At 38.5% G+C, this 576,716-nt stretch overlaps 10 protein-coding genes and 2 long non-coding RNA genes across 26 annotated transcripts in view; 9 read left to right on the forward strand and 3 right to left on the reverse strand.

Annotated features, from left to right (window-relative positions):
- The window catches only part of ATRIP (ATR interacting protein), a 25,225-nt gene extending 1,606 nt beyond the window's left edge, over positions 1-23,619 (reverse strand). Inside the window, exons 1-15 of one of the 2 annotated variants that reach the window (XM_081935287.1) lie at positions 23,077-23,619; positions 22,064-22,196; positions 21,353-21,758; positions 20,358-20,446; positions 18,542-18,712; positions 15,477-15,589; positions 14,933-15,090; positions 13,069-13,140; positions 11,622-11,751; positions 10,077-10,784; positions 9,395-9,543; positions 8,283-8,374; positions 7,210-7,293; positions 4,370-4,622; positions 1-354 (exon numbers count right to left, since the gene is read on the reverse strand). The exon at positions 1-354 is cut by the window's left edge and continues 1,606 nt beyond it. In XM_081935287.1, coding sequence (XP_081791413.1) covers positions 287-354; positions 4,370-4,622; positions 7,210-7,293; positions 8,283-8,374; positions 9,395-9,543; positions 10,077-10,784; positions 11,622-11,751; positions 13,069-13,140; positions 14,933-15,090; positions 15,477-15,589; positions 18,542-18,712; positions 20,358-20,446; positions 21,353-21,755 — 2,490 coding nt within the window. In that variant the 5' untranslated portion in view covers positions 21,756-21,758; positions 22,064-22,196; positions 23,077-23,619 and the 3' untranslated portion in view covers positions 1-286. Of the gene's footprint in view, positions 355-4,369; positions 4,623-7,209; positions 7,294-8,282; positions 8,375-9,394; positions 9,544-10,076; positions 10,785-11,621; positions 11,752-13,068; positions 13,141-14,932; positions 15,091-15,476; positions 15,590-18,541; positions 18,713-20,357; positions 20,447-21,352; positions 21,759-22,063; positions 22,197-23,072 lie in introns of both variants that reach the window. The other variant, XM_081935286.1, reaches the window with a different exon arrangement.
- Positions 23,620-28,428: 4,809 nt separating this feature from the next.
- Positions 28,429-29,982, forward strand: LOC309386148 (protein BTG1-like). Its single transcript, XM_081941214.1, has 2 exons — positions 28,429-28,781; positions 29,331-29,982. Exons 1-2 carry the CDS (start codon positions 28,664-28,666, stop codon positions 29,681-29,683), a joined length of 471 nt encoding a protein of 156 aa, XP_081797340.1. The 5' UTR covers positions 28,429-28,663; the 3' UTR covers positions 29,684-29,982.
- Positions 29,983-40,474: 10,492 nt separating this feature from the next.
- Positions 40,475-57,662, reverse strand: LOC309382940. Its single transcript, XR_014173731.1, has 3 exons — positions 57,402-57,662; positions 42,650-42,780; positions 40,475-40,715 (listed from the first exon to the last, which is right to left on the reverse strand). It is a non-coding gene; the product is annotated as an uncharacterized lncRNA (long non-coding RNA).
- Positions 57,663-57,721: 59 nt separating this feature from the next.
- On the forward strand, positions 57,722-96,493 carry IPPK (inositol-pentakisphosphate 2-kinase). 2 transcript variants are annotated; one of them, XR_014173729.1, is made up of 15 exons: positions 57,722-58,167; positions 61,314-61,361; positions 69,234-69,329; positions 71,950-72,016; positions 81,721-81,833; positions 82,488-82,577; positions 82,940-82,998; positions 83,632-83,704; positions 88,370-88,649; positions 89,085-89,235; positions 91,028-91,130; positions 91,496-91,575; positions 94,306-94,533; positions 94,629-94,759; positions 96,407-96,493. XR_014173729.1 is itself a non-coding variant. In XM_081934906.1 (14 exons), the coding sequence occupies exons 1-14, from the start codon at positions 58,087-58,089 to the stop codon at positions 94,693-94,695; spliced, it is 1,536 nt and encodes a 511-aa protein (XP_081791032.1). In that variant the 5' UTR covers positions 57,723-58,086; the 3' UTR covers positions 94,696-95,811. The 2 variants fall into 2 exon arrangements, 1 of the variants encoding a protein (XP_081791032.1); XM_081934906.1 differs by lacking the exon at positions 96,407-96,493 and having other exon boundaries at positions 57,723-58,167; positions 94,629-95,811.
- Positions 95,951-263,562, reverse strand: CENPP (centromere protein P). Of its 3 annotated transcripts, none has more exons than XM_081934919.1 (9): positions 263,441-263,562; positions 261,844-261,995; positions 260,482-260,636; positions 259,172-259,263; positions 256,592-256,680; positions 248,370-248,466; positions 101,005-101,084; positions 98,867-98,955; positions 95,951-97,963 (listed from the first exon to the last, which is right to left on the reverse strand). In XM_081934919.1, exons 2-9 carry the CDS (start codon positions 261,978-261,980, stop codon positions 97,845-97,847), a joined length of 858 nt encoding a protein of 285 aa, XP_081791045.1. In that variant the 5' UTR covers positions 261,981-261,995; positions 263,441-263,562; the 3' UTR covers positions 95,951-97,844. The 3 variants fall into 3 exon arrangements, with proteins under 3 accessions (XP_081791045.1, XP_081791044.1, XP_081791043.1); XM_081934918.1 differs by lacking the exon at positions 263,441-263,562 and adding an exon at positions 262,899-263,236; XM_081934917.1 differs by lacking the exon at positions 263,441-263,562 and adding an exon at positions 262,895-263,234.
- On the forward strand, positions 129,550-158,079 carry ECM2 (extracellular matrix protein 2). Of its 3 annotated transcripts, none has more exons than XM_081934901.1 (11): positions 129,550-129,705; positions 131,019-131,141; positions 133,600-133,908; positions 136,467-136,655; positions 142,218-142,835; positions 143,426-143,541; positions 148,270-148,405; positions 151,475-151,632; positions 151,986-152,125; positions 155,809-156,135; positions 157,473-158,079. In XM_081934901.1, the coding sequence occupies exons 3-11, from the start codon at positions 133,614-133,616 to the stop codon at positions 157,681-157,683; spliced, it is 2,190 nt and encodes a 729-aa protein (XP_081791027.1). In that variant the 5' UTR covers positions 129,550-129,705; positions 131,019-131,141; positions 133,600-133,613; the 3' UTR covers positions 157,684-158,079. The 3 variants fall into 3 exon arrangements, with proteins under 3 accessions (XP_081791027.1, XP_081791029.1, XP_081791028.1); XM_081934903.1 differs by having other exon boundaries at positions 131,019-131,137; XM_081934902.1 differs by lacking the exon at positions 129,550-129,705 and adding an exon at positions 130,448-130,530.
- Positions 163,389-183,466, forward strand: ASPN (asporin). The gene is made up of 8 exons (XM_081934913.1): positions 163,389-163,572; positions 166,865-167,151; positions 172,421-172,533; positions 173,040-173,253; positions 176,102-176,212; positions 179,338-179,431; positions 181,205-181,343; positions 181,920-183,466. The coding sequence occupies exons 2-8, from the start codon at positions 166,884-166,886 to the stop codon at positions 182,115-182,117; spliced, it is 1,137 nt and encodes a 378-aa protein (XP_081791039.1). The 5' UTR covers positions 163,389-163,572; positions 166,865-166,883; the 3' UTR covers positions 182,118-183,466.
- Positions 200,024-224,341, forward strand: OMD (osteomodulin). Of its 3 annotated transcripts, none has more exons than XM_081934911.1 (3): positions 200,024-200,087; positions 213,508-214,469; positions 221,342-224,341. In XM_081934911.1, the coding sequence occupies exons 2-3, from the start codon at positions 213,515-213,517 to the stop codon at positions 221,665-221,667; spliced, it is 1,281 nt and encodes a 426-aa protein (XP_081791037.1). In that variant the 5' UTR covers positions 200,024-200,087; positions 213,508-213,514; the 3' UTR covers positions 221,668-224,341. The 3 variants fall into 3 exon arrangements, with proteins under 3 accessions (XP_081791037.1, XP_081791036.1, XP_081791038.1); XM_081934910.1 differs by lacking the exon at positions 200,024-200,087 and adding an exon at positions 207,750-207,872; XM_081934912.1 differs by lacking the exon at positions 200,024-200,087 and adding an exon at positions 208,268-208,334.
- On the forward strand, positions 230,925-245,738 carry OGN (osteoglycin). 3 transcript variants are annotated; one of them, XM_081934915.1, is made up of 8 exons: positions 230,925-231,080; positions 231,433-231,579; positions 232,126-232,355; positions 238,898-238,988; positions 240,157-240,315; positions 242,256-242,458; positions 243,969-244,064; positions 244,602-245,738. In XM_081934915.1, exons 3-8 carry the CDS (start codon positions 232,182-232,184, stop codon positions 244,773-244,775), a joined length of 897 nt encoding a protein of 298 aa, XP_081791041.1. In that variant the 5' UTR covers positions 230,925-231,080; positions 231,433-231,579; positions 232,126-232,181; the 3' UTR covers positions 244,776-245,738. The 3 variants fall into 3 exon arrangements, with proteins under 3 accessions (XP_081791041.1, XP_081791040.1, XP_081791042.1); XM_081934914.1 differs by lacking the exon at positions 230,925-231,080 and having other exon boundaries at positions 231,266-231,579; XM_081934916.1 differs by lacking the exon at positions 230,925-231,080 and having other exon boundaries at positions 231,266-231,579; positions 232,157-232,355.
- A 78-nt stretch (positions 263,563-263,640) lies between the features above and the next one.
- Positions 263,641-281,547, forward strand: NOL8 (nucleolar protein 8). 4 transcript variants are annotated; one of them, XM_081934897.1, is made up of 17 exons: positions 263,641-263,735; positions 265,437-265,627; positions 265,857-265,919; positions 266,793-266,871; positions 267,932-268,079; positions 268,326-268,394; positions 269,326-271,032; positions 271,995-272,102; positions 272,772-272,894; positions 273,683-273,767; positions 275,341-275,485; positions 276,125-276,208; positions 276,745-277,019; positions 278,572-278,695; positions 279,316-279,383; positions 280,206-280,288; positions 280,662-281,547. In XM_081934897.1, exons 2-17 carry the CDS (start codon positions 265,489-265,491, stop codon positions 280,713-280,715), a joined length of 3,354 nt encoding a protein of 1,117 aa, XP_081791023.1. In that variant the 5' UTR covers positions 263,641-263,735; positions 265,437-265,488; the 3' UTR covers positions 280,716-281,547. The 4 variants fall into 4 exon arrangements, with proteins under 4 accessions (XP_081791023.1, XP_081791022.1, XP_081791025.1 ...); XM_081934896.1 differs by having other exon boundaries at positions 263,658-263,807; XM_081934899.1 differs by having other exon boundaries at positions 263,659-263,807; positions 276,748-277,019.
- A 28,205-nt stretch (positions 281,548-309,752) lies between these two features.
- Positions 309,753-311,984, forward strand: LOC309384719. Its single transcript, XR_014174108.1, has 3 exons — positions 309,753-309,874; positions 310,850-310,983; positions 311,884-311,984. It is a non-coding gene; the product is annotated as an uncharacterized lncRNA (long non-coding RNA).
- A 40,477-nt stretch (positions 311,985-352,461) lies between these two features.
- Positions 352,462-439,828, forward strand: IARS1 (isoleucyl-tRNA synthetase 1). Of its 2 annotated transcripts, none has more exons than XM_081934888.1 (34): positions 352,462-352,620; positions 354,234-354,359; positions 354,597-354,753; positions 357,980-358,099; positions 358,714-358,796; positions 362,637-362,754; positions 366,884-367,031; positions 369,638-369,725; positions 371,123-371,183; positions 371,390-371,485; positions 373,574-373,696; positions 374,554-374,645; positions 379,229-379,327; positions 389,662-389,788; positions 390,356-390,429; positions 391,453-391,647; positions 395,098-395,184; positions 396,119-396,202; positions 397,463-397,610; positions 398,807-398,927; positions 401,325-401,416; positions 401,640-401,717; positions 403,059-403,180; positions 405,283-405,385; positions 405,518-405,601; positions 411,039-411,213; positions 413,662-413,774; positions 417,725-417,820; positions 419,998-420,174; positions 423,806-423,917; positions 428,059-428,184; positions 432,354-432,494; positions 433,228-433,380; positions 439,326-439,828. In XM_081934888.1, exons 2-34 carry the CDS (start codon positions 354,241-354,243, stop codon positions 439,406-439,408), a joined length of 3,795 nt encoding a protein of 1,264 aa, XP_081791014.1. In that variant the 5' UTR covers positions 352,462-352,620; positions 354,234-354,240; the 3' UTR covers positions 439,409-439,828. The 2 variants fall into 2 exon arrangements, with proteins under 2 accessions (XP_081791014.1, XP_081791015.1); XM_081934889.1 differs by lacking the exon at positions 352,462-352,620 and adding an exon at positions 352,628-352,755.
- The last annotated feature ends 136,888 nt before the right edge of the window (positions 439,829-576,716 follow it).

Here is a 576,716-nt window from a genome sequence, read left to right on the forward strand (position 1 = left end):
AAAGCATTATCAACTTCTAAGGAAATGAGATTCATCAAGTTCTACTTGGCGATTTAATGAGAATAATATTATAGATGTCATTTTTAATATATTCTTTGGGAATGTATGTTTCATTATGGGAATTTATTCAATACAAAAGTAATATATTGCTTGGAATGTGATGGTTTCTGATAATTAATATTTGAAATGTTTTATGCATTACACTGTAAATTTTAAAAAGCACATTGAATCAAATTTCAATAGTAACCTTTTCTGGAAAATAAACAAATACATTATTGAAAGACGATTATCTACAATCCATTTCCTGGTCACTGACTTCGGGCTCCAAAGGATACAGTTCATCCAGTGCAAGTTCTGAAAGAGCGAACATAGAACGTATAAGATTTTTTTTTTAAAAAAACATATTTCTTCAACACTGCTATTATCTACCGTATTTTTTGGAGTATAAAACACGCCTTTCCCCCCCAAAAAAAGAGGGTGAAAATTTGGGTGCGCCTTATACACCGAATGGAGCCCCACCCACCCCCACCAGAGGCTAAAACCGTGAGGTATGGAGCAGCAAGTCTGTGGCAATCCCTGCAGCCTGGAACAGCTGATTGGGTGTATCCCGGCAGTCCGATCAGCCCGCCAATCAGCTGTGCTGAATCAGGCTGCAATAAGTGCTGAAGCTGACCTGGCTGGTCAGTTTGCAGCAGCAATCACATTCAGAAAGCGGAGTAACTGATTCAGCAGAATTCAAAATAATAATAATATACAATGCAATAACAAAAGTAGGTTTCAAGGTAGCAATAAATACAAGCAAAACACAAGCAGTTTCACTTTCAGTTCTCATCTAAGCCAGGCTCCTTCCTGTCTCCTTGTTGCTCATACAGCAAATTTCAGAGTCCAAATAGCCCTCATTGGCTGACTTAGTTGCTATGCCTATTCATTGGCTAACCTTGTTACCATGTGTCAGCTGAATACTATGGATGCTGGTAGGCAGAGGCAGATTTTTCTTTCTTATTTTCCTCCTCAAAAACTAAGGTGCGTCTTATACTCCGAAAAATACGGTAAATTTAGCAGTATTTTAATACAGTCAAATTCCTGTCCATCATGCAGAGTAATAACTGAAAGATTAGTAAAGCTGAGGTAGGCAACTTGGTGACCTCAAGAAACTGGAGTTGCTACCCTCTCCATTCTTTTCAATTGGAATGCAGGCTAGCTTGATGGGGGGGAGGGATGGGACAGCCATTCCAGATACCACAGCCAACTTGCTGTGGCCAACTCACTATGGCCAACTTGCCATGGACAAATTGCTGCAGCCAACTCACTACTGTCAACTCACCATTGGATAAGTCGCCACAGCCAACTTGCCATGGGATAACTCGCTGCAGGTCATTTTACAATTATATTTAATTATTTAAAATAAATAAAAAATATTTTAATTTTTGCCATTCACATTTCATTCGTTTTAAATCCTTTAATAATTTTATTCTACCCTTTCTTTGATATTAGCGTAACAACTGTCCCATAGCAAGATGTCCTGTGGTGAGATGGCTGTGGCAAGTTGGCCATGGCAAGTTAGCTTTGATGAGTTGGCTGTTGCGAATTGTCATGGACCTCTTGATGGGAACTGAATAGGTTGCATGCTCCCTCCTGATTATATATATTTGTGAAAACTAATGAACCCAAAAATGTGCATCTTTGCATACTGAAAATACTAGCGTACCGAAAACACCTTTTAACATTTGTACGTTTAAGGGACAATTCTGTATTCAATCTGTGACACTTTTATTTACAAAGTGAAGGTATGAGAATCATCTCCAAAACCTTCCTAGTTGGCTTAGCCATTATTCAAATGATAGGAAAATGCATAGCTTAGCAGAAGAGCATATTGCTTATCAAAAGTGGGGTCCAAGTTCAGTCCATAGCAATCTAAAACCCCCAAGAGACATGCGGTCAGCCTCAAGACAACACTAATTTAGATCAAAAGTGGGCAACATATGATGAATCAGGGATTGCATTCCACACTTTTGAGGACAGAGGTTTGTAGTGTATGTCAGGAGGATGCATAATGGGTGGATCCAGGAGTTTCCACTCTGGAAATTAATGAATCTGATATATGTAAATAATGGAACGGGATTTAAAGGTTACATCTATGAAATACACTTTTGTCACTGAGTAGGTACAAAAAGGATTTAAAAGTGTAAGTTTCTTCTCCAAGAATGAACAGCTGAGTTTTCTCTCTAAAGTCAACAAAAGTAGCTTTCCTAAGACAGAAAAAAATGAGTTACTCCCCTAAATTATAAAATAGCTGGTGTAATCTTGGAAAGGAAGATTAGTGGGACACACAGTCTAATTCAAAAACAAGAGTACATTTTACAACAATAATACTGCAGAGACCTGGGGATGAAACTATTCCATTAAAAAGCATTCTAATTCATGAGGATAACTAAAAAAGACCTAGTAATCTTGTTTCCTTTTTTGGAAAGACTGAAGTTATTAATATCATCTTATTGTCTGGATCTCTACGATGTTTCATAAAATCTGCTTGTTTTAGAAACCCTTATAGGATTCTGATTAATATGCTCACATCTACTTCCTTTGCTACCAATGAAAGTAAGGATTTATTCTGCAAGAGAAGTTCCATGGAGCCGAGGTGGGCCTCAGCAGTGACGGTTATCAGTTAAGAACACTAGTGAGGGAAGAGTTTGATTCAAAAGATTTTTAAAAATTCTGAACCCTAGACTGAACAGGAAGTTTGGGAAATTTGCTTTTTAATTATAGATTTGGGCTACTTTTTCATTTCTCACTTCAAAATGGGAAGAAACAATGTCACCAATTTTCAGCAAGTTAAGGTAGAGAAAAGAGTTTGAGAGCGCCATTCCTGAGCTGAATAATTCAATCATCTTATTTGGAAGAATGCAAACTTCGTGTCTACAAACAAGGAATGCATACACCTCAACAATACTTTATAATGTACTGTATCTTTACGATTTATATTTATATTGATTGTTTTCTGATTGCTTATTTGTACCCTATGACTATCATTAAGTGTTGTACCTTATGATTCTTGACGAATGTATCTTGTCTTTTATGTACACTGAGAGCATATGCACCAAAGACAAATTCCTTGTGAGTCCAATCACTCTCGGCCAATGAAGAATTCTATTTTATAAGGGGGGGGGACTTTTATCAGCCACATATTAAAGGGTATTTCCTTCCAAAGAGATTCAACTGTACTGAATTAAAAAAATCAGTATTAACAAGTTTGACCCAAATAACTTTAGGATAATCTCTAAACTACTCCCATTGCTTTGGAGCCAGTGCACACTTCTGAAATTATAACAGTATGTGGGAATGACCCTGACGAACGAGGAGAAGACATCCTTCCAAGGAAACGATCAGACAAGAGGCGGGTTGAAGCCCCCAGTGGCTTCACGGTCAAGGAAGGAAACTTAGGAAGGTCCCGTCCTAATGGATCAGGAAGTGAAAAGAGTCGGTGGGAGATCTATACTTTCAAACTCTGTTTAGGTAGTTATACAATAAAGCAGAATTTCTCCATCTGGTCGCGTTTCCTGTCTGGTTTAATATAGCTTTACAATAAAGTAGAATTAGCTCATCTGGTTGTGTTTCCTGTCTGTTTTACCTGGGAGGATTGCAGGAATTTAGAGAGGATGTCGTGGGTGCCAAAATGGCTGCGAGGGCACAAAGGACCATGAGGCCAAAAGCAAAATGCTCCTAACAAAGAAAGCAGCTTGAAAATGAAGATGGTGTCAAACTTCCCATCCATATTTTAAAAATTCAAAAGGGGCAGAGTGCCAAGTGAGTGCTAAACAATAAGATCATCTAATGGCTCAATTACAGTGGTGCCAGAACCTTTTTGAAAAGCCACAAGCATACTAGTAGGAAACAAAATGTGTTCCGCAGGAATGTAGGAAAAGTAAACGTTCAATGAAACAGATCCTTTATCATTCTTGGTCCTCACGCTGCTTCATAATATTCCATTCCATTCCATGTATTTGAAGTACTAGTCCTGGGAAAGAATATGGCCTTGAAAAGGGTTTCTGATAATGTGATGCCTGTCACTATTGACAGGAGCTGATTAGTTTAAAAAAACAGCTCTTATACAAATCTTATGACTCAATGAAAATGAGTATCACGTATGCCCATGACACGGCAAACCATGCAGTTACATACTGTAGAAGCAGCAAATGACAATGGACCCAAATAGCACAGGTTTTGTTAACGTAGTTCTGCATCAGTTGCCCTTCTATGCTATATTATGGCAAGAGAAAATGAGTGAATGTTAGAATGCATTTGCATGCACTTGCAGGTGGAAGATCACTGTTCACCTTAGTAATCCCGTGTTTAATGCAAGGAGTCTCACCTTCACAAGCTTTTAAATGCTGCCCTTTTCTCAGGACTGCTGTAACCCCAGACAAGACACCCTCATATTGGTGGAGCACTTCTAGGCAATGTTCGTGGAAAAATTTGTCTTTCTGGGAGAGACCGTGCAGAAGCAAAACAGCGTCCCGCAAAAACTGTACAATTTGCTTTTCATATCCATTCAACACGATTCCTTCCATTTTTCTGATCAAAAGCCATTGCCTATGTAACATTACTATCAGGGCTTTCACTGCCTGCAAGAAAACAGAGTACAGTTCTCATAGAGATTGGGGTGTGTACTGTTACATTTATAATTGCTCTCTTTTTGGAATAGTACCATTGTAATACAGACATATGAGATTCTTATTATAAGAGGACCAACGTTTGGAGATTACAAAGTATACTTAAGCAATATACCCTGACTGTAAGACTGAAGGGATAACACCGGAGTCATGTTGTTTTTTTCAGGTGAAAAAAAAGCATATACCGTATTTTTGGAGTATAAGACGCACCTTTTTCCTCAAAAAAGAGGCTGAAAATCTGGGTGCGTCTTATACATCGAATACAGCATTTTTTGCTTCCCGAAACTCTGCCCCTTCACAAAAATGGCTGTGCATACCCTTATGGAGGCTTTCAGAGAGCTCCTGGGGGCTGGGGAGGGCAGAAATAAGCAAAATCGGGCTGTTCCCCCCCCCCAGCCCCCAGCAGCACTCTATAAGCCTCCATAAGGCTATGTGTGCATTTTTTTTTGACAAAAAACAGGCCATTTTTTGCTCGATTCCCCCCCACCCCACCCCAGGATCACTCTGCAAGCCCCCTCAAGGCTATTCAGGTCTTTGATTTGAAAAAAAAACGGGCCGTTTTCACGAAAAACGGGCCGTTTTGGGGAGGTTTGCATAGTGCAAAAACATTTCTTTTTCTTTTGGAAAGCTCTTTAACTGATTGATGAGAATTACATTGATCAAGTGCTGTGCTAGCAGGAACAAAGTTAGGTGCTGCAGATTGTCAGCAATTTCCTCCTCCAGCAAATGGATAAATACATCTGGAAACATCTACCTACCTACTTACTCTCTCTCTCTCCCTACCTACCTATTGTATTTCTCCCTCTCTCTCTTCCTTTATCTACCTACCTACTGTGTTTCCCCCAAAATAAGACAGGGTCTTATTTTCTTTTTACACACAAAATATGGCTTGGGCCTTATTATGAGGGGGAGGATTTATTATTTTGGGTTTGCCGGGCGGCTGCTCTTTCGCGAGAGGGCTCCCAAAGAGCTGGGCACAGCCTCATGGACAAATGGCTGTGTTGCGCTGTCGCAGCAATGCAACACAGCAGTCATGGAGCGACCACACTCATGAACAGCCACCCAATAAACCCCCTTTCCAGCCGGGGACAGCGCCATTCACTGACCTAGGGGTATCACCAAGCAGCGTGAGCACCCGTTCGCTGCTGCCTGGTTCCGCGGCATGGCGCTTTCAAAATGGCAGTGAATGGTGCTCTGCATGGCTGGTGAGGGAGTTGTGCAAGCAGCTGTTCCGCTCTCGCTCTCACACACGCGCCTCCCAGCCTCATGATGCCCAGCCCATCTCTCCCCGCAGAGCCAGGGGACCTCCGCTGCCACTAATGCCGCATGGCTTTTTCTGCGACTTCCAAACCGAGTCTTCTGGCAGTGGCCGCTCTGGGTGTACGCTCTATGGTTGCGGGTCAGCTGCCAGCAGAGCGTACAACCATAGAGCGTACACCCAGAGCGGCCACTGCCAGAAGACTCGGTTTGGAAGCCGCAGAAGAAGCCATGCAGTGGCAGCAGCAGCAGAGTTGCCCTGGCTCTGCGGAGAGAACTGGGCCAAGGCATCATGAGGCTGGGAGGCACGCGAGCGAGAGCGGAACAGCCGCTCACATAACCCCCCTTCTCCAGCCATGCAGAGCGCCATTCACTGCCATTTCGAAGGTGCCAAGCCGCGGCAGCCAGGCAGCAGCAAATAGGCGCTCATGCGACTTGGCGATATCCCTAGGTCAATGAATGGTGCTGTGCCCGGTTGGAAAGGGGGTTTGCGGGGTGGCTGCTCATGAGCATGGTCACTTCATGGCTGCTGTGTTGCGCTGCTGCAACAGCGCAACACAGCCATTCGTCCATGAGACTGTGCCCGGCTCTCTGGGAGCCCGCTCGCAAGAAAGCAGCCACCCGGCAACCCCCCTCTTCAGCTGGGCACAGAGCCGCTCACCAACTTAGCAGTATCCCGAAGGCGCTAAGCAACGTGATCACCTTTGCCCCCTCCGGTTCCTGTGTATTGGCACCTTCGGGATACCGCTAGGTTGGTGAGTGGCGCTCTGCCTGGCCGGAGGTGGGTGGTTGCCCAGATGGCTTATTTGCGGGGGAGGACTTATATTTTTGCCCACCAGAAAAATGTGGCAAGGCCTTATTATCAGGACATGTCGTAATTTCAGGGAAACATGGTACCTACTCTCTCTCTCTCTCTCTCCCTACCTATCTACTGTATTTCTCTCTCTCTCTCTCTCTCTATTTCTCTCTCTCTCTCCCTACCTACCTACCTACCCTCTCTCTCCCTACCTACCTACTGTATTTCTCTATCTCTATTTCTCTCTCTCTCTTTCTATCCCTTTATCTACCTACCTACCTACCTACCTACTCTCTCTCTCTCCCTCCCTCCCTACTGTATTTCTCTCTCTTTCTCTCCTTCTATATCCCTCTATCTACCTACCTACTTTTTTTTTACATTTGCCTCTTCAAAACCTTGGTGCGTCTTATACTCCGGCGGGTCTTATACTCCGAAAAATATGGTAGTATTAAACTATGACCATAAATGGAATTTTCAGTGGCTTACCTCAGAAGTGCACTGGCAATCTATTCCCACAAGTAAAACAGAAGATCTACAACACTGCGTACACTTGGTCAGAAAACGGACCGTCTAAGACAAATGAACATAAAATACTTTTTAAAATTTTATTTTAAAAGATAAAACATGTAGTATCAAAATAAAGGAAAACTCTGCATCTCTCTGGTCCCAAGCCTACTAAACAAATGTGCTTGAAATAACAGGGGAAAAGGAGGGAGAGAAGACTTTCAAGTAACTGTCCTGAACATCAGGTTTTTAAGTTCAGTTTAATCCCTCATCCTAGCATAACTAATGTATTTTGATTACATTTCCCTATTACAGAGATGGCGAACCTTTTTTGGCTCGCGTGCCATAAGTGGGGGGAGAGCAGGGGGGTCATGTGCGGGCGTGCCACACCCATAATGCAATGTGCGACCCCGAGTGCGCCTGCGCGCACTACAGGGGCTCCCCCCCTTTTTTCACCCTCCCCAGGCTCTAGGAGCCTGGGGAGGGCGAAAACAGCCTCCTGGCCCCCCTGGACGCCCTCCGGAGGCGTCAGGGAAGCCTCCGGACGGTCCCTGAAGCCTTCAGAGCACTCAAAACGACCCTCCGAGCAAACCGTAAGTCCCTCCGGAAGCGTCAGGGAAGCTCATGAAGCCTCCGGAGGGCCTCCGGGTGGGGGCGAAGCTCTTTTCTCCTTCCCCAGGCACCTATAAAGCCTCTGGAGCCTGGGGAGGGCAAAAAATGGCAGCGCCTCACATGCCCTGACAAATGGCTATGCGTGTCACCTGTGGCACGCGTGCCATAGGTTCGCCATCACTGCCCTATTACGTAAACTTGGTTCCAGCCATACTCAGAAAAAAAGTTAATTCCATCCCACCCCCAAAAGTTGAACCATAGCTCAGATATCTTTGGAGGCTTACAAACTGATACAAATATATGGTTTTCAGTTGGAACACAAGATAAAGATAAACTTGTATTTTTATAATACGATTATATCAAAAGCTTAAATCCTGCATTTAATCTCTCCTGTTCAAAGAACTGTCTTTTTATTAATCTTTAAATATGCAATATACTTTTACCTCTTGTTCCAACTGCAGCCAAAGCTCTTCAGATGCTAATTTATCAGGGCGTGATGTGATGTACATGTATAATGCCAAAAGTAGGCAAGTTTCTGTGAAAAGAATGAGGTATAACCTGTCAACATTATCATTTATGTGACTGCAATGTTTTAAAAACTACCATGCTCTTTTGAATACAGTGTGCTCTTCATTTTCTATATGACAAAAAATTAAACACTATGGTTTGAATTCATTTCAAAATGGACGCCAGGTGTTTCCCTCAGAAGGGGGAAACATTATTACCTTCAAAGGGGTGCCCTCCTAGTGTTGGAAACAAGTCCCTTAATCCTTACCACTGGCTGAGGGTTAGGTTGCTTACTCCTAATATAGAGCACTTTTGAAATAAGCATTTCAGCCATAATTTCCCTAACTTCATCTATCTGACTGTATCTGTCTCCTCTTTTTCCTCACTCCACTTGAATGTGTCAGTTGTTCAAAAATATTATGGGCAAAGGAGCTGGGTTGCACCAGTGGTCCTGCACCACAGTAAACCATCTGGGCAGAAATTATAACTCTCTATCTTGGCTGTCCTGTGATAAGTACATGACCACTTCAGTACTTTTAGATTTTACATACTGTTTTTCTCCCAGGTGGACTGAAAGCAAGATAATTTGCTTGGACGCCTAAATGTCCAAGAATATAGTAAAATATTTAAAACATAAATCCTGGTGACAAAATATATATTCTCTTCTTGCAAACTGATTTTAGCCATTTACTTACAGGGTTGGAAGGTGAAAAGTAATTCCAATCAAGCTGATATGTTTCTAGAACCATCTCTAAAGCTACTTTATTTCACAGAATGATACATGCCACCAGTCACAGAGACCCAAAATTTTGATAAGTATCAAAAGATTTTAAAATAAACAGGGAAATAGAGAAATCCTCAAGCAAACAACACCCAAACTTTGGAACCATGTTTTAAAATGCTCGTTTGCCTTATGAAGTTAGCTGATGTCTATGTCGACTGTCAGTCATCCAGGTCATGGTTGTTCCAAAGGTGTTTTATCAATATGCAACTGGACTGTCAGTGTTTTATTAATGCAGTAGGATGGCTAAGATGTTCTCTTCCTTACCTGAACGTGAACAGAACCGAGCAGCCAGCTCCTGATGCTCAGCAAGCAAACTTAACATCCTAACAGTAAGAAGGACAGCAAACAAGGGAGTTTCTGAAGATATGCAGCGAAGCAGGATCTGTGACTGGCTATTGAACAAGCACTGAAAACTTTATAGAAAAACAGAAGAAAATGCCATTCAGTGTCTGATTTTTCCAGCAGTTGATTCATATTGAGCAATCAAAATTAACCATGAAGAGAACAGAACAGACCTGAAGCACTTCAGATCCAAAGATGCTTCATAAGGACATGTAGGTCACACACCATACCTGTTGGCCCTGCTTTAAATCAGCTTCCCCCCCCTGGGCTCACACAAGGTGCTTCAGCCTGGATGTGCTGTCAGCATAACTTTGCTCCAAATATTTCACAATAATGCTTAGAAGATACAGAACAGCCTGAGTGCCCTCCAGATGTGATGACATTGATTCCCCAAGTTCTCAGCAATGGATAGCACTGGCTGCCAATTTGTAGAGCTGACGCCACACATCTGGAGGACGCCCAGATTGGGAGAGGCTGTTTTAGAACCCAGAACAAAACAATCAACCTGCATATTTTTAATCAAATGAGTGATGTCATGTGAGAATGCCATGAAACAAAATTATTTACAAATAAAAGTGGGATTAAATTCCAGCTATGCTTTTACCTTATTAATAAGTCAACTGTTGACTTTTCAGCTAATTTCACCAAAACCTTTAGGCACTGATTTGCGATATGGCACCTCTGGCATCCTGCTGATGTTACACACAAGGTTAAGAGTTGTAGTAGCTTCTTAAACAAAGGATGCTGAGATTTGTCCAAACTGGCAACCTCTAATTCTGGGATGGTTTCCTGAAGATTAGCTGTATCCTGTTTACTGCAAGCCACACTCTCATTCTTCTCAGAAATGTCTATAGCTCCTGGATTACAATCTGCTTTTGTATCACGGCACAGAAGTGTACTAATAACTTCCCAGCTATAAAACACCAAATAGTAAAGAATGCCCAGTGACACGAGTGCATACTCTTCAAGAGTGGATAAAGCTTCCTCTACGCTTGAAGCTGCACCTGAAGATGTCCTAGATGAACAAGCAGACTGATTTCCAGAAGAAATGCTCCCAATCTTCGTCATTGACAAGAGGACTTGGATATAGGTACCAATGTGAAGTTCCAGGAGGGGGAGAAGATGCACTGCTCCAGGAATTTTAAAGCACTTAAGATGGGGCACATCTCTTCTGTTTTGTTGTCCTTCCAGAGAGCTTCCATCTGCAGCAATCAAATTCAATCCAGTTAAGGCAAGTTTTTGAGTAGTTCTCAATGAAGTCTCACCTTCCTGAGGGCTTGAAATCTTGTTACTAAATGTTGGTGTAGGTCCTCTAAGAAAACAAGAGGGGAAAAAATAAGTACCATTTGTGATGTTCTGTGCATCTTCTGAAACTAGAACACATATCATGCTCCAGGCAAATGGGCTCAAGGACATTAATGCCACTTTTTGGAAAGGAAATTAAGAATATACTGTAAGGAGAGTTTGTCTTAATTTAATATTCTTTCTCCTACAGAAAGTGCTGTAAATTAGTCTCCACATAAGCATTATGGTTGTCACTGCTTGTGAGGAGGGGATCGCCAACATGATTGCCAATGTCCGGTGACGGATATGGCAGGAGGAGGAGGTGGTGGTAGAGAGAAAGAGAATGTGTGTCTTTAATTTGTAAGATACATTAAGGATACAAATTATATCTTCTATTAGAATTAACTAGGAAGGATTAGGATTTCTTACAATTCATCTGGACCAGCAGGTCTGGTAAATATGCTATGGTTAGCATCAATAGGGAAAGATATAAAATATATAAAATGTTATGCCACTAGAGGCACACTTTAATCAGCAGAGAGGTCAAAAAATGAATGGATATTTGTCAAAAAAAAAAAAAAAAAACCAAACCTCTCCGACTTACTTTGAGTAATTAAATCCCTCAAGTTCTGTTGCTGTCTACTATGATGGAATAAAATTCCACCAAAGAGAAAAAAAAGTTTAACATTCTCAGCAGAGCAAGATCAGGCTTACTTCCTAGATTCACCCAATCAAGTTATCTAAAAACAATGACAAAAGGTAAAGCCGCCTCCATCTGATAAAATGCTGTCCCAAAATATCCACCCATCTGTTTCGGCAATCTGATTTCTTCCTGCTTCAGAAAAGATGAACATGGCAAACCTACACACTGAAAGAAGCAGACTGCATAGCAGATCCAGACCAAGCTTCAATGTTGCTGCTAAGAAGGTTGCAGATTCCTAACGATGATCCTGGAACAAGGGGCTGCTTCATTAGTGCATTTAGTAAAAGGGAACCTACAATAGATAAATCCAAGGCTGAAGACACACACTGAAGCAAGATACAGAGGGTGTTTAACAATAATATACTTTGCTTAATTTTAGCTCGGTGCATTGTTACTTTGCATTATGTGAGAAACATTGCCGCTACGTCTTATGCAAGAAATCCTGATTAAAATCCTGGCTTGGGGAAGTAAAAAAGATAATCATTATATATTTAATAGCTTTATATAAATTCTTATAGCAAAACATTGTCTTCCTCCCCACCGTATGCCCAAGTTAATGTATTTTCTTCTTTTGCATTTACCTATTTGGTACATTTTATAGTGATGCTCACTATCCCCGAGTAAAGAAATACCATATGATTTAAAGTTGTGGCATTTGGTTTGGTGTGTGAGAATAAATAGATTTAGCTTGCATTCAGAAGAGGGCACAGTGCTTATGAAAAGAAGCAGGTTCAGACACCATCCACACCTGTTTCCTGGATGTTAGATGAAACATTTACAAGGTGCCAAGTGAAAAATCCTGAGCTGGACTTAGCATTACCTCACATAATATAAGCAAGACTTCTATTATATAAGAGAAAAGCAATTAGTTAATTTTAATAACCATTTTTGGAAAAATGCTAAAGTTATAGCAGCAATACTACTCTAACTCATGAATGTAATTAGGGTGATTTAGCTCTAACTGAAAATTCAAATTTATTAAAAAAAATACTCTTTTTTTCCAATTTCTGGTTTCATCCTTTAGAAAGCTGATTAGGGATTAGTCAAGCAGATATTTATTAACCAACACTAATGGATGATTATGCCAAGGTCTCCTAAAACCTACATATATGGTAACTAGGAAAACCTTAAACAACTTAGTTCAAAATGTGTATCAATAGAAATATGTTAATATAGTCAGAACAGCTGGTGCTAATATTAAGCTAAGCCTGTTAACATTTAAAGTTAAAGTAACTTGCTTTTCCTTATTTATATATACTTTAATTTATAACTCAAGGTGCTAAGCAGAAAACCTTCTTGGAAAGAGTGTATTCAGAATCTAGAATATGAAAGTAAAGGATTTTTAAAGTCTCCACTTCACTATTGATTTTGGAAAAAATTCATTTCCACTGCAGAACAAAAATACAATAGTACATTTATTAATAAATTAAAGAGTGATTTGCAGATCCACCACATTTTTTTTTACTTTATTTGCCCAAACCATGTCGTCCATCTCCCCCCATATAGTATAGTTGAAATTAATATTAAAATAGACTATGCTTTTAATTCATACAGGTTTCTAATTGTAGTAAGTAAATAAATAGTCACAAGATCTCTTAGTTGAATTTACCTGGTCTCTGAGGACAGCTGAAACTTTTTTCTTGCTTCACTGGCTCAGTTACAAGGACATTTGTTTTGCTGTCTAGATAGAAAAATCCAATAAATCAAACAGTATTTGTTTTAGCCTATTCTATGTTGCCCTTCTAGCACAATGCAATCTGTTTTTGGGATTGACTTAACTCATACAGGTTTGAAATGCATTTTCAACTTCAGAATATAAACAGGGCAAAACACTCCAACTACCCTGTTTCCCTGAAAATAAGACCCAGACAGAAAATAAGCGCTAGCATGATTTTTAGGATGCTCATAATGTAAGACCTACCCCTAAAATAAGCCCGTTAAGATTGTTAGCCAGACAGGCACATTTAGTGCCACAATTCCTTGAAAATAAGACCTAACTGGAAAATAAGCCCTAATCCGTCTTTTGGAGCAAAAATTAATATAAAAACCAGTCTTATTTTTGGGGAAACATGGAACTGCATTTCAGAACCGTATAATGGTCGCAATTAGGAGAATCCAGTTGCATATTCATGTCAGGCATGGAATCCCAGAAGCTATCATCAGAAATCTTTTTAGAAAAAGACCAGTAACTGCTTCACAACTTTCCTTAATGTCTATGCAGGCTAAGCTTGACCCTATTCACTGAAGTCCAGCAAAATTACTATTTTCCTAAATGAGGCACAGTTATATACAGAAAAGTACTAATTTAATGGACCAACTAGGGAAAGAATGTCTGCTATTCCTAACTACTCATTAAATCAGAGGGTACATCCATTTTGCCAAGATCCAGCAGTGGGCAGGTATTAAGACAATTGATTCTTTGAGGAACCAGAGACAATAAATACACCAGTAAGGAGATTTCAAGCTTTATTCTTTAACTGTAGCAAGCAATTTAAGCAGAAAGAAATCTACCAAACAAAACAATCTCCCTTCAACTGCCCATGTCAAGCAACGGAGATATCCCAAGACTCTGGGTGCCCATGCTGAGCACTCAAACCTGTGCAGAGGCTCAGAGTTTTAATCGATTTTTAAAATTAAAATCTAGCTCCAGGGCTTTGTGGCCCTGCTTCCATGGTCACGAGACAGCAAGACCTAATTTTGACTCAGTATCTGTGGGTGGGTGGGTGCATAACTCAAGGATGGGAATGAATGCATGATGAACTTTCCAGATAAGGAAAGCTTTGCAGCTGTGTGAAAATTTCCCCCTCCCCTTTTCCTTTATTCAGCAAGCAAGAGTGAAGAATAAGCAGGTTTGCTCAGAATGAGCTCTAAACTTCTAGAATGTTCTTAATCTGCAGGAGAAATCAAAATACGGCACTAAGCTCTTTAAAATACAATGGCCTTCCGCATTGCTACAATATCATCCCCAATGCTGTTGTTACACAAATTATATCAATTGTATAATGACACCATTATACAAATACCATAAAATGATGTGAATACCACAGGAATTTTGTTCCCTGCATTAGAGCTACCAAGCTCCACACAGCTGGGGAAGAACAAAGGAGCAGGAACTATATAGATTTCAGTGAGATATTGCTAATGGTAGTCTTGGGTATAGAATCCTGGAATTTCCCTATACATATGAGGAATTTCCCAAATGCATCAGTTAATTATGATGAATTCTCTTTTAATGATTTGAAACATTTATACTTTGATTTCTTTCTCCGGCTAAATTGTTATTTATGAGATAAATTACTAATTTGCTCATTTTCTCTTGGTGGTTCCTGTGCTCTTTTCCGGTCTCTCTCTCTCTCCTCCCTCCAATTTCTTTTTCAAACTTCTTACAATCACCCACAAAGATATGCTAAATTAAGATTTACTGTTCCACCCTCACCACCATCAAATAAAAAGTTCACCAAAAATCTACCTACCACTATTTTGCTGAGGAGTTTGGACATGGGATTGATTCCTGGAGCAAGATGGTATTGGTAATATCTGAGATCCAAAAGACTCTTCTGTGGGGTAACTTTTTTTTTCAATATGAGTACATTTTTCGATTTTCATACGGTTAGAGGGGCTTTTCTTAGGACTAAAAAGGAAAAAGTCTGAATTAACTGCATAGAGGCATTTCATTTTGAAACTTTAAAGGTTTCTCCCCCCCCCCCAAAAAATATAATTAAACATTTATAATTAATTATATTTCCCAATGAAAGAATCTGAATAATAAATTTAGGCATTCGTAAATAAAAGGCAATCTCTTCATAATGGCATATCCTCCAAGCATAAGAGCAGCAACCTGTGCATTAAAACTCTGAAAATAAATTCTGAGTTTTATTCTATGTGTTCAATTATAGTGTCTGTTCTATAGCTTGTAAAAGAACTGTTCTGCAATTCATTATTTTCAGCTGTAAATGGGAGGTAAAGAAATTCTTCAGTAACCAAACTCCCTGAAACAAACTCCATCTTATTTTGTACCTGGTATATGAAACAGGGGTCACAGGTTTAATCTTTTCACAATTCAAAATCTTTGTTCTCAGCTCATTCATTTCAGCATCTCTGAACTGTAGTTCAGATTGCAGTGACTGTAACTAAAAGAGCAAAGAATTAGACATTTCAAATTCCACTGAGCACAAAAAACAATATACAACTATGAAACAAGCCTGCAAATCGTTCCTCGCTTTCACTTATACTTTTGCTCCAACCAGTTACCCCAAAATCAATGCTAATGGCTTTTTCATCAAAACAGTGAAAAGATTACCGTATTTTCGGAATATAAGATGCACCTTTTCCCCCTAAGAGGGTGAAAATTTGGGTGCGTCTTATACACTGAATGTAGCCCCACCCACCCACCGTTCCCCACCCTTTGGCCTCTGCCTCCCAGCAATTTACCTGTTTGCAGCAAACGGGGGCTTGGGCGGCTTCAATAAGCTATAGCAGTGATGGCGAACCTTTTTTGGCTCGCGTGCCATAAGTGGAGGGAGCGCAGGGGGGTCATGTGTGGGCGTGCCGCACCCATAATGCAATGTGCGACCCCCAGTGCACATGCGCGCACTACAGGTGCTCCCCCCCACTTTTACATGCTTTTTTTTACCTTCCCCAGGCTCCAGAGGCTTTATAGGAGCCTGGGGAGGGCGAAAAGAGCCTCCCCCGCCCCCCCCGGACACCCTCCGGAGGCGTCCGGGAAGCCTCCGGACGGTCCCTGAAGCCTTTGGAGCACTCAAAACGATCCTCCGAGCAAACCAGAAGTGACTTCCGGTTTGCTCGGAGGGTCGTTTTAAGCATTCCGAAGGCTTAAGCATTCCGAAGGCTTCAGGGACCGTCCGGAGGCTTCCCTGACGAATTCGGAGCGCTCAAAACGACCCTCCGAGCAAGCCAGAAGTCACTTCCGGTTTGCTCGGAGGGTCGTTTTAAGCGTTCCGAAGGCTTCAGGGACCGTCCGGAGATTTCCCTGACGCCTTCGGAGCGCTCAAAACGACCCTCTGAGCAAACCGGAAGTGACTTCCGGTTTGCTCGGAGGGTCATTTTAAGCGCTCCGAAGGCTTCAGGGACTGTCTGGAGGCTTCCCTGACGCCTCCGGAGGGCGTCCGGGGGGGCGGGGGAGACTCTTTTCGCCCTCCCCAGGCTCCTATAAAGCCTCTGGAGCCTGGGGAGGGCGAAAAATGGCTTTAAAAAAGGGTGCTCAGCTGGCCAGCGCGTGCATGCGCGCTGGCCAGCTAACAAGGCAGCGCCTCGCGTGCCCTGACAAATGGCTCTGCGTGCCACCTGTGGCACACGTGCCATAGGTTCGCCATCACTGAGCTATAGCAAACCCTGCAGCCTCTAACAGCTGATGATTGAGAGAAATTGAAAGTGAAACTTGCTATTTACTCCACTTGGCAAATTGCTGGGAGACAGATTTTTTTCCTTGTGCTAATCAGGCTGTTTGCTGCAAGGAGGTATGTCAATGACTATAAATGCTTTTTAAAATAAATATTTGATCTGGAGAGGCCCAGTGCTATTGTTTTAAAAAGTTCTATTCTTTTAAACAGCAGAGAATAACTATACTTCCAGAAAGCACATCAATTTTAACAGCATCTGTATAAGTATAGTATGAAATATAACACTACAAACAGTGTATATTGTCTGTACTGTTTGTTGCAAGGAGGCAAATTGCTGAGAGGCAGAGGCAGATATTTTTCCCTTTGTTTCCTCCCCAAAATCTAGGTCTGTCTTATACTTCGGAGCGTCTTATACTCCGAAAAATATGGTATGCTCTGCCATTCTGAGAAAGTGCTAGTATTCCCAGGCCAACGCAACGCAGTATTTACAAACATAATAAAAAGTTTGTCTCTTAAAAGCATAAATATTTTGCTCTTTCCGCACACATGCACAAAAAAGAGACAGCAGAAGCAATTATTATAGCAATTTAGCTAAAAATATTGTGGAAATTATTCATTTTCAGTGTAATAGTACAGAGTGCTTGTACAATCATCTTGTTTTAAACTCCAAGAGGAACAAGGATGCTTGAGATAAGATGTACCAAAAGCTTAATGAGTATAGTAAGACATTTGGCTTATATTTTACATTTCCATATGTAGAAGGTTTTTTTAAAATATTTCCTTACTATTAGAATTCCATACAGGGCAATTAACTTTATATATATATAAAAGAAGGTTGCGTGAATATATTACTTAGCTATGAAAAACAACAACCAAACACACATAATCAGCCTGCATTCCTCTGACTGCTGGAAGTCTCTCAGAGCACTGTTGGCTTTATGACATTTCCCTCTAGGGGGTCTGAAACTGAACAGCAGCACTGACATCAGAGAAGCAAATCTGACTTTTGAAATCCCCCTTGCAGAGCTTTGGAATAACATTAACGTCAGCAAAACCAAAAGGAGCTAGTCTGGAATGGACGAGAGGCATTCCAGCAAGGGACATGGATCCAAATTCCTTCTAGACATGCGATAAGGCTTCCACTTTGGCTGGTGCTCAATGCCAGGCCCTAGTCCTTCAGCAGAATAATCCCACCCCCGTCGGTTTCAACTGAAGGGCTGCTTTCAATAAATAAATGGAAAAATAAGATCAGCCAGAGTGGAAACAGAACATCAAACAGGTCGCCACACATTTTTTCCCCAATGTGCCCTTGAGTTACTCTTGACTCTTGGAAACTGCCTGTAGAAGTCCCTGCAGTTTTCTTGGCAAGATTTTAAAAATGGTTTACCCTTGCCTTCTTCCTAGGGATGAGAGAGGGTGACTGGCTCAAGGCCACCATTCAGGATCACAACAATTCTGACCTAATGTTTTTTATCCTCTACACTGGTTTTCATTTGTCCTTTTACAACATTGGAAAAAAACAGTTTGCATGCCATTGCTCATCAGCAAAAGGGCCAGTGAGTTTATTTTGGCTGGTTATTTTCAACAATAAAATTTCTATGATTAAAAAAGCATCTATGATTAAAAGTCATTCCAAAAAGGAAAAAAAGAAGTTTCAACAAAGGACTTCTTACATCTCAGAAGTTTTAACGCAGTTTATATTGGTCATTTGTTAAATGGTACCTTTCTGGAGAATTCCTTTTCTTTTTCATTTAAATACTGAGCCTTTTCTCTTTCCAGTAATATGTATGATTTCCGCTGATCCTCCACAGTAGATTCCATCTGCTGCATCGAATCCCGCAAAATTTTTATTTCTCCATTTTTAATAAGGATTTCATCCTGCATTTCCTTCAACTGCAAATTCACAAGAATTTAAAAATTAATGTAATTAAACTATTTGCGGATGAAATGTTTTTTTTTTCAAAATCCTAATAGAAAAATAACAATTGTAAATTGAATTGTTTTTCATGCAATGAAAATGATTAGACATTAGCTCCGATTAATGTATTATTATACAATAATACATTCTGACAAAGATATCATACAGATAGCTTCAAGATTTTGTATCAATTCAGATGGATTTGGGTATTTGCAAATAATTTTAAAAGGTTGAGATCAATTCAAGAAATGCAATTATGACTACTTTAGCCATAAGATTAAAATAGAAAAACAATAGTTTTAATTATCAATGTTTAGTCAAATAATAGCATTAAAATTATTCTTTCTAAAACTACTCTTTTTTTCAAACATATTGATGTTATGCTACTTTATTTCACAGATGGCAACCAGCTTTTTTCATTTATAAAACTGCAACTCTAGACAATAGCCCTGAAACTCCTTGGAGTTCTGCTATCCAAATATTTAACCAGGCCCAATCATGGTTAGCTTTCAAGCCCAGAAAGTTGGCAAATGTTGGCAACTGTTGAGGCATAAATCTGGTCTTCCTTATATTAACAATATTTGTCCTAATAAATTTACTTCCTTTTGAATAATTATTATTTTGGACAAAACAAACCAATAAGGATTTTAAAAATCCATATTGCATCACAGATATATACTGTATTTTTTGCTCTATAAGATGCTCTGGACCATAAGACGCACCTAGCTTTTGGGGCGGAAAACAAGAAAACAAAAAATCTGCCTCTGCCTTCCAGCCCTAGCACATGGTTCGTCCGAGTTGCGCTCCACTGAACCCACCACCGGTCAGCTTAGCAACAATTGGATCCCTGCCAATCAGGCTTGCTGACCAGAAATGGCGCTATTGCTTCTCTGTCTCCTGCCTCCGCTAGGGAATGCTGGACCTTCACCAGCATTCCCTGATTATCACTGCTCACTGATCGGCAGTTGGATCGGCCTCCTAGAATCCCCAGATCAGTTGTTCCAGGTGGCGGGGATTGCCGCTTCCTGTCACTGCCATTCATTGCAATCAGCGGTATTCCAGGATGCCGATCCAGCTGCCAATATGCGGCTGTTTGCCGCTGCTGCCTGTCATCACTGCTGCACCAACCGGCTGCAATTACAGCCCTGCCTGTGACGCAATATTCATTCCATAAGACACAGACATTTCCACTCAGTTTTTTGGTGTCTTATAGTGCAAAAAATATGGTAATACAGTTGTGCATACAAATCAAAATTATTTGCACTTTGTATGAGTACATGGCCTCTCTGCTGTTCATTAAATCAACACATTTTCAATCACTCATAATTTACATATATGTTTGAATATTTGTAAACACACACATATGCATAATTTTCTTATCAAATTGTCCCTTTTTAACTATGCAACCGTTTTAAAACTATACATGCTTCAGTTTCTTTTATGTCTAGCTTACAATTCTATATACAATTAGCTCAAGTGCCACTGAACGCTATGAAGCTTTCTCCTGAATAGCATGTACATTACATGGTCAAGAACACAGAGAAGCTGCATCAAAAACTTTCAGGACTAGAATTTAATTCCTGGTTACATTACAAAAAGCATGAATGAGTTGCATCTCACCTTTGTCATGGCCTCCTTGTATTGTGCTTGGAGTGTTTCAAGTTTAAATATTTCTTTAAATTTCATTTCTTCTACCGGTATGCTATTTTCTGTAGATAGAAAATAATCTAGTAATGTGATTTTAGTAAAGGGCTAGATAAATTTTTAGTCCATTTTTTTTTTACTTTTGTTTCTTAAGGGTGGGAAAAGAAATGGAAAACATACAAACTACTTGAAATTGAATCTTTAAAAAATTTCTCCCAAATCCCCAAAGTGCTATTTTAGGCTCAATTTCAGATGTTTTTTTCAGGAGAGTTAAAATCAGGGACCTGGAAATATTTTGTTTCTCAATAACTTCCTACTCCCATCCCATTCTTATAACCCCTATAAACTCTGCAGCTGGACCGAGAAAAGGTCATTCTGATCTGATTTGGAATGGGAATCAGAGCAGTTAAATGTTTCCACTATGATCTCAAGTTTGAATTAAAAAATCAGTGCCAAATTCTGGTTATTTTACTATCACAATTCAGTAATATGGTCTCGGAGTGATTATAGGCAGTTACATCTGGCTAACAGAGCCTTATAACTATGCCTTCTTTATAAATATTAAGAACTTTAATTTTAAACCAAAGACAAATAGGCAAAAGCAGATAATCTTAGGTTTTACTATGGTTATATCTTCTTGCTAGGAAAATGGAAGATAATTTTAATAGCAAGCAATTCCATCCTATCGAGTTATACAGACAAGGTTTTTTTTAACTGTGTTTACTAAGAGGATTGATAAGTGACAAGCCAATCCTCTGTTTTTTATGCAGTAAAATAAAAACACTGCTCTTTCACATAGATTTATTTTTTATTATATTACCCAACAAGGATATGTAGGGGAGAAAGAAAAAAGAATGAACTAAATTAAATTTCCAGAAGATAAAAGTGAATTTGTTGCAATTTCTTTCCATATATTTGATTCATATCAATTCACTGCCTCTTACTGATTTCTGTATTTATTGTGTACATACCAAATGGTTTTGTTTCAGTTGTTAGAGTAATATTCCATTGATCAGGTGTTTTGAATTGATTGATGCTATTCGGAAAAACAGACAACTGAGCATTTTGCTCCGTTTTCAACAAATTTGTTTCTGAAGAAACATCTAGTGTCAATGCCTGGGAAGAAATAATGTCTATCTCCTTCAAGTCATCTACTGTAAAATCATCATTATCCCCAAATGGATCTTCTGTTTCTTTACATTTGGATGAAACAATACTTTTGTAACGCTTGTTTGGTGGGAAGCCTTCACCATGATTTCCAATATTATTATGGCTTATAGATCTCTGGAGAGGTGAAGTAATTTTTGTCTGGTCAACATCATATAATATGGAGCTGTTTCTCTTCTTATTTCCAAAGAAGTTATTCACTGACATTTTCTATTAACATAGGCCTGGCAAATAGAAAAATAAGTAAAGAGTTCAACCAAATGTTAATAATGAAGAAACATAAGAGATCAGTAGAGCAACACAAACAAATTATATTAGGGTCTCATTCACCTATTTCCTAGGATCTGATTATTTGAAAACCAAATGCACGCATCTTTATCACGTGCATCAAAGAAAAACTTCAGGAAGTTTACTGGAAGGCCCAATGATTTGTCCAACCCATAAAAACAATGGAAGAAAAAAAATCAAGAATTTAAACATAATTATATCCAGACAACAATCCTATACATGTTTACCTGGGAATAAATCCAACTGAATTCAGAAGAGCTTATTTTGGAATAGATATCCACAGGATTGCACTTTAAGCCATTTGTAGTCCAGAGAAAAGCTGTAAAATTTGATTACATAAACTTCTTAGAGCAGCGGTTCCTAAAATAAAGAATTTGGATTTAATAATACATATTACAACAGCCTTAGTGTACCTTTTCTCAACTGAGGGTTTTGTGAAACCCTAGGATTTCATGGGAAGTCTCTAGATCAGTGTTGGCAAACCTTTTTGGAACAGGAGCGCGCGCAGACACATGGGGGAGCACCAAAAAACGGAAGAGCAGCTCCCCAGTGTGCATGCACGGGAGCACCAGAAACCGGAAGATCAGTTCCCCGGGGTGCATGAGCACACCGGAAAGCTGATCTTCTGGTTTCCGGCATGTGCATGTGCGCCAGGGAGCTGATCTTCCGATTTCTGGCGCTCCCCCGTGCGTGAAAACCAACTGGCCAGCATGCATGTGAGTGATGGAACCCGGAAGAGCAACAGGCAACGGCTGGCGTGCCCAGAGAGATGGCTGGGCATGCTATTTCGGGCACGCATGCCAAAGGTTCACCATCGCGGCTCTAGATATTCCATGAGCAATCATGATTTTTTAAAAAATAGTTTTGAATTCTGGGCATTGTAAGTATAACGTTTATGCACTTGGGGGGTGGGGGTTCCCCGAGATTTAAATATTATTCAGAATGAAAAGGTTGAGAAAGGCTGGTTTGGTAAATAGGCAAGATCCAAAAAGATGCTTAAGCACTTCATAACTCAATCCTACCCATTTTTATTGAGAAATAATCCCACCAAGCTCAATAGTATTCATTGTAAAGTAACTAAGAATGCTTTTAAAAGATGAGCTATAGGAGAATTATTTTCACATGTAACACATTACTTAACCAGATGCCAATCCTAGACTTTCTGTTGCTCAAATTATATGTTGCATTTAACTTTCCAGTTATCAAAATTTAACAATCTTACATTTATGCTAAAACTCACCTTGTCATATTTCGTCTTCTTAGGTTTACATCAATAGTTCTTCGGATCCTTGAAGGTTTTATCTATGTAAAAGCCACCCTAAGCTACAACAAAATTTGCCTGAAAAATATATTTACAAATAACTGATCGCTAACTTAAGCCCGACTTATCACCGCGTTTTTCAGGCTCTTATGCCAGACTGAATCATAAAAGACCCACAGCGGCGCGAATCGCACACCCACCAATAGTTTATTGCTGCGTTTATCAACACAGACATCTACCATTTTTTCACTTCATAATTTCGGGTATCTAAAGTGCACATTCGGTTTTTCTTATCGCAGAGAAACGGGAAGCGGCTTGGGGAGAAAAGAGGAGTTACCTCCTCCACTGTCTAAAAGCATTAAAAGCAGGGAGCAAGCAGGAATTCTCCGGGGTGCCTCTGAGAAAGCGCACCGAGCGCCACGCTTCCGGCCCCAGCGCGGAAACGGCTTCCTGTTCTCCTACAATGCCGCATCCTCACCCTCAGGGTTTGTCCTTCCGTCTCGTCTCGTCTCCTCCTCAGTAGTTCCGCAATTTGGTCATAAGAAAAACCGGCAGCCAAACTCCGTGGAAGAGCACTGCGAGAAAAGGGGTGGGGGGTTGGGGGGTTGGGGTGAGGAATAGACTTTCCGAGCGTCCCCCGAACACGGCGGGCAATATATCGGCCACGCCCCCAAGTCCCCGCCGACCAATCGCTAGCTGACTTTCCACCAATGACAGTCCCGGCACCCTTAAGATCTGATCGGCTTTTCGGAAAAGTAAAGCGCCACGCTACAGAAACGCGGCAGCGTCAAAATACGAAACACCGAAGAAGGGGAGCAAGGAGCAAGGGAGTTGGGCCAGGATTTATTTGTGTGGGGGCGGGGGGGATTATTTCCGAACAGGCTGTCTTATTATTATTCATGATTTACTTCATCACTTTCTGGCTAGCGCGGTAAAAATGACAAATGCTCCTAAGAGTGGATGTCGAAATCCAGGACTTTTAGGTTTCAGCCAATACATTTCCGCCTCCCACAATCAAGTGAAAAGGAGCAGCCCTCACAGTCAATGGTTCTCCGATCTGAAAAGGGCATTAAAGTGAAAATACAGTTTGATTGCTATGTATCTTCTGTGTTTACATAGCAGCTTCCGATGTAAACTAATGCTGCAATAAAATGATATCACAGCACCGCAAAAGATGTTCAATTAATGAAGAAAATAAATGATAAACTACCAGCCACGGTCAGAAATTCCCATGGTTTTTTTTTTTTTTTTACTATCCATTAAAAAGGCCACCATATATTCTTTAAATTGCTTTGGCCCTCACTCAATAGGATTGTAAATAATTAATGGTCAATTTAAAAAATAAATAAATAATTTTTAAAAATTTGAAACAACATACCACACTCGGAGCATGCCTTCAACAACATACAACCATAAACAACAAGATTTATCCAATAGCCTAACTCAAATGCTCAGGCAAGAACAAAGTCCTCAATGTCTTGTGAAAAGTCAGCACGGTGAGATCTAGGACAGGCCTGGTGACAGAAAAGAAGATGTTTAACAGAGAGAACCTGGAGCCCATTCTATCAGATCTTGTAGGATGAACAGAAATGGTTGCAGACAGGCATTCTTAGATAACCTCTATGCCACAAAGAGTTTTTAGATGACAATTAGCACCTTGAATAGCACTTAAAAGACCACTGGGAGCTCAAATAAAATGAATATACCAATACACCTCCATAACTACTCACATCATTGCAACTTCCAACTTGTCTTCAAGGTCAGCCTATATAAAGCGCACTGCAATTTGGATGGGAGTGACCAAAGCAAGAGTGACAATAAGTAGAGCCTACTGATATAGGAATTGGCATGTAAGATAAGGCCTCCTGTTCATAGATACTCCTCAAGCAATAACTGAAAGTCTAGGAGGATCACCAATTTGGGTACCACCTTTCTCTGTGCTATCCCACCGAGAAACAGATATTAAATCCTCAGATTTATCAGGATCCATGAGAACATCTGTATGCTCTCTTTATTTGCATAAAACAAACAGGTATGGTGAAATTATGTTCATATAATACACCTGTCCATAGTTAACTGAATCTTGTTTTATTTAACCGATTTTTCTGGATGCACCCAACACTTGGAACCATAATCTAACTGCAAAATGAGATATTGTACAACATATTCAAAATGATTGGATAGACTGTGATTGAGTATATTATGCAAATATAGTTCGTCCAAAACCTGTAGTGTAATCATTTTCCAATCTATCCTCCATCTTAGGTATATAAGGTTTATTACTGGACAGCCATCATACTATGGATTATGTCACTTTCAGATTATCTGAAATTAGAGAAGAAAGTTATTTAAGGATAGCTCTCTTTTCTATTCTCTTGCTACTCTAAATGGCAGTTTTTCATAAAATATTGTGGTCTATGCAAGGTAAATAACATGATATCTCTGATACTAATGAGCCCATAGTGGCCACTAAGCTTGGTATACCTCAACAAAAAAAATATTTAAAAAGATGAACAATGGAGAAATAGCGTACTATACACAAAGAATAAATCTCTAGGTAAAGTTAAAGTCTTTCTTGTTAAGCTCTACTGTGACTTCATGCATTCATACATTCTTATAATTTTCTTGGCAACAATACAGGATATTTGGCTCTTTCCATTTTTAAAAATTTCCTCACATATATACTTGCATGTCCAGTCCCCTATTTAAATATTAAGTAGCATGGCTAAAAATCTACTTAATTTTTTGAGATCAAGTGAAGTTGTCTAGATTGTATCACCTACCTGACCATCAATCTTGTTTATTTTCAATAATATGTCTAAGCCACCACATAGATCTAAAAAAAAAATTCTAAAAAAGAAAAAAATGGGAAATAAGATGTGGAGGTGGTGAGTATTGTTATAACTTTGTTTTCTAGTAAACTGATGTTTTATAATTAGCCATCACCACCATGGCAGTCATTCTGTAAAAAAAACTGTGGCTTTCTATGGTAATCATTTTGCAAGTAGGTTCATGTTTTAAATTTTCCAAATATAGCCACTGTTCTAAAGATTGCTTTCCCAGACATGACCAAAAATATTTATTTGGAAAACTTGCCTAATATTGACAAAATATAGTCCTTGAATATATTCCTCAAATGCATTAACAAAAATCCACTTAATTCCTTGTAGTTAAATGCCTAAAAAAGAATTACTGAACTCTCTCTGTAGCTCTATATATTAATTGAGGACAACAGATACCGGCAGTAACTGTATAGATTTGGTGCTGATGTGGAGGAAGAAACGAAGATATCATATGATTAACTCTCTAGCAGCAATGATAGGAAATACTCATATTTCTTAGGCCATGAATGTACTGCTATGCTGCTATTCAAACATCTAAACAAAATGTGGAAAAGCTTGTGCTCAACCAAGCAATAAATCAAATACCACAAAAGAGAGGAGTCCACAACCTTCTAGACCCGTGATGGCGAACCTATGGCACGCGTGCCAGGGGTTGCACGCAGAGCCCTCTCTGTGGGCTGCTCTCTTCCAGGTTCTGTTGCACACCTGCACACCGGCCAGCTTCTCTCTTTTGGGTTCTGTCGTGCACATGCGTGCCAGCACGCACGCGCCGGGACCCAGAAGAGCAGCTGGCCTCCACGCATGCTCCAATTTTGGCACTTTGTGCCGAAAAGGTTAATTATACCTCAAAACTGGCACTGACCAAAAGTGAGGGATGAGGAGAGCTATAATATCAGTAATATCAGGATTGTCACAATTAGCCACTGTTGAAGAGGAGATGCTTTGTTTAGAGAAAGGATGCTTAAAGCTCCTAGACAACTTCAGATCTTTTCCAATATTACATCTTTCTGAAAGAATAGTTTTCATTCAAGGCACTTCTTATATTCGCAGATATTAGAAAAGGATTTTATTAAACAGATGAAATAATGATAGTTTGCTAAAAGCTTTTTGAGAATTTACTAAAATCTGTGATCTCTTATTTCATTCCAATCTCAGCTCTGCACAACATATAGGACCATACAGAAGTGAAGTTTCCTTGACATATTTCTTTCCTTTTTCAGTCCCTTAATATTTTATCATTAATTTACATGTGTTGAAAGCTTTGTTCTTTGAAATGCCAGACTTGCATAAAATTGTGCAAAGTTCTCAAGCAACATCAGAATTAGCACCCCAAAGAAGTGCTAGACTACTGATAACTTAATGCAAGGCATATTTTTGAATTGCAGCTCCTTTGATCCCCCTTGGAAGAAGAGAAGGTGTTAAACAGTCCAAATAAAGTTGTTTTCCTGATACAAAGCATGTGTACATCTGGCTTCCTTATACCACTTGATATTAGAAACCAAGGACTGCAAAATAATGTTACTCCAAAAATACTCAGTATATTTCCTGAGTGGTCAATGTGTCAACAAAGTTTGGAAACATTATGGATCTTTTATTTTTATGGCAAGATACTGAGGTTAGGATTGCCTTGCTGAACACCTCTGAGTTTTTATTCAAGATTATATGAGCAATAATCTTTTGCTACGGCTTCCTTGGATTTTCAAGATTTACTATGGACTGATAGCCTGCCTTGTGTACAGGAACTGCGAAGAATATGGAATGCTCCTATTTTCCCCACACACAACCCCGGAAGATATGAGTTCAGACTGCCTAGTCCAAAATCACCCAGGGAGCTCCCACGGCTGAAGGTGAACTAAAAGCTAGGTCTCCTTACTTCTAGATCAATAACTTAATCCCTGTACCGCACTCGGATTAGATTTTTACTCCGCCTTTCCCTGTTAGATGTCCCAGGAAGGCTTATCTGGCGTAGTGGTTTTATGACAAATCCAGCTCTCGCCGCATATTTCAACTATATTTACATCACCCGATTGCACCACCTAGCAATCTAGGAGAGCAAATTCCTACCCCACTTCCTTAGTGCTTTTGCGAAAACATATCTCGCGCATTTGCAACGACCTCCGGGCTGCTTGGCGGGGGAGAAGACGCAATGCTTCCCCGCCCTCCCACCCCCGCTCAGCGGACTGTAAACATTTCCTTCTCCGAACGCTCCCACTTTCCTCGCGCACCCCCTTCCTCCCTTCCTCCCTCCCGCGCTGACGCAGAGAACAAACAATCAGCGGGGACCTCGAGCCCCGCCCCTCTCTAACTTTCTGCGCGGGGAGAATTGGAGATAGCGGCTTCCTTTTGCAATGCCCGGCCAATCACGAGGCGGCGTGTCATTTCTCGCCCAATCGGGAGAGGTGCTTTGGCGTCCGCCAGACGGAACCCCAGTTTCTTGTGATGTAGCCGCTTGCCTTCGCCTTCATTGGTTGATGCTGGTCACGCCCTCCCGCCGTGTGTGGAGGCGGAGGGGACGGCCGCTCATCGTCTGTGTCTCCCGATCTGTTTACTCCTCGCGCTCGGCTCCCCAGCGGCGGCTGAGTGGGTGGCGGCGGCGGCGGCTGCAGCAGCTGAGCCGGCGGCGCCGATCGGCAGCTGGGTCACCCCTCCCTTCCCCCCGCAACATCTGCCGCCTTCGCCCTTCCGACGCAGAGAAAGCGAGCGAGAGTTGCCCGGGGAGAACCATGAAGACGGAGATTTCCACGGCCGCGGGCTTCATCACCCGCCTCCTCAGGACCCCCAGCGGCATCGGCGACGAGGAGCTGCGTTGCTTCAGCGAGTCCCTCCAGGAGGCACTCCGAGGTGAGGCGGCGGCGAGTGGTGCCCGTCCTACCTCCCCCTCCCCTTTTCGTCTCTTGCCTCAGTGCCGCCGTCGGGACGAGCGAGACGGAGCCCCTCAGCCGCTGGCACCGCTGTGCTAAGCCCCAAAAGGACGTCCGTCCCGTCCGCGGTACGACAACAACCTTCCGAAGCGCCTCTACCGGGGACCCAATTCCCCGAATCCCGCCACCTCCTGTTCCCCTTCGCGGCCCTCGGGTCTCTTTCGCCCTTTCACGGTCGGCGCCCCTGCAGCTGCTTCGGTTCCTCTCCGCGCTCGATCCTCCCTCCCACAAGTCCTCCTGTCGTTGGCGGGACCCTCCTGGGCGTCGGACTTAATCCAACGGCTTTTTCTGATCGACCGGATCGGTTCTTGCGACCCTCCGTCCCATGATCCCTGTTTGCGGTCCCCTGCGGGGTGGGTGGTGCGGGTGATCTGCTTGGGCTGATTCCGAAGTGCCCCAGGGCCGGCTATGCAAATCTGTAACTCTTCTCCCGTGTACCACCCCCCCCCCCCTTTGTTCCTCTTTGCAGATCATTATAAGCACCACTGGTTCCCCTTGATGCCCTCCAAAGGCTCTGGGTACCGCTGCATTAGGATCAATCACAAGATGGACCCCTTGATAGGCAAGGCAGCAGTCATGATTGGACTAAGCCACGAGAGACTCTTCCAGCTCCTGCCCAGCGAACTAACTCTCTGGGTAGACCCGTTTGAAGTGTCCTATCGTATAGGAGAAGATGGGTCTATCTGCGTCCTCTACGAAGGCCCTAAACCAGCCATGAAGAATGCCAAAGCTCTGGAGAGCAGAAGCAGCTGTAAAGAGGAGTGGAGAATTGGCAGAGCCAGCCCTTCCAAGAACTACAACATGATGACAGTTTCCAGTTAAAAAAAAAAAAACATTCCTGTACAATGATGTATGTATGTATCCCACTTTGATAATGATGTTAGATGATGTAATTGATATGTTGATTTTCACCCCATAGTCATTAAAGTTGTAGTACTACTGCCAAACTCTTTGTTTTGTGGCCAAGGGCTAATGTATAAAAAAAAAACAGTTCTTTTACATGTTTTCTGGATTGTATACTGTAAATGAAATTGTACAGTCAATGCAATTGTTTTACAGATTTATATTTTGGAAAAAAAATCCTTGGCTATTTGTAATAAAAATGAAATTAATTTCATTTATTTTTTATTTTTATAATGCCTTTTACTTTACAATAGCATTCCTACATCATCATTGCACTTTTTGAGCAATAACATAGGGATGGACATAAGGAAGAAAAGAGAGAGGGGGATGTAGTTGAGCATTATACACTTTAATAAGAGGGATTTTTAAAACTTAACCAATAATTTGGCTGCACAAACTATTGTATTTGGAGATGTAAATATTGCTGTGCAAAACAAGTATACTATGAATAAATATCCAGAATACTTTTTTAAAGTTCCTCCAAAGTTATCAAGCATGAAATTTGAATATTATAGAAATTTGCTGAATGGTTTATTCTTGCCACTTTGGTCAAAAATCTATTAAACGTTTTAATGCTTTCATATATCCAACATATATTAAATTTAACAATTATTCAAGCCTTCAAAATATAATTGTGAATGCTTTCTTGGGATTAAATTGTCTAAGTTTGTTCCTTTCCAAACCTAATGACACTCAGCAGCTTACATGAATGGAATTTCATGTCAATTAAAACTTTTAGAATCCCAAAAGCTATAAAAAAACATCTCCTAAGGCCTTTGTCATACCAAGTAGAGTTTGGTTTTGTATGTAATGAATACAAGCATTGTACGTTGTTAAAACTTTAAGCTATCTTAATATGTCACATTACCAAGGCAAAAGGTGCAGTTAAGGAACAAGTCTGGACAGATTCAAAGTGACACGTAGAATGAATTGAAAGTGGAATCTCAATTGTTTTATAATTCAGTAAATACCAACTCTGCTTAAAATGGAGATCTCTGATAAAACCAGTTTAATAAACTGCATAACATTTTAAAATATATCATGAATATCTTAAAATCATTTTAACTTAAAGATATATTGAGATTTTTTTTTCTCCAATTGTGACCAGTTCTCAGAGACTGCCTGGACAAGTCTACGCAGTTTGCTTGGTGATTTGTTTTCAGAAGTGGTGTGCCATTTTCACCTTCCTGGAGCTGAGAGAAAGCCCAAGGTCACCCAGTTGGCTTTGTTTGGAGCCAATTGTCTTACAATCATCACACCAAACTGGTTCTCACTGAGGTTATTGTCTGCCTTTGAAAGCAGCTGTTTAATTTACAGGGAATGAGTTTGTTTCTTTTTCTTTTTTGTTAGTGCAAGTCAATAGTGCTGTATTTTGTATTCCAAATCCTGTTAAGTCCATAAAACTTAAGAAAGTTAAGTTTTTGAATGCCACTGAATCCACGTCAGTGTTACCACAGAGATCCCCTCTAGAATCATCTCACCCTTCATGTCCTCCAAAAGGACACCCATGATTGCTATAATTGAATCTATCAACCTACATATACATCCTACATTATACATATACATCAAGCATAAATCATATTTTCATAACTGAAAATATATTCTCCCAAATTCTCTGGTAGAAACCCAGAACAACATAAAGTCCCAGAATTAAAACTTCAGAGAAAGGGTTATATATATTGCTTTTCTGTAATGTAAACCAGGTGGGTGGAGATCAATTGTCAGCATTATATACAGTATTTGTGCTTAGAAGAAGACTGCTTTTTTTCTTTCCTCTTTCTTCCTTCACTCCCACCCTGCAATTACTGTATATTGTTCCAAAACTGAAAGTTTATAGAACATTTATTAGCTACTACAATCATTTAAATTATTCACAAATATTTTTGGAAGATAAAAAAATTATTATATCAAGAACATTTGTTTGGATGTATTGCTGTTTCTTCATAGTATGCCAGTAACATACATGCGGAAGTGTTCTAAATAAACCACTGAACTACTTCTGAAAACTAGCCTGCCAAGGGACTGGCAGTATTATTGTGCTTGCCATGGAGAAAAATAATCCCTATTTTCTTATGTCAAAATGGAAAATTCAGGCTAGCAATTTCTTAGCAGTCTACTTGGAGGGGGAAATGGCTTTTTGCAGCTCCATTTATTTCTCTCTTGCCAGTCAGCTTAGCTTTCCTCCTAGCAATGGAGGACACTTGGAACAGTTCATAGAGTGGAATGCAGTCCTACTCACCCATAGGCTACCAGATGTGATGTTTAATATAAGTGTATAGATATTTTATACTTTATGTATATAAAGTATACATACATACTAGGGATTTTTAGTCTTGATTATTATTATTTTTGCTAACAAGTCAAACATTATTTTTACTTGGTTTCTAACATGTAATTTCTGAGCCACAGTATATTATTATTTATACTAATGCATAATTCTTCATATTGCAAACACTATTTGATCCCTTAGATATGTAATACAGGACTGGAACTTACCTATCCCGTGGCTTGCTTACTGATCTACCTCTCAGTAGCCCCTCTTGACCCATGACAACTATTTCTGAACAAACTTGGCTGTAGAAATGCCTGTTACCAATTTCATGGTGCAAAAATTATTCTGCCACTATAATTTCACATGTAACTGCACTAAAATACTTTCAATTGTTTGGAAACATCGATTTAAATAATGCATTATTACCAAAATGTAATTTTAAAAGGGTATTCAATGAGAAACACATCACATTAAGTCTACTCACAATCAGGCTTACTGTATACTTGATGCATGTAGAATGATGAACGTTGTGTGAAAAAGGAAATGCTACTGTACATTGGAGGCCAAGTTGTTCTAAATATGTTGCTTCCCTCTTTTGTCTGTCTTGCTCTACTGGCCCCGGATGTCAGAGTAAGCAAGAAACATAAAAGGCTGTTTTCTGTACTGCAAAATATACATTTAAAATAGGAGATTATTTTCACTTTAACAGGCTTTTTTAAAGTATGAGAAAAAGAAAAAACCTCCACACATAATAGGCAGTGAGCCAGTGATGCACTGTTAAGTCCAAAGGAGAAAAAAGATATACTTGGAAGCAAAATGTTTTCATTAAAAAAAACAAAAAACCATACTTGATTATTTTGTATCCTTCCACATCAGGTATACACAGGTGTACTTTAATGATAACAAATTAACAATAACAATATAAACATTATTTATATCAAAGCTATAATTAAAAATGCAGTACACAAACAGTAAAATTAGTCATTTAGCAAATTTAACAAAAATCACCATATAATATTAAAAAGGTCTGGAAGAATACAAGTTTTTGTATTGGTGGTACAAAAACAGCATGCTTCACAGTGGCAGGGGGAGGGCAGGATTGACATGGCAAGAGCTGTATGTGAGGGTGTGAATGACCCTTCCTCGACAAGGAGGTAGCTATAGCAGGGCCCCCAAGATCGATCTTTTTCAACCCTGACAAGTTTAGGTTGTGTCAACTTCAAATCCCAGAATTTGCCAGCTGGAATCCATCTGTAAGATGGGACCCAAAGATGAGCTTTTGGGAGAAAGCCTGAGACAGCAGCAGACACAAGAGGAACTTCAGGCAAAGGAAGTGCCATGGGAAGATTAGAAAATAGCTGAAAATCCCACCAGTGGCTGGACTAAATGAGAGTGTTGAGGTACTGGTCATATTAGCAGGAGAACAGACACTAAGCACTGTAACACCATAGAAGAAGGGGGTCTACTACACTGGATAGGAACTGAGGTAGACTATGCAGAGAGGCCTCAGAGCAGAGGTGGTATTCAGCAAGTTCTGACCAGTTCTGGAGAACATTAGTGGAAATTTTGAATAGTTCAGAGAACCAGTAAATATCACTTCCGACTGGCCCTGCCCCCATCTATTCTCGTCCTCCTAAGTCCCAACTAATTGGGAGAAAATGGGGATTTTGCAATATCCTTCCCCTGGAGTGTGGTGGGAATGGAGATTTTTACAGTATCCTTCCCCTGCCACGCCCACCAAGCCATGCCATGCCCAAGGCACAACCATAGAACCGCTAGTAAAAAAATTTGAATCCCACCACTGCCTCAAAGGAGTCCAACACATAATGGAATGGTGTAAAATGCAGTCCGGAACAGCATATCCTGAATAGTACCAAGTATATCCTGGCATTGTGTATAGAAAGACAGTGTATGGGCTAGACCCTGTTAAGTCCATATGGGAGATACCACAGAAAGTTATAAAGAATAACTTTCTTGCTAAGATCTTGTGAGACTTTCTTGCTAAGATCTTGTGAGACTTTCTTGCTAAGATCATGTGGGACTTCCAAACAGGCAAGCAGATACTGGCCAATGAACCAGACATCACAATAGTAGAAAAAGGACCAGAAGACAGCAGTGATGATAGCTACAACAGTGCCAAGTGACAGCAACGTCAGGAAGGACTATGAAAAATTGAAGAATACTGAAGGAGGAACCACCACGTGGTGTATTCAGAATTGGGCTGCATGACTGGCTGGCTGGAGCATACGTGTGCATGCGCACAACACAACTTCAATGAGTGGTGGACCAGGTCGGGCACTTGTGTATGCTGACCCGTGCTTGCATGGCCCAGTTCCCCCCTGCCCATCGGCTGAGCCACCCAGTTGCAAAGGTTGGGGACCTCTGAACTAAGACATCGCACAGAACGCTCCAGCTCCCAGGACTGGAAATTGAGGAAGACACACACACATGTATGTCTCTCTGTGTGTGTGCGCGCGCGCATGCACACACACACACACATCACACACACACATACACACTGTATATGTATATGTGTGTGTGTGTGTGTGTGTGTGTGTGTTTATGTCTGCATTGTTCTTCCTGTGAAAATTAATGATTGACAAATGTTCCTCTTTCCCATATTGTTGTTCTACGAAATAATAGTAGAAAATAACCTGAGACCTCTACCTCCATTCATTCCCAGTTTGAACAGTAATCTGTGATACCTCATTACTGATGGGTTTGTTTTTTTCGGGAGTATGAAGGAAATCTTATATTTCTGTGCCATCTTTAGACTCCATGGTCCACTACAGTTGGAGGTTTAATTGTTTGGAATATAGATCAGAACTTTTCTGTGATGCAGTGGTGGGATTCAAACATTTTTACTACCGGTTCTGTGGGCGTAGCTTGGTGAGCATGGTGTGGCTTGGTGTATGTGGCTTGGTGTGTGTGGCTTGGTGGGCGTGGCAGGGGAAGAATACTGTAAAATCTGTATTCCCTCCCCACTCCAGGGGAAGGATACTGCAAAATCCCCATTCCCTCCCAATCATCTGGGACTCGGGAGGCAGAGAATAGATGGGGGCAGGGCTAGTCAGAGGTGGTATTTACCGGTTCTCCGAATTACTCAAAAGTTTCCACTATCAGTTCTACAGAACTGGTCAGAACCTTCTGAATACCACCTCTGCTGTGATGGTATCAGGAGGCAGCCCAATTGAATTCATATTAATAATAAAATATTAAGAACTGTTACTTCCATTATATCTTTAGTTTCCCCTCCATTGCAGTTTCATCTATGAGGAAGAGGGGTGATTTAAAAATGCGATAAATAAAGAAATAAATTATAATTGCCTACCATATAAAGTTTGTCTCTACAGTGTTCTATTTAATATTATGTTGTCACTGAGGACAGGTTCTGTGGTTGGCCTGAAAAAGAACTTAAATGTGCATTCAATAAATATCCAGCCAATGTTTTAATCAGCCTTACCCAATTTGGCATTCCCCAGATGTCTTAGGATTGCATAAATAGGAATTCTGGGAAATGCCATATCAAAACAAGTGCAGCGTTTCATCTATAGAAAGGGTAGTTAAAAGGATCCTTAAGTACAAGTCCACTACATGTTTATTGGACCCGTGCCCCTCCTGGCTGGTACTGGCATCCTGGGAAGTGACACGAGGCTGGCTCCTGGGCCTAGTGAACGCCTCATTGGGTGAGGGGGTCCCTACCGGCCGCCTTGAAAGAGGCGGTGGTGAGGCCCTTACTCAAGAGGCCTTCCCTGGACCCGACGGAACTAGCTAATTATCGTCCTGTCTCCAACCTTCCCTTTCTAGCGAAGGTTGTAGAGAATGTGGTGGCACAGCAGTTTCCGCAACACCTGGAAGAAACCGATTATCTAGACTCGCGCCAGTCCGGTTTCCGACCCGGTCACAGCACAGAGACGGCCTTGGTCGCGTTGGTCGATGATCTCTGGAGGGCCAGGGATAAGGGTTGTTCCTCTATCCTGGTCCTATTAGATCTATCAGCGGCTTTTGATACCATTGACCATGGTATCCTATTGCGCCAGCTGGAGGGGATGGGAGTCGGGGGCACCGTTTTGCGGTGGTTCGGCTCCTGCCTCTCCGACCGGACGCAATGTGTGTTGGCAGGGGGGCAGAGGTCGACCCTGAGGTCACTCACTTGTGGGGTGCCGCAGGGGTCGGTCCTCTCGCCCCTTCTGTTCAACGCATATGTGAAGCCGCTGGGTGAGATCATCCATGGTTTTGGGGTTGGATACCATCTGTACGCTGATGATACTCAGCTGTACATTTCCACCCCAAACCACCCCAACGAGGCTGTCGAAATGATGTCCCGGTGTCTGGAAGCCATCCGGGTCTGGATGGGGGACAACAGACTCAAGCTTAACCCCTCCAAGACTGAGTGGCTGTGGTTACTGGCACCTCGGTTCAACCAGTTGATTCCATTACTGGCCATAGGGGGCGAACAACTGCCCCCTGTGGAACGGGCGCACAATTTGGGCGTCCTCCTAGATGCCCGGCTGTCAATGGATGACCATGTGGCAGCCGTGGCAAGGGGGGCGTTCCACCAGGTTCGCCTGGTGCGCCCATTGCGCCCCCTATTGGACCGGGATGCCTTACACACAGTCACTCATGCGCTGGTGACGTCTCGTCTGGACTACTGCAATGCTCTCTACATGGGGCTCCCCGTGAGATGTACCCGAAGACTACAGCTAGTTCAGAATGCGGCTGCGCGGGCTATCATGGGGAGTACTAGGTACTCCCACATAACACCTTTCCTGCGCGAGCTGCACTGGCTGCCTGTGGTTTTTCGGGTGCGTTTCAAGGTGTTGATTACCATCTTCAAAGCGCTCCATGGCATAGGGCCTAGTTACCTGCGGGATCGCATTCTACCACATACATCCCTGCGTCCAATTCGCTCACACAGAGAGGGACTCCTCCGGGTGCCGTCCACCAAGCAATGCCAACGGGCGGCGCCTAGGAGTAGAGCCTTCTCTGTGATGGGCCCAACCCTCTGGAATGACCTCCCCCCCCGATATTAGAACTACTACCGACTTCCGCTCCTTCCGACAAAAACATAAGACTCACCTGTTCCGATTAGCCGGCCTGGCCCACTTATAGTTCTACTCTTACCTCCTGGCGGATATTTTATTTGGGATAGCTTTTAAGGTTAATGTTTTAACTTTCTTAATTTTTTAAAAAAATTTTTTAATCTAACTTAACTAAATTGTACAGGGAACTTCTACTACCTCCTCCAGTCCTATGTTTAATTTATTTATTGTATACTTATAACATGTATATTTACTGTTTAACTATTTTAATATGACTGTACACCGCCCCGAGTCTCTTTTGAGAGAGGGGCGGTCTAGAAATCCAATAAAGTTAAAGTTACAAGAACTGATACATTTTTTTAGCAAAAGGCGTTTTGAGGCAATTCTTCAAATGTATGTAAAGATAAAAACTTAAGGGTCTTGCTGGATCTGATTTGAATAGCATTTCAAATAAATGATTGCAAAACTTGGTAAAGCTAGGATGATCTGACCTAAATTGCAAAAAGTTAATCGATCACTGAAAAGCACACATTATATATTTCTGTGTCTCCTTTTTTGCCATCTAGTGTTCAGCCATTGTTTTGTATTTGTATTCATTATAATTCATATATTTTTAAATTTATATCATTTATATAATTTATGTTGTCACTTTACATTGCATCAGAAAGTTTGTAGATATATAAGCATGTTAATGGAAAGCCAATTCTACGGTATATTGCCGGGGGTGGGAATAAAATTAAATATCGTTTTGAGTACTAAGTGAAAAAAATATCTTAACCACTTAAAAGTGTCTTTTTTTGAAGGGCCAGTACTGGTCTTTCAAAAAATAAGGCTTTGTAAATGTTTACATCTGACTCATTTAAAGGAAGCGTGTAAGTGGTACTGTACTGCTGTCTCAGTGTGTAGAAATTTCCTTATATGAAGCTTCCTCTGAGGTTATCTTGCAACTTGTTGCCATCAGTGAAAAGAACATTTAGAATAGATTTTTGTTATCGGTCTTTTTGTCTACTCCCTCTTTTTCCATCACATTCTATTCCTTGGATATTTTCCTGATGTTAAGCTTACTACAAAGGAGAATTTTGAGTCTGCAGTGCTGATTTGGACAGGAGGGCTCAATTTTTGTCTAACATCCATTTACAATTGAGTTATGTAGAGCAGTGGCTCCCAACCTTTTGGGCACCAGTGACGAGTTCCATGGAGAGAGCTTTTCCATGGACCAGAGGGGGCATGGTTTCATGTGCTGCCTGCATCCTGCAGATGGGGCTTCACTTGTTTGCGCGAACCATTTGCTGGCATGCCACAGATCAGTGCCAGTCCATGGATCGGGACTTGGGGACCCTTGATGTAGAGGCTGAAATTAAGAAAGAATGTCTCTCTTAACTAAGAAACTTCTTCACGCATCTCCCCTAGTTTCTTTGTTGGTTTGTGGCATATACTTTAATTAATCATGTACATCCATAATTGTGAGGAGTGTTACCAGTCATTTTCCAATATCTCTAGAAAATAGAAGGTATGGGGAGTCTGTGTTAATGAGAAAAGTGACATTGGCTTCAGTCATTTCTCATTGAGAGCAACTTTGTATTTACTGAATCAAAAGCAGAGTCATATAGTGAATCACATTTTGTGTGTTCCTTTTTTTTTAATCGAAAGTAAACAAAAAATCTGGAAGCAAGAAGGGAAAAAAAATGTTTCTGGCATATGCCCCATCTGCAGTGAACAAGTGCGGTATTAAGATTCAGGAACTTTTGGCAAAATAAATACTTAGTTTATGCCAAGTGCATAAGAACTCATTTGCACTGGGTGGTGGTGGGAGCATTTGCCAGTGCTTGCTTCGTTTAACATATCTGGGGAACATACCTGGGGAAAAACACTGAAAAGTTAAAAAGTTAGTTTTATGAGTTTCAGGTTACTTCTAAGCTACTTTAATTCTTAGCAGATCAAAATAACTTTTCATAATTAATCCTTCTGTTAAAGGAATGGCTGGAATTTCCTTCCTTCCTTCTGCATAAACCACATAATCTTCCCTGAAATTTTAAAAAAATATTCTGGATCACATCCTTAAAACAGCACATCTATAGTGACATTATGGTCGCAGTTCTAATGCAGCTGTAAGAATAGTCCATCTATCTTGCAAGCCTGAAGTGAAGTACTAAACTAAAGATTTAAACTAAATAATTAAATATTCTTTATTCGACTCTCACAATACAACTCTACTAAAACAGATTTCTTTTGGGAGAAAGAAAATGGGCCCAACAGAAAGAAAGAAATTGATTTAAGAGTTTCTTAAATTTTAATTATTTATGTATATTTGCATTTTGCTTCATCTGTATCACAAATTACAGTATGTTTCTATTTACTCTGTTAAGTTTTGTCCTCTGTTTTTGGACTTTCTAGAACATTTTAGGGGGCCATTTGGAGATGTACTTCTATTGATAAATATTTCGTAATAATAAATAATTTTTGTTTTTAAATTAATGTGTTATACTTGATTTAAAAATAACAAAACCAACAAAGATATGAATTGAAATTATTGGGACTAAGTGATTAAATTTGATATGCAAATTAACATGCAAAAAATTCTTTGGGGATGTTAAGATCTGGTAGTCCTCATTGCTTTATGTTCAATGCTTCTACCACTATTTTTCCACAAATTGGTGAAATGTGAGGACAGAGGGAAAAGAAATAGTATAAAAAGAGAGGGGGGAGGGGAAGATGGCTAGAGAATCTCAATATAAATGCTTTGGACAACTGCAGTAGTTCCTGGTGAATTTTCTCTCTCTTGTGTTTGATTTTATGACAATTTTTCCCTCCTGTGCAACTGAATGGTTGAAAATCACCCAGAAGCCTCCATTTTTAGTTTTGGGGCCTAAACAAACATTAATAAAATAATCTGAGGCTGCTTCCAAAGAGATTGATGTGGAAACTCCCATTTGGTATCTCTATAACATATATTAAAAAAATGAAAGAGCAAGATAAAGTTACATCTAACCTAAAAATTTAAATATAACCAGAGAATAAACTGAGTAATTATTGTTTAGAAAGGCAGAACCTAATTTTGGAAAACATATAAGTGCAACAAAATTATTGTGACTAAATAAGGTTGGCAGAATTTTCTGCATTACTTGCGAATTTCAGCAACATTAATGTTGTTCAAAGCCTCTTGAGATTTGCATCTTTCTGGTTTTTTTCCCTGTGTTCGTTTTTAATTCAGTGCATCTCTTCACGGACTGATGAAATATACTGAAAACAGCATGGAGCCCACTTACGTTCCACAGCTGTTGTGTTGAACGATTGTTCTGTTGAATAGGACTCCTCCCACGTTATGCTTTGCTAGACTACATATATTTGAAGAACTTTATCTACACATCAGTAGCCCAGTGATCTTAATAAAAGTGCTTATATAAGTGACACCTTTATTTCATTTGATTTATTTCTATTTTAGGGTTACAGTAGTTGATAAATGGTGATATTCATCTTTATGTCAACAAATTTCCATCACAACAGAACTTTGTGGACCATCTTTGCAAACTCCTGCAGTCTCAAATCTGGTCTGAAGTGTTCTCCAACACTTAAATATTATCTTATCTTCTTATCTTCTCAGAAGAATGAAACAGAAGATTTCCCTTTCTTTAGTTTCCTGAGCAAGAAACAATCTTGAAAGGTTTAGGTTATATTGCATCTTAGATGGAATTACTATTTTTATTTATTTAGCTTAAGTTTGATATTGAGAATGAGGAATGGGAAGAGGTTAATATCACTCTTAACATCAGAGCTGTATGTTTTCAGTTTTTAGTCATATCTGTGTAATTATGAGACTTATACACTGAATAACACTGCTCTCACGCCAGAACTCAATACCATAGGAGTTTAGAACAAAAATGGATTTTGCAAAAGGAAACTGAGTATTTGATTTTTATCTTTTTTTATTCCCTGGGGCTTATGTGTCACACTGTTCTAAAAGACTCTGAGCACATACAGAATTTCTCACAGTAAGAAGCCTAGAAACAAAGTAGCATGATGCAATTAAATTACAAATTCAGTCATTCTAACACTCAAGGAACACTCAAAATTATAAACAGAAAAGAAACCCCATGCTAAAGGAGTCCACTTCTCAAAACTATTTCAAGGGCCTCTAGAAAAGTCATCTTTTAAAGACTTTCCTAAACCAGAAAGAGCAGGGAACAGTCTAATTTCAGAGGTCTGCTGTCCCCCCCCCCCCCAAAAAAAAGGCTGTCAACGAGAAAGCTTATCTACATTTCACTGGACAGTAGTGCTTGTTGATTCTATTTTCTTCCACAGGAATTTTATATAGTAACATGATATGGTGCAGTATGTCCTAAACTGTATTGCCAAGTATAAAAATATCATCACATGCAAACATTTACAAGCCTGAAAAATATTGTTGCAAATAGCCCCAAAGGTGTGTCTGTATTTTGATTAGGAAAATACCCAAATAAAGAAACTTATCCATAAACAGAAATTAACTCTAATTAAAGAAAATATTGGTAAAATGAACAGTAATATTAAGGTAATGAGAAGTATTTCACAGCAAGAAGTGCAGACATTTAAACTTATTGGTCTTTTTTGCAACATTTTTGATTGCCAATTCAATGGATTTTTTTTTTTGTTTATAGCATTTTGAAACACAATGGTAAATCAAAAAGCAAGTAAATTTTCAAGCCAATGAGAGAGAATATTTGTAGCTCAGAGTTTCCAAGATTCATGTTGGTTGGGAGAACTACTTTTGCCACCTTTATATAATGAATTGAAGGGAGTGAATGAGTACTAACGTCTTCAAAACTGTCAATAATTAATATTTAAATTGTTCTTAATAAAGAGCATTTTTCTGGTTTATTTGTGATCTGTTCTTGATATAAAATAAAATAGTTCATTTTACTGCTATAACTTTTATTGTTTTGAAGATGTTATTGTTTTGAAGGTATTTTGTCCAGTGATATTCTTTGCTTTTCGTGTTAAATTTATCTGCATAAAAAAAAATCAGCAACTGTATAATGGTGAGTTTCCCATAAATTTATTTGTATTTGTTTTGTAGAGCTTTCTTTTTCTTTGAAGGATGCTTGCACATAGCATTCAATCTTTTTAAGATCGGATGCTTATTATTTGTTTACTTAATTTATGATATTAGCCACCCAATTTCAGTGGCTTCTAACGTGTGTTGCGGTGGAGTAGGGAAGAGAGGATGGTAATAATCAAAATATTGTTTAGAACATCTCAAGATTCACTACAAATAATATTTGTACTTTTGCATTGTGTGTTTGCCTTCAAATATGATGTTTTCATATAACATATAGAATTTTCCAAATAATAGCCCCAGAGAAATAGTTATAGTAACATGTTGGAACAAAAACAAACTGTGTGGCCTCTTGAAGAACATTATATTTATTATGGCATAGGCTTCAGTTCATCATAATATAAAATATTAAATTAGATGGATACAGTACATTAAATTAGATGGATGCAGTACATGGGCAGATAGATGATTTGTGGGCAGGATGAAAGCAGTAATGATAGTGGGAACTAAAAATAAAAAATACAGAGGATGACACTTACATATATGTAAAATCATGATGTCATAAGAAATGGCAGTTGTTAAGCAACCTTAGTTAATCCTCCACAGTTGAATCAGATCTAAGTAGCATTTGGAAGGGTGACCACCAGGATATTGCAGAGCTTTGTCTAGTCTGAAAAAAATCCCCAAAGAGTTGTAAAAATATGGTATACTTTTCATTAATAAATATTCAGAAATGTATCCATATACTTTCCAGGAACTACATTCTTGTAAATCATTACAATTGGAGGTTACAAAAGAAATATTGGAGATAGCACATATATTCTGATACTGAAAAGCAAATTCATACACGTAACATGATTAAAAAGAAATCCTATCGTTGGAGAATTCTGAGACCAAACAGAAAGAAAATAAAGAGCATTTTCTCACACTCTGCCTCAATTATACATAAACTATATTAGGTTTCTTTCCTACAAGATACATTTATCTTTTTACAAGTAAATTTGAGTTCTATTGCTACTTACTCCTGCGTAAATTCAGCAATAGCAATAGTCTTATATACCACTCCAGGGGTGTCAAAGTCTATTTCATTGAGGGCCGCATCAGGGTTGTATTTGACCTCAGGAGGGTAGGGGGGGCATGGCCAGCTCAACGTCACTCATGTTGGGGGGCCCTGTGGTGGTCCAAGCACTCTGCCAGCAAAAATAGGCTCCTGGGCTCTGTTTTCAGCTGCAATGGCCTCCTGCAATCCTCTGCCAGCGAAAATGGAGCTCCCATGGGCCCTCCTGAGCTCTATTTTCACTGATAGAGGTATTACGGACTGGTCCTTTGCTGTTTCCAGGGTGGCCCTGTGGGCCAGATCTAAGAATCCGGCCCCCAGGCCTTGCGTTTGACACTCCTGTACCACTCCATAGTGCTTTACAGCACTCTCTGAGCAGTTTACAATGTCAGCATATTGCCCCCAAGAATTTGAGTCCTCATTTTATCAACCTTGGAACGATGGAAGAATGAGTCAATCTTGAACATGTCAGGATCAAACTCCCGATTGTGGGCAGAATTAGCCTGCAATACTGCATTCTAACAATGTGCCACCAAGGCTCCTAACTAAAACCTGGACCACCGAGCAACAGGACTTTGCACCTTCAAGAGGCTTCCCTGAAGCCTTCGGAGCCCTTCGGCAAATTCAACTTCTGTTGATAAATTTATGTTGTTTTCTTGACAAGCAAGAACACAAGACATAGTTTGCTATTGTTCTTTTCTTGTAAACATTAAGACCTCTTGCATGTAGATAGAAGGGAGAAATAATTACATAGCTTTTAGAGAGAAGATAGCTTTGTATTACAAATGAACACTCTAACTACTCCTCTACACTAATGCAGCAATAATAATAGACATAGCACTATTGTGCATGCTTGAAACATTTGAAATTGCTCTTGTGGATTCTACTTGTGAAATATGTGGCACTATCCAAGGGCCAGGTCTTTATACTGTACATTTTAAAAATTGCATGCTCCCTTCAGAATTCATAGTTCTTTAATTTAATGCATATTAATCAATCATTATACCGGTATTATATATATATATAGTAATATGTATAATTTATGTATGTATACAGAGAGAGAGAGAGAGACAGACAGACAGACAGTCTATATATTTTTAAACTTTCATACATAGTAAAAACCCCAAACTATTATACTCATCTTAATGCTTGGGCCCCTTTTGCAGCAATTACTGCTTCAATGCGGCGTGGCATGGAAGCTATTAGCCTGTGGCACTGCTGAGGTGTTATGGAAGACCAGGATGCTTCAATAGCGGCTTTCAGCTCTTCTACATTGTTCGGTCTCATGTCTCTCATCTTTCTCTTGGCAATGCCCCATAGATTCTCTATGGCAGTGATGGCGAACCTATGGCAGGCGTGCAACAGGTGGCATGCGGAGCCATTTTTCAGGGCACGCGAGGCGCTGACTTCACCTTTTTAAAGCCATTTTGCGCACTCCCCAGGCTCCAGAGGCTTTATAGGAGCCTGTGGAGGGCGAAAACAGCCTCCCTCGCCCTCCCCCGGAGGCCCTCCGGAGGCTTCATGAGCTTCCCTGAAGCCTCTGGAGCGCAAAAAACCAGCCCTATGAGCAAACTGGAAGTTCGGGAACAGACTTCCTGTTTACTTGGAGGGTCGTTTTGACTGCTCCGGAGGCTTCAGGGAAGCCTCTTGAAGGTCCCTGAAGCCTTCGGAGCGCTTAAAACGACCCTCCAAGCAAACCGGAAGTGACTTCCGGTTTGCTCGGAGGGTCGTTTTGAGCACTCCAAAGACTTCAGGGAAGCCTCTTGAAGGTCCCTGAAGCCTTCGGAGTGCTTAAAACGACCGTCCGAGCAAACCGGAAGTGACTGGAGGGTCGTTTTGAGGGCTCCGAAGGCTTCAGGGAAGCCTCTTGAAGGTGCAAAGTCCTGTTGCTCGGTGGTCCAAAGTCCTCTTTTCTGATGAGAGCAATTTTTATCAATGTTAGGAAGGATTGCCACAATAAAAATGAATATCCTACTAAAACTGTTTTTCCTGTTCCAAATAGTACCTATAAAAATTGAAAAGTCCCGAGTCCCTTTTTGGGAGAGGGGGCGGTTTAGAAATCCAAGAAATAAAATAAATAAATAAATAAATAAAAAGAAATTATTTGATGATTTGAACAAATTACCAAGCACGTTTGATAACATGATTAAATGAGTGGATAACCCTCAGGCACAAGAGACTGTTATTCTTAGAAGGACATGATTTACAACTAGGATGCCACATCTTCCTATGGTATGAGAAGAATAAAATCCATAGATACTTTAAATATCACTATATAAGAAATTCACTAATATCTGTATGATAAAAAATAAAACCTAAAATTTATTTGAAAATCCCAGAATGGCTCTCAGCGATGGAAGCCTTCACATACCCAAATCTGGTAAAGTTTGAAAAAATTGTGACATATAAAGACATTTTGGACACTGAAGGGAAATTAAAATCGAAGCAAGAGCTTGAAGACCAGGATGGTGACCTCTAAATACAATCTAGATATGATATAGATATGAAAAACGATGGCTTTTATAAAGGACAATCACTTTTTGCTAAGACACTGGAACTCTGATGAAAATAATTAAGAAGGTATATCACTTTTTGCTAAATTTAACAATGGAGGATGAACAAATAAAAGACACAATTGTACAATGGGAAAAAAACTGGCTATATTGTGGTGAGATGGGGATCTCTCCCATTCCCTTTTATGATTGAAAGAAAAACAAAAGGACTGTCAGCTTCCTAGAAAAAAACTTTCAACTTGCCCCTGGGAAGCGCGGCTGGAGGGAGGGGGATTTCCCCCCCGCCTTGGACAAGCGGCTTTAAACTGTTTTGCTCTCTGCCCCCAGAGAAGGAGGAGGGGGGGGAGCCTTGGAATGAAGTCACGCTCATAACAAACAGCAGATTTATTTTACTGCAATCGTGGAAATGAGGTGATGATCTGTTTCTTTCTGAAAACTTTGAAAACTTTTGGCTTGTTGTCTTCTGATCCCGGAGCTGGCAGGGCAAGATGGCACACTTCCGTTGTCTTTATGTACTTTGAAATTTGACTCCACCCACAGAAACTGCTGGCATCTTGTCTTTGTCTCTGTGACACTCAGAGATATCTCTTGTTACACTCTACCCTGGACTTGGAACAAAGGATTTTATTGTTTTATTGCCTGGAACTAAAAGGTCCTCATTTGTCTGGACTCCCTGCCTCACAATCTCTCTTGGCTATCCACCTTTCCAATTGTTTTCTCTCTGCATTGATACAGTTATCTCTGAGCTTTGCTCATTACAATGCCACCTAAAAGACCACCACCGGGGAAACCGGGTTTTGCTGGATCCGCCACAGCATCATCAACGTCCAGCCCCAGCGGACAACAGACGCTAACAGCTTTGTTCCAGCCTAAGCCCCCTGAGGTGGACTTTCAACAGATGTTTCAACAACTCTTAAAGGGGCAGGAGGATTTAAAAAATCAACTGAAGGAAATGAACGAGCAGCTCAGAGAGAATCAAGATAGAACGAATCAAAATTCACAGAGACTGGAACTTTTGGAGGAGGTGAAGGGGGGAGGTGAAGGGGGTCCAGAGAGGAAACCAAGAACTTGAGAACCAGCAGATAAAAATGGAATTTGAAAGAATGTCTTTTTTTCTTAGATTTCAAAATGTAATTGAGGCTGATGATGAAGACCTGAGGGATATTATGACAAATTTATTGGCTGAATATATTAAAAAAGACAGACAATAGATGGGGTGGGACATGGACCTGGTCTATAGAGTAAACTCAGCATACGCCAGAACACACAATGTTCCAAGGGAGGTTCATATTAAATTTCTTAGAAAGACTACAAGAGATGAGATTCTGAGTGCACAAAGGGGGCAAGCACTAAAATACAGGGATAGAGAAATAGCCATCCTGAAACAAATCCCTAAGAAAGTTAGAGATAAAAGAAAAAAATATTCGCTTCTAGCGAAGAAATTATACCAGAAAGGGGTGTGGCTCAGATGGCTCATGCCAGAAGGTATGCTAATTTTCTGGGAGGACACGAGAGTTAGAATTAATACAACTATGGAGGCTGAGGCCTTCATGGAAAAAAACAAAATCCTCCTAGATAAACCTGATGACATTACACTGGATATACAGGACACGGGAGGTGCCGGAGCTCTGCTGGAGGGGGGAGAAGAGGCAACATCGAGAAAACTCAGATCACAAAAATGAACTAGAAAATCTGTTGGATATAAAATCATTGAAATTGTTTGAAGATAAAAGTTTATATGCTGACAAAATATCACTAAGTAGTAACAATTTAATGTATTAATAAATGAAAGTTATGAGAATGGGGGGGAGGGCCATTTCCTACATAATGTAACTGTCAAAATTTGTAACCTCACCCACTATCCCTTTCCCTGATTATTTTCTTTAAAAAACCAATAAAATTCTGTTTTAGAATGTGAAAAAAAAAGATTTATGATTGTAAGCTGCCCCGAGTTATCTTGATGGTAGGATGGACAGCCACACAAACATATAGTATATAGATTCGAACTGCAATTTAGCAGTTTGAATCTCACCAGGCTCAAGGTTGAGACACTCTCTTTGCCTCCCTGTCTTTCTCTCTCTCTCTCTCTCTCTCTCTCTCACACACACACACACACCTACCTGACATTCTAACAATAAGTTATTAGAATAGGTAGGAATAGGTGCAGTTAATACTAGGGAACTACTGACCTTTTATACTGTTTGTAAAGTTTCTATGACTCTGGGACTGGGAGGGGGCTCTTTTAGAAATAATTCCACAGTATCAAGACTCATAACAACAATGCTCTAGTTTCCTTTCCAGTTGTAACCTGGAACAAACAGAGTATTATTAATGATCAACACTGATTTTGAAGGCACATTTGGCATGCCAATTATATTTCCTTTCAAAATGTTGAGGCTTGGGTCAATGGAAGTTCCTGTCCTATTCAGCAAAGTTCTCAGATAGAGTTCATACTGAGGGAGCAATGGATTAAAACAGTGCCACCAAATTAAACCCTCCATTTGATAAAGTATCAATAGCTTCATTCCCATGGACCGATACCATGGCTAAGAAGAAACCAAAACCTAATGCCATAACAATTTGTTGCATCTTTAGGGTGCCCCCAAAATTATTAAATTACTATATCTGGTAACTTTTAACAGGTAAAATGCATGAAATACATGCTATAATGGAAACCTACTATTCTTTTAGCCACTAGATGGTGCTTTCTTAAAAAAAACAGCATACATACAATCAATGGCAGAGAAAGGTGTTGAAAATATTTTTCCTTAAGGAAAATGTCCTTGTGGTTTATAGTTTTAATCACTGGTTTTTAACCAGTAATCTAAGTAGGAGATGAGATGTTTTACTGAAAGTTAATTCTTTCAAAATTGTCATAAATGATTAAAAATAATAGCAGAATGTCTATAAAATATATGTGTTGTTCTTGGGACAAAATAAATTGTATGATTCTTTCATTCATTTACTTGCAGGAATAACTGTAGAGTTGAATAGCCTATAAAACTAATAGGTGCAAGAATTTTGAAACATTTGTATATTGTTGTATTAGTGTAGTTTTTTATAGTGTAGTTGGTTTTTACGAAGGTATTACCTAGCTACAAATAGTTGGAATTCCCTGTCCCTTCCCTAAGACCAATACAGTTATAGTTGCTTTTTTAGACAACATATAGAATGATACTTTATCCATATATGTTGCACAATTCTCAATTTAAAATGATGTAAATAGTTATGAACAGGCTATAGGACCGGTGATAGGACAGGTAAATATCTATTTATACCAACCCATGTCAATGTAATTATATAGTGGAAAGAGAGGAGAATGTAGCTTCCAAGATTAAAACATTCAAACAATGGATCAGAAAGACAATTCCCAACCTGTAAAGGGAAGGAGGCTAATTTTAATTGTAGGCCTACCTTAGAGCTATCTAAAATGAAACTGTAGTATGACAATGAGATCTATTTCACAGAAGACATGCAGAATTGTTGGATGCTATAACCTTTCAATCTTGTAGCTGTACTACAATTATTCTTCTGAAATGAGCCTAGAAGAAAAGTCCCAGAGAAGTGGGGGAGAAGAACTAGAGAAGGAAAAAGATTACTGTCAGGGGCAGCATTGAACTCCACTGTTCATAAACAATCTCATACAATGAAATCCCCCTGGACAAATTACACATCAATAATGTGAGCAGAAAGCTGGCTCAAGCCCGACACCATACAAAGCTAAGCAGGGTATTTTGAATGCATATATTTTTATGGGGATTTGTTTGGATTCAAAATGAGGGAACTGCAAGTGTAGCAGGTATAGAAATTTGTAGTCAAATACTGCAGTCTACAGTCAATACACTGTAATATCTCCTTTGGCAAAAACATAGCAACTGCCAAACATTTTCTTTCATTAATTAAGAGCTTTTACCTTTATTTCATGCAAGTATTTCATGCTGAATGTGTTTCAAATGAGCTTTCTCCCATCACAGGCAGTTTAGGAGAAGTGATAGAGTTATTTAGCAAAGCAGACAATGGAGTTGGAGGAAAATCACAAGGGTCATGGTAACACATTGTCTTCAGTGAGTACTCAATGCGTATACACTATGCTAAAACACAATTCACTGTTCAATATTGATTTGTCTTGCTTATTTATAAGGCATATTTAATAAGTCAAATATGTAATCAAGTAAGAAGCAAATATGGTAAAGTAATATATCACTCTTGGTAAGCATTGTAAATACAAGGACAAGGACATTCTGGTTATTACCGGTACTTTTACTATGGAAATCCATAATAGTGTTCTTCTTGGAAACAAATAATGCATTTGTAGACTTAAGATTTGTGATGTTTCTATGCAACTTAATTCTCCAGGGGTTTATTGCTATATTATGAAATTCTTACAGATAGGCAACTGCAGACTTACTAATATATTGTTCTCAGTTGCTGATTAGCTAAAGTGAAGATGTAAGCTTATCAAAGTGAGCTCTTTAATTGCCTTAAGGTTTAATGGTCATAGTACAAAAGAGACACAAAGACCTTCTGTGGGATTATTTATCCGAGAATAGTTCTTAACATTTCTGTTTAGTCTCCATTGTAAAGAAACATTGTGGTATGACTATTCTATAAAATTATATAAATAAATAGATTTAAAACAAATATCTAACTTATAGACAAGGATGCACAAAATGTTTTGTGCTGCTAAAAACATGAAGAAAATTCCTCTAGTGCATGTAGTCGCTAATTGCATACTAATACACCCCCTAAAGTTTTTGTATCTTACTAGATCACAAAAATGCAATATCCTTAGTTCCATTTCCCCCCTATATTGCCCACAATACTCTGTGCAATCATTTCACATGATACTGAAGTTAAACTATACAAAATCAGGTAAATTTAATTAACATAAAAAGAACTCTGCTGGAGATCTTAGACCTGACATTTTGTTTTTTCTACAAGACAATGCCTGTAGAAAGTAGCTAGATGTGGGTGCCTGTTTTCCAGCAACTGGTAGTAAAAGGTTAGAATATAATGAAAGAAACACCCAGTTAATTTGTCTTGTAGCCACTGATAATTGTATATTCTAAATATTTATTAACCACCAACCTTCCTTTTAAAACTATTCAAATTTATGCCAATCTTTACATTTTCCAGTAGGGAATGCCTACGTTTAGCAATTCATTATTTGAAAAAATACTTCATTTTGAACATTCTTTCCCATTCAGCTCAATCAGGTGACCTGGGTTTAGTATTTTAGAGAGAGAAATGTCTATCTAGTGTCTTTATGTCAGACCCAAACATAAAATGTGAGTAAAATGTCATCTCTTTTACTAGCCTTTCAAACACTGCAAATTTTCCTCACACGAATTGTTTTCAATTTCTCAACCATTTCAATGACCATCTTCAACATTTTTTCCCTAAATTATCTTTTCTGGAATGCACTAACTTGAATTGTATACACTTTTTCCACTATAGTTGTACCACATACTTTTGGGGAATCATTGGACATTTTTTCATAGATTTATTTTTTAATTCTTTCCATCTAAGAATCCCTCCTTTTTAAGAAAAGCTAAATCGTGAGTAATTTCAAATACAATGTGTGTGATTTCTTGGAGTCCAATCTTGAATAAGTACATCTAAGAAATCTTAAAATAAAAGCAGTACTAAACACTTGCAAGAGTTTTGGTAACAAACAGGTCAAACTCCTGCGTGCCCTAACTGTTATACAAAACCATTAGAGATCCATGAATGGTTTAGCAATAATTCCTCTATTGTATCAGATTTCTTTCCTTTGTCCTTCCTCCTTCCTGGTCAATTGTTTGGAGTTGCAATTTTTGCTTAAAATTCTGATTTATTACTGACAATCATAATATAAGGTATCTAAATGCGATTGAATGAACTTCCTTTTTGTCTGCTGAGACTTGAACCTTTGGACTGCTGTGTGGCACTCTATATACCATGTTATCTAACCTCAGAAGTGACATTTAAAGTACTGGACTGCCATGACTGCACCACAGATCATAAAACTGAGCAGTCTTATAGAACTAATACAACTTTTCAGTGGGATGACCCCACCATTAACTTTTTAATTGTGGCATTTTCTAAGCCAATATTGATGGTTTGCTTCTAATTCAGTGAGTATATTTTTGATAGAAATGTGCATATTGAAGTAAATTTTAAAGAAATTTACGTAGTATAATCCAAAGACTCTGTAGAAACAATAAATATGATTTTGGAAGTTTGGTGTGTTTCTAGGCATAAGTAAAAGTCCAAATCCACCAAAACCAAAGATAGTTTCTTTTAATTTGAATTAAAACTCTAATTTGTTTTATTACCCAGTTACATGAAATTTAAACTCTTAATATGAACTTGAGAAATGTAGTGAGGTTTGACTATTCCCTTTTTTTCACAAATAACAGTAAGGAGCAAAGACCCAAAAAATTCCTATAGCTTATTCATAAAGATTTTTAATAATGGCAACAAATGCTGGAAAGCAGAATTTTGCTCAGAGAAGCATTACAGAAAAGGAGTCTTTCACCTTTTCTTGTTAAGTTTCAAAACTACAAATAAAAAGATCTAACAACCTACAAGGAGCAAACTACTTATATTCTCCATGCAACGAATCTAATGTTGCTGATGTATTCAATTAATATGAAATGATATTCCATTTTGATGCAGTCTTTTGTTTTCCAATTTTTAATATTTTATTTGAATGTACAATATGCATAATGAGAATGTTTAGTAAAACCTAAGGAATCTGACATTCTGATTTAAATATTGATGGAATATGTGGCAATCCTGGGAGAAAGGTTAAATTCTTTAAAAAGTACTTGGGATCAAATTGGCTGAGATTGCAAGATCAAACCTGTTCATGGGGTGCTAAGTTGAAATGATTTTGGACTGTAAGGCAATCATCCATTTCTAAGCAGTAAAGATACATACAAAATGGGACTAATGCCAGTTAGGGCTTTGCTTATCTGCACAAAAAAAGCTACTAGAATTTTATATATCTGGTCCAATTTAGAATTAGTACTGACTGCCAAGATATTTCAGTCATTCCTACTTTTCCTACTAATATAAAACAAAGATTCTAGTAGAGCAACCTAGCTGCATCCCCTGTCTTTATTTTTGCATGGAACTATTTCTATGAAATTGCTTTGGTTGTTTTGTTGCTCAAGGCGGGATGAAGTAGCAGAGAAAATTTCTGGAATCTGATTGATTAACAACAACAAAGCTGAAAGCATGGAAAATATTTAGGATTTCTTCAACTCTAAAACATAATTAATGTAGTTATATATTTCAAATACACTCCCACAGATGACTTTAGATTCAAGATCTATCCTTAATTCCTATTTATTTACTTCCTCACATATTCAAGATATCTCACTGCACTCCTTTTCAACGTATCATGTAAACTGAATTTTGTCATTTCCTAGAGCTGTTCTTTTTAGGGGTAGATTGCCAAGTAGCACTTTACATTGGCTACAGGTTTTATTAAACACTTTCAATTATAATAGCAAGGTCCAGCATGCTTTGGAAATAACCTCAGTTAGTAATGGAAAAATATAATGAGTGCATTGATAAAATACCACACATATCCAAACTCAATTTGTAAGAAATTTACAGCATTAAATTCTGATCCTTCGATTGAAAATAAAGAAAAAAACCCCCAAATGGTTCTTTTAATGAGCCCAATTAAATTTATGCACTTTTGTGGCTTGCATTTCCCTTTCAAAAAGAAAATATAAAATCTTGTTACTTTTGATATTTAAATTCAGGGTTCAAGCCATTTCCTGGAGTTGCCTTATGATATGTTTTGGAAGCCAACTGATTCACATTCAAAGACTATGTAGAGCTGCCTATCTATAATGCATCAAGCAGTGCTGGACTTTTCATATCAATCTGATGGATGATCACGGGAATCAGCAGAATTCCTGTGGTCATCCACCAGATTCCTATGTGGCTAACGTATATGTCTAGAGCATACATTTTCATTGATACAATAATCACACATTTGTTATCAACATAATATTATCACTGTAAAGTAACCATTTATAAATCCGTCCAATCCATTAAGTGGTAGAAGACACTAGAATGCTGATGAAAGACTAATTCAGGTGCAGTCAAGTAGATTTTGCCCAGAATTCAATTAAATTGAGATACCTAAAAAAAAAAAAGCCTGTCATATGAATTTGGAATAATCCAACATCCCTATTTAGTTTTACTTGTATTATTTAAAGAAAGCAGTTTAAATGTGGATATATTAGGATTTATACTTTCTAACATAGATGGTCTTTGATTAAGGACCACTTGTTCAGCAACTATTCAAATGTACAACAATGCTGAATGAATGAAACTTAGGACTGGTCCTTGAAGTGCAATTGCAGCATCCCAATGGTTACACCCAGATTTCCAATTGTTGCAGAATCCTGTGCTCATGATTTGCCAACTTCCCTCCAGCTTCCCAGTTAGTGGGGAAGCTGGCAAGAAGTCAAAAGTTGCTGTCATGTAGGGCCCTTACTTAACAACCTCAAGTGATTTGCTTAACAATGGTAACAGGAGACTGCTGAAACTGCCATTGTTAAGTGGTATAGTCATGTAATGTTGCACTTTATGACTGTGTTGTTTAGTGGCAAAAATTCCACTTCCAATTACTGTTATTAAACAAAGTCCACCTGCATAATAAAGCTCATTTAGTGGACCCTGATTTAGCAAATTTTGGCAACTAACAAACTGCTATAGACATCATTTCAAACAATAAATTACATTGTAACGGAAGTAGACTGGATGATTCACATAAATTAAAATGATTTAAATAATGATATGTTTATGCAACTGGGACAATTCACATAATTTGCTTGTTTTACATCAAAGTGTAATTATTTGAAGTAGCACAAATTGATGCAAATTATGTCACTTGCATAATTACATAAATGACCTAAAGTGTCTGAAATAATGTACACTCGGATTTACAGAGGAATTTAACATGTTAAATATGATGGAAGCTCTCCTTCTGAAATGAACTATTAATACTGCATTTTTACTGCATACAAATAATTTATTAAACAATGCCAAAACCAGTTTATTTTAGCAATATGTCATATCTAAGATGTTCTGAGCGGTTTAATTTTTTTTTAAATTTTCCATTCCAGGAAGTGAGTCACAGTAAGGATAGATGTATAAGCAAAGGGCAATGGTTGGGAAATATTTAACTTAAAATAAATAAAGCACTTGGAATTCTAGCAAACTGCTGCATTTTGGCCCAAGATCAATTTCTGAACAGGTTTAACTGTGCAGTTGCTCAGGAAAAAAATTAAATGCGCTGCTGAAAAATGTGGAACAAAATTTACAACCAGCTGTCTTCTCTCTAATTATGGCAATAATTGAGTAAAGCCCCTAGCTGTTCCCTTTTGGCTCCTCTTGACGATAACAGTAGTGCAACAAATCAAGCGCTAAAGACACATATTTGCTTATAATTCTGATTATAAGATGCTAAGAATCATTCTTTCAACAGAAAGTTAAATGAACCCTACGTGTTCCCTGATATGTTTACGTCACATTGACAAATCAGGTAGAATAATGGGGCAGAACACAGTAGCCTGTTTATGTAGAATAATCTGAATTATGAAAAACATTAACATGTCTTGTAACTTAAGCCCTTTTGAACAACCATATCCAAAGCCCAATTATTTTTATTATGAGATCAAAGGATATGAATTAAATCAATCTATAGCAGGACATAGTTCTTTCATATAGAATTGTACATTGTTTCCACAAACTAGAAGTTGTTTTTCCCAAATAATTGCAAGTAGTTATTAGCACAATATTTTGTAATATCTATATCTTCAACAGCCAAATATGCCATTTATCGACAAATTACCTGTATTTTTTTGGAGTATAAGACAAATATAAGAGACAAATTTAAAAAAAAGTTTTTGCACTCTGCAGACCGCCCCAAAAACGATGTTTTTCATGAAAATGGGCCCTTTTTTCCCAAAAAGAGGGCATGCATAGCCTTTAGGAGGCTTATAGAGTGCTCCTGGGGACTGGGAGCAATGTTGAGGAAAAAATTGGTCCTTTTTCGCTCATTTCAGCCCTCCCCAGCCCCTAGGAGCACGCTGAAAGCCTCTTAAAGGCTATGCACGACCATTTTGGTGAAGGGGGCGAGGTTTCGGGAGGCAAAAAATACTGTATTTAACATATAAGATGCACCCAGATTTTCAGCCTCTTTTTGGAGGGAAAAAGGTGCATCTTATACTCTGGAAAATATGGTACTTCATATATTCATATATTCTAGTTGTGAAATATAATATATAATTACTCAAAAATATTTGAGTAATCTGTTATCTATAATGCTGAGCATATTCATAACATTTTGGTTTTTTATGATTAAATTGGCTCCCTCATGTTTAAAACCACAAGACAGTATCAAACGGAATTAGTTTTTCCACAGCTAAAAATTGTTTTAAAATAATATGCCACCAAAATTTTGAAATAATTACTATCTAGGCACAACTATTTAGATTTTGCCATTTATACTTTAGATTGCTATAATAGATTGCTCTATTATCGCTCTGAAAACCATTTCCTTTAAGTTGCATTGTTATTCTAATGCAGAGTTTAAACCTCAGGACAAACAAGGTTTACTATTTTACTGTTCTGTAAGCTGCTCTGGGAGCTTTTTTGGTTGAGAAGTGAATGATTTTTTAAAATAATAACAATAACAGTTTGGGTAGTCCATTATTGTGCTTTTTATCCTGGCATCACTGAAGCTATGAGGTTTTGGTTTGTTTGTCCTTGGATGCCCTTCTGCTATTATATTATTATTGTTTTGTTATTATTTATTCTAGTTCTCTTGGTTTTTGATCCTGCATTCATTGCCCAGAATTGCAATTATGAGATGAGCTACATAAATCACCTGACGGACTGCAACCCCTGTGGTGCATCTTGTCCAACAATCTGTTTTCACAGCAACCTATCAACTTCACAAGGATGTCCATTAGTCTTCCAGCAGATAGCCTTCAAAGGCAGTAACACTGCGATCAAAGCTAACAGTCATCATCCCATAACTTCCATGAATTTGTGCAGCTCCTTTTTGAGGCCAGCCCACTTGGTAGCCAGCACTATGCATCTTTATTTGCATCAAAGGGAAAAGGTTCAGGATAAGTATTTTATCCAGCTCTTAACTAGATTAAGAAGGAATTATAGCTTGAGGCTTCTGGCATGAATGCCAGATGTTCTAATGTTGTCATGTTTTTCCTAAATAGATCGAACCAGTGCCTCACATATGCACATATGTGAATGCCTCACATATGAATGCCCATCTATGTAAAAACCAAGTTTTTCTGAAAAAACAACAGTACACTGAAATTTTATACTGAAACGCTGTTCTTTTATTTTGCAGCAAGCAAGGACACTGTCTATTTCTCTCTTTCAAAATTTGATTTCATGTTAAGTGTATGCATCATATTCACTAGAAGGAAACAACTTTCTGGTAAAGTTGTCCAGAACTGCTATCAAACAGATCGTGTGTGCCTTGATGGACAAAATGCAAGACTCCATGTAAGACACCTTCACATAGTTGCCACAACTTAAAGTCTTGTATATCAAGTGGGTCCTTAAGGGCTTGGGGTTATTGATGCAGCTTAGATGCTTTTTAAAATTTATTGTTACATTCTCTAAAACTCTTAGAAAGGGACAAGTTTACACGAATAGCATCATGTAGCAATTTATACTTACCGATTCAGATATACATTCCACTGAGCTTTATCTGCGTTAAATTCTGTGCCATGTCCATGTTCACTGCTGGTTTAGTTTAGGTTGACTGCATTATCCTATGACTTAAGAATAAAAATATGAACATAGGCAGTTAATGAAGAAAAACAAACCATTACACTTTCAGAGATCATCTCACCGTTTAAAAGTAATCCAATTACTGCCTATATTCATCCAATATTTTATGCGCATGCTCAGTAAAGCTAACGAAGCCGCCTTATTCCCAAACCAGAGGATCGATTACATTTTTTTTCATCAGGCCATATCCTTGCGACCACGGCGGCGGAAGCTTCTGCCCACATTAAAGATGGCTAGGCAAGGAAGTCCCACCCCCTTATTCCTTGCACTATTATCGTGGGTTGGTGACTTCCACTTGCCCGATGGCGGAAGGTGGAACTTCCTGTTCTGACCCGGGCGCCAGCTTAGTCTGTGTCGAAAACTACGGAGTGGTTGACTGGTGAATGACGACCGGAGTATCGGAAAAGGTGCTCTCATTGCTATTTGGGTTTGTGGGCGGGCATAGAGGAAGGCGATAAAAGCCGCGCTTGTAGCCGAGGTGAAGAGGAAGAAGGAGGAGGAGGAGAAGAAAGAAGAACGAGCCGGAGGAAACCCGCCCGGAAACCGTAAGGAAGGTGCCATTGGCCGGAGGATGGAAGCGGAGAAGATGGATGAGAATGAATGGCGATATCACGGGGAGGGCAACAAGAGCCTCGTCGTCTCCCACAGACAGGTAACGGCGCCGGGGGGGGGGAGACCCCGCGCGCTGCCCGCCGTTCGCTTCGCGCTTGTCTCGAGGCGGCGGCCAACGGCTCTGGTTTCGGGTAGCGCTCCGCCCCTCCTCCCTGCCCCCCCTCCCCGTGGCTCCGTCTCTGCTCCGGCCGGTGGTCCCACAGTCACGCTAATGGGGCCAGGAGGAGGAAGTCCTGTCAGTCCCGGCCGATCCCGGTTCTTCCTGGGGTATCTCCGCCCCCGCCTCTCCTCCCGGCCCACTAGCGTGACTGTGGGACCATGCTAGAGAAAGCTTCCCTCCTGCACCCCTCAAGAGTGGCCGAGCGCAGTTTCCGCTGCCCCCCCCCCCAAATTTGGTTTGATGGGAAGTCGCCGGAGAAACTCTGGCCGCCCGGCTCTCGCATGCTTCAAACGGATTTTCTGCCTCTTTCCGCGCTCTTGCAAAATGCAATTTGAGGGAGGGTTTTTTTTTTTTTTTGAAATAATTCGGTTCTACTTTCCCTAAAAGAAATGCAGAATTGAAGCAAGATTTGAAAACGGTCAGCCGGGACGCAAACTGTCATCGGTTTTGGGAAAGCATGCCTTGGGTCTCCATACCCAGAGGAACCGCAATAGAGTAGAATAGAATGGAATAACAGAGTTGGAAGGGACCTTGTAGGTCATCTAATCCAACACCACCCCGCCCACCCAAGTAGGAGACCCTACACCATTTCTGACAGATGGCAGTCCAGTCTCTTCTTGAAAGCTTCCAGTGATGAAGCTCCCACAACTCCTGGAGGCAAGCAATACTCCTGATCTAGATTAAAACATTTCACCTTCGCCCAGTGTCTGGAAAGGGAAGTTATAGTCCATCATAAGTCCAGAGTCTTCAATAATTATTACCGGAATTCTTCTTGGAAAAACTCCTAAAGTTGTTGTAGAAATACTAAGCTGAAAACAAGTCCTTCAAAGTGCCTGAGTCATACTTTTAAAGCAACTGCATTTGACATCACAAGCTAAATATGTAGCGAAGCAAGCTGCTATGATGTCTTAAGGAGAGGCATGACACTATTCAAATGATCTCTTATGTTTGGATCAAAGTTTCTCTATCCAAAAATATGAAGAAAAATACTTTTTATTGAAAAGTCAAAATAATGCATAGGCCCCTGTTGGAACCTTCTGAGACCTGCCATATCAGGATTTCATTCTTTGGCACCTTCTCCTTTTTTCTTTTAAGAAGTAATGTACTGTAGAGATTAATGTCTTGGGCTTAAACAGGCATTTTGCATTTTGTCAAAGTACAAAGAATGCTGCATGACTTTTGACACACGATTACATCTCAGCTTAAGAGGTAAACTATTTCTTAAATGAGGGGTTAGCCAATAAATAATACTCATTAAAGGATTCCTGGCATTCTTATAATTGTGTCTTTTTTCAAAGACCTTCTTGAAACAAATGTGGGACAAACATGTACAATGTGGCTTTTGGAATTCTTTCCAGTCCTGTTATCGGCAATCATCTATAGTTCTTCTCGGTTACAATGTCTCTCTATGCTCCCCTCATGTTGTATCTGTGTAAGATGTGTGCATTGGGAAACATGGGCAGGCTGCCTATGATCTGCCCATGTGTCTGGGAAGAAGGAGGGAAGGGCTTAGAATAACAGTCACCTATTTTTGGAGCCATTGCCCAATGGCCTCTCCCTGAAGCTTGCACTGAGGGAACTATCTGATTTTTTTTTTCTCTGTGGGAAAGATTGGCCCAATTTTTGAACCTGATCTTTGAGTTCTATTCTATTTAGTTTTGGGAGGTTATTGTGTGGATGTACTGATAGAAGGTTTTCCATATAATAAATTTTCTTTCAAATACTCTTTTTGGTTATAAAGAAGAAACATGTGCTATTTTACGAAAACTAACTCCTTTCTTACCGTACTGAAAATCACATTACAATGCTATCATTTCTTTGCCAAGTTTTTGGGAGGGACAAGATAAGCATACTTGGTAGAGCTCAACATTGCATCCAGTTGTGATTTGTACAGCCATAGTTTATTTTATTCTATGAACAAAAGGATGACAAGCCATCAGTTGTGAAATTGTTGTGATTAAAACATAGTTTGGGTAATTTGGCTTGCTTTTGTTTGAAAGCATCCCATGATTTGTGAAGCTGCATCCCCAGAAGTGGCTATTTGTAATAGTTCCTTGAAACTCTTTACATGGTTTGCGAAGGAAATGATATAAACAGTGGTTTACCTACTCTATACATTATGAAGATGCATCACAATAATTAAGATTAATGTTAATGATCAACTAATATCCAGCATTTAATTTTGGTTACTTTTCTAGTCACAATATAATTTGTTTATACATTAATGGGCTTCTGTAGAGTAATGGAAAATAATTATACCTAGAGACATGTATTTAACAAAGTAATTTGTATTCATTGACATTGGTCCCAATAGCAAAAAAATAGAATAAAAAAAAAACCCAAGGGTGTATAGGGTTTGCATTTTATGCTCTAAATGCCTTAAGCTGATTCTGTTCTTTTCTTCATAATAGAGGTTAAACATGCATATTGAGGAGTTCAGAGCAGGTTCTGCTGCTTTTTTCTCCACATGTATTAACCAAGAAAGTGCCATTTCTTACCAAGTGTATATTTAATTAGAGTAGACCTGTTGGATCATCATTTCAGAGATATTCCATTTCTCAGACAGAGAAACTGAATCACCACAGATGGACAAAAAAGCAATGGGAGAAGGAATGACTTCCAACTTTCTGCAGGTTTCTCCATTGATTTTCCTTCTGGGAACCTGACAGGGAGTGTGGGAAATGACAATCACACAACTGTAGCTGACTGTAACATTGCTGAAATGGTCACAATTTTGCCAGGTTTCAATCCTAGGAGGTAATGGGATTAATTAACTGACTTGAAGTCCAGAATAAGGATTGTCGCTAAGCACAGCTTACTTATTTTGAACTCTGATTTAATCACTTGCTGACTGGAAGTCATGTTCTGACGAGATTCTGCCTCATATCATCTGAGAGCTGCATGCTGAATAAAATTTATTTGCCTATATTCAATCTAAAAGAAAAGGGATTTATTTTAATCACTTTTATTTTAACTGATAGCAAATTACTAAATCATATTAATTTTGCACTTTTTTTACGTTCTAGCACTGCATAGTACTACGCTTCTTGAAATTTCCTCCAAATCGAAATAAGGTGAGTGAGTTCAATGTTATTTCTTATTGTTTTGCTAAAGAGAAATGCTATGTATTTCACATTGTATACCAAAATAGGAAAGGTGTGCAACTGCATTGTATATTAGCATTTGTTTTCAGACTTTCTAGATAAAAACATCATAAAATCTTAAACTTGATTAAAATGTAAGCTGAAATCTAAGGATATGAACATTAGCTTCATCTTTTTAACCAATTAATAAATTATATTATTCAGTTAGTAAATTAATATATACAGAATTAAATATTGTTAAAGGTATCTTTTGATAATCCTTAACAAAAACACACGAACACATGAAATATAGCTTCCATGTTTCTAGAAATATTATTTCACATTAATTGGTTCAAATGGTTTCACCAAAAGAACCATTTATAAAACATTGATATATAGCTTAAGTTATTTGGAAAAGCCATTCTGTATAATCTATAAAAACAATCCATTGTTGTTTCAAAGTCTTATATATCTTTACTTCTAGTGAACCAACAAACATTTATAATTTGTAGATAAGCCCAATTCTGCTTTATCAATGTATCTGATCTTAGTGTGAATCATAATAATAATAATACTTAGAAAATCTTTGCATTGACAAAATTTCCAAAGGCCATTCTGCTTCAATCTGCCCCTATACTAGGCCAGTGGTCGGCAAGCCGCGGCTCGCGAGCCACATGCGGCTCTTTACACCCTTTAATGCGGCTCTTCTGTGTGCCGGGCACCCGCTCCCCTCCCTCCTCTCGGGCTTCGGAGGGAAGCTTCTGCAAAAGCCCGGCGAGTGACAACAAGTTCCCGCCGTTACGAAGTCTCCGAGGCTGTAATTTTCTGAGCTGTGCGCGCGCGCCTGTTTTCCACGGCGTGGAGCAGCGGCAGGGTCCCCCCTCGCATTCCCCATCTTCCCGGATGGCCCCCGGAATCATCGCTCGCTGCACAGAATCTTGCCACTATACTACGCCGTGGAAAACAGGCGCGCGCCACAGCTCAGAAAATTACAGCCTCGGAGACTTCGTAACGGCGGGAACTTGTCACTCGCCCAGGCTTTTGCAGAAGCTTCCCTCCGAAGCGTTCCGAGGGAGGAAGGGCCAGTTGGGAAAGGGGCTTTGCTCCTGCTCCGGGCTGTAAGCTTCCCTCCGAAGTCTTGGGATGTTCTGAGGAGCCCCCCCAAGGCAAAACGCCGCTGCCAGGTAGTTTAAAAGTACCTCTCTGATTCTGTCAGACTCTGTCAGTCTCTCTCTGATTCCCTCTCTCACTCCCTCTCTCTGTTCCTCTCTCTGTCTGTCTGTCTGTCTCACTCACACACACACACACACTGTGGTCACCTTGTTGAGTGTTCCAATCACATTTGAAACACTCAACAACTGGCCTGCATTTATGGTATTTTGCAGCATTCTGCAGTCATAGGATTATTATGATGCAGCAGATTCTTGATATTTGATGCATATGAAAGCCAACACCAGCTAAAGAACCGGCAGCTATGCTTTCACATTTTGTGTATATAATAAAGAGTAGTGATATAATAATAATAATGACAAGATGATTTTTAAAAACTAAGAGAAGGAAGACTAACTTGACTATAGTTTGGATTATTACAAGAAGACATTCAACTCCCTGCCACATGACTGGATAATTGAGTATCTCAAAATAACAGGAATCAGTAGAAACATCAGAAACTTTGTGCAAAGATCAGTGGAAAATGGAAGACACATTTACTAGTCAGTGGTGATAGCCCAGGACATCTTCAAGGCTCAAGCACACTGAAATCAAGAAGATTAGTACTGAATACACCAGAAGAGTAAAGAAGATTTTAGAATTCAAACTCATTTGTGGAAATACCACCAAGGCGCTTAGCACCTGGACAATTCCAGTCATTAGATATCCAGTTGGAATGATGCATTAAACTCAAACTGAAATAGAAGCTCTGGATAGGAAGATCAGAAAAATAATGACAATGAATAATGTCCTTCATCCATGAAAAGATGTTGACAGATTCTATTTACTATGGAGCATAAGTGGGAGTGGAATGTTGCAAGTACACAAGACAGTTAAAGAAGGAAAAAGGACATTGGAAGGACAATGAACAAGACGCATTGAACATATTATAGCATGAAGGCTTACTGAGTACCAAAGAGACTAAATTAGCATATAAGAAAGATCAAATGAAGAAGAGGAAAAAAAGCTATGACAAGGCGAAGTATCACATGGCAGTGCGTTAAATAACTAGTACGCAAAGATAATAATAATAATAATAATAATAATAATAATAATAATAATAATAATAATAATAATAATAATAATAATAATAATAATAATAATAATAATAATAATAATAAATAGTTGCAGCCTAGGGTCAGATAATAACAAGATCTGGCAATGGCTAAGAGCAGGAAAGTTGAAGAAAGAGACAGGGGCTAATTCTCAATGCAGAAGATCAAACATTAAAAACAAATGCATATAAAGCCAGAACTGGAAAGATGGCAACAGAGAGCAAATGTTGCCTCTGTAAAGCTGAAGAAGCAGCAGACAACCTAGTTAGCTGCTGCAAAAAGATTGCATAGATTGATTACAAACAATGGCATTCTCTATTGATGAATTGGTAGAAATATTTCTGATTCAACTGAAATTGGAGATTCTGCCTGTAATTGCAATTCAAGCTTTGCATCCGTTGATTTTTTGGCTATGGCTATTATTTGCTGCTTTATTATTTCCAGTGCTTTTTTGATCTTGTCTCTAATCAGGCCCAGAGAAAATGCAGATCTACCTTGCAGCATTGGCATCAACATTGGAGGGCAGGGTTGTCAACAGCATTGGGGACAGGATGGCATCAATGGAGGGAGTGGGCAGTGATGCAGCATTGGTGGGAAGGCAGCAGGGCATCATTGTCCCTCCACAACAGTTCCGGTTTCTCATGTGGCTCCTTGGGAAAATTAATTCTGCTCTAGGTCATATTTCTTGATTAGGTATCGGTCTTGTTCTTCAGTTTTTTTTCTTCCATCTGTTTTAACTTGCTTGCACCTGATCTTATCTCATTTTGATTTTATTTTCCAACCCAACCTTCCATTTTGCTGATGCACCATTTGATTTATTTCTTGTTGATTGATTTTGCATCCAAGATCTTCAGTTATAATTGCAGCTATGTTGTGTATCAGTTGTTTTGTTTCTTGAAATGAGTTGGTGCTTAACTTTGATATTACAATATTGGCATAATTTATACTTGTGCAGGGAGAGTCACTTTGGTGTAATCATTAAGAGATCAGGATAGGAACTAGAAGGCTCTTGAGTTCTAGTCTCATTTTAGGCATAAAGCCAGATGGGTGACCTTGGGCCAGTCACTTTCTCTCAGGAAGGAGGAAAAACCTTGCCAAGCAAACTGCAAGGACTTGTTCTCTGAGAATCAGACATGCTTGAATTGAAGGGGGGGAAACCCTTTGGTTAGTTATTGTTTGTAACAAGCTTCAAACAATTACTTATTTTCAGTCTTTGTATATTTGCAACTTTTATTCCAATAGTCCTGCAGCTGCTGACCTTGGTTGTTCAGCTCCCAGTTCTGAGTCCTGCAACCCACTTATCATCAGATGTGCAGGAACTCCAACACTTAGTGCTGGCCTTGTTGATCCGGGCAATGACTAGTACGGTTGACAAAATCACCATCAGTCTATTGCAAAGGCAGCTTTCCTTGGAACAGCTTATATCTTATGACAATGCTTATAATATTATTAATCAGCAAAGTCTTCCCAACCCAGTTCCTTGGAAGGACTGGATAGATAGACAAAATGTCACATTCACCATAAATATCTGGCTTTGTGACCAACCATAATGATAAAATGTATATGCTTCCAGATTCCCAGAGACTCTGGGTGGTTTATTAATTGTTTAAAAACCTATTAAATCAAGAAAACAACACAAACAAAAAAGATGGCAGAAACAACAAACCCAGATGGGAACAAAGAAAAAGAAGATAAGATGGTTTCAGTGACCCTAAGCAAGGTTTTGGGCAAAGAACAAGGTCAGACTCTTGATTAAACATTATCAAATAGACTAGGATTAAAAAAATATTGAATCTAAAAATGAAAATGTTCAAGTTCAGGTATATTTCCATTACATTTTTGCATATAATGGCATAGTCAAGATATTAGTTTTTCTCTCTTACAGATTATGCCCAATATATACAGATTTATAAATCTTACTAGAGCAGTATAAATAATAATTGCTTCTTGAACATATAAAAAGCCCCCACAATCTCCTTTGAATTCTTAGCTATATATTAAATATATTGCAATTGTAGTTATTAATGTTGTAAGAAAAAATGTCTAATATATGCAGGTAAACACATAATAATCCTAAAATTTAGGAAGATTGCTAAACACTTAGATTTTTAACATGAGAACAGTGCAACAAATAGAAACTATAGAAAGAAGAAGAAAGGAAAAAAATAATCCATTTTTAATAATCCATTGAGGTTGGATTTTGCCCTCTATAAAGGGACTCATAGGCAAGGAAGAAATGAGATAACTACAGTTTACCAATCTAGAATTCTGTTTAATTGCTCTGTTTCAAAGTTCACTTTTTCATATATTTGGTTCTTCATGCATGTTCCATTTATAAAACCAATAATAAAGTTCAAAAGGGAGCTTTAAAATTCATCATTTTATGTTAAGGTTCTAAAATAAAATAAAGTTAGCGTTTGTTCAGGCCAGTGTTGAAAAAAGAAACTGCCTTGAGGACAGTGCAAAAAGAAAAAAAAAGAAGGTTGCTAGGTCATGTCTGTACAGTCCTGGGTTAAGTGTAAGTGGGGAAATGCTCTTAGTTTTCCTATCCAGATATCCATGGCAGTGACATCTTAAGAAACCAAGGTATTTAGATTTTGCTCCTGTACTAGTTTCTCTTTCGGGTTTCCTTCATGCTAATTTAAATTTTTAATAAATTCAAAGACTCAAAAATAATTGGCAGTGTTATTTTGTAGGTAAAGGACTTAATTTGACTTTAATTTCTGAAAACCATATGGAAGGCCATATTTCAAAATTGTGCTTATTTTGCTATTTTTTTGATAGGACAAATCTTCTGTGGCCTGAAGCGCTACAGGTACTAGATTTATCTAAGCACGCAGTAGCCTTGGACAAACTGTAACTTTCCAGAAGAGGTGGATTGACAGTGTTTTCAGTGAAACGCTGAGTACTGATGAATGTACTATTTGTCTTGGTGGATGCTATTGTCTCTGTAAGCATGGATCGGTACAAATATGAGGCTGACTTTCCTCTTACAATCATTTCAGAAAAGAACGGCCTCTCTGTTTCTAATGTTAATTACTGCTGCCTTTACTGTGCTAATTGCAAGTGTTTTGTTAAAGGGTATCGTACCAGACTCTCTAAATATAGTTTGGAACGGAGATATTTGTAAATCTGATTTAAGCTGATAGAAGCGGTATAAAGCTCCCCATGTTGAAACATCTTTAAGAAGCGCAGAACAGATATTCTTTTTGGAGTACTCACAATATTGAGTAATAAAAATTACTATATTTTTATTTTTTGTTCAGTTTATTTGTCAGTTCAGCATAATGATGATGATCCTTTTGATTAAGATTTAGTGGATTTTGAGTTCTTGCTGAATTCTTAGTCTAACCTCTTAAGTAAAATGAAGCAATTATTTTTATTTATTGACATTTAACCTAGACATACAAAAGCCTGCTAGTATGACATTGACTTTTGTCCATAAAACCAAAACATATATTTATATTTTGAAGGTTTACAAAATATGAAGCTTTTTTATAAATCCTGCATAAAATCATGTTTTAATTATTGATTATGTAACATAGTTTACATTCATTTAATTAATCCTTTCAGTAAAGTTGCCTAAGATAGATTCTATAAGTATTGTTCTACTTAAGTAAAATCTCTTTTGGGTTGATTTTCTTGTGATTTCATGGACATATCCATGCTGCTTTTTTAGAAGCAGCATGAAAGTGTTTGGCATTTCCTCCTATTGTGAAAAATTTCCACAATGTCTTCAACCTGGTTTTCCCCTTGAGATCTTCCCTTGAAATACTATAGTAATTAGGGTCAGTCACAGTTTGTTTCTGAGTCCAGGCAAGTCTACTGAGGTGTTGCATCTTCTGAGACATTATTTCATGTACTGCTTTCTTAATTAGCCAATTAAACATGTTCTCTGTCAAGTAAATATAACATTTTCACTGTGAAGATTACCCTTTCACAGGAACTACTTTATTTCTGTTTCTTCCTATATTATCCTCTTGCTATACCTACCATTCTACTCTTATACTAGAGACAGATTTTTTTCACCTTGACTCTTACGTCTTGATCTATTTCAGAATGTCTGAGTTTGCATAATTTTCCAGAAGTAAGGCCTTTTAGTTATCCAGATTGAAAAGTTTATCTTTATTTTGCTAAATAATAAAGTAGATAAAAACTTTTTTATAGGAAAGGATTTCTGGAGCCAGAAACTAGTCTCTAACTCTTATATCGATATATCTGACAAATGGCTGAATTCAATTTTAAGCAGAAATAGACATTTAATGTAGTTATATTCAGAATTATTTAAAATGTTCCATGCAAGGATTGAGCCATGCACAGAACAGGCAGTTCTGAGCAATCAAAGTCTAGGAAGAAACTTGTGTTTCATATGGACATGGTCATAGAACATATGTGTTCCGACACAGGTATTCTGAAATAAGAACAATGAGAAAAATAGATATTAGAGTTTATATTCAGTATGCAATAACTTGGTGGAGAAAATAAATAGAGGGAAGGGTGAATGAGTGAGTGGGATGGGCATATGCAGCAGTAGTGGGTGTGTCAACAGTGTTTAAATAAGGGGAGGCAAAAGAAAGGAAGATGTGGAAATACCTGGTATGAAGTGGACAGCCGGATGGCTATGGTGTATTTGATTCCAAGTACATCAGTGGCCACAGTGGTGTACAGAAAGAGAAAGGAGGGAGTAGAAAATTTGAGTGAGGGGCAGTTACATGGGGCCTACCTTGCAGAGGAAGTGATGAAAGAAGGGTGAGATGCAGGAGCCTTTCCTTCTCTCCTGGTAATTGTCTTCTGGATTTGCTTTGGCCAACAGTGCAAATGTTCCAGGTTCCACTTCAACTGGAGAGTCACCGCACTTGGAATGGTTCTGCTGGACCACCTAGCCATAGTGTCCCATGCATGGAACAAAACATATTCTTCGTTTAATATATCTAATTTAAAGCTGATATTACTGAGATATTAAAGATATCTTCAGGAATTAATTTAAAAGGATTTAAAGAGTGCTCATTAAATTGTAATGCTGAGCTAAGAATACATATTGTTAGCTTTTTAAAAATGCATGAGAGAAGCTGCAGATTTAGTTTGTGTTTTCAATAAAACTTAACTAATATTTTTACATCTTAGTTTTTCCCATTTCTTAGTCATTTCTTCTTCTATGAATCAGTGATACATTTGTTTCCTTTGATTGTCAAATTACTACACATATACATTTTTTTTAGGATTTATAAATTGTATATCCAGTTTATCAGAAAATGGTCTCTCTTGCAGTGAATTCTTTGATAGGCAAATAGTAATTGCAGCGTGTTGATTATGTGCATCTAAAATATGTATGTTATAGAGAATTACAGTTTGAAAGAAAACTAGTCCTAAGTGGTGATGTTAGCTAAAGGTGTGAATGATATTAAAAGTAAATATTTTCTCGTTTGCTAATAAAGAGAGGCAGTGTGATATAAATTTGTATTTGGTTTGGCAATTAATACAAGGAGTTGTGTTCTCTGCATATTTGAAATTGACAATTATTTGATCCAGAGTAGTTAGAATTTCTACCTATTACTAATGTATATTTTGTTTCACTAATTATTTATGCTTGCTTTTTTAGACACCAGAAGAAATCTCTCATCATCTTCAGAACATAGTGTATTTTGGCAAACACATCATGAAGCACTTTTTTGGGGAAAAATATGTTCATCATGGGGTAATTATTACTTTATCATTCTTTTTAAATAAGCAGAATTTTTTTCTTGCAATGTTTTATAGCCTCAGGTGGTTGATTTCGACACAAAGAAAAAGTATGTAGTTTATCTTGTATTTAGATCACATATATGGAGCTTAGGTAAAGGTAAATGTTTCCTTCCCACATATGTGCTAGTTGTTCCCGACTCTAGGGGGCGGTGTTTTAAAGCCGAAGAGCCAATGCTGTCTGAAGATGTCTCTGTGGTCATGTGGCCAGCATGACTAAACACTAAACACTGAAAGCGCAGAGAACGCTGTTACCTTCCCACCAAAGGTGGTTCCTATTTTTCTACTAGCATTTTTACATGCTTTTGAACTGCTAGGTTGATAGAAGCTGAGTAACAGAAGTAACAGAAGCTCGCTACATTATGCAGCGCTAGGGATTCGAACCACCAAACTGCCAACCTTTCTGATTGACAAGCTGAGTGCCTTAGCCACTGAGCCTCCATGTTCCTATAGAAGATAGAGCAGTGGCCCAAACTTTTGTTGTATACATTCAGAATAGTTGTCCTAAGTTTCATACAGTAGCAAGAAGAAGAGCGCTTGAATGTGGCTTTTCATGATTCTGCCATTGATCAGTTACAGTTACCCCTTTTTAAAGCAATGGGGTAGAAATTGTACATGATACACTTTTTAAAAATATTGAGATTGTGAGTCATTAAATGATTAGGTGAAAACATTTGTGAATAAAAATATTACCTATATCCTACTTCCACATGAAAAGGTGTAAGATGTAAATTGAGTATTAATTAAATATAAATAAAAAAACTCTCAGCCATGTAATTGCTAAGAACAGAATTCAAAGGACAATAATGCAGGCTTATCTTATATATTTCCCTCATTATCTTAATATTTATTTATATTGTACTTTCTACCAAGACATGCATTTAATGCTACTAACACAATAGAGGTAAAATAAAAAATCTATAGAATTAAAGCAAATGTTTTTAGAACATTAAAATGTAGGACAGGTGTTCCTTGGCTTATGTCCATTCATTCAGTGACTGTTCAAAGTTACAGTGATGCTAAAAAAAGTGCATATACGACTGGTCGTATTGCAGCACTCCTATGACAATGTAATTGCAATCTGGATGTTTATGTGCCTGGCTCACCATACATACATACATACATACATACATACATACATACATACATACATACATACATACATGCAGCCTGCACCATCCTCCCATGATTTAAGCACTGCCTGTTCCAGTCCTCTTAGGCCCTCCCTTAGCTGTTTTGCGGTATCCCCATGTTATTTTACCCAGGATTCCGGACACTTTCTGTTTAATGACCTGCACCTTTTGGGATTACAAGGCAACTAGGACTGCTCTAGATTGTCATCACTAATCGCTGCAGTCACATAATGTCACTTTGCTTAGTTAACCTCCCACATTTCCTTATCTGTCTTTGACATAGAGCATGTTTTTCTTTTCACCAGGCTAACCTTCATTTTATTTTTCTAATTCATTATTGACATCAGATTACAAATCAACTCTATCCAACATATAAACATATTCTTGAAAGTATTGTAAAGTTAATTCCAATACTTCTTCAAAAAAGGCTGTTTATTAAATATTATTAAAAAGGAAACAAATAGAGAAAACGTATTTAAAGTTCACATTTGCTTAAAAAGGCACCTTGCTGTGCCACTGCCAGGAAAGGGAGTGGAATTGGGGGACACCTTCTCAAGTCTTGTCCTTTAATTGGAAAATTGAATTCGGATGATTCATGCATTTAGTGGCTGCTTGCTCTAACCTTGAGCTAATATTTTTCAAATTTTGATTGGTTTTGAAATTGTGACCACATAAATATTTAGTAATGAGAGATGGGAAACAGATACAATAATGTTTAGTTTACAAGAAGCATTGGAATCGGATTATTCCCAAAGTTAGTAGATATTACTAAGAATATTATGTAATTGAAGAAGTTTTTATATTTTCTAGGGAGAGTTTGGCAAAATTATTATTCAAAGCTGACTATTGAACTGAACTCTGAACTTTAAGGCAGTATTCTCCCTCTCTCACCTTTTCACCCAATGTTCCTCAAGGCATGTTTACTGAGCAATGATCTTTATTTGAAAATCTTGTCGCCTTGCTTTGCATATATATATAGCACAATTTTTCCTGTAAATGTATTTTATTCTATAGATTTGCTAATTGTTTTACAGGGCGGCTCCAATTATTACTGACTGATATAAAGAATAAGTTGAATCTTAAGTAATCAAAATGATTACTTAGTGACACAGTCACTAAGTAAACCACATGACACAGAGAGAGGGGTGGAGAGAGAAGATTGTTGGTTGCTGCTGCCTCATTTAAAGTTATGTCATGCAGCTGTGCTAGTGTTACTCTCACTGTTTACTATCAGGGGCAAAAATGTGGGCATAAGTGCACATATTGGTTGGAAAGTGATTTTTATACTACTGTTTACTGCATGTTATTACCATTGTATTTGTGAACAATCATTATCCAAGTCAGTTGCTAAATGGGGACTACCTGTAGTATTCAGCTTACATATAGCAATAGGAATTACCATCAGTATAATAAAAATATTGAAACATCTTTTAAATCTTTTAGGAAGTTGTCCAGCTGTCTTTAGACTTTGTGAAACAACTTTGCTTAAAGATCCAGGCAGAGAGGCCAGGTAAGAAATTAAAATAATGGCACAGCTATTTGAATATAAAGTTGAAACAGAATTTTCTGAAACTTGGTTATCTCAACTCATCTGCAAGTTGATTCAGTTTTCTTTTTAAAAGTACAGAAATGTGGTTTGTCCTTGTCTTCTAGGCCCAATTTCCCAATCTCGTTTATTGCCCTGTTATTCCCTTGAAATCTTCCATACAAGGATTATTACTACCGCCGAATAAGAATAAGAAAATTAGATTTATGTAGATTATAACCACATGATTCTTGTCTTGTGTTTAACCCCAACATTTTAATGGTGTAATTACATCATGGGACAAACAGATCTTGCTTATGGAATTAATTGTTCAGTTATTAGAATAAACATTGATGTTGCCTTCAGTACTGGTTGTCCTCCACTAATAACCATTCTTTTAGCAAATTTTCAAAATTACAATGGCACTGAAAGAAGTGATTTACAACCAGTCCTTGCAGTTAATGGAGTTTGCCCATATAATGCCTCTTAGCTGCCAAGTATGTTCCTGAAAACGATCATTGGTACTTACCTGAACGTCGATTCTAATGATGAAAGAGGGAGGTGCTACCAGTGGGTGATCATCAATCCTAATTGGTCCATAGACTGAGAGAAATTTGTTGCAGCCACACCTCTACTCCTTCTGCCCAGTTTCCTCGAGGTCGTAGGGAGTAAACCTGTGAATCAAATGTCACAACAAGGAAAGAAACAAACTCCTCCCCCCAAGCCACTACCCTACTTAGGGTGGGAAGGTAGCACCTCCCTCTCTCATCATTAGAATCGACGTTCAAGTAAGTACCAATGATCATTCTCAATGATGAGCAGAGGGAGGTGCTACCAGTGGGACGTACCCAAGCTAGCATCCATAGGGGGGGGGGAAGAATTATAAATCGGTAGCGGCTAATGGAGCCACTACTTGCTGCAACACTCTGTGGCCGAATGATGCTTCAGCCAACGCATAAGCGTCCAATATGTAGTGTCGAATAAATGAAGTAGGAGTTGCCCAAGAAGCTGCCCCACAGATATCTTCAAGTGGCGCTCTAGTTGCCGTGGTGGCCGCACTGTGAGTAGAATGCGCAGTAATTCCCTGAGGAGGACTTTTGCCCTTAGCTACATAGGCCAAGGAAATTGCTTTCCTTCACCACCTACCTATCATGTTAGATGTCACCCGTGCACCTTGCGTGGATGGTTGGAAGGACATCAGAAGAGCTTCTGATTTACGGAATGAGACTGTTCAATGGAGATAAATTCTCAATGCCCTGCAGACACCAAGCCTGTCCCAGAGTCGCTCCCTAGGATGAGATGGAGCAGGACAAAAGTTGGGCAACATTATCTCTTGTGCCCTATGAAATGGGGTATTAAGTTTGGGTAGAAAAGCCGGATCTAACTGTAATGTCACCCTATCCTGGTGGAAAATGCATAGATCGTTACGCGAGGACAGAGCCCCAATCTCTGAGATGCGTCTAGCTGATGTTACAGCAATTTAAAAAGGCTCTTTAAGAGTTAGGAATTGAAGGGATACCGAGCGAATCAGTTCAAAAGGTGTTTCAGTCATAGCCTGTAGAACCAAAAGTAAGTCCCATGTGGGGAATCTGTGTACCACCAGAGGGGCAATGTTGGCAGCCCCTTTCAAGAGCCTCCTAACTAAAGGAAGATGAGATAGGGGAACCTTGTAGAATGGTGGAAAGTGCCGCCGTTTAGCGACGTAAGGTATTGTACGCCAACCCCTTGTCTAACCCAACTTGCAAGAAGTCTAAAACTTGCGGCACAGATGCGTCCTCTGCCCTAATGGACGTCGCCTCACACCACTGTACAAACGTCGACCACGTAGCGTTATATATTCTAGTGGTCAAAGGTCGCCTGGCTGCTTCTAAGGTGGAAATAACCTTAGCAGACACCTGGGCCCTACTCAAAATGTCCCTTTCAAGTGCCAGGCGGTTAGTTTTAGCCATTGAGGCTCTGGATGAATCAACACCCACTGGCACAAGCAAATCTCCTCTCTGGGAATTCTCCAAGGTTGAGACTCTGACAGTTGGACCAAGTCTCCATACCATGGCCTCCTGGGCCAGTCCGGTGCTAATAGAATTATCTCCGCCCCCTCTGACACTATCTTCCTGATGGTCCCTGGAAGAAGGGGACGGGGAGGGAAAGCATATAGAAGCCTAATGGCCATCGGCATCTCAGCACATCCATGTCCTCGGCTCCTTGAGTCCAATATCTGGTCACAAATCTCGGCAGTTGAGAGTTCACCGGAGTTGCAAACAGATCAATCATTGGAGTCCTGAATCTGTGGCAAATATGCTGAAATATGTCCGGGTGAAGCTGCCACTCCCCGTGGTCTACTGTGGCTCGGCTGAGCCAGTCCGCCTGGTGATTGGCAGTCCTGGAAATGTGATCCGCGACTATCGATATCACATGAGTCTCCGCCCACGAGATCAGTCTGTGTGCCTCTGTCCACAGTACCCTGGAATGAGTCCCACCTTGCCTGTTCACATGTGCCTTCGTGGCGATGTTGTCGGTGAGAAGTAACGCGTGTTTGTGATGCAAGTCATGCTGGAAATGACGGAGAGACGTGCCGCCTTGAACTCTAGATAGTTGATGTTGTGACGCAAATCTGTCTTTGTTCAATGGCCTTGTGTCATCTTTGAGCACATCAATGCTCTCCAACCAAAGAAACTTGCATCCGTAGTTACTCTCTGTGGCTCTCTGAACTGCAACCCCCGGTTGAGTGCCGCTGACAGCCACCACCGGAGCAACAGGCGGACCTGCGGAGACACTGGAATGGCCAAAGGTGAGTTGCTCATCATTTCTCTCTGATATGGGATCAAGGCCCACTGTAAAGTCCTGGCGTGAAAACGCACGCAGGGAACTATCCCTATGCAAGAGATCATTGTCCCCAAAAGACGTGAGAGATCCACTATTGGGACCACCCTCCTGACCCGAGTTTCCCGAACTAATTGTTGCAATTTGCATCTATGTTCTTGGAACAGGAAGACCACCCCTTCCTTGGAGTCAATTACAGCCCCCAGGTGCAGCAACCTCATAGTGGGAGTTAGAGAACTTTTATCAAAATTAACTGAGAATCCGACCCGTTGGAGGGTCTTGATGGTGAATTGGACGTCTCGCATGGTCTGCTCAAAAGTATGAGCCTGAACCAAGACATCATCAAGGTAAAGTTGTAATCGCACAGGAATAGACGTAAGAAAGGCTGAGACAGCTGCCATAACTTTGGCGAAGGTCCTCGGAGCTGAGGCCAGACCAAAGGGTAACGCCTTATACTGATAATGAACCCCTTCTTTAGCAAACCTAAGATATTTGCGTTGGGAAGGTAAGATAGGGATATGTCAGTGTGCTTCGGTGAGATCTATGGAGGCCATAAAGTCACCTTTTCTAACACCCTGTAATATGGAGGGTGTAATATGTTCTATTGAAAAAGGAAGCATCGGCTGCTGCCTTAATGGCCCAAGTTGAAGCTTGAAAACCCTTTCTAAGGATAAGTTCTGCTTTCTTATCCTCAGGCTTCAACTTGTCTGCCACATCTCCCGCAACTACGTCTGCTGAAGAAGACAGAGCGGCAACAGGGGTGTCAACTGTAGGCACCTGGAGGGCCTGGGAGAATGTTTGCTCCATATTGTAAAGCTTCCTGTCATTTACCCCAGGGTTAGGGAAAGTACTAGGTTGGCCCCACTGACTCTTGACCACCTCTAGAAATAGAGATGGAGCTGGCACCTCTTCCTTATCTAGAGCTGTCTTGGCAAACATAGTTGTGTTAGGTTCTTGCCTGGAGCGGCGGCAGCAGTGCTGGCACCCAACTTAGTTGTAGATTTCGCCTTGGTTAGCAACTGTTTGAATGGAGAAGGCTGGAAAAGTCCAGCAAAGGAAGGAGTGTCCTGCTTTGCTGAGTCCTCATCATCAGACATTACCAGCCCGTGCACAGGCTCCTCCCCAGTAACTGACCCCCTCACTGGCTAAAGAGGGCGAACCTGGAGCCTCGTCCTCCTTGGCAACATGGACCGCTTCAGAACCCTTGTCCACAATAACTGGTCAGGTCTTAACTGGTTTTTTTGAACCTGTGAACTCTTTAGCTTGTGATTTCATGCCAGAGGAAATCCCATGGTCAATTAATGAAACAATCTTTGGATGTTAGGGGGTAAATTCTGCAATTCCTCATAATCATCCTCCATCTCCTCAATGTCAGGAAGCTCCGCCTGGGGAGCTAGCAAGGGATGAGGAATGAGGAAATCTCTAGAAGGGCCTTCCAGAGGATCTCCCATCACACCCCTGATGGCCCTAGGGGAGACAGAGGAGGAAGGGGAGACATCCATTCAAGCACATCTACCTTCTAGTGGGAGATGGGGCTAAGGATGAAGCAGGTCTAGAAACTCTGGAGGGAGACCTGCTCGCCTGGCTCTGTTGATCCAGCAAACGCTCTGCCCGGGCCACACATTTCTCCAGGGCCCCCTGCCTTTGTTGTTCATCGCTCAAAGTGGCCCTGGACGGTCATTGTGCCGCTGGTGTTTTTGCGGCTGAAGACCTAGGTCTCGCCCCAGTCACTGTCACCTCAGAACCCTGAGTCCCAGCTGTGCCCTCTTGTCTGGAAGACATGCGTGCACTAATCTTAACTTGCTCCACTGGCAACCCTGTGGAAAATCCACTCAATGGGTCCTCCTTCCCTTAATTGCCTTGCGGCTCCAACAAGTAACGACCTTTACAGTCCTTTCCAACTCTCTATACTGAAGGCTGCAGCCTCGTGGCACCTAAAATGGCCACGGCTAGTCTTTTTTTAAAAAAATCAAAATGGCCACCACTTATTCTTTGCAACTCAAAATGGCCACCGCCTTCAATTAACGGCTGCCCACTTTGGTAGAAATGGCGGGCGGCTCAGGAAACACTGGATTACACAGCGATAACAAATACCACGCTTAGACAGCTTGCAAGGAGCCCCCGCCAGCGTGACTGCCAACTCCTGAAAAGCGCTTCCTTTGTTGGCTGCTGGCTTGCTGCAAAGGAAAAAGAAGGGCTGTCAGAAAAAACTTTTTAAAATGGAGCCGCGGCTTTTCCCGTCGGCCCGGGCCACAGCGACGCGAGCCAGCTATAATTTTACTTTCAAGCCACCTCTTACCTCGTCTGCCGTGGAGCTGTAACTTTAAACGCTGCGATATCCAGCAAAATGTGATCCGGCGCCGCGCAAGGAGGCGATGAGCCCGACGCCTCCCCCACTCACTGAATCACGATCTCCGAAGTTTGAAGGAATTTAGATAAGGAATAGACCGAAGTAGCCAAATTCTCCTCAAATAATGTAAATCTCCAGAAAAAACAGTAAACCCACAGAAAATAGCAAGAGCTATGAAGAAACCCAGTCTAATTGGACCATAGACTGAGAGGAAACTGGGCAGAAGGAGTAGAGGCGTGGCTGCAACAAATTTCTTTCAGTCTATGGACCAATCAGGATTGATGATAGCCCATTGGTAGCACCTCCCTCTGCTCATCATTGATCTATGAGTGTGTACACACACACACACACTTCATGTTTGAATTGGATTTTCCAGTGTTATTGAGTATTGAACGTATAATTAACTTGGACACAAATACTTCATTATGGTTGTAATTGTGAATATATACTTACAGATCCCTCAGAGATAAAAGCCTCTATTCTTTTAGAGTTTTCAGGTGGTATCTGGAAAGTTATTCAGAGCAATAAAAGCTGATTAGGCCATCAAATACATAAATAGTACGTTTCCTCTCTCAGAATAACTTAAAAGAGAAAAATGTAGCAGTATAATAGTATACTATTTGATGCTAAAGCTGGTTCAACTTGTACTTTGTTGCAAAATAATAATAACAAATCCCACATAGGCTTTGCTGCAACAGGAAGCACATCTCTTAAACATTTTCCCCAAAGTTGAGTCAGCATTTCTTTAGTTAATGGGTTATAATTTATTTGTACCCATTATATTTCTTGGATGAATAATTAACATTTCTTACATTTAATGCATTGCATATTTAACACTGTGTGGCATAGATTATTTCTCTTTTTACATTAAGTAGACACCTTTCTCCAGCATAGTATAAACCAAAGACTTTCCTGACTTGAGTTTGATTGCTTGTGATTAAATAAACATGTCCATATTGGTTGTTTAGTATCACTATGAAAGTGACCCATCACTGCCTTCTTTCTGATTTCTCCTCCCCCAACTTGCCTATAAATGTAGGATTTCCTGGTCTTCCATCCCAGACTTAATTAGGGCTGAGTTGATAAATCATTTAAATTTTTACAAATCTTAATTTGTAAAGATTAATTAGAAGATACTTATTTACTTTTGAAACAGGTTGATAATTCAAACCTTCTTGACATGTAAGCTTATTTAAGGTGCAGCCAAGATTCATATCATGATTCCAAATCCAAAGTAAATTTTAAGTTCTTGTATTTTTCAAATAATTACTTCAGAGAATTTTTCAGCACAATTGCTACAAAGATGCTGCAACACTTGTATAATTGAACAAAACCATATCTGATTACTTTTCCCCAAGAGTACTTACAATTTTTATTGAACATTTTTACATGAATAAAAGACAAATTTGAAAACATGAATAAAAAATAAACTGGAAAAGATAGCAATACAAATAAAGAAGAAAAAGGTAATTAAAGAAGTGACTTCCGATCTTCATTGCAACATACTATCCCTCCTCCCTTCCTAAGATTACATTGCAAAGATCCCTTGTATCCCATTTTCAGCTCCAAAATCCAAAAATTATTCACTTTTTTCATTTTCAACAAAAAGTCCATAAAGAGGTTATAGTTTTTTATAAAAGTATTTAAATTTATCTCAATCAAACAAATCGATTGTATCGTCTTCACAGTCCATTCTTCCATTGCTTTTAGGAAACATTTCAGACATGCATTTTAAAATGTAATAACATGTTTTGGGTAAAATGTAAATAGCAATCAACTTAGACATTCATTTGATTGAAATTTGTTTTGGCACTTTGGGGAAGGTAATAACAAAGTTATTAGTCTCCTGTACTGAATAGCATGGAAAGTTGATGTGTGTTAAACACAATAGTAGGTTCTGTGTTTGTATTCCACCCTTCCTTCCTTGAAAGAGTTCAAAGCATAAGTTATATACTCTCAACTATTTCTATGAGTCTGTGCTTATTTGGTAATTTGTAAAGATTTTATTATGGATTTCCCATATTGAAAGCCAGTAATAACACTATTAACTAAAGAAAGTTTTTTTCTCAAACAAACAAAAATTGAAATGCCAATGGCTTATTGCTTTTTAGTTATTTTAAAACTATCAAGAGAAGAATGACATTTGCCATATTTTCTAAAAATCTTTTTCAGTTAATACACTTTTATTTGGTATTGACGTATAGTATCATGATGTCTGTATGTCCATAGTTTGAGCATGATTCCTTGTAGGGATTGGACTGATCATAGAAAATGATATTAAAGAAGAGGAGATGACTTCCGGTTCCTGCTGGCGATGGACGTGTTGTCCGCCGCTTGTCTCCCCGGTTGGCTCCGTAAGGAGCACAGGGGGCCCTGGGAGGGGTCCCTTGCCGAAGGGCGGCTTGCTGAAGCCCCCTGGAATCGTCGGCAGTCGGCGGGGGTGCTTTTCAGCTTTGTCTAGGAGCCGGGGAGCAGAGGGGGGGCGAGGGACAGCGTTGAGCTGTTCGCCCTTTTGCCGAATGGCTCCGGAGGAAAGAGCGTACCTGGAGAAGCGCGGCTGGATCCTGGTGGTGGGGGATTCATCCTGAACTCTTCAATCGTTTAAAAGAAAAGCAGCAGACCTCTGTAAACTTTGTGTTCAACCTATTTGAATGGAGATTAGAGGGGGGTGTTTTTTCCTTCTACCCCCCCCCCCCGGATTAAGCGGCATTTGAACTATCTTTCTTGAAGAGAGAGAACAAAGGCTGACTCCTCACTTGAACTAATTAACTGAGAAAGATCGTTATCACAATTGCTAGAAACGACTGCTGAGCCGTTTTCCTTTAAAAGCTTCATAGAGATCTCCGTTTTTTCTCCCTGTGAAAAGAGGAGCTAAGATGGCGCCCGCCCTTCTTTGTTTGTGTACTTATAAATGAAGTCTGCCTTTTGAAACTACCTTTAAAAAAAACCCCTTTTGGAGCTGCCTTATTACTCTCTCTGAGGGAAACCGGGACCCCTCCCTGCTACATGGCCTTTCTGAACTTTGGAACTGTGAAGGAGAGTTAGCACCTCACTTTCGGACTTGTTTGCCTTTTGGGATCAGCACAGCTGCCCAAACACCATCTTCTTGGGAAAAGATCTACATTTCTGAATTTTAAACAAATGGGGCCTAAGAAACCACCAATGGGCAAGTCATTTTCAGCTCCCTCATCTGCCGTCTCCAGTCCGAATATGCAACAAACGAAAATTACCTCATTGTTACAGCAAGAGGGGACTGGAGAGGGATCAAAAGAACTATCTGTCTCCCAAATGTTTCAAGAACTTATGAGGGGTCAAAATGAATTGAAAAAAGAAATGACAGAGCTTAAAGAGGAACTCAGAGATGTTAAACATCATATTGCAGAAAATAAACAGAGAATTGTGGTGTTGGAGGAGGGGGCGGCTGGGCTGGGGGAAGAGATTAAAGCAATCCTGAAGGGAAATGTAGACTTGGAAAACTTTTTGGCAAAAATAGAATTTGAAAGAATGTCCTTTTTTCTTAGATTCCAGAACCTACCAGAGACAGAAAATGAAGACCTTAAGGATATTATGAGTACAATCTTAGCAGATTATATTAAGAGAGATAAAAAACAGCTGTGGTGGGATATGGATCTAGTCTATAGGATAAATTCAGCATATGCTAGAAGTCATAATGTTCCAAGGGAGGTGCATGTTAAATTCCTCAGGAGGACCACAAGGGATGAGGTGCTTGGGACCCAAAGGGAGAGACCATTGAAATATAAAGGTGAAGAAATTACCATCCTTAAGCAGATTCCAAAAAAGATAAGAGAGAGAAGAAGGAAGTATTCCTCCTTATCAAAGAAATTATACAATAAAGGAATTTGGTTTAGATGGTTATTGCCAGAGGGAATGTTGATCTTCTGGGAGGGAAACAGGATTAGAATTAATACAGTGCAGGAGGTGGAAGCCTTCATCAAAAAGCATCTCTCCCTCCTAGAGGACAAACACAGCGAAGGTAGTGGAAAAGACAGCAAGGTGCAAGATAAGAGGGAGGGAGGGGCTGAGGCTCCCTCTGGGGACAGGGAGGAAGGAGCAATATCGAAAAGGCTCAGGTCACAAAAATAAAAGTATTTGAAATAACAGTAATTGGTGATATTCTAGAAAGTGACAAAGGAAAATGAATGAACACATGGTTGACAATATAGAATAAGACTTTGTTTTCTGCTTATCTTTTATATTTTGTTTTTAAGATTGTAAAAATTGTGAGTTTTGGATGGATTTCTATCACTAGTGTGGAAGCTGCCAAAATTTTTTGTATATCCCCTTACCTTTCCCCATAAATGTATAAAAACCAATACGATTTTTAGAAAAAAAGAAAAGAAAATGATATTAAAGAAGAATTCTGTTAGTATAAATGGAAGACCTGAGAACCATTCAGATTAACTACATAAGGGAGTAATTGATGGCTGTATGTTTATTTGTGGTGCTCAAAAAGTTGGAGTATTAAACATGGGTGTAAGCAGTTCTCCTTTTTCTTTAGAATCACGCTGTGATAAAGAGATGGATGCTCTTAGTGGTTATGCTTTGTGCCTTCCTAATCTCACCAGGATGCATTTTGTTGAACATCGCCCTAAAATTTGTATAGAAATTAAGGTAAGTACATAAAGAATTCAGTACAATCAATACTTTGTGTTTACATGGTTGCTTTTATACTGCTGAATGAATGAAATGTTAAACAATATACAAACATAATTTCAAGGTTTTGTTTCCATTAGAAGAATAACTATAAAAGATGAAATGGCATTTTGCAACTCATTTAAAGTAATAGAAAGTTTGAAGCCCATTTTAATCAGGCTTAATTATTTAAAATAGAACTATAATATAGGTCACTTTGTATACCCATCTTGATGGCTACTTCTCACAAAAGAGGTAGAATGAAACAGTATTGTAGAGTGGTTTTGTTCCTTAATCAAATACATTGACATTCTTCTTTTTGGATGGCACTTATGCAGATTTAAATGTTTGAAAATTTGAATAGTTAAAACTGTTACAGCCATTTAGATTTATGCCAAATAAGTAATACTTTTGGGAATGTATCAATCATTTTTTGGCAAAAGTAAAATAAATATTTCTGCTCTTTGTGTATATTAGGATTAGAAAATGTGTGTACTGCTTTTTATAAGAGTTTACTGAAAGGCTGAAAGATCTTAAAGACCTTACATTATTGGAAGTGCGTAGGGTGGTTGGTATTATTTTTAAATACAAAGCAAAGATGCCCTAAATTTTAAACTGCATTTTTTCTTGCAGCCAAAATGTGGATTTCTCCCCTTTTCCAGTCATGTTTCACAAGATATAAAATATAAAGTTTGTCGTTACTGCATGCACCAGCATCTAAAGGTAGTGTACAACTTAAGTGAATTGTAAGCTTTTGATAGCAGAATGGAATTAATACTCCATTTGAATATGGTATACCTAATTATGTACAAGTCAAAACTCATTCCTTTTTCATTTGTGAAGTCCATTTTATTTACATTAATATACACTGTCATGTAAATGGAAGGAAAAGCTTTTGTTGAGAAAAGTGTGAAGAAGCAGAATGTTAGAGATTGTAACTTTCTTAAACTGGTAGGACAGGAAAACAAAACGCATGTGTGGAGATGTTGATGAACTCCCAGCTTGAACAGTTCTGGAAATTAACTGGAAATTTGAGAATTAAATTAATGCATATTTAGGAAGTCATATGTTCTGTTTGTCAACAGGTAGCAAAAGGAAAATGGAAACATCTAAGTAAATATTGTCCGCTAGACCTATTCTCAGGGTAAGAAAATATATATCTTATATTTATGTATATTTCCTTCATTGAACTAGTTGTTGTTATTCTTCCTACTTGTTTTGAAGAGTTATGCTGCTATATGAAATTTTTAACAACTGTACTCATAACATGGAAAGTTTCAGTCTTAATCAATACAGAGCTGCATGATATATAATATAGGTTATGGAAAGAAGTTAATAATGTTCTAGTTGGAAAAATAATTGGAACAATTTTCAGGGAAAAAATGTTGAAAATATGGATCTTACAACTGAGGAGAAATTTCCTGACAGTTAGAACAATTAATCAGTGGAACAGCTTGCCTCCAGAAGTTGTGAATGCCCCAACACTGGAAGTCTTTAAGAAGATGTTGGATAGCCATTTGTCTGAAATGGTATAGAGTTTCCTTCCAACTCCGCTATTGTATTGTATTAAATATCTTCTAAGTAGAACTGTCTTAAGTATTAGAGTGGAGAATAGTTCCAGTCGTAAGGTCATAGAGTTAGAAATAAAAGATGTGTTTGAATAAAATAAAATATGTGTTTGAAAGTAGATCAGATAAATCAGAGTGAACAAGTTTATTTTAGTTATGGATTGTTTACACTTCATTTTAAATATTCAGGGTTTTTTTCTATATTTTAGAAATAAACAGCGAATGCACTTCGCCTTGAGAAACCTATTATATGAAGCACAGAATAATTTAAAAATATTTAAGGTAAGGTGCTCTGGATTTTTCAAGGAAACTTTTGTTCTTCATCCAGCCTATTTCACTTTATTATTTTTGTTCTAGTATGCTTAATTAGGAAGCAGCTTTTGAAGGTCCAAGCTCCCATCTCCATGATTTAAATAAAACCGCAATCAACACTTTGCTTACTGGGCAAATTACTTACACTGATGTTGTTTGGAATAATCCTTTTCCCTTTTTTATTTTCTGAAAATAATTCAGAAATATGCTTAATGAACATGATTTGGAAGTTTAAAGTAAAGTAGAGAAATGTTATAGAAGAGGAAGATTGAATTGAGTCTGTGTCAGCGTTCCAAATATCATCCAGAATTAAATCAGAGTTCAAGACATAACTTTCATCAAAGTTCCAATTTAATAAAACAGACATATTGGTACATCTGTGGAAACCCGAATCTGAAAGCTTCCTGGGTTCCCACCCAGTTGAAAGTTCATAATCCTGTCCCCACATCCACAAGTCCATCACATGGTCCAATCTTCCTCTGCCACATGGCATTTCCATCCATCTAGTTCCGGTCAGGTGCAGAGGTGCGGAGACAATGAATGACCTTGGGCTTCTAGAAAGGACTGTTTTATTTTAACAACAACACATTCTACTCCTTACTATCCCCCCTCCCAATTCCCCACTAATGAAACAGCATAGTAAAGAAAGAGAGAGAGAGAGAGAGTGTGGCAGGCTAAAGATCCTAAAAGGAATATGGCGTCTGCAAATTTGGACAGAAGTATAAACAATGATAGACTTGTCTGGTTGAGAATTATGAAGCTCATTTGAGAAGCAAACACTAGTTAGAAGCTGTAATTAACATACATTTTTTGGAAGTCTGTACGCCTCTTTGTGACAGTCTTGGATTAATTTTGGGCCGGATCTAGCTGCCATTATCTTCTGCTGTGGAAGGCTGGGGTCTCCAAAGTATCACTGTGCTTCTTTAATGGAGTAATTCCCTCCTGTCATTTTTTTCAAGGTTTGGTGGGTCCTGCTTCATTCTCCTTTCACTTTCCTTTCGTCCTCCAGATTAGTTTCAGTCCCTCGGCTTCTGTGCTGTTCTTCAACCAGCTATGTTAGTAGCAATAGCAATAGTATTTAGACTGCCCCATAGTGCCCCATAGATTGCCATATACTGTCCCATAGTGCATTACAGCACTCTCTGGGCGGTTTACAGTATTTGCATATTGTCCCCAATAGTCTGGCTCCTCATTTTACCAAACCTGATGGGTCAACTTTGTGCCCTGTCAGGATCAAACTCCAGGCTGTGGGCAGAGTTTGCCTCCTCCATAAGATGGATGAAATCAGTGTAACAATCTCTAGCATTTGCAAAGCCAACATTCATATTCAGAAGGATTTTTTCATTCCCGTATTGGTTGATTTCAGTCTACAGCTCTTAATTATTTTTTCTCTTTTGTAAATTACATCTTAATTTTTATATCTAGTATTGGAACAAGAAATATATGGAGCTGGTTTTTTTGCTGTGATTAGGGAAGAAAGCACATGAGAAAAGCAGTAAATTCGGCAGGGTTTTATAACTTCCTCTCTACTTACTGCTTTCATTTTCTAAATCATGTATTTCTCCTGCTTTATGTAAAAGCTTGGTGAAGTAGTTTCCAGCTAAGAATTACTTACTCTCAGTTCTTCAGTTGCAAGATACATTATCACACACTAATTTTAATTCAGATTGTCCTAACACATGTATATATCTTTCACATATAGTCTGTATTTTTCAGACTATAAGATGCTCCAGACTATAAGACGCACCTAGATTTTGGGGAGGAAAGCAAGAAAAAACAATCTGCCTCTGTCTCCCAGCAGTTTGCCTCCTTGCAGCAAATAGCAAATAGCCTAGTCAACTTCAGCCTGATTTAGCACGAGTAGCTGATAAGTGGTTAGATCTCCCTCCTGGAATACAGCCTATCAGCTGTTCCAGGCTGCAGGGATTACCACTGTCCATTGCTGCCCATTGCTGTTGCCGCCTATCACGCTTTCACTCATCCCATTTTCGGCCTCCGCGTGTCCCGTTTTCGGCTGTTCCAAGTGATGCCGATAGGCGGCGGAGGTAGCAATAGGCAGCAGCAGTGATGGACGGCAGCAATGGTTGGAAGTGATCCCTGCAGCCTGGAACAGCTGATAGGCTGTATTCCAGGAGGCAGATCTAACCACCCATCAGCTGCTCGTGCTAAATCAGGCTGTGCTGAAGCTGACCAGGCTGTTTGCTGCAAGGAGGCAAACTGCTGAGAGACAGAGGCTGAATGGTGGGGGCCCGCGGGTGGCTAGGGCTTTGGCAACATTTGTTGTATAGGATGCACAGACATTTCTACCCACTATAAATAAGTGTGTATTATACACCGAAAAATACAGTAATCTTTTTTAGAATAGCAACATTATCAAAGAAGGCAAGAAGCAGTAAATGAAGGAAGGCAGGAAAGAGGAAAGAGACTAATTAAATCTAGTTTACACCAGCACCAGTCATTTTATCTGTTTATTCCTTTCTATCGTTGGAATCCATTCTTACTTCTACCAAGTCCAAATATTATCATATTGACTTTTGTTCTTAAAATTTCTCATTTGTCTTTGAGGATCTTATCAACTTTATTCACCCAGGAATTTTTTCATTTTTCTCCATCTTTCAAACATTTTCTTCACTTCTTTCATATATTTATTTATTTTATTTATTAAATTTCTAAGCTGTACATCTCTCCTACAAGGTGACTTACAAATTAATATACCTTTTGAGATTAGATCCTCATTCATTCTCTTTCAGAGTACTTTAATACTGGTTACCCACTTTTATGTTCAGTTCACATACATTTATAATTCATTATTGACTTTATCTCTCACTGTTTAAGTACACAAAATGTCATGTCTAATATATTTAACTTAGTGTTAAAGTTTTTTTTTAATACATGCAACTCTCATTTCCATAGATACTCTTAAGTTCACTAAACATTACAGGCTGCTTCCTTTGCACCAGCAATTATGTGTCTTGCAGTTTGCACCAGCCATTTTCCTATACAAATTCATCTTGCTTGGATCACCATTTATATAACTTCCAGTCATTTACTGTGTATTCTTTGGTCTTTTATATGTCAATTTTCAGCTCCATACATCTTGAAGCACTATTTAACATTCTCTACCGTCAGTAATAATTCTTAGTCGAGTCTGTTATTAATTTTTTATCCTTCTTTCCAGATTTGCAGATGTACATTTACTGCTCTTCTATGGAATTTTTCTTTTAACTTCTACATCAATTTTGTTAACCACATTTCTGAATGAACTTCACTCTTCATTTTCACTGACTTTTAGATTTTGATTGTTTGCATTGTTCATTGCTTTCCTAGATATTCCTGTGCATATCCATTATATACAGTAATACTTTTCATCATTCCACCAAGCATTCCTTTTCATAGTTTCTGCTAATATCAGTGCACATACTTCTATAGCACTCTGTGACATAATTATTTTCACTCTCTTCCAAACATGCTCTTACATTTAGTTACCATTCATTCTGTTGGGATTGTAATTTGTCTCGTAATACTGAAGTTATGCTCCCCACCCCCTTTTGCCAAGCTATTTTCCCCCAAGTTCAATTCTTTTCCCAAAAACTGATGCCACCATTTACTGGAATATAACTATGACTCATTTATGTTTTTTTAAAAAATATATACAGTGCTGTAATTCAGTTATTAGATGGCCTAGACCAGGGGTCTCAAACTGGTGGCCCGCAGGCAGGATGCATCACCTGCGGGCCATACCCACCCCAGCTCCACAAAGGGGAAAGACATCGTGAAACAACACATGATGGCACTGTGATGCCACAAGTTTGACACCTGTGGTCTAGACATTGGCATTTAAACACAAATCTTTTAAATGTTCATATTTTATTGTGTTGTACTAATCTAGGTGAAATGTTAATATATATTGCTAGTCCATGTATGATATGCCATATCTAAATAAATAATGAATTTACAACTTCATATACACTCAGAACAATCTTGATGACAGAAATTCACACTTTGAAATACATTTTAGCCTTTTCATTCATAATTAAACCTATACTTTCACTTCAGTGCATGTTATTCATCAATCCTTTACCCTAAGTTTAGACTTTTATTTAAATCTCTTTTGCTCCTTTCTTATAGTTTCATGAACACACAATATTTCTTTTTCCCCCCTTCATTAATTTATGTACTTCGTATTTATTCTTCTTGTATTTTGAGTTGCAAAAAATACACAGTGCGGTACTAGGTCATCACCTATAGATATCAAGCTCCAGTGCTTATCATGGCTTTGTTCCATCAAGGCTTTGAGATAGGGAACGGGTAGACTAAATTACCCACCATAGGTGCCATCTGCAGCATACTCTGATAATGGTAAGATCAAGACCAGTTAAGTTTTTCTTTTGGCTAATATGACATACATTTTTTTAAAAAAATCTAGTTTTACCCCCAAATAAACTCATGCTATTTTATGCAAGCTAGGATATTAATTTAGATACTATCTTGCAAGCTAAGTTACTGTTCTTTGCATCCTACCTATGAAGTACAGAGGGTATAACTGGAAAGTATAGTTGGGGATACCCCTTTTGCAACAGTTGGAATATTTTTGGTACTATTTTAAAGTATTAATTAACTTCTTTTCTGTTACAGAATGGTGAATTAATTTATGGTTGCAAAGATAATGAGGATTCGCTATCAGATTTGAATGAACTTGCTTGTCATCTGAAACCTTTCTTCTTTCCTTCAAATGGCCTGGTCAGTGGGCCTCATTGTACAAGGACAATTCTGAAAGAGTTGATCCATGTAATAACAACAATTCTACTGAGTAATACAGATACCTGTAAAGCAGGTGATTTGAAGACAGTTCCCAGCTCACAAGGAAGGAGCTATTGTGAAGCCAGTGCTTTCAGTAAAGAGCTAGTGCGGAATGGTAAGAAATTTTGTGCCTTTTGCTGCAAGATATCTATGTCATTCTGGCCTCTTCACATCCCAAAATATACGATTTAAATTTGCTTTGTTTTTAGTTTTCATACAGAATTTACTTTGCATGCATTGGTTTAGAACACAAAAACTGTTTGTTTGTTTTTAAAAAAAGGATCAACTAGTCACGCTAAGGATGGCTGGGCTACCTTCCGGAGGGAAGGAATTAAGCAGAAAGTTACTACTAACTTTGTTATCTCTGATTAAACTGAACTACTGATAAATACATATTACATAGTGGGAATAAGCCCCATTTTTGAAATCTGTGTTTGCGTTTTAGAAGGATCACATCTAGATTCTCTTCTGCGTTTATGCCCCTTGCTGTTTTTGGTCAGAGAGATTGATATATCCATTGTAAAAACTGTTTGAAACTTATTCTTTTTAGCTAAAAACAAAATAGAGACCACTGGCTTGCCAAAGGGATGCCTCCTTTACAAAACACTTCAGGCTCAAATGCTGGATACACTGGATATAGAAGGGGTTTATCCGTTATACAACAGAGTTGAACAATACTTGGAAGAGTTTCCCAAAGAGAGGTAAGTGATACTGGGTTTCAGACCTGCAAATTAGTATGATCAGAGGAGACCTAAGTATGCAGCACCTTTAAGAACAATGGCATCTTAACCCCTCTCAGTCTTAGAGTATGACTTTATACTTAAAAGAGTTAATATGACCCTGTCACCTGACCTTAAACTGTACTATCCAACTATGTCTACAAATATACAATATCCAACTATAGTGTATCTGCTAAGCCTAAAATTTGTACCCTAAAATTGGGAAATTATTCAAGTAGTTTGTCATAATAATGAGGGATTTGATTTCACTATTAGCAAAGCTTTAAATGGAAATTGGAGTTTCTATCCCAAAATAACTCCTCCCCCCAAAACATACCTGAATCAATTGTTTAGATATAAAGTCCGGGGGGGGGGGGGAACTAGGAAAATTAACTTTGGGGGGGGGAGGTGTCTTCTTCTTTCAGTTTTATTTAACAACTGTCAGAGAAACACTGCAAAGTATTTATTATTCCAATTGATTTTAAGAATGAAGGTTTCTGCATTTTCCAAAGAAAGTATGGCTGCTTGGTTTCCTTTAGATGCAGTTTGTCGAGAATGAAAACTATTCTTCCTATTTATAAAGATTTTATTTTTCAAATGTTCAAATCATATAGGCAATATGCCTAAACTTTAAAGACAATGACAATGACAATGACAACAGATCTGGTGTAGGAAGAATATTTGTTTCCAATCATTGGTGACTTATCAAACCATATTGAGCAATGTCGCATTATAAAATCTTTCTACTTTTTCAAAAATTGTATTTTTGTCTTTCTTGTTTATATGCTTTATTTACTTTGTTCCAATTTTGTATTATAAATAATTTTGTGCAGATTCATTTATTTAAAGTAAGGCCATCCCATTCCCTGACACTGGTGGCATACAAATTAAAAATGAAATAGCCTAAGTATACTTTTTAAGAATGTAGAACTTCTTGGAGTAGAACTGTGGTACAGTACAGTGTATATAGAAAGTCTGCATACCCATTAAAATGCCAGGTTTTTGAGATGTAAAATAATCAGACCAAGATAAATCACTTCAATTCCCCCCCCCCCCTTTCATATAACTTATAAGCTGTATAATTCAATTGAAAAACAAACTGAAATCTTTTAGGGGGAAAATAATATTAAGATCTATCTTGGTCTGATTTTTTTGAATCTAAAAACTTGGCATTTTGTAGACTTTCTACATACACTGTACATATTTTGAGTATAGTATTAATATCTGTTGTACACTTTTGGGAAACCCAAAATAATTCATAAACCTGGGGGAGGCATTGGTTAAGTAAGCTATAAGATGGAGAAGAAACATTAAGAAAATCTAATAGAAGGTTCTTCTTCCTTAAATGGCTCAGTGAGATCTGAGGGTATTCAATGAACATAGAATGTTAGCTTATAATTAAATGTGGGAAGTGGGCTGGTAAGAACCTTCAACCTTGAAAATAGCATGACAGGAATCTTTATTGCAGTCATTCGACAAAACAATAACCTTTTGCAGTTGTCGTTTCACTGCAAAACCAAAGGCAAAATATTTATTTTGGAGAGTTCTTAGTTTGCAGTGTTCCTTTCTTCACTGTCTCATGTAATTTTAGGTAGCAGTCACTAGAGGGGACAGTAGCCTCAATTGTCACACACTTGAACTGTGGGAGCTGTGTTAAAGAAATAGCAACTGAAATAAATTTCTTGCTGTTGTTTCATGGTACAGAAATCTGGTTTACTTTCCGTTCTGGGACTCTGCATTTTACTTTATTTTCTGAATGTATATTTTTTTTTAGGAACGTACTACAGATTGATGGGCCATATAATGAATCATTCTATGAGAAATTATTAGATCGCTCAAGTGAAGATGATGAAACACTAGCATATGCATTGAAAAAGGTACCTTATTTTGACAAGACAGCCTCAGTTCTTTTAATCAAATTCTTTAAATCAATCATATATGCAGATTTTGCATATTTACAATGTCATATGCAGAAACATTAAACTTTTCCTAAAGACACAGGAAGATTAAAATGTAGCATGATGGAATTACTAAAGTTAGTAGCATACTGTATATTGTCCTTTGGAAAATAGAAAACAACACAGCATGCCTTGTTGAGCTATTGCTGTCTACTAATGCAAACACCAGTTACCCTCTTCAACAAAATAATGTGAGATAAGGAGGAAGAAATTAAAAGGCCATCTAGGCATGTATTCTTGATTTTGTAGATGGTAGATGACTATAGACTTGATTTTTGTTACAGGTTCAGCAATATAGAGTTGCAATGACAGCAAAGGACTGTTCCATAATGATTGTGCTTTCACCTTGTCAACAAGATGAATGGTAATGTCTAAGATAAATATTTTATTTAAAAAAAATCCGATAGTTATCTATATACAAGTATCAATTCAAAAAGTGCTGAATTAGCTTACTGCCTATATTGATAGTAACCCTCCACACAGGAAAAAGGTAGAAAGTAAGTAAGGTAAGTGAGGATTACTGCTCATGTCCTTTCCTTCCTGCAATGTAGCAGTATCCCTGCCCACATTCTGGGACTGAGCTGGCATTAGAGTCCCCCAGGCTTATGGTTCTAGGACCATGATGGCATGCAGAGCCCTCTCTATGGGCACAGCAACCGTCACCCCAGCCCAGCTCTACCGCACATGCACATGCGTCTACCAGATCTCTGCTGTGCATGCGCGGGCCAGGGTGCATGCAAGGGATGCACACGCATGTGCGCTGGGGCACATGGGGCACCGTGCAAGGGCCCCTCGCGCCCCGTTTTGGGCCTAGAAAACTGTCTCCACCAACCTGGAGACCAAAAATGGGTGGGGTGAGGGCAGGGTGCATGCAGGGGATGATCATGCGCATGCACGGGGCACTTGCATTGCATTTTGGGAGCTCACGTGGCACCCCCTGCCCCGTTTTGGTTTCCAGGTTGGAGCAGGAGGCCTTCCAGGCCCCCTGGCACCCCATTTTGGACCTAGAAACCTTCCTGAACCAACCTGGAAGTCAAAAATGGGCAGGGCAGGGGTGCATATGCGGGGGAGGGGCGTAAAGCACGGAGGGGTCACGTGCTCATGTGCAGGGGGGAACACGTGCTTGGGCACACACGGGGGGGTGTAATGCACACATTGCATTATGGGTGTGGGAATGAGCACGGGCATGCTTTCAGCACATAACAACAAAAAGGTTAGCCATCACTGCTCTAAGGTATTTCAGTCTGCCATTTCTGATCCCAGGGTTACAGGTAGTATAGCAGATCACAGCCTCCATGGCAGTCATTAACTTGGACCAACTAATTCATGGTTCTACTCACATGGGCTCACACAGGGATGTTGGAATTTTGTGAGATTTATCAATCTTTAGAATGATGGCCATGAAAAACTGCATTAATTTTAGCCCTTCCTAATGGAACCCTGGTTCTTGATAGCTGCCATGTCAGCTGACATCTTAAGAGTTGCATAGGGAAAACATGAACTCTCCTGAAAAACTTTTTGTCTGATATCTGGATAAAAGGTAGTGATTCTGCTCTGCAGCTTTTCAAGATGAAATATATAATTTTTGTATACAATGTACAGTTTCACTTAAAGTCAGATGTTTCATTATTCAAATTGGGTAATGTCAACAGTGCTAGTAATGATGTTACCTAGTTGGGTTTAATATAACATCTTCAAGAAAACATCCAAGCTCAGAGAGCACCAAGGGCCCCTCATTTCAATCCTGAGCTATAAATATTCTCATTTATTGGTTTTATTTATAGTCCATTGTATACATAGATGTAAGTTTTTATCTCTGTGTGTGTAATAATCTGAAGGAAATGGAAGAAATATAAAACTAGAAAAGTTTATCTGCATGTTCACCTTTGATTTAACACAATGACATTGAAAATTAAGATTATATTTATTTCTAAAGGTTTATATACTTCATTTGAAGAGGTTCTAAGTGATGTACTAAAAGAGCTTATATCATAAGCATATATCATAAATATCAACAGCATTCATAAGAATTGAGCCATTTGTCTGTCAGAGCCAATAAAAGCAAAACCAATCAGCCTCTAAAAGCCTTCTGAAACAAGCAAGCTTTACCAGCTTTCTGAAGGCCATGAGAGTGGGGCTCACCCTTTTCTTAGGAGAGAATAAGACCCCACAATGACTATTGAGCTTCATGGTAAGTAGGAACCTCATTTGGATCGAGTGGACCAAATCTGTCTGTAAAAGATAAGAGTCCTGTTTTGAGCCATTTACAGTTTTATACATGGAACACACCAGCAGCCAATGTAGCTCTCACAGCAGTGGTGTTATGTTGCAGACATGAGAAGTGCTTGGTTTTTCAATCTAGTTTGTATTATTGCTGCCCACTCTAAACTTTGAAGTCCAGACATTCAAAACACAGGAAGTACCTCTGGAATTGGTGTTAGCAGCCAAGTTGCTTTCTGGGGGTATAATTATTTATTGTATGTTTTCAAATTGCTAATTTTTAGAAGCACATGAATAGGAGAATTGGCATATTTCCTCTCCTGTAAAAAAGTAGCAGAAATAGTATCTTTTCTTTCCAAAAAAACTTGAGAAACAGTCAATTCCAACAACATGAGCAATTCCAAGATATAATTTCAAGAACAGATGTAAAGCTGGGTGTTACTATGTTCACGATTGTCTAGATCTTTATTCAGGTTTAGAGTATAGATTCATTTATTAGAGAATCAGAATAGCTTCCTTTATTCCGAGGTTGTCAGTGACAAAATAAGCTATGTGAAAATTGCTACTTTAACATAAGCTTATGGTTAACCTCTCAGTGTAATTTATTCACAAAGCACTACTTATTTAGGAAGTATAATTATTTAGGAAAGTTTGAAATAAAATGGTAGGAAAAGTTTCAAACACATTTTTGCACCACATTTCCTACGGGAAAAACTATATTTTACTTAAAACCACAAGTACTTTCAAAATGCAACATCAGCTATAGCTTGTCACCATTAGGATATAGGTAGAATTTTCATATAAGGATGACCAGAGAAAGTCAGATAATTTCCCTCTCTGGAATACCAAATTGTAATTATTGTTCTTATTTAAGTTTCAGCTCTGAGCAGAGGCCAGTGGTTCTAACATCAAAATCAAGATTCACCTTTTCAGTTTCTGTCCTGGATTTAGACCTGAAGCCATATGAAAGCATTCGTCATCAACATAAGCTTGATGGGAAGATAGTGAATTATTATCTGAAGAGGACACAAGCCAAAGACGACTCAGTAATGTCAAATCTTTTAAAAGAAAATGAAGACTGCACACTAGTTCTCCATAAAATGTAACTGGTTCAATATTTATCACAGAGGAAAATTAAGTTATGGTTTGTTTGTTTTTATTATTTTCAGTTGTGCTTTCAATTTATCTACCTTTCAGAAACACAAAAAACCCCCGAGATTGCCTTGAAGAATGCATTTATTGTAAGAGAGACATGTACTATTAGTTTGAATGAAATGACTATTCTATGACTGTAGAAGAGAATTGGATTGTTCAAATGCCGAAAACCAGTATCCTTATTAAAATTCTAAATGCAGCTATAACTATATATGAATTGCTAAGTATCACTTGTTTAAAATGAGGTGGTCTGATCAAATTCTAAAATTCTTGATTAGAAATAATTCTAGATTCGTAATGCTCCTTAGACTGTTCTATGACTGTAGAAGAGAATTGGATTGTTCAAATGCCGAAAACCAGTATCCTTATTAAAATTCTAAATGCAGCTATAACTATATATGAATTGCTAAGTATCACTTGTTTAAAATGAGGTGGTCTGATCAAATTCTAAAATTCTTGATTAGAAATAATTCTAGATTCGTAATGCTCCTTAGACTGCTGCTTGCATATGTATTGTCTCTTATGTGATCTTATGTAGTTGTTCTCCAAATTGTTCAAAACTTATTAAAAAGATTTAATGTATAAAGAACCCCCCCTTTCTTGAATAATGATAAAAACAATAAAAGCAAATTAGTTCCCTTATTAAACAGGTTTTAGAAATTATGTAATGTAAACAGTTACTATTACAATTAGCCATTTTCAGCAATTCTTTGCTGCATATGCCTCATTAATATCTTTCAGTTGCCTAAGCCACCCTGAGGCTTCAATGGGTAACAATTGAGAAGTTCAAAATATTGCCATGAATTTTCTCTGGATAATAGTTTTTCTTTTTCTGTCTGCATTTTTGCTTGGTTTCTCTTTAGACCTTCAACAGCAGCCATTTGTTTTGCTAAGGCATACAAGTTCAGTAGCAATTGGATTTTTTATCCTGAGCTCAACATTATTGAGATATTAAATGTTCTCAGCAAAGGGAGATCTTTCTCTCTCCCTCTCTCTCTGCAAGAGTAGTTAGGTTTTTTTTTAAAACCACCTCTTGCACACAAAAATAGAAAATAGTGAAATATGCCTTCGATTTTGCAGTGGAAGGCCTAGTCTTTCCCTGCTGTGCTGCACAGTGGCAATAAGGGTGATTTGAAGAGGCAATGACATGTCATGTCTAATGCAGACTGTGTAATTGGACTTCTGAATTCAGAATTTTGGATTCTAGGTAACTACTTACAGGTTATTTTGAAACAGGAAGAGAAATTCTAGCTTGTCTAATGGTAAAAGTTAAATGTTAAAGTAGGTAGACAAAGGATTTTTACATGCTGTGAAAAACTTGAAACCAAAGCTGATTCAGCTATTGAAAAATTGCTGGATTGGAGCCAAAGGTGACTTGCACCAGAGAAAGCTGTACATCACAGGCTCTCTGAATTATGTTAGTGATGCAAATTCCTGTAGGTGTGATTTCGGTGGGCTTGACCCTGGGCAAAAAGAATTAAGAAGTGGGAAAGAAGAGTCTTCTCCCACCCTGCCCTCCTTTCTGTAAGAACAAGTTCTGCAATTGCTTCTTTGATGCCTACCACTTTTTACAGCCTGGACTTTAGTGGCACAATCTTATCTTTTGACTGTCATGTATCATCACTAAAATATTTATCTGTCGGAAAGTATCCCTAAAAATCTATGATATTTTGTGTGATTTCCAATTTGCTATTATGATATTAAGTTTAATGTTAATATTTATGAGTCTCTCTCATGAGTTTTACTCCTAGATCTATTAATTAAAAAAAACCCTGTATTTTGTGATATTTATTCACCTTAATTCTAAATCTTGTCCTGAGCTTGCGGGCTGCAAGTCAGTGGATGTCAGGTAAGGGCATAGTTCTGGAATTTGAATTAAAAAAAATAGAATGCACAATTAAATGAACACAACTTTTAAACTTATTGGAAACTGTGAATGTTGCTAAATTTGTTCAAAAATATTTTATTGAAATACATTATAATACAAAGCATTTTCCAGAAAGGCTACCATTCTTAAAGCAAATTAGTAGTAACTAGAGATATGCGAAGCATTTCAAAATTGTTGAAATATTAACAACAAATGACACAAACAGCTGTGCAGCAATGGGCATTTGATTTGGATAGTTATCACCTGCAATATGCAATCAGCAATCGATCAAATTCTGCATCTAGAAAATGCATTTAGGGCAAGATAAGCTAAACATCTTGCATATAATGCTGTTTTGCTCACTGTTCTATGCAAGTCTTTGTGGCATTCCATGTGTGAATTCAAAACTTACCTCCAGAAAACAAAATTTGTAAGCTTGAGTAGAAATTCTACTTTTGGCAACCTTAAGATAGAACCATTTTGGGTTGGACTGACATGGTAAGCTGCTAAGTTTAATTACAGCTGCAATGACAGGTATAAAATGAGTGCTCATTAACCAAGCTTTTTAACTTAGATTGTTATATCTTACTATCTATAACTAGGAAGGCATGGGATGCAAATATTGATTAAAATGCTCAATTTGAGGCTTTGTATTTGAAAACTGATATAAACTTCGCTTTTTCTAAAACAAACTATTACAGCACTTTAAAAGAACAGTGAAAACTTTACATAGCTACTTATTTATTTGGGTCGCATTTAAAACAATTGATTCTAGGAAATCTAAATATGGAAAAATAATACTGGAATATTTAGGCAAGTTATATGCAGATCAGTGCCATCATTTTTGCTCTTTTCTGTACTCATTCTTCATGGAGCATGTGGTTAATAAATTTCAGTTTATGCTTTGTAAATTAAAATGTCTCATTTCTATTTTACTAGTATGATAAACCTGATTTGCCTTCAATCACTGTTCATGGAAGAAGTAGTAGGTGTGCTACTGTATGATGCTCCTGTAGCTTATTTTTAATTACTATCAAACTGTTCTGTATTCTAGAATCACTGTTACATATATATACATACAGCTGTGAATTGAAACTGCCACTTTTTTTAGACTTGAATTTATCAGGCTGATCTGAGAAGGTTTTAGGAACTGATGTAGAAGGGGAAAAACCACTTTGATTCAGAAAGTTAATTTTTTAATGAAATGCATTCTACTTGTATCTGATTTGACGTTTTGTATTTAAAAAGCTGTATTTATTTGTCATGACAATTTATATATATGTGCCATAATTGTACAGATAGCATGTTTTATGGGTATGGTTTCTAAATGGAAAATAACTTAATGTTTATATTCAATAAAATGATAGATGCGTAACTGGTTTTCCTGGCACTCATTTGCCTTCAGAAATTGAATTGATCACAGTTTCAATGGATGTCTGTATCCCAACCATATGCAAGAGACTTCTGAAACCTTGCGGAGCGTCTGATGCAAATTTGTCAGCTAGAGTGCCTATAAGAAGAGATGAAATAGAGAGTTAAAACTTATTTCAAGTACATTCCAAGGCTAACCTTGGAATTTTAAACCACTGCTTTCTTCCTTGTCAGCAATTGGTGTCAGAAATTGTATTGAAAAAAGCCTAACTGTTGCCCAGATCTTAATGGATGCCAAGCTATATCTCTATGGAGATTCTCATCCAGATCAGAGTTGTCCTAAAGGTGCTTTTTCAAAAGGCAATTTATTTATTTATTTTTTCCTTGAAGATTTTTCACTTCTCATCTAAGAAAGATAAAGGTTCCTCTTTTGAATATAGCAAAGTCCACATACTGGACAGAGACAATCACTGGTTTGAAAGAGGAGTCAAAGAGGCTATCCGTGTCAAAATTGAACCGCCCTCACTCAACAGCAGTCAGGGGATATGGCACCACCTATGTCCTGTTTACAACACAGTTCTTTCAAAAGCTCCAAGAAGATTCCACAACCATTTGCACTCTGATTCAGTTGACCCTGAAGGAACAGATAAACCAAGTGGCCTCGACTCTTGGAGCGCTAATGACTGCAAGGAATATAAAACTTTCCACCCCTCCCCTCCCCTTCAGTTAGAATTGAAGAAGCTTTGTGGATAAGAAGTGAAACATCCTCAAGAAGAAAACAAAGTCCAGTTGCCTTTTGAAAAAGCATTTTTGGGGACATGCAGAGCTATACTCTTTAATTGAGATGTCTCATGAAAATTGCTGCCTCTAGCCTGACAAGAATGAAAATGTTCAACCCACTGGGACTATGTTATATCTTTTTGTATCTTTGGAGTTTCACCAAAAGGAGAGACTGTTGAGTGGCAGTCGACAAAGTAAACATAGTAAGAAGATTGTCAAAATAAAAACAAAACTCAAGAAGATGGTTGTGACAAAAATTTACCTTGTGGTATTTTGTTCAAAAGATCCAAAACCGGTATAATATTTCCGTTTGAATCTACCTGTATCTTCCAAACAATCATTAATTCAAATCTATAAAAGTCAGAAAACATAATTAAAATGAGTGCATACAGATAGAGAGGGACATACTCTCACAGACAAAGTAGAGAAAATTAGCTGCATAAAAGACTTTATTTTAAATACTCCCATCTCATGCAAAGGTAATTTGGAACTAGGTAATACAAAATATAGTGGTTTGAATTCTTGGGCTTGGTACAGTTTTCTGATGGATGAAAACCCATAAATCGTTGAAAACGCACAGTTCCTCAATTAAATTTGGTGCAGGCATATTGGCCTTTTCTAATTTCCTTTATTTTTCCCCCCCTAACAAAGTTGTACCAAAAAGATAACTAGAAAGAAGTTGTGTGAAGGAGATTGGAATCTGTATCTGTCAGTACAAAAACTCTGGATACTCAACAGAATTGGATCAAATTTGAGGATGGGGTGAGGCCAGGGGCCCTGGAGAAAAATTATTTTCTCCCTATGAGAGGCAGTTGGGCAGGGGTTCAGAATGTTGCCCTCCTCTTGTCATATAACCAGAGTAGCAGGAAAGCGACTGTATCTTATCCTAAACTTCCTAATGCTCACATAGATACAACATAGGCCCCTCAAGGAAAGGAAAGAATCCAGAAACTATGCTGTAGATCCTTTCCCTACCTTACTTTCTTATTTGGATTGTGTCATTTTGCTTTAGTGTCATCATTTTTTAGAACTCTCATCTATCTTGAGCTCCTTTTCCCATTCGCTTTTCCTGCCATGGAATTATTTCTTTCAATTTATTAAAATAAACTGCAGTTTGTATTTATTTTTTTCTGAATGTTTTTACTGTGTTAATGTTTTTAATTTCTTTGTAATTTTAGTATAAGCAAGCTCCCCAGAGTCACTTGTTTGAGTCAGGTGGCTATAGAAATTGAATAAATATAGATAAAGAATATATTTTTTTAAAAAAATTCAAGCTATAATGTTTCCTATTGAATGATACCAAATGAAGGATAACTGCTACTCTTATTGCATTCTTTCATGCTTTATAAGAGAAATCAGGAATTTCTGGAAGGGCTTGGAAAATTACATAGATGCTGTAATAAAGCCCATCATCATTACTATTTCAGACCTTTACAAAAGGATCTGTAAGTTGTATTTAGAGAGCAGCTTCTACATGTCCTAGATTGGGTGACACCAAATGATCTCTATGGTAGTCTCAAGCTGTATTAAAGGCAAGACAAGAAAAAATGGATGGAAACTAACCAAGGAGAGAAGCAACCTAGAACTAAGGAGAAATTTCCTAATGGTGAGACCAATTAAGCAATGGAATCACCTGCTTTCAGAAGTTGCATGTGCTCTATCTGAAGGCTTTCAAAAAGAGACTGGACAACAAATTGTCTGAAATGATATAGGGCCAGGATGGCGAACCTGTGGCATGCAGAGCCCTCTCTGTGGGCACGTGAACTGTCGCCCCAGCTCAGCTCCACCACACATGGGGTGGTGGTGCACGTGCATGCGCGGGGTGCAAACACCTGTGCAGGGGTCATGCATACATGTGGGGGAGCGGGGGGGAGTGCAGGGGGTTGCACGTGCATATGCAGGGGATGGGGCGCATGCAGGGGGTTGTGCGTGCATGCGTGGAGGGGGCGGAGGGCAAGTGCATTGTATTACAGGTGTGCTTTTGGCACACGACAAAAAGGTTAGCCATCGCTGAAATAGGGTCTTCTGCTTGATCAGGGGGTTGGACTAGAACATCTCTGGGGTCCTTTCCAACTCTTTTATTCTATGTTCTAAATTTATGGTTTTGCATGTTTTAAACAGTATAGAGATTTTTGCATACAGAGTGAATATTTTCAATATTTTAAGCTATACTGCAGGTGATAAATAGGAGATCTGAAATGTGCTTCTTTATGGCTTGTGAAAGACCCTGGTTCTTAGCAAGGTTCACAGTTGTTCTCGCTTTCCCTTAAGTACATTGCTTTAATATCCTTGGGGGTCTTTGAATGAGAAAAATATGGCTACTGCTATTATGCCACTGCACCACAGCTTCTATACATATCTGCCCCCACAGATCAATATGAATCAATTAAGTTGCCTTACTCGGGAAGTTGAGTGCTCCTTAAGAGCATGTAATCTCCATGTAATCCTTCAGGAAGTGCTACAACATCTGGATACTTATTCTATAAAAAATAAAAGATAAATGGTATATTCTATACAGTGGTCAAATATAAATGAGATACTACAAAAAGTGCAACTTTTATAACACATGCAGCTAATTAGTTTATGTACAATAGAGTTGATGAAATGTAACCTCTTAAGTAACAACATTTATTGCATTGACATCCCGATCATGAATATGTCAAAGGATGTATTAAGATGTTTGCTTTATTTTTATTAGCAATATTGGAAGAATAATTCATCTCAGGATAACTGAAACAGGCTGATAACTTTGTCACTTGACTTCTGCGTATACTGGCTAGGAGAGCTGGTTGTAGAGATATAGATTTTATTGGTGCTTCAAAATGGATAATCTACCTGTACTTATAACCATTCACTTTCCAGTTGACTACTTATGTGCTTTCAAGTAATTGAATCTTGATGACCACATAGATAAATCTCCCTGACATCTAGTTAAAATTCTAATAAAATTAATAGGACATGAGTGATAGATAGCCAACTATAATGACTTAGTCTGTTGTTTTAGATGTATGAACGTTTTGCTTCTTTCAAGAAAAAAATGAAATAAATGCGAGATTTGAATACAAAAAAAAATCTAATGAATGTTGTATTTTATAACAGAAGTACAGGAAGAAAGGGGTATGGTGGCTCAGTGGTTAAAGATGAAGGCTGACAGCCTAGCTTCAAGACCCAAGCACTGTACAACAGGCTGAACTCCCATTCCTGCCCTAGTTGCTGCCTACCTAGCAGTTCAAAAGCATGCAAATGCAAGTAGATAAATAGGTACCATTTTGGTGGGAAGGTAACAACAGCATTCTGTGTGCCTTTGGTGCATAGTCTTGCTGGCCATGGAAAATGTCTTCAGACAGTGCTGGCTTCCTCAGCCAAGAAATGGAAATGAGCACCATGCCCAAGATTCGGACACAACTGGACATGGAAAGTTTTATCTTTTACCGGAAGAAAGCTTGGGGGCTGCTCCGAGAACTGAAATAGGGTAACTCAAACAGGCATACTAGTGAAAATAAAGAGGTTCCTATTGGGTATCCCAAAAGCTGAAATTAGGTTTTGATCATTAGATCATAATTCTTATAATCTTGCTATGAATAGACAAGATAGCCATACATCAATATGAAAGAATATATGAGGTAGTGGTGTACAAGACAATCCAACAGCTATTTACTATTCAAAACCTTCAATCAACAAGCCAACACAATCTTAAGCAGTTAATATGAAAAGACTAGACAATAAAGAAATGGCCAGTGAGCACATCTTAACAAGCTTGGTACCTCCAGGGTCAGAATCAACCCAACACATTAGACACTGTAAGAACGGGGTCTTTTGATCTCTTCTAGGAAGTGAGGGGAATGAAGTTAGAAGGCACTGCTTTTCAGTCAATGCTTGGTTTCAATGGACTGATACATTCATTCGTTTCATTGTCTCTTTCTTATGCTGGGGTATTATGATGTACTGATTTTAAGATTACACCACAGATATTAGAATTTTTAATTATCCGGTATATGCTATAGATTGCCAAGAATCATGGGCTTACAACAAAATACAAGTTTAAGGAATGGATGGATGGATAATAACACAAAGGAATGGCATATAGCATGATGTATTAAAATAAGTGCAAGAAGCAAAAGACAACCAGATGGGAACATCAGAGAAAGGAAGCTGGCAAAGGAACTGATAGGTTTTTAAGTTTAATGGAACATAGACAGAATTCCCCTTAAAAAGACAGCAGTAAAATAAATAAATAAATAAAATTACATTCACTGCAATGCCTCTGATCAAGGCAAGAGCCTTTAAGAAGAATAAAAACTACGAGGCTTCCAGACACACGTAGAAGACTGGAGGTTTAAAATACATACTCCTATGTAAACATGACCACAGATGCATGACATATGTGGGCATGTCTAGCAACAAGAACAGCTTCACTTGGAAAAGAGAAGAAAATGAAAGGTGAGGGTCTGGGAAGAACAAGGAGTACATTTTGGGATAAAGGAGGAAAGGAAGACAGGAAGAACAACAATTTGTTCTGGCAGTTCCAGTCTGCCCTCCTGGCATAAAATGCTACCCAAGCAGGAAAGAGAATCTCAAGCAAAACAAGAAAGCCAAATACAGAAGCAAATCCCCTTTTCTCTCTCTCCTTTTTATAGGGGAGAGAGGCAAAGGATTGTTAGGATATCCATCCCATGTGTCTGATTTGGCTCAAATCTTTTTCCACTTTGTTTCCGCTGAGGAAACAAAAGTCTTTAATTTTTATAGGATTTTCCAGGCTCCATCTTTTGTTTACCAAAGGGTTTCCAAGAAGGCCAGTAGATCATGGCAAGCCAGCTGTCAGATCTCTCATGGTTTTACAAAATTCCCGTGATGATCAACAATTTGAATGAGAAGACATTGAAGGGATATTTGCATAACATTTGGGTAGTCAAAGTATCTTGCATGGAAAACTCAATGTTGGATCAGTTTAATGTTTGACTCCCCAACTCCTGCAGGAATTTGGGTGCACACAAGAGGGTTACCAGGCACCCGCTTTTCTGCCGGACTAAGATCCTTTTTATGAACCACACTAACTTGATGAATAAAAGTGCTATTTTATATATATGAGTAGGTCCTTAGTATAAAGACCATTTCCCCTTATTTCTTGATCAGATCACTGAAGCTGCATAAGCACTGTCAATTATTAGGGCTTAGTTAAGACAAAGTGAAACCGTATTGCAGAAGACAGTAAGAGATGAATAGTGATTATATCCAAAGGATGTAAATGATTCATTTACAGCAGGGGTGTCAAACTGGTGGCCAGATGCGTCACATGCAGGCCACACCCACCCCAGCTCTACAAAGGCAAAAAATGTTGTGATATGTCATGTGACGCGATTGAGTTTGACACCGGTGATTTACAGTGTGTATAATACAAATTTAACTATCGCTGTATGATTGTGTAATCTGATGGATTCTGTTCATCTTTTTCATTACGGCTCAGTTGTTACAGATGGTAAGTTCTGGCTCTGCTGATTTGAATTACTAGGATTACTTACCGCTATGATACTCCTTTAAAGGATACTGTTTTCATACAGTAAACACCAGCAGAATAGGCAGAACGGAAGAGATGAACAAGAAATCTATCAGAATGTTAATTCCTGACTAAATTATTGTGTGCGGCAAGGAGTACAGGCCTCTGACATAGAATCATCTTGTATTATATGAATAATGCCATTTATAATTACAGTGGATTGGATGAATATATTCATTTAATTTAGAGTCAGGTTAAATGGAAGAGTATTTTGAGCTCAATTTTAAAAGAAAAACCATGAACACTCCAATAGACCTTAAAATATGTTGCCTAACTTGAGTATCAAAGTATTTAAAAAGTCAACATTTTTTTTCTAAAGTAAGGAAATTCAATCAGCTTGTGTGATTGCAACGAAGTAGCAATTAAAGGGAAAGCAACAGATTCTTCGGCTCTTAAGTTGGGTTAAAAAATAGCATGTTACAGACACCATATTTATTCTTGGTGTAGTTGAGGAAATGGAAAGTATGTTTAACCAAGCCAACATGTTATATCATTTGAAAATTCATTATTTTTCCAGAACCTGTAGAAAGCTAAGAGTTTAAATAGATGTTCCTCAGATTTTAGAAACATTGCCATGTCTGGAATTGGCTTTTGCCAACCCACGATACATGCCAAAACTAGGTTGCTGGGAGTAAATATACATCCATTTTGGTTTCTTCTTGTCATCCCAAACATTTTTTCTTGCTTACGTCTTTTTTTCTTCATACAGTTTATATAATGTAAATTATATTTTGGAACATAGCTAATGAACTAATGGAACAGTAGTTGCATAGCCCAGAGCTTTAAACATTTTCTTTAATTTCCAGATGCATGATATGTTTGCAACTTGTAGACTACAAAATGCAAACAGTTCAGAATAAACCAGTGCAACAAAGATTAATATCATAATAGTCAGTGCCAAAGATAAGCAAGATAATTCACAAGAGCGGTGATATTGGATTTGCAACCTTATTAATCTCATACAGGTCAAAGAAGAACATTGAAAACTATATGGTTGCAGCTACTAATCTTCTAACCATATTCAACTTATATTCAATTTTATAAGGAGTGAAACTGCTTATAGATCGGTGGTGGGTTGCAGGCGGTACATCTCGGTATAGGCGTACCGGAGCCTGCCCGGAGCACCGGGTACTGTTCCGATTAGGTGCTCTGGAGGGCCTACCCGCCTGCCCGAGCTCCTTACCTGTCCTTTAAGCCTCTGGTGCTTCTGCGCATGCTCATGGCGCGTATGGCGCCTGCACGACGCTCTGCCAAGCAGCTGGAGCGTTGCGGAGACTTGCGGAAGCATCGCAGGCAAGTACAACACATTTGCGCACAGCGTGCGTCCATGTGGGTGACGCCGGGCCCGTTCCAACCGTACTTGTTGGAACGGGATCTGGAATCCACCACTGTCATAGACTCACTGCTATGAGTCAAGATAACTGGTGTGGGTAATAAATCTGAGCCCCTAAGTTCTGTTTGTCTCTTCACAATTGAACATAGGCTAAGATCCATTTTGTCCCATTATTCCCAGTAGGCTTACTTTCCTCAAATTCCCAGTTCTGTACTGTGTCCAGTAGCAAGTTTGCTTGGTTCATGTATTTCTCAAGCATAGAAAAATAACTCTCTCTAAGTGGGGATAACTGATGAATGCCTACAATGACCACTCTAAAAAGGTGAGAAGACTAATGGACACCTCAAGTAATGACTACTTACTGCAACTATTGAGGTTGCTATGTATTATTTGTGGTGCAAATACTACTACCCTCATAATTAGAAACACATTTCTTAACCTGCTGGACTTGAATCCTCATGTCGTAGGAATTATGAGTCTTGACGTTTAATCCATCTGGAAGCCACGGTTTTGAGCCCCTGCATTCCAGATTAGAAGCAAAGCAATGATGTTTGATATTTGACTACATGAACTCTATACCACAATTTTCTGTTTCACATGTCCCAACAAATGGAGCTACTGAATCAGCAACAGAAAGGAGGAAAGAAACAGCAGAACTGCAATGTCTGTGTGTTTTGTTGCTGGAAAAAGTAATGGGCTAAGTTTTAAACCTCAAAGGTTTTTAAATGAAAGTCAGCTGAACAAATAATATAAATTAAAAAATACAGATGTCGTAGCGGACATGCAATTAGCATAGTCAGCAATTTCACATAAAATAGACCCAGATATTATTTACTATACAGCATATGGAAAATATTAATGCAGAATCTCCACCACAACCTTCAATGCTGTTACAGGCTAGAAAAAGAAATAGATTGAGCCTCTTTAGTGGCTATGAAGAGAAGGTCTTCTGGAACACGGTGTGTTGAGTGCTTTTTCTTTGGCTTTGAAACTCAGTGTTAGTCATAGGTTAGCTTAACAGTCCTGTGATGTCTACAGGAAGGGTCAGAAAAGCCAAAATGGCATCTATCTCCAAAGCCCTGTCTTGTAATATGCATCGTACACTATGTCACACATAAAAATGGGTAAGGCTTCAGCTATGCAGTTACCACTGTCAACTTGGCTTTTGTTGTCTCTCCGTAGGCAGATGCCCCTGCCTCATAGAGAGAGAAAGATGTCTCTAGCCTGGAAACTAAAATCAGGCAGGACCTTTCCAATAACTATCTGTAATAGAAAAGATGTGAGCCTTATTGAAAGATCTGTAAGTAGTCTTTGACTTACGACTTTAACTGAGCTGGAATTGCGATTGTAAGACATATCAGTTTTTATGCAGGTGACTTATTGATATGACTGATTCAATTTTAGGACATTTTGGGGGGGCAGTCATTGAGAGAATTACCATGGTCATTAAATGAATCCACATCGTTAAGCAAAAATTGCAGTTAAGAATTCTGAACTCAGAATTCATAAGTAAATGGAGATTTCCAACTAAAAATGTCATAAATCATGGTCATGTGACTGCAGGATGCAACAAATAGCTGTTAGTACAGGCCAGGTGCCAAACACTCAAAATGCAACCATATGACTACAGGGAGGATGTGATGTGGGGTGGCAGCCATTGGAACTTTCTGAATCCAGATTAAGTACCTTTTCTGGGTCTAAGATAATGTTGAGTGGTCACTATGTCATTGGCTATCAGTCAAGGTCTATCTGTTCTGTCCCCCAAGCCTCCAAATTATACTGATGCCGCTTGGCCATCTGCCACGACTAATGAAGTAGATAAGCCACCCCTTGGCTACGAGCCCAGAAACTTATTTCTATGAAAAACCAGACTCACGGAATTCACTGACTTCTTCAAACTTAAACTGATGTTTCCTGCAAAATTCCCCTCCCATCGCTCCACCTATAAGCTCTCTGGGAGGGGCCAATCAATAACCACCTGTGTCCTATTTCCTTCTGCGAGCCTGTTTCCACAGCTGCTGCCTTCTCCTATCAGCCTTCCGCATCCGTATGTCAGGGACAAGCTCCCCCTGTTCTTCCTCACTGCTCCCTGGCTCAGATGCCACCTGGTGGCCAACAGGCCTCTCCAGTCCCTGCTCTGACCGAACACCTCCCAGAGTCTTCCTCAGCTTCCATAGTTCAATACTGATTCAGTACATAATTGGTGGCTGCTAATTACTCAGAATATAGGATATAAAACATTCATACATGTACTTTCAGACGCTTGTATTTTGAGCATAATCTGACTTATAAATTATAAAGTTTATAATTATAAATTGTTATAAATTATAAAATAATTTTGCCAGAAAGAAGAGAAATATGCCTTGGAGAACCTTTACAGTGCGGGTAGAATTTTTCTTATTATTAAAGAAATGGTGGATTCCAAGGCACTCTTTGGTTTAAATTTGTTTGAAGTATCTAACTGTACATGGACGTCACTGCACTTTTGAATATCACATGTAAGCAAATACAATCACATCATCTTTAAAATGTTTCAGCAAAGTAATTATTTCAGAACCTCGCTTTTTTTGTTAGAAACTGCCTTCATGTAAACAGATACCTTTTGAAAAGCCAAACTAACACTAAAGGTGTTGTAAGAAAACAATATGAGACTTAGAACCGAGCCAGTTCTCAGGAATGCAATCCACTTCCTTTTTCTTCCAAAGATGACTCTGATAAGATTGTTTCCTTACTGCTATTTTATAAGCCTATATAAATCACTTCCAACTCCTCCTACCCCCATTTAAAATATCTAGGTTTCAGACCAAGAGAAATAAGATAGAGATGCAAACAAGTAGGCTTCATTCATTTTGAAAGCACTTAGGCAAGGAGGAAACAACCTGTTTTGACATCAAAAGTGTTGACCTTCTCCGTACATCTGAATCATCTGCATCCAGACAGAAAATTGCACAGTTCAGTTTCTTTTCAGGGGTACATCAATCCATATGTATTCTGTTTATTTCACATGAACAAAGGAACACTGTTTGCAAGCTTAAACTAGTGCCTGTAAAATTACAGTCCACCTGTCCTGCCTAAATTAGTAAGAATTAAAGACTGTCTTGTTCATTGATGAAATACAATCAAGACATGATTCATAACAAGCTGAAATACATATTACCCTTTCCAGCATAAACAGATGCCTTGCTATTTCAGAAACGTACTAATTTTGAAATGTAAAATATATTATTTTCATAGCATTGTTTAAACCTATGGACACAATGCTATAATATAATTCTTGAAGGTCAAACAGCATAGGATTATATACCACAGAGAAGCATATTCTTTCAATTGTTTTCTCAAACTATATTAGATATTGAAGTACAGTACTAGGGAGTAAAACCTAAAGGTGAATTAAAAGCAATGCTAACACTATGCTGCTAAAAATACATTACAAGACAATAAACCCAAGGATTATGCTAGATTTGTCTTCCATTCTGTAGAGAAATAAGAGCAATGCAATGATGCTTGGATCTACAGCCATGGGCCATTTTATCAAATTAGCTTAGAGAAACCAGCACAAGAATGTGGGGCTAATGCAAAAACAGTTTATATCAGTCAGAAATTTGTGATATCTTGCAAAGATGATCGTCATAAGTCTGATCAAGACAAGAAATTACTAGTTTTTACTAGGAGGTCAGCAATTTTACTTTTGAGTTAAAACTATATGGGAGGGTGCCACAGGAATTCTGTTTTATTCTGCTGCAGTCTTTCAAAATGTCCTAAAATGTATTTTGTCTCTATCTTTATTTGTTTCCATTGTTGCGATTCCTTCCATAACTATATGTTCCATATCTTCCGTTTTAAAGGCAGATGCAAATAATTCATAACTTCTTCAATGTTCCTTTTCATTATTTTGTCTTCTAAATGCCCACTTTCTGGCCTTTCAAATATATTTAAATGACATCTTATTGTACCTTTTTGTATTATTTTGTCATACATTTCTTAACAATGGTCACCAGTTAGGATTATGTGTAAATTGGCAAGTCTCTAGTGTTTGCAAGAGTAGCTATTGTAAGGCACATTCATTTAGGATGTTTATCTGTTTTTCTCCATGACTTAAATGAATCTTAGATTCTTTCATTAAAATTAATGCTAATTTGGCTGTTATTTATGTTAAATAATGGAAAGGCAGAGTCCAGGTTTTTTGGGGGGTGGGGATGAGTAATTGAGCAATGAGACTCCTGGAAATTTGTTGGTGAAGATAGATAATTTTTCTCCCTGACTTAAATGAATCTGAGATTCTTTCACTAAAATTAATGTTGCTTATTCTGTTGCTATTACCATTAAGCAAGGAATGGGCAGAGTCCATTTAGGGTGCAGAATGAGTAACTGAGAAATAAGGTTCCAGGAAATTAGTTGGCGAACATAGAGAAAAATTGGCACAAACAGACGTGGTTTTGCAGAAGAAAAAAAATCAATGGTGATATCTACACAAAATACTACATATTTATTAAATTACCCATTTAAGAATAGACGAGTAGGCAGCATTGTTAAGCAAGAAAAAAAATGTTTTGGTCAAATAAAATCAGGATCAGCAAAGAAAATGTTAAAAGAAGACAGCAAAAAAAAAAAGTTACAAATGTAAACAAAACTAAAAAGTATAATTTCCCAATTTAAATTCAGAACAATGTGTGATTTGTGGGCTCTCTGGCTCTCTCTGAGTTTGGTTACTTTCTTGCAGACATTTATTTATCCAACTAGGTAACATCATCAGTTTTAGAAGGGAGTGTGAAAGAAACCTCTGCAAGAAAACAAGCTCAGAGAGCACCAAGAAATCCACAGTTCGACCCTGAGCTACAAATATTCTTTTCTAACATATGATTTCTATATGTTAGTAGATGCAAGTAAAATATGGCAATACAGCCTGTTTCCTTAATCGGTTTTTTCCCATCCAATCAGCTTCAGAATACCATAAAATCCATACAGAATCCCTAGTGAGGAGATTTATATGAGTGCATAATGGACATTCATATGTGAAGTAGTGACATTTTAATTCACTAACATATCTTGTCTTATCTACAACATGAACAGCTTCTACAAAAATATCTAAGAATCTTTTGTATATGTGGGGGCTTTCTGTTATCTTCAGGAGTATTTGTATTTGGGTACTACTGAATAGAATAGAATAGAGCAGAACAGAATAGAATAGAATAGAATAATTAATCTTCGAGAAGAAATTTGGGAGGACAGAAAAAAAGACCTGATATCAAATGTATATTTCCATTAATGGAAACTGTTTCCATTGAAAAAGTCTTCTTCTTTCCTCATCCCAAAATATCTTCAAGATAGTTAATACCACTTTATAATGCCTTGGTGAGGCCACACTTGGAATACTGCATTCAGTTTTGGTCGCCATGATGTAAAAAAGATGTGGAGACTCTAGAAAGAGTGCAGAGAAGAGCAACAAAGATGATTAGGGGACTGGAGACTAAAACATATGAAGAACGGTTGCAGGAACTAGGTATGTCTAGCTTAAGAGAAAGAAGGACCAGGGGAGACATGATAGCAGTGTTCCAATATCTCAGGGGTTGCCACAAAGAAGAGGGAGTCAAGCTATTCTCCAAGGCACCTGAGGACAGAACAAGAAGCAATGGGTGGAAACTAATCAAGGAGAGAAGCAACTTAGAACTGAGGAGAAACTTCCTGACAGTTAGAACAATTAATCAGTGGAACAGCTTGCCTCCAGAAGTTGTGAATGCCCCAACACTGGAAGTCTTTAAGAAGATGTTGGATAGCTATTTGTCTGAAACGGTATAGGGTTTCCTGCCTAGGCAGGGGGTTGGACTAGAAGACTTCCAAGGTCCCTTCCAACTCTACTATTGTATTGTATTGTAGTCCAATACTCTTGTGCAAATTGAAGTGTACAAACAAAATTGCAAGTGTAGTGTGATCTCAGAATCTCTCATAAGAGTTATAAGATTTTCTAAATTAATAAATGCAGAAAACACAGCAATGCCTGAAAATGATTCGCGAGGAAACTGTACAAAGTTCATAAAATAATATTTTAAGCATAAGCAGACCTTATGGTATGCCAGCAACAGACAGAATACTTTACCACAATTGGAAACCCAGGAACAATAAGAACAGTTCAATTATGTGGCTTAAGGGTAAATATATGTATAAGAAGAATAGAAATTATAAGAGAGGGAACAGACTAATTTTCATTGTAATTAAACTGGTTCCAGATTTCTTCAACCTTGCCCACATTTTGTGGAAGAAAGACTTCTACAATAATCACACACACATATAAACAGATTCAATCCCACATGTTCTTCTTTCAGTTGTATCATTTCACCACATTGGATTTGAGATAAAATTATAGCTGGCTCCAGATAATTTGTTAGTTTTAGGAAAAGCAAATCATTTCTATCATCCTTCCAAATAAATGTATAATGGGTGGAACAGCATCTATTGTGAAGATATAAGGAACACTTGGATCAATTTATATATATGTATATATTTATATATGAAATTTAGCAACCACCCATCTCACCAAGCAACATAAAATAACCCACCCACAGTGTGTTACGTAGAGGATATTTTTTATTACACATCAACACTGACAATTCATGCAGATTTCTAAGGCTCATTGGCCATTTAGCTCTTGGTAAAGTGGGCCTTTGAGCTATGGTGCTGGAGAAGACTCCTGCGAATCCCTTGGACTGCAAGGTGATCAAACCAGTCAGTCCTAGAGAAGATCAACCCTGAGTGCTCTTTAGAAGGCCAGATCCTAAAGGTGAAACTCAAATACTTTGGCCACCTAATGAGAAGGAAGGACTCACTGGAGAAGAGCCTAATGCTGGGAAAGACTGAGGGCAAAAGAAGAAGGGGACGACAGAGAATGAGGTGGCTGGATAGAGTCCCTAACGCAGTCAGCATGAGCTTAAATTGACTCCAGAGAATGGTAGAATACAGGAAGGCCTGGAGGAATGTTGTCCATGGGGTCGCGTTGAGTTGAACATGACTTTGCAACTAACAATAACAACCACAACAAAAGGGGGTCCATGACTCTGCTACAATAAAAAGGACTTTGAATTATTTAAAATATAGTTAAAAGCCAAATACAGGGTGTGGAGCATAAAATACACAGAACTAGACTGTATAAAACTTGCATTAGATGCCTAGGTGACAACGATTCATGCTTCAGATTACAAGAGAGGTAGGTTCCCCTTTTGGGGGGTAAAAACAAACAAACAGAAAATACAGTCTTGCTGACCCAACCCAAGAATCAATGTTACATATGGCAAAATAGTATCCCTTTTTAATGTGTCCTTGGGTCTTTAAGCAGGGTTTGTATTTGATTAGAATTTGGAAGGGAGACCACTAGGAAATCCCAAAATGGGTGTGTTTAAAAATTTTTTTTTAAAGAAAAAGAGCTATAACATGAAAATTGGATTTGTATCTCTGTCTTTGTCCACAGAAACATATCCTAGCTCTGAATTTTATTGAATTCAAGGAGGAAGAAAAAAATAACTGATTTTATTATACACCACATTCCCTTTAATAATAGCTCACAAGAGGCTTTGAAAAGCAACAACTGCCACTTATTTTCTGACATCAAAATTATTGGTATTTTAAAACTAACATATTGCATTTTCATTAACGGATGTTTAAGTAAAATAATGTAATGAACAATGCAAGTAGATATATGTATGTATAAAACTACAACAGAAATTCAAATTGCTGTTGCTGTAATATTTGCTAATGCTAAAATATACATTTAAAAAATAATAGTGTTAATAATGGCGTTAAACTTAGAATAAAGATGGGCCATGTACAGTGTTTCTTGACTCAGAAGATGCTTTCCAACTATGATTATCTTAGACTACAACTTGGTTATCATGGTCACTGGCTCTGCCAATGTAATCCAGTTTATATTTTGACAAATCTGGAAAGCAACGTATTGGAGAAGATTGCCTGTTAATTTCTGAAAACAGTTTTTTCAACCAGACCTTTTATGATATGCTTTCCTTGATCTATTTATTCAATATATTACAGAGAGAATATATACCGTATTTTTCAGAGTATAAGATGCACCTTTTTCCTCAAAAAAGAGGCTCAAAATCTGGGTGCGTCTTATACATCGAATACAGCATTTTTTTTGCCTCTCGAAGCCCCACCCCTTCACAAAAATGACCATGCATACCCTTATGAAGGCTTTCAGAGAGCTCCTGGGGGCTGGGGAGGGCAGAAATGAGCAAAAGACGGGCCTTTTTTGCCCCCCCAACCCCCAGCAGCACTCTATAAGCCTCCATAAGGCTATGCGCGCAATTTTTTTTTGACAAAAAAGGGTTCGTTTTCATGAAAAATGGGCTGTTTTTTGCTTGTTTTTGTCCCCCCTAAGGCTATTCATGCCTTTTTTTAAAAAAAAAACACCCAGCCCGTTTTTGCGAAAAACAACCCGTTTTGGGTAAGTTTTCAGAATGCAAAAACTTTTTTTCCCCCTTTCAGTAAGCTCTTTATTTAGAGTGATTGATGAGAATTAGATTGATCAAGTGCTGTGCCAGCAGAAACAAGTCTTAGGTGCTGCAGATTGTCAGCAATTTCCTTCTCCAGCACATGGGTAAATACACCTGGAAACATCTACCTACCTACCTATTCTCTCCCTCTCCCTCCCTCCCTCTTGTAGTTCTTTCTCTCTCTCTCTGTATCCCTCTGCCTACCTACTTACCTACCTACTCTCACTCTCTCTCCCAACCTATCTACTGTATTTCTCTCTCTGTATCCCTCTCCCTACCTACCTACCTACCTACCTACTCTCTCCCTCTCTCCCTACCTACCTACTGTATTTCTCTCTCTCTCTATCTCTTTCTATTTCTCTATCCCTCTACCTATCTACCTACACCCCCCTCTCTCCCTACCTACCTACTGTATTTCTCTATTTCTTTCTCTCCCTCTCCCTCTATCTACCTACCTACTTTTTTTTAAATTTACCTTTTCAAAACCTTGGTGCGTCTTATACTCCAAAATATGGTATATAGTTATTCTACAGAGTATTTGTGAATCATTGAGAGGTATTGTTAGAATTTATCTCTTTTTCCTGATGTGATTTTACCAGTAGTGCTTGGCTTACAACATTTCATTTAGTGACCAAAGTTACAACAGTACTTAAAAAAGTGACTTATGACCATTTTTCACACTTATGACCATTGCAGCATTCCTGTGATTAAAATTCAGATACTTGACAATTGACTCATATTTATGATGGTTACAGTGTCCCAGGGTCATGTGATCACCTTTTGCAACCTTTTGACAAGCAAAGTCCATGGGAAATCCAGATTCACTTAACAACTATGTTACTAACTTAACAACTGTAGGGATTCACTTAACAACTGTGGTAAGAAAGGTTGTCAAATGGGGCAAAATTCACTAAACAAATGTCTCGCTTAGCAAAAAAATTTTTTTTGCCTCAATTGTGATTGTAAGTCAAGGACTACCTGTATTTATCATAAATTGTATTTACGATATTGTGCATCATAAATGTCTATGTAAACAGTTTCAGGCAATTTTACTTGGGAGAAAACAGTGCTTAAAGTTTGATGAAAATCGTTTCTGAGTTCTGAGCTTTATATTTAAGAATGCTATAAATGTTCTCCTTCGAATAGTATATTACATACCGTGTTTCCCTGAAAATAAGACAGGGTCTTATTTTGTTTTGACCCACGAAATAACCGCTTGGCCTTATTTTTTGGGAGGTCTTATTATTTTTGAGGTGCGGGAGGCAGCGAGCGTGGTCACCACATGGCTGTTGCTGTGTTGCAATACTTTTGGGGTGGGCTTATTTTGGGGGGCACATGCGCTCAAAAGCCCAATTGGGCTTATTATCCAGGAAGAACTTATTTTCGGGGAAACAGGGTAGTATTGAAATTACTGGAACAGTTAAGAATATTTTGTAGTGAATATTTTGGTCTGGTGCATTAACTTCCTTTCATTCCCAAAGAACTGATCCACAGCAGTTTTTAAAAACCATCTGGAATTTTACTTTTATCCATAAAAATAGTTTCCAACTTAAAGTACAACAACTGTGATCATATGTTGCCTGGTGATACTGTATAAGATAACATGTTTTCTTTCCTTAAAAAAATAATACCAAACCTTGATTTTACTTAAAATAATGAAGTAAGTATGTCACTTATCTTTGGGTCTTACATAGAAACCAAAGACTTACTCAAACAGGAGAAAAGTGATTTAACGTTAACTAATTTCAATTAGAAAGTGGGTTTCAATATCTCAATGAAGAACTATCACTACTAGTTGAATCTCTCCACTGTTATCTAATGATATTGTTCCTTTATCAAATTTGTTTCCACATTTGGGCAGGCAACTTTCTGTCTCATTTCTAATGTGGTTGTCAGGTTTTCAGTTAAGGAAAATAAACGAATTCTAGTTGTTCATTATATTGAGATTATATCATTGAATAGCAATTCTGAATGTTTTGGATATGACTTGAACACCAATTAATGGAACACATCTGGATCAATTTTTGAGATATTTAATTTTTCTAATTTTTAATTGCTTTTAGTACTTTTTAACTTTTTATTGCCTTGTAAGCCACCTACAGTCACTGTTGCAGTGATATGAGTGGCATAGAAATGAAATTATATAAATAAATATATTGCTAGTCCATGCACAATATGTCATATGCTAAATAAACAAATAAACAAAAAATATTGGAAGTAAAATATTGTTCAATTCAAGATAGAGGAAAATTACTGGCTTCCTTTAAAATACAGATGGGAGAAAAAAGACCAGCCGCAAAGCTTTGAATGCAAACTTTTCTTCTGCAGTTAATATTGAATTTTCAATCCAAATCAATTTTTTCTAAGATAAACAACTACTCATGTGAGTCCATACATGAATCATATTAAATCCCCATCAACATCATTGGCTCACACAGAGAGGGACTCCTCCGGGTGCCGTCCACTAGGCTGTGCCAGCGGGCGGCGCCTAGGGGAAGGGCCTTCTCTGTGATGGGCCCGACCCTCTGGAATGACCTTCCCCCCGACATTAGAATGACTACGGATCTCTGCTCCTTCCATCAGAAACTTAAAAACCCACCTATTCCAGCTAGCCGGCTTGGCCTAATTCCATCTTCCCACCTCAGTTTTATTTCTAAATTTTTTAGGGTCTGTTTTTAATGTTTATAATTCGTACAGGGGTTGTTTAATATGATTTTTAATTATGTATATGATTGTTTGTATGTTTTTAAATTTATTCCTGTACACCGCCCCGAGTCCCCCCGGGGAGAGGGGGCGGTCTAGAAATTTAATAAATTATTATTATTATTATTATTATTATTAAGAGTGAAAGTTAGGATGATAATTCAGGGACCTATACTGTATGAAAGAATTACTATCTGGCAAAAACATAAAAATATGTCTAGAATTAATTTGATACCAATGATACAGAAAATAGATACATTTGCATGCGACACAGCATATGTGTTAGGGGTGATGCAAGTTATAACCAACATTTGTAACTTGCCACAGGCAACTTCCTGCAGCCACCTCGCTATGGCCAACTGCTGCGGGACAATTTAACAGTTCAATTAAATTATTTATAAATAAATTAAAAAATATTTTAATTTTTATCATTCACATTTCATTTTGTCCTTCCTTTTGCATCTGTTCTTTAATTATGCTATTCTACCATTACTTTGTTAGTATAACTCTTAGTCGGCAGTGAGTTGTCCTGCGGCAAGTTGGCCATGGCGAGTGGTCATAGACCACACTTTTGGTGAGTGTGGCTAGGAAACGCTTATATATGTTTAGGGTGGGAAACACACCTGATCTGAAGAACAGATCTGTTTTTAATTTTCATTATTATTGTGCAGACTCTATATTTAATTCGTTTTTAAGGGGTATCTAATATATTTTTTATTGTGTATATGGTTTTTTAGCTCTGTCTGTACACCGCCCCGAGTCCCTTCGGGGAGAGGGGGCGGTCTATAAGTTCAATAAATAAATAAACGTGTGGATGGAATATCGGAAAGCTCACTGGTGCCAAAAGCTTGTTCAGTTATGAGTGTTTATAAAAGATTTTGCACAAATTGGACTCTTTAAGATTTCTTTTTATTTGAAGAACTTTACACTGCATAAAAAGTTTACTGTGAAAGGAATATGTTAAGAGTTGTTGAATCGTTCGAACTGTTCTCACGTTGATGAGAAACAGTTTTCAAACTCTACACCATAATCTTTTGATCTCATACTTGATATATGTGCATCAAGTAGCAAGTTTACTTAGCCACAGTAGAAAAATGTGTCACAATTGGAATGTAAACTTAATCCCCTCTTTTTAAATAAGAGATTTCATTTTGATATTATCTTCAGTTTTTAAAAGTCATTCCAGCTGAAGATGGTGCCAAGAATAACTGGATATACTACAGAAACAATGAAAAACTGAACAAAAATTCTCTTGATTCAGTTAAATTACTGTACATGTAAACTGAGTAACAGCAAAACTAGTCAGGCTGACATATTCATCCACAAAGAGGTTATATGTTAACTGTGTATTTCTTTTTTGAGAAACTCCCCTCCCACAAACTTTTGATCAAGATGTTTTTTTTTTAGTTCATGAATCATTATTTTACGTTTTGATCCTATGACATATTAAGCAATACAGATTACAAGGTTCAGAAATCTCACACAACTGTTACCGTTTTTGATGCCCAAAATAAGCGCTTGGCCTTATTTTCGGGGAGGTCATCATTATTTTTGAGGTACAGGAGATGGCGAGCGTGCTCATCTCATGGCGGCTGCTGTGTTGCAATAATTTTGGGGGAGGCTTATTTTAGCGCATGCACTCAAAAGCCCGAGTGAGCTAGTTCAGGATAAGAAAAAAATTCATAGGTGGCTAACTATAAACTCTAACTCTGTGTGTGTGTGTGTGTGTGTGTGTGTGTGTGTGTGTGTGTGTGTCTGCCTATGGGTAGTGTTTTGCTATTGCATTTTTGTTGGGTGCACTGGCTCTTCTTTAATAACCTCTATGTTTAGCACTATAGTACTCACCCAACACATCCACACACATAATTTCTGATTGGGTAGTCACTACCACCAAGTACCATATATCCACACAAAGGTGTGCTAGTAAAGAACTGTGGAATGAAGGAATGATAGCATAGGATATCATTATTGGAGTTATGCTCTTGTTCTGTCTCTTCCACTGCTTACAGAGGGAACAGGAATACATTCATCCAAGCTTGCTAGTGAAATGTTTCCATGATACAGGTAGTCCTCAAGATATAACATTAATTGAGCTTGCCCATTAGGATCATAAGTCAAAACTATGCTCATTAGGCAAATCAACTGGATTAGGGGTTAAAGGAATGAAGATCAGACTTGCCATTTGCTTCCATTGATTAAATGATTTCCACCATCATTAAATAAACCAAAAGGCTGGAAAATTTGCAGGGCTCCTCAGATGGCGCCTTTGTGAAAAACAAGCCGTTTTTTGCTCATTTGGGGGGGGGACACCCCCCCCCCAGGAGCACTCTATAAGCCTCCTAAAGGCTATTCATGCCCTTTTTTGGAGAAAAAAAGGGCCCGTTTTCACAAAAAACGAGCCGTTTTTGGGAGGTCTGCAGAGTGCAAAAACTTTTTTTTTTTTAAATTGCCTCTTCAAAATCTTGGTGCGTCTTATACTCCGAAAAATACGGTACTTACAATCGCAGTACTATAATGAAAATGTTTTTAAAAAATGAATTACTTACAAAGACAACTGCTGCAATACTCTAGTCCTTAACGCAAAGGGGGGGGGGGGGAAGGCAAGTCTAGCTACAAAGTCCTTGGATCTTCATTGGTCATATGCATCAGGGGGAAAATGTACCAACCTCAGAAGTTGCAGGTGACAAAGGGCAGTCAGATGACTAAAAATGGCCACTGCTTCAGGAGTGACTGAATCCAGGTCACATGAGTGCAGAGGCCTCTCATTGGTTGCAATTTCAAACCCTTCTTGTAAGTACACTTTGGGATGTATTTGTAACTTTGAACAATCATTCAACGTTGATTTGTACCTTGATGATTGAGAGGTTTCTTTCTAGGCTTCCTATTGACTTTTCCAGATATTCATTCTTTAGAATAGAAGTTCTGAACTCATAAAAAGTCATCAAAGATCTAAAGCTGGTACAAATTTATGTGATTTTACTATTTAATTTTTCTTCCCAGAATGAACGATTATATCATCTTGTGATCTCCCAGATTTAAAGGAATCCCATCTGTCACGGTAGCCACAGGTTCCGAACTGCTGGAGTTTTGTTAATGTAGTGTCCCTCAGCAGCTTAAACTTATTTTATTATTTTATATTTTACTTGTTCCATTTATAAAAGATGGGAAGCATTGATTAATTCCCAGAACAGCCTTTCTCAACAGGAGTTCTGTAAGAGGTTGCCAGGGGTTCAGTGAAAAATCATGAGTGAAAAATAAAACAGACATATTTTTTTCTACTTTATTGCACAATGCTAGAGCTTGCAATAGTGAAGATTTTTATGTACCCTAACTCAGCTGCTGACTGCCTCTGTGCTTATGTTGTAAACACAACATGGTTAGAAGTGAATTGTACTATGAAGTTTCCATATTTTTTGCTATTTACGTAGGCGTTCCCTGAGACCTGAAAATTATTTCAGGGGTTTCTCTAGGGTAAAAAGATTGGGAAAGGCTATCCTATAGTAGTGTTTAGATTAGGAGAGAAAAACATTTTTCCTTCCTACCACTAAGTACACAATTTCACTCCCATAGGATACTGGATTGATTTTGTTTCTATCCCTATCCAGCCTCAATAGCAAGATTTTCCAAGCAAAATAAAGGCTGTTTGTCCAAGGAATAAAAACAGTAGTTCAGAAACTTCTATAGTTAATCTAGGTTAAAATATGCCTATTCAATTAGCTCAGACATTTGCATAATAGTTTACTTTATATTGCCCACTTTAATACTTTTATAAACAGCTTCTTCTAAATTAGAGATGTACAGCTTTCATTGGCTAGAAAGTCATATTATTATTGTTGTTGTTGTTATCATTATCATCATCTACATACTACTAACATTCTTGGTCTGTTTGATTGTTTGTAGCCTTCAATTGGGTGAAAAGATGCATCATAGGACAACAATTTTTGAATCAATGTACCTTAAATGAGCTAACTTACAAAATGTATCCAAAAACTGGGACTCATGACTCCTACAGGATTGAAATTTGGCAATGGTGTGGCTGCTTGATTGTTTGTTTATTGGATTTATATGCCGCCCTTCTCCCAAAGGACTCAGGGCAGCCGTGCAGTTACAGTCATATGATTGTCATTTCCAATGCTCCCTGCTAGCTTCCTATAAGAAAAGCAATGGGGAAGCTAACGTTGCTCCCAGTGCCACTCCTTTTTTGCCCTTGGTAATTCTGTTTCTCTGGTTAGGTGAGGACCTTTGAAACAATGATCCAATGGGCTGTCCAATTATTATTATTAATTATTATTAATTATTAATTATTATTATTATTATTATTATTATTATTATTATTATTATTATTATTATTATTATTATTATTCAATTGTATCACAGCGGCCAGTTGCTTCGCCGGATTTGGCATTGATTACTAGTTGGGCCCCACCCAGGGGCCTAGGACGTTGTAACGTATTTTCATAATATACGTGCAGATCCAAGCAGTGCAGCTTTTTGCATTTGATTGATGGTGATTTTGTCAAGTTTTAACTGTTTTAAATGTAATTCCAGTGCTTTTGGAATAGCACCCAGTGTGCCGACTACCACTGGAATTACATTATTATTATTATTATTATTATTATTATTATTATTATTATTATTATTATTATTATTATATTACTATACTTTATTCATTAAACATGAAACTCAGTCAACTGAACATTCATAAATGCATCACAAATATCATTGACTGGTGCTAATGGTTGATACGGGTTGCTGCCAGTGTCCTAGTTATCAACCAAGTACCTTCTTAAAATATATGATGTTCCTAGTAGTGCAGTTTTTTGCAGTTCTGCTGGTATTATTGCAGGAAGCTACAATTTGCTGATGTATCTTATAAAATTCTTAGACATGGTAGCAAGTTCCCCAATGACAATGGGTATCACTGTTACATGTTTAATCCATAATCGGGTAGTTTCAATGGCTAGGTTGCGGTATTTCGTGATTTTTTCCAGTTCTTTTTCTTTGATTCTGGCATCTCCTGGTACCGCAATGTCAATAAATTGTATGTTTTGGCCCTCTACAACTGTGATATCTGGTGTGTTGTGTTCCAAACGACGATCCATCTGTATTCTATCATTATTATTATTATTATTATTATTATTATTATTATTATTATTACTACTACTACTACTACTACTACTACTACTACTACTACTACTACTACTACTACTATTATTATTATGTGGTTAATCTTTGGTAAGATTCACAACCTTTGGGGCTGGTTGGTAGCTCAACAGCTTGAGTCCTAACCAAGGACCTAGGAACTGTTAAGGTAACGTCGGAGGATATAAGTTGTTCCAGTTAGGTTGGTTTTTCAGGTAAATTTAGAATTTTCAAATAGCGAGGTAGCCCTGTAGGTATTGCTCCAAGGGCTCCAATTGCAATTGGGACAACACATGATTTCTTTATCCACAATCGTTCAACCTCAATTTGAAAGTCCTGGTATTTTGTCATTTTTTCTTGCTGTTTATCTTCAATTCGTGCATCACCAGGTATTGCAATGTCAATGAACCATACTTTTTTCTTTTCAATTATTATGTCAGGTGTGTTGTAGGCCAAGTGTCTGTCAGTCTGGATTCTGAAGTCCCACAAGATCTTGCCTTTCTCAGTCTCTAAAACCTTCTCAACCTGATGGTCCCAGTGGTTTTTGCTGTACTCAAATCCAAACTTTCGAGTGAATAATCTTAGCAACGTGGTCATGGCGTTGTAGGTAGTCAGTTTGTGAAATTTTGCTGCACCTGCTGATCAAGTGGTCGACTGTCTCATCTTTCTCATTACAGAGGCGATATTTGCTATTGGTGGTAACATGTTGAATTTTTGCCTTCATGCAGTTTGTGGCTAAGGCTTGTTCTTGAGCTGCCAAAATAAAGCCTTCTGTTTCTTTTTTTCAGTACTCCTGATCTTAACCAGTTCCAAGTTAGTTTTTGGTCAGCTTTGCCTTCAATTCTTTTCAAGTATTGGCCATGCATAGCTTTGCTTTTCCAATTTTCAGCTCGCTCTCAATTACTTCTTTCTTATATTCAGCTTCAAAAGGCCTCCTTTATTTACTCCCTTAATCATTGGTTCTTCACTTTTCTGGATGTAATCATTCAAGCTGTGTCTTTCTTCTTCCACAGTCTGCTTTACTTGTAGGAGTCCACGATCACCCTCTGCTCTTGGTAGATACAATCGTTCAACATCACTTTTAAGATGCAAAGCATGATTGTCATAAGCTTCCTTGTTTTTCTGTCCAAATTGTCCAACTCCATCTGGGTCCAGTCAATTATTCCTGCAGAGTATCAAATTACAGGTATAGCCCAGGTATTTATGGCTTTTATGATGTTTCCTCCACTCAGTTTGGACTTTAATATCTTGCGAATTCGTCGAATGTACTTGGCTGAGGTTAATTCCTTGACTTTATTATGCATTAAGTCAGAGGCCTCTAAAATCCCCAAGTACTTGTAGCCTTCTTCTGGTTTTACTGACTTTATCATTTCTTCATTCTCAAATTGTATTCCATCATTTTCTAGGACCTTGCCTGCCTTGGTTGCTATTGTTGCACATTTGTCAATTCCAAACTGGATACCAATGTCTTGGCTAAATTCTTTTGTATTTTCAATTAATAAATTCAGTTCAGCTTTTGTTTTACCAAACAGCTTTAAATCATCCATGTACACCAAGTGTGAAATTTTCAGTTCTTTCTTTGCAAGTTCGTATCCACAGTTTACCTTCTTCAAAATGGTTGTCAGTGGTAGCATTGAGAGTATAAAAAGTAGGGGTGAAAGGGAATCGTTCTGGAAAATGCCTCGTTTAATTTCAACTTCACCCAGTTCTTCTCCATTAGCCATAAGCTTCGTTTTCCAGAGGTTCATTGAAGTTTCCATGAATTTTTGTATGTTGCTGCTAATGCCAAAGATTTTCAGGCATTTCTTGATCCAGCTGTGGGGAACTGAATCAAACGCTTTCTTATAGTCTATCCAAGCCATGAACAGCTTGGTTCGTCTTTTCTTTGAATTCTTTAGGATTAGCTTGTCAATCAGCAGTTGGTCCTTTGTTCCTCTTGAATTTTTGTAGCATCCTTTCTGTTCTACAGGAAGCAAGTCATTTCTTTCCAAGTATCTGTAAATTTGGTTTGCAATGATACCAGTAGAGCTTGTATGTTGTTGGCAAACAGGTGATTGGCCTATAGTTTCCAGGGTCCTTTCCTTTTTTTTATCTTTTTGGAACAAAAATGTCCTTCCATTCATCATTGTCAGGTGTTTTTAAGATCTGGTTCATTTGGGCTGCCAATCTTTCGTGCATACTTGTAAGTGCCTTTTGCCAGAAACCATGCAGCTCGTCTGGTCCAGGTGCACTCCAATTCTTCACTTTTCTTGACTGCCTTTGCACCATTTCTTTTGTTATTTTCACATCTTCAATTTTATGCACTTTAATAGAATCCTCAACCTGCTTGATCCATGTTGCATTTCTGTTGTGCTTCTTGTTTTCCCACTAATTCTTCTAGAATTTCAGAGCTTTCTCTTTATCAGGCTTTTCATTTGTTGTTACTCCATCTCCACTTTCTAAGCTCTTATAAAACTGGTGCTGATTTGCTCTGAACTATGAGTTTTCCTTCAACTGAGTTACTCGATTTTCATACCGTTTAATCTTTTCAGCAATGGCAACAACCCTCTGCTTCAGCTCTTCAATTACTACCACAATCTCCTTATTCTCCAAATCGTATCTTGCTTCCAGGCTGCTTTTGACCTGCTTGTTCTTTAGCTGACCTTGCCTTAAGTTCTTCAAGTTGCTCTAGTCTCCACGAAATTTTTTGATCATCAATTCCAACCGAATTTTCCACTTAGGCTTCCCCTTGCCTCTTTGGTTCCTTTGTATTTTCAAACCCAATTCTTTGGTGGTTGTGAAGGCTGCTGCATACATCAGCTGGTTTGTTTCAGCTAATGTAGTGGTTTGAATGGTTTGCACAGCCTCATTGACCTTTTTTAGTATATTTCTCAATTCTTTCCGATTCACTTGGTTCAGCTTTGGCAAATGTGTTCTTTCAGCATCTTCCATTTAATGTTTTATTTTCTCAGCTAATTGAGCACTATCTGTTGTGCTTGCTCTTCGGTGCTTCCTTGTTCTTTATCTTCATCCATTTCAACAGCCTCTTCCTCCCTTTCTTCCTCAGTTGTTTTTGAGTCTGCAAATCATTCTTGATGTTACTCTCCTTTGTTGGTATACTCAGACCATTAGTTGCTTTCTCTTCGATTCCTGTTAATTCTACTGTCATGAAAAATTATGATGATGATGATGATGATGATGATGATGTTAATCTTTGGTGAGATTCACAGCCTTTGGGGTTGGTTGGTAACTCAACAGCTCGAGTCCTAACCAAGGACTTATCATCATCATCATCATCATCATCATCACCATCATCATCATCATCATCCAGATTTATGGGCAGCCAGCCATAGACTTTGGGCAGCTTACAACATATCAAATAATATATACAATTGAAACAATTTAAAATGTTACAAAATTAATTGTCTAAACAAGAAAAGTTATAACAATTATAACAATAACAATAAGCCAGGGCTTAAGGGCTTTCTGGAACCCCAGCATAGAAGGAGGGGGGCTGTTATTCCAATTAGCAGGGGCTGAAGGGAAACTTCCTTGACCTCACAGCATGACAAAGTTTAATTGAGAGGACCTGGAACCTTCTCACTCTACTTGAGCAGAAATAACTGGAGATAGGTGGAGATCTTGTGGAGTCTCATTACTAACTGGCTAGGGCCATATGCATTCTATGAGCTGCGGGTTGGACATTCATTGGACACTACAGAACTGAACTCAGTCCAGCTAATCTCACAAGACTGGGCAACTCACTTGGATGTGGTCAGAGTCAAACTTTAAGCAAATCCTAACACCAATATCCAAAAGAAGGATATGCAGGAGATGGTTTAAGAAACAAAATGGAAACTTTAGGAATCAGCAAGTGTAACATACAAACACACACACACACACATACACACACACACAAAGTCCATTAAATCATCTGTTTTTAATAGAAAGCTTTTCAATGTTTTTTCACAGAATCTATATTGTTGGTTATAAAGATATTAGAGACCATTCATTAAAAAAAGAATGCAACTATAGGGTTCATATTTGTAGTTTACTGTGCCAAGCCATTTCTTATTGGAGCAAGTTGCTGACTCTTTTAAAAAGAATTCACTTTGGTTTGTGCTCCCCATAGAGACTGCAATATCTTCTCTCAATCCCTCTTTGAGAGAGGAATGGGAGGTTCAAAAATGTGAAAAATAAATAAAATAAAATCTTTTTTTTTAAAAAAAGGAAAGTATTGCTTTTCTTCTACATTAGAAGAGTATTTTTTTTAATAATTCGCAATTATCCCATGTTGATTGGAATGTGATTGCAAGTATGTGATCTAATTTTTAACATTAATATTAAAGTTTTTGCATTGCAATAATTTGGCAAAAAGATCTATAGCAGGATAATATCAATAGTGGAAGATATCAAAATACATGTCTTTCCGCCACTTAAATATCAGTCTGTTTGGCTTCATAACATTATGATTGGATACTTGTCAAGTTTAGTAAATAGTGCAGTTTTACAGACAGCTGCCTGTGCCTGACTAGCTTTGAGCAAGGAATCATATTCTATACTAGTTTATGTGTTTATATTTCGAAGAAGAACAAATATTGAGCTAACTGTTAAGCCTGTGTATTATTCACTGGCTTCTGATTCTTCATTATCTGTTGACCTCAGTGCTAGGTCCGTCTGTCAATAACTTCTCTGAGATTTTGGAAGGTCATTGCTGGTCATTAATGATAGTATTGTTTCTTCTCTCTGCCTTTTCTTCTTTCCCTTCAGTTTTTCCAGACATCAAGGTCTTCAGTGACTCTGCATCCACATTATTAGGATTGTCTGCTAATGTAATATTAGGATTTTTTTAATGTGGAGCAACAAACAACTTTTGCATTCTCTTCTTTCATCTTCAGCTTAAAATCTTTCTTGCCTCCAGTGGTTAAAATTAACATATTTGAAATAGCTAATGTTTGTTCTGGCAATTCTAATTCTAGTTCTTAATTCTAGACATTCCAGCATTTCTCATACTACAATTTGCATATAAATTAGATAAACAAGATGACAGTACACAACCTTGGCAAATTCCTTCCCCAATTTTGAACCATTTAGAGTTGTATATTCTGTTCTAACTATTATCTCTGATCAACATACACATTCTTCAAGAAGCAAGTAAGCTGGCCCAATACAGCCCTGTTTTGTTACCAATTTGTGATGGTATAGTCATATGTCTGTTTTGGAACTGCCTTGTCTTTTCCATTATCCATCAGAGGTTCATCAGAGGTGATTTTGACAGCCTCTGCCTCTTTTGAATCCAGAGATTCAAGATTCCACTTTGGGCAGTACATTTATTTAATTTATGTTGAAGTATGGATTGAAAATTTTTGAACACTAATATACAGATTTGGTATTTTGAGCATTCTTTGGGATTGTTCCTTAAAACACCACCCTCTATTTTCAAGAGGCAAATGCAATAGTGTAAAAACATCATAAAGCCTTAATCACTATAATCACAATTTATCAGGATAACAAGGATGAGGAAGATGACAATTATGACATAAGGATACCAAATATAGATTACGTGGAAGATGCTTTCTGAATGACCTCTCTGAGTGTATTTTATTGCTGTATGATTATTTAGATGTTTATCTCCTGCCTCTCTTCCATCCTGACCAGTTAGCTCTGAATTACCATTTGGTTTTAATATTTCTTTGGACAAGGCAGCTTGAGAGAAATTGTTGAACTGCCAGGAGCAAAGGCTGTTGTAATTTATGTACCTCTACCGCTACTGAGCATTCCTTTACCAATTAAATTGATGGGCACTTCCCTTACAGATAATAGATGAAAACTAATTATGAGTCACCATCCTGCTCGTACACACACTTAGTAGTAAATAATCAGACTGGGGAAACTGTTCTCTAACCTGGCCTACTTTAATATACTGATAGATAACATAACTACTTGGGTAATTTAGGAAAAATGTGTTTCCATTAAATAACTAAGAAGATGGGTTTTAAAAGAGGTTTGATTCTCAACCCTGTAATTATTAGCTCAAGCTGGCCTCAAATCATTCCTAACCCTGATTCTCTGACAGAAAATAATCTCAGTCTTAGACTTCATGCTAATCTCAGATGTATTCTTCCCATAGATCCATGATGGTGAATTTATGGCACACATGCCACAGTGGGACGTAAGCCGTCGCCCCAGCTTAGCTCCACTGCACATGCACGCACACCTCCTGCCGGTGATCCAATTTTCAGGTCTCTGCCACACATGTGGTAGACACACGCTCATGTGTGGGGGTGGGGAGGTGCGGGAGGCACATATGCATGCATGAGGGGAGCACAGGGGGGTGCAACACATCCCTGCGCCCATTTTTGGTCCTAGGAGGCTTCAGTGAGGCCTGCTAGGCCCAAAACAGCACGGGACGGGGGAGCGAGGGGGTTTGCATGCACAGGGGGCTGGGACACATGGGGTGGTGTCGGTGCACACATTGCATTATGGGTCTGGGCACATGCGCGCTCTCGCGGACATACTTTTTGCAACCGAGGACAAAAATGTTAGCCATCACTGCCCTAGTTCTTCCAGATCTCTCTCCAGATCTTCCTGCTGCCATATAACTGGGAGGACATATAGTACTCATTGTTTCTTTGAAGGTCATATTCATGGATCAATGACCAAATTGATCAAATTTGGCCAAATATCTTCCATAAAATTGTCACAACTAATTTGGCACAACTAATTCACCTAAGGTTCATTTTGATTCCTTGTGATCCTTGAATTCAGTTTTTAATGTTTCTCTAATGCTACTTTCCAGACTATATTTGGTACATGCAATTTTGTTTAACACTTGAATGTTAAGTCTTCTCAGGATTCTTAATCAAACATGCATATCAAACATCTACTGAACAAATAAAGCATAGTCTAACTTGCATAAGATTTGGGGTAATAACAGTACACCGAAGATGTCATTGCTTTTCAAGTTTTATACAATTCTTAAAATTCATTTAATGATGTGGCTTCAAACAAACTGTTTTCAGTTTTAGGATGGATGGACGGACAGATGATAGATTGATAGCACCCTCCCTCCTTTAGAAGACTAGTAGATATAAAGAAGGAAGCACAAGCCAAAGAATGAAGGAATAAAACCCCTGAGACAAAAAGAAAATGAGTAGTAATTCACATTTTCCTTTTGGCTACCAAACCATGGCCCCATCCTCAAAACTATCTGAGTACAGTATATCATTTCAGTACTCAGTTATAATTGAATGCGTAAATAACCAAATAAAAACGAATCAGCCATTTTCTTTTCTTTCATAATTTCTTTTTTTGAAATCAGCCCAAAAGTCTGTTAGCTACTGAAAGCGTCAGGCAGAAGGGGTGAGGAGGTAGAAAGCTCTTATTGGAAGAATTGCTATTAAATTCTCTTGAAGAAAAATGTGGCTTTTGAAAGTTTTCTTTCAAACATAAAGAAGCATACAATTTCTAACACACAATAAACTTACACTGACTAAATCTGTGGAAAATGAACAGAACAAATGAAACTCTCTTGCAAATGCCTGTAGTTGTTTTTACTTTTTTTTTAAAAAAGTAATCCTGGTTATGAAAGTATCTTGAGTAAAAAGAGCTCCCATTTGTGCCTTGTCAGCCTAAGGACCAAAAGTATTGTGCTGCTTTTCATTTTCTTGAAGGGAAGATTTTATAGCTGAAGTAGCTGAATTTCTGCACACACCAGGGCAGAGCAGTGCCTTCTCTTCAAGGAAAGGAATTATTTAAGGAGGCATCTAATGTGTGTCCTTCTTTAACTGCCTCTTTTCTCTGAAATAGAGCAGCACACATTCTTCTGTTTTTTTTCCCTGCAGTTGGAGTTTAAATGGCAAACAGAACCTACTATTAGATTAGATTACCAGGTAATGTATTGCATCTACATATTAAATTACTATTTAAAATATGGGAGATTGATTATCAGTGTGTGTGTGTGCGCATTAGGGAACGAATGTAAAATGTATTTGCAGAAAGTATATTGCATTTAATTTCATTAAGCTTAAATGATATGACTAAAACCAATTCTTTTTACATTGGCATAAGTTTAATATGCACATTTGTAATATATACAAATGTAATAAAAAGCATTGTTCACGAAGTTTTATGAAAAATGCGAACGTCTTAGCAATTCCTTAACAATACTTTTTAAAGCTATGTTCATAGCTATGAATTTCAATGGCATGGGATAATCAATAAAAATAACATTGTGTTAAAAATCAACTTCTTTTTCCCAAATGCATTTGGAAAAATTTTCTTTTTACTGTTTGGAGAGTAGTCCATTACAATCTGGGTTTAAAAGAGTAATTTGAGATGAAAGGGTATCTGGATAAATTGATAATTTCCCCTGCCCTTTTCTCATAGAACAAACCGTCAACATAAGGCAATTACCTGGGAAAATAGACTATTCCTCTCTCATATCACCTTTAGTGTGTGGCATATGCAATATGCAGAATATACTCATGTTATTTCCTTAATGCAGTCCAAGAGGAAGCAGCCTCTTGTTCAGTGTATATCCACCCTTTATTGGCCCCCATCCCTCTTTCCTGAACATAAAGACTGATTCAGTAGATCCAGATGATGCTTTTCATGATCCAGAAATAGTAACTGCTACTGCCATGCTCATAGCTTTCATCGGGAGCATATGATGTGCAGTATTTGTGTGGAACCTGTTCTCATACCTTATACAGAAGGTAAGCCTTAGACTAAACACCATAAAAGGCACCCACCCTATTTTTTTTGGCTTTTAAATCCAGTAAGGGAACAACAAACATAATTTTATGTGAAATCATAAACCAAGGCAAAGTATATACAGCATGGCTTTTTGACTTCTTTCTACCTTCTTTACTAGCAAGGGACGTGGGCTGTGTCTGTGCTCTTCTGTGTAATGAAATATGTTGCAAATCTCCTTGTTTATATGTATATGCACTATTTCTCCCAAGGACTAATCAGAGTGGGTATATATGTGTAGCATCTATGTATGCATATTTCACTCTCCTCTCTTATTGTGCATGTATGAGTACATAGGAAGCCGTGGGAAGGGCTCCATATGAGCTTGTCTGGGTCATATGACTAAGGGGGAAGGGTGGAATAAGCAACATACCATCTGATTGCCTAATTTCCTTTCCCATAGGGAAACATTAGAGCAAATTGTCTGAATTTATTTTCTCTACTCCCACAGCCTGATCCAGCTCGCTGATTTTGCTCTGTTCTGAATTTGGAGAATTATCCTGCCGATTGACAGACAGAGAGACAGAATCCCAAGTTCTTTTACATAATTACTTTTCAACTTTTCCTTGGGTTGGTAAGAATAAAAACTACCAACTTTTGCCCTGAAGAAAACTTTTGCTAGCCATTTTTAATATATAGCATAATTATAACTGCTGTAATGTTACACAGCTTTACTTTAAAGTAATAAACAGGATATTAACAGCCTTATGTCATTTATAATTCGCAACATGTAGTCTAAACTAAGAGCCTTCTTCACAAACAAAATCCAATTGTTTATAAAAGGAAGCCAAAGAACTTGTCTTTGTAGATGACAATGTGACATTCACATAGAATAAACTTGCAACAATATTTCATTTATTAATCTCTTTAGATTAAATTCAGAGAAATCATCTATCTATATCATTTAAGTATTAGTTTTAGTAATTAATTTCCAGTCTTTCTGATTATTCATTAATCCAGAGTAAGAGGATTATACTTCTCTCTTAAAGCAGGGGTCCCCAAACTGTGGGCTGCGGCCCACTAGTGGGCCGTGAGTTGTTTACAATCGGGTCGCGGAAACGGCAGGCGAGTGCACACAAGGCCCTTAACCACTGTCTTCACTGACAGGCTTAATAAAACAAAATGTTTAAGGGAAATTGGAAATCATACCTTTAACTATAATCAGATTAATATGTCATTCCATATCTTCACAGGATATGCTTTACATGTTTACAATAAATGTTTGTTGAGATTAATCATTGAACTAACATTTCTAATTATCGTAATTCAGATCTGGAACTATGCTAAACCAATTTCCTTTTTCATTAATCAACCTCACCTTGGCGAGATGGGCAGTGTACAAATTTGATAAATAAACAAACAAAATAATAAACATGGTTCAAACAGCTGGCTCACATCTAGGTCAAACTTCAGTTTGAAACTGGAGTCTTGTCTTTCCATAGTTCAGCAGTGCAAAAATGAGATTCATCCCGGTCCAAATATAACAGTACAACAGAATAACAGAGTTGGAAGGAAACTTGGGGATCTTCTAGTCCAACCCCCTGCTCAAGCAGGAAACCCTATACCATTTCAGACAAATGGTTGTCCCGCTGGGCGAGATCATCCGTGGTTTTGGGGTACGGTATCATCAATATGCTGATGATACCCAACTTTTCATCTCTACCCCAAACCACCCAAACAATGCCCTCGACGTGATGTCTTGATGCCTGGAGGCTGTGCGGATCTGGATGGGGAGGAACAGGCTCAAGCTCAATCCCTCCAAGACTGAGTGGCTGTGGTTTCCGTTATCCCGATTTGTACATCTTGTCCCATCTTTGACGATAGGGGGAGAAATTTTAGCCCCCTCAGAGAAGGCTCGCAATCTGGGAGTCCTCCTGGATTAGTTTAGTTTAGTTTAGAAGAACACCTGACGGCCGTGACCAGGGGGGCCTTTTACCAGGTTCGCCTGGTACGTCAGTTGCGCCCCTTCCTGGATCGGGATGCTCTGTGCACAGTCACTCATGCCCTCGTCCTTTCTCGCCTGGACTACTGCAATGCTCTCTACATGGGGCTGCCCTTGAAGAGCACCTGGAGGCTTCAGCTGGTCCAGAATGCAGCCACGCGGGTTGTCATGGAGGTACCTAGGTGCTCCCATGTTACACCCCTTTTAGGCGGCCTGCACTGGTTGCTGGTTGTTTTCCGGGTGCGATTAATTATGACCTTTAAAGCGCTCCATGGCTTAGGCCCAGGGTACCTGCGAGACCACCTACTGCCACCAGTAGCCTCCCACCGTCCAGTACGATCCCACAGAGGTGGCCTCCTCAGGGTGCCGTCGGCCAGACAGTGTCGGCTGGTGACCCCCAGGAGTAGAGCCTTCTCTGTGGGAGTGCCTTCCCTCTGGAATGAGCTGCCCCCGGAGCTTCGCATAATCCCTGACCTCCGGTCCTTCCGACGCACCCTAAAAAGTTGGCTTTTCCAGCAAGCTGGCCTGGCCTGTTAATTTTAACTTATTTTAAATGTATTGTCTTTTAAATTCGGTTTGTTTTTTGGATATGTATTTAATTTTTTTTAACTTTTGGGATGTGTTTTTTTTAAATGTTGTATGCCGCCCTGAGTCCTTTTGGAGAAGGGCGGCATATAAATAAATAAAAAATCTCTTCTTAAAACTCTTCAGTGTTGGAGCATCCACGTCTGGAAACAAGTCGTTCCATTAATTAATTGTTCTAATGCCCCTTAGTTCTAGGCTGCTTCTCTCCTGGATTTGTTTCCATCTATTGATTCTTGTTCTGCCTTCTGGAAAATAGGTTAGCCTCCTCTTCTTTGTGGCAACCTCTTAGACATTGGAACACTGCTATCATGTATTTGCTTCCAAAGAACATTGCTTTATCTAGTTTATGTACAGAAGATTCTCACTCTTATTTAATTTGTAAATAAAAATAGTCACTGACCTTGTCTTATACTCTCTACTTAATAAGGACCTTAATAATGCACTTTTCATTTTTAATTCTAATCTCTTTAATCTTCAAATGACAGTTTCCTTCTTTTTTATGCAGCACTCCAGGGGACAATGCAAAAACCAGTCCTAGTCTACTGTCTTCTGCTTGTTTATTTATTCGTTGCTCTTGTCCAGAATAAATCCAATGAAATGCCCGGAAGAGCAAGGCGAAGAATAATCTATAGAAGACTACGAAAGATCCCCTTAAGGAATCACAGTTTAAATATGCAGTCACAAATTAGACCTCCAATCTCTAGAACTCCATTAATGAGTATCCCACTTACTAATATTGATGGAGATATCACTGGAGTATTTAACTCTCTTACCCAATTGGATGGCAAAGAATCCAATTATAATATTTTGCCAGGTAAGCAGGAAAAAGTTATTTTTTATAACATCAATGTAAAAAAGGAAAACTATTCCAAATAGATGAATTCTTCTCGTTTAATCTTGGGTATCATGTATGATTTTCATTCCCTGTAGAGAAATACCAAAAATCTAATAGTGGATTGGGTGCTCTTCACCTAATGCGTAGAAATAGATTTTATTATTTATTTTATGACCTCCCAACTCATACTGCGTTGATTCACAATATGAGATCTCAATAATCTAAACATTTAAACATAAACAAGTATGATATTTTTTTTGCACTCATGTCAGAAACACCAAGGTGCTTCTGGGTTGAAAGGACTAGCTGGTGACATCGTCATTGCCCTGGGAACGTCCGTTGGGGGCTCCTTTCATGCCCCTGGCAGGAACCGGAGTGAAGACTGATAGCTCAACCTCCATGGCAGCTCTTGGGTCTCAAACGCAGGTTTGCTAACCTCCTGTCCAGCATTCCAGCCACTTGAGCCACCATGCTCCACAAGTGTGATTAAATTAAAAATACTAACATGCTAATGTGGAAGCCAAGTGATTTTCTACTACCAGGTCATATAACTGACATTTGCACTCTCAATGGATGTGCAAACTGATTTCGTGAATGTTTCAAAGCTAATTCATAATTTTAATGCTCTGAAACAACCATCCTGTCAACTATGTTGATCCACTTGCAACAAAAGCAGAATAATATGGAAAACATATTATTTCTATCAATTTCAGTTGATCTGGGTCAAGACATTAGAAACAGTCTGTTGTAAAAAATCACAACTGAGTATTCAGAATGAGAGCTTCAAATATTTCTATTAATGGTGTTTTCAGTTGAAAAGGCTTTATATAAATCAGAACATAAACAGTGCCAATGCAGCTTCCTATGATGAAATACTTTAATCCGCAATGTTAAGTCTCTCTATGCTAATATGATGCATTTCAAAGCTAAACCCAATATTATAGTAGTAGATATCTCAATTGAAGCCCTTAAAATGCAGATTTTATCAGTACAGCCCATTATACCTTACAAAACTTTTCTAGAAAGTTCCATAGCCCTCTGAAACACATTTGGGTGGTACTGGCGCATGGGGAGACAAAAATACACTTGATATTCCAATACTATCCATTCTATCACTAAAGATATACAATTATATAAAACTCTATTATCTATTTCTCCAAGATACTCAAAACTAAAATGTATGTGGTAGTAAAAATTTGACTTAGCCATGTACACTAAAAACATGGTACAAAACTTTTGGAATAAATAAGTATAGTTTCATTAATATATGAACTTAACTAAAGATGAAATCATGGCTTTTACTGTAATATGCAGCAGCAATCTTCTAAATATGCTACCATTTAACATCTAATTCCAAACATTTATATACCAACTTTTATAATATGATTGTATTAAATTGACAAGTATTTACTAGTAGACAATGTCTGTGATTTTTTGTTTTGTTTTGATAAGTCTAGAAATTATACAGTATCATAGTTAGTTGGTTGAGAAACATTTTCATAGCAGATACCTAGTTATTTTAGAAAACATCAGAAACTAATCTATAAACCACACACACACATATATATTCTAAATCAATGATTCCTGTTCAAAGTGCACACACTAAATTAAATAAATGATCTCAAAGTGGAATTACATAGAAAAGGTAGGTATATAAAGCAGTTTTTTAAAATAAAAGGGCAATTAGAACACAAAAAGTATTATTGCAGTTCATTTTTAATAGTCTCTCTAAAGCTGTTCATTTGGGAGAATTTATTTTTATATTGAAGGAAATATGCTGGCATACCTACCATACCTTCTATATGAAGTACTTTAGATCCCCCTCAGGAATCATCTGAAGTAATATGTAGTTTCCTCATTTTCCCCTTGATTGTTTCTTTTTATCTGGAATTTTACCCAAAGGTGGAACTAAAACCACTAAACTCAAATAAGTTGGAGCTCAGTACTGAAACTACATCATATTTCTGAAGCTGAAAGCATTGAGGTATCTGCCAAGGATTTCATCCATAAGGTATTTTTAGTCTAGTATTTAGAGTGATTGCAAGTGAAAATCACATTGGAAAAGACCCTACCTATCTCTAGATTTACAATCAACCATCAAATGTTCAATTACATTTTATTAGATATGGACATATATTTTAGAAAATGTTAAATACCTTTAACAAGATTTTTACATCTTCCATTCCTAACTTATTAGATTCCAGGTATGGTACAATAAATATTTACATTTGTAATGAGTATACCACAAGTAAGTCATCAATCAATGGATGACGTAAAGGTATTAAGTTGTATTATCTTCTTTTATAAATTTGTTATGAAAATTCTTTGAAATGAGTTTGAATCTAGGTCTAATTGTTACATTATCAACTTCTCATGTGGGATAATATTCTGTTGCATCACCACTGTCTGTCAGTCTGACAATAATAGATTGCCACGTACATCAAAATTTAGATAAAGCTAGGAGTGAAAATCAGAACCCTTTATAATTATTTTATATATTTGTATAATAAAACCTGCTTTTGGCTTCCATTTCTTAGGAAAAGAAGGACGATGCTTTGCTAATGGAATGATTATGTTTGATAAAGCTGTGTGGTCTCCTAAACAATGCGTTACATGCCTCTGTTCAAAAGGAAAGGTATTCTGTGACGAAACCTCATGCAATCCTCTGACATGTCCCAAATCTACAAAACCTGAAGGAGAATGTTGCCCTGTGTGTCTGGAGAGTGGTACAGTATACTAACTTCTTATATACATTAAGTCAGGGTGGGCTTCAAAATTCTTAGCAAGCAATTCTCTGCCTGGTTGCTGGGTGGGCGTGGCAGGCATGGCCAAGTCGGCCTCCTGCACCATGGTGGGGGGCATTCTTGCCTTCCCTGGGCTTCCGGAAGGCTGAAAACGCCCCCCCCCCCCAAGCTCCGGAGTCCCTCTGGAGGCCTTCCAGTAGGCCCGTTTTTTGCCCTCCCCGAGCCTTTGCACACATCCTGCATCCAAAACGGACTGCATGTGGACTCCTGGGAGGGACTGGGCCAGCCAGAAGTGGGATTTTGGGATTCTCCGAACTGCACAGAATCTTAGCTAGAGGTTCTCCTGCACCCCTGCAAACCCCCAGCAGCCCACCCCTGCATTAAGTGTTATATGCCTATGACTCACAGGAAGTCCTTGACTAAAACATTCATTTAGTGACTGTTTGAAGTTAGGATGATAGCAAAAAAAAAAAAAAAAAAAAGTCTAGTCTCTGCACTTACAACCAGTCCTTGAATTTACAATCATTACAGCATTCCTATGATCGCCTGATCAAAATTTTGGCAGTTGGAAACTGGCATATATTAACAATGGTTGCAGCACTTCCAGGTCAGATGATAAACATTTGCGATCTTCCTCCCCGGTTTCTGACAAAGTTAATGAGGAAAACCAAATTTGCTTAATGACTGTGATTCACTTAACTCAGGGGTGTCCAAACTTGGGAACTTTAAGACTTGTGGACTTCAACTCCCAGAATTTCCCAGCCAGCATGGCTGGCTGGGGAATTCTGGGAATTGAAGTCCACAAGTCTTAAAGTTCCCAAGTTTGGACACCTCTGACTTAACTGCTGTGGTCATTAACTTAACAGCTTAACAACAAAAAAAGATTGTAAAATTGGCCACTGCCCTGCCCAATTGGGCAGGGAATGGACATTCTAGTTCCAATTATGATTGTATGTTAAAGGGTACCTGCACATTTCAGGATATATTAATTTCTTAGATATAATTTGAACATAATATGCACACAAGCATATTTCACATATGTCTTCAATTATAGTCAAAAGCTACAAGGGAATGAAAAGGAAAATAATTCAGTGACCCTTGAACGCAACTAAAACATTAGTTTAGAAATTGGGATTTGTGAAAATACTATTTAATCATACCAATAATATTTTAAAAAATCATTCAGAATAACATATCCTCAATGGAATATAATCGCTTTAGGGCTCTCATATATACACATACATACATACATACATACATACATACATACATACAATCCAATCCCAAAATATCAACATACAGTACACATGTGTAGTGTTCATAGTATAAAGTAGAAGAATGTGGGTTGGACAGCATCACCACCAGATGGATTCTAACTGGCTGACCAACCGCACTCAACGTGTAGTCCTCAATGGAACTGCATCTACATGGAGAGAAGTATGCAGTGGAGTATGCCAAGGCTCTGTTTTAGGCCCAGTACTCTTCAACATCTTCATCAATGATTTGGATGAGGGAATAAATGGGGAACTCATCAAATTTGCAGATGACACCAAGCTGGCAGGAATAGCCAACACTCCAGAAGATAGGCTAAAGATACAGAAGGATCTTGACAAACTTGAACATTGGGCACTATCTAACAAAATGAAATTCAATGGTGAAAAGAGTAAGGTTCTACATTTAGGCAACAAAAACGAAATTCACAGGTACAGTATAGGTGGTACCTTGCTCAACAGTAGTAATTTTGAGAGGGATCTTGGAGTCCTAGTGGACAACCATTTAAATATGAGCCAGCAGTGTGCAGCAGCTGCCAAAAAAGCCAACACAGTTCTAGGCTACATAAACAGAGGGATAGAATCAAGATCACATGAAGTGTTAATACCACTTTATAATGCTTTGGTAAGGCCACACTTGGAATACTGCATTCAGTTTTGGTCGCCACGATATAGAAAAGATGTGGAGACTCTAGAAAGAGTGCAGAGAAGAGCAACAAAGATGATTAGGGGACTGGAGACTAAAATATATGAAGAACGGTTGCAGGAACTGGATATGTCTAGTTTAATGAAAAGAAGGACTAGGGGAGACATGATAGCAGTGTTCCAATATCTCAGAGGTTGGCACAAAGAAGAGGGAGTCAAACTATTCTCCAAGGCACCTGTGGGTAGGACAAGAAGCAATGGGTGGAAACTAATCAAGGAGAGAAGCAACTTAGAACTGATGAGAAATTTCCTGACAGTTAGAACAATTAATCAGTGGAACAGCTTGCCTCCAGAAGTTGTGAATGCCCCAACACTGGAAGTCTTTAAGAAGATGTTGGATAGCCATTTGTCTGGAATGGTATAGGGTTTCCTGCCTAGGCAGGGGGTTGGATTAGAAGACCTCCAAAGTCCCTTCCAACTCTGCTATTGTATTGTATTGCATTGTATACTAATAGTTCATAGTATACTATCGCTTTAGATATTGATCAGCCTCAAAGTCCGCATTTAAGAACAGTTTAGTGGCATTTGCTGCACAGTGGTAATGATAGCATCCTTATTCTTCTGTCCCAAATCACTTTTTAAGTTTATATCTGGTAGCCATTAAATAAAAGCCACAAAGATGAACATACGTTTTCATAATTATATTGGAAAACTGTAGGACTTAATATCTTACAATTCTGGGACAATAAGACATCCAATATGGAATTGCTAGAACTACCCACAAAAAGGACAATTAATGGCAATTGTGATATCTCTTGCTCTTAGAGCAGTGATGGCGAACCTATGGCATGTGTGCCACAAGTGGCACGCGGAGCCATTTGTCAGGGCACGCGAGGCGCTGCCTTGTCAGCTGGCCAGCGCGCATGCGCGCGTTGGCCAGCTGAGTTCACCTTTTTAAAAGCTATTTTTCGCCCTCCCCAGGCTCCAGAGGCTTTATAAGAGCCTGGAGAGGGTGAAAAGAGCCCCCCCTCGCCCCTCCGGAGGCTTCAGGGACCGTCCGGAGGCTTCCCTGAAGCCTTCGGAACGCTTAAAACGACCCTCCGAGCAAACCGGAAGTGACTTCCGGGTTGCTCGGAGGGTCATTTTAAGCGTTCCGAAGGCTTCAGGGACCGTCCGGAGGGTTCCTGAAGCCTCCAGAGGGCCTCCGGGGAGGGGGAGGAGGAGGCTCTTTTCGCCCTCCCCAGGCTCCTATAAAGCCTCTGGAGCCTGGGGAGGGCGAAAAAAGCATGTAAAACTGGGGGGGTTGCGCGTTGTGCGCGCATGCACACTGGGGGGTCGAGCGTTGCATTATGGGTGCGGCACGCCCGCACACGACCCCCCTGCACTCCCCCCACTTGTGGCACGCGAGCCAAAAAAGGTTCGCCATCGCTGTCTTAGAGTATTACATTACCCAGAGTATAACTGGAAAGGCATGTTTCGGTATCACCTAAACCAGGTGTGTCCAACCTGCAGCGTCTGGACCGTTTGTGGACTGCTTACTTATAGCTAGTAATGTGGCCCCAAAGGTTTGTAAACTTTTAACATTATGATGTAATTTATATATGTATATTAACAATATTATATATGGTTCAAGACAATTCCTCTTCACTTAATGCAGCCCAGGCAAGCCAAAAAGTTGGACTACCATGATCTAAACTTTCAGCAAATATTATTTCTTCGCTTTCTATCTACTATTATTATAATAGTGGAATGCATATTTTATATTGAGATCAGAATCGAACAGATTGACTCAAAAAAGTCTATTGGAAGATTGCAAGTTGGTTTAATTGCAAATTTTAAAAGAAAGCTATTTCTGCTACAGGAAACAATGGAGAGTTGTGACAAACTCTAAACTCCCTTGCTTTTTACCAGGACACACAGATATGTGGAATTGCTGTCCAATGTAATAGCTACTCAGAGGCATGGTGTGCGTCTGTGTGTAGAGAATAAGGAAGATGATATTGACAGAAATATGCAAAAACCATTACCTGGATAAAAAGACTAAAACATCTTTTAAAGCCTGAGAAATGAGATAACATGTTGAGTGGTACAGACAGATCCCTGCTTGATTAACTGTAATATGATATGAGTACAGCTCAGTCAAACTGGCATCATTCTATTATCGTAGCCCATCTTAATAAGGATAGTTTAGCTTTCTTGCAGAATTGATTTCCTGGCCTGGTCAACTTTGTGGAGTGACTGGGGAGGAAACAGAGGGGAGGTGGGGCTTTGATCCCAGTTATGCTTCCTATCTTAATATTTTAACTTCACCTGTCGATGTCTCTTCAATTATTTTTGCAACATTAGGAATAATTTTATGGCACATCAATATACCAAATCACACGTGACAGGCAAAAGTTTTGAAAAGCTCACATGGCAAAGCAAGCAACCACACACCCTTGGATCTCAGCCAATAAAACTTCAGCACTGGACAAGAGAAAAGAAAGTAGAGCTGATTTACTGCAATCCCAAAGCAAATATTTCATCTTGGAATTTTGGAAACTTTACAACAGCGCACAAAACTGTACACATTTTCAGTCTAATACAAAACTTAATTAAGGCTGACATCAACACAGAGCCTTGGGGTTTTAAATGTAGCTTGAAACTCAAAATTAAGAGTTCAGCAAACTAATCTTAACAACATTGTACTAGTATCTTTGTATTTACAAAGACATGGTAACAATTTTGGTAAATTATGAAAGACAATAATGCACATGTTTATTTTGCTCAATGTACATGCAGGGTATTTTCTCACATTAACTCTGACATCCAATTACTAGCTGTGCAGCTACTGTGAGTAGCCTTCTTGTTCAGCCAGGTGCTCTTACAGCTGCTTTCCTCTGAATATTTATTACCCAATTAGCCCATCCATCAAATCAACAGCAGCAGGGATCTAACCAATTGTGTTTTTTTTAAAAAAGGAACCTAATGACAAAGCACTCGGAATAGTCAGAACATTTGAAACAACACAGTTTGAAAGTTTTATTGAATGTCTTGTTTCAATTTTTAAACAGAACTAATAAAATATACATGTTTTAGAGTAATCTTATTAGTGGCTTTTGAGTCAGAACACTTTAAAATCATTATGTTTTGCACCTCTTGATTGTATCTTAACACATTACACCTGTTCAGAAAAATAAAAAAACTTATGAACATGGAATTTTTATGAGAATGTATACCAGTATCCAATCTATACATTTTCTTTGCATGAAATATTTATGAACAAGATAAATAATTAGAGCAACTAATGCTAATAAGAATAAAAATTTAGGACTTTAATATTTAACTAAATATCTCGTTCACATTTTCCCTCTACTTGCTCTCTCAATAGAAGTATAGACAGATATAAGTACATCCAATAAAATAAGTTTATTGGATACCCATAAAACCATAGAAAATAACAAATTAGTCCAATTAATATTTCTGATCTTGTATATAATATAGTTTGCATGCAATATTGATTTTGTATGTACTTTCAGGCACATTAACTATAGGTATAGCTGCAGGTACATCTGTGTTGACACTTATTATAAAATGACAATCCTGTGTTAAATTAGCATTAACTCTTTCTTTTTTGGCTTATATTCAGTATTACCGGTAAGTAAAATTTCTCAAGGAGACACAGCTGAAGTTTCTGGCGATTCTCCTGTGCCAACTAATCCGAGTGAACCAGTCTTGCATGATATGCAGACACAAGATCCAATGCAAAAGAAGGAAGGAACACATGAAAAGAATATTCGTATAAACAATAAAGGAAAGATGAAAAAGAAGAGAATAAAAAGCCACAAACCAAGAAGAAAACATGAACATATCAATGACCAAAGGGAAGAAGAGGTTGAAACCAGATCAGAGGAAGAAAAAAGAAGAGTTTATGAAGAAGAGGAACTAAGAATTGAGAAAGAAATTAAAAAACAAGAGCAAGAACAAGTAGAGGAGGAAGAGCAAAAACAAGAAAAGGAGGAAGAGCAAGAGCACGAGCAAGAAGAAACTGAGCAAGAGAAGGAAGGAAGTGAAGAGGAGGAAGACATATTGCGTGGAGATGTGTTCAGAATGCCCCCACACTTCCCGATTCCTGAGCCTTCTACTGAAATTCCTCCTTTGCCAACTGGATGCTCTGTCTTAGAAAATACAGTAAGCTGCATTAACGCCAAACTCACACATATACCCATCATCAGAGATGAAGAGCTTACAACCATAGAGCTTGACGGTGAGGATTTAAAAAAAAAATACATTGAAAGTATTTTAAAAGTGTTCTTCATCCAAATAAAACCCAGAACTCTGTTCAAAGACATTGTTATAATTATGACAAAATAAACACAGTAAGTTGCTTCTCATTTATTCTGTTCCTGGTGTGCTCATTTACTTTTACTTCACTCACTGCAGAGGCGTAATTATTATTTTAAAATAGGCTACCCTCTGTAGAGAGTTGAAAAGACCTCTTTGTACTGTAGGTAGCAGGTTACTGCAAAGGCAGGCACTGGGGAAGATCTTGAGAAATTAATCTCCTATTATTCATTCCTTTTGTTTTCCAATGTTGCATTTGATTAAACAGTCATGATTTCTGTAGCTGCAATTTCCTATTATGAAAATTGGGAAAGGAAGGAGGATAGATCATTTTTATTTCCTGTTTGCTGTTTAATGAAGAGACCATATAAATCCTTATTTTAAAAAATCCCAGCATAAAAATTATTACTGTCTTCCCCTGCGTTTGGCTACTTATACTGTAAATTTAAAAAGAAAGAAAGAAATGATCAACAAATAGATAACATTCTTAACTTTTTTCTTTCTTTTCCCTAGGGAATGACATCACTGAAATTCCAGATGGAGCTTTCAATGGGATACCTAATTTAGAGAGAATTGATCTTCGTAAAAATAAAATCACATCATTTGGCATTGGCCCACAGGCATTTAAAGTAAGAAGAATCTATACCATCACTGACAAGCACTCACATACACAAAGGTTATATTCAATTTTGAATGAAAAGTTAAATAATTTTATTTCTTGCAACACTGGCATCATTTTACTTTCCTCTTTTTATTTTCAATATTTTAAGTGTTCTAAATAATGGCATGTTTACAATATGATTCATATTATATAAGCATTACTGCATTGAAATAATATAATGGATCGGAATTTGCAACATTTCTTTTTGGTGCCCTCAAGTCAGCCTTATCTCTTGGTGACTGCATGCATAGGTCCCTGCAGTTTTCTTGGCAAGATTTAGAAGTGGTTTGTCATTGTCCCCTTCCAGAACTAAGACAGAGAGTGACTGGCCCAAAGTCCCTCCACTGGCTTTAAGGCCTAAAGTAGAACTAAGACTTCCGGTTTCTAGCCTGATGTCTTAACAACTGCAGTGAAATGTCTCCAATTTAGAACATTACAATTTTTAAAAAGTAAGAATATAAAAATGTCCTTGTGCTTTAAATAGTGCAGTACTATGTTTTTGCTTGTTATGGATTGCACAGTCTTTCATCTATGCCTTTTTTCTTTAAAAGTTTCAGTCATAAAATTCTATATAATTTTCCTGAAGACTATTGCAATCCTTAAGGTATACATCAGATTACATGTTCTTTGTTTTCTTGGCTATCATGAATTCCAAGAGGATTACATCAACAGAAAAAATGTCCTAGTTCTTTATTCCACTTTCTGACATAGGAATATGATCAAGCTCAATATAATGATTGCTTCCCTTTTAACAGTTGCTCCAACTGATATCAGAATAGTATTATTCTGTGCATTGGGTGCATCACTCCTACCCTGTGATCATGCAAAGTGCAAAATAGAAGAGAGATCACCTGGTGTACTATTTTCTATCTCTATTATGCTATTGTTATGTACATAAAAGTATTAAAGCTGGAATCACCAAAAGCCACTCTCTTTGGAATTTTACATGCTAATTACCCACAATATAAGTATTATTTCTTATATTATTTCTTTCCTATAGTTATATGGAGAGAGAAAACTTCTGCCTGTTGTTCATGTTTCTCTTTGCTTTTGCTTGCCTTTTGTCAATTAACTTGATGTTTGCTGGTAGTTCTCTCTCTCTACATAAATGGCTGGTGTGTGTGTGTGTGTGTGTGTGTGTGTGTGTGTGTTTGTGTTCTAGCATAACTCTGGAACGCCTCAAGCAATTTCAACCAAACTTGGTACACAGATGACTTACTCTCTGGAAGAAAATATTGTGGAAGTAAGACACCCATAACACTCCTCGGGGTGTGTGTTCCATTAAGATACAGCCGTAAAATGGCTTTCTACTGTACAGTGCAGTGGAGTTGCCATGGTAACAGCTTCACAGTACTCCACAAGGGGGCTCCCTCTGGTATGGGGGAAAATCCAACATTAGAAATTATGTTTGGTCCAGACATTTCCCCCCTATAAATAAATACTCGGGCAACGCTGATAACCCGGGTTATCAGCTAGTAATAAATAAACTTCAAGCAATATTTTTGCTACCTGTATTAAGTGACATGTGGGCTTGCTCTAATCTTGCTCTAATCTTGCTACAAGAAATGGCTGGGAGTGTGCTGAGTATAAACTGTATAATTTCCAGTGATTTTCCAAAAAGTAGTGTGGGTACAGCAGGGACTTATAGCTAAATCCTAGCACTGGTGGCATCCTAGTTACCAAACATCCTAATTTAATTCCAAGTGCGTAGTCAAGCTGAATCAGCGCTCAGATGCTAGTATTTATTAGGACTTAAAACATCCTACTAGAAGAGTGTTTTTTTTCATTCCTTCAATGCTATCATAAAGTTTTTGGAAATGGCAGTGACATCAAAATCAGATCGTCTCATGCTTGAAGATGAGAAAAAAATACACTGCTGGAGCATGAAGATGGAAACATTATTTGAAAAGCTGACCTCTTTGGAGATATCATGTCCAGAAGCCCAAGCCAGAAGAACAGATGGATACTTAAGTTTGAAATCAAACTGAGATGGAATGTGATGATCTGTAAATTGATTCAAAATTGTGCTTCACAAAGGGAGAATTGTGACAAACATATAGATACTCAGGAATGAACAATAATGCTTGTTCAAGAAATACACAAAATATATGTACCTAGATGACACACTGTTTAATGGAAGATGTTTGAATTAAATTAAATTAAAATAATATATATATTAAAAAAAGAAAAAGAAAAACACAAATCTGAAATTATCAGGACATGAAAGTTGAATGGAACATGCTGGAATATGTCTCTGTTCAGAAGAGACTAAAACAGACTAATGTGAATCTTTCTGATGTTTTAATAAATTACTAAAAAACAATATAGTATTGTTAATCAAACTTCATGATAAATTTACCCATGTGAACCTTGGAGGTCTTATAGTCCAATCCCTTGCTCAGACAGGAAACCCTATACCATTTCAGACAAATGGTTGTCCAATCTCTTCTTAAAAACTTCCAGTGTTGGAGCATTCACAACTTCTGGAGGCAAATTGTTCCACAGATTAATTCTTTTAACTATCAGGAAATTTCTCCTCAGTTCTAGGTTGCTGAATGAAGCAGAAAGGAATTCTTTGAACAAGATAAAAGGGAGAAATGTAGTCTGTCATTACTATAACAGAAGGGGACATATTCAAAGACAATGCGGATTTCCCAGAGCTAAGACCCAGGCAGTAGAAAGATAATGAAATCGAACATCTTAAATGAAAAATCAAGCCTCAGCAGAAACTATAAAACAACAAAGAAAGAATATTTATGTTAGCAAATAAATGCTTTCTGTAAAGTATTTCATGAGGATAGGATTCTGAATTTAAAAAGAAAATCTGTTTGGCTGGAGAATGCTAGATCAAGTCAATATACAGTATTTGCAACAATTATTTGTTGAACTTGAATATTTTGAATAATCTAAAAGGAAATAATAATAATCTAAAAGGAAATAATAATTTAGTAAATGGATGTATGTAGAAAAACAATCTTAAAATGAAATCCCTAATAAATTATAATGAAAGCAGTGATAATTTAATCTACCAATACAAAAAAATGATGTTAATGTTTCTAGGTGTCAGTTAAACAAAAGTCAAGGACATCAATGGAAGTTGGATACCTGGATAAAACAGAAAACCAGAACAAGCTGGCAAGTAAGAAGCAGACAGGACCCCTTGGGAAAACATATGTCGCATCTGTGAATAAATCTATCATAGACAACGAAATTGCATTGCTATGTACAAAGATCAGTAAGAAAACATAGGCGGACTAGACATCAGTAGAAAGATATGGGAGATACTTAAAAGGAACAATGGACTTTAAATCTGTGAGTTGGGAAATAACTTTGACTGGAAATCAACTACAGGATACGGTTTTTTTAATGGAGTGTATTAAGAAGTTGGATTAATGGAGTGTATCAAGAAATAAAGGATAGCAGCCCTAACATCTGCAGAAGCTGAATATTGTGCTGTGAAAAAAAAAGCATGCAGGGAATACACGTGGCCATACAAACTATTGCTAGACTTCAAAACAAAAAAAATGAATAAATCCCAACCATGTTATTTGAGGACAACATGTGATGTATAAGAATTGCAGACACAAAGCACTCCAAACCGAAAAAGAAATACATAGATATTGAACTGTGAAGGACAAACAAGAAAAGGGGTAGGTACAACTGAAGTATCGCCCAACCGATGCAATGATGGCAGCTGTGCTTACCAATCAACTCCTCAGAGCCTACTTCCTCAGGTTAGGAGAAGCCCTGGGAGTCAGTACATGAAACCAGGACAACCCACTACAGTACAGAATGCCATTGCCAGAACTGATGCAAAGGGAAAAGTTTGATACATCATACTTCTGTGCCAGATGGTTAGTTTCATGTGAAGAAGAGAGGGCAGATCACTCGGGGTCCTACTTTCTATCACTAGTCTGTCTCTATTATATTCATAAAAGTTCAAAGCTGGAATAAACCAAAGCCGTTTGGATCTGTTCATAGTAATTACACCAATATATCAGGCTATGGCTTTTGGTAGCTGTACTGAGTACTGAGTGTACTTGCTTTGGTTTGGATATAGGATTGATTGGGAATGTCCTAGGTCCAAACTAAACTGGAAATTACTCACAATAATTTTCCAATGGCAGCCAGTTTGAAGCAGTGGTTAAGGCAGCTGGCTAGAAACCAGAGATCAGTGTGTTCTACGCTTGCCTTGGGCCTAAAGTCAGCTGGGTGACTTTGGCCTATTTATTTTCAGCCCTAGGCAGAAGGAAAAGGCACTTAACTTCCACAAATGTGGTAGCGACTCAAGTGCACACATACTTCCCTAATTGTTGAGTTTATTCATTTCAAAACATATGAGAATGTACTTACCACCTAATATTTGAATTTCCTCCCAAATTCCCCAAATTTGTTTTGTTGTGATAATTTTCCATGTTAATGTTGCATGATACCAATGTCCTACTGTTATTTTTTATTTTATTTCATTTTTAAGTCACTATCTTCCATACATTGTTTAATTTAAATGTAAATCATTTAAAATTATTATGTGGCTGTGTTTTATTTTAGCATGTGTTAGCAAAGGTTCTTTGGCCTTTGAATTTATTGTCTCCAAAAAGCTGTATCAGCACCATGCACCGCACATGTTCTTCGGACCATTAATTGAACTAGTATGGATGAATAAGGTTTACAAAATGAGTCTTTTCTTTTAATGCAGAACTTGAAGAATCTGCAGCGTTTATATATGGATGGAAATACACTAGTTAGTATTCCACATGGTTTGCCACCATCTTTGGAAGAACTTAAAATAAATGAAAATGAAATCCATGTAATTAATGAAGACAGCTTTCAAGGTATTTAAAAATGTTACCTGACATCATTATCATCATGAGAGTTTTTACCTTCATGCAAACAAAACCGAGATCTTTGATTTTCTGGGGAACAGCTTACTTTTCCCTCACTTAGATTCCAACAGTGAGAATTACTTCTTTCATTGCTATAACACAGATGTGTTGCGCTCATCAAAAATTATAAGAGTGATGCAAATTGAGAATCGTAAGATGAATCAGACCTTCTACATCATGATAGACATCATGAAAGTCATTGTTATGAGGCATTTTTTCTATCCATGAATTCCTAAAAACAGCAGGGAGCATTGTCAGATATGGGAATTGCACCTAGGTTTTACAGCATGGTGCTATATACTTGGGCTCAAAGTGGGATTCCCCAAAGTAGCTAGCTTTAGCAACTACATACTTAAAGGAGTTCTTGGTGCTCTTTGAGCTTGGTTTTTTGCTTGCAGACATTTTATTATCCAACTAGATAATATATCAGTACTAACAACATGTGGTTTGTTCCCAGTTTCTATAGCAAAGCTTGCCTTGCAATGTTGGTGGACATGTTGATTTTTCCTGATCAGAGTATTTTCTGTTTGACAGTTTATCTGGAATTTTTGCTTTATTCTTAGCTTTTTACATTCTCTCTTGAATGGTATGTGGATGTGGTTTATCTCTATGTGTGTACCAGATAAACATCAGGAGGCATTAACCTTAGATCAGTGGTAGTCAACCTGGTCCCTACCGCCTACTAGTGGACGTTCCAGCTTTTATGGTGGGCGGTAGGGGTTTGCCGTAACTCTGCTTTATAAATTTTATAAAGTAAAGTTACTTCCCTACTTTATAAATCACCATTACTGTGGAACCGGTGGGCGGTTAGAAAATGTTACTACTAACAGAGATACAAAAGTGGGCAGTAGGTATAAAAAGGTTGACTACCCCTGCCTTAGACAAATAATTAAACAGAAAGTTAATCAGGGAACTACCAGGGAGAAAGCTACATCTCCTTCAACCACCTGGACAAGCTATATGAAAAGGAAACAAACCCCACATTCACTCTCACTGATAATGTTACTTACTTGGGTAATTAAGCCTCTGCAAACAAACAGCCAAGCTCAGAGAACATCATGGACTCTACAGTTCAATGATGAGCTGCTTATATTCTCTTCTATCGGATACAGCCAGCTATCTATTTATCTATTGATATTTATTATTATCCCCCAGCTATCACTGATTGAGGCCTAATTCAGTCATTTACTGGATGACTTATATATGTGCTCCTCCTCCTATATTTTCGGTGTTCTAATAATTCTAGTGATTGCTTCTGATGTTTATTGCCATGTTTTATTAATAGCTACTGTATGTGGTGATCGTAATGGAATGTGTGGATGATCTTGGGGAATTAGGGCAGACATGCTGCCTAGGAAACAATCAGACAAGAAAGACAGGATCCCCCAGAAGAAACTTAATGGTTCAAAGTTTGTAGGAAGAAGGTGTTGAAACTTAGTAAATAGTAAACAATAAAATCTAGAACCAACTTCAGTCCTACAGTGGGTGTTAATAATATGATGCTCGTAACTGCTGATATTTGCAGCTCTGACCCAACTTTCAAAGTATTTATAAAACAGAATTACTGAGAGATGTTTCATGAAGAAAATGTATCTATCTATTTGTCTGTTTAGCTATCTAGCTGTACCTGGAGGGGTTGGGGGTGAGGGGCACCGTTCTGCGGTGGTTCTCCTCCTACCTCTCTGGTCGAACGCAATGTGTGTTGACAGGGGGGCAGAGGTCGAGCCTGAGGCCGCTCACTTGTGGGGTGCCGCAGGGGTCAGTCCTCTCGCCTCTCCTGTTCAACACATACATGAAGCCGCTGGGCAAGATCATTCGTGGGTTCGGGGTAGATTACCATCTGTACGCTGATGACACGCAGCTGTACATATCTACCCCAGACCACCCCAACGATGCCGTCGAAGTGATGTCCCGATGTCTGGAAGCCGTACGGATCTGGATGGGAAGTTACAGACTCAAGCTCAACCTGTCCAAGACAGAGTGGCTGTGTTTACCGCCCCCCCGGTTCAACCAGTTGCATCCATCACTGGCCATTGGGGGCGAACAGTTGGCCCCCGTGGATCGGGCACACAATTTGGGCATCCTCCTGGATGCCCGGCTGTCAATGGATGACCATGTGACAGCCGTGGCAAGGGGGGCGTTTCACCAGGTTCGCCTGGTGCGCCAATTGCGTCCCCTATTGGACCGGAATGCCCTCTGCACAGTCACTCATGCGCTTGTGACGTCTCGACTGGACTACTGTAATGCTCTCTACATGGGGCTACCCTTGAGATGCACCCGAAGGCTGCAGCTGGTTCAGAATGCGGCAGCGCGGACAATTGTGGAGTCACCAGATACTCCCACGTAACACCTCTGCTGCGCGGGCTGCACTGGCTACCTGTGGCCTTCCGGGTGCGTTTCAAGGTGTTGGTTATCATCTTTAAAGCGTTCCATGGCACAGGACCTAGTTATTTGCGGGATCGTATCCTGCCCCATACATCCCTTCGACCGATTCGCTCTCACAGAGAGGGACGCCTCCGGGTGCCGTCCACTAGGCAATGCCAGCGGGCGACGCCCAGGAGTAGGGCCTTCTCTGTGATGGGCCCGACCCTCTGGAATGACCTCCCCCCGGATATCAGAACTACCACCGACCTCCGCTCCTTCCGTAAGAAGCTTAAAACCCACCTGTTCAATTTAGCCGGCCTGACCTAGTCCCAATTTTAGTCCCTCAGGTCTGCATTTTTAAATTTTTAGGGGTACGTTTTTTAGTGGGTTTTAACTTTTATTACTCTGTACAGCAGTGTTTAGGTTTAATTCGCTTTTAAGGGTATAGGGTATTTATCTTTTGTATTTGTTTTTAATGAGACGCCTGTACACCGCCCCGAGTCCCTTCGGGGAGAGGGGGCGGTCTATAAATCTTGTAAATAAATAAATAAATAAAACCTACCTACCCACCTACCTACCATCAAATAGACAGATGGGAATGTATATTTAGATCCAAAATAAGTCTTCTTTTTATTTCTTTTTTTATTTCTAAAGGTTTAAAAAAGTTGTTAATACTGGAATTAGAGAGCAACAAACTTAGTGAATCAAATGTCAGCCCTTTAGCTTTTCAGCCTTTGAAGAGCTTGTCATATTTGCGGCTTGGACGAAATCAGTTTAGGACTATTCCACAAGGTCTGCCCGATTCTATTGAGGTAAAATAATTTTTAAAATTGTTAATGTACTTTATTTTGTAAAATTTAAATATTTGTTCAGGAGATAGTTATACATTAGTAATAATCAATTTAAGTTCTTAGACCACTTGGCACTTTAAGTGTAGAACACATTCTACTCTTCATAATATCTGAAGGAAATACAGTTACTGTGTTGCTTATTCTTTCAGTTACAACTTACATTCTCTTACCCAACTTTACATAAAAATAGCATAGCAGCTCTATGAAATCAATTTCAAATCATAAATAATAGATTTCAAAGAGCTATTTTAAATTTTAATATACCAAACCATATGATTTCACTTGTTTCTTTTTTCTACCATTTGTTTAAGTAGGAACTATACCTTGATAATAACCAGATAGAAGAAATTTCAGAACTATGCTTTAATCATACCAAAAGCCTAAACATCATTGTTCTAAGACACAATAAATTAGAAGAAAGCAGAATAGCCCCATTGGCATGGATCAATCATGAGTAAGTACAAATTACCAGCAATATTTTTCTAATGTAAAAATAAAATAAGTTAAAATGTGTAGAAGGCAAGTTTTCTACAATTGTATTGGAGTTCATAATTATTTGTAAGCTATTTGTTTTCCTCCTGTGGTACAGTATGAGAAGAGACAATAAGGCTTTCTCAGTTTGAAATAAGATTTGGAAGAGACAAATAGAAAAAGATGCATTTGTGTCTGTTTCTTGCCCGGTCTCAGTCTAGAATGAAAATCATCTTCAGTCCTGCTCAGATATAAATTGATATATACCATCAGTAGTAGAAGAAGGTCCAGACTATTTTTCACTGAGTTTTAAAATATAAATGTCAGCAGCAAATTCTCTCATTCTTTCCCCTTTGTCATGAACTAACAAGATATGAGAGGTGAATGGTCTTGATCAGACATTTTCAAATGATGCTGTAAAAGAACTCTCCCCGCCCCTGAGAAAAGAAAAGAAAAGAATGCCTCTACGTATAACAGAACTTTAAGGAAGGGCCTGATTTTTGTTTCATGCTGTAGTAAGTTTTAGAGAAGGGTGAAACTGACCATTACATGAATGAAACATTCTGGAGAACTCTGAAATGATGTTTCATTCCTTCTCTAGAAAATACCTGGTAGCCATCTAGCAATTTCCTAGAAGTTAGAACATACAGATAGTCCTCAATTTATAACCACTTGTTTAATGACAGTTTGAAGTTACGCTGGCCTTGGAAAAAGTGACTTGAAGTTACGACCACTGTAGTGCTCCTGTGGTCATGGGATTGTAATTTGGGCATTTGGAAACTGGCTGGTATTTGCAAAAGTTGTAGCATCTTACAGTCACATGTCCACAACTTGCTTTACAACCACATCAAATTATGGAAATTGGATAGAAATTCCTGACCCAATTGTGATCACAAGTTGAAGAACATCATGAACTATTTCTAATTTACAGGATTAGCTTTCAGAAAATTATCAAACGGCTACTGGGATGATCAGATCAGTGTGATGCAGTGGAACTTTCATAGGACTTATAAAATATTGCCTGAAAAAATAGATTTTGCACTTCCCTACTAAATTTTCTGAAAGTTTCTGTAATAGCCCTTGATCATCTGTAGAGCTCAGAATATTTATCTCTTCTTTGCTCTAGAATTAGCAAAAACAGTTGGATCAGAAACAGTTTCCAGGAAGAACACACAGAAACACCATGAGAAGGGAAAAAAGTTTAAAGGACATTATGCATGAAATGGACTTATTGATAAGCTGAAAAACAAGCTGAGAATTGTATAAAAATTGAAGTAGAGGCTAATGACCAAGAAAGAGTAGAAATTGGAAGTTTTAATTAGTGGGGATGGTGTCAGAAAAGCTAATGAGACTAGTGGGAAATGCAAAATGTAAGAAAAATTAAGGCTTGAACTCTGTCCATTGTAAAAGAAAAGAATTTAGTTTATTGCACAAGGTACCTAAAAATCTGTTACTGCAAGAGGACAGACTTATTCTCCACTGTTACTGAGGACAGGAAAGAAAGAAGATTCTTGTTTCATATTATGAGGACTTTCCTAATAGCAAGAACTGTTAATCACTAGAATAGTGTACCTAGAATAGTGATGAATTCTTCTTATTGAAGTTCTTCAAATGCTCTTGCCAGAGATGGTTTGATGCAGGTTTGAGAAGAACCATTGCATTGGATTGAAACACTGAATGAAAACTCATAGGGTCCCTCACAACTCACACATTCTACATATCTGTGAAGTAACAGGCAGTCAACACAGGATCTTGGCAGAATAAAGTGTGTATCTATTATCAAAAAACATAATATTTGAAAAAAGAACTAAAACTTTATTCAATCCTTATCATTGTTGAACTTTGTTAAACTAAACTTAATTAATTAAAACAAAAGTATTTGAAGCACCTTCCTCCTAAATGTCAAAAAAGGGAAAAAACCCTCTCACCATTATCCTCTAGTGTAAAAACGGAATCAACATAGTCAAGTTACATTATATTACTTTAGCAGAGTTTTCATGAAATAACTGGAGGAGAAAAATTAAGAAGGCAACTGAACCTATAAATACTTCCATGGTTATCCCCCCCACCTCCCCCCCATGTAGCTTCAAATTTGCCAGACCCCAGATACTGGAAATTGTTATGAATAATTCGAGAACTGTGATGAGAAAAGTGTAGGTGGTACAAAAAAAATCTCTTTAGGGAGTTGAGATGTTTATTAAAAACAAATGACTAGCAATAAAAAGGATAGCTGGCATTTCTTTTTGCAGTCCTACCTCCATATTAAGTAGTGCAGAACTGCAAACTTCCAGATTTTTGAGGCATGAAATAATTACCCTAGCTAGTACCACCTTGATCCTGACAGTTTCATCAATGTAAGTAGTTGTTCTAAGTTAAAAAGCTGCATGCTGATTTTCTTTCTGGAAGGTGAAAAGTGCAACAAAATGCAAATAACTCTTAAGACTTCATTTTTGACAATATGTCGTGAGGAATTTCTAGAACTAAGCTCTCCTAAATGTGCTACCAATTTATATCCTAAGGAAACACTTTGGATCACTAGACTGTTTGTGAAGAGTATATATATAGGCTTTTCATTAGGGCACCAACAATTTTTTGCCTGATAATCAGCTATTATCCGTTCCTTGGATAAGCTAAAAGGCAGGGGAAGGTTCAAACATACTTTCTACATAAATCTTAATCTGAAAGTTCATTGGTCATTATCCAGGGCCTACTGCCTCGATGGCTATAGCTGTCCTAAAGTTCTAACTGACTTCTTTTTTCCATATTACTTCATTCGTAACTGTTTAATAGCTTTCAACAAGGCTGGGTGGAAGAGTGGTACACAAACATCTGCTGTAAGCATCTGCAGTATCCATCAGTGTCAATCAAAGAACACTAAAAACATTATTGAGGCCACATATTTTACAAATTTGTTTAACAAAACAAACGAATCAATCAACCCTGGTTCTTGAATGACAACACAAGAACATACATTTTGCTCTTTTTTTGGGATTAATAAAATTGAAAGCTCCCATTTGGTTTACCATCATGTACGACTTAGGCCACAATGACTTGTGCAACAAAACACGGAAATTTATATTTGCTATTATACATTAACCGTACCTTAATCCTGCAGAATAATTATAGCTTGTTTGATTTTTTTTAAACTATTCTTTTCTTAAATTTTTGTGAAGTTATTAGAGACATGGATAAAAACAAAACAGAAATAACAGGAAAATCAGACTGCATCTCCTCATTCAGATAACATACTAAGCTACAGTTGCAGTCAATAAATCAGAAAAACCTATCTGCCAATCATATGATGACAAATAAAACAGCAACCAAATTATACCCTAGAGCGGTAGTTCTCAACCTGTGGGTCGGGACCCCTTTGGGGGTCGAACGGCGCTTTCACAAGGGTTGCCTAAGACCATTGAAAAACACATATTTTTGAAAAAATATGAAAAACATAAAATAATCTTATGGTTGGGGGTCACCACAACACGAGGAACTATATTAAAGGGGTCGCTGCATTAGGAAGGTTGAGACCCACTGCCCGAGAGCAACATGAACTTAGCCACACAGTTGGAATAGATGAGATTGAGTGCTTCAATATCCCTATCTTTTGCTTTAGAATGTCTGTTATCTTACTCTTTTTAACTTTTGTGTATTTTTGTCTTTATGCAGGAACTTGGAATCTATTGATCTTTCTTACAATAAGTTGTATCAGGTTCCCTCCTATTTGCCAAAGTCATTAGTACATCTTGTACTTATAGGGAACCAAATTGACAGAATTCCAGGATTTGTATTTGGACATATGAAACCAGGGCTGGAATATCTCTATCTGTCATTTAACAAACTTGATGATAATGGAATAGATGTTGTGTCATTCTATGGAGCATATCACTCTCTCAGAGAAATGTTTTTAGATCATAACCAGTTGAAATCTGTACCACTTGGAATTGCAGAACTGAAAACATTACATTTTCTAAGACTCAACAACAACAAAATCAGGTAATCTGGTGGTGTGTGGGAGATGGAGAGAAGGGTTGCTGTATAGCAGCGGTCCTGAACTTTTCCGCTTTGGAAGGGAGAGGGGATGGTTCCGTACAAGCAGCGCACGCAGCTCTACTTGTACAAGCGGTGCAAGCATGTACTTCCACAAGTAGAGCTGCGTAGGCACACTCACCCACCGCTTGCACAGCCCAGTTCCAAAAAAGACTGTGGTCTGGTAGTGGCCCCAAGCTGAAAGATAACTATACAGTAGGCACTCAAGTAAGTTTTTTTTAATAGGACAAAAGTTGAGTGGCCAGTTAGAAAGTATTGGTAATTTTAGTGGGAAAATATTGTTACCAAAATAACCAGAAGAGAATGACAGATTTGTTTAAAAGTGATTTATCTTCTTCCAGGAAACAAAATTGCTGGCAATCAAATCCCTGGGATGGAATTTGATTGCCAGCAAAGACAGATTAATCATTTGAACATGTTAAAAAAAATTAAAATGTCCAAATACATTGAAAATACCTCAAAACTACTTTTGAAGAAAGGAGTTAGAAGGTCAAACATACTGAAGTCTGAATAAACATTGCAGGACACAATCTAGATGATCCTTTGTCGCAATTAGGAATCAAGTTCAAATCAAAGTAGTTTTTAGCTTTTTACGCAGAAGATTGTGTCCTGCAATGTTTATTTAGATTTCAGTATGTTTGGCCTTCTAACTCCTCTCTTTAAGTAAACATTAAAAGCAAGAACTGAGCATGCTTTGAGGAGTATTTTCCTGCTAAATCTCGACCCAATAAAGAGGTAGCAGCCATCAATTTATTTCACTACAGCTGATGAGCAACATAACAATAGCAAAAATATATAATAAGTTCCCAAATATACTGTATTTTGGAATCTTCCAAACATATTTCTTAACTAGATGGGTATTGTTTTAGCCTGGCTAGAAAGATTCACCTTTGCATTTCATTATGAACAACACATTTATATATCAGATTTTTCAATCTAATTTTTCCTTAACTATCTAAACCTTAACGAACATTTAATTATTTATACATTTAATCAATAAGGATGTAGGGCTATGAGATTAAGCACTTTTGCAATCAGGATTAGGGAGCTACCTGATATGATGAGGGCTTCTTTGCTGACCAGGTATAAGACTAAATGGCTGATTTGTCATTTTTGGACTGCTGTGTAATGTACATGTCAATTAGCCAGAGTAAGGCACACTTTCCAAATAGCTTCAAGTTTCACGTTTCTAGCTTGAAAATTATCTGGAAGATAATTGATGAGATTTATTAACAAAATATAACAATTATCCTTGTTTCACTAATCCTGGTATGGTTTTACAGAACTGTCCCTTCAGAGCGAATTTGTAGATCCAGATTAAATTATGAGGAGGAAAATGATGACAGTGAAGAGGAAGAAGACTACGAAGATTCGCAGTTAGAACATCTTCACCTTGAACACAATTTTATTAATACCAGGAACCTTTCACCATATGCTTTTTCATGTGTACGATCATATTCCAGTGTGATTCTGAAACCTCAGAATATTAAGTAAAATATTTTGTAATACAAAACTATTTTTATATGAAAATAATACAGTTATGCTATTTGTTCTTCACCTGCAATTAATATGTCATAAAAGCATCTGAATATTACTGTTGCTTAATAATAGTAATATTAATGGCAATGAAGTATGGAGTATGAGTATGAAGTATGGAAGTATGTAGTATGAATGTCTCCAAGAAAGTGGTAACATGCTACAGATAAAATGCTATATTCTAATATATGTATATAATATAAATGTTTTAAGGGAGAACAATAAAGCTGGGATTTATTGAATTTCCAATTAATTTTAGAGTTGGTTTAATCAAGACAGTTTTCAATACAATGAATTATAATATTTCACATCTTTTGAAATATACAATTACATCATTAAAATATCCAAAAATGAAGATGTCATGGTAGTAAAAAAATAAAAGTTCTGTAATATGAAGACTGTTCATCAGAACTACATTTTAAAAAATACTGGCTTACTTCTTTACCATTGCAAAGTGCATTCATCCTAACTATGCAACATCCTAGAGATCATCCAAGAATTCTTAGGGTGGGGGTGGGGGGGATTGTATTTCAGATCTTGCAATATGCTCTGATACTTGAGAAAACTATTAAGTACCTTTGGATTCCTAAAGCCACATACATCCTCAACTTGCAATATGTTTAGGTGGATGTACCAAAGGCTGCTTTCTCTCGTGATTCTACATTTAACTGAACTTGCAAATACCTTTTGTGGGCAGAGTAAAGTGATGTGAGGCTTACTTAGATAACATCAATATGGTATTTATAGGCAAACCTGGGAAGAATAGCTAAAGCATTAGGGAAAAATTACAAGTCTCCTGAAGCAATAAATTCAACAAAGCAGACTATGAAGAAATCATATATTTAGATTTTCTGATTTCTGAAAGATATGAAATTAGATAAAGAGAGAACATTCGTTCTGAAAGAAGTCAAGGCTCCAAAAATAATGAACGAAGTTAATTTTCTCCTTGGACTAGCACAGTATTATAACTGGTTTGTTTCCCATTTTGTCATCCCTGCTTGAGCTTTGACAATTCGCATTGAGACAATAAAACAATATTGATTATCAGTTATACTATGTTATATTACATATATTATATTACATATTGCATTTATTTTTATCTATCTTACTGTAAGCTGCCCAGAATCACATATGTGAAATGGGTGGCTATATAAATCATATAAATAATTAGTGAAATTGACATCAGAATGTCATTAAGCCTTCAAGACTTGACAGAAGCTTAGTGTCAAGGGCTCATCCTAAGAGGGCCAGAATATGAAATGGCTTCCATCAATAAATTATGCTTGTGACATAGAACTCTGTATAGATTCATGGGTATGGAGATAATGCAGTGGTATATTTAGCCAAGAAACTATTCTTAGAAGATAACTACAGCACCATTGAAAAGATGGCCTTCAAGTGGGCCATAAATAAGTATAATTATGAGACTGAGAGTTTATACTCATAATGGAGGACCAACCCATTGCCTAGATGCAGTGGATAAAAAAATCCTTCAATGACAATTATATGTCTTTACAAACCTACATATTCACCGTACAACAGAGAGCAGAGATATAAATCATTCTTTCAGATTTGTTTATCTTGTCACGGATAAGATATAGAAATGTATAGTGAACTGGTCTAACAGGAATTTAAAGAAAGGCTCTCATCTCTTAAAAGCAGGGAAGGATGTGGAACTTCCCAGATTGAGCAGGCATTTCTCCTTCCCTGCTGGAATCCAGAGCTTCAGTGCTGCCAGAAAGGGAGAGGGGGATAAAAGAGCCCCACCTACTCCCTAATTAGAGAGAAGGCCTCTTAAATGGACCAGAAACCCAGCATATGTGTGGGTACAGCAGAGGGGGAGTTGAACCAGGAAGACTACAGAGAGGCAGGGAAAAGTTTTCAGTTCAAAGGCAAGTAACTCAGCAGCAGTCCAGAATGATAAAAGCCCTGGCGCTGGAAAACCCACTGAGAGACAAAGCCAAAGATTCAGGGGAAAGAGCCCAACTAGCGTCTGCAAAGAAGTGACCAAAGCAAAACCATTCTGTGCAGCAGTCCAAGCTTTACAAACCAGCTCCAGGGGGAGAAGATTGTGAATGCTGGAGGAGAGAGAAAAGCCCCATATGCAAATCAACAGCGAAAGCATGAAAGGGATTTTCAAGTGTAAATGGTTAGAGTTTGGCTGCAAGAGATGAAGACTGCCTACTCACAAGAATTAGGAAATACTTTTTATAGAAAAATGTAGAGCAAAAGGACATAGAGATTATAACGCAGACAGGGAGTATTTGGAATAAGTTTATAGTACTGGGAAGGTGCTATATTGAGATAGGTTGTAAGAAATTAAGTAGGAAGTAGGTGTAAACATAGAACTTCTCTGAGAGAGTGTGCAAGAGATTCTCATGTACTAAATAATGAATAACAATGTTGGACGACCTTCCCTAAGAGTATGGGAAAGTGGCAATAGAGGAAATGTTTTCTCATTAGGAAGCCATGAAACTTGGTTATTTTCCTTTCCTTATTTACAAGAATGACATAGTTTTTTTTCAACAGTTAAAAGAATCTTTATATTCTAAAACAGCTGGTAACAATGTTAATGTTTTTCCAGAAACCACACTAACAACTATTTATTAAAGCGGAATACCATAATAAGATTTTATAAGGGTCAAACTATTCCATCTGAAATTACATAATTTTTTCCTACACTTGTTAAAAAACTAAAAATTATACTTCAGAGAAGTGATGGGGCATATCCCCAAGGATAAATTTATCTGCAAAATATAGTCAGTATATTCATAGAACTGTAGTACACTTATGCAAGCAATGTGGGCTATATAGTTTTCCTTACTGTACAAATCCAGTTGAAATTTGATGGCTTTTTAGAAGTATTAAACATTGTGGGCTTCTTGAAAGCAACTGACTTGTTGTTGCCAGAAATTAGATAGTGAATTAGATGGATATTTGATATGTTTTTAAAAATATTTAATCCACAGAAAGTTCTTTAAATCGCACAACTAATGCTTTGTATTAAGAGGCAGTATATCTATCAAAGACTACTGTGCGATCCTGATCTACAGTTTTATTACCCACGGTATTTTGTATCTGTTATTAGCATACATAGATCAGATCTTGTTATTCATGGAAAAGGATTCTGTGTATCCTCAGTTCATTTTTGTGTGTGTGGTTTCATTCGCAGATTTTTGGAGTATTCTGCATTTTACACGTGCACAAAATGAGACATAGTTTTTTGCACATGTATAAAAAACATTAGTTTGAGCTCTCATTATTTGCAAACATGTTATTTGCAGTTGTTAGCCTGGAACTAAACCCTTGTGAACAACAAGAGCTACCTGTATATTTACAAAAAGCATTACAAATAGTGAAAGGTTAAAACTTACAACAACAAAGAACTGAAATTATTACTCCATAACCATCCAACATACCAATGTCCTATTGAATGAAAGAAACTAGGCTGAACCAAAGCCAAAGTAAATTGCTAAAAGATTATGTCATGTATTAAAGCATTTGGCCTCTTTCTATTGGCTTTCAAATTATAATACATTTACAACAATTGAAAAAATGTTTTGTAGAGTGTTTACACAGAAGCGTGCCTTAATAGATGGAATGCTAATATAATTTGAGCTTTTAAAGAAAAGGAATAAAAGAATACCAAAGAGTCTCTTGACTCTGAATACAAAATCTATTGGTATTGTTGTACAAAGACAAGTTGGCGTAGTGCTATTGATGAAGGCAGGACTGAGCACTGGATCTTCAGGTTCTCTCTTGAACGCCAGCTTTGACATATAGATTGTTTACATTAGAGAGTCCTCAAAAAGCAGTTTTCTTCTTTAAAAAATCAGTTTGATAAATCAAGACACATGTATTTAGTAGATCTTCCCAAATTTTCTAAATTAAATATTTTAAAGTGGTGTTGTTCTGACATTAGAAAAAATACATTTATCTTAAATTGCATATCTTTAGAATCAACATTCTTGTGGCTGGCCCAAAGATAAGCTAGTTGATACTTACAAAGGAGATAAACCAGAAATAACAGAGTACAATTTAGATTAAGAAGTTGAAATGGCATCTTAAAAGAGGATAATGGCAATTTATTTCCATATTCTTGCAAGAAATATCAAGAGTACCTAGAGAATTATCAGGAGGTAAATATGACTTAAGAGAGACTTACTCTTTCTCTAACTTATTCTAACTTATTCTTATAGAAGCAAACTTGGATTTTACTGTGGTGTTCTTTCTTCATAAGTCTCTTGTACCCTGCTTCATCTGTGAAATTTAATATCTGCATTAAAGTTATTTAAAAATACATTTTAGATATTTCTTCTCAATTTACTTATTTAATGAATAATTTCCTAAGTACCAAATTTTAATCTATTCTAAGATACATATTTTAATTTACCGGTACCTTTTTAAATCTTAGCAGTGCATTACAAAATCTGGAATAAAAGGGTGACGGATAACTATCTTATGATCTGCTGTTACTCCAAAAATCATATTGTATTATGCAGACAGATCAACATTCTTGAACATCCCTACCTGAAATAAAATGTTTCAACATATCTTCAGCGCATGAACATCTACAACATAGACTAGAGCTAACCACTGCTCTTCTTTGCCTCTCTCTGCATTTCCTTTCATTCTCGGTCTTAATGCACCGGGAAGGCCAAAGCATGTCCATATTTTTTAAAATAATAGTAATGGAGGTTAAGTCACAAACTTTTTTTTTTGCCATAATAAGATAAGGCTTTATGGCTCTGAAAAAATTACCTCAATACATTAACTGATTACATCATGAGATCTAAGCCTATATGTTTTTAATTAAATGGATGGCATAGCTAAAATAATCAGGACAAAGGAATGACATATGCCTTTTCATATAAAACATTAATGTGGCTATCCAAAATTCTGTTGTATTGTAAAAATAATATAAGGTGAAGTTCTTACCATTCATGTATAAGGGATCGAACTTAGTTGTACTGCATTTTTGGAAAGGTATTTCTGAAAAATTATTTCCCTATTTGATAATCACAGTCTCCTTACCAGCGACTTTAAAATGAATGTTTATTTTTTTCTGTTACTAAACAATTTTTTAATCCTGTTTTTTCTACTCCATATGAATCATCTATAATTCATTCATTTAAACATTTCTAGGCACCTTTCTTAAATAAAAATAGAAAAAATCTTCAAGTAGTTTTCTGGCAGCAGCATGGAAACAATTTCTAACTGCCTTCTTGGATTGTTTCTCAGCTTCTACAGCCTTGGATTAGCTGGTGGTTGCCCTCCAAGTACTAACTACATCTGATCCTGCTTAGCTTTAGGGATCAGCCAAGGTCAACTAGGAATTGCCACTAACTAGTCACTTAAGCAGTATCACTGTTAGGATTAAGCTGTTAGATTGCTTTGGATAGACAGCACATTTCAAAATGCCGTACAAGAAAATGCTATATTTTGTTTCATAAGGTGTGTACTTGTACAACAGACTTCAATGGACCATCCAGGGTTTGCACTGGCTTTGTGCCATCCATTATTCAGGTTCAAATTTAACCACATCTTGTGCTGAGACGTCTAGAATTAGCTAGAAGTTTTGGCTCAGATACAGGCAGTGATGAAAAACACATGACCAATAACAAGTTTTCTTAGTGTTATTCTTCAGTGCTCAGATAGACTAATCCACAGAAGGAGTTTATTCAAGTATTACCCAGGGTGCCAGGAAGAAAAAGACCTTTGGAGGGATTTTTAATCCCTTTAAAATATTTACTGTTAATTTTATAAACTCAATGTTTTTATAAATTATCAAGGTGGAAATAATTTTCATAGCTGCAGCATTTTTAAGGGACTTGACAAATTTGCAAGGTAGGTCTTTTAAAAAAACTTTTTATTAATGCATCAGTGTTCTAATGAAGCAATGTTCTTTTGTCAATATTAATAATGTATTTAAATACTGTTTGATGTTTTACAGCATGTATTAGCAAACAGTACTATGAACAGAAAAAGATATCATTTATTTGTGTGTTTATTCAGAATTAAGTTCTACTGAATTAAAGAGAACTTTCTGTCAAGCAAGTAAATTGCAGACTCAGTATTTGTATTTAGCCATATTTTCAGCAATTCATAATCTCCCCATCCTTTAGTTTCCTAAGAGATGAAAAAGAATGGAGGTCTGTATAGAATGCCTCTCCTATACTGTCAGCTGAGCCCTCTACTATATATAAAACAGAAAAATAGAAGTGGAATGAACTTCCTATAATTAGCATTTAGAAAATAGCCATTAGGTGAAGAAATAATATGCATTAGAAATCATTGTGTGAATTCATTATTCTATTTGGACTATTTGATTGGATCAAACAGAATAGTTGTGCATCTGATGAAAAGCATTTAGGCTCTAATTCTACCAGGGTAACACTTACCTAGGAGTGCCATTGGACTCAAATGGGCTTATTTCTAAATAAACTAATGCTAGCAGAAATTCCTCATATTTCATGTATATTCAATGAAATTTGATTTTATAAAATTCTATGTTCAGATTAATCAGCACATATAAATATGTGGCCTCACAAATATTCATGTTTTTAAAGTAAGGGTATATGAGTACTGGCAAAACTAGGCAGGAAAGCTTTCTGCTCCATGCAGATGAAGTCTTTAGCATTTCAAACTAAGCAGTCCAACTTTCTGATTGAACGTAATTAATAAAGTTAAGTAACATTATTTCTGGCCATATTGGCAGCCTGAATCAAAGCATTTTCTATTGACTTGCTCTGCAAAAACAAACTATTCAGAAATTCCAGACAGCATCTTAATTTAAATGGAATACCTTACTTATTATTGAGATTATTATTTATTATTATATATTATTTAAATAAGAAATTATAACCAGGGCTTAGATTCATATTATTCAAAATCACCAATGCTTTCTTCAAGACAGGATTTTATTTCTTATAATCTTGGCAGCCACTAATATTCAAATGATCTGTTGGATATAAAGGATTACCATACAAGGCACAAGGTAGAACACACATATTTTATAATATTGAATGTGCATTTTCAGACAATTTGATAATAATCCTTTTTTTTAAGTTAAGCATCCTGCTGCCTTATAGTTATCTGGAAGTAGAATGGCCATGGTCAAGCACAAACCCTTAGACTAATTTACTCACGAGGAACCCCTATACTCCTGCTAAACATGCAGTCATTGATAAACCTGAGAGGGTATTAAAGTTAAACATTAAACGGATCTAATACAAATAAAATATGTTAATATAGCAGTGATTTGGAAGAGAAAGGATGGAAATGTCACTATGGTCAGAGACGGTGCCAAGATTACAGAAACTGCCATAACAGTTTGTGCTGTGGTTCAAAGTGAACTTGGGTCAGGCAACATATACTGCAGCAGATGTGTCAGCCTTAAAACTGCCATAACAGTTTGTGCTGTGGTTATGACAATGATATGACAGTCATCTCCCTTAACCAGTTAATTCTAAATAATGCAATGTAGCGATGTTAGACTGCATCCTTAGGGGATGCAGGGCAAAGACAGTTCATGAAAAAGTACTGGGAGTTTTAGTAGCTAGAATTCTTTCCCTCTTTGCTTTCATTTTTACTGGCTCAGAAAAATCCAGGGCTTCATTAGATAATTTAATATTTCTGAACAAGATGTCAGGAGACAAGATGCAGTATCCTGTAAAGGCATAAAAGAAATGCCTAGATCCAGCCATTAAGCTGCTCTTTTAAAACTGTTTTAAAATGCTATCAATATGTTAAGTTATGTACAGTTAGAACACTTGAAAGTTTTTGAGAATTGTAGACACATTAGGCATCTAGAGTCTCACAAAATGTAATTTTCTTCTAAGAACTCATATGTGCACACTCATGCCTGCTTTAATTAAGTGGCCAAGCCAAATTATAGAGAACACAGAATTACATTGTTTATCAAGTTATAGAAAAAATAATCTAATTAATTTTGGTTCCAAAACTCAAACCACTATTCTACTATTATGAAATTTAAACAATTATATCTTAATTATTTCTCACCTTAATTTAAAGCTCATATTCATATTACTGAGAAATCATATATACTGGACCATTATTCATTTATTTTATCATCATCCCTTATAACTTGGATGAAGAATTTTCTGTACTCTGTGACTTTATTTAACTGTAAAACGGAAACTCTAGTTTTTTTTCACAAAATATCCAGATTACACGAATCTTAGATTCCTGAAGGAACTAGCTGATAGTCTAAGTAGAACTTTAATCTATTAGCTTTTGATAAACTCTGGCGAATGGCAAAATGCCAGAATTCCAAAATATTCCTGTTTTGGAAAAGTGGGGGTGGGAGTTAGAAAAACCACAAATCAATCTAATACTGATACTTGGAAAAATTCTATACTCTCTTTATGAAGAGCATGGATTGAAAAATAAAACATGGAGATACATGGCTTTCTAACAGTTCATTTCTGGATTCTTAACTAAATATGGGAATGTTGCAGAAGCCCTTTCTTTTCTTTGCAAACTCTGTCAGAAACGAGAAAGGAAACTATAGCACTTTCCCCCACAGATTCCCCCACTCCTTTCAATTAAGCTACAGTACAATGATATGACAAATAAATAACTAATAGCATAGAACTATATTCTGCCATTGGTACCATGTACATTAAACTATGTAAGTAGATGGTGTTCTGGGAGAATTGCTAGGGGGAATGATTATAGTTTACAACTGGGACCCCATTCAATTATCTTTCAACTATGTGCTTCTTTATACACAGAACAGACTGGACTCTGAGTGGGATAGGAACTTTTCCAGCTTAGTAGCCTTATTTCCCTTCCAAGCTTCTACAATATTTCATTTCTAAAGGCTAAACTGATCATTCTGGCAATACAGACTGAATACTGTACTCTGCAACAATCAAATTCTTTATTTCAAAAGTTAAATTTCTAAGAGAATTGTAAGGTTTCCATATATATATATATAATATAATTCCATACAAGTAAAACATTTTAGCCACCTTAGTTCTCAGGTGAAATCTCAACAGATGAATTAACATTTATATTCTATATATTTATATGTGGCACTTCTTTTTAATATTTCTGAAATTACAAGATCAATAATGGCATTTTTCTGTTTGGCACTCACTATGTTTTGTTTTAGGGATGTGTATTCTACAAATATGAGGGAATATCTACTCCTGCTCCTTGTGGCCTTAGGTTCTGCTAAGCCTTTCCAAAAGCCTTCATACTTCACCTTTAAGAATGTAATGCTCATGGATATGGAAGATCTGGATGATGATGACGACGACAATGATGATGTTGATGATGATGATAAAGATGACAATTCTCTTTTCCCTACCAGAGCACCCTTGATACCAGTTGACATATTTCCAGTATGTCCCTTTGGATGTCAATGCTATTTAAGAGTTGTCCACTGTTCTGATTTAGGTAAGGATAATTATCATTGAAGCTACATCTTTGCAGTACATTGGTGATGTAGACATTAGTGAGTTTTCCTCAGCTTCCTGAGAAGAAACTCCAGAGATGCACTAATACTATCTCAATACCCACCTTCAGTTTTAAGGATTTCCCCATCAATTCGTCATGATTATGAGCAATAATTGGCCTATTGCCTTTAGGTGACCAAAATGAGCAACTTCCCCTTTTGCTACAGTACAATCTGGAGTTCACAAAAATATAAATTGTGTAACACTCTAGAAAGCTAGTTTGGATGATTTGACTGACTAGCTTCTTTGCTTCTGATGGAGTGCATTATGTGTGGGATAGCATATTGCTGATTTATAGTTGTTAGTTCAAGATATGGATTGGAATGAAAAAGAAACCTGACTGTCAAGTTTAAATGGGGCAAATTCATCAGGGAACTTTAGTAACTTTACTGTATTAATTAAAGTCTGCTTGGGTATTGACAGGAGATTATGGCAGAGAGTGAATAGGGAAAAAGGCCCCATGTAGTTGGGCAAAATTAAGAAAGCAAGAATTACACAGAATTCAGTTAGGTATTTTTAATGTTTAAATACAGACTGTGGGAAAATATGAGAGAAATTTTTCACTCATTGACAGTGCGTTAAGAAAGGTGAGATCTCTTTGAATTACTCTTCCCAGGATTCTTCTCCTCTGGCTTAAGTTGCCATTTATAAGATAAATTGATGTTTGTCTTAATTTCTATCTCTTATGTCTGGTCTTCCATTCCTTTTTCAGCCTGGCCAAAAATTTTCATAGCACCAACATCCTAAGGTCTATGTTTATAATATGGGAAATCTTTGCATGGAAGTTCTCCTTTTCTGATGAAGCATCAGTTAATTGTGATAGTTGGGAATGTGTTATAAGTGTTAATTGTGATAGTTGGGAATGTGTTATAAGCAGAAGATCCAAATATTAATGTGAAATTATTCAATCCCAACCTTTGAGACTTCAGAGGCTAGAACACTCAGGCCATAAGACAAGCACACTTTATATTTTAGTTACTTCTGTTACTCTACAAATCCAGATCGAGTCTGAATACCGCTTGCAAGTCTTAATCACTTCTGGTCATACAAGGAATTTTATGTAACTATCCACTACATACGAATATAATGCTGCATATCAATAAGGTCACTTATTCTACAACTCCTCTACAAAGCTGAAACTATTTACGACCAGCATTTACACATAGGGCCAATCAAACAGTGCTATGACTCATATGAAACCACGAGGAATCTCTGAAACTTAACCTATTGTGTTATCCTGTTGTGTTTCCCAAGAAATTAGGGTTGGGCAGATTGCAAGCTCATAAACCACATATTCACTGAAACTGAGGAACCATAACAACTGATTCTCTATCATGAAAATTTCATAATGTATAATGCTACCAGTCTCTTGCTCTCACCATAAAGAACAGCAAGAACTCTTCCTGCATTGCTTGCCAAATATGCTGACTCTATTGATGTTGTTTAGGTAATGGAAGCACAGACTCTCTCCCACACCTCAATTATGTGATTACACTATGAATTTCCATAACACATCACTACCCCATAATCCTGCTGCTAAAGATAGTTGCTTGATGGGTATTTCCAGAAAGACTTTACCTGCTTTCTTCCTCATCAGTGCTCCTCTATTTGAAATACTGAAATACTCATCAGTGCTCCTCTATTTGTTAAGGAAAGCCAGTGCTCCATGTTTACTGGCTCCTAAATTCTGTAGTGTATTAGGGATTGCCAACTCTTCCCCTAATTTCTGATGATTTAGAGCATTTGCAGAAGCTTGCATTGTTACTAAGTTAAACATCAAGTGCAATCTGACCAGATCAGCATATTATAGAGGGGAACAGTAATTTTGCATAAAGTTTACATTATACTGACCTGTATTAATCTAGTCCAAGATTACATTAGCTCTTTTGCACCTTTGCTTCTAGCCATACTGAAAACATAGTTGTTTTAAGTTCAAAAGTGCTATAAAAAATTGGATGCAATGGTGTTAAAGACTTAAAGTAATTCTATTTAAAGGAAAGTTGATGGTGCGAAATACCCAGTCAGCAGGGTATTTCAAGTAGGCAATTAGCCTTGAATCACTGAGCGGCCGCAAGAGCTCCAAAACTAACACTCCTTCCCACCTCAGGCTCCATGGAATCTTATCTGTCTATTCCCACGTTAAGCAGTCTGGGTAGATTCATGTACTATAAGTAGAAGTACAATAAGCAAGTCAACTTGAACTCTTCATGTGTTGATCTATTGCGTGGGCTTGACAGTTATTTAAATGGTTAGGATGAATCAACTTTGCATCATCCTAAAAAAAATGGATTATCTTGATCTTTTTCAGTCTTCAGTCCAATCAGGGTTTAGGCCTGGTTTTGGCGCATAGGTACTATTGGTCAATCTTCTAGATTACCTGTGTTGTGACTTGGATTGGGGAGGTATGCCCATTCTGGTCTTATTAGATCTCAACAGTTTTTGATACCATCAACCATGGTTCACTTTTGGCTTGTTTTAACCATGATTCTACTCCTTCCTTAGTTGGTGGGAGAAGAGAGAACGGCCCAGTGGCCCCTGATTTATGGAACACCACAGGGTTTCTCTTGTATCCATTGCTTTTTAACTTCTATATGAAGTTATTAGCGAAGTTGTGTAACGTGAAAAAAAAGACATTATTCAACAGTTTATGGATGGGTATCTTCAATATCCTGATGATATTGAATTGTATTTTGCCATCTGACTTGTGGGAGAGTTATTATTAACCTTAACTCAGTGATTCCCAAAGTGTGCGCCGCGGCTCCCTGGGGAGCCGCGCTATCGTCATAAGGGCGCCGCGAAATATTCAATTAATACCTGCGCCCGCTGGGTCTAACGCTGACGTCCCTCTCGGGCTTTGGAGGGAAGCTTCTGCAAAAGCCCGGGCATGACAAGTCTCCCAGGCTGAAATTTGCCGAGCTGTACGCGCGCGCCTGTTTTCCACGGCGTGGAGCAGCGGCGAGATTCTGGGCGGCGAGCGATGATTCCGGGGGGCATCAGTGGGGGGGGCAGGGTCCCCCTCGCGTTCCTCATCTTCCCGGATGGCCCCTGGAATCATCGCTCGCCGCGCAGAATCTCGCCGCTGCTCCACGTCGTGGAAAACAGGCGCGTGCGCACAGCTCGGCAAATTAAAGCCTGGGAGACTTGTTGCCACTCGCCTTTGCAGAAGCTTCCCTCCGAAGCGTTCCGAGGGAGGGCTGTAAACTTCCCTCCGAAGTCTTGTGAAGTTCTGAGGAGCCCCCCAAGGCAAAACGCCGCTGCCAGGTAGCTAAAAGTACGTCTCTGATTCGTCTCTGTCAGTCTCTCTCTGATTCCCTCTCTCACTCCCTCTCTCTGTTCCTCTCTCTGTCTGTCTGTCTCACTCACACACACACACACTGTGGTCACCACAGTGTGTGTGTGTGTGAGTGAGACAGACAGACAGAGAGAGGAACAGAGAGAGGGAGGGAATCAGAGAGAGACTGACAGACAGACAGACAGACACACACACACAGAGGGGGAGGGAGGGAGAGAAAGATAGACAGAGAGAGACACACACACAGAGTGAGTGATTAAGTGAACGAGTGAGAGACAGACACACCCACATACACAGAGTGACAGAGAGAGAGGGAGGGGAGAGAGACAGAGGGAGAGACAGAGACACACACACACACACACAGAGTGAGTGAGTGAGAGACAGACAGACAGACAGACACACACACACAGAGTGACAGAGATGTGGGAAGGAGGAGAGAGAGACAGAGATACAGAGAGAGAGAGAGAGAGATAGACACCCAGAGAAAATGACAGAGGGAGACAGAGAGGGAGGGAGAGACAAAGAGCCAGAGAGAGAGAGAGAAAGAAAAAGAAAAAAAGAAAGAAAGTGGGAGAGAGAGATGAAAGAAAGAAAGAAAAACAACATATGACCACAATTGAGCCCAAAATTTTGGTTGCTAAGCAAGAGCGGCTCTCCAAATAAATTTCAATCGTGGTTTTGGCGAGATTTGGCTCAGTTGAAAAAAAAGGTTGCCCACCACTGGGCTAGTGTGGTGGTTAAGTTACTTTTCAAAAGCTATTTTTCTGATCTAAGATTTGAGAAGTTGTGCAGCGAACAACAAGCCCATCCATCCCATTAATAATTTTAAATCATTAAACGATGTTCAATAAATTGTGAATTTAAAGCTCGTGTTTAATTTATTTTTCAATTAACCTAACCTTAACGAACTAAAAAGTAGATTTCCAAATCCTTAAAAAGTCAAAAATAAAAAAAAATCGGATGTACCTATTAAGGGAGCTGCGGAAAAAATCCGAAGTGTTATGGGAGCCGCAAACCGAAAAAGATTGGGAACCTCTGCCTTAACTGATATCTAGAGGCTGTCAAGTTCTGGATGAGAAAGAACAAATTAAAATTGAACCCTATCAATTTAGAGTTATGGTTGATCCATCAACGCCCTTTTGTCACAAGCACTACCTACCAGGAAGTAGGTTCACAATTTGGGGCTGCTTCTGAACTCCAGAGTGGTTTATGCCCAGCTTCAGCAGGCATGCCAGTGGTGAAGCAGGAATAGGAGGACCAACTACTGTAACTAATGCTTGTATCACCACATAGTTAGACAACTTTAATGTACTCTGCTTGGGACTGCATTTGAAGAGTATTCAGAAATTACAATTAGTCCAAAATGAAGCAGCTGCCTCCTTTTGCAATTCTAGGACTGGGAGCATAATGTGGCACTTTTGGGATCCTGCATTGTTTGCCATTTGGGTCCTATTTAAGGTGCTGGAGTTGACTCATAAAGCCCTCTACAGCTTAGTCTCTAAGTACTTTCCAGACTGTCTACTCCTGTCAGTATCACTCCGACCAATTGGAGCTACTAGAAAAAAAACAAATGCAAATTGTACACTTTCAAGAGGCTTGGGTAGTGCTGCTTCTTTGTAGAGAGCCAACACAGTGGAACAGCCTGACCATGGCGAAAATAATGGTTCTCTTCTTGTTAGTCTTTTGGAAGCTGTTAAAGATCAAATTGTTTCCGACAACTTTCCCCTGATGTGAATGTTGCCATCTTCATTTCATTTTCTTTTTTCTTTTCTTTTTAATAGGATTTTTAAAAAAAATGTTTTATGGCTACTATTTTAATCTGTATACATTCTATACAAGGCACCAAGAGTCTCCTTTGATTGCAATGCACAGAAATATGTTTAATAAATAAATATTCATATTTTTTTCTTATAAATAGGCTTGACTTCTGTACCAAGGAATATTCCATTAGATACTCGTTTGATAGATCTTCAAAACAACAAAATAAAAGAGATCAAGGAAAATGATTTAAAAGGACTTTCATCACTATATGTAAGCTTATTTTCTGAACTTCTTCTCAGGACACTATCATATTTCATTTCACCTACCACCTACACACACACACAGAGACACAGACACACACACACACACACACTGAGTAACAGCATAAGAGTAATGTAAATTGATGTTCAAAGAGATAAATAAAGATAATTGTTTGGAAAATCAGTAATTTGATCTATACTAACCATATTTTCAAAACTGATCAATGTGTGATCATTTTATTAATCTATAGTAAAAGCAAAAGATAAAAACCTATGTGTAATATTAGAATTAAATCTAATTTTCCTTTGGCAGTCTTTAGTGATTCCATTTCCATGTTACTTGTGCTTTATTGAAATCATACACAAACAATTTCATGTTGGAGTTTTATGGCTTACAAAAGTTTGAGTACTTTAAAAAAACCAATATATTTCCATTTAAAGAATATCATACTGTCTTTTTAAGTGAGAACTTTAAAATAAAATCAATGCCTAACGTTAAGCTCATATTTTGATTAGGCCCTTGCCGTGAACAACAACAAAATAACAAAGATCCATCCTAAAGCGTTTCAGTCAACAAAGAAGCTGCGGCGCCTCTACTTGTCCCATAATCATTTAACTCAGATCCCAGAAAATCTGCCAAGAAGTTTAGCTGAGTTAAGAATTCATGACAACAAAGTTAAAAAGATTCATAAAGACATATTTAAGGGAATGAAATCTTTACATGTTTTAGGTAAGTGTATTATTTTTATAAATCTGCTGCACAATAGCGGGGGGTGGGGAAGGTTACTCTGTAATCCCCCAGAATCACAGAGATGAGCAGTGAACAAATTTAATAAATAAGCCATTAGTTGAGAAACTTAGATTGAACAAACTAAAATGGAAAAAGGATAAGAGAAGTAATGCTTCTTAGTAGATAGCAAGAGAACCTATCTGCATTCAATATATAAATATCTGATGAAGGATTGACAAGTTATTTATATCATTCAGACCATCAACATAATAAAAACCATTGGCTTCATTATAATTTTCTCAGTTACACACTAAAAGCTTGTTTGTGTGTCTGTGTATATGTATGTGCATTCTTGTATATATGTATGTGTGTGTATGTATGTGTGTGTATGTATGTGTATATACACACACACATCTATACATACACATACATAGACATACACATACATATGTATATGTTGCATTTTTGCTGATAAATAAATGAAGGGAGACTAGAAGGTATATTTTTGGAAATTTATTCTTGTACATATTGTCAACATATTCCCAGGTTCAAATTACCATGCAAAGGTTTGCTTGCAATCTTCATGACATTTTCTGTAGAAAGCCAAAATGTCTTTACCAGGAGAGAAAAGTTATGGAATTCTTATACATGAGTTGTGTAAAATAATCACTCAAAGCTAAGGTAGACTAATCATATAGCATAAATGTGGACACAAACCAAAAGTTATGTAACATTACAATGGCAAATCTTGCCTCCTTATTTCAAAATTCCTATAAACCTATTTTTGAAATAATGTTTTATTTTGTAAGGATTGTATAGATTTAATAATTTTATGGAAGTTGAGGTTTGTAATTTTTATTTAAAGATGCATAGGAGTATTGAGCTTCTTTTATCATCAAAACAATGTGACCTTGGGACAAAAGAAGCCAAACAAATTAATCTGCTTCAAACATAATATAAAGCTATACTTCAAGGTTTGGAGGCTTAATGTGATATATGTAATTTATAGTCTGCTTGCCGTATTTTCTATTTTTTGAGATCACATTAAGCCCCAAACAAACAAAACACTCATATAAAAAAAACTCTCCTTTAAAATAATTAATGCTATCTTCTTGTTCAAACTTCACAGATAGAACACAGATTCCTATTTCTTTGTGCTGCATGGTTTAAACAAAAATAGCTGCCTTCTGGAATTGAAAGAAAGCAGATAATCATTTGTTTACTGAAAATGAATATGTGGATAGCTCTTGTTTGGTAACCGGCTTGATAGTCCAATTCATTGTGTGGCTCTGTCTGTAGCAAATGTTTATTTTTGAAAGGATGAAGTGCACCAACATTTCACTCTTTTTAGAAGTTTTGGTATATATGGTTTTAATTTATCATGTGTAAAGGTAAAGGTCCCCCTCGCACATACCGCATTTTTCGGAGTATAAGATGCACCAAGGTTTTGAAGAGGCAATTTTTTTCTAAACGTAGATAGGTAGATAGAGGGATATAGAGGGAAAGAAAGAGAGAGAAATACAGTAGGTAGGTTTGGAGAGAGAGAGAGTAGTTAGGTAGGTAGGTAGATAAAGGGATATAGAGAGAGAAATAGAGAGAGATAGAGTGTCGATAGGTAGGTAGGTAGAGGGATAGAGAGAGAGAAATAGAAAGAGAGAGAGAAATACAGTAGAGAGGGACAGAGAGAGTAAATAGGTTAGTAGGTAGATGGATAGAGAGAGAAATAGAGAGAGAGAGAAATACAGTAGATAGGGAGAGAGAGTAGTTAGGTAGGTAGAGGGATAGAGAGAGAGAAATAGAGAGAGAGAGAAATAGAGTAGATAGGTATGTGTTTCTGCTAGCACAGCACTTGATCTACGTATTTCTCATCAATCAGTTAAAGAGCTTTCCAAAAGTTTTTGCACTCTGTAACCCTCCCCCAAAAAGCCGTTTTTTTAAAAAAAAAAGGGGGGGGGCAAAACAAGCAAAAAACGGCCCATTTTTCACAAAAACGGGCCTGTTTTTCGTAAAAAAAAAATTGCATGCATAGCCTTATGGAGGCTTATAGAGTGCTGCTGGGGGTTGGGGGAGCAAAAAACAGCCCATTTTTTGCTCGTTTCTGCCCTCCCCAGCCCCAGAAGCTCTCTGAAAGCCTGCTACAAGCTATGCACGACCATTTTGGTGAAGGGGGCGGGGTTTCGGGAGGCAAAAAATGCTGTATTCGGTGTATAAGATGGACCCAGATTTTCAGCCCCTTTTTTGAGGAAAAAAGGTTTGTCTTATACTCCAAAAAATACGGTATGTGCTAGTTGTTCCCGACTCTAGGGGAGGTGCTCATCTCCATTTCAAAACCGAAGAGCTAGCACTGCCCGAAGACGCCTCCGTGATCATGTGGCCAGCATGACTAAACACCGAAGGCGCATGGAGCGCTGTTACCTTCTCACCAAAGTGGTCCCTATTTTTCTACTTGCATTTTTACATGCTTTCGAACTACTACATTGGCAGAAGCTGGGACAAGTAACAGGAGCTCACTCTGTTATGCAGCACTAGGGATTCGAACCGTCAAACTGCTGACCTTTCTGATCGACAAGCTAAGCATCTTAGCCACTGAGCCAATGTGTCATGTGTATATTCCTCCAAAAATGAATCTGTTCATGAATTTATGCCATATTTTATAAATTAGAGGTGTTAGGAAGTTTCCTACACCTTTGTACAGAGCCACTTCCTTTATTCATATACAAATTAACAGATTATAAAGAATAAATCACTGTACTCTTTCACTGGAACTATAAAAAACCAGATTGGGGTGGCGGGGGAATTTGAAAATCTCCTGTACTTCCAACTAACAGAATGTGCTCTCTTTTGACAGAAATGAGTGCAAATCCTCTTGACAACGATGGGATAGAACCTGGGGCTTTTGAAGGTTTGACAGTCTATCATATAAGGATAGCAGAAGCAAAATTAACATCTGTACCAAACGGTATGATGTATTTGGTTTTTTAAAATAAATATACTTATTTATTAAATAAGTGTAAGTTAAATATACTTAACTTCTTTTATAAACTATATTTCAAATTTGATATTAATATGTTATTTCAGTTAAAATAATTATAACTGACTTATGTAATGACATATTATAAGAATTCAATGATTTCTGAAAATAGGATCCAGAAGCTTGGGAGCACATCACTGCCATTCTTGGAAAGAAAAAAAAATATGTATACAACTAAGCAAACAGTAAAAAGAACAAACTACCCAATCCAGATTGAAAGATTCTATGTTACAGAGAATCATTGTCCGATGGTTGAGGATATAATTATGCAATAGTTGCATTCAAGGCAAATAAACAAGCTGTACAATTTATTTGTCTGATAGACATCAAAGCAAGCATATTGTTTTATGCTAGAATCCAATCCAGAAATCATGCTTATTAGAGCTGGAGGTAAATTTTAGGCTAAGCAGTTGGTCAAATAACAAGTTATTTATTAAATGGACCATCTTAAACTTGCAGAGTATTGATATGTGCCACAAGGAGAAACATAGTCTCTCTTTGGAATTTATCATTCCTATTCAAGAAGTAGCACTCTCCTTTTGAGATGTACACCAATAAAATACACTTGATAGAAAAGCCAGAGCATCAACATCTATGATGGTCAAGAAAAAGATTTCATAGGAGAAGCAATTAAATGAAGTATGGTTTCCAATCAACATAACCATTAAGCTGGCAAATACTCTAACTATTTTTCGATCATCAAAGACTGAAACATGTGGCCTTCTGTCAAATGGTTAAAAAAATAATTTAAAAAGTTCCAAGAGTTCAGGAAAACCTATTTCCCATTTCAGCAAATATTTTTGTTCTTAATTAAATAATCAATTGTAAAAGCATGCCATGTTTTTATAACAACTCAAGAAAAGAAAAACGCTAGTTGATGAACTGTAATATCTTTGCATCCAATCCTGGGATGATCTTAAATGCTAAAATATAAGCATATAATGTACATATTTATTCAAATGTAAATTTTCACCATATAGTGTGACTGTGCTATGAAATGCCATATTTTTTGGAGTATAAGACGCAGAGGGTGAAAATCTGGGTGCGTCTTATACACTGAATACAGCATTTTCGGGCTTCTGAAACCCCACGCCCTTTGCAAAAATGGATGTGCTGAGGGTTTGGGAGGCCTGCAAAGTGCTCTTGGAGGTTGGGGAGGGCAAAAGCAAGCGGAAAATGGGCTGTTTTTTGCTCCCCACAACCCCCAGGAGCATTTTGCAGGCCTCTCAAACTCTCTGCATGCCCTGCTTTCACAAAAAACGAGGCACGCAGTGGGTTTGGGAGGCCTGCAGAGTGCAAAACCCTTTTTTTTAAAATTTACCTCTTCAAAATCTTGGTGCATCTTATACACCGGTGCGTCTTATAGTCCGAAAAATACAGTACTCAAAATTTCTGCTACCGGTTCTCCAGAACCTGTCAGAACTGGCTGAATACCACCTCTGGGCATAATACCGGAAAAATATGATAAAGGTATGTTGAGAATTGCAGGGAAAGATATTGGAATAACATTTGACATTACCTAAGCTTTTAATTTCAAGATGAGCTGAACATTCTGGAAGTTGAAGTTTATGTATCTGCAAGTTCTCAAGGACAAGAAATTGGCATATTCAAAGTTATTTTTCAGCCATAGATGCACAAGTCTGTTCAAGAATCATTTGCAAATGAATCTCAAAGGCCAACATGTATGAATATTAGTGACTAGTTTATGAATCCAATAAACAGAAATGTACATTCATACATAAATTAGAAAAACAAAGGTAGAATTGGAAACCAACAAGAAGAAACTGTTTTTTTGGCATTTCATAATAATGCTGCCAAAATGAAATCATTGGAGAGCTAATATTTTCCTAGACCATAATGGAAACCAAAGGCATGCTTTAGATCATAGTGTAACAACATAGAAAACAGATACATGAATATAACAAGCAGTATCATTTTAAAATTTTGCTTAATGCCTCCATCTCTTTAATTTTATGTGGTGGGGCATTTGTTAGTGTTAAGATGCCACAAAATTTTGTTGTGCATATTGGCTAACAGTTCTAAAATAACAAACGTGCCTTATATTTAATTTGAAAACTATTTTTCAGATCAACATGAGGCTAGCACAAGAATGCTGTTACACTTACCATTTTCCATATGCTATGCAGCTTTGGGTCTGTTTTGCACGACCTACGCATTTTAGCACTCATAAAAATTGTTATTACAATTTTCATTGAAATAGTCATAATAAATGGCAATACTTTTCTCAAATTTAAATAGGGAAGAAAAGGAGATATTGCCACCAACTACTGAACATTGCAATTTACAGATCTATTTCCCAGATTTTAGGAAGTACTAATTGAAACCTGAACATGCAAGCTTTATCATGAAAATAAAGTAGTAGTCTTTCTGTGAGTTCAATACAATAATAGACTGTTAACAGAGGGCTTTGAAGTTTAATTCTGCTGTTGGTGTTATCTGTTAACTATGCTCTTTTCTATGTAGTACATAGAATACATGTACGTAGGTAAACAGTGTTGTAGAAATTTATAAAGTGTGTGCCTACTTTGCAAAGGGAGTGAGCATTATTATATTTGAAATATATTTATCAGTATTCACCAAGGAGGATATTTTATTGTTTTGTGCACATTTTTTTTCTCTTTATATAGTCTTGTCTAGTTTTCTTTTCCTTTCTCCCCTTTTTTTGGAATTTGTGTTTTAAAGCTTTGAATAAAAATTAAAACATTGGGGGGGGGGGGGAAATAAAGAAATGTCAATAATTTATTTTGGCATAAGATGATATTCTATGTTGACGTGCAGTGGGGCACCTGTGCATATAGGATGTCATGACCTTCCTTCTTGTGAATGAAACAACCTGGAGGATATGATCCTGCTTCGATTCAGCAATCTTTGAACAAGATAAGCCTCATTGCTCATCGTGACTGTGCATTCCTGTAACAATTATAGCTGCCATAAAAATGTTGCCACATTTGATCTCCACATATCTAATAATATATTAATGCTTAATTTTTAATGTTTAACTTATTCAAGATACATATTCCCCTTTTTAACAGCATTACCATCCAGTCTACTGGAACTTCATCTAGATGACAACAAAATCTCTGCAATTGAACTTGAAGATTTCATTCGATATAAAAATCTTCAGAGGTAGAACTTAAGCTTTGAATGAGTTGCCACTAGTATGCTGATAACATTTAGCGCTACTGATTCTGTCTGTAGACGTGGTAAAGCGAAAGCAGTCAATTTATCTGACTGTTTCTTAGGCTCAGTAATACTATTCAAGGGAACTAACTGAAATGAAATCCTGATAGACAGAGGTGCTTTTGCTGTATGGAAAACCAGAACCTGTGCCCAGAGGACAGCTTATTCTAGGATGGGGTTGCACCAGGGGTGGGTCCCGGCTCCAGCTACTGCTAGTTCGCTCAGGGACGCGCCGTGCATGCTTGATGCGTGTTGTGCACACATGCACAGTGCAACAAAATTGCTCTGTGCATGCGCATGAGGCAGAAACAAGATGGCGGCAAATCAGTTTGGCGGGGGGGCATGGCAGGCCTGAGTCGCTGCTGGTTCCAGCGACCCAGGCCGCCAAATTACTACCGGTTCGGCCAAACCCGTCTGAACCAGTAGAACTCACCTCTGGGTTGCACCAGCTTTTAACGGGCACTTGCCCAACTATTTCTAATACGAACTGCAACTCTTCTTATGTTCTGGTTTGATCATGATAAACAATTGCAATATTCAACATGACCTAACCTTGAAGAGTTTTCTGAAATTTCAACTTGTACAAATGTATGGCACCTAAAAATGGTAGCTAACCAGTCCATAAAATTGGAATATTATTTCCATGTGGAAAGATTTGCATTTATTGCCATTTGCTTTTAAACACAGCCCAGTGTTGTTGATTTTGTTTCTTTTTGTGAAAGTTTTTTTAGTTTTTAAGAAAATGTTGGATATCCATTTGTCTGAAGTGGTGTAGGGTTTCCTGCCTAAGCAGGAGGTTAGACTAGAAGACCTCCAAAGTCCCTTACAACTCTGTTATTCTATATTCTATTTGATCATAACTGATTTAGGACTTATATCAGCTGACCTATATTAACATTACCATGTTTAACATTAATATCAGCAAGAAGACAAACTGTTTTAGCTTCCCAATGGGGATATAAGTGAAAGCTTTTTCCTGCTTTGTTCCATACCAAGGGAATATATTTAGCCTCTAGTAAAGAATTTAAGAATGCCTTATATAGAAAAACAAGGCAACTAAATGATAAAAATTAAAAATTGTTGATACTATAATAATTCAAAATTTGATGCAATATTTTGTAACAATAATTCCTTAACATTATATTAACGTATTAAGAACGCTTCCAATAACTTTTATTCCTTTGAGGTCTCCTGTTTTGCTTTGATTCATATAAATACATTTCTACATGATACTATATTATTGTAGTCAATTTCTTTTTTTCTTTGAACCTAAGAGGGATCAGGAAAATCTTTTTTTCCCCGAAGCAGGTTAGATCTTGTGACCTCTGTTTCTAAATAGATATACTGAGGAATTTTGGCTATGCCTATAAATAATAGATGGAGAGAATGAAGTAAAAAAACAGAATGCCCTTCAAGACACCTGGGAAAAAATGATATATACTGCTCCACTATGGATATATTAAGTTGAATTAAATTGTGTTAAAAGAGGTAAGATAACTTTAAAGGGATGTAATAGATGCTAGAAGAATGTTAAAGAAGAAATGCAAGTTATATTTAACGATATTCTGACAGCCCAATAGAATATTGGAAAGCAGTTCTTGAGAAAATAGTTTTGAGAATGAAGTCCTGAAATACACCGTTTTAAGTAGTTTATAGAGTTTTCAAGTTTTATTATAAAATATATTGTCTGAGCTATTTCAATTTTTAATTTACCACTAGGTTGGGGTTGGGAAACAACAAAATCAAAGATGTGGAAAATGGAAGTTTTGCTAATATACCAAATGTTAGAGAAATCCATCTAGAAAAGAACAAACTGAAAAAAATACCTGCTGGTCTTTCAGAACTAAAATATCTACAGGTAATACTTAATAGGCTTTTTTTTCTTGCTCTTACTTGTCAAGTTTGCTCTTAGTTGTCAAGTTTGTAACAGTAACTATGGCTAGCGCAAGGTAGCACAATTGAAGCAGAATTGTTTCAATTCTGTACTTAAATACTTCTAAATTTTGTATTTGTATTGTATTGATCTGGAGCAATGGTGGGATTCAATTATTTTTAGTACTGGTTCTGTGGGCATGGCTTGGTGGGCGTGGCATAGCTTGGTGGGAGTGGCAGGGGAAGAATACTATAAAATCTCCATTCCCTTCCCACTCCAGAGGAAGGTTACTGCAAAATCCCCACTACCTCCCGATCAACTGGGACTCGGGAGGCAGAGACTAAATGGGGGAAGGGCCAGTCAGAGGTGGTATTTATTGGTTCTCCAAACTACTCAAAATTTCTGCTACTGGTTCCCCAGATCTGGCCAGAACCTGCTGAATACCATCTCTGATCTGGGGCCATTAACCTGCTAATCCCATCTAGCAAATACCAAAGTTGTGGTAGTAAGTTTAAGCATATTGTATGGTGATTACTGAAATTTCTTTTTATCTTCTCATAGGTTGTCTTTCTTCACTCAAATAGTATTTCAAGCGTGGGAGTGAATGATTTTTGTCCAAGAGAAGGAAGGCTGAAGAAAACACTATATAATGGAATAAGCTTATTCAAGAATCCTGTCAAATACTGGGATATCCAACCAGCAACTTTTCGTTGTGTACTAAATAGAAACAGTGTGCAGATTGCAAATTATGGAAAATAAAATAGTATAGGAAAAGAATTATTGAAGTAATTATTATTAAAACCAGTATCACAAAACTTGAAACAGTTAAAACCTGTAAATTAGACTGCCCAATTTCTTTACAAAACTTATACAAGATTTAATAAATTAAAAAATTTCTCTGTTTTTAATTTGTGTAATTTAGGAATCGTACTAGAATAAATGGTTTCTTCGCACAAAATTGGATTGTTTTGTTCACTGAGATCCACACTAAGTTGCCTTTTTTTGCAGAAGAAAATAGGAAGTTTTAATACAATTTTAGGGTATTAAATAAATTAGTTATGTCCTGGAAAGATCTCCTGTATAAGTATTTATCATAGCTCAAGAAGAAAAATTTGAACATTTTACAAAAGTAAACTAAACTGGCTTTAAAAAGCTCTATAGGACACTCTATTATTAATTTGATAATCTAATTCATTATGACACTAGATAATATTTAAATATTTATGCTAAAATTGAAAGACAACTTAATATCAAGCCCTTTAGCCTCAAAGGCTTTAATATTTATTCATGTGGATGTTGTGGAAGTATACACTACTTTTATAACAAAAACATATATATCCTGAATATTAACCATGTAGAAATGTTTTTAAAAGAGAAATGAGTATATTCTTTGCACAGGGAGCACAAATACAAAATCTTGTATTTCCTGTAGGGGGTTAGTCCAAGTAGGATAGAATTTTAAGATCTAGGATTAGAAAAGTGTTTTATTTTGTGGTAAAATATTTTAGGCTTGTGGGGATCTTGATCACGTGTAGCTCATAAACAGGAATGAGACAGAAACAGAAAGACAAGTTACTGTATGCAGAGTCAATGACAGTCACCTGTTATACCTGAACTCAAAACGGAGTTAAAATAATTTAATTTATTTTCCCACAAGCAGTTATAGACATTCTGGCTAACCTTCTCTTTACATGTGAGATAAACAGAGAAATAGCTTTAAAGACAGAAAACAGTAACACAAATTAATACAGAATAAAGAAAACAAAGGAAGAAAAAGAGAAAGAAAAAAGCTTTTCACATGTGTTTTCACTTGATGTAGACAATACACTTTCAGGACTAATTTAAGACCACTTTTCAACTTCTTGTCTTTTATGTATTATTAAAGCTGGATCCATTCTTGTATATTACTGCTTTAGTACTGTAACTTTGCTTTAATCCAACCTGCATGTACTGTATACAAAATATTTTGTTATGGATGGTTAACTGATGATGGTACTGTATGAAAATAGCTGTCTACTTCTATTTTTAGTGTATATGCATTGGTCTTTAAGTTAAGAAAACAGAAAAATGTTCAGTTGTTTTATTAAACATATTGAATTGAAATCTCATACTATTGTGATACTACTGCTTCTGTTTTAGATAATATTCACAGTATAAATATACACTTAAAACTTTAATTTTAGTACTTTGATAACAGAAACCTATTTTCAATGAATTTTCTATTTTACTTGTGACTCTGGTAACATTAAAACTTATGTTCTGGAGGGCTGGGATCAATGAACATAGAAAAGAAGATAATATTGGAAATTTCAGAAGAAAGAAAAAATGTGAAAAGTGGACCTCCATTCTTTAAAGAAAACTATTATCTTTCTGTTTCTTTAAAATAATCTTTATTGAATTCAAACAAGTTGGCTAGATCTACATTCCTAATATGTGTGTGTGTATGTGTATTATTGTATGTATGTATGTATGTATGTATGTATGTATGTATGTATGTATGTATATGCAATGAATCAGTGAACACATAAAAGCAAACAAAGTAATAACCAAAGCCAACCTGGGTTTGTCAAAAACAGATCATGTTAGACAAATCCTATTGCATTTTTGACATAGTGACAAAATTAGTGGACCAGAGGAATGTGTCGATATAATTTACTTGGACTTCATTAAGGCATTTGATAAAGTAGACCATAACCTACGACCTGATAAGACAGAAAAATGTGGGTTAGACAGTATCACCACCAAATGGATTCGTAACTAGCAGACCAACAGCACTCAACATGTAGTCCTCAATCTACATGCAGGGAAGTATGCAGCGGGGTACCTCAAAGCTCTGTTTTAGGGCCAGTACTCTTAAACATCTTCATCAATGATTTGGATGAGGGGATAGATGGGGGATTTCATCAAATTTGCAGGCGACACCAAGCTGGCAGGAATAGCCAACACTCCAGAAGATAGGCTTAAGATACAGAAGGATTTTGACAAACGTGAACATTGGGCACTATCTAATAAAATGAAATTCAATGGTGAAAAGAGTAAGTTTCTACATTTAGACAAGAAAAACAAAATGCACAGGTACAGTATAGGACAGGTGGTACCTTGCTCAATAGTAGTAACTGTGAGAAAGATCTTGGAGTCCTAGTGAACAACCATTTACATATGAACCAGCAGTGTGCTACAGCTGCCAAGAAAGCCAATACAGTTCTAGGCTGTATAAACAGAGGGATAGAATCAAGATCACATGAAGTGTTAATACTACTTTATAACGCCTTGGTAAGGCCACACTTAGAATACTGCATTCAGTTTTGGTTGCCACAATATAAAAAAGACTCTAGAAAGAGTGCAGAGAAGAGCAACGAAGATGATTAGGGGACTGGAGCTTAAACATAAATAATGGTTAATGGAATTGAGTATGTCTAGTTTGATGAAAAGAAGGACAAGGGAGGCATGATAGCAGTGTTCCAATATCTCAGGGGCCTTCACAAAGAAGAGGAGACAAGCTATTCTCCAAAGCACCCGAGGGCAGGACAAGAAGCAATGGGTGGAAACTAATCAAGGAGAGAAGTAACATAGAACTAAGGAGAAAATTCTTGACAGTTAGAACAATTAATCAGTGGAACAGCTTGCCTCCAGAAGTTGTGAGTGCTCCAAGACTGGAAATTTTAAAGAAAAGATTGGATAACCATATGTCTGAAATGGGATAGAGTTTCCTGCCTAAGCAGGAGGTTGGACTAGAAGACTAGAAAATTCAAGAGTTTGCACTTGATACCAAAGAAGTGATGGTAATGTATACTTTTATTTTCTTGAGGATAATAATAAATAAATATGAGCAGTGTTTGGAAAAACAAAGAAGAAAGATGTGAGAGAGGAAGACTATGATAAACTTCCATTCAATCACGAAGAATGTGGACATTTCAGTGAAAACAAAGATCAAACATTTTTTTTAAAAAAATCTGTTGATATGTAGAAAAAAGGCAAGTAGATAAGTAGGAGCTACAGACTTAGATATGGTTACCATGGACTGCTGTTGTTGTTCAGTGACTCCATGGACCATAGAATGTCAAGCCCCTCCATCCTCCACTGTCACCTGCAGTTTGCCCAAACTTATGAACTGTAAAAAATACCAATCAGCTTATTCCGTATCATACAATTTGACTAAACTCTTGATGCTCACACAATTTGGACATGTAACGTTAGGGGATAATGGTTAGGAAATAATGTTTTGTCATATAATTTCTTTTGTCTATTGACCTGATCTTTTCCACTCCTCCTACTTCCAGTTTCAGAGTTCCCATTCTTTTGACAACAGCCATTCTGTTTGTCATTAAAACATCTGTCACATTACTCTTCAGAATGCAACAAACATCTCTAGCTCTATGTGTTTGCCTATTCATCATTTTGGTATAAATACAGAATTCCTACCCTATGTCCGTGATGGCAAACCTATGGCATGCGTGCCACAAGTGGCACACGTAGCCATTTATTAGGGCACGCAAGGCATTGCCCTGTCAGTTCCAGCGTGCATGCGCATGCTAGCCAGCTGACTTTGGCTTTCTTTTGAGGCCGTTTTTTACTCTCCGGAGGTTTCCCTGAAGTGACTCCGGTTTGGCCAGACGGCTGTTTTTTGCCTTCCGGAGCCTTCTGGGAAGCCTCTGGATGCTAAAAACCGGCCCTACGGGCAAACTGGAAATTCGCTTCAGGTTTGCTCGGAAGTCCGTTTTTTGACCTCCGGAGGCTTCAGGAGGCTTCTCCGAAGGCTCTGGGGGGCAAAAAACGGCCTTCCAAGCAAACATGAAGCGACTTCCAGTTTGGCCATAATGCTGTTATTCACCCATCAGAGCCTCCAGGGAAGTCTCCTGAAGGCAAAAAACGGCCCTACAAGCAAACAGGAAGCGGTTTCCAGTTTGGCCGTAAGGCCGTATTTCACCCATCGGAGAAGCCTCATGAAGGCAAAAAACAGTCCTATGAGCCAATCGGAAGTCCATTCCTGAACTTCCAGTTTGCCTGTAGGGCCGGTTTTGAACTCCAGAGGCTTCAGGGAACTTCCAGTGGGGGTAGGGGGCTGTTTTTGCCCTCCCCAGGCTCCTAGAAAGCCTCTGGAGCCTTGGGAGGGTGGAAAAAGTGCACCAAAAGCAGGGGGAGAGTGCTGGTTGCGCCCACATGCGCGCAGAGGGGGGAAATATGTACATGTGTTGCACACAAGCACACACACACACACACCCTACGCTCTCCCCGCTTTTGGCATGCAAGCCAAAAAAGGATCGTCATCACTGGCTTATGTCACGCATCCTGTTGCCATATGCAGTAAAAGAAACTCTTGGGACATAATTTTACCAAGAGTATAACTTTATTGATAGATCCATATAGCAACATGAGAAGGATGACAAGGCTCTCAAGTCACAGATGGCACGCAAAGCTCTTTCAACTTTGAGGTGTCGAGATCCTCCCAGGCCACAAATGGTACACATGAATTTCTCAATTACCTCCCATGCATTCAAATCATACCGCTCCCCCTTCTCTGCTGTATGGCTGCGAGCATAATTGCACAATACATCCTAATCATTTCCTACGTAGACTGTAGCTAGACTATTCACATTTTCTTATTCTATTCTGAATTAATCTAATCTAAGTTGGAAAGGGGCATTTTTGGACATTGAGTCTAAATTCCTGCTGAGTGCAGGAATCCAAATTGAAGAATTCCAGACAGAATGCTAACTCTGTGTAAACATATCAGATGAAAGTGAGCCGAACACCTGTGTAACTGGTTCCATGGTTCAATAATTCTCGTTAAATTCTTAAACTAATTTGTTTATTTGTTCCAGTTTCTAATAAAACTGTAAACCTGTTTTTCTTGTTATACAATTTATTATTTTATTATTGCATTATAGCCCTTTAAGCTTATGTTCCTAATTTATTTTTGTATGTATTAAATGTGTTACCCCAGCTGTAGGTAATAGCTATGAGAGCTAAGTGAAGCCTGATGTTTCAGATGTGGTATTCCTCATTTATGGAATTTAAGTTATATACATACACAAACAAATATACATACATCTACAAGGCACCTGAGGGTAGAACAAGAACCAATGGGTGGAAACTAATCAAGGAGAGAAGCAACTTAGAACTGAGGAGAAATTTCCTGACAGTTAGAACAATTAATCAGTGGAAAAGCTTGCCTCCAGAAGTTGTGAATGCCCCAACACTGGAAGTCTTTAAGAAGATGTTGGATAGCTATTTGTCTGAAATGGTATAGGGTTTCCTGCCTAGGCAGGGGGTTGGACTAGAAGACCTCCAAGGTCCCTTCCAACTCTACTATTGTATTGTATTGTACATCTACATCTATCCATCCATACACACACACACACACACACACACACACTGTATATATATGTATGTATGTATGTATGTATGTATGTATGTATGTATGTATTTGTGTTACAACCCTAGTTGTATTAGTCTCCCTTTATTTATTTATCCCTAATACTAGTCTCCCTTTATTTATTTATCAGTACAAATACAAATACATATATATATATATATATATATATATATATATATATATATATATATATATTCATAGATTTTCACGGGTGTAGGTATGCTGGTCTTTTCCCATGTAAGATTGAGATTGTCTTGGAAGCGTTTCGGTGAGGTCTCACTCCCCATCTTCAGGATGGGTTTTGGGCTTAAAGCGTAGTTGGAGCTGCCGTCTTTCTATAAATCTTGGTGGGGGTGTGTGGAGTGCTGGCTTTCTTTCAATAAGTGGAATGATTGGTTGTGTGGTTGTATCATGATTGGTAGATTGGTGCTGGCTGTGTGTCTGTTGTTGCTTCGTGTTGTAACGGCCTGGGTGGTGGGTGGGGCTCGTTTGTTGACTAGGGCTGGTTTCCGGATATCTGGTAGGCAGGAGGTATCATCACGTTTATTCATGTTGTGGGAGTGTTTCTCTATTTCGATAGCTTCCATAATTATTCTCTTGTTGAAGTGTTCAGTTTTGGAGATTAACCTGGTTCCTTCAAAATTAATTTCATGTGCTGTAGCTTTAAGATGCTGGAAAAGGGAGGAAGTTTTTTCTTTTTTTCTTACTGCGTTCTTGTGTTCTGCGATGCGTGCATTTATTCTCCTGTTCATTTGTCCTATGTATGTTGCAGGGCAGATTTTGCATGGTATTTTGTAGACTCCTTGGTTTTCTAGTTGGATTTTGTCTTTGGGGTTTCTTAAGATGTTGGCTATTTTTGGGTCAGTGTTGAAGGCTGTCTTGATATTGTGTTTGTGGAGAATTTTGCTGATAAAATCAGCAAAATTCTCCACAAACACAATATCAAGACACCTTAAAGCTACAGGACATGAAATTGATTTTTAAGGAACCAAACTAATTTCCAAAACTGAACACTTCAACAAGAGAATAATTATGGAAGCTATCAAAATAGAGAAACACCCCAACATAAATAAACGTGACGATACCTCCCGTCTACCAGACATCTGGAAACCAGCCCTGGTAAACAAACGAGCCCCACCCACCACCCAGGCCGTTACAACACAAAACAACAATGGACACACAGCCAGCACCAATCAGCATCAATCAACCAATCATGATACAGCCACACAGCCAATCAATCCACTTGCTGAAACAAAGCCAGCACTCCACACACCCCCACCAAGATTTATAGAATGACAGCAGCTCCGACCACACTTTAAGCCGAAAACATCAGCTTGAGGATGGCAAGTGAGACCTCGCCGAAACGTTGCCAAAATAATCTCAATCTTACACAGGAAAAGACCCGAATACAACAAGACCAGCATACCTACACCCGTGAAAATCTACCTATTTATGCCAAGCTATTGTTTGATAAACAAAAATCCAAAGATTTATGATTGATGCAAAATATATCAGCTGCACAGGTTGCAATTGCTCCTGGGCAACTGAAGGCAGATTTCATTAAGTTTTTTCCCTGCATAGTTATTAGGTTATCAGGCCAATGTGGCCCCCTTGAGGACATAATTAGTTAAACAGCCTAGGCTGTGAAGAGAACCAGACTGTTTTTGTTCTTTGTGTTCCCAAACTCAGGAATGAATTTCCTCCAAAACTATCCCGACCTTCATTTTCTCTATTTTTTTAAAAGGTATTAACTCATAATTTTTTCATTTGATCTTCCCAATTATTGTCAGTATTGTGTCTTTCATTGTTTTCCGATTCTAGCTTATTGTATTTTTAAATATGAATTTAAAAAAATCACTAGCTATCAGAGATTTGGAATCAAATGTTAATAATTTTTCTGCGTTTTGGCATCTTTCGAGTTAGCATGTCCAACACATACACAAGAGAACTATTAACACACAACTGTGTATTAATTTTAAAATGAATATATTGCAATGAAGACTTCCTTTTTTCATCCTTCTTACAACACACCATGGCCTATTTGACACATATCAAATGTATCTCTCATTATCAGATGCTTCTATATTCACAATTACATTAATCATCAGGAGGGACTACATGACTGATTTCATCCTTATTTGGTGATATACAGAGCCAGATCGTACTTAGATTCAAGGAAAGGTGGAGTCTATGTACCATTCTAATAGATTTTACAGCCATACTTGGCTAGCTCCTAAAAGCTAATGCATTTTATATTGTCATCTAAATTGCAATGGTCCATAAATGTAATTCCCAGTAAGATCTGACTTTGTACATCTAATGTTTCCTAAAAAGGTAACCTCGTCATGTATTGCCTCATAGTAAATAATGTTGTGCAAACGCCTAAAGAATATGTACTGTGTAACAACGGAAACAGGCATGTACAATCATTTATTAGGCACAGGCATAATGTAACATCTGTATCTCCTCTGTCTGTGACATTAAGAGAAGGTAAACGCCATATACTATTCTGATATAGGGACTCTTTGTCCCTATATCTTGTGAATTCCTTCCTGTAAGGAAATTATACTCTTTCTGCCAAAGAATAGTGATATGAACATATTTGCTATATTGCAACAGTTTTAAAAGAAATAAATATATGTTAAACTAATTTCTCAATACAATTGGATGCGTATGCACACATACACATGCGCACACACGTGCGCACATGCACTCACACACAAACTAAATGATATATTATTGCTCCAGGACTGACTGATAATAAACAGAAATATTACCTTTTAGTACTCAAAAGTGATTTAAAGTGGCTGGGCTCATTTTAATAAATTTATTACTGCTGTCATGATGGGTTTTTTTTAAATGGAAAACTGATTATTCAAAGGAAGTTCAGAAAAAAAAAGTCAAAACACTTTGAGAAGAGTGTTCTATTAGGGCCCAGAGATTAGGTATTAATCCAAGCTATATAGGGTTAGGGTTAACTAGAAATTGGGATTCATTATATTTGCACAATTTCCAGTTGAACAGACATTAACTAGAAGCTTTATTACATTTGCAAAAATATTATGTGAGATCAGCAAAGCAGGATTATGAGATAACAAGCAACATGTAGTGCAGAAAGTTATTGGTTTCCTATCCCTCTTCTATAGAAAAGAATTTGTCTGTTTACATCAAGCACAGTTTGGAAGTCAAGACATTTTTTATACTGTTCTTATGCAATATATAATCTCTCTAAAGTTAAAGCAAAGGCAGGGTAAACTCATAGGATGGACAAAGTATCACAGTTATCAGTAACATCAGAATCTGTCCTAGAATAACAAACATTCCAACACAGAAACATAAAATGTTAGCAGTGGAAGGAATCTTGGAAATCATACAGGCCAATCTGCTGCCCGATGAAGGAATCTGCTTCTGGTTGAAGGAATCTGCTTAACCAGCTTCTGGTTAAACACTTCCACTTCTTCTGGTTGAAGGAATCTGCTTCTGGATGAAGGAATCTGCTTAACCAGCTTCTGGTTAAACACTTCCACCATCTCCTTCAATAACCTGTTTCATTGCTGAACAGCTCTTATCATTAGGAAATTTATCCTGATATCCAATTTATTCTTCTTCCTTGAATTTTAAACCATTTTCATCTCTATTTTTCTCTTTTCTTTTTGTTACTGAGCGGTACCAAAGGATGGCAGTATAAATCTGTTACATCAAAAGCCTTTAAAAAAGTGAAAGGAATGGACTGGACTGTAGATGATAACTTTCAGTAAGATGGGAGCTACACACAGAAAGAAACATAGATTGGGTTATTTCAAAACATAATCTTATGTATTTAGAATACATCTAGGTATTGAAGTGGATTCTGGCAAAGATACAAGATACTTCTGATACTCTTAGATTATATATGGCAGTAGCTGAAGGGTTTGGTAATTAGATGCCAACAATTTATTCTACTTTTAAATATATTTCGTATGGAACAAGGCTTGCCGAATATAGTGTTGTTTTTCTTGTTTTACCACAAAAAAGGAGCATGATTGTATTAGAATTATCTTAGAAAAGATCATGCCCTCAATCGTTCAGACCACTTTTTTTAGGACAGAAAAATATGTTCAATAGAGTTTCAGAATTTGTAATTCTTTTAACAATGAAAATATTTTTGTAATGGTGTTTTCTTTCAAAAGCAACTATGTAATGCAATAATTCTCCAGTGATAATCATTTTGTCATTGCCTTGACAATTGGAGATTCTACTGTGCTAAAAACCATGCATCTTTAAAAATGCAAGAAAACGATTGGAAGGTTGTTCATTATATTTTAGAATTGAATTTATTTATCGCCTCAGACCAATAAAAAACCAATACAGAATTTAAAATAAAAAAATACCAATAAAAGACAAATATAAAAATTAAAATACCACCCCTGAAAACCATCCTTGAAAGAATAATGAGAAGAGGATCACCTATAGCTACTGCAAGAAACTTGACAACTTTTGCAGTGTTTCTCCATGTTAGATGTTATTAAAGGAAGATAATAATTTCTTAATCAGAAAGAGACGTAAACATTCATATAATCCGTTTATAAGTGCTAGAAGCCATGTGGGGTAAAATAGGTAGCATAGCAATACTTGGATTACTGAACATGTATCTGAACAGAAATATATACAATTGTTTTATGGGACAGTAGTACATTTATTGAATAAGGAAATTTGAAGCTGAGTATGGGACAAGGAGTGTGATTTTCAGGAACTTGAATTGCACAGCTTCTAAAAAAGGGACATGTATCAGCCAAGAATGATATAGAACATTCTATATAACAGTGTTCTGTTTTTTATTTGCTTACATACAATAGACAGAATCTTGCCAGACTAAACCCTAATTACTCTAACAAATATACCCTGAGATATTCTAGGGAATGGCTATTCTAACTTTCTTCCTCTTCCATACAACTCCAGGCAATGCTGCCTCTTTCTCCCTCCACTCTTTCTGGAATGTATTGCCTCCTTCCTGGGAAATTGCCATTTCACTGTTATCCATCAGATCAGCTCCCATAGACATCATCTCTCACTATTTTTTTTATAAATATAGAATAGTCCACCTTATAACAAGTCCAGGGCCTTTGCATTATATTTTTTAAAATTTATTTTTGGCTGCAGGAATATAATTATTGCCATATTTTAAGATTTCATTAAAAACCTTTTTGAACCTAGCTACCTGCGGGATCGCATCTTACCTCATACATCCCTGTGACCAATTCGCTCTCACAGGGAGGGGCTCCTCCTGGTGCCGTCCACCAAGCAATGCCAACGGGCGGTGCCTAGGAGTAGAGCCTTCTCTGTGATGGGCCCAACCCTCTGGAATGACCTCCCCCCCGACATCAGAACCACCACCGACTTCCGCTCCTTCCGACAAAAACTAAAGACTCACCTGTTTCGATTAGCCGGCTTGGCCCACTCATAGCTTTATCTTACCTCCTGGCAGATATTTTTAATTGTGAAGTTCTGGAGTAACTATTTTTAAATTTGGGGTATTTTTAGGGGTCGTTTTTAAACACTGTATTTTAAAATGCTTTACTTGAAGGTACAGTTTTTATAACCTCCTCCATTTAAGTATTTAAGTATTTAAATATTTTAATATTTGTGTATTTATGTATTCTTTTTATGTATTCCATTGACTGTACACCGCCCCGAGTCCCTTTTGGGAGAGGGGGCGGTCTAGAAATATGAATTAAAGTAAAGTAAAGTAAAGAACTCTATAGAGAAGCTTCCAGTGAGCAATGGGCTGACTGATGTCTTGCAGATAATGGGAGACATTATGGCTGAAAGGCAGGTAGATGTTGGATCCAGACTGCCAAAAACTCTCCCTGGAACATGTAAAAGATATTGAGATCACTATACATACTCCAGGTAGCTGTCTCTCTCTGGGTGTAAGTGGATGACAAAAACTGACTTTTCAGAGTCTCTTACAAACAGCTGGGAGTCATGGAATTCCATCAAGCTCAGAGCTACTAATGTAGCCTTTTATGGACTTAGGGTTCAACCAAACTTCAACTTTTTAGTAATTTTGGATTGGTCTTAACAAATCTTAATAAAGATTTGATTAATCACTCTGGAGTTCCTTTTTCTTTTGTTCTTTTATCTTGTTAAAAGACTGAAAACCTCCAGAACCTCAAAACTAATTGTATTTGCTGGATGAGTTTCCCTTCAAACCATTTAGAAACAAAATTGTGTTTAAAAGTTTGTAAGAACATTCTCTGGGATATATAGTAAGGGATGTTACAGTGTTGATTTTAGAAAAAAATTAATGAATTAAGGGCTCAGATAGAGTTCAATTAAATAAAGGCTTTTAAGTTAATTAAAAGATTCCTTTCTTGTGGGAAATGTCTATATATACAGTGATATCCTGGTACTCAACTGCTTTGAAACCCATTGCATTTTGACTTGAAAATTGCATTTTGACTTGAAAATTTTGTCCCGGTACTCCTAGTCAGGTTGGTATGCAATGCACAACCTAGAGCTTGTTGCTGTTGGCTGCCTTGTGAATCACTATAATTTTCCTTAAGGGAAAAATTGTTTGGTACGCATTGTTTTTGGTACTCATTACACCTCCCCAAATCAATTAATGGTAAGTATGGAGGTACCACAGTATACAATAATGAAATAACTTTGAAGTCTGGACATTAGATGGCACTAGAAGAAACTAAAAGATGGTTACTTTAAATGAAAATTTTGGGCTAAAAATGTAAGCATAAAGCTATCTGATATTATAGAATTGGAAGATGATACTAAGGAGAAGCAAGTTCCTTTGAATAAAACTGAATCTGATTTGAATGTGGATTTTAAAAACAAAAGCTTATAAAGAGATGGAAATCATGGATTTACAAATGAAACTGGATGTTTTAATAATTACAAATGTGTTCCAAATAATAAATCAGAAGAGATATGGGTATCTTTTCTACAATGGAGTTACAAAAAGGACTTCTTGGAATTATCAAAACGTGAGAGATATGACAGTGAGAATATGAACAGCAGTGTGAATAACTTTTCTATACTGGAATTATAAAAGAGACTGGATAAAAATGCCAATGATTCTGAGCAAAGAGATAAATTAAGTCTAAGAAAGCAGATGTTTGGATTTCATTTGGAGAAACTAAACATTGGGGGGGGGGGGGAATAAGAATTTGGTTTATTTGATTAAGGTTAATACAATGGGATTGCTGTTTTTGATAATGTTTGATGGATTTATGCTGGTTAGGACTTTAAGATAATGTTTTCAAGATTTTGCTATATCTGAGATTTAATGGGTTTTTTAAACCAGGACTGGCTGACGATGCCAAACTTTATTTGAAAATGATACGAGGAATTGTTTAAATAGAAAAAGAGACATAGAGATATAAAGTAAGAATTCAAAGAGTTTATTATTGGAATTTGCATAGTATGTTATTTCTAATAGCACTGAATGAAATTTTGCCAATTAAGATGGAATGATGAAACCTTAAAGATTTGATTGTAAAGAATGGGATGAAGAGCTTTAGTGATAAGAGATTATACTTTCTAGGGAGGAAAGGGGAAATTTTGTTCTTTTTTTTCCTTTTTACACACACACACACACAGTAGAATATATCAGTTTTATTTGTATAACATAATCTTTAATCAAATTATTCTTTTAAAAAAATATTGAGCTCTAACAGCAAGCTCACTCAGTTGTTCCAGCGGTGGCTACCTAAATACCTGAAATATTTGACCTGTGCAGTTGTTCTAAGGAATTAAACTTGTAGGCATTCCACAGCGGCTGTTTAAGTCTTTCAAAGATAATAAATACATCTTAAATTCCACATTGGGAGTTAGCTCTATCATAACTCAAATGATTTAAATGGACATATCCACATAAGTTATTGAATCCAATTATTTGCTGAAATTCAAATTAAAGCATTCCCACAGAGGACTATCTAGCCTCTACTGTAGTTGAATGCACTGAAAGAAAGTTCACCATATCTTTGAATAATTGGTTCCATTGTAGAACTGATCTTACCGTTAAGGAAGTTAAGTATCAAAACATAGTTACTCTGGAAAGATTTGTACTTGATAAATCCATTCTAACTTCTTGTAACTATTGCATCCTTTTCAAGGTGCTTAAAAATTAACCATTTTAAATAATTGAGTATTTTCTATCAATTTCAGTGATGCTGCTAAACAGATTTCCCATGTCAAACATACTGTTTTCAAAATAGAAACTGAGAAACTTCGCTTTTCTTTTTTACCCTTTAAGCATTGACATGCGCATCGCAGAACACAAGAACGCAGTAAGAAAAAAAGAAAAAACTTCCTCCCTTTTCCAGCACCTTAAAGCTACAGGACATGAAATTAATTTTGAAAGAACCAGGCTAATCTCAAAAACTGAACACTTCAACAAGAGAATAATTATGAAAGCTATCGAAAGAGAGACACACCTCCACATAAATGTGACAATACCTCCCGCCTACCAGACATCTGGAAACCAGCCCTGGTAAACAAATGAGCCCCACCCACTACCCAGGCCGTTATAACACAAAACAACGGACCCACAGCCAGCACCAATCATGATATAGCCACACATCCAATTAATCCGCTTGCTGAAATGCGGCCAGCACTCCACCCCCCCCAACCAAGGTTTGTAGAGGGACGGCAGCTCCGAGCACGCTTTAAGGCCAAAACACCAGCCTGAGGATGGCGAGTGAGACCTTGCTGAAACGTTGCCAAGCCAATCTCAATCTTACACGGGAAAAGACCTGAATACAACAAGACCAGCATACTTACATCCATGAAAATCTACAAGGAAATATATATATATATATATATATATATATATATATATATATATATATATATATATATGTGTGTGTGTGTGTGTGTGTGTGTGTGTGTGTGTGTGTGTGTGTGTGTGTGTGTGTGTGTGTGTGTGTGTGTGTGTGTTGTATTTGTGCTGATAAATAAATAAAGGGAGACTAGTATAGATAAATATTTCATTTATCTATACTAGTCTCCCTTTATTTATTTATCAGCACAAATACAACACAAATATAAAAAGGCAACATTAAAATGTTGGATGGTTTTCTGTGATGAGCCGAAGGACAGAAAGAGGGAGTAGTGAGCTTCCTCCCATATTTGGGCATACCAGGGGTTGTAACACAAATACATACATACATACATACATACATACATACATACATACATACATACATACATACATACATACATATGCAATACCTCTATTTAATAATTTAATAATAATAACAAGAACAACAACCACCCTGATTTATCAACGTTATTCTTACAATGTATTGCTCAGAGTTGGATACAATATTCTAGGTATGATCTATCCAAAGCAGAATAGTAATAATTTCTGTTCATCCTTGTACTATACTTTTTGATGTAACATAGGTCTGTACATTTTTTACAGCAGCATCACATTGTTGGCTTGTGTTCACCTTGTAATCCACCAAGACCCAGAGATCCTTTTGGCATATACAGCTGCCAAGTATGATTCTCTCCCCACTGATTTTCCTATCCTGTATAGGATGTTGCATTTGCCCTGCTGAAATCTGTGCTGCTGTTTTTTTACACGTATTTATTTATTTGATTGATTGATTGAATATATGGCATATCATACATGGACTAGCAATATATGTTAACATAAACAATAAAATATAAGTTTATTTATATAAATATAGATAAATATTCTGCCCCTTGATCCAACTGGCCAAGATTCTCCTGAATTTTGATTCCATTTCTTAGATCTTTATTATTTGCTTTCCAGGGGAAAGAGTATTGGATAGGGCAGGGCTGCCACACATAAATAACACTTCCTAACTCTCGTCAGATGGCAATTATTTAAGGGAATAGTCTAGGAACATGATTTGGTCAGGTTGGTAGATGTCCTTACTGAAAGGCAGCTCAGCAGATAACCTGGTCCTGTGCCATTTATGCTTTAAAGGTAATGACCATCACCTTGAATTGCACTCAGAAAGAAACTGAAAATCAGTGCAGCTTGCTCGACAAAGGTATTACATGGGAAAACCTAGGGCCTCCCTTACTGTGTGTTCTGGACCAGTTGAAGTTTCTGGATGGGTTTCAAGGGCAGCCCAATGTAGAATGTGTTGCAATAATCCAAATGGGAAGTGACCAAGGCATGAGTGACCATGAGCAAGGCCTCCCGATCAAGGAAATTATTATGGGTTTATACAGTTTAATACAGCAATTTCTATTCTTTAAAGAAGCAAAAATTCAGTTGTGTAAGGAAGTATGGCTCTCAGATGGTCACACGTAAATACAGTGATACCAAATCATCTGCTACCAGTGCAGGTAGTCCTCATTTAACAATGGTTATTGGGACTGGCAACTCAGTTGCTAAGCAATGCTGTTGTAAAGCACAATATCACTTGACAGTACCAACTTGCAACAGCAGCTCTAGCAGTTCCAGTGGCTGTTATTAGGTGATTCCCTAGGATTGACTCTGCTTGTTGGAAGCTGGCAGTGAAGATTGCAAATGGTGATCTTCTAACCACAGGATGCTGCAAAGTCAGAACTGCAAGCCAGTTTAGCCTGCCTAGAGTTGTAATCCAGTACTCCCTCAGCAGAAAATAAGTTTCACTGATCTCAGTGATGTTCATATTTGAGTGTTTGACTGCATGTGAAACTTGTTATTTTATTATTTGTTCATGCTTTTGTAATTTATGCAAATATTAAATAACTCTCATTCAAAATTTAAATTGAAGTCTGAGTAATATTTTATAGAAAATCAAGAGAATAGGTGCTTACTGCCAAATTCAGAAACAATTACTGAATGCATTTTCATACAGTATTTCTATCTATAGTATAATACATTCATATTGTAAAACATTAAAATGAATAGACAGGGAACTCTTTTTGCACTCACTCCTATTCAGTAAAGTTTGAATCTGTTTTTTATTTGTTTCTGGAGAGACTTGAGGTCTGAGAACAAAGCTACTAACAGGAAACATATGGAAAAGTTCTACAATAACTGAACAACTGACTTCAAGTCCAAATGCCACGTATCACATTCCAGTGTCTCAACCAATCTAGGAAAAAGCTTGTAGCACTTACTTTGTAAATTCAATAAGTTGCTAGATGAAGTTTAAAAAATTAATAGACTTTTAAACAAAGGGGGGAAATAAACAGTTTGTTAACCAACATAGATAATGAGTTTGTTCAGATATTAAATTAACTAAGTGGCTAATTATTTCATAACACTACCTCAACAGCATATGCTGCCAGGAAAGAAACTTGCTGTAGCTTGTTTATAAAATGAGAATATTTTAGTACAGATGTAAGTTAAGAGTTATTAACTATAAAATTGCTAGGAGCCATCAAAAAACAAGCTACTATTCCCTAGACCTTATTTGACACATTAACACAGAATGCAAGTTTTAGAACACTTCAATAGCACGTATAGAGCTTCTGATTTAGTATTGCAAATGTTCAGCATTAAAAATGAGGTCACAAATATTGGTTTGCCTCGCCCCCAACCAATGTTGTGTTCACTGTCCTTATGAAGGACAGTATTATACTTTTATTTGTGTATCCCATGTCTAAGGAATGTTCAGAATCCTCAGTGGCCAAGAGGAATAGTGGGAACAAATTATTGTTTTTTTTTCTTCCTGTAAGGAACAGGACTTTGCTAGAGAACTGCTGGTTTTCTGGTTTTCTTAATTTCAGCTGGAAAATTATTTTATTAGAATTCTCTGAAAAAAAGGGATAAAAACTTCCAGCATGGACAGAAGAGATGACTACATTAATAAAGTTCCAGACAAAATGCATAGTTAATGAAGAATTTCAATAATCATAAAAAACACTGCTAGCAATGCAGTTGTGAAATATTGGAAACACATATAAAACCAACCATTTGTTCCTGATGCAATTGATTTTTTTCTCAAATAGCATAATCCAGAGGTTTTAATTATTTTCTCCATGAATAGAACATGAAAGATGTATTAGTTTAATTAAAATGAATGAACTTAATTAGCCAAAAAAACAATGCATTTATTTAAAATTAGTGAATTTTTAAAAAACGTTTCAAATTATTTTTAGAGAAAAGAATAGTAAGCAACTGATTGTAACCTTTCATTTACAAAAATGTGATTAAATGCTTGATGTTTCAATTAGTTAGGATATTCATGACTGGGAGAGACATGGTAACAAGGTCAGCCAATGAATAGGCATAGCAACGAAGTCAGCCAATGGCAGCTTAAACAGGTCTGAGTCTGTGCTGAGAATCGAAACTGAAACTACTGTCTTCTCTGAACTCTGAATGAAACTGTTCTCTCCTGCTTGTGTTCTGCTTGTAACTTCTATCTTGAAAGAATCTACTATTGGTATTGTACATTTATTCATCTGTTATTATGTATATAAAGAAGTTAATGAATCCAGCTAATTCAGTTATCTGTGTGTGCTTTCTGGATTTGATTTTTCTGTAATAAACTCCTGATACAATTCACTTTTACTCAGTCAAACAGGCTGAATTATTGCTTTGCATTTTCTTACTCTCCACATATGCAGGAATGCCAAGAGTCTTAACAGAATTGACTCCTTTATCTAACCATGAAAAAAGGTCCACATTTGTTTTTGTATTTTGCAGCCTTACAACAAATTATGACACCACTCTGCAGCAGGTCAGATTGTAACAAATGCAATATTAAGTCTGGCAAGCATACTTCCCTGCTTTTTTTTGCTGTTACCTTGTGGGCCCATTAACCCCATTTATCTTCCCTCCTAACAGAAGATTTCACACAAATGTTCTTTATGTTTGCCATGCATGGCTAAATTATCCCAGAAATATTAATCAACAAACAACAAATCATTCGGAGCAGAATTACTGCCAAGTCTCACATTATCTCTCCTTTTGTTGCTGTTTGCTTGCCTTTTATATCCTGGGCTATTCAACTTATATTCAGATGCTAAATGGTTTGTCTTTGAAATATTATGAGTTCAAACCATCCATTTTGAGTGTTTTAGACATGAAAGAAAACTTGGCTCTTTAGAAGGCATTGTTTTCAGAATTCTAACTGTCTGAGACAGTGTAACTGGCCTTGTTTTGCAGCATGTGACTGGATTTTTCTTCCAAAACCTTTGCCAGTCTAAATGTTCAGCAAAACTCATTTCCCTACTGCTTCTGCTTTAGATTCAAGTAGAAGAAAAAAATAATTAGGCAAATGGCAGATAAAAGGAGACTGCTTGCAGTGGCATAATTGTCAATCTGCCTCAAAAGGTACTCTTAAAATCTTTCACAGATGGATAAGTTATATGATGTTTGTGCTTTATTTATGTGTGCTTTATTTTATTCTACAGAAAGCTCATTCAACAGTGTTTGCATTCATACATACTAGTTTATTTGATATGCAATCATTGCCAAAGTAATTGATGTTATATAAATGTAAACAAATAATAGAAAAAAGCAATTAACAGAAAGCTGATTTGTGGAACTTTTATATGTATATTTTATGCAGGCTCTGAAATGTTTGCTTATACCTGCAGCCAGTAACTCTGATTATGTGTAAACAAAATAATTAGGAAAGAACAACAATTACTTTTGTATGTCTTGCATTTGAAAGTCATGTTTGTGGGTGGAATCATCAAAAACTAGCAGGTTAAAATATTGTGTGATTTTCAAATGCAAACTGAAAAAGTCTTGGCTTATAACACACCAAATTTAATGGTGGTTGAAAAGATGAAAGATGGATAGTTGATGTGGCAATATCAGGAGATAGTAGAATACAAGATGGAAAATTGGAAAGTATCAAGATCTGAAAACTGAAGTTGAAAGATTATGGCATAAACCGGTCATGGTGATCCCCGAAATTACTAGTACATGGGGTACCATACCAAACAATATTGGACAGCATTTAGAAAATCTGTGCATTTACAAAATTTCCATCTATCAGTTACAAAAAAAAACCACATTGCTTGGATCCACACCTACTAGAGTACTTCTTGAATGCAGCAATTGTGTTAACATCATCAACAATAACATATGTCTACCCTAGGCTCTTGGGAAGGGCTCAACAGGTGGATAAAAAAGCCGAGTCCAGTATTATTAATATTAATAATAATAATGTGGCAAAAGATAATAGAACTACTATGACAAAAAAAGCAAAGATAGTACTACTAATAATAGGTGGCTTCTTACAATTCCAAAATATCTTCATGAGTCACTAAAACTATTGGCACTGACAAACTCACCATCAGTCTAATTGCAAAAGGTATCTTTACTTGTAATAGCTTACACTCCATGACAATTATATTAATATTATTAAGCAACATCTGCCTATCCCAGGCCCTTAAGAAGGACTTAATTGGCAGATAAAAATGCCAAGGCCAATTTAAATATCTGACTGGCTGTGTGATCAGCCATAATTTTTAATTTGGTGAAATGGTTTTGTATTGTTTCCTAAAAGGACACAATATTTCTATATTATGTTTTAATATTTTAGTAAATATACTAAAAGTCATGCTGGCTAATTTTTGGGAAATCAGCTCAAGGTCTTAATCAAGGTAGAGTATTATCCTATCTACTTTCACAGTTCTGGGGTTAAAAATAAGTGAGCAGTAGCAATTTCCTATGACCTGAACATTTCAAATATTTGTAGTTTTATTTCAAATGTAGGTAAGTTGAAATATTTTATCTGTGTATTTAAAGGGGGCTTCTTTTGTTCTGCCTTTGAAACAAATACAATACAATAATACAATAGCAGAGTTGGAAGGGACCTTGGAGGTCTTCTAGTCCAACCCCCTGCCTAGGCAGGAAACCCTACAAATGGCTATCCAACATCTTCTTAAAGACTTCCAGTGTTGGGGCATTCACAACTTCTGGAGGCAAGCTGTTCCACTGATTAATTGTTCTAACTGTCAGGAAGTTTCTCCTCAGTTCTAAGTTGCTTCTCTCCTTGATTAGTTTCCACCCATTGCTTCTTGTCCTACCCTCAGGTGCCTTGGAGAATAGTTTGACTCCCTCTTCTTTGTGGCAACCCCTGAGATATTGGAACACTGCTATTATGTCTCCCCTAGTCCTTCTTTTCATTAAACTAGACATACCCAGTTCCTGCAACCGTTCTTCATATGTTTTAGTCTCCAGTCCCCTAATCATCTTTGTTGCTCTTCTCTGCACTCTTTCTAACGTCTCCACATCTTTTCTACATCGTGGTGACCAAAACTGAATGCAGAATTCCAAGTGTGGACTTACCAAGGCATTATAAAGTGGTATTAACACTTCACGTGATCTTGATTCTATCCCTCTGTTGATGCAGCCTAGAACTGTGTTGGCTTTTTTGGCAGCTGCTGTACACTGCTGGCTCATATTTAAATGGTTGTCCACTAGGACTCCAAGATCTCTTTCACAGTTACTATTGTTAAGCAAGGTACCACCTATACCAGTGATGGAGAACCTATGGCACGCGTGCCACAAGTGGCATGCAGAGCCATTTGTCAGGGCATGCGAATTCACCTTTTTAAAAGCTATTTTTCGCCTTCCCCAGGCTCCAGAGGCTTTATAGGAGCCTGTGGAAGGCGAAAAGAGCCTCCCCCGCCTCACCCCCTGGAGGCTTCAGGGACCGTCCGGAGGCTTCCCTGACGCCTTCAGAGCGCTTAAAACCACCCTCCGAGCAAACCGGAAGTGACTTCCGGGTTGCTCGGAGGGTCATTTTGAGCGCTCCGAAGGCGTCAGGGAAGCCTCCGGACGGTCCCTGAAGCCTTCGGAACGCTTAAAACCACACTCCAAGCAAACCGGAAGTGACTTCCAGGTTGCTCGGAGGGTCGTTTTGAGCGCTTGCATACCCCTACATTATAATCAGCCTGTTCCTTCTCTTCCTAAAAGATTTGCTAGTATGCTTAGAAGCAGACCATATCTTTGCACAGGTATGTTTCTCATGAAAATCAATACAATAAAATACAATACAATAACAGAGTTGGAAGGGACCTTGGAGGTCTTCTAGTCCAACCCCCTGCCTAGGCAGGAAACCCTATACCATTTCAGACAGATGGCTATCCAACATCTTCTTAAAGACTTCCAGTGTTGGGGCATTCACAACTTCTGGAGGCAAGCTGTTCCACTGATTAATTGTTCTGTCAGGAAATTTTTCCTCAGTTCTAAGTTGCTTCTCTCCTTGATTAGTTTCCACCCATTGCTTCTTGTTCTACTCTCAGGTTGCCTTGGAGAATAGTTTGCCTCCCTCTTCTTTGTGGCAACCCCTGAGATATTTGCAACCCCTGAGATACTCAACCAATCAACCAATTACTTTGTAAAAGCAATAAGATCACTATTCTGGATAAACTACTAGGAGGAAAAATAATTTATGGAAATAATTATGGTAGCAATACAATACAATACAATAGCTAAGTTGGAAGGGACCTTGGAGGTCTTCTAGTGCAACCCCCTGCCTAGGCAGGAAACTCTATACCAGCGATGGCGAACCTTTTTGGGCTCCCGTGCCAAAAGCGGGGGGAGCGCAAGGGAGTCATACGCAGGCGTGCCATACCCATAATGCTATGCGTGCGACCCCCCCCGTTGTGCATGCGTGCAAACATGCCCTGCACATGCGTGTGACTCCTCCCTTTTGGCCCGCGATAGACCAGTTTTTCACCCTCCCCAGGCTCGAGAAACTTTCAAGGAGCTTGAGGAGGGTGAAAACAGCCTCCCCCACCCTCCCGAGGCTCTTTGCTGTCTCTCGGACTGCACTGGGGGAGAAGCATTTGCAAACGGTGTCTGCCCTGCCCACCTCCCCCACGGCAGCTTCTCCTTCTTCTGGCTGCTCCAGCATCCCAGCCAGAAGCAGCACTGTGACAGCCGCTGGGGGTGAGGGGGCGGCAGTGGCAAGCATGGGCAAGGGTTTCCCTCCCTCCCCACATGAGTGGGCTGCTTGCACGGCTCTAGCCCGCAGCTCTAATGAAGATCTGCAGTCCGGAGCGCTGCTACTTCCAGCCGGGATATATTCTGCCAGACCCTTGGCTGCGTCTTTATGCGGGTAGCTCACCTCCCTTCCAGCAGCTCATCCAGCGTCCTGGCTGGAAGCAGCAGTGTAACAGTTGCTGTTACCAGGGGCAAAGGGGTGGCGGTGGAGAGAACGGGCAACCACCGCCCCTTCATCCTCTCCCCAACAGCGGCTGTTGCGTTTCTGCCTCCAGCCGGGATGCTGGCAGAGGAGCTGCTGGCGGAGAGGTGAGTTACCCGCATAAAGACACCACCGAGGGTCTGGCAGAATATATCCCGGCTGGAAGAAGCAGCGCAACAGCAAAGGAGTAGCGATGGCAAGGACGGGTGGTCCCAGGCGTCCCTCCCCCCCCCTGCCTGAGCAGACTTCTTCAGAGCTGCAGGCTGGAGCTCTGAAGAGGATCCGCGGTCCGGAGCGCTGCCGCTTCCAGCCGGAATATATTCAGCCAGACCCTTGGCAGCGTCTTGATGCGGGTAGCTCGCCTTCAGTTCACTTCCGGTTTACTCGGAGGGTCGTTTTGAGCGCTCCGAAGGCTTCAGAAACTGCCCGGAGGCTTCCCTGATGCCTCCGGAGGGCATCCGGGGGGGCAGGGGAGGCTGTTTTCGCCCTCCCCAGGCTCCTATAAAGCCCCTGGAGCCTGGGGAGGGCGAAAAAGGAATGTAAAAAGGGGGGGAAGGGCCTATAGTGCGCACATGTGCACTGGGGGTCATGCATTGCTTTATGGGTGCGGCACGCCCGCACACGACTCCCTTGCGCTCCCCCCACTTATGGCACACGAGCCAAAAAAGGTTCGCCATCGCTGCCATAAGGCAATGAGAATTGATCATTTTAGTAGATCTTCTTCACTTGCAGGAGGGGATATGACTTGAGATAAGTTTAAAATGTAGGATAATATAACCATAGGGCTCATTTCTAATTAAATGCCTTAGTGGTTAATAGTCTTTAATTTCCTGGTTTCTTTTCAGAGGCATCAAGCATGCAATACATTGCAGCAATTAAAGGGCACAAAGTCAATTGGACGCAGACCAAAATCGGGTAGGTGTACAAAACTCAATTACATGGACTTTTGTAATCTAATATCCAGAACAATGTGAAGCCCTTCAAAGCTTTATGTGTGGACTCCAAAGCTGTTATGGAAATTGCTGGTAAATTATAATACAATGAGACATAAATGGAATTTTAAAAGATATATGGGAGAATATATAACTAAATTTGAATTTAAAGTTAATAACTTTTGCTTTCAACTTTCCCCATGAACCTTTTCTCCCGATTTTTGGAATATAGCCTTCAGAGGCCCCATGTGAAGATAGTGCAGTAATGTAGATTTTGTTCCTCTTCAACAACACCATTCCATCTGCTCAGTGTCATCCAGAGGCGCTTTCCCAGGTGGCTAGCCGATGAATGAATTCTAGCTGTATCAGACTGTCCACTCAAAGTTAAAACCACCATGATTCTGCTGTGGTATGCAAAATTTTTCCAACATGAACTGTAATTAATGCAGAGTACAAGCCAGAAGGGTAGTTACTGGGAAGTTTTTGTATTTGTTTTGATATATTTCAGTTTGTTTATCTCCAATATCGACAAAATGCTCAGTGAGGTATGTGTTGATGCATGTGCCTTAGCTTTGTTTGCATCACAGTTGATGTAAAGAAAATTCTGCATACATTTGGCAGATACAAAAACATTGCTTTCAGCAGAGAAGTTATGCTAGTTCTATTATATAAGTTCCCTCCTAATGAAGCAATTACCATCCTACTTAACAGTAGTTGCAAAAATACTCATAACCCCTCCTCCTTTCTTAATACAACAATCATCCCTTCAGCCCCTTATTTCACTTTCTTTTTCAATAATCAAATTCAGAAATCTCAATTTCAGGTTTTTTTTCCATTTTCAGTTCATAGAAGATTTTGAGGCTCTTATAAAAGTTACATATTGCTAGTTCTACCATCTTCCCAATCCATTCTTCCATTGTGAATATTTCAGTATGTTTCCCTCTTTGTGCAAATAATAATCTTGCTGCAGTTAGCACATATAAAATCAGTCTTCTTTAGTCTTTTTAATTGACTATCCATTAGTCCCAATAAAAAAGAGTTCTGGTTTCATCTTGATATTACTATTAAAAGTCTTTGTATCTTATGTGTACTGGTATGTCAGTTAAGCCACACCTCGATAGAAAAGGAATTTGAAAAATGAGTCTAGAATTTTGTTACTCTATATATTGAAGCAAAAAAGATTTATGCCCCCAAATGGTAAAATATAATAGCCCCATAATGGAAGAATGTATAGAAAAACTGAGATGGTCAAATTAACTGTTTTAATTAAAGAAAAGGTGCTTTTTGCTTTTTGACCTGACTCCATACTTCTCTTTCCCCCCTTTTCTTCTTCCATTTTCCTATTATCTTTATTTTCCTTTGTATTTTCTATTATGATAATTTCAATAAAATTATATTGGTTATACACCTCCTTGAACAGAAAGCTGTATTCACAATTACTGTGGCTTTAGTTATTCAGTTGCATTACTGCAATGCATTCTTCATAGAGCTATCCTTGAAATAAGTTTTACTTAGTGTCTGAAAAGTATACACAGAATTACACTGTCATACATTCAATTATGTCAGCTGATACTTGTATTTTCACAAAATAAGTTCATACACTCAGGCCTCAGTTATGTTGCAACTGATATGAAATAGAAAAAAAGCATGCTTGTTATAAAAGCTATAAAACTCAGTGATCAGAATGTTAAATATTTACCCATTTTAAAATGCTAACATTAAATATCCTTTCAAAAGATTGACTACCAATGGATTTTCCTTGAATTTTCATTGACTAACAAATGAACATAAAAACCGGCAGTGACAAGGAAATAAACATAGTTTGATGGTCAATGCTAAAAATAATCTTCAGCCATCCCCTCAAGTGAAGGAAATTCCTACCACACCTCAAACCAAAAATTAGAGAAAGAGAGTTAAGCCACATAATTTCACCAGAGTAAAATTACACCCTTACTTGTATAATCTGTTCTGTTCAACAAGGAATACTTCATTCTGCAGAACCTTTTGCAGCAAATTATACTTCGTGAAATGCTTATATCTACAAGATAACACTTTTACCTTGAGGGCATCACCATCTAGAATTCCTGGTATATTCTTTGGCAGTAAACTACCAAATTATCTTCAGGTAGGAAATTATTTGTTTTTAAAACTTCTAATAATTTTGTGGTAATGTACCTTTAATTACTACATTTCAAAAATGATGTTATTTTTAATAGCATAACTTTTAAAAAGACATACCTTATAATAAACATAAAATGTGCCTAATTTATGCATGGATTAAGAACAATGTATGGAAACTTCTTAAGATAAAAGATTTAAGATTATTTTGCACAGGTTTGGACGAAAACACATTATTGGGCAACAGTATAAGAAATACTGAAAATTTCCTAAGAGTTAGCTTTAATGGAATCCTATCTCTCCTGTGCCAACACTAATGAAGATCTGAATCTGCTGCCTATCTGCTCCGTTGTAGCACTATGACGCTGCTATTTTTCCAGTTCTCTTAAACCATTATTCCAGGAAGGCTGCCTATTCCTCAGCTGCTTCCAGAACAGACTTTGAAGAGAACAGGAATAGATTTCAGAAGGTGAAGTATACAGGACCAGAGCTGCATGTGTTGATTCACTCATCTAATACAAGATTCTGCTTGAGCTATAAAGACAACTATCTATTGAAAGCTATTAGTCTATTATTTAAGAGTCAACGACTTCATTTGGTGGTTTAGACTTAGATCTAATGGTTCGTATTCTTAAACCATGTTGTAAGTTAAATGTTGTACTTTTATGGTTCTTTCGCTAAAGCATTTCGTTTTTTGAAAATCACTTCAGTTCAAAAGCAGCAGATAACAAACCAGAATGAAAAATTCTTTTAGACATAGTCAAAGCTGCAAGGGCATATCTAGATAATGAAAACATGAGGCATGAGGAAACTGGGACACCAGAAAGTGTGTGGTTGAATAGAATTTTTAGCAGCAAATGCTGATGAAAAAAAAGGATGCTTGTACTCTTGCTTTAGATAAGCTATAAAACATTTAACTTTCTTAACTATGTGATTAAAATGAATTCAATAAACAAAAAAGATAGGTAGGAAGAAAAGGAGAACAGTGCCAGGAAAAATATTTTCTATATCTCAAGAGACATGAAATACATATTATAAACTTTTATAACAGAAGTTTTAGGGACTGTTCTGATGTACACATATGAAAGAGTATACTTCATTTACCAACAATTTCATGGAACAGAATTTATTCAATAGAAGTTAATGCTTATGTGAATATATCTTATCTCAGTCAATTCCTAATTTATATTCTGCTTAGAAACGTTTGATCTTATTTTTTTTTTAATTTGGGCATTTGCTTGAATACAAAATAAATCTATTTACTAATCTGAATTAGGCATAAATTATTACCTGTTTAGATTATTTTTCCAAGTTTCTTGTGTTGATTTATCATCTAATACTAACATTGTCAGGCAACAAACTTATACTTTATATATAAACAAGAATGTGTGTTATTTGATATTGAAGTTAATTGCTCAATATCTTATATGCAAAATTTCAACTTATAAATCTTGATTTTGACTTGACATTTACTGAACGCAACTGTGGTATAATATTTAGTCCTTTAACTATGGTTGCTGTTTTGGCCATCATTATGCATTCTCTCTTCTCAAATTTCCTGGAATCAATTAACTAAATTTTTACTCAGTTTCTGACACCAACAAGTAATAATATTTTTACTGTGGCAGTTATGCTGCAGTACAGTATTTCCTTTCAATTTATTTTATAGGATAATAATAATTTATTTTAACGGGAAGGACAAAGAAAACATAATTTCTCTTACTTCCAAAACTAAGAAACAATAGATTCAATTAATTGTATAAGTCTTGTATAAGATTTATTGTATAAGTCCTCTCATTCTTATGCTTAAATAAATTACTACTTTTTTTTAACTAAAACATACATTACTAAACAACAGCCAACAACTAAATAGCCAGCTATAAACACCCCAATCAATAATTAAAAAGCCACACAACCAAGCACAATATAAATACCACACACAGAATAGTCCAAAGCACACATTCTGCTACAAAGAAGTTTCCTAAGGATGGGCTCCAGCTCGAGTCCAAAAGCTTGAAAGAATACACCTCTGGTCCCTATGATTGACCCAGATTGGATGCTGCAACTTCTTATGTATCCACATTCTTGGAGTTTCATCTCATTAGTTCTAGTGTTAAAGGCAAATGAGAATAAGTCCAAATTCTCTCCAATGTGACAGCCCTTCACATATTTGAAGACACTTTCCATGTCCTCTCCCAACCTTCTTTCCTGCAAGTTAATCTTACCTAAATCTTTTAACCTCCCTTGGTTTCTGTCTTTTCACTATATTTATAACACTGTTCTGGACTTGTTTCAGTTTATTCATATCTTTTTAAAACTGGGATGTGCAGAATCAAATGCAAGTGAGGCCTGATCAAAACCAAGTAGAGCAGGATAAATTACTTTCTACTACCTGGATTCTGAAGTCCACTTGATAGTCTTAAGATGCTGTTGGCCTTCTTTGTAGCTGCTGGAACATGTTGAGCTTGTGTTCTACTAGTACACTCAAGGCCTTCTCATATGTGCTTCTCTTGAGTCAGATTTCTCTGCTTTTATAAATGTTTCTTCTTTTTTACTTAAATTCATAATTTTACATTTCTTCTTGTTAAATTTGATTCTTTGTTTCAACTGACTGTCAGGTCTTTTTGAATCTTTTCGTCTCCTCTCAGGTATTACCCACATATCCTAGTTTTGTATTGTTTGCAAATTTGCTAAGCATTTCCTTGACTCCCTCCTCCATATATATAAATATATATATATATAAAAATATAAAAGTGCTAAACAGCAACATGCCTAGGACAGAGCCCTATGGCATCCTACTTGAAATGTCTCTCAAGGCAGATTTGACACATTTATAAATGTTTAAAATCCTTGAGCGGATTATGGATCCACCTATGTGTTTTTAAATCTATGTTTTGATAATAAGGATGCTATGAGATACTTGCCTAAAAGCTTTTCTGAAGTCAAGACACTGATTGCACTTACCCAATTATTTATTTTTTCACATTTCCAAACTGCCCATCTCCTTTAAAGAGCAATTAGCCAAGTTTATAACTATCATAAAATGATATCAAGTTAGTTTGGACTGACTTTTTTTGGCATATATCCATGTTGGATCAATTCTTATTTAAGTGCACAGACACACTAGTTTTCTGTCTACTATTTAATTTCTGTTTCTTTGCTGGACTCTGGGTTTGAGCCCTTGAATTTCCGTTAGGCTTTATTTTCATTGACCAGATAAAGCTTTCTCCTAAATAAAAAAGCTTATCTTATATCCTATAAACTGAACAATGGAGATTCTGAATGACAAGTTGTTATTGTTAGTTGCAAAGTTGTGTCCAACCCATCACAACCCCATGGACAACACTCCTCCAGGCCTTCTTGTCCTCTACCATCCTATGGAGTCCATTTAAGCTCATGTCTACTGCTTCAGTGACTCCATCCAGCCACCTCATTCTCTGTTGTCCCCTTTTTCTTTTGCCCTCAATCTTTCCCAGCATTAGGTTCTCCTCCAGTGAGTCCTTCCTTTCATTAGGTGGCCAAAGTATTTGAGTGTCATCTTCAGGATCTGGCTTTCTAAAGAGCAATCAGGGTTGATCTCCTCTAGGAGTGCCTGGTTTGATCGTCTTGCAGTCCAAGGGACTCACAGGAGTTTTCTCCAGCATCATAATTCAAAGACCTCAATTATTTGGTGCTCAGCCTTTCTTATGATCCACCTTTCACAGCCATATATTGCAACTGGGAAAACCATAGCCTTGACTATACATACTTTTGTTGGCAGGGTGATGTCTCTGCTTTTTAGTACGCTGTCTAGATTTGCCAAAGCTTTCCTCCCCAGGAGCAAGCAAGTAGAATGACAAATAGAAACATATAAAAGATTGTTTACAAGTCTATAGTTATAGTTATAGTTTACAAGCCTATAGTTAGTTATATATCATATCTATTATCTAAGAGGACAAATAATTTATATTATCTTTACATCTTTTATAAATTTGACTAGAGAAAGGATGGATTAATTTAATTTAGAATGCTAACAAGGTACAGAATTTCTTTTCTGACAACCAAGTCTCTATTGTCTTTTCTCACCATTTGTTACCACTAAGTAAAGTCTGGACTATGTGTTTTTCTACAATGTCCAGTATTTTTTTCATTTTATAATTTAAATGGATATAAAAATTAATGCACAGAATAATATCTTACATCTTTTATACCATATATTAGAAGAAAAATACATCCAAACAACTGCCTGATTTACTTAGGATTTTCCTTACGTCAGGTAAACACAGAAAATTAGATCTACAAAAATCCAGATATCTACTAGATCAGAGGTGTCAGACTTGTGTCACGTTGCCATCATGTGATGTTTCACGTTTCTTCCCTTCGCGGAGCTGGGGTGGGTGTGGCCTGCACATGACGCATCCAGCCTGTGGGTCGCCACTTTAACTCCCCAGTACTAGATGGTAGCATTGAGATACAAAATACTGTAAATCTTTACTCCTGTCATCCAGATTCCCCTCCCCCCCCCGATTATATATGATCGCCTGACAAGAAGTCCTTGTATAAATCTTTACTGTTGTTAGAACAATAAACTTTTCTAACTTACTCAATTCGGTTTCCACAGTTGACGTTGATGTCTTACAGAAAATTCCTTAGCTACCAGATTTGGATGCCCTAGACATGCCTCCCTTTACCAATAAATTCAAGAATGTGATCTTGCAGATGAACTTAAGTATAGCAACAGTGCAGGATATCATTTCATTCCGGCTGAGATCTACAAAGCTCTAGACCCAAATGCTTTATAGACATTCTAAGACATCTTGGAAATAATTTGATCCAGAGGAAAATGTCTGTGATGCCCTAACTGTGGCTCTTTGTACAAGATAAGGGAAGCAAATTAGACTGCAGTTAGGAAGGACCTACCCCAATTGATCAAATGGTTATAAGTGACAGCAGGAAGTTTCTAGCATTAGATATGTAAGGTTCTGTTAATGTAGCCTTATTTTTTAAAAAGTAGTTTTTGTAGTCTATATTTCATGTCTGGCTTACCTGGAAGGGCTGACATGAAGTGCTAGAGACTCTACTTTCAGACTGGGCTACAGAGCCACCACCAGGTCCAGAGTTGAACTGCACAGCAGTATTTGTCTTTGAAGCCAAAGGATTGCCATATTATACTTTAAAACTTCAGCCATTTTTCATGGCAGGGAAATACCAATGGAATCATACTAATCAATGTCTTATTAAACCAACACCAACGTTTATAATGTGAAATATAACAATGTATGCTATTTGGTTGAACATTCATATTGGATAATTTCAACTGAAGGGAGAGATCAAAATAGACAATGGGAAAATGTATATACAGAATCCTAAAACAAGTTAAATATGTATGTATGCCTTGACTTTTGCATGCCACTAAACACCAACAAATCTTTTTAATGCTACATTGCTTAGCTAAGTCTACTGAATGTTGTAGTCATTCAAGTGAAGTGCAAACAGAAAAAGAATTTTAATTCCAAGCTTAGAATAATCTTAAATATGTAGAAGCGTTAGCTCCTAGACAAAACAAAGAAAATATTGTTCTGTTAACTATATAATACCAGTATTTCCTTTGTTATCAACTTTTTAATGTTAACGTATTTAATCTTGTTTTCTCCTTTCTGCAGGATACACATGAAGAAAACGAAGATGGCAAAACCAAGTCAAGTGTTAGCTATTTTTCTTCTCTTTGAAATGTCAGTATTTGGTCAATATGAGAGTGATGATTTTGAGGATGAATACGAGCATGAAGTGGATAGTGAATATCCATCCATTTTTCATCAAATTCCTCATGTAGAATATAACGTTCCATACTCCACCATACCTGCTGAGTGTGCCAAAGAATGCTTCTGTTCACCTACTTTCCCAACAACCATGTACTGTGATCACCGCAAGCTTCTGACAATACCAAAGATTCCAGCTCACGTCCAACAACTTTATCTGCAGTATAATGAGATTGAAGCTGTGCCTCTGGAATCCTTTGTTAATGCTACAGCTTTGAAAGAAATTAATCTCAGCCACAACAAAATCAAGTCTCATAAGATTGACAATGGTGTATTCGCCAAACTTGCAAACCTCATACAACTTCATTTAGAATATAATCAGTTAGAAGAAATTCCATTCCCATTACCCGGAAGCTTAGAAAGGTTAATCCTGGGTTTCAATCAAATTTCCAAGTGCCACGGTAAAGCCTTGGAAGGGTTAACACATTTAACAATGCTTGACCTCTGTAATAATAATCTTGAGGATTCCCAGCTCAAAGGAATAGACTTTTCAAGTATGAGAAATCTAATGCAGATTAACCTTTGTAACAACAAACTACAGTCTATGCTTCTAGATCTACCACCTTCAGTGATGTATCTTTCGCTTGAAAACAATTCAGTTTCTGCCATTCCAGATAATTACTTCCACAAGCTTCCAAATCTTACTGCTTTAAGAATGTCACATAATAATCTTGAAGAAATTCCTTATAATGCTTTTATGTTCTCTAGTCTTCTGGAACTTAACCTTGGGCATAACAAATTGAAACATGTTTTCTATATTCCAAGAACCCTACAACATTTATACTTAGAAGATAACGAACTGGAAGGTTAGTTTAATTGCTTTTATAAATCTAGTTTTTTTTTAACATTTACTTTTACTTGAGTTATATTTAATTACACTGTAATAATTAGCTTTCCAAAGGTTATTATGCTAAAATTCATGTGGTATTAAATTAGCCAGCAAGCATATGGAATTTTAACTGGCATATTAGATATCGGGAGAAAACAAGTAGGAGCTATAACCCAATTAATTTCCTATGTTGCAATTAGCCTTTTGCTTACAGATACATGCCAAATCCTTACATAGGATTTGTTATGCAAAACAGATGGCCACAATTTACCAAACTCTCAGTTAAGATCATATTTGATGCTGGGTTTTTTGGTCCCATATCAATGATTAAGGACCCTACATTAACAGAGTGGTGGAGACTGAAAAAAATCAATTTCAGCTGAAGTAAAATGGGTGTTGGTTCTTACCTGATACACTCATTTTCTGGTAGAGACAACAGCCAGACTGGGTATGCTCCGTTCATTAACCAATCGGACTGAGTCTACACTTATGATGTCATCAGGCCCTTGTGGCTCCTCTCCAGTTTCAGATGAAGGAAAACTGTAGACTCAAGTGAGAATTGTGAGCAAAAAGTGAAAGTCCATAGTCAGTGTATCTCTCTCCTCCGCACAAGGAATTCCCTCGCGTGACCCATACCAGGGTGGGGCTGGCTGCTGTCTCTACTCTACCAGAAAATGAGGGTATCAGGTAAGAACCAACGCCCATTTTCCTGTTATTGTAGAGACAGCAGCCAGACTGGACATACCAAAGAATTGGCTGTCCACTGGGGTGGGAAATTGTAAAAAAGGCAGGGGGTTGGACTAGAAGACCTCCAAGGTCCCTTCCAACTCTACTATTGTATTGTATTGTATTGTATTGTATTGTATTGTATTGTATTGTAAAAAAGGTCTGTTAGGGCACAAACACTTGTTGTAGCACCCTGCGCCAAAAGCCGCGTCAGCCGACACGTACTTGCCTAACTTGTAATGATGTATGAAGACTGTGGGAGACGCCCAGGTGGCCGCCCGGCAGACTTCTTCCAAGGTGGCTTGAGTGGACCAAGCAGCAGCGCTGCGTGTAGAGCAGTGTTTCTCAAATAGTGGGGCGTGCCCCCCAGGGGGGGCACGAGGCTCCCTAAAGGGGGGCTTGTTTGCCCGTCAGGAACGCTGAGCCCGCCCGCGTCTCTCTTCCCTCAGCCGCCCCTTCTCTTTCTCCTTCTTCTGACCAGCCCTCACAGTCATGACTCAAGCCTATCCATCTCGGGCAGCCACAACAAGGTGACTGCTCCTCCCGCGGCCAGCGGCGGCACCCATTTATCAGGCCTCCGACCCGGAACCTTTATCGGCCGCTGGAGCCGTACGGGAACCGGATACTGCCGGCTAAATGGGTGGGGAGTAAGGTGGGGCCCCGGCGGAGAGAAGCGAAACCCGGACTTCAAGGATGCGTGTCTCTCTGGAGAGTTTCCAAGGCTCCGTGGTAAGGAAAGGCGAGAGTTTCCAAAGCTTAGAACGCGGGGGGCGCGAAAAGACTATTTACAGTCGCGCGGGGCGCGCGAAATGTTTTCTTCTTCCTGAGGGGGGCATGACAGAAAATAATTGAGAAGCACTGGTGTAGAGTGAGCTGTAATGTTTGCAGGGACCTGTATGGATTGAAGTTCATAAGACAGTTTAATACAGGCTCTTATCCAGCGCCTCAGACTAGATGATGAAGCCTTGGTACCCAAGGAGGCCTGGCAAAAGGAGATGAAGAGAGCTTCCGAATGGCGGAACGAGGCGGTGCGGTCGATATAGATCTTGAGGGCACTACGTACGTCAAGAGTGTGCCACTTGCGCTTCCTCTCGTGACGGGGAGACAGACAGAAATCAGGTAAGGTCAACTCCTGACCTTGGTGGAAACAGCTATTGACCTTCGGTATGAATGTTGGGTCCAGTCTTAAGACAACTTGGTCTGGATGGAACACGCACAAGTCATGCCTGACTGAAAGAGCAGCCAAATCAGAAATACGTCTGGCTGAGGTTACAGCCACCAAAAACAGCGTTTTAAAGGACAACAGTTTCAAAGAAGTGGACCTCATAGGTTCAAAGGGCACGGAGGTCAAAGCCTTTAGGACATGAGGCAAGTCCCAAGTCGGATATCTATGTATGGCAGGGGGACACAGGTTGGACGTTCCACGGAGAAATCTCCAGATCAAGGGGTGAGAAGGCAGATATTCGGATGCCAGGCCATCCAGAACAGAGGCCAGAGCGGCCACCTGTCGGCGTAGCGTGTTAGGGGCAAGTCCCTGATCAAGTCCCCTCTGCAGGAAGTCCAATATCTGTGGAATGGATGCCCTAAGTGGGTCAACAGTCTGGTTGGAACACCACAGAGCAAAAGTCCGCCACGTGGCATCATAAATGCGGTTAGTAGAGTTTCTGTGTGATGCCTGAATGGTAGCAATGACATTGAGGGAGATGTTATTGGCTGTTAAGGCTTGCCGCTCAATCGCCATGCGGTTAACTGCAGCCACTGGGGGTTGGGATGACAAACTGACCCTTGGTGTAGAGACAGGAGAGACTGTGGGATGTGCCATGGGGTGGAGATTGACAGAGTCACTAGGTCGGCATACCAAGGCCAGCGTGGCCAATTCGGCGCTAGCAGCAACAGTTCTGCCTTCTGCTCCAGCATTTTTTGAATTATCCTCTGAATGAGGGGATGGGGAGGAAATGCGTACAGGAGATCCCTGGGCCACTGGCATCTGAGAGCATTTCTCCTTCTGCCATGGGGTCCATGAACCTCGAGTAATACCTGGGTACCTGGTTGTTGTCTGCTGTTGCGAACAGGTCTAGGACTGGGAGGCCGAACCATAGTGTCAGTCGGTGGAAGAGGCTCGGATGGATGGTCCACTCCACCTGATCTATCATTGTCCAACTCAGCCAGTCTGCTTGGACGTTGGAGACCCCTGAGATGTGTTCTGCCCTGAGAGATGACAGGTGAGATTCCGTCCTCTGGCACAATAGGTTGGATTCCTGCATCAGGGACCAGGAATGAGTTCCCCCCTGTCTGTTTATGTGTGCCTTGGTCGTGGTATTGTCTGTGAGGACTAATATGTGATGGGCCTGAACTCTGCGGTGGAAGTGTCTGAGGGCGAGGCGAACCGCCCACAATTCTAGCCAATTTATGCTGTTTTGGTTGTCTTCGAGGGACCACTGACCCTGAGTCACTAGGTCCTGCATGTGTGCCCCCCATCCTGTCAGACTTGCCTCCGTCGTAAGTGTGAGACAGCATGGCTCTGTGAACAAGGTTCCTTGCAAAATCGCTGGGGACTGCCACCATTTGAGAGAGTGTAATATCTGTCTGGGAAGGGAGACCCTGAGAGGAGAGCTGCTCCTGTCGGCCTTTTGATGTGGAAGCATTAACCATTGAAGGCTCCTGCTGTGAAACCTGGCCCACGGGACAATCCCAAAACAGGATACTATCTTGCCCAAGACTTGGGAGAGAAGAAGAATGGATGCCTTGCGTAGACATAGCACCTTCCTGACAAGTTCCCTCAGACTAAGAATGCGGTCATTGGATAGGAACACCTCTCCACCGTGGTGTCTATCAAGACCCCGAGGTGGAGAAGGCAAGTTTTGGTAACTAGATGACTCTTTTTGAGATTCACCCTGAACCCGTGATTCTGCAAGGTGTGAATGGTGAGGGCGAGGTCTCTTTCTGCCTGAACTGGAGACCTGGACAACAAGAGGATGTTGTCCAGGTAACAGAGAATCCGAACTGGGGATGACCTGATGTGGGCAGCTAGTGCTGCCAGTACCTTTGTGAATATGCTGGGGGCAGAGGATAGACCGAACGGAAGAGCTCGGTACTGGAAATGCCTACCCCCATAGGAGAAGCTGAAATATTTTCGGTGATCTATGAAGATGGGGATGTGAAGGTAAGCTTCAGTCAAGTCTACCAACGTGAGGAAGTCGCCTTTCCTGACCGCCTGGAGGATGGTGTGCAGAGAATGCACTTTGAACTGCCAATAGACAATGTGGCGGTTCAATGTTTTTAGATCTAAAATTGTTCTCCATCCCCCAGAATTCTTCGGTACCACAAACAGGCAGGAATAAAAACCCTGCCCTTCCTGATGGGGAGGAACCGGTTGGATGGCCCGGATCTCCAACAGTTGCTGAATCGTCTGTTCCAAGAGACCGGGCCTGGCACGAAGTGTTCCTGGGGGATTGGAGAGGAATTCTAGCATGAGATCAAATTTGACAGTTTTGAGTACCCAATTGTCTGTTGTGGTCTCCTCCCAGAGGTGGGCAAAGAACGCCAAGCGGCCATTGATAGGAAGAGAGTCCAGATAGTCATTTCCTATGTGAAAAATGGCGGTTGCCTCCTCCACGGTAAGATTTCTTGGAGGGGAAACACTGTGTGTTTCTACTGGACCTGTCCTGGTGAGATCCCTGTCTGGGGGTATAGGATTGGCATTGTGGACGGGGGAAGGAAGGTCCCCCGTTGGCGGTCGAAAGGGCGACTTCCTATAGAAGAGAGCAGGCCGACTGTCCAGTTTCTTGTAGATGGATGAAAGGACCTTGCGCTTGTCTTTAGATTCCGTGAGGTACGGGTCTAAGGGATTACCAAATAATTGGGTGCCACTGAATGGGGAGGCTGCTAGGTGCCACTTGGCACGGACATCCGCCTGCCATGGGTTGAGCCAAAGCAGACACCTGGCCGTGACCGAAGAGAACATGGCTTTAGAAGCGAATCTAGCAGCATTAAGGGAAGAATCAGGCACAAATTCAACCGCTGCCTTGATCTTGTTGAGATCCCTATCTGATCTAGTGTCAGTAGGAGCGATGCGCTCCTGAAGCTGTTCAAGCCAAACCAAGGCTACCCTGGAGAAAAAGGAAGTGGCCGTAGAGCCCTAACAACCCAGGCCCCAGCCTGATAATTTTTGACTAAGGTTTGATCTGACCTTTTTTCCTCAGGCTTGAGAACCACCTCAGGGGCTCCAGAGACCACAGTAGGTGAAGACAGGGTTGCAACTGGTGCATCCACAGGGGGAGTCTCGAAGAACTTGGTGAGGTCTGGTGCAATGTTGTAGAGACATTTGTCAAGGTTGGTCGGCTATGGGCACGTGCCTGGAGACTCCCACTGCTTCTGGATGATGTTCAGAAATATCTTGGGAACAGGGATCACCTCTTTTTCCACTGTGGGTTCGGTGAATGGGGTACTGGGACTCTCCATTGAAGCCGGTTCTGCCGGTTTATCCTGTGAAGTAGAAGCTGAAGCAGAAGATGGTAAGTCAGCAGCTTTAATGGCCTTAAGAAGAAGGGACTTGAAATGATCAGTTTTGAATAATCCGGTAAAGGTAGGGGTATCTGGGGTGACCACCTCATCATCAGACAGGTCTGAGTCCCACAGGTTATCTTGCTCCCCGCCAATTGAGGCCTGAGAAGTAGAGGCAGAGGGATCAGGTTGCTGAGCCGCAGCAGAAGATTTATACTTATGGCCATGTGATGGAGCAGGTTGGGGTTGCTGTTGTAGGCCAGCAGCCATGACCTGTTTAATGGTTTCAGCAATGATGGTTGCCACATCAGCAAGAGAGGTGTACATGGTGGGGGGGGGGGGCAGAGCCATGTGTAACTGGGAGGGAAGCCTGTTCAAAGGTGCGCTCCCTATTGAGAGGGACATCAAAGAAATTGCCTCTGTTGTTAGGTTCCATCGAAGACGAGGACTCCAAATAAGATAATTCCTCTTCTGAATAGGCCGGGGTGTGTGTCAGGGCCCATGGGAGGCAAGACAGGTGGAGCTGGGGATGCCACTTGGTGATCCTCGGAGGGAGGGCTGGGCAGTTAGAATATATTGTTATTTTTGGGCCCTCTGAAATTCTTTCTCAAGGGCCTTCTGCCTGCACTCTTCTGCCCTGGTAGTCGCTTTGGAGACCTTGGGGTTTACTCCTGAGGAAGGGGCCTTTTCCTGCTGCTCTTTGCCCCTGATGGCCCTGCCTCCTCTAAATCTGCATTCGTATCCATAGCTGGATCAGCCATTTCCCCAAACATAAATCAGCACCCCAATAAGATAGGCAACGGTCTCACCCGTTTGCTGGCCAGGTGCTCCTGATCCGGTCCACCTGGGGTGATCCCGCGTTGCTGGGCACTCCAAACGGCTGCTGTAGAGTTCGTACCTTTTTTAAAGCAACCAAAATGGTCGACTTTTTTTCTCTGAGGCTTTTCCGAGCCTCAAAATGGCCACCGCTATCTTTGTGGGCTTTTCTGATCCACAAAATGGCTGCCGCTACTAAGTGTGGCCAGGCGATCTGCAGAATGGCCACAGGACTCGCCTGGAACTGCTGCACGCAAAACGGCCGGTTGCGCGTCTCTCCGAGTGCCCAGAATCAAGGAGTGCTGCAGGGAAACAGCCGTGGAGCCGTAGCTTGTGAGCTGCCCGATCTGATTGCAAGGTAGGCTTCCTGAGTGAACTCGTGGCCGCAGGCAATCAGACGGCTGAGGAGAGGCAGCCAGAGATCAGTTTCGAATTTCCCTCCAATTTGTAGAATAAACCAATTTAAAGGAACAACAAATTTTTTTGGAAAAATTCACCAATTAAAGATATAATTAAATAATTTGGAGGAGAGATCAATTCTCACAGCCAGTCCAGGTTGGACTGAGTCTGAAACTGGGGAGTAGCCACAAGGGCCCGATGACATCATAAGTGTAGACTCAGTCCGATTGGTTAATGGACAGAGCATACCCAATCTGGCTGCTGTTCCTACGATAACAGGAAAATCAACAATGATAGAAGATTTCTGGTTATTGGTTTTGCTCTCATAACAGGAAAAGAGTACTTTGGAATATCTTGCAAGAACCCGTATTTACTTTAATGAACATTGCTTTTGTCTTTTTACAGTCATGAATGTTACTTTAATGTGTCCTACTATTGATCCACTGAACCTCAAACATTTAACGTACATAAGAGTGGACCAAAACAAGCTTACAGCTCCAATCAGCACCTATGCATTCTTCTGCTTTCCACATGTGCGGAGCATCTATTATGGAGAACAAAAAATTAGCAAAGATCAACAAACACAGCTGAGAACACCTCTGTTCCGAAGATTTCTCACGCAAGAAGAATATGAAGAAGCAGAAGATTTTCATGAAGAACAAGACGAAAGCCATGATCACGATTCCAGAGGAAGTGACAATGACAACTACCTTGATCCTTACTTCTATTAAAAATTTATGAGGTAGTAAAACTAGCAAAAAAACAAAAAATAATATCAAGTATAAATGAAAACAGAATAAACTAGAAAATGCAGTAAACCACCTGAAACTAATCAATATATTTTATAGCATATAGAATATTTTTATGTAGAAAATCTCAATAGCTATGAAAATAGTATGTTTCTTAGATGTTCAAAGTATTAATAGCAGACTATGAAATCATTTTAAATATCATAGAAACATTCAGGTGAATAAAACAAATGCCAAGACAATGTTATCTGTATAAAGTTGGTATTGTAATGATAATATCTAAATCCTGATATATTTGAAACTGCAATATGACACACTACTGTTATTTGACATATATCTTATTTTTAGTTTGCATAAATTTTCAAAAGACAAGGTACGGTTTATTCAGAATCCTAATTAGGCTTGCAGCAAAACCATTACAATAGTAGATTTAAAAATCTCTTGGTATTTCAGTTAACGAACTGAATGGTTAAATGGTCAAGTATTTAACGTTTTTATGGTTTATGCATGTAGGTGTGGTGTGTCTATGTATAAACTTAACATTGATGAAAAATTCATCTTTTGCCCAAATTCACTTCATAATTATGAAATTATTCAGGGAGCTATCCATTGACTCAGAAGAATAAGTTGAAGTTAATACTGTACTCAAGTGAAACAGATGGCTAGTAGGTAATAGTTCACTTAAAAATCATAATTTTAATCCAAAACTGTATAAATTATAACATGAATAATAGATCAGCAATCTTTTCAGTTGAAAGGATACTCACAAATAAGTAAGCTGATTAAAATCTTAAGAGATCCTCAAAATTCACATAATCTTACTAACTTTACTCTTGAGATCTTTGCTATCTCTCATAGTAAATAATAAAACATTCATTCTGCTGCATAACATTTCAGGAGATTTTAGTTCATTATCATAAGCACCTTTTCCCCCCGCCTATAGGCATTATCTACCTTTTGGGTTTCAAAAAATCATGGTTGATTTTATTCACTCTTGTACATTTCCAATACATTTAATGAGCAATAAACTTAACGTTTGTTACAGAATATAAAATGTTATCTAGGATGCAATCTCAATAAAAAGAGAATATTTGTAGCTCAAGGTTGATGCAATCTGCATCAATGAAACTACCACTAAACAAGAAGGTACACACAGACACATATTGCAACAGAGGAGAAAATCAAGACTTGGCTTATACTTTATCAACAATTCAATGTTATCAAATACACTGTTAAATTGTTTTTAAATATATAATATTAAATATATTAGATATTATATTAAATATAATATTAAAATATATTTTAATCAGTATTCACATTTATTTTGATTTCATATATGGATTTTAATCAGTTAACAATAACTATTTAAATATATATTGTGTTTATAAAAGTATAAGATGTTACAAATAAATCATGATATGATTGAAATACATAGATTTTTTTTTTGCTAGCGAATTACTTTCTCTCGGTTTTAAATTGGGTTATCCATAGACAGTAATACACCAAAAAGATGGAATCTGATGCACCAGAAACATAGAATTTCATTTTGATAATCTTTATTTTCATTTTCTAAATACTAAACATGTTGTGCTCTGGATTTGAAATACATTAATTCATAAAAATAACTAACATTTAACAGATATGTTGTATTCTTAAAAGTTTAATAGAATGTACTAGCATTCTACAGGGATAAATAATCAGCTTTTTTATATTTATTGTTATATAAAGGTATGAATTAAAAACTAAGCATATCATCCTTTTGAGAACATTTCAGAAGACCAATGTAAGAGCTAACACTAAAAAACATTTTAGAAAAATTGGATTACATAGTTTTATTCCTATTTTCCCCTTCCTTTCAATCATGTCTGATTCTTGGAGACTAGAACAAGTCCCTATAGTTTTCTTGGAAAGGCTTTTCAGAAATTGTTTACCTTCTTCCAAGGGCTGAAAATGACTGTCTCAGTCATGATCTCTATGTTTCTAGTCTGATGCATTAACTTCTACAGCAAACTAACTTTTACTTATAGAGATATTATATACAATATTGAATCCTCTAACTAAGTACCTTTAATTGATAATACATGCCATAAATTGTTGATTTTCAGTTAAGTGGGAATGCTAGCAATAGATTTTATTAACTACACTTGTGTTGTTGTAACAGGTTGGCTAAATTAGTTAGTATATTTTAGGTAGTATCTTGGTTCTAAAGATATAGGTGTGTGTGTGTGTGTGTGTGTGTGTGTGTGTGTGTAAATGCTGATCTTGTTGTATTCGGGTCTTTTCCCATGTAAGATTGAGATTGTCTTGGCAACATTTCAGTGAGGTCTCACTCGCCATCTTCAGGCTGGGTTTTGGCTTAAAGTGTGATCGGAGTTGTCGTCTTTTTATAAATCTTGGGGGGTGGGGGGGTGGAGTGCTGCCTTTGTTGCTGTAAGTGGGTTGATTGGCTATGTAGATTTATAGAAAGATGGCAGCTCCGACAAGACGACCAGCATACCTACACTATGAAAATCTACGAAAACACACACACAAACACACACACACACGTGCACGTGTGTGTATAAGACCCGAATACAACAAGATCCGCTATATATATATAGCGGGTCTTGTTGTATTCGGGTCTTTTCCCGTGTAAGATTGAGATTGTCTTGTTGAAGCGTTCTGTTTTGGAGATTAATTTGGTTCCTTCAAAATCAATTTCATGTCCTGTTGCTTTAAGATGCTGGAAAAGGGAGGAAGTTTTTTCTTTTTTTCAACACACTTGTTTCATCATCTACATCGGGGTGTCCCAGCTGGGGAATTCTAGTATCTGGGACACCCCAATGTAGGCGGATGAAACAAGGGAAAAAGTTTTCTTTTTTTAAATGCAGTCAGAAAAAAAGAAAAAACTTCCTCCCTTTTCCAGCACCTTAAAGCAACAGGACATGAAATTGATTTTGAAGGAACCAAATTAATCTCCAAAACAGAACACTTCAACAAGAGAATAATTATGGAAGCCATTGAAATAGAGAAACACCCCCACAACATGAATAAACATGATGATACGTCCCGCCTACCAGACATCTGGAAACCAGCCCTAGTCAACAAACAAACCCCACCCACCACCCAGGTCGTTACAACACAAAAGAATAACGGACACACAGTCAGCACCTCAGCCACACAGGATGATACGAAACAACCGACTAATCTACAAACATCAACTCCATCTACCAATCAGGATGCAACTACACAGCCAACCAACCCACTTACAGCAACAAAGCCAGCACTCCACACACACCCCACCAAGATTTATAGAAAGACAACAGCTCCAACCATACCTGTGTTGTTCTGGGTCTTGTGTTGGTTTTTGTGGCTGGGACTCGCTTATTGACTAGGGCTAGTTTCCAGATGTCTGATAGGCGGGAGGTATCCACACACCCCCACCTATTTTATAGGAAAACGGCAGCTCCGATCACGCTTTGCTCGCACAAGCATGAAGCCAAAGGCACCAGCCTGAAGATGACGAGTGTGACCTCGTCGAAACGTCGCCAAGATACTGTCACTCTTACACGGGAAAAGACCCAAATACGCCAAGACCTGCATACCTATACCCGTGAAAATCTACGAAAACTAAGGCTCTTGAGAAAAAGATGGACTGTTTCCATTGAAAAAAGACATCTCATAATTGGACAATGTGATCACCCAGGGAGAAAGGGAAGTTGTTGTTTATCTAAGCAAGCATTTGCATGGGAAAACCAGAACTAGTTTTGATTCTTCAGTACCAAAATGCTGTATCCAATAAAGTTTTACTTTGATAATTCAAAGCTCCCAAGAGCATTTCTTTATTTTGGGTTCACTAGTTGATGTAGATTATTATTGTTCTACCTGTGCGGCTCATGATGATTCCTGTGTAGTAACATTATTCCATGTTCAAGATATTTGAATAGTTGAACCAAAATTTTAGTTTTCAGAAAAATTCTATTGCATGTAGCAGTATTCGCCATCTATAAAAAGGTGGTATTTTCATAAATGAGTTGTCTTTAAGTGATCCCAACAAAGTTTAGATATTTTCTAAATAATACTTTAAAGTTGCAACTGCACAAATTCTTCTATTCATTTGTTCTCTGAATGTACAGTATGGTGAAAAATAAAAGAAAATGCATATTCCTCAGAAAATGATAACTATTTTCTTAATAGTTTAGGTAATTGGAAATTGTAGCAAGCAAACAACTAACAACATTAGAAGGCTAACATAAATAACCAAACCATATTCATGTAAATATGGTTCAAATCCAGCACCTTCTGAAAGTATTTTCAACTGAGCATAATTTATCAATTTTCATAGAAATGTTGATAAATTAGTCTGCTAGAATTTTTCTTTATTAAAATTCTATGTTGCATATCTCACTGAGACAGCAATCTAGGATGAAGGGCATGAGACAGATAGGGCCTCTGAATATGATAAGTTATTGAAACTTCCTTTACCAACTTTGAGAATAAGGCACCCTAACGTGAGGTGGAGAGTATGTTAGGAAAATATAACATCAAATTGAATCCCATAGCAACAGTTGGAAGTTTTGGAATTGCAGTAGCATCCTACCTCTTAGTATGACCTCCAACAGATCTTTCTCTGGTTAACAAAGACTGAGTTAAGAGGCTGCAACTGGAGAAATCTCAGAGAATATACTAGATCAGAGACTCACAGTAGAACATTTGTTTCATCGTCTACATTGGGGTGTCCCAGCTGGGGAATTCTAGTACACCCCAATGTAGATGGATGAAACAAGTGTTCTACTATTACTCCCTGATCTTTGTTTGTTTGTTTGTTTATAATGGAATAGTATGAACAGCCTAATCACTAGGAATCAGCAAAGCCTTTCTGGGATACTTCTTTAAACAATGAGTAAAAGAACAAAACAAAACAAAGCCAAAGAATGGAATGAGATCATTGTGAAGATGCAATTGCAATTGTTTTTCTTCCCACAACCAGCAATTTAAGGTGCTGTTATCACTTATAAAGCCCTACCTGGCACAGGACTGGGTAATTTGCAGAAGCCCTCCCAGTGACATTACCCAATCTCATTCATTATGTTGGGTAGTTACATTTTGGGTCCCTTCCCTGAAACAATGCTTTGTCCATGTCCTGTGTAATGATCCACCTACTTCTCTTCCAATGTTTGGCTGACCGTGATCCTGCTGGCCTTCAGAAAGACTTTATTAACTTGAGTATTTTCCTAGATGCTGGGGCTGGAATAATTGTTGCCATGGAGAAGCAGGTATGAACCAGTTTGTCTGAGTTTTCATTCAAAAGTTTTCTTGTTTTCTTAACTGTTGTAAGTCACCCAAAGTATCAGTGTACAACCCGGGCAGCCAAAAACATACCTTATTTTTTGGACTATAAGACGCACCGGAGTATAAGACGCATGATTTGAAGAGGTAAATTTTTTAAAAACGCTTTTTCACTCTTCAGGCCTCCCAAACCCTCTGCACACCTTGTTTTTTGCAAAAGACACACAAAAAAGGTCATGCATAGCCTTTAGGAGGCCTGCAAAGTGCTCCTGGGGGTTGAGGGGCCAAAATGAGCAAAAATGGGCTGTTTTTTGCTCATTTTTGCCCTCCCCAGCCCCCAGGAGCACTTTGCAAGCGTCCCAAACCCTCTGCAGGTCCATTTTTGCAAAGTGGGGGGGTCGGTAGGTCAAAAATACTGTATTCAGTGTATAAGACGCACCCAGATTTATACCCTTTGGGGGGGGGGGGGATAGGTGTCTTGTACTCCGAAAAATACGGTAGTTTAAATAAACAAATAAACAAAACTGCTTATAAACTGCCTCAATCTGTGCACTGATAGTGACTAAAGTGCAAAATTAAGCTTATTCACATGGAGTGCACACCTCTGAGTGAAGTGTTTCTTATTAACTCATTCCTTAGAAAACATGCTGAATATGGACATTCTCAAAGTAACTGGCCTTAAGCCAGCGGTTCTCAAATAGTGGGGCTCCGTAAAGGGGGGCGCGAAGGCTCCCTTTCCATCTGGGTGCAACGGCAGCGAAGGCGTGGGCGAGGCATAATATATGCCGCCTGGAAGTGGCAGCACTTCGGACTGTGGATTTTCATTGGAGCCCCGGGCTGGAGCTGTGCAAGAAGCCTGCTCGGGCGGGGGTGGGAGGGAGGGAAGCATGGGACCGCCCGTCTTCGCCACCGCGTAGCTCGCCTCCCCGCCAGCAGCTCCACCGCTAGCATTCCGTCTGGAAGCTCCACCGCAACAGCCGCTGTTGGGGAAGGGACAAAGGGGCGGCGGTCGCCCGATCTTGCCACCGCCACCCCTTCGCCCCTGGTAACGGCGACTGTTGTGCTGCTGCTTCCAGCTGGGATGCTGGAGGAGCTGCTGGCAGGGAGGGAGGGGAGAAGGGCAGAAGGGAGGTGGAAGGAAGGAAAGAAAAGCAGACACGCCGGAGGGAAAGAGGAAAGAAGGCAAGCAGGCAGGAAGGAGGCAGAAGGAAGGAGGGAAGAATGGAACTGGAAGGGAGGCAGGGAAGGAGGGAGGGAGAAAGGAAGGATAGGAGGATAGGGAAAGAGGAAAGAAGGCAGGCAGGCAGAAGGGAGGGAGGTGCAAGGAAGGAAGGAAGCATAGATAAGCAGGAGGGAAAGAAGGCAGGCAGGCAGGAGGAAAGAGGGAACTGGAAGGGAGGCAGGGAAGGAGGGAGGGAGAAAGGAAGGATAGGAGGATAGGGGAAGAGGAAAGAAGGCAGGCAGGCAGAAGGGAGGGAGGTGCAAGGAAGGAAGAAAGCATAGATAAGCAGGAGGGAAAGAAGGCAGGCAGGCAGGAGGAAAGAGGAAGGAGGGAACTGGAAGGGAGGCAGGGAAGGAGGGAGGGAGAAAGGAAGGATAGGAGGATAGGGAAAGAGGAAAGAAGGCAGGCAGGCAGAAGGGAGGGAGGTGCAAGGAAGGAAGGAAGCATAGATAAGCAGGAGGGAAAGAAGGCAGGCAGGCAGGAGGAAAGAGGAAGGAGGGAACTGGAAGGGAGGCAGGGAAGGAGGGAGGGAGAAAGGAAGGATAGGAGGATAGGGAAAGAGGAAAGAAGGCAGGCAGGCAGAAGGGAGGGAGGTGCAAGGAAGGAAGAAAGCATAGATAAGCAGGAGGGAAAGAAGGCAGGCAGGCAGGAGGAAAGAGGAAGGAGGGAACTGGAAGGGAGGCAGGGAAGGAGGGAGGGAGAAAGGAAGGATAGGAGGATAGGGAAAGAGGAAAGAAGGCAGGCAGGCAGAAGGGAGGGAGGTGCAAGGAAGGAAGGAAGCATAGATAAGCAGGAGGGAAAGAAGGCAGGCAGGCAGGAGGAAAGAGGAAGGAGGGAACTGGAAGGGAGGCAGGGAAGGAGGGAGGGAGAAAGGAAGGATAGGAGGATAGGGAAAGAGGAAAGAAGGCAGGCAGGCAGAAGGGAGGGAGGTGCAAGGAAGGAAGGAAGCATAGATAAGCAGGAGGGAAAGAAGGCAGGCAGGCAGGAGGAAAGAGGAAGGAGGGAACTGGAAGGGAGGCAGGGAAGGAGGGAGGGAGAAAGGAAGGATAGGAGGATAGGGAAAGAGGAAAGAAGGCAGGCAGGCAGAAGGGAGGGAGGTGCAAGGAAGGAAGGAAGCATAGATAAGCAGGAGGGAAAGAAGGCAGGCAGGCAGGAGGAAAGAGGAAGGAGGGAACTGGAAGGGAGGCAGGGAAGGAGGGAGGGAGAAAGGAAGGATAGGAGGATAGGGAAAGAGGAAAGAAGGCAGGCAGGCAGAAGGGAGGGAGGTGCAAGGAAGGAAGAAAGCATAGATAAGCAGGAGGGAAAGAAGGCAGGCAGGCAGGAGGAAAGAGGAAGGAGGGAACTGGAAGGGAGGCAGGGAAGGAGGGAGGGAGAAAGGAAGGATAGGAGGATAGGGAAAGAGGAAAGAAGGCAGGCAGGCAGAAGGGAGGGAGGTGCAAGGAAGGAAGAAAGCATAGATAAGCAGGAGGGAAAGAAGGCAGGCAGGCAGGAGGAAAGAGGAAGGAGGGAACTGGAAGGGAGGCAGGGAAGGAGGGAGGGAGAAAGGAAGGATAGGAGGATAGGGAAAGAGGAAAGAAGGCAGGCAGGCAGAAGGGAGGGAGGTGCAAGGAAGGAAGAAAGCATAGATAAGCAGGAGGGAAAGAAGGCAGGCAGGCAGGAGGAAAGAGGAAGGAGGGAACTGGAAGGGAGGCAGGAAGGAAGGGAAGGAGGAAGGGAGGGTGGAAGGAAGGATAGACAAGTAAGAGGGAAAGAGGAAAGAAAGCATGTGACTACGGTGGGAGACGAGGAAAGACCGGTGTGCTATGTTATGCAGAGGTGTACTTATAACAATTTTATAGACAAATGATACTATTTACAGTCGCGCGGGGGGGGGGGGGGGCGAAATGTTTTCTTCTTCCTAGGGGGGGGGGGGCATGACAGAAAATAATTGAGAAGCACTGCCTTAAGCTAAGAGTGCATCAATTTTAACAGAAGGAAGCTACATTTACTGATTTTTTTCTCCCTCAGTTAGGTACTATGACTCCATACCTCCAAAATGTCAGAAGAAAATTTCAGGATAGGGAGGGTGGGATGGGAATTTTTCTTTTCTAAATACTGGCTTGGAACATATGTTTGTTTCCGTTCTTCCAGACTTCATATTTGGGTGAAAAAAAATTAGAGATTCAATAACCCCTGAATTTACTAAACAGAAGACAGAACTCTAAACAATCTTCATATGCATTAATATTCAAAACCAACAAAAGGCCAAAATCATTGCAACATAATGGGAACCGATTCCAATTTTGCATTTAACAACACTCTCAGTCAGCACAGTGAATGGGCGGAGCACAGTTATGTTAAACACGGATCAAGTTGCAAAAGAGCACAAACTGTAAAGCAACAGATGTGCTATTATCCAAAGCATCCAATTCCAACTGAGATAGTATTCCAGAGCAAACAGCTGGTTTCTGAACTCTGACTTTTGTGAAGCAATAAGCTGTGTATAACTGAAAGCCTTCAGGGTGCTGTTGTTTTAAAAAGCTCTCTAAAGCGAAGAAATAAAAATCTCAGCTGATATTTTTAGCAGGACTGTCAAATTGAAGAACGTAACAAAAATCAGTAAATGAAACAGCTACGGTCTTGCTCTGTGCACATCCATTTCTTATTATTCTTCACTGCTTATGTATAAAACAGTGAATGTTCTGAACTAATGTTTTAGAGCAAGGCATATGAAAGGATTTTCACCGAAATCCTTTATAATGCAAACCTGCTTTTCCTAAACATTAGACGTTCAATGAGTATTTTTCATTGTTTTCTGTATTTTTCACTCTTTTCTGTAATGATCTATTAAGATTGGAATGCTAGACAGTCTTCCAAAAAATAAAAGTAATTAACTCTGACACTGCTGAAGAAAGACCTCAGGAAGGTGAATGGAAAACAGTGTCCACCAACTCTTGTTGGAAAGTTTATGCTGCAAACTTAAGAGTTTTGCAACTTTTTTCCTACACACACACAAAAATGGAATGCTTATGCTTTATCTGAAACGGAAGTCACTTTCTTTGTTTTTCATTAAATGCTAGACTAAATGAAAAGCACATGACTTTGCTGAAGTCTTCATTGCAACTGCAGCTGATCTAGGAAATGCTTTCAACTCTGAGCAACTAGATTAACATATTTGAAACTGGACTTATTCCATTTTGTAGCAGAGCAAAACTGATTTATCATGTAACATTTTGAACGTAAGCCTGCATGCTAACACAACTCTTTTTACCCTACAGACGGCACATCCAAAGTCTATCCATCTTTGAATCTGCATTACTTCAGTTTCTTGAAAATAAACCATAACTTTCCTCTGGCCATTTGGAATTAATGCACAGAAAACTATATTGAACACAGATTCACAAGAGGTCTTATTCAGCAAAACGGTAGGTGTTGTTTTCCAATAAATTATCTTAATGTATACCACATGGTTACAAGTTACTGTAAAAATAGTTTGACTGTATAATTCATTATCTAGAAACTATCATCAGTATATCTTTCTTGAATTGTATGCATGCTTTATGTCTAAAATATGCTTTCATTCATTTTTATTTTTAAATTCCTATTTTTTCTGGAAAGGATAGATCCTTAAGACAATACAAACTTTTACTTCCACTCCAGGGATGGGCTTAGCTTGGCTCCACATTTTAACTATTTCTTCACTCTGTGTATCAGATCTCAAAATATGGGGTCTCAATTGCTTCCAATTAGCATGCAAAATCAGAAATTATAGGAATCTGAAATAATATCAAGTATATGAATATATATTGTTATACCGTATAGTACCAATTTTTAAACAGTAGAAGGATTTAAATAAAGAATACTAAGAGTTAAGTCATCTTTCCCTGTTCCCTGAGCATTAGAAAACTGCTGCCAGCTACTCTTCTAGGGCTTTAAATATTGTTCTGACAGATTGCTTTCCTTGTTTCCAGTTACAAGAATCATTCTCCTTGGTCCTTTCAGCAAAACTCAAGTCTGAGCTCCTGAAATGAAGACTTCACAGAAATTTTATCTCTTCTGTTTTTTTATGCCCTTGGTGAAGCTAGCACCACCTAATCAACAACACTCAACTCTGTTTCATGAAACATTCCAGCAAGGTTATGAAGATGCATTATTTCAGGAAGACTATGAAGACTATCCACAGGACGGAGTAAAAAATAAGGTAGCTTACAAGTTCAATATTCCTTTTTCCCACTTTGCCAGTGTATGACTTAGCCCTGAATGCATGTTTCACGGCTAAATATAGCAGCCAATAAAGGGGGGGGGGGGGAGAGCAAGGAGAAACAAAAAAATATATGAATAGAATACATATATAGATAGTATTGTTTTATTTTGTATGCTTTATTCCTTTGTCATTACCTAATCCAAATACCTGTACTTATAGAAATATATAATATGGCCATGAGCCAAGCTTAAATTTGACTCAAACTATAATTATTGCTTTGTTCCTAATGATATACACAATAATGTTATTTGTCACTGCAAGGAATTATCAGGGTTTTCTTGTACACCAAGCATTCAGATTGGTCTCCTGAGAATCATAATTGAGGGGGGACCTGCTGCTATTAATTAATTTTCTGGCCTGAGAAAGTCCTGAACTAATTCCCCAACCACATATAGGAAATATATTTAATAATGAACAACTTTCATGTGACACAAATTAAAATAAATGCATATTAGGGGTACAATATAAATAACACACTGTTACAATGTGATCTTTATTTATTGAGTGAAAGAAAATACTGTAATCTGATCAATTCGGTTGCCTTTGAGGAAGAATACATTGAATTAACCACACAATAGTTCTAATCTTAATCAACAGAATTATATTATCTACCCATTCACAGTATACCTAGGTAGAAAGTTTGAGTTTTATTGAGCCCATATTGATGTTTAATCAATACCAAGAAGAAGACTTAGAATTTATACTGTGTGGAAAGATCATGTTCAGTTGAAACACATAACAAGTAAAAACGTTTGTGTGTGTGTGTTTTTAAATTAATTCTCTCAAGAAAAAGCAGTTTAATGATTAATATATCTAAATTTCTTTCATTGCTTGAGAATACCTATTTGGTATCATTAATCTAAAAAAAGCAAAAGCACTAATAAATCATTGTCCTAGCAACCCCTGACTTGAGGGATTGCCTGCAAGACAGTATTGGCTCCTGGTGACTACCTGATTTAGTCCCTGAAGGCTTCTTAGTAAGATTTTCAGAAGTGATTTGCTATTACCTCCCTCCTAGGGCTGATAGTGTATGACTAGCCTAAGGAAATCCAGCTGATTTTATGCCTAAAACATACAATCTCCTGATTTCTAGCCTGGTGCCTTAAACTCTACACTAAACTGATTCTGTTGCAACTATGATACTTACTCTGACCTGTAAGAGCATATATTTTGTGCTTTCACATAATGCCTGCCATGATCAACATTCCCAACAACCAAGGTCCCTTCCAACTGTTACTGTTATTGTTAAAATCCAGTTTGGCAAATCTATGAGCTTGTTTCTTGCCATTCCCAGCTTATCTCTAGTCCTTCCGAGAAACGGGGCCATATTTTCAAACCAAGCACTATATTGTGGTCACCCATCCTTTTTTATTTTCTAAGGCTGTCCAGGAAATCTACAGGTGAGAACAACACAAAAATGAAGCTAGCAACTAATAAGCAAAATAGCTTTTACATTAAATGAACAAAAATAACAACGATCTGAGCTTTCTGAATTCACCATTTTTAAAAAATCAAAATGCTCCTGATAAACCCATGAGCAAAACTGGGACACAGTGAAGGTTTAGTGCAGGGGTGTCAAATTCACTTGAGTTTCCTCAAATGCAAGTAAAAGTCCCTATTAAACATTATGTAATAGCAATAGCCATAGCCATAGCATTGAGATTTATAAACCACTTCACAGTGTTTTACAGCCCTCCCTAAGTGGTTTACAGAGTCAACATATTGCCCCCAACAATCTGGGACCTTTACTAACCTCGGAAGAATGGAAGGCTGAGTCAACCTTGAGCCAGTGAGAATTGAACTGTCAAACTGCAGGCAGCTGGCAGGTAGCAGAAGTAGCCTGCAGTACTGCATTCTAACCATTGTGCCACCGCGGTTCAATAATAGTGACAAAGGCAACAAAATATACTTATTTTCTCCCTTCTGTTGTGTCTACAGATAACCAACTGGCAATCCTGTTTAAGGTGTTTTATTCAACGTTGGGAAAGAATGGGCTTCAGGACTGACTACAGGGCTGCAATGAGGAATACTCTAGATACCTATGGGATTAAAAACACTTGGGTTCATTCAAAATTAGACTACAACTGGACAAGACCTGTTAAAATGCATTTGGCAGTCTTGTGGAGTTAGATGGGAGGGCTTTGATCCAGGGGTGGGCTTCAAAAATTTCAACAACAGGTTCTCTACCTGGTTGCTGGGTGGGCATGGCCTAGTCGGCCTCCTGCACCAATGGGGGGGGGGCTTTTGCCTTCCCAGGCTCTAGAGGCTTTCTTCGAGGCTCTGGGAGGGTGAACACTGCGGAAACAGGCCCAGGAGACTTCCAGGAGGCCTATTTTTTCCCCTCCCCAAACCTCCGCATGGGCCCTGCACTTAGTTTGCATCCAAAATGGGCCACATGGAGACTCCTGGGAAGGGAGGGATGGGCGGGGCAGCCAGGGGTGGGATTTGGAGGTTCTCCGAACCAGCCATTGCATTAGCTACGGGTTTGCGAACCCGTAGCAGCCCACACCTGCTACGGTGTGAGCCGATAAGTTATTGAGTATGGTGAAGCCAATCATTTATTCTTCTTGGTATGTGCAAGTGCTTGGGAAGTGACTTGTGATTGGTTTAATATCAATCCAGGGGACTGGAGACTAAAACATATGAAGAACGGTTGCAGGAACTGGGTATGTTTAGCTTAAGAGAAAGAAGGACTAGGGGAGACATGATAGCAGTGTTCCAATATCTCAGGGGTTGCCACAAAGAAGAGGGAATCAAACTATTCTCCAAGGCACCTGAGGGTAGAACAAGAAGCAATGGGTGGAAACTAATCAAGGAGAGAAGCAACTTAGAACTGAGGAGAAATTTCCTGACAGTTAGAACAATTAATCAGTGGAACAGCTTGCCTCCAGAAGTTGTGAATGCCCCAACACTGGAAGTCTTTAAGAAGATGTTGGATAGCCATTTGCCTGAAATGGTATAGGGTTTCCTGCCTAGGCAGGGGGTTGGACTAGAAGACCTCCAAGGTCCCTTCCAACTCTACTATTGTATTGTATTGTATTGTATTGTAATATGATGATGCAATCCTCTTTGAGGAAGAGGTTTACCTGCCAGCCTTGAATAGGCCATACTCAAGAAATCATAAATGGATCTAACTTTTGTCTAGACTCCAGCCTTTCCTTTTTAGTGGTTGGGTTGAGACTCAGAAGGTTCTGAAACAGATTATTTGGATTCTTTTCACTTAGATTACAGTCAGTCAAAGAATTTTGGCTGGCTGGGTGGGTGGGTCAGAAGCTTTTTCTCTGTTGTGACTCCCACCCTTTGGAATTTCTTACCCCAAGATAAGATTGGCTCCCACCCTTCTGACGTTCTCTTAAGAGCCTGAAGATCTGGCTTTGCCAGATGGCTATGGCTCCAGTGGGGGAATATCACACTGGAGGTGGTTGATTAATTCAAAGCCAATCCCACCTCCCGCCCTATCCGGCTCTGCTCTTCCCCATCTTGGAACTATGATTTTACCTTGACTGTAGTTTCATGTTACCTCTGATTATTTTAATCTTTTATGGTGTAAGCCATCCAAAGTTGGTGCAAAATGCAATGAGCGGCTTGACATTTAGATGGATAACATATATATTTAATTAAATAAATAAATAGTAAGAAACAGCACTGATTGTGTTTGTGCACAAATGGAGGTGGCTTCATTTGCATATTGGAGGAGCAACCCTATCTAAATCATTTATGAAAATGCTAAAGATCGCTGGGCCCAAGACAGAATCCTGAGATACTCCACTGCATACTGAATCTCCTTTTATTTAATTTTTCAAGCTCTAATTTAATTGATACCCATACAGAGAATAGTTCCTAACATACTTTTAAAGATTATTCTTTTTCTAACTTTGTAAAGTGTGATTCTCATTTTTTTCCTTCTAAGTGCTATTGTCTTACACATATGTTTTAAGTGCATTCCAGACTATTAGGAAACTCAGTATTTGAAAAAAAAATCTATATCTGTTGTTGACCAATGAATTGAGAGTCATTTAATAGTACTCCCCACTATTCGAGCTTTTCCTCAAAATGTGTGAGTATAGTAGAATTATCTGAGCCTGATAATATAATGGTATTATCAAAATACTGTGGGAAAAGATCAGATGAACATTCCTTTTGCATTTTTTAAATAGGTAGCAACCTTTCCTTGAGTAAAATTGCCAAAAAATCAGAAATTTCAAGGAAGTCCTGCCTTAATGAGCTCACTGAAAAATGGGAGCTAGACATGCTCAATTTCCAGGATTCTAATCTCTTTTTCTTTGCAATAAACCTCACTACTGAGACTGTGAGAATCTAGATTTCTTGGTTGGGAGCATAGTTATAGATTAGGCAATGATATTGTTACTAATGTATGATCAGAAATTGTAAGTGGTCAAATGCTATATTTGTTGCTTAACTAACCATACATAGGATATTAAGAAAAAGTTCAATCATGAATACATCCTATACAGAGTGGGTAAGAAAGTATATATTTGCTTGTTTGAATTTACCCTGTTGCCATGCTTCAACTAAATTAAATCCCTAAATCCATGCATACAAAACATTCAAGCTTTGGATGTTTTTTAACTAGGAAACATTTTTCAATCCAATAAAAATTAAATTAGAATTCACAGCAATAATAATCTTATCTACCATCTATTAATCCAATCCAATTTACAAAATGATGATGAAGAAAAGTTGGATCTCAAAAAAATATCCAAGCCATCTAGATTAGCCATTTTTCACAATGGTTTAATATAATACTGATAATATATAGCAGTAGAGAAATAAAAAAATATTCTGGTAGCTAAGGATTTTTTCTTTCATTATGTTACATAAACATATCTAATTCAACTAAATGCTCTTTAAAATCATGATAGCAAGTTGTAATTTGATCCTACTAAGTATTTTCAAATAATTGCTATAGATTAACTCTCAACTCAAAGGTTGACATTTGATCTCGCAGGACAGATTCCAATCTATTTGGAAACAGAAAATTGGTGATAAAGTTCAGAAATTATATTTTGCATTAGAAGCACATTTGATACTGGCACAACTGCAGGTTATGGCAGCCCTTTAAGCAAAGGATTCTTGATACAGAATTGCAAGCTGAGCAAAACACAATGCCGGCTGGAATGCTGTGGGAGATATATGTTTCCAACTAGTCTGGTATCTTAACAAATTCACAGTTAAGTGGTTTCTTAGGACCTTCACACAGCTGTGCTTTGATATCCTACCATTAGGAAGGCAAATTTCAGAAAAACCTCTGAACAGAAAGGACTTCCTCTGGTCAGTTAGTTTTACAGTACTCAAATGGAACTTCTGTAGAGAGACATCAGCTCTTAATGCCCAATTAGGCGACTCTACAGATATCTAAGATGATTTTTTTTTTTTGAAAACTCCTTGGCAGATAAGGACCCTAAAAAAACAAAAGACATGGCTAAATTTACATTTGCAACTTGCAGAACCTGTCCTTCACTAATGATAAATAACTTTGGACTGATTGCTGGTTATATTGGGTACACTAGAATATTGTGTTAGAACATAAGAATGCTGTATTGTTCTGATTTTATTGCATTTTCCCTTTTTTCCTCTTATTTTACTTTATTTTGATTTTGATTGTTTGGTGGATCTGTAATAAATTCATTCATTTTCAATGGAAACTCACTAAACAGGAAGAGTTAAGTTTACAATACAATTTTCTGCATTGTTTTCGACCAGTCAACAAACACTTAAGATATGTATGTTTTAACAACCATAACATGTAAAAACATCATTACCATTATAGTTGAATATTGGTGTATTATTATCAGCTATGCTTATATAACACCTATATCAGAGATGGCGAACCTTTTTTGGCTCGCGTGCCACAAGTGGGGGGAGCGCAGGGGGGTTGAGTGTGGGCGTGCCGCACCCATAATGCAACGTGCGACCCCCCCAGTGCGCATGCGTGCACAACGCGCGACCCCCCCATTTTTACATGTTTTTTTCGCCCTCCCCAGGCTCCAGAGGCTTTATAGGAGCCTGGGGAGGGCTAAAAGAGCCTCCCCCGACCCCCCGGAGGCCCTCCGGAGGCTTCAGGGACTGTCCGGAGGCTTCCCTGAAGCCTTCGGAGCACTTAAAACCACCCTCCGAGCAAACCGGAAGTGACTTCCGGGTTGCTCGGAGGGTGGTTTTAAGCGCTCCGAAGGCTTCAGGGACGGTCCCTGAAGCCTCTGGGGGGGGAGGAGGCTCTTTTCGCCCTCCCCAGGCTCCTATAAAGCCTCTGGAGCCTGGGGAAGGCGAAAAATAGCTTTTAAAAATGTGAACTCAGCTGGCCAGCGCACGCATGCGCGCTGGCCAGCTGACAGGGCAGCACCTCGCGTGCCCTGACAAATGGCTCTGCATGCCACTTGTGGCACGCGTGCCATAGGTTCGCCATCACGGACCTATATTGTATATTATGTGTTATATATTATATTTTATATATTTAAAAGGAAGACAACACTTTCGTCGTTTTCAATGAAAATAATGTACAACTGCAAAGAGATGATGAAAAACTTGCAGAGGAAACAACAAATTATACAAGTAAGTTTTTCAACAGAATAGTTTCCAAAGCCTGTCAGTATTACGGCTAGAAACATTATTAGGTATGTCTGTTGTAGTAAACAAGTAACAACTGTTGGTTAAGCAATTAGGCAGCAATTAATGGATATTATAAACATTCTATATAGGAATTCCAGATTTTCAATAAGCTTTTTAAAAAAAATATAGTGCAATGACATGCTTACAGATACTGCAGAACTATATGATAGAACTTCCTAACACAAGCTAAGGTAGAGATCCCCTTTCCTTTTGGCAGTCAAGATTTATTGAGCTCATGAAGTAGCATTTGTGACATATACAATCTGTGTGCTGCTGCACTGCAATGACAATGACAATTTCAGTGTCCGATAAAAGGCAAATCATAGAAAACTTCAGCCACTGATTTACGGATAATGGAGGAAGACCAACAATCAGAATGCAACCAAAATACAGTACATTATTCCCTGAATGTTATAGGCCATAATCTAACATATTAATCCAGTCTGGTTTGGTAAACAAAGACATCTCATCTTTCGCATCACTTGTCACTCTCATAGGCTACGAAAGGCAACAGATTTGTCACTATGGTATAACAGGACTATATCTAAAGACAATGAATGATGTTTCCAACAGCACAAAATGAACTTTCACTTTTTTTTCACCATCTTGCAATTGGCATATACTATTACATAGAAATTCACTGTTCAAAACTGCTCTAAAAGGTCCAACAGCCCAACTTGACTAATTTTTCCCTGTCTATTGCTCATCAGAAGCCGAATTATTGGCTAATATGCAAAATTAAGCAGTGAGAGCAGCAGGAACAATTATTTGTCTATGTTAGACTGAACATTTTTAAAGAATCCTAGAAGAAAACAATAGGAACTACACGATTGCCAAGAAAACTACATGGACTGGGTATATCACAAAATGATCAGGATCTGAACTTAACTAGAGGGAATGTTTACCTTTAATTCCAAGCAATTTTTCTATTTCCACTGTATAGACTTTTTTTCAAAGGCTAGAGCTATCAGTAAGCATCTGTAACCAACCCCCTCCCCACCAAAGGATGCCTGAATAACTTAGATTCTGTAGAAAAGTGTAGAAGATAATTTTATTATAAACTGTTGAAACATTTATCTACTTAAACTGACTCAAAATTATATACTTTCAGAAATGGCTACTTGTCTACTATGTGTTTGTTTAATTCGTTCAATTTACTGTGAAGAAATGGATATTGAAAGTATCCCTGTTCTGCCAAAGGAAACAGGTTACCTTTATGCACGATTCAACAAAATCAAGAAGGTGAAAGTATCTGATTTTTCTGAAATTCGTAAGTAAATCGTAAAAATAAATTTGATGATCAATCATTGGAAACACACTTTGGTTAGCATTTAGTTATCTGTATTTTTGAACCACTAGCTATTACGGAAAGTAATAATACTTTTTTTCAGAGAAAAGTAATTTTACTGGCCAAATTAATTCACAAATCAGATTAAAGTTTTTTTTTTAATATAATGGCTTCTGAAGATTATACTTTTAAGCACTCCAATCTTCTGATGACTACATTCCTTTAAAAGTGATTGGTGGAGGGATGGTGCCGGGGTGATGGTATAAGAGGTCAATGGCAACTCGGGAAGAAGAGAGTAGCATCCAGGATCAAATGTATCCATGACTTTTAAAATGATATATTTCAGTTCTAAAATATGTTTTCATTTTCATGTTGATTTTAAGATGGGATTGCATTTATCAGAAATCCAGATTATTTGTGTTTATGGGTAGTCCTCAGGTTATGGCGGTAATTCAAACTGTATTACCATGGCTAACCAATGCATTCATAAAGCCCAATGTCATGTGACCATATTGCGTAGCAATGAGAATCCTTGTAGTTCTAGTTGTCACTATAATCCAAAACACATGGGTCATTAAGCAGGAATAAGTAAGGTAAGGGGTGCTGTGGTGGTAGTACATGCCATGTGTGAGTCATGCTAGTGCAGGCCATGTGTGAGTCATGGAAGGGCCAGCACAGACCATATGAGGGAGGCCGACGGGGGCCTGGTTAGGCCAGCACAAGTTGCATACAAGGCAGGGAAGATCTTGGAAGAAAAGGTGGGAGTGAGTTACTGAAGTGACTTGCAACTTTCCCTGCTGGCTTCCCCATTGCCTTTGCTTGTGAGAAGATGGCAGGGAAGGTTGCAAATGGTGGTCCCGTTACTGCACTCCCTGCAATGTCATAATTGCAAGCTGGGTATCCAAGTGCCCTGATCACAATTACATGTCTGTAAGTGTGCTGCAAGGGCCAGAACTTCGAAGACTGCTCATATGTCAATTTTTAGTACCACTTTGCAGCTTTAAATAGTTGCTGAATGAATGAACATAAGCTGAGGACTACCTGTATATGCCTTTCAAATTTAGGCAAAAGATTGAAGTTAAGTTGAAGATTGCATGTGGCCCTTTGCCACTCCTGACTTAAAAGAAGCACAAATTAAGCAGACCATGTTTCCTATGTAAATCAGCATTGTTCAGTTGCTGACCTCTGGAACACCTTGCTGGCCCCTCACTTTGATTCAAAAGATTTTTTTCTTTAAAAAAATTCTGACTAGTGAAATTCACAGCCCAAAGTTCAGAGTATTCTAATTCATGTTAACTAGCGCCATCAACCTAGGTACCTTTAAGAGACAGAATCAATGCTTTCCTCCTCTATGTTCCCTCTGTTTGTGAACTCAGTAGTTAACTGCTGACAGAAACAAAGGAAAATGACTGAAAACACATCAAAAGTATTAATTCCGTGTTCCCCCAATTAAGAAAAAAGTTGGAAATGCCCTCTCCGTCCAGTCATCAAGACTGACCACCAGGAGCTACATAATTGGAAAATAAAAATGGCAATCTAGGAATGCAAAGAGAGTGACAGTAAATGTATCAAACTATTTGCATCCTGGAGGAGCACTTATATCAAACTGGTATAAGCCAATAGGCTTATATGAAGCTGAGGAGAAGGATACAATTGTACTTGAGATCTCAATGGTTCTATAATTTTGTTTTAAAAACTTTTCTAGAGAATTATTTATTTACAAATAGTGTTTTTACAAAGAAGGAAATTTTTAGTTCCTGTGTTGGAAACGTTATCTCTCTCTCAGGTAGAATACAGAGAACTATCTTAACCATATATGTGGAACAGGTTTTTTTCTTTAGTCACTTCAGCACAGAGCATGCCTTTAAGCAATAAACACCTGTAGAAAAGATGTTTTAATTGTAATATTGTTTGCTTTTAAGCCACCCTAAGAAGAATTGATTTGACGGGAAATGCAATTCAAGAGATTGAAGATGGAGCCTTTGCAAAGTTAATTCTACTAGAAGAACTTTCATTAGCTGATAATCGGATAGCCAAGCTTCCAGTTTTGCCTCCCAAACTAACTTCACTAAACGTAAATAACAACAGAATTAAAAGCAGAGGAATTAAAGCAAATGCTTTCAAGGTAAAATCATTATTAAGTACAAGCACTACTAAATGAAACCAATCTGAATTATTTCAAAAGGAACTATTGCACTTAGAAAATAAGTATTAGATAAGAAATGTATTGGACTAATGTGTTATCATGATTACCATTCTAAGATTTAAATTTCAAGCTTACTAAATTGATTGACTTGTGCTGAAGGATCAATATCTTATAGCAGTGAAGAAATCTGTCTATCACATGACTACATAGGTAGAAAAAATAATTGTGAGAACAAAAGCACCATTCTCTGCCTGCTTTTATGGAAGTAAATCCTGCAGAGTTCAATAAACATTACTTTTAAGTAAGATAATGTACTGATATACAATATTTTAATTTTACTTTAAGCCTTCAAACAATAGTGCAAAATGTATTACGGATGAAAATGCTAAGTCAGCATAAAGTAGATTTACAATCAATCCCAAAATATTATTAGCATTCTTGCATATTTATTCTTATTACAGATACTGTTTATAGTACCTAGGTCATGAGATAGGACTAACAATTTAGATGCTGAGCATCTTCCATAATCTTATATGAGCAAAAGAACAAAAAAGCTAGGGTTTTTTATTCCTGAAGTTCTGATGAGATTATTGTATCTCAAGATTCCACATATCTTGAGAGATCAGTGGTTTTGTGAAATTACAACTTTTTTTTACATTTTAATATTCTTTAAATTAATGTTGAGGTTCTGTGTATACTTATAAGGATTTTGCGAGGCCCTTGCTGCAGGTCCCATGTTTTAATGGAAATCCTATTACTTTTGTAAAGTTGCCCAGCCTTTGCCAATGACAACCAAACAAATATTTTGCAAGCCTTGTTTAAAGTCTTTATATATTTAATTCTGACTGAATTCTATTTGTTTACATTCTAAACAGCGGTCCAAATGCAGCATCTTCACTTGCACTGGACAGAATTACATCTGGACTGATTTCTCAGTTAAAACTAATCCCAGATACTTTATCCTACATTACAGATTAAGGTTAAATGCACAGCTAGAACTACAATACCCAAATGTATTTATCCTGTCCAGATTTTTTTTTTTTACAAAGTAGCAATTTTCTTTAATAGGGAGGAATTTGTTACCTGTCTTTCTTAAAAAGCAAAATAAAATAAGGAGGCTGACACCCAATGCCATTGCATGAACACAGTCATAAAATCACGCTGGGATAGTGGCTCTTAAACTCAATGGGCCATCATTTACTATTGTTAACTCTCTGGGCCTTTAATCTGATTCTATATATCTGTATGATCTTAACATAGTTTCGTAAATATCCCAGGACTTTTTGGATTATGTAGCAAACATAAGCTGAAAAAACAAATAAATAAAGCAAATAAGAATGCAGCGGCTCTATATAACCTTTATGCATTGGCTACGTTTCACTTCCAGGTTCAAGCAGATTACTGTTTATCCAATTTAACTACTAAATAACATAGTAGTATTTAGTAAATATATATATATATATATATATATTCCTCTTATTTTTTACAGAAGCTGACGAAATTGTCCTATCTCTACTTAGCACAGAACGCCCTGGAGTCTGTTCCTCCTAATTTGCCAGAAAGCCTACGTATTCTGCATCTTCAGGTTTTTCAATCTTTTTTTTTAAACTGTTGCAATGTTTAACTGTAGTCAAACATTACTACTACAAGCATAATGCGTTAAAATACATCCCCGGTGTCTGAGAAAAATGTGAATAAAATCACTCATTAATGTAGATTTGCAATGTGCTACAATTAAAAAGTGTCAAGTATGCATTTGACAGCATTTAGAAAATTATTATACTGATTAAACCTAACTGAAGTTAATATGAGCACATCGTCACACACTGCTGTAGCAATTACAATACATAAACTGCATTTCAAATAACTGAAAATGCTCTAAAAATAGAAATCCGTCGAATTATATTTGTTTAAACTTATTTATTGCTTAACTAAGGAAGAATATCAAAATTCCCATACCCATATTTACAGTGCTAATTTGGTTTCTGAATCTTCTCGGAGAGAATGGATATGTCCTGTAATATTACAGAAATATTAATATCTCAACAAATGGGGGGGGGGGGGGAAATGAAATTTCAAAGGGGATGCTTGGATTTTTCAAATGCATTGCTTTGATTTACAGTTCAACAACATAACCAGCATCACAGATGAAACTTTCTGCAAAGGAAACAATCAGACCCGTTACATTCGTCAGCGCATGGATGAGATCAGAATGGAAGGCAACCCAGTCATCTTGGGAAAGTACCCCAATGCTTTTATTTGCTTGAAGAGTTTGCCTGTAGGCCAATACTTTTAGTTGGTAACCAAACTGAAACACGTAAAAATTAGATAAAATTACTGTTAATCACTGTTTTAAACATGTCCTTGTATTAATAGCCTCTCACATATATATTCAGAACTTTTAATGGTAACAATGTATTTAGATCTTCCCTAATGTGGTGATATTGCACCTTCCGATTTAAGAAGTTTGAGCGTTTTTCTACTTTTAGATAATAGACTCAAGCATGAAATCAGGAAAAGGTAGCGACTCCTTCTGAGTAATCAGATTACAAAATGGATTAAAATTGATTTTAAAACTGCTGTTATGAAGCTAAGAATGCATAGTAAACCTAAAGGAATGCATTCTTTTAGGGGACAAGTATAATTTGATTTAATTATGGAAGGACTGTAAATAGACTGTACAATACTTTGGATTTAAAAGGAAAAAGTCTTTCAGAGCACATACTGTGTGCGAAGACATATAGGAGCTCTTGCAATGCCTTAAATCTGTGTTCCTGGGAAAAGACTTAGCTCATTTAGTAAGTTGCTGATAGGTGGTACATAAGCATCCTGAAGCTTAAACTACCTTTTTTCTTTGAAATGCGAGGGCTGCACTTAATGAAAAATCCAAGGAATATGGGGCAACAGATGGAGCAAGCTTCTGATGCGTTCTCAATCAATGTAGACATAGATTGGATAGGAAGGGCAAGCGAGAGCTGAATAGGTGCCAGAGTTTGACACAGTTGAGATTGTTGAAAGGTCAGACAAGGCTATGACTTCATGCTGCTGGCAGGCACAGCTATTTATGCAAGAAAGAACCAATATAATACAGAGGGAGATAGGCTGAAATTGCAACATAGATTATTTAAGCCAAACAGACCTTCCCAATTCAACTTATGATGCCGATGAAAGAAGATAATATCATTTAAAATATATTAGCAATCTATTCTAATCTTACTGGCAAACGTCATTCATTAGCCTGGCAACGTAACAATTGATTTTTTTTTTTTAAAAAAACTAATCGTGCTGTTTCAGCCTGATCTCTGCACTGCAAATTATTGAAATAAAACTATTCAGTGTAGAAAAATGAAATGTGTTCCAGTTGAAATTTTACTAATGTATTTTAAGGAAAAAGTGAGCCAAGCTTATTAAAAGCGTTTATCACGCTTATCAAAATGAAAGGGAAAAAAACCCATCAATTAATTTATATACTATAGCATAGAAGATTTTGCTTAAATGTTAGCCTGCCTGCAAGTCCATTTGTGGATTCCAGAATAGGGCCTTTTATGTGCATTGGGGGTGAGTACAAGTTTAAAAAAGTAAAATAGATGCCTTAAATCTTGAGGGTTACACAGCCTAATCTTTAGTGAGTTTGTGAAATTTGTCTCCAACCAACCAATCAATGTGGCATAGTATTTGCAATATGAATAAGTAACATTTTTGAAATCTTTGTTGTATTTAAAGCATATTCACTTAACCAATATCACAATTTTGGTGTGATATCTGAATTGTAATCAGCTGAATTAATCCATAAAAGTCAGCTTAGTTGATTTCAACACAGCAACTAAACAATTTGTATGCATGTATCATACAAGGGGTTTTTTTTCTCCCAGAAATACCAGCAGTAAGTATTATGTGTACTCATTCTCATTCTTTGCATATGTTTGATTAAGACAGATATATTATTTCTCATTTAATTATTCACCAATATTGAAGACTATTTTACAGCCATGAGCCTTTGCTGTACCTATACACTTTTAGCAATTTAAGATATCAGACTTCAATTATATGGTGAATTTATATGATGTGAAACCTTTACAGAGATTTCTGATTGATTTTAGTCTGCACGTGCTTCCTGTTGTCTAGAATTCTCCATGCCTAATAAATAATTATAAAGAAAAAAAGGCTTACTATTCTTTTGTAGATCTCTTACTTATCACAGACAGTGAAATGATAAATTGCTGTAGTTACATTTGTCCTATCCCCTACCTCCCACAACACCTGAGCAAATTGGTCTGTTTGAATTCTTCCTACCATCAACAGGATTAGGCTACATTTTAATCTTCCTTCCTGCCTTCATTCAACTGAAATCACATGATTCTCCACTCTTCCTACTGTACCTTCTACAGGATATTCTCATATTCATCACTCTCTGATATTCCAAGCAACAATTGGATGCTCTTGAGTATATTGTGGATAACCAAGAAAATAAATAAATGGAACAATCCAGAGTTTTCACTCAAGGTACACATGACCAGACTGATATTACCATGTTTTGGGCACGTTATGCAAAAACCCAACTCTCTTGAGAAGCTGTAACTCTGGGAAAGATGGAAGGAAAGATAAGCGGGTGATGAGAAATAAGGCAAATGGACTTGTTTACAGCAGCCATAGAAGCACATCGAAAGGTTTGAAAGTCCTAGTCATCCTGGAAAAGATTGGTCTATATGGTTCTGAAGAATTGACCCTAACCCGATGACACATAATTAATCACATTTTTATTTAGGCAAACTAAATCTGACAGAGATAGGTTAATACAAATACCTTTGCACATCATCTATTGAAAATTGAATTTGATTAATATAGTAACACCCCTGGTGATGCAACTAAACTGGCTTCTAATTAGCTACAGTACTGAGTCCTGTTCTAGAGAATGTTTTTGACATGTAAGGCCCTAAACCACTTGGGACCAGAATACTGGAGATACTGCCTATTCAGACACAGAACTGATCTGTAATTACAATTTTGTATAGCTAAATGTAATCATTAAAACATTAAACTTATCAGAAGTCTTGCTGTGTGTAATAAGAGTGGCACACTACAAGAGTCATCTTGTAATTACTCAAGGTAGGGGCTTTCTTTACCTTGAGTTGTGGCAGATACATTCAGAATGTTCTTCCTCCAGAAATTCATAAGGCACCTATTATTTAGTTGCAGTGGCAATGCAATAACCAATAAGGTTTATCTGAGGCAAGATTATTACTAACGGAAACCTATCTATATAAGTGAGTTGATGAATTATTTTTACATAGTGAGATATGTGAATACAGGTCTGGTTGGCATCTGTTCTGCAATCCTTTTATAACACTATAAAGACAGTTTTTTCCATTAAAAAAAGTCTGAGATGTACCTCTTTCTGCTATCCTGCTATGTTGATGCCCCAGTTGTACAGCATCTTGTGATTGTTATTTTATTGTTATATTATTTTTTATAAATTATTATTTTATACTTAGATTTTTATTTCTTGATTATTTTAAATTGTTTTGTATAATGCCCAGAGTTGATCTGACGATGCTAGTCCAGCTATATAATAAATATACAACGTAATATCTAAAATTGTGGGTTTGCCAAAATATTAGTTTACAATCTATACTGGATGAGATAAACTTTCTGGCCATTCTTTTTAACACAGTCCTCAAACTAATAGCACAGTAAGAGAAAAAAACACACACACTTCTACCTTGGAAATTATAAACAGTATAATTTTAAAACATTGCAATCTTCATAAACTTATATTACTTAAATACTCTTAATTTATAATATCACAGTTATATATTAAATCAATGGATCACTATACATTCATTTAACTCCACTAATTCATGCACCAAAATTAAAGTTTCCAAAGTACTACCTTAAAATGAGCGAATGTACGTTCCCGATGTTTACACCATTCAGAGAAACAAGAGAGACTTCTGAAGAACAGGCAGAGATCCCCATTTTCTTCAATCCTAAAATGCATTAATATATATATATATATTATTTTTTATATGGATAATTTTCCATACTATTTTTCTAAGCTCTTGAATGCATAAAAAGTGGCAAAAACTAATAGTCTGAAACATTTTTGCAAAGTTAAATTGCTGAACATTGTCCTTAAGCTGTAAATGTTTTAAGATCATTTGTTACTTTAATAAATCTTAATAAGTTGAGGCTTAGTTTGTATGTATTAATTTTATTTATATATTTAAAACATTTATATAGTTGCCCATCTTATAATCAAATTGCAATGTATATCCTCCCATCATTTTGCTTTATATAATCGAACAACAAAGTAGTCTGCAGCAATATTAATAAACTTTACAAATACGTAACAAAGACGTATTAGCACCATATGTTAGTGCTTCAAAAGCTAAATTAACAGTTCAAAAGACATATAATTTTGTCTCCCTAATTTTACTAACCACACTCTCTTCCTCCAAAGGAAACTAATTTGCTTAACAAATACTGATTTTGGTTTCTTCAAGAGATAGTTATTAAAACAAAGTATTACTTAGCATGATATTTTAATCAGGTCTATGATTGCATTTACATGCCATGCTATGTACGGTTTACTAATAGACCACAATTATTAGGTTTATAAAATCAAGCAAGCCACATTTTGGCTTAGGGGGTGCTGTATAATTTCTAAACATGTTTTTTTATGAAACACAACAAACAATATTGTGTCTCCCTGATTTACTGGAAAGACAAAACAACGAACGATTGAACTTTAAAAAAATACAGAAAAACTTTATATAGTGTTTTAGCAACATGGTTATTTAATAATTACATTGCCCACACGAGGCCTAAGGTTAAAATAGCAGGTGACAATTAATACATATTATCTTTAAAAAAGCAACAAAAGAGAAGTTATCTGTGTTCAGTAATTCAAAACTAGCATAATTGAATTGTTATTATTAACATGATTTGGATATTTTGTACCATTTCCTTCGAAATTACTGCAAGAACAAGTGTTCCAGAGCATTATAAGATCAGTCTAAAGTCACTGTACTAAAAATGTAACAAACCAAAAGCCAAATGGTTGAGTATTAAAGTAAAAATATGATATGAGTGGTCCTTGGTGCTCTATGCAAAAGAGACTATCGAAAGAGACCAGCCCAAAAAGGAACAAAAGGATTCAAGCACCTCTCCACCAGCAATCAGCACCCAGATCAACATACAGTTTAATTCCAAGCTTAACATCAGACCTGTCAGGGGGAAAAAAACGCCTGATATCTGAGATCAATGGACCGTGGCTGATTCCCTTCCGCATATCTTTTGAGATATTAAGAAAAATAAAATAAAAGCCTTTGACAAGTATATTCTAATTAATAAACAAACTTTAATAATAAAATAATAAAAGTAAATGAAACAGAAATAACTAATGGTTACATTTTGATAATGAAAGCTTCGGTTGCCAAGTTCTGTTTTGGCAGCCGAACAAAGAAAAAAGGAATTTTGGAATGTGTAACCGCATGCGCAATAAATCACTTTCAGATAAGAACTTTTTGTTTTATGACCTGCGCAATAAAGCTTTCTTAGTTTAACTCTTGAGTGTCAGTTTAGGCAGTTCAGGCCTAGCAAACTTTTTAACATCGTGACACCCCTTCTTTTGCTAGTCTGGGCTGACATCATCAAATCATCAATTAAGGCACATCTTCTTTCGCAGATACTCGTGTTGATTTGCGGCGAGTGGTTTGTTAAGCATGTCTGCGATCTGATCATGTGTAGAAACATATTGCAATTTAACAAAACCTTGCTTAACTAATTGCTTTGTGTTTTGATAACGAATGTCAATGTGTCTGGACCTAGAACCTGTGAAATGTGACTCAGAAATATAAACCACAGATACATTATCTTCCATCACGGTGATTGGTCGAATCGGACGTGTCCAGATATCTGTGATCAAAGCATCAAACCACGTTAGAGAATTACAAGCATCTGAAACACAAGCATATTCAGCTTCAGTAGATGAACATGAAACAAAACTCTGTTTTCTCACTTGCCAGTAAACAGGACAACCATTTAGGAACATCATGTAACCAGAAGTGCTTTTGCATGACTTCTTGTCGCTCGCCCAGTCGGAATCAGCAAAACAAATCAACTTTGGTTGATCAGCGTGTGTTGGTTCTAGTAATAACTTCATGTGTTTAGTGTGTTTCAGGTATTTCAACAACTTCTTAATGCATGACCAATGAAATTGTGTTGCCTTACCTACGTGTCGTGATAAAAGATTAACACTAAGTGCGATGTCAGGTCTGGTCCAACTACTAATGTATAATAGTGAACCAATGACTGAACGATAAAGTGTTTGATCCTCGAACTCAGGACTTGGTTCATGTGTTAAGTTGTGAAAATCTGTTTGCATGGGTGTCTTTGTTGTGCTAGCATCTTTCATGTTGCAATGATGTAGAATGTGGTCAATTTTCTCTTCTTGTGAAAGACTAAACCCCTTCTGTGTCTTTTCAATTTGAACACCTAAATAAGTGCTAATGTGTCCTAAAGATTTTAGTGTGAAGTATCTCTGCAAACTTTTAGCAAAAATCTCACTCATTTTCTTATTTGGACCAATATAAACAATATCATCAACATAAACAAGAATTATCTCATATGCATTGTTAGATCTTTTTGTGAACACGCATTCATCAGTTTCGAACTTAATAAAGCCCATTGAATTTAGTTTGTCAGTAAGACATAAATACCACATTAAACCTGACTGTTTCAGACCATAAAGACTTTTGTTCAGGAACCAGGTATCCCCTTCTTGCTTTCGGAATCCTGGAGGGCTTCTCACATAGATCTCTTCATCTAGGTCTGCATGTAGATAAGCTGTGTCCACATCAAATTGGAAAACTTCTAAACCAAGAATAGTTGCAGTGGTTAAGGCAATTTTTACACTTTCAGTTCTGACTGTTGGTGAGTAAGTGTTTGTGTAGTCCTCAGGATAACGTTGAGCGAAACCCTGAGCTACAAGTCTGGCTTTGTATAAAGACTCACCATTTGGTTTCTTCTTGATTCTGTAGACCCATCGGGTGCCAATGACTTTCTTGTTTGCTGGAGTTTTTGCAGGTGTGAATACATTAAGTTTCTTTAAACTGTCCATTTCATCCTGCATTGCATCATACCACTTGTCTTGTTCTGAATCAGGAAGCTGTTTGATTTGTGTGAATGTCTCTGGAGGAAGAGTAACGTTGCAAATCAAAGGTACTGGTGTTTTTGTCAGTTGCCATGAATAACGTTGTGGAGGGATTCCTTTTGTGGCCCTCTTGGAGCGTCTAGGAACATCAGTCCAGTCTTCTTCTTCTTCTTCATCATCATCCTCGTCCTCACGTTCGTCGCTAGCATCAGCATCCGCGGCTTGCGAAGACGGAACATCAGGTTGTGAAGAACTGGTAGAAGGAATATCTGCCTGTGAATTGTCATCAGGCTGCGTGGCATCTGGAACACCATCTCTAGGAAAATAAACTTCAGGATCATTGGAATGAATCCTGGACCAGTCAATGTCTTCCTCAAAATTAGCAGATTGTGAAATGACAATCACATGTTTAGTATCAATGAATTTGTACCATTTTGAATTATCATCAATACCCATAAATCTCAGTCTCTTTGCTACTGTACCTCCCTTTCTTCTTTGACTTAAGGGAGTGTTCACCATAGCATATGAACCAAAAATATGGAGGTTCTTGAGATCGGGCTTGTAGCCATACAGCATGTAGAAAGGAGTTTGATTGATTACACTGCTCCAAGTACGGTTGACAATGTAATTTGCATATTTGATTGCTTCACCCCAGTATGCGTTACTGAGATTGGCATCTTCTAGAAGACAACGCATCATGGTTTGTAGAACCCCTTGTCTTCTTTCTACGACTCCGTTATGAGCCGGTGTATATGGAGCAGATGTCTGATGAAGAATTCCATTCTTACGCATCCAGTCCTGGAAACGCTGAGACATGAATTCTGCACCACGGTCACTCTGGATTCTGGCGATGCGAACTTGGTATTGTGTAGAAACAAACGCTGCAAAGTCTTTAAAGATCTGAAAGGTCTCAGATTTCTCTCTCATAGGATATACAAATCCATATCTAGAATGATTATCTACAATTGTTAAAAAATACTTTCTGCCACCAAGTGTTGGTGGGAAAGGACCCACTATGTCAGTGTGTACCAAATCAAAAATGCGTGTTGACCGGCGTGTAGCGTGTTTTGGAATTGGAGCCGCCTTGGATTTAGCCTTTTTGCAAACGGCACAATCCAAAAACACCTTACACCCCTTTAGATCCAAACCTTTTGCGAACTCCGGCATCTTTCTAAGAACACGGAAACTGGCATGCCCCAATCTTCTGTGCCACTTGTGAATACACCTGGAATGCAAAGGTTTACCAGTTAGTGAATTCTCAACATTAACAGTTTCATGAGGACCCTCAGGCTTGCTTTGAGCAACCTGTTTCTGTTTTCTCTGTTTGTTGGCTTTAGGAGCCTTTGGCACAGTAACGTTTTCTCTCTCTGGAACAACTCTCTCTGGGTTCACGTTGTGCCTTTTTGGAGTTTGCATACTTGCCTGTGCTTGCCCTTTAGGCTTTGGCTTTAAGTAATAAACACCACCAATCAGCATGGTTTCAGCAACAATATCACCATCTTTAACTAAGTAACTTGCTTTTTCGAGGTGGTGAACCTGGAACTTTAAATCTCTAGACAAGTGACTTTGACTAAGCAAATTACTGGTTGCTGAAGGTATGTAATAAACATCAGGGATGTGTGTATCGAGCTCTTCAATGTAAACAGTTCCTTTTCCCATAACCTTGCAAGTGTGGTTGGTGAAGGAATACAGTTCTCGATACTCGGGCTCTGGTTCGCCCATCTCTGTGAAAAGTTCCCTTCTGTGGGTAACGTGCACAGCTGCTCCACTATCTAAAGTCCACAAAAGACGTCTGTCGAACTTTGGATCAGGTTGTGGAACGTTGGTTATGGCCAGTGGCACAAGTGGAGCTTGTGAATCACGCCTTGGACCACGACGGCCTTGTCTTCCGCCTCTACCTCTGCCTCTGGAATCTGTTCCTCTGGGCTGGTACGTGGCGGGAGCTGGAACTCGTTGGGGACAATCCCGGGTGTCATGTCCCACACGGTTGCAGGTGTAGCATTTTGGCATCCTTGGAGCGTAGCCTCTTCCTCGGAAGGGACGTCTGGCTGGAGCCTTTGATGCTGGAGGTCGTTGCAGATATGTTGTAGCTAACCTGATAGCTTCGTCTTCCACTAAAAGTCTGCAAACGTGGTTAACTGTGCGTTGAGCAATAGGCACGTAGTTAATCTTTGCAACAGCATCTTTCCATTCATAATTCAATGAGTTAATGATGATGCTAATCATTTGGATATCATCGATTACATGGCCATTTTGTCTCAATTCACTTCTCATTCTTTTCAGTTTGGTCAAATGTCCACCAATTCGTTCACCAGGTTTCAACTTCGAACCATGGAACTCAGACATGAGCAAACATGAGGATTCAATTGAAACGGGCCTGTAGCAATCTTCCAAAATAGCCCATATTTCTTGGGCAGTTGCATCAGGTGGAAAGATACCTTGGATCTCAATTTCCATTGACATGAGTAAAGTCGTGATTGCTCTGTTTTCGAGGTCTCTCATTACAGGTGTCCAGGGTTGAGGGGGAGGATTAAAAACCATGGAATGTGTGCCTTCTCTTCGAAGCAAGAGCACAATTTCACTGACCCAGGCTTTATAATTCTCTCCTGACTCCTTTAATTTGGACTCACCAGTCAAGGGGGTGACTGTGAATACCTGCTGAGGAACAATTTGTTGATCTGGTTGCAAAACTGGTTGTTGAACCAGGGGATGCTGGGGTTGCATCATTGGCCTTTGCGTGGCAACATCAAATTGGCTTCCTCGAATTCGCCTTTGGCTTTGCCTTTTTCCATCTAGGGAGGATTCAACGCCGCCAGGGGGTGTTGAAGACTTAACCTTTGGAGGCAAAGTTTTGGCTTCTAAAGGGCTCATAGCCAGATCTCTAAAAATCTGGTCCAACTGCTTCATCTTTTGCTCTAATGATTTTTCTCCGCCAGCAGATGGCAGTGCAGCCTCACTTTTTGGCTGCAGTCATCTATACGTATGCGGAAGTTCAGTTGACTCAAAGGGACCACGTGACCTCGGTGACGTGTACATGTCTCTTTGTTCTAATTGACCAATGAACTCTGTGGGGTGTGTCTTAGGCTGTTGTTTTGAAGACAAGATGGCGTCCTCAGACATTTTGGGAGTGGGGGAGCTCCTCCTACTTCACTTTATTTCGTTAAAGCACTTTCTCACGTCCCTAGCATATTTTTCGAAACGTTCTATTTGATCAAGATAGCTTTGCATTTCTTGCTCATCATCTGGGGAGATTTCATAGACTTTGCTTTCTGCGTGGGAGGATTTTTTTTGTGCCGGCAGTTGCCATTCATCAATTGTTTGATAATCTGCGAGGGTCTGGGAATGGAGTGGCTCTGGCAGAGTGGGAAGTTTTGGCTTGGCCCCCAAAAATTCATAATCTCCTGGAGATATTTTAGAAGGAGGAACCACTGACCTCGTTTTGTGGATGTCACGTCCTGTAGCTCCTTCCCCCACATCTGGCTCGGCACTTTGTTGCTCCTGGAATACGTTTGAAGGTTCTTGCTTCTCTGTGTCCGAGGGAGCCTCCTTGTCAGAGGAAGCTGATCCATCTGTGCTCGCCCCATCTTTCTTTTTCTTTTTCTCCGACATTGCTAATTAGGCTTAGTCGGTTATCTTAAGGTAGCGCGAAGAGAAAATACAGCCATAAATTGTAGCCATTTCAGCTGCCAAGTTGTCGACCAACCTCTGCAACCAAGGTGTCAGGGGGAAAAAAACGCCTGATATCTGAGATCAATGGACCGTGGCTGATTCCCTTCCGCATATCTTTTGAGATATTAAGAAAAATAAAATAAAAGCCTTTGACAAGTATATTCTAATTAATAAACAAACTTTAATAATAAAATAATAAAAGTAAATGAAACAGAAATAACTAATGGTTACATTTTGATAATGAAAGCTTCGGTTGCCAAGTTCTGTTTTGGCAGCCAAACAAAGAAAAAAGGAATTTTGGAATGTGTAACCGCATGCGCAATAAATCACTTTCAGATAAGAACTTTTTGTTTTATGACCTGCGCAATAAAGCTTTCTTAGTTTAACTCTTGAGTGTCAGTTTAGGCAGTTCAGGCCTAGCAAACTTTTTAACATCGTGACAAGACCAACAATCAAGTAAACAATTCTCCATTCAAGAAACTGCTACAGAAGCCAAAACAAGCAGCCCAGTCAAAGAATCTCTAACTCACCCACCCACTCCCCAACACTGACAGGCAAGCCACTAGAATATAAGCTGACAGCAAACAGCACTCCTTACTAGCACTGATGATATTACCTAGTTTGAGTAATGAAATGTTGACAAGAAAAAAACTCAGAGAGCACCAAAGACTACTCACGTCAACCCTGAGCTAGAAATATTCTCCTTTAAAAGTATGATAAGAAGAACATAGATTAAAGGAGGAATAAAGAGAAATATATTGATTACAAATATATAACTCTAGAATGAAAGAACCTGTTAGCATGTGCCTACTCTAATAAGATTTGCTTAATCTTTAACTTCTGCAAAAGGCTGAAAGAAAGGAAAAAGAAGAGAACGGCGCAGAATCTAAGGAAGAAAAGCAAAAACTGGATGTAATGATTAATGTTTAAAGAAGACTGGCATGATCAAACTAAGTCTACTCTTCAGTTGGCTTCTCACCATGGACCATTAGGAAAAAAATCTTATCTAACGCTAAATGGATTGTCTCAAAAAGACGTAGTATATGCGTAGAAAGGTTAGGTTGGTGTTTGATTGCTAAATATTTCTGATGGTCACATTTTGTATATTTTTTGTATGTTGCCCAGAATCCTGGCTTAATAAATCTTATAAATAAAAAATAACTGCCAACTGCACTGCTTTTCAGTGCATGCAAGAAATTTAAATCTCTTTTTCCCACAACATAATTTCCCTATGATTATTCCCCACCTACCCACCTAAGTAGCAACATGTCAAATAATTGAAATCTCACCTTGACACAAGGTTGCTTAAATCACAGTGCATGTCGCATTCTGTTATAATATTAAGGTCAGTTACTAGAGCTGAAGCATTTCTGTTCATCTGGGGAAAAATAGTTTATTAGTAAAAAAGTGAAGAACAAATCAAATTTATGAATAAACCAATCAGAGAGTCACAGCTTACTTAATACTGTATTTAAATATAAATGTTATGAGAAACTTCAAATGAGCTTGAGATTTAAATGTTCCCCAAAATAACAGCCAATTGGTAGAGTATGATCAAGTTGATTATGACAAAGCAACAAAGAGCTTCTGAGAATGCACCCAGATGTATTTATTTATAAAATTTATTGGCTGTCCATTTTATCATAGGAAAACTGTGGGCAGCTTAGTCTTAAATACACACACACACACACTCATACACACACTCATACAATGTTGTGTGTATACAATAAAAACATAAACAATTAAAATCAACATCAAAACAAAAGGGGAGGGGCAGAGCAGGGCGGGAAAGGAGGGATCAGTTGTTACTCGATCAACAACCTTCACTGTGCTGTGTTTATGCATTCTCAAATATACACATTTTCAAGCTCTTGAAAGGATTTTAAAATCTGAAAACTCATGGTCCAAAAAGTAGGTGCAGGAAGGAAAATAACTAAACTTATGTGATGTTTGTAGATATTTGACCATGTTTTGCAAGGTGGGGAGGCACATTATTTTCTTTTTCTTAAACTTTCTTTTTATTATTAAAAGCACATTGTGAATTTATAATGCAATTTTTGGAATTCATATTTAGATATTTTGTGTACTGTATTCTCAAGTTTAATTTTCCAGAGTTTATTTTATGGGATGTATTAAACTCAATCAGGACCCTACTTTATTATTTCATCAAAATATGATAGAATGTGGCATTTGCAAAGAATTGTATTTAACATTTAGATTTTAAAGTATATTGAATCTAAATGCCTATTTAATTTATGAATCCAGCATGTTTAGTAGTCATTTCCATACTTTATATTGTCAAGTTTCTAATTACCAGACAACAAGAACAGGCAATTAACTCAGGATTATTGTTGCTAAAATCAATCTTAAGAAAGCACTGGGGACTCTATCAGAAAACTCCTTTTGTCCACGTGGTTTACCTATTGTTCAGTAAAGAAAAATGTAAGCCTACAATAGGTCATGTCACTTTTCCTAGAAACTTTTCCTAGAAACAAAACTTACCAGTGGTACAATATTTTAGATATAGACACTTGAATACAATAGTTAATATTGAGATGTCATCTTATGATTGAAGGGGCAGATTGCCAAAGATGATTTAACTTGCTTTATATACAAGCAGTCCTCAACTTATGACTATTTAATAAAGATTGCAAAATTAGGACAGTCTCAGAAAAAAAGTTTTATAACCTGTACTTGCACTTATGACTTGCATCACCCCCATAGTAACGTGTTTGCAATTTAGGTGCTTGGCAACCAGTTCACATTTATGACCAGTTGCAGCATCCTGCAGTCACATGATTGTGATGTGCTACAAAAATGGTTGTGAAATTGGGTCTGGCCACATGGTCACTTGACTCACAATTATCAATGACTGCCTGTATGTATCTTCAAAGCCGTTCAAAGATTTTATTATGTATATACCTGTATTCCATTCCAAAGATTTAAAAAACTAAAGCAATTAAAAATTAAAACAAGTGGATCCTTTAGAAAAAACAGGGAAACGGAAGAAAAGGAAATACAAAACATTTCAAAATGCCAAGACTTTTCATAGATGTTCATGTACTGTAGATACATATTGGAGCCTGGGCAGTGCTTCAGATTCAAAGGAAAAAGGATGTTGGATTACAAGCATGCAAACGTTTCCTATTGGCCACTTGGTAATCCAAACACATCTTTTTCTGGGATCATGCTGCCACTACGGAAGGCAGCTCTGCAAGCCTAAGAAGAAATGCCACCTACTGGCAATTTAGATTTAGTCCTTCCTTGTTTATCAATTTAGCTTGTTTCTAAGAAATCAAGCATAAGAATACATTTCTAACTGAAGTATTATTAGAACTTACTTTTGTGTGCGTTTCCAAAACAAACAGAATACATTTAAGCTGTAAGTTTTGGCAAAATTGTATCTTTCTGCAGAATTTCAGGTTCTGTTTCTTCCATTAACTTTTTCCTATCAAGATAACTGTTTGAAAAATTATACAGTTAAAATAATTAGGAAATGTATGTCCTCATCTTTCTCTTTCTTCTTCAACTGTTTATCCTGCTATGTTATGTATTTAACCACATGAAGATTCGGCTTACATTAATCCAATGTAAATAGTATTAATTCTCAATCAACTATAAAGTACAAAGTTTGGAATAAAGTATTATGTGGTATCCCAAAATTACGCATTAGTACAGAAATACAATATTTTAATACATATATCATCAGCATAAAATTATTAGCCTTTTCAGAAAAATAAATCAACGTATCAAAATTACACTAACAACCATGGGTAGCTTCACAAGAGATGTCACAAATTAAGTTTGTTATACTAGTTATTGAAGCTTAGTAAAATGCTCTATTTTATTTTAAAAACATCTTCCATTACCTGATTTTCTTCCGTGAGTTTAAATTCCAGCTGAAATGAGATTGACTGACACTTTCCTGACACCTTATAATTTTGAATAGTTTTAGATCCACCTGTAATAAAGAATATTAAAATACACAATCAACTTCAATCATACTTGTTCTTTATGGACCAATAACATTTCAAAGCTAACCGTATTTAATATAAGATACATAGTCAGTTCATTAATGCAGCAGTCTGTCTAAAATACAAATAGGCAGTGTGATGACTCTGGGCAACAATGTGGCTAAAGAAACGTTTTTTTAAAAAAATTAAATTAGGGAAGTTTTCAGACTGCAAACTATAACTTCCACCAACTTTACAAAATACCTCTGGCATTTTAGACAATGAAAATGACACATAGCTCAACTTGACTACTTTCTCTGGAAAGATGTCTGCTTGCTTAAAAAAAATACAAAGTTTATTGGTAGAGAACACCAGTGACTACAGGCAGGGAGCAACCTCACAGATTTGCCTTCTGTACCATAGACTGTTCTGTGAATTAAGCGAGGTCCCTTTAGCAAACATGTTCTCAAAAGTCCAAGTAAATCTACTTGAACAGAGCTTGGTTGTAAATATTCTGTTTTCTGGGAAAGGTGGTAAAACCGGTGGTGGTCTCAACACTCCACAGCTACTTTTATAATGCTGATTAACTGCACCCATTTCAGTTGGACTTTTGGTTGAGAAATGGTACGGGGCATGCTTGTATCACCTTGGCAAATGAAACCAGATTGGTGAATGCAACCCAGCCTAGCTCTTGCAGTTTTCACTCCTCCTTCCTCTGACCAGGTGTGAGAATGTACTTGGTTCCCAAGAGAAAGTATTTTATTTTGGTTACAAAACCCCAGCTATCTGTAATCCCACCTCCCTATCCAGTAATGGAAATTCAATTTTTTTTACTACCGGTTCTGTGGGCGTGGCATGGTGGGCGTGGCATGACTTGGTGGGCGTGGCAGGGGAAGGTTACTGCAAAATCCCCATTCCCTCCCGATCAGCTAGGACTTGGGAGGCAGGGCTAGTCAGAGGTGGTAGTTACCGGTTCTCTGAAATACTTAAAATTTCTGCTACCAGTTCTCCAGAACTGGTCAGAACCTGCTGAATACCACCTCTGTCCCTATCCCTCAGCTCCAGAATGGCAACACTGAAGCTCCAAGGTGGTTTCAGACAGATCAGCTCCAGGGTTGACAATGGCAAAATCAATATTTGAGATTAGGAATATGATGTTGAATCAAAATAATGTATGAAGTGTGAAAAAAAGTATATAATACTGTGACAATCATTAAAATACCTACTTTTTTCCACAAGTTTACGTGAATAATGTGTAAAGAAAATGCCTGTAAATTTCATTATAAATGAGAGATCAGCTTCCAATAAGTGGAGTTCAGTTTCCTGTTCTGGAGATTTGGATTGCTTCAGTTCTTCTTCAGGTTTTTTTCTAAGTAATTTCCTAGAGTAAGAAAAACTGTTATCAGCTAGATCCGAATGAGAAACCTCTAGTACATTGGCATAGAAACTATGTTAATGAACAAACATTTTTATTTTTCCAGATTTTTTATCTGTGTGAGAAAACCAAAAGAAACATGAATGGGCCTAGGACTGAACAAGAGATGTATTTTTTATATTACAAGTAGATGATGCACCATGTAACTTACAGCTCTTTCAATGCCCCAACAAGTACAACAATTATTCTCTTTATATATTTTTGAGAGGTCAAGTATGTTCCAGTTAAGGCCAAAACTCTTGCAAAACCCCTATGCAGAATATAATCAACTCATCTATCAATTTTTACTAAATGAGATTACTCAGTCCAAATGTTTGGGAATATTAATGCAGGTGTACTAAATGAAGCTCTCTGTGGATTTAATTAAGGTTGAGGAATGGAATGCTCTATTTAAATTCTTACTAAAGTTGTTTTAACCCATAAGAGATCTAGTCTCTCTAAATATGGATTCTTCAGAGGACGTGAAGTTTAATAAAAATTATTGCACAATGGGTTTTGTCCTATCCTGATTTAGGAAACCAATTTAGCCAATCAACTTTGTAGTATCAAATCATTAGGTATTTTGGTCAACTTCTGATATCTAAACATCACAGAACTCTTATGCTATTATGCTATAATTTTTAATGTTCCAAAATCCCAAATTTAAAAAGACTCCTTATATTTCGTAGATGGAACAATCTAACTGCTGGCCTACCTTTTATGCAAAAGGAATGGGGTTTTTTATGCAGAAGACTTTATGCAAAATTGTATTTTTATGTTGATTAATTTAATAAACCCTCTTAAAATTTCTCAGCTTATTGAACACAATTATCTACAATATTTTGAATATCAAGATTTTAATATAATAATCATAGGAAAATTCTTAGTAATTGCAAGCCAAATACATGGTAGCACCTACCTTGGACAACAATAAGATCTAGATGGAGTTGACTCAATTCGCCTTTTGTTGATTCAGCAGACCTTGCTGTTTCCTAGGCATTTTGGTCAAGAGGGTAGGCTAACCATATTAGCCATATATTTTTATCATTGAGAGGTGTCATTTAACACCATATTGCTTTAATTGTTGGGTCTTAATCTTTGTAGTCTGCCCAGTGTCACATCAGAGATGGGTATCCATGTACATTATTTAAATAAACAAACAAAAATTACTTACATGATCTCCATTATTTCTGCCTCAGTATATGCCATTGACTGGTGTTGAAAATGTTCATATTCTTCTGTTAGCATTTTAATTTCTTCTTCCAAAGATTTAATTTCATCTTCGCAGGCCTGAAGTTCATTGCTATTCATTTTTCAGAAAACTTCCTAAAGAGAAAAAACTAATATAAATACAGCATTTAGGAAACTTTCTTTCTCCCCTTTTCCTAACTTAAAGATTTCAGTTTGTCTCCATTAGTCTGCCAAAAATAAAGAAGCAGTATTATTATTAGCTTTCTTGGAAGATTAATGTAGATTAATCTAGTTTAATGAAAAGAAGGACTAGAGGTGACATGATAGCAGTGTTCCAATATCTCAGGGGCTACCACAAAGAAGAGGGAGTCAAGCTATTCTCCAAAGCACCTGAGGGTAGGACAAGAAGCAATGGGTGGAAACTAATCAAGGAGAGAAGCAACCTGGAACTAAGGAGAAATTTCCTGACAGTTAGAACAATTAATCAGTGGAACAACTTGCCTCCAGAAGTTGCAAATGCTCCAACACTTAAAGCTTTTAAGAAGAGATTGAATAACCACTTGTCTGAAGTGATGTAGGCTTTTCCTGCCTAAGCAGGAGGTTAGACTAGAAGGTCCCTTCCAACTCTGTTATTCTATTCTATTTTATTTTCTATTCTATGACGTGGAAAGCTATACTTGAAGTACCATTAACAATTTATAACTATTCTAGGAATCACTGGGTTTTAAAATATGAATTGTAATACTTTACGCCAGAAGCAAAAGGGTGATTCATATAAAATATAATGCAGGAGAGTTTTCATTAGGGCAGTCTGTGTTTGCTGGACCACGACTTCCAACTCCACAACTGAAAAGCAGACTTTTCAAAAACAGTCAGAGATGTGATGCCAGTAACCTAGTCGCCTAAGCCTAGGGGTCCTGCAGGAAAAAACAGTTGGGAGTTTGGGGGGAAAGAGGAAAAAGAGAAGAACACTCCGCAACACTTATGCGAAGAAAGGCCTGAAAGCAAAACAACCCGCAGCGTGTTATGCTCACACACTACAGTACCTTCCCCGGACCAGACCCCGCCGGTCGTCCTCGAAGACCCGCCGACCAAGCTAATCGAAAGCCACACTCTCCCTCTTGCGCCGCTTCGAATGAGCCGCCAAAGCAAGCCGTCTCGGGCGCTACTATTCTGCAGAATACAGAAGGGGGGGGAGACGGAGAAAGACAAGGGAGGCTTCGATACTGAACCGGTGGCACGTCTTCTCTTTTTCTGGGTGACTTTACATTAAGTTTTACACTACTCGGCCACAAAGCATTTCTGCAGCGCAGCATAATGGGCCTAGAAACACTTTCCTCCACTTCAAATCTCCCATTTTAGCTCTATTCGATAGTTCGATCCAACTGTGCCGGGGGGGGGGGGGGGAGGAGAGGGGGGAGGAGAGGGGGGAGGATCCGACTAGGAAAAGGAGAACATAGAGCTTCAAAATATTGAAGAGTGACTTAACATCTGAACTTCCGCTAAAAAATATACTCACAGATCCACGCATTTGTACAAATTGGAGACTCGGGTTGGATGGAAAAGCGTATTGCGCCTACCTGAACTTATCGCCGCCGTCCATTAACACTTCAGAGTTTCTCCGCCTTGCGTCTTTTTCAAGAGAAACCCAAATCTAATAGAATAGCCGCTTTCGATACGCTAAGCTAATGTGGACTTCAACTCCCAGAATTCCCCAGGTAGCATGGCGGAAGTGGCGAGGGGGAAAAAAGCGAACGACGAGCAACAGTTGTGGCCACGCTGGGCGCCGTGTTGGGTGGCGAAGGGGCAGATCTCGAAGTGCGGGATCGCGGTGACTGGATTTTTCCCCCGCGACTAAATCCGATGCGTTTAGTGGTGAGTTACAGTGAGGGTTGGTGCCCAGTTTCCGTCGTGGTGTTCGGACATCGCTCCCCAATACAAAGCAAGGTTAGCAGATCTGAAATGCATAAATCCCGGCGACCGCTAGATGGCGGCAGCGAGAGGGTGCCCTATTTCTCTTCTGTGTTGCCACTTCAAAGCCGTGCGGATCTTTACAGCTCGGATGTGGTAGTCCAAGGCAGGTAGATCACTTTCAGAGTTTTAAATTTAAAAGGTGAGGCTTTTAAATAGCCCGATCGGGGTCGTCCCAGCTTATAAAGGCAGCATCAGCACGCTTCTGTCTGGTTGAGGTTGCGGACATTCCGACGATTTTAAAACAAGAAGGGCTCAGTTTTGAAAAGATAAGCTTCACAGCAGGGTTGATGACTTCTGAAGGAGAATATTTGTAGCTCAGAGTTGAAATCCCCCCCCCAAATGCCCCCCCCCATGCCATCACTCTGCTTAACAACTAATTCCCACAACACTGTCAAATAATTTACTAAGACTGTATTACTATTATTCTTCTCTTCCTTACTAGTATCTATCTCTTCCAACTTATTACTATAACCATATTGCTTGTATCTTTTAATTTATATTGTTTTTATTTATTTCCTAATACGATTTGATAGCTTATTGGTAACCTTGACTATCACTAAGTGCTGTATCTTTTTATTCTTGAGTAATGTATTTTATTTTTTCTTTATGTACACTGAGAACATATACACCAAAGACTTGGCCAATAAAGAATTCTATATCTATTCTATTCTATTCTAAATGAGCAGTCTTTGGTGCTCTCTGAGCTTGCTTGTTTTCTTGCAGACATTTTATTAACTAACTAGGTAACATCACCAGTGCTGCTAATGTTACCTACTTTGGGTAATGAAACCTCCGCAAGAAAATAAGCAAGCTCAAAGAGCACCAAGGACCCCTCATCCATGACTTCTGCTAAAATTTTAAACTGTTGAAGATTTGAATAGGTTGAGCTAATTACTCTGTTTAGAATTCTGCTTCAATACTAGGATGCTTTTTATTGTATTTATTTATAACTCCAAATGCTGTCCATCTTGTGTAAAGGCAACTCTAGGTGCCTTACCACCAAATAAAAGCAACACGATAAAACATTAAAATAATATTTGTATTAAAATTTATATTAAAAAGAATCAATTTATTTATACTATGTGAATGATCATCAGAAACTTTTTTTACTGCCCCAGCCTATCTCTTCTTAACTTGAATTGTGGCTGTCTCCTCTTTGCTATTTTTCTTTCCGTTATTTTAACTTAAGTTCCAAAACCTATAGTTCATTCATAACAGTAAATGAAATCTCTTAAAGCAATATTGAACGTTAAATAGATTTTTTTCTCTTCCTGGTCACACATAGGAGCAATGGACAAGTTGGCATTTTGTTTGTAATTCTTTCTGTTTATATGTATATCATTGAATTGTGGTTAATATATGGTTAATGTAGTGCAAAAGTGATATAACAGGGCTACATCATCAATAAGTTGTTTATAACACAGAGTACATACTAATTGTTAACAGATAGTCAAAGGATAGAAAATTATCATAAAACAAATATTAAACTGAAGACCTTACAAAACTTTATGAACTGGATTGCCCTGAAGATATTGTGTACCACAGTAATTCTTAATATTGTTCAAAATATTTTGTTGTTGCTATGCACTTTTCATTTTACAGAGAAGTTGTAGCTGAAAGGACAGTACCTTGGACATTTGTTGAATTTTTGACTATGGAACAAATCTCATTCGCAAGACGACTATACATTGGAGGACTTGGTCATTCAGTTTCTGAAGATGAACTATATGAAAGATTTAGCAAGTTTGGAAATGTTACAGAAACTGAAATCATTAGCCGGAAGGATGAGCATGGTAATATTTTAAAATTGCTTAAAAATAATTTCATCCACTTTGTAATGGCAGCCCTAGGCAGTCAGATATAAGCTCTATTGATCAGATATACTGCTAAGAAAATATATACTTAATTCTGCTGTTACTTATTTCTGTTTTACTTTTGGCAATGATCACTTCTTTATTTTAAACAATTTGAAAATCAGTTTTTTTTTCTTTTTTGAATAATCAGATTGTTATTTTTAAACAGGGAATCCTACCAAGACATTTGCATACCTTAACATCCTCCTTTCAGAAAAAGAACTTAAAAAATGTAAGTATACAAACTGTGAATGTTGTTTTTGGTTCTTCTGAATGAAAGAACCAAAACTTGTTAATCATACTAAAATCTGTGGACGTGAAAAGTCTGATGAAGTTCACAACCATTTTTTTAGTTATATTGTGGAACTCTTAATCAATAGGTTATTTATCTTTAGTTTTAGTGCAAGTTACCTTAAACATTTCTCTGTTTATGTGCATCCTGTTGATAAGGGCAAGAGAGTACCATGCACATATCTTTCAAATAACCCTTTAACACAAAGGTCTCCAACCTTTGAGCTGTGGCCTGTTCACAACATGCCATGCAGATGGTGGGCCTGCACACATGCACGGATGTATGTGCAGATTGACTTGAACAAACAGTGGGACGATGTGCCTGCAGATGCGCACGCAGTTCAACTTGCACAAGTCAAACTGCATGTGCATATCCGTGCACACCAGCCCGCCACCTGCACAGCCAGATTCCCCTCCCCTCTCCCCTCCACTGGGTCACTAAGCCACAAAAGTTGGGGACCATTGTTCTAACACACTGTTTGCCGCAACATCTCCAATATTTAACTGAATATCTCCTATCTCCTTATGTGGTCATGTTCCACCCTACTCCTTTATGGATATCAGCTTTCCAAGTATGCTTAAGCAGTTGTCCTTCAAAATATGAAATATTTTCTTCTTATCATGCTAGGCATTTTTTTTTCCCCATTCTCCAAATGAGAAAATTTCCCATGAGATTGAATCTAGCACCATATTTCCCAAATGACTGCTCTACCACACTGGTCCTTGTTCTTCTCTTTGAGGCATCCCAGAATTTGTGGCTTATAATGTTTTAAGAATGAGCAGAATAACCACTTGATCTTTTTTGTCTTTAAAGGTATATCAGTTTTAAATAAGACGAAATGGAAAGGTGGGACACTGCAAATCGAATTAGCAAAAGAGAGCTTCTTACACAGGTAGTACTTAGCATATTGTATACAGCTTCTGGTGAAAACCATTGAGTTTTGCATACATGTGAGCAAATAAAGATTTTTCACAGAAAGATATAATTTTATTCAGGCAGAATCCAATTGTACGTTTCCATTAGTGGCAGGAAACAGGATGGAAGCACTTAGTCCCAGTAATCCTACATTTATCTCACATTCTAGTATTGAGTCTCCCTCAATTCTTTGAAACAGATTTGGAGGGATCATGGAGAACTGAAGAATGGAAGAGGAGACTTGTCTGGTTAAAGTGCTCAGTGTGGTGTTAGATTTTACAATGGTTTTTAAGAAAACATTAGAAAAAGATAGTGAATGCAGTATGAGCAACATATTTAATGGAGATCTTTAATGCGAGAGCTACTTCTGACACTGGCAGTGAAAACATGATAGCAAATCTGACTGCTGCAAAAATAAAGGACTGATTCAAAGTTGAGCCTGTTATACAGAATGAGAAAGAGAAGAAGATGATCAATTTGGAATATTATTGCTATCTGTAGAACCTGTTTGTGAAACACGGCAGTTGCTGAAATTCTCTGATTTTAATATCAGAAATTCTGGGGTTACTTATGAACTTGCCTAAATAGAACCACTAGGCTGGGTAAAACCTGGCAGTTGGTCTGTCCATTCATTTGTGTGGAAGGAAGGAATTTGCATGAAATGAAGCTTATAAGATTACAATAGAGAGAAGAGTTGCAAAATAAAGTGGAAATCATATAATATGAATAGAGAATTGAGAAAATATTTCTCCGTTCTAATTGTGGAATTGAACTTGCACTTTGATCCCAAAGAAATCTATTTTATTTTTAGCAACCTCATTTAGGGGATTGCAGGATGGGAGTGAGCTTTGTTGTGAATTGATACAGCTCTTATTCTTACAATTATGGAAGACAAAACCTTTTGATAATTTTCACATATCGCACAGATATCAGCCAGTAGGCCCCTATGGAAATATGAAAGAATTTTTCACTTTTTTTTTTTTGCTTTCTCACTCTGTTTAATTAGCACTAAATTACAATCATGTTCTGTGATGCAGACTAGCACGGGAGCGGCAAGAGGCAGTTGCAACGAAGGAAAAAACAGATTATAATGGTATGACAGATATTCAAAAATCTCTGAAGAAATCTGGAGTTGTAGACTTCCATGTGAAAGCAGTGCCAGGAACAGAAATACCAAATCATAAGGTATGGTAAATGTAAAGGAAAGAAATGTAGTATATTGTTCCTCCACACTAATGGTCTAAATTCAAAATTGTATTGCTTAGCTAAAAAAAATTTTATTTAAAATTGCTACATTGCTTAAACAGCTTTTTTTTTGTAAAGTTGTTTTGCAAATGTTATTGCAAACTTTGAAAGTTGTTTGCAAACAGTTTTGTAAACGTTTATTGCAAACATCCCCCAAAATAATACTTATTTTATTTCTTTTAATAGGACTGGGTGGTTAGTAAATTTGGCAGAGTTTTACCTATTCTTCATCTGAAAGATCAACACAAAAGCAAAATATCCTTTTCTGCAAGATTTTACTACCCCAATTCCTAATATTCTCTAAATAATAGTATTTCAGGAGCGCTATCTTGCTGCCCATGTAAAAAAAAAGCGCCAGACAAATATAATCAGTTGAAATATCTGTTGAGTGACAATAGAAATGTATGAAAAGACATTAATAGCTCTGTCAAACTATAAAGTAATATTTCTTGAAGAAAATAGGAGGTCATATGAAAGAATGCCATCAGCTGCAATGATTCAAGAACACGTCCTGTAGATAGAAGCAGTACTCAGAAATTCTGGCATTTCCTTCTCCTTTCCACCCTATGTCATAAGCTCCTTAGTCCTCTCTTTTCTGGATTGATCACACATCTTCTGTTTTTGAAACCATCAGATTTGATATCTTATTGTTTTTCACTGACTGAAAGGTAATTCTCGCATTTTCATGCTGAACATTTTTCAACTTTTAAAAAAGTTACTTATGACAGACTAAGATGGGTTATCTTTGTGCTCTATTAACATTTGTAATGATCTGCATTCAAAACATTGAGCCACAGTTAAGTGAATCACTGCAGTTGTTAAGTTAGTAGTATGGTTGAGTGGATCTGGTTCCCTGTTGATTTTGCTTGTCACAAGGTCACAAAAGAAGATCACATGATCCTAGGACACTGCAATCATAAATATGAGCCAATTGCCAAGCATTTTGAATGTTGACCATGTGACATGGGGATGCTGCAACAGTGGTAAGTGTGAGAAATGTCAAATTATATTTTTCAGTGCCGTTGTAACTTTGAGTGGTCACTAAATAAACTTGTAAGTGGAGCACTACCTCTATAGGATTTCATTTTTAAAAATGCTCTGCCTTTTATTTATTTTTAAACCTCTCTAGAGTGTCTGAACTTTTACTTGTACAATGGTATTTATGTTCCTTAATGCAAAAACTAACATAATAAAATATGACCCTTCCAAATATTGCCAGAACCTTAAAAAACTAGATCAAGAACCTATAGATGCAGTTCCCATTTCGCAGCTCACTTGGCATCTGCAAGAAGCTGACAGTATTATGAGCAAGAAACGGCAAGGACAATTCCCTGAAGCTAAGAAGCCACCAAAAAAGAAAATGAAAATACAAATCAGTGACAGCCTAAGCAAAGTCGAATCAAACCCAGCAAATGTCGTCCCTGCAAAACTAATTCAGAACCGCACCTCTAACTCCAAGAAGCAACCTAATCAGCACACTTCAGGTCCAAAGCTTAAAGCTGGAACCATAGGTTCTAGGCATATAAAAAACCTGCGTTATGATGATATAGATTCAGAAGAAGAAATCAGAGCAATTGAAGCAAGCGAGAGAAAAAAGCACAAAGGCAATTCTAATATTGCGCCTGAGGATAATATGGAGGTGGTTGGTGATGACTTTAAGCTGAAATACAGTACTCATTGGTCTCTACAGAAAGCAAACGCACATATAGCCCAAGCTTGCAATGGATTAATAAGGCCTGCGGAAAATGAATCTGAGTATGATTCAGCTGACACTGATGAAATTATAGCTGTGACTAAATTATCTGATGAAAAAGAGAGAAATGAATCTCTAGAGAGCTCTAAAGAAACAGAAGAGCAGGATGATGGCCAGCTCCAAAAAACCATCCGGGTTGCAAGGCCTCCATCTTCTGGTTCAAAAGGGTCCAAAGCGGGAGGAGAAAAAAGAGCAGAGACCAAAAAACGATCAGATGCACAAACTGTTCTCAACAGAGGCAGATCTGAGAGTGAGGAAAACTCAGATCCGTGTTCAGACACAAGTGAGTCTGAAGGGGATGACGATTATGAATCCATGATGCATAGTGGCTTCCGATTAGATCTTACCTTAGAAGATTTAGAGAATTTAGCTGGTGAAAGTAGTGAAGATTCGGAGAAAGAGAATGAAATAATTCAAAAGACCATTCAACCCCAAGGTCATCGCTGTTTAGGTAGTAAAACTGGTATTGCCCCAGAGACCCCCACGATTCCCACCACTTCCAAAAAATGTATTTGCCCTGAAGAAATACTTGCTGACATTTTAAAAGAAGAGAAATGTGACAAAGATGATTTAAAACGAAAAGAGGGAAAAGTGAATATTCAACCTTTCAAGGGACTGGGGTCACTGATTGGAGTGCTGCCTGAGAGCGAGTTGAATGTAAATGTGAATGAAAAGAAACACTCTTCTTTTGAACTCGAAGTGGAGTCTCTGAAAAGTGTTACAGAAGTAAAATATTCAAGTTCTGCCAGTAAGAAACTTAACTCCAAACCATTGTCCTCGAAAGACTTGGATTTGGACATTGCCAAAGGAGGTTTTTCTGGAAACCCAAGTGAGCATTCTCACCACCGCAAGGCAGCGAAAATAAGCCACAAGGTAAGTATTATATCTGAAAGTGAACCCTCCAAACGTGGGGAGTCTGTTTCCAAGGGACCAACAACTTCCAGTCTTACACAGAATAAAGATTTAAATGGCTCTCCAAAAAATGAAGGCAGCCACTCAGCTTCTCCCAGAAAAACAAAGAAATCAGACAACATGGGAATTCAACTGCAGGACAATGAGAGAAGATTGGCAGCAATACAAGAGAGGCAGAAAGAATTGGAGCTCCAGAAAATAATTATTCAAGGAGCTTTGACCAGCCAGGTAATTTTGTTTCATTTGGCTTATTTATTTCATTTGACTAATGCTGGGAGGAATTGTATAGTACTTACATCAGTTGGAACTTAAACATACAGCACTATTTTTAATTATTTATTAATTATATTGACGTGGAATAATTCTCGTAGTTCATCATAACCTGAATTTTAACAGTAAACAAGCAGTAAGTAAAATACATAAATATTGCTTCAATAAGCACATTTGTTAGAAAATAAATGAGATTGAACAAAGTTGCAGCCTTTGGAGAGCACCAAAGCGAAGATAAATTGCACGTAACTATTTCCATCTATCGATCAGCACAGATAGGAAAAGGTTCATTTGTGGTTCCTTTATTCTTAGCAAATCATTCAGTTGCAAGACACTTCTCATCTCTCTGGAAGTGAGAGTTGATGCAAAACTGAATAGGAAAGAGAGTGACTTATATGAAAGACATTGAGATTGCTTAGTTGAGATTTAGAAAGAAAGAACGAATGAAGATTGAATCGTAAATGAAATGTATGAAGGATGTGTGATAGGATGGTGAAGATTGGTGAAATTTGTGGTTGTATGGCATTAATGAGCTCTTTGGAAAGAAATCTAAAGAAAAAAAATTCTATATATAAAACTGATTTTGATAGAAACTAAGATAAGCATGGAGAGGTGAATAATTTTGATATAAAGTAAATTTAACTGTATGTTCTTTTCTTATCCTGTACCTTTAAGTTTTTTTGTCCTACTATTTCTTATTCTGCTTCTACACTTATAATGTTGCTTCCAAAGGGAATAGAATGATAAAAATGTATGTATGAATCTAATGAATTTGAGTCTGATCCACACAAAAATATTATTATTGTCAATTTTATAAGATGCCACAAGACCCCTTCATTATTGCATGTTTCTTTTCCCTCTTTGATTTTATATCATCTATGTTCCTAATAATTCTTAGTTAACTGTTACTGTAATTTTAGCAAATTCAGTCAACAAATAAACAGAAGCACATCGTGTTTGATTCAGATAATGAAAATGAAGTACAAGAGCATGCTGAAGAAGAATCTTCTGGAAAGATCCCAGTAAAGGTGAGCAAACTAGAAGGGAATTTATTCTATCCTTAGAGATTATCTTTACGTCTCCACAAAGATTTTCTGTAGCTAGTGGTTGAAGAAAAGAATTCACATATCCACTAATTTTAAATTATAATTGCCTCCAAAGATATAGTCAGAACACTTAAAAAGAAAGGGGAGGAAGAAAATAAATAAGTTTAACAATTAACACAGATTGTATAGAAGAGCAGAGGCTGAGTTACCAAAGACACAAATAAGTATAAAATAACTTAATTAAGATACTTAACAAAATGTAGCACTGCTACGCTGCTCTGCTACACTGTTGTTAAAATAGTAACACTGTTTAACAACAAGCCTGTTCTCCCAAGTTGGGGTGAAGAAATTCTGCAAGATTCCATTAAATCGGAAATTATTTGAGTTTTTCTTTTAAAATGGTCGTTTCAGCAAAAGGTTTAGGTGACAAGCAGGTACCATCTATCTCAACCATAACCATCCTATTTATGGTGGAAGAGAATGGCTTGGACCATGGTTAAGGGAGGAAGAAGAGAGATTTTGAGGGGTGGGGAGAATACTTTCGTCACCTCTTATCTTGCTATAGCTGGTGGTGTACTTGCTGAAAACATTTGGGGTTACCCCAAGAATGAGTTTGTTGAAATGAAATGCGTGTTCATTTCTGTGCCCAAGGAATTCGCCCCCAAAATTTCCGGGAAGCTGTTTGAGAGCAGTGACGAAGAATCAGACACTGCAGTTGACGAAAATGATCGGTTCAAAATCAAACCTCAGTTTGAGGGAAAAGCTGGAGAGAAGGTTGGTACGCTTATTTTAGTGTATTATTTTCAGGGCTTCTTATAATTCTGGAATAATTTATCTTCATGTGGAAGACTTACACAGCCATATATTTTGGTGTTTAAGCCAGGCAGGGGGAATTGTGGCTCTCAAAGTGTTCCTAATATTGTGTACAGTTTCCAGCAATTTTATCCAGCATGTAAGCACCTGGGAAGTCACATGCTTCTGTCTCATGTTCATTTCATCAGTTTTTGTCTTGCGTCATGTAAGCATTTTCCTATAAGCCAGTCTTTCTCTATAATGAACAATTTTGTGTCCCCTGGTTTCTCTTTATTTCTTCCAAAAAATATGGTATCACCAAGTAAAGAATGTCCCAAAGTTGCTTTTCAAAAGGCAACTGGACTTTCTTCTTCTTGAAAACATTTGGCTTCTCGCCCAAGAAGTGTCTTCAGTTCACTTCCTCAGTTCCAGAACTAAAGAAACTTCTTGGATGATAAACATTTTCAAGGAAAAAAAAAACAAGAAAGTTCAGCTTTTGGAAAAGCAACTTTGGGACAACCATGACCTGGATGATTGAGAATATCCACAGATAAGAAATAAAGGAGAAACATGAAAAGGGGCAAACCTGAAAGAAGTTCACAAGGATTAAAAAATGTTTATGCTTATGACTTTGGTTTACCAAGGAAAATTCAAGAGCAAAACTAATAAAAACACGTTACAAAGATAGCTATTCTAGAAAAAAAAATCTGTTCTGAAAAAATTAATTGCAATGAAGAATGTAATCCCTCTGTTACTCTTTCTTGTTGCAGCTTATGCATTTACAGTCACATTTTGGCACAGATGAAAGATTTCGTATGGATACTCGTTTCCTTGAAAGTGATAGTGACCAGGAAGGTAAGATATACAGCATTCTGTTGATAGCTAGTAGAATGCTTGCAAGACTTCGTTACAATAAACTTCTTTTTATATAATTCCTTTGAATATTTACTTTGCAGTAATTCCTCTGCATGGATCAAATGGTCCTTCAAAAACATTTTACACTAACTTAAGGTATACAGTGGAAAGAGGAGTAACATATGTTTCCCTTGAAAAGGGAAAAACACCTAAGTATATTAGTATATTTACATATACATTTTTTATACTTTGTACTTAACAGGGTCAAACTCAAAATATAAAAAGGTATTTCACAGAATCTCTTCGAAACTTCTTCCACTGTAAACTGGTAATGATGAAAAATGTTTGAACATAGATATGTGTTTTAATTATATTTGGCTATGAATTATTTTAGAAGATGACCTGAGATCTTCTAGTTGTTTTGGGGCTATACCTTCTGTAATGCATTACTATTGGCCTAGAGATAGTACAATCTCTCTGGAAAGCCAATAGTTAAGTTCCGGACCTAGAAACCAGGATATAGTGAATTCTAGTCCTGTTTTAGGCATGAAAGCCAGCTGTGTGACTTTGAGCCAATTACTCTCTCTCAGCCCAACCTACTTTACAGGGTCATTATTGTGGAAAATAGGAGGAAGTAAAGGTATTAGGTATGTTTACTACCTTGAGTTGTCCTATATATATAATAAATAGGTGGGATAAAAATCTAATAACCTTAGTAATAATGATATGTAGACAGTGGATAGTGATTATTGAGGACCTATCCTTTGACCTGAAAAAATAGAAATAAGCATCTTAAATTAAACCTAACCAAAGTATGAAGAAAATATATACAGAGGGGGGAAATTTGTCTGAATGTAACTAAATTTGATTTCTTCATTGTACAAAATAGTTGCAGTGAGAATCAGATTTCCATGCATTCATTCTCTTTTCTTAAGCATAGATAATGGGGAAGTTGTAGCTAATCTTAAAAGAAAATACTTTTGGACAATAAAATATAGTTTAATTAACATAGACATATTTGGAGCTATTTCTGTCTGAATCTCATTTTCATCCAGATTCATAATGATGTACGTTGTCCTAACACAGCTAGTGTGTTTAAGCCTGGGCAGTGACTGAATCTATTAAGTTGGTCTTATAAGCAAGCCTCAATTTGCACAAATTTGGTTGCAAATCAGTGTCAGTCCATCCTGCATCTTAATAAGTAATCCTTCAAGTTTAGTTTGGTTCAAGGTGATCACATTCTAATTGTTGTTTTGGTCCTAGATCAATATAAATAACAGCAATAATATTTATAACTATTTCAGGAATAACATTGAAACCAGTGAGATATTTTAAAAAATACCTAAAATTACCAACCCAATACTATAATATTCAAGCACTAAAATCTTTTAACATACAGCTACAATTTTTTGGTCTTTAATCCAAGTACTCATGTGTTCTGTCCTGCACAACCTTTGAGCTAATATTGAGTCATGTGTTAAAATAATATACAATTTGATGTAACGGATGAGTGCAATTGATATCAGTTCTGTGAATTCAGTAACTAACTCTGTTCCATTTTTTTCCCTGTCAGAGGAATCAAAGAAATCGGTAACAGAGGAAGAAAAGGAACTTTCTTTAGAAAAGGAGAAGAATCTTGAGATCTTGAAAAACCTTCTACATATTGATATAGACCCTCTCAAACGCAGGAAGCTAGCTGCAAAAGGCCAAAAATTCAGGTATAAAAATACTTTAGTAGAATAACTAAGGCCAGATAAGTTATTATTTCCATAGTACTCCCCGAAGTTAAGCACTAATTAATATAGCATTGCAGGCAAGCTTTGAGAGATACTGAAACTATGGACCTAAGATGAAATATAAAGCATTTAACTCTGATTTGAAGTTATTTATTATTTTAATACTGTAATATTTTATACTGTTAAACCATACCAAGTCCTTTCTGAAATAGGGAAGCATAGAAACATTGGCATGAATAATGAAATAATTGAAAATCCTTTCTCATAATATAACCCCATGTGGAAGCTAATTATTTCTTGACGCTTATTAAAAAAATACATGTATAACTGATTGTGAACAAAGATAGCATAACATTGTTAATTAAGACTACAATCATAAACCCATTTTTGTCCATTCAACTCAATGGGATTACTTCTAAGTAGAAATGTAGACTTATGTAAGTTTTTTTTCAAAATTATTTGACATTTTGTTGATTTATATATAGTTTGTTCCTCGACATGCTTAGAATTGTTGTCATAGAATGAAAAATTTTATGCCGTGGAATTTTTAGTGGTACCTAAATTTACTTAAGGATGCTTAATTCTTTTTATTGTTATTATATAAATATTATTTATTTATAGAGATATGAATACCTTACGCTATGACCCCACAAGGCAAGATCATGCAATGTTTGAAAAAAAGCCAGTTAATACTGAAAAAGAAAGGTAACGATTCCATCAGTAGCTGATTATGAAAACTAAGCTGTCTTTTCATTGACCAGTTTACTATTTCAACTTTGTAACTGTTTAGAGTCAAATATTTATTTTATTCAGAAAATGAATAAAATATTTTAGTTTTTAATTAAGAATTGGAATGAACGAATGAGAAGAAAATCTTTACTTTGGAGGCGTTTCAGAGGAAAGTTGGCAATTTAAAAATGTTTCTTAATTGTCAGGACTTTGAAGAATAATGGATTCCTTTTTTAGAAGACACATTGGTCATCCATCCGATGTTGAAATTAAATGTTATACTCTTTTTGAATTGGATTATAAACCAATGCAAGTATTTTACTATGTGAAAAAACTAACCCAAGTTAGGTTATTGTTTTTACTGGGATTTATATATTGAATGCATTAACAAAAATGGATTGTGGAAGTATCTACATTTGTATTTCTTTGGTGTATAATACAAATTACTTGTGTAAAATTATTTATTTGATCAGTCAAATATTAGCAATTAACACATCCGTATTTACATCAAATAGTAAAGCTAAAAAGAAGAAGAAAAAAGAAGCTCAGAAACTGCCTGAGGTGTCTAAAGATACATTTTACAATGTCGCAGTGGACTTAAAAGAAGCACTTGCATCTACAAAACAGGATGAAAAAACAGAAGTAATACCCTGGGACCAAATTGATAGTGCTGAACAAACCCCTTCAACTGATATGCCAAAATTCAATGCTGAAGAGCAAGAAGGAAACAGGGGTTTTACCTTTTCCTTTTTTGGTGATGAAGTGGCAAGATCACCTATTAAAGAAGGTATCTTTATATATTCTAAACCGTAATCTCAATATTTCAAACACATGTTTTTGCATTAGCACCCTTTGAGATCTGATCACTGTGTCGCAATTGGTGTGGGTCTGTTCTTTAAAGAACAGAGTGGTTTTATTTTGATGAGAGATGAATAGAAACATGTTATTACCAGTTCTGTACTACCTGCCCTGGTTGCTAGGCTTAATGGATGGAAATGATCCATAATATTACACATTTGCTAATGTTCCATAATATTTGCTCATATCTAAACACTGCTTCTATCTTTTATTTCTACAGAACTTTAATATTACCCAGAAATATTATAAACGTACCAGGACTACGAACACCAGAACACATCAGAAATATGTGTTCAACAGCTTTTCTATGGTTTTTACAGTGGTATCAGATTGAAGCCATTGGTGCCTACTTATTACCTTTCATATTACTATGGGCCAGTTGTGAATAGGACACGGTCCGGTAGTGTGCCATGGCCCACAAGTTGAGAACTGATTTAAACCATATGACTAGTTGATTGGGAGCACAAAATGGAAGAAATAATAGAAGAAATAATAGAAGAAATAGAACTAACAGCCTTCCATATGAAATGATGAGTTCTTCATTGATGGTCTTTAGTAAGAGTGGAAGCTCATCTATAAATCCTGCACTGATTAGAGGATAGACTAAATGACTTCCCAGGTCATAACCAACTCTTAGTTCCATTTAGACCTGTCAATTGTCAATGTGATTCAGCTAAACATCTTAGTTATTATGGTTTATGATTGCATTTTCTAGGCAACTAGAAAATAGATTATTTATTTATTCATTAAATTTATTTGCCACCTATCTCATTGTGGGGATATTGCGTGACTTACAACAATATAACAGAAAAAATGATAAATGTAAAAATATCAATATTAAAGGAATAAAACAATAAAAATAAACATGTCGATATAAATATGTTGACTGTTCATAACCAACAATATGCCAATCCAGCTTTTGCACACTTAGAGACCAATATCTAAGAAATGAATTTATATGTATAATCTAGGCACTAATTATTTTGGTTTGCAATACTATCCTGCTTTACAAAATGCATTTTTAGTATTAGAATTCTTCCTACATGCCGTTTCTATTGTAAGATGATGTGGTTGTAAAGTAAGTCATCAAGGGACAGGCCCTGATTTTACAACCATGTTTTACTGTGCTTGTTAAGTGGATCACTGTGGCTGTTAGGCTAATCACGTGGTTAAGTGACTCCAGCTTCCCCAATTTATGTTTTTTTTTAATATTGGAAATCAGCTTTGAAGTTTTCAAATCATGATCACGTGATCCCAGGACTCTACAACTGGTTGTAAATGCAAACCGGTTGCCAAACGCACAGATTGCGGTCATGTGAACGTAGGGATAGTGCAACCATCATCAATGTGAAGCTAGGTTGTACATCACTTTTTATAAATTTGAACGTTGTTAAGCAAATGGTTTTAAGCTGAGGACTATCTGTAAATGTTTTTTATATATTGAAAATGGATGGGTCTTGTTTTCCTTTCCTTTTTTATAGATCCGTACATAATTGAAATATTAAAACCTTCAAGAGTTTCCTGGCAAGAAGATCCCCGTTTTCAAGATAGTAGTTCAGAAGACGAAGAATCAGAAACAACTGAAGTACAAGATGTCAAAGAAAGGTAAATTATACTTCTGCAGTATTCATTGAACTTTAGATTAGAACTCAAATTTTAACATAGTGAAGCAGGTTATGCATTCTCTGAGATGATCGACTGTCAAATATTTTCCCCCCAAAATGAAGCCACTTATCTATATTGTATACTGTAGTTTCATTAGCAGCAGCCAGAAAGCCTTAAAGTAATGTAATGTGATTTTCCCCTTCAATTGCATTTCCCATCATACCCAAGGCTTTTCCCAAAGATTATATGGGACTGCACAAGAAGGACAATAAGGCAGGAAGCTCCAGTTTCTGCATGGTCTTGTATCCTTTGCAATGTGTGAATTACATTGCTAAAATATCCACCTTATAAATTCAATCAATCAGCATTACTTTCTGCTCTTGCTGTCTCACTCTTGAAAAAAAACAATATGACTATTTCCTGATTATTTCTGAGAGTTCAAATTGTCCAGATGTTTAATGCAAATAAATATGAGACACTACATAGTTTGTTCATTTAATTCATCTCCGAAAATAAAAAGAGATGCTTCTTCCTCAAAATGAATTTATTGCTCAGGCTTGAAAAAGTAGAGGGGGGGCTTGTCTTTGTTTTGGAAATTAATACTCTTGTTCCTTTTTCAGTTCTTCAGCTGAACTACATTCAAATATTAGATTTTTCTTCTTCTCACAAGATGATGACAGATTAAAAGGTAAGAATCAGAAAACATATTCTTAATTATTTTAGTTACCAACATGCTTATTCTTCAGATTAATTCTTAAAATGTAAACATCAAAGTTATTTTAAGTTAGAGATCTCCAAAGTTTCGTTTGTTGTGTATTCAGTATACATAATTTCTGTAAGTTTTTCTACATTTTTTGGAGTTTTAACATGAGTTCAGATTGCTGTGGCTAACATTATCTATTTTAGTTGTTAAAGAAGTTTAGCTTAAAAGTTATTAAAATTGATGTCGTTTTAAGAAACTTCTATCTGAACAATGGTTGCAATTGCCCAGAACACCAGTATTCAGTTTTTTAAAACAGTTTTTAAAAGATCAAGTGCAATATTAGGAGCATCCTATGGCTGACAGACCTTATGGTTTTTTGCCTTTTTGCGCTGGAAGGGTAAAATTTTCTATCCACCTCTTTCAAGTGTTTTTAAACTCTGCCTCAAAGAATTGGGGAGCCTTTGAAGCAAATGTTGAAGGGAGAGAGGAATACAAGGATGCGGAGAAGAGGGCATTTATCTTGTAAAAGAGAAATGTTCGTAAAAATCTTAGGTTTCAGAATGTGTTAAATCTGATGGTCCATGAACTTCATATACAGTATGCAATTTTTTCCCCTGAAGCCACGAGGATGAAAACATGCAATCTCAACAGCAGGATAGAAAACACTATAATTCCTTGAGCTACCAAAGTACAATTGTTTCATCTAGGCAGACCTTGAGCCCTTGGTTTACAGGGATCATTTGCTTCTTTTTTGTTTACAGGGCAGGCAGTTGACAAAGCTTACATTTTTCTTTATTCTTTTTCTAGAGGGCCCCAAGCTATTCTATAAAGCTTCAGATCTTGATGAAGAAACAGAGGATTGGGAAAGCAGGCGCCAAATATTGCTTGAGGTATGTGGCTAAAGATAGTCTTGATATTTGGGGCAGAGGCTGTTTCTCACTTTTGATCCAGGATCCTAGGAAACCAAAATCACAATCTTAAGATCCATTCTGTTTTCTATCTATCACTTTTTGTGTAGTATTCATTTGTCAGTATGCCTCCTAGTTCCACTTTGAAACCAAGCTGGTAAGAAAGCTGCATTTTGCCCTTGTTGATTCATTGTGAGGCATTGCTGGAAGAGGAGAAAACTGATTTCTATCCACATTTTCCCAAACTTGCTATTCACTGTATTATGGACCCTCCTTAGATGCTAAAATCCGAAATGCTAATTAATTTTATAATATCAAATCTCTCATAACTATATTAAATTTTCAACATTTCCAGGATTGTCGGAAGAAACATAAAGATGCAAGAAGGAAAGTTAAAGCAAAACATTAACTACAGCAGTTCTGCTAACGAAGGAAGAATGTTGAATATACTTTGACCGAATCCTGGGATAATGGAAACCATTGAGAAAATTCATCTCTGGATAGCTTGGAAGTATAAATTAGTGCTGAATAAACTTTGCGAAATCAGAATAGATTTGTAGTTCTAAAGTTTCTAAAGCTTACATTTCCATTATCCAGTATGAACATGTTTATTATTAAAATTCTAAATTATCATAGGCAACGGTTTTCACAATTAGCATTTATATTTATTGCCTGTCTTTTATAATCATGCCATACATATTTCGAAAGACATTTAGGATGTCATATGCACATAGGTTCTTTGCCACCAAAAGCAACATTGGATGGACATTAATATAATTTGTTCTCTTATCTAGCCAAGACTAGGTATAGAACAAATGAGGCAAGGATCAAATGTAATACTTCAAGAGAGTGACTGAATATCAAATGTATATAATTAAGTGCAATGAAGGCAAGCAGTTTTTATGTACAGAATTACATAAATATAGTCAATTTAAATTATACAAAAATGTTTGTTACTATTTATGTTAATATGAGATTATTTTTGTACCTTGAAAGCTTGAATCCGGGCCATTGGGAAAGGAAGAGTTGGAAACTTAGATTCCCGGAAGCTCCTTTCATAATGGCGCATATTGTAATGGTGCACCTAATACACCCCTGCATGATTTTAATACAGCAAAAAGTTAGATGACTGAAAAATAAAACTGCCAATTGCATTGTTTCTATTTGAAAATGGTATCAAAAATATAGAATATGTAAATGATTGAACATCCTTATGAAATACAAATATTCTTTTACTTTTAGTCTCTTTGTGGAATGTTGCTTTTATATGAGAATCGCCAAGCATTGCAGGCTCCTTTTTCTTCCAACTTGTATCATAGATATAAACTGCCATGTTCTTGTTTTCAGTACAGTAATGATGGCATGTTTAAAGTTTTCACTAAAAGAGCCATTTGAGGCACAGGAGAAGAAATGTTGAACTTAAAGAATATTGGAAGAAACTGACTTGGAAGAGGGAGGCTAGAAATCTTGAACTGCTTAGAAAAAAAATGGGTTTTCTATTCGCTATAAACTCTTATAGGAAGTGAAATCCAGGAATCAATCTTTTAAGTTTAAAACATAGTATTAATTAATGCTGAATTGTCAGAAACCAAAGCTTGTTGTATGATCTTTGTAGGCAATTCACTGTTTTTCAGCTTTCATTTTTAAGTTTTATTTTCTCTCTCTAGGTGCAATGAGTAATTGTCTGCTATGAACTCCACAGACACGTCAGGAACGGCATTGGGCCAGTAAACACTGCAGCTCCACCCAGTCGCCCCAACACCATCCCAATACAAGGCATTACAAAATTCTTAGGTTTTAATCGAGATATAAATATAGGCACACTACTCAAATAATGAACAGTATTCCACCCTCCATTTCCTCATCATAACTCCTAGTGTGGAGAGTGGATCTAAAAGAGGGAAGGAATGAAAGGAAAGTAATTAGAGGGGCAGGGAAATGTTTGAAACTTGTAGGATTCCAGTTATTCACTAGAAAAATTACCATTCAGCTTGGTTTGTACATCACATTTAAACGTAATACAGTGACTAAACCACAGCAACTGGATTCAAACAATATGCTTTGTGAAATCAAACAAGCTTGTATGGCTTAATAAGTTACATATTCACTTATTCAGTAAACACAGTTTACAATAAATCATGACTATATGATACATTCAGTCTAAAACTGCATCAGCCATTATCTTAAGGCAGATTATTGGTTCTGGCCTAATTAAGGTTGTTTTTTTAAAAAAGTAAGATTGTTGTCTCCTTTAATATGTTATTTTTTAAAGCCCCTATCCGGCCTGATGCATGTTTCCAGAACTGAATAGAAGTCTTTGCCATGACTGATATTTTCCATGCTCATCTCATTGTTTTTGATACAATCCGGTAGCAATTATTCTACGTATATTCCCTCAAGAATTGTACTAGACTAAAAATATTAAATGGTTTCCCTTACAAAATTTTATCTACCTTATTGCCAACATATAGAAAGAATCCTGATGCAGTTCTGGATGATACAAGCACTATACGCAGGGAATATTACCTATTGTTTGGCCCAGAAAAAAGGCACTGATATTTCTTACCCAAATTCTTTAAGATACATGACAATATATCATATGTTCATTTTTACTCCAACTTCAGAATGCTTGGAAAATTAGGTTGCAGATCATTGGGTTATGCAAGCTAATTCATTTCCCAAAAGAAAAAATTCTGGTTGGCTTTGCTAATGCAAAGATGATTGTCTTTATTACTGTTCTCTTTCTTGTTTGGAAATCCATGGGTTTGCTAAAGGCAGGAAACAAATCTAGTTGCCGTCAATCCTTGTTTTTAAAATGGGAATCAACGATTGGTTCATTGTCCTAGAATGGTAGATGTGAATGCTTGCGCTACTGTTGGCTAATACGTTCAACGGCTGCAAACCACAAACTTCATATGTTATGCAAACCCAGTGTGGTTAGTTTATAGTTCAGTGCCAATGGAATTGAGTAATCCATACTCAATTAACTATAGCAAAGTGTCAGGTGAATACAACTGGCTTTATTGTCTGAGGCTGCTTGTAGAGTTTTCATGATTTTTTAAATAGCCTTTCATCTTTCTAACCCACAGAAATTTGTAAAGGGATTTAGGACTCTGTCCATCAGCTGGATAAGCCCCCCAAAACTAGCAGAAGTGATGAAATTTGGTGATGGGGAAGAAACTGGCAGAAGCAACAGGGCTGCAAGGAAAATAAAATCTAAAATAATTTGTCCAATGGGAGTAGTAGTCGGGCAGCGGCTTAAGAATGTTGGAGACTGTACCATTCTTCAATTGCCCCCCCTGGCCACATGATCCAAGACATGATCCTATGCCCTACAACACAGGTGTCAAACTTTCAGCGTCATATTGCCGTTACGTGATGTATTGTGACGTTTTTCCTATCGCAGAGCTGGGGTGGGCATGGCCTATGCGTGACGCATCTGCCCCCTGGGCCGCCAGTTTGACACCCCCTGCCCTACAGGCTTCCTGTGTCTTGTTTTTTTTGGGGGGGGGAGGTGTTCTTTGCACCATAGTCTCTTGAACACTGGAAAACTCAAGGGTTTGCCTTGTTTTGTGGCATTTTATTATATTTTAATTCCCATCCACACCTGATCCATGCAATTATTGTTCTTTTGTATTTCTTTTTAATCTGCAAAATATCTATTTGGGCTAGTATATTTTGATACATGCTAAGTCAGAGAAATCATTACGAGGCCCTCAGTTTAACATGCAAATATTCCTCTTCCTTCTTCTCCTAATTTCATAAGTGTACAGACTAGGCTACCTGACTCTCGGCGATGCCAGGTGATTTACACATTGTTAAAGACACTACAAAACAAGAAAACAAGAAAAGTAAATAAAGATGGTAAAAATGACAAAACTGGATGGGAACAAAGAGGAAAAAAAGAAACCCATAATCTAAAGGAGGCTTCAATCACCCTTGCCAAAGGGCTGGGCAAAAAGCCAGGCCTTCAGGGCCCTTTGAAACACGGGCAGGGTGGGGGCCACTTAAATCTCTAGGGCAGGAATGGCGAACCTTTTCAGGACTGAGTGCCCAAACTGGAACACACATGCAAGTGTGTGCCTGTGCGCGTGCTGGAGCACTGGAAACTTGAAGATCAGCTGGCTAGCAGGTGCATGCCTGTTTTTTGGCTGTTTTTCAGGTTGTTTTCTGGGCTTTTGGGGGGCATTTTTGGGCCATTTTCAGGCCGTTTTCTACTGCTCTGGTAGCCGTGAAGAGCAGCTGGCTGGCGTCGAAAACCAGAAGAGCAGTTGGCGATTCCGTGCGTGCCCACAAAGAGGGCTCTGTCAGTGGTGGGTTCCGGATCCCGTCGCAACCAGTATGCTGCGATGGGGACAGGCATCCATCATGTCCACATGCACTGCGCATGCATGCGCACCCACCGCAAGCGATGCTCCAGCTGCTTGGGAGAGCATCATGCAGGCGCCGTACACTGTGTGTGCATGCGCAAATGGCCCGGTTGGGTCAAATACAGCTCAGGAACGCGGGCAGGAGGGTGGGCCCTCCAAAGTACTGTATCAGAACTGGGGCATACCGCCCGAAACCCACCACTGCACTGTGTGCCACCTCTGGCATGCCATAGGTTCGTCATCACAGCTCTAGGGGAACTCATGCCACAGGGCAGGTGCTGCTTCACTAAAGGCACACTTCTGGGGTCCTGATAGATGGCCTTGTTGAACTGAAGGAATCTGGAGTGCACTAACCCTGCAGATATTGAATAGAAAATCTTACTTTTTATTTACTGATGCTGAGCGCAACAACCGATTCAAAATATGTATTTATTCCATGGACTTTAGCATCCCACAACTTGATGTCCTCTAAATGTGTCAGCACTGTAACAGACTTTACAGTTAGACATCCTGCCATAGCTGAGAATTTTGGCAGTAGAAGTCCGCACCTCTGGAGGTGAAAGGCTGATGTGGGCTGTGTGATACATGCACACCTTTGCCTACAGATGGCGATATTGAGCAGGATTGAGTCAAGATAGTGCCAGAAAAGCAGCCAAAATAGCAGCTGCTTGTCTTAAAATAGCCCCAAAAGAAAGGGTACAACACTGATCTTAGTATCATACAACACACCATTAGCATTTTCACTGCCCTAAACCCGATGCCCTTCAGCAGCCTTCTTAAAAATTCCAGCTATTGTCACCTCTACAGAGATTGCTCAATTGCAAAGCAGCATTTATTATGCTAGTACTACCTAGCAAAAGATACCTTTCTTGAACACACTGAATTATATAAATGAAGAAAATGTTGCCAAAGGCTACCCTTGGTCAACTGAGAAAAAAAATCATCTTTTACAATTCAGCATATTACTTCGGTTTTTTACTTTTCACGCATAAAATTGACAGTCACTGAAGTAGAAAAAGTGCCACCAATAGTAAAAACAAAAATGTTACTTCCTTTTTGCTCTGTATATCCAGAGACACAGCCAGAATGTCTTGCTTTCTGTTGCATAATTAGAAGGCCATTGTCTCAAAATCAATGTGTTGCTCCAAAAATTTATTGATCTATGCTCCATTTTAGCAAGGAATTGTTTTTAAAACATACCGATTTTTCACTCTAGCATTTATGATCTGCCCATTTCCAGATCAGCTTCAGTCACCTTTGAACTATCTAATTCTTCCTAAAACTCTTACTACAAAGTCATGTCTGAGATGGGACTATTGCAGATTGACACAACTCAGTCAAAAGACATCAAGATTGAAGAATGATCTTTTGGAACAGGGCAGGTTCTACACAGCAAGCTTAAAATTCAGGGGAAACAGTGAACTTCCTTCCAGATGAACAGCGTTAAGTATGTTCTAATTCTTGCTATCTAATGCCACTTTATAATGCCTTGGTAAGGCCACACTTGGAATACTGCATTCAGTTTTGGTCGCCATGATGTAAAAAAAAAAAATGTGGAGACTCCAGAAAGAGTGCAGAGAAGAGCAACAAAGATGATTAGGGGACTGGAGACTAAAACATATGAAGAACGGTTGCAGGAACTGGGTATGTCTAGTTTAATGAAAAGAAGGACTAGGGGAGACATGATAGCAGTGTTCCAATATCTCAGGGAGTGCCACAAAGAAGAGGGAGTCAAACTATTCTCCAAAGCACCTGAGGGTAGAACAAGAAGCAATGGGTGGAAACTAATCAAGGAAAGAAGCAATTTAGAACTGAGGAGAAATTTCCTGACAGTTAGAATCAGTGGAACAGCTTGCCTCCAGAAGTTGTGAATGCCCCAACACTGGAAGTCTTTAAGAAGATGTTGGATAGCCATTTGTCTGGAATGGTATAGGGTTTCCTGCCTAGGCAGGGGGTTGGACTAGAAGACCTCCAAGGTCCCTTCTAACTCTGTTATTCTATTCTATTCTATTCTATTCTACTAGCCATCCGGATTCTGGAAGTACAGATTTGGTGGACTCGTTTCTTCTAATGTTAGGGAATAATCAAAACCACCGTGACCGGAAAAAAAAGTGGAAAATAATGACGCCTTATCACCTAGTGTAAAGCAAAAGATCAAGGCCATCTCTCCCTCCAAGCCTTCCTCAGTTCTGTTAACCCCAAACTCCCCGCACTACGAGTCCAGCTATAGCAATAGCAGCATTTTTTGGCCTGCGGGGCTAAAAGAGGGAAGCTTTTCCTATCATGCCGCAGCGCACAGGGTGAACTGTCCTCCTTGCTGGCCATTGGCCCGGACACGCCACTCCTCCTTTCGGTCGACGGATCTGGGCTTGCAACTGAAGGCCTTGGAATCCAGCCAGCTGGATCGGGGTTTGTTTTTCTCCCACGGAAAAGGAAAGGCGGTTCGGGTGGAAAAGGGATGGTCTGGCACCCCTTCAAGAAGCTCGGCCTGCTGCTCTGACTGGATCGGAAGAAAAAAAAGCAGCGGCCACAAACACTTTCGCTGCTGTGCACTCAGAGCTTCGTTTTGGGTTTTTTTAAGGAAAAAGGGAGGACGTTTGCCGCTCCCTCCCCTTTCTCCCCTGGATGTCAGCGTTTCCCAGCCGGCTTCCCTCTCCAAATAAGTGGGATTAAGAAGAAAAACAAAGGCGACTTTTTTGCAGTTGTTGTTCTGGCAGCGTCGCCTTTGTGGTTGCTTCGTTATTGCTCCCTTCCGAGACGCTCTTTCGACTTCCCAGCGTCTCTCAACTTAGCAACTTTTAAGATATGTGGACTTCAACACCCAGAATTCGGTTGAAGAATTCCGGGAGCTGAAATCCACAATCGTACACTTGTCAAAGTTGAGAAATACTGGTCTAATTCAGGCAGGCAGAAGACTGTAGCAATGGCAATTAAATTTGTAATTTATAGGTTAATCAGATTAATCAGAGCCTCTAGAAGACTTTTAAAATGTAACTATTTTTCCATGTTGCTGTGAAGTAACATGAGTACCAGTGGAAGGAAAAGGGTAACTAACCTTGATTCCTAAACCACATTTCCTTTCCAGAATGGTCAAACTTTTTGCTAAAGAAAGAGAGAGATAAGGAAATGGGGAGCAGTTTTTTGGGAAAAATATCCAAAATCCGGATAAGTGATTTAACAATCATTCAGAGTAGAGATGATGTTGGACAAACTGTCTAACTCTAACTTGATACAAAATAACTTCCCTGCTCCAAACCTTTAAGTCTGCCTAAAGAACTATTTGGGATATTTGCCTATATGGTAGAACCTCTGATCATGACCATAATTCGTTCCATAACTTTGGTCGCAAACCAATTTGGTCGTGACCAAATCTAATTTTGGAAATTTGGCGCTTACAAAAAAAATGACACGGAAGGGGAAATCAGCCACGAGAAAATATATGTTTGTGAATTTTTGGGTTGTAACCTGATTTGTCCTGATCAGAAGTATTCGTGACCAGAGGTTCTATTGTACTTGTTTACAGCTACATTCACAATGTTTAGAAATGAAAAACAGAGCAAATACATGAACTTAATATATTCGTAACTATGTGTATCTGATGAGTATATGCACACTGGAAAATAGCCTTATACAGGTAGTCCTTGAGTTACGACCACAATTGAGCCCCAAATTTATTTAAGTGAAACATTTGTTAAGTGAGCTTGCCCCATTTTATGATTTTTCTTCCCACAGTTGTTAAGTGAATCATTGCATTTGTTAAGTAACATGGTTGTTTAGTGAATCTGGCTTCCCCATTGATTTTGCTTGTTCAAAGGTTGCAAAAATTGATTACATGACCCCAGGACACTGCAGCCATCATAAATATGAGCCACTTGCCAAGTATCTGAATTTTGATCATTTGACTATGATCATATGTCGTATAAACTGTATTAAGTCCCCTTTTTCGCTGCCGTTGTAACTTTGAACAGTCATTAAATGAACTGTTGTAAGTCGAGGACTACCTGTAATGAAATTATAAGCCTTGGAATGAAAGAATAACAAAGAAGGATTCTTACAGCAATATGTATACTAATACTGCAGTAGCATAAGATACTACTAAGTTTGAACAGTGGAAGACTGACATTTTTCAGCATAAGTTAAATTAAATCATACTTGCTATAACCAGGCATGGCAAAGATATTTCATCAGCTTTCATTTTTAAATATATATCTGTATTCAAGAGAGCTTGTAAATGAAAATAAATTATATGTTCAAGATTTTCAGAATTTTGCAATAGTTTATTATTTATTGTTGTTTATCATTGGCAATTTTGCCTGCCTCTATGACAGGCTATGAAATGCATTGTAAATTTTATCAATGAAGTCATATTTTATTGGTAAACCCCTCTCCCAAAATCCAGGCGGTATGCTGATTGCTATGAAAGCAAGCTCTGTTTTATTGACTGATCTATTAATATTTAAGAGAACCAGTTTAGCGTAGTAGTAAGGGCATCAGGCTAGAAGCCAGGAGACTGTGAATCCTAGTCCTCTCTTAGGCAGGAAGCCAGTTGAGTGACCTTGGGCCAGTCACTCTCTCAGCCTTAGGAAGCAGGCAATCTTGCCAAGAAAACTGCAGGGATTAGTCACCGGGAGTCAAAAATTGACTCAAAGGCATTCACATATTATTGTTTGAGAATACCATTCTGCTTTTCTTCCAAGTTTCAAAATGATACTCTAAATTTATAATTAAGCTGTTTGTAATTTTTTTTCTGCTTTCTGCTATTTTTCTGGGATAATTATTTTTCTTTGATTTTTATCTTATTTTGTAAGCCTATTCACTCACGTGTACGATTGCAGTCAAATGCTAGAGAGGTAGTCTTTGACTTACACCCATTCATTTAGTGACCGTTTTAATTTCCTAAGAGACTAATGACCTGCACCCAAAGTTACAACCACCTGTAGTCACATGAACAAAATTTGGGTAGTTGGTAATCCGCCTGCTTTTATGACTGATTGCAGGATTGCTGTAGCGGTCTCCCAATTTCCCCTCATCCCCCCCAACTTTCCCCCCATCCTATCTTCTGGATCCCTTGGGCCTACCTTCCGCCCAGTTGGATTCCCTCAGGCCTTGGCCCTGCTTCCCACACCATCACCATCCCTTCCTCACCATGTCTCATTTTACATATCTTTTCCGAGGATCATCTTAGGAAAGGAGAACTGGCAGATCTGCTATGCAATCTTCCTATATGGAGGCCACATGGTACCATCCCAGAAGTGGGCACCATTTTAGAGGAGGCTGCAACTCTCAGATTACGAGAATTGTGGTCGCTTCCAGGACAATACCACATGGCCTTTGTGTAGGAAGGCTGTGTGGCGGATCAGCTGCTTCTCCTTCCTGAATACAATCTTTGAAAGTGGCAAGTGGTCCAAGGCATGAAGGGAAGGAGGCCCAAACATGAGGGACCCAGCATTGCCGGAGGCAGAATACAAGATATCTTGGAGTGCGGGAGGCCCAGGGCAGGTCACATGTGAACTGGGACAATGTTGAGCGCAGGCCTGGGTTTGTGCATAGCTCTCAGAACCTCCTCCACCCCAGGCATCCTGTTGTCAGTCCTGGAAGCCATATTTTCTGTTGCAGCTTCAGGGCTGCCACATTTAGTGCCTGGGAGTGAGGATTGCAAGGATTAGCCATAACAACATTCTTTTCTATGGGAGTCAAGGAAACTCAGCCTGTACCTGGATGGGAGTGACTGGGGGGTTGTCTCCATTTGGGACGTTGAAATGATTGGACCATGTGATGGACTTGTGGGTACAGGGGATGGATCTTTGATTTTCTTTTGGGTGGGGAAAACCCGGAACTCTCAGATTCAGGTTTTCCCAAATGTGCCAATATGACACCTCTAATAAAATGGAACTTTGAGGAATTGCTAGCCTCGGAGTCTTCTTTTGTTGGGGGTATTACTTGGAACCCTGACACCCGTGATCTGCTTAACAACCCACAAGTCACTTATCAAGATAAGGGATTTTGGTCATTAAGCAAGGTGATCACGTGGGTGCTTGCTTTAATGTCCACCATGACTTATTATCATAATGGGCAAGTTCCATTACACTCGTACATGGAGGACTACCCATAATTTTAGGCCTTATACTGCAGCAGCTATGAGTAAAAGGAGGGGGAAAGAATTTCCCTCAGATGTTGCCAAGGAACAAAATTGGCAATGCCTGTCATGCCAAGGTTCCAGAGATGGCTGGTTGAGTTGTGCAAATACCCTGAAGGGAAAACCTACTGCATATTTGCAGGATACACAGGGAGTTTGGCAGCTCATCTAAATGGATTGTTCATCACCTAAAAACTGGGAAGTAAATGTTGAGCTCCACTAATCACCACCAGCTTAGCAGAAGCTCAGAGTTTGCAATTCCTCTGATTTACAAAGCTGACAGCAGAAAGACTTGGGAGATTCTTTGCCAAAAAGCAACCTTTTATTTGCAAAATACTGTTAAAGAAGCAGAAAACCTGCAATTTTGCAAGTGACCTCTTACATAAAATGGCTTATTTTCACACCATTTTCACACGTTGCATTATCTCCTAGATAATTAGAAAATAAATGGTGCCAAAACAGAAAACATTGTATTTGAATACAGACCGAAGTTGTGCTAAGTACTACTATATCAATAAGAGAGACAAGAGTGAACAGATTTTGTCTACTTATTGCCATCTCATTGGACTTGCACTAGTGCAACTTATCATATGCCCCAACCTAAAATACCCTTTTACTGCAGCTCTTTAAAAGTGAACAAAAATAATAATAATCCAGCAATACATTCAAATGTAAACTATGTTGCATGATTTTGGAGAAAGGTAGAACATATGGTATTTTTTCTTCACCGAAAGAAACAGATGTCCAATTAAATAAATGTATATATTAACATTTCCGCTTAATCATAAAAAGAAGCATTCCTAATCAGGCCAACATCTTTTCAGATTTAGACTGTCTTGCTTATGTACAATACTAGGATAATGTTACTGGAATATTTTCAGAAGTTGAGCTTGTGGAGCTCCGTGGTCAAAGTAAAAGAGATGTAGAAGTCATTCCTGGGTATTGTTTCATTTCAGTAAAGCACATTGGAATTATTCAGCTCTTATGTTCTGTTTTCAAATAGTGCATTTTAAGTGTTCAAAAATTTTAAAGGCACATGTACCCAGGAGCAAGCTTTTGCAATTCTGCCAGTCAATGCGGCAAATGAATTCCATATACTGTAACTAAATGTTTATAGTTAATTTGGACATGACCTAGGATTCTAGAAGAATTTATTTAAAATCAAATATTTTAAGCAGCTGCAAGCTATCGCTCCCTGAGCAACACTACTCCCCTAGAAAGTCCTAAGTGCAAGTTAACAAATTCAATTCCCTGCTCTTAATTAGTTGATTAGAAGCCTCAGGGTCAATTCTTTCTGCTTGAAATTGACAAGACCTTAATCGGTTACAGACTGAAGGCTTTTACTTCCTACCATAATTGATTCTAGCACATTGCTACCATTGGAAAACCAGCCTTTCTGATGGTAGAAAAAGTAATTTCATATACATGTAGACCTACGTTGTGCCGGGTAGTGGTGGCAGTTTTTCATATATTGTAATTTTTTTTGCAAATTTTTAATTTTATTCCAAAGGATTAAAATGCAAAATACAAAGGAAAAAAAATAGCAAAAAAAACACCTAGACAAGAATATTTTAAAAATATGATGCTAAGGAAACTAAGTGGGTGCTTCTCCCCACCTGCTTTGGCCTCCTTTCCAATTGTCCCTGTCCTCTTCTCCTTTGTTCAGATATCTGGTAGCCTCATGTCCATATCCTAAATCAGGGGTGTCAAACTCACATCATCACGGCAGCATCATGTGACGTATTGGGATTCCCCCCCCTTTGCTAAACTGGGTGGGGGCAGGGCAGCACACGACGCATCCGACCTGCAGGCCTGACAGCCCTGTCCTAAGCAATCATGAGGGAAAGCAACTTCAATCATTTCCTGTATTATTGATCTGCCACTCCATTCACTGTACTTGGCAGATCCTGGAACCAGAAAAGATCCATGCACATTACTGTCTCTTATAAAAAAAAAGAGTATATGTATCATTAATCTGGAAATTGCAGCAGTCCAGAATATGGCTCAATTACTAGCAGGATGACTTACATCTGTTCAAGAACCCTGCTTGGTGAGATCTCTAGTTATTGCTATATTTATTAAATTACTACCCCCCCCCCCCAATTCTGAATAGCTTGCAGTAGTTTATATAATAAAATATTCAGGTATACGTACATAGTGATGTAGCCACAAATATTCTGACAAATAGGATATTTTAATTGCCCAAGGTATAACCAGACAATACCCACTATTGTATTATTCAGGTTCGTTTTGCTGAAATTAATAATACCAATATTAGACTCTAAGATTAACAAAGCAATGGAACATCATTTGTTGAACATTTTGTCTTCTGTCTCTCTAGCATATAGGCAAATACTGCCCTTTTTAAAATATACAAAAGAAACAACAGGAATGTGTTCAGGCTTACAGGTTTCAATAGCCTTCTCCCACATGCATGTCATTTTCAAAAAGGAATGCAAATTTGCAAAAAAAAAATCTCCCACTCTTTTCAAGGGCACTGGTGAGTGGCAAACAGCTTGTATCATGACTGTTTGCTGACTTTTGTTAGCATATTCTTTGATAGCAGCAATTTCCCTTGGCAATTTAAAAAATAAATAAAGATCAAGCTTTTTTTCTTCTTCTTTTCTGAAGGAATTTGATCTGTTGGTTGCTTTAGAAACAAGCAAAACAAGATAACTTTAGAGGGCTTAACACAAAAGCATCATGGCTTCAGGCCTTTTCTCCTACCACTGGGCCTGAAATATGTCTGTGGTTCATTCTCTTGGAGCAAATCTGTGAAGCAAATATTTAAAAACTTTAAAGCAGTGTTTCCCAAACCTTTTCCTTCATTACCAAAAACTATTTTCAGGGTTCAGCAAATAGTTTCTTTTTGTGCTCTTTACGAAGGCAAGAGTGGAAAATCTTACTTCACACCTGCAGGTGCTTGGGAAAAAAGTAAGTGCATCACAGTGTCCCCAGCTACCAGAGAATATCCCTCCTGAATTGTTAACCAGAAAGGCTGCAAACAGTTCTATTTTTCTTCAAGTAACGTTTTGCACTGACGCTTGACCTAAATTCAGTCATTGCTCTTCAAAGCCATTAGATAGGTTCATGTGTCATTATCCAAAGGAAAATCATTTTTACCCGATTTTGAATCATTTACCCAGATCTGAGAAGCATTGCTTTAAGGAAATAGCAAATTGGAACTGACCTAAAATCATGGAGAAACGAGAAGGCAACACAATTCAAAACACTGTGACAAGAACAAGCACTAATCTACTAGAAATTTTGTTAAAATTACATCCTGCAGTCAGAGTCTAAACTTGTTCCGAAGAATCAGCTTTCCCAGTTTTTTTTTTTTAAGAAGCAAATGGAAATATCTGAGGCACTATTTCCTCTTTTTAATCTTAGTCATATTAGTTGCAAGCACATACCCATTCAACAAAACAGTTCAGTGCATTATTTATGCCATAAATAATGCCTTTTTCCACTCCTTGAAATTGGAAGCAAGAAAGGAAGCTGTATGTGCTGGTCAAAACATATCTATGTTCAAATGGGAAAAGAAATTTGAAACAGGCTGTTTGGAATGGATAAATGATATTGGAAGGGTTAAGCTGTTTACTCTCTAATGTATTTTCTCTACAGAAAGCTATTACAGTTTGCAGTGGTTAAGCAATCAGGAATGTAACATAGGCTTCTATACCAAATCCACCCTTCTGGAATATTTTATTTCCCCTTCAGCTACGGAACAGACATAAGCTGCCATTCTTTGGATCCAATATGAGCAGAGGTGGAGGAGAGAAATGATTTTTCAGTTCACATGTATTAAGCCATAGTTTTGCTAGCTGTGGCTTGTTGGAAAACTACAATGGTTGAGTGCAGTCATAATTTTAGGTCCTCCAGGTGAGATGGATTTGCGTAACCTTGCAGCTTAGGTAGATAGTAGGTAGACATATTGCCTGATTGGTGAAGGAAAAATCAGCAAGAGCTTCTTGAAAAGTGAGATTCAGCTGCAGCCCTGGAAAAATTGACAAGACTCTGCTTGCAGAAAACTGTCCCAGTCTTGTGATAAGTGAATGTACACAAATAGCTTGCCTTGTACTGACAGCATCCCCAGGAAATTATTGAAATAGCCTCTACACAGTGGCATATGTTTTAGCCATGTCTTTGGGCACCAAGCAAAAGTGAAAAACCACTGGAATGGAATCAGGTTGTGTAGATTTTATGCATCTTTCTTAATGTAAGTGCTTGGTTTGGAAAAAAAAAGCAAGTATTTAAAAGCAGACCCCCTGGGAAATTACATTATTTCTTATTTTTTTTCAACATATAGTATAGGTCTATCATATATAAGGAGCAAAAATCTAGAAGTCCCTAGAGACAGTGGTAAAAATGTAAGAGTTTTTGTATCTCTTTGCTGCCATTTAATGAAACTTGAGATTGTTGCACAAAGATCTGCCAACATTAACATTTGTTGCCTAATACGGTATTATAATTGATTTAACCACACCTGATTGGCTGTACCTAACAGTGTTTTGCTAGTTGCACTGGATCTTGTTTATATGAACTCTCCATAAAACCTTGGCTACGTTACTTTCTGCTGTAAGTATTCTGTGTTGTCTTTTGACCCTGAACTTCTCAACAAACATCTCAGCACCTAACCAAATATGTTACAAATACTCCTTCCTCTTATCTCTGCTGCCCTCCCCCATGTGGCAGCAACCTTGTCCACAGCCTTGGAATGAGATAGTAGGATAATAGTACTTTCCTCCTTTTTCTGAAACTATCCAATTGCACCCTCAAGATGGAACAAATGGCTTTTTCAATTATTACAGTATCTTGGAAGAAGGTTAGATGACTGGCAGTCAGTAGATGAAAAGGCAAGGAAGACAGGATAGGGATCAAAATGGAATCAGTAACTGTACTGTATCAAATAATTTACTGTTAAGTGTAGAATGGATGTTATCATATTCACATCCAGGTAGCCTTTGCTTAAGAATCCTAAACGGGACTAGTCCATTGCTAAGGAAAGTAGTCATTACGTGAAACATCATGCTCAGCTGTAGTCATTTTGGCAATCCTGGTTGCATCATTAAGTGAATTGCCCATGGTTATTAAGGGAGACATCAGATGACCATGAATTGCAACACACACACACACCCCAGCTTCCTCATTGACTTTGTTTGTTAGAAGCCAGATTGGAAAGTCACAAATGCACAATGGTTATGGAGCACCTGAATCACATTTGTGTGTCTGCTGCAATGGTCATAATTTGTTAATTTGTTTTCAGTAGTGTCATAATTTCAAACAATCACTAACATGTTTGTTAAGGAAAGACTATCTGTAGCCACCTTGCCATGCTCTCTTCCCATTCTGGACCTGATAAGAAGTCATGTTGCCTTAAACCTTGCTGCCTCCACTTTACTACATATTCAGAATGGGTGTGTGCTACTGTCCATATTACTTTTAAAACCCAACTTTTTAAGAGCTATGATTGGCTATTCCTCCAGCTGACATTCCAATCCTACCCAGCATTATCCATTATGCTGAAAGACACTTCCAATTAGCATGCCCAATGCTCCAGTTACCCAATGTACTCTTTTTTTTGTCATAGTGTTGACCAGTTGAATTTTAAAAAAATTATTATTCCTTGAAACTATGGTCAATTGATCATCTGTTTGATCAATCAACCACTAGGTGATAGCAAAGAAATAGGAGGTCTAAAAGTCTTAGCTGCCATAGCCTGAGGAATCTGGACTAGCAATAGCAACAACACTTAGATTTACAGTATATATCACTCCATAGTGCTTTATAGCAATCTCTGAGTGGTTTACAATGTCAACACATTACCCTCAACAATCTGGGTACTCATTTTATTCTGTATTATGATACAGAACGATGTAAGGCTGAGTCAACCTTGAGCCAATCAGGATCGAACTTCCTGGCTATGGCAGAGTTAGCCTGCAATACTGCACTCTAACCACTGTGTCACCACAGACAGCTCTGTAAATACTGCATTCTAACTAATGAGTTGCTCTAGCAATAAATGTAAAAGATTTTAGTTTTAGCTCAGTTGTTGGTCTCTGCACTGGCATCTTATTTTGAATGCAATCTCAAGGAAGTTGTGTATGATACTAGTATTCTAAGATTGTTTTACCTCCAGATTATAAAATCTTCATCTCCCAAGTATTTTTTTACAGTACTTGTTGGGATGGTCAGTAGAATTGGCTGTGCACATGGGCAAGCTGAAAGTCTTGCTATATTAAGTCTCTCACCTGATAAGGCAGTTTCCAACTTTCAAGGGAGAATGTTTTGCTCATGTCCATGTGCTTTATGTCGCACAGCTTTAGGATCTACAGATATAAAAGCAAAAGTCACTCTGAACTAGGAGGAAATTTGATTTTCCTAATTTTTTTTTCATTAAAATACATTTTCTTCCAAAGATCCTTTATTGAAAATAATAAGAAATATTTCCTTCCTTCCTTGAGGTGTGTGGACTACTTAAATACGGTCCATTTAAGTGCCAGAACATTTCATAAACATAAAATTTGATGATTTCACTGATTCCTATCCTGGTGAGGATATGATGCTAGCAATTAGTGGATTCCTCTGGCTGTTTTTCTAGAAATCACCAGCTGGTGAGAAAATGTCCATCAAGCACTGTCCTTAGCTTGGGTGGGGATAGAGGAGAAGTGAGTTTTAATAGCTGTATTTTCTGGTTTTATACAATTCATTAAAAGAGATCCTAATTATCTGTAGATAGCTGAGCTGTTTGTGAACATGGATTTCATTATTCTGTTCCAGAATAATACTAAAACCAAGTTCAAATGCAGCAAGAGATGAGAAGCATGAGGAGGTTTTTCCTGTAGCATCAGAGACAGTTCTCTTCTCTTCCTCTTCACCACGCAGATCCTGTTAATCACCCCTGCTAATCAACTGTGAGGATTGGCTCCGAGATCTGATGGAATTGATGCTGGTTGAAAAAACTGGACTCTCCCACTGCCCAAAACATGATGGCTCTCACAGACAATTCCAGGGATCAGATGGAAGGGATATACTTGCACAAACTTAAAGCAGACACTCAGTGAAGGATTCACTTAGAAATCATCTGGCTCTACAATCAACAAAGTGTTTGGTGAGGTGTGTCAGGTTGAATTCATGGTATAATCTGTGGCCAGATATGAGTAAAATGACTACCTCAACAATTTATGCCAAAGGTGTATTAAGGGTGCCTCGGGTATTGGATAGTGAGCAATTGAAGGCAGAAGAAAAAGAGGTTGCTATGGCAAGTTTGTGCCCTAGTGGGAAGCAAAGAAGGAAAGACTTCAAGATTAATAACTCAGCCCTAAAGAGTAGAAATATATGGCTTCACAGCTGGACACTGAGAAAGTAGGAGAGAAAGAAGACAGCATAAAGTATAGCTTTTGAGGTTATTATTAAGAGTACAATAGACTTTAACAAGAAACAGTCAATCAGCCCCAGAAGTAACAAAGACTGACTATTCCCATGAGGTGACAATTAGCCAATATTTTGGGCCTGTGAAGAAACTAACGCTTGGCAAGATTGAAGGCAATAAAAAGGTGGCAGATAAGATAGATGGATAGTATCAGGTTATCATTGAAAAATATCAGAAAAAGCTGTGGATCATCCCAAGGGTACTTGAACATGGAGGGCATTTTCCATATAGTTTTCAAGACTTTTTAGGAGAGCATTTTCCATACAGTTTTGGTTCCCAACACAATGACACTTAATTCATGAATTCAGTTGCTCTTTCTCCCAGGTTAAAATGCTAAATAATTCTATTCATAGAAACAAAATTAGTGGAAAAACCTTTAATAAAACCATTTTCCTCAGATCATTAGTTTGGATTAATTATTGTTTTTAAACTGCCTTGAATTTGTTCTAAATAATCAGGGATAACTTGCATAAATAAATAAATAACCTTTTATTAACATCAAGCACTTTTTGGCTGATGTTAATGCAGAGCAATAGTAAAGTACTTTTAATAAAAGTCTTTTTTAATAAAATTTTGTTTTTCAATCTTGACATTAAGGGACATTCTAGTTTTTAGAATGCAGGTAGTTTTCATCTTAAAACTCATTCATTTACAGTTTCAACAGTACTGGAAAAAATTGCCACAGATCCTAGCACAATTCAGTTATAACTTAGGTCACTAAACGGATGGCTACTTGGACTACCTGTTAATTATTTTCACTTTCTTGTTCCACTAGTGTTATTTTGTGGTATATGTTTTTAAGTCCAAGAACATTACTATTTTAATTTTCACCTTTGACAAAGTCACCTAGCAAAATGTGCCTATTTTCTCATTGTTATCTCTTGGAAATAATAGGCTGCTGAACAAGTCACACTAGCAGCTATTTTGGTTAAGTTGAATCTCAAGGTCAGAAGACTTGGCTGTTTGGTCTGCCTCAGTATGTTTCCATTGGTCAAGAAAGTAAAACAGATTGCTGATTGTGGGAACTTCCTAAGGAGGAATCAGAATGTTCTGCTACTGTATTGATCAAAGCTTCAGGTGTAAGTACAAGCAGCTATTTCTTCCACACTGCTTTGTAAATCCAACCCCCAAATTCTATTCTCCTGGAAGGGCTCCTTCTTCAAATGGTGCTAAATCACTATATGCTCCTGTTTTATGCCCCTGATTACCAGTAGTAAGGCACTGACAAGTGTAATTTGAACCTAGCCTGAAATTTATATCAGAAGATTTACGATTCTATCAAACCAAGTGAAGTCAGTAAAACACAGTTTCATCTTACTAATATGCACTTTAACATGCTGCAGGAATAAAGCAAGTTACAGTATTGGAGTGCCCAAATATTTATATACAATAGTTCTCAATTTATGACTATAATGGAACCTGCTCATTATAATTATATGTCATGACAGTCATAAAGTGGATTATTATGTATATAAGTATAAGTATAATCTTTATTGTCATTGTACTTAAATACAACAAAATTGGTTTTAACCTCACTGGTGCAAAATTATAACAGAAATGAAAAAAGAAAGAAAAAGAAAAAAAACTAGCGTGTGCATGGCGTGATTGTGGTTGTATTTAAAAGTCTCACAGCCCAAGGATAGACACTATCTTTAAACCTGTTTGTTCGGCTGGCTATACTTTGATGCCTTCTGCCTGATGGTAGAAGTGCAAAGAGACACTGACCAGGGTGTGAATTATCTCTGAGTATCTTCCTTACTCTGCTAAAGCAGCGAGATCTGGCAATGTCATCCAGTGGTGTCAGAGGACAACCAATGGTTTCTTGTGCCGAATTGATCACTCTCTGTAGTGCCTTCCTGTCCGCAGCTGTTAAACCAGCATACCATACTATAATGCAATATGTGAGGACACTTTCTATGGTGGACAGATAGAAAGAGGTCATCAGCCGTTGTTCCACCTGATTTTTTCGCAGGACTCTAAGGAAATGAAGTCTCTGTTGGGCCTTTCCAATCACCAGAGACGTGTTCTTTTTCCAGGTGAGATCTTGACTAATAAGCACTCCCAAGAATTTAAAAGAGGAAACCCTCTCCACACAGCCCCCCTCGATATACAGTGGGGCAGGTTCCTCTCTGTGCTTCTGGAAATCTAGCACCATCCCCTTTGTCTTACTAGTATTTAGATGTAAGTTGTTTCTTGAGCACCATGCACAGACCTTCTGGACTTCTTCCCTGTATGCTGATTCGTCCCCTCCAGTTATGAGACCCAGCACTATTGTGTCATCTGCAAACTTTATTATGATGTTGGATGGATCAGAGGATATGCAGTCATATGTATACAGCGAGTACATATGTTTGAGTACCTATGGTCTATTCTTACCTCTGGTGGTACACTGCACATACTGCACAAACTTAGGGAGAACAGACTTTATACCGGCTTGATTAAAATCCCCAGCCACGATAAAAGCACCCTTAGGGTAAGTTAGCTGCTGCCTCTCGATGGTGTCATGTAACTTAGAGAGCGCTGCGCTAACATTTGCATCAGGTGGAATATAGACAGCAGTGATAACTATAACAGAAATCTCTCTAGGTAAATAAAATGGCTGACAAATGACAGTTAAGAATTCCACATCTGCAGAACAGTGAGTATAAGCAACTCTACTGTTAGTACACCAGTTATTATGTGCGTAAATACAAAGTCCTCCACCTTTGCTTTTATCAGAGTTGCTGTTTCTGTCAAAGCGGTGCGTGGTGCAGTTAGTTAGCTCCACTGACGCATCCGGTACAAGTGGATGAAGCCTGTGTGATGATCATCACACAGCAGTCATGAATGAGTTTATTTGCTGCCATCCATAGCTCTAGTTCATCAGTTTTGTGGACAAAGGATATAGAGTTGGTTAGAAAAATGCTTGGTAATGCTGGTCTGTGAGGCTGCTTCCATAACCAAACTAGCAAACCAGCTCTGCATCCCCGCTTCTGCTTCCGCTCTCTTCGCCGCTTCTTAGGCCCAACAACAATCCATGGAGAGCCTGGCAGTATATGTATAACAACCTGATTTTATGCCTTTTAGCAGTGGTTGTTAGATCATTCACCATGGTTCAGTTAATCCATGGTCATTAAGCAAACAGTTTCACTGTTAAGAGAACCCATTGTTCACTTTGGGGCAGAGATGGTATTCAGCCGGTTCTTTCCGGTTCGGATGAACCAGTAGCAGCAGCTCCGCCCACCCGTCCCAATGTAATGTGTGAACACTGTGCACGCACACATGCACGCATGTGTGTGTGTATGCTCACATTTGCAGACCGGTAGGGAAGGTAAGTGAATCCCACTGCTGCTCTGGGGTGTTTTTGCAGTAGTAAGTGCCAGCTTTTAGCAAAAATGTTGTAAATCGGGGTCAACTGAGAGTGGGATTTATGAGCTTGTCCCTTCACAATCTTTTAAAACTGCACATGTACAGACTGAAAAAACCTCCTTCTCCACAACTGTTTTATGCCTCCCTGTTTACAAATGCTTAGAAAAACCATGCAAGACAAGAATCTCAAGCTAATAAATCAAATCTTTATTACAGTCATAGACCAGTATAAGGAGGGCATATATATGCTGGTCTTGTTGTATTCGGGTCTTTTCCCGTGTAAGATTGAGATTGTCTTGGCAACGTTTCAGCGAGGTCTCACTTGCCATCTTCAGGCTGGAGTTTTCAACTTAAAGCGTGGTCATAGCTGCCGTCCCTCTACAAACCTTGGTGAGGGTGTGTGGAGTGCTGCCGTTGTTTCAGCAAGTGGATTGATTGGATGTGTGGCTGTATCATGATTACTAGATTGGTGCTGATTGGTGCTGGCTGTGTGTCCGTTGTTGTTTTGTGTTGCAACGGCCTGGGTGGTGCGTGGGGCTCATTTGTTGACTAGGGCTGGTTTCCAGAAGTCTGGTAGGCGGGAGGTATCGTCACGTTTATTCATGTTGTGGGGGTGTTTCTCTATTTCGATAGCTTCCATAATTATTCTCTTGTTGAAGTGTTCAGTTTGGGAGATTAATCTTACTGAAACAAAGCCAGCACTCCCCCCCCCCCCCAGATTTATAGAAAGACAGCAGCTCTGACCACGCTTTAAGCCAAAAACTCCAGCCTGAAGATGGCGAGTGAGACCTCGCCAAAACGTTGCCAAGACAATCTCAATCTTACACAGGAAAAGACCCGAATACAAGACCAGCATATATACATCTAAAATAAGCTTTAGATGTGTATAGGGAAGCATAAAAGATTAGTGTGCAGGTGACTACAGTATATGAAGCTACAGAACTCTCTGATAAAATGAACTAGATGCTCATTATATCATCAGGCTAATAAATTCTGGCTTAAACCCAGGGGTAGGATTCAGTCGGTTCAGATGGTTCGGGCGAACCGGTAGTTCTGGTGAGCATTTGTCCCCGCCCACTTGCCCCTGTGCTTTTCTGTCCTATATTTCCCTGTTTTTTAGCTCAGCTGATTCACGCAGCACAGTGGATTGCCGCGCATCAGCTGTTTTACTCACAAAGGCATAGAAGGTAAGTTTTGAAGCTTAAAAAGGTCATTTTTTTGAATGCTGCACGCAGCACAAAGCACGTACTCACTGAACCGGTTGTTAAACCAGTTGCATCCCACCACTGCTTAAACCTGATAACCCTTGCATACAGGGAATGGTGAAACAGAAATGTGTGTGCTGTGCTGCATTTGCATTTCTCCCCATCTTTGACTTACTATTTCGCATCAATGCAGCACACTTGTGATAAAAGTGACAAGCCCCTTATCTTCAACACAGTACGTGTGCCTAAACCCATCCTCTCGTAGTTCCTTTTTCAAACAGCACATATGCTTTGTCCCAGCCTAAGGCTGCAATTCTTTTTTTAGAGATAGAATTGCCTGCCAGTCACATTTATTAGATTAACATCATTAAGCTGCTGAATAAAGTATGGAATATTGAACAGTGGAGTGAGCCATTTAAATCAGCAATGTTCGTATTAACCATTTCTCAGGATGATAAAATAACTGGGGTTAAGCTATAAGGTTAGCATAGTGGAGGGATTCTACTTTTTACTACATGCTTTCATTTTGATTTTTATACAAAAGAGCAGAAATATCAAGATGGCGAACATGCCACTAAAGCAAACTGTAATAATAGAATTTCTCCCTCCATTGCAGATTATGACAATACATTTTCATGTCTTGTTTTTTGCCATTTTAATTTCCCTCCCACTGCTAGGCAATTTGCACTTGTATTTCTCAGACATACATTCTTTTTTGGCAATTTCCAGGATTATTCTGTTTTGCTAATGATGCAGAGTAGCTAATGTGTAATAGCTGAGATCTATACTCTTAATTTCATTCTATTGTTACTTGATTTATTTACCTTTTATCCCCTTCATTCACAAATGTTTTCAGTTGAAATCTGGAATTGAGCAGATGACCTCAATAAACAATCTGTATGATTGACAAATCACAATAGCAGGATTCGCATAGCACATTAAACCCAAACCAAATAAACCCCTTTTTGAACTGTTTTCACACATGATGAAAAGAACACATTTAACATCTGTGCACCCCCTAACATTCTCACAGGAGCTGCTGCAAAGCAGTTATAGTGCTTAATGTAGCATTGCAAACCATTCCCCCAAAGAATAATTTTTTAAAAAATTGCCCCTCTACCTAGCAGAAGAAAGCAAATGCATCTGCTTGTGAGTTGCTCTTTCCATTTGCTTGCCTACTGAAGAAATAACTTCCAGCCAGCTTCCACTTCTCTGCAAGCACCCCTTTGTCCCTCCACCCTCACTCCTTTCTTCTGGATCACGCCCAGGGATTATTTTCGAATTTTCTTTGTGTATAAATTATGAAGTTTCGAAACTTCCAAAATGAAGTTTCCTCTTATGTAATCTTCATGGGTGCAACTATACAGTTTGCTTGGCAACAAGGAATTTGTTGCTGTTCTTTGTTTGGTTTAGGGGCAATTTGTCTATCTGTTAGGCATGGGCTAGGTCCATGATGGCGAACCTATGGCAGCTCCACCATACATGTGCAAGCGCCTCCTGCCAGCCAGCTGGTTTTCAAATCTCTGCCGTGCATGCGCAGGGGGCGGGGCGCATGTGGGAGATGCACATGCATGGGGGGGCAGGGCACATGTAGGGGTTATGTGCGCATGCATGGGGCACATGCGCATGGGGCACATGCGCATGGGGCACATGCGGGTTTGCACAGATCTGAGGATAGGAGTCACATGAGCATGCGCAGGGGTGGGGCACACGCACATGCAGGGGCGGGGCACATGCAGGGGGGTTGCACGCACATTGCATTATGGGTGTACGCATGCACCTGTGCTGTCGCGCGCACACACGCTTTCGACAGACAACAACAAAAAGGTTAGCTAATCACTGGCCTAGGCCCTGAATGAGTTGATCTGTGGCTGTAGAGTTTGAGGGGTTAAGAATATTCAGTCCTTGTTGTGACATTTGAATACCAGGAGTAATTTTAGTCTTAAGGGGTAATTTAGCAAATGTCTTACCTCATTGTTGAGGTGATTGTGTTTTGACTGATAATGTGGTATGGTTGAAAAGAGTAATTTTCTCCCCTTTCTTAACACCACGTTCAAAAGAGTGAGCATTAGAAGAAATAAACTCTGCATCCACTCAATAACCACATTCCACCTCAGTCAGTTTAGTTTTTGCCTGGACCTCACTTACCTCACTATGGCTTCTTGTCAATCTCCCAAACTTGAACAGAAGAAAGACTCTAGCAACTTAACATTTCATTCTCCAGTCAAAGACAAGGGCTGGAAGTCTATGTGTCTCTTTCAAGAGCTTCATTTCTTAGAGCATTTCTAACAGGAAGAGATTGAAAAACATGCATCCAGGGGCAGGAGTACTAACTCAACATGCATTACTTTTCTGAATCTCTCTCTTTCGTTATCCTCGTACACACAACCCCAAAAGGGCAGAACTGCAGTTTTATTTTTAAGAACCAGTGGCACAATAGTGTCTTAGAAACAGTCCTTCCCAAGTTTTTGTTTTAATTTTACAATACAATACAATACAATAGTAGAGTTGGAAGGGACCTTGGAGGTCTTCTAGTCCAACCCCCTGCCTAGGCAGGAAACCCTATACCGTTTGAGACAGATGGCTATCCAACATCTTCTTAAAGACTTCCAGTGTTGGGGCATTCACAACTTCTGGAGGCAAGCTGTTCCACTGATTAATTGTTCTAACTGTCAGGAAATTTCTCCTCAATTCTAAGTTGCTTCTCTCCTTGATTAGTTTCCACCCATTGCTTCTTGTTCTACCCTCAGGTGCCTTGGAAAATAGTTTGATTCCCTCTTCTTTGTTTTATTTTAATTTTATTCTTGAACAAGTTGAAGTTTTTGTAAAGGCATGCCAAAATTGCTTGTGCGTGCACTATCACGCATGCCCACCCACAATTCCATCCGCCCTGCCCACCTGCGCATGTCCGTGCGAACCTCCTGCCCTGTGCATGCAACTCCTTCCCCCCCCCCGCACGCAGAGGGTAGTTTTCACACTCCCCAGGTTCCAGAGGCTTTCATAAAGCCTGGGGGGGGGGGGAATGAAAACAGCCTCCCCCGGAGGCCCTCTGGAAGCTGGAAATGGATCATTTCTGAACTTCTGGTTCGTCCATTGGGCCCATTTTTCGCCCTCCCCAGGTTCCAGAGGCTTTCCTGACGCCTGGGGAGGGAGAAAACAGCCTCCCCTGGCCCTCCGGAAGGCTGAAAATTAGTTGGCAAATATGTTGCCACGTGCCAGCAAATATGGCTCTGTGTGCCACCTGTGTGCCATAGATTCGCCGTCACGGATCTAGTTTCTTTTAATACCTCCTTCAGCAATTGCCCTATATGTGATTTGTTGGCTTCACTCCATTGTTAATGATTGAGCCATTTCTCCTCAAAAGTTAAATGCTGCTACAAAAGAACCATCCTCAGTTTCCTCTAGCATGCCACAGAGATGATGAGCAGCGAAGTTTTGGCTTTCCACAAAGCTGATGAATGCAATCTTCCCCCCTTTTCTAAAGCTTCAGTTGGACTGGGGCTCTTGTGAAACGTTGGCATTGCGAGGTTCTTGTTCTGACTTCCCTGCTGAATAAGCGGCCCTGGAATTTTCGAGTGATCTCTCATCCAAAACTATTAACCAGGCCCAACCCTTAACATTTTCAGGATCAATCAAAATGGGGCATTATCTCCTCTTCCTCCCAAAGCACCTTTACTCTTAATATGCTTTGAGGTGCTCTTTTCTTTAAACTAGGAGAGCCAAGTTCATCATTAGGCTTTAAGCTGCAGAAAAGGAGAAGCCGAAGTAGTCAGACCAGTTCTTCCTGTCACCTCCAGCTATAAATTGCAGCTCTCGCGCAACTCTCTATTGTAAGTTACTGCCCAGTACTATTAGGAAACGCACAAGTGCCCTCCCTCTGTCAGCAGCCAGACTGAAAATACTGGTTGGTATTTGTGTGTGTTGAACACCTGCTTGCGGGAGCTAGGACTCTCAGTAGTAGTTCATTGAATAACAGATATATCACCTGGTTAATGCTGGTGCTTGAGTAGTATAATTCCTGGAATGGCTCGGTACTGCCGTTGGTTGTTGTCACAGATACAGGATTACACCATTAATTTAGTCTTGATGCAATGTAGCATATGAACGAGCCATGGAGATTTGTAAGCCATATGGCTTATCATATTTTTGTGAGCCTCCCGATTGCTTTTATTTAAAAAAAAATAGTTAAACAAATTCTAACCACATGTCAAACTATATTCTAATTACAAAATATGCAGACAGGTAGGAATTGCCTCTGGTATGTTTTGTCTACATTGATATCAATATAAAAAACTGTGAATGGAATGATTTCTTGGCAAAATGAATTTTTGGGATGGGAATAATTCTTTCATATAATACCACTCCAGGTACATTTTCTGGTGATGGAGGAGGAAAAAGGAGGTATATTGCACACTCTTTATGTGCTATATCTCGCCAAATTTCTCTGAATGCTTCAAGAGGAGTCAAATTTACTCTGGAACAATTTGTGTGCTTTTGTCTTACTTTGGATGAATGTTCCAGCCAAGGGAGGAATACCTTCAGTTGGTAGAAATTTCTGTGCAATTCTGCAGCCCTTTTTTTTTTGGGGGGGGGGGGGGGGGCTTAATACAGTTAATACCTCTTTAACTATTCTGTTTGCACTTCTATGTCAAAATAAATCAATAATGAACTGCCTTCAAGACCTGTCATTAGAATTTCAAGTTATTTCTCCAAAACCAAACATTATGCAGAACTTAAAAGCTGAAATCCAAATCATACATAGGTGGAATAACTATTTGGATCCAGAGTCTTTCATACTTAACATACTTCGGATTCACTGAATTTCACTGGGATATGTGATCAGCCGCAATGGCTTGATCCATAGAAATGAGGAATAATTGATAGTTAAATAGCTATCCCAGTAAAACAGAGTAATTGTATTTAACATTTTGTTCCTTTTTCCTGTGGTACAGCATTGCATTTTGAAATCTGGCTGGGTGATGTTAGGCAAGTCATTCTTAGGCCAACTTACTTCATACGGTTGTTGTGGGGTATATAAGAAGAAGAAGGAGTATTGTGTATGTTTGCTGCCTTGAGTTAGTTATAAAAGTAATAAGGCAGGACATAAACAAACAAACAAACAATATAAAGGCATGCTAGAATGTAAAGTGACCTGTTTTATTAGCACATACTACAAACTAGAGAGCCTTTTAAAGAAGTGCAAATTAGTTATAAGCTGTTATGACTGATGACATAGAAATAATCTTGCTACTGTGTAGAGCTGCTAGATAAAGTGTTAGCTAACTGATGCATATCAAAAAGTATGTTCTTTCTCTCCCCCCCCCCCCCCCCATATCTACCCATCAGCAACTTCAAGGATGAAGAACAAACTTTTATTATGGTCTTTAGGTCAGAAAACACTATACAGAAACCCATACCTTTCAAATTGTCAATATGAATAGAAGGTAGGCATAAAATACAAAACATAACATTATCATATTAATTAAAAAAATACATCTAACAACAGCTATCACCACTAACACTAATCTTCAGTTGTAGTTGGGAGGAATAGAAAAACGGAAGCACATAATACGGAAATCTGGAAGATATGTCAGAGCCCCAGTGAGTTAGAAAATGTGACAAATACATTTCACACTCTCTGCCTGAGTATTTCTTTTAAATGAGATAAATGAATGTCGAACAACATGTTCTGTAAAGAGAGCAACAGAGGAACGGGGGCAATTCATGGAGCTGCATGGGCATATGTGCTGTTTCTGCTTGACCTCTACAGGACTATGGGTGGCGGGTAGTGTGTCCAATCTGAAGGAAAGTCTAGTGAAATTTCAGAGGTAGAATGGACAAGGGATAGGATGATGGCACATTTCCATTTGAAGAAAAAAAATCCATGGACTATGGCAGTGATGGCTATCCTTTTTCCCCCCGGGGTGCCAAAAGCTTGTGTGTGCGTTTCCACACCCATAATTTAATCCCCCCACCATCCCATGCTTCCTGCGCATGCATGCATGATCCCCCCTGCTGCTCCACGCATGTGCACACGGCTTTTTTGGAGCCTGGGGAGGGCGAAAACGGCTTCCCCTGCCCCCATGAGGCACTCTGGAGGCTGGAAACAGCCCCTTTCCCAACTTCCATTTTTTGCTATCCCCAAACTCCAGAAGCTTTCTGGAGGCCCTCCAGAGGCTGAAAACACTCTCACAGAGCCTCCGTGCGAGCCTTGTATTTATCTGGCATTGCTTGGAGACTCCTGGGAAGGAAAGGGCAATGTGGGCGGGCCAGCCAAAAATTAACTGGCCACCACACACATGCACACTAGAGCCAAGCTAGGACAATGGCTAGTGTGCCCGCTGATATGATTTCATGTGCCACTTGTGGCATGCATGCCATAGGTTCTCCATCACAGGACTATGGGATTGGATACTAGCCTTAGATTGGTTTGGAAATCAATATCCCAGTTATGTGCTTATTCCTGGCATTTTCAAATCCTTATGGCCAGTCAGTTTCTAAAGAGAGATCTAATGTTTGGAGCTTCCTATACTTGTTATCTAGATTGATTAGAAGTGGGAAAACCAGTGGGACCAGATTCACACGGGGGGAAAAATAACTAGAAATTACTGGGATAATATCAGAATTAGGCTACACACAATCCTGGTTTTATCCATTGTTGGTGCATCTCAAAACTGCAAGGATAGAACTTCTAAAGTTGGACTGAGAAGCTTCTGGGGTCCTAAACTTACAGCTGTGGGAATAAAATGCTCCCTTTGAATGCAAAAAGCACCATCTCAAAATAGCTGAGGACGTCCAATAGGACAAATGAGTAGTCCAAGGTAAGCATACCTGGAACTACACCCAAAGATATTTACAATTATGCTTCTGCTACTTGTTAATTTGCCATGTAGGCATGCTATCATCGTGTTGTACAAATATTAACACTTGATAATTTATTGCAAGTTGTTTTTTTAGACTAAAGGAAGTCTATGGCTTCAATGCCCTTCTCATTTCCACTTTGGAGACAGACAAAATTACTTCATCCTCTGCAAATAAAAAAGCTGGAACTGCACAATCTGCTAACAATGGAGAGTGGTGAGCAGACGACATGGGAGCCTTAATTATTAAATTAATACATAGATTGAGAAATACAGGGATTAGAGTGCACCCTGGCCCTGCTTTTTTCAGAGGGAACAGCTCAGGGGTGGGTTCCGACAGGCATTATTGCCAGTTCGCTCATGTACGCATTGTGCATGCACATTTGATGTGCACGAATGCGAGATCCAATTAAAATTTTTCTGCACATGCACAGAACTGAAAAACAAGATGGCGGCACCTATGGCGCTGCCTGGAGAACCAGTCGTTTCTGGTTCCAGCGACCCAGGCTGCCAAACCACTACCGGTTTGGCCGAACCAGTCCAAACCGGTAGGAACCCACCACTGGAACAGCTCCAGAAAGATGTTCCCAAGGCTGGTGACAAGGTATTAGTAGAAAGATAAGAAGGAATAATCTTTTATCCATTGACGACTGCTGTAGTTTTCCCCATAGTCTCTCTTTTGGAATCAAAGACTGTTCTGAAGTCCACAAAAGTTACCAAAAAAAGGTGCTTTTGGCACTTTTTGTATTGTTTTTTGTATTGTATAGCTAAATGGTGATCTAAGTTTGAACTCTCTCCTCTAAATCCTGCCTGCTCCTCAGAAAGGATTTTTTTAGAACTTTGTACCCAATCTAATAGCATTAAGTAAATGTATTTTGCATATAGCTTGTTTATTGTGCTAAGCAAGCTACTAGATCTGTAACTGGCAGGATCAAACATATTCCTTTATTCTTATGGAAAAGGGTGACTATGGCCTCATTCTATTTGGATAAAAAGTGTGCTTCCCTATTAATATAAATAAATAAACAGCCAATCTTGGACCCGCACAAATCTTTTCCTTTCATAATTTTGGAGGGATGAAATATGTGGCTTAAGGTGAAATAAAAGCGCTAAGGCCTTGCTGGCTACAACACAGTCCAAGATCTATAAATCTATTACATTTCTATTGATTTAAGATGCTTTCCTCCCCCAGATGATGAAGCTCACACAACTATATCCTTTGTCCAGATAATCCAGAAACAGCGATCAAATCAGCTCCTGTATGAGTCTTCCACATGAAAAGAAAGAAGGAAGAAAGGACCATGAATATCCAAAATAATGATCTCAGTAAGACTCAGAAGGACAAATGTTTAAGACAGGGGTGTCAAACTCAATTTCATTGAGGGCCGCATCAGGGTTGTGTTTGACCTCGGGGGACTGGGGTGGGTCTGGTCAGGGTGGGTGTGGCCAGCTCGACATCACTCATATCGGGGCACCTGTGGTGGCCGGAGCACTCTGCCAGAGAAAACGGGCTCCTGAGCTCCGTTTTTGGCTGCGATGGCCTCCTGCAACCCTCTGCCAACGAAAATGGAGGTTGGAAGGGCAGCACATGGCCATCCCAAGCTCTGTTTTTGCTGGCAGAGACACCATGGACCGGTTGTTTGCTGTTTTCAGGGTGGCCCTGCAGGCCAGATCTAAACAACCCGCAGGCAGGATCTGGCCCCTGGACCTTGAGTTTGACACCCCTGGTCTAAGACCTATAATAACTTAGCACTTTAAGGATTTGTTTCAAATGAATATAATATTTATTTGGGTGTGTGAGCTTATATTTAAACACAATTTGAGAAAGTTTTGCATTTAATTATGAATCCACATAACTTAAGAGTGATTCAATTTTATAATTTTTTCAATAACTATTAATATTATTTTTATTAGTTTCATATTAGATTCATAGTCATAGTCATCAAGTGAAAATTCATATTACACTTCGCTGCTTCCCTTGGATATCTCCTTTTGTTTGTTCCTACAACAATATTGGGAGGTAGGCTATACTCAGAATTAGGATTGATTCCAAATCACCCAGTAAGTTTCATGGCTAAGAATGGATCTCTCCATTCCTGTTCCAACATTGTAACCACCGTACAACACTGGCTCTCTATATAAAATGATGAATTTCTCACCTAGTATCAGCATAATCCCACTTCATTTATAAATGTTATTAATTTTCCTCATGTTATTCTTTGCCAGCCAGTGAGACTGCAATCTGTCCTTTTGAGAATGAAATTTATAACAGTATGAACAGAAACCCAAGGAGTCTTGTGGCACCCTAAAGTCTAAAAATAAATGTGTTTTTAATAAATGTTTTTTTTTAATTTTTAAGGCTCTATGAAATTCTTTGTTGTTTTTTCTGCAAAAGACTAATATAACTGTTCCTCTGGAGGCAATATTAAATCAATTTTAAATTTAACGGTAAATCAGAACAAATTATAAATAAGGAATGCAAGCAATATCTATAATAAGCTTTTTAAAGTGAAAAGATAAGTGAATTAAGCTCAATGTTACTGTACTGAACATTTTTATAATATATGCTAAAATTCTTCAATTGCACCATCTTTCAGAAGCAACCCAATAAGAGGGGAACTAAAAATAGAAGCAACTAAAAATAAGAAGAGGAAGCAGTATATTCACACCTTGTTATTTATAAAAATAATAAAGTTGGGATAAAAATACATTTTAAAGCCTTCAATAAAAGACAACGTAAAGAGATTTAGTTGTAATGTACAGCAGATTACTTTGAACATGATCTTTAACCTAGGAAACAAAATAACCAGAGTAATCATAGAAATGAATGAATATTAAAAAGGAATGCTAATTGCAACAAAAATATCGTTGAGCTATCATTGATGAGAAAACAAATGAAGTTTTAATAGTAGAATGCAAACTTCTTTCTAAATAAGGCAATCAGCTTTATAAAAGTCTTTTTCATTATCATTGAATTTCACCATTCTGTTTGCTGATATTTATAAGAGTATAAACTGAACAACCTTCTTCTTAGTACAATATTAGAGGTGAGCAAGCTGACCAAATGTGTTATCAAACAGGTAGCTTGACATTTTATATTGATTGATTACAAACAAAACAAGTTTTAACATCACATAGGTCTTTGCGACCTAACCTTATTCTTGTTCATTTAGCAATTAATTTGGACAGTGTTCAGACAAATCTCCTGCCATAAACACATGCAGATAGTGGTGAAAAGCTTGGAACAAGTTATTCAATAGATTATTCACTAAGAAGAATGAAAAATAAGAAAAATATTGTAGGAAGTTAACACCCACCCCTCTCCTAGAAGAATGAAATATCCTAGGAAATATTGAAAAGGCAGAATATTATATTTCCCTGGATAAGAAATGGGGAAACATGTTTTTAGGCAGGAAACAAACTCACACTTAATAGCCCCCACCTTTCTCAATGAGCCATTAAAATGCCTGAGCCAGTTTATTCTACATAACAAAGATCTCCTCCCTTCAGGTCCAGGGTGATGGGATTAAGGCATGATAGTATTAGCCCTTTACCTATTTCACTACAGGGCACCTGGGAAGAAGCAACGCTCAACAAACTTGGACTCAAAACACAGCCTAGAGAGTTGCCCCTGCATGGCCACATGGGAGTTTGACAACCAATCAGAATACATTTCTTACACAGGAACAGGAAACAAAGAGGTGGGGCCGAACAGAGAGTATAAAAAGCCCAGGAATTCTCAGCAAGCCCTTATCCTTCTTCTTCATCCAACATCTTGAAGCATGTGATCACCTTTTTCCCCAGGACCTCAAACCATGTGGTCCTGTCCACCAATAAAATAATTTCTCCAAGCAGCCTCCATGTTTCCAGTGTCTTTTTCCCCACTTGGAACTGAACCCAGATGGACATTTCTTCCAACAATATAAAAAATAAAGTGTATTGGATGTATGCTAATTTTGAAAAAAAAAAAAACCTATCTAGTCTTAGCAATGCTTTGCACAAATATGAAGTTATGGGTGGTCATTGGCTACAGTAAGCAGATTGTGAAGAAAATGCACCATATAAGACTGGAATGGGAGAAACAGTTGCTCACATGAAGGCAACCGTGGTGTTTGGTACTGTTACAGGCTGGCCCTGTGCTCATCCCTGAGCAGGGACGTGCGGTCAGGGGAGGCAGGGGAGGCAGAGCCTCACCGCTCTCATCATGAAAAAAAAAGGGGAAAGGGAAAAGGCGCTGAGGAGCCTTGGGGAATGGGCTGCGGTCCCCTTCATGTTGACTCAGGAAGGCGGGGAATGGGACCACATGTGCAGGACAGAGGGAGGTGCAGGAGGCTCCTCTAGCCTCAGCTTCCCTCCTGCACACGTGGTCCCATTCCCCGCCTTCTGTCAGGTTCTGACGCTGGAGCTCATGTTCCAGGGTGAAATGCACATGCGCGAGCAGCTCCCTTCCTCGCACTTAGCAATGGCAGGTTTACGGGAAGTTGCTCGTGAAAGCAGAAAGTGCGACGGAGTTTTCAGACCGTCGGCTACCGTTTCCCTGCCAGCTCACTCACGAAAGGACCCTGGAAACCGAGTCGTGGCCGGCGCCTTGTTAAGAATTCCCCACCTTTCTGATGACGTCACCAGGCTCACCAGCCATAAACCTCACCGCACGTCACTGTCCCTGAGGTCTGGTCAGCTTTGGTGGTCCCTCATAATCACAGATGTGAGAAAGAGTAGACCAGGGATATACTACAGAGATCTGGCTGGTTGGATGTCTGGTGGTGGCTTTCCCCTTTTGTAAATGTGCTCACCTGGGGCTTGGGTGTGGTATCAGGCGGGATTTTGGACAGTGGAGGGGATATAGCTAGTGATGCTTCTAGTAGGTTCCAAGGATATTTATTTGCAGAAAACCAGATAGAAGATCCTGTTTGAGAAACTAGGCTGTAGGGACCACATGAGTTTGCTGCGTGTATGACAGCCTCCCAGCCACATTGCAACTTCTGTATCTGCTTGACTCAGTGGTTTATGGTGCATGTGTAGCTTTGCTTGGAGACATTTATTTATTTACCTAGTTACTCTTTACTGTCTAAGTTGCCCCAAAGGTGTTTTTTCAAGAGGCAACTGGACTTTCTGGTTTTTCTTTAAAGACGTTTCGTTTCTCATCTAAGAAGCTTCTTCAGCTCTGACTGGATGGTGGGGAATGAAAGGATTTACAATATACTCCTTGCAGACAGCTGTCCATTTGCATTCTTTTAGTGAGTCATTAAAATCCTTTCACCCCCCCCCCATCCAATCAGAGCTGATGAAGCTTCTTGGACGAAACATCTTCAAAGAAAAACCAGAAAGTCCAGGTGCTTCTTGAAAAAGCACCTTTGGGACAACCATGACATGGATGACAGAGAATCTGCATAGCCATTTTTACTGTCCAGATTGTTAAAATCAAAATCAGGTCCCATCAGCTGCCATGTTATTGGCTGAGCATGGAAATGATTTGAAGTGAATGTCAAACAGATTGAGCGATGCAGTGAGGAATAGGGGTTCTATCGATTAATGTATCAAAGATTAATTAATTGTATTTGACAGAGAAAATGGACAATAGCAAGTTAAAGATGAATGGCAAAAAGCTGGAGCGAGCAGATGAAAGTAAATGAATGTTTACGGAAAATGGAAAAATATTTGGTCAAATCTTAAGAGATGTAAATACTGATACATCAGGGGGTGGGTAACATGGGAATTGAACATATATCAAAAGAAGCAAAAATAGTAACATAAAAGAGAATATCCCCTCCCCAGTTCTATGGAAATGAGAGTTAGTTTGTCAAGAAATGCCTAAAGTGCAGTGTACAAGTAGTCCTCGACTTACAATAGTTCATTTAGTGACCATTCAAAGTTACAACAGCACTGAAAAACGTGACTTATGACCGTTTTTCAGTTACAACCATTGCAGCATCCCCATGGTCACATGATCAAAGCTAATATCCTTGGCAACTGGTTCATATTTATGACAGCTGCAGTGTCCTATGGTCACGTGATCACCTTTTGGGACCTTCTGACATTGCAAAGTGAATGGGGAAGCCAGATTCACTTAACAACCATGTTGCTGCTGCAAATTAAGAAATGCAATGTTTCACTTATGGCAAGAAAAGCCATAAAATGGGGCCAAACTCACTTAACTTAGCAATATACATTTGGGGCTCAATTATGCTTGTAACCTGAGGACCACCTCTTTATGAGAAAATACTAAGGTAATGTGTATGGTGATCCAAGGAGAAGTAAGATCAAGAATGAATGTCTGATGAATGAATATGGGTTGACTTCAAAGATGACGGACCGGTGTGAAAGTATGTTGAGAGGAGATTTTGGCAATGTAAACAACATGAAGGAAGAACCGAACTTAAAATGAATGTATTGTTAGGCTTTACCCAGATTAAAAGAGTTGCAAGCAGAAATTCAAGGCCGTAGTTCTGATAAATGTAGATACTAGACAGGCCTCCAACAATAACAACAGCATTGCAATTTGAAGGCGGTAGCCTTTTGGTTATGATGGATATAATCATTAAACCTTTTCTGCCTCTTCATAGATAGAGTTCAGGCTTAACACCAAAGGCAACCGAAATGTAATAATGGAAGAAATGGAGTAGAACTAGTGTGGCAGGAAAGAGGTTTCAGGAATCCCTGAAGAATGAACATCTTGTGGTATAAAATAAAGATAAAACAAGCACCAAGTTCACTGTGTTTTGTTTGTGCTGAAGTGCCACTTAAACACATCTGCTACTGTAATGAGAAACTATTAAAGTGAACAGCCGTGGTTAATGAAGTTGAGGCGATTAAAGAAATGGGAAGTGCCTCTTACATTGATAGCAAATACAAACTACTGAAAACACTGCTTTGTTTTCTCCTTTCATGACAGAGGCCACAATGGGTTACCAAAAAAAAGCAATTAAATGATAGAATGTCCTTTAAAACTATAAATTTCATTTTTGTTATGTTATATGAACCCAGCTTGCTTGGTTAATGCATACCTGTATGTATATACAGAGTCCTTTTATAAGCAAGGTTGGTTGTTGAGTTGCGCCTAATATTATTATCTTTTCCCCCCTATGGTAGAGTAAGTGGATAGCTGCAGTTATTAAGTGAATGCTCTGATGCTCATAGGTGTGAAGACAAGTAAGTCACAGCACTTTTTTTTTTAGTGCTGCTGTAACTTTGAATAGTCGCTAAACAAATTATTGTTAAGTTAGACCAGGGTTCCCATATCTCAGGGGATGCCACAAAGAAGAGGGAATCAAGCTATTCTCCAAACCACCTGAGGGCAGGAAAAGAAGCAGTGGATAGAAACTAATAAAAGAGAGAAGCAACTTAGAACTTAGGGAAAAATTTCCTGACAGTGAGAACAATTAATCAGTGCAACAACTTGCCTCCAGAAGTTGTGAATGCTCCAACATTGGAAGTTTTAAAGAAGATATTGGATAGCCATTTGTCTGAAATGGTATAGGATTTCCTGCTTAGGCAGGGGGTTGGAATAGAAGACTTGCAAGGTCCCTTCCAACTCTGTTATTCTAATTCTGTGTCTGTGTGTGTGTACACAGACACAACACAGACATATCTTATATGACACCCATGTCACTATCCAAAGTGACTATATCTTTTCATGTGTATTGAGGCACATGTAAAAAAGGGGTGGGACCTTCAAAAATGTATTTATTTATTCATTCATTCATTTATTTTTATTTTTAAATTTGTTTACTTATAAATGTATTTATTTGTGTATTTGTTTGTTTGTTTGTTTAATGTATGTGACACCCACCTCCCTGTCCAGCAACTTGGTTGATTGTATGAGTGGGTCTGCTATCTTGACTTTTTTGATCTCCTTTCTGCAGACAATCCTGGATGATGTCATTTATAAAGCGCTTGTAAGGAGGATGTTGGGCATGACACTGTATGGAAAAGGAGGCACTTGGTATCTTGAGTGGTTAACCATCCCTGCAAATGCCCTTGAGTAACTGACAGATTTAGGCTTGCAAGTTTGTCAGGGGATGGAGAATCATAAGAGAAAATGAATATTTCGATGTCAGGCCACTTTTAATACCCTGAAATACAGAGGTGACTCCCAAATAACTATGAATAGGATAGCAGCTCTATTTGTAAAATGTATTGTGAGTTTCCATTTTTTATGTGTGTATGTGCCTTTGAGCCAGTATTAACTCCAACTGATTGATTGGATTAATCCCTAAAGTTTTCTTGCAAGATTTTTTTGGAAGCGGTTTGCTCTTACCTCCTTCCTAATGTGGAGAGACAGAAAGAGAGAGGGAGGGAGGCAGAGAGAGGGGGGGGGGGGAGAGAGAGAGAGAGACTGAAAACAAAGTCATCCAGCTGGCTTTGTACCAAAGGCATCATTAGAACTTGTGATCTCCCTTGAGGTTTCTAGCCTGATACATTAACTAGTACACCAAGTTAGTGGTTTGTCTATTATACCTGCTTTTTTAAAATAATCAGAATGGTAGCTTGCATGACTATAAAATATTATAGGACAAAAATACAGAACATCTTGGCCTGTGACTAGGGATTTTCCTTGCAGTTGTCACTGGGAGAAATATAGGTAATCCTTGACTTATGACCACAATTGAGACCAAAATTGCTAAGTGAGGAATTTGTTAAGTGAGTTTTGAACCTTTTTGTGACATTTTTTGCCACAGTTGTCAAGTGAAACACTGCAGTTGTTGAGTTAGTACACAAATGTTAAGTAAATCTGGCTTCCCCATTGACTTTGCTTGTCAGAAGGTTGCCAAAAGTGATCACATGACCCTTGAACGTTGCAACCATCATAAATCTAAGTCACTTGGCAAGTGTCTGAATTTTGATCACATCACCATGGGGATGCTGCAATGGTCATAAATGTGAAAAACAGTCATATGTCCCATTACAACTTTGGTCACTAAATGAACTGTTGTAAGTTGAGGACTATCTGTATACTGCTAGGATGTTTTATTAGAATTAATAAAGTTTAATTCCATAAAATATGTGATAACTCCTATTACTGGCAAGCAATTTGTATATTTCAGTGAAGAATATTAGTAATTTCAGACCCACTTGTAAAATATATTAGGGATCGGAAGTACAAAATTATGATGAGGAGGTAAAGATTTATTTCCTTAAATGTGTGTTAAATGCAACAAATATGTTTCTGTGCAATAAACATATTTTTTTACTTTCTTTTTGACATGTAAGCAATAGTTTGCGAATATAGCATCAAAGTCTTAAAGCTTTCCTTGTGAAAATGGGGTACTCCAAAGCTGCTATTTAGATAGGAAATAAAGCCTCCACTGTCTTCTGTTGCAATGATGTTCATGCCTGTTTCTTCCTCTTGGAAGGTTTTTCTTGTGCCATTCCTATATAAAATATTAAAATTTATACACAGTTATCTCTGTGCAAATGGTACACATGAAACACATTTAAGGTCTCTAAAAGTAATAATGGCAGTATGCCTTATATGCAACTCAGGTATTATGTCTTTTAAATTGTATACTTTACATGAATTAAAGTCAATTATTGGGCGAAAAAAGTGTTTGATAATTATTTATGTTTCCTAAAGCAATAATTTGAATTGGCTAGTAAGGAAACTTTCTGCCACCATAGGAAGGACAAAGGAAATGGTTAAAGAAACTTTTTAAAACTAAGAAGTTGTATGTGCTTTACTCTTGGTTCAAAAATTTGTATTAGGAGAAATATAGCCAGGCTCATAAAATCTTGCTTATGGCTCACATACAGCAATACGTCCTGCAAAGTCAGGGCGCCCTAAAAATAGATGAGTTAGAAATTCTGTCCTAGATGATGAAAGCGTTGTGGCATGTACTATGTGCCGACCACTGCATTTTGCACCAGGGAGCAAAGGTCTGTCTATTCTACGTTAGTCATTTCAAAATAATAGCCAGGTACAAAATTCAGCTGTAAGGACTGATATACAACGCCAATGCCTTAAAATTGGCATTGTGTTGTAAATGTATTGGACAAATCATGGGGTAATCTTTCACTTTAGGCATTTTCTATTAGGAAGAAGTCACGTCACATTAGGTTTATATCAGCTTCTGCAAAGGATTTCTCAAAATGGATCACAAGAGTATTAAAAAATAAAATTAAAATTATCAAGCTCAATTCAAAAAGAAAAAGAGAGGAAAGAAAGAGAAACATGTTTGTAATAATTGGGCAGTTCTTTTGGGGTAACACATTTCTAAATCCTGGCAGGGAGCACTGGACTGGATTAGGGCCCCATGACAAAGTAGAGGGAGTACTTCTTTTTCTTGATTATTTTGCTTAGGAAAAGAGTCTTCAAACTGTCTTGGAAGCTGCCATTACCATGAAATGACAAATTTCAAACTGTGGAAGCCAGTGTAGCTTTCCCATGGTTCACCCTGAGTCCTACTGGAGGAAAAAGAATAAACCTTTTGCAATGCTCTCCTGGATAAATTGGCTTGCCTAGATCTACCAGGTAAGGTATAGCATGCCAGAAACTAATTTGTAAAAAAAGCCTCATGGCCAAATAGATGTAAACAAAATCTGTTCTGACTGGAATGAAAGCTGCCACCATTCACTGATACATGTAGCTAGTTTTGAACCATCTGTTTGAATATTAAATGAAGCAACGCCCTAAGGGAAAAATTAATATATGCTCCTTTTTTTTGTACACACTTGAACATTTGGTTGCTCTGACAAAGCAAATACTGAGCTGTGTATAAATTCTCACAAGACGACAATGCCTTGTTACATACAATACAATACAATACAATACAATAGTAGAGTTGGAAGGGACCTTGGAGGCCTTCTAGTCCAACCCCCTGCCTAGGAAGGAAACCCTATACCGTTTCAGACAGATGGCTATCCAACATCTTCTTAAAGTCTTCCAGTGTTGGGGCATTCACAACTTCTGGAGGCAAGCTGTTCCACTGATTAATTGTTCTAACTGTCAGGAAATTTCTCCTCAGTTCTAAGTTGCTTCTCTCCTTGATTAGTTTCCACCCATTGCTTCTTGTTCTACCCTCAGGTGCCTTGGATAATAGTTTGACTCCCTCTTCTTTGTGGCAACCCCTGAGATATTGGAACACTGCTATCATGTCTCCCCTAGTCCTTCTTTCTCTTAAGCTAGACATACCCAGTTCCTGCAACCGTTCTTCATATGTTTTAGTCTCCAGTCCCCTAATCATCTTTGTTGCTCTTCTCTGCACTCTTTCTAGAGTCTCCACATCTTTTTTACATCGTGGCGACCAGAACTGAATGCAGTATTCCAAGTGTGGCCTTACCAAGGCATTATAAAGTGGTATTAACACTTCACGTGATCTTGATTCTATCCCTCTGTTGATGCAGCCTAGAACTGTGTTGGCTTTTTTGGCAGCTGCTGCACACTGCTGGCTCATATTTAAATGGTTGTCCACTAGGATTCCAAGATCCCTTTCACAGTTACTACTGTTGAGCAAGGTACCACCTATACTGTACCTGTGCATTTCGTTTTTGTTGCCTAAATGTAGAACCTTACTCTTTTCACCATTGAATTTCATTTTATTAGATAGTGCCCAATGTTCAAGTTTGTCAAGATCCTTCTGTATCTTAAGCCTATCCTTGTACCATTCACAAAATCTATGTTAGTGCAAGCCCAGCCTCTGATGTAGGAGTCACCAACCTTTCGGACCTCAGGGACCACTAAATTCATAATTTTAAATCCTGCGGACCACTAATATGATTTTTTTAAAAGGATAAATAGTATTTTGTTGTTAGTGGCGAAGTCGTGTCCGACCCATTGCGACCCCATGAACAACATTCCTCCAGGCCTTTTTGCCTTTTGGTACTCTCCATGGGGTTTTCATGGCAAAGATACTGGAGTGGGCCGCCATTTCCTTCTCCAGTGGATCATGTTTCATGAGAGCTCTCTGCTATGGCCTGTCCGTCTCATAGCTTCATTGAGCTATGCAAGCCCCTTCGCCGTGACAAGGTAGTAATCCATGAAGGGGAAATAGTATTTAGTGCAGCATAAAAAAGGCAAATAATTTTTCTGCAGGCTACCAAAGTTTTCTCGCAGACCACTGGTTTGTGACCATTGCTCTAAGGTCTCTAGCATTCCTATTTTCTGGGTCATCATCACAAACAGTATAGAAGCTCACTGAATGCAGGAACCCCTTCATATACCTTTTATAGCTGTGAATATGTTTGATGGGAACCATGCCTCAGTGGTCGTTCTCAGCAGGAACTTCCACCAGTGGAGTTGAGCTGATGTTTGATAGCAACCCCTGGGGAGTTGAAATTGAATGTCATGCCTCTAAAGTCAGGAATAAGTGTCTTGGATAGCCTGTACAACTGAAAACCAAGGTTTATTGGGCACCATAGAATTTCTAGAATACACTACGGTATTATCAGATTACTGTGATCAAAGGCATCCTGTGGGAAACTTTAATAATTGTTGGAATGAAGGCAAAGTATACTGTGATTGTTCATCTTAATCATGGAGAAACACGTCACCTAGAGAAACTAAACAATGGTTTGCTTTGCTGCATAAAGGTGGCACTGTGCGTTAGCTGCTATATGGAACAGTCTGCTCTGAGCGTCCCTCAGCTGCTGAGAAATATCTTGAACCTTGGTAAGATGAAGTATTTACTTGTAAGATAATGATATGCTGATGCAAAAATACAATTCCAGGTATATTGTGGGAACCCATAAATATATTGCTGCAAAACAAATTCTCAAGCACTGTACATGTTCCAAATTGTAGTGGTTGGAAGACCCAGGGTATTGGATCCAGAAGACCCAGATTGAATTCTATCATGTATTGTATATAATGGAGCAACAGTACTGCAAGAGAGACTCAAAAGCTCTCAGAACATTGAAAAGCAGAAGGAGTTCCAGACTGTTGATATGGAATGATCTCTCAACAAATGCCCATTATTACATTAATTAATATCCCTTTATTATTATTTTTAAATAACAAGGTGATGAACAAACCCAACACAACTTCTTCCTATTTCCCCCACAACAACAAGCCTGTGAGGTGTGTTGGGCTGAGAGAGAGTGACTGGTCCAAAGTCAACCACTGTCTTTCATGACTAAGGCAGGACTGGATCTCCTGATTTTTATCCTGGTCTCTTAACCACTAGACCAAACTGCCTTGAATAGTGTGTTATTCAAATGACTACATACTAGAAGCCAGACTTGCAACTGAAAAGCTGACATGTGACACCATGGTCAAGAATTTAAAGGTCATACGATGACAATGCAGTCTCCTTGCCATCCTTGAATCTAGATGGACATCTATGTACAGCAGTGCTTCTCAAATAGTGGGGCGCGCACCCCAGGGGGGGCGCGAGGCTCCGTAAAGGGGGGCTCATTTGACCTCGGCAAACACTGTCATATTGGATGTCCAGATCGGATTATCTGACTCACTCGCAAGCGGCGTCCCACACGGTGTCGGTTGCCTAGCAACTCTACGGCTGGAGAGAGGGAGCAGCGCGGCGCGATCACTGGAGATTGTCCCAGCGCAGCCCCAGTAGCAGCCCGACGCGGAGGACCACATGACCGCCAACGCACGTGACACATGCAGAGGACCCGTGGAGACATACAGGAATCAATACGCCGGTTCCTAGTGCCACTCACAGAGGAGAAAGAGCGATAATAAGGGTCAATATCCATTACAGGAGCCGCAAGTAGATACGACCCCCAGGGATGAGAAGACAGGCGGAGAGAGAAGGAGAGAAGGAGATAAAAGAAAGTCTTCCGAAGGCTAAGACGAGGAAATATCCCAGACACTGAGTGAATTCTGGCTGAGTGTGGAGAAGCAATATCCACTCTTAGGACAAAGAGCTGTGCACATTCTTCTTCCATTTGCAACTTCTTACTTGTGTGAGATTGGCTTCTCTGCTGTTGCTGCTCTGAAAAGCAAATACAGGTCTCGGCTACACATTGAGAAGGAGCTGAGAGTTGCTGTGTCCTGCTTCAAACCCCGCTTCGAAAAGCTATGTATTGCAAAACGTGCTCATTGTAGCCATTAATCCAGACATCACCTCTGATTAAAAAATCAGCTCAAATTATTTTATATATTTTTGTTTTGCAGGTTAAAGTTTTTTTTAATATTGTGTTCCTTTAAATCCTGTGCTCCTTTAAATCTTTTCTGCTACAGTTAATAAAGCTATTCTTTGTTGTAAATTGATCCACATTTCTTTTTTTTTTATTCTCTTATACGTTAATAAGGATACAGTGTTATGCAGAGGTGTACTTAAAACAATTTTATAGACAAATGATACTATTTACAGTCGCGCGGGGGGCGCGAAATGTTTTCTTCTTCCTAGGGGGGGCATGACAGAAAATAATTGAGAAGCACTGATGTACAGTAAGATGATTTTAGAGGTTATTCCACCCTTCTGAACAAGTTTTCAGGAGTTGAACATGGTGGAAGGAGAAAAGGATTGCAGTGGGGGGCAGTAATAGACAGTTTTTCATGTAGAGCAGGGGTGTCAAACTGGTGGCCTGCAGGCTGCATACATCATGCGTAGGCCATGCCCACCCCAACTCCATGAAGGGGGAAAATGTCGTGAAATGTCACGTGACAGAAACGTGACACCATGAGTTTCACACCAGTGGTGTAGAGCACAATGAGGATATAAAGCAGATAAAGATGTGCAATGATTACTGACATACCTTTAATACACTTTCATGAGTCAGTGGAAAATGCATAATATCTGCTCATTGTAGGTATCACTTGTGCTATGATCAAACTGCTATGTGAAAAGAGGCATCTTGAGGTTCTTCTCAGGGAAAATCAAACTCTCAGTGGAATAAGCGCAAGAGTGTCTATCTTGAACTTCTACCTTCAATCGTATTTGTTGAGCTCACAACCTACCAGTTATCTGCTTCATCACACTATTGGTCTATAGGATAGAAAAATATCGGAAAGAAAAGATTTTCTCTTGGGAGTCACCTCCTTGAAGAGTAAGAGTATGATTTTTTCCAATTGCTGGGGATAAATAATATTCTCTCTTTATATACTTGATGCCAAAGTACATATTAGGGAAAACATACAAATGAAAATTGTATGGTGACCCTAGAAAAGAACCTAGATCGTTGTCATTTCTGTGGTGGATAGGAAGTCTGTCTATGAGTAAAATAAAGGACATTTTTAATGTTATAAGATGCTAGTACTGGTAGAAAGAATGTGCTTGGTATTTCTTTAGAAGAACAGAAGATAGAGGCACTGAGTCAGCCTGTAATAAGGTAGCTGTTATCAGATCCTTCATTCCTGCAGTAAACGACATGCTGTAATTTACACTGCTTTTGTAAGTCTTGTTATCATTTCCAGAGGCATAACCTATAACATTGTATTCCTTTGACAAGGAGCCCAATAATCACTGTACTTGTGCATGCAAATAAAAGATACTTTCTTTCATCTGTCTCCCAATGTTTTGGCTCCTTATAGTTAAGTTGCTTGAAAATTCAGGGATCTGTGTAAAACATATGCCTTTTCCATGCTTGATATAGTGGGTCCTTCTCTGATCCAAATCCAGGGTGCAATCCTCCTGGTTCGCTCCGGTTTGACTGATCCCTTAGGACGATTGTCTCTGATTCTGCGAACCAGTAGTAAAAAAAAAGCTTCTGATGATCAAACGGCTCAGCTGTGAGCCTTGCTATCGTGGGAAGCTTCCCCCCTCCCCACTTTTTAAAGCATTTTTTTCCTGCCGGTTTGGGCGAATAGGCAGGAAAAAAATACTTTAATAAGTGAAAAAAAAGTTTCTGATGATCAGGTGGCTCACAGTTAAAAAGTGAAAAAAAGTTGGCCACGCCCACCCAGTCACCTGACACCCCCACCAGGCCACGCCCACAGAACTAGTGGGCAAAAAAATAAGATTTTACCACTGCCCAAATCTTGCATATCATCTTAAAACAGACTCTATCATGATATGCCCATGGGTTTTGATTATAATAGCTGGTGATATATGACAGGATTTGTCAGTTCCTCAAGGTAGACCAGATAAGGAAACTAAAGTCATGTAGATGAATATTAATTTTATTGTAAAATTATAGTGCAGAATCTTGCACTATCTAAAGGTGGCTTTTTCCTTTCGCTCTTTATCTTTGTGTGAAGAGCTTGCCTGAGACAATAGTTCTGCTCTGGACTAATATTCATTTTATCTCATTGCTCATGGCTCTAAGGGCCATTCTCCCTGTCTTCTACAGGATTATAGCAAAGCACAATACAATATGTGGAACTGACTTTTGGCGTCAAGTGAGAGGCTGGTACAAAACGCCTATCCTGTGCCCATGCAGAATTATATCACGTGTAAAGTTTCTGGGCTAGTTATTAGTAAGCTTCTGGATTAATTTAAAATTACTGGTCCCATGAGACATATGTCACAAATTGCTAACTCACGAAAAATTTAATGTAAAAGTTCTATTGGAAATAATGTCAATTGTGCCAGTAATTCTAAAGGAGATGACTAATGTTGCCATTCTGTTTCGTATAAAAGTTTAAAATGTGCAATTTAGTTGAGGAGAAGTAAAAGTACTCCTGTTTGTCTATCAATCAAATTTTACTCTTAGTCTAAACCAACTTTGTTCAACATGGTGTGTTTGGATTGCGTTACTATACATGATATTTTACAGAATTTCCAATTAATGTGGCCACAGTTGTTTGAAAGTTCTGGGTTGTGTAATCCAATATATCCTGATAGATTAAGTTAAGGAAATATGTTGCAGACGAACAGGGAATGGCCATGCTTAGTAGGATTAGTCATATGGTAAAGGCATTAAGATGGCTCATTTAGTATAGTGGTTAAAGCACCAGGCTGGAAAGTAGAAAGATCTGACTTACAATCTTTTAAAACATTTTTTATTAAATTTATATGACACTGTCTCACATTTTGAGGTGACTCCGAGGGGTTGTATTAGGCACAAAGCCATCTGGGTGACTTTGGGTCAGTCTCTCTCAATCCTAGGAAGGCCAACTGCTTCTGAAAAAAAATGTTGTCAAGAAAACTTCACGGACTGTCCAGGTACTCAGAATCAAGACTAATTTGAAGGCATACACGCACAAAAAAAAGGCACCCTACTTAAATAATTGATGATATAGAAAGTTAAATATGCTTGAAAAAGAGAGCTACTGTATACTACTTTTTTATTTAAAATTATTTCAACTTCTTTATTAATTTAGCAATTTGCTGGCAGCCTCCTTTTGTTCAGGTCTCAGGTTTCACTCGCTCTTGAGAAATAGTAACATTAAAGACAAAGGGAACATAGAAAAATTCCTTCTCACAAAAGATTTCACAAGCTTTATCCAATGACTTCATTAATTAATGGTTTAAAACCATTGAAATGATTTCTCTTTTTCAAATTTCCTAATTACAGTGAGGGGTCTTTCAGATAATTGGAGCGCTGTTAGCTTTATTCTAAGAGGAAGTGATAAAAGCAATCAATTATCAAGTTAAATCTACCTTGAGTTTGTAGATGAGTGAATATTTGATTTCCGGTTAATTAAAAAAATGTATGTGCAGAGATCTTGTACAGGCAATCCTTGACTTACAACCCTTACTGAGCCCAGAATTACAATGATAAATTCTGCCAGTTGTTAAGTGAGTCACATGACCATGCCCAGTTTTATTACTCTATTTGTGGCAATCAAGTGAAAGGTGTGGCTGTTAAACCAATGCCATGGGTATTAAGTGAATGCAACAGTGAATGAACCCATTGTACCCAACAGGCATTTTGTTTGTTTGAAACCAGAAGTAAATGCAAGTTTCGGTGGAAGGGGGGGGATGTAAATTATGGTCATGTGACTGCGGGATATTGCAAACAGCGATAAGTACAGGCTGATGGCTAATGGCCGAAAATGTGATTTCACTTTGTCAGCGATGGCAAACCTTTTTTGGCTCGCGTGCCATGTGGGGGGAGCACAGCGGGGTTGTGTGTGGGTGTACCGCATCTATAATGCAATGCATGATTCCCCCCAGTGCGCATGCGCACACTAAAGGCGCGACCCCCCATTTTTTGCATGCTTTTTTCGCCCTCCAGAGGCTTTATAGGAGCCTGGGGAGGGCAAAACCAGCCTCCCCCGCCCCCCCGGAAGCCCTCCGGAGGCTTCAGGGACCTTCAGGAGGCTTCCTTGAAGCCTCGGGAGCAGTCAAAACGACCTTCCGAGCAAACTGACTTCTAGTTTGCTCGGAAGGTCGTTTTGAGCTCTCCAAAGGCTTCAGGGACCTTCAGTATGCTTCCCTGAAACCTCCGGAGCAGTCAAAATGAACTTCCGAGCAAACTGGAAGTCACTTCTGGTTTGCTCAGAGGGTCGTTTTGAGCGCTTCGAAGGCTTCAGGGACCTTCAGGACGCTTCCCTGAAACCTCCGGAGCAGTCAAAATGAACCTCCGAGCAAACCAGAAGTCCGTTCCCAAACATCCGGTTTGCCCGTAGGGCTGGTTTTTGCGCTCCAGAGGCTTCAGGAAAGCTCATGAAGCCTCCAGAGGGCCTCTGGAGGGGGGCTCTTTTTGCCCCCCCCCAGGCTCCTATAAAGCCTCTGGAACCTGGGGAGGGCGAAAAATGGCTTTAAAAAAGAGTGAATTCAGCTGGCCAGCACGCGCATGCATGCTGGCCAGCTGACAGGGCAGCGCCTCGCGTGCCCTGACAAATGGCTCCACGTGCCACCTGTGGCACGCGTCATAGGTTCGTCATCACTGCACTACGTGATTATTAGGGGGAGGGGCTGTCAGAACTTTGAAACTGAGTCATAAGTGCAGGTAGTCCTTGACTTGTGACAACAATTGAACCCAGAATTTCTGTTGCTAAGTGAGACATTTGTTAAGTGAATTTTTCCCCATTTTACAATCTTTCTTGCCACAGTTATTAAATGCTGCACTTTAACACTGTTGTTAAATGAATCTGGCTTTCCCATTGACTTTGCTTGTCAGGTTACAAAAGGTGATCACGTGACTCTGGGATACCGCAACTGTCATAGATATGGGCCAGTTGCCAAGCATCTGAATTTTGCTTACGTGACCATAGGGATGCTGTAATGGTCATAAGTGTGAAAAATGGTCCTTTTTTTCAGTGTTGTAACTTCAAATGGTCAGTAAATGAACTGTTGTAAGTCGAGGACTACCTATACATGAGGAAGTTTTTTGTAACGTCAAATGGTCACTAAGCAACCAGCTGTAAGTCAAGGACTATCTCTATGATGTGCTTACTCTTTCTGAAAAAGTTCTTAGGTTCTTGAAATGTAAATTTGCATGAGGACCACAATTTCTATTAGAAATACAATCCAAGTTTTGTGGAGCTTCTGGATTTTGCATTTTATTAGAACTAAGCTTCTAGTCTACCCAGAGTCATAGAAACTCATTAGGTGACTGCTTAAGTCTCTCAGCACATTTTACCTCATAGGACATTTTGTGGTAGCAATGAAAGGAAGACCACAGGGTAAGCCTCTGAATCGCAGCCCTGAAAATCTTATGCATATAAGTATGTGTCTATTGTTTATAGCAAGCCACCCTTCTAGGAATTCAGAGGCTTACCTCATGTTGTGGAGTTCTTGATGCTTTGAGTTTGGTTCTTTGCTTGCATACTGTATGATTCATTACCCAGCTAGAGTAACATCATCAGTGCTAGTGAGTGTGAAGTTTGGTCCCTGTCTATATGCAGTAGCTTGCTTTGCCAGTATTGGTGGGGGTATTTTTTATTTGGTAGCTCCTTGATTATTTTCTGCTCATTTGTCTGGTGTTAACCCCTGCTTATCTGGGTGTTGACTGCTGGTGTACTTTGATCATTTTTGTCTCGTTAGCTTTTTGTTGTCTCTTTTGAATGGTGCGTAAATGCAGTATTCCTTGACTTAGAACCACAATTTTGGTTCTAGGATGTGGTCATAAATTGAGTCATCACATGACTGGACTTGGATTTTATGACTATTTTATTATATCAATAAGAGAATCTGCTGTCATTAAACAAATTGCGAATGTAACTCCAAATCCAGCTTATCCATTGGAAAATAGGAAAAGAAAATCACTGGTGACCATATGACACTGCAACTGGTCAGAAGTGGCAAAAATGTGATCATATAATCCACAGGAGCAACATGGCAGTTGTAACTTTAAGGAAGGGTTGTCACTTTTTTTTAGTCCTTTGAAACTTTGAACAATTATAAAGTGATACCTGTATAGTTTATTTCTATTCATTTTTTGATGGCTAATTTGTCTGGATGCCAAGCTCCCAGGATTTCCCTAGTGTTTTTTTTTTAAATTTGGCTTCAACTTGGATGCTAAGTTCACCACTTTTATTGACACCTGATGTTGTTAGGCTCAGATTGCACTGAAGAATCATGAAAACAAAAGCTCAATTTCAGAGTCAATGGTTTCAATATTGCTTTCCTGCCTGTCAAATAACAGGAAATAATGCAGTACTGGAGAAATACTGGAGGAAAAGCTTCTTTGGAAGATGATGTATGCGTGAGGCATTAATTTTAGTGAGATTTGTAAAAAACGTTTTCTTCACCCTTCCTTGTTCCATTCCAGAACTTGAAAATTTTTTTTTGGCAGACTGTCAGTTATTATTTTTCATTTAAAAACAATTATGAAACAATTAAAACATTCCTTATGTAGATATTTAAAAACTTCATTTTGTTTGATATTTTTATTCATTTGTAAGAAGCAGCATCTTAATTATTTTGTGTTTTAAGTGTGGCTATTTAAAAACTAAAATATTTTACACTGAAAACAAAAGTAGGTATCAGAGGTAGAGTTTACTATTTGTCAGAATGTTTGCTAATATGTGTTTAGTGTTGATAATTTGTATCCTTCCCCCCCCCCCATCTTGGCATGCTGGGTTGTTTTGTCCTTTTCATTATATCAACAGGGCTACACATAAACCATGGTTATAAAAATGGCCACGTACAATGAGGCTATTTCCAATCTAAATTGGATCACTTTCTACATAACATGCGGCATATAAGTGATTTTATATACTTTTTTTAAAAAGCAGGCTTTCCTGTCTGTACCCACACCAGAACATTTACTTGAGTCAATACCACCATTTTCTTTGTTCTTGAATGTCAACATTAATCCTTTTACATCAGGCCCTCATATGCAGCCACATTCCACTGTTAGCTATTGTAGCATTTATCTTACAGGAGCAGGCACTTAACTGGTCTATACCACTGTGCCAATTTTATTGCTCCACATTGCACACAACCTCCATTCTGATAGTGAAGTTTCTTGTATCTTATTTTAAGGAGTTATCCCTTATTAACATAGCAACAGAACTTTGGAAATGCCCAATTTCCAACATATAATTCCTTCAATATATATAATAAATCTTGCAGCTTTGGCAATTTTTGCCTACATTTTTATAGTTATTACAAAAAATATTTCAGCCTACATGCTCAAGTCATGGATTTTCCCATAGAAAATAAATCACAAAATATTCATAACTAATTTGCTTTTATTTTTTTTACATTCATTTTTTAAAAAAGAATTTGCATATCAAATGACCTGGCCTCATTTGACAAAAATGCAAAGAGGTAGCAGGCAAGTCTATTTTAACTGCCCCAATAGAGCCTTTTCCAACCATTACTCCCCAGTTCAGGCATTTGGGAGTTAAAAGGTAAATGGCATATAGGTGCATTTTTCCTGATTATTTAAAAAAAACAAAACACAATCCAAATAAGTAAGACGTAATAAACTGTTTATCTTCACATGTCAAATGTTGCTCTTTAACATAAAACAAATGCAAGTCTTCCAAGTACAGCATTAAATTATGAATTCATAATGGGTCAAATCCACAAAATCTGAGTTTCAGTTCATTCTCCACATCCTTCCCTCTTTTTCAAAATTTATTTTTTTTAAATTAATGGTTACACAGTTATATCTCACTTTGTCATTCAGGAATTCAAATATTTGGTTGCCATATTCATAATTTTTGAAAGATAGCAACTCACTGCAGGCATTTAACAAAACTGGGATCAATCAGAATGAATGCTATTTTTTGGCAACTTAAACCATAGCCCACAAAATATTCATAGCAATATTCCTTTGCCTTCTCGGGAATAATAGGAACTGGAAGATCAGGAAGACAGAACTGTCAGCCTGTACAAATGGATAGGGGTAGAAATATTTCTTTTTAATTAACTTGTTGGTAGGCATCATAAGACAATCCTTATGTATTTACATAGAAGCTGTCATCGCACCACTGGTACCTCCCCCTTCTACCTTATTTAAGATGCAAGGAAATTCAAGGGGGCGTTTTTAAAATCCAGCAGGATTCAGTCTTACACATTCGCTCTCTCAAACGGCATTCCAACAGTTCCCCATATCCATTCGGAACAAGGGATTAAGGGCAAAGTAAAAAAAAATCACATATGATTTACCCCCTCCCCACCCATCCACCCGCGCCCGTGTGGGTCAGACGACTGTACTACAAAACTCGTGGAAGTCCCTCTCCATGAAGATCTCGCTCTCGATGACATCGTCTTCCGAGGGAAAATACTGCAAACTGTCCTCTTGGAGGACGCCGGCTTCCCCGCAGTCTCCGAAAAAGCGCAGTCCGGGCGCCTGCTTGGAGAGGTCGGAGGGGAAGGGAGAGAGGGGCAAGGCGGGCGGCGACGGCGATTCCTCGGCGGCCGGGCAGTCCATCAGCGCCCCGCGAGCGTTCTCCAACACGCCCAAGTACGAATCCATATCCAGCGGGTCCATCTCGCAGTCCGAGCCGCCGCTTTCCGTGCCTACCGAGTCGGAGCGAAGGTGCATCAGCTGGTACTTCTCGCGCATCAGGAACTGGTTGGTGTTGCGAGGCGCCCGCATGCCCATCATGTTGACCGGGCGGAGGGAAAGCAGCACCCTGGACCGGGTGGGTCGATAGCAGCGGGACCAAGTGGCTTGCTGCTTCTGTTGCTGGTGGGCGCAGTGCTGGCGGCAGTGCGGCCGGGCGAAGTTGGGGTTCCTGCCCCGCCTCCTAGGGTGCCCGCCGGATCGTCCCCGGCCGCTTCCGAAGACCCTCTTGGGCGGCTGCACGTCCTTTAGCTGCTGAGCGCGGTGTAACGCCCCTTCGGAGCCCTCTGGGTCTCTCCTAAGCGGGCTAGTCTCCCAGCGGCGGGTGCCGAGGGCTCTTTGGCCACACGTGAGCAGCTCTTCCCTTCTCAGCATAGCAAGGGCTCGCTGTTCACATACTCCGGGCAGCCCGGACTAAACAGCTGTCAAAGGGCTCCGATGCCAAACCTTCCGAACTTTTTCCGCGCTGTCCTCCTACCTTCCTTCCTTCTCCGGCTTTCTCTTTCCTTCTCGGGAGCTTAAGAGCCCCTCGGACAAAATCCCCACAGCCAAGCGGGACTTCCACCTGTCTCCTTCTACCTTTTCACAATCGGCTCCGATTTTTTCTTGACCAGCGCTTTTTTACAGTGCATAGCCTGACGGAGAGGCAGCTTGATCAGCTTCAGGCTGCCTGGTTCCGAGCGCTTTCTTTCTCTCCCTTCTCCTGGCGGTTTTATTACTTAGGTCCCAAACCCTGTTTGCAAGAATTGACTTTAAAATGGGGTTTGTGCCCAAGATGCGGGGAAGGGGAGGGGGGAGAAGAGGGAGAACGGAGAGTATAGGAGAAAAGGATCAAGACGTCACTGAATTGTGCCTCTCCACTGCTCCACATACGACCCTCCTTCACCACCTCCTGTTTGTGACTGTTCAACGCGACGCCTCGCCCACTTATATATATATACCATTGGGAGAAACCATTATTGGCTTCTGAGGAGGGGCGCGTCGTTTGCTCTAAAATCAAACCTTTTCCCATTCTTCGAGCCGAATTAAACTAATCAAACAACCCAAGTCATGCCCACCGAAGCTGCAGTTAGTATGAAGGCTGTGCCAGTTCTCTTTCTTAGATCTGAGTTGGCGTCAAATATTGGTTTGAGCACATTGTCAGACAAGTGGTTTTTACGGGAGCTACTATTCACAAACCATTTTTACGACACCGCTGTTTGCTGAAATTATTCTCCCCCCCCTCAGTTCCCCCCGCATCACACTTAACCGACGGTACAAGCGCAAACGAGTACCGTAAGGTGACCGGGTAACGTGGCTCGGAGTGGGGTCGTGTTCGGCAGAAGAGGCTCCCCGAAAGTTCACCAATGCACCCCGGCAGCCGAGAAGCAGCGGGCATTAAAAGGGGCGGCCAGTACAACCTCCTCTGTCAAACGAGACAGCTGGTTCGCCAAGTCAGTAACTTTCGGGGACAGGATCCTGAGTCCGTTCTTAAATCCGAACCCCGATCCTCCTAATCGCCTCTTGTGCGAAGGGATCCCAGGAAGAGCTGGGGGGACGGTTGCGCCTTGTCACGAAATAAAAATGGTGGGTTGTGTTTCTTCACGGCAGACATATTTGCCAGGCTGTTTTCACGCGATCCTATGGACAGAGACGCGCAGCCTTCTTCATTTCACCCCCTTAACGTTTAAATAGGGCTAAGATGGCGGCAACTCTCGGTTCAGAGATTGAAATGCAAACATGGTTAATTCAAGTGGAATCTCTCCCCCGCGTTTCCCCGATTGTTCTTTCCAACAACAGGTAGCCTTTCCTATAAATAGCAGGATCCTACACCCTAAAGCAGAGGAAGCCTGGAGCCTATGCAATGGGGTTCTCCAGCTAAGCCCAAGTCATTTACGTTGCAGGCCTCGGGATTAGTATTTGGGGGGGGGGGGGCATCGTCCAATTGCGTTTAAAGGACGTAAATGGGCTTCGCTGTTTTCCCTGGCTAGACAAAAGAGACGTGTCTTTCTTAAAGATCGCTGCTCGCCTTCAGATCCGTGTAATGGCGCTAGCAGCGAAAGGCTGTGGAGTAGAAGTAGCCGCGTTCAGATTAGAGCCCTTGCGAACCCCAGCGGACGTGAGCCTCGACAAGTCTTGCCTGTGTTTATACCCATCACGTGCTGCTGCCCTTCTTGCACACACCCACCCTAAAAAGAGGAATAAACAAACTCCGAGAACTCGCAGGACATTCCAGAGTTAGGAAGGCAACCGGGCAGGTTTGCCTTTGCTTTGCTCTGCTGCCCCACGCTGCTTCATGGAGTAATAGAATAGAATAGAATAGAATAGAATAGAATAGAATAGAATAGAATAGAATAGAATAGAATAGAATAGAATAGAATTCTTTATTGGTCAAGTGTGAAGATACAAGCAACATAGTTATAGTCATAAGTGGAAAGAGATAGGTACTAGGAAAGAGAGAGCTACTAGGAAGGCAGAGAAGAATAATAGTAATACAGTCTTAGTAGATAATTTGACAGTGTTGTGGGGATTAGTTGTTTAGCAAGAGTGATGGCATTGGGGGGGGGGCTTTCATTGTGTCTAGTTGGTCCTTTTGAGGGTAGAAGCATGGCATCTACTCCCACTCCTCACCACCACCACCGTATGAAGATTTTGCACATTCTAGTCAAAGTCTTCCAAAACAGTTTAAAAAATAATTATATTTATTTGTTGCTGAGTGTTCTGATAAGTGGTTCGGCTGTTTTAGGATCCTACTATAGAGATGTTGATAGTTTTTGGAAGATTTGGGGGGGGTGTTCTGGCAGGATAGAAAAAGGAGAATAAACCTTTTCCTCCATCTGATTCCTTTCTTCTAATTTCTTATTTTTAAAATAAATGTATTGAAACAAACATAACATTTATTGGATGTACATACCAGTGGTGGGATTCAATTTTTTTTTACTACCGGTTCTGTGGGTGTGGCTTGTTGGGCGTGGTGTGGCTTGTTGGGCATGGCTTGTTGGGTGTGGCAGGGGAAGGATACTGTAAAATCTCCATTCCTGCCCCACTCCAAGGGAAGGTTACTGCAAAATCCCCATTTCCTCCCAATCAGCTGGGACTGGGAGGCAGAAAATAGATGGGGCAAGGCCAGTCAGAGGTGGTATTTAACAGTTCTCCAAACTACTCTAAATTTCCACTACCGGTCCTCCAGAACTGGTCAGAACCTGTTGAATACCACCTCTGGTACATACATCCTCCCTTTTTTTGCACACTAACTCAAAGCGTCATATTGTGCTTGCTCTTCTTATTTTTCTCCAGAACAACACTGAATATGTACTCCGATCAATATTAATACTGCAGTAAAACCTTCTTCCCCCTTTTAAGATAAATAACTATAATAACAAATTTCATAATATAATTTCATAAGATAGTTCCATAACTTTAAAATGAACTTTTTAAATTAATCAATTGCTTTTGGAATTGTCTGCATTTTGTATGTAATTGCATTAAAAGCAATTTAACGATGATGCAGATCATAGGTTTATTATAAACTTTGAAGCAAGCATAATTTTATACATTGAGGTCATCTAGATCTCGGGAATGCTATTTCCTAGGGGAGACATGGCAACAAAGAAGTCATGTTTCTTGGGACTTGCCAGATATCACTGCTTAAGTGATGGTCGCCAGACATGGCAACTCTATCAGACCTTAGGAGATGGGCAGAGGTAATCAGGGGCAGGTGTCCTGCAAGTAGCTTGCTGCCATGAGAAGCTGTACACTTTGAATCAGCACTTTGAAGTGTACCTGGAATCTATTGGCAACCAATAGAATTTACAAACTAGCAGTGTTATGTGGGCATACTGAAGTGCATAACTTGTGTCACTACATTCTGAACCAGGTGTAGTTTTTAAATGGCCTTCCAAAGCAAGGTGTGGTGCTCTCTGCAGTAATCCAGACAAGCAGTGACCAATGCAAAAGTCAACACGAGTAAGGCTCCTTACTCAGAAATGGATGCAATTGCCTCACAAAATGGGTTTGCGCAAAGGCCCTCCAAATCTCAGCTATAATGGGCACTTCAAACAGGAACTAGGAAAACATGGCTCTGTTGGGGTAGTGTGAACATAATTATTTTTTCCAAGACTAAAAGAAAATTAAGACTAAAATTATTTAAAAGTTTGTGTGGGTTTTGTGAGATTTACAGGAATTAAACCCCAAAAAGCTTCAGCATGGTGTGCTTTTATTATTATAAAGGAGTAAATTTGGTCTTGTAGTTAGGGTACCAGATTAGAAATTACTGGTAGGTGATAGAGAGTTCTTATCTTGATTTAGGCATGAAAGCCAACTGGGAAACTTTGTCCCAGTTATTCTCAGCCCAGGATGTCTCAGACAACAAACTAGCTTGTCAATTCCTATCACTACCAATGGATTAACACATATTATTTCTCCTCCATTCCCCCCCCTCCCATTTGTTGGTATTCTCATCCCAGTAAGTACGTTTACCATTTGGGAGAGAATAAAATGACCTTCAGAAATGGTTTTTCTAGGGATGTTATTATTTATTTTTCCAACTGGAGACAATGAAACAGGCAAAAGGGATTGTATCTTTCTGCCCTATTTATCTGTGCTGGCTGTGAGTCAGCTCTCTTAGTGATTGCCTCTGACACTGTATCTAGACTGCCCTCTTTCAGGGTGTCCAAAGAGCCTTGAAAGCATATATAGCTCTTTAGGGAATTATTTGGAGAGGAGAGATGAGGACTGTGCTATCCCAGTGAATGGTGACTTTAGGTGATATTGTTATCATTATTATATTTGAATGTTTTTGTTGCTTGAAGTAAGAACTATTTGGCATAGAGTGGCATGCACTGCCACAGAAAATCACCTGAAGAAATGGTGGATTTGTCAACGGGGGTAGTGTTTTTAGAAGAAAAAAGGGAAAGCTGCTTCTAGACATGAAAGGAATTTCAACTCTCTAATGTCTCCAGGAGTAGACAGTTTCCCTTACATCTAAAATCCTAAATGGAAAATACAATCTTCAGAACATATGTTGTAGGTACAATATGCTAGCTGACTGTGAGAAAGACATCTTTCTTCTTGTGGAAAGGCTATGTTTTTATACAGTAGTGACCAATAATGACTGGTCCTTTAATGCCTATTTTTAGGTAGCTTAAATGGCATCATTTGTACATAAAAAGTGAGGGAAGTTGAGAAAAACTCAAGGCTTGCAAACATAGAAAATCCTGACAAAAAAGATGGAGTATCTTCTCAAAAAAGATGAATGAAAAATTATTGCATAAGAAAATAGATGACGAAAGGGGATATTATAAGTAGTAATAACTGGATAATTGGTATGGCAATACCAAGGGAAGACAAAGAATTGGAGATCACAAAGTATCAAGATCTCAAAATTGAAGTTGAAGGATAATGGCTTAAACCTAAAATGGTGGTCCCAGTGGTTATTAGCACATTGAATGCCATAACAACAAGCCTTGAATGACCCTTAGAAAATCTGCACATTGACAAAAAATCCCTCTGTCAATTACAAAAGGTCACACTGCTTGGATCTGCACATATAGTATTATATGCTATGCTGATACATTATAACATCCTAGGTTCTTTGGAAGAACTCAATGTGTGTGAAGGCCAACGCCAATTAAAGAACTGGCAGCTGTGATTTCATACTGTCGTTAACAGATAATAGTGACGGTGAATAAAATGCCAAATTCAAGCATCTGGCTTACTGTATGACCTACTATAATAATAATATAGAGATTGATGGAAGGCCGCATGAGTGACTTATTTGCTGAAAAATTGAATGTATTTTGCCCCTGTAACAATATCTTTTATGATGCTCTGATAATAATATTCTTAGAGTAAGTATATAAAGGTATTTAAATCCCAATTACTTACTGTGGTGGAAAGTTCAAAGCCCCAATTGCTGTGTGAAATACATACCCGTGTTTCCCCGAAAATAAGTCAGGGTCTTATTTTCTTTTGACCCCTGAAATAAGCACTTGGCCTTATTTTCGGGGAGGTCTTATTATTTTTGGGGTGCAGGAGGCGGAAAGCATGGTCACCTCATGGCTGCTACTGTGTTGCAATATTTTTGGGGAGGGCTTATTTTTTGGGAAGCACTTATTTTAGCGCATGCACTCAAAAGCCTGATTGGGTTTATTATCCAGGGAAGTCTTATTTTCAGGGAAACAGAATATTAAAAATTATGAAGGTTGTGGTTTTGTCTTAGTATCTGGTGCTAAAAATAACAACTGGAAGGGAAAGTAAACTACAAAGAAAGCAACTTGGAATAACATGAATTTTGCATCGGGTGACTGATAATCAATCAACACTTTGATATGTGAATAAGTCATCATATAAATAACTTCAATCACATGGTTTATCAATAGCTAGTTCACACACACAATTCTCATAAATCAAATATAAAAAAAATGTGAGTTACAAGAGGAGGAAATTTTATATACACAAAAAGATCATATCCTATTTGCCCTGATTACTGGTATTTTATATATGTTTCAATACTAAACTTGAAGTCAGTCCTAGCAATAATTCAGGTCTGCCTTGTATTATAGAAACCAATTATCATCTTCAGGAGACCCATTCTGTGTGACACCTGTGACAAGGGAAGAAGTGGACCTTTTCAATGGTAGTATTCTCATGTGTAGCTGACACTGTTTTTAACTTCAGTCAGTCAGTCAGTCAGTCAGTCAGTCAGTCAGGCAGGCAGGCAGGCAGGCAGGCAAGCATATCCTTAGTTTTCTCAGCATTCTAAGAAATTAATGTCTTCTTTTTAAAACAGGTGGGGAACTATGGCCTCTTTATGACCTGCAGACTTTAACTCCCAGAATTGTTCATGGCTGGCTCAGGAATTCTGGGAGTTGAAGTCCACAGGTCATAAAGGGGTCATAAATCCCCAGCCCTGTTTTAAAACATATTTGTTGGTTAGAAACATCTAAACTGCTCTGACTCCTGCTTTATTATTTTTACTGTTTTATTACTTTAGTGGAATATGTTTTGTATATTTAACTTGTGCAGGTTATTTTTTTAGTAATGTGAATGTATTGTAAGTTTCCCTGAAGAAATCTAGTTTAGAATGAATGCCTACAGATTTTAAGCATAAATTTTATATGATATGAGCAAAGATATCACTACTTGTCGTGTATATTTGGATCAACTTTGTAAGATTTACTGTCCAAATAGATGGCATTCAAATGTCATGCCTTTGAATGCCATCTATTCTTGCATTCTGATGCAAATATGCCTCTAAGGCATATTTGCATCAAATTCTGGAAAACATTTTCATGTGTTTGAGTAATTTGACCAAAATATACTATGATTTGAAAGCAGGGTGTTTAACCTCAAGCTTAATGCATTATTGGTTCCAAATATTTTACTTGTACAATCCATTATTGTAAATCACATTTGTTAAGGATTCTTTTTCTGGCATAAGCAGTGAATAACAAGTAGCATTCCTGCTGTGAAAAAGTAGGACTTAATTTGTGACAGGACTTTTTCCATAAAAAGTGTTTAGTTGAAATCCTGAACAGGAATATGTATAACAACATATTCAGATTATTTGCAATGGAGTACCCCAAGGCTCCGTTTTGGGCCCAGTACTCTTCAACATCTTCATCAATGATTTGGATGAGGGAATAAATGGGGAACTCATCAAATTTGCAGATGACACCAAGCTGGCAGGAATAGCCAACACTCCAGAAGACAGGCTAAAGATACAGAAGGATCTTGACAAACTTGAACATTTTAGCTGAATACATACATAAAGAAAAACAACAGATGGAATGGGAGATAGATCTGGTCTACAGAGTGAATTCAGCTTATGCCAGAACACACAATGTACCCAGGGAGGTCCATATTAAATTCCTTAGAAAAAGTACAAGAGACGAAATTCTGGGTGTACAAAGGGGGCAGGCACTGACATACCACGACAGGGAAATAACCATCCTGAAGCAGATCCCCAAGAAAATTAGGGAAAAAAGGAAAAATTATTCGCAATTGGCGAATAAATTATACCAGAAGGGGGTGTGGTTTAGATGGTTGATGCCTGAAGGTATGCTGATATTCTGGGAGGAGACAAGAATTAGAATCAATACACCCATAGAGGCACAGGCCTTTATGGAAAAAAGCAAAACAAACCTAGAAAAAACAGAATACTCTACAATGGTTATGCAGGACACGGGAGGGGCCGGAGCTCTGCCAGCGTGGGGAGAAGGGGCAATACCAAGAAAGCTCAGATCACAAAAATGAACAAGAAAATCACATTGTTATAAACAGACCGAAAGTAGTAATGAAATTATATCTAGACCATATATTACAATATATAAACTGATTGAAAATATTTTTAGAATTAATATGCTGATCTCATATGATTATGTATTAATGTTTTATACTCAGATGTATTCCATGAGTTTGGAGGGAGGGGGCGCCTGCCACACTTTGCAACTGCCAAAATTTATATACCTTTCCATTTACCTTTTCCCCTATAAATGTTAAAAAAAACCAATAAAATTCTTTGAAAAAAAATATATGAGCCAGCAGTGTGCAGCAGCTACCAAAAAAGCCAACACAGTTCTAGGCTGCATCAACAGAGGGATAGAATCAAGATCACGTGAAGTGTTAATACCACTTTATAATGCTTTGGTAAGACCATCTTGGAATACTGCATCCAGTTTTAGTCACCACGATGTAGAAAAGATGTGGAGAGTGCAGAGAAGAGCAAGAGTGCAGAGAAGAGCAACAAAGATGATGAGGGGACTGGAGACTAAAACATGAAGAACGGTTGCAGGAACTGGGTATGTCTAGTTTAATAGAAAGAAGGACTAGGGGAGACATGATAGCAGTGTTCCAATATCTCAGGGGTTGCCACAAAGAAGAGGGAGTCAAACTATTTTCCAAGGCACCTGAGGGTAGAACAAGAAGCAATGGGTGGAAACTAATCAAGGAGAAAAGCAACTTAGAACTGAGGAGGAACTTCCTGACAGTTAGAACAATTAATCAGTGGAACAGCTTGCCTCCAGAAGTTGTGAATGCCCCAACACTGGAAGTCTTTAAGAAAATGTTGGATAGCCATTTGTCTGAAATGGTATAGGGTTTCCTGCCTAGGCAGGGGGTTGGACTAGAAGACCTCCAAGGTCCCTTCCAACTCTGCTATTGTATTGTATTGTATTGTATTTTGAATATTGCTTATCATGGAGCTCTCCCTTAATATATCTTCTAAAGCCAAGTACAAACTTCAAATAGCCTTGACTTCTGTATGACACTTTTTGCAAGTTTAAATTCAGGGAATTTCAGGAGAATTCTTTTTAGTTTCAATATACAGCTCCTCCTCTTTTGTAATAATGCTTAAAACTATCACTTGAATAGTGGTATCATTATTGGAAGAATAATGTTCTTACTTGCAAGAATTTGGGGAAATCTTTAGATTTGCTGGCAAGGCTACCTATTTATTCTGCATATTACAGTTGCTTGCAATCCACATATTCTGTAGATATAAGGCGGCTTACAATATTTGAACAATATAATATCCTATAACGATAAACATTTCATTAAAAGCACAAAATATCTAAAAATTTGCAAACCCTATGAGATTATGTGATACAGCTTGGTTTTTCCAAAACATGCATTCATATTAATTTCTTTAGAGATGCTACTACAACTTTCTGCTTCTTGAAATAACAGCAGTTAAATATTCTCATCAGCTTTTGTCAAGAAGCAGGAATTGTATTCTCCTAGGGGGCATATTAACATACAGCAATTCCCCATAGAAGTGGGTGGGTGAAGAGAACTTACTACATTATGGTAATGGCGTGGGATCCTTTTGTAATGCTGAGTGAGTGCTAGGCTACTCAAATAGAGCAAACATGGTGAAGTATTTCAAACACTGCACATTTGCTATCAAGGCAATTATCCTTCAGTATGCAAAAATATGATAATTTGCAGTGTTATCACAACTAGCCAGTGCATTTGGAGTTATATTACATTTAAAATTCTGCAACACGTGTTCATAAAATGAAACACTTTGTATAACTGATGGTTAGATAATGGGTTTTGAAACTATATTATTTGAAAGTGTTACTGGAAATGTATAAACTTCATTTTAAAATTGGTAAAGTTCTAGGAAAAAACATACAGTAGTAACAGTTCTGCCTATAATTTGTATATAATGTGAAAATTATTTTTAAAAATTATGAAACATTAATTCTACAGATCTTCAGAAATTTTAAAAACTGTAAAGTTTAAATGCTAGATATTTGTCAGAAAGAAAAAAAAATGCTTGAAAACACTGCAATTCAATACCAATCTGAAATGAATATAAAACCTGCATACCAATTGTACCATTTGTGTGTGTGTGGGAGATTAAGCAATATTACTGTATACAAAGGGAAGAAAAAAATTGAGAAATATTGCGTACAGTTGTTAGAGGCAGGCAATAAGACATAAGGAAATTTAGTTTACATCTAGGCTTTACTAACCTATCTAAATTGTTCTGATCTTGCAAATGTATTCCCTTTTCAGGTTCACCATTATTTTCGTGTATGTTTCTCTTCCTATAACCAAAGTGGGAGACGCATGGATGATCTTAGAAAGTAACTAGATTTTTTTGATGCACATTCATTTCTTCTATAGCAGCGATGGTGAATCTTTATTGGCTCGCGTGCCATAATGGGGGGAGCGCAGGGGGGTCGTGTGTGGTCGTGCAACACGCAACCTCTCAGTGCGCATGAGCGCATAAGAGGCGCTCCCCCCATTTTTACATGCTTTTTTTGCCCTCCCCGGGCTCCATAGGAGCCCGGGGAGGGCAAAAACAGCCTCCCCTGCTCCCCAGAGCCCCCCCCCAGAGGCTTCAGGGACCTTCAGGAGGCTTCTTTGAAGCCCCCGGAGGGCATAAACCTGCCCTACAAGCAAACTGGAAGTGACTTCCGGTTTGCTCGTAGGGTCCTTTTTAGTCCTCCTGAAAGTCCCTGAAGCCTCCGGTGGTATTAAACCGACCCCACAAGCAAACTGGAAGTCCATCCCTGAACTTCTGGTTTGCCCATTGGGCCAGTTTTTTGCACTCCGGAGGCTTCAGAGAAGCTTCTGAAGCCTCCGGAGGGCCTCCGGGGGGGGAGAGGCTCTTTTCACCCTCCCCGGGCTCCTATAAAGCCTCTGGAGCCTGGGGAGGGTGTAAAATGGTTTTTAAAAATGCTGAACTCAGCTGGCATGCCCTGACAAATGGCTCCACGTGCCACCTATGACACACATGCCGTAGGTTCGCCATCCCAGTTCTATAGTCTTTAAGCGGTTTTTCCCATTTTCTCTGTCACAAGTTGTATGAAAAAGTATATTTCACTGAACATTTTTGTTCTTTACAACATATTTCAGCATACAGATATTTCATTTTCATTTTCAACTCCATGATGAAGGAAATATAACTGCACCACTTATTTTTTATAATCTATTGTGTAATTTAAATGAATATAGAGGCAAATTTTGCATGTGGGAAAGGTAAGTATACCCCTGCATTTATCACTACATCAAATACCCAAAATTTGAATCTGGTGTACCAGATCAAAGGGAAATGATTAGAACATTGTTGGAGTAGATCCAGGAGGAATCTGTCAATTAAAACCTCAGAATTTTTTATTTTTTATTTTTTGTTTGTTGTTGAACTGTGTTTTTTTGTGCCTAAATTAAAAGAGCTCTCTGAGGTTTTAGAAAGAAGACAAGAGAGACGTATGAGTCTGGGAAGGGATTTAAAAAGATTGTCAAACAATTATATATCATTGATTCTACTGCCTGGAAGATCACCCACAAGTACAGAAGATTTGTAACTACTGCCAACTCTCAATGGCCAGATCTAGCTAATTCAGCAGAATGCAAGATGCTGAACGAACCCCAGAATTTCATTATGTCACCTACAAGTAGCTCTCAGCAGTAATCATTTCAAAGTGCCTGAGTCTACTATTGGCAAGAAGCTGCCCAAATTAAATATACATGGGAGGTGTATCAAGATGAAACTTTTGATGACCATAAAAGAATATCAAAGCAAGATTAAAGTGCCCATCAACACTTAGGCAGAGACCAGGACTTGTGGAACAATGTTCTCTGACCAGATAAGATAAAGATACAGTTATTTGGCCACAGTACCAGAAGACCTGTTTGGTGAAAACCAAAGATAGTGTTTCATTAGAAGAGCTTGATACCAAATGTAAGACATAGTGGGGGAAATATTACGGTTTGGGGTTGCTTGGCTGCATCAGGATTTGGGCAGCTTACCATGGAAGAATTCACTATGAATTCCTTATTGTACCAGACGGTGCTTGAAGATAATGTGATATCATCTATCAGAAGATTGAAGTTCAACTGAAGATTGAACTTACAGACCTGGCAATGTGACAATGATGCCAAACATTCTAGTAAATCTGATGGTGAGATGGGTGGCGTATAAATGTAATAAATAGATGAATGAATAAATAAATACACACATAACTGGGTAGTATATAAAGTTTTCAACTTTAATCTTAATTATACAGTCACATCAAGGAAAAAATAATAAAGAACAGATAAAAGATGCTTGTTTTCCTTTGCCCTAGTTGGAGCATATCATACAACTATTATCCTTTGTCAAATTTATTACACTTTCCTCTTTCTTTTAGTTTCACAAACATAGAATAAGTCACTTTTTCTTTCGCTGCATTTAATAAAGCCATGCTCTAGCACAGGGATGTCAAACTCATGGCTTCTGGGCCGAATGCGTCACGCACTGGCCATTCCCACATCTCTGGTTTAGCGAAGGGGGGAAAAGTTGCGAAAATCACGTGACGGTGCCGTGATGACACGAGTTTGACACCCCTGCTCTAGCATAACTTTTTTTTCATTCCATCTTTCTACTTGATTAGAGATTTTAGCTTGCAACAATAGTGTCTGCATGCATAGAATAAAAATGGATTCTGAGCTTGTGGCCTAATGACTAACGTTTTTCAAAACTGTGAGGTGCTACCCTTCTACATTAACCTGGAATGCTACAATTGCCATGTGTATCTCTATGTTTGGTAACTTACTTTACTCATTTCTTCTCTTACTCAATGGCAAATAGATAACAGATGTAGCCTTCAAAAGGCTAGAGGAAAAAATAGTTAAAGTTTAATAATTTTTTCCCTGAAAATATTGCCCTCTGCTGGTTTTTCTTTTTTCTTTTAGAACAGACATATTTTAATAACTTACGTTGCAGAATGGCTTCAGGTTTAATCAGTTTTATTGGAAGATGACAAAATACTTTATGAAATTTTTGAAAATGCTAAATTAATGAACTTTCTAGTAACGCTAGCATCCTTTCTCCCATGTTTTGATTTGTTTAGGATGTTACATTAAAGTACTTCCATGTTTGACTGATGCTCGTAAGTGCTACTGTAGGTAGTCCTATGATGGCAATTGGGACTGAGAACTCCATTAGTAAGCAGCATAATTGTAAAGTATGGTTACATGACTGCATGGTGTAACAGTTCCAACAAGATCAGTTGCTATTGTTGAACAAAACCGTGCGGTTAATTAAGTAAGAACTTCATGTGATTGCAACTTCCAAAATCGTGGTCATGTTGCTTGAATTGCTTTCACATGTCCAAGGGGCTACTGCATCAGCTGGAATTCTGAGGACCCTAACTGACCCTAACCCTAACCAGGTATATTGAGTAGCAAGGAAGATGCAAATTATGTCATTGTAGAAAATTATTTTCTGTGAATTCAAAGAAAGAGATTTCAAAGATTCTCAATCTTAGGTCTGAACTGAGTAAATGGAAGACTCAGAAGAGCCCAGTTGCATTTTCATTTCAAATGGTTTTGTGCAGATGTTTTTCAATGGTGTCTTGATAATTATTATATATATTATAGTTACTCATGGGGAAATGCAATGAATATAGATCAATTACTCAACAGTGTCATAAAGTCAGGTTGACCCTTGGAAATGACAAAGATAGACTTTCTGTAGGATGATCTGTTCTCAATCTAGTCCTTCAGATCCTCCAAAGGTGTATCTATCACTCCTGTATCCACCTTACTCTTCTCTTTCCTTCGACCTTTTCCAGGATTAGTATCTTGACCAGAAAAACTAGGGTTCACATAAGGCATCTGAAGTATGATAATTTGAGCCTGGTCATTTGTGTCTTAAGTGAGAACTTTGGGTTGAATTGTTTGATGATCTATCTGTTTTCTTAGCTAGATTATTTATGTGAATGTTATTTAAACAGTGAAAAATAATGGGCTCAAGAATAGCATTGCTTCCTGAAGCCCTGATAGTGTAGTGGTTAAAACACAGAATTGCAGGCAAAGTCTACCCACAGCTTGTAGTTCGGTCCTGACAGGGCTCAAGATTGACTCAGCCTCCCATCCTTCTGAGTTACTAGTTTATTTTATTGTCATCGCATTACATACAACGAAATTAAATGCCATCTTCAGTGTACATCATATATAAGAAAACTATAAAAATAAAACAAAAACACACATCCTTCACATTCTATACAATTAAATTGAAAACCATTTTTCAGCCTATTTTTCCTCGTTTTTATTGTCCTGTATCATTTGCCAGATGGTAATAAGTTCAAAAAAAGGATGCCCAGCATGAGATGGATCCTTAAGAATGTTTTGAACTTTCTTAAGGCAGCTATAAAGCTCTTCCAAGGAGGGGAGAGGGCAACCAATGATCCTCTGAGCAATGATGTTAGCCCTCTGGAGCGTTATCCTATCTGCCACTGTGCAATTAGCAAACCATACACAGGTGCACTAAGTTAAAGTACTCTCTGTAGTGCAGCGGTAGAAGGTCACGAGCAGTTTTTCATTCAGTTGTTGTTTCCTGAGAAGTCTCAGGTAGTATAATCTCTGCTGGGTCCTTTTGACCAGTGCTGCAATGTGAGCGCCCCAGGTCAGGTACTCTTTTGTGACAACACCCAAAAACTTAAAACTGGCTACTTGCTCCTATTGGTCTCCATTGATAACCAAGGCTGGATGTCTGATCCATTCCTTCTGTAGTCCACTATAAGATCCTTGGTCTTATTAGTGTTAAGAACCAAATTATTGTTTCCACACCATGAAAGCAACCAATCCAGCTCATCTCGATAGGCAGACTCATCACCCCTGGAGATGAGTCCTACCACTAGAATCAGATTGTTGGAGTAATAAACCTCCAAGTGCTCTAAAGCATTATGGGGCTGTATATAAGCCTATAGCTATTCTGTCTTAATCTCTCCACTCACACTTATAAATCCGTCCCCCAGACTGCACCACTGTACTCTTTATTTGAAAGAGACTGGAAATTAAGATTTGAAAGGCCTTTTCTGTAACAAAGCAGCTTCCAGCATTTTTCAAAAACTTAATGTTTTCTGCTGTGCCTTTAATTATGTATCTATGTATCTAAATTTTATAGCCCTGTGCAAAATGTTAAGTCCCTTTATTCATCAACCAGAAAGTGGGAAAAAAAGTATATCCCTTCCATCCCCATCTCCTGTTGAGAGATGTCTTCATACTGGTTGAATCAAAAGTACGCACTGTCAAGACTGCTTATGCTATTTTGTTTGCACATTACCTATTCTAGTGATGGCTAAGCTTTTTGTCATTGCATGCCGAATGCAAACCCATAATATAATGCATGCGCGACCCCGTGTGCCCCCCATGCATGCACGATCAATCACCCGTGTGCGCCCTACATGCGCACACGACCGCCATGCTTCCCCACTCCCCACATGCACGCATGACCCTGTGCTCCCCACGCATGCATGCATGACCCCTATGCATGCACCCTGTGCGAACACCCCCCCTGCATGTGTGCAACTGCATGTACACCCTGCCCTGGCACATGCGTGTGCGTATCCCGCATGCTTTCCACCCCCTGCAGACCCAAAAACCAGCTGGCCCTGAGCTGGGCCAACGACTCATGTGCCCAGAGAGGGCTCTGTGTGCCACCTGTGTCATGACTGCTATAGGTTCACCATCACGGATTTATACGTTTCCCTGAAAATAAGACAGGGTCTTATTTTCTTTTGACCCACAAAATATGGCTTGGGCCTTATTATCACGGGAGGGCTTATTGTTTTGGGGTTGCCGGGCAGCTGCTCCTGAAGAGCCAGGCACAGCCTCAGGGGGGAAGCAGCAATGAGGTGGCCATGCTCATGAACAGCCGCCTGGCAAACTGCCTCTCCTACTGGGCAGAGCGCCATTCACTGACCTAGGGGGTATCCCTAAGACACCAAGCCATGTGGCGCTCTGCCCATCACCCATATCCCGCAGCTTGGCACATTTGGGATACTCTTTAGGTCATTGGATGGAGCTCTGTCCGGCTGGAGAGGATGGTTGCGCGAGCGCCTGTTCTGCCCCCAGCCCACATGCCTCCCAGCCTCACCATGTCCTGGCCCAGCTCTTTCTCCAGGGCCAGGGCACTGCTGCCGCACTCCGAGCATAAGTTCTTCTCTGGCTTCCAAACTCCGGAACTTGGCCGGCCCATAACCATAGGGCGAACTCCTTGAGCGGCCGCTGCTGGAAGAATCAGAAGCTGAGTTCCAGAGTTTGGAAGCTGGAGAAGAACTTATGTTTGGAGTGCGGCAGCAGCGGTACCCTGGGCCTGGAGGGAGAGTTGGGCCAGGGCATGGTGAGGCTGGGAGGCATGCGAGCTGGGGGTGGAACAGGTGCTCGCGCAACCACCCTCTCCAGCCGGACAGAGCTCCATGCACTGCCCTGCAAATGTGCCAAGCCGCAGGTGCTGGGGGGCGGGCAGAGCACCATGTGGCTTGGCACCTTAGTGGTATCCCCTAGGTCAGTGAATGGTGCTCTGCTCAGCTGGAGAGGGGGTTTGCGGGGCGGCTGCTCATGAGCATGGTTACCTCATGGCTGTTTCACCCCTGAGGCTGTGCCCAGCTGTTCGGGAACCCACTCGCAAGGGAGCAGCCGCCTGGCAACTCACCCCTCCGGCCAGGCAGAACACCACTCCCCAACCTAGCGGCATCCTGAAGGCACCAAGCAACGTGAGCGCCTTTTCCCCCAGCTCCCGCGGCTTGCTGCCTTTGGAATACCGCTAGGTCGGTGAGCGGTGCTCTGCCTGGCCGGAGGGGGGAGTTGTCCAGGGGGGTTATTTTCAGGGGGGGGGGCTTATATTTTTGCCCACACGAAAAATGTGGCAAGGCCTTAGTTTCAGGACAGGTCGTTTTTTCCGGGGAAACACAGTACTGTATCCCAAAATACGTGGACTGAATGAACCACAAGCACAGTTGTTTCAGGGTTGTATTCCTCATGATTTAACTTTCTGTTGCTTGGAGGAAGTTAACAATGATTAAAACATGTGACTGCTTGCTTCATGTTCAATGACTCATTTTGTTTTTATTACATCACTGCTTTAACAGTTCACTTACATACTTGACATTTTTAAGTACATTGCCAACTTCTTTTGAGATTACTCTTCTGAGATCTTAGATATATTTATTTTAAAACCATTTATAAGGCAAGAAGTATCCTCTCTTTTTATTGAACTTTTCTACGCTAGATTAAAACAAGCAAAACCTACATCAAAAAAAAAAAAATTAGCATGGTAAATTTGCACCATTGGCTTGGAAGGTATAGTAGTTAAGGTATAGTCTTGAGTGTCATATTAAACCATTTTCATTGGGCAGCAATTTGAACTTGAAGGAAGAAAGGGAGCATGGAACACCTGAATACACTCCCATAGCACCTTAAAGAAGTTGAATCTTTTTCTGCAGCAGCTTAGGAAAAGCCAAATGTAATATATATATAGGTGTACGTTTGTTCCAAATGCTCCACCTCACCATTAAAATGTTAATCATGCCCATCACTATTAATAAATCTTTCCCCATTCCTTAAAGGGGACATTTTTTTTTACTAAAAATGTGCTCATTTTTACCTCGTGTTTGAATTGTGGTGATAGCAAATATATTTTTAGAAGAGCTACATATTTTGAAAATATTGCACATAGAAATAATTCTATGATTTTAAGACTTTTTTGTCTTGAAATGAGAAATGATGATCAGGAAGTGCTGAGATAAATAAACATATGGCAGGCAAAAAATATAGTCAAACGTTAACTCTTAAGAAGAGTAACAGTAGCACATAGCAACTCTTCAGAATACACCCTCTATTGGTAGTTCTGTGTATATGCAACCACACAGGAAAAAAAAAGCTCTAATGGTGATAATAGACACGCATCCATTAATGCAGTTTACTTTTAATCTTTTAATACGTCCTGAGAAAAGAAAATTTTAGAACAATCAGCAGTGGTGTAGTACAGGGAGAGAGATATAAGTTCTCAAGTTTATTTCGGAACAACACCAAGTGCCAACTTAAGTTACAGATGGGTTTTTCCAGCAAGTAATAAAGTAAGATTAGGGTAAAGAAATCAGGAAAAGGTAGCAAATATATCCACCAAAAGCATGGTTTAAAAGGTAGTGGTGGGATTCAGCCAGTTTGCACCACTTTGGGAGAAACAGTTGTTAACTTTCTGAGCAATTTGGTGAACTGGTTGTTGAAAGAAATCATTAAGGCAGAGAAATTATTTGAATCCCACCACTGTTTAAAGGGTATCAGGTGAATTATAAAAATAAGGACTAGACTTATTTTTTATTTGACAAGGTTTCTCCAGTACTTCATGCTGACAGTTAAATTCTCTATAATATTGTTTGCATTCCTAGTCAAATAAGTGTCATATTCTAGGAGAGATGATTCCTCCCACCCAAACCTCAGTACAGTACTTTAAAAACAAATTGAGCTTTTATGGTTAGAAGTAAACACTGGCATAAGTAAAGGAAACACTGAATCATAAAGTAGTTGAACCACATTTTTGTCGGTAACTTGTGTAAGAAAAGCCTGTTTGGCTACTTGATGATTCAAGATAGTATGCTAGCCTAAAACTGGGTTAATTGAAACAAACTATAGTTAAGAACCCTAGATAAGTGTGTGATGCAATGAACTTCTTTACCCAGGTAATTACACCGAAGACAAAAATTGTGTTCTTTTCACTTCATCTGATGGTGGTTGAAACAAAAGGTTTCAACTAAAAAACAAAAGCTAAGTGTTTTGAAAATGGGTACAAAGGAAAATAAAGCCGTATGTTGATCACTTCTATATCGCAGACTCCCTCTTAGTGTTATTCCCCCCCCCCATTATGTTTTATAAATTGGAATAACATTAACTTCTCTGAACACCAAACAGAAAACGGACAATTTATACAGGTAATTCTTGATTTACGACCACAAATGAGCCCAAAATTTCTGTTGCTAAGTGAAACATTTTAAGTGAACTTTGCTCCATTTTACAACCTTTCTTGCCAATTAAGTAAAAGTGAAGTAGCAAGGATGTTAAGTGAATCTGAATTTCCCATTGAGTTTGTCAGGTCACAAAATATATGACCCTGGGACATCATTAATACGAGTCAAGTTGCCAAATATCTGAATTCCGATCACGTGATCACACAGATGCCATAACGGTTGTGAGTGTGAAAAATCGCCAATGTCACTTTTTTCAGTGCCATGGTAATGTCAAATGGTCACTAAATGAACTAATGTAAAGCGAGGCTTCTCCGGCGAGGTGCAAATGTGATTATTTTTTTCTTCTCTTGGAGGCATTTGGGATACATCTCAGAATTTAAAGACTTATCCCTGGATCACCAGTCCATATAATATATAAAATTAAGAAAACATACAATAAAACATAATAAAGGGGGCGTGCATAAGCGCCCCAGCCGTTCCTGTCCCACTGTCCACATTTATTTGTACTCATTTCCTTTGTTCATGCCCATGTTTATACTTATACCTGCTATCTTGTGCATGTTTGACAAACTAAATAAATAAAAATCAGGACAAAAAAAAAACCAGGATTGTGAAATGATGTAACCAAACGTTCGGAATGTCTCCACGTTCCATTCACCACATTCTACCCGCTAATGCCCGCTCCCCGCATCCTTTCACCCGGCGAGCAAAACGGAAGGAGCAGCCGACGCCTTTCGGTGTGAGGCGCCGTTCGATGCCCTCCTCCTCCTCCTCCTCCTACTAGCTGAGAGAAGTTAACAGTTGCTCGGGGACGGACTGCCCTACCCAATCCGGGGCCGCCTTATTTGCAGCCTATGACGGGAGAGATCGGAGCAGCGGCGAGCGGATAGGTGGTAGATTTCTTTCTCGACTTCCTGTCATGCTTTCTCTTGCTCTGGAGTTGCATCATTTCTAGCCGGTCGCGGGCTGCAGCTGCTGGGCCTAGAAGCAGGTGAGGCCATCGGTGTCTTAACTGGAGGGGCGCTTGAAAGAAGAGAGGAGTGGGCGTGGACGGGGAAAAAGAGTGGGCGGCGGCGGCGGTTTTCTTTATTTTGTGTCGCCTGTTAGGAAAACCCCTTGTCGAAAGGTAGGTTAAGAACTGCTGATGATGAGGATTGTGTTCCGGGGCGCTGGCTCCGGAGTTTATAGAAAAATTCGAACGCTCCTTCATACAGTTTTGAAGAAAAGCTGAACTGTACATTACTTCTTGAGAATCCAATACAGCAATAACCTTCGGCTATCTTAAATCGACTCCTAATTCTATAAATCGTGCAGAATGAAAATCGTGGGAATTAAATTCTGACGCATCCGATCGAGCCAAAGTGGCGCAAGGGTTAATGGATACATGCCTCATCCACGCCCATACACAACATGTCCAATTAAATATTCCGTTAAAATACATACAAAATAATCACCTCTGACCTTGTTCTGTATTGCATTGCATTGCATTGATATTTCTTATATTTAAAATGTGCCCTGTGGTTTCTGAATGCTGTTGTCTCGGTGCAGTGTTTCAGTTGATAGAAATGGGCCAAAAATAAATACTCTGGCATATGCATGGAGTCTGATATTTTAGCAGCCTCCATAGCCCGGTCATTGTTACATTGCTACAGGTGCGGTTCTTTACTGCGGCAGGAGCAGTGAATCACTTAGAGCTGTGCCTGTGTTTTGTTTAGTTTGTTTGCTTTTTTCTTTTCAGGAAGGGAAAAACCTTGCAGAGTAAGCAACGTAGGGATATTTGAGACCAAACCAATATATCTAAAAACTATAATAAAGGAGTGCTGTGAGAAGAATGTCTGCATCATATTTGCTTTGGGGTGCAGTGCTAAAGCCATTGCAAGTGTGCTTTGGCATGCCAAATGATTGCATCTGTTTGGTTTTTCTCCTGCTGATGGTAGTAGTTAAATAAAACAGGAAATTTGTGATACGCTTGGCATTCATCTTGAATCCTTGGTTTATTTGTTTTCTAAGAATTTGGAACATGAAGTCAGCCTTTGGCTTTTGCTTCCCTGGGTGGAGCTCTAGAGCTTCATAGAATCATTAGATGGGCAGAGCATTGCGTGTAGGCAAGCCAAGCTGGAGTGACATACAGCATGCAACAGTACACTTGTTCATTCATAACAAGTACAGATTCTGAATGGAGTGGTGCAAATTTACAATGAATAATGCTGGCTTTGTATTACAGTACCTGCAAAAAGATTGCCAGCACAGTCCTTGTAACATACATACAACACAGCATTGTTGTCTTAAGAACTCACATTTTTTTGTTTATAATATTTCAACATTTAAACATTTAATAATATTAATATTTAATATTAACTGCCAGCTGTATGTTAGCTCATTTTTCCCACTTTGTGAATTGTAGTCCTAAATATTAAAGAGAAAGATAATTAAGCAAACAGTCAATAATTAATTCCATATATAGTAGAACTTATTTCTGACTAGACATGTTATGTGGTGATGCAGCAGTTTTAAATGCAGGTCTGAATTATTGTCAATTTACTTGACATGCAAAAATTATATATAGATATTTTAACTTTTTGAGTACTGCTTTCTTTTGGGTAGAAAGAGGATGATTCAGCAAGTCACAGAGAACATTAACTTTCCAGAGGCAGAAGAAAAAATATTGCAGCTATGGAACACACTTAATTGCTTTCAAGAATGCCTCAAGCAGTCAAAAAACAGACCTAGGTAAGACAATACATTCGTAGGATTTGCATAATTCTTATAAACAAACTACAGTTATTATCCTTATTCACAGAATTTTTCTTTTGAAGCTTCATATCTGAATTTGTGCGCTACAACAATGCAAATACACACACACACACACACACAGAATTAAAAACCAAAATCTTCAGTAATCAAAAAGCTGATTAAAATGTGAAAGATGATGTGATTTTAAATTCTATGCATTTTTTTGTTTCCTAGGTTTACCTTCTATGATGGTCCTCCATTTGCCACAGGGCTTCCGCATTATGGCCACATACTTGCAGGAACCATTAAAGACATAGTAACTAGATTTGCTCATCAAAGCGGGTTTCACGTTGACAGAAGATTTGGTTGGGATTGCCATGGTTTGCCTGTGGTATGTTTAACATCTTTGATTCTATGTATTATTGTTTTGGTTATCTGCTGTCAACTGATTCAAGCTTTGCAACTATACTGATAGAGATCATTGATCCGAGTAGTTTTCATCACAAAAAGAGGGACTTACCAGTATTTTTCGGACTATAAGATGCATCTAGCTTTTGGGGAGGAAAACAAGAAGAAAAAATGCTTCTGCCTCTGCCTCCCAGCAATTTGCCACCTTGCAGCAAACAGCAAACAGCCTGTTCAGTTTCCGCACAGCCTGATTTAGCATGAGCAGCTGATTGGTATTTGGATGTGCCTCCTGCAATACTGCTTATCAGCTGTTCCAGGCTGTGGGGATCGTCGCCGCCCACCACCACTGTTGCCGTCCCTTGCCGCTGCTGCCTATCACTGCCTCTGCACACCCCATTTATGGCCTCCACGTGTCCCATTTTTGGCCTGTTCCAGGTGGCAGGGACAGGCGGCGGCAATTTCCACCACTTGGAATGGGCCGAAAATGGGACACATGGAGGCTGAAAACGGAATGTTAAGAGGCCGAAAATGGGGTGCATCGAGGCGATGGCGATGGGCGGTGGTGATCCCTGCAGCCTGGAACAGCTGATAGGCGATATTCTAGGAGGCAGATCCAATCGCCAATTAGCTGCTCGTGCTAAATCAGGCTGTGCTGAAGCTGACCAGACTGTGTGCTGCAAGGAGGCAAATTGCTGGGAGGCAGAGGCTGAAGGGTGGGGGCTGGTGGGTGGGCGGGGCTTCAGCAACATTCACTGACACACACATTTCCACCCACTTTTTTGGGGGGGTGAGTGGGAAAGTGCGTCTTATACACCGAAAAATATGGTAATTGCCTTGATATCAGTTCAGTCTATAAATTGCAAAGACAATCCAACAAACAGGAACCGGTTCAGTCAGAGTTTGATTCCTCATTCAAATAATAATTTTGCAGTTTGGAAAAAATACATCTTTTAAAGGACTTCTTTGGAATTCGTACTTCAATCGGTTTCTTGAAAAATAACTTCTGAAGGAACAGCTACATCCAATGCTTCATAATTGCGCTTTTATGACTTTGTGGAGTTCTTGGTGCTCTCTGAGCTTGTTTGCAGACATTTAATTACTAGACTGGGTAACATTTTTCACTGCTTTTGTGACCTTAATATTCCTTTACATTACCTTCCTACCCACTATGCCTAGGTGTTACTATCTATGCCCGAGACTTTATCAACTTTCTGCTTACATTTAGGGTAATTTGTAAGGAATTTAGGGAAAGTTCAGGTGAAGGAATCGGAATCCATTCCATCCATGATTTGTATTCTGCTTGTGACTGATCAGTGCTGGATGTAACCATGGACTTGTTCAAATAGTTTGAATATATTCAGAGAAAAAATACACACATACACACACACACACATGCACACACACTAAAGTTGTACATATATCTTCAGATAGTCCTTGCTTAACAATAATTGAAATTGGAATTTGCTGTTGCTAAGTAATATGGTCATAGATGGCAATGCCACATGACTGCCCTTAGCAGCAGCAATCCCACTAGTCCTTATTGTTGTAATTAAGTGAGGATCATGGGACCTCCTTGCAACTTTCTGCCAATTTCCAACAACAAACCATGGGGAAAGTAGCTTGGGGCCTGGATATTTGGCTATATTCCAGACTGCTTATTTCAAATAGAATCTGCCCACCTAATGCATACAGAAGGATATCTGAAGAGAGGGTACCCAGAAGCGAGCTCCGATTGTAGAAGAATTTGGCCTGATCTCTCATTTTGAAACCTTCTAAATACCTGACTGTTCTGGAAGGTCTCTGAAGACCAGTGGAATAACTGCTGAATAAGATACTGCGTGTTGAATATCATATTGTGGGTTGGTGTACCATTATATCTATGGTACTAGATTGAGTTTATTAGTGTTACAGTGTACTGTGTTTGCATTTCTATGTTATTGACTATAGGCAATTTTAAAATTAATCAGATTGAAGTAATATAAATATATTTGTTAATGAATAAAAATAATAATAATAATTTAAATTAATAATTTAATAATCTAGAAACCGTAAACATCAAAACCCATTTCTGGACATTGTTATAATATATTTGTTATTAGAGTGTAAAAATCACGTTTAAAGGTATTTGGATTGCAAAATCAAATGTTACTGATTTTGTAATTATTTCAGCTTTGTAGAACTTTTGTGCAGTCTTAACTTAGCTTAGTCTTTTATAAAAGCTGTGTGCCAGATGGCATGCCTATTTGCAGCCTTACCCCCCCCCCCCAAAAAAAAAGCAGTAAAAACATTTTGTTTCTACTGACTAGGTTTTACTGTCCGCTGGACATCTCTCTCCCTCCCGCTCCCCCTCTCCCTCCCTCTATTAATTCTCTCTGTGACTGTCTATCTCAGTGATGGCGAACCTATAGCACGCATGCCACAAGCGCACTGGCCAGCTGAGTTCACCTTTTTAAAAGCTATTTTTCGCCTTCCCCAGGCTCCAGAGGCTTTATAGGAGCCTGGGGAGGGCGAAAAGAGCCCCCCGCCCCCCCCGGAGGCTTCAGGGACCGTCCGGAGGCTTCCCTGAAGCCTTCAGAACGCTTAAAACCACCCTCCGAGCAAACCAGAAGTGACTTCCGGGTTGCTCTGAGGGTCGTTTTAAGCGTTCCGAAGGCTTCAGGGACCGTCCGGAGGCTTCCCTGAAGCTTTCGGAGCGCTTAAACGACCCTCCGAGCAAACCAGAAGTGACTTCTGGGTTGCTCGGAGGGTGATTTTAAGCGTTCCGAAGGCTTCAGGGACCGTCCGGAGGCTTCCCTGACGCCTTCGGAGCGCTTAAAATGACCCTCCGAGCAACTCGGAAGTCACTTCCGGTTTGCTCGGAGGGTGGTTTTAAGCATTCCGAAGGCTTCAGGGAAGCCTCCGGACGGTCCCTGAAGCCTCCGGAGGGCCTCCGGGGGGGTGGGGGAGGCTCTTTTCGCCCTCCCCAGGCTCCTATAAAGCCTCTGGAGCCTGGGGAGGGCGAAAAAAGCATGTAAAAATGGGGAGGTCGCGCATTGTACGCGCATGCGCACTGGGGGGGGTCGCGCGTTGCATTATGGCTGCGGCACTCCCGCACACGACCCCCCTGCGCTCCCCCCCTTGTTGCACGCGAGCCAAAAAAGGTTCGCCATCGCTGGTCTATCTGATTATTCTATTTTTCATTCAAGAAATCATGCTTTTGATTTCCTTAGGAGTATGAAATTGACAAAGCACTAGGCATCAAAGGACCAGAGGATGTTGCAAAAATGGGGATTGCAGAATATAATCGCAACTGTCGAGGAATTGTGATGAGATATTCTCAAGAATGGAGAGTAAGTAAGAAAAAATGTTGCTGTTTATACTGCTTATTGCAGATTTTTCCTATTCTTTATCCTATTTTAGGTGATTATTAAGTGATAATTGATTAGGAGATTGATTATTTCTGTAGTCCTCCCTGTTTTCAAAAGTGGCTAATTGTAAGCTGCTAAATTTTAAACATTGTACAAGTATGCATGTCTGCATGCGCACATGCACTCACCCACACACATACACAAAGACAGAAACCAAAGACCTCTGGTTGCCTAGAATTATCCAGTTGTTAAAAATCCATGTTCAGTTTCATTTGAGGTCTGATGGGTATTAATTATTATGGCATCATTACTATTTGTAATAGTTTCAGTGGGATAAGAGCATTGGGCACCATTCTGCTCCTCTGTCAAGAATTATGTTGCAATATAGCTGATTCTACAAACACTGCATACCTTGTGAATTTATTTTTTAACATTTCAAAACAAAAGTTGTTCCTGAAAATATTTTTATTTTACCGCCAAAGAAAATAGGTCTCGCCTTTTTTCTTTAACAGAAACAAAAAAATAATAATTAAGCATGCATGCTATGTCCATGCTATGTTGAACTGTGATGTATGTTGTATTTAATGTCTTTTCAGACCAGTGTTACAAGACTTGGGCGGTGGATTGATTTTGACAATGATTATAAAACTCTTTATCCAGAATTCATGGAGTCTGTCTGGTAGGTGTTCTTTAACTTCTTGAATGATTTATGTTGTATTTATGTGCCTTTTAAAGCCAAATTCCTCCATCAGCAATATTCTGGGGCTGATTGCTTGATGGCTTTTCCTTTAAGGGGGAATAGTATTAGTAGACAAGTCCAATTCAAAGTATTGTTGGTCATTACCTATAAAGCTCTATATGGCATAGGGCCAGGTTGCCTATGGAGCCGACTTTGCCCCATTACATCAGTCTATCCCACTCGTTCAGCAGGGAAGGCATGCTGCAGATCGTGTCAATCAGAGAATTCAGACTGGCATGGTCAAGGAAGAGGACCTTTTTTTGCCGCTGCCCTGCTTTGTAGAACATCTTGCCCTCAGATGTGAGAAAAGCCCCAAATCTTTTGGACTTCCGTAAAGGGGTCAAAACATGGCTGTGTGGCCTTCCCTGGGGGACACAGGTGCCCACATAGCCCTGGGGCTATTTGGCCACAAGAGGTCCTCTCCCTGCCTGTATTAACAACTCAGTCTCCTCATCTTGGATATCTCCATCTCTTGCATTTTATAATGTTGTTTTATCTTTTAAAAAATCATCTTAAATTATTTGATTTTCAGTGTTTATTGTATTGATTAAAACAGTGATGGCGAACCTTTTTTACCTTGGGTACCAAAAGCACATGCGCGTGCCCACCCCCATAATTTAATGCTCCCCCGCACCATACCTCCTGCGCACGCACGTGTAAACCCCTCCCCGCTGCCCCGCGTATGCGCGCATGGCTTTTTTGGAGCCTGGGGAGGATGAAAATGGCTTCCCTTGCCCACCCCTCCCCGGAGGTCCTCCGGAGGTCGGAAACAGCCCATTTTCCGACTTACGTTGGGCCCAGTAGGTCCATTTTCCGCCCTCCCTAGGCTCCAGAAGCTTTCTAGGAGCCTGGGGAGAGTGAAAAACAGCCCAACATGCAAACCGGAAGTCCGTTTCCAAATGTGCATTCTGAGTTGACATGGCAACGCCTCAACTGCCCTCAGAAATGCCTCTACATGCCACCTGTGGCACACGTGCCATAGGTTTGCCACCACGAGATTAAATCGTACACCTCTCCTAGAGTCTCTCTGTGAGGGAGATATGGCCGGTTAAGAAGTTTAATATATAAACAAACAAATTACTTGTGATATAAACAAATAAGAAGGCAATGGCAAACCTCCAAAAATGCTGCCAAGAAAACTGCAGAGATAGGCACAAATATCTATAGCTTGTGTGCGTGTCCCCCCTTTGAGTCTGTGTTGATTCCTGCTGCCTGCCTGGACAAGTCCCTTTTTAGTAAGATATTGAAAATGGTTTCTCCTTACTTCATTCCTAGGCCAGTGTCTGGCCCAAATTCACCAACCTTTCTTGGGCCTAAGATGGAACTAGAGGTCACAGTTTCCTCATTTCTAGCCTGGTGCTTTAACTACACTAAACTGGTTCACATATCTCTGTGTTTGTCAGAGTTAGGCAATATTCAGCTTGTTTTTGCAAATCTGACTTTATTCTGGTATTGTTATTATATACTGTATTACAAGTGAGTTCAAATGTTAAAATTGAAAAAAGTTGGTGTGTCATTTCATATTCGTGTACTTGGAGAAAATTCCACAAGAGGGACTAGTTGAATTAAATTCATGCATTGCTACGGGTTCAGTCATTGAGTGTTCTATTATATTATGCTTTTATTGTCACTCGAGTAGCCATTTATTCTTTGGAAAAGGGGACATAAAATCACCTCCATATTTCATAAATGTACCGTATTTTTTGGACTAAATTTACAGGAGGAAAACAAGAAAAAAAGTTTTTGGCCTCAGCGGGTTGCATATTCGCCCTCCCCAGCCCTCAGAAGTACTCTGCACTGCTCCGCATGGCCTGTTTACACCAAAAATGCGCCTGTTTTTGGCCTGCAGAGTGCTTCTGGAGACCTGGGAGGGCGAAAACGTGACTTGCGGAGGGCTTGAGAGCCCAAAAATGGACCTATTTTTGGTGAAAATGGGACACGCAGCACACGCGACACACAGAGGGTTTGGGAGGCCAGAAATGCCCGTATTCGGTCTATAAGACCTATAATTTTCACCCACTTTTAGGTGTGTCTTAAACTCCGAAAAATACAGTATATTGGACTGTGTTGATCATAGTGCTTTGGAGTGGTAATGTACTGCTGCAGAGTATGATTAACAAAATATAAAACGTGTGCTTTTAGGGCAGCATTTTAAATGCAAATAGCATTAAACAGTAGGAGGCTTATCTGGATTACAACAGGCATGGAAAGGGGATTTAATTTCTCCAGCTATAGTCCTAAAGGGGGGGACGACCCCAATCAACCACATTTTGAGTTTGGAGGATCTCTATTTTTGGAGCATTACACGAGGAGAAGAAACAGTCGAATTACCTTTCTATGGTTGGCAATCACCATCATCATTATCAGCTCTGTCTATTAAATAAAATCTGAATAATACATGCAAAGAAATGTTTAATGCTTATTAAAAGCAGTTTATGCAGATTCTTTTATCATTTTTATGTGCGTCACCAATAAAAGCCACATTTCCAGCTTACCTCACATAGTTTTAAACTGGAGGCCTATCAACAATGTGCTGTGCTGCCTTAAATTTGGCCAGGTTATCTTTAGTACTAATTCATTCTAGGGTGGCTGCAGAGGGCAGGTGAGAATATGCTTTTCTATTTAAGAAGAACAAGGCGAAAGAAGAAAAAGTAGCAGAAAACAAATTATAAGGGTGAAATGAAAGTTGAGATATGGAGGGCAAAGCAACAATTTTGCAAAGGGATGTGATAGGACCGAGATATGAAGAAAATTGAAATAGGCATGGACTTGACAACACTTCTATCCAAGGCTACAGAATTAGGTCAGAAGAATGAGGAAAAGCGTTTACTTTTGAAAACAACAATGGCACTTTTTCTTAAGATAACAGAACTGACATAAAAACAAAATTCTTCCTGACCATAGCAGCAGTCATGTAATTGTAAGATGAGAAATGTTGCTGTGATACCTGGTTCATAGCACTTGTACTTTCATTTAAGATATTTGAAAATTAAGATATTAAACCTGTGTTAAATATATATACAGTACTACACTTTCTTCCAAAATTCTGGGTAGCATGCATTAACACACCATTCCCCCATAGCTTTTCCCCATAAGAATCTTGTGAAATCATTTGTGCTGAGATGATGGCCTGAACCAAAGTAACAACCAATCACATGACCAACTGACCAAACTGACACACAGGACATTTATAAGCTAAGGAGAATAGGACAGGAAAATCCTGCTGATGGTGTTACCTAGTCTGGTAACAAAATGTTTAGAAACTAAATTGAAACAAGCTAGGAGAACAAACCGCTGCCATAATCTAGTGCAGGCTGTCAAACTGGCGGCCCGCGGGCTAAATGCACCATGCACAGGCCACGCCCACCAAGCTCCACAAAGGGGAGAAGTGTTGCATTAAGTCACGTGATGGCAACGTGACGCCGCAAGTTTGACATCCCTGCTCTTTAGAATTTCCATGGCTGACCTGGATGCACAAGGTCCAATGCTGTCTCTACTATACTAACCTGGCTCTTATATACCCAATATCATGTTTGTTCTTTCTTGAAAAATATGATACTGAAGATACCGTATGCGTGTATGTATGTATACACACACTTCTCTGAAGATACTGAATTGAAAGATGCAGTTTTAAAGAAAATCTTCACATTAAATCTGTTGAGAAAGAGACTTTTTCTTGGAAGAGATTATGTATTTGTCTTCTATATGTTCTCTATTATTTCTTTTAAGCTGACAAGTCTCGTTCTATTTTTGAATATTTCTATTATGTTCTTTTTGTAGGTGGGTTTTCAAACAGCTGTATGACAAAGGATTGGTATACCGAGGAGTTAAGGTTATGCCATTCTCAACTGCATGTAATACACCTCTTTCCAACTTTGAGTCTCACCAGAATTATAAGGTACAGTGCTTTATATCTTGGATGGAACTATATAGTGGCAAAGTCACATAATTTTGAAAATATTCAATAGCCTTGTAAGGACAGAGAGTATATTCATTCCTATTTAATAGACTTGTAAAAGCATTGCAAGTGACAACTGACTGTTTGAAGGTACTTCAACATACCAGACCACCTTCTTTAGACTTTTGATGTCTACGTTTGAGAGAGCTAAGGTAGATAAACCATCAGGGCCCTCCTTCTGTTGGGTAAGCAGTAGTGAAACAAAATTTAATCAGTTTAATCTTAGGTGAGCTGTGGTTTGAGATTCTAAACTAGGGTCTGCCAATTGTGTACTGACCTAAAGACTGTTTCAAACTATTCCAGCTATTCATTTGATGTAAAGCCTTTATACTTTCGCATATTCTGAATTCTGGTTTCTTAATAAATTGCTTTTATTTGTTTTGTTCATTAGGTCATATCTGTTGGGGTTTTATTGTGATTTAAAGAACCTTTAATTAAGCTAAAGGTATTGCTAGCAGTCTTGTATGTGAGAACCATTGTGCTTGTGGCAACTGCCATTGTATCTGACTTTTTTAAAAATAATAATAAAAATTTAATGGGAATACAGATATGGTATATTCAAACCAAAATACCAATGTTTAGCTACATCTTTATTTAAAACAATGCCTCAGGGTCCCTTACCGACCCCAGAGGCCTTATTAGAAAACATTAATAACACTGCTGCAGTCCAGTGATTTGTTTAGAAGTATGCCTATTCATTTATGAAGAGAGAAAGAGAAATACAAGGTGAACAGAAAGAGTATAACAAGCGAAAACAGGTGCTAGGAAACAAGCTTTACAACTGTGGTTGTGAGAAGCTACCTGTCATGACAGCCATTTTGTGAATCTCCTCATGGTAGCTATAAATATCTAGCTTTCTTCACATGGAAGTTGTCTACAAATATTCATAATATGCCTATCTGGAACTTCAAGGACTGATTGTAAGCATTACTCATTCAGTTCTGCTGTAACTTCAAATAGTCACTGAACAAGTGGTCAGTAAGCGAGGACTGTGTACCGACCAAAGTTTGTTTAATATAAGACTTCCTGTGAACTGTTCCTAGATGCCTCAAGTGCTTGAACTGAATATCTTAAGCATTTTCCCCCCAATTAATTTTGGGAGGAAAAAAGAAATCTTTTATTTGCTTAAAAAAAGATGCTCAACATCTTCTGACATACCCATCTCCAGCCTCTGGAAGGCTTTTCTTGTAATAACTGGAGAATAGGCAGAGTGTCCAACTAATCCAGCAAATCCTGGAGAGAAAAAAGGAAAAAAAAAGGGAAGAAAGGGCTCACCTGATTGCTGCCAGGTTTTTCTTCTGTGAAATAGCAAAATGACTTATTCAACAAGCTTGTGATGTCTTTGACCTTCCCAAAATGAGTTATTCAATGCCGTTTTCTTTTCTTAAAATAGCTTTCGTTGGAATGCAATGTGCACAAATGACTATTGTCTTATTTTGGCACACACTGTGTTTTTGAAAACTGGCTTATTTTGGAAGGAGACATGCAAAGAGAAAAATACTGTAGCTCATAGACATTGCTACAAAAGTGGCATTTATTGTGCAGTGGACCCAACAAATGCCCAACTATATTTGGTGTTTCTTAACTCAAACAAGGTGGCTGGCAGCTTACAGCATTGCTGAGAAGCGCATGCAATTGAAAATCATATAACAACCAGAAAAGTGTATTGGCGCCTTGGTTGTTGATTTTGCTTTGAGCTCACCGAAACCTCTTAAGGAAACCCTCAACTCTGCCATGAATAGCTTCAGTTTCCAATAAATATTACTCAAAGTTAACATATAGAGAGCTAGTTTGGCATAGTGCTTAAGGCAAGGTAGAAATCAGGAGATGTGAGTTCTAGTCCTGCATAGGCATAAAAGCCAGATGAGTGACTTTGGAGCTAGTCACTCTCATCCCAACTCACTTCACAGGGTTATTGTGGGGAAAATAGGAGGAAGGGGGACTAATAGGTATATTCCCTGCCTTGAGTTAGTTATAAAATCAAGGCGACATTAAAAAAAATGTATATCCAGAATCAGGAAGAATCAGCAAGATTCAAATGAGAAAAGGATTTCTTCATTTTTTTTAAGTGTAGAAGAAGGGATTTCGGCAACAGCTGCCTATCTGACAGTTCAAGGTGACTCTGAGCAGCCAGCCTGAGAACTGCAGCTTGCAAGCCTGAGACACGTCACAGCTGCTTAAAGGAGTTAGAGACAAGTGATAGATTTGCATTTGGTATGCAATGAAACATTTTTGCCCTTGTAAAGCTCTAGTACTTATATTTTGGCCACAGTTAAGATCTGGTATAAATGATAGAGATGCTGGACAAATTTGGCTTTTGGGCCAAATGATTTTTCTCTGCCAATTTTACTTGTTGGCAGATTTTAGTTTGAAGAATTTTAAATTATTGTGATTAAATAGATATTAAATTATCTTTTAGGAGAAACATGCACTTGATTACTTTGTTTTGCATTAGAGCAAGGATAACAGAAAACACATGTAGTTTGCAAAAGGGGAACATTGTTGCTTTTGTAATAAATTTATTCCCTTATTTATATACCACATACTTTGAAACACTTGAGTCAGATTATAAGAAAAGAAGGAAATACAAATATATAAACAACTAACATATATATATACAACTAAGAACAAAAATCTATAAGAAAGGCCTACCACATAAGATTTCAAATATTGTTATTCTAGCTAATCTTGTGGCAAGAAATAGGAAAGGAGTATTTCTTAATTATTTTGTTGATCTATTATGGGATTTATGGGACAAAAAAACCCGCTGGATTTATAGCTCAAGTTGGGAATTTAAAAATAAAAATAAAATGTGTGAAAGAAAGGTATTAGAAAAGTTAGAAGACTCTCAAAACAAGAATTTGGGGTTTTATTAGATCTTGGTATATGGCAGCGATGGCGAACCTTTTTTGGCTCGCGTGCCATAAGTGGGGGGAGCGCAGGGGGGGTCGTTTGCAGGCGTGCCGCACCCATAATGCAATGTGTGACCCCCCCAGTGAGCATGCGTGCACTACAGGCGCCACCCCCCCATTTTTGCATGCTTTTTTCGTCCTCCCCAGGCTCCAGAGGCTTTATAGGAGCATGGGGAGGGTGAAAACAGCCTCCCCCGCCCCCAAAGCCTCCGAAGCAGTCAAAACGACCCTCCGAGCAAACCGAATGTCACTTCCGGTTTACCCGGAGGGTCGTTTTGAGTGCTCCGAAGGCTTCAGGGACCTTCAGGAGGCTTCCCTGAAGCCTCGGGAGCAGTCAAAACAACCCTCCGAGCAAACAGGAAGTCTATTCCCGAATTTCCGGTTTGCCCGTAGGGCCGGTTTTTCCCGCTCCGGAGGCTTCAGGGAAGCTCATGAAGCCCCCGGAAGGCCTCCAGGGGGGCGGGGGAGGCTCCTTTCGCCCTCCCCAGGCTTCTATAAAGCCTCTGGAGCCTGGGGAGGGAGAAAAATGGCTTTAAAAAAGTGTGAACTCGCGTGCCCTGACAAATGGCTCTGCGTGCCACCTGTGGCACGTGTGCCATAGGTTCGCCATCACTGGTATTTGGCATCTATACTCATTTTGAGGTGCTTTTACACTTTCTTGACACTTTAGTATTTCAGAAAATGTTTTTCAAACCTCAATTCTAATTGCTAGGGATTCTGCAATAGTAGGAATTACTTATATAATTATTTGAAGAATAGTGGATCAGTGTTTGATTAAGGATTAAACACAAGTAAAATCTACTTTAGATACATAGGATTTTAAAACTGCATTAAGATTTCTTGGGTTTATGTTGTAGATCAGATTTAGATCACTGCAAACTTCTGTGCCTGCAACTTAAATTACTATTTTTGCTTCCAATTTGAAACTTCTGTCAATATTTAAATAATTAACATAGAAGGTTTTTATTTTACCACAGGGCCATCTGTTTAATGCACTTTTAAAAACTTTGTTTCCATTTGATGTGATTCATGATTAGTCATAAATAATGCAAATATTATTGGTTGTAATAATACTATTTCTTGATTTTTTCTGTAAGTGTAAAATAACTTAAATTTTTTCTGGTTGACTTCATTTTTCCCAAATTTTTATATTGAAGGATGTTCAAGATCCCTCAGTTATTGTCACCTTTCCATTGGAAGATGATGAAAGTATCTCTCTTGTTGCTTGGACGACAACTCCATGGACTTTGCCTAGCAATTTAGCCCTTTGTGTTAATCCAGATTTGCAGTATGTGAAAGTGAAAGGCAAGTGTAAAACATGAGATGGCATATAATTATTGGTTTCTTCCACCATATACAAATGAGACCTTTATTTGAAAATAATATCCTGGTTAGTTCAATGGATGTTGCTCATCAAGTAAGAGAGTATAAGATTCTAGACCTCTTGAAGGTCCCTGAAGCCTTCGGAGCGCTTAAAAGGACCCTCCGAGCAAACCGGAAGTCACTTCCGGTTTGCTCGGAGGGTCGTTTTGACTGCTTCAGAGGCTTCAGGGAAGCCTCCTAAAGGTCCCTGAAGCCTCCGGATGGCTTCCGGGGGGCGGGGGGCTGTTTTCGCTCTCCCCATGCTCCTATAAAGCCTCTGGAGCCTGGGGAGGGTGAAAAAAGCATGCAAAAATGGGGGGGGGACGCACCTGTAGTGCACGCATGCGCACTGGGGGCGCGCATTGCATTATGGGTGCGGCATGCCTGCACACGACCTCCCTGCGCTCCCCCCACTTATGGCATGCTAGCCAAAACTCCCCCCCCTAAAAAAAGAGGGTGAAAATTTGAGTGCGTCTTATACACTGAATGTATTCCTGCCCACCCACCCTTTGTCCTCTGCCTCCCAGCAATTTATCTCCTTGTAGCAAACAGCCTGCTTCAATTTCAGCTTCAGCATAGCTTGATTAGGACAAGCAGCTGATTGTTGGTTGGATCGGCTTCTCGACCATCAGCTGTTTCAGTCTGCAGGGATTGCCATTGCCTATTGCTGCCTCTGTGCGCCCCATTTTCGGCCTCCGCGCACCCCATTTTCTGCCATTCTGATCCTTGCCGCCTAAAATGGGTAGAAAATGGGGCGTGGAGACAGCAATAGGCTATGGCAATCTCTGCAGCTTGGAACAGCTGATCCAACAATCAGCTGCTTGTGCTAATCAGGCTGTGCTGAAATTGAAACTGAAACACCTGTTTACTGCAAGGAGGCAAATTGCTGGGAGGCAAAGGCAGATTTTTTTTCTTGTGCTAATCAGGCTAAACTGAAACAGAAACAGCCTGTTTGTTGCAAGGAGGCAATTTGCTGGGAAGCAGAGGTAGATTTTCTTTCTTGTTTTTCTCCCCAAAAGCTAGGTGCGTATTATACTTCGGAGTGTCTTATACTCCGAAAAACATGGTAATTGAGTTTAGACATATTGTAAGGATACTTTTGAATTGCAGAAATGAAAATCAGTGTTTATATTATAGAAATTTAAAACATTTTACTTTTAAGCTTTCTCATGTTGGCTAAGCTTAAGGCCACTCTCCTTCTATCCTTGGAGGAAATACCACCAATTTCTACAGGTGAAAACACCTAATCAATCTTGACTGATCTTGAAAGCTAAGCAGAGTCCAATCTGGTTAATGCTTGGGTGGGTGACCACCAGAGGGCCAAAATGAGATTTCTAAAAATATTTCAGAGGAAACATAGCAAATCATTTCTGTCCTTTTGTCAATTATTGCATGAATTGAGTTTGATTCAAAGGAAACTCAGAATATAGTAAAACGTTCTCAGCAGATAATTAAAAAAATATTCAGTTCTCAGATCAGCTGTTATCTTTGCTTTCTTGAGTTTACACCTGAAATTCTCTTGTCCAACTTTTGTTTACTGCTTGTATCCACTTCCCAACTACTAACTCTTCATTGTACTTCACATCCTATATCAAGCACTCCTTGGAAGTGTTAATGTACTTTCAATTTGTTTAAAGCAATGTATTTCAAACTTAGCAATTTTAAGATGTCTGGTTGCAGCATGCTGGTTAGGTAATTCTGAGAGTTCAAGTTGACACCTTAAAATTGCCAAGTTTGAAAAACACTGGTTTAAAGGGAATAGCTTTTCCTAATAAATACATGTTTGGTGATTTCAGTGCTCTGCATTGAATTGAGTGTGTTACTATACCTGGACTTCTATCCAGAGTTTTTGTGAAGGGAAGTAACAACAAGGTCTCAATACTGGTTAATGAGTTAAAGAAGCCGTCAACAAAAGCTTCATTGATGTACTGTAAGCATGTAGAGAAATCCATTGTTAAGGTTCATTAATTCAGGTGACAAGGCTAGCTGTATGACTGCCCTAAATAGTAGTTTTTGATTAAGGAATAGCTAATAAATCAGTCACAGCTTGTAATATCATACTATAGCACAGAAAAATTTCTTTTTTTCCAAAACTGGCTGCATTGATTGTATTTAGTCAACTATGTACCAAAGAAGTTGCTACTTTTTAGCAAAAAATCGGAGTTTGAAAACATGATTTGAAGGTGTTAGTCATTTTAACCATGACATATCTTGGCTTATTTCTGCTTTTTTAGTCCTTCCAGCCATCTTCTCAGTTCATTGAAGTGAAGAGAAGGATAGTTAAAAAATAAACTAGGAAAAATAAACTAGGAATTGTCTGAACGAGCCTGATAAGCTTAAAGATTTTGGTCACACTTGATATAAAATAAAGATAAATTCTTGCTTAAACTTAAATAGAAATATAGTCCTGATGTCAGTATTTACATTTTCATTTTTTTATTGCCAGTCTGGGATTTAGCAGTATTCCATTATTAACAATAACATTGCTTATTTATATTGCTATTTCTATTATAGTGCAGAAACTGAATCTTAACGTTATATTTTTTCAGATCAAAATACTGGGAAAAAATTCATATTGATGGAAGCTAGATTGGCATCTCTCTACAAATCTGAAAGTGAATATGAAGTACTTGACAGGCAAGTCAATAGATTATTGTGTGCTTTTTAAAATCATGTAATTTATAAATAATTGCTATGAAAAAGGCAAGAAAAGCTAAAAGTAATGATTTATCTGCTCTGTAGATTGACATATGAAAGTACATGCATGTTCTGTACTCTCAAAGGGTTTGATATTCAGAATTTGAGTATTGCATGAAGTTGGAAATTTTATCTGTAGCAAAGGGCTGACTTCATTTTATGTATCTGCTATCAATCATGCTAAAGTGTTGACATTTCTTTTGGAAACGAAATAGGAACGGTATTGTCTGCAGCAGCAATTAAACCTTTTGCTTTCATCAAATTCTGAAGCTTGCTCTTACAAATGGATCATATTTCAGCATGTGACAATTTCTGTCATTTTGAACCATCATCTTCCCCCCTTCCCCATTAGATGCTGCTGAATAAAGCTGAAGGATCCACGATTTTGATTCTATCTTCAGTCATTCTTTTGTGGATCTATCTTGTTCTCTTGGGGGCAACTTCTGTTTTAATGAAGGGGTCTTAGGTACTATCTATCAAATCAAAGTGAGGTTTCCCCTGCTTGTGAAGAATAACAGCAGCACTATTTGTTTTTCCTTCCCAGTTATATTAAAGCTATGAAACACACACACACACAAAATATTTTGCAACAACTGTAAGTTTCAATTAACTATCAACTTGTGGGATAGTTTCTTCCAGCATGGATATGATTCATAATGTTCATTTTCTTTTCCTGATAATAGTTTTCTCTGGTATTTATAAGACAAAGTTGGGATGTAGTCTAATTTTTAAAAAAGGAAAAAAGAATGAAAAAAACCCCTCTGCATCAAACAGACCTTCTCTCTTGTCATCTTTGTTCTTTTTTTATTTTGTGTTGTTTTCTTGTTTTAATGTTTTTAGCACTTGTTAACTACTCAGTGTTTCGGGAAGTTATACCGAGAACATATCAATTCAATAACTAAATAAGTAAATGTTTTAAAAAAACACAATTAAGTTGTCTGCTACAAGTTCTGAGTTCATATTTCATTGTTTGGATTTCACAAATATCTAAATCTGAACTAAAGAGCAGTTATTGTACTTTAAAACATGTACGTGCTTTTATTAAGAAACTATATAGTTTAATTTTTTCCATGAGCTTTCAGAAACTTTTCTAGAATTTTATGAGACAATAACTATTCCATGTGTTGCCGCTTCAATAATTAGACATTAATGTTATTGAATTGAAATGTATCAAGATATATACATGTATATACTGTATGTGCATATATAAATGTCTATTTTATTATAATTTTTATTATCTGAGCGATTTGGTGTTCTCTTTTTGCAGAAAAGCTTTTATAAATAATGGAAAGACTTAAAATTGCAAATGACAACTCATTTGACATACTGTATTTCAGGTTTCCTGGTGTTACACTAAAAGGAAAGAAATACAAGCCTCTTTTCAATTACTTTATAAAGGTAAAATACTTCAATGGTTAATCATTTGCTATTTCTAATGACATAGCTAAATATCTAGAAGAATCCATATTGGGGAAAAAGCTAGAATTACATTTGCAGCAAGGAAGGGAGAGATAGAGAAATCAGCATCTTAACATTCTGTGATGTTTTCACATCTTTTCCATATTGTTGTTTTCTGCATTTTGAAAACTGTATTTTTCTTCCAGTGCAGAGAAAATGGTGCTTTTTCTGTAGTGACTGACAACTATGTGAAGGAAGAAGAAGGTACAGGAGTTGTACATCAAGCTCCTTACTTTGGTGCTGTAAGTTTAGAACTGCTGATGACTTTATTGTAGCTCTGCTTCTGGTATTTCCTTATTGAGATTCAGAATTTCTTTCTGAACTACTAATTTCTAACCTGTTCGACTCTTTTCTATCTTGTACAGATACTGTACAAAAAGTATCCATATTTATGTTATCTTTATAGATATATGCTTATATATCGTTGAGACTCGGCCTCTTTAAGAAAGCTTGTGGTTGAGACTGTCGTTAGGAGTGATTCTGGAGCTATTCCCTGTTGATTACAGGAAACCATGTAGCAATGGGATGTGTAAAATAATAGGGTGGATCTAATCCTGGAAGGAGGAAAGGAAAGATAAGAGGACAGCTAGCAGCACAGTGAATAGATTCAGTTGCAGTGCTAATTGGTGCACAATTGGAATATCTGAAGGACCAGATAATCAGAAAATTTATGTGGTTGCTAGGAATCAACAGCTACTTGAAGACATTTAATCAAATTAGCCAGTTAATCAATTTTGTGTTACTTGGTACATATGTCAAGGGTGGATTTTTGGCAGAAGGGCATTTGCATAAAATAGTGTAGAACAGCGATGGCGAACCTTTTTTAGCTCGCGTGCCATAAGTGGGGGGGAGCGCAGGGGGGGCGTGTGCGGGCGTGCCACACCCATAATGCAATGTGCGACCCCCCAGTGCGCATACACGCACTACAGGCGCTCCCCGCATTCTTACATGCTTTTTTCGCCCTCCCCAGGCTCCAGAGGCTTTATAGGAGCCTGGGGAGGGTGAAAACAGCCTCCCCGCCCCCCCCGGATGCCCTCCGGAGGCTTCAGGGACCTTCAGGAGGCTTCCCTGAAGCCTTCGGAGCAGTCAAAATGACTCTCCCAGCAAACCGGAAGTGACTTCCTGTTTGCTCAGAGGGTTGTTTTGAGCACTCCGAAGGCTTCAGGGACCGTCCAGAGGCTTCCCTGATGCCTTCGGAGTGCTCAAAACGACTCTCCGAGCAAACCGGAAGTGACTTCCGGTTTGCTCGGAGGGTCGTTTTAAGCGTTCCGAAGGCTTCAGGGAAGCCTCCGGACAGTCCCTGAAGCCTTCGGAGCGCTCAAACGACCCTTCGAACAAATCGAAAGTCCGTTTCCGAACTTCCGGTTTGCCCATATGGCCGTTTTTTAATGCTCCGGAGGCTTCACAGAAGCTCATGAAGCCTCTGAAGGGCCTCCGGGTGGGGCGAGGCTCTTTGCGCCCTCCCTAGGCTCCTATAAAGCCTCTGGAGCCTTGGGAGGGCGAAAAATGGCTTTAAAAAAGGGTGAACTCAGTTGGCCAACGCGTGCATGCGCGCTGGCCAACTGATAGGGCAGCACCTTGCATGCCCTGACAAATGGCTCTGTGTGCCATCTGTGGCACGTGTGCCATAGGTTCGCCATCACTGGTGTAGAATGTGGCTGTTGATCTGACGTGTATTTTCAATTATAATGGTAAGATGCTAGACCCTGTATGCTTTACATGTGCATGTCAAGAAGAGGAAAAATGCATGGGACATCTAGAAGGGTTGTTTCTTATTCTGTTGATACATAGAAAGCTATCTTAAATTAAATTAGTCTATCTAGTTTTATCACTGGGTATTCTGTTTCTTAAATAGTGCTGGGAACCCAGCTCAGCTTTGTTATTAACCCATTCCAGAATATAGGAAGCTGAACATCACAAACATCTCAGGATTGTTTAATGCGTTCTTTGAATAACTATGATGTTTTTACATAGTAAGGTAAAACCAAGCAAATCATAAAATGTTTCAGTGTATTATGTTCAAACAGTTGTGGCTTCATTGTGATAAGTTACTGACACATCCAAGTCACCAGTTGATACTGCACCCCAAAAGCAATAAATGTGCATGTTGAATCAATTCTTGGTATGATTAAATATTAGATACCGTATATAGAAGAGAACTTTCACAAAAAATGCTTTGATTCTACAGAAGTATTTCATAATGTAAAGAAAATATTATCCATGATAGCATTAGATAATATTGGTTAGCATTCTGAACTGTAAAAGTCTATCTCCAAAGCCAAAAAAAAGCCCAAAACCCTAGGTTATTTTGTATTTCTTTACTCTTATAGGATGATTACAGGGTCTGCATGGATTTTAATATTATTCAGAAGGATTCAGTGCCTGTTTGTCCTGTTGATGCTTCAGGATGTTTCACAGCAGAAGTGACAGACTTCTCTGGACAGTACGTCAAGGTTAGTGGTCCTAAATAAGCTAGGAATTTTGCTTGAAAAAATCATCTATAATCTTCTGGGCTGTATCTATTCTGTGTTTTCATATTTAGGTTCCATATCAGTGGTGGGTTGCAGGCGGTACGGACGTACCAGTGCCTGCAGGGAGCACCGGGTACTGCTCTGGAGGGCCCACCAACCCGCCCGAGGTCCTTACCTGTATTTGAGCTCTTCGGCGCTTCTGCGCACGGAGCGTATGACGCCTGCGCGACGCTCCGTTGAGCAGCTGGAGCGTCACGGAGGCGTCGTGGAGGTAAGGATGCATGCGTATGTGTGCGCATGTGCTGCACGCATGCATGTGGGGGACGCCGGGCCCTGTTGCACCGTACCAGTTGCACCGGGATCCGGAACCCATCACTGTTCCATATCCTAGTTCCAGTCTAAATTACCAGGTCTTTAAATCTCTTGTTCTTGAGACAAACTACCAGATCTCTCTGCTCTGCAACAATAGCTTCATAAATGACCCTTTACATTGAATGAAATTACACATAATGTTTCTTTTTGGCCTATTTGGGTGTTTAAATTCATTCACAATGATGTTGTTGATTTTATTCAACCTAAAACAAACCATTATGTATGAACCCAAGCACTTTGTGTGGTAATAGCTAGGTGAGATATACTGCAGTTTACTTGTGTTCAAGAACTTTAAATCGGCTTTGAAGTGTCTATTTTTCAGAATTTGATTTTTTAAATACAGTGCTACTTTTCAATAAGTCTCAGTTGTATTGTGTCATACAGTGGAAATGGCTGCCAATTTACAAATTACTTTTCTCTGTGAGATATTTTGGCTTCATGTTAAACTTAACAATTTGTTTTGTTAGGACGCTGATAAAAATATAATCAAAGCGCTAAAGGAACGAGGAAGATTGGTCCATATCAGCACTTTTAAGCACAGCTATCCTTTCTGCTGGAGGTAAGAAGTTTTAGTGCAACACAAGTTTAAAATGAGCGTCCTGCTTAATCACATATTTTTGAAAAGAATCATACTACTTTATTCTTCCTCAAAAATTAAAAATTATATTCAAATATATGTAGCCGTCTACAAGTAGAATACTAGTATAGGTGTACATTGTCAGGGGAAAATATTTCACCCTGAACTAGATGAGGCTTAGACCGCGGCTTTTCCAAACAGGCATATCTTCAAGGTGCGAAAAATAAAATAAAATCCCGGAAACATATTCTAATGAGAAACAAAACTTTTAATACAAAAATAAGAAATAGAAAATAAAACAAATCTATCTAATTGTTACATTTTGGCAAGAGCAGTTTGTCTACCAGCTTCCTGGCAGACGGACAAAGATCAAAAGAGAAAGAAGTCTCTGGAATGTGTGATGTATATAAACATGTTAAGCATGCGCAATAAATCATTGTCAGATAAGGCTTATGACCTGCGCAATAACTCTTTCAGTAACTATTCAGTTCAGTTTGACTAGCAAACATTTAACGCAGTGACATACATGAAATGGAAAGTGCTTTATCTCAATGTGGAATGGGGGAAATATCTTTGAGCCAGTATTGACTCCTGGTACCTGGCTGGATGAATCCCTATAGTTTTCTTGACAAGGTTTTTCAGAAGTGGTTTGCCATTGCCTGCTTCCTAGAGCTGAGAGTGAAGCTAAGGTTATCCCAACTAGCCTGATGCCTTAACTACTGCATCAAACTGGCTCTCTTACACTTTTATCTCAAACTAGCTGATAACCCGGCATTGCCTGGCTATTTATTTATAGGGGGAAAATGTCCGGACCAAATGTAATTTCTAGTGTTGGATTTTCCCCCTTACCAGTGGGAGCCCCTTTGTGGAGTACTGTGAAGCCATTACCATGGCAACTCCACTGTGCTGTACAATAGAAGCCATTTTAAGGCACAACAGGCTGTATCTTAACACACATCCCGAGGGGCGTTGGGGGTGTCTTACCCCCACACTATATTTTTCCAGAGAGTAAGTCATCTGTGTACCAAGTTTGGTTGAAATTGCTCGAGGCGCTCCAGAGTTATGCTAGAACTCTCTCTCTCTCTCTCTCTCTCTCTCTCTCTCTCTCTCTCTCTCTCTCTCTCTCTCTCTCTCTCTCTCTCTCTCTCCCTCCCTCACTCACTCACTCACTCACTCACTCACTCACTCACTCACTCACTATTGCATTTCAGATGTGCCTACTTTTTTGGGCCAATCATAGGAATATGCTGTCTCCCTCCACCATTGTATTTAAGGATTTTTTATTTTATCTTTGTTGACTGCCAACCCCCAATTCCCCCCCCCCCCAAACAAAACAAAAACAAAACAAAACTTCAGTTTCTACCTCCTGGTACAATAGAAAACAAAAACCCTGCTGATGCCTAAGAGAGAAGAGGTACTGAGAAAATAAAATTTAAAAAATATTACTCCCTCCCCTCATGGCTTCCAGCATTGATGTTCTAAATGTAAATTGCATGTACATCCTCAATACTCTGTGGCATACCCGGGAAAAGAGCAGTGATGAGTCATGCACGGATTCTTGCTGATCAAAACAACTCTTCTTTTTCTATTTGCATTGCTAAAGAAAACTGTAGCGAACAGAATCGGGGGGAAAAAACCCCACAGTTCCTTTCTAGTCTTGGTAGCACAAAGCTCCATAGAATGCCACAGCAAACCCACCGAGCTCAGCAGGACAACTGGTATAGACTCTGACATTTTAAAATTCATTCTGATTTCTCCATAAACAAAAGAGCAACATGTTCATAATGAAAACAGACAAACAAGAGACATTTAACGTTAAACAAAGTACCGTACTTACTGTATTAACGATGGGTTAGTCAGTGTAGCCGGTGCCTGTGAAGGTTACCTTTTCACCTTACAGATATCCTGAATTTCAGCATCAAAAGTAAAACAAGACCCTGCATGTGCACTGCGCAAATACCGGAAACCAACAGATGGTGTTACTTTTGCAGTTGCATCTCTTGGGTGCACACACAGCAAACACAGAAACGTTTAATGTAATGTTGCTCTCCTTGGGCTTCCTATTTAACATCAACATGAAATCGTTGGGTGAGATCATCTGTCAACATGGGGTCAAGTATCATATATCTCAGCTCTGGCTCTCAAGTGATGCTACTGAGGCATTTTTTCTCCAGTGTCTAGAGTTTACGTGGGTCTGGATATGGAAGAATCAAACTGACAAGTCTGATTAGCTGTGAGTTTTAATGTGTGGTGTCGTCCCCCCCCCCAAATCTAATGATTTTTCATCATTGATTCCGAATGAGGTATCAGTCCCGCAGGGAGAATTGGCGTGCAATTTGGATATTGTGCTGGACATGTGGTTTCTGTTCACAACAGCCGTGGCTAGGAAACCATTTGTAATTGTAGCCTTGTACACCAGTTTTGCCTAGATCAGGAGGTACTGCTCATGGTCAGACAAGCGTTAGTCACTTCTCATTTGGGCTATTGTCACATGTTCTGCATGGGTCTTCCCTTAAAGAGCAATTGGAAAATTCAGCTGTCTAGTGTGCAGTGAAATGTGCCACATAGGGCACCTATGAGCTGCACTGGCTTCCAAAGGGGTTCTGGGTGCACTGCACAGGGCTGGTTGTCATGGGTGCCCTTTAATGGCTCTACATGACATGGGGATAGGTTGTTGAAGGGCTATCTCCCCCTGATAGTTTGTGCCCATCACTCTAAATCAGGCAGAATGGGCATGGTGTAGATCCCATCAGGGAAGTTGTATTATCATCCTAGGTGGAGCCTAGGAAGCATGTTCTCTCTGTCCTGGCACCTATTTTGTGGAACCACCTCGTCCCTGAGATACAGATGGTCCAGTCCAGTTGGCCTGTGAAGATCTGGGCATTCTCCCAGGCATTGAGGTCAGGTTGCAGATGAGTTCTGATTTGATTGCAGGTATAGCTTAAAAATATTAAACATGTCCTTAATTATTTCACTAGTGGTATAACAATACTGCTAGTGAAATAATTAAGGACATGTTTAATATTTTTAAGGAAAGATTATTATTTTGTTCTATGATCTGTTTGTTGTCCAGAGTTCTTTGGAGGAAGGGTATTGTTGTGGCCCAGCAGGATCCGCTTGAACTGCTTATGGACTTGGATAGCGAGGGATCATTTGAGTCTGCCCTGGATGATGTGGAAGACCCTGTGCAGATTGCAGATTCAGAGCAGGGACCAGGGGGGCTGGTTGGCCACCAGGAGGTGCCTGAGGCATGGAGCAGTGGGGAGGATCAAAGGCAGTCAGTCCCTGAAGCTAGAGTGAGAAGGGCTGAGAAAGGAAAGCAGCTTCATAGGCAGGCTCACGATAATTAGCACAGGTGGTTGTAGATTGGCTCCTCCCAAGAGAGCTTATAGGTGAGGTGTTGGGAGGGGACATTTGCGGGAAACAATTGTTCGAATTGGTGATTGAGAAGCTGTGTATTTCCAGTCGTGTCTGTTCCTGGGTACTATCTGTGTTGTTTCCGTTGGCACGTGAGTGGTCTAGGCCCTCAACCAAAAGACTTGCTATCTCCTTCATTAAATAGTGGCAACCAGCCAAGCCTGTGTTCTGGCTTATTCACAAGCGTGGAGAGGGGGGTCAGAACAGGTATCCATATAAATATGCTAAAAGAATTAATATTTGCTTTGGAGGTGTGTGCATTACTGGTGTATCTGGGTCACCACTATCACTGTATGCCATGGACTTCTTGCCCTCAATTCTTGGATTGCTAAACAGAAGGAAATGATCTGACTGCCTGAAATGTCAACATGACCCTTTCTTGCTTGCTTACCATCTCCTCTCTCTAGCATTGGCCCTTTCTCTTATCTTTAGGCGGGCACAAAATGATTATCAGAATGACTTCAGAGCCAGTTTGAACAATCTTGCTGATGAAATACAGTAGAATGCAAAGTTAAATATTCCAATAATGAGGAAGTTAAAGAAGGACAGGAAAGACTGTGGCTTCTTCTAACTCATTCCAAAGTTAACATTCATACATTTTCTCTCTATAAGGTTCATTCTTTTGACTGCAATATTTACTGCTTCTGCCTCCAGTATGCAAGTTCCATTACTGATTTTAAAAGGTTGAGAATTATTCATGAAACAAGAGGCAACTTAAGAGCTTTTTGTCATTCATGCTCATCTAGTAATAACATGTAGCAATGCGAATGGAACTAAAGCTAATCATGGGCAAGACATAGAAAAGTGGGGAACTGGGATCTGTTGGTTTATGTGTGGCAATAAAATTAAGTCAGCTGTAGCTAAATTCACTTGTTTGCAAGATATAAAAACTCATGAATATTTCTAAGGTTGGCATAATGAATCTAGCCCTTTGATAGTTTTCATTAAAAGAGTATATGTTGATATACTAAAACATTTATATAAACAATTTAGCTAGATTTGGGTGCAACAGATAACAATAATATTCCATACAAAATCAATTGGAATCTATCCATTAACTTTTAGATGGAAACCAAATATGGTCATTCAAACTTTGCAGGATAGTTTAAAAAAAACCACATTTTTTCTGTCTATTCAATTTCTTTCAGGTCAGATACACCTCTGATATATAAAGCGGTTCCAAGCTGGTTTGTTCGTGTGGAACATATGGTGGAAAAGTTGCTGGAAAACAATTCTCAATGTTATTGGTACTGTGATCTACTCTTTTTTTTCTGTTTAACAATGAATTGCTTAAATATCTAGTTAAATCTAAACTCTGGTTGCAATCAGATGTCTTTTTAAAGAGGCATTGCCCGTGGTTCATTATGATAAGCTCCCAAAGTACCCAGATGTCATTCTTTGGTTTTTAGCTCATGTTTTATCTCCTTTCATCTTGTTTTTCTGTCTTAATTAGTAGAATGTGCTTTGAGTCATAAAAACAAAATCGTTAAACAAAACCACAGTTCTCCAAAGGTGCTGATGTTACATCATGCTTTATTCTTTTAAGGTCTGAAGATAGTTCTGTATTCATTGATTTTCTCCTCCCCAAATATTCTTAAGAGTATACTTTTTAATTGTTTTAGCAGGAATTTTAAAAGGGTTTAAATATTGCATTTGGGCATCAGTTCTCTGTCCTTCTTTCTTTTTAAATTTCCCATGTAGATCAGAAATAATATTTTCTATATCTGTACAGTATATCCATCAACATGCAATATTATTTATTTTTAAAAATATTCATGTGTTGACAGAATTGATTCCAAAGAAGGAAAGAGGTCGCTAATCAATAGTTAACGTTTCATTCATAAAGGCCAACCTTTATGTATTGCTCTTCAAAGATGGTTCCTGTGAGAGATTGTGGGTAGTCTAGAGAAAGACTGGGCATAAAGATGAACGAAAGAATTGGTTAGAAATGTTTAGCCCCCCCACAGTTTTGTAATATCACCTTGATATTCTTGTGAATGCTGGGACGTTAAGAGTTGCCTTATGGTGTGATGGATGGCATATACATTTAATGAATAGTCATATAGTCATATTCCCCAAATAAATAGGCATTTGACATTTCTGAAGTCAACCTTATTAGAAAGGAGTCAGACTGAGTTTCAGGACTACGCAACATCTAAGGTAAAGGTAAAGATTTCCCCTGACCAGCTATGTTCAATTCTAGGGAGTGGTGCTCATCTTTGTTTCTTACCTGGGATGAGCTAGCATTGTCCAAAGACTTTTCTGTGGTCATGTGGCCAGCATGACTGTACGCCAAAATGCACAGGACGACTGTTACCTTCCCACCAAAGTGGTGCCTATTTACTTGCATGGTTTCAAAGTGCTAGGTTGGTGGGAGCTGGGGCAAGTAATGGGAGCTCACCCCGTTACACGGCACTCGGCTCTTGAGTCCAGGCTATCAGCTTCCCAGCTGACAAGCTCAGCGACTTTAACTACCGAGCCATCATAGACAACATCTACAATGCTATAAACCGCTTTCTGTACTGGAAAATTCATGTTTTGGAAATGAAGGAACCATCCCCCCAAAGGCCAAACTGGAACATTATCAAACATCAAAATGTTCTAAGGAATGCTGGGACATTCTGAGTCTACATTCTGCATACAACAAATCAGCTGTCAATGCCTAAGGCGTTTCCATGACTACTATCACCTTGAGAAGGGGAGGAAAATGCCATGCATACTTTTGGCTAGAGTAAAAGTCTCATATTTCTGTACTGGGATGTGAATGCGCATGTCCAGAACCTTGCCATAACGTCCTGTTGGAGAATGTGATTGATGACTTCAGCCAGAGGGGAGGGGGCACAGGGGTAAAGGTCAGACGCCATTAAGTGTGATTTAGTTTCAGCTACACAGAAGTCTGTGCCAAGATGTTAGTCTTAATAAACGAATGGTTTTACTTTGAATTTTGTCTCGGGGCTCGTAAATTAATTAGGGCAACTCTTGGAACCTACACATCAGCATTCATGCATTAAATTAATAGGAAGGAGGTTTTAACCCTCCAAAAATACTTTCATGATATTGCATGTTGTAAAACTATATAAAGCTTGCTGCCTTTCCCTCCTTTTTATTTTAAACATGGCAGTTAGTGGCATGGGAATGTGATATGTGTGTTTTGCCAAGTGAACTTAAACTCTGCCTTATTTTAATTTTGTGGAGTTGAATTCTTGATTTGGGAAAACCCAGGAGAATGTCTTTTAGCAAGCTTTGTAAACATAATCTTTGTTTTGACAATTCATAATCTAATTAAAAACAAAAGCATATGCTACTTACCAAGAATATGCGAAATAAATATAGGCAATAGTCTTACTGAATAGAACTTGTTCAGTGATATCTTGCTATTCAAATCTTTTAGCATAATGCTTGTTTTGGCTCTGGAAGGATCATTAATGCAAGAGGATCAAATTGCAGTTTATGCTTCATGACATTAAGGATGAAGGGTTTTTTTAAATCTAAAAGTTCATCTGTGGATGAGAATAGCATCTTATAATGGTAGAAACTTTTTATTCAGCTAAATGTAAAGAAATCCTTTGTGTCAGATTCTACTCACTGGCTTATGATAAGCAGATGAAAGAATGTAGGCTTTTATAGAGTCTATAGAAAGTAAAGCCTTTTATACATACTGCAGTGCTAATATGCTAATGGGAAAAATAATAGTATTAAACTATCTTGTATGTTAATTGGCATCTATATCAGATTAATTTCCACATTTTGACCCTTTAATATGGTATTTTAAAATGTGTTTTATGTTTACATGGTCATTTTGTGTGTGTGTGTGTGTGTGTGTGTGTGTATGTATGTATATATTTGGACTAAATGTCATCAAAATTTTTGAGAATGCTCAAAATATCTACAGTTTGTTTCACTTTGGCACCATATAAAGGTACAAGGCTACTGTCTGTTAATTCAGTCAATACTCTTGAGGAATTTGCTGTGTTCTAAGTATAAAAACTCTGGAGGACCAAAGACTTGTGGATTCTATAAAATCTTTGGAATTTATCGTGATGCTTGCACTGACTATAGAATAGTTGCTGATTGATAGGACTTAATGTCTCTTAGGAATCCTTTTTATTCCTTATAGGTGTTTTCTGTGATGAACTAGATTGAATATGATTTGGCAAATTTTATAACATAATTGAATTGCTAATTAGTTTTTAATGAGATGATTTAATACTAATATACTTTTGAACTGACATATTTTAAGATTTAGGAAAAGCTGATCTTAAACTATGAGGAACTATGATCTTGTTGATCATTTAAAAGTGAATAACCCTAAGTTCTAGTAAGGAATTGTAGCAATAAAAATATTTTTATATTGTTTCCTCTTACATTATATTTAGGAATTTACTAACTAAAAATCAAGATTCCAATTAACTACTAACTAGAAGGAGCAAAGGGAAACTAGTCTGTAATTTTAAGTTAAATGGAACTGTCAAAGAGAAAGAACCAAAAATCATTCCTTTAAAATGGCAAGCTTAAACAATCCGAATAAACAAATTGGAATATATAAAATGAGAAATGACATACAAATGCTTTACATAAATAGTGTTTATTTTATAAATGACACATATCTGAAGTTCTGTTTCCTTATCAATAAGGGCAACTGTGTCTACAATTCTAAAATTCTTGAGAAAGTAGTAAGGATGCCCTACGCACAGTCACCCATGCGCTAGTGACGTCTCGCCTGGACTACTGCAATGCTCTCTACATGGGGCTTCCCTTGAGATGCACTCGGAGACTGCAGTTGGTCCAGAACGCGGCCGCGCGGGTGATTATGGGGAGGACTAGATACTCCCCTGTAACACCTCTCCTGCGCGAGCTGCACTGGCTTCCTGTAGTCTACCGAGTGCGTTTCAAGGTTTTGATTATGATCTTTAAAGCGCTTCATGGCACAGGGCCTAGTTACATGCAGGATCGCATCCTGCCCCATACATCCCTACGACCAATCCGCTCACACAGAGAGGGACTTCTTCGGGTGCCGTCCGCCAAACAGTGCCGGGGGGCGACACCCAGGAGCAGAGCCTTCTCTGTGACGGGCCCAGCCCTGTGGAATGACCTCCCCCGTGACATCAGGACTACTTCCGATCTCCGCTCCTTCCGTGTACAGCTGAAGACCCACCTCTTTCAATTATCTGGCCTGGCTCAACCGTAAACTTTTCTTACTCCTCCTGACAGTTCTTTTAAATTTTAAAAACCTTAAATTTTAAATTGTGTTTTACAATTGGGGTATTTTTAATGGTGACTTTTAATTGTCCAATGTGATGTAATTTGTTACCTCCTCCGTGTATGTATGTCCTGTATATATGTATGTTTATGTGTTGTATATGTTTTATATGCTCCACTGTACGCCGCCCCGAGTCCTGTCTGGAAAGGGAGCGGCTAATAAATTTAAATTTATTATTTATTTATTTATTATTGATGGAGCGAGGCAACAAACAGATTTGGGTTAAATCTATACAAAGATAGAGATTTATGAAACAATTAATAGCAATAGCACTTAGACTTATATACCACTTCACAGTGCTTTCCAGCCCTCTCTAAATGGTTTACAGAGTCAGCATATTGCCCCTAACAATCTGGGCCCCCATTTTACTGATCTTAGAAGGATAGAAGGCTGGGTCAACTTTGAGCCTGGTGTGATTTGATCTTCCAAATTGCAGGCAGCTGGCAGTCAGCAGAAGTAGTCTGCAGTACTGCATTCTAGCCACTGCGCCACTATGGCATTCCATTATTCATAACAAGATAAAAGAGAGAGGAAGAAAAGGTTATTCGGACTTGCAAGGTTCCATTATTATGTTGTTGTTAGTTGCGAAGTCGTGTCCGACCCATTGCGACCCCTTGCACAACGTTCCTCCAGGCCTTCCTGTCCTCCACCATCTTTTAAGTTCATACTGACTACTTCTGTGACTCCATCCAGCCACCTCATCCTCTGTTTTGCTTTCCATCTTTCCCAGCATTAGGCTCTTTTCCAGTGAGCCATTTGAATAACAATAATTTTTAGGCCTATGCAGCATCTTGTTTCTTGTCTACCTTGAAGGGCTGAGAGATTCCCTGTGTGGTGCTCACGGGCTCTGAGATATCTCAATAACCAACAGTATGGCTCCTCACTCTCATTTTTAAAAGATTTAATTTTTTCTTTAAATGAAGCTGTCATCTCCAGTATTTCTCTCTCCAAAAATGCGTGCAAGCTAATATTTATTCTTAGAAAAGAAAAATGGCAACTGGTGGCAATTCACACCTTTACTTGGGATTGCTCTTCTCTTCCCAGAAAAGAGAATCTAAGCGGGCATAAGTTGAGGGGGCCAAAGGGCTTTTTTTTTTTTTTAAAGGAAGGAAGGACTCACTGGGGAAGAGCCTAATGCTGGGAAAGATTGAGGGAAAAAGAAGAAGGGGATGACAGAGAATGAGGTGGCTGGATGGAGTCACCAAAGCAGTTGGTGTGAGCTTAAATGGACTCCAGAGGATGGTAGAGGACAAGAAGGCCTGGAGGAACATCATCCATGGGGTTGCGATGGGTCGTACATGACTTCGCAACTAACAACAACTGTGATTAAACTAAGTAGGGATTCCTAAACTTTTCACCATCATACCTCCCTTTAGTGCAGTCTAAATGTATGTACCTCCTCTAAAATTCCAAAGAACAAAATGAACATAAAACGAACCAGGAAAACAATACAATGAAACTTTGGGAAAAGTGGATTTATTGGAACAATGTACAGCTAAAATGTTCTGTTGGCACCTCCCTAAGGGAGATACACCTAAGAATTTGGGACACTCTGGTCCAAAGCAAGTATAAGTGGTGAGTTGACTAATCGGGATCCCCTCGCCTGAGTACAGCAGATTGAACTAGTCAGGTTTTATAGTCCAATACTTTAGAGCTGATTATAATTTTCCAAAAGAACATATTGTAAGCAAACCATAACAAGACTGTAAAACTAGATGGCAGTATATAGTAATTGCTTTTCTAAAGTATCTCCTGGTGGAATATAAAACCAGAAGTGCACATAAATCCCTTATGTATGTCCCTGTAGGGCTAAGCAAGTTGCAAAATTTCTTTGGGAAATACAAATTCTTTTTAAAACTGTTCTCTTGTTTGGTTGACTGGTTATTGTTAAGAACAAAGTATACACTAACCATAGTTATTTGGTAAGGTAAATTTTTTTGTTTAGTCTTTTATATTCTGTGTACATGAATCTCATCTTTTATTATACTTACTATACGAAGTCTGCGTCTAAAAGCAATCTGCTTGTGAGTGGCAACTACAATAAGGCCTTCAAACTATTGAATAAATGGAGCCATACACTTATCTTTCCAGTGTCAGAATGTCAGACTTTTATTCTTAGTAAGGGCACAGAGAATCAATTTACATTGTCCGGTTGACAAATTCATATACTAGGTGTATAGTTTTTTTAAAAATAAAAATCCTCTGAAAATTTTAACTTTTGTTTCATAACCATGTTTATATAATCCATAACTTTCTCCCCAAACTTGGTAAGGACATGGTAGAAACCTATGTTTTAAAGAAGCATTATCTTTATTACATCTCTAACAAAGTGCTGTTTTTGATAGTCCTTTCTATGTAAACATTATTGCGTACCATCCATCTAAAAGACTCTGGGCAGTTTACAAATAAAATGATAAAAATGCAGTTGACAAACAGGTAAAAGCAAGGATAAAAGATAGGTTAAAAGGCAGAGAGAGCAATCTCGGGCCACCAACCGCCCCAAGGTTGCGTGCCCATCTTTCATCCTCGCATCAGTTGGGAGAGCTAGGTCTTCATGCTCATCTGGAAGGCCCAGGAGACCACGGGCCAATTTTACATCTGGGGGCCAGATATTGAAATGGAGTCCAATAAATGTATTAGGAATGTATATGTACGTGAATAGTACTTACATTAAGACCAGTGTATATATAGAATTCTAAGTGTTTATTGTTATAATGACAAATATTTTTACTTTGTTATATTTCTTTCACTTTTTTGTTAAAGCACTTTTTTGTGTTTTTTTTCCTACTCTTTGACAATGTTTGTATCTCCATCACTGTTATCTTTGCGTTTTGCTGTTTTTCTCTTTTTTGTTATTAATTAAAAAGAAATAAAAAGAAATACAAAGATAGTATTCTAAAGATAAGAAGAGCATATAAAAGTTTGGCCAGGATACAGATAAGTATAAAATGAGGAGAAATGATTGTAATAAAGGCGACAGAAGTCCAAATGGCTTTGTCTGTTTTTGTTTTTGTTTCTCTCTCTCTCTCTCTCTCTTGCTCTCTTTCTCTCTCTCTCTCTTTCTTTCTCTCCTTATATCCATCCATCCATCTATCCATCCATCCACATTTTTTCTTGGGCTGCCTTTCAGACTCCCATTTCAGGTTTACTAAATGAAAAAAATAGGAGAAACTTCCAGGTTTAAGAGGTAGATAGGAATTTCTGCACTAGAGGCATTGACTGCACTTCACTTGGTGGTACTCTTGCAGTGAATGCCAGAAAAGGAAACTATTTTATTATTATGAAATGAAACTAGTGTGAGCTTCCAAGCAAATCTGATTCGTGGCAGATTTACAACTGGGCGAGACTTTGAGATTTCCCAGAGTTCTTGTGAGTTACAGTCCTTCTGTGATTTCACATTGAAGGCTCAGGAGCTTGTTGTTTTAAGACCCGAATGGTAATTTGGAAAAAGGGAGAAGAGATATAAGAAAGAGATGAACGTTTGTAAATGTCAGGCTTGTATGCAGGGATTCTCTTGCTCATTATTATAATGATGAGCAAGAGAATCTACCTGTCCATTTCTCCCATGTGCATGCTTTCTGAAACATCTTTTTGCCTATATGTCTTATATATTAGAGCAGTGATGGCGAACCTTTTTTGGCTTGCGTGCCACAAGTGGGGGGAGCGCAGGGTGGTCATGTGTGGGTGTGCCGCACCCATAATACAACATGCGACCCCCCGGTGGGCATGCGCGCACAACGCGTGACCCCCCCCATTTTTACATGCTTTTTTCGCCCTCCCCAGGCTCCAGAGGCTTTATAGGAGCCTGGGGAGGGCGAAAAGAGCCCTCTCCCGCCCCCCCCCCCCCCCGGAGGCCCTCCGGAGGCTTCAGGGACCCTCCAGAGGCTTCCCTGAAGCCTTCGGAGCGCTTAAAACCACCCTCCAAGCAAACTGGAAGTGACTTCTCGATTGCTCGGAGGGTTGTTTTAAGCGCTCCTAAGGCGTCAGGGAAGCCTCCGGACGGTCCCTGAAGCCTCCGGGGGGCGGGGGAGGCTCTTTTTGCCCTCCCCAGGCTCCTATAAAGCCTCTGGAGCCTGGGGAAGGCGAAAAATAGATTTTAAAAAGGTGAAGTCAGCTGGCCAGCACGCGCATGTGCGCTGGCCAGCTGACGGCAGCGCCTCGCGTGCCCTGACAAATGGCTCCGCGTGCCACAACTGGCACGCGTGCCATAGGTTCGCCATCCCTGTATTAGAGGTTGCTCAGGGTTGAACTAGTGAGTTCAGGGCTTAGTTATTTTCCTGCAGGTATTTCATTATTAGGCTAGGTAACACTTTGTATCAGAAGAGTTTGGTTTCATGCTAGTTAAACCAGGTTAACAAAATACAGTGGTCACATTCATGTAATATTCCGTGCCCAAGAAAAACCATGTCACTACTATTAATAGCCATGATATGATGGCCAGCTTCACACCATGCCATCACATCACGCTGCACTGCAAACTACCCAGCCTCATTCCAGTATGTAGTGGATGAAGGAGACGGAAAGAACCAAATTATCCATGTGATTTCATTGCACCTGAGAGTAACTAATAGAAGTTACTCTAATAATTGTATAAACCAAGGTTTATAAATAATGTTGTATGTGACATGCAGGCTGTAGGATTCCTGGATGATACCTAGCTGTACTTCTTTTCCTCATTAAGCCTTGCTATGGCAGTGGATATATGAATCAGTAATTTGAAATTGGCAATAAACTAGATGACAGCCATCGACCAAGTGATAATCAACCGCTATTGAAAGATGCAGTTCTATGTCTTAAAGCACAGTTGGTTTTTTTAAAAAAAGCTCTAAGATAGATCCACGTTCTTTGAAATTGCTCTAGAAAGTTTGGCTGGCTCAAAAATTAGTCTGGAAAAATAATTACCTGGGAAAGGCTGTAGTAGTTATGTCATGGTGTGGATTTGAATTTTTTTTTAAAATGCTGGTGGGACTTTGTATCTTTATTGTTGTTACATGGGGGCAGAGATGTTGCCCAGGCATGTCTTTGGATATTAACAGTTACATACAGCATTATTTCCCTTTTGATTGTTTCTAGAGAACAGACTATGTGGTTGCTAGGAGTTGAAAACAGCTTTATGACACATAATCAATTGATCAATCAGAGAACAACAATCTGTTTTCTACAGTGCCTTAAGGGGAATTTCTCTATATTTTATACTTTATATTGCAGCTGTTCAGAAGTTTTCTCTTTGAGCAGCGAATGCAATTGCTATAGATTTTGCTTCTTAGTATTTTTGTATTGTATGCCGTGCTTGATTTAAAAAAATATGGAAGTTCAAACTCTGAAAAAGATATAAAGCATGTTGTGAAATAATGTATAATTTTGCTTATATTTCTGAATTTCTACTTAGCAAACTAAATTGGGATATATTTTTCTATACTCAAAAAGGAAGATGCCACCCATCCATATCTTGCTCAGTTACTAATTATCTTAATTCAGTATTCCGTTTGTGATTTTAAATATTCTTCTAAGGTCAGCATTAAGAGTACAATTTAATAAGTTCATATTCTAAAATCTTTGAAGACAGTTATATTCTCATAGGGCATGAAAACGAATATGTTCTAAAACCTGATTATTTTAATATGAACCCTTATTTTATAAAGTGAAATGTGGAATGAATTTCTGTTTTGACTGATTCTTGTCCAAGAAAACTAAATATTACGATTTAATATTCTTTGATTAACCATTGAAAAATGGGGGCTTTCAAGAGAGAGAAATAAACACTGAGGCATGCATTAAGAATCTTGCCTAGGGCCACTGAATAGAACAAGACTCTGCTTACCACTGAGTGGCCCAATGAAAAAAATGAAATGGTAAAGAACAACAAATAGTGCACTGGGAGAGGGATAATGCTCCTTATGGGCCAGTGCTAAGAATCAAGATTGGTAGAAATGTAAGTCTTAATGGCTGAGATTGCCGGGATGAAAGTGGCACAGTGCAGTACTGCAGGCTACTTCTACTGATCACAAGGTGCCAGCAGTTTGGCAGATGGAATCTCACCAGGCTCAAGGTTGACTCAGCCTTCCATCCTTCCGAGGTGGGTAAAATGAGGACCCAGATTGTTGGGGGAAATAGGCTGACTCTGTAAACCGCTTAGAGAGGGCTGTAAAACACTGCGAAGCGGTATATAAGTCTATATGCTATTGCTAGTGCTATTAGGAGTAGGAGAGAAGATTTCTCCGGACAGTTAACTATGGTTAAATGAGCAGAAAATGTCAGCCAACCCAGAAGAGAATGTACACATAACAGTGCATAATTAAGAATCTTTTAAATAATCATTAGGGTTCCTGACTTCGTGAGAGAGAAGCGGTTTGGCAACTGGTTGAGAGATGCACGGGATTGGGCTATTTCACGAAACCGTTATTGGGGAACACCTATTCCATTGTGGGTCAGTGATGATTTTGAAGAGGTACGTAAGAAAAGGCAATACGAGAATGAACTTTGTATCATAATTCTTATGAGCTAAATAACTTGATAGCTTATATTTTATATATTATGTTTTATATAAATGCACTTTGCATATTTTTTGCTCATGTTCAGATATGAGATTCTTGCTGATTTGTATTAGCCTAAATTTTTTTACAAAGATAGCCAACCCTACCATAAGTAGCTTTTGGGGCACTTAATTTCTGAGTCTTGTCTGAGAATAGGCTCATTTGCAATGGATACAGGATCCATAGGACATTTGTGCATGTAATATCTTAGCCAGCCTTTGTCACTGCAGACTATATAGTTAAAAGGTTACAGTATTTGATAATGAAAAATGATGTTTATTTAAAATTAAAGTTTAAAAGTTTATTTTAAAGTTTAAAATTAAAATTAAGTATTTAAAATTAAAGACACATTTAAAATGTACTGGTTAAACCCACAATATCAGTTCCTATTTTGCAATCACTGCTTCTACTTTTAATTTAGAGAAATGTTTAGTTTTTTTAAAAAAAATAAATAAATATGCAAATGTATTGAATGTTGACAGGTGGTTTGTATTGGGTCTGTAACAGAACTGGAAGAATTGTCAGGAGTGAAAATCACTGATCTCCACCGAGAAAGGTTTGTGATTATTCTAGAAGCAAATAAAGATTCATCAAGTTTATCATTCGTCCACTTTGAATTATTATTTACCCCCCCCCCCCCCACAAACATTATTTTAGAAGATATATGGACCATCATGTCTGAATCACCCTTGGTGTGTCCTTTTATCTGTTTGGATATACTGGGAGAAAGTGTTTGAAGTGTTTGAAAAGAATCTTCCTTGTGCTCTTGTTCAATGAATGAGCCAGGATCATTCCTGTTCAAGGCTCACAAGGAGGAATGAATTGGTGTGTTGGTTTTAAGTGCTTTATTAGTTTAGCTGTGGATCAGTTCAGTGTGAAATAGAGATGACACTCAGGCTGAAGATTGTAGAGGAGACTAAGGCATCCGTACAGCAAAAGTCATATTAAGAGAATTTTTGCCTGCAGACTGGAACAGAGAGTAAGTCAGTAGGTGAACTTACAATGGAAGACAAAGCCTGACAGTCTGAAATTTCAGAAACTGAAATGGCACATAGTCTAAGGATTGAAAGCTGGGGATAAATCCATAGCTCAGAAAGTCAAAAGGAACAAAGAACTTGAAGCTAGCACAATATATATCAGGAAAAAGAGAATTGTTTCGGACAAAGAGCAGGCCTTCAAGGAGTTCTCCTCCTACAAGAAGCCCTGGCCTTGATTGATTAAAGAAGTTGGTGCTTTTCCCTCTTAAGGAATCCCACAAACTCCACTGCTCAGCTTTTTTTAAAGTGCTGTCTTGCGTTAGGGCTGACTTTAGGGATTGCTGCGCCATTATTTATTTATTTATTAATTAAAATAAAATAACACAGATTTCAATGAATTGGTTCCCAGCAGTTTTCCGCAAAAGTAAACATCAACAGTATGAATAATACAACATCTGTGTTAATTGAAACGATAAAACCACCAAAACTGATGGTGTCTATACACTAGGGAAAAATATTATGAGAAAGCTTCAGTGAGGGCTACATTACTACTTCTGAAATAAATATTCAGTATCAGTTACTGGATTTTTTTCTCTCTTTAGTGTTGATCACATAACTATCCCTTCATGCTGTGGCAAAGGTGTCTTACATCGTGTTTCAGAAGTGTTTGACTGCTGGTTTGAAAGTGGAAGTATGCCTTATGCCCAAGTCCATTATCCATTTGAGAATAAGAGAGAATTTGAAGATGCTTTTCCTGCTGATTTCATAGCTGAAGGCATTGACCAAACCAGAGGATGGTAACAGTTTTATTATTTATTCTATGCAAGACTTCATAAATGTAGTAGTGTGTTGAGAATTATTATCTTAAAATAGCGCTGTTTTTTATCCAAAAGGGAGATCCCAAATCTAAGACAATACTTTGAAAAGGAAGTATAAATAATAATTTCAAAATATCTGTGGCTTAAACATTACCTGCATTGTCAAACTCACCAGTTAATTATAAAAAGTAGCTTTGTAGCTGAACATCTTGCAACCAGGGACGTGCGGTCAGGGGAGGCAGGGGAGGCAGAGCCTCACCGCTCTCATCATGAAAATTTTAAAAAAAAGGGAAGGGAAAAGGCGCTGAGGAGCCTTCTGCACACGTGGTCGGGAATGGGAGCGCTCTGTGGTTCCCTTCATGTTGACTCAGGAGTCAGGAATGAGGGGAATGGAACCACGTGTGGAGGAGGCTCCTCTAGCCTCAGCCTCCCTCCTGCGCATGTCCCATTCCCCGCCTTCCTAAGTCAACATGAAGGGGACTGCGGAGTGTGAGCCGTGGTCCCGCGGAGCGTGGTTCCCTTCATGTTGACTCAGGAGTCAGGAAGGAGGGGAATGGGACCACGTGTGGAGGAGGCTCCTCTAGCCTCAGCCTCCCTCCTGCGCACGTCCCATTCCCCGCCTTCCTAAGTCAACATGAAGGGGACCGCGGCTCACGCTGATGACGTCACCAGCCTCACCAGCCATAAACCTCACCGCACGTCACTGCTTGCAACAATATATTTAACACCAATCACACAATATCTACCTTTCCCAGATCCTTGTGAAGGACTAAGTAAAAATGAATACAAATGTCAAATCCAACCTAAACATCTGTTTGATTGTGTGATCAACCACATAAACCAAAATCCTATACATTGCTTTTAACTTACAAATTCCAACTGAAAGCAATTCTTAGCTTTTTGCCCTAGTGAATGTGTATTTGTAACACACTTGTAAATGTGTAGATAATAGTGCTATGAAAATGCGCCTATATATCTGCCTGAAACCACAGTACCCAAAAGGACAAGGCTCATACAAAAATAATAAATAAATTAATTGTATTATGTATCAATATTAATTGCTTGTAAATTAAAATATGTACAATGAATTGGTTTCACATCTGGCTTTATCAGCCTTGACTCATTTAAAACCACTATAAGAAAAACCTTCCTCCTTTCAACAGAAACAGGAAATGAGAAGTCAAGGAAAACATGCGATGGGTTAGATACACTGATAGAAAAAAGAGGAAAATAAAATTGAAGATGAAGGCGGGGGGAGGGAAAGATAAGACAAGTATTGAAAATAAAAAGAGAAACCTTACCTAGATATTGCAACGGTTAAAGGCAAGCAACAAGAATTAATTTCACCCATCACAAGTTGGCTGGCTACATGGGCACTATTGTTCAGATCATTTGCCTTTCCCACTAATTTGTTTCTTAAAATAAGCATCTTCTCTCTCAGCCAAAGTAAGGCAACCTGCATCAGTCATGGTATTATGGTCGGTAAGGATTATTTATTTACAATTGATAGACTGTCTGACTCCCAATAATTCTGGGCAGTTTACAATTAAAAGTATAAAAGAAAAAAAAAATATGAATTCCCCCCCCCCCCCCCCCAACAACACTTAATCTCACAGGTTGAACCTCATTTTGGCCCCAGAGCTAGGAGAATACGTTAGTTAGGGTTTTACTACCTTCCTGCAGTGACATCAGTGACATCAAGATGCATCTATCTGGATGTTTGGATGATTATCATTCCAGAGGACAGACAAGCTTCCCGGGTCACACAAGATGGGTGAAGTACAATGGTTTAAATACCATATTTTTCAGAGTATAAGACGCACCAAGATTTTGAAGAGGCAAATTAAAAAAAAGTTTTTGCACTCTGCAAGCCTCCCAACATTTTTTCTAAAAAGGGCATGAACAGCCTTTAGGAGGCTTGTAGAGTGCTTCTGGGGGTGCCTTTAGGAGGCTTGTAGAGTGCTTCTGGGGGTGCCCCCCCAAAACGGGGGGTGGTGCCCCCCCAAAACTGAACAAAAAGTGTCCCGTTTTGTGCTCATTTCTGCCTTCCCCAGCCCCCAGGAGCACTCTGGAAGCCTCCTAAAGGTTATGCATGGCCATTTTGGTGAAGGGGGCGGGGTTTCGGGAGGCAAAAATGCTGTATTCAGTATATAAGACACACCCAGATTTTCAGCCTCTTTTTTAAGGGAAAAAGGTGCGTCTTATACTCTGAAAAATACGGTATATAAATTTAAGTATTAAGTATTATTTAAGTATTATTTATACTGAGCAACACATACCTACAAATGTTTCAGACAGGTATATCAGAAGCCAGTAATTCAAGATAATACAGGTGAAACTCAAAAAATTAGAATATCGTGCAAAAGTTCATTTATTTCAGTAATGCAACTTAAAAGGTGAAACTAATATATGAGATAAGACTCATTACATGCAAAGCAAGATAGTTCAAGCTGTGATTTGTCATAATTGTGATGATTATGGCGTACAGCTCATGAAAACCCCATATCCACCATCTCAGAAAATTAGAATATTACATGCAATCAATAAAACAAGGATTGTACATAGAACAATATCGGACCTCTGAAAAGTATAAGCATGCATATGTACTCAGTACTTGGTTTGGGCCCCTTTTGCAGCAATTACTGCCTCAATGCAGCGTGGCTATCAGCCTGTGGCACTGCTGAGGTGTTATGGAAGACCAGGATGCTTCAATAGGGGCCTTCAGCTCTTCTGCACTGTTCGGTCTCATGTCTCTCATCTTTCTCTTGGCAATGCCCCATAGATTCTCTATGGGGTTCAGGTCAGGCGAGTTTGCTGGCCAATCAAGCACAGTAATCCCACGGTCATTGAACCAGGTTTTGGTGCTTTTGGCAGTGTGGGCAGCTGGAAAATGAAGTCAGCATCCCCATAAAGCTCGTCTGTGGAAGGAAGCATGAAGTGCTCCAAAATCTCCTGATAGACGGCTGCGTTGACCCTGGTCTTAATGAAGCACAGTGGTCCAAAGTCCTCTTTTCTGATGAGAGCAACTTTTGCATCTCATTTGGAAACCAAGGACCCAGAGTATGGAGGAAGAATGGAGAGGCGAATCAAGCACATTAATCCCACGGTCATTGAACCAGTTTTTGGTGCTTTTGGCAAAAGTTGCTCTCATATATTAGTTTCACCTTTTAAGTTGCATTACTGAAATAAATGAACTTTTGCACGATATTCTAATTTTTTGAGTTTCACCTGTAATTCAAGTTCATATTTTCCAGACGTTAAGCAGAATATAATTTTGGGAAATGAAGAGTTCTTAATATCTCCATGCTTTCAAATATACTATAAAGATTTGGCTTGGTTTAATTAAAAATGATAGGTTTACAAAAATGTAAGTATATTATTTTAACAACAACCGGCCTAGAGTCAACTAGTATCATTTTTTTCTCCCAGGTTTTACACTTTGCTGGTGTTATCGTCAGCCCTCTTCGGAAAACCTCCTTTCAAAAATGTAATTGTAAATGGCCTAGTTCTTGCCAGGCAAGTATAATAATATTTTATTCCTTATTAAATTTCTGCTGCCTATATTGAATATTTTTCCATGGGTCATCCTTGGTGTTATTATTATTATTTATTAAATTTGTTTCTGTCCATCTCACAGCAAAGCGATACTGAGTGGCTTACAACATTAAGCTAAAACCATAAATATATATCTACCGTGTTACCATGTTTGACCCCTCAAATAAGCGCTTGGCCTTATTTTTGGGGAGGTCTTATTATTTTTGAGGTGCAGGAGGCAGTGAGCATGGTCACCTCATGACTGCTGCTTTGTTGCAATATTTTCGGGGTAGGGCTTATTTTAGCGCATGCACTCTGAAACCCGATTGGTCTTATTATCTGGGAAGGTTTATTTTCAGGGAAACAGGCTATATAAATTATACAAAAATACAAATTAACACTAACACTAAAAGATAATAATATTATGAATATGTATAAAAGAAGCAGAATGTACCCGGGGTGGTGGTGGTGGTGGTGGTAAGGTGGGAGCTGCTATTAGTGACAACCATCTACAGTGTGGTTCCCCCCCTTGGGGCCCAAGCCAATTGGGAGAGCCAAGTCCTCAGGCTCTTTCAGAAGGTCAAGAAGGTGGGAGTCTTCATTGGGCTCCTTAAAATGAACAGTTCCTTGAATAAGGATTCAAGTTCAGCTATAATTTCAGAGGGGCAAAATAAACTGAAAAAGGTTTGGGTAATGAGACTTAACCATAAGTTTAAACTATTAAATGTAGATTGCCAAAGTAATGGTTGTTTTTTTCTCCGTCTGTATTTTGCAGTACATTATCAGCATTTTAAAATATAGATGCTCCTTGTCTTGTCAGATATTGAACAGCTTTCTCATGGGCAGTTGAATTAATGTGAAAACTGCTAAATAAAAGGGGTGTTTTGTTATATTTCCAATGTTTAATCCCTTTTAGTGATGGGCAAAAGATGAGCAAACGAAAGAAGAATTACCCAGATCCAACAAAAATTGTCAACTCTTATGGAGCTGATGCTCTGAGGTATGAATGTGCTCGTCCTCTCTTCCTTTTTCTCATCAATTTCTGTGAGTCTTTGATGCCCTCAGGATGTATTGGGATAGCATGGCTACCAGCCATCTTGGCTGGTAATAATGGGAAGTTCTTTATATTTTAAAAATGAGCTGCGGTGGCACAGTGATTAGAGTGCAGGCTATTCGAATCTCACCAGGCTCAAGGTTGACTCATCCTTCCATCCTTTCGAGGTGGGTAAAATAAGGACCCAGATTGTTGGGGGCAAAATACTGACTCTGTAAACAGCTTAGAGAGGGCTGGAAAGCACTATGAAGCCGTATGTAAGTTTAGGTTCTATCGCTATTGCTATAAGTTTACAGTAGTAGAAAATTGAAAAAAAAAACATATACAGTAGTTAACTTGAAGATTATAGATTGCATACTGTTGGTGCACCAAGATGAATCAGGTGACTGACACAGGGTAGCTGGGTCAGCTCTGTCATGTGAACATGACTAGTAAGTTTATTGAGCATCTTCTGAATCAGTGGTATGCCATAATCAGATATTAAAAATATTTTGGGTTTAGGTTTTTTAAAATCTTAGCTAAAGTTATCTTCATAGCTAATTTTAGCTATGTATATTACTGTTTGTATGGTTTTTTAAATTTATACCTGTACACCGCCCCGAGTCCCTTCGGGGAGAGGGGGCGGTCTAGAAATCTAAATAAATAAATAAAAAATAATAAATAAATAAATAAATAAATAAATAAATAAAAAATAATAAATAAATAAATAAATAAATAAATAAATAAATAAATAAATAATCTTGCATAATTACATTAGCTGGAACTTCTGGGAGTGTGCCTAGAAAAAAAAATTAAGTTGGGGAAAGCTATTGCCTGAAAACATGAAAAAATACTTGAAAAGAATGATATGAATGAGTTGACAACAAAGTCTTTTCAAATGGGATTCTAAAGTTGCATTCAGCAGATGAAATAAGATTGCAATTAATAAAATATCCTGTCTATTAGGCCGTTCCGTAAATGCTAATAAATTTTTATGTAGCTACAGTAAGTTTTGTGTGGGGAAGGCTTGCAATTAGATTAACACCGTTGATTAAGGCGCCATTGAATAGGGAACATTGCATTGCAAGTTGCTAAGCAACATCAACCCATCTTTCCTGGGTACGAGTTAAAGAATTGTCAGAATGTTAAAAGTACACATGTTTAAAGTGGCTGCTGAACATTCAAAAGCAGAAAAAGTTTTCTCTATGTTTCTATTTGCTGCTATAGGTTGTACCTTATCAATTCTCCAGTTGTAAGAGCAGAAAACCTAAGATTTAAGGAGGAAGGTGTAAGAGATGTGCTGAAAGATGTCTTCCTGCCCTGGTATAATGCCTATCGCTTTCTGATTCAGAATGTTGTCATTCTGCAACTCAAGGTATAAAACTTTCAAATATTGCCAATGATCGCATATTGGTGTGTGTGTGTTTCCACCATTATTAAATGGAAATTTTAAACACTATCTTTCTGCTTTCTTTTTTTTAATGGTTCTATTTATAAACATGAAACTCAGCTAACTGAACATTCAAAAATGCATTACAAATACCATTGACTGGTGCTGATGGTTGATATGGTTTGCTACCAGCGTCCTAGGTATCAATTTAATCTGTGCTCTCAGCTACTGCATTTCAGAAAAGTAATTGTGCAAAGAAACTAACATTTGGTAGGGAAAACTTTATCACAGATATACTCTCAAATACATGATGTTGCTTGTGGGAAATTGATCATTTGAGGAGCTTGTAATTATATACCTCTTATAATATCTGAGCTTTCAAAATAACTTTGGAGACCTTACTATAAAGGCAGCAGATTTCAAAAAGTAGAAAACAAAATTGCTTTACTTTTTTTAGCAGTCACCTTTACAGGCAGAGCTTCAAAGTTTTATAATTAATCAGCTATTTCTGACTCTCTCCAGGCACTGTTCACAATATAGCAACTCAAGTTTGCCCTAATATTTTACTTTTTAAAAAAATATTCAATCACTGAACTGCATTTTGGTACCGAAATATTGGTCTCATTCTAGTTGTGCTCATTGCCTAGAAAATGTATTTGTATAAGTGATGTGCTTTGGCAATTATGCCAATAAAATTATTTATTTATGAATAAATGTTATAATGGGAGTGAAGTCCAGATAAAAGGTCCTGAAATGAGAATCTTGGAAGCATCTATGAAACATCTAGTTTGAAAGGTCTCTAGACTTATTAATGTAATTGAAACTGATATGATATCCTTGTCAAACTATTTGAACTGAAGGACCAGATAGAAAATTAGTATGCATGATGGTATAGTTGTTAAGGTAAACAAGGCTTTTGAATGCCATTCAAAGGGTATCTTTTATTTTCAGATATACAGGATATTAGCAGTTGTTTGCATATGGAAGAACTTGTCCTAAGAACAATGAAATTTATTACTGGCTTTACATGAGTTGCAAGAATCTGGAGTCATTTTTTAATGTATATTTGTTGCAAAAATGCTAGCTTTCAACCCTTGGTTAAGCCCCCGAAGTTCTAATTAAGAACATTTTCCATGCAACAAAACTGTATTCCTTGTTTTATTTTTTATCCATGTTCATAGAAAGATGGGAAGGAATTCCTTTACAACGAGAATACAATTAAAGAAAGCAACAACATCATGGATAAATGGATCCTTTCCTTCACACAATCACTGATTCAGTTCTTCAGGGCTGAGATGGCAGGTGCGTACATTTTATCAATGTTTCATGATCAAATTAGCCTTGTGATCCATATGCATGATCAATCTGTTTAGGCGTAAGATTATACAGGTTTGTTGAATGTTAAGTGAAATTCATTGGCTTTTTGTGCAGGTTTTTTTGGGGTGTGTGTGGAAATTATCACTGTTGTAGAAAGTTGCTCTGCCAATTATTGACATATTTTATGTATCTGTTGCTCTTTAAAAACTCGTTGGCTGCCCTAATGGATACAACCCAGTTCTGTTTAGTAGCTTTGATGTTGTTTTCCTCTGTGTGCATCTAGTCCAGAGAGTTGGGAAAGGAGATGTTGGTATAAAAATGCCTCATTTTCATTGCTGCCATTTCCCTCCTTCCTCTCAAAACATCGCATATCAATAGGTCTAGTTTTTGCTTTTATCTTTTGTTTAATATGTTTATTTTTAAATGTTAGTTGCCTTGTGTGTTCAGTGTAAACTGAACAAATATAATGGTAAAATATTTATTTATTAAATTTATATTGCCGCCTATTCACCCATGCAGGCTCAAGGTGGCTTACATAATTTAAAACCAAGTTAAAAAACAATAAACTAATAAAAGAATAAGATAAATTAATATAATAAAATCCCTCCCCCCCAGCGACAGCAGATTACACGAGCCATTTAATGGGCTCCATCCCACTCTGGGTTCCCCAGGCCCACTGGTAGAATCAGGTCTTCAGCGCCTTCCGGAAGAGTATTAGAGTGGGGGCTGTTCTAATCTCTGGGGCAGTGGTCGGCAAGCCGCGGCTCGCGAGCCACAAGCGGCTCTTTACACATTTTAATGCGGCTCTTCTGTGTGCCGGATTATTATCCTCCCTAATCATTGTGGATCGAAAAGAAAAAAGGGAAAGGGGCGCTTGTTTTGAAGCGCCCGCTCCCCTCCCTCCTCTCGGGCACTTCAAAACAAGCGCCCCTTTCCCTTTTTTCTTTTCGACCCACAATGATTAGGGAGGATCCTGAAGTCGGGCGGGGACGAGAAGCGAGGAGGCTCCGTTTCTTTTTCTGCCTCCTCGCTTCTCGTCCCCGCCCGACTTCAGGATCCTCCCTAATCATTGTGGGTTGAAAAGAAAAAAGGGAAAGGGACGCTTAAAGGTTCAAACAGTAGAGCAAACGCTTCAGAGGCAACAGTTTTCACGGGGAATTAGAACAGAGAGCCCTGGAGTTTCGCTGCCCACCCGGTCAGACCTCGCTTTCCTCGCATGATTGGCTAATTTGCTACTGCCAATGGGGGAGGGGTCTGCAAAGTTGGCTGTTTTAAGACTGGTGGACTTCAATTCTCAGAATTCTGGGAGTTGAAGTCCACCAGTCTTAAGAGCCAATTTTGCAGATCCCTGGGCTAATATGATTGATGCCCTTGGTGGACTTCAATTCTCAGAATTCTGGGAGTTGAAGTCCACAAGTCTTCAAGCTGTCAGGTTTGAAGACCCCTGGGTTTTTTTTTTCTAAAGGGTTAGGGGTGCAAGGATCTTGTAACTTGACAGCTTTAAGACTTGCGTGCTTCAAATGACAGAGTTTATTGAAACTAAAAACAGTGTACCATCCTATGTATTTTCGGTTTTAAAAATGTGGCTCTCAAAATAAATTTCAACCGTGGTTTTGGCGAGATTTGGCTCAGTTGAAAAAAAAGGTTGCCCACTACTGCTCTGGGGGAATGATGTTCCAGAGAGAGGGAGCCACAATGGAGAAGGCCCTTCTTCTGAGTCCCACCAGGTGTATGTCCCTCGGGGATGGGACCTGCATCATTTCCTGCCTCCCTGCTCTAATGGGTTGAGTAGATGTGACCGGTAGATAGCTACCACTGTTAAAATAAATACCTTTCATATATATTTATCATATCAGTCATAAGCAGAAAGTAGAAATCCATCGCAAAATGTGATTTCCTGGTGAAATAATTATTTCTGCCATTTGTTTAATCAGAAAAGTCTTATTGATTAAAGCTCTAACAGTGGTCTGTCTGTCTGTCTGTCTGTCTGTATCTGTGCGTATCCCTTCATTGCAACATAGACATCAATTTAAAAAATGCAAATGCTTTGGATTTGGCAGAAACTCAGGGGACCATCTTCTCAGAGACTGCTGCATTTATGGAAACTGCCCTATAAATGAATCCCCATATTCCTGTTCAGTGTAGATTTAATTCCTATTCTTCTGTCACTAATCTTAAGCAAAAATTGTTAATGCAAGTTTGAATCTGGGATTGGTAGTGGAGTTGCAAAGTTACATTTTTTAAAAAATTGCTTCCTCTTTTTTAATTATTTTGTCACAACATTGTTGCAATATTAACCAAATCATTCTGTGGGAAAAAGAGACTGAAATGAAAAAAAAACAACCAAAAACAATTACACATTTTCCGCCCTTTAATTTTTAGCCTACAGACTGTACACAGTGGTTCCTCGGCTGGTTAAATTTGTAGACATTCTAACCAACTGGTATGTCAGAATGAATCGAAGGAGGTTAAAGGTAAATTAATTTTTCCCCACTTTATATATTGATGACATTTATTTATTTGAGTTGCTTTTATGTTGCTTTATTTAGAGAAATAGCGGGTTCAAGTGGCTTCAAAATAGATGCTTTTGATGGAATTAATATTTTATTCACACCTGATTGCTATTTTGCTTAAAATATGTGAACAAATAAAAAAAATAAAAATTGTCTAATTACTCTTTTGTCTCTAAATGGATAGGGTGAGAATGGAACAGAAGACTGCATTATGGCCTTAGAAACCTTATTCAGCGTCCTCTACTCCATGTGCAGACTTATGGTGAGAATATATTACAATCTGCATTGATTCTAATATTAGAAGGAGGTGGTAGCCAGAGCTATATATATTCTGATGGAGTATAGTTTATGGTTATATGACCAAATTCATTTTTGTTTTAAGAATTCAATTTTTTTTTTTAAACTGCACTCTTCCTGACCAGACCATTACTAATAATTTCCCTTTGTAGTCAGGCAAACATTCAGTATAGATAATTCTAAAGCTAATTGCATTTGAAATATTATTTACTACATATCAGCCATATTTGACTCCCAGTTTGTTATTAATGTAGCTTTTTATCAAAATTGAGTTTTATTTAAACACTGACTTGTAACAATCGAATGCAGAATACTACAATCTAAATAAGCTACGCTAAAAGGAAACTAAATTGCAAATAAAGGACAAGGGAAGGCAAAATAATGGTTATGTCAACTCACTGGAGAACAAGAACAAATTGTATTCGTACTTCTAATATCCACAGGAGAAACGGCAATTGTGCAAAAGATTTCTGAGAGGGAAAGATTTTGCTGTCATTTTCTCTTCCCTTTTAGTGGGAATGTAACTATATGGTATAAACTGCAGTGGCGCAGTGGTTATAATGCAGTACTGCAGGCTACTTCTGCTGACTGCCAGCTGCTTGCAATTTGGTAGATCGAATCTCACCAGGCTCAAGGTTGACTCAGCCTTCCATCCTTCCGAGGTCGGTAAAATAAGGACCCAGATTGTTGGGGTCAATATGCTGACTCTGTAAACTGCTTAGAGAGGGCTGGAAAGCACTATGAAGCCATATGTAAGTCTAAATGCTATTGCTATATGTGTGTGTAAGTGTGGAGTAGCTCTGGACATCTTGTTCGGCAATTGAAGGAAATATTGCGGCTCTCCAGCATAAACTGGAAGTTAGAGGACCAGCCCTCTTCTAATATATCTTAGCTGATACAAAACAGAATAAATGTACATCCTGTTCTTACTGATTTCTCAGGATGATTGTTCATAGAGCAGTTATAGAGAACCAGGTGCTATCAGATAAGCTATAACATTTTGTGTTCTCATGTTGTTCATTAGATTGTTTTATGTTATATTGAAACTTGGAGTCCAGCCACTGGATGGAAGGAAGATAATGTAATAGAGCTCCATCTGTCTTACAGTTTCTGATAGAGGAAAACAGATGAATAAAATACAATTTTGATTGCTGGCACAATTGTCTTTTCATTGTGTAAATTCTGTTAGCATTCAGTGTAGAAATGACATAGATGAGATTCAGTAATCTTCTCGGTAAAATTTATAATCAATCAAGAATTTAGAATATGCAGTATAATGCGAGTTAAGACCATATTGTCATTTCAGGCACCTTACACTCCGTTTATGACTGAACTAATGTACCAGAATTTGAAGACTCTTATTCATCCTGCTTGTATTCAGGAGAAGAATACTGATAGCATTCACTACCTCATGCTTCCTCAAGTTAGGTGAGCAACTGTGTAATTATCAGCTTAGTTTAGTGTTTAACTTGCATTTATTCTGTACTGTTGGAATTCTGTGTGTGTGTCATTGAGAACCTGAAAAAAACTTTGAGGCCTTTTAATTCTTTTGAAATAGATCATTGCTAAAGACGCTAGCTTAAGCGTTGTAGTCATAATATAGGCAATCTTGAGGGCTTGACAGATTTTGGGATTGAATTGATTTAGTTTTTACTTTTGGTATTTCCTGTATCAGCTGTGCAACCTGATGCTAACAGATTGAGTAACATGAGATGTGGGTTGATTAATTATTTTTAAAGCTTACCCGTAGATGCTTTATTGCATTTTTATGTATAGTACATAAATCATTGACAATCTCTTCTGATTGGCAGAACACAGTTTCTGTTAATAAATAATCAAGTACGGTAAATTATAGAAGATATATTGCAGTTATGTAGTCAAGGACAACCATGACAATGGAAAATAAATATAAAACTAATTGTAACCTTTTATTGATTACATCTTCCATGTCCAGTCCTGATGACTAGAATGGAGATAACACCTATATTGTGGGGATATATTAAAGAAAGTAAGGACTTTCTTAATGCTCAAAGCATCGATTTAGAAAAGGTAAAAACCTTGGCAGTACCTGGGAGGTTGGCTTATTCATTCTTCTAGCTCTAGTAGTTGCCCTTTGGGACCTGTAAGGAAGTCAACTAGCAAAACCAATAGCCTTGAAAGGCGAGGCTGAACTATATCAATGGCCAAGCATTATGTTTGGCCAGATATTTAGACTTTATTTGGCATTTTTATTCACCTATCAAGCCCAAGGATCTGGGATAGACATAAGTTTTTGTCGGATGGTGTTAAAGATGTTGTCGCAGAATATCAGCTGTTTCAAGTTAAGCTATTTGGAAATATTGCCTGAAACTGTGATGCTTCTTCCTTTGATTGGCAAAAAGAATTGTGTGATTTGTGTGTGTCTCATTCTTGCTTGTGCTATTTGTTTTGCACATCTGAGTCTGTAATGAAGGCGATTAAAGGAATTTCTCAAGATACAAAAGGATTGAGAAATTGAGAAGAAAAATCTCTTCTTTCAGTGTTATGGATTTTTAAAGCGTAAAAATATGGTGACAGCTGCCATAGCGCAAGTAGCTTGTGCTGTGTAGCTTGTTCAAGTGCCTTTGAAATATTATTATGTAATAGAATAGAATAACAGAGTTGGAAGGGACCTTGGAGGTCTTCTAGTCCAACCCCCTGCCTAGACAGGAAACCCTATACCATTTCAGACAAATGGTTATCCAACATCTTCTTAAAAACTTTCAGTGTTGGAGCATTCACAATTTCTGGAGGCAAGCTGTTCCACTGATTAATTGTTCTAACTGTCAGGAAATTTCTCCTCAGGTCTAAGTTGCTTCTCTCCTTGATTAGTTCCCACCCATTGCTTCTTGTTCTACCCTCAGGTGCTTTGGAGAATAATTTGACTCCCTCTTCTTTGTGGCAACTCCTGAGATATTGGAATACTGCTGTCTCCCCTAGTCCTAATGTGTATTAGAAAGCTCTATGGTTACTTATAGAGTAGTAAGTTAATTTGTGGAGTTTAGTTGTCTTATTTTTTTCAATTAATGATGCCTAATATTATTACCATTTGTGAAAATAATTAAAAAGTACTGTACATTGACTTCCTTTGACTTGTATTCAATAGAAAATTTGTAATAAACCAAGAGTCCTCCCTCCTCTAAAGTTTATGATAATAATGGGGTATATATCCCATTTCTCTTCATCTCCACATTTAATAATGACTTGGCTGTAAAGTCTTGGTCCTTGGTCCTGAGCGTGTAAATCTTTGTTTTACTTTTGTAACATCTTTGTTATTTTTTCTGTGCTATTTGAATGGGGAATATGTTCAATTTGTAGCAATTATGTGATGTATGTATATACTTGGAAAATGAGCGATCTTATATTCGGTGGTTTTGTTCTATTGCTTTAATGTCTGATCTTTTTTTCATATTATTTTTTCAGTTTGTTTGCACTATTTTAATCCTATGTGTTCTTGGTTTCTGGAACTCTGCATACATTGAGATAAAAAATTGTTTGCTCTTTCAATCTAGGGAAGACCTGATCGACAAAAACATAGAAAGTGCTGTTTCTTGGATGCAGTCTGTTATTGAGCTGGGACGTGTAATCAGAGATAGGAAAACCATTCCAGTAAAGGTAAGATGTTCTCCATTTTCAGAAGTAAATAAATGAGCTCCAGAAAGAGGATTATATAGACATTAAAACATGGTGTTTTGCAATGCTGTTCAATTTTCTTTCTGGGACTAAAGTTCTTGAATTTGATTTTAGTATCCACTGAAAGAAGTGGTGATCATCCATCAGGATTCTCAAGCACTGGAAGACATCAAGTCCTTGGAAAAGTATATACTTGAGGTAAGATGAACAAGTATGTTAAAAACTCTCATCTCTGTTCAAATTTGCCAAATCAAAAAACACAGAAGGTGATGATAGTTCAGATTCAGAAATAGCAATTGTATTATTGTAGTTATTCACTGACTGTTAAATGCTTTGTCCATATTGTACATGCTGCTAGAAGTCCAGCTTTAAATAGGTTCATGATAATTAAAGAATTATCTAAATGTATAAAGCATGTCCAAAATGACAAATCTTATCTGTTGAAAAGTTTGCCTAATGAAAAGGAGGAATATATCCTAATCAACTGTAACCTGACTTTGTTTAGATTAAAACAGATGTTTGAAAACAGAAGGAGAATGTCAAATCTTGATTGAGGAACAATTAACATGTTGACTAGAAATTTAATATAACATGAACCTCCGAAGCCTGGGGAGGGCAAAAAACCAGGCCCAACAGGCCAATCAGAAATTCGGGAATATGGCTCTGCATGCCACCTGTGGCACGTGTGCCATAGGCTTGCCATCACGGCTCTAAGGAATAGGCAGTATCAGTGGTGCTTAAAAGTTTTGGAATTCTTTTGAATGTTCAATATTTTTCCATAGTATGATCTAAAATGTGATCTGTTTTCACACGAGCCCTAAAACAAAATAAAAAGCACTTAATTAAAGAAATGAGTCAAAACATTGTCCTTGTTCATTTATTTATTAAGAAAATGATCCAAAGCTACACATATTTGTCTGTGAAAAAAATATGTGAAGTATGGATTTTGTGTGTATATTGTGAAAAAAAATATCTTGTACTAATTAGCAGTTTAGCAGGCTATAGCTGTTACCTATAGAGGAGTCCAATAGGAGAGTACAAAGTTTAAGCTAGCAAGTCAAAATAAATTCTGTGGTTGATATATATCATGCATGATAAGGACACATATATTTGACCTTGTTTTCCCCCCCCCCAATTACTTATTTATTAAAGCGACTCTGATAGTACCATTTCAGACTAACAAATGTAAATAAGAAGCAAATAAAAAAGGGCTTCCAGATTCCTTTTGATTTTTGGCTGCGACAGCCTATTTGGCTCTTCTGCTACAACATTTATGAGACTTGTGCATGCGTTGGAAATTATTTGAACTAGTTCTCTGGGGAATGCCTGAGCAAAAGACCTGGTTTTCATTAAAGGAGCCTTCTCCCTGTCCTCCCCACTACTGCAGGAGTTGCATCCATCCATGTCAATGAGTACACTCTTAATAGAAGCTGCTCCTTTTTCCTGGCTGATTTAGAAAGCTAAACAGACACTGCCCTAACAAAGTGATGTACTGGGCTTATGCAGTGTTTCAAGCACGTCTCCAAATTATCTTTGAAGCATGCATGTTCCTAATATATAAATACAGATCATGAAGTGTCAGAATTTGTCAATATAATGTAGATTTCAGAAGTTTTACGGAAATTTAAAGGGAACAGATTAGTGACATCTGTTGTTGAGTTTTATTTTTCAAACAATACTTTCATATTCTTTCTGTGTCTTTTAATTTAAGGACATTTTCTTTGGTGTTATGTATATAACAACAACAACAACAACAACAACAACAACAACAACAACAATAACAATAATAATAATAATAATAATAATAATAATAATAATAATAAACAACTTTAATTTATAGACCGCATCCTTTCCTAAACAGGACTCGGGGCGGTGTATAGTCATATTAAAACAATGTAAATACAAAAATATAGGTAGATATACATAAATAGACGGAGGAGGTAGGTTGTACACTGTACAATAGATTAAAATTCGAATATAAATTAAAATTACCCTTAAAAGTTACCCCAAATAAGGTGTTTGCCAGGAGGTTGAAAGTGGGACTATAAATCAGCCAGGCCAGCTAATTGGAACAGGTGGGTCTTAAGTTTCTGTCGGAAGGAGCGGAGGTCGGTAGTAATTCTAATATCGGGGGGGGAGGTCATTCCAGAGGGTTGGGCCCATCACAGAGAAGGCTCTACTCCTGGGCGCCGCCCGTTGACACTGCTTAGTGGACGGCACCCGGAGGAGTCCCTCCCTGTGGGAGCGGATTGGTCGCAGGGATGTATGAGGTGAGATGCGATCCCGCAGGTAACTAGGTCCTGTGCCATGAAGCGCTTTGAAGATGGTAACCAATACCTTGAAATGCACCCGAAAAACCACAGGCAGCCAGTGCAGCTCGCGCAGGAGTGGTGTTATATGGGAGTACCTGGTCCTCCCCATGATAGCCCGTGCGGCCGCATTCTGAACTAGCTGTAGTCCTTGGGTGCATCTCAAGGGGAGCCCCATGTAGAGAGCGTTGCAGTAGTCCAGGCGAGACGTCACCAGCGCATGAGTGACTGTGCGTAGGGCGTCCCGGTCCAATAGGGGGCGCAATTGGCGCACCAGGCGAACCTGGTGGAACGTCCCCCTTGCCACGGCTGCCACATGGTCATCCATCGACAGCCGGGCATCGAGGAGGACGCCCAAATTGCGCGCCCGCTCCACGGGGGGCAGTTGTTCGCCCCCTATGGCCAGCGATGGAGTCCACTGGTTGAACCGGGCTGCCGGTAGCCACAGCCACTCCGTCTTGGAGGGGTTGAGTCTGAGTCTGTTGTCCCCCATCCAGACCCGAACGGCTTCCAAGCACCGGGACATCATTTCGACGGCCTCGTTGGGGTGGTTTGGGATGGAGATGTACAGCTGTGTGTCATCAGCGTACAGGTGGTATCCGACCCCAAAACCACGGATGATCTCACCCAGCGGCTTCATGTATGTGTTGAACAGGAGGGGCGAGAGGACCGACCCCTGCGGCACCCCACAAGTGAGCGGCCTCAGGGTTGACCTCTGCTCCCCTGCCAACACACATTGCGTCCGGTCGGAGAGTTAGGAGCAGAACCACCGCAAAACGGTGCCCCCTACTCCCACCCCGTCCAGCCGGCGCAATAGGACACCATGGTCGATGGTATCGAAGGCCGCTGATAGGTCTAATAGGACCAGGATAGAGGAACAGCCCCTATCTCTGGCCCTCCAGAGATCATCCACCAACGCGACCAAGGCCGTCTCCGTGCTGTGACCGGGCCGGAAGCCGGACTGGCGCGGGTCTAGATAGTCGGTTTCCTCCAGGTGACGTGGGAACTGTTGCGCCACCACACTCTCTACAACCTTCGCTAAAAAGGGAAGGTTGGAGACGGGACGATAATTAGCTAGCTCCGCCGGGTCCCGGGAAGGCTTCTTGAGTAGGGGCCTCATCACCGCCTCTTTCAAGGTGGTCGGTAAGGACCCCTCCTCCAATGAAGCGTTCACAAGACCCAGGAGCCAGTCTCGTGTAACCTCCCAGGATGCCAGTACAAGCCAGGAGGGACACGGGTCCAATAAACATGTAGTGGCTCGCAGTCGCCCACGTAACCTGTCCAAATCCTCGGGGGCAACAGAGTCAAACTCCTCCCAGCGTGGTGCCTCAAGATTTGCGTCCGACGTCTCCCCTGGTCCACTGAAGGGGGCCCATCCACATTTAATTTAAGGACATTTTCTTTGGTGTTATGTATATAATAATAATAATAATAATAATAATAATAATAATAATAATAATAATAATAATAATAATAATAATAATAATAATAATAATAATAATAATAATAATAAAAAACTTTAATTTATAGTGTTATGTATATGTAGTCACAACAGTTGGACCACATATATATATATATATAACACAACAGTCCTCACAACAACAGTTCTCTTAGTGACCGTTCAAAGTTACAATGGCACGGGAAAAAGTGACTTATGACCATTTTTCACACTAATGATCCAGCTTCCCCATGGTCATGTGATTTACATTAGGATGCTTGGTAACTGGTTCATGTGGTGGCTGTAGTGTCCCGGGGTGATGTGATCAACTTTTGTTACCTTCTGACAAGCAAAGTCAATGGGGAAGCCAGATTCACTTAACAACCATGTTAATAATTTAACAACTGCAGTGATTCACTTAACAACTGCGGCAAAAAAAAAACATAAATTAGGTCAAAACTCACTTAACAAATTTCTCACTTAGCAACAAAAAAATTGGGCTTAATTGTGGTTGTAAGTTGAGGACTATCTTTAATTAAAGAAAGCTTTAATTAAAGCTTCGATAGTCAATAGTCTCAGTTTCTCTTGAGAATCTAAACTACAATATGTATATTCCTTTGGAATAAGTCTGATGGGAATATAAAATAAACTATTTATTGTTGCCCACTGACATGCTTTTCATCCATTCAGTCCCATTTTGTTTTCACAATTGATTAAACTGTAAATGAAGTAAAACCCAATGTGTGGAATTTTCTACCCAAGAAATATATGAAAACAACAAAAAATACTTTGCGTTTTAAGCTAAGCATTGTTTCAAACATCTGCTTATAAACTGATGTTCCGCTTTGGAAAATAAGCCCTTTGGGACCTTTATTTGCTTTAGAAATTTGAATGTAATCCGCCAGACAGAGTGACCCTCTGTGGCTTTGTGTATTAGATTCTTAAAGGTCATAAAAGTCATAGATGCTCTTTATAATATTCTTTATACATTTGCTTGGCCAAATGGGATCTCCTAACAGCAACAGTATTTTAGCATAAGTATACTAGAAGAACTTTGGGATGTAAAATAGGAAATGCGGTATATTTAACAGACAGCTCCATTTGTCAGAAATAGTGGTATCAAAGTTTCACTAGGCTGAATTAAATTATCTCATATTATAATATTATGTTATGCATGTTATGTACTGAACTTTCCCTGCCATAGACTTGCATTGCTGACTCCTGATTGGCTAAGGCGCAGCAGCCTGCCGGCGGGAGAATCCAGCTACCTGATTGGTCAATCGCCTGACAGCTCGACTATAAAAGAGCTGTCAGCTGTCTTTTGCTTGCTGTTTGCCGGTCCGAGATTTGCCGTACTTATGAGCTGTTTGTCACTGTTAATAAAGGTTGTGTTAGCTTCAACCTGCCTTGCCTCAGTCCCTGTCTGCCTCGTTCTCCCTACAGAACAGTACTGCATATAAATATATATATTTGATTACAGCTTAGTTGTAGAAGACTTAGTTATTAAGGCAACTAATTACTTTCTACATGATCATTGTCTTTCCAAAGTGACTAAAGACTGTAAAACCTGAAAAAGGGAGACCTAGTCCAATAGAGGGATGTCTAGTACAAGCAAAATTTAATTCCAGAATTAAACTGGAAGTAGGTATACATCAGAATGTTTGGTTAATATTTTGGTAAAAAAATTTTCTTATATTGAATAGGTTGAGACTCCCTTTCTTTCCTTAAATATAACCACACAGGGTTAGAATTATGCACAAACAGTTGTTTGATATTCTTGTCTTGTCTTTTCTGTGCAACATTTGTTGCAGTTTGAAAATCATAACGTATTCTTCTTTGTTCTTTTTATTTCCTTGCGGGGTATATGTGTATGTTATTAAATATGAAGGAACTTAATGTCCGCAAAGTGACTTTATCCACTGATAAAGATAAGTATGGAATCCGTTTGAGAGCAGAACCTGATCATATGGTGCTTGGGAAGCGACTTAAAGGTGCCTTTAAATCTGTAATGGCTGCTATCAAAGAATTGCCAAGTGAGCTGTTGGAAGAATTTCAGAAGACAGGTTGGTAACCATTCAGCATTGTTATAAATCTGTGATATTCTTGGATTGCATTTAGCTTCTGGAATATATTATAACCTACTAATAGATTGGGGGGTATTTAAAAGCTACAATATTCCTTTCTATGTAACAACTTGGCTGCTCTCCTTGGAGTTTGTTCGTTTTATTGGATTTATTTATTGGAGTGGGACCAGTGGTGGGTTGCAGGCGGTATCAGTTGGAACGGAATCCGGAAACCACCACTGAGTGGGACACTTGTGAAGCCTCTGTCATTTGTATTTTATGTTACAAGGACTGTGTTTGTAACTCATCCAAAGTCATTCTTTGGATAGTAACCCATCCAAAGTCAGGCAGCCTCCAAAACTCATAAATAAACAAATATCAAATATTTATAGATTATAAATATATTGAAAAATCATTGCAAAGAGGGAAAGAGTTAAAGTACTCATTGAAATCCAGAAAATGTCGGGATTATTTAAATTGACAGAGTAGAATTTGTCTTTGTATTCTTTTGCATTCTTTTTTGTATTTTTATAATAATTTTTTACAGGTTTATATGATGCACGTATAGGAGCTTGATATACTTAATTAAGCTCAGTTCCTGTTAACTGCATATCCTGCCCCTTCTAGTGCTAGTAGTTTTTCATTCCCATTATTTTTATTCACCTTTCTTCTATTTCCATCAATTTTGCCAAGGAAAATAATATTTTATAGTTTAAAACTTGGAATATTTTGCTTTAAACTAAAAAATGAAGTGCTGGAGATAGCATTTATTTAACATTATACCTTTTTCGGTCTTGCTTAATCCTAACCTTAACCAATACAGTGAATTCCAATTTTCAGTTCAAGTTAACATTATCATCCTCAAAGGTAGCACGAAGAGCCAAGATTTTCTCTTGTCTCTCTGTATGTTGAGGTTCACTATCTTAAGCTTAAGAATATTTTGGAGATGCCTTACCTTCTGAGACCCTATTGGCCTTTTCCTTTGTCTATAAAACATAATGAATGTAGCAGCAATTATGTAAAGCATCAGGCTGGAGACGCTATGCAAATGTACATTGTAGCATCCAGGATACCAAAAGCCATAGGATATATTTCTTGGACCTCAGGGTCTCCAAACAAATCTATCTAAGTCTCCGGATTTCAGCTAATAGACGCCTGTAAAATTGCTATTCCTGACTGATAAAACCAGAAGTGGTTAAGAGTCTTAATTCTTTTTAAAAAAATGAATAGACAGACTCTGCAAATTGTTACTACTTTTGACAAATAAACTTCTAAAAGGAAACCTGCACAAAATAGAAATGTACAATCATGGGAGTGCAAAAGCATGCTGAGTTTAGCAGGCACTGTTGAAAAGCATTTAAGTGTAATGGGCTAGTGTTGCCTCATCAATGTAAACTTAAATACAGAATAAGAGAATGACAGAATAACAGAGTTGGAAAGGACCTTGGAGGTCTTCTAGTCCAACCCCCTGCTCAAACAGGAAACTCTACGCCATTTCAGACAAACGGTTGTCCAATCTCTTCTTTAAAACCTCCAATGGTGGAGCACCCACAATTTCTGGGAGCAGATTGTTCCTCTGTTGTAACTGTCAGGAAATTTCTCCTTAGTTCTAGGTTGCTTCTTTCTTTGGTTAGTTTCCACCCTCTCTTATCCTGCCTTCTGGTGCTTTGGAGAACAGGTTGACCCCCTCTTCTCAGGGGCAGGCCCTTAGATAATGGAACACTGCTGTCATGCTAGTCCTTTTTTTCATTAAACTAGACATACCCAGTTCCTGCCCCCATTCTTACAACAAACATAAACATAATGTTCTGAATTTTAACATTAATGTTATTAATTTTCCAGTACAGACAGTCCTTGATACTTAGAACCTGAACCTGAAATTCTAACAGTCCAACCTCCTCTGTGGTCATATGACTGGACTTCAAATGCTCTGCAACACGGCCTCATTTACAGCACTTGCAATATCCTGCAGTCATACGACCACATTGTAAACTATCAAAACCTGGCACTTACTTGTGGTTTTTGGCAGAATTGCACCCATGGCTTGCTTAATGACTTCAGTGTTCATTTTACAACCACCTTGTTCACTTTATGACTGCTACGATTTTACGACTGTCTCTTTTGCTTAACAACCACTGCTAAAAAGCCAAATTGGTCAGGCCCTTGATTGACCCATTTTGCAACTGTCATGACATAGACTGTAACCGGCAGGCTCCATTAGCATCATCATATGTCAAGGACTACCTATTCCCTGAAGAATGCCTGTCTAATGCTAAATAAACCAAAGTAATTGGATGAAAAAAGTGAAGAGTTTATTAGAGGGATAAATACAAAGTCATATTGATACGTATGTTTATCTTCCAAATGAAAGAGAGAATAATTAAAAATTATTTTAAAATTGAATGGTTAAGTTTTAACATACATAATTTTCTTATTTAAATGAATTAGGCACAATTGTTGTAGAAGGGCATGAATTGCATGAGGAAGATCTCCGTCTGATGTACACCTTTGACCAGACTGGAGGAGGATATGGCCAGTTTGAAGCACATTCTGATTCTCAGGTATTGAATATAAAAAGTGGCTTTTTAATTTTTTTTAATGTTTTGTTCTCTATATACAATTATAGATATACATTCACATAGTTATTATTCTTTTTTGCATTCTCATTCTTATACATTTGTCATTCCATTTATAACATTATAATATTCCATTTGGGTTGCTTTGTTTACCATCCCTCGCCTGTTTTGACATCACCTTCTTCTCCCTTTCTTTTCTCCCTCCCTCCCTTCTCTAATTCCTTCCTTCCTCCTTTTCTTTCCTTCTTCCCTTACCTCTCCCCTCCTCTCTTCCTCTTCCCCTTCCTACCCTCTCTCCTTCTCCCTACCATCTTTCTCTTCTCATCTCTATCTTTCTTCCCTCCTCTTCCTCTCCTCTCCTCCTTTGTCTCCCTCCCTCCCTTCTCTACTTTCTTCCTTCCTCCTCTCCTTTCCCTCCCTTCTTCCCTTACCTCTCCCCTACGTCTTTCTTCCCCTTCCCCTTCCTACCCTCTCTCCTTTTCTCCTTCTCCCCTCCGCCTTCCTCTCCTCAACCCTCTCTTCCTTCCCTCCTTTTCCTCTTGTTTCCTCTCCTCCTCTCTTCCTTTCTTTTTCTATTGTTGCAGGTGTCTCTTCCAGCTCTTAATTTATTTTTTCTTGGGGTGGTATTTCCGCAAACCCAAAAATAATTAAATATCATTTCTTGTACCTTTTCCTTCTCTCTCTCTCTCTCTCTCTTTTTTAAAAAAGAATATTTTTCATTTTTGGACAGACAAAGACAGACAACACATAACACATAGAACCTTCTTCAGTCACATACAGCATGTCGTTTGGTTGCAAGGTTTTTGTACATTATTTCCATAGTCCTCACTTTCAATTTTATAATAAAAACACCAATTATCAATCTAGTACAAAAGTATACATTATTATCATTTTACATCATTTATTTGGCTATAACTATTATTCCTTCATTTTGGATGAAATATTCTAGGTATTGGATTCATTTATATTATAACAATTCATTACATCTTGAATCTATTCTCTGATCATATACCTTTGTATTGTTATCTGTATTATTCTATTATTCTTATATTATAAAAATTCTTCAACGTTTTTCATTTCCATGTTTTTTTTTAATCTAACCACTGGTAAAATAAATCCCCTACCTTATAAAATTGTTAATCTTCTTGTTCTCCAATTTCAAATGTCAATTTACTCATTTCAGCACCTTCCATTATTTTCTGAATAACTTCCTCCTACGTTGGTATTTTCTAAAGTTTTTAAACCTCTTCTCATAGTCTCCATTTGCAGTTTATATGAAATTTCATAATATCAAACATATATATATATATATATATATATATATATATATATATATATATATATATATATATATATATATATATATATATATATGCATTATTATCATTATTAATCATTTATTTGACTATAACTATTATCACTTCATTTTATACATGATACTCTAAATTTAACTAAATTCAACTTGATTTTTATTATAAGCTTTCATTACATTTCATTACATTGGTAAGGCCACACTTGGAATACTGCATTCAGTTCTGGTCGCCACGATGTAAAAAAGATGTGGAGACTCTAGAAAGAGTGCAGAGAAGAGCAACAAAGATGATTAGGGGACTGGAGACTAAAACATATGAAGAACGGTTGCAGGAACTGGGTATGTTTAGCTTAAGAGAAAGAAGGACTAGGGGAGACATGATAGCATTATTCCAATATCTCAGAGGTTGCCACAAAGAAGAGGGAGTCAAACTATTCTCCAAAGCACCTGAGGGTAGAACAAGAAGCAATGGGTGGAAACTAATCAAGGAGAGAAGCAAATTAGAACTGAGGAGAAATTTCCTGACAGTGAGAACAATTAATCAGTGGAACAGCTTGCCTCCAGAAGTTGTGAATGCCCCAACACTGGAAGTCTTTAAGAAGATGTTGGATAGCTATTTGTCTGAAACGGTATAGGGTTTCCTGCCTAGGCAGGGGGTTGGACTAGAAGACCTCCAAGGTCCCTTCCAACTCTACTATTGTATTGTATTGTACATCAACATGTATCTTTTCAGTCATAGTGCAGTCTTATATCTCTTGCCGTTTGTAGCAATAGTATTTTGATTACTTTCTTGGTAAGTCTTATATGGACTTCTCTTCGCGACTTGTTGCTCATTTTGTATCTTATGAAAACTCGAAATCCTTCTTCTGCTCCTTCCATCAGCTTATCTTTGGTTATCACTGGTACTTCTGTCAATATTTCTCTCCTTACTTCCATCATTTTTCTCTCTTTTCTTCTTCTACACTTTGAAATCTGGGATAGAGTTCTAGTCCATCTCTCCCCTTTCTATATTCCACTCTTGCCATTTCCAACCACGCTCAATTTACTGTCAGTATCAACAATTTTCTTATCTCTTTGTTCATTTCCCCCCTCAATTTTAGAACTCTGTCCGCCAAAAAGTGGTTTTTGTTGAAGTCATTTTGTTAACTCTACTTCTTGCAAATTATTGTCTCTTACATTACAGTGTAAAAGTCATTTTTGAATAGTGGACTTAATATAACAGCAAGAAAAAGTTTTGCACTTTTTAAAGTTAATGTAAGACTTAAAATTGGGAAGCAGGCAACTTTCCTACCACATAATATGGGTTCTTAATTTTATTTATTTTTAAGAAAATGTATAAAATTTATAAAGCCACCTACTCACTCACAGGTGAGTAGGCGGCTATACAAGACTCTAGGGGGCTTACAAACAATAAAAACACAGTGGACAAAAGGTAAAACAAAATAAGACCCCCCCTCCCGGTGACAGCACAGGGTTGAATGATTAGAGTGTTATTTTAATAGCAATTGCAGGAACATAAAAATGAGGCTCATCCCCTATGTAGTTCTAGGGTGGAGAGGAAGAGTAATGACTAAAATAAAGAAAAAAAGTTCATTTTTTTCTTATATTAACAGTATGATGTGGGAGGGTGAGAAGTTCCTTTTTCTCTAGGAAGCATTCTGTACAGATAAGTGTCCTGGTCCATAACCATGAGGCATGCAATCTCTATTAGTCTTATACTATTGTAGCCCATGTAGTAAAAAGAGATGCCTATATGGCAAATGTGATCTGTGCTGCTCCATCAGATAAAACAGGTATTACTATAGTGGTATAACCATGTCAAAATAATGAAATTAAAAGCACAAATGGTTATATTTTAAAAATTATTTTAAATAAAATAAGCACTTTTATTTTATTTCAAAAACACACAAGTCACCATTCCAACTTTTAAAAGTGAAATATAGAGCATCTTGAAAAAAGCAAATATAGCTTGACCTCAAAGAGATATCAAATGGGCTTCCTTGATGGGCATTCAGTGAATATAATCCCACAAATGAATTCTCTGCCTAATTTCATTTGGCAGAGGCATCAGAAAATGACTTTCGAAGAGTACATTATAAAAGTATGCATTTGGGTCAGGAGGGAGGGGCACATTTTAAGGCTTTGCCTTTGATTACATTTTGGCCACTCCAAAATATAAGTAGAAAAATGTTTTAGATACTCTGCTCTTGACATATCATCATGTTCGGGAACACAGTGGAAACTGCTATAATTAATGAAACACTGGCATAATATAATTCTTTTAACTAGCCCAGACTTTGTATATAGCTATACTTTAACCCAAAAGAGGAGTCTTTGAAATTTTAGAAACATTTCAAAGATACTACAAGATACTGAACATGAGTCTAATTAGGTGTATGCAAAACTTTCCCTTTTTCCTTGGGACTGTATCCACCCAGGCATTTTCAAAAAGTGAAAGGAGAAGATTTTGCTGGGGTTCTAGATCTTTTAAAAACAATGAAGAATAAATAATGAACAAGTAACTATGATTTATAACTAGCTGTAATTTATTAAAACTCAATTATTTTAATGGTATAATTGTTAAGGTTTGTTCATTATATTTTTTTGCTGTTTTTATCTTCAGGTTTTAGTTCTCCTAGATATTACTCCTGATCAGTCTATGGTTGATGAAGGTGTTGCACGGGAAGTAATAAATCGCATTCAAAAACTTCGAAAGAAGGTAAGTAAATCGGGGGACAATAACAAATAAAGAAATTTCTCCTAAAAATGTCTCTGGCGTCATATTTCTTGATTAATTTCTCTGCTGTAAAAAACAAATCCTAGTCATTTAGAGTCTATTTGAAGCACAAATGCTGTTCGCAGCTGAAGGTACTATGCGCAACTGTATTTGATATTACTTGCACCTGAATTAAAAAGTGAAATGTAAATAACTTTTTATAACTGGCTGACCAACCGCACTCAATGTGTGGTCCTCAATGGAACTGCATCTACATGGAGGGAAGTATGCAGTGGAGTACCCCAAGGCTCTGTTTTAGGCCCAGTACTCTTCAACATCTTCATCAATGATTTGGATGAAGGGATAGATGGGGAACTCATCAAATTTGCAGGCGACACCAAGCTGGCAGGAATAGCCAACACTCCAGAAGATAGGCTTAAGATATAGAAGAATCTTGACAGACTTGAATATTGGGCGCTATCTAACAAAATAAAATTCAATGGTGAAAAAAGTAAGGTTCTACATTTAAGCAAGAAAAACAAAATGCACAGGTACAGTATATGTGGTACCTTCCTCAATAGTAGTAACTGTGAGAGGGATCTTAGAGTCCTAGTGGACAACCATTTAAATATGAGCCAGCAATGTGCAGCAGCTACCAAAAAAGCCAACACAGTTCTAGGCTGCATCAACAGAGGGATAGAATCAAGATCGTGTGAAGTGTTAATACTACTTTATAATGCCTTGGAAGACCAACTTGGAATATTGCATCCAGTTTTGGTTACCACAATGTAAAAAAGATATTGAGACTCTAGAAAGAGTGCAGAGAAGAGCCAACAAAGATGATTAGGGACTGGAGACTAAAACATATGAAGAACGGTTGCAGGAACTGGGTATGTCTAGTTTAATGAAAAGAAGGACTAACTGAGACATAATAGCAGTGTTCCAATATCTCAGAGGTTGCCACAAAGAAGAAGGAGTCAAGCTATTCTCCAAAGTACCTGAGGGCAGGACAAGAAGCAATGGGTGGAAACTAATCAAGAAGAGAAGTAACCTAGAACTAAGGAAAAAGTTTCCTGACAGAACAATTAATCAGTGGAACAATTTGCCTCCAGAAGTTGTGAATTCTCAAACACTGGAAGCTTTTATGAAGAGATTGGACAGCTATTTGTTTGAAGTGGTATAGGGTTTTCCTGTCTGAACAGGGGATGGAATGGAAGACCTCCAAGGCCCCTTCCAACTCTGTTATTCTGTCCTACCCTATCCCTATCCCTATCGTGTTAAAAATCAGAAAGGTTGATTTAAAGAATATTACCTAAAATAATTTGGGCCAGATAGCCTGCTGTGCTGATTAATATTGCTTATGATCCAGCCAGCCACCATGAAATTAATTGGGAAGTAAAAAGAACATTAAGCAAGAAAATATTTCCTTAAACTTCACAAGCCTGCAGTTTGATTAGCTTAGTGATAATGACCATGCATTTTGGTTATTGCCTTGTAAAAACATATATAACTGTTGTTAAACCAGCTGTAATCCTGAAAGAAATCAAATCATTGCTCCCGTTATAACAACAGAAAGCTGTGGAAGGAGAGAAGTCAATACTCTAAATATCAAAATAATGTGTTTAAGAGAAATATCTTTGTGCTTGATGGGGTTGGAGCGCATCATGGGGAACAGATGGCAATGAAAGGAGAGAATAGAACAGAGGCGAAACATTGAACACGACATAGGTAATTGTGCATGAAGGTGACTTATCTCATTGTTTTAAGATGACAGCTCTATAAATAAGAGTAACCTCTACACACAAAGTAAGCATAGCACTCCCAAATAACTTTCATTAATTTTGTTAGTACTTGAATCTGAACTTTGTGTACTAACCATAAATTCATGAAATGCTCTTTCCCATGAAGCCAATGATACACGGCAAAACATTTATTTTCATTTTACCTAGCAAAGGATGAGTGAGTGATATGCAAGGGGGATTAGAAAGAAAATGCGTGACAATGTAGGCATTTAGATACTTTTCTTTGTAAATAATTCCAATAGGCCGTTTTGTTGTGGGTTTTTTTTTTGGTACTTTTAATACATTAATTTCTTCTGTTAATACTGACAGAGAATTTATTACCAAAATTGGCCATAAGGTAATATTTGATACTGACTAATGTTGCTAATTTTATTTCAGCGCAATCTGGTTCCTACAGATGAGATTACAGTATATTATCAGGCATCTCCAGAAGGTGATTATCTTGATACTGTTATTAAGGAACATACAGATTTTATTTTTGCCACAATAAAAGCTGCTTTGAAGCCATATCCAGTGTCTCCCTTGGAGAAAGTGCTTATTCAAGAAAAAACTCAGGTAAATACAAATACAGCCTTTACAGTATATTGACTTTCACTGTGATCTAAATGTTGCACTACTCATATTTAGTGTTTGTTAGACTAGACTATCCATATAGTGTAGCAAGTTTTAAATTCAAAAGATCAATGAATCTGAATTATTTCAAAATTAAGTTGCACAGCTACAGCTGTAGAAACTTGCTTTAAAAGAATATGAGACCTATACAATAACTAATATTGCAATATAAAGATTGCATGTTTAATCAAATATATTCCCATGTGAATTTTAACCCTGATATGTTGGTTTTATTCTATATGAATTCAGATTTTTTTGAATGTCTTCATTTTAGTATATTTGGTGGTGTTATGTTGTATGTGCATTAGATTTGCAAAGCATACTTGCAGTAATGTGGGAGGTGGTGGCTCAGTGGCTGAGGCGCTGAGCTTGTCGATCAGAAAGGTCGGTAGTTCAGTGGTTTGAATCCCTAGTGCCACGTAATGGAGTGAGTTCCCGTTACTTGTCCCAGCTGCCAATCTAGCAATTCGAAAGCACATAAAAATGCAAGTAGAAAAATAGGGACCACTTTGGTGGGAAGGTAACAATGTTCCGTGCGCCTTTGGCGTTTAGTCATGACGGCCAAATGACCACGGAGATGTCTTTGGACTGAGCTGGCTCTTCGGCTTTGAAACAGAGATGAGCATCGCCCCCTAGATTCAGGAATGACTAGCACATATGTGCGAGGGGAACCTTTACCTTTTACATGCAATAATTCTCATGACAAATTTAGATTTATATCAATCTAAAGAATTGTTTGAAGATATATTACACAATCATCAAAAGATAAATAATTCAATAATTGTTTCTTCTCCCTTCCCAAAACTGGTTTTAAATAGTTTGCACATTTTTGAATGAGTCTATCAGGCAATTGGCTGACTTTTAAAATAGGATTTGACATTTATTAAGTTGTTGTTGATAGGCTTTTATGTCCAGTTCCAGAATAATTTGAAGTGATATATAGTGTTATGGAAAGTGAATATGTACCGTATTTTTCGGAGTATAAGATGCTCCAAAGTATAAGATGCACCTAGCTTTTGGGGTGGAAAACAAGGGAAAAATCTCTGCCTCCCAGCAATTTACCTCCTTGCAACAAACAGCAAATAGTACAGACAATATACACTGTTTATAGTGTTATATTTCAGACTATACTTGTACGGATGCTGTTAAAATTGATGTGCTTTATGGAAGTATATTTATTCTCTGCTATTTAAAAGAATAGCACTTTTAAAAACAATAGCACGGGATCTCTTCAGATCAAGCATTTATTTTAAAAAGATTCTTTGTTTTGTTAAGTTGTCTAGAATAATAATAAATCAGTCTTTAAAAAAGAAGTCTAATAATTTGAACATTCTATAGACATTTATAGTGTTGACTTACTCCTTGCAGCAAACAGCCTGATTAGCACAAGAAAAAAAATCTGACTCTGCCTCCCAGCAATTTGCCTGGAGCAAGTTTCCCAGCAAGTTTCCCTTTCAATTTATCCCGATCATCAGCTGTTTCAGGCTGCAGGGATTGCTATAGTCTATTGAAGCCTCCGCAAGCCCCTGTTTGCTGCAAAGAGGTAAATTGCTGGGATGCAGAGGCCAAAGGGTTGGGGCCGGTGGGTGGGTGGGGCTACATTCAGTGTATAAGACGCAGCCACATTTTAACTCTCTTTTAGGGGGGAAAGGGTGTGTTTTATATTCTGAAAAATACGGTAGTTAAAATGAGAAATTGAAAGTTGTTGACGTACCTTTTCATGGCTATGACTAGGATTATAGAGTTACTATGTATATAGTTCAAGATCAAACAGCAGGCAAATTAAAAAAATGTGCAACATACAAATAACCTAGACACTAATTTACATTTAAATGGGAACCAGACTGCTTCTAATGATAGATATTTTACAGCTGTCTATGTAACATTTACATTCATTTTATAGGGAATATTAATTACTGTTTGGTATAGTAATACATTCTACATATATCAATTTAGTAGTTTAGATACGTATAGTTGACCTAAATGAGATAAACAAGTTCTTCAGTCGAAAGTTAATTTTAATAACTTGATTATTATTATAAAATTTATTTGCTGTCCATCTTTCAGTTTGAAACAACTCAGTGCTTTGATAAACTTTTACTTTATTATCATTTGTGTCATCCTCTCTTCCCCTCCACCCCCTCCCCGGGCTAGTTTTGTTACTGGGAAATTGTAAGACAAGTATTTGCTGACTGGTAACCTTCCACTTAGTCATTAACATTCATTTTTGTTAACATTAACATTAGTTTTTGCCAGTGGCCATAAGAACAATTAGCAGTTAATTTGGCATATTGTTTGTCAGCTTTCAGGTGGTTGGTGGTTGAAATTGCCCGTTGGGGATTATAATGGCATAGATAAAGGGATAGAAAGAACTTGCCTTAGTTATGCCTTAGTTAACTGAACCATAATTTAGTCTTGTCTGCATTCACACAACACATTGAATAACCACATCAAGTAGACTTGACAGCAACCTGAATGACAAACTAGGCAACTACATTTTAGCCTGTACACTGATTCATAATTTGTATTTGTAATTTCAAGTCTTACAGTGACCAACTTAGAACTGAGGAGAAATTTCCTGACAGGTAGAACAATTAATCAGTGGAACAGCTTGCCTCCAGAAGTTGTGAATGCCCCAACACTGGAAGTCTTTAAGAAGATGTAGGATAGCTATTTGTCTGAAACCGTATAAGGTTTCCTGCCTAAGCAGGGGGTTGGACTAGAAGATCTCTAAGGTCCCTTCCAACTCTGCTATTGTATTGTATTAATTCATAAAAGTCTGACAGAGGCTAGTGAAATATCTAGGGCTATACCAGAAAATTAAATATCTAAGGTCATACCAGGGAAAAAAGGAAGCCCAACATTTCCATAAGATAATAGTTCAGTATTGACGAACCTTTTCGACACCAAGTGCAGGTGCATGGGAGCACCGGAAAACAGAAGAGCTGCTTCCTGGCCATGCAGGCACGCGCTGGGAAGCTGAGCTTCCGGTGTCTGGTGTGTATGCACACAGGAAGCCCAGCTGGCCGGCAATTGTATGTGTGCTGGGGAGCTGCTTTTCCAGGTTCCGGCACTCCCACGCATGCAAAAACCAGCTGGTCGGTGCACATATTACACCAGAAGAGCAACGGGCGATAGCTGGCATGCCCAGAGGACTGGCTTTGCATGCCACTTCCGGCACGGGTGCCATAGGTTCGCCATCACTGTAATAGTGGATACCCAAACAACCTTGCCTAGTCCTGAGCAAAGTGCCTTTGTTGTTAAATCTGTCCTCTATCTACATTTATAGGCATTACCTCTCTCCATTTTTTTCCACTGAAAGTGCACTTGATATTTGTAGTATATTTCTAGTTCCAATACTAGTTTAGAAGGTACAAATTATGTGTTTTTAATATGCCAGATACTAGTTCTAGTGAAGTACTCTGTCCTGTTATTTTTATAAGATGCCAATATCCATCTATTGCCCCTGTGGTTCCTGGCAGTATTTCTAAATTATAACAGCTTGGAGAGAAAAAATGTGCCTAGGTCTTGTCTTAGAAGAATAATTTTTAAAATGTAACTGCTGTTTGTTTAGCTGAAGGGATCAGAACTGGAAATTACAATAGCCAAAGCAGCTGTTCATCACTGTACTGAGCCAGCATGTGCTTATGTCACTCTGAACATCTGCATTAATGGTAAAGAAGAAGGTACGTCTGTATTAATCTACTTTTTAATTCGTCATTCTCTTCTTTTAACCGCTGCTGCAAAACATGACGGAGTGTAGCTAGAACTATTTGTACTACTTGTAAAATTGCTAACTAAAAATGGATGAAGCTAGTAAACGTGATGGTGAAAAACATAGCATATGGTCTTTGTTAGCACCATTTTGATTTTGGAGAATCTTGAAAAACTAACCAGGATCAAACTTAGGATTTGCCTGGGAGATCATTAAGAAATCCAAGCTCTACATTACACTGGGAACTTAAAAAAATTAAACTTCTTGGAAGAGGGCAATGACAAACTATCTCTATGCTATTAGGAAAAAAACCTATGTGGTTATATTCAAGAAGTAACCTGAGAATCTGTTGGAGAAATATGCAGTGTAACAGATGGCTATCAAACTTGATCGCGTCACGTGACATTTTTTGCCTTTGCGGAGCCAGGGTGGGCGTGGCTGTGCCTGACGCATCTGGTCCGCGGGCCACCAGTTTAATACCCCTGGTGTAACAGATGGCTATGAAAATTGCATCATTCTCAATTCCATATTTTTAGGAATTATCCATGCAGTATTTCACCTACTATGGTTTACTTTACAACTGACACTGACCTGGCATTGTTCTAACCATTTCTTTCATTACTTGAAATGAGGTTTACAGATCTTTGGAGCCTAATCTACTCTTGAAATGTTTGAATCATTGAATGAACTTAAATTATTTGAATCATTGTGGCTGTTCCTCAAAAAGTATGGCAAATGGAGAACGAGCCAGATGTCACGACAACACAATGTGCGGTCTCGGTAGTCCGAGACCGCCATTGATTCTTTAACCAGCTGCACGGTTCATATGGACCTAAACCGTCCTGGAGAGACGGTGACAGGGAGACAAATCCTTGCTGGTCTCAGGGACACCGCAAAGTCCCTGATCGACCTAAGGGAAGTTCTCCAAGCCGGCGGTAAACAGACAGCCCCCAGGCTGACAAAGTCGGAGACGGCTCCGGAAAGAAAGCAGTGAAAGTGAGATTTTTTTTTCTTTGAGAATGATTCCCCAAAGAATTTTTTTTAAAAAAAGATAAATTAGTCCTTTAAGCAAAAGAATAAAGTGGCAAAATTTATCTTTATTGGACTGCCTTAGAAAGTTTTTTTTCTTCCTCTTCTATGTAACAGCGTTTTGTGGATTGAAGTGATTGGAATGTTTCCCGTTTCTCCTCTTAAGTGAATTAATTGATTTTTTCTCCTAATCTGTGCTACCTTTATTTTTTGGCTGATCGAAAACTTTTTTTTAATAATCCTTCCTCTTATTGTTTTTTAAATTTTATTAAAGACACTTAGAGATTTTTGTTTTCCTTAAGCCTGATATGAATAAGAGAAAGTTGAATCTGCCATTCGGAAGCCAGAACTTGGTTTTTTTTCTCTTTTTGAAACAAAGCATCCTTTGCTCTATTTTCCCTGAGTTTGTTGACATTGTTAACTAAAGGGTTTGTATCTTGTCTGTAGAGGCTGATAACGGCTGAAGGACACGGACTGTTTTCTTGCAGGTGTCTTTGTGGAATATTTTGGACAAGGGAAGGGAAAGAAAAGGAAAGATAGAACCCTCATTTTTTTTTTGAAAAAATTAAAAGGATCTTATGTTTAAGCAAATTTAAAACAAAAATATTTTTATACAGAAAAGAGATATTGAAGGCGAGAGTGGCAGTCTTCTGGGAAATATGCATTCATATACAGATGAAGAAACCCTAAGTTACCAGGATTTTTTGGATGGAATTCTAACGATATTGGAAGGATTTGAGAGGTTTGATAAGAAGTTAGATAGATTATTGTCTGGCTCAATAAAAGATGAAGGGACTGGAGCCTCAAAAATTAAAGAAGGGAGTGAAGATAAAGAAGATAAAAACAAGATAACAGATGAACCTAATAATGGAGCACCTATGAGTGAAAGTGGAAAGGAGGAAACATGGAAAAGTGAATCTGATTATTATTATATACTTGATGATCTGGAGCTCTACCCCCCCTGTCAAGATATGGATTTGATGATGGAATTAAGAAGAGAAACAGCTTTAGAAAGACATCGGATAATCAAAGACATGTTAATTTTAATACCAGTTCAAGGGCAACAAGACTATATGAGAGATCTTTCAAGCAAAAAAGTGCGGAGAGAAGTTTTAAAAAACTTTATAAAGAAGTTTATAAGAGAATTGACACAACTGGCTAAAGAGATAAGACAGTTTTGTTACTGGAAAGACACAGGCTGATGATGAAGGTTGATAACTCAAAACTTAGTTAACCTTTGGTGATTAATAAGTAGGATTTCTTAAGACACTTTTAGAATGTTTTCTTTAAAATGTTTTTTTGTTAATTAATAATCCATTATGATAATAATAATAATGAAGTAATAATTCCAATTAGTAAAAATAATTTGGATATAAACTGTAAATGGTGACCTGGGGAAAAGGTTTATCAATTTCACTAATATATTTTTGTTTAGATTTTATTATAAAGAGGTAATTTTTCTTGGGTACGTATAAACTTTACTAACAAACTTTTGTTTAGACTTTATTATAAAGCTGTAATTTTTCTTGGGTCGGAGGGGAGGAGATGTGATATAAATGAAAAAAAAAATTCTGTTTTTTTTTCTTTAGATAACTATAATAACAATAAGAAAATGTTAATGGATAATGTTTAATGATTTTTATATGTCTTGGCATTGGTAAAAGCAATTAGATATAAGCCTTAGATAGTGAGTTTGAAAAAAAAAGGGAATATGCTATAAAAGGGTAATTATTGGAGGTTTATAGGAATAGCTAATGAATGCCAGTAGGTGGTTGTGTCTTCAAGTGCAAATGATTTTAGATAAAGCATATTTAAATGATTATAGCTAAATGAGAATGATGGTACATTGATGGTAAACTACATAAAGATCTTTGATTTTAAAATGTAAATTAAAAATATGAAGGATGTATAGTAACGCACGAAATTTATTTGTAACCAATCGACATGCTTTCTACAAGATGTAATTAAGAACTTTTTGTGTGTTTTTGTTTAATTAAAACAATAAAAAATTTTCAAAAAAAAAGTATGGAAAATAAATTGGAACAATTAGAAATTAGAAAAGCTCAGAGAGAACCAGGGACTCCATAGGTAACTTCCAGCTTCTGTTAGTCACTCCCACTGAAGGGCTGTCTAACCAGTCTTTTTTCCTTCAATAATAAATCTGATATTCTGTATCCTGTACTCTGAAATGATGTAAAATAGATCTTGATGATCTTCTTCTTCTTCTTCTTCTTCTTCTTCTTCTTCTTCTTCTTCTTCTTCTTCTTCTTCTTCTTCTTCTTCTTCTTCTTCTTCTTCTTCTTCTTCTTCTTCTTCTTCTTCTTCTTCTTCTTCTTCAACAAGGAACAAGGACGAATAATTGTTCATTTTTTCCACCTAAGTTTTATTTTCTAACCCCCTCACCAAACTTATTCTAGTTTGCCTGAAACATTTTAAAAATGTGATGCCCTAAACACTGCCCCATATTATATAATTCATAGTTAGAAGTATGGTTAAATGGAATGGAATTTAGGGACTATACTTTTGTTGACACACCCTATTTACTACTATTCCAAGATCATTTTCATGAATGCTATTGTCAGGTGAAGGTACTCCTGAATTTTTGTACTCCTGTGCCTTTGATTTCTTTTCCCTAAATGAAAAATTTAGCATTTAGCTATTTCTCTAATATATATATATATATGTTGAATTTTATATTACCTTTTTATATTAACTGTGCTACCCAATTTTATGCCATCTGCAAATTTGATTACTATTACTCCAATACATTTGTTGAAGAGTGCAGGATAAAGACCAAACATTGTAAAGCCCTCCTCAATAACTCCTGCAATCCAGCGAGGAGTCATTAAAGAGCATTCTTTGGCTACAAGTTCCAAGCAGCCAACTAATTCTCATGGCTTCCTGCCCCACATTAACTTGCTTATTAACCAGAATATGATGAAGTATTTTATCAAATGCTATGATGAAATCAAAGGACCCCAAAATAACTAAGCAGTTACATTGCTGCGTACACACCTAGTGTTAATTGATGAAGAAAACAAAATTAGATTATTAGCATTACTGATATATATTTCTCTCTCTAGATGGTATGGTGTTGCTGGAAAATCCGAAGGGAGACAATAAATTAGACTTCACTAAACTTGTTGATACTATTGCGTGCATTTTTGGTCTTGAAAAAGCAAAAGTAGCAATTTATAGTGGAAAACAAGGTAAGTAGAGTTTCAGAATGATAGATACCCTACCCTAAGTGTGACATTTTTTTTAAAAAAAATTGCAAATAGGTCTATTTCACAACTTGCTTTTTACCACATCTGACAAAAAAAAAATTGTACTCTCTTGAAATAGATTTATATGCTTTAAAAAACCAATTATGCTACCTGTTTTCATGATAAATTTGGTACATGTTAGATAGAATGCCTTTTAGAGTACCATCTATTTGTTGCTTCTATCCAGAAAGAAGATGACTTTGAATTTAAGGCAGTTCCTCCCCACAGAGGAAGATTAAACAGAAAAGCCTATTTTGCCTCGGTTTCTATACGCTGTGTCAATCTAAGAGAACTCTTTTTTTTCTCTTAAGAGTCAATTCATTTTAAAAGCACATTATTTTGCAGTCAATACAGAAAATAAATTATGAGAGTATTTCAAATTTTGATTACATTGGAATGTTTATTTATTGCTATAATTTCACTGGTGACAAATAACATTTTGTGTTGAGCCACTTCATTGATTTAATGTTGGCACTATTTTTTTTTCTTCAAATCAATTGTTTTTCCCAGCAACTGTATCATCACATAGAAAATCAGATTGCCTCTGATGATAGACAAAGCATAAAATGAAAATAGTGCTTAGTTATCTTGTATAAACATGGCAAAGGCTAAGTCTTTTTGGGCTGCCAGCATTTGTGGATTATCTGATATATATATTTTTTAAAGCAATATATCTTGCTCACAATCGTTGCTTAACGCAAAGAAAAGTAGGGAACAGGAAACATGACAGTTCATTGACTCTTAAACATTTATGACTTGTGTCAGCTTACCACAATGGTGTAAACAAATTAAAACAAGACTGGACATGCCCAATGGAGAAAGGGGAAACCACAACTCATTTTATCAACTTGATATTACTATCCTTGGTTTGCAGGAAAAAAAATATATATAAAGATAGTCCTTGTTGTGACTGTAACAGAGCCTTCCCATTACAGTAGCAAGTCATGATGGTCATTAAGCAAGTTATCCATGTGATAACCTCACTTAATGACCTCCTGGTCTGCTCTACCCAATGCAATCTAAAAAGGGGTTCCACCCACTCTATCTGAAAGACTGGGAGAACAGACAGGTCTTTAAGGCTTTCCAGAATACCATCAAGATGGGATCTGTTCAAATTTTGGGGACGGAGGGGTCCTCATTTCAGAGGTTAGATAGCACCATAGAGAATATGTGCTTCCTGTGTATCAAAATGGGATATTGTTTGATGGAGAGGGCCTGTAGCATTTCCACTTTTTTGACTCTCACTGGACAGTCCCTCAGATAACCAGGCCCCAGGCTGTGTACATTTTGTAGGTGATCACACCATCTTGAATCACACTTGGAAGCATATTGGAAGCAGCGCAGGTCATGAAGTTAAGGAATCCTGTAGGCAAGCTAAAGCAGGCTCACCACGGCTGGTGCTGCATCATTCTGGATTGGGTTTTGCTTCTAAGTAGTCTTCAGTTGCAGAGCCTCTTGATGCGGGTTAAGAAGGAGAGTGCAAAAGTTGGCTTGAAACTCAACATTAAGAAAACTAAGATCATGGCAGCCGGCCTTCTCTATTCCTGGCAAATAGACAGGAAAGAAATGGAGGCAGTGACAGATTTTATTTTCCTGGTCTCCAAGATCACCGCAGATGGGGACTGCAGCCAAGAAATTAAAAGACGCTTGCTCCTGGGGAGGAAAGCTATGGCAAATCTAGACAGCATACTAAAAAGCAGAGACATCACCCTGCCGACAAAAGTGCGTTTAGTCAAGGCTATGGTTTTCCCAATTGCAATGTATGTCTGTGAAAGTTGGACCATAAGAAAGGCTCAGCGCCAAAGAATTGAGGCCTTTGAGCTATGGTGCTGGAGAAGACTCCTGCGAGTCCCTTGGATTGCAAGTCGATCAAACTGGTCAGCCCCAGAGGAGATCAACCCTGACTGCTCTTTAGAAGGCCAGATCCTTCTGAAGATGAAACTCAAATACTTTGGCCACCTAATGAGAAAGAAGGACTCACTGGAGAAGAGCCTAATGCTGGGAAAGATTGAGGGCAAAAGAAGAAAGGGATGACAGAGAATGAGGTGGCTGGATGAAGTCACTGAAACAGTAGGCGTGAGCTTAAATGGACTCCAGACGATGGTAGAGGATAGGAAGGCCTGGAGGAACTTGTCCATGGGATTGCGATGGGTTGGACATGACTTTGCAACTAACAACAAGAAGTCTTCAGTTGCAGTGGTTGAGCCTTGAGGTGAAAAAGGCATGATTGACTATATAGGGAATATTGAAGATTAGATGAAAATCATCCAGATCTGTTGATCTGCAACAGCTGCTTGAGAAGAAGGTGCACCTTTTCTTGTTTCTCTGGAAACATTTTGCTACTTACTACTGAAGATACTGTAATATAGATTCAATAGATGATTCTTCCTGAAAAAACTGAACAAGCCAGGCAGGGCCAGGATCTAATAAAGAAGCGACTGGGTTAGCAATCCTGATGATGACTGCTGGGCAGCTACCAACCAACATAATAAGAGTGAGAAAATGTACTGTACTATGCAGCTGTAATTGCCACGATATAAGCCCTAATATGGGCTTTTGCTCATGTTCAGCTAGACGACTAGAGCATCATCATCCAATGATGCTCTAGGAGTTTCTTCTGGCCTTTCATCCAGAGTTGATCTCTGGGATCAACACACGAGATGTCATAGAAGAGCAATCCAGTCTAAGGTCTCTGTCCCACCTGCCCATACTAGCAGTGGCTAAAGACTCAGCAAAATCACTTTTCCGGGTCTTAGAAAGCTCTCCCAAGTTCCCTGCTGGGTCCATCAGGGAACTTGGGAGATCAGTCCTGCCTGGGCTGGACTGATCTAGTTTCCCCCAGCAGCTGACCAGATGCCTAGATGAATGAAAGGAATAGGCTTTTTCCACTAATACTGAAAGACATCATGGCTATGATCCTAGAGCAGCATTAACTTACCATAACTGGAGATCATTGATACTGTTACCATCTGCAGCATCATGTACAATAAGCAGCACCAGACGTAGTTTGAGACAAACAAATACTTTCTAATCCAGCCTGTTGTCAGAGGTATCAATCTAAAATTGTGTTTCTCAACCTTGGCAATTTTAAAATACATGGAGTTTAACAGTCTGTTTATACGTCATTATATTTTCTGTAGCAATTATCCATTGCCAGTTTGCTGGGCATGTTGCAACTTCACCAGAGGCCCTTTGGCCAGGCCATTTCAGGGTGGCTCAGGATGGCCTTCATGGCTGTCATAGTGGTATAAGACATGCCATACTTCGCCCAATTCTAGCAATCCCTTATTTTGTTCTGTTACCACCTTTCACAGTGTGGATCTGGGATTGCACAGTCATTGGGACAGTGCTCCACTCCTATAACATAAGACAGTACCAATCAATACAAACATCTCATGCAAAACATATTCATCCCCATCCTATGTTAACAATGCCAAACATAACAAAACATAACTGAAAGTTAGTTACCATGGAAATGAGATCTTTGAGGAAGGCTGCTGGAGTGATTAAAAGAGATAAAATCAGAAATGAGACCATAAGAGAAAGAATTGGCATTGAATCAATCCTAAATTACGCACAAAAACAGCATATAAACTGATTTGCTCACCTGGAGAGGATGTCATGGTATTCCATGTCATGGTATTCGATCCTAGGTAGAGGCAGATGTAGGGTCTCCTGCTTGGGCAGGGTGTTGGACTAGATGACCTGCAAGGTCCCTTCCAACTCCAAGTAACAGATTAACAATTTGTATTAACAGATTAACACTACAACAATATCAATGGTTGAGGCTGCCAGGTGAGCAAGAACCAGAACTTTGTATCTCCCTTGACACGCAAAGTGGTAAAACAGGAAGAAGAAAATGGACTCCAACTCACAGAATTTCCCAGCTAGTAGTTTCCATGTCTTAAGGTTGCCAAAGCTGAGAAACACTGATCTGGAAATATTCAGGCCAGTTCAATACTATGCGATACTAATCTTCACTATTCATGTTTCTAGCTTGTAGGTAAGTCTTAAAGAAATAGAACATCCTACAAAGGAACGTTCAGCTCGTGTGTAGTGGAGTGACATTGCTCAAAGGTTTGTTTCTAATAACATTTTCTTTTCTTTTTCAGAAGTAAAAAAACAAACAGATTTGCTGAGTCTTAGTGGAAAGAAGCTTCATGTAACTGCAGGGCCATTGCCAATTATAAACAATCTTGATGACTTTTTATGTCAGTATATCAATTTACAACTAGTGAATGCAAAACCACAAGGTATGTCACATACAATGTTAATTGTCTGATGGTAGATTACTTCATTAACATTTGAAATTTTGGACCTTTCCTGAAGTCCAGCTTGACTTAATCCTATCTTGAAGATAGTTTTCTTGCTTCAGTGGTAGAGGATACACAAGTCTGAGCATCACAGTACACAACCTACACCAATTAATTGTGTTAAAGAAACATTTTCCCCTTAATCTTTTAATAGAACGAATGCAAAAGTTGTTTATAAGACAGATGATTTTGTAAAAAAAAAACTTTAGTCAATCTCTAAAATAATTGCAGTCTGGTCTTTCAATAAGTATTTAACAAACAATTAACTAAAACCTGACTGGGTCTGGAGAGGGTTCTTCCTCTCTTGGAACTGTGCCCATCTGGGTTTCTAGTTTGGCATCAGTCGAGACCCCAAGGAGAGGTGAAGTTTGTGGCTGCTGTTATCCTTGAGATAAGTGCAGATAAGTGGTATAAAATTGGATTCTAGGAAACAGTTGGGAGTGCTGCTGGTAGACTGTCCTCTCTTCTAAGGACAGAGACAGGTGGAATCGAAAAGGGAAGGAGGAATAGTACACATCTTGTTGAGTCCAGCTGGGCTCTATCCAACAGATGTAGGTATGGGATTGCTTCGTAAAGAAAGAAGAAGATAAATCATCCTCATAGGGCATGAGGTAAATTATGTTGTGGAATTGTAAGTTTTTTGCTAAAAATTAAGACAGTTCATTTTCTCCAGAGTGTCTAAATGGAATGGTGGGAACCCTTCTAACGGAAAACCCTGTTGGTCAAAATGGATTAACATATCAAGGGCTTCTGCATGAAACAGGAAAAATGTTCGGACTCAGAAGCAGGAGGCTAAAATTGTTTTTGGATGAAGCGCTGACAAAAGGCAAGTACATAGATTGAGGAAAAAAACCTACGTTGTTAGTGAATTAAATTATATCCTGCTTATCTTCTAAGATGAGATTGTAAATTAAGGTCAGCCTACATTTTCTCTTTAAAATGTATAAGTTGCAACAACTTTTTTCCTATTTCCTACTTAGAGGGGATTGTATGATGTGATATAGAGTCCTTTAATGCCATTCTACTTAACTGGATCCAATCTAGACTGAGGATTCCATTTTTTTAAATTACACCTGAATGGCACCCTCCCTAGATGAATTTAATTAATTGCTGCTTGTTACAGATAATATAGCTTTTGACTTAGTGTTTGACTTACTGTTATCCTGAAATTCTTAGATTTATGTCTTTTAACATAATAATATAAAATAAGGAGTCTTTAAACTATAAAGGTAAATGATATATAATATTACTCTTTATACTATTCATATTGTTCTGTGGAGTCCTTAGTGCTCTCAGAGCATGTTGGCTTGCAGATTTTTCATTGCTTGACTAGCTAATATCATCTGTGCTGGTGAATGTGGGAGTTTGCTTTTTGTTTATATATAGTAGCTTGCCCTGCCAGTGTTACAAGGATGTGGCTTTTGTTCTTGGTAGTTCCTTGATTTTGATTTTGACTCCTTGATCTCTGCTTGCGTGGTTGTTTGTCTGATGTGAATCTCTGCTTATTTGGTGACTGCTGGAAAAGATGTGTTCTGGTCTTTTTGTTTCCTTCTTAGCTTTTTTCTTGTCTCTTTTAAATGACATGCAAATATGGTTTATCTTTATGTGTCTATTGATGGCTGATTTACCTGAATGCCAAGCTTCCATGAATTCCAGGAACAATCTTCTGCCTGTTGGTCCTACAAAGCATGATGAAAACTCCTTAATCTCACAACATGTGGACAGGTGGGAAACTGAGCATCCTAGACTAAGCTAAATCCAAAAATGCAAGGAAATTCTTGGAAGCTTGGAAGTTTTACCATCAATGGGCTCATATTGCTTCATTAGTTCTGTTTCTGTTCTGTTAGCATTGTTCTGTATGGTAATATTGCCAAAATATTAGTAATTAAATTGCAGTATTGTCCAGAGAAAAGAAAGATCTTAAACATAGAACTAGCCTTAGAAGTAGAACAAAAATTGCTTCTGTTGCAGATTATTTTTACTGCCTTTTATTTTATTATCTTATTATTAAAACATAACTGAAAAAGAAGATATTATAGACTCATGTAAGGTTTCATACAATTCCAGTTCTGTAAAGAGATTATTATCAAACAAATCCGTTGCCTAAAGTCTGAAGCAGCATATTGCTTGCTTCGTAAGGCTGAAAAAGATACTGGTTTTGTTTTATATTTCTTTAATAATTGTAATTTAGTAGTAATTTTATAATTTATTTAAGATTAAACGTGTTGCTAATAGGGAATGATGACATCTTAAATTTTTAATATATGCTGCATTAAATTCTAAAAAGCTTTGTTTTGGTGTTGCCCTAATTTCTAGGGTTCCTGGGGACATAGAATTATTGATTTAGCATATGTGATCTGGTTCAAAACCGAGCATTAAATTGAAAGAGGTTGAGAAGGCTAACAGGGATAGATAAAACTCGTGACAAATTTTAGTTGAATATCTTTTTAAAAGACACAACACCCCATGTAATATTCTAATGCACCCTATGTAATATTCTAATATTACATGTTTTAAACCACAACACCCAATGTAATATTCTAATAAATGAGGAAAACATTTGCAGTTTTGTGGATTGAATATCATTTATAAAGTGAATGAATGGCAGATCAGTGATTTGCAGAAATGGTCTCTACTAGGAACTACCGTGAATATAGGTTCAGTCTGCTTTCCACTATTTTAGCTATCAAGCAAAAAGTAGGAGATCACCTCCAGTCTCCCTTGGATGGATATAAAACTTTATGAGTACTTTCTTACTCTGATTGCTCTCTACATCACACAGAACTTAAAGGGCAGATTGTTCAAGTATGAATAATTAACACAGAATTTTAGGGAGCTTGATGTGTTTGAAGAGATGGAGCAAGTACTGGGAAAGATCATTTCAGCACTATAATTGCTATTTATGTCTTTCTCCAAAGCCCAGTCCAAAGGGAGCCTGAGCCCGCCCATAACCTACTTAAAATTGTTCTAATTTTAGATACTCTTGCATAGACACATTAAGCATATTTGTCATATTGACATTTTTGTGAATGGTTTAGACAGGAGATCTATAATAACTCTTATCATCCCGGATAATAAAAACAGTATTTTCCCTGAAAAAGTAGCATGATAGAGGAGACATCATAAACAGTATTTAGGAAATTGTTAATAATGATTGAGTTCCACTGATGTTCTCCTCCCTTTCCTTCCCCTGTCCTTCCCCCTCCCTCTGCCCTGTCTCCCTTGTTGAGTTTCCAAGAGTTATAAAACAATATTCTTGGCACATCTATTCTGGATTGATAGACATTTGCATTGCAAATAAGAGATAAAATGGGAAAGATACAGCATTACGGTATATCGTGTGTGGGAGGGGAGAGGATCTTAAATATTTAACAGCTCAAGACTTGAATGCTCATATCAATCATGTGATAAACTTGTAAGCATATGTTATTTCAGATTATGATTTAGAAAGCCAATTTCAAATCATGAAGTTTGATTTGACAAAATACAATGTTGACATGTTTGATGTTGGGCTGACCTTGAAGCTGCAGTTAGTTCAAAATTCAGCAATCCAACACTGCCAAGAGGAAGCAGGTTCAACAATATAACAACCTATGCTGAGGTCATGGCATTGCTCACCAGTCAACTTCCAGAACCAATTTACCTTTATTTTTACCTTTGCCTTTTCAATATCTGAGCAATTGTTTCCTGCTGTGTCGGTTTTGATAGAAAACTGGCTTTATGCATGGAAAGAATTGGGAGTCTTAGGAAAAATTGATGGTGGTTCCTGGCTTTTTTTTAAATATTGTAGGATGAAACTAACTCTTCTTCGTAGCAGATAGATTTCTGTGTCATTGCTATGATAATAAAAGAAGCAGGATGATGTAATTTATCTGTTGTAGATGCTGTGTCTACTCAATATGACAGAACTCATTAAAGCACAACGAAATAAATGTCAAAACGTCCAGCTTTGCTTTATGAAGCAATTGCACATGTCCTGCAATGCAAATTATTTGTGACCCTGAGTGCTCTGGAGCTCCTCCCTCCGACTTCCCTGCATTCTAACTACAATTTTTGGATATACTTATATAAAAGCTAGTCTTACTTAACTACTGCAGTGCTATTACAGTTCCTCTGTTTCAACTAATTTTTGAGTAAACATTTTAATATCTGCATGATATAAACTCCAAATTAACTAAATATAATTGGCACAGCACATTTAGTATAGCTTTTTTTTAAAAAAAAGGTTTAATTTTAGATGTCAAGATCTGATCCCTTTCTCAATAAACTATGTTTTTTCATTAAAAGAGAATCCAAGATAAAATTAATCTTGTAATCCTAAAACAGCAGTTCTATTAAACACAGTAAGATGGGATAAACATACATATATCAAGTACTTCTCCATTCCCCCATCCCAAATCTGTTGATAATCTGCTGGGAATAGTGAGTATATGAATTTATACCTGAAATAATGAAGGTCTAAGAAGCCTTTTGAAGATCTTTGTTAGCTAGGATTGGTTATAAAACAGCAGATTTTTCCGTCTGTGATCATGCTGCAGTACTTGCTCTCCTCCAACTTTTAGTAATTCTCAGAGGTTAAGATGAAACTTTCACTATTAGAATTAAGAGGAAAGTTCATTGTCTGAAATATGATTAAACAAATTTAGCTGCAATGCAGAGCCACAAGGTATTTGTAAAAGCTGTAGGAGCTGTTTGCTGCAAACCTTCTTTAATACCTTAGCTCAGCGATGGCGAACCTTTTGTGCCATAAGTGGGGGGAGCGCAGGGGACTTGTTTGCAGGCGTGCCGCACCCATAATGCAATGTGTGACACCCCCCAGTGCGCATGCGTGCACTACAGGCGCGACCCCCCCATTTTTGCATGCTTTTTTCGCCCTCCCCAGGCTTCAGAGGCTTTATAGGAGCATGGGGAGGGCAAAAACAACCTCCCCCGCTCCCCCCAGAAACCCTCCGGAGGCTTCAGGGACCTTCAGGAGGCTTCCCTGAAGCCTCCGAAGCAGTCAAAATGACCCTCCGAGCAAACAGGAAGTCACTTCCGGTTTGCTCGGAGGGTCGTTTTAAGCGCTCCGAAGGCTTCAGGGACCTTCAGGAGGCTTCCCTGAAGCCTCCGGAGCAGTCAAAACGACCCTCCGAGCAAACAGGAAGTCTATTCCTGAACTTCCGGTTTGCCCATAGGGCTGGTGTTTTGCGCTCCGGAGGCTTCAGGAAAGCTCATGAATCCTCTGGAAGGCCTCCAGGGGAGCGGGGGAGGCTCTTTTCGTCCTCCTCAGGCTCCTATAAACCCTCTGGAGCCTGGGGAGGGAGAAAAATGGCTTTAAAAAGGGTGAACTCAGCTGGCCAGCGCACGCATGTGCGCTGGCCAGCTAACAGGGCAGCGCCTCGTGTGCCCTGACAAATGACTCCGCGTGCCACCGGTTCGCCATCACTGCCTTAGCTGTATTTTGAATAGTGCCTGGAATCCAACTAGAATTTGTTCCAGGCCTTGCAGGATAGATGTAACCTTTGAGCAAGTTTCCTTGTAGCTGCAATCTGATGAAGCAGGTTGTTCATTGAGGCTTCAGAAGAAGCCTTGTTCAGAACTCAGGGCAATAATAACTTTCTGTGCTGTTTCATAATTTGTATATAACATAGCCTGTCTGTTTTCCAGAGAATGTTTATAGCAGATTAGATCTGTAAAATAAGCAAAGTGTAGCCAAGTAACAAATAATAATCCAATTTAGAAATACAGTAATCGTTGCCAGTAATGAAGCTGGAGTGTCATTCCCAGACCAGCATTATTCATCTACTCCCCATTCTTAAAACTATGAAGGGAATGGCCCAAATTCGTGACCCAAAAAAATGACTATTGTTTAAAACCTGGAGCAATAAGCTTTTTCTTTACATCGACTTTGACTGCAGTAGATTTTTCTGTATTAGAAGCCTTCATTATTGTCTGCAAATCTTCTATAGTAAAGCAGTTCCTGGTAAGGGGTTAAGAGATAAGTGGGGACCAGATCTATAGCGATACAGGATACAAAGCTTGACAATTGTGGTAACAGTGCTGAAAGATAGGCAATTAGGGGAGAAAGTGTGATCCAGTTGTGGATGCTTAATCTTGAATGTGGGAATGAAAGCTAGATGTCAAAGTGCAGATAGCAATAGCGCTTAGGCTTATACCTCGCCCCACAGTGCATTACAGCACTCTCTTGAGTGGTTTATAGTATCAGCATATTGCTCCCAACAATCTGGGCCCTCATGGAAGGATGGAAGGCTGAGTCAACCTTTGGCTGGTCAGGATCAAACTGCACACCATGGGCAGAGTTTGCCTGCAATACTGCATTCTAATTGCTGCGCCACCAGGGTTAATGCCGTGAGATAAGAAGGGCATTCTAAGGCTGATGCACATGATAGAGAAGCTCCTTGGGCTTATATGTGGCAGTTCTCTCAACTGTGGTATACTGAAATACTCCTTTGCAGATCCTAATTACCCTAATGTAACTATTATCAGGTTACCTAACCTAAACCAATATAAGGTTAATTCTCTTGATATAATTAAGCCATGTAACTCAAGTATTCCATAAAACAATGAATAAAGCTATGTGCTGCCTACACGTTGGTGACAAAGCCCTTCAGATGCTTCTGTCTTTCCCAGCACTTGCATTTAATCTGATAAACAACATGAGGGAGGGGAGAGCCGAGTGTTATTTAGAAAAGAATCCACAGTGTTAATTGTGAGGCATAGTAAAAGTATGGTTGCTAATGCTGTTAATGTTTTTTCTTCTTCTCTTTTTAGAGGTTACAAAGGAGACTTCCATGAAGTTCTTAAATACAAAGACTCTGTATGTTCATGTTGTACCAACAACAGCTGAATGCTAATTGAATTCATTGCCAAGGGCGATGCAGTGTAGACTGATTTCCATGGAGAACCCTAGGTTGAAGTTGGGATATTTTCACCAAGAATCCTCACGTTCTGTAAGATCAGCGCATGTGTAATATGCTGCTTTTAAGTTAAATATAGTGAATTTTCATGAAATGTTATAAAAGCTATGCAGAGTAATAGTCTCAGAAATTTGGAAGGATCTATGCAGTAAGAAATTGAGTGTACCTCAGTGTTGCTGTTCTCTACTTGATCAATATGGAAAGTTCATCTTTAGTCCCCCCCCCCCCCCCAATGTTGATGGTCCTGCATTATTCAGATTGTTACATTTACTTTAAACTGAATGAAATGAATAATTTGGCATTTGTTTAGTGTATCTAATGTCCCTAATTTTGAACAATAAATTACTTTATCTAAAGGCTGTGTTGGTTTTGCTTGAAGGTGCCAAAAAAAGAAACAAAAGTGAGAAAAAAGGAAGAAAAAAGAAGCAGAAGAAGAAACCACAAAAGAAATAAAAATATACTATATTATGTATAGGGAATCATGCAACCTATTTTTTAAAATATTTTTTATTTTATTTTTAATTTTCAGAACAAACACAACACATAAAATCTTCCTTCTTTACATAGTGTAGAAAGTGTATCAGTTGGTTACAACTGCAACCTATTTTTTGAGGGCATTGCTAGATATTTACCACATGAAAAATATTTTTAATTGTTTGTATGTTGATAAATACAAATCATACAGTGTCATGTAGTTTATGATTTGATCACTTGAATTCTATTCATATAAAGTGAAAATATATGCCCACTAATGGAGCTGAGGCTTGGGAAAATTAGATAACATCTAGGGTTCTGCTACATTCTTAAAGGAATTAAGCATCTTAAAATGGAATGCTTTCAAATCAATCAAATTTGAAATAATCATAATTGCAGCATTTATCATTTCCAGCAAATCAATTGGGTTTTTTATTAATTGTGTCAATTATATAATTTGTAATGTGAATATTTATAGCCGCAAATACAGTAAAAAATAAGATTCCTTGATATAACTACACTTAGATATTTCAAATAATTCAATAAATAATTGGTTTGTTGTGAGGCTAGAAACTGGGAGACCATGAATTCTAGTTCTATCTTAGAAATTATGTCATTGGGGCAGATCCTTTCTCTCAGCCCTAGGAGGAAGGCAGTAGCAAACCATTTCTGAAAATCTTCCCAAGAAAACTAGGTAGCTTCCAAGAGTCAGCACTGACTTTTAGGGATAAATATATTTGTAACAAAACTTACACAATATCAATACATTTTGTTGTTTTTGAGGCACATTGTGAGGATTGTGAGACTATGGGGGAGCAGAGAAGGAACACAATTTAGTTGAGAAAAGACAATCCAGTTCAGATGATGGAGCAGTGGCAAGAAAGTGTTTAAAAAAGATTCCCTTTTAATTAACTTTCTACTGGAGATAAAGTTTTTAGGATTATGTTTTTATCTCAGACCAGCATTAAAATGTTTTTCTGAAATCTGTGTGGTTGTTGCTTCTTTGGCTTGCCAGCTTGACAGATATTTTAAGAGTAAGTATTCAGAAATGTTCTGTTTGTGTGATAAAATAGGCCAATAATTCCAAAAGTTAAAAATAGGAGAATATAAAGGATATTTTAATGCATTCCATGAATCATCTTGAAAAATACAAAAGTCCATCCCTTTTTAAATAATGAAATAACTACTACTAAAGAAAGGAGTAGAGTTCACATATTGATACGCTTATTAAAAAGATAAGAAATTTGAAAGTATCATTGAACCATATCAAAGGCCTTTTCTGAACCACCATAATAGCTTTGACCTTTTTTTTTTAAAAAAATGCATCAATTAAGTAACAGTTAATATACTAGTATCTATCTGATTATGACATTTTACAAAAACCATGCTGTGCAGTATATAGGTTGGAAGGTATTGCATGCCAAGATGCTGATATTTTTGCACCAATGTTTAACAAAGACAATTGTGTGGCAGCTTGGATATTCATCAGGACCTTTCTAGCCCTCAATATCATAGCTATGGGACCTTCACTAAAAGAAGCTAGGAAAACTTTATTTAAGAAGGTATTATTGTCATAAGACAACACAATATATATCTTACACCATTAAGTGGGATAATCACTTGGATTAATTTTTTTCTTGTTTACTACAGATTCAGTATTAAATAACAGAAAAAATAAAAATGAGCAAAATCATTAGATACTTTGAGTATTAAGCCTGCTCAATTCATAATTAACTGGCTAGAATCAACAGTTATCTGAAGAAAATATCCAGAAATAATTGAAATAGAAGTGTAGCTATATTAGCTATATCTGAAAGGATGGTTTAGAGTATTTAAATGAAACATTATTTTGTTTCATCTATTTTTCTTTTGACTTTGTGTGAAGTGTACTATTTTGTCTGTTTTACCCATGGTAACTTGAAACCTTTTTACCTTCCAGACGTTTACTGAGAGAGGAGTTTTGAGAACTCTGCTTTGTAGGGTCAGCCGTGCCACTTGCATTCCTTTTTAGTTAGCTACTTGACAGTTTTTCAACTATTTTTATGGAAGAAGATCTGGAAAAATAATTACCTTTTCTACTTTCTATTCAAAGGTTTCTGCTTGATGAGGCTTATGTGGAATAAAATCCCATATAATAATTCTCTGGAATCTCACAACAGCAAGACTAAGTTTTGAGCCAATTGGAAACAGAAGTGGCTTGAATAAGTGACTTGAATTTTAAGTTTCTAGTCCTGTTGCGGTGATAAAATTTTATATATATTTTCCCCAGGAAAGTTACTGTTGATTGATCCTACTCAACAGTATAAGTTATATTGGAAAACATGAATTATTTCTTTAATATTCTGCAGGCAGTTCACTTTATACTGAATGTATTTACTTTCAAAACACTTAACTGCATTTTTACAGGCTGTTTAGCAGAATTTGTGTCATGACTGAGTCACCAGGATTTTTCGTTCTACCAATTTTTATCTAAAGTACCAAATCCCTGATACGGCCCACAGATTTCTGAATTGGCATTCAACGTTTTTAGCTGCACACATTCAACCATTGTAAACGTTTGTATAGCATGGAAAAGTTTTCAAAGTAGAAAGAAACCCAGTTTGGCTGTTTTGTCAAAGCAGGTCAGCAGGCTGTCCTCCCTCAACCAAGAAGGAGAGATACTTGTTTTCTCTGTCTTCTTAGTTTCTGATTTTGGCAAAATAATTAGGAGAGGCATCTCTGCCCAGAATTTCATACAGAAAAAGTATTACTGTTAACCAATTAAGCAATAAAGAAGACAGTGTAAAGATATGGCTACTTGGTCCAAGAGTGATTCTAAATGAGGCGTGTCGCTATGAGTAGAGAACCACAGAGATTACTAGAGGAAAACTAGGCAAAGACAACAGTTACATAAAAGCATACTTTAGGCCTAAACTCAGGAAACAAATAAGAAATGAAAAATAAGCTGAGATTCACTATAGCACAGAAGGAAAAAGGGAAAAATTCAATCAGGCTTTTAGATTCTCTTATTCTAATGAAAGCAATAAAACATAATTCCAGTCCCAATTGTAGAATCTGCTTCCTGATCTGACTTGTAGCCGTATATGTTGATCACTGCTAATTTTTTTTGAAGAGTGTTCCATCTGAGGGAAGAATGATTGTTGGACTAAATTAAAATTGGACTAAAAATTCCAAAAAGTTGGTGCACCAGCTCATAAACTCTTGGCCCTAAGATCCCTTTTCCCAGTTTGGGATAATGTCATTACTTCCACAAAAAAAGCAGACACTTGTTTTCCACACGTTTCTCCCAACTGGATTTTCAACTCACTAACAATGATATGCCCCGAATATCTCATTGGAGATAATTGCCCCCAGTTTAAGAACCATTGAGTCAGCGTATGTTTATTACTTTTACTACCTTTTAAAAAAACAATACTTCCAGTTTGTCAGGAGGAAACACATCTTCCTATGGATATCCTGATGTGGATAGCAGACAGATATAAAAAATTATTCAAGATTTTTGATATCCAAGTCAGGATATTCATGAGAAGATCTGTCTGTCTGTCTGTCTGTCTGTCTGTCTGTCTGTCTGTCTGTCTGTCTGTCTATCTATCTATTTTATATCCATCCATCCATCCATCCATCCAATCTTTCATCTCTATCTATATATTTATTATCTATATCTATCAGCTTTCTGTCTCTATCTCTCTCTATTTATAGCTATAATTTATATATCTTATCTATCAACTATATCTCTGTTTCAGCCTTTGCAACTTGAAGATGCAGATTAGGTTTTTGGCAAATGAGAAGACCAATTGCATTTTGTGGTTTGCATTTTGATAAAAGTTGCCAAAGGCCATCTGATATTTTGAGTGTTATAGCTACAAAACCTTTCTTGAGGTTTGGTGTTGCACTCCTGAAAAGCCTAATTGTCTTCTGCCACCTGGAATGGGGTGTCAACTCATCCAAACAACTATCACTCACTGTCCAGTTTGCCATTTAGGGGCACAAAGATAGAAAATGAAATGTCATCTCAATTTCTGCTTTCCTAGAGAAAAAAGACTGATTGATTCAATCTTGATTAGACTTTCTTCCACTCCAAATTTAGCAAGAATTTACCTTGACAGATTGGGAATGACAGATTTCTCCAGGATTTCTCAGTTGTTTTTGATATTATCAACCTCAAAAATCTTTCTATATTTTCTGAGGAATGAAAGTGGTAGATACCATGCTTGAGTGGTGCCAATCCCTCAACCAGCGGTGCAGAAAATAGCTGTCTCTGGATTAAAGATGCCTCAGAGATGTCAAATTCCATGTGCCTTTTAATATTTACTTGGAAAACATGGCAACCTTGTCAGAAGATTTGGCTTAAATGATTTCTACATGTTGAAAATCTCTTGGTTCTTATAGCTTACATCATATAACATCAGCAAAAGAGATGAAAAGGTGCATTGAAGCATTTTCTTACTGTTTATGGATGAATATGCTCACCAAATGTTTATTTGGACCTTGTATTTCAGTATTTTTTTTAAAAAAAAACTGCTTAATGAGTTTATTAAATGGCAGTGTTAATAAAACTGCAATCTTGTTTAGAAAGAACATTTTCGCTACATAAAAATTTAGGTATTTCTTTTTCCAATGAAATCTTTTCTTGCGGATCAAGACAGTTCAGGCTTACCTTATTTATTAAGGCAAAACTGCTTAGCTGCTTCATACTGTTCCTCCTATTGAAAGCACATAAAGGTCATGTAACAAGGCTATATGGCTTTCTTCTTTGAAATGAGCAGTGGAGTCTATGTATAGTGCAATTAACATGCAGAACTGTTGCATTCTGAGCAGGAGTTCAGAATATTGCTGTATCGGAATGCCAGGGTTACAGCAAAAAAAAAGAGAAGATAATCTGAAATGAAAACTGTTCCTAATTCAAAGTATGTGTGATGCTACCATGTTCCAAAAATAACATCATCGCAGATCACACATACTCTGCCTGGTAGAATGAATACCTTAAATGGACCATATCCCATCATCTTCCAATTTATATTCAGTATAAAATACATCTAAACTTCGCTTGCCAGATTTTCACCCTAGAATACATAGCTGGCTGTGCTGCAAATGAAAAATAGTACATCTGTTTCATATTGTTCCCATAGCCTGTCTTACTGAAGTCTTGTGAATTGACAATTGTATTTCTAGAATTATAGGGACTATCTTAAAAAAAAAGGACGGGGGGTAGCACACATCTGAAATCAGAATGGACTGAAGAAAGCAGATTCTGGTGGCCTTTCCTGTTCTGTATAAATAAATGCATAATGTTAAATTGTAAGGTTAACAAATAGCAAATTTTCTTAAAAGCTTTACACAAACACCCCCCCCCCCAAGTTTCATTTGGTGTAATGTAAACGGTAAGGGATGCGGTGGCTCAGTGGCTAAGATGTTGCGCTTGTTGATCAGGTTGATTCGAATCCCTAGTGCCGCGTAACGGAGTGAACTTCCATTACTTGTCCCAGCTTCTGCCAGCCTAGCTGTTTGAAAGCTCATAAAAAATGCAAGTAGAAAAATAGGAACTATTTTTGGTGGGAAGGTAACAGCGTTCCGTGTGCCTTTGGTGTTTAGTCATGCCAGCCACATGACCACGGAGACGTCTTCAGACAGTGCTGGCTCTTCGGCTTTGAAACGGAGATGAGCACTGTCCCCTAGAGTTGGGAATGACTAGCACATATCTGCGAAGGGAACCTTTATCTTAATGTAAATGGTAAATGGTCAGAGTGTTAAATCTGGAGCATGGCAGGCCTCCTTGAGATGGCTGATGAAACAAAAAGTCTTGAGATGCAGTTTGGACTTTTAAGATAGTTTATTTATTAGAGGTCATTAGATTTTTATTCAATTTTTATTATTTTTATCAAAACCTCAAAGTAGTAAACTTGCGTAATATTCCTTTACTTACTTTACTTTTATTTAGATTTTTATACCGCCCCCTCTCCCCAAAGGGACTCCCCCCCCCAGAACAACAACCCTGTGAGGTGAGCTGGGCTGAGAGAAAGTGATTGGCCAAAAGACACCCATCCAACTTTCATGCCTGAGGCAAGACTAGAACTCACAGACTCCTGGTTTCTAGCCGGGTGCTTTAACCACTAGACCAAATTGGCTCTAGTTGTAATTACAGTTATGGTTCTGCCTTTAGTTTTAATTTGCATTTTTCAGACACAATTCAAAATGCACTTAGCTGTTGCCTTTTATATACATGTAAATTAAGAAATATATATATATGCATACTTGTAAATGAATTACAAACGATGAAGAACTTGGACAGAATCAAATTTAATGGCCGAGTAATAGAATTTGACACAGTTCAGCAATAAGTGTTTTCTTTTGCTTACAACTTGTATCACGTATTAAGTTATTATAGTTGACATTACAGTATGGTGGTCGGCAGTGATTTTGCACTTACTCAAATTTATGAATCTGTTACATAGTAGTGAGATATACAAGGCAGGAATAATGATCGTTTAGTTGAGAAATTAGGAGCGATTTTGAACTCCCACAGCATGGAGAATGTAACTAAATTGGGGCTTGGAAAAAGGATTGGAAGTTTTAATAGATCCTGTAACTATATGGAATATATTTGCTGTAGAATATGATGATGTCTTCCGCTTGCTTCTATTTAGTAGATATTTAAACATTGCTGTGCTGACAAAACATAAATGGCAAAAAATAGAATAAAACTCTATTTAGCTGTTACTTTTTCTTCTTTGACCTTGAGACGATATTCCTCTTTGAAGCTTGTTGAATGGCAGCTGGCTGTTTTTTTTTTATGGAAAGATATTGCCCTATTTCTGTTAATAACTCTTTGACCCTTTGCTATAGGTAAGAGGTAGAATTAATAAAACAGAGAAAAGGAATAATGACTGGAAAGAAAGTGATCTCTGCCTACTACGTTTAGTACAGTCTGCTGCTGTAGCTATAATGTAATAGCTACCCACTCCCCACCCCTTACAGCCCCAGCTCAGTAATAGAATTTAACACTGGCCAGCAATAAAACAGGCTCTGAGGCTGGCATTGCTCGCTAAAGAAAAATGAGGAGAGCACCTTTCATGAAACGTGAAAATAGAATTTAATGAGCCCTTCTTGAATTGTGTTTCCTTTGCATGATTTTCTTCACCCTGGGGCTAAATAGAGTAGGACCAGTAGATTTGAAAGAACGTTACATAAAATAGACACATTATTTATAATGTTCAGGTATAGATCTATGCAGATGTTGCACAGAGGGAAAACACCCTTAAAGCTAGTTGGTGTAGCTGCTGCTTTGATAATGAGGTGTAAAATTGCTTGCGATATATATGTGTGTGTGCGTGCGCGCACGCACACACACACACACACTGGATTTTCCAATTCCTTTGATTGAAAGAATGGGTAGTTCACAAACCATGCTGTGCTGTGGTTTTCTACACTCTAGGACAGGGGTGTCAAACTCGTGTAGTCACAGCATCGTCACGTGACATATTGGGACTTCCCCCCTTTAATAAACTGGGCATGGGCGTGGCCAGCACATGACACATCTGGCCTGGGGGCCACGAGTTTGATATCCCTGCTCTAGGAATAGTTTCAGTCATTGGTGTATAAGACCCACATATATAATTTGCCAAAAGATATTCAAAGAATAGGTCAACCTATTGATGTAGGGGATCAAGATCTAGGGAAGCCTCACCTCCTTCTGGAAATGTTATGAAACTCTCTTCAGGTCAATCTGATTTTCTTAGGAAGAGATTTCATAACATTTCCAGAAGGATGTGAGGCTCCCCTAGATCTTGATGTATGCATGGTTGTCGTATGATAGTTGAATTGCATCACCTGGGACTAGGAAATACTATTCTATGTCTCTATTAAAAAAAAGAAAGATGGCATTTCCAAGTATGTCCCTCAAGAATTGAACCAGCATTACTACCATTCTTTCAATGGCAGTCTGAAGTTGAGTTAGGGAAGTGATGAGGGCTACACAGATTCATTGAAGCTTCTTCATGCCAAATTCTGCTTTTTAGGCTAGACAGATTGGTTTAAGTCACTTGATGGAGTCTCCAATTAGTGTATAATTATAACAAAGCTATAATAGTAAAAAATAAAGCAATTGGGAATATATCTTTAAAATTAATGACTAACCAAGAAAGTACTGTACATTAGTCAGCCTAAGCACCACATTAAAAATTTGGGGATCTGCAATTACAGCATGAAAAATTGAAGAACTTTTACGAACTGAAAGTTTTACGGAGATAGAAATTCCTCTTCCTTCTATTATGACAATAATACGGGGATTACTTTACAAGATATTAAGCCTACTAGTACAATAATTTATCATTTTTCACAGCAGGAATGAACTGTAGCTTCCTAAAAATGTAAAAAGCTCACAGTTTTAGTACCTATCTACAAATCCTTCAGCTTTTAAAACTGGGCTGGGGGAGAGGCAACTTCAAGATCACAGTCATTTCTTTTGCAAGTAGTCTAGCAGAGTAAATATGGATTCATACATTTGCTAAGCTATTGCTGGCATAGTATTGATTTAGTGAAACCACTGCAGCTGGCTGCGATCACACAATTTTCTCCGCCATAAACCAGGGGTGTCAAACCCGCAGTGTCCTGTGATGTAGTGCGACTTTTTCCCCCTTTGCTAAACTTGAGGTGGGCATGGCCAGTGCGTGATGCATCTGGCCCATGGGCTGGGAGCTTGACATCCCTGCTATAAACCGTGGCTCCATTTTATAACAAGTCAAGTTAAAAATGCACGAGGATGGCCTAAGAAAGTGATTCTTAAACTGTTTGATCAAATTACCTTTTCACCCACCCTCCCTCCCTCCTCTTCCTTCTCCCTGTCTGTCTGTCTGTCTCTGTCTCTGTCTCTCTCTCTCACACACACAGTTGTTTTACAGAAGTACCACCATCAGCAGTCCTAAAGTGAACCTTTGATTCAAAAACAAGAAATTATGAACTAGGATAAACCCAGGTTACCCCAATGGGGGTAACTGCCCCAAGTTTGAAAACCACTGTCCTAAGCGAATACTACTAGCAAAGGTTTCTTTCCAAATGATCCCAGAGAAATCAGGTGTGGCAACTAAAAACGAACATTTATTTGCTTCACCCTTGAAAGGAGTTTCACAAGGTGTTTTATAGTCTCAGAAGAGTCAGTCTCAGAAAGACGCCTGGTGTACTTGCATTTTTCTTTACAGAAATAATCCCCCTATTATACAAGATGAACATTCTGTGAGATGAAATAAAATCTTTTCCGTGGATGACATGCTATAAATGTCCTTCTCTTTTTAAAAATGAGGTGGGGGACCATTGCCATACTGGATCTAAAAGAGAAATTCATTGGACACTATAATTGTTGGAATGGGTGGTTAAAACTTTGCTTAATCTCCATATTTAAATGTTAATAAAACAAAGGAGATCATTGTAGATTTTAGAAAGAACCTGCATGATCATAATCTGCTCTGTATCAAGGATGCAGCTGTAGAGGTTGTCAATAGCAAAAAAATCTGGGGGTGCAGATAATTAACAATCTGAACTGGTCTGTCCACGCGTCATCCTTAGTGAAGTGTGCAAACCAGTGTTTGCATTTCCTGCATCAGATGAGAGCTCATCTTTCTCCTTCTGTCCTGGCCACTTTTTACAGAGGCATGATTGAGAGCGTTTTAACAAACTGTAGCACTGTTTGGTTTGGTGGCAGCAGTGCCTCAGATAGAAAGTCCATACAGAGAGGGGTAAGGACAGCCGAGAAGATAATAGGACCTCACTTCCCATTATTCAAGATACTGCTTATAAGTACTATGTGTTTAGAGCTCAAAGCATTGTTAGACCCACATACACACTTTATGGTATGTTTCTGTTGCTCCCCTCTGGGAGGAGGAGTTTTTGAAGTATTTTTAGCAAGACTATCAGATTCTGTAACAACTTTGTTCCCTATATGTCTGGTAAACCTGCCAGATTCGTTTTTGTCGCTACGTACATATATACATCTGAACTAGATTGAGTTGTTTCTCTGTGTAATATATGTGGGTATGTGGGTATATGTATCTATCTATCTGTCTATCTGTCTGTCTGTCATGTGTATGTAGTGTATATTGGAAGTGGTGACACTTAGAGAGCTGTATGCAACGAAATTTCATTTTAATGTATACCTATTAGTGTACATTTAAAGTGACAATAAAGTTATTCTAACTCTAAGTCTATATGGTTTATTATTCTGATTCTTTCTGTATGGCCCATTCCCAATTACTGATTCCTGCAAAGATTGGCGGTTTGGATTGTTGGCCTATATGGTCTCTTCCAATCTTATTATTCTATGATAAATGGTAGGCTTTCTTGTCTTAAAAATAGAAATTAGCTGGCTAAAACAGAATATTGGGTCAAACCCAAAACACTCCAGAAATAGGTTTGTAAAGAAGTAGTTTTAGATGTAGCAAAATTATGAAGTCATTGCAAAAGATTTCCAGTGCCCACTGCTTATCAAATGCAAGCTTCATTTAAAAGAAGCATTGTACAAATTGTACAGGTCCTCTTTGTCCTGCCCACTATATTTAAAGAGCTAGAAGCACATCTGTTTTGGTCAGAACAGTTTCCATCTGTTCGTATTTTGATGACAGCTTGATCTAGTATCAAGTTGTTTACTTTTGACAATGTGAGAACTAATTTCCACACTGAGTAGCAAAATCCATGGGGAAATTTCATATTCAGTCCCAAACATCTGCAGGCTGTGCTGTATTGTGGATAGTCTCCACCACTCAGGATTGACAGCCCTGGGCAAGATAGCTTAATGGTCTAATTTGAAATAATGCTTTCATCTATGTCCCAAATTGATCCATGATGGGTTGTTGTGAATATGTTATACCATCACTACTAGACTTGGCAAGAAAAAGTGATACCTTGCTAGTTGGATTCCCTCTTCCGTTCTTGAATGTCTCCTACTTTTTATGGGGATGGGAATATTTTCTACCCTGCTATAATATTTTGATTTATTTACTTATTAGATTTTTATCCTATGCTTTTTTTCATAAGTGACATGGCAAACGTAAATACTACTCCTTCCTTCCTTCCTCATATTTTCCACACAACATCAATCCTATGAGGTGGGTTGGGCTGAAAGAGAATTACTGGCCCAAGGTCACCTAGCCTAAGACATGACTAAGGCTAACAATCTCCTGTTTCTAAGTCAACACCTTAATCACTACACCAAATAAAAAATAAAAGAGTGACCTTATACCAGAGGTGTCAAACTGGTGGCCCGTGGCTCAGATGTGCCATGCACAGGTCATACCCACCCAGCTCTGTGAAGGGGGGAACGGTTGCAAAACATCACGTGATGGCAACGTGATGTAGCATGTTTGACACCCGTGCCTTCTACAGTTCATCCTCGCTGAATGACTACAGTTGGGACCAGCAATTCCATTACTAAGCGGTATGGTCATTAAGCGAGGCATCATGTGACCACAATGGACTTACAAGCTCACTTCTGCAATAGTCACTAAGTGAGCCACCATGGATCATTTAGTGAGATTAGCATGTGACTATGACTTGTGATTCACTGATAATTGTCCATTGACCTTACTTGTTGGAAGCCGGCAGTGAAACTCAGTGGCTGGGTGTGGGATGCTGCAATGGTCATAAATGGTTGCTGGTTGTAAGTGTCTGAATCATGTGACCACAGGGATGCTGCAATGGTCATAATGTCCCATTTTAACCTCCTGGCAAACATCTTATTGGGTAGTTTTTAAGGGTATTTTAATATATTTTAATGTTTATTTGTATTTTAATTTAAATATTGTACAGTCCACATCCTACCTCCTCCTTTTACCTATTTGTATATTTAAGTATACCCATATTTTGTATTTATACTGTTTTAATATGACTGTACACCGCCCCGAGTCCTGTTTAGGAAAGGGTGCGGTTTATAAATTAAAGTTTTTATTATTATTATTATTATTATTATTATTATTATTATTATTATTATTATTATTATTATTAATGCAAGGACCAGTTCTAGAGTTATTTTTCAGCCCTTTCATGTTAAGCAAGGACTGTCTGTGTAACAGTTTTAAGGGCAACAACAACAGAATAGAAACTTTTAAAGAGATTTATTTAAGACAATTGTGAAAATCAAGAGAAGCTTTAATGCAAGGTGGGCTTGATAAAAAACAAACCAAAGATCGACTATTGAAGATATCAATAAGAGAGGGATATAGGATATTTGAAGAATTGCAAAAGAAAAAAAAGATCCTAAAAATGATATGTAGGTTTGATTACAAAGCCAGGTATTTTGGAAAGCAAAATTAAATGAACCTTAGAAAAGATTGCAACAATAATGTGTAAGAAATGATGAAATTCCAGCCTGTTTAATTACTACAAGATGATGCAGTTAAAGTGCTACTTGCAGTTTCTGCACAGCACGAATATACAATGTGTCCAAGGAGAAATATAAATCTTTAATCCAATCACACATAAAGGCATTGGTAAATAATGGTTCAATTGGCAAACTATTTCATTTATCTCATATGCTACCAACATAATGCTCGAGTTTTTGCAGTCTAGAATAAATAGATGACAAATGTCTAATGTAAAGTTGCATTTAGAAGAGGCAGGGAGATCACATTGCTTACAAATTTGGGGGTAGTGAAAAAGGTCCTGAGGCACCATGCTCAGTCACTGAGCACGATAGTACATTTTAATTTTTGAGGAAAAGACAGGAATATCCAACCTCTGATAGATCCCATGCAAATATGCCATGAAAAAAAAAATACTGAGACACACTAATGGCACCAGGAACTGAAAATGTGTATACCTTTCCCAGAACAGTTATGCAGTTGGGGCACCTTACCAATTTGGTAAATGGCAGCATAGATATTATGGCAGCAGATGGCTTCCTCCAGGTATATACCTTAAAGGAGTTCATGTACTCCAAAGCACTTGACAGAGCAACCCATCATTTGGCCCATCTTATTGTTTTTCTTTTTTGTTAATCATTTTTTTCACTTCGTTTAAACACATATGCACAATTGTAGAGCTTCTACTGCTACAGAGCTTGAAATTCCAAAGAATATAATGGACAATCAAAATGATATCAGGGACAGTCAAGATACAAGAGACGTGGTGGTGCAGTGGTCAGAATGCAGTACCCCAGGCTATTTCTGCTGACTGCAGGCTGCCTGTAATTTGGCAGTTCAAATCTCACCAGGCTCAAGGTTGAATCAGCCTTCCATCTTTCCGAGGTGGGTAAAAATTGTTGGGGGCAATATGCTGACTCTGTAACCACTTAGAGAGGGGCTGTAAAAGCACTATGAAGCGGTATATAAGTCTAAGTGCTATTGTTATAAACTGATTAATTATTGAACAAATCAAGCCAGATTTCTCACTTGAGGCACAAATGACCAGGCTCAGATTATCATACTTTAAACATATTATGCAAAGACCCAGCTCTTTAGAGAAGGTGGAAGAAAAAAGAAGAGGGTGACCAACCGCAAGATTCAGTTACAGTTACTGTGGCAATGATTGCATCATTGGGAGACCTGAAAAAGGAGATAGATCATTATGTAATTTCATTGAACAATGCGCTAAATTAACTACATGCTTCTTATAGGTAGCCCTGCAACAATTGGGATCAGCAACTTGGTCATTAAGCAAAACAGTCGCTAACCAAAGCTGCGAGTGGACTTTTGACCTTACTTCAGCTTTCCTTTGTTTACAGATCTGCAAAACACATAAAAATCAGGATTAGTCACAAAGTTACTTTTTCATCATTATTGTATTGTATTGTATTGCAAGTGGTTGCTAAGCGAGGCAGTTGTTAAATAAGGATTACCAGTATTTGATTGCTTTGGGTGTTAGCTAAGTTTGTTCTTTGTATTTTATTGTTAGCTGATTGTTTTTTTAAGTCTTAGATATTAGTTAATAAATCAATTGGTTGTGAAAGTATCATTTTTGGATTTCTGGGGTGCATCAACCTGTTTAGTAATCTACAGTTTAAAGATGCCAACAGAATGGGTCCCCTGGCAAACTGCAGTGTGTAATACAAGCCAATGAGTGGAACTGATGAAAAGTATTTGGTCCTATGGCGACAGGAAGAGCCTGATGTATGAATGTGTTGAACTGTAATTCCTTCCACACCTTGGGGAATTTTTATCTTTATCTAAAGCTTTTCCAATTAGGAGCTTGGCAGCTGAGTAACCACAGCAGTTGTTAAGCTACACTGCTAGGAAGGAGTGCATTATTAACTACATGTGGTGCCTCTTCTGAAGCAAAATGTAGAACGTCACATGGCAGATTTTGCGAGCTAAATCTCTAAATATAGTAGCATGCCTCCCAGAGTTTTACTAGATGAAATGGAAAAGGAGTTCTACAGAACAAACATGACCCTAGTTGGGAATAAGTATATTCCACAGTGGACAGGGTCTATGCTATGTTTTCATTCAAAGATAACCATCTTCTGTCCTGGTTAGCCAAAGAATTCCTATTCTTGGCTGTGGGAGTGGCAGAGGGTTGTCTGAGAAGCATTTTTCTAAAAGTAGCTCTGCAATATCTGAAAGCTCTTTGTGGAAGTCCAGATCAAGATAAAAGCAAAGCTCAGCCTATGGCCATGACAAGTTCTATTGCAATTCCTAGCTGCATATATGAATTCAGGAACATATAGATTTGATGCACATCCATACCATCATGTTTGCCCTGATTTGCAATCAGTACCTTAGATTTGATGATTCTGGGATAAATGTGATGCTATTCAGTGTCAGTCCTAGAGGAGATCAACACTGACTGCTCTGCAGATGGCCAGATCCTGAAGATGAAGCTTAAATACTTTAGTCACCTAATGAGAAGAAAGGACTGACTGGAGAAGAGCCTAATGCTGGGAAAGACTGAGGGCAAAAGAAGAAGTGGACGACAGAGAATGAGGTGGCTGGATGGAGTCACCGAAGCAGTCGGTGTGAGCTTAAATGGACTCCAGAGGATGATAGAGGACAGGAAGGCCTGGATGAGCGTTCTCCATGGGTTCGTGATGGGTCGGACATGACTTCGCAACTAACAACAACAATTCGGTTTAGGGATTATACACACATAAAACAACCTGTTATCTAGCATTCAGATAAAAGCCAACAAAACAACATAACAATAATAAGGCTACTAAAGTGCTTTTGCAGCTGTGATGAAAAATGGAATAATTATTGAGAAACTTTCCTGAATTTTTTTAAAATAAAACCATCACTTTTTGCAAAAGGTTAAGAAAATGACATGGCTACATAAGAAACTTAATATGGTGTTTCTAATTTTATTCTTCACCTGCTCTGTTATTGAAGATGTGTCTCTAGTTAGCTTAGGATTTATCCTCTATTTAAAAATGTTTACATATTGAATATAATTATAGTGTTTATGTAACTGATGAAAGCTGTCTTATTTTAGTGTTCCTTAGTTGCAATTAATATCCATATTTCTCTAATTAGAGGTCATGAATGTCCACAAAAGACAAGAATAAAATTCCCTTTAAATGAATTAATATTCAAAATAATATCTACACAAACCCAGTAAGTTTCTTGACAGTTCCCAATATAACCATTAAGAACAAATTAGTAATAAATTACGGAATAATAAACACAACAACATGGTCTCCACAAACCCTCAAACTCATGGTGTCATTTCATCTTCAAAGATTATTTTAAAATGGTTTGTTTTATTAGATATTTCAAAATCTCAATCTGCAATTATTTTAGAGTGGTAGTTGTTCATGATTTCTAATAATGACATCAAATGTCCTGGCATCTGCTACCACATTCAAGGCCATTTTGTACATTTGTGAAAATAGGAATTTCAGAAATATCTAACCAAGCTTAGGTATCCAACGTAACAATGCTGTTATATATTGTTGCTCTTCTTTTAACATAAGCAACCAGTGTTGAAAAATACATAGCTTTTGTATTATATTTTCTCTGAGGGAGCCCTATTGTTTTGTTTGTGTGTGTGTGTGTGTGTGTGTGTGTGTGCGCGTGTGTGCGGAGATCTCATCATCCACAACAATTTATATTTTTTGATTGATCCCATGAGCTAGGAAAAAAAAATACTGTGACTTCTCTGATGTAGAATTCCAGATGATGAAAGGACAGTATGAAAAAAATTAAGATACAGCTCCTGATTTCTTCTCTGCACTTTTGCAGGATGAAGGAAAATGACCGTGTTTCTTTTCATCTCAGGTTGCATTGGATCATCAGCACTGCAGAAGCTCATTATCATGGGAAGATAATTTCCATTGTTCACTGGTAGTTTTTCTTTCACCAACTGCATAATGCTGTTGAGTATTACATTACTATTGCCATAGCAGGCAATTGTATCTCATCAACCGCTGAACTTAATAAAGTTTTTTTTGTAGAATTTGATTTATTTTTCATTGTTCACAAAGACCCTGTTGGACAGAAATTGTACTTTAAGTTAGCATAACACAAGAGTCTGCAGATGCTTGAGTCCCACAGATCATTTGACTTATGCAAAACAATATTTTGACATTTTCTTTTCTTACCTGATTTCCCTTTACATAGTAATCTTGTGCCCAACATTTGGAAATCTTCAGGAACCAAGATCTTAAAGATGAATTTACAAAAGTCAATATAATGAAGCTGAACTATCATCCATCTGAATTCTTAAATGCTCTGCACTACAAAATCCACCTTATATTTACATTCTTGTTATTAGTATTTCAACTATTATTATATACCATTACATAAATCTTTACCACAGTACTTTCTAGGTTGCAAAAATAATGTGCGGCAGATATACATTGTACAATGTTTTGTCTTCATTTAATCTTCATTAAAAATGGATGTAGACCTCATGATTGGTTCCAATTGTTCTCTAGACCAGTTCTTTGACCTGATCTTACACTGGCCTGAGATAGCCAGTGTGTTTCCAGAATACTGGATAGATGGGCTTGTGGCCTGATTTAGAAGCTTCTCTGATTGTAAGCCATTCAGAATTGCTTCATATAGTGAGATGGGCAATATATAAATTAAACAAACAAACAAGCAAGCAAGCAAGCAAACAAACAAACAAACAAACTGTTCTTAAGTACCTACTAGAAAATAGTTTTGAAGGATATAGAGTATAATTGAGAAAATCATAGGAACCTCAGAATAAACGGAAGGGACCTTAGAGGTCTCCTAGTCCACCCCTGTTCAAGCATGAGACTCTATACCATTTCAGATAAATGGTTATCCAATCCCTTCTTAAAAGCCTCCAGTGAACACCCACAACTTCTGAAGGCAAGCCATTTCACTGGTTAATTGTCAGGAAATGTCTCTTTAGTTCTAGGTTGCTTCTCTCCTTGATTAGTTTCCATTCATTGTTTCTTGTCTTGCCTTCTGATGCTTTGGGAAATAGGTTAACCCCATCTTCTTTGTGGAATACTCAAATACTGGAACACTGCAATCATGTCAGCCCTAGTCCTTCTTTTCACTAGACATAACCAATTCCAAATATATAGCCTCCAAATATAGTCATTACTTAATATAGTAACCTGAGCTTTTCTGCAATTTCTTTAATACTGTGAGTTTTGTAGATAGAAATAAAATGTGCACAGTTTTACATTGGTAGGACATACAATTTGGAAATCTGTAAGCAAAAAAGAAAAGAACTGACTTGTTAATTTTGTCCCATTTTATGACTTTCTTATCACAGTCATCAAATGAACCACTGCAGTTGTTAAGTTAGTAACACAATTATTAAGTGACTCCTGCTTCCCCATTGACTTTGCTTGTCAGAAGATCACAAAAACTTATGACATGACTCCTAAGATACTGCAGAATAAAAAATGTGAACCAGTTGCCAAGCATCTGAGTTTTGATCACATCATCATGGAGATGCTGTAATGGTCATAAGTGTGAAAAATGGTCATAAGTCACTTTTTTCAGTGACGATGAATAGCAATAGTATTTATACTTATATACAGCTCCACAGTGCTTTTATAGCCCTCTCTAAGTGGTTTACAGAGCCACCATATTGCCCCCAACAATCTGAGTCCTCATTTTACTGACCTCAGAAGGATGGAAGGCTGAGTCAACCTTGAGCCTGGTAAGATTCGAACTGCCAAACTGCTGGCAATAAATCGGCAGTCAGCAAAAGTAGCCTGCAATACTGCATTCTAACCACTGCACCACCACGGCTCTATCACTAAAATGGTTGTTAGTCGAGGACTACCTGTAACTAAATACATAAAGATTTCACTACTTACTCTGCTTTGTTTTAATTTTTTAAAAAGTTGCAGTTTCTTTTTTCTTTTTTTGGCCAGTCTGCCCCCCCCGCCCCCCCCAATTTTCTTTTCTTTTCAAATTGTGTTGTTCTCACCTTCTGATAGATAATACAATATGATACAATAAAATAGCAGAGTTGGAAGGGACCTTGGAGGTCTTCTAGTCCAACCCCCTGCCTAGGCAGGAAACCCTATACCGTTTCAGACAAATAGCTATCCAACATCTTCTTAAAGACTTCCAGTGTTGGGGCATTCACAACTTCTGGAGGAAAGCTGTTCCACTGATTAATTGTTCTAACTGTCAGGAAGTTTCTCCTCAGTTCTAAGTTGCTTCTCTCCTTGATTAGTTTCCACCCATTGCTTCTTGTCCTACCCTCAGGTGCCTTGGAGAATAGTTTGACTCCCTCTTCTTTGTGGCAACCCCTGAGATATTGGAACACTGCCATCATGTCTCCCCTAGTCCTTCTTTCTCTTAAGCTAGACATGCCCAGTTCCTGCAACCGTTCTTCATATGTTTTAGTCTCCAGTTCCCTAATCATCTTTGTTGCTCTTCTCTGCATTCTTTCTAGAGTCTCCACATCTTTTTTACATCGTGGCGACCAGAACTGAATGCAGTATTTCAAGTGTGGTCTTATCAAGGCATTATAAAGTGGTATTAACACTTCACATGTTCTTGATTCAAAGATTTCCTTGAGAACATTAAAAAAGGGATTTATCAAAAGTTTTCCTAAATGTATGCTGACTGCTGGATATGGATATGAAGCTATGCAGCTACACTACAGTTCCCTCTGCCATTTTGTGGAAAATGTGCATCTATACTTCATCTTTTAAAAAAAAATATCTTACAGTATCGATGACCCCAAAGATTTATTGTGGCGTCTATACTCCTTTTAGTTCCTCCTCAGGAAGCCTTACTCTTTCCTATGTTTGATCATTCTAATTTTGATAATTTTTAGTTTGATAGCCTTGTAATTATTGTGCTCCACTTCTGAATCCCCCTGGCTTCTTTCCACTTTCTAACTAGAAGGATAGTTTAAAGATGTTCTGCTGTCTAGAGACAGCCCAAAAGGGAGTTGGTATAGAAAGAAAGTGTGTTCTTTCTGAACTCAGTCATTTATGGGAACGAGGAAGATCTTACATGATCTCAGCATAGCAATGGTGTTCGTGGGAAGGGGTTTAAAGAAAAAGTCACAGAAGCAACATAATAATAAAAAAGGGTAGAGCTTCAATCACACAGCTGTAGCCTCCATCTTGACTTTTTAGATTCTAACTAGGGATGCCTTGGAAGATGGACTACTCAGCATGTCTTGTGATTTTTTCCCCATTGTATGTGCAAAAAAACTATCTTAATATGTACACTTTTCAGCACTTGGGATAGGCCAGTGGTGGGCAACCTTTTTTTTCAACTGAGCCAAATCTCGCCAAAACCACGATTGAAATTTATTTTGAGAGCCACATTTTTAAAACCGAAAATAAATAGGATGGTACACTGTTTTTAGTTTCAATAAACTCTGGCATTTGAAGCACGCAAGTCTTAAAGCTGTCAAGTTACAAGATCCTTGCACCCCTAACCCTTTAGGAAAAAAACCCCAAGGGGTCTTCAAACCTGACAGCTTTAAGACTTGTGGACTTCAACTCCCAGAATTCTGAGAATTGAAGTCCACCAAGGGCATCAATCATATTAGCCCAGGGATCTGCAAAATTGGCTCTTAAGACTGGTGGACTTCAACTCCCAGAATTCTGAGAATTGAAGTCCACCAGTCTTAAAACAGCCAACTTTGCAGACCTCTGTGTTAGCCCAAAGCCTGGCGCTGGGCGGGCCTTGCTCCCCCATTGGTGGAGCCCCAGGAAGCGAGGAGGGAGAAAAAGAGACGGAGGCCAAGGAGCTTCTCCCCCCCTGCAAAAATCTTATCAGGGAGCCGGCGGGCAGTAGCAAATAAGCTGATCACGCGGCGTGATCGGCTAATTTGCTACTGCCCGCCCGGCTCCCCGGTTAGATTTTTGCTGGGAGGAGGCGGGGGGGGGGGGAAGCTCCTTAGCCTCCGTTTCTTTTTCTGCCTCCTCGCTTCTCGTCCCCGCCAGACTTCAGGATCCTCCCTAATCATTGTGGGTCGAAAAGAAAAAAGGGAAAGAGGCGCTTGTTTTGAAGTGCCCGAGAGGAGGGAGGGGAGCGGGCGCCCGGCACACAGAAGAGCCACATTAAAGTGTGAAAAGAGCCGCATGTGGCTCGCGAGCCGTGGCTTGCCGACCACTGGGATAGGCCAAAAACACATTCCCCAAATGAACAGAACTATGCACTACTGAATTGACTACTGAAACGCTATCGCTGCATGGTATAGTAACTGAACCTAGAAAGGTAGGAAAAAAATCTCTCTCCTAATTTTCATATAAAGACGTGGCAATCTTGAGTCTCTTCCTCACTTGCTCTTCCCTTTTGGGGCTAAGTTGACGTTTACCTAACTGCTAACCTTTTCAGGGCCAACTCCAAAGTCCCGTTTCGCATGAAATGTTATAAAGTTAATATGCCAAACTGTTGGTAAATTTTAAATAAACTATAACTATGCTAATTTCATATGATATATTTATCATTATTTTACCTCAATATTCTACAGTACGGATCATTCTGACCATAACCATTTATAGAATATATGGCATATCAATGAATCAGCAATGACTGCTTAATTTTCTCAAAATGGCAAGCTGATAAATATCATTATGACACAACTAATATCACAACTAATATCAGACATCACACAGTGGGCTAATAATTAAAAGTCAAAGGTCAATATAACTTTCTTACAGTGTTTTGTCAGCATATTGCCTAATATTAAGTTATGCATGATATTTTGAATAAAGATCTCAGATATCATTGCATTCTAGTAAAATAAATCAAGTCATATTAAACAAAACTGATAGGTTTTTAATTTTTTAAAAAAGGTCTATGACTTTTTCTGATGCATGAATGATGATGTGACGATGTGACTAATAGTAAATTAACTGCAAGAAGAATCAGATTAGAGGCCAAAAAATAACTTTTATTAGTACTCATAATATTTTAAACCTTCAATAGCTAACTTTATTTTTAGTCTAACCAAATAATAAAGCTCTCCTATTAATTAAAACTTTGAAAAGATGCACAACTCTCATAAGTATATCATCACTTAGATGATGCATCTGTACCATTTAAATGTGGAGGCATCCTTTGCTCAAATATTTGCTTTTTTTTTTTTTGCTGAGTCTAATCTAGTTTAGGGGTTTGAAATAGTGTAGAATATCATGAGAACGAAAGAGGGATGTTTGTAAAGTAAATAACAGATCCTAATTTTTGATATCATATTATATTAAACCATTCAATCCACTCTGCTGATTGAACAGCATTACAGGTGCGGAGAGAGAGTTTAAAGAATTATTATTATGCATGTATAATTATCCTGGTATGTTTGACATAGCCTGGTAATTTGAATCTAACATCATTCATACGATCATATTAAAAACATTTAATAAAACTAAGGGCAGTGATTTGATTATAGATTTGTTTTTTGAATCTTCCTTATTTCTATTTTGATGTATATGTCTTGGGAAATCCTATTGTTTACGCTCATTATATGAGGTTGTTTTATTCTCTTCTGGCTATTTAACTGATTATCAACTCATATCAATCAAACGTTCTATTAATCTATATCTCACACATTAGAACATTTTTAAAATGCTAAATTTTCTTAGGCAACTTTGGTAAAAGCCCTTAACAAAAAAGCCTTTGAAAATTCTAAAGACTAATGGATCTATGGCGATTCACAATCATCCAGGTCATGGTTGTCCCAAAGGTGCTTTTCCAAAAGGCAACTGGACTTTGTTTTTTTCTTTCTTTCCTTGAAAACATTTTGCTTCTTATCCAGGGAGCTGCCAGAACTGAAAAAGCTTCTTGGATGAGAAGTGAAACATTTTCAAGGAAAAAACCTCAAGAAAGTTCTGTTGCCTTTTGAAAAACCACCTTTGAGACTCTCTCAGGATTGAGACATGGTGAGGTCCTACCCTGTGGAAAGTTGTATAGCAGGGGTGGGTTCCTGCCAGTTCTAACCTCTTCTATAGAAGAGGTTCCACAAATCTACCGTGCCGTTTAGAACCGGTTCCAGCTCCCTCCCCCCGCCCGTCCGTACATCATCAAGATGAAGAGTGAGAGGAGGAATTCTGGGAGTCCAAGTCCACAAGTCTTAAAACTGTCAAGTTTGAACACCCCTGGGGTTTTTTTCTAAAGGGATAGGGGTCCAAGGGTGTAGTAACTTGACAGCTTTAAGACTTGCACACTTCAATGCCAGAGTTTCTTAGCCAACATTTTGGTTGCTAAGTGCCAAGCCACTCCCACTTGGTCACATGGCTGGCAAGCCACTCCCACTCGGTCACATGGCTGGTAAGCCACTCCCTACATAAGAGGTTCTAAAAATTTTTGAAACCCACCACTGTTGTACAGGCCCTGTTTGGCAACTGCTAACGGAAAATAAAGCTGTGAGTAAATCAATGAATTTAGCAAAAGCCCACAGCTTGAAGATGGCAGGTGTGATCCTGCCGAAACGTTGCAAAGACAATCTCAACCTTACACGGGAAAAGACCCGAATACAACAAAACCAGCATATATATTATATATATATATATAGATATATAGATATATAGATAGATAGATAGATAGATAGATAGATAGATAGATAGATACACACACACACACACACACACACATACACACACACACACACACACACACACACATCTTAAAGTTGTCAAGTTGAAAAACACTGTTTTGGAAGATGAACCTTTTAACTTTCCTTTTCAACTATTTCCTCTTCTCTTTGTCCATTTGTTTTTGGAGAACATTTTTTTCTTTTCAAAGTCAAATGGAACTGTGATAGATTTCCCTGGCAATTTTCCAATTACATAAAATTAAATTAAATTTCCCTTGGGTCAGTGTTTCCCATCAATTTAATAACAATCAAATATTGTGCTAGATTTTAAGTGCCACTGAGAATTAAGTAACAGGTGCAGTGGAATGTGATCCTAATCAGTGATTAGGAGGAGGAGGAGGAGGAAGAGAGGAGGCTGCAATAGAGAATTCAGAAAGAACAGAAACATGAGAATTCTGGCAAATAAGATTATATCTCTTTGTACCTCTTTCAGGCTATTTGGACTATTGCTGTGTCTTGCCTTGACTTACCCTGCTGGTAATAAAATGTGTCTGCTTTTAACAGCAAAAGAAATTATTGCTGTTTCTCTTTTCTTTTCTCTTACATTTTCTTCTTCTTGACCTAAATAGAAGTGAAGCTGCTCTGTTTTATATTTACTAAAAAATTTACCACATATAATTAATATTAGTGAGTCTTCACTGATATCTAGGTCAACAATATTATGTACGTTTTGCCTTTTCAGGAGAATTTCAGCAAATTAATTCTTCAATAGTCTTATAATATGATCCTCACCCTCTAAAAAGGCCTCCTTCTGCACTTAGCTCTCCATTTTAATGAGAAAAAGCGAAAGGCTTTGGGCCCTGCATCTGCTGTTTTTACTGTTGTTTCTATTAATGCTGCCAAAGGAGAGTCTCAGGCTAGTTTACAAAGAACAAATCTCTGATTTCCTTTCCTTTAGGCAGCTGCATACCAAATCTTTTTGTGGCCAGCCAGTCATTGTGGAAATCTAGTCCTTTTAGTCCTAAATCTTAAAATAGAAACACATTGGATCATTCTAATTTATATGAACTTATCAATTCCCAAATCATATCTGATGGTTGTACATACCTTCCAGCTTTTTTCTTTTCATGTTCTTGGCTAATATTAAGGGCAGAGTTGGAACAGGAATAGTGGCTCTGTATCGCTGTTGAATTTTTGAGTAATTGTGTTCATTGAGGAAATGTATTTTGTAAAACATGTTTGGTAGTTTAGCATGCTATGAATTCTAGTGATCTATTCAACAAAGCTTTGTTAAATGATAATGTAAGATTACATTCTAGATTAGGGGTGTCAAACTTGTATCATCACGGCGTTACGTGACATAGTGCGACTTTTTCTCCCTTTGCTAAACCAGCCATGGGCATGGCCAGCGTGTGACATATCCGGCCCGCGAGTTTGACAGCCCTGTTCTAGACATACTGGACACAGATTAGATCTCTAAAGTAAATCAGGTTCTGCAACTATCATGTGATGCTTTCCATTCTATCATGGCTCATGTTTCTTCTGCTTTAGTGATGTTGTCTCTAATCCATTCTCCTACTAAGGAATTTGTGTGAATGAGACAAGAACATCAGTATCCCAACCCTCTTTCCATGGCTTCATACAGAAATCAATGTTCTCTACAACCAGAGGGTATGTAGTTCAGCTGTGAAAAGCACCATTAGTATTGCTGAATGGAGTAAATCATGGCAATTGTGCTCTACATGATATAACTGAATTAGAGAAATGTGACTTGGAAACAATTTTTCATAAATATTGACCCTTGAGGGAGGATTGTGGATAAGGCGAAGGACTGCTTATCTTCTTATATAAAAGTGTTGCACTCTGTAAACCACATTCTCCTTTTTCTACCTTCATTCTTGGGGATCAATGGCTCCTCAAATTGTTTCTCTTGAATGCCTAGCTTCTTTCAAGGAACCCTTTCAAAAGAGTAAAAAAAAGTTATAATAGTGAGTTTATAAGATACTTTCCATTTAGGTCACATCTTCTTAGGGCAGTGGTTCTCAACCTTCCCAATGCCACGACCCTTTAATACAGTTTCTCATGTGGTGACTCCCAACCATAAAATTAGTGTCTCGGTTCCTAAGATCATCGAAAATATGTGTTTTCTGATGTTCTTTGGCGACCCCTGTGAAAAGGTCATTCGACCCCCAAATGGGTCCTGACCCACAGGTTGAGAACCACTGTCTTAGGGTATTTAAAATGTTAACCAACTAGCCAAGTAATTTTGCACTATATACTGTTTCATTTACATTTGTATTATGTCAATTTTATGAAATGAGAGTTCTCCTTTCTGTATTGTTTTCTAAAAGAGGTAACAATTAAAGAAAGTGTGGGATGATAATCTGACATGTTTTCCCACTTCTGAGGTGTTTATAAGTTTCCTAGTTTTGACAATGAGGTAGGGGATCAGTTGATTATTTTGAATTTACATTCAATCACAACTGTAATTAAAAAGAATATTAATCCGGATAAAATTCATTTACTTTAAAGAGAGTGATCCTTATCGCTGCAGGACATGATACAATTATGGGATAACTTTAATCAATAACAAGATGTTAATCCATATTGACGTAGGCCATTAAAATAACATGAATGCGACAGCTTTGGAAAGGTTTAACAGATGAGTTAATATGTATGTTGCTTTATTCTGTTGCTATTATATGTATGTTGCTTTATTCTGTTGTTTTACTATATTGGTAGAATGTTCTCCTCTGTAATAAATCAATCTTTTTCCTAATATGGTATCTGACACAAGTGCTACACAGCTGGCGTTTTGTTCCTTTCTTTTCTTGTCTTTCGGCATGGAATGTGTGCAGCCATATCCAGCCCTACAGTTTGTTTTTAATCTCTCGGTGTTCCTAAATGTTTTCAGTGCCCCATCTTTCAAAAAGATCACTTAGAATTGCTGTAAATGATACTCTTTCACAGCTATAAACCATTCACTCAAATAATCTATACCACTACACGTTCTTCACAGGAGAAATTGGGTATTTTTTTCCTTCTTTTTGCAGGATCCCAGTAATGGTTTATTGATTATCCACTATAGAAATATGCTACACGGCTAATTGATACACTGAAGCTGCAGACAAGTTCTTATGGGTCCTTTCCATAAAACAGAACACTTCCATTGTGCTTGGGAGATTGGACAAGGTGGACTGTATTTGCTCCCCTAAATCAACTGCGGCTCTATTCTTTATCTACCCTGCTTTAAAAAAAATTTTTTTTTTAAAAAGGTACAAATTTAAAAAATAAACAGAAAAAGATAATTTGAAAAGGATAAAACCGCAGGAAGGAGATTGAGTAAAAGAGAAGAGAGAGAGAAAAAGAAAGACAGAAAAAAAAGGACTTTTGACTTTCTTTGGTATGGAGATAGATAAAAAATACACCAACTCTAGGGTTAACATTTGTCTAGATTATTTCCATAGTTCTATATAATGCTAATCATCAAATCTCAAAACCAACTTCTCATTTCTTTTCGTTTTCTGCCCAAAAAATATCTAAAAGTGGTTTCCAAGCAGAAATAAAATTTGTCCAAGTCTTTTTATTAATCAGGCTGCCAACTTTGCCATGTCTGTCAATTCTATCAACTTCACCATCTACTTGTCAGTTGTGAAGCCAAAGGTATTTCAGAATTCCTGATAATCAGAAAGTAATTTCTCAAGCCCAATGCTCACCCAAAATACTAAATCCTATTTACTTTTTAATGTCACACTTCTGTCTCAATATGATCAAAATAGCTCACAGCACTTTATAGTCTACATAACCAATAAAATTAACTGAGATTAAAACTAATGTAATAATAACCACTGTGACCATATCAGTCTCCCCTTCCCATTAAAGAACAAAGTCAGTGGAGACAGCAAAAACAAAGAAGATAAAATTACCTTCACCTTGTTAGTTTAATCAAGGATTAAAGCCAGGAAGATGTGTCCAATTACTATTGCAATTTATTTATGAAATGTATATTGTGGCTTTCTTTCAGGAGCTCAAATCAGTACATACTGTGCTCCGTTTTTCTTCCCCTGTAAAATCAGGGGTGAAATTCAGTGTAGTGATAGAAGAAAGGTTACGAAGAGGCCATGTGCAGCACACTGCCATGTCTCAGTAACTGTTTACCTCAAATGTCTATGAGCTCACCTAATTAGCAGCACCAGGCACCATCAGGCACCATCAAGATATACAAGATTCTACCCTGGCTGGGATGTTCTTAAAGATTGACAAGGAGAATCCACCAACAACGATGGTGTTGCTATATACTCTTTGTTTTGCTTGTTAAAAATGTACAAAAAGCAATAAACTCTGTGAAGGCAGATAGACATTTTGGATACCCTGCTATGACTGGTTTCTGAATCCATCATCTGAATCCATCATCTGGCACCTGAAGAGGGACACCCTATGGAGGAAGCAACAGCCAATATATTTAGCTTCGTCTGGAATAGACCCCAAGGTGCACCTTCATCATCTGGGACCCCCTTCGGTGGTAAGTATGGGTTGCAATCTATCTCAACAACAGCAACAACATGTACAGGAACTTTGATTCCTGTTACAAAAGTCAGGTGTTACAGCATCTGAGGTGAACATAAGGAAGCTGGTTGGACAGATAGGGAAACATTGTCCCTGGTATCCAGACTGCTGGACGCTCCGTTTACGAGATTGGACAAAGATAGGGCATACTTTACATCTTGAACCCCGGGCTCCAGTACAGATATTACATTTATGGTTTCAATGCCATCAACCAGTGGAAAAATTTGGCTCTGATGCTTTGGCAGGACAACAATTGACCACAAAACCTCTGCCTGATTACGATCAAATTTATTTATTTATTTATTTATTTATTTATTTTCAAGATTTATAGACCGCCCCCTCTCCCCGAAGGGACTCGGGGCGGTGTACAGGCATCTCATTAAAAACCAGATACAAAAAATAAATACCCTTAAATACCCTTAAAATCGAATTAAACCTAACAGCTGTACAGGATAATAAAAGTTAAAAATCAACCTAAAAACTAACCCCTAAAAATGTAAAAATGCAGACTTGAGGGACTAAACTGGGATCAGGCCAGGCCGGCTAAATTGAACAGGTGGGTTTTAAGCTTCTTACGGAAGGAGCGGAGATCGGTGGTGGTTCTGATATCAGGGGGAAGGAAAAATTATTCCCCTGAAATCATCCTCAATTAGACCTTCAGCTCCTCATGAAGAGGTTAATTCTTCTGCTTCTCCATGGCCATTGTATACCCCCGTGAGGAAAATTGTAGAGGAACAATTAGCAAAAGAGGGGGGGATATAGAAGAAATTGCTGATATGTTGTCTGTTTGTCCAGTACACGCTACGGGACAAGTAGATCAGAATGGAGCTCAGATAGTAGAATATCATCCTCTGTTGTATGCAGCTTTAACAGAACTTAGAAAAGGTATTAGAGATATGGGGTTGGGTAGTACCTGTGCAGAGAATGCTGGAAGCCATTATGGGAAATCATATTTTGGTACCTGAAAATTGGAAAACTACCTTTCGCATGTTGCTTACTCCAGCGCAATATGTGGTTTGGGACAGTGAATTTAAACAGCAATGTGCTGTACGTGCTCTTCACTTGGGGGGGGGGGGTTCATTCCTGATCAATTGTACGGGTCTGGGCCCTTTGCTCCAGTTGAGGCTCAGATGGTTTTACCAGCTGCCACTTTACAGGTTTCTTCTGAATGCGCCTACCGAGCATTTGGAAAAGTGCCTGTTTCTGGAAAGCCTCATCAAGCCTTCTCTAATATCAGGCAGAAGGCTACTGAGCCGTATCCTGATTTTATTAACAGATTGCAGGATGCTTTAAGATGGCAGATAGACAATCCTGAAGCTCAGATGGAGTTGTTGATGAAGTTGGTAAAGGACAACGCCACTTCTGAATGCCGAAGGGCAATTATCGGTCTTGGGAACAATCCTGATTTGGCAGGTATGATTAAAGCATGTCAAGATATAGGAACAGCTCTTATCAAACCAATTTATTGGCAGCTGCTTTATCGCAAGGCAGCAAGCCTCAAGGAAAGTGTTACAACTGTGGCAAACTTGGTCATTTTAAAAGGGAATGTCGAAATCCAGGGGGGTGGTATGTCTGCAGCATCCTGCGGCCCTTTCCATCAGGGGTCGAAACCAAAAACAAAATGTCCAAAGTGTCAAAAGGGTTATCATTGGGCAAGTGAGTGTCGGTAAGGAAACGGCCGACCGGGCCAGTCTCTGACCCCGGTCCAAACAGAGACAACAAAACAACAATAGAAAATACTCTGCCACTACCAGAGGTAGTGCCGGCATTTATTTGATATTGCAGGAGGAAGTGAAATTTAAATTTCCTGGGAAAGTTCAAGTAGTTCCATCTCAATTATCAGGCTCCCTACCAAAAAATTATGTAGGGCTTGTCCTTCCGAGGTCAAGCATGGGTAAAAAGGATATTCTTGTTATTCCTGGGGTGATAGATTTGGACTATACTGGCATTATTTATGTTCAATTGTGGACCAATTTGCCACAAATGTTGCCCATTTATACTAGTCCTGCTCAACTCCTGCATTTGCCTTATTTTGTCCCAGCAGGGGGAGAGCCAAAGGACAGAAGGGAAGGAGGCTTCTGTTCTACTAGCCCAGCCACTTCTGTCATAGTTACTGTCACTACCCCGATCACATTTCAACGGCCCCGTCAGATCATTGTGTTGCAGGGTAAGCCCTTTGAAGGAATTTTGGACACTGGAGCAGATGTTTCAGTGATCTCTGCCAAGCAGTAGCCTGTCACCTGGCCAACTGAGCCTTGTCCAAGTGTGTGGGGTGGGGGTCGTCAAACTGTGTATCAAAGTGCACAATTTCTTTCAGTCCATTTGCTTAATTCAGATTTGGTCATTCAGGTCCTCCCCTTTATTTAGATATTCGTGTCAGCCTTTGGGGATGTGACCTGCTCTGTAAATTGGATGCAAGCCTTACTTTGGAAGACTGAGGCTACTGCCCTTCCATTAACTTGGCTGGCTAAAGAATATTGCTCTTCCTATTCGACATCTGATTTTCAATTTTATTTTCAGAATAACTTATCTCTTCAGTGTGCTTTAACTGACTATGTGGGCTGTGTTGCATATCATTTGCCTAAAGATCCTCGGCTTGCATGTTTAATGACTTTTTCTTTTCCTATCCACCCACTGCTTTCGTCTTCTCCACTTTCACAAGCTCTTACTGTTTTTTCAGATGGAGGGCAAATGAGAGGTGCGATTGCTTACAAGGATTCTCATGATGATGCCTGGAAGGTGTCCTACACTGCAATACAGTCGTCCCCGCAATGCACAGAATTGTTTGCTACTATTTTAGCTTTCCATACCTTTTCTCAACAGCCTTTTAATTTAATCTCTGATTCTCATTATGTGTGTCAACTTATTTTTAATCTTCCAGGTGCTTACATCACACCAAGGGTTGACCCCAATCTCATGGCTCCGTTTTAAACTTTGCAGCAATTATTACAAGACCGAAAGCATTTATACTTTGTTTCTCACATACTGTACACAGTCACTCATCTCTTCCAGGACCTCTTTCTGAAGGCAACAGTCATGTTGATGCTGCTGTCCATGTTTTATCTACTTTGTTTTCAGATCTGTTCTTCAGTCACTCTTTTTTCCATCAAAATGCCAGGGGGCTGGCACAAGCTTGCCATATTCCACTCGACCAAGCCAAGCAGATAGTTTCATCCTGTCCCCAATGTTCTGGGGCATCCTCCTTGGGGACACGGGAGTTAATCCCCGTGGTTTTGCCTCTAATCAACTATGGCAAATGGATGTCACCCATGTTCCCTCTTTGGCTCCCTGGAAGTATATTCATTTATCTATTGATACCTATTCAGGAGCACTTTGGCCCATGCCTCAACGAGGGGAAACAGCTAGTCATGTTATTTCTCATCTTTTTTCAGCCATTAGTGCCTTGGGCAAACCCTCCTCTTTAAAAACTGACAACAGCCCAGCCCATTCTTCATTGGCCTTTTTGCAATTTTGTACAACCTGGAGTATTGTTCTTACTCATGGGCTACCCTGCAACTCCACAGGTCAAGCCATCATGGAACATGCTAACTGGTCCTTTAAGGTCTGTCTTCACAAACAAATAAAAAAGGAGGGCTCTCGGGTACCCAAATTGTTGTGGGTAACACAACAAGTTAAAAAAGTATTATTTACCTTAAATCAATTGAATGTTTCCATTCAAAATTCGACCGCTTATCAGAGACACTTTCAACAAAAAACAAGCTTGCCTCCCCCTCTAGTTTATTATTGGGCATTACCAGACAAAACGTGATTAGGGCCGGTCCATCTGATTACTTGGGGACGAGGATATGCTGCTATGCTTGCTCCCATAGGACCCTTGTGAATTCCAGCATGTTGCGTCCGCCCAGCTAAGGATGTCGTGGCACCAGTCCCTGAATCCAGTCCAGAAATGGCCAAGGTGACTCTGCAGATGGTGCAGCGGCCAATACGATCTCGTTGGACCAGCCATCCAATGAAATGGGGAGACGTGAAAAACCTGACCACCGAAGCGCAAGCAGTGCTGCAACAGCAACAAATGGACCAAACCCCCAAGAACTTATGCACTGCCATTTTTGTGGTTTTAACTGCCAATTCCTAAGCCATCATTTGTTTATGTTTGATTGTTAATTGCTGCCCTCTAGCAACAGCAGCTGTCATCTCACCCAAACACTCGCTTGAGCAGCGAATGAAGCAAAACCTATGGGTGCTGTTTTGTTCAGTGTCTTCCTTCTTTCATATGTATCACAGCTTTTATCCCTGTACCCCCTCCCACACTGCCTCAGGGTCAGATATATGCCCTGTATAAGCAACTGCGAGGATGTTCCTCTCCTGACTATGACCCTTTCACTAACTCCTCTTACGATACCTTGTCTAACAAAACAGAAAAGAGTGAGATGTAGAGATAGAGGAAAGGTTACAAAGAGGCCATGTGCAGTACACTGCCATGTCTCAGTAACTGTTTATTTCAAATCTCTATGAGCTCACCTAATTAGCAGCACCAGGCACCACCAAGAACCGTCAAGGAGAATTTACCAATAATGATGCTGTTCCTATATACTCCTTGCTTTGCTTGTTAAAACTGTACAAAAAGCAATAAACTCTTTGAAGGCAGACAGACATTTTGGATACCCTGCTTTGACTGGTTTCTGAATCCATCAATTCAGCAGGTTCTGATAGGCTCTGGAGAACTAGTAGCGAAAAATTTGAGTAGTTCAGAGAACTGGCAAATACCATCTATGGCTGGCCCCAGAGTGGGGTGAGAATGGAGATTTTGCAATATCCTTCTCCCAAGAGTGGTAAGGGAATGGGGACTTTGCAGTATCCTTCCCCTGGAGTGAGGTAGGAATGGAGATTTTGTAGTATCTTTCCCCTGCTACACCCACCAAGCCACGCCACAGAACTGGTAATAAAAAAAATTGAATTTCACCACTGCCTGTAATATAGGCTGGATTGAGAGAAATCCATTAGTTCAGTGATGATTAACTATGGCCCCTTTATGACCTGTAAACTTCAATTCCCAGAATTCCCGAGCCAGCATGATTGGCTCAGGAATTCTGGGAGTTGAAGTTCACAAGCCATAAAGGGGCCATAGTTGCCCACTCTTACATTAGCTCAAAGTCACCTAGGGAATTCCCATGGTGAGAGGTGGACTAGAATCTGGGATCTCCCCACTGTGTCCAACATTTAATCATTATCCTACTTCGGCTTTCATTTAAAATATTTTTAAGGGAATCAAGATAAACAAAAATAAAAGGAATTTATAATATTGCCAGGTTTATATTTGGAAGAGATTCTAATGTTAACTTCAGAAATTTACATACAAAAGCAAAGTAAAGAATTTTTTTAATGTACCTGTAAAGTGGTCTATTCCAACGACATAGAAATAGAACGAGCAACATTTTTGCAGGAAAAATGCTGATAAAAACAAAACTATCAAAATAAAACCATATAAAATATCATACATAAACAACATTGTATACGTTGGATATTATCTTAGTTAGACAATAACTGGTTCTATCCATCTACTTTTTTCCTGCTCTCACTGATTTGCAGTGGAGATTCAGTCATTTACCCAAATATTCTTATATGCTTCATTAAACAAAATTAATCTGCTTCTGTTCTCCAGCTTCCTCCCCTTTGCCAGGCACAGAAGATTTATTATAGTGCTTATTTCCTCTCAATTCTCTTTGATGTTACACTTAATTGTAAAGGGACAGAATGTATTTTGCGATCAGTAAAAGTGCATTTTTTCCCATCCAAGCTGCATTGCTGATTTCTCATCACAATGGATCCTTTGCAAGAATAGAAGATATTTGAGAGGTGCAGACTTTGTCCTGACCCAGAGGGAACGCACAGGCTTAACATAAATTGCCTGCATGGCACCCAAGAGGAAATGCAGCCTGAGTACAACAAAATAATTGGTTATCAAGAACTAGACCAAACCAGCTAGATCACAATCCATGAATACTGTATATGCTTTCATGGATCCCAGCCCCTTCATCACATGCATGGAATATCACCATGGTTCCTGATAAATATCTGTTCATTTTTCATTTGAAAATAACATTTGAATAAATGTAAATGTATTTATTGCTTTATTGGCCAATTTAATGTCTTCAATAAAATGGGTTGCTGTCATAAGAGTGTCGTTATAGGGTTGGTTCATTTTCAGTATTTTAGTAAATTCTTTTATAGTAAAGAAGCTGCTTATTCAGGCATTTGTTATTGCTATCTATCAGGACAAGGCTATTATAAAAAAGTACTACAGTAAAAGATGGGTACATCTTTCAACAAAATGAATGGAAAGTAGAAGTAAAGAAATAGGATGTGGAAACAGCCTGTTAGAGAACAGCCAAAATTATAATTGTAATTGTAAAACACCACAGAAGTATATGGCATTATGTTAGTGGGAAATATGAAATATCAAAAGGGTGTTACAATGAAGTGAAAGAGGCTGTGAGTCAGGAAAAAACATAGAGAATAATTGCTGCAAAATGAAGATAAAATACAGTGGGTAGAAAAACCAGTTACAAAGCACATTGTCTAAAAGAAGGAGGAAACATGAAGCAAAGAAAACATGAAGATATCTTGATAAAAATGAACACTGATTTAGAAGTGAGGGTGAACAAGAAGCATCTAGCAGAGTAAATAGAATTAAAATTAAAAGTGATGAAATTTTGAAGTGAAACTGAAGTAAAAGGAGGCTGGAAGGACTGTTTTAGGGATTTGTCTGGCAATGAGAGAAGAACCGAAATGAATATTTACATTGATTAGAGTCCAAGAAATTTTTTTGGGAAAGGAAGTTATATGCTGTGAATTCAAAAAAATGTAATTGGATAAATGTTAAAATATGAATGATGTGTATTCTAAACACTACTCATCTCTTTACTCTTTTGCACCAACTTATAAGTCCCCACCCCTGAGGTCTAACTTGGTGAATTTATGAACCCTTCATAGGTGTTTAAGAAATTCAGAAATCAGAGATTGGGCACCATTGAATGGTGTTTTAATTGAAGGCCTGGTAATCACTGTAGGGCTTTAATTCATACTACTTTTTCTTTAAAAAAATGTGCAGAGCAACTGATGGCTATGTAGAAGGATGAATTAACCCTCTTTAGTTTTTAGGTATTTTTTAAAAGATAAATTTCCTCAGGGGTAATGATGCTGCCTACAAAAGGAAGTGTACAGAATCATCAGGGTAAGCATAGATAAAATGGCGTAACAAAATCTGGACTGCCTCTTCTTTTCTGGTCATCTCCAGGAGATCAGTATAATATGGAGTTAAGTCTTGTATTACCAGGGATGCGGTGGCTCAGTGGCTAAGACGCTGAGCTTGGTCAATCAGAAAGGTTGGTAGTTCAGCAGTTTGAATCCCTAGTGCCACATAATGGAGTGAGCTCCCATTACTTGTCCCAGCTTCTGTCAACCTAGCAGTTTGAAAGCATGTAAAAATGCAAGTAGAAAAATACCTTGGGTGGGAAGGTAAAAGCGTTACATGTGCCTTTGGTGTTTAGTCATGCCGGCTACATGACCACGGAGATGTCTTTGGACAGCGCTGGCTCTTCGGCTTTGAAATGGAGATGAGCACCATCCCCTAGAGTCAGAAACGACTAGCACATATGTGCGAGGGGAACCTTTACCTTGTACTTGTATTACCTCTTACTCCTTACTCTCTTGGACTTCTGGAATAGAAACTGGTATATTCTTTGCAATGAAGGGATTTGAAGCTTATTGGGCTGTTTAACCAATTATTTAAGATTCTGGGTACCATGCCATGCAATGTCCAGATATCTTGTGGGGAAGGGAGAAACTTGATAAAACTTTTCCACTCTTATGTCTATTAACAGACAGAGATAGGTCAGGTCATGTACTATGAATAGGAACTTCAATTTGGCTAATTTGCCAGGATTTTATCTGCTAGACCTTTCTGGAACTGATCTATTACAGCAACCTCATTTCAGCTTAAGTCTTATCAAAAGGTAATTTATGTAGTTTACCTCTGAGGTATGTCCTTAGTGTAACTTTCTGAGGTGGCATTGAGTGATTTTTCAGAAGGCTTTGTTGCACAATGAAATAGTTGATTTTGCAGATGGTCCAAATAGACTAATAACTTTGATCTGGTCAGTGGAAACATCTTCAGGACAAAAGCTCATAGCAAAGGTTGTTATGTTCCAGGACTATTGGAAACTGGTCAAAGGATCCATCCCCTTTTTAGAAACAGTGATTGGACACTTATGATTGTGAAGAGATCATTGGAGCAGTTGGCTAATTTTGGTGTAATTGCCAGGCATTAATTTTTGTGTGGACTTGGAGAGCGGAGTTGTCCATTTTGCATTTTCAGCTTGCAGTCCTTCATCTTGACCAATGAGGCCAAAAAAGCAGCTTTTAATTGAGGACAGGGACTGGAAACAACCAGTCCTCTACAAACACAAAGTAAGGCAATTATGAGTCTGAAAGCTTTTATTAGCATGTTGTAAATCTTTCACTGGTAGTTGCACAAAGTTAAGAGCCGGTAATTTAAACAAAAACCTGGAGAGTTTAAAGAGAAATGTGTTGCCTTATAAATTATGCTAGGGTCCCAAACTGCTAGCTTGGAGAGTTCAGAGGCAGGAATGCTGATGAATCTAAGAGAATCTGTAGGTCAAACAAGAGAACCAGTCTACAGAAGCCAGTCTCAGAGCCAAAGTGAAGATCTGTTCACAAGTCAGAAGAGAGATGATCTTGTATGTTACAGTAATACAGCTCAGAGTAGGAATCTGTTTCAAACAAGAGAAGGAACTGGACCATGATTTTATATCACAGTGATGGCCAACCTTTTAGACACCAAGTGCCCAAACTGTGTGTGCGTGCATGCCCAAATGGAAAGGTGTGTGTGCGTGCACGAACACACACATGCACTGACATGCGCACATGTGCAGACATATGCATGTGTGGACATGCAAGCAGACATGCCTATGTGTGGACACGCAAGCGGACATGCCTGGGTATATGCACATGCGCAGCAGAGACCCAAAGACCAGCTGGCCGGTGGAAGGTGGGGCATCCCAACACTGGCAGCGCTACAAGAGGTAAGATCTTTTTCTTTCATGAGCTTCTGTTTCGCCATTTGCAGGGAAATAGAAGCTCACAAAAGGAACACCATGAGATCTGACCTGGGTGTGGGTGCCAGCAGAGAGGGCTCTGCTTGCCACCTCTGGCGCACGTGCTATAGGTTCGCCATCATGGTTATATCACTTTCAGTTCCTGATTGCACTTAATACTGGGAGCCTTCTCCTTTTTTGAAACCTATACCAGCCTCTCCTGCTTGGTTATCTTTAGTTGGCCGTCGGATTTAAGGCTTGGTACTTTCCCAAACCGAGGCTCTGACTCTTGATCATTGAATTGGTGAACAGCTGGAGTGAGTCAAATCCATCACTTGCAGGGTGGCTAAGAGCTTGCTGCTTTTTGACCTGCCTGCTGGGAGACTAATTCTCTTCAGATTCAAAGTCAGGAGAGTTAAAAACAAACGTTCAAACATTTGAATCAATCCTGCCTTTTAAATACTGAGACTCATTTAACTAATGAAAAGCCAGGTGGGAAACAGGCCCAGAGACAGTTGCGATGATCTAGTTCAGGGGTGTCAAACTCGCATGGTCACAGTGGTATCCCGTGACACATCTTCTCCCCTTTACTAAACCAGGTGGGGATGGGGCTATCATGTGATGCATCTGGCCCATGGGCTGCAAGTTTGACACCCCTGATGTAGTTCCTCATTTGCTTTTTATGATTTGTTCTGATGCTTAGAGATACAAAGAGATCTTCAACATGCATATTAGTGCCTGCAAAATATTTCTGATTTTTAAACAGATATTAAAAACAGTTCCATTAAATAGATGTGAATGAGCTGTAAGAAGCCTTCCAAAGATGACCCTCAGTTTTACTTCCCTTCTGTGCAAAGTGAACATAAAACAATCCATGCAAGTGGTGGCATTCTGGAAGTGTCTGCCTTTCTTGTGGCCAAGAAGTTGCCTTTAGAAATTCACCTGATGATTAAGAAAATTCTCGAAAATTTTCTAGAAGAATTATACGACTATTGCAGAAGAAATATTATTGCATTCATACGAGGCTTTTCTGGATCCATTATCCAAGATAATTAATAGTTGCAAACTTAATGCAAAGTATAACACTAAACTACTTTAATTAAAGAGCCAACTTTATTCTCAGCTCCCAGAACAATGAATGTGCATTCTTTTTGCTTGTAACTGATAGTAGTTGTATTTTCTCAGGTTAGAATCATGATTCCTAGGCAATTCATGATGCTTGTGGGATTTTCTGAGCCAGTGGTAATAATATTGAGCTAAATTAGAAAACCAATGTTGCCTTGTCTCCTCTCTTAGGATACAATTGCTCTCATATAATGACAGAAAGAACTACTATTTCACAATGCTACTCTCCTCTGTTGGATACAGTTGATTCAAAACTTTCAGCACATTGAAAGTTAACTAAAAAATCACTTTCTAGGTATTATTTCTACATCACTTTTATTAGGGTAAATTATTATTTTGTCTTCACTGTTATAGATGAGCTGCAAATCTCTGTCAAACTGGATTACAATTGTTTTCTTAATTACAATGCTTTCTAAGAGAACATTATAGGAACCACAAATGACTGCCAGTCATTTAAAGTGTACCAGTTGAAGTATACTGCCTTTTAACCTTTGAATGCCTCCCAATAATCACATGATGAACAGCTGTCACAAATGAGCTTCTCCAGATGTTTTCACAAGAGAGACATTCTTAGAATAACCTATCTAACTAGTAGATAATTCGAAAGAGGACTAGGTTGGCTGTTTTAATGTACAAAATATTCATATCCATTTTTTAAATGTAAGGATCCAACGGTATGAATTAACGGTCTACTATAAAACAGTTAATTTTTCATTGTTCTGAGTATATTTCTTAAATTTTACCTGGATTTCATTCCTCTTTCTAGTATTTTTAGTTCTGGGAAGGAAACAAGAGGGTGAAAAGAGCCAATAAAATGTAAGATCCTTTGTATAGATCTTCAACAATATCAAGCAGATACATATTAGAAGTGTGCACTGAATTTGGGAGAATCTTATTTGAAAATATTGAAAGCCTTCCAAAATGAATTGCAGATCCCCAAAGCAAATTCGGGATCTCTCCTCGGGAGGGATCAAGAGGGAGTTCAGAAGAGTCCACGGGACAATGTATTTGTAGGAATGTATACATTTTTCTCAATTTCCCCCCATAAATGAAAAATCTCAGGAGGAAATGAAGATAGAAGGAAGTAGCTAGTTATAACTTTTTGACTAAGAGTCTACTTTCTAAGGCAGGGAACAACATATTCAGAAGATTCCTTTTAGCTTCCAATTATCACTTACAGGGTGGATACAGAAAGAAAGGAACAGAAAAGAAAAGGAAAAATTATCCTTATTTTCATTGCATTTTGTGACTGTGACAGCCTTATTCCATGAGGATTTCAGAAATAGCTTGAGAATTTCATGAAGTCTCCAGATTTTTGTCTTTTTGTCTGTCTGAAGCAGAATGAGAGAACAAAGAACAATATTTCTGCTGTAAATTAAGTTTGTTGCCAACATATAACAGGAAGCTTTATTTTTTCTTCTGTCCAATTATGTTTGATTCTTGGAAAATACTAGCCAAATCCCTACAGTTTTCTTGGCAAAGTTTTTCAGAAGTGGTTTGCCCTTGCCCCTTTCCTAGGCTGAGAGAAAGTGACTGGCCTAAGGTCATCCAGCTGGCTTTGTGCCTAGGGTAGAACTTGAACTCAGAATCTCCAAAATTCTAGCCTGGTGCCTTGACCACTATACCAAAATGCCTCTCAACAGGAAGTTGGGAATAAGTTAAAAGAAACTGGTGCTTTAACTGGGTGATTCATTATTCATTTTCTATGGTGAGGCCAAGAACCATTACTGTAATCTCTGTTACATCTTCTTTAACTATTTATGGCCTAGTAATGAGCTAGGCTTTGTATCTGAAATATAAAAGTACTAAGGATGTTCCCTCAATTGCAATTTACTGGAAGTAAGTACTCTCATATAGTTGGGCTTCTCTAATGATTAAGAGCTATTTTTATTACATAATCAGGTAAGACGTTGCTTAAAATATGGCTCAAGGATAGCCTCCAAAGGATAGATTCTTACAGAAATGAGTTTTCTGATTTACAAAGTAGATTTTTAAAGTTACCAAATATTAGCCTGATACCCTCTGTGCCCATCAGATATCAGGGAAAAAAAATTAAAGGTCTCCAGGAGGATGCAAATAGGATTTTGAAGGTCACAGACAATTAGAGCACATGAATTATCCATTCTATTAATTTTCAAGCAAATTACTAATAAGGAAATAAACAAAAATCCACATGGATTAAAACTGTGAAATCATCAAGACAATCTCAACAAATGGAATTTTCTATAAAACAGGCTTTTTTCTATTTGTAAATCAATCTCCATATTTGCTAAAATGTATATTTCCTCATTTATCACAAATACGTTTTCATACCAATTAGTTTAGATTTTTCACTATAATAAAATTAAAATCTTTAAAATAAAAAACAGTATATTAATATTGTTTTTAATGATTACAATATAATTGTTTTGAAAATTATATGTATATATTCTATCTTAAAAATCTACAATTGTTTATAAAACAACCAAAGGATTTGTTTACGAACCATTTCCTACACACTCATAAATTATTTACATTGTTTATTTCCTCTGGGTTATGAATCATTTCATACTCTAAAAAGTATCAACCTCTTTTCCTAATGTGGACTACTTTTTTCATAACCACAAAATTGAGTAAAGAAAAAAATCTATATATGAATCAATGTTCAATGCATTTCTTTAAAAACAAAGGAAAATCACTGCTTCTTTCTTAGGTTTTAAGCTGTTTTGTGCCAGTTTTCTATGTAGTAAATTACCATCTTTTCATACAGATACTGTATGAATACCTGGACAATACTAATCCTCCCAGTATACTATTTAACTGAAGCTTTCCTAAGGTATATGCATATTTCCTGAATCAGTGATTTTTGATGCAAAATCATCAACTTTTACATCAGGTTTAACAAATTGTCTCAATATGAAGCTGCTTGCCAAGGAGATGCCAGTTTTATTTTAGAAAGAAACCAATCAGTATTTTAAAATCCCTTTTCATTCTCTCCCCCCGAACTCTCACTCACACACTCACATACTCAGCTTGAAATAATTTCTCCAGCAGATCGCCATTTAAATTGTGTGGGTCTCCATTATACCAGATGGTAGAGAAAGTCCCTCTTACAAGTGTAAACTAAACCGATGATATTTCAAGATCATCAGCTGCACTGAAAATTGGCTCCAGATTGATCTCCTCTGCCTTGTCTTGATGCTGATTCAGAGATGATGAAGAATGGAAAGAGAGGTTAAAAAAAATACAGGATTCCAGCAGAAGACAACATCTTTGTTTATTAGTGATATTTCCTTCACTGAACTTTGACCTCTTTCTATGCTAATTTCATTGGGTCAAATACTGTACAGGTAGTCCTTGACTTATGACTGCAGTTGAGCCTCGCCATTAGAGTCATAAGTTGTGATGGTCATAAAGTGAGTCATGACGTGACTAAATCTGATTTTACAAACTTTTGTTTTTGATAAGTGAACATGGAAGTTTTAAAGTAGACACTGTGGTTGTAAAGCAACCGGGTCACAAGGGGGAATAGTAATTTTGTAATTTTTGATGGTTGCTAAGTGACTGGTTATATGAGAGGAGCCCCTGTAGTTAAACTGGCTTAATAAAATCCAAATAAAAGTTGCAATTAATAACCATGAAAGCAATATGTTAAAAATATTTGATGACAGTGGCACACAAGGCAATAAAATAATCACGGTAGTTTTCAACACCAGTGGCAAGCTAACAGAGAGCATGTCAAGAGTTAACAGTCTAAAGGTGAACCCAGAGGCTTTTCAGTTGTTAACAGCGTAGAGGCTTACACAGAGACCTTCAGCTGCAGTGGTCAAAGATTGTAGGAAAAATCGGAAAGCAAATGGATAAAAGCAAAGTTAAGGGGAATGGTTTTGCAGGGATTGGATCTGTGAGAGAATCTTAGGAGTTCATGAATCAGTTCTAAGAAATAAAAATTACTTCTCCTTGTTTGCTAGTTTAGCTCCTTTGGGGTAGGTAAACAGAGTGGGGAGCAGGTTGGCTCAAATGAGCTGGAACCTAATTCTGTTCTTTCAGATAAAGAGGAAGAGAGTGAGAACCTCTGAGGACTTCAAAATAACTTACTGCTCTGAGAGACAATATATTTCCTGAGGCACAAGCATTGTTAATTCAGGTATGTCCACCCCAAGCTTCTGATTTGATTTATGCTTTTTCCTCCAGGTATGAACAAAAGGGACTCCCTGCCCCATTCTTTGTTTTCCAAAAGCAATCCACAAAAGGCCAGTGAATCATTACACTACTTCTATAGATATCATTCGTTTACCAAACTGACAGTGTGAATGAAGCATCAAGAGAGGTGTTCATATACCCTTTCATAGTGATGCAGCTCTGTTGGGGTCTCATATTTTCTTTGATATATTGTTTTCATTGGTTATTACATAATTTATTTGGATTTATTAAGTCTGTTTAGTCATCTATAATATTTGGTCACAATGGAACTGGAGTAGGAGGCCCTCCGTTACTGGATTCCAAAGGGAAAATAATATACTTGCTGATATATCTATATAGCCTTATCTTCTTTCAACAAAACTTGTAAAAAGAACTCTGGAAAAGTCTTACTTTCAATAGAAGTCTGGCAGTTAATAATTTGATGCAGTGGTTCTGGGCTTTATATAGACATTAAAACTGAGCCAAATTAGGAGGTATAATTTAAGAAAGGGGAAAGCAACTCTCATAACAATCAAATAGAACTTACTCTAGTTTACCATCCTTTGGGAATATTAATTTTCCTCTCTTACATTCTGCTAAAATGGATTTTATCTTGGAGATGTCATGTGCCCAGGTATAAGCTAGGATGTTTACCTGATATTGTTTGTTAAAGTGTCTGTTAACATTAGCAAACCCAATCATAATGATTTATTAGAATTTCCAATGATTACGCCTTGAGTTGGAGGTCATTTATATCTTCAGTATCTTCACCATAATCTATTTCTTCTCTATACGAGTGAAATTTATTGTCAATAGGTAAGACTGATGATCTATGAAGGCAAATTATTTAGTTAGGTGTTGTGGCCCAGCCGGTGCCGCTGTCACCAGACTCCGAGAGTGATACTCCATACGAGTCACCTCCAGAGGAGATGGGCGATCCCCGACAGGATTCGGAGGCTGAGCAGGAATCCGAGAGTCTGGTCGGCCACCAGGTGGCGCCAGAGGCATGGAGCAGCGGTGAGAGCCAGAGGAGGAGGACTCCCGATGCCCTGCCTTGGAGCAGCGGAGAGGACAGTGACTCAGGACTTAGCAGGGCGTTTCTAGATGCCCGTTTCCGGCGCGCCCACAGACGCAAGGAGCGTGGGCGTAATTATAGGCAGTAAAGAGCTCTCAGGTGCTGTTTGGGAGACGCCCTTTTTAGGTTATAAAAGGGTTGACTCTGGAGAGGCTCTGCGTAGCAATCAACAAAGGACTTAAGCCAGCAACTCTAGTCTGGGATCCTGGCAAGCTGGATAGCTGCTTTTGTGTGTTCTGTCTTTGTGAGTTCTGTCTTGGTGGCTTGCTGCCACAAAAACCTCTTGTCTGTTGGTGTAATAAACCTTGTTCCCTTGTACTGTTCTGGAGTGTGTGTGCTGTGTGGGCAACGGAGGAAGGGGGGTCAGAACAGTTAGGTTTACTCCAGTTTCAACCAGCTCTGTTGTAAACATATAGTGAGGCAGTAATAACCAGTCATGAGATGACTTCACTATAGGGCCTTCTTTTGTGCAATCGAGCCATTGTCACATGTCTCACAATTGAGACATGTGAGAAGATAGATGCGGGTTTTTGTTGGAGGGCTAAATGTCTGTGCCCTTGGTTTCCTCCCTCTTTATAATTTTCTGCTACTCCAGTCTCTGGCTCTAATCCTAGGCAACAAAAGCCATCTCTTGTGAGGACCATTTTAACTATTTAAATAATGACAACCCTCCTTCTCATTATATTCTTATTCTTCCATCCTCCTGCAATAAGTTCTCTCAGCTTTACTAACCAACAGCCTATGTTATAGTTGGGAGAGCAACACTAAGTTTTGTGAAATAAGATACTTGGAGTTCCACATGTAGTTTACATTTTTGTTATCCGCATACCACACTTCTGCAATAAATTAGCTTGTTGCAATCAAGTGTTGGAAGAAATGCCCTTCTGGGTTCGGCTCCAAGTGGGGAAAAAGACACTGGAGACATGGAGGCTGCTTGGAAAGATGGTTTTAATTGTGGACAGGACCACATGGCTTGAGCCCTGAACAGAAAAGGTGATCACATGCTTCAGTGTTGGTGGAGAAAAAGAGAAGGGCTGAGGGAGGGGCTTGCAGGGTTTTTTATAATCTGTTCGGCCCCACCTATCTGTTTCCTGTTCCAGTGTAAGAAATGTATTCTGATTGGTTGTCAGACTCCCATGGGGCCATGCAGGAGCAACTCTCTAGGCTGTGTCTTGAAGCCAGGTTTGGTTGAGTTCTCAGATGCCATGTGGTGAGTTAGGTAAAGGGCCAATATTATCATGCCTTAATCCCATCACCCTGGAGCTGAGGGGGAGAACTCTTTATTATGTAAAGCAGGGGTGTCCAAACTTGGGAACTTTAAGACTTGTGGACTTCAACTCCCAGATGGGGAATTCTGGGAGTTGAAGTCCACAAGTCTTAAAGTTCCCAAGTTTGGACACCCCTGATGTAAAGGGACTGGCTTGGACGTTTAATGGCCCATTGACAAAGGGGGTGGGGGCAGGAAGCTGCAGGGAGTTACTTTGTCTTTAAAACATGTTTCATCCCTTTTCACATCCAGGGAAATATATTCTGCCTTTTCAATATTTCCTAGGATATTTCATTTTCCTGGGAGAGGGCTGGGTGATAACTTCCTACACAAGCTACAGCTGATACGGATGCCGTGTGCTTCAATTAAAAAACAAACAACTTCCAGCCCAATGTCTATGGTATAAAATTTAAAATTATGACTTAGTGCTCACGTACGTGCAGCCTTCTGCATTGCCATCTCATGAAAGTTCAATTATCCTATTTATTTCAGCTTATTTTTACATCAATTGAGCTCTAATTTAATCAGTATTTTTTTAAGCCATGGACTTGCATTTGTTTTTATGTGTGTGTGTTTGTGTGCATGCGTGCACACACCCTCATTCCAACATACCATAACAGAAAAGATTCCCGATTTTATAGAATCAAGAATCTTCCAGATGCAGCTCTGAGAACAATGGTGCTCCCCTCATTCCCATAGACTGGTTCTGCTCCCAAATCATATCACTTCTACTCCACAATACTCTTTGAAAGCAGTCTGGGCCCAGCCAGTGATCATCCTTTTCTCTGCAGATCTCAAAATGCTGAGAATTTGCAGAGAATGTTTCCTACAGCTATTCAATAGAAGACAGCAGAAATGCCATTCAAATAAATATTACTGGCCCTGCAATCATAAATAAGTTCTCACTTAATGCAAACAGAGAAAAATAAATTGCTAGTGATAGGAAACTGTTTGCATTAATACATATACAACAACATGAAATCACAGTTCTCAAGCATTTAGCTGTCTTGTCTTTCATTTTATAGAGTTCTTCTAAACAACTTAGAATTATTTATTACCTTATTATGGTTTGTCACACAATCAGCCAGAGTTTAGACTGGATTTGGCATAGTTATCAACCTATCGAGCCCTTCGCAAGGGCCTGGGGTAAGCAGATGTTGACATTTGATAGTGTTAGAGGTATTGTTGCAGGATGTAAGCTGTTCTGAGTAAAGCTGCATTTTGCAATTGACTGATAGTGAATTTGTCAATGGTGTTCCATTTGCTTTGGGATTACACCCAAGGTACCTAATACTATTGATATTTTTCCACAATAACAGCTCTGTTAGGTGAGTTAGGCTTAGAGAGGCACAAAGCTGGTCTTCATGTCTAAGGGAGGCCTAGAACTACAGTGCCTTGGTTCCTAGGCCAGCATTTAACCAGTATCCCAAACTGGTTCTTTATGTGATAGAAGTCATTCATCAAACAAGTGGAAAATTCCAAGCTGCTTTATATCACTTCCTGCTGTGCCATATAAAGGCTCTATTGGTGAAATGATTGAATTCAATAGTTTTTTTCACCCTTCTGAATGGAGCAAAGGGGAGTTCTCCTAAATAATAGAAAAATAAGACACTGAGCTTCAGTGGCACCAGGAAGAAAGGTGAGGAGCCAAGAATCAGAGTAAAGAAAGAATTTAGAACAAAGGACCAGTCATAGTCCATACAGAGGTACTTCTTCCAAAGAAAATACACCTTGTTTTCACTACAAAACATAATGCAAAATACAGACAACTCCTCCCCCCATCCCAGAGGTAGTATTCATCCAGTTCTGACAGGTTCTGCAGAACCAGTAGTGGAAATTTTGAGTAGTTTGGAGAACCGGCAAATAGGCTGGTCCCGCCCCCACTGTCTGCCAGCCTCCCAGTTTATCTTCTTTTGTTGCCCTGAACTGGAGAACGGAGCTGGAAAGCAGGTTAGTGGGTTGGGGAAGAAATGGGGATTTTGCAGTAACCTTCCCCCAGGAATGGGGAGGGAATGGGGTTTTTACAGTATCCTTCCTCTGCCATGCCCACAAAACCACACCCACAAAGCCACACCAGGCCCACAAAGCCACGCCTACTGAACCGGTAGTAAAAAAATTTGAACCCCACCACTGCCCCATCCCCACCCTGCGCCCACTGCCTAGATTTCAAAAACAGCAGACATTGTATGATCAGACAGAACTAGCGGTGATTCTGAATTGGTCATCCTGATGCAGAGAGGAACTGGCTGTTGTGCTGAGAAGCAATGCACCCACATATTGTATTGGATAGCTTGTTCTCTTTTTCCTTGGCTTCTGAGGATTTCCTCACTTGCAACAAGATTTGCCGATTATTTGTCTTTTAGTCCTGGGATTAAAATATTTTACACAAACGCCAGTTCAGGGTTTCGAATACTATGCTGCATGTTAAAGTTAACACCGATAAAGAAAACAAACATCCTCTGTCTCAGAACAGATAAATCCTAATTTGAGGATTTGAGATGATCTAGATTCAGTTCCCCAACTGCAGTGCAAAGTGCAATCTTACTCATATTATTCAGAAGTAAATCAGAAGTTATTGTGCTTCCTGAATCTGGGGCAGCAATCCCATTCACTCTTACCTGCACATGTGCTTTAGTTTAGTTTAGTTTGGTTTTCAATTTATAAGGCTATTTATCTCAATGAGGGACTCTGGGTGGTAAACAGAATTAAAACAGATGAAAATAATAAGAAACACTATAAAAATACAGACAACCAAGAAACCACAAGTTTACTAAGCTTATTCCCCCAAATTCTTTATGAGTAGCCAATCACACTGCATTCATCAGAGGGCAGAACAAGAAGCAATGGGTGGAATCTAATCAAGGAGAAAAGCAACATACAACTAAGGAGAAATTTCCTGACAAAACAATTAACTTGCCTCCAGTAGTTGTAAATGCTCCAACATTGGAAGTTTTAAAGAAGAGATTGGATAACCATTTGTCTGAAATAGTATAGGGTTTCCTGTCTAAGCAGAGGGTTGGACTAGAAGGCCCTCAAGGTCCCTTTCAACTATTGTATTGTATTGTATTGTATTGTATGGTATTGTATGGTATGGTATGGTATGGTATGGTATGGTATGTTATGGCATGGCATGGCATGGCATGGCATGGCATGGCATTCTATTCTATTCTATTCTATTCTATTCTATTCTATTCTATTCTATTCTATTATCTTTCTGCAAGATGAGAAACAGACTAGCGTTTCCCCCAGAGTTGAAAAAAGTTGGAAGATTAGATTTTTTTTTACTTGACCTTGAAGCCCTAGCATAATGCAGAATGTCTGTTCCAAACTGGATGCTGGGGCTTATTTTGATTCCAGATGGACTGAATATTTCAACAGCAAAGTACCAAAATGATATATGCTAGTTTTCCTCTTCACCTGGAAGCCTAATGGGTCATGTTTTTCCGATAGCTGTATCCTGTCCTCTAAAGCTAAATACAAGATAATCCCATTCCTCTTTCATTATTAAACTTTGCTCAGTGCCATCACCAAAGGACATTGCAACACTCACTCTCTCAAGGATAGAGAGCTGGATATGTAGATGTGCAGCAGATATATTTTCTGTTTTGCAATTCATTCACTTACTTATTTATTCATTACATTTATATCCTCTATTTCCTCTAGGTCAAGGTGACCTACATATTGGTACTCCCAGTTTTGATTGTCTCTCCTGTGTAGGGTGAAAAAGTGTGCCTGGCTTAAACTACCATATGAGCTTCTATGACTGAAGGTGGATTTGAACCTGAGTCTTTCCGCTCAGTCTCCCTACACTTTCTCCATCACCCCATAAAGGTTAACAAGATGCTCATGGTAATTTGGACTTCAATAGATGGATGCATCTATATCAGTATGATTTAAGAGCAAGTTTTGTTTTCTGTTGCCTTTATGGTTTAGTTTTACTCACAATGATCTTCATCCAATCATTACAACAAATGAATGATTTTAGAAACCAAAAGATAAGATTGGAGAACACCTAGAATTTATTAAGTGTCAATTAGAATTCAGTTGTTACATCTGTAGAGTGGCTTCTGTATATTTCCCCTAGCATATTTGCATGACCCAATTTTATGGTTTATTACTCAACAAGTTTTATTTGTTGAATGAAATGTGACATATTATGCATATGAAGTATTGCCTTCATGGAATATCTTTTTGGTATTTCTGAGTGGAACTGTAGAGTGGAACTGAATGGAACTGTAAAGTGGAACTGTAAAGGAATTCTAGATGTGCTATCCTCCACTTTAAAAAAAAAACACAGCATTAATTCCTGTGAAATATCTGCCCCATGTATTAATCTGCAGCATGTATTAATCTTCTCCCTGCTCTATTGCTCAGCATCTGACACTAATAAATTACTTAGGTGTCCGTCACAAAACTAAGCCTAAACTATAAGGAAGAATTATTTGAAAGCTTGAATTTTTTTGCATCTGGAAAACATGAATGCCTCTTTAGAGAGCAAAACTGGTGGAAAAAAGCTCTTGACTACTAGTTAGTCATGACTGCCGTAGCACTAAAATAAAAATTCAGTGCCCTTTCAATCAGCTTTTGTAGCTAGAAAGGAAGGGATGCCCTTATCATTCCTCTTTGGTTATAATATATAAATGGGCTAAATGGGTCCAACTTTGTTATCTTGTTATACTAAATTTGTCTGTGAGTAAACATTTAAATATGGTCAGTAGAGAGGTACGTGACTAAGTGCGCTAATATGCCTATCGTTCTTGTCATTGTATTTTTATTCTCGTATTCTTGTTCTCGTTTTTGTTTGACAATTTCCAATAAATAAATAAATCCATTTGTGCTGCTTATGTAGAGTGCAGATTTATATTCTGCCTTTCACCACATATTGGCAATAATGTAAGGAATTAAAACAAAAATGATTTATTTGGTGATTCAGTTTTTATTGCTTCACTCATAATATCAACCTATGCATATCTGGTCAGAAGCAAATAGGTTCAGCTTAATAGGATTTCCTCCCAGGTAAATGATTATAGGGTTAGAGTTCCCTGAACTCAAGTGATAAGAGATATCAGCTTAAGTCTCTTTCTCTCTCTGAATTGCAGAGAACAAATAATCATTTCATCAACACCGGAAGTCTTTAAGAAGATGTTGGATAGCCATTTGTCTGAAACGGTATAGGGTTTCCTGCCTAGGCAGGGGGTTGGACTAGAAGACCTCCAAGGTCCCTTCCAACTCTACTATTGTATTATTGTATTATTAACCATAATGGCACTATCCACTAGGGTCAAACCCAAACAGCTGACCCAAGGAATGATTATTGAAGCAGATTTTATAAATAAGTGAGATTTATTTATCAGAAACACATTATAGGGATAGGGTCCTCTAGCACTAGGAAGAATCCAACAGCATAGAATGTGTATGTTTGTGATGAAAAGACGATAGAAGAAAATAATCTCAGATTACAAATCTTAGACAAAAGGGAGTCACAGAGCAAATCCTAACCTTTCTATCAACACCTACTGCCCCTTTATGGTCAGGTGATACTGGACAGTAAGTGCCTTCGGATTTGTACTTCCAACTATAAGAATATAAATTAATCCAATAATTTTTAAAAGGCAGTCAGGATACACGATGGAGAAGCCAATCAAAATGCTTGAGGGAAAATAATTTTCATCTGATGCTAAATGGATAGTGTGGTAGTGCTGATGCATCATATCAAAAATGTATTTCTCAATTACTGGCACATGTCATTTAGCAGGAACTTTGAGAAGGACATTACAGCAATTCAATTGAGAGGATACTGGAGTATTCCTCACCATACCTCTCCTATCCTATCAATACCATCATAACTATTAGGTGTAGATTTAACCATGGTGCTCCAATCCAGGGGAGGGCTTCAAAATTTTTAGCAAGGGGTTCTCTGCCTGGTTGCTGGGTGGGCGTGGCCATGGTGGACATGGCCTAGTCAGCCTCCTGCACTATGGCAGGGTGGCATGCATTTTTGCCCTCCCCAGATTCCGGAGGCTGTCCTCGAGCCCTGAGGAGGCCAGAAGCATTTCTAGCCTCCCCAAACCTCTGGTAGACCCATTTCTCACCCTCCCCAAGCCTCCAAGTGCACCCTGCACTTACCTGCATCTAGAATGGGCCCACGTGGGGACTCCTGGGAGGGGCAGGGAGGCCAGCCAGGAGTGGGATTTGGGGATTCTCCAAACTGCACAGAATCTCCCGAACCTATGCAAACCCCAGCAGCCCATCCCTGCTCCTATCTCTTCATATACCGTATGAAATTCACTATTAACAAGCACCCATTTGAAACTGATGAAAGGTGCTATGAACATGTATTCTAAATTGTCCATAATATTGCTGATGCCTGAAATAGAAAAGCAACTTGCTCTGAAAATTCTGGCACAAATTAATCTGTCTGGTTTGATGATTATTAATATAGCAATTAATATATGCCTGTCAGAATGCACTATTTTATTAATTTTGGAATAGAACTTTCTTCTTTTAATTACCTCCATTATAAGAAATTAATTGTCACAGTTAATGTATCTCCAATATGCTGCCTTTTTTTCATCTTCCTGAGTCTTAGGAGCTCAAGTTGTCATATCTTAGTTCAATACATATCAACTTACTCTAACATTGTTGATTTTAGCCCTTTCAAGTGGATGGATGGATGGAGAGTACTCACAATTCTGTTTTCAGGTGGATAATTATAGAGGAGGTAGTTAATTTGGAGGTGGTCAAGGAATGTCCGTTAAAAAAAGTTTCCTCTTATTTTCTCACTTCGTTTGATTTGCCAGGGCAGAGACATGGCCAAGGTGCTCTCCATCTAGCCAAAGAAGAAATATTTGGCTATACTAATCTATTCACCAGCTTGTTTCTTGACATCCAAGTGTTGCTTTTCACCAGCCGTTACCCCTTCTCCCTTGGTGTGGGAGACGAAGCGAGTTCTTAAAGTTAGAAATGTTTGAAAAGCTATTAAACGTGCGCAGGGCCCTTCGCCCCTTCTTCTCAGGGGCATTCACGATGCATGTTTGGCATCGGGCCGGGCATTAACAGAAGGCTGAGCCTCGGTTAATCACCTCTTCAAACGCCCGGTCCATCTGTGGTTTTTCTCTCCCTGCTTTCCCTCGCGGGGCTGGCAGGAGCAGGCATCTCCGTGAGAAAGCTCTCGGTTTCGTGCCGCCACCACTGCTACTGCAGCAAGGGTTCCCTCCCTCCCTCCGCCCCGTCCCCCTCCGGCTTTTGCACATTCCCAGATCGGCGGGGGAATGCCAGGGCGCAGGAAGAGAGGTACAGCAGCAGGGGGAGAGTTTGGAACAGCTGCCCAAAGGTCCGCGCGCGCGCTGGTGGAATCCCCGGGCGCTGCTGGTGCCGCCGCCACCGCCGCCCCCTGCGAAGCCCAAGAGCGGCTCTTCTCCTGCGAGGTGGCTGGCTGAACAGCTGCCACCGCCGCGCGCCTTCCCACCTCAGCCGCTCCGCCGCTTCCAAGGAACGGCCTCAGCGGCGGCAGCTTTACTTCTGAAGCGCTGCACACTTCCCCAATAGTCGTCACAGCCCAGGTAAGAGAACGGGAACTTCCCGCCTGGCTTTCAGCCCGCACCGAAAGGGGGCCGTTGGGGTTTTTTTTTTTTGTGGAGCTCGGAAAGACGCTCCTCAGCTGTGCGCGTCCGCCTCCTCGGGGCCACTTTTGCCCAAGCGCTCGAGGCAGCCAGCCCTGGTAAGCAGGTGGTGGTTAACTGGCGCCTTTGCTGCAGGTTTTTCTGGAAGGGGCCACTGCCGCTGTCCGGAGGTGACCTTGAGCTGCTCGCTCGCTCTATGCGGGGCTGGTGGGGCTGTGACGTTCGGAGGTGGCGCGTGTGGGAGTGAGAGGACTGCCTTTCTCCGGACGGGCTTTCTCGGGGGGGGGGAGAGGGGAGGAGGAGAGGGTCGAAGGACCAAGCGGTTTGGGAGGACTTTGGAAGGTGGTCTGGAAGACCGACCGAAGCTGCCCTGTAACTGGGCTGGCCCGGAGGGTCTGCGGAACGAGCCAGGTTTAGGAATAGGATGCGAACCAGCTTCTGCCTAAGTGTAGGTTCTCGCCACCGATCTTCCCCTCAACGACTGTATTCAAAACATATACAAACGCAACCGACCACCCAGGGCTAGGAACAGACGACAGAGGTTTGCCATCTTCATTGAGTGAACCCTCCCCCCCTCCAACCCCCCCCCCCGCTCTCCGTTTTTGCCCATCGAAGTCTGGAGGATACGGATGAGAGAGAGAAAATCCTTCTTGGGACTGCACCATGGAGCCTACTTCCATCAGCACAGCTGCGGCTAAGTCAAGGTTGACCTTAATTTTAAGGATGCTCTGAACAAAATGTCCCTATGTAACATCTTTCCTTGTGGTTTTGTAGCTGATTGGGTAAACTTTAACATTATGTGTCAGTTCAACAAAAAAGACATTTTAGAAGATTAACCCTGAGAGATTAGGAGAAGGTAAAGCAATGCATGCACGCGTGTGCGTGCGCACACACAAATATGCATATGTGTGTACGAGTATATATATATATAGATAGAGAATGAGACCACATTTTTAAAAATAGTATTTTCAAGATTAATTCAATCTGACATTTTTTAGTCCTGGTAAGCAAACCAAGAATGTAATTGTTACAAGCTTATAAGGTCAAGGACAAAGTAAAACTTTTAATAATGGTATGAGAGTCTGTTCTTTATTTCATAATGCAATTTTATGGAACATATTAAAGAATGTATCTAAAGAATGCACACACAAAAGAAGCATCTATTTTTACAGTAGCAAAGTAGGCTATAATCTGTCACTGTAATACAGCACACTGTCCAACTGGCTGCCTGCAAATGTGATTTGCAGGCAAACCTATCTCAAAGGCTCTAGAATGTGGAATCCTTCTGGGGTGGACAGCATCTTTGACTTGGATCAGGGAGACCACTTTAAAATCTCTCTTCAGAAGGTGTAAAATTAATCAGGTAGCATCACCACTTGTAGGTCACCTCTCTTACAAGGACTTATGTGGATGTGGGAATACAGTGGTTCATATGAACGATTCTAAACTCCTGGGGAAGATATATGAGATTAGCTGTCTAAGTATTTTTTAAGATAACTTATTGCCTCAAGACAAACTATACGTGGCTGAATTACGCATAAAATACACATGTTATCTCTCATCCTTTGTATTTTATGCAGTTTTTTTTCAAGTGTGGCCCACGTAAACTATTGCTGAGATTAAAAATAAACAATTTTAACATTTAAAGAAGCTGCACAAGAGATCAAACATTTCTTCTTTATTGACATTCATTTTCAGTTACAACATTTCTCAAGCATAATTTCCCTTTGTATGATAAAGGCTGGTCGTTGTCTCTCAGCCCCGGGAAGGAAATAATGGCACACTTCTGAAAAACCTTGCTAAGGAAATTGTAGGGATTTGTCTAAGCAGTCATCAGAAATTTAAAAACCAAAACCTGACTCAAAAGACCCCCCCCCCCCAACATTATCAAAACAGAGAGAAACAGGTTGGTGTACTGGCTAATGCACCAAGCTAACAAATGGGAGACCATGAGTTCTAATCCTGATTTAGGCATGAAGCCAAATGGGTGATCTTGAGCTATTGGTAGTCATTCTTTCTCAGTCAATAGCAAAGTACTTCTGAAATCTTGCTGAGAAAACTGCAGGGACTTGTCCAGGCACTCACCAGGAGTTAAACACTGACTCAAAGGCACACACAGATACATGGTATGGAATTCTGTTTTTCAACAAAAAGAACAATCTTCTCCAGGCTGTATCCAACAGAGATATAGAATTATAAGAATTACTACCATTTTGTTTCTTCTTTAGATATAGAACAGTTAGTTTTTTTGAATGCAGGACAGATGAGAATTTCTCCATTTTCAGAATGTTCTCAATCTACATTGGTGACTAGAAACCATTCTTTCCCCACTAGTATAACTACTGTCTACCATGTTTTCCCCAAAATAAGACAGGTTCTTATTTTCTTTTGAATCCCAAAATAACTGTTTGGCCTTATTTTCGGGGAGGTCTTATTATTTTTGAGGTGCAGGAGGTGGCAAGAGTGGTTACCTCATGGCTGCTGTGGTGTTGCAATATTTTTGGGGAGTGCTTATTTTAGTGGATGTGCTTCACTAAATTTTCGGGGAAACAGGATAGGTTTATTGCTATGAAATACAAGAATTAGTTTGTATTATCCATGCATGCACGACTGCCTCATCTATCAGCTCTAGTGTTTGTTTAGAGGCTAATGTGGCTTATTTTACTCCCACAGTGTTAAAATTAAATCATACCAATATCAAGTGTTTACAAAGAATTGTTAGTGGTACTGCTATATTGCACATGTAATCATTCCTCTATTGGGAATTCTTACACATAAAAGAAAAAGGTGTACTTCTAAAGTTCATTCTAAATTAATCATGAATATGAGCCTTTCTTACACAACACATGAATTAACATTATACTAGATAAATTGCATTATCATTTTGGGAAAAGAATAAAAAAAGCAAATTAAAATATGAATAACTTACCATTTTAAAAAATCCTATAATTGAAAAACCAAGCATGTCTTTGACATAATATTTAAAATTTAAATAAGAAATGCATGAGAAAAAAGCACAGGAAAAGTCTGTCCTTAAAATACTACATTTGTTATGAACTTACATAGCTTAAAGAAGAATTCCTTCCAACAATAGCATCAGGAATGGATCACTTATTCAAATATTCATACAGAAGTTTAATATGTGGCAAAATCCATGACTATATTTCAAAATTGTTGCTAATAACATAGTATTAAATGGTCACAGGTATTTTTCTTAAAAACTCATACATTTGAAAATATAGTGATCTATCAACATTTATTTGATTTTGTAATTTTAGAGTTTTTAATAAGGCCAAACTTCTTGGTGACTGGAAATTCACAAGAATACTGGACTGCGTCCTAATAGGATGAGAACAATTAAGATAGAAATAAATTTATTTTATGGATTTAAAATTCATTCTTACAAAAATTATTATTTGGAAATAACTCATGTTTTAGAAGACAAGCACAACCTGATGCTTTAGCCAAGCAATATTAACTATTCTGCTTGTTATGTAGGTTTCATTGGAATTTGTTATTCCAGAACATTGCTCAGTTCTTGCCTCCTGAAAATATGGCACCACCAAATTCAATAATTAAATATAAGAATTACAAAATTAATATTGAAATCTAAATTCAAACTCTGCTTAATATGTTATTAATTTAATTAATAATGATTTCTTTGAAATGGCCAAATAGTGTTTGCTATCTCATATGAGTTGTAAAGTGTTGACTACTCTATGATAGATAGTAATTTAAGATCAGTTGGCAAATATTATTAAAATAATCTGATATATTTATCCCCCCAAAATGTAAATACTTATTTTGCAGTTACTTTCATATGAAGTATTAACCTTATACTATTAAATTCTAGAAATGGTGACTAATTTTTTTAAATATTACAGCACTTTATAGTAAAAGTACATGTTAGCCCATATTTATCAAATAAATATGATATTTATAAATATATTCAGATATTTAAGTTGCTATCGCAAAATATTGCCGATGTTGCAACCATTGCCAGTTAGTATTAGTTACCATTTGGTCAGAATCTCAGAATGCAACTGAATGGAATATACTTGTAAAAGAAATGAAGTGACAGCTGATTAATCTAACATGATAGCCATATTTATGGTGAAAGCTTTTAACATCAACTCCATGTGTTTATTCATAGTTTACTTAATGTTAGGCCATAATTATTATTTAAATATTATTATTAAATTTCCTTGCACAACATTCTATGTTGTAAATAATAGTTTATAAACTACATAGTTTTAACTAACTTAAAATCAAACCAATCACACACTAGAGTTTAGGATAATTTGTAAATCCACTTTACATTAGTCTTGTTTCAAAATGTAAACAAACTAAAATATCACACAGTGTGTCCAGCCCAATTTATGTGATTTATGAACCATAATTTATGGATTAGAGGACTATGTGAATTGCATAAAAAGTGCTAAGATAGGGTTTTCTTTTTTAAAAAAAATAGAAAACATTACATTACTGACGGAAATCCTATTACTGCTAAATATATTTTGAATATATATGTTGTGGATTGGTCACAAATTCCTCCTTGGTTTCACATGAATTAGATTTAGCAATTTGTTCATATCATTCTCATTACTATTTAAAAAGCAATGAATCCATAACATTAAGTCCAATCAGTGCTTACCCACCAATATTAAAAAATATTTCTGGAAGATAGGAGATTTGTACTCTGTGAATCTGATTCAAATATTTGATGGAAAAGAATTCATTTTAAATCTTTTTTTTAGAACTGTCCACTAAGGACTTCATAAAGAGACAAAGCTAAAATTACACCATCTTTGTAAGTTTCTAAGTTTTATCGGTACGGTTAAAGCAAATTGGTACACTTTTGGTAGTTATTAAATAGATTAACAATAATTCTTGTAGCTAGGTTTTTATCCATATTTCTAAAGTTATAGAAATAAGAATTTGATATAATGCTTGTTACTTGGCATAGGAAAGTCCTTCAACTTAGAATATTTCATTTGAAATATAAAAAAAAATGTTGAATTCTTTTAAATCTCATTACCATTTATTATCTAAATTTGCAACATTTTCTTAAGAGATTATTTTAGGGAAAAGAGGCAGATAGAAATCTCAGTCTGGAAAAAAAAAACGATTTAAAAGCTTCAAAGAGACTCCAGTTGAATGAACACACTACTAAAAAGGATGCTGGAGAATTACCATTTCAGTTCTAAGGACCCTTAAACTCTAATGCTTAGCATTAAATTTTATTAAAGAAATCTGTGTAAATTTGCTTCCTTGAATTGTTCTGCAGTTAAAGGGTATGCCAATTGTAAATGATTTAAAACCATGTAATTCTCCTTGAGATTACATATGTGTGCATGTATTGTATGTGATTCAACCTGCAATTTCAATACATTTAATTGAATCAATTGTAATTTACTACATGTTATTAGTAAAATATATAACAATAATAGAATATGTGTGTCTCTGAGTATGTTTGTGCATGCACATGGGCATGACAATAAATGAATTTGTTATCCAGTTCAGTGTTTAGCCAGGGATACAATTAATATTGTATGTAACTTACATTAAGATACATATATACAGAGTCTCATGCTATTTCCTTTCAGGCTAAGCAAAATTCAGAAATAGAGTATGAGTAAACAATAATATGATAATATTGTTTGTTTAAATAAATCACAGCTAACAATATAGCTGTATATCAATTCAGCTTCTTTCCTCAAACTTGGATGTGGATAAAAATCCAGTCCTTAATATACAGTAGCTACATCTTTACATGATCATGAAATTTATGCAAACTAAAATACTATGGTACAAAAATATATAAATATTTGAAAATGTTGACATATACGGTGTATTCACACCTACCAGAAGCATACAACATGATTACAAAGTAGCTAAATTGCCAGCAGTCACTGATCCTTTATTGATGTGTTTTTATTTCACTCTTAATTTTAATAAGATTTCAGGGTAGTTTGCAAGGAGTTAAATGTCCATGCATTTAGGCTTAGTCTAATGCTTAAAAAAAGAGAAGGCACAGATTAGCACATAAGAGCAATAATAATAGAATTATGTTATATTTCTCTGGAGGAAAGAAGGAGTTGAAAGTTGTAGGTCACTCTATAGACCCACCCACCCCATACATCAGGTCCCAAAGTTACTAATAACTTTCAAATGTATTTATTTGAATATCAGAACACCAGATATTATTGTATAATGATTTGCAAGGGCTTCTTATGGTAATCCCAGCTCTTGTAGCTTTAGTAGTGTAATGCATATTTTACTAAACCAGCTCTGTATAGAAACACAAATAGCTTGGAGATGTATTATGCCAAGGATAGTCCTTAACTATGAAGTGAATAGGTGTTCTTGATAAACTGAATGACAGAAACAATATTGCTCAGTTAGTAAACTAGTATTAACTAATTATTTCAGTAATGCTGACAGATTAATTTTGACTGATGTTTGCATAGCACAACCTGTGAGAACACAACTTATTATATTGATTTTTGTCTTTGTCCTTGTTTCAAACTGTTCTTTTCCTTCTGAAGATACATTATAAATTTGTAAATTTATATGAAGAAACAAATAAGATTTTTAAAATAAATATTTAATCTATATTTATTTAAATTGACATTTTTTCTGAGTCTGATAATGATAATTTGAAAAATGTTATTTATGTATGGTATTAGCCAGCTAGGGATAAGTACTTTTAATCCTGTAGTTTAGAGCAAATAAGTAGATGTTAATAAACACATTTTCTTTATTTAACAAGTTTAAACTTTTAATTATGTTTTGATTTTGTTTTTCATTTGTTTTATTCTACTTTTACTGTTAACATTTTTCAATGCCATCTTTAGTGAAATACAAGAGAATAAACATTAATATTTATACCACTTTATTGTTAAATTCTTTTTTTTATTTAATTGCTTTAAATTGATTCCTGTTAATAAACAGATTATTTTCAAATTTGGTATAATATGAGTGATTTTTATTCATCTAAGAAAGAAAAGTACCTGAGCCAAATGTATAAATGGACCTTCCCAAAATGGGGCATGTGTATATGTATATATGTATGTACTGTATGCTTCTCTGTGGGTAAATTATACATATGAATGATTTTGTATACAATTATGAAGTTATTATGTGCTCCTTTGACATCATTACAGAGTTTTAATTCAGTTTTTAATGACAGTTATAATGTGTTTCCTTCATTAAAGACTGGAAGGCACATTTGAATTATGTTATACTTGTAGCCTTCATTCACACAGTACCTTTTATACTTGTGGATAATCCTATTTTGAAAATTGCATGTAATTTTGTTTTGCTTTTTAAGTTATGGGAAAGCAAAATTGGAGTAAAGAAGCTCAAATACAGTGCAAGGAAGATATAATTGCTTTTTCTTATGAAGTTTTGCATCTCTAGGTTTGTACTTAGAGGTAGCCCTTTCACTTACAGCTATAGTTGAGTCTGGTCATAAATCATGGTGTTGTTAAGGTGGAAGTAAATATTATAAACTGGCAAAAACATCCAAAATTGTGGTTACATCACCCTGGGACGTTGCAAACATCTAGAAAAGCGAGCTGGTTCCCAAGTACCCAAAACGCAATCACATGACTGTGTGGGGCAATGTGGATATTGTAATTTGAAAATCTGGTTGTAAATATCTTTTTGACATTTGTCATAACATCCAAAAACTTCAACTGATGCAGAGTGCAGCTGTCCATGTGATAATGCATCACTCATTATTGCCATATTATACAAATATAATAGAAACTGTATTGGCTAACTATGGTATACATGGGTGCAGTTCAAGAAGTTGTCACTATAAAGACTTATATGATATGAGGATTAGATACCTAGTGTGATTACCTGGGGCTGGTCATGGAAGCAACAGAACTGGAATGAAGACTTAATTCCCCATTATAACTCCAACTTTTCTCCAAAGTTCCACCATTCACTGCAAGTCCAGGAGCCAATTTCTAAACATGCACTTGCAGTAGTTCCTGGCTGCTATTAGTCTAGAGGAGCAGACCATTTCTGAGAGCAGGAAATTTGGTTCAGGGAGTCCTCATCACAGGAAGAGTTCACTGCGACAGCAGCACAACCTGGAGTAGAACTGTGTTGCTGCAAACTTGCACATGGCCAGATCAGGCAAGCAAGGCAAGCAGGGCAAGGCATTGCAAAGCATCCAGATTTCAGTAACAGCACGTGAGACTGTAAAAAGCCAATGCTTGTTCCCAACAAGTGCTCCTCCCAATGGCATATCTTTAAATCTCATTCCCCAGGTGAGCCTTGTGAAGAGGGGTGGGGTGCCCTCCTCCGGGGTCTTTGGGTTGCCCTGCATTGATCCCACCTCCTCTCCATTCTCTGTGCTTGAGGATTGGGGGGAGGTAATTGCTCGTCGCTGGAGCTTTGTCGCTCCTCTGTTCTGCTGAGTGCCCTCATCCCTCGCTTGGTTGCCCTGTGTCCTCTCTCAACTGGGACCCAGGACTGCCTTGTCCTGCTCCTCTGGTCATTCCTCTGTGGCCCTAGCTCCGTGTCATCCTCCTTGGACCGAGGCTCTGAAGAGGCCATGACACCTTTAAGATCATCAGGTAGAATCTACTCTATGACTTTTCTACAAGTCCATCAGACAAAAAAATAATTTGTGAGATAGATGTGGTACTGTGTATTACAGTCATAATATTTGGCTAATTGCTTTTGACTATTGCAATGCACTCTATATGGAGCCTCCTTTGAAAAGTATCTAGAATCTTCAGTTGGAATAAATAAGCACAAATGCAATGCAAGCAAGATACAGTGGCGTTTTCTTAAGAAATTTTGCATTGATGTCCCACATAGTCTAGATTTGCACACATCGCCCCTCTTGCAGGAGATGCATTTGTTGTGGATTTGCTTCTGGGTCCAAAGCCTGATGCTGGTTATCATCTTAAAGTCCTACATGATTAAGGCCTAGATAATTTGAAGGGCCGTCTTTTCCCAATTTCAACTATCCAATCCACAAGAGTTGGGAAGCAGAGTATGTTATAGATCCTCTCTCTTAGGGACCTCCATCCAGTGGGAGCAGGAAGAAAGTGGGGAGGTCCATGGTGCTCTCTGAGGTTGTTTTCTTGCAGACGTTTCATTACTCCAAATAGGTAACATCATCAGTGTTAGTAAAGAGTGCTGTTTGCTATCAGTTTATATTCTGGTGAAGAAAGGGCTTTTACATGGGACTCCCTCCCTGTGGAACATCATCCACACAGATATAACACATAACTTGATACTCTTTCAAAAGGCATTGAAGACATTGTTTTTATCAGCAAGGCTGGAGACCTCTGGGTGATATAAAGCTCATTAAGTGGTTTGTTTGATTGTTGATTGTTGTGAGAGGGGAAGGTTTTACTTTTTGTAAGCCACTTGGAGTTACCATGAATAGGATGGGTGGTCATATAAATTTTCCTAATAAATAAATAGTAAAAATTGTATGCATGTTATTGTAATTCAAGTTGTATAAATGTTTTCTAATTAAATAAATAAAAAGTTACATATTAATAATTTGGATTAATTGCCAATCAAGTTTATAAACTCTTTGAATTATTGTAAGAAGAGCTTTGATTACCTAAATTACCATTTAATTTTACTGTTTGTCCCAAATGCATTAGCAGTTTCTAACCCTCTTGAATTATTGTTAAAGTAGGAATGTTTTAGATTATTATTGTGATTAAGTCACAATAAGTTTTTTTTTTAGGAATCAGTATTGCTGGGTGAATACTGATTATCAGAAAGAACTGTGGAATACAGAGTTGCAATATCCATATTATCAAACTAGTAATTAAGAGTTTTAAAAATATTAGATGTATTTCTAATGATATTTATGATCAAATATATATTTTTATGCTTACTGGCTTCCCTGTGAAATATTTTTTAAAAGTTGGCTATCAACTTCTACTGTGCTGGATTCTAAAATGTATATGATATGATGTTAGGTTGTTCCACCTAAAGGTCCCATTTTCATGCTTGTTAATAGCTTCTTCAAAGATCTAGCAGGCCTTGAGTATGTCAAAACAGATAAGATGTCAGATGTGTATTGCAATACAAGCCCTGTATCTTTTATACACCTATCAATGTTACAGACAAATACAAAATTGCACTGGGACACTATCTGCCATATTGCCTATTTTGATGACACCATAAATACTGCTGCAGAGATCAATGTGATTTAAATATGTAAATATATTCTTGAATTATGCATCAAGCTATTGGAATGTATCACTATATTAAAATGGATGTATTCATCAAGGGAGGACAAGAAGAATGATTGTTTTTCAATATTGAAAAGAGAATGTGATCTTATATTTACGGTTTTGGGTATGCTTTCTCTTCGTGAACATGGTTTTTCTAAAAGACTAAGCAAAATTATTGAATCAAGTTTTGATGATGACTGCTTGAAAATGTGTGGACTTCAACATGGCTGACTGGGAAATTCTGGGAATTGAAGTCCACGCATTTTCAAGTGGTGAAAGTTGAGAAACACTGATATAGAAGGAAGTCGAAAAGACACCAATTAATGAACAATTTTAGCTGTAATTTTGATGAGTACAATATCACCTGGTCCATTTGTAACAAATCAGCAAGAATCCTTTTGTAAAAAAATAAATCAGATTTTTAAATTCTAAATTAGGTAGACAGAACAGGTCATTTTAAAATGTAGATTGGAATAGAGGCTTGGAAGATAGAACAAAATGTATTTACCTGGTCTTTAATCTCAAGTTATCATTTCTCAATATTCTCAATATTTCAATACTTTAGTTATTTCATTGTCTTAAATCTGTATCTATAAAACACTCTGAAGCAATCACCAATATCTTTTTTAGACAAACTAATGTAAAGTCTGTCAATAGCTAAATTAGAATATGTATGTTTCCACTGAGTAATATTTCTTTTTATAGAAAACAATAGCTGTTATGTTGCCATTGGAACCTCATCCTCTACCAAACTATATTAATACAATGTATTTATTAATGCAATGCAGTGCCTTTTCTTCATAGAGAAATGTAAATCCAGATGTTACTTTCATTATTTTAAAAGTTATTTTATCAGATATCGGTAATTGTCTGATTTAATACACCCAGAATCTTTTAACTAGATCTTTGCATGGAAAAAAACAAATCTTTATGTCCTTTTTTCTTTTCTTTTTGAGGCTGGTCTTCAGAGTGACTGAAAGAATTTCAGTGCTATATCTTGCCAATAAGTTTATAAAAAAAAGAGGGGGAGAACCTCAGTTAAGTTTTCAAGCAAACAAAAAATGTTTGGTGAAATAGGATTAGTTTTTAAATCTCAGGAGAGCTTGTGGAGTCATGCAAAATAGAAAAGCAAGGTTTATCCTGCATAGAAACATAATCACATGAGTGAAATATTCAGACTTTCATTCATGTGATGCTTAGTTGTTGTTGGCAACAAATCTTTAACAGGGAAAAAGTGCAGCAAATTTTGTAGCTAATAGTTCGACTTGCTTAGTACTTTATAGTGCATAAATATAATTTAAGTGACTGGATAAACTTTACATGATACCAATGAATTTGATTTACCTTGTTTTTTTAGATATTATTGTCAAAAACATTACAAAGCATAGTTTTAGGTTATAACTGTGTCAGATATACAGTATAGTAAAGGAAGAAATATGTATATAATGAAAGGATGTTGCTGTAGAACAATTAGAAATAAATAAAATGGCTAGAGGCAAAAAAGAGTAATTTTCCAATTAATTTTATTTCCTGATTCTGTTGTAAATAATTATTTGCTAGTTGTATCATAATACAAGTTAACATGGGTCTGTGGCACTTTTGTTAGGTATTGGATAATCCTTGCTTTTCTAACTAGATAGTATTTTTAGATTTTCAAACCAGCCAATGGTATTAATAATAATCTACCTAGCAGTAAGTTAATACTAAAATTATCAATAACTTTCTTTCTTTCTTTCTTTCTTTCTTTCTTTCTTTCTTTCTTTCTTTCTTTCTTTCTTTCTTTCTTTCTTTCTTCTACTATCTATCTACATTTACTAGCACTGAGGATTTATATAGCTGTCCGTAATTTTGGATAGTATACAATAAAAAACAACAATATAAAATATAAAATGATAAACAAGTAAACATTAATATATAAAATGAAAAATTGTATTCAATAATTATCAGTAATGAATTATATCAATAATTATTTGATTTTCTCTAATTATTTAATATTTTTAAAAATATTAACAAAGAGACTGCTCAGCTATTTAAAAAAGAAAGAAAGAAAGCATCTAAATATAATAGTGCATATATAGGACATGAAATACTGTTTTTTAAAACGTGAAAGCATGAATTTTATATTTTTGAGGATTTAATATGCATGAAATGATTAGCAACCACCAGAACATACATTCTCTGTCTTACAGAACCCTGAGACTGAGGCAGGCAAACAGCTATGCAGTTACAAGTTTGGGAAATTCAGTTGGCCTGTCATAAATCTTTTAGCGGATGTAGGTCACGAGCTTGAGAAATCTCTCAAAGTCAATCCAAAAGTCGAGCTGAAATTTTATTTACAGAGCAGGGGATGGAAGCTAGAGGAACATTAGCCAGGATGCAGAGAATTATTTCCAGCAAGGGGATGAATGTCACTCTCATATTGTCTCAGTTATGCCTGGCTTTGCATAATAAGAGAAGTGATGCTTCACTTCTCAAGATCCTTGCTCCTCAGTCCTTTTTAACTGGTGGCATGATTTAAGGCTTGGCTTTCCCAAGGTCATTTCTGATTCCACTATCTGAATCTACAGTAACTCATGCTGAGTCTGACTCATCACTTACAAGAACTGACAACCTATAAAAACTCATTAATTACAGACTAAGAATTTAGTCTCTCAGAATCAGAAGGGTTCATGTTACTCTCAAAGATACAGTAAGTTTGCTTTTATCTAATGATCCTTGCATTGTTGCAACCAAAATCTATGGAAGTAGCTCTATGGGTGACTGGTGCAATGTTTAACATATTTAACAGACTAGTTCTATCCCTAACTATGACCATCTATCTATCAATTTCTTCTTAAAATATTTTCAATTTTTGAAAAATGCATGTAAAGCAATAGAAGAAGACTCAGTTTTGTTAAATACTTGTTCTAACTACAGTGGTTTCCGCCAAGGTCCTCTGTTCCGGCTGGAACAGAAGTTTAATCCTATTGGTCAAAGAGTCTGACAGCTCCCTATAAAAGGGCTGCTGTCAGACTCAACCTTTGCTGGATTGTTCTCACTTGTTGTATTTAATAAAGAGCTGTTGTTACCATTGAGCCTGTGTGCTCCTATCCATTACCCAATGTAACACTGGCATCGAGGATGGGATTGGAAGGCAACTAGGTGAACCAAAAAGAGCATAGCAATCCAGCAAGTATATCCAGCCCGGAGCTCAGTGCGACTTCGAGCAGCCATTTTTGAGCGGCAAACTCAAAACGCTCTCTGAACACAAAATGGCTATGCACGCCGCACTGACTCCGTATGACCCAGTCACCGAGCACTGGGACTTGTACATGCTATGATTTGACTGCTTCCTCGAGGCAAACAACCTCATGGTCCTTTCTGAAGGCCGCAAGAAGAACATGTTGTGTGGTGGCCTAACATGGACAGGGAGATCGAAGAATGGGTGGCTACCTGCATACCGTGCCAGGAGTCCAGACCAGCTCCCCCAGAGGTGCCCGCTAAGGAGTGGGAGCGACCTCAAGCACCGTGGTCTAGGGTGCACATTGACTTTGCTGGCCCAGTTCACAGCCAGACATTTCTCGTAGTTGTGGATGCCTACTCGAAATGGCTAGAGGTAGTGCTGATGACCTCCACTATGGCAGAAGCGGTCATCAAGGTGCTACAGAGACTTTTCTCCATGCATGGCCTGCCACACCTCTTGGTCTCTGACAACGGGCCCCAATTCATGGCCATTTAATTTGAGACCTTCCTAGCAGCCCAGGGAATCAGGCATGCTCTGGTTGCGCCATTCCATCCGGCCTCCAATGGTCAGGTGGAGAGAATGGTAAGATCTGCAAAAGAGGCCCTACCCAGGATGAGTCCGGGAGATTGGCAAACATGGGTTGATCATTATCTTCTAATTCAACACATCACGCCAAGCGCTACTATGGGGAGAAGCCCCTCCGAGCTTCTCATGGGTCACCGGCTAAGGTCCCACTTAGACCAGCTACACCCCAATTATTCTGCCTCATCGCCCCCAGACTCCACAAGCAAGATTCATACATTTAGCATAGGGGATTCAGTACACGTCCATGAAATGAAATGAATGAAATTTAATTTGTTAGCCGCACCCTCTCCAAAAGGACTTGGGGCGGCGTACAATAAAACACATACAATATACATATATATAAAATACATATACAAATACAAATAAACACATACACATACATGTACCTGGAGGAGGTAACACTCATAAAATATATATAAAAATACAATTAAAATAGCTATTTAAAACACCCTCAGTTAAAAATTACAAAATTTAAAAAACCAGTCAGGAGCAATAGGATAAAACTATGGTTGAGCCAGGCCTGCTAATTGGAAGAGGTGGGTCTTGAGCTTTACACGGAAGGAGCGGAGGTCAGAGGTAATCCTGATATCAGGGGGGAGGTCATTCCACAGGGCTGGGCCCGCCACAGAGAAGGCTCTGCTCCTAGGCGCCGCCCCCCGACACTGTTTGGTGGACGGCACCTGGAGAAGTCCCTCTCTGTGCGAGCGAATTGGTCATAGGGATGTATGGGGCAGGACGCGATCCCGCAGGTAACTAGGTCCTGTGCCATGGAGCGCTTTAAAGATCATTATCAAAACCTTGAAACGCACCCGATAGACCACAGGAAGCCAGTGCAGCTCGCGCAGGAGAGGTGTTACATGGGAGTACCTAGTACTCCCCATAATCACCCGCGTGGCCGCATTCTGGACCAACTGCAGTCTCCGAGTGCATCTCAAGGGAAGCCCCATGTAGAGAGCATTGCAGTAGTCCAGGCGAGACGTCACCAGCGCATGAGTGACTGTGCGTAAGGCATCCCGGTCCAATAAGGGGCGCAATTGGCGCACCAGGCGAACCTGGTGGAACGCCCCCCTTGCCACGGCTGTCACATGGTCATCCATGGACAGCCGGGCATCCAGGAGGACGCCCAAATTGCGCGCCCGCTCCACGGGGGCTAGCTGTACGCCCCCGATGGCCAGAGATGGAAACAACTGGTTGAACCGGGGGGCCGGAACCCACAGCCACTCCGTCTTGGAGGGGTTGAGTTTGAGTCGGTTGCCATCCATCCAGACCCGTACGGCTTCCAAGCACCGGGATATCACTTCGACGGCCTTGTTGGGGTGGTTCGGGGTGGAAATGTACAGCTGGGTATCATCAGCGTACAGATGATATCCCACCCCGAAACCACGAATGATCTCGCCCAGCGGCTTCATGTATGTGTTGAACAGGAGTGGCGAGAGGACCAACCCCTGTGGCACCCCACAAGTGAGGGGGCTTAGGGTCGACCTCTGCTCCCCTGCCAACACACGTTGCGTCCGGCCGGAGAGGTAGGAGCCGAACCACCGCAAAACGGTGCCCCGAACCCTCAACCCCTCCAGTCGGTGCAACAGGATACCATGGTCGATGGTATCAAAAGCCGCCGAGAGGTCTAATAGGACCAGGATAGAGGAACAACCCCTATCTCTGGCCCTCCAGAGATCATCTACCAATGCGACCAAGGCCGTCTCCGTGCTGTGCCCGGGTCGGAAGCCAGACTGGCGTGGGTCTAGATAATCATTTTCCTCCAGATGTCGTGGAAACTGAGAAGCTACCACACTCTCTACAACCTTCGCTAAAAAGGGAAGGTTGGAGACAGGACGATAATTGGCTAGCTCCGTTGGGTCCAGGGAAGGCTTCTTGAGTAAGGGTCTCACCACCGCCTCTTTCAAGGCGGCCGGAAGAGACCCCTCGCCCAACGAAGCGTTCACTAGGCCCAGGAGCCAGTCACGTGTAACCTCCCAGGATGCCAGTACAAGCCAGGAGGGACACGGGTCTAGCAAACATGTGGTAGGTCGCAGCCGTCCACGCAATCTGTCCAAATCCTCGATGGCAACCAAGTCAAACTCCTCCCAGAGTGGTCTCTCAAGACTCGCCTCGGACGTCTCCACTAGACCACTGAAAGGGACCCATTCCTTCCGGATTTGAGCGATTTTATCCTGCAGATATTTCCCAAATTCCTCTGCCCTGCCCTGTAAAGGGGCTTCCCGCGGCCTCTGAAACAGAAGGGAGCGGGTCACCCGAAACAGGGCGGCACTCTGCGGATGCAATGAGAGCGGCACAATATTGACGTTTGGCCGATCTCAATGCCACAAGGTACATCCTTAAATGGGTTCGTACCTGTGCTCGGTCAAATTCGGAACGGGAGGATCTCCAACGACTCTCTAGGCGTCTCTTGCGGCGTTTCATCACCCTTAGCTCCTCAGTAAACCAAGGGGCCAGGGTGGTTCGTTGCCGCAGGAGAGGCCGCAAAGGCGCCACTCGGTCTAAGGCCCCGGTAGTCGCGCTGTCCCATGCGATCACCAGGTCCTCTACCCGGTGGCGTGTCAGGTCTACAGGAGGTGGCCCAAGCTCCATCTGGAACTTATCTGGTTCCATCAGGCGCTTGGGGCGGAACCATCTAATATCTTCCGGCTAACTACACCAGGGGATTCCTGCCACAGTGATAGGCATCACCAGCCCTCACTCTTACCTCCTAGAGCTCGAGGACGGTAGGAATTGGAGAAGGCATATTGACCACTCCGTGGCCGCCTCTCCAGCTCCACTTTTAGACAACAAGAGGTAACACCTGCACGAGTTAGCCAAAGCCCTACCCCAACGGAGCAAACACTCACTCCTTCCATGGCCAGCTCATGCCCAAGGGTACCGGGAAACTTATCTGATTATGTTGCAGGCCTGCAGCGAGCTCCGAGTGAACCAGCTCTAGAAGCTCCAGCCACGGCCTATGAAAGGCTCCAGGAGCTTCCACCAAGTGGAACTGCGGAGCAAACAGGTCCGTCTGACCTGTCCAAGGAAATCCCTCCTACTCAACTGCGCAGGTCAGGCAGAGCTACACAAAGCCTGCCTACCTGTGTGACTACTTAACAAGTAGGATTGTTCCATCCAAGAGGGGAGTGGTGTTAGATACTTGTTCTAATTACAGTGGTTTCCACCAAGATCCTCTGTTCCGGTGGGAACAGAGGTTTAATCCTATTGGTCGAAGGGTGTGACAGCTCCCTATAAAAGGGCTGCTGTCAGAGTCAACCTTCGTTGGATTGTTCTCACTTGTTGTACTTAATAAAGAGCTGTTGTTACCATTGAGCCTGTGTGTGCCTATCCATTACCCAATCTGTTGTGGCCCAGCAGGAGCCGTTGGAGCTGCCACCAGACTCCAACAGCGAGGGTCCCTATGAGTCGGCTCTGGAGGATGTGGAGGACCCTGGACAGGGTTCCGACTCTGAGCAGGGATCAGAGAGGCTGGTTGGCCACCAAGAGGCACCTGAGGCATGGAGCAGTGGTGAAAGCCAAAGGGAGTGTGCTCCTGATGTCATGCCTGGGGCATGGAGCAGTGGGGAGGGACAAGGGAGTGGTTTCTGGATGCCAGGCAATGGAGAGCTGATAGACGGAGAGAACAGCTACGCATTTAGAAGAGATGATTGGATTCAGGTGATCGTAATCAGGCTCCTCTCAAGGCTATTTAAGGAGGGACTTTCCGACAGTTGTTTTGCAGGAATCAACTGATCATTAGAATTGGAGACGCTCTCAAATCTGTGTCGTACCTCGGCAGGCTGGATTGCTGCCAAGATGGTATCTGGACCTCGGCAGGCTGGATTGCTGCCAAGGTGGTATCTGGACCTCGGCAGGCTGGATTGCTACCAATGTGTTATCTGGACCTCGGCAGGCTGGATTGCTGCCTAAGTGTTCTCTGTACCTGGATTACTGCCAAGGTTTAAACTGTATGTAAATAAAAAATCTTGCAGAGACCTTGTTTCGGAGTGATTTGGTATACGAGAAGGGGGGAGTCAGAACACCAATCTAACAAGTTTAACTGTGTACATCTAGGAAAGGTTCAGATTAGAATTTGTCATCTAAGATCATTCTGATGAACAAATAAAGTAGATGATAAGTTTATTTATGATTTAATTACCTTTATTGTGCATTGATTTTTAACTTCTCATCTAGTCCAAATAATAACACTTCATTTTTTATAACTAGTTTCTTAATGTTTGTATGCTGTCTTATTTGTGATTTTGCATCTTATCAATTTATTATTAATTATAGATGTTAATAATAATAATAATGAAAAAATAATAATTGGAAAACTATCTTTCCAATAATATATATTTCAGGGATGATAATGCCACTTTGCTTTCAGTACAATGTGATTCTAGTTAAGATTATTATTACAATACTAGTTAATAATGCTAAAGTTGCAGATGGTAGATATATAAATTGATTAAAAATAAATAAATAAATAAATAAATAATAATAAACAAACAAATAAATAAATAAATAAATAAATACAAACAAACAAACAAACAAACTGTAAGGAAATTTGTCCTTAGTTCTAAGTTGCTCCTCTCTTTGTTTCCACTCATTACTTCTTGTTCTACCTCAGGTGCTTGATTCTCTCTTTTTTGTGGCAACCCCTCAGATATTGGAACACTGCTATCATGTCACCCCTTTTTTTCATTAAACCATACATACCCAGTTCCTGCAACCTTTCTTCATATGTTTTAGCTTCCAGTCTCCTAATCATCTTTGTTGCTCTTCTCTGCACTCTTTCTAAAGTCTCCACATCTTTTTTACATTGTGGTGACCAAAAGTGGATGCAGTATTCCAACTGTGGCCTTACCAAGACATTATAAAGTGGTATTAACACATGATTTTGATTCTATCCCTCTTTTTATGCAGCCTAGAACTGTGTTGGCTTTTTTGGCAGCTGCTGCACACTGCTGGCTCATATTTAAATGGTTGTGACTCCAAGATCCCTCTCACAATTACTACTATTGAGCAAGGTACCACCTATACTGTACCTGTGCATTTTGTTTACCTTGCTTAAATGTAGAAACTTAATTTTTTCACCATTGAATTTCGTTTTGTTAGATAGCGCCAGGGGTGGGTTTCTGTCAGTTCTAACCTCTTCTATAGAAGAGGTTCCACAAATCTACCAGGCCGTTTAGAACCGGTTCCAGCTCCCTCCCCCTGCCCATCCGCATCACGCTTGCCCCACCCGACGCTCACTGATTGGCTGGCTCACCAATCGGCCTGCCTGCCTCTAAGAGTCCTATCTAAACCTTAAGGTCTTAAAGCTGTCAAGTTTGAATATCCCTGGGTTTTTTTCTAAAGGGTTAGGGGTGCAAGGGTCTTGTAACTTGACAGTTTTAAGACTTGCACACTTCAATGCCAGAGTTCCTGAGCCAACATGACTGGAGGAGGAATTTTGGGAGTTGAAGTCCACAAGTCTTACAGCTGTCAAATTTGAACACCCCTGTGCTTTTTTTTCCTAAAGGGTTAGGGGTGTAAGGGTCTTATAACTTGACAGCATTAAGACTTGTGTGCTTCAAATGCCAGAGTTTCTGAGCCAACATTTTGGTTGCTAAGCAAGAGCGTTGTTAAGTGAGTTTCACCACATTTTACAATTTGGCCACACCCACCCAGTCACATGGCTGGCAAGCCACTCCCTCCCGGTCACATGGCTGGCAAGCCACTCCCACAAAGCAGACCACACCTACAGAAGAGGTTCTAAAAATTTTTGAAACCCACCACTGGATAGCACCCAATGTTCAAGTCTTGTCAAGATCCTTTTGTATCTTGAGTCTATCTTCCGGAATGTTGGCTATTCCTGCTAGCTTCTATCTATCCCTTCATCCAAATCATTGATGAAGATGTTGAAGAATACTGGGCCTAAAACAGAGCCTTGGGGTATCCCACTGCATACTTCCCTCTATGTAGGTGCAGTTCCATTGATGACTACATGTTGAGTGCAGTTGGTCAACCAGTTACAAATCTATTTGGTGATGATACTGTCTATCCCACATTTTTCTTTTTTATCTAGTAATAGGTTATGGTCTACTTTATCAAATGCATTACTGAAGCACTGAAGTAAATTATATCGACAGTATTCCTCTGGTCCACTAATTTTGTCACTTTGTCAAAGAATGCGATAAGATTAGTATGGCATGATCTGTTTTTGACAAACTGATGTTGGCTTTGGTTATTACTTTGTTTGCTTCTAGGTATTTGTTGATTTGTTGCTTGATTATCTTTTCCAGAATCTTCTCTAGTATTGAGGTCAAGCTGATAGGTCTGTAGTTTCCTGGATCTATTTCCCCCCCTTTTTTGGAGATAGGAAATACATCAGCTCTTTTCCAGTCCTCTGGCAGTTCCCTGGTGCTCCAGGATCTTTGAAAGATATATTTGACCCTGTTGTGTCTCAGGAAGTGGAGAAGGTACACTCTGAGGTTGTTTGTTTGCTTGCAGATGTTTCATTACCCAGCTAGAAGGTAATGAAATATCTGCAACACGAGGTATGAAAAAATAACTGTCATATACCAAACACATCTCAGAAACAACCAACAATTTATTATAACCACATAGCATCAAGGCAGCATACAGATAGTTCTTGACTTATAACAGTTCATGATCGTTAGTGATCGCTCAGAGTTACAACGGAACTGAAAACAGTGACATGACCATTTTTCACACTTATGACCATTGCGGCATCCCCATGGTCACATGATGAAAATTCAAACACTTGACAACTGACTCATATTAGGGTTGCAGTGCCCTGAGGTCATGTGATAGGCTTTTGTGACCCTCTAACAAGCAAAGTCAAAGGGGAAGCCAGATTCAGTTAACAATTATGTTACTAATTTAACAACTGAGGTGATTCACTTAACAAATGTGGCAAGAAAGGTCATAAAATGGGAAAAAGTTCGCTTAAAAACTACCTCACTTAGCAACATAAATTTTGGGCTTAATTATGGTCGTACGTCAAGGACTACCTGTGAAGTCCTCCCAAAAATCTTAAGTAAACAAAAAGAAATATCCTAATCAAGGAACTAACCAAGGAGAATATCATGCTCACACCAACACTCTCAGGGCAAGTACTGTATATAAACAAGGAGCAAGCCCCACACTCACTAAATTGTATGTGAGTTGTTGTTTCCTGAACTCATGGGACCTGTTCACAGTCATTAATCTCCACCAGGCTGGACTACTACAAAGAAACTGAAGATACTTGTGATGACCCAGGGCGTGGCACAAAGCAACACAACTAGAGAACCTGTATGAGTCCCTTTATTAGCACCAACTGTGTCCCCAATGTCCCTTTCAATTCTCCGGCCTGGAGAAAAGTTCATCCACAAACCTGTAGTAGCCTTTGGCTGAAAATACTCCAGTCCAAATGTTGTAAGCAGAAAACTTCCAACTATAAACTCAACAAGGCAAGATAAGGTAATTAATCTGGCAGGGCAATCAAGATAAGGAGTTCCAGAAGTGAGGTAGCACAGCAGTTGGGAGGATGCCAGGAACTCAGATAAGCACCAGATGAATTCAGCATTTGTTCCTGAAAACTCTCCCTCCCATTTGCCTCTCTCCCTTAAACTCCATCCCCAGGTATGCCTTGTGAAGGGAATCAGGGCCATTTCCTCCCTCGTAAGCCATGCAGCCCATGTTGCTCTCTTCTACATTCTTCCCTGCGTGCCCTAGGATGAGGATGGAGGCATGGTCTTCATCTGAGCCCCCTCTCCCTTATTTATTATTTATTTATTTAACTAGATTTCTAGACTGCCCCCTCTCCCCGAAGGGACTCGGGGCGGTGCCGAAGGGACTCGGGGCGGTGACTCCCTTGTTGTACCTCTCCCCTGCCCTGCCCAGCCTGACTTTTCCCTTCTCCAGTTTCCTCCGCAGCCAATGGAGCCACTCTCCCGCTCTCTGTCTCCCGCTCTCTCTCTCTCTTCCATCTCAGAGTCAGACTCTGACAGGAGCATGATAATACTTCAGTTGATGCAGAAGGCAGTCATGTGACAGTTAATGGTATCAGGCATTTGCCACATGTGACACCAATACTCTACAAGCTGTACTTGTTTCCATTAAGCTTCTGAGTGCAATTTAAAGTACTGGTAGTTACTTTTAAAGCCCTTCTTGGTGGAATGGGGTTATTTGCCAGCTGTCTTCTCAGCTGTCTTTACCCCTCCTACCCAATCCAGCGGAAAAAAAATACTCAAGGTCCTCTCAGCTGATGAGAGTCAGCTGGCAGGTCCCAGAAGAAGAGTGTTTTTTTTACCGTGGCACCCACAATCTGGAATATAATCAATCCATAAATCAGATCTCTGGTCCTGACAATGCTGACTTTCTGCAAGGCCCTGATAACTTGGTTTTGTGCCCAAGCCTGGGACCCTGGATGTGTGTCACAGCCCAACCCCTTATGTTGATGATTCTTCTATGATTTCAATTGCTTCGTGCTTTTATGTTTTGCACTGTACAGTATGTGTTTTATTGTCTATGTCTTGTCTATTTTTATTCTAGCCCACCCAAAGCTATATATGTGAGAGGAGCAGCAATATAAGTGGCTCGATTAAATACATAAATGAATAAACCAAATAAATTGAATAAGCAAATAAGTAAAATACAAATATAACTATATCAAGAGGCCTGCGCTAGTACAATGGTCAAAGCATTAAGGTATTGAAGTTAAGCCAAGGAAACCAGATTAAACTTGGTTCTCAGCCATGGAAACTCTCTAGGGACTTTGGGTGACTTGTGCCCTCTCAGGTCAAGTTACCTTCTAGGATTGCTGTGGGGAAAATTGGAGGAGGGAGCACTGTGTAGACCACATAGGAGGAAAGGTGATATGTAACAAATGAATAAATAAAAAAATCCAGGTATTTAAATTATGTAGGACTAATTTTATCTAGCGATTATGAATTTTCTTGTGGCTAGAGATTATTGAATAAATTAATGGCTTCAGTAGCATTAGATCTAGAATGTGTAATGCAAACACCGGAAGTGTCCAATGGAGTTTAGTTATAAAATATGTATGGTGGTTGATCATGTATTATAGATCTGGCAAATAGTCTGGTTGTGTCTTATGATAAGAATTATCATGCAGTAAAAATATATTTGTAGATTTTGGGATGTGCCAAATCTTAAATATATGCAAACCTGTAAAACCCACATTATTGCTTTCTGAATTCAGATAACAGAAGAATACTATTTCATGGTGTTCCCATTGATTTTGATTTGATTTGCCTAATAATATCCTGTTTATACAAAAATATGGTTTTCTGCCTGAATGGTCTTCTGTAATGAGCCGAAGGACAGAAAGGGGGAGTAGTGAGCTCCCTCCCATATTTGGGCATACCAGGGGTTGTAACACAAATACATACCTATTTCCCTGGCTCAGCTGATAAGGAGGAGAGCCTGTGGTTTAGTGGCTAATACATCTGCCTAATATGTAATACAGCCCAGGTTCAAATCCCAGTAAGGGTATGGCTAGCTGATGAGAGCTAAATAGCTTGAAATAGATCTATACTAGTCTCCCCTTATTTATTTATCAGCACAAATACAACACAAACATAGCAAAGGCAACATTAAAAATAAAAATATGGTTTTCTGCCTGTATGGTCTTCTATAATGAGCTGAAGGACAGAAAGGGGGAGTAGTGAGCTCTCTCCCATATTTGGGAATACCAGGGGTTGTAACACAAATACATACATACATACATACATACATACATACATACATACATACATACATACATACATACATACATATTCATAGATTTTCACGGGTGTAGGTATGCTGGTCTTGTTGTATTCGGGTCTTTTCCCGTGTAAGATTGAGATTGTCTTGGCAACGTTTGAGTGAGACCTCGCTGAAACTTTGCCAAGACAATCTCAATCTTACACGGGAAAAGACCCGAATACAACAACACCAGCATACACACACACACACACACACACACACACAAAAACCTCATGTTAATTTCTTCTTTATTCTGCAGCAAATAGTTCTATTTAAAAAAATATCAATAGAACACACGAAAGATATTTAACTGATATGTTTTTCAGAAGGTCTGTTTTATGTGTTTTATACTTTAGGTAAGTGATATTGTTGAGAACATCGAGAAAGAGTGCAGAGAAGAGCAACAAAGATGATTAGGGGACTGGAGACTAAAACATATGAAGAACGGTTGCAGGAACTAGGTATGTCTAGCTTAAGAGAAAGAAGGACTAGGGGAGACATGATAGCAGTGTTCCAATATCTCAGGGGTTGCCACAAAGAAGAGGGAGTCAAGCTATTCTCCAAGGCACCTGAGGACAGAACAAGAAGCAATGGGTGGAAACTAATCAAGGAGAGAAGCAACTTAGAACTGAGGAGAAACTTCCTGACAGTTAGAACAATTAATCAGTGGAACAGCTTGCCTCCAGAAGTTGTGAATGCCCCAACACTGGAAGTCTTTAAGAAGATGTTGGATAGCCATTTGTCTGGAACGGTATAGGGTTTCCTGCCTAGGCAGGGGGTTGGACTAGAAGACCTCCAAGGTCCCTTCCAACTCTACTATTGTATTGTATTATTGTAAATAGGTGAATTAAGAATTACTGATCTTTATTTCGCTATAGTCTAAATCTGTCCATGTATAGGAGTAGCAGATTCATTATTGCTTGCTGATCTTAGCCTTCAGCTTATTAATATATGAAGTCCAAGATGCTCCACACAAAATTTGTGATTTGTATTTTATACTTAAAGCACATGCCAGCAAAAATGAAATGAAGCTGTCATAAGCATAAGTTTCAGTGGGTGTTATTCATCTGCATGTAGCATAATACCTCTAAGTGTTTGGATAAGGTTTCTGGGAATGCAAATGAACTCATTAGGGAGGCCATATTTTTAGAATATCAAAAAAAATGCAAGCATTCTCCTTTTTTTGTCTAAATGTTCATTTGCATCTTCAACCATTTGCCCCAAGGACTGTAAGAAACTGTTGAATTTGTTAACTCTTTCAGTATCCTTTGAACATTTCTTGTGAAGAGATTGAACAATTCAGCCCAAATTTTGTAAAACACAAGCTTACGATTCTACCTTTATATGCTAGTGTGACTCTGTCCCCCGAGCCTTTTCTGTGACTATGGCTACATTGCAACACAAAATCTAAATGTTCTAATTAACTGCTTTCAAATTGCTTATAAAGCAGTGTTTCTCTTTTTAGTGAAGAGTAGAGATTCACTATACACAATATTGCAAAACTGCCACTGAGAATCTGATAAATATAGATAAATCTTCAGTGTTGAAGAGGAACCTTTGATATAGTGGTTCAAGAATGTGCTTAAACTATGCTTAAATGAAACTATATTGATAAAAGGATGTATAAATGTCAGCCCCAGTAGTAAACTACACCAGGAAATAAGCTCCACGGGAAGGCTAAAGTTATTTTTATTGAGATTGGGTACAATAACAGAATCCTTCAGATCTAATTGTGTTTACCTCCTCCTCTTGGTATAGTTCAGAGAATTAGGGAAGCACCTAACTAAGACACTCAGAACGTTATCTCAACATTTTGGACTTAAAAAATGCTTCAGCCCCTTTTGCCTAGGTAATTGTTCCTGCATATCCCCATCAAAATCATCTTCCATACTTTCCAAAATATATTACAATATCAGTCTTAACCAAATTATTACACAAATAGATTATTATGGTGCAATAGAAAAAAAATGTCTATTCTCGTAGCTTTCTTATCAAGTCATTTTTAAAAAAATTAAAACTTGTTTAATCTCCACTTTATTTAATACTGATTGGGATAAACTTTAGAATATTGATTGTTCAACTATACATAAGCATGCCATTTTCAGGTGGAAATAAGACATTGTGTGCACTCTAAATGTTGATCAAACCAGATTAATTTGCAAGAAAAAGAAGCACATTTTTAGTAGCATCCTGCTACATTAAGTGCAAGCTCTTCATGATTATTTCCTCCAAAGGTACAAAAGCAACACTTCAAAGTCAAAGCAATAAAATCCTTAATTTCAAAAGGATTTATTTTCTAGTTAATGTGCTTAGAGTATCAGCCTTTTATACCTCTATTCAGCACTTCTTTGGTACAAACATCCTTCAACAATCTCAGATCTGCAACTGGGGATGTTGCATCATCACCTAGGCTTATCTTTACAGCTTTCACTATTTCATTTTATGTTTTTGGTGTTGCTGTCTCAGCAAGAATTCAGGGCGTTCTGATGCATTGCAGTGATGTATTATTTGAAGGTAGCCTGCAAGTCCGTTTCTTTCTATTTAGAGAAGTTGCTTTTCCACAGTACTTTGTTCAAGATTCAATTTGGGCTACAAAGCTCCCAGGCAGTTAAAACAATTTCATAGAAGTGCCAATGTCTGTCAGGATTTATGCCTAGTATACTTTTCAATGTAAACAAGATAATGGAAAAAGCCTGATGTAAACTAGATGGTTAGAATAAAAATCCAAAGTTAAATAATTAATCCAAGCAGTATATATACAAAAATGTTAATCTACCATTACTTTCAGTAATGTCAAGGATAGAAAGCATTAGAAGATCTCAGTCACTGTACCATGGAGCATCTTTTGAGCTGAGAATAAATCCTGTTGACCATAACCGGCTGCCTTTTGGATAGACAAGTACAGAGAGCAGTTCAAAAGTACACTCAATTCTCTTGTCACAATGCTTGTTTTACATCTGAGGGTTTTTTTCTTTCTTTCTTTTTACCTAGCATGTCTTACAAAATGATTGTGTGAACTTCATGACATCTAGAATCCCCTTTATCATTTTTATCAGTATTTGTTAACTCAACACTTTTATTTCCATGAAAATTAATAGTTATGTTCAGGGTCATGATTTTCTCTCTTCAATTTTATGTCTTACTGTGCAATTTCACATTCAAACAGTCCTTATTATCTGTTGAATTAAAATTATATTGTGAACAGGGAATCTGGCTACTGGAGTAACTGGTTGTGTGATACTAAAATAACTAACTTCTAATATTTCTCAGTAGTATTTTATTTAATTATAGAGCAAATTTATCAAATCTACCTGAAACTGCATGTTTTTGGTTAAAGTTACCATGCTTTTCACACTATGTTCTTGCTGTACTTAGATTCCCAGTATGGTATATAAGTATATATGTATATGTGTATTATATGTATGTATGTATACATACATATTCATACACACATTCATTCATACATACATATACTGCAGATAGAGCTGGTTTGGTCTAATGGTTAAGGCACCAAGTCTGGAAACCAGGAGACTGTGAATTCTAGTCCTGCATTAGGCATGAAAGCTGGCTGGGTGACTTTGGACTACTCACTTTCTCTCTCTCAGTCCAACTCACCTCACAATCCTGATTCATTTTAACATGGTTTGTCAAACATAGCTTCTTCAACAAAAAATATTCACCCAATATTCCAAGCTAAAATCAAACAAGCAGCAACATGGAATGTGAAACAGCCTAATCTGCTATTGATTTTATCATACAAAACAATTTATTATTTGTTGATATTTATTTCAATGACATATTTCATATAGTAACATTGATATCTATGGTTACAATTGGATATTATAACAAACAATATAATGTTATTCTTATTGGATATTTATTATTGGACATCAATTCTGATCTCTTAAAAAGTTTATTAGTAACCTAAACATTCCAGTAATCATTTTGATCTGTTCATTTTTATTTCCCTCATCCAATCCCTCAATATGTGAATCTATGTTTGTTGACTGACATCTCATCAGAGCAATAAATCTTTATTTGGAGAGGAACAATTGATTTGTTTTGCAGTCCATGGTACTCTTAGTAATTGTTTCTAAATTCATAAACTAAAAGTACTCATTTTCTTTCCATTTTTTTTGCAGAAACTGGCTGTCACAGTCATACATTAGCATGAAAAGACTATCACTTTAGCTATTCTCTTCTTCATTATCACAGAAATATCCTTATCCACCTTCACCTCTTCAGCATTGACTTTTAAATTACACAGTATATTTTTACCCTTATGAATATTTATAATTAATATGGATTCTTATAATATATATAGAAATTAAACAGATATGGGAGAGTGTACAGATCCTTAGCTCTCTCTCTTTTCTAGTCCAAACCACTGACAAAAATTCCTCTGATATACTAATTAGCTTTGAAAATAAAGCAAAACTAAGCCTCAAATTTGTATTTACCTATCTTTCCATTTTTCCCCTTCATGTTTGATTCTCAGAGACTGCTAGAGTTCCAGTCCTGCCTTGCATGAAGTCAGCTAGTTGATCTTAGGCCAATCGCCTTCTCTTAGTCCTAGGAAGGAGATAATAGCAAACCACTTATGAAGAACTTTCCCAAAAAACTGCAGGAACTTGTCCAGGCAGTTTCTGAGTACAGGACATGATTGAACAGGAATAAAAAGAATGATTGAAAAAGGTTTCTTTCTCCCTAGATTTTTAATATTGAAAGTCTACATTGAGGTATCATAGAATGTGCCCTTGTTGCCCAAGGCTCTTATCTCTTGTCTTTCTTTAATTATTTGAAAATTTGTCTAAAAGCCAAAATTTTCTTTGAAATTTTGGGAATATGTTTTCTTGCTTCCTGTTTTAATGTCTTCCCATATAGTACATCTTTAGGTTCATTTTCAGATTAAGTGTACTGAATCTATTTCTGTTTGTACTGAAAGTTTGTATGTTTTCCAAACTAAATTTTGCTGACACACCCACTTTCTTTAGTTTCTCCCATATATTTGTCACAATAATTCACAGTTGTAGAACTGAAAGTAACCTGATTTATTTTATTGTATGTGTCCATATTCTATATACAACTATGCACTCATTATGTAATTTTGAGTTATACAAATTGTGTTGCCATGCATACACCCTGTGTTTAGGTTCATTAAAGTACAGTTTTGCAATAAAAATTTTTTTTTGCAAAATGTTATTATTGCATTACTACTTAGGTCTAAATATTTCTATAATTTCAAGTTACAGTATTTTTCTTCAACCTTTGTATGCCAATAGTCTATCAGTAGTACTTCTCACATCTATCTTGATGTTCCATTTAATACTTGCAATTTACTGGAGAATTCCCCAGTGTCATCCATCATTGTGGCTGTAGTAAGAGCATATACCTGAATAGCACTGATGTTTATTGAATGGCTTCAAATGGAGGAGTTTATAAGCCTAGAAAGGAAGAACATATAAACATGGAAAGAAAAATTTATCAGGTTTATATTTTCCTGCAGTAATCATCAGTTATTCTGAGTTCAATACAAAGCACTTAAAAAAAACAATAATAATACAATACAACCCGCCGTGCGGGTTGTCATGGGGGTACCTAGGTGCTCCCATGTTACACCCCTTTTAGGCGGCCTGCACTGGTTGCCAGTTGTTTTCCGGATGCGATTCAAGGTATTAATTATGACCTTTAAAGCACTCCATGGCTTAGGCCCAGGGTACCTGCGAGACCACCTACTGCCACCAGTATCCTCCCACCGTCCAGTACGATCCCACAGAGTTGACCTCCTCAGGGTGCCGTCGGCCAGACAGTGTCGGCTGGTGACCCCTAGGGGGAGAGCCTTCTCTGTGGGAGTGCTTTCCCTCTGGAATGAGCTGCCCCTGGAGCTTCGCATAATCCCTGACCTCCGGTCCTTCCGACGCGCCCTAAAAAGTTGGCTTTTCCAGCAAGCCGGCCTGGCCTGTTAATTTTAACTTATTTTAAATGTATTTTCTTTTAAATTCAGTTTGTTTTTTTGGATATGGATTTAATTTTTTTTTTTAACTTTTGGGATGTGTGTTTTTTAATGTTGTACGCCGCCCTGAGTCCTTTTGGAGAAGGGTGGCATATAAATCCAAACAAACAAACAAGCAAACAATACAATAGCAGAGTTGGAAGGGACCTTGGAGGTCTTCTAGTCCAACCCCCTGCCTAGGCAGGAAACCCTATACCGTTTCAGACAAATGGCTATCCAACATCTTTTTAAAGACTTCCAGTGTTGGGGCATTCACAACCTCTGGAGGCAAGCTGTTCCACTGAGTCATTGTTCTAACTGTCAGGAAATTTCTCCTCAGTTCTAAGTTGCTTCTCTCCTTGATTAGTTTCCACCCTTTGCTTCTTGTTCTACCCTCAGGTGCCTTGGAGAATAGTTTGACTCCCTCTTCCTTGTGGCAACCTCTGAGATATTGGAACACTGTTATCATGTCTCCCCTAGTCCTTCTTTCCATTAAACTAGACATACCAGTTCCGGCAACCGTTCTTTATATGTTTTAGCCTCCAGTCCCCTAATCATCTTTGTTGCTCTTCTCTGTACTCTTTCTGGAGTCTCCACATCTTTTCTACATCGTGGCGACCAAAACTGAATGCAGTATTCCAAGTATGGCCCTACCAAGGCATTATAAAGTGGTATTAACACTTCACTTGATCTTGATTCAATCCCTCTGTTTATATAGCCTAGAATTGTGTTGGCTTTTTTGGCAGCTGCTGCACACTGCTGGCTCATATTTAAATGGTTGTCCACTAGGACTCCAAGATCCCTCTCACAGTTACTACTATTGAGCATGGTACCACCTGTACTGTACCTGTGCATTTTGTTTTTCTTGCCTAAATGTAGAACCTTACTCTTTTCACCATTGAATTTCTTTTTATTAGATAGTGCCCAATGTTCAAGTTTGTCAGGATCCTTCTGTATCTTAAGCCTATCTTCTGGAGTGGTGGCTATTCCTGCCAGCTTGGTGTCATCTGCAAATTTGATGAGTTCCCCATTTATTCCCTCATCCAAATCATTGATGAAGATGTTGAAGAGTACTGGGCCTAAAACAGAGCCTTGGCATACTCCACTGCATACTTCCCTCCATGTAGATGCAGCTCCATTGAGGACTACATGTTGAGTGCAGTTGGTCAGCCAGTTATGAATCCATCTGGTGGTGATGCTATCTAACCCACATTCTTCTACTTTATCTAGTAGTAGGTTATGGTCTACCTTATCAAATGCCTTACTGAAGTCCAAGTAAACTATATCGATGGCATTCCTCTGGTCCACTAATTTTGTCACTTTGTCAAAGAATGTAGTAAGATTAGTCTTGCATGATCTGTTTTTGACAAATCCATATGGCTTTTGGCTATTACTTTGTTTGCTTCTAGGTGTTCGCAAATTCGTTGCTTGATTATCTTTTCCAGAATCTTTCCTGGTATTGAGGTCAGGCTGATAGGTCTGTAGTTTTCTGGATCTATTTTCCCCCCCTTTTTGAAGATGGGAACCACATCTGCTCTTTTCCAGTCCTCTGGCAGTTCCCCGGTGCTCCAGGATCTCTGAAAGATATAGTTCAGTGGTTCTGAGATCTCGTCTGCCAGTTCCTTCAGAACCCTGGAGTGTAATCCATCTGGTCCTGGTGATATGAACTTGTCTAGGGTAGACAGGTGCTCACTTATCATTTTCTTCCCTATTTCAACTTGTGTTCCTAATCTGATTTTTGTGGTGCTGTTTTTGATAAGTTGGACTATTTTATTCCTTTGTGTAAAGACAGATGCAAAAAATGAATTAAATAGTTCTGCTTTCTCCCTGTTGCTTGTAACTTTCTTGCCACTTTCTCCCAGCAATGGACCAATTGTTTCCTTAACTCTTTTCTTGTTTTTAACATGTTGGAAAAAGCTTTTTTTGTTATTTTTTTACTTTTGTGGCAAGCCTTTCTTCATTGTGAGCCTTAGCTTTCTCACTTCATCTTTACATGCTCGGGCTATTTGCTGATATTCTGCTTTAGTTATCCCCCCCCCCTTTTCCACTTTTTATACTTATCTATTTTGTCTTTCAATTTGTCAATAATAAATCTGAGATGTACTCTACCTATATAAACCCACTCTATTTTTACCCCTTTTTTTCAAGAGCATTTTAAAGTGTGATTGTATTCCAATTATGAAGAGTTAAAGAAGGCAATATATGATCTCAGTATTATATACCATGACTAGTGAACAACAATAAAAAGTCGTTATTTCGACTTCCGGTTCCGGCGGCTACGGCGACGGGCAAGTCCTTTGCCCGCTCCCGCTCTCCCGGTGGGCTTCCCCCGCTTCTCGGGGGGCACAGGACGCCCCAGAGAGGCGTCCTGCCGAAGGAGCGGCTCGCGGAGGACCCTGGCATCGGCGGCGGCTGGTGGGGGCTTCTCCGCTTTGCTCCAGGCACCGGGGAGCAGTTTCGGAGGGCGCGCCAGCGTCTCGCTTCATGCCGATCGGACAACGCAGAATTGAAGGAAGCAGCGGCGGTATGGTGAGGTGCTTCCTTTCTCCATTCCCCTTCTTCTGAATTGATGGACTTTTCAGCAACTTTAAAAGTTTAACTTTCGGATTTTTGCTGGAGGTGCGGCTAGAGGGAGGGGGATTTCCCCCCCCCCTTGGACAAGCGGCTTGAGAAAATTTTGCTTTCACCCCCAGGGGAAGGAGGAGGGGGGAGAGCCAACTAATGATGCCTCACCCCTGTAAAAGTGACTTTCATTGGATTTAGCCCCAGAATTTATGGATGACCTGAGAACTTTTCTGAACTTTTAAAACTTTCTTATGCCTCTGAGCCCAAAGCTGGCAGGGCAAGATGGCACACTTCCGTTGTCTTTATGAACTATGAAACCTGACTCCACCTTTAAAACTCAGGCTTCCGGTCTTTGTCTCCGTGTCACCCAGAAGAATCTCTTGTGGATTGCTATTTCCTGAACCCTCTGGAGAGAAAATTTTGCTAGACTGATTAAAGAAATTCCCATCTGCTTGGATCTTCTGCCTCCTGGACTCATCTGCCTGCTCTACTTCTCCAGCTGTCCAGTCTCTACATTGACTGATCTCTCTGTTTTACAAACTATGTCTCCAAAAAGACCACCACCTGGAAAACCTGGCTTTGCCACCTCTGCACTGACATCTGCAACATCCAGTCCTGCCACACAGTCAAAGATTACAGAATTGATGCAACCTAAGAGTACAGAGATGGATTTGCAACAAATGCTTCAGCAACTCATACAGGGCCAGGAAGAAATTAAGAAACAATTAAAGGAAATGAAGGAAGAAATTAAACAGAATCAAGTCCAAATTTATAAGAACTCACAGAGACTGGACCTTGTGGAGGGTGGGGTGGTGGAGGCGAGGGGGGGGTGGAGGCTCTGCAGAAGGGTAACAAAGAACTTGATATCCAACAAATGAAAACAGAGTTTGAGAGAATGTCCTTTTATCTTAGATTTCAAAATGTCATAGAAGCAGATGGGGAAAATATAAGGGACATTATGACTAATATTTTAGCTGAATATATACACAAAGATAAACAACAGATGGAATGGGAGATAGATCTGGCCTATAGAGTGAATTCAGCATATGCAAGAACACACAATGTACCCAGGGAGGTCCATATTAAATTCCTTAGGAAAAGCACAAGAGACATAATTCTGGGTGTACAAAGGGGGCAAGCATTGACATATCACGACAGGGAGATAACCATCTTGAAGCAGATCCCAAAAAAAATTAGGGAGAAAAGGAAAAATTATTCGCAATTGGTGAATAAATTATACCAGAAAGGGGTGTGGTTTAGATGGTTGATGCCTGAAGGGATGCTGATATTCTGGGAAGAGACAAGAATTAGAATCAATACACCCATAGAGGCTCAGGCCTTTATGGAAAAAAACAAAGCGAACCTAGAAAAAACAGAAGACTCTTCAACGGTTACACAGGACACGGGAGGGGCCGGAGCTCTGCCAGCGGGGGGAGTAGGGGCAACACCAAGAAAGCTCAGATCACAAAAATGAATAAGAAAATCACATTGTTATAAACAGACCGAAAGTAATAATGAAATTATATCTAGACTATATATCATAATATATAAGCTGATTGAAATTTTTTTTACTAGAATTAATATGCTGATTTTATATGATCATGTATTAATGTTTTATACTTAGATGTATCTTATGAGTTTGGAGGGAGGGGGCGTCTGCCACACTTGCAACTGCCAAAATTTGTACATCATTCCACCTACCCTTTTCCTTATAAATGTTTTAAAAAACCAATAATTTTTTTTGGAAAAAAAAAAGTCGTTATTTCAACTACTATTAGTTTATTACTTTTGCTCAATTGCTAAGTGATGTCTGACTCTTTGCAACTCCATGGACCATAGCATGCCAGGCCATCCTGTCCTCCACTGTCATCCAGAGTTTGCCCAAAGTCATGCCTATTGAGTTGCTGATACACTATCTAACTATTTCATCTTCTACTGTCCCCTTCTCCTTTTGCCTTTTTATTTTTATTTATTTATTATTCATATTTATAGACCGCCCCCTCTCCCAAAAGGGACTCGGGGCGGTGTACAGTCACTAAAATGCGTTATAAAATACATACATAAAACAGTTAAATAATTAAATACGTAGGTGGAGGAGATTGCAAGACTGTATATAGAATAATAAATATAATACATTAAAAACTCTAATAACCGAAGAGTTAAAATATTACCCAAAATTACCCATTAAAATATATCCATCGGGAGGTAAAAACTAAGAATGTGCCAGGCCAGCTAATCGAAACAGGTGAGTCTTTAATTTTTGACGGAAGGAACGGAAGTCAGTGGTAGTTCTAATGTCGGGGGGGGAGGTCATTCCAGAGGGTTGGGCCCATCACAGAGAAGGTCCTACCCCTAGGCGTCGCCCGCTGGCACTGCCTAGTGGACGGCACCAGTAGTAGTCCCTCCCTGTGAGAGCGGATTGGTCGTAGGGATGTGTGCGGGAGGATACGATCCCGCAGGTAACTGGGTCCTGTGCCATGGAGCGCTTTAAAGATGGTAATCAATACCTTGAAACGCACCCGAAAAACCACAGGTAGCCAGTGCAGCTCGCGCAGGAGAGGTGTCACATGGGAGTATCTTGAGCTCCCCATAATCACCCGCGCGGCTGCGTTCTGAACTAGCTGTAGTCTTCGGATGCGTCCCAAGGGAAGCCCCATGTAGAGGGCATTGCAGTAGTCCAGGCGAGACGTCACCAGCGCATGAGTGACCGTGCGTAGGGCATCCCGGTCCAGTAGGGGGCGCAATTGATGCACCAGGCGAACCTGGTGGAACGCCCCCCTTGCCACGGCTGCCACATGGTCATCCATAGACAGCCGGGCATCTAGGAGGACGCCCAAATTGCACGCCCGCTCCACAGGGGGGAGTTGTTCACCCCCTATGGCCAGCGATGGAGTTTCTATCTTCTCATTTGGTGGCCAAAGTAATTGAACTTCAGCTTCAGTATCTTTATTTTATTACCATGTATACACTAAAGGTTGGGTGGGAAATTTGTTGGTTTTGTTTTTACAGTTCTTTATAAAGCTGATTTATGAGTTTCTCACCAACACGTTTAAATACATAGAGATATATTCTAAGCCTTGGCTAAGGAAAAGGAACTCTATCGGGATTTTTTTTTCCTGTTAAAGAACACAATTTATTTTATTTGATTGTATTCCCATAATGTTAAAATTTTAAGCTGCTTCAGTTAGTGAATAAAATACATTGATAGCTTTAAATTTATATCACTGCTTCCTAATATAAAATGTAATAAAAAGCAAATCTGAGGAGTTGCAAATAAAGGCAGAATTTACAACAAAGTTAAAAACAACAGTATCTTGCAATAAAAAGTACATTATTGAAAAGTATATCAGTAATTTCAAATGAGGTGTTGAAATAAATAAGTAGAGTTACAATTTACTTGGTTTAACCTTTATTTATAAATGAAATATTCTTTTCCTGCCTACTTAATAAAAACATTCTATTTGTTCTTGAAACTGCTAAGTGGTTTCCGGCTCAAATTGGATATATATGCCCATCTGACATCAAAGCTGTTTAAAGACTTTTCAGGTATCAGCGTAAATTGATGACTTCATAAAATTTTAATAAATGTGATACCTGAGATGCTTTGTAGTTGAGAGCGATCATTTAACAGGCAATACTTTTAGGCACGTTATAAATATTTTGGTAATTAAAAATTCACAGACCTGAGAAGATATCTTGCAAAGTTTTAATTTTAATTTTTACCTAGAAAGGATTTAAAGACATTAATAGATTTTTAAAAGTTACAGTAGTTATCCAGGTTTTTTTTTAATATAATGTTTATTTTCAGCGTTTTTTAGAAATATTAATCTTTTATCATATTTTCAATGATCATAAATACAATATAATTTATGACTTTTTCAAAATGTAATGATTGCTTACACAAGTGTTTTAGACAATACAGGTGATTTTAAAAAAAGTACCTAAGTCTTACTATCTCTAAAGGCACTTGTCAATCAGTTTTAAACAATTGTAATGCTATTTTGTATTTTTGTGAAATGAATCCTTCAGCTTTTGTTTACATCAGCAAGATGAAAGTATGATTAGAGTATACTAATTTAGTGCCTTGCAGAGGAAACAATATTGCAGGACTTTGTAATATTGGTATATTGAGGTCTGAAACCTCAGAAAATTGCTTGTTGTTGGGTTGAGTAACCTTGGATACACTCACCTTGCCACTTTCTCTAGAAAGTACACACATTTTGGATTTATTGCAAAAACAATCCCTGCTTTTGATTTTATTTTATACTAGTGCAACCAGTTTAAAATGTGAATAAATCCAAGAACAAATATATTTTAAAATATATTAGTGAATAGTAGCACTAAAATATTTTCTACTATGATAATGAGTCTCTTCCAAGGAATTCCAAGTAGAGCATAAATAGCCTAACCCTAGCAAATGTCGCTGTAAATAATTAGATAAAAGAGTCACAAGTAAATACTTTTGTTCTAAAATAAGTAAATAAGAACAAAGTTTATTTTAGACTGAGAGGCACATCATCATATTGCAAATATCTGGATAAATGTGCTACCAATGCATTATCTTCAGAAAATGAGCCATTGATTCTCATTGTGACTGTCTCCAAATCATCTTGCAGTTTTCACTTGCTGAAAATTATATTGAATACAAACCCATAATACAGAATTTAAATATGAGCCTTGGATTAAAAACAAATATTTTCTCTTTTCATGACTTATGGTCAAAAGATTTAAAAGGTCACATTCAGTATATCCTATACATCTAGAGATATAGTTTGTAGAGAGTCTCACCCTTTAAGTGTTTTTTCTAAGAAAAGAAATAATGAACTTGAATCTTAACTGAATTTGTTCTTTTGAATATTTGAGTGGGGAGGGAATGGAGATTTTACAGTATTCTTCCCCTGCCACGCCCACCAAGCCACACCCACAGAACTGATAGTAAAAAAATGTGAATCCCACCACTGAAACAACCTCAGATTAGCATTGCAGATAAAGATGTTAAACAATATATTCAAAACAGAATACTGCATGTAAAGGGTCATGAACATGTCCCTGAAGCACTAGTCCAAAACTCTTCTGTAAACAAAAAGGAGAGTAGCATTCTTTAAGCCCTATTAAGAAGAAAATCAGGCTTGTTTCTCCCTGAAAAACCTGGGTATAAAAGGGACGGGAGGGAAGGCATAGTTAGATTTCCAAGATTCTGTTACTGTAGCTTGTCTTATAATAAAGCACAGTTCTAGTGTTCCTGTACAGTTGGTTTCTGGATCTGTTCATATCTGTTCACGGACACCATAGAAACTGAATTAAAACTTACAGATCTATCTATAAGATATGTATATTAGATATAAAAAAATCCATATTGGATTTAACATATTTGTATTCTAAAATAATTTTTTTCTCCTTTCAGCAGGCACATTTCCATTAGCATTGTAGAAGAAAAACAGTACTCCAGTAGTCCATGATAATTAAAAATCAGAAAGAGTCTGATAACACCTTTTCTGGGTAATCAGCTATGCTAAACTGTATGCGGTAGCTCTCATCATCAAATGGATGGCATGGTTAAACTAATGAAGGGTTTGAAAAAAGGATGAGACAAGGGAGAGGAAAAATGGTAATTATACAGATACAGGTTACAGGTGAGACAAATTACAAGCAACTCATCAATTAAGAATCCTTATTTGTTAAAAACCCATTCTGTTGATTAAAAGCTTCTGAGGTAGCCTGAAACCTTTAGCTCTATATGAATTCAGCAGTCTCTTGTTCTATAATGCTGGAGCAGTTTCATTATTGTAAAATGGCAACTTGAAATCTGTAATAGACTGTCCTGGGAGATTAGAATACTCAAATATTACTTGTCCTTGATTTGAGTTGTGATGCCTCATTGTATCCATTCTTATCTGCAAAGCCTGACCTGTTTGTCCAATGCAAAATCCTGAGAGGAATTGCAGGCAGTTAATGGCACAATGGATAAACAACATATCAATGCACTTTGAATCTTGTTGGGATCATGATTTTAGTGCTGGCATAAATGTGAAGGCAAAGTAGACATCTGGGCTTGTTGCAAGCTGTTCTTCATCCAATGTTAGCATTAATGTCCTGCTGTTTCTTATCTGCTTTAGGATGAGTGCATGCCTGTATCCAAGTTTGGATAAAGTGCTTGAGAAAGTACACTGTTCTTGTTCAGAATGGCCTGTAGCTTATTAATAATATGTTTGAATAGCTGGGGCTATAAACTGTAGGTGGCAACCTGTATGTACTTTTGTTTTGTTTCTTTGTCTGTATTTTTTCAGGCCCTCCCTATCTGATTCTGTTGCTTTGTCTATTAATCTCACTCAGTGTGTATGTCAACTCCTGAATGCTGGTTTATTTCCATCAATTGAGCATCTCCATCAAGTAGGTCATAATAAATGCAGCTGTGGTGTGGCACCTGGCTATAGATGACAGATTTGGTGGTGTGTTCGACATTGTAATCTGTAGGATCATGAGAGAGAAACAAAAGAAAAGCCTTTTAAAAAGAAACTCCCAATTTTCCTTGCTTTCTGTCCTTTTTAGTTCTGCAAAATTGCTGTAGCAATTGCCTCCATTTCAGACACTCAGAGGAAACAGAACGTGAACATGTATTACAATGAGAATTCTCCCATTTTTAGAATGAATGGGCAGAAACCATTGGAGATAGGTCGGCTGTATTGGGCAGGATTCAGTACACCCATGTGACATCTGTGCTCTACAAGCTGGTCGTCAGTGGGCTTCCAGATCCAATTCAAAGAGCTGGTTACCACCGAAAAAGCCTTTCTTGGCATATGGTAAATTATCCATGCGGCCACATATCTCCCATCATTTCTCTCCATCTAGTAAGATTGGGTGGAGTTGGTGCCCGTGGGTCATCTCATGCAAACAAAGTTATCAACCAGGACTTGGAAAGTATGCCTTGCCTGTTGTGGCACCACCTCTTTGGAATGGTATTCTCCTAAAGATTCAGGTTACTCTTACTTTGATGTTGGGAAGATTTTAAAAACCTAACTGTTCATCCAGAGCTTGGGTTAGAGGTTTGTAGAGCCCCATGTGACTTATTTGTTAGAAGAGACTGGTGGTCCAGAGGCACAGGATTTCCTTGCTTTTTTAAAAAAAAAACCTCTTACTTAATGTGTCTTACTTGATATCTGTTACTTAGACTCACCTCTTGTTAGATATCTACACTAGCAACTATAATTTCCACCAAGGTCCTCTGTTCCGGCGGGAACAGAGGTTTGATTCTATTGGTCAAAAGGTCTGACAGCTCCCTATAAAAGGGCTGCTGTCAGACTCAGTTGCTGGATTGTTCACACTTATTGTAGTAAATAAAGAGCTGTTGTTACTGTTAGCCTGTGTCTGCCTTTCCATTGCTCGATCTAACACTGGTGACGAAGGTGGGATTGGAAGGAGACTAGGCAAACCAAAAAGAGTGCAGAAATCCAACAAGTATATCCAGCCCGGAGCTGAACGCGGTGTTCAAGCAACCATTTTTGAGCGGCAAACTTGAATCGCCCTCTATATGCAAAATGGCTATGCACGCCCCACTGACTCGGTATAACCCAGTCACTGAGCACTGGGAGTCGTACATGCTTTGCTTCGACTGTTTCCTAGAGACGAACGACCTCATGGGCCTGCCTGATGGCCTAAAAAAGAACATGTTCCTCAGGTACTGTGGCTGGGAAGTGTTTGAGATGGCAAAGAAACTGTTGGAGCTAACACCGCTGCAATCGGTCGCCTGGTCTGTGCTCCAACAGATGCTGAAAACCCATTATGTGCCTAAGCCATCCAAGAACATTCGCCGGCATGAATTAAATATCAGAAACCAGAGAGAGGTAGAAATGATAAACGAGTATGTGGTGGCACTCTGTAAGGCTGCTGCATACTGTGAGTTCAAAGACTTGGATGAGCTGATTCTGGACCGCATAATATGCAGCATACGGGACATTAGCTTACAGAGGAGGTTGCTGGCAAGGTCAAATCTCACTCTGCAAATCACCCTGGACGAAGCCAGAGCATCAGAATCAGCCATCAAATCGACCGAGGCATTGCAGCACCAAAGCGCGCCCCCAGAAGCGTGGAAGAACACATGCATTCATTGCGTGGTCGCAGAGGCCAAGAGTTCTGAGGGGGAAGAAGATGACAGCTGCCGCATGCACAGTGGCCGAAATCAGCCGGCACCTTAATTCAAGCAGCATCTCCTACTGTGTGCCAGCTGCGGACGAGATCACGCCAGATCAGGTTGCCATTTCCGAGATGCAACCTGCCAGCGCTGCAAACGGATGGGGCACATCGCCAAAGTGTGCCAGAGCGAGTTTCCCGCCTCAGCCTGGCAGCCTAGAAGCGCAACATACCACCAGCCGAGGCCCAGCCAAGGGGCCTGCAGAAGACACCAAGGCATTCTGAGGGGGACAACAGAGTCACCCACCACACATCGATCGGACAAGTCTGCACCAGGCAGCCAAAAACGCTGAGGGTCACTGTCCTCATAGAGGATTCTCCATGTGAAATGGAGATCGACACAGGGTCCTCTCTGGCTATTATACCATGGTCGACCCTGAGGAAGGCTATCCCTAGCCTCACAAAGCAACACCTTCACACCCCTGACATCCACCTGCGTGATTACCAGGGGAATCGGGTCCCCATCGTGGGCCAAGGTATGTTCCGGATCAACTTAAAACAATTTAGCAGAAAACTCTCAGTGACAGTGGTCAGCGACAACCTGCAAAGCCTCCTAGGGCTAGATTGGTTCCAAGCCCTGGGTCTCGAGGTAAGCGGTATCAATGCCGTGATGAACGCTCCCACATCGCACGCTCTCTGGGTCTGGGTAAGAATGTGGGGACCTCAATCTCATTCAATTTGGAACCCAACATAGCTCCAATAAGGCTAAAACCCAGGAGAGTACCTTTCGCTCTCCGTCCTAAAATTGACAGGGAAATTGACAAGCTCGTGGGCCAGGGAATACTAGAGCCTGTCGATCATGCATCCTGGGAGACCCCTATAGTAACGCCTGTCAAATCTGATGGGTCAGTCCGCATCTGCTCAGACTACAAATGCACAATTAATAAAGCGCTACAACAAAGCACCTACCCTGTACCCATTGTACAGCATCTCCTCCACTCACTAGGCCCGGGAAATGTTTTCGCGAAATTAGACATGGCGCAGGCATACCAACAATTGCCTGTAGATGGCGCTATGGTGGAGGCCCAAACCATTGTGATGCACAGGGGTGCATTCAAATATCACCGCCTGCAATTTGGCATTAGTATTGCCTCTGGACTGTTCCAAAGCGTCATGGAACAGCTTTTGCAGGGGATTCCAAGAGTCGTCCCCTATTTCAACGTCTTAAAAAAGAAAAATGTCAAATAAATGTGCCTAGGGTAGAATTCTTAGGGTACCTTATCGACGGCTCTGGGATTCACCCGACCTCACAAAAAATCAAAGCCATTCAGGATGCCCCTACACCTCACAATCAAAGTGAGCTTCAGGTGTTCCTCAGGCTCCTTAACTTTTACAGCGTCTTTCTAAAACAGAAAGCCACTGTTACTGAACCCCTACACCGTCTTCTGACCAAAAACGCAAAGTGGTCTTGGGGAAAAGCCGAGGCTGCCGCATTTGCCACAGTAAAGCGCCTCCTGTCAGCTGATTCCTTCCTTGTCCAGTACAGCCAGACCCTGCCGTTGGTGCTGACCTGCGATGCTTCACCGTTCAGCGTCGGCGCCGTCCTCAGCCACTGCATGCCCAATGGAACTGAAGCCTCCATAGCGTTTTACTCCAGGACCCTATCTCCCGCAGAACGGAATTACAACCAGTTGGACCGTGAGGCTTTGGCTGCTGTGGCCGGAGTAAAAAGATTTCACGAATATCTCTATGGGTGGGGTAATTTGAACTAATTACAGATCACAAACTGCTTTTGGGATTGCTGGCGGGGGACCGACCAACTCCCGTGTCATTATCTCCGCGGATGACCAGGTGGACTATTTTTCTAGCTGCCCTACTCCTACAGACTGATTCACTGACCTGGCTACACTTTGGGGCATGCCGATGCTTTGAGTCACTACCCACTGCCAGAACTTCTTGCAGACCCTATCCCCGAGATGCCAATCCTGCTGATTGGAGACAGGTCCTTCTCATCCAGCTATGTTGCCTGCTGCTCAGCTAAAGACCCCACAATGAAACAAATTTTGAACTGGGTGTGGAGGGGGTGGCCCAAAGGGCCTGTTCGGTCTGATTTCAAAATGTACTATTGTAAATGGGACGGCTGTATAAATGGCTGTATACTGTGGGGGGACCGAGTGGTTGTTTCACCCAAGCTGCGCATTGCAGTATTAGAGGCTTTACACATAGGGCATCCTGGAATTGTCAGGATGAAGTCTTTGGCTAGGAGTTACATGTGGTGGCCTAACATGGACAGGGAGATCGAAGAATGGGTGGCTACCTGCATACTGTGCCAGGAGTCCAGACCAGCTCCCCAGAGGCACCCACTAAGGAGTGGGAGAGTCCTCAAGCACCATGGTCTAGGGTGCACATTGATTTTGCTGGACCAGTTCATGGCCAGACCTTCTTAATAGTTGTGGACTCCTACTTGAAGTGGTTAGAGGTATCCTGATGACTTCTACAATGGCAGAAGCAATCATCAAGGTACTATGGAGACTTTTCTCCACGCACAGCGTGCCCGATATCTTGGTCTCTGACAACGGCCCCCAATTCATGGCCATGCCATTTGAGATCTTCCTAGCAGCCCAGGGAATTCGGCATACCCTGGTCGCGCCATTCCATCCCGCCTCCAATGGTCAGGTGGAGAGAATAGTAAGATCTGCAAAAGAGGCCCTATCTAGGATGGGCCCAGGAGATTGGCAAACACAGGTGGACCATTACCTACTAATTCAACACATCACACCAGTGCCACCACTGGGAGAAGCCCGTCTGAGCTTCTCATGGGTTGCTGGCTAAGGTCCTGTTTAGACCGGCTGCACCCTAATTATTCTGCCTCATCGCCCCCAGACTCCACAAGCAAAATTCAGAATTTTAGCGTAGGGGATTCGATATACGCCCACAACTACGCCGGGGGAACTCTGTGGATTCCTGCCACAGTGATAGGCATCACCGGCCCTCGCTCTTACCTGTTAGAGCTCAAGGATGGAAGAAACTGGAGAAGGCACATTGACCAACTCCTTGGCCGCCTCTCCAACTCCACACTTAGACAACCAGAGGTAACTCTTGCATGAGTTAGCCAAAGTCCTACCCAAACGGAGCAAATGCTCACTCCTCCTACAGTCAGCTCAAGCCCGAGTTTTCCGGAGTACTTATCTAGTTGTGTTGCAGGCCTGCAGCGAGCTCCGAGTGAACCAGGCTCCAGCTCCAGAAGCTCCAGCCGCAGCCTGTGGAAGGTTCCAGGAGCTTCCAGCAAGCGGAGCTGCGGAGCTGCGGAGCAAATAGGTCTGCCCGACCTGTCCAAGAAATCCCTCCTACTGAACTGCGCAGGTCAGGCAGAGCTACACAAAAGCCCGCCTACCTCCGTGACTACGTCACCAGTAGGATTGTTCCATCTAAGAGGGAAGGGGCATTAGATGTCTACAATAGCAACTATGGTTTGCACCAAATTCCTCTGTTCCGGTGGGAACAGAGGTTTGATTCTATTGGTCAAAAGGTCTGACAGCTCCCTATAAAAGGGCTGCTGTCGGACTCAGTCTTGCTGGATTGTTCACACTTGTTGTAGTAAATAAAGAGCTGTTGTTACTGTTAGTACACATATTATCTTTGCTTTCTTTCCTATGAATTTACAACCCACTTCCAGCTTTCAACAATCCTTACAACTAGTCCATTTTATCTCTTGCACATTCTCTTCATGAGCATCCTGTTAGAACTGTAAGGAGGTCAGACATAACACAGACACATTTGAAATGGATAACGAAAAACAAAAGGCTCTACTATTGTTCAGTTCAATATACAGAACATGTGGCTTATGTAAGTGTAGTTGGGATAATGGGCAGAAGGAATTAACCTCATCCAGCAGTTTCTTATACAGACCAGATACCCAAAGGGTGAAATTAAGATTAAATTTACAATTGTTGTGAAACACCTAGAGTCACTTAGGTGAGATGGGTGGTATAGAAATGTAATAATAAATAATAAATAAAAATAAAATGTCTACCTTCTATGCCCTGATGGTCATGAGATGCTGAAGTGTGAAGGAAATTAGATTTGGATCTCCAACAGCAGGGCAGGATCATGTGCTTCCGCCCCATCCTTTACCAACAGCTTCCAGAACAGTGCTCTTTTCTCCTGCACTGTTCTACCTCTGCAACAATTAGAAATACTGCTTGCCAAGTGATGCCTGTTCTTCCCATTGTTGGCCAAGAAAAGTAACAACTCTATCCCCCATGCCGTTTTATACTTACTGTATGTCCAAATACATTTCTTTCAATACATTGCAAGCTGTTATTTTATTAAAACATTCTTCAAAGGACCCAGCATTTGCCACAGTCTGTTTGGACACTTGGCAATGGAATCAGCTTTCAGAAAATTACATCTATTGCTGTGGGATTTTAAAATAAAACTATAAAGTCACCTTCAATTTATTTGCAAGTGCTTGTTGCAAACCTATAAAAATGGTACATAGCTTTTCTTTCAAGTTCCCTGTAGCTCATGAGATCAAACACTGATACAATGCTAAATGACTTAGCTTTCAGTATTTTAGTATAGTCTGAAATAATTTCACAACCTAGCTAAGGAAAACATTCTAATATATTACTTACATTTTTGTCATTGCTAAAACTTCTTGGTAGTATGCAGGGACATCTGCCCCTACCTAAACTCTAAAAATAACTTATCTCAAGGCTTGCCAGCATTTCAACAATCTGTCAATGCTAGAATCAGAGCCAGTAATCTTGTCACAATGGGCTGTAATAGTTCACAATGATCTACTTCAAAATAATCACAGAAGTCCTTCAGTTGCTCGTTCTGCTAGCAGAAATGCTGTAATGGGCACATATCTAGAGAACCGCATCACAAGGAAGCTTTCCTGCACAAAACTGGTTGCACTATGCAAGCCGTAAGCTAGACAATTTGCAGCAAACAAGCGTTGAGGGCTATTTTAAAAGTTTTTTTAAATAGATAATATGCTTTTCACAAATAGCATAGCAATGCCTGCTGTGAATGCTACCGGTTTATTCAGACCGAAAATGGAAGTTTCAGGCTTGCATTATAGCTGTTTTTCAATTGTATCAGAGGACTCCTGTCTGCTACTGTAAAAATATAAAAGCATATGCTAACCTCCCCTCTCAAAATAAACATATCTCAAAAGCATGGGAAAGCACTATTATAAAAGACAGCAGTTGCATGAGAAAAACAACAGCAGGCTATTAGTTGGTATAATCCAAATGTTTGGGGATCAATATGGTGCGAGAATATTCTTAGATTTCTGAATGTGTGACAGTAGACATCTCATCTTGCACAGAATGGTATAAAATTGCGCTTTGGTTGTATTTGATGCATAGTAGCCAAATAAGTCAAAGCGTTGTCCTTACCATTAGCAGGGAATGATGCATGTGGCACAGAGAAGTCTAAATTTGTCAACCTAGCCTTGGTTTTCTTCCTAGAAAACTATAACTTGATCGATCAAAACCATGATGCTCCCACATGTGGCATTTGGTGCCCTTTCCTTCCCTTCCTCTTTCCCTATCCCTATCCTTCCCCCCTTTAAAACTAGCCCATCATTACCTATTCTGGCACAAGAATGGATTTCTTCTTCCATCCCAGTGGAATAGTAGGAAAGAAATTATATAAATGGGTTGGGCATTTTATCTGTCCATCAGCAAATACATAACTGGAAATTGAACAGAGTAAACAGAATTGTGGTGTTGGTGGAAAAGCCAGAAAAAGAAAGGCTGATCTGATGATTCAACAAAGGAGAAAAATATTCCAGAAATAAACCTGCCCATATAGATCCCTATGTCAGTTGCTCAGATGGGTGCTGTTTGTTCCTCCTTCTTCTCCTTGTTCATGTGACCCATAATGAAGTGTATGTAGTTCACTTTTTTCCTCCATGCACATGTGACAAATGAGTTGAATCCAGGCACAAATGCAGCCCACATGAATGTAATTGCACAAAACCTTCACTCGTTAATAAACACCTCCACCCCTGATTAGACTTTCACAGAAACATGCATATCTACCCATAGTTAGCAAATATATGCCTGGAGCTTATACCCTGATTAGTGCCTGGGGAAAAAGTAGAGACACAGGCAGACAAAAAGACAGACAAACGCACGCAACACGCAACATATAAGAAAACACAGATGGGTCCAAAGGCTGTCACTGTTAAAGCAGATCAAAAAACACTTTAGAAGCTTTGCAGGGTAGGCTTTCCTTGGACTTATGACTCAATCATTTGTTTCGCCTCACTCACTTCCTTCTAACTCTGACCGTTTTACTTGCGAACTCCTTCAAATTTAAGATTACTATGTCAGGACAGCAAAAGTCCCGATGATCTCTGGGTGGGAACAAAACAGGATTTTCTGCAGAGCAGAAGAAAAATTGGACAAATTAATGTACCAGAGAATTGAGGTGAATAGAAAGCAAACTCCAGAGTGCCCAGCATAATTTAGGGTAACTGACTACCAGCAAGGGACTGTTGCAATGGGCAAAGTGTAGGAAGAGAGGGAGTTAGTTAGTGGCCCCCACTTTTCCAGGGTCAGATACACAGGTCCTACCAGAGCGATATTGCTTAGCTTTTCCAAGTGCAATTCCTCCCATCATGGACTACTTCAGTGAAGAGTGTATTTCCCATTAATGAATCATTCAAGCTAGTTTTTAAGTTCTACTTGTTCACCAGATTAGCCTGTAGCCAGAACTACTTTCTAGACTGAATTGCTGCATTAGATAAAGAACCCTATTTTTTGCCTCCAGATTCTAGGAGAATTCCTGTATCAGAATTGGTATTTCCTCCCACTTACGGTCTATCCCAGTTCCTTGAAGTCTATTTGCTTGTAGTTTGGTTTGTGTATATGTCATGTTTTTGCCAGTATTGCCTAATGATTTCACAAAATTAGGACTATCAGATCTGGACTGCAAAATTCAGGACAAGCACTAGATGGAAGCAAAGAAAATGATTTTCACTGTAATCTGGAAGTCATCTGAATTTTTGTAGCCCAGCTTTGGTATTTTTTATTATAACCTATTTCTCAGCAGTTTCACTCTTTCCAAGTCTCTATTCTGAAGTTTCCTTTCTTGTTTTGCTTTAGTTTTCAAATTTTCTATCCCCCCTCTTTCAATTTTTCTTAAAACATTTATCCCCAAAGGAGCCCTTCTCCCCATTTTTGGTTATTCCAGAAAAACAAAAGCAATCGAAGCTTGAAATCATACTCAAATTTTTTTCCCTCTAGCCTCCATTCAAAGATGCTCTGTTCTGTTTCTATTGTGTACTGTTATCACTTTTTTTGGTCTTCCTTCTATTTTAATTTTAGTTTTTATGACCTGTTTTAATTAGACTGCTAATCTTTCCAACTAATCATTACAATCTACTGCAGTTTTGTTACCGCCCAAAGAAATTTCTTCAGTGCTTCAATATTGTGTATGTTGTATGTATGTTGATACAGCAATCACTTCCAGTTAAGAGTTTTATGGGTAATAACTTCACCAATCTATCCTTGCAGCAATAGTTTAAAGATCCTTTAGAGGAAAAATATTAGGAGGCCTTTAGAGCTTGTTGATGTTTCTAAACCTATCTGATATTAAAGGAAAAATAAGGGGTCAGAGGCTTCTGTCTGGAAAATGCTCTCTAGAGGACAATTTAATGCTTAGAAAGAAAGGGGAAAGAAGAAGAGGCTGATTAACAGCAAGATTCAGTCACATTGGTGGTAAGAGCATTGTTGGGAGTACTGGCTAGGTAAGGAAGAAATTGCCATGGAGAAAATAGGAATAACACTTAGTCTTACATACCACTACATAGTGCTTTACAGCTCTCTCAAAGCACATTACCCCCAATAATCGGGCTCCTCATTTTATCAACCTTGGAAGGATGGATGGCTGAGTCAACCTTGAGCCACTCAGAATTGTATTGCTGGCAGTTGGTTGGCAGTCGGCAGAGTTAGCCTACAGTACTGCACCACTACGGTTCACATTGAAAATCTATTAATCTGTTTGCTGGAATCGAAGAGGATTTGATTGCAAATCAATCAATCAATCAATCAATCAATCAACCCACCAACCAACCAATCAGAGGCTTCTCCCTCATTATTATTGCTAAACAGGGCTGACTTGGCTATCCCTGGAATCTGTTTCTAGAAGGAAGCAATTATTTTTGTGCTGTTTTGTCTTCTTATGACATGAAAAAGGTATCATTATTTCATGAAGCTGATGCCCAAGGGTATCCAGGTTACTTTCTTCCAACATCTGATACAATATTTGTGTGCTGCTAGCTTTATCTTCCCTCCTGTCTTCTTCTCATGGAAGCTACTTGCCCTTTTGCTTGGTTCTTCTAGCACACAGCCTCAGCCACAGTGGCTTTTTAAGTATGCAGGCAGTTGGCAGCTATTGAAAAATGGCAATTTATCATTTACATCAGACAGGCTACGCTCATCCAGATTAGACTGTGCATTTAAATTGACAAGTACTGATTGTTGAATTAATATCCTTTTTTCTTTGTAAGTGGAGGATGTATTTGATTGGAATTTGTTCTGCAAAATGAAACCTTTTTTCTTTGTGCTCTTTCATTTGACCTTGTAATACTCTGAAGGCTAATTTTAATATATCTCTTACATGGGCCATAGTTTTCTCTTTCCTAGTTAAGAAAGTTCTTAAATATGATTTTAGAAAAGACTTTTCTACATTAAAAATATTTAATTTTAAATTTGCATTATAGCCCTGAATCTGTGCATATTCTTATAGTTTTCCACCTGTAAAACACATATTTTTATCAATTGTAAAAAGTTGTTAGATTATTTTTCCGACTGAATTATGTTGTTTTGCTTGGATGGTGTCCATTGCTATAAGGACACTGTCAATGACAAATATTACCAAGCTATTTTTTATTCACATTTATATCCATATTTCTTTGGCTGCTGCTGAGCTTAGCCTAATGTTGTCTCATAATATGGTGATTGCAAAAGCATTTGTATATGTTATTAGGCATAATTAACTGATGTAATCAATCCTAAACTGGACATGTTGGAAATAGTGAAAGATACTATATAGTTATAGAGATTTTTACTATAATATGAATGGTGACAAATTATAATCAATAGCTACAACTGCCTATCAGAAAACATCATTTTAAGTTGTTACCAGAGGGGATGATGGTCTTCTGGGAGGGAAATAGGATCAGAATTAATACAATTCAAGAGGCGGAAGCCTTTATTAAAAAGAATCTTTCCCCCCCAGAGGAGGAATTTAGTGGGAGTAGGGAAAAGGACAGCAAGATGCAAGATAAGGAGGGAGGGGGGGGGCAGGGAAGAAGAAGCAATATCGAAAAGGCTTAGATCATAAAAATGAATGTATTTGGAATAATTGTAATTGTTGATACTACAAAAAGTAACAGAGAAAAAATAGTAGAGTACATGTTTGATAATATTGGTTAAATTTGTTCTGATGCTTTCTTTTATATTTTATTTTTAAGATTGTTAAATCTGTGAGTTTCTTGGGGGGATTTTCGCCATCAGTGTGGAAGCTGCAAAAAATTTTCTGTACACCCTTTTACCCTTCCCTATATATTTTAAAACCAATAAAAATTTTGCAATAAAAAAAAGAAAACATCATTTTAAGTTTATATTAACAAATTCAGTGCAATTATATGATTATTCCAGTTCAGGCTGCAGTAAGCTTCAGTAGTATGGCAGCATTCCCATGGTACAAGTTGGATCAACCTTAAGGTTATTTGGAAAAAAAATCTGGCAGGTGGTAACGGATGCTTACAGTTACCAACTGTGGCAGGTGGTAACTGTACATATCAAAAGCCTACTGAAATTTCCTTAAACAAAGAAACTTGGTGAATAGTAGTCAGGATGTAGGAAAGAAAATGGAGCACAATTATTGCATTTTGTATTGGGACTATCTACTGTTTGTCCATACATCCATTCATCCATCCATGCATCCCCAGTGTTCATTAGGTCTTAGTTTGAAATATGAATTGGAAAAAGAATTTGGAAAGGTTGGACACTTTCTTTAGATTAGCAAGAGACCAAATTACGTTATGTGTTTTTGTACAGCATCATCAAAATTATGTTACATTTTCAAAAACACATGAAGATGTTTGTTTATCAAGAATGTTCATAAAAAATGAACTGCTTCCGAGCTGAGGATTGGAGAATATATTGCTTTTAAAATGGTTTTCATATCTATATCCATACTGCTGTAAGTCACAGTACTTTTGTTTAATTTTGTCTCAGCAACATAGCCATTAGATTTACTAAACCATGGTTATATGCATATTAGTCATGTGGAGAACATAGAAAGTCCCAAATCTGGAATTAAAACCACTTAACATTCTTTCTGTTACATCTTTGTGTGTGTGTAATTTTGTGTGTATAATAACTATATTTAAAGTGTTAAAGTTTAGAGTTTCTGACACTTCAACAATGAATGCTATCTTCTTTGGTCTTCTTTGACTATTTATGATCAGTATGTATGATGGTAGGCTCTGCTCATGCTTTTTTCAGATTTCCCCATCATGCGGTGGTACCGAAAAGTTTTGGAACATATGATTTTGAAGAAACTATGAAGGAACTATATGATGGGTTGTGTAATGATGTTGTTGTTTGTTATTTAAACTTTATATTAATACATACTGAAATTATGAGACTAAATATATTTGATAGTCTAAAGCAAAACTTGAAAAACGAACATGATTATGATTTTTAATGATATCCTGAAGCAAATCTGCCTGGATTCTCATTATGGATGTTTGTAGTCTCCTTGTGGTAAGATGGATGGACAAAATAAATAAATAAAATAAAATGACTTGGGGAAAAAAAGAGCATGATCAGAAAAAAATGGAACAGCCAGGATCAAAATTCTCAGTATGGAGCTAGAAACAGTCAGCATGTGATAACTACCCTATTTCTCTTTGCAACTATTTTATTTTTGAGAATACTGAATACAAACTTGAAGTAAGATTAAATGTAATGACGGAGTTAAAGTACAAGTACTTTTGGTACTGGAATGGAATAAAATGTGACCCAGTTCATTTTCTTAGCAATATTTTCAATATTCAGTACAGGCTCAATACTCAACAACCAAAGTAGAGGCAATAGATATTTTTAACTAACAATCATCTTTGATCAATGTCAAGACATTGAATCACCCATTCAAGAAATATACATTTGCAGTTGACATTTTAAGAAAATCATACCAATCGGTGAAAGTCATGTAAATATTTAGATCCAGACATTATTGAAATAGTCTTTGAATTTTGAACAATAGTAGATTCTTCTGTTGCTATAAAAATACCATTTACTCAGTTTTCACACAAAACTGAGAAATTATTTTGGAACTGAAAATCAGGGAAGTGGTCCCCTCTCCCACAAATTTGAATAAATAAGAAGCATAGATGAAGACCAAATGTATATTTATCCAATATTTTAAGTTTTTTGTACTAACTTGGCTGAAATATCCCTTTTGAATCTAAAATATTATTTATAAATTAAATAGGTACCATGTTTTCCCCAAAATAAGACAGGCAGTTGCCAATTGTCAAGACTGACTTAAAGCTAGTCATGCAGATAAACAAACTCTATTTAATCAAATGGTAAGCTTGCCCTTGATATAATAGGGAAATAGATTTTATTCTGTCTACCTTGTTTCTTTAAGTGGAAAATACTTTAGTTTCTGGGAGGGAATGGAAAGGTACATGGTGTACTGATTTCTATGCTCAGAAGGAAAACAAGGGAAAACATTTTACCTCCTCCTGCCCACAGAACCTTTCATTTTTATTAAAATTCACTCAACTCTCTGTGCTTTCTCTATGATTTGTATAAATGAGTGACTTTAATTTGACTGCCTGGAATGTGAAGCAAATTCAGAGATCAGTTAAATGTGAAAGATGTTATCATTACTAAAGTGTATGGGGAGAGGGAATTGACAAAGCATCACAGTGGAGAAGCAGCTGCATATGTTCAAGCACAGCAAACGAAGGTAGTCGTGGGAATGACACTGCTGCTGACATTTAACTGCAGTGTTAAATAAAAATAACTATAGTTATGAAGAGCTATGCAGAACGAAGACAGACATTTATTACTCCCCAAGTAATTATAAGTGAGCTGACTGATATAATTTAACCACAGTATATTTAGTTCAACGATTTAAAATATTTTTGGATGAAATTCACTCTTTTCAGATTCTTTTGCAAGTACTATTTGCCTCTGAACTGTTGATCTTCAAGTATTTACTTATTTATTTATATTTAACCTTGGCCTACTCTTTTGCAAGTAATCATAATACCCAGTGTCAAATCAAATAAAATGGCCCAAAATTAAAAGCACAAAATAAAAAAAAAAATAGAAAAAGGACAGCAAAACCCCCAAGTCCCTTGGTGTGAAATGGGGCCCAGGGAGGCAGTGGGGTCTGCTGATTGTATACTTGGCTCCTCGCTATGCATCAGCAGCCCTGCCCGAGCTCCTCGAGCTGATCTCAGAGACGGCAGTTGAGATCCCCAAACTTCTGGTTATGGGGGATTTCAACCTGCCGTCGACGGGGGAAGCTTCTGAGGTAGCTCGGGAGTTCATGGCTTCCATGACGGCCATGGACCTGACCCAATTAATTCAGGGCCCCACACACGAAGGTGGCCACACACTGGACCTTGTTTTTGTATCTGAGCAGTGGACGAGTGATCTGGGAATAGGGGATTTAGTTATCACTCCCCTGTCATGGTCAGATCACTCATCTCTCCGGCTGGACTTCCCTGGCGCTACCCCCCACCGCGAGGAGGCGGAACCAGACTGTCCAAGTTGGCACCGCCCCAGGCACCTGATGGAACCGGATAGGTTCCAGACGGAGCTTGGGCCACCACCTGTAGCCCTGACCCACTCTCGGTCGGAGGACCTAGTGGCCGCCTGGAATAGGGCGGCGGCTGGGGCCTTGGACCGGGTTGCGCCTTTGCGACCTCTCCTACGGCAGCGACCCACCCGGGCTCCTTGGTTCACCGAGGACCTGAGGGTGATGAAGCGCCATAGGAGACGTCTAGAGAGCAGGTGGAGGTCCTCACGCTCCGAATCTGACCGAACACAGGTAAGAGCCTATTCACGGACTTACCTTGTGGCATTAAGAGCGGCCAAACGTAGATATTGTGCCGCTCTTATTGCGTCTGCCGATAACCGCCCTGCCGCCCTGTTTCGGGTAACCCGTTCCCTCTTATCACAGAGGACGTGGGAAGCCCCCTTCCAGGGCAGAGCAGAGGAGTTTGGGGAATATCTGCAGGACAAAGTCGCTCAGATCCGGAGCGGATGGGCCCCCTTCAGTGGACCGGGGGAGCCGTCAACAGTGAGTCTTGTGAGACCATTCTGGGAGGAGTTTGATTCTGTTGCCCACGAGGATTTGGACAGGTTGCGTGGACGGCTGCGACCCACCACATGTTTAATGGACCCGTGTCCCTCCTGGCTGGTACTGGCATCCTGGGAGGTGACACGAGGCTGGCTCCTGGGCCTGGTGAACGCCTCGTTGGGCGAGGGGTCCTTACCAACCGCCTTGAAAGAGGCGGTGGTGAGGCCCTTGCTCAAGAGGCCTTCACTTGACCCGATGGAGCTAGCTAATTATCGTCCAGTCTCCAACCTTCCCTTTTTAGCGAAGGTTGTAGAGAATGTGGTGGCACAGCAATTTCCGCGACACCTAGACGAATCCGAATATCTAGACCCACGCCAGTCCGGCTTCCAACCCGGGCACAGCACGGAGACGGCCTTGGTCGCATTGGTTGATGATCTCTGGAGGGCCAGAGATAGGGGTTGTTCCTCTATCCTGGTCCTATTAGATCTGTCAGTGGCTTTTGATACCATTGACCATGGTATCCTATTGCGCCGGCTGGAGGGGATGGGAGTCGGAGGCACCGTTCTGTGGTGGTTCGGCTCCTACCTCTCCGACCGGATGCAATGTGTGTTGGCAGGGGGGCAGAGGTCGACCCTGAGGCCATTCACTTGTGGAGTGCCACAGGGGTCGGTCCTCTCGCCCCTTCTGTTCAACGCATATGTGAAGCCACTGGGGGAGATCATCCGTGGTTTTGGGGTTGAGTATCATCTGTACGCTGATGATACTCAGCTGTACATTTCAACCCCAAGCCACCCCAACGAGGCTGTCGAAGTGATGTCCCGGTGTTTGGAAGCCGTTGGGGTCTGGATGGGGGACAACAGACTCAAGCTCAACCCCTCCAAGACTGAGTGGCTGTGGTTACCAGCACCTCGGTTCAGCCAGTTGACTCCATCACTGGCCATAGGGGGCGAGCAATTGCCTCCTGTGGAACGGGCGTGCAATTTGGGCGCCCTCCTAGATGCCTGGCTGTCGATGGACAACCATGTGGCAGCCGTGGCAAGGGGGGCGTTCCACCAGGTTTGCCTGGTGCGCCAATTGCGCCCCCTACTGGACCGGGATGCCCTACGCACGGTCACTCATGCGCTGGTGACGTCTCGTCTGGACTACTGCAATGCTCTCTACATGGGGCTTCCCTTGGGACGCGCCCGAAGACTACAGCTAGTCCAGAACGCAGCCGCGCGGGCCATCATGGGGAGTACTAGGTACTCCCACATAACACCTCTCCTGCGCGAGCTGCACTGGCTACCTGTGGTTTTTCGGGTGCGTTTCAAGGTGTTGATTACCATCTTCAAAGCGCTCCATTGCACAGGACCTAGCTATCTGCGGGATCGCATCCTGCCGCACACATCCCTGCGACCTATCCGCTCTCACAGGGAGGGACTTCTCCTCGTGCCGTCCACCAGGCAATGCCAACGGGCGACGCCTAGGAGTAGGGCCTTCTCTGTGATGGGCCCAACCCTCTGGAATGACCTCCCCCCCGACATTAGAACCACCACCGACTTCCGCTCCTTCCGTCAAAAACTAAAGACTCACCTGTTTCGATTAGCTGGCCTGGCACACTCATAGCTTTTACCTCCTGGCAGATATATTTTAATTGGTATTTTTGGGGGAACCATTTTAAATTTAACTCTTGGGGTATTTTAGGGGTCTTTTTAAAGATTGTATTTTAAACACTTTACTTTAATGTACAGTTCTTTTAACCTCCTCCATCTAAGTATCTAATTATTTAACTATTTATGTATTTAAATATTTGAGTATCGATTTATTTATCTATGTATCTTTTATGTATTGACTGTACACCACCCCGAGTCCCTTTTGGGAGAGGGGGCGGTCTATAAATGTGAATAAAGTAAAGTAAAGTAAAGTAAGAAATAAATAACTAAGTGGTCACATTTACATGCCAAAATCTGTCTTGAACAGCTTTGTTTTTAAAAATTTGCTCAAATCTAATAAGGTGGGAGATTACTCAAAAATTTATTGGAGAGCATATTCAAAAATGTTTGGTGCTGCAAAAGAAAAAAAAGTCTGTGAGGCTCTATCCCCCTTATCCTTGAAAATGGGAAATTCCTAACAGATTGTCACAAGAAATTTGCAACAGATGGATTGAAAGCAAATGGAGGAGTCAGTAGAATTATTTTAAGAATGCAGATAACTTGTATGTATTCTTTGCATGTTTTTAACACTATCCTTTTCCAATTCTAAAAACCAAGTACTCCAATTTGTCACAGATATTCTTCACTTTAATTTTGATGGGAAATTCCATCAGGAGCCACGGTGTTGCAGTGGTTCGAATGCAGCACTGCAGTCTCCTTTTGCTGCCTGCCTGCTGCCTGCAATTTGGCAGATTGAATCTCACCAGGCTCAAGGTTGACTCAGCCTTCCATCCCTCTTAGGTTAGTAAAATGAGGACCCAGATTGTTGGGGGCAATAGGCTGACTCTGTTAAACCGCTTAGAGAGGGCTGTAAAGCACTGTGAAACTGTATGTAAGTCTAAGTGCTATTGCTATTATGTACTGTTACAAAAGGTTTTGTAGAAACATTTTTTTTAGAAATTTAATAGACACATGATTCGATGGCCCTTTTTCTATAATAAATTGGCATGCTTTCTTAAGTTATAATGTTACAAACACCAGCTTATTCTGATGACCAGTAAAGTTATAATTATTTAGTTATGTTTCTCCCATAAACACAATAAGAAATGAGGAGCCAGTTTCTTCAATAAAATTCCAGAATTCAGACTTGTTAATACAAGCTACTCCCTTGAGGCAACAGAAAATGGGACTTGGACTTTCTCAGGTGAAAGCCTTGTTGTACAACAGGTTACTTTTGCGTGTATGGTATATACTGAACAGATAGTTTGTGAAAAACAAATGGGATCTAGTTGAAAACCTCAGTCTAGTGAAACCAGGGGTGACATGACAACTGTGTTCTAATATTTGAGGGGCTCCACAAAGAACAGGGGGTCAACCTATTTCCAAAGTACCAGAAGGCAAGACAAGAAACAATGGGTAGAAACTTATCAAGGACAGATACAACCTAGAACTAAGGAGAAATGTCCAGGTTAAGTCTCAGCTATAATATTGATTAAAATGTGCAACAGCTATAACAATGAGAACAATTAATCAGAGGAATAACCTGCCTTCAAAAGTTGTGGGGGCTCCATCACTGGCTGCTTTTAAAAAGATATTGGGCAGTCACTTGTCTGGAATGTTATGGGGGTCTCTTCCTTGTGCAGGGGGGTGGACTAGAAGATCTCCAAGGTCCCTTCCAACTCTGTTATTCTGATATTTTGTCAACATCTAACAATTTGAAAATAATATGTTTTGATAAACATCACAATAATAATTTATAAAATCAAAATAGCTATCTTCTTGGTCAGTGTATTGGAGAACTAGAAAGTAGTGGACGGATTCAGGAAGTGTTAAGAAAGTTTCTAGACTAATTTTGTTCAATGTCTATCTTAAGTTATTGGTGGACAGGATGATTGAAGCTTGTTTTTTCACACATAATTTAAAAAGACAACGACAAATAAAATTAATAATTTAGAAGACTTTGAAAATATCACACCATAGGTACAGTACATGAACAGAAGTGATCCATAGTTGTAGTTGTTTATTTTGACTTTCAAAAGACTTTTTCATCAAAGACCCAGAGCAATTTAGCAATCATGGAATACAGGAAAAAGGTATTTTTATAAATCTGAACATGTCTAAAAAACAGAAAGCACAGCACAGGAATAAATGGGCAATTCTCATAAATGTAAACGTGCTGTACTTTGGAGCATCTTCTTCTGCCAAATTCTGCTTATACAGTGATGGAGCATGACCCCTAAATGATAGGGGATTGTTTAATTGAATGAATGTTGTTGTGAAAAAAACAAATTTCATACTGCTTTGAGAAGAAAAGGGGTGTGTGTGTAAGAAAACTATTTATTTCAACAGGAAACCATGGTAAATCTTGATCCAGAACACGACATACAACTATCTTTACTTGTTCCCAAATAAAAATAGTCATTTAAACATGTCACATACAGCTTGGTAGTATGTCTGTGTATCTGTGTATGGGACACTTGCAGGGACACTTTTACCTTTATGTGTGGGGAGGTAAGGAAAGTAAGAACACTGGGCTTATTTTTACTACCTTGTTGCCCGAGATCTCTTCTGCTCACAGTCTTAAAAGAAAAGGAGAAATTACAAAGATTCTCAGTGGAGAATATTGTCCAAATAGAAGTTAATATAAAGAATGGCCCAGAATATTTTCCTCTAACATGTGCACATACAGAGTTAGTTTTTCTGTTAGCTTCCACATCCCTGCATGCAGTTTTTTGTCCATCCTTCCTGAACTTGAAATCCTACAGAAGTGTTTCTCATTAAGATGTGTGGACTTCACCTTGCAGAATTCTGGGAGTTGGTTGGGAAATTGTGGGAATTGAATCTTAAAGTTTCCAAGCTTGAGAAATGTTATCCTAGAGACATACTGTAGAAGTCTTCAGAAGAAAGAACAAATGTGTCAGCAACAGCTATGTAATTTTATCTTAAAAGGGTTTCTTCCTGCTGGGAAGGAAATATATTTTTTATCCCAACACAGAAAAAAACATGAACTTGAGTCTGTCAAGCACTGTTTGTTTGTTTGTGTCAAATACACCTAGAGATGACATTGCTAGGGAAGACTATTAACAGAACCTCAATGTTTCTATCCAAACTAGCTATTTTCCCAATTTAGCAATCAGACTTTCTGACCAGTTGGGAACATTCTTCTCTTCCTCTTCCTCTCTGTGGCTGATTAATGAGATTCTGATTAATGTAGCTGTTTCCCTGATCCTCTTATGGCCAGTAATAACCAGTTCTCAAAGTAATTTTCCTGTCCAGCTCTCTTTCACTATCAGTGTCAAAGATGTACATTTATATCTATCACAATGAAAAACCCATTAAAAAAACCCCACATTAACAAAAACTAGGCATGTGCATGGTTTTCATTGGGACTGTCTCAGCAGCTGTCTCAACCATGATGTGGATAAAAATCCTCACTCGAAATATTATAATGTCCACTGGCAGATATGACAATACCTTTCTTAAGAGAAGGGTTTGGGTTTTATCTTTATCCACCTCATGTGGAACAAACTAATTTCTTTTAGCAAAGGCAGTTTAATGAGGAAAAACAAGTTCCGCAGTGTGTTTAAAGGGTGGTGAAATTGAGTCAAAAGGTACTATAGCAAAACATCTTCACTTTCTTATGCATTGTTGAAGGGTACTTTTTTATGTGTGGAAGTCCTGCAAATTCAGTTAGAATTACATTCCAGAGCAAGATTGTTTTACAGGCTTGCATAATATGTAATTTGTAAAATGCAATGTTGCCATGATTTGTTTTTATGTTAATCAATGCCAGACAGGAAAAATAAATGTATGTGCTGCAGTGGTGGGATTCAAAGCTGATCATTAGGGTTCTCTGCCCTAATGACCAGCTGGGTAGGCGGGGCTCAGAGATCTTGTGACTGGCTGGGCAGGGCCAACTCAATATCACTCACATTGATGGGCGCTTCACCTTAGCTGTTCCAAGGGAATAAGGGTTAACCGGAGAGGCAGTTTCTGTAAGCAGAGCAATAAAGATTAGGCTAGAAACAACACCAGAATGTTTCCTTCCTGCCTTCCTTACAGGATTAGCCCTGTAAAGTGGAAAAAAACAAAAGGAGATTTCTTCCAACAATCGGTTCTCTGAACTGCTTAGAAAGTTAACAATCGGTTCTCCCGAATAGGCGCGAACTGGCTGAATCCCACCACTGATGTGTGGATACTATCATGAGTGAAGGCGAATATATGTGTCTCAGGATAATGTTGCAGGATCCAATTGGGGTTAGTCACTGGGACCAGAGGTTTTGTCTTCTACCAAGACAGAACAGCACATACTCTCTGCTAGAGAGAAGTTCCCTCAAACTAGGCTCCAGCATGAGTCCAAAATCTTGGAAGACAAAACCTCTGGTCCCGGTGACTGATCCAGATTGGATCCCTGTAAATATTATGTATGCCTTTATTACATATAAAGAAAATTTCTTTCAAACATTATAATACAACTGTAATCACTATGTACTAATAATCTGCTATCAAGAGTATCATAAAAATAAAGTAGCTATTACGTATGTATGGAATAACTGTTCCATATATTATAATTATGCTTATTCCAGAAAGTAGTTTTCATATAGTACCATATTGTTTCAAGGTAACAACTACAGGTACACCTTGACCTACGACCACAATGGACTCCAAAATTTATGTTGTTGAGTGAGACATTTATTAAGTGAGCTTTGCTCCAATTTCTTTCTTACCATAATTGCTAAATGAATCATTGTATTTGTTACTGTAGGTTAGTAACATGTTTGTTAAGTAAAACAGGTTTCCCCACTGATTTTACTTGTCAGAAGGTCGCAAAAGGTGATCACATGACCCTAGGGCACTGCAACCATCATAAATATGAACCAGTTGCAAGCATCTGAATTTTGATCATGTAATCATGGGGGTGATGCCATTGGTCATAAATGTGAAAAATGGTCACTTTTTCAGTGCTGTTGTAACTTTGAACAGTCACTAAATGAACTGTTGTAAGTCGAGGACTACCTGTGCTTGCAGACAAACCATCTTGGCTCATGTGCAAATAATGAAGCTAATAAAAATGATCCAAATGAGACAGGAATTCATTTCTCCAGTTGAGTATAATCTCATTTCTCAGAGGTGGAACTTTAATTGTACCTCCCTGCTGTAGGTGATTATTTTGCACTTCATCCAAATATTAACAAATGGGATTTTTAGACCTCGTAGTCTGTCCAGGGGCATTGCCAAGAGGTCAAGATTCTCAAATTGGTGGATGCAACATGGCAATTGCTTGCCAGGCCTCATCTCTTTTAACATGTGTCACAATCACCACAGGAATGTAAAAAGGGACAGGGCTTCTATAGTCAGAGTGGCATCTGTTAGTTTGACATGTTGACATCCTTACCCCTGACCCTATCAGCTCCTAATGCTGTCCTGGAACATGATACATGACGCCTTGTAGATTACAATGGCAGTAATACAAGTAATTGATAATAGAAAGGGAAAAATGAAGAAAATTAGATCAAGACACTATTTATATGTGTGCTATGTACAACCTCATATGTTTTGCCACTTTTTAATCAAGTCCCCAAATCATAACCATTTCACTCAGATTTGTCTGATTTTCTGGGGAGCATCTGGAGGGCTGTGGGAAGTGTCTACGAGGTGTTGGGCATGAAAAATAAAAAGCCAGCTACTTCCATTTGTGGTTGGGCTTCTGGACCCAACCTTTTGACAAATGAATCATACTCTGTTTGTTCCTATTTTCATAACAAATTAAAATATATTATAATATTTTATAATATATATAAATAAATTATAAAATATTTTATTATTTATAATATAGTATAAAAATAAAGAAAAATGCAGTGTGAGCCTAATATTAGGAATAGCTCAGTAAAGTGTTAAGTCCTACTGCAATTATATTCTAGGATATAAAGTTTTCAACAAATCAAATTTGTCTGTCTGTCCTTCCTTCCTTCCTTCCTTCCTTCCTTCCTTCCTTCCTTCCTTCCTTCCTTCCTTCCTTCCATCCATCCATCCATCCATCCATCCATCCATCCATCCTTCCCTCTCTGCGTTCCATTTCTTGTTTTCTCCTTTCTCCAGAACACAATAATAAAATAAAATAAAGTAAAGAACTACTGTATTGCTCCTTAGCTTTCTTGCTTAAGAACCAGGCAGTTTGACAGAGGGACAGTAAGAAAAATAGCTATTGGTTGCCTGCAGTCCGTCAGTTGTTTGGAAGTGGGCCTCTGTGAGTTCAGTGGCGGATATTCCTGTCACTATTCTTAATTTAGTCCATGTAAACAAATCCACTAAGCACAGTATGCCTGGGAGCAGTTTCTTCCATACTACTGATTTTTGTAAGCCACTCTGGGAGACTTTTTTTAAAAGGGCAGAATAAAGGTCAATCAGTGTGAGCTATCTTGTTTGACATCGCTGTTAAGTCCAGAGGTTAACCCCAGTGTCCAATCGCTTGGTCTATTAATTTTTAAACTCAAGGGAGATCTTATAAACCTTTATTTATTGTGAAGTATGTTCATATAGTCTTTGAGTCAAACATTCTCACATTTGGAGCAAGATATCCATAGCTGGGCCTCATGAGATTTTTCCCTTGGTCTTCCCACCAACTGCCCACCAGCTTTTCATAGGTCTTTTCTTTTTGTGGATTGTGTCGATGGACAGTATGGTAGTGGCTGATGGTCAGGGTGGACAGTATACTTCCTTCTATGCAAGCACTGGTTGAAGCATTTATAAGAGGAAGCTTGAGAGACATTTTTTTAAAATGACCCCATCAGTATAACACGAGAATATATTTTTCTGTTTCTTGCTTTATTGAAGCTTCCTGAAAATTACAGTGAATCTGCAGGAATGACAATATGTACAAGTAACAGAAGGTATCTGTGCAATCTTGCAAGAGCCCAGGCACAATTAATAAAAGAATTAGAACAACAAACCAGTGCAGTACAAAGAGTAGCCTGATAATATGATTGGAGGCAATTCTCTATATAACACGTGAACACTAGCTTTTATTAAAAATTGATTTTGGATTCCTCTAGTAGGTGTTCATGATGATGATAATGATAACAATGACAACAAAAAAATCCATGTCCCCTCTACCAGACTTTTCTAGTGGAAACAAGGATTAATGTATCAAATCTGAAAAAGGCTGTGTGTTAACAGAGACAATAAAAGTATTATCACTTTGTGAAATGTTGACAGAAGGAGCAATGAGAGAAGCTAAAGAGACTGCCGGTAATTGTTCTGTGCAGAGATTGCTACATTTGACCTTAAAAGAAATGGAATTAAAGGATTTCTGCCCTGTCTATTTATTTTGTAAAATTTAAACCAAAGTAAATGAAAAGGGAGAACAAATTAAGTACTCTATGGATCACTTTGCACATTTTAGGTATTTTTTTGTTAATAATGTAAGTATATATTTAAAAATAAATACAACTTTATTTACATTGTTGCTATTGGACTCTTAAAATGCAACATATGATATCTTTTGATTTCTTGCTTGATGTGATTGATGTTTTACCAGTCTAATATAAAAAAATGTAGGTTTAATTTCTTGTCAGATTATACATCCTACTTGCCCCCCACCCCTGTTTTCTTTATTTCATTGAGAGTTACTTTTAATAAATTCCTCTCTCATTCTTTGCCTTCATCTGCAGTAGCTGTTGGGTATAAATAAACTTGATTTGTAAACATCGCGGGACTGTATCCCAACAATACAACAAATTATTTAAGAATGTGTTAGTTTGCATCTCTGTCCCCAAATTTATTCTTTATCATGTCCAAATTTATCATGTCCAATATTCAGGAAAATGAAACCTAAATAATCTATAAAGAAATCTTAAAAACAAGGTGAATGGACATCCAAATGATAAATGAAATTTAGTAAAAATAACAAAATTCTGTTTGTGTAGTTGCTAAGAGTCAATACAATTTGATGGGAAATAATCAAAATCAATCTATCCTAAAATATTTGCTCAAGATTCCAGAATCAACACTCTATTTTCCATTCTATGACACTGAACATAATCCGTCCTCTTGTTTTTCTTTAGCTGGACAGTGCTTTTTTGATTAAGACGCTTGGAAATTTGAGATTGCTCAGTAAATGTAGTAATGTTGTTTAGAGTTAATGTATTTGTGTTAATTACTTTTGATAGAATTTTACAACTTAACATCGTGGGCAGAGATTCAAAGCACATTAGTCACAATTAAATTGTCCTTTTGATTTTAAGTAATTCTTAGTATAAGTGCTCTCACTGTTGAGAGGTCACAACAATTTAGCAGTGAGACATCTGTTTGCAAAGGACTGCAGTGAAACAGTAGTTTCCCAGAAAGGAAGAAGCACATTCCAAAAAGGACAGGGGGGCATGAGACAAAGTCAACACAGCCCAGAACTGAATAGGAGAAGAGGGAGAGAGTTAGGATGGCCACCCCTTTGAATCTCCCAGGGTATATCTATTAAGGTATTCAAGGCATAGTCTAGCAAGATTCTGACCATTGGAACTGACCAGAACTGAACTTTGGCTAGATTGTTCAATGCCGTTTTAGGGCTGGTTCTGACACTGATTCACATTTAGAAAAGAAAAAAAAATCCCACTGTAGTAGAGGTGTAGAAGAGTCACTGTTTTTTCTGCAGAGATTCCTGGGGAAAGAGTGAAAAGGTTCAATATGATTTCTACGGAGAAGAGTACATGAAGATAAATGTTCCCAGCAGTGGGAAAACAACAATACTATTTTTCCAGAGTTTCTGCTCGAACAGCAGCTAAGGGGGAAGTGAATCAATGCAGCTAGGAAGGTACTTGCTAAGACCAATGACATCATAGGGGCCTAGGAGACAACACTGATTCCAGATTGGCACTCTGTGTGTGGGAGGAGTCTCATTTAGTCAAACTGTTGGTAAAAAATCTAGGCTATTTTCTGAAGCTCAAAGAACCAAACAGTTAAGTTTATTTATCCTCCTGTTGTTTCAAGAACAGTAATTTGTTCATACATACAAACTTCCATGCCCTTGATACTATTCCCATCTGAGTAAAGAAAAATAGGAAAAGTGCAGACAAGGAATAAAAATGTAATTATCTTTACTATTTTTTCTTCTTTTTCTGCTCTTTCTATGATGTTTACCCTTATGAGTAAACATTTTCTTATAAGTTAAGAAAAGAAAGCTTATATAAATGCCTTTCTGTCTTTTACAAACTATTTATTTTCATCATTTCCATGCACATCTCTATATATTGCATTTTGCTATTTAATCATCTCACTTCTCTCTTTTTAAGTATCTTTTAAACTGTCCAACCATGACTTTATTGGTCTTCCTCATATATTAGAGGGCATATCTATTATCATAACAAATATCCTGTAGATTTTCTGCTGAGTGTGAGTACTGGAAATACAGTTGAATTTTGTTGACTGGAAGGATTAAACATTATAGCGAAAATTTATTTACAAAGTATTTAACAACCAAAACTCTGCTTCATTTGTGTTTTGTAAAGCATTTCTGGAAATATTTTAATAATGAGGCTGTTATGTAATATTTCAAGATACAATTATATGGATTCTTTCTCTTTTGTACTCATTTGATATTAAGAATATATTTTGGCATTGAGAGACACCCCCCCCCCCACCGAAGCATTTATTTTCTGCATGTGAGCATGAGGAGGAATGGAAATATTGTATATAGAGAAATCCTATTAAAAATGAGATTGCTTGAATCCATATAAGAATGAGTTGCATTTTTATTTTGTCAACCATGTTTTAGCCTAAAAAATCTCCTGTACTTTGACAATCTTACAACTCCATGTAAATGCTAAAAGAAGTACATATTACAAAATTCAGTTTTTGTTAGATTGGGAAATGGATAGGCACACAAAGGCTAACGGTAACAACAACCCTTTATTAAGTACAACAAGTGAGAACAATCCAGCGAGGTTGAGTGACAGCAGCACTTTTATAGGGAGCTGTCAGACCCTTCGACCAATAGGATTAAACCTCTGTTCCCCCTGGAACAGAGGACCTTGGTGGAAACCACTGTAGTTAAAAGCAAGTATCTAACAGTTTTATTCCAGATTACTTGAATAAAGTATTTGAAGCTTTCAGAAAAATGATTGGTTTTTGCTATGAAGAAAGGGAAGTGTAATTTATGATCCACTTAATAATGCTAGGGGAAAGAAAACTTTCCATAGCATCAGAAGAAATTGCAGCATATATAATTCAGTTATCTTTATTTGTAATAAAGATACTTAGCTACAAAAGCAAATTAAGGAGTTATTTTAATGCAAGCCAAGTTTTTTAGAGCTCAAGAGAGCAATATTAAAGGCTTCTAAAGAAAATTATAATTATATTTACCAAGGGTTAAAGACATGCACCACACTTACTGCATAATAACAGCAGTCTTAAAAAAAAAACTTGCACTGACAGTTTGCCTGTTTAAAATAGAAAAATGATTTTTTTTTTGCATGTTATGGAATGAAAAACACTCTGCAAACATTTAAATATTTGTGTACTATTCATTTTTTCACACTGAAATGATATATAAAATGGTTTCTTTATTATGCATAATGGAGAAATTCTTTCTGCTTTAAGATATTTGTAATATTTTATTTTGTATTTCACCCAAACCTTATAGTATCAGAAATAAAATATTGCAAATTATCGTAACCTCAGTTTATTTGTAGCAATGAAGTCTATCCATTTACTATGTTAAATTCAAATTTAAAATCTTTGGAAAGAAAACACAATTTGGCAAGATGGAACTAGGATTACTTTAAAATATTTAAGCTTTAGAGCATTTAGAGATCTATAATAAGCTGCCTTCAAGCTGACCTGATCATACAATATTTATGTGACATTAAGATAATAAATCTTGGAACTTTACACAGATGTATCAGCAGCATAAGCCTCAGTCATGTAAAAATAAATAAAGGGAAGGCAATGTAAACATGGATTTATCTCTAGGAAGAGCAAGGGACTGCCAGTTTTTCATTTTTTTAGTTACATATTTGTATATGAATTTATTCCCAAGACTTATCCTTAATGTAGGGAAAACAGAATCACCGAAGATCCTCCATCTTTTACTTGAGGTGCTGGAGGCACGTATCTTCTACTGTGTTTTAGTAGATTGTTTCTCCTATATTTTAGCAGTACTTTGCTGAAGTGTCAATAACCTATATTTCCCAGTTAAAGACCACAGACCGCCAATTCTTTTCCTAGAATTGTACACCTTATTAAAGTTTTTGTAAGAAGAAATGGGTAATATATATTCAAGTATATTTTTGTGTCATTATTTTTTCATCTTGTGATAGGATACCAATACATCACGAGGACATTCTTGACAATGCATTTTAGGGACTATGAGAAATTACAACGGAGTCTAGATAATTTGGAGAAAAGGCCTGGTAATTTTAAATGATCTGCTGGAGAGTATAGAGCATTACTCCTATCTTAGGTGTCACTAATATTCATCACCTTTTAGCTGTATGATAATTTTATGACTATAATGGAAGGGGTGATTAAGGGATAGAGGTATAATTTTTCATGTCAAGCCTCCAAAGATAGATTCTGCTTGTTGATTTTATAATGGTTTTTCCTTTTCTTAATGATCTGCTGCCTATTTACACAGCAAATTATTAGATATCATATTTTTCCATTTTTACAGCTTGATTCCTTTACTACTAGTTATGTCTGAAAGGTATCACACAGACATATTCTCTAAAATTGTGTTATGTTATAATAATTATTTAATTCAATTATGGAACTTTTACACTAAGGCATGTTTGAACCCCTTATATATGGGCAAGCTGGATAAAATTAACACAAAATAAAGACTATTATATTTACCAATATAATGCATGCATATATTTGTTTTTCAAAAGTAATTGAGTACTTTAGATTAATTGTAAGTATTTTAGGGTAAATATTTAATATTCTGAATTCATTTCAATTAAGTTTCTTTAGAAGTATTTATTTTCAAGAGAAAAGCAATAATTTAAAGAAAGCAATAATTCTATTATTCAGAATCTTGAAATCCAAAGAGTGAATCAATTGCAAAATCTCCATAGAGAACCAGTTATTAAACCAGTAGGATCCTATCCCCGGTTTTCCCCAAGGCTATGGGGAAGGTACCGACCTGTTGAACCTTTATTCTCATTCTGGAATAAGTGATGGCAGCAGCCTTGGACAGAATTGTACTGAGCAGACTCTCCCTGTTCACCTATACAAAGGAACACCTTGGGAAGAGATATCTGGAATGCTACAGGAAAAAGCGAAGAAAAACAAATCTGATTTTGCTCAGCCAATGGGTATATTTGTAATAGTCTGGGTCCTTCTGGTGACAAATGGGATTGAAAAATATTTCTTGGCCTGCTGTGAAGAATTGGTTATGTTGGATTCTAGTTGCATATGATGAAGGGGGGTGACAGAGGCTACATCTTGCAAGATTACTTGGGATGAGTATGACTCTCTTGGTGCTGAAGAAGAGGTCAGAATTCTCTGTGGCATCAACTCCCTCATCTTTAACAGAGATCTCTGTTATTGTTGATGAAAGATTTGAGACAGCTCATTGTTGATGAAAGATTTGAGACAGCTAATAGGGGGCTAGGTATAGGCCATGGGTGTTAAACTGTGGTGTTCTGTTGCTAGCACATGATGTATAGTGACACTTTTTTCCCTTCGCAGAGCTGGGGTGGGCGTGGCTTGCACATAGCACATCCAGCCCGAGGACCACCAGTTTGGCATCCCTATTATAAGCAATGGTGAAGGATTTTTGGAAGTAGAGTAGTACTGTATGCCTTGAAGGCATACACTATATACTGTATATATGTATACTATATGCATACATATATACTGTATTTCTTGATCCATAAGATGCTCTGGACCAGAAGAAGCACCTAGCTTTTGGGGCGGAAAACAAGAAAACAAAAAAATCTGCCTCTGTCTCCCAGCCCCAGCACATAGCTCGTCAGAGCTCCACTCCATTGCACATACTGGCCAGCTGAGCGACAGTTGGATCCCAGCCTCTTGTAGTCCCGCCAATCAGCAGGCTGGTGGACCAGATCTCACGGATCAATATCTCAAGGAGATATTGCCAAATCTAGCAATTTTAGACAAAAATTGGTGAATATCCCAGCTTCCTTTCTCAGGTTGATAGTTCTTTATTTGCAATAGCTATGAAGGAAACAAATCATCTGGACCCTTAATATAGTTTTGTTTCCTCTGTGCATATTGAATTGAACACACACACATGCACACAATATTTGTTAATAGTAGGCCAATAAAAATTATAATTACATTTTCAGTAAGGATTTAGAACTGAGAATGAAGCTGAATCCATATTCCTATTCTTCTGGATGACCTGCAATGAGCCCAGGACAGAGGAACCTCAACTCTCCTAGCACTGATTGGTATCTCAGCAATTTTTAATGCCAACAATAATAGTAACTGTATGGTAATGGCTTTAAATAAAGAATGCAAATATGTTAGACTTTCTGCATTCTATTATTGTACCCTGTAATAATAAAATAGAGTTCCAGTAGTTTCTGTATTCTCTGTTTCCTAACCTGGCTTCCCTTGAAGGGCTGACAATATTCTTCTGGATCATATATATGAGTTGGGAGTTTGGGAGAGGGGCACTCCTCATTCCTGAATGGCCAGCTGCATTTAGCAGTATAGAAGGGTGAAATAGTAGAAGAGTGATGGCCTCAAAGAATCATTCTCTGCTGCAAACTTCTGTTGTAAGGTGCCTCAGGGACTGACACATTCTGCCCTTTTCTTTAACATCTATAGGAAGCTCAACTCTGGGCTGAACATGAGATGCAGGTTCTGTCTTAATGCCAGGAGGCTATGATGCTCTGGAGAATGAACTGAATTAGACTCCATCCCGTCAAGAATGAATGTCTTTGGGTGTAGAAGCCTTCTGATTCCAGAGACCTTCCATTCCTGGATCTGGATGGAGTCACATTTTATTGTGCAGAGCTAATTCATAATCTGGATTCATAGCTTCTATTTGAAGAACAAATGGCACCTGTACAAATCCAAGAAATGTGTTGAATTTATTTACCCTCCTCCTGATTTAGGAGGTCTTGCTCATGGTCACTCATGCTTCCATATGGATTAGTGTAACATGCTCTTATACTCTAAAACTGCTGCATCTTGAACAGTTCTACAACAGTGATACTGCCTCAGCTTTGAGAAGTGCCTTGGCTACCAAATGTTTCTGGACACAATCCAAAGTTGAATATTATCTTTAAAACCTTTTATGACTCATGTATCTCCCAGTGGTCTCTGCCTGTCTGTTGGGATCTGAAAGAAGCAGATCTCTCTGGGTGCCAACTTTCAGAAAATATTATCTGGAAAGATATCTGTTTGGCTTTCTCAGCCACTGCCATCTGGAACAGCATTACCCAATATAGGATGAGCTCCAACACTCTTAGTTTGTTATAAAGCTATTAAAAACCTGGCAATTTCCATCAGCTTTTGTTCAATGAAAGGGATTGTTTTAATCTCTGCTGGAGAGTGATCTGATATATGAGATATCATTGTTTCTCAAATTATATTGTTTTGTTTACCTTGTTATAATGTGTTTAGTTCTGAATTGAGTTTGTAAGCCACTGAGGGTCAGACATGACTGGAAGGGCATATAAACCTTGTAAAATAAATTCATCCCTTGCAAAGATGAAACTAATAGTTACACACATTAGACATAATAATTTGTTTGTAGCTTTTCAGCAGAATCACATTGCATCATTCTTGACAACAACGATGTGAAAGGATGGACTGAGAGAGTAACTTGTTCATAGTTTTTATTTGTGCCTTTGAATCAGTGTTGCTTGGCCTAGACCAGTGATGGTGAACCTATGGCATGCGTGCCACAGGTGGCACGCGGAGCCATTTGTCAGGGCAGGCGCGTGCTGGCCAGCTGAGTTCACCCTTTTTTAAAGCCATTTTTCGCCCTCCCCAGGCTCCAGAGGCTTTATAGGAGCCTGGGGAGGGCGAAAAGAGCCCCCCGCCCCCCCAGAGGCCCCCCGGAAGCAAAAAAAATGAGAGTCGCTTAAAACGACCCTCTGAGCAAACTGGAAGTGACTTCCGGTTTTCTCAGAGGGTTGTTTTGACTGCTCCGGAGGCTTCAGGGAAGCTTCCTGAAAGTCCCTGAAGCCTCCGGAGGGCTTCAGGGGGGCGGGAGGCTGTTTTTGCCCTCCCCATGCTCCTATAAAGCCTCTGGAGCCTGGGGAGGGTGAAAAAAGCATGCAACAATGGCATGTGTCCTGGGGGGGTATCACGCATTGCATTATGGGTGTGGCACACCTGCACACCATCCCCCTGTGCTCCCCCACTTATGGCATGCGAGGCAAAAAAGGTTCACCATTGCTGGCCTAGACCCTGCAGCTTTCTTGGCAAGATGTTCAGAAATGATTGGTTCTTCTTCCTAGGGCTGAGAGAGAGAGAGAGAGAGAGAGAGAGAGAGAGGGAGAGAGAGAGAGAGAGAGAGAGGCTCAAAGTCACTCAGCTGCTATTCCTACTTTTCCCTATCATAACCAGAACGTAAAGACTTAATTATTCATTAAGTTTTTATAGATGAAAATGACTTGAATCCTTAACTACTACAATTTTTTTAAAAAAAAGTATAACTACTTATTTACTTGGTTATGCAAGTATGTTGGATGCTTTCTTTCGAAGGGAGTCCAGTTTATAAATGCAATTTATAAAGTGATGAAGAAAACATTGCTAAATAGTACATAAAGTGAAGTGAAATGCCTTCCTGATATAAATTATATTATAATCAAGGTAATTAGTTGGTGATTGCTAAGGAGGAAGATAAGATTGCTTCACAATTGGTCTGAAAAATGTCACAGTGCATATTTGCTTGGCTAATGCTTCCTTTTCTCTTGTGTTCACAAAATTTGTTAAAAATGCATCTAAAATAGTTGAATTTGTGAAGATGAGAACAAAACATTTTATTTGCATGTTTTCAGGGAAGAAAGAGAACATTTAGTAGACTGTTGCTTATGTGCACAGTAAGAGAGAGAGAGAAAGAGAGACAACTTGTCTATCTGTGGGAGATTTTTAACCTTATAAAAAAGGGTATGATAAAATTTCAGTTCTATTTAGACCTATAGAGAGAAAGAGAATGCGTTTATAATGAGGAACAGCAGGCAGCTGTCGATTCCTGTACTCATTATTTCTAAATGCCATAGGAACACAAGAAAAGGTAGCCAAAGTTAGCTACATTTTTTGTTCTCTGAGTATTGCAATTCAGAATTAATTGTTCTATACAAATACCTCTTCAGCACATAATCAACTGGTCCATAGCTTCCATGCATCATTCATTTTGATTGAAGGAACAAAGAGGCAGAACAAGAGTGGACTGTCTTTTTGGTTAAGCATCCTCCTTCCAATAGCAGATACCGCCAGCTTCCATTTTCCTTTCTGAGGCCAAGGACAATATGATGCTCATCTCAGAGAATAGGCTTGCAGGCATCTTAGACTCAAATTTCTGACACTTTATGATTACCTGTTCCTCATTCTGCCTGGTGATGGCTTGCTGCATCAATGCCCATTCCTTGACTTGCTGCACCAAAGTCCAGCATGCAAACAGAACAAAGCACATGCTCCTCTGAGGTTTACCAAAGTACATGACTAGAGCTCTGATAGATGCCTTTTCATTTAAAAACATGATACAGATTTTTGCTTATGACTGCTTGAAGTAGGTAGAAGTAACATTTGAAAACAATATAAAACAATATAAAATAATGTTTCGGCAGTACATATTAACCTTAATTCTTTTTTTATGAGATCTAAACCAGAGTTCCCAAGGCCAGCAGTCATTGACTAGTGTGAGTCAAAGGAGATTATATTTACTTCTTTCCTTTCATGCACATTCAGAGTGAATTGCCAGATAAATTTTACCTTCATATCAGTCCTAAATTAACATTTCCTTTCATATCTGAGGGCAGAGAGCCAGATTAGGGGATGTAGGACAGGACAGATGGCAAATGCAATTTCTCTCCTCCAGCAGAGGGGAAAGGCCGAGGGGGCTCTGGAGGAATAGCATGATTAGAACCTCCTCATTGTCGCCTGAGTATCAGCAATTGTAGTTAGAAATTCACTTTAAAAAAAAAAACACCTGCTTTTAAGAGCCCAGTTTTAGTTTTCATTTGATCATTAGCAAAAACACTTGTCAGATTGTCATCTGATACATTTTAGTATTAAAGGATTTGTTTACTGGGCTTTTTTTGATGGCTCACAATAGCTAAAGCCCAAAAGCCTTTAAATAAATATTCATCGGTTCCATTGTCATGTTGTATATTTGATTCACTTGATACTAATGGTACAATATTGCAGCAAATTGGGGACATATTTCTTTAAAAAGCATTAGAGACAGATTTACTCCATTACAAATGGGATTAACTATTTTGGTGAAAAATGGTTTATATCATTCTGTCCAGCAGTGGGTTGCACATTTCATTACCACCGGTTCGCCTTGCATGCGCCCTCTCGCCTCATGCACACATGTGTGTGAAGTGGGCGTGTGGCACCTTCTGCGCATGTGCCTAGGGGTCAAAAACATGCCTAAATAGGACACTATAGAACTGTGGTGGGTGGCGGGTGGGCAGGCCCACATGTGATTTCTGCTACTGGTTCGAGCGAACCGGTCCGAACCAGCTGAATACCACCTGATTCTGTCTGATAAATGTACATTTATTTCTCATATGTATAAATGTCGGGGGACATATGAGAACCAAACAAAGTGAATTCTAGTCAGAGATAAAAGTAGTCAGATTCCTACATAGGTAGTACTTAAATGTCAAGACTTGACATGGAGTTTTGCTTAGAACAAGATGCTGGCTTATGTCAAAAATACATTTTATTTTATGAAGTAATTTAGTATTTATACTGTTGAATGATATGATCTAACGGCTTTTCAGGTCATGTTATTTATTTGGAAATTCAGAGTCTTTCCTGGATGCTAGAAAGATCAGTACAGATTTAAATCAAGCAGTTTAAATCAGAAGTGTGCAAGCAGCGTTTTATATGCTGTAATCTTTAAAATTTCAGTTTTCCCAGTGTGAAAAAAAAGAACTGTCCCTTTGAAATGTGCTGTTTTTCACATTAGGATCTCAGCACAAAAGGTCCTAATATATGCTTATGTGGGTGTAAAATAGAGGGCCTAACTTAGCTATTTCGTGGCATGATGGAAGGGTGTCTCCAGTGGGGATCATTGAGTTCAAAATGATGGCAAAGACAGAAAGTCACTGTTTGTGTGCATACAATGTTGGCAACACAAATTAAAAGGGGGTGGGGATCAGATTGCACACTATTTTGAAGCCAGTGACGGTTGCTTAGATCATCCCTCCATGATTTTTGAAGACTGATGTTTATTTTATTTTATTTATTTATTTATTCACATTTCTAAACCGCCCCCTCTCCCAAAAGGAACTCGGGTTTAATATTGGTGGCTCAGTAATACTAAAATATAAAATAGTTATAATTATGTTTTAAAAGTATAAAGCATGGGAATTGTAAACATTGGGTGCAGGAAAAAAGAGTCATCTTCAGATTTGGAAAGACAGTGGTCTTTACAATCTTGGATCAATGCTATGTTTTCTGTTTATGAACTGCCTTTCCACTGAGGTAATGGAAAGACAAATCAATATTATTTAGTGTAATCAGGTTTTAATGATATGTTTGAAATTGGATAGAGTGATTTTCTTTATGAATAATATATATTTCTGTTGTTGCATTTTTTTCTGTTTGTTTCTGTATTTTTTCTTCTTTATTTCTCCCCCTTTGTGTGTGTATCTGTGTGTCTGTATGTCTATATGTATGTGTATTAAAAGCAGAGGAATTTTTTTTAATTAAAAGTTTTAATAAATTTTACAAATGTTTCCCCTTCCCCTTCCCTCCCTCCATCCCCAACCCTACCCCCCTTCAACCCTCCCTCCCCCCAACCTCCCAGAGCATAATACAGGATATAAACATTAAACAATTATACGCTAACATAAGCTAACTGACTTTAACATCCTACCTCCTCTTGTGCTTTAATTCCCCTTTTGTTAAACTAACTTTAGATAAATTGTAACATTCCTTGTGCCTTCACTCATAAGCTAATTGAAATTTTTTAGTCCGATATTTATTTTGAATATAGTCAATCAATCTTCTCCATTCCACCTTATATTTCTCATCTGAATGGTCCTTCAAATATGTTGTGATTTTGGCCATCTCTGCTAGATTTACTACTTTTAGCATCCATTCTTGAATAGTAGGCAATTCTTCCCTCTTCCAGTACTGTGCCACCAACAATCTTGCTGCCGTCGTTAAGTTCAAAATCAAATTAGTTTCTATAACTGTACAGTCTGTAATTATACCTAACAAAAACAACTGGGGAGTGAACTTTATCCTCTTTTTAAGTATATTTTGCATAACCCACCATATTTTTATCCAAAATGCTTTGACCATATATGGTAATATGTAGCACCATATATGGTAATATGTAGCATCAACACAATCACATCTCCAACATTTAGGTTGTAAATTTTGACACATACAAGCTAACTTTTTAGGATCTAAATGCCATCTACAAAACATCTTATAAAAATTCTCTCTCAGATTCTGGGTTTGCGTAAATTTTACATTTCTTACCCAAATCTTTTCCCATGTTTCCATCATTATTGGTTCTTCAAAATTTTGTGCCCATTTTATCATACAATCTTTAACTAACTCTGTTTCAGAATCTGTTTCTATAAGTATATTATACAACCTTTTTATATGCATTTGACTCTGGTCCCTAATTTGTTTTACCAAACTATCCTCATTTTGCGTGATACCAATTGTCTGGTCTTTTTTCCATCTAGCTTGTAACTGTCCATACTGGAACCAGGTTTGAATTACCCTTTCCTGTCTTAATACGTTCAAAGGCTTTAACTGTAGTACACCTCTCTCTATATTAAGAAGTTCTCTATATGTAATTACATCCTGTTTTTGTTCTATACTTATATTCTCTATCGCGTGTCTGGGTACTACCCACATAGGTATCTTATCATTTAGCCTATATTGGTATTTTTTCCAGACACACAATAGGGCATTCCTTAATATATGGCTTTTAAAAATCTTATCCGCCTTCTTCTTAAGCAGAGGAAATATTTAAGAGCAGAATATTCAAGTAGCATATAGCACAACTTCCACTGAAGAAATGTCAATTTCAAGTATTTTTTTTAGTAATCTGAATATTTTTATTTAACAATTTTTACAGTAATTATCCAAGAAGTATGTATGTATGTGTTTGTATGTTTGTATGTATGTGTGTGTGTGTGTATGACAATTTAAGAAGCTAGCATTAGAAAAATGTATATAAACTAATTCAGAATCACTGATACCAGTGGTGTCCACAAAAACTTAATTTCCCCAGTACTATATACTTATGGTTTGGTGAGTATATGCTATGTCACTCTACTCACTCTGTGGTACTTGTACCATTTTGGTCTCATGGAATGTTTCCAATATAATCCATGTTTGTATATTACTTAAGTAATATATACTTCTTGAAAAAAAAAGTGTGTGCTGGTGGACTTATTAAAAAAAAAAGGTTCTTAGCAGAAAAGGAGGTAATTTGGGGTGTTGCTGGGTGTCAGACTGGGGACTTCTTCCTCTAAGTAAATGTTATAAGCAATATACTATATATATCTGTGGTAATCTTAATCACATAAAATGTTATTCAGGAAAAATAGGGATAATGCAGGGAAAGTCCTGAGTGCAGTGGCCAGTCAAAATAGTGCTTATTGTGGGGGTGGATATAAAAATGAAAAAGGCAGACAGTAAACAGGACTGCAGAAGTTGAGCCTAGAAAAACAGGAAAAAATGCCTAGAAGTTGCGTTCTTGTTGGGTGAAGTGGGTTAGTACAAGTCTGTTAAGCTGTGGATCTTTTGAAATGGTTTCTCCATGTTTTTTTTCTCAACTTATCCTCCAGCAGCAGGAAGGCCCTAAAATATGCAGAATTTTACTGCTACTCTTCCCAGGCCATAGACCATAAGTTCTAGGGTAGGCCATGAATGCTTTGGGACATGAAAACCTGCTATCTTTCTCCCGTCTTTCTTAATTTACACTGAGAACATTCAGTCTCGGCTCCTTGTCTCTCCCCTTTACTCCTCCCTACTCACATTTTTGTACATACACGCATATAAACAGAACAAAGGCATTCCAGTATTGAAAGCAAAGAGTTACAATCCAAATAGCAAAGACTCCTTATCCTCACCACTTCCTACATTTTTCTTTTAGAATACAATTGCTGTCTTTTAAATCATCTGCACACTTATGGCCATGTTTCCACATAGAACTTAATGCTGTGTCCTGCGTTAGGCAACCTGCCCCTTCCTCAAGGCAGCTTTATCTATGTGTTATGTTTCTCAGCTCCAGTGGAGAAGAAACAGCACTCTGTTTTCTCCCCACCTCATCAGAGAGCTGTCATAGCAACAAGACTCTTAGAAGCCTAATCTTCTACCGAAGCCCAAACAATATCTGGAGAGTTGGCAGGGTTTGGTCAAAAGAGTCAGATTGGTAGTCACGATGGAGCAATCAAAACTTTGCCAATTTAGCACATTAAAAACAGGCACAATTTCAGTTGCACTTTTGTTGTGCTACCTTGATTTTATTTTAACCATACCTAGAAGATACCCATCCGTATTATCATCAGATGCATTATGTCTAAGTAAGGAAGCAGCCAGAAAAAAGCTGGCAGTGGGCAGGTGACCATAGCAGAGCTCACTAGAACAATTCAGTTCTCCTAGCCTCAATCCAGTCATGTAACATTTACACATGTCAAATGCTATTCCTGCTTCTATTTACTTCTAAACATGTACACATTGGCTTGCCTATCTGTGTATGAAGCAGAAGAGCAGCATCTAGGTGCATGTTTTCTAATCTGAACAGTTTATTTAGATTATAGCCCAGATTATATCATGGTTAATATGTTTGCAGTTAAATTCAGATTTCCATATATGTAGATGAATGTAAACACACATGCAAGTCGTAATATAACATTGCATAATATATAAATTACATTAAGATATGTAAGAGATTAAGAGGGGACCTTTCAAAGGCAGGTTTCTGGTCATGCAGAGAAATGAACAATTTGGTTGCATTTAAACTGGGACATTTTATGCAGACATTGTACAAAATAATCAAGTTTTCCTAATTGGTACTCTAATTGGTTTTGATTCCTTTAATTGCCAGCCAACTTTTATCAAAGATTATTAAAGACACCAGGAAAGAAAGATGCAATGCAAACATGGATGGGAGTCTGCTGCAGAAAAACCTGTTCATAATTATTGTTCAATGACTGCAATATCTGTATTTTGTCTTAGAAGTGGATTGAATGAAAAACAATCCCACATTCTTGCTAATGAAGCAGTACCGTAACATTGAAAGCATATGGTATTTATATATCAACATCTTGCTTGAGTGCAATTTTATAGCTGAAAGTCGTGAGGTGCCAACTATTATACCAGCTATAATTCAGTTTCAGGGGAAAAAAGACCAAACACAGTCCTTTTAAAGCTTGTGTTTAGGATTTTATAGGGTCCCTATTTGGTTTCTAATGATGTCTAAGCAAATACTAATAATAATATTGCATTCTTAATATTTGTGAAAATGGTATTCCCTGTGATATTCTATGGAAGCAAAACTAGGAAATGAAGATGAAGCAAGATGAGAAGAGGCATTGTCGTTTTGAACTTTGATGTTGGAAAAGACTCCTGAGAATATGGCAGCCAAGAGGAAAAAAGGATAGCCAAACAAATTAACCCACTTGAGGCTCAAATGAACAGGCTCAAATTATCCTACTGTGGACACATTATTCAAATCTTTCTGGAGAAGGCTTTAATGCTGGGAAAGGAAAAAGAAGAGGAAGACCAGCAGCAATGTGGATGGACCAGTTACACTGGTGATGGGTTCCCCTTTGGAAACCTTTAAGAAGCAGCTTGGGAATGTTTCCTCCTGAAGACATTTCATTTATGTGGTTGCTAAAAATGAATACCAGCTTGATGGCATATAATGAGTATTTGTGCCAATTCAATGATGATTCATGTAAAGGTTACAATTTAATGCTTTCATAAAAACGATTCCTATGTGATAATAACTACATGAACAGACAATAATCCTTTATTTTTCCCCAATAGGAAAAAAGCTTTAGATTTAACATTATAATAAATAATGGCATGATAATAGCTTTGATATCAATGGATATGCTGTAAATTTAAAGCAATGCTAATAAAAGAAAAAAAAAGTAAGTGTTCTGTCTTCTATATGTTACCAACTACATTTCATATTCTAAGTCAATAGGATTCATTTATCCTTAAGTCAATAGAAAAAAAGCTTTTTATAACACTCATACAGTTTTGTGGCTTTAGAATCTGTATTCTGAAGCTGTGGTTTTGTTGAGTTATAAACATTTGATGTTAGAATGTGGATTATGGAAAAATAATGGCATTAACATTATCTCATTTATTTTCCCCAAATCCTTTTAAACATATCTTTGTAACTGATTCTTACATTGATCTGAACTTTTGGTAGCATTAATTAATTTTAAAAATGAGTTTCAGTCATAGTTTACAGACGTAGTTTCCAGTTATGGAAAAACATCTTGCCTTTAGAAGTTGTAACTTTAACTTTAACTTTAACTTTTATTTGATTTCTAAACCGCGCCCTCTCCCAGCAGGGACTCGGGGCGGTGTACAGTCACATTTAAAACACAATAATATACATAGATACAGATATAAAATGAGTATAGGTGTGGCTGGAGGAGGTAGCATGTAATTTACTTTACAATAAGTTAAAGTTCAAATTTAAAATTTAAAATTTAAAAATTTAAAATGCATTAAAAATTACCCCTAAAAAACTATCCCGAGATAAAATGTTTGCCAGGAGGTATACAATGGGACTATAAATGGGCCAGGCCAGCTAATTGGAACAGGTGGGTCTTGAGTTTCTGTCGGAAGGAGTGGAGGTCGGTAGTAGTTCTGATATCGGGGGGGAGGTCATTCCAGAGGGTTGGGCCCATCACAGAGAAGGCTCTACTCCTGGGCGCCGCCCGTTGGCATTGCTTAGTGGACAGCACCCGGAGGAGTCCCTCCCTGTGAGAGATACTTCATCACTGGAAGTTTAAAAAAAACTATCTGAAATGGGGGTTGGAGTAGAAGACCTCCAAAGTCCTTTCCAGCTCTATTCGGATTGATTAATCTATAATTTACTTTAGCATATAACACTAGCAATAGCACTTAGACTTATATACCACTTAACAGTGCTTTACAGCCTTCTCTAAGTGGTTTACAAAGCCAGCATATTGTCCCCCACCACCTGGATCCTCATTTTACTGATATAAAATTTTATATGTAAAATATAAAATTATTTTACTGTGTTATCAAGGCCAAAGCTCTCTTATACTAATCTTGCATTATTCTATGTAGAAGAGAAATATCTCAGAAAAAGCAGAGGCAAATTCCAAACAGGTCTACATGCTTTTAAAATCATGATTACATTTTTGGAAATAAACTGCTGATATGATTCTCTTTTCAACTTCTGTTAATTCAAAATAAAAATGCTTAAAATTAATTATATAGAAATTCTGTAACTATGATTTTCATACACTGATTTCTAAATTGTTGCTTTCTAAATGCTTTCATTCCTTCATTTTTAGTTCATTAAACAAGCTTTCCAGAACAAATTCTATTAAGTTAGCTTTTTTTAGTTTATTTTAATTATGTTTTGTTGGGTATAACATATTGTCTAGACATATGCACAACACAAAATCATAAAACATTTTTACTACCATAGCTCACACTCATACTAAACCAATACCAAACAAATCCCATTGGTTTACTAAGCTATGTGAATCAGACTGTTCTGGCTAATGTGATTTTGATAGATGTCTGTAGCCTAGCTATGAGTCATCCTGTATGTTTTCTGATAAAGACAGAGAGTTCTCAGCACCACCAATGGTACCCTTAAATGAAAATTGATGTAAATTCTCCACACAAATTTAGTGTTTTGGTTTGCCTCTCAAGAAGTTAAGCAAAATACATTTTCTAAGCAATTTTTCACAGCAATATATCTTTTTTTGTCAAGGTAACACTGAATTCTCTTGGTGACAAATCTGAATTATAAAATATGATCAGACAATAGTGTTTGGTCAGTATTGGACAAAAAGAAGTGGGACAAAGCAAAATGTGGCAAATTACTGTTTGAATGCAAGTCAGTCCAATTAGGCCTTCTTCTATTCTCATAATCCTTTCTCTCTGTTTTCCTCAATTTCCAGACAGCCAGGTAATATTCCATGTTGGCTGAATGTATTTAGGTTATTAGTTTGAATTTTCTTTTCTTTTTAAACTTCTGCCAACCTGTTTCCTCCTCCTCCTCCATCCCCTTCCTCCTCCCATGTTGAAACCTACTTGTATGGTATTGGTTTGCCTTCATTTAATGCAATACAATAGCAGAGTTGGAAGGGACCTTGGAGGTCTTCTAGTCCAACCCCCTGCCTAGGCAGGAAACCTTACACTGTTTCACACAAATGGCTGAAACGGTATAGGGTGACACTAGTTCATAACATAAGAATAAAGGAGAAGATGGTAATAGGATAACCCTGCTTGAACAGGGGTTGGACTAAAAAACCTCTAAGGTCCCTTCCAACTCTGTCATTCTATTATTCTGTTATTGTTGGTAAGACAAGCTTGCATTACATTTTTCAGTTTTCTAATTGCCACAGTAGACAAGTTTTTTAAGATTGATGTTTGTGGTGGATTTATCAGCATCTAATCAAGTGGAATATATTTCTAAAAATGGCTGTCAAAATAACATTAGTTGCATTTATTTTCCATTGAAATCAATGGAGTTTAAGTTATATTTGCTCAGAGTCAGTTGATAACCAAGATTCTATGTAAACCTAGTAAAATCAATTGGGAAATCAATCAAGGTTTAATCAATACTATTGATATCAATGGGTCCCAAATCTAGTTGTCTTTTTCTGTTTCTAATCTAAAGAAAATAGTGATAATAGTAATAGCCATACTGTGCTTATAAGTATTGAGGAATTGTTACATTTTTAAATTTCCCTTGCCAATAAAATAAAGAGCACTTAGCAAAAGCACTTTGGCTTATATATCACTTCGCAGTGCTTTGCAGACATCTCTAAATAGTTTACAGAGTCTGAGTCCTCATTTACTGACCTCGGAGGGATGGAAGGCTGAATCAACCTTGAGCCGGTCAGAATCAAACTCTTGGAGTAAGCAGGGAGTTAACCTGCAGTACTGCATTCTAACCACTGTGCCACGAGGGCTCATAAAACTAACATGAACAGATTTTAGGGAGATTCCTGTTGGACCTTTGGAAATTATTGTTGGAATTTTGTGCTCATTTTTAAAGATTAGTTATTTACCATAAAACAAATTAGAGAGTCAGTTTAATGTAGAGATTATGGCACGGCTAGAAAACAGGACTGTGGTTTCTAATTCTGCCTCAGGCATGAAGCCAGCTGAATGGCTTCAAATCAGTCACTCCTTCTCAGCCCCAGGAAGAAGGCATGGGCAAACTACTTTGGGGAAAAAAACCTTACCAAGAAAACTGCAAGGACTAGTCTAGATCAGTGGTCCCCAACCTTTGTGGTTTGGCGGCCTTGTCAAGGAGGAGAGGGGATCTTGGCTGTGTGAGTGGTGGGCTAGCACACATGCATGTGCATGCGGCTCGACTTGTGCAAGTTGAGCTGTGCACCAGCCCCCCACTCAAGCGGCCCAGTCATGAATAGGCTATGGGCTAGTAGTTGGAGAGTCCTGATCTAGATAGTAGCCAGGAGTCAACAGTAGCAGTGACACAAACATTTTAATATATTAGTAAAAACAATATAAGAATGAAATAAAACTATAACAAAATACCCTGGGGTAGTGGGGTAGCTAGGCCATTAAACACTTCTTCCATTGTGGTAAGATCCCAGCTGCTGAATTCTTAGAAAGTGCAGAATGACTCCAGGAGGTGTTCAGCTCCTCTGCATTCCCGTGACAGGGAAAGTTATGGAATGATTGAATGACTATAAAATTCAGGAATGTGTAGACTGACTCCAGGAATAGTTTGTCTGCCATGACTTTGCTAGATTAAAGAGTGATCTTAGCAGGCAACTCAGCAATGGTGGAGAAAGAACTTTAGCCAAAGGGACAAAGTCTTACTCAAGATAGAGTGAGATAGCTGGCCTAGCCTGTAGGTCTAGATTAGGCCCACATATTGGATTGTTTAGCTACTAAATCCAATATGTGGGCCTAATCTAGACCTACAGACTAGGCCAGGAAAGGAAAGGAAATGGTTATTCCAACCATTTTTTTCACACTGTGAAGACAGCTACTCAGACATTAAGAAAGGAACTGTCTTCCTCTAATCCTCATGGCTGAGAGCACAATAAACATCACCGCTTGGTTATTTTATTTATTGGATTTACTAGGCTTAGAAACTGTTGCAGTTATACAAACACACGCATACATAGAGATTAGGTTTCAAAGGATTAACGTCAAGTTCAAAGCAAGTACAGGCAAATAGGAGGCAATACATGTGTGCAGTCAGTCACACATTACAACAACTTGCCTGAAAATAAATCCAAAGCAGTGATCATACAAAGTAGTTGGTGGAGTTTTGCCAGGTCACAGTGCATGGGTCTATTTAATTGTGTATAGGTCCTCAGCTGACCCACGTTCAGAATGACAGGCTATCAGGAGGCAAGACATTCAAGCCTTCAGGTGGGCACGGTGCAGAGTAGATAATTGTTCCCAGTGGATTCTAGCTCGATGGAGTTGGTATTAAGAAGAGTCTTTCTTATGGGAGCCAATCAAGATGTGGCAGGCCCTGCCAAGTGAGAAGGTGCAATGGCAGAGTGCCTTTGCTCTGTTTAGGACTGGGAAATTTCTTGGGATCAAATTCCATATCATTTAACTCAATGTGCAGCTGCTCTGGATGATTGCTTGCAGAGTCAACTTTGGGTGCTTCATTGTTTTCTCCCCCCTAATGCTGAGCTTCCAAAGCAAGCTCCTTAGTATCAGCCTCCTCTGGGTATAAGTTGTCCATGACAATGTCTGACTCTAAGACCTCCAGAGTAGTAATAATAGTAATACGGTTAACAGCTAAACAGAATATAAACAAAACAATAACAATACGTCAAAATAATAATTAACTTCCCAAGCACTGAGAAACAATTATAATAAAATCATGAACCAGGAAGGCTAATAAGATCCACCACAATTCCTGAAGGCCTGCTGAACACCCAGGTCTCAGGGGCTTCACTAGAAGACGTGGGGCCTTTCTAATAGCAGAAGGTACACTGTTCCAGACAAGAAACTTACTTAAATTAGATAATTAATTGGGCACCCCTACTCATGGACTGGTGTAAATGGAACTAAGATGAATAACTGAAAAAATGTTATCTATGCCATATTAGTATGCTGTTTCTATGATTATAGCTTATGAGATTTGGAGTATTTGATCTCCTTCGGACTGCTTTGTATCGACTGAAAGAATTCTACTGGATAAGACAAAATCATGCAAGATGGACATAGCAGAGAAGGTTGTCTGAGAGGTGACTCACAGATCTGATAAGAATGAATTGAAATTTCAGAGTGAATAATATAAAGGATCAGCAAGATTCACAATCTGCAGGACAATGGACAGCTCCCAAACTAAAAGCTAGTGGCACAAAATTAAAATTTCTCCAGATATAAATAGCTGGACAACAAAACAACAAAAATTTAAAAAGATAAATTATAACAAAAAAAAAGTCTCTCAATTTTGAATTATTAATATTCATTGTGGCACTTGAGACAGACTGGAAGGATAAGAGAATTGATTTCTCCCTCTCCAGGAGAGTAATGGGAACAAACCTGCAATAATGCTGGCAAAATAGCCACTTCTCTGTCATTTCCCTTCTCAGCAGTAGGAGGAGAAATTGTGTTGTAAATAAAGCCATACCCAACCATGGTAGCCTGGGCTTTTAAAAAACAAATATAGATTAAGGCTAGCTGTTTCTTAGGATGGATATACAGTATTTTCCATTCTTAAATTACATGAAGGGACTTGAAATGGTTGGTATACTTGTCACAGACTTGTTATAAATCAATGGAATGAAATGGGCAGCTAACACAAATATCCCTATGTGTGTTTTTCTATAACGCAAAGCTTGTCCGTGAAACAAATTGGGTGAAATCTTAGATGCTGTTATGTAAGAATTGCAGCAAACAAGATACACGTTCAAATAAGAGTTTGATATTATTACTCTGTCGTGATGGTTATGACAATGAGTAGATATTTTCCCTTTAAACTAAGTGAGCAGAGATGGAGGTTGGATCTACGACGGAACTTTCACAACACTATTATGACAAATTTGATCGTTTTTTGAAAATAAAATTAGTTGCATTACTCTGACCTGGATATTGTAGGAGGAGAGCTGTGTTAGTCTATGGTGATTAAAAAGTTTGACCTAGATAGAACAAGCAAGGCAATATC

The sequence above is a fragment of the Natrix helvetica genome, assembly GCF_964273705.1.
Source record: "Natrix helvetica genome assembly, chromosome: 1".
In the NCBI taxonomy this organism is placed as follows: Eukaryota; Metazoa; Chordata; class Lepidosauria; order Squamata; family Natricidae; genus Natrix; species Natrix helvetica.

What these genes read in the sequence shown, in the direction of transcription:
- LOC309386148 (XM_081941214.1), top strand. Translation starts at nt 28,664, where the DNA reads ATGAAGACGGAGATTTCCACGGCCGCGGGCTTCATCACCCGCCTCCTC. An exon ending in CCTCCAGGAGGCACTCCGAG is followed by an intron (nt 28,782 to 29,330) that starts GTGAGGCGGCGG and finishes TCCTCTTTGCAG; the next exon opens with ATCATTATAAGCACCACTGG.
- IPPK (XM_081934906.1), top strand. Translation starts at nt 58,087, where the DNA reads ATGGAAGCGGAGAAGATGGATGAGAATGAATGGCGATATCACGGGGAG. An exon ending in AAAAATATGTTCATCATGGG is followed by an intron (nt 69,330 to 71,949) that starts GTAATTATTACT and finishes TAAATCTTTTAG; the next exon opens with GAAGTTGTCCAGCTGTCTTT. An exon ending in ATAATTTAAAAATATTTAAG is followed by an intron (nt 83,705 to 88,369) that starts GTAAGGTGCTCT and finishes TTTCTGTTACAG; the next exon opens with AATGGTGAATTAATTTATGG.
- ECM2 (XM_081934901.1), top strand. Translation starts at nt 133,614, where the DNA reads ATGCAAAAACCAGTCCTAGTCTACTGTCTTCTGCTTGTTTATTTATTC. An exon ending in CCCTGTGTGTCTGGAGAGTG is followed by an intron (nt 136,656 to 142,217) that starts GTACAGTATACT and finishes GCTTATATTCAG; the next exon opens with TATTACCGGTAAGTAAAATT. An exon ending in CTCAACAACAACAAAATCAG is followed by an intron (nt 156,136 to 157,472) that starts GTAATCTGGTGG and finishes ATGGTTTTACAG; the next exon opens with AACTGTCCCTTCAGAGCGAA.
- ASPN (XM_081934913.1), top strand. Translation starts at nt 166,884, where the DNA reads ATGAGGGAATATCTACTCCTGCTCCTTGTGGCCTTAGGTTCTGCTAAG. An exon ending in AAGGACTTTCATCACTATAT is followed by an intron (nt 172,534 to 173,039) that starts GTAAGCTTATTT and finishes TATTTTGATTAG; the next exon opens with GCCCTTGCCGTGAACAACAA. An exon ending in GAAATCTTTACATGTTTTAG is followed by an intron (nt 173,254 to 176,101) that starts GTAAGTGTATTA and finishes CTCTTTTGACAG; the next exon opens with AAATGAGTGCAAATCCTCTT.
- OMD (XM_081934911.1), top strand. Translation starts at nt 213,515, where the DNA reads ATGAAGAAAACGAAGATGGCAAAACCAAGTCAAGTGTTAGCTATTTTT. An exon ending in AGAAGATAACGAACTGGAAG is followed by an intron (nt 214,470 to 221,341) that starts GTTAGTTTAATT and finishes GTCTTTTTACAG; the next exon opens with TCATGAATGTTACTTTAATG.
- OGN (XM_081934915.1), top strand. Translation starts at nt 232,182, where the DNA reads ATGAAGACTTCACAGAAATTTTATCTCTTCTGTTTTTTTATGCCCTTG. An exon ending in AGGACGGAGTAAAAAATAAG is followed by an intron (nt 232,356 to 238,897) that starts GTAGCTTACAAG and finishes TATATTTAAAAG; the next exon opens with GAAGACAACACTTTCGTCGT. An exon ending in GGAAACAACAAATTATACAA is followed by an intron (nt 238,989 to 240,156) that starts GTAAGTTTTTCA and finishes ATATACTTTCAG; the next exon opens with AAATGGCTACTTGTCTACTA.
- CENPP (XM_081934919.1), bottom strand. Translation starts at nt 261,980, where the DNA reads ATGAATAGCAATGAACTTCAGGCCTGCGAAGATGAAATTAAATCTTTG. An exon ending in AACTCACGGAAGAAAATCAG is followed by an intron (nt 256,681 to 259,171) that starts GTAATGGAAGAT and finishes ATTTTTCCCCAG; the next exon opens with ATGAACAGAAATGCTTCAGC. An exon ending in AGGAGCACTCAACTTCCCGA is followed by an intron (nt 98,956 to 101,004) that starts GTAAGGCAACTT and finishes TGACTTTTATAG; the next exon opens with ATTTGAATTAATGATTGTTT.
- NOL8 (XM_081934897.1), top strand. Translation starts at nt 265,489, where the DNA reads ATGGAACAAATCTCATTCGCAAGACGACTATACATTGGAGGACTTGGT. An exon ending in AAAGAGAGCTTCTTACACAG is followed by an intron (nt 266,872 to 267,931) that starts GTAGTACTTAGC and finishes TCTGTGATGCAG; the next exon opens with ACTAGCACGGGAGCGGCAAG. An exon ending in GCAAAAGGCCAAAAATTCAG is followed by an intron (nt 275,486 to 276,124) that starts GTATAAAAATAC and finishes ATTTATTTATAG; the next exon opens with AGATATGAATACCTTACGCT.
- IARS1 (XM_081934888.1), top strand. Translation starts at nt 354,241, where the DNA reads ATGATTCAGCAAGTCACAGAGAACATTAACTTTCCAGAGGCAGAAGAA. An exon ending in CATTAATGGTAAAGAAGAAG is followed by an intron (nt 423,918 to 428,058) that starts GTACGTCTGTAT and finishes TTCTCTCTCTAG; the next exon opens with ATGGTATGGTGTTGCTGGAA. An exon ending in AGTGAATGCAAAACCACAAG is followed by an intron (nt 432,495 to 433,227) that starts GTATGTCACATA and finishes CATTTTCTCCAG; the next exon opens with AGTGTCTAAATGGAATGGTG.